This window comes from Heptranchias perlo, chromosome 31 (genome assembly GCF_035084215.1).
Source record: "Heptranchias perlo isolate sHepPer1 chromosome 31, sHepPer1.hap1, whole genome shotgun sequence".
Classification (NCBI taxonomy): Eukaryota; Metazoa; Chordata; class Chondrichthyes; order Hexanchiformes; family Hexanchidae; genus Heptranchias; species Heptranchias perlo.
In genome coordinates, this window is record NC_090355.1 from 34,169,081 (window position 1) to 34,658,613 (window position 489,533).

At 44.4% G+C, this 489,533-nt stretch overlaps 14 protein-coding genes across 26 annotated transcripts; 7 read left to right on the forward strand and 7 right to left on the reverse strand.

Moving 5' to 3' along the window:
• The first annotated feature begins 890 nt into the window (after positions 1–890).
• Positions 891–39,749, forward strand: gle1 (GLE1 RNA export mediator). 2 transcript variants are annotated; one of them, XR_010958149.1, is made up of 16 exons: positions 891–1,081; positions 4,347–4,559; positions 5,861–5,974; positions 9,507–9,655; positions 11,032–11,092; positions 11,594–11,848; positions 14,119–14,332; positions 15,161–15,273; positions 16,690–16,759; positions 19,902–20,044; positions 23,169–23,359; positions 26,238–26,367; positions 27,438–27,542; positions 29,644–29,726; positions 35,237–35,339; positions 36,025–36,088. XR_010958149.1 is itself a non-coding variant. In XM_067969946.1 (16 exons), the coding sequence occupies exons 1-16, from the start codon at positions 983–985 to the stop codon at positions 38,170–38,172; spliced, it is 2,073 nt and encodes a 690-aa protein (XP_067826047.1). In that variant the 5' UTR covers positions 891–982; the 3' UTR covers positions 38,173–39,749. The 2 variants fall into 2 exon arrangements, 1 of the variants encoding a protein (XP_067826047.1); XM_067969946.1 differs by lacking the exon at positions 35,237–35,339 and adding an exon at positions 38,104–39,749.
• An 11,509-nt stretch (positions 39,750–51,258) lies between these two features.
• Positions 51,259–146,084, forward strand: sptan1 (spectrin alpha, non-erythrocytic 1). 5 transcript variants are annotated; one of them, XM_067969948.1, is made up of 58 exons: positions 51,259–51,359; positions 63,733–63,809; positions 64,867–65,029; positions 65,812–65,937; positions 69,269–69,409; positions 72,217–72,363; positions 73,692–73,825; positions 74,448–74,592; positions 75,153–75,307; positions 76,506–76,641; positions 77,325–77,426; positions 78,504–78,641; positions 79,593–79,703; positions 79,785–79,862; positions 80,365–80,520; positions 80,983–81,187; positions 83,110–83,291; positions 85,829–86,072; positions 86,590–86,712; positions 87,993–88,210; positions 89,434–89,526; positions 89,818–89,952; positions 90,665–90,813; positions 95,057–95,255; positions 98,705–98,803; positions 100,329–100,367; positions 100,960–100,995; positions 103,114–103,161; positions 104,611–104,702; positions 104,924–105,068; positions 106,153–106,334; positions 108,040–108,139; positions 108,856–109,053; positions 110,254–110,400; positions 113,261–113,364; positions 116,279–116,441; positions 116,889–116,903; positions 117,656–117,787; positions 120,267–120,404; positions 121,861–121,965; positions 122,929–123,137; positions 123,320–123,440; positions 125,078–125,199; positions 126,972–127,104; positions 128,827–128,925; positions 130,339–130,498; positions 132,543–132,619; positions 133,759–133,968; positions 134,068–134,364; positions 135,055–135,167; positions 136,181–136,198; positions 137,971–138,033; positions 140,250–140,304; positions 141,184–141,380; positions 142,144–142,197; positions 142,287–142,433; positions 143,071–143,218; positions 145,758–146,084. In XM_067969948.1, exons 2-58 carry the CDS (start codon positions 63,736–63,738, stop codon positions 145,881–145,883), a joined length of 7,446 nt encoding a protein of 2,481 aa, XP_067826049.1. In that variant the 5' UTR covers positions 51,259–51,359; positions 63,733–63,735; the 3' UTR covers positions 145,884–146,084. The 5 variants fall into 5 exon arrangements, with proteins under 5 accessions (XP_067826049.1, XP_067826051.1, XP_067826048.1 ...); XM_067969950.1 differs by lacking the exons at positions 51,259–51,359; positions 137,971–138,033; XM_067969947.1 differs by lacking the exons at positions 51,259–51,359; positions 116,889–116,903.
• A 2,802-nt stretch (positions 146,085–148,886) lies between these two features.
• On the reverse strand, positions 148,887–176,660 carry dync2i2 (dynein 2 intermediate chain 2). The gene is made up of 8 exons (XM_067969952.1): positions 176,062–176,660; positions 169,967–170,076; positions 164,105–164,262; positions 161,187–161,296; positions 155,042–155,209; positions 151,360–151,586; positions 150,379–150,536; positions 148,887–149,279 (listed from the first exon to the last, which is right to left on the reverse strand). Exons 1-8 carry the CDS (start codon positions 176,395–176,397, stop codon positions 149,041–149,043), a joined length of 1,506 nt encoding a protein of 501 aa, XP_067826053.1. The 5' UTR covers positions 176,398–176,660; the 3' UTR covers positions 148,887–149,040.
• Positions 176,661–176,746: 86 nt separating this feature from the next.
• On the forward strand, positions 176,747–189,942 carry LOC137300698 (protein SET). 2 transcript variants are annotated; one of them, XM_067969954.1, is made up of 8 exons: positions 176,747–177,035; positions 178,780–178,837; positions 180,678–180,820; positions 183,434–183,537; positions 185,411–185,524; positions 187,841–188,011; positions 188,626–188,778; positions 189,143–189,942. In XM_067969954.1, the coding sequence occupies exons 1-8, from the start codon at positions 176,963–176,965 to the stop codon at positions 189,164–189,166; spliced, it is 840 nt and encodes a 279-aa protein (XP_067826055.1). In that variant the 5' UTR covers positions 176,747–176,962; the 3' UTR covers positions 189,167–189,942. The 2 variants fall into 2 exon arrangements, with proteins under 2 accessions (XP_067826055.1, XP_067826054.1); XM_067969953.1 differs by lacking the exon at positions 176,747–177,035 and adding an exon at positions 177,244–177,349.
• An 8,913-nt stretch (positions 189,943–198,855) lies between these two features.
• Positions 198,856–201,150, reverse strand: si:ch211-51h9.7 (uncharacterized protein LOC558400 homolog). The gene is made up of 2 exons (XM_067969506.1): positions 200,523–201,150; positions 198,856–199,093 (listed from the first exon to the last, which is right to left on the reverse strand). Exons 1-2 carry the CDS (start codon positions 200,890–200,892, stop codon positions 198,939–198,941), a joined length of 525 nt encoding a protein of 174 aa, XP_067825607.1. The 5' UTR covers positions 200,893–201,150; the 3' UTR covers positions 198,856–198,938.
• A 4,007-nt stretch (positions 201,151–205,157) lies between these two features.
• LOC137300699 (serine/threonine-protein kinase N2-like) lies at positions 205,158–249,389 on the forward strand. Its single transcript, XM_067969955.1, has 22 exons — positions 205,158–205,264; positions 208,043–208,343; positions 211,300–211,454; positions 215,064–215,193; positions 216,162–216,301; positions 218,041–218,248; positions 220,093–220,275; positions 223,543–223,652; positions 226,141–226,284; positions 226,748–226,823; positions 227,161–227,347; positions 229,072–229,183; positions 231,929–232,014; positions 232,655–232,721; positions 235,044–235,135; positions 236,445–236,621; positions 237,932–237,994; positions 238,732–238,808; positions 243,921–244,063; positions 245,804–245,911; positions 246,035–246,115; positions 246,845–249,389. Exons 1-22 carry the CDS (start codon positions 205,244–205,246, stop codon positions 247,043–247,045), a joined length of 2,862 nt encoding a protein of 953 aa, XP_067826056.1. The 5' UTR covers positions 205,158–205,243; the 3' UTR covers positions 247,046–249,389.
• Positions 249,390–250,077: 688 nt separating this feature from the next.
• zdhhc12a (zinc finger DHHC-type palmitoyltransferase 12a) lies at positions 250,078–259,518 on the reverse strand. Its single transcript, XM_067969956.1, has 5 exons — positions 259,243–259,518; positions 256,392–256,528; positions 255,875–255,982; positions 254,496–254,662; positions 250,078–253,852 (listed from the first exon to the last, which is right to left on the reverse strand). The coding sequence occupies exons 1-5, from the start codon at positions 259,337–259,339 to the stop codon at positions 253,537–253,539; spliced, it is 825 nt and encodes a 274-aa protein (XP_067826057.1). The 5' UTR covers positions 259,340–259,518; the 3' UTR covers positions 250,078–253,536.
• Positions 259,519–276,520: 17,002 nt separating this feature from the next.
• On the reverse strand, positions 276,521–309,850 carry zer1 (zyg-11 related, cell cycle regulator). 2 transcript variants are annotated; one of them, XM_067969957.1, is made up of 16 exons: positions 309,757–309,850; positions 304,185–304,419; positions 302,695–302,854; positions 300,264–300,706; positions 299,615–299,791; positions 298,155–298,269; positions 297,780–297,926; positions 295,882–296,055; positions 294,599–294,814; positions 292,290–292,331; positions 290,477–290,596; positions 287,975–288,090; positions 285,943–286,131; positions 285,697–285,794; positions 283,895–283,997; positions 276,521–281,863 (listed from the first exon to the last, which is right to left on the reverse strand). In XM_067969957.1, exons 1-16 carry the CDS (start codon positions 309,794–309,796, stop codon positions 281,806–281,808), a joined length of 2,433 nt encoding a protein of 810 aa, XP_067826058.1. In that variant the 5' UTR covers positions 309,797–309,850; the 3' UTR covers positions 276,521–281,805. The 2 variants fall into 2 exon arrangements, with proteins under 2 accessions (XP_067826058.1, XP_067826059.1); XM_067969958.1 differs by lacking the exon at positions 309,757–309,850 and adding an exon at positions 309,342–309,479.
• On the forward strand, positions 309,725–351,204 carry tbc1d13 (TBC1 domain family, member 13). 2 transcript variants are annotated; one of them, XM_067969959.1, is made up of 13 exons: positions 309,725–309,934; positions 314,774–314,847; positions 315,934–315,974; positions 317,047–317,108; positions 319,579–319,678; positions 320,260–320,342; positions 322,816–322,975; positions 325,337–325,538; positions 326,262–326,425; positions 327,552–327,712; positions 330,318–330,375; positions 335,993–336,094; positions 343,972–351,204. In XM_067969959.1, exons 1-13 carry the CDS (start codon positions 309,912–309,914, stop codon positions 344,035–344,037), a joined length of 1,296 nt encoding a protein of 431 aa, XP_067826060.1. In that variant the 5' UTR covers positions 309,725–309,911; the 3' UTR covers positions 344,038–351,204. The 2 variants fall into 2 exon arrangements, with proteins under 2 accessions (XP_067826060.1, XP_067826061.1); XM_067969960.1 differs by lacking the exon at positions 335,993–336,094.
• A 4,181-nt stretch (positions 351,205–355,385) lies between these two features.
• On the forward strand, positions 355,386–361,311 carry endog (endonuclease G). The gene is made up of 4 exons (XM_067969962.1): positions 355,386–356,040; positions 357,289–357,398; positions 359,033–359,339; positions 360,699–361,311. Exons 1-3 carry the CDS (start codon positions 355,501–355,503, stop codon positions 359,313–359,315), a joined length of 933 nt encoding a protein of 310 aa, XP_067826063.1. The 5' UTR covers positions 355,386–355,500; the 3' UTR covers positions 359,316–359,339; positions 360,699–361,311.
• Positions 361,312–364,869: 3,558 nt separating this feature from the next.
• On the forward strand, positions 364,870–379,551 carry spout1 (SPOUT domain containing methyltransferase 1). Of its 2 annotated transcripts, none has more exons than XM_067969964.1 (12): positions 364,870–364,943; positions 367,267–367,309; positions 367,994–368,107; positions 369,390–369,549; positions 371,741–371,830; positions 372,549–372,598; positions 373,859–373,989; positions 374,265–374,337; positions 375,560–375,658; positions 375,763–375,865; positions 377,589–377,736; positions 378,808–379,551. In XM_067969964.1, exons 1-12 carry the CDS (start codon positions 364,896–364,898, stop codon positions 378,880–378,882), a joined length of 1,134 nt encoding a protein of 377 aa, XP_067826065.1. In that variant the 5' UTR covers positions 364,870–364,895; the 3' UTR covers positions 378,883–379,551. The 2 variants fall into 2 exon arrangements, with proteins under 2 accessions (XP_067826065.1, XP_067826064.1); XM_067969963.1 differs by lacking the exon at positions 364,870–364,943 and adding an exon at positions 365,645–365,747.
• Positions 379,552–381,350: 1,799 nt separating this feature from the next.
• On the reverse strand, positions 381,351–399,540 carry LOC137300706 (bile salt-activated lipase-like). The gene is made up of 11 exons (XM_067969965.1): positions 399,255–399,540; positions 398,324–398,471; positions 397,366–397,485; positions 396,733–396,930; positions 394,775–394,905; positions 389,311–389,418; positions 388,364–388,481; positions 387,013–387,202; positions 385,607–385,810; positions 384,538–384,735; positions 381,351–381,589 (listed from the first exon to the last, which is right to left on the reverse strand). The coding sequence occupies exons 1-11, from the start codon at positions 399,321–399,323 to the stop codon at positions 381,412–381,414; spliced, it is 1,662 nt and encodes a 553-aa protein (XP_067826066.1). The 5' UTR covers positions 399,324–399,540; the 3' UTR covers positions 381,351–381,411.
• A 7,032-nt stretch (positions 399,541–406,572) lies between these two features.
• Positions 406,573–422,670, reverse strand: gtf3c5 (general transcription factor IIIC, polypeptide 5). Of its 2 annotated transcripts, XM_067969507.1 has the most exons (11): positions 422,456–422,670; positions 421,568–421,796; positions 419,624–419,822; positions 418,394–418,589; positions 416,424–416,528; positions 415,279–415,393; positions 413,760–413,840; positions 411,510–411,607; positions 410,069–410,151; positions 407,946–408,088; positions 406,573–407,005 (listed from the first exon to the last, which is right to left on the reverse strand). In XM_067969507.1, the coding sequence occupies exons 1-11, from the start codon at positions 422,636–422,638 to the stop codon at positions 406,860–406,862; spliced, it is 1,578 nt and encodes a 525-aa protein (XP_067825608.1). In that variant the 5' UTR covers positions 422,639–422,670; the 3' UTR covers positions 406,573–406,859. The 2 variants fall into 2 exon arrangements, with proteins under 2 accessions (XP_067825608.1, XP_067825609.1); XM_067969508.1 differs by lacking the exon at positions 416,424–416,528.
• A 1,518-nt stretch (positions 422,671–424,188) lies between these two features.
• tsc1b (TSC complex subunit 1b) lies at positions 424,189–477,037 on the reverse strand. Of its 3 annotated transcripts, none has more exons than XM_067969966.1 (23): positions 476,968–477,037; positions 464,393–464,607; positions 463,027–463,130; positions 461,199–461,351; positions 459,974–460,118; positions 458,842–458,996; positions 456,720–456,793; positions 453,876–454,054; positions 453,260–453,369; positions 453,032–453,164; positions 451,394–451,506; positions 450,776–450,860; positions 449,961–450,065; positions 445,803–446,403; positions 444,899–444,946; positions 437,013–437,056; positions 435,057–435,223; positions 433,962–434,144; positions 430,365–430,475; positions 429,069–429,191; positions 427,553–427,746; positions 427,102–427,260; positions 424,189–425,535 (listed from the first exon to the last, which is right to left on the reverse strand). In XM_067969966.1, the coding sequence occupies exons 2-23, from the start codon at positions 464,496–464,498 to the stop codon at positions 425,052–425,054; spliced, it is 3,576 nt and encodes a 1,191-aa protein (XP_067826067.1). In that variant the 5' UTR covers positions 464,499–464,607; positions 476,968–477,037; the 3' UTR covers positions 424,189–425,051. The 3 variants fall into 3 exon arrangements, with proteins under 3 accessions (XP_067826067.1, XP_067826069.1, XP_067826068.1); XM_067969968.1 differs by lacking the exon at positions 476,968–477,037 and adding an exon at positions 463,894–464,007 and having other exon boundaries at positions 464,393–464,480; XM_067969967.1 differs by lacking the exon at positions 444,899–444,946.
• Positions 477,038–489,533: the final 12,496 nt, after the last annotated feature.

Consider the following 489,533-nt stretch of genomic DNA (forward strand, 5'->3'; position numbering starts at 1 on the left):
TGAAAATCACAAGCTTTCAGAGACTTTCTCCTTCGTCAGGTGAGTGTGTGATTCCTTGAAGGTTACCGCATATATAGTCAGAGAACAATGTCTGGTGATTACAGATAATCTTTCCAACTGCCCGTTGTCAAGGCAATCAGACAGAGAGACATTACATACAGGACTGCTGAATATACAAACGGTCCGAACCCAAAGACAGAGAGAGAGAAACATCCGAAAGGAAGAGAAAGAGAGAGAATGACCAGTTGTATTAAAAACAGATAACTCTTTTTTCGCTGGTGGGGTTACGTGCAGCGTGACATGAACCCAAGATCCCGGTTGAGGCCGTCCTCATGGGTGCGGAACTTGGCTATCAATTTCTGCTCGAAGATTTTGCGTTGTCGTGTGTCTCGAAGGCCGCCTTGGAGAACGCTTAACCGAAGATCGGTGGCTGAATGTCCTTGACTGCTGAAGTGTTCCCCGATGATGGCCATGGGATCTTTTACGTCCACCCGAAAAGGGCAGACGGAGCCTCAGTTTAACGTCTCATCCGAAAGACGGCGCCAGTACTGGTAGTGGGAGTGTCAGCCTGGATTTTGTGCTCGTGAGTCCGGAGTGGGGGGGGGTTAAACCCACCACCTTCTGACTGAGAGGGGAGAGTGCTGCCCAGTGAGCCACGGCTGACACCAACTATGAGAGTCGCCTGAAAGATTGTAGGCACAAATATCTGAAGTAAAGCAGAATCTTCAATGGGTTTGATTCCTATTTTTGTTGACTTCTGACTCCCAAGACCAACAAGAGCCAAATTCATCCACGCACCTCTCCCTCTCCAAGAAGCAAGGCCTGTGGTGCCTCGTTTCCATGGTTACCGTGCCGGGGGGGGGCGGCGGCGGCAGAGGCAGATACGTAACCCGGAAGCGGAAGTGGTGGCGGGGTGGATTATGGCGGAGGTGTCCGGGCGGGTTTTGCGGCTCCCGGTGTGAGTGGAGAGCGGGAGGGAAAAATGCCGGCGGAGGATAAACGATGGGAGACGCTGGATGCGCTGCGCAACTCGGAGAAAGGGCGGCTGCCGTACGAGGCGAGGTGGCAGGAGGAGGGCGATGTGAGTGCGGCTTGTCAGGGTGGTGGGAGGGCGGGAACCTGAACACAGCCCCCGGCCTCCCCACTCCCCGGCTTCCCCTCTCCCCGGCCTCCCCTCTCCCCACTCCCCGGCCTCCCCACCCCTCGTCCCCGGCCTCCCGCCCCCTCGTCCCCGCCCCTGGCCTCCCCTCCCCAGGAGAGGGCCAAATATATTTAGGGGCCAGGGATCCAGGGTGTACAGGTCACTGCACAAGTGGTGATCGGACGTCCCCTCCTGGCCCAATTTTCTTACATTTAACTCCCTCATCCTCCCTCCCCCTGGGTTTTAAGGTTAGGCCCCCTTGTTCTGGACTCTACCAGAGGAAATAGTTTCCTCCTATCTATCCTACCAACTCCTTTAATCTTAAACACCTCAATTAGATCACCCCTTAATCTTCTATACTCAAAGGAATACAAGCCTAGTCTATGCAAACTGTCCTCATAATTTCACCCCATAATTTTAGCCCGGGTATCATTCTGGTGGATCTGCGCTGCACCCCCTCCAAGGCCAATATGTCGTTCCTAAGTTGCAGCGCAGTACCTCCAGACGGGGTCTGACCAAGGCTCTGTACAACGTATAACTTTTTTATTCGTTCATGGGATGTGGGCGTCACTGGCGAGGCCGGCATTTATTGCCCATCCCTAATTGCCTTCTTGAACCGCTGCAGTCTGTGTGGTGAAGGGTCTCCCACAGTGCTGTTAGGAAGGGAGTTCCAGGATTTTGACCCAGCGACGATGAAGGAACGGCCGATATATTTCCAAGTGGGGATGGTGTGTGACTTGGAGGGGAACGTGCAGGTGGTGTTGTTCCCATGTGCCTGCTGCTCTTGTCCTTCTAGGTGGTAGAGGTCGCGGGTTTGGGAGGTGCTGTCGAAGAAGCCTTGGCGAGTTGCTGCAGTGCATCCTGTGGATGGTACACACTGCAGCCACGGTGCGCCGGTGGTGAAGAGAGTGAATGTTTAGGGTGGTGGATGGGGTGCCAATCAAGCGGGCTGCTTTGTCCTGGATGGTGTCGAGCTTCTTGAGTGTTGTTGGAGCTGCACTCATCCGGGCAAGTGGGGAGTATTCCATCACACTCCTGACTTGTGCGTTGTAGATGGTGGAAAGGCTTTCGGGAGTCAGGAGGTAAGTCATTTGCCGCAGAATACCCAGCCTCTGACCTGCTCTTCTAGCCACAGTATTTATATGGCTGGTCCAGTTAAGTTTCTGGTCAGTGGTGACCCCCAGGATGTTGATGGTGGGGGATTCAGCGATGGTAATGCCATTGAATGTCAAGGGGAGGTGGTTAGACTCTCTCTTGTTGGAGATGGTCATTGCCTGGCACTTGCCAGGCGCGAATGTTACTTGCCACTTATCAGCCCAAGCCTGGATGTTGTCCAGGTCTTGCTGCACGCGGGCTCGGACTGCTTCGTTATTTCGATTCTGGCTCGGGTGCTTTGACTTCCCCCTGTGGATTTATCTTTCGCCTCTGCTCTCTGTGCGAGGTTGGATTTCCTCACCACCTGCCTCTTCTCCCTGTGCCGTAATCCTTTCTAAACTTCTCAAAATGGTAATGCTTCATTATTATTGTAAGTTCAAGATTTCCCATCCTGCGATTCTTCTGAAAGACACTTTCTAAGGTTCTCCGGGTAACGGTGAGGACGGGTGGCCTCTTTGAGAGCAGTTATTTGCCACTCCAGCCCCTTGATGCTGTTTATCGTTTCTCTAAACAGCTTGATCTTTCGTATGGCAGAGTGCAGACGTTTTCTAACGCATCCAATCCAGAGCATGCCTTCTAGGGTCTGATCTCCACACCGGCTGGAGTAAGGGATGCCTTGGGTGGGTTGGGGCCTGGCACATTGTCCTTTCTGTTTGGGATTGGGTGTGAAGGGATATCTTCATTAGTGATTCTCTTTGTGGGATAAGCTAGGAACTGTGGGGGAGCAGAGAGATTTAGGGGCCCAAGGATGGAAATCACTAAAGCTAGTGGACAGGTACCAAATAAATGAAAAGGGCTAATGGAATGTTGGCCTTTATCTCACGAGGGGTGGAAGTTATGTCACAGTTATACCGGGCTCTGGTTAGACTCTCTTTAGAGTACGGCATTCAGTTCTGGGCACCGCACTTCAGGAAGGATATATTGACCTCGGTGGGGGTGCAGTGCAGATTCTCCAGATTGATACTGGGGCTAAAAGGGTTAAATTATGAGGACAGGTTGCATAGACTTGGTTTGTATTCCCTTAAATATCGAAGATTAAGGAGTGATCTAATTGAGGTTTTTAAGGAGTTGATAGGGTAGATAGAGAGAAACTATTTCCTCTGGTAGAGGAATCCAGAACAAGGGGGCATAACCTTAAAATTAGAGCCAGGCCGTTCGGGGGTGATGTCGGGAAGCACTTCTTCACACAAAGGGGAGTGGAAATCTATCTTTATTCTATGCATGTAGATTTTTACTGTCACTTTTATTGTTTTTTTTTTGCTTCAGTCTTTTTCTGTATTCTACTGGCATTTCCTATCGTACTATTTTTGTACACACAGCTTGAGCTAAATTGTTATACGGTTCCCACAGTATAACTCAGTGTAGTTCAAATAAGCCAGGGCAGTATTCATCCCTTTCCAATACCCTTCTCTCGCAATTGTATAAAGCAATAATGCCTTCATTGTTGTTGTGTGATTCCTAATAGAATTCACACCCTGTTCCCAGCACCAGTTGCCTTTTTGCTGCATCAGCAGATCCCGTTGGTGGTGGTGATGGTGCCAGGTGACGTGGGAGGATGTTTCCCAGGAAAGAAGCAAATGGGAGGGTGATTAAGACCGGTAAGGTGAGGGTTGGGGTAAAAAGGGAGCAATAAAGAAAGAACTTGTATTGATATAGCACCTTTCACGACCTCAGGACGTCCCAAAGCGCTTTACAGCCAATTGAGTACTTTTGGAAGTGTAGTCACTGTTGTAATGTAGGAAACACGGGAGCCAATTTGCGCACAGCAAGATCCCACAAACAGCAATGCGATAATGACCAGATAATCTGTTTTTAGTGATGTTGGTTGAGGGATAAAATATTGGCCCAGGACACAGTGAGGGGAGGGGGGGGGGGGGCTGGGTGGGGAAGGGGGAAATCAGTTTTTTTTTAAAAAATACTATTTTTTAGGGGGTAAAAAAAAATGAGTGCCCTTGTGAAGGTGATGGTGTGTTTGGATAACTGCCTCCCCCACCCCAGGTTATTTCAGGAATCTTAAGTTTTATTTCATTCTATTCTCTCTCTTTTTCAGGATGTTTTGGAACGATGCAGATCTTCCCCCAAGCTCTCTGTGACCTCGGCGTGGGTACTGGACCACTTTTCCCAACCAGAGACTCGCTCCAACACCTCAGAGAATTTAGCACCTCTGATCTACGGCCTCACTGGCAATGACCAGCTACCGGAGACGCCTGTTCCCTCTCCCGTCCCAAGAACAGAAGAAGAAACTAATAATAATAATGTACAGGTTTGTTCACCACCTTGAACCCCTTCATTAGAGACTCCTAATACACACCAAGGTGTTCATTACTCTCTGTAATTGCAGCCTAAGTAGTACTGTGGTATAAGTAGTCATTGAAATTTCTAAACATTGGTCCTCGCACTGTTCCACAATGCTAGTGTTTAGAAATTCAATAACTTTTACACTTAGGAAGCTGCTTTGCCTATTTTTACACGTCAGTTTTCTCCCCTTGCACCCCACTCCCACTAGGGTTGCCAACTCTGGTTGGATATATTCCAGGAGGTTTCATCACATGACCTCTCGCCTTAAACTGCCCCGCCCCCACGCTCCTGCCATTGGTCACCCAACAACGTCCGTCCTCGCGGTGCCCTGCCTGCCCACGGCCGATTGCAAAGCCCCATTGGATGGTTCGGGAGTTGGTCGCAGCAGCGTCCAGGAGATTAAACATTAATTCCTGGAGACTCCAGGACAATTCTGGAGGGTTGGCAACCCCTAACTCCCACAATCTTTAGGTGTCGTGCACTGTCCCCAGCCGAGACTGGCAGGTGAGCTGGTCCACTCCTCTGCCACCCCTATTCTATAACCAGTTACTGGGGGCGAGTAAGCTGCCATAGATTACTTTCAGTTGACCCTTAGGCAAGTGTTTGGCCACAGCTCTGAGCTCCACCACCCCCCCAAACAAAATAACACCATGCTTGAGAATAAGGTGCAAGTGTGCAATGAATTATGTATCAATCGAGCTCCAGCGCGATAGCCCTTATATTTTCCTCCTCCTCTGCCAACCACTACTTCTCAATTACTTACTACCCTCGTGTGTGTACAGACAAAGCTAGGAAACCCTTTGAGAGCAGCGCTGGATGATTTACTTTCCTGCTTGCTCGCTTGCATCTCTGGGATAAAATGGCCAAGATCCAATCTCGCACCAAACCTCGTGCCCTTTCACTCACTCTGTGGTGCACTATTAACACGCCGCCTTCAAAATCTGTGTTAAAGTTTAATTTTTAAAACCGGCTCCGTTAAATTAAAACATTATTTTGTCTTTCACGAAGCTTGCAGTTTTAAAGGAGATGGCACTGAATAAAGTTTTATATTAAAATGCTCCATTTTTTGTTTGACATTAGGAATAATGCTTTCAAAGTGAACTGTGGTTGCCCTTTGTTGTGTGATGTTATGTTCAGCTCCATGGAGCATGCTTAAGCCCCGTTTAATTATATTACTTCAACATGTAGGTTTCCCCTTTGCCCCCGAATCCGAATATTTTGAAGAGCTGTGCTTTATAATCTTTTCATTCCCCTTTCTATTACCAGGAGCTGGTGCAAGAGTTGAATCCAGAGCACACACTCTTTCTGCTTTCACCTGAAGCCACGCAGATCGAAGGCTATGTTAAAATGTATGAAGAAGTGCACAGAATCAAGGGCCAGGTGAGAAATGGCAGATAAATAATTGCTTGCCTTTTAAGACGATGGAAGTTTGGGAGAATAGTGTACTTGATGTTCCACCAGCACTCGGAATGCTGCTAATACACTTAGTACAGTCCCCACCACTTACAACGTCCACACTTATCATGGACAGCTGCCTATATCGGTTAAATGGCACTAACGATTAGGCATTACCATAGGCGTCAATTACAAAGGCATTACTTAAACTGCAATGAGCCCGCCGACTGTTTCATGCAGTTCAGTCAGCTGTTCGCACCTTGTTAAAGTGCAATTACCTTAGTGATGTAATGTGTCTGTCATTAAGTCCTTCCAAGACTCGGATCATGCACCCCCCCCCCCCCCCCCCCCCCGGGACCTCTAGAACTCCTGCGACGGCTGTGAGCCCTTCTTGTCAAGCTCCTCGTCGTTAGGGATGACAAGTTGCAGGTGCAGGGGGATGATGCACAACTCCTTGTTTCCACCTTGAGGTGGTGAAAAGAGGCTCTGCGGAGATCTGTGGCCCAATCATGTGACTATTCTTCAAGTCCTAACAATTATTCAGCATAATAGGGCAATCTAAACTCTGCTTATTTTAAGACCCTAACCTATTTTTCAATTAGAAACGGTTTAGTTTGAAGAGATCATCGACCAGTCGTTTTCAAATCGTTGCGCTCCGGGGCCTCCCCCCCGCGGGCCGTCGCGCCCCCGGGGGCCTCCCCCCCGCGGGCCGTCGCGCCCCCGGGGGCCTCCCCCCCGCGGGCCGTCGCGCCCCCGGGGGCCTCCCCCCCGCGGGCCGTCGCGCCCCCGGGGGCCTCCCCCCCGCGGGCCGTCGCGCCCCCGGGGGCCTCCCCCCCGCGGGCCGTCGCGCCCCCGGGGGCCTCCCCCCCGCGGGCCGTCGCGCCCCCGGGGGCCTCCCCCCCGCGGGCCGTCGCGCCCCCGGGGGCCTCCCCCCCGCGGGCCGTCGCGCCCCCGGGGGCCTCCCCCCCGCGGGCCGTCGCGCCCCCGGGGGCCTCCCCCCCGCGGGCCGTCGCGCCCCCGGGGGCCTCCCCCCCGCGGCCCGTCGCGCCCCCGTCTTAACTACGAAAGATAGCATCAGTTACCCGAAAGCAAGCAGGCCCTCTCGATGTATAAGAACACTCTACATGGAAATGAAGTGCTGGTACGTCAACAGGTAAAAGTATAGAATATAGTACTCTTGAAAGTCTGCACTTGTTGCCTGTAGTATGTCCAGCCCAGATAGATGAAAATTTGTTCTCCTCACAGATCCCTAAGGTTCATGAATTCCAGTTTGAAAACTATACTGTCGATTAGTTAAATAATAAAACCGGTCGTGTTCTCCTTTTTCCTTTAAACTTTTTTTCCCGTGCTCTGTTTCATAATTTTTTGATTTCTGACCTGAAGCAGGAACAGATTGGTGAGCCCATTGTTCCACTCTTTGATAATTGCTCAATCTTTGATAATCAACTCAAACGATCACATTCCTCTGCAGCCATTCTGCAGCCCTCTTTAGTATTCTAGACCCGTCTAGGATCTTTGTAAACAAATTCAGCCAAATCCAGCGAGCATTGCAACACTGTAACTTTGCCAGATGCTGAGTTGTCTTGAGAGCTGGAATGATTTATAGTCCTGGCACCTGATCTGATTTCCTGGATTCCACTCCCAAATCCTGCGTGCCTTCTTTTGCTGACAGTCCTGCATCTGTTTGTTTTTGTGTGTCTGGTTATTCAGCACAGTGTGATACCAGAACTGAGAGGTTGTACCTATCAGGAAAGATTGAACAGGCAGGGGCTCTTTTCTCTAGAAAAGAGAAGGCCGAGGTCCTTTAAGATTATGGAAGGGTAGATGTAGAGAAGATGTTTCCACTTGTGGGGGAGACCAAAACTAGGGGCCATAAATATAAGATAGTCACTGATAAATCCAATGGGCAATTCAAGAGAAACTTCTTTACCCAGAGAGTGGTGAGAATGTGGAACTCGCTACCACAAGGAGTAGTTGAAGCGAATAACATAGATGTAGTTAAGGGGAAGCTAGATAAATGAATGAGGGAGAAAGGAATAAAAGGATTTGCCGATAGGGTTAGATGAAGGGCGGGAGGAGGCTCGTATGGAGCATAAACTCTGGCACAGACCAGTTGGGCCGAATGGTTTGTGTCTGTGATGTACATTCTATGTAATTCATTTGCTGAAAAAAAACTTTTTTCTCCCATTGCTCCTCCTTTCGAATGGAAGCCGGGGCACGGTTCCATGGATAATAGAATCTCTGATACCATCGCCAAGTGAGGCAGGACAGTGACTGGTTGGGGGGGGGGTGGGGTGGAGGGGTGCAGGTGCAGTAAAAACTGAACCCCATCATGCCCTCGTCCAGCACCCGGGCTTCTAGGAGTCAGATGGCTGCATTTACTTCGTTCTGCCCCGCCCCATTAGCCCAAGACGCACCAAGGCCAGTTGCCGCACTGTGTCTATTGTTGCCTTTGGCTGCGATCAGCTGCCTCAACAAACCTTCCTGGTCTGTGTAGCTCAAGTGAGATATCACCTGCTGATCCATTCGAGAAGGCGAGGTACACTTCGCTACTTCTAATGCCAGGTGACTTTGGTTAGACCTCATTCAGTCACAGTGTAAAAATATGAAAGAAAATAATAATTGAAATCACTTGGTTTGAAGTAGTTCAATAAAACTGGTTTTGCTATAGTACGCAGGTACGGTATCCTCTCCTTCCCCACCCAAAACCCCTCCAAGTGATTTAAAATGCATTTACCGTGATGATATTATTGCAGGGGGCCTCAGTGTGAGTTTCCTTTAATATGTTTGAAGGTGTACACGAGCAATGACGGACAGGAAAAGACCCTCTGGTCCATCCGGCCTGTCCCACACAATTGTGATACCTTGTGCATCGCAATATATACACTCCCCACCTGAAACCATGTGAAAAGCAGTTTAATACACAACACCCAGCATTTTTATTTCATTTATGTGGTTATGTACAAAAGCCAAGAAGTGATGTTGAATTTGTTTGGGACAGAACTTGTCAAACTTTTGCTGAGCTCCCCTTCGGAGATTCATGCCCCGTGCAGACCCCCACCTTTCTAAGAAACGGTATTTTTGCATAGAACAAGAGGGCTTTATTTTCTTAGCTAACATAAAGTGTACAGTAATAACGGTATCAGTGTCAAATATAACCACAAGATCAGACGAGGCTCAAAATGTGGGAAGATGGTTATGGCACAACAAAATTGAGCATTATTTGTTTAAAAAAAAAACCCTCCTGCAATAAAAATCACCAGAATCTAGGCCCTGGACACGTGCTGATGTTAATTACACAACTGAGATTACACAGAATGTGCAGCAGCGGTGACTTGACCAACATTCCTCCCTCAACCAAAAGCAGATTAACCGGTCGTGCATCTTAATTCTGTGGTTTGAGGGATCTTGCTGTGCGCAATCGGCTGCACTCCTAAAAGTAATCCATCGATCGTGAAGTCCCATGGACGTGACAGGGCGCTACATCAATGCAAGTACGTTCTGTCTTTCTTCCCAGGCTGAACTGAAGCATCGTCAGGAACTGCAGCAGAAAACTGTCCAGGGTTTCTCCAACACAGCTGCTGAATTATTGAAACGATTTGAAGAATCCCTGGAGCTCCGGCGACGCCAGGAATATGAGGCGATGCGGGACATGATGGAGAAAGGGTAGGAAGTGCGAGAGTGTGTGTGCGCTGTAGGGGGTGGGAGGGGCGAGTTTCTTCCCAACTTTCCGATCCCTTACTGCTTGTGGTTAAATAACAAAACAGGCCTCTGTTAATCGACCTCAATAATTGACTACAGGTGATGAGTGAGAGTAACTCTAAGGCAACTTGTAATCTGGTGTTTATCCCTAACGTCTGCTTTGCATTTTTACCCCTTCTCCCCTTTTGAAAGGTATGATTGCAATCCAGAAATCAATAGTTAATGAATTAGGAGTCGATCAGTATATTTTTCTTCTTCCTCTTCAAGCCTCTACAGACCCATCACAACAAGAAGGTCGTGGGCTCAAACTGCACTCCAGACTCTTGAATCCCATAATCCAGGCTGACCCTCCCAGTGCCAGTACTGGGGGAGTGCTGCACTGTCGGAGGTGCCGTCTTTCGGATGAGACATTAACCCAAGGCCCCAGGTGGACGTGAAAGATCCCATGGCACTATTTCGAAGAAGAGCAGGGGAGTTCACCCCGGTGTCCTGGCCAATATGTATCCCTCAACCAACACCTAAAAACAGCCCATCGATCTCATTGCTGTTTGTGGGATCTTGCTGTGTGCAAATTGGCTGCTGTGTTTCCTACATTACAACAGTGACTACACTGAAAGAAGTACTTAATTGGCTGTAAAGTGCTTTGAGATGTCCTGAGGTCGCAAAAGGCGCCATATAAATGCAAGTTTTTCTTTTTCATCTGTAACTTGGGACAATAAAGATATTGCAAGGAACACATTGTTTAAACTGAATCCTTATTCTATGCATGCAAGGTGAAAATAAATATGTTTCTTGTGTGCATGGTTGAAGCAGAACAGAGCATTAACTGCAGAGGCATCTTGATTCAGAAGTGCTTTCACTGTTATTTGGTGATCAATTTGGCAGACAGAGGCTGACACTGGGCAGATGTTTGGTTTAACCTCTGAATGCTATTGGGGACTTCCCATTAGAGTAGCAGACATCTCAACTTTTACAACTGATGTTAGTTTCCAATTTATTCTTTTAAATAGGAAAGGTAAGCCTGATGTGCTTTTGAATAAATTAACCAGAATCTCCCTTTCAAGTAGGACCTTAGTTGTTCAAAATGATTTTATAGTTATTCCCAGTGTTAGAATCATACAGCACAGAAAGAGGCCATTTGGCCTATCATGCCTGTGCCGGCACTTTGAAAGAGCTATCCAATTAGTCCCACCCCCGCTCTTTCCCCATAGCCCTGGAAATGTTTTTTTTTGTATTGTATATAAATACAAGCCAAATCTGTAAAGCTCTCATGTTGGGGAGGGAGGGGGGGGTGGGGGGAATGAATGTGGAGTGTGACATCTAAAACCTTTCTTTTATAGGTCAATCGAAGCTCAAGGACGTCAAGAAAAGTTAAAGGAAGAGCATCGACGCAGAGCAAAGGTATTCCGCAATGAAACCTACCACACTCTGTATTACGGAGTTGTCAGTGAGCCCTGTCTTTGAGGAAATTACAGGGTAATTTGATAGCGGTGTTTAAAATCATGAAGGGATGGGACAGAGTAGATGGAATGCTTCCAGTGATTGAGGGGACCAGAATCGGGGGATATAGATAAAAGATTAAAAGTGAGAAATTTAGGTCAGAGAGCAGGAGAAACTTTTTTTTTCTCCATACAGGTTGTATGAACATGCGAAAATGACGGGCAGGAAAAGTCCAGCTGGTCCATCAAGCCTGCCCCCACACACCATGATGGCTGGAGCATCGTGACTAGGCACTAGTTAAGAGGAAATGTTAACTGAAATACTAACTAGCCTGTTTCGGGTGCTGCCTGACCCATTTGTCAGTACTTCCAGCAAATTCACTTTTCTTACTTCTGATTTCCTGGTGTTTCTTTCCATCTCCGTTGTTTCGCTATCTCTCATTGTCCTTTTTGTTCTGTGCAGAACCTGAATCTGAAGCTTCGGGAAGCTGAACAGCAGAGGCTGAGGCAGGAGGAGCTGGAGCGTCAGAGACAGGCGGAATGCCGGGAGCGAGTCCGCCGCCTGAATGCCATCCAGGCGGAAGTGCTGCACCTGAATATGCAGATTGAGCCCTACTTCAAGCAGAAAGAGCTGGTGGGGCTGGACCTCTCGGGCTACAGCAACCGCGGCAACCAGCTCTGCAGCCTCGTGTCGAGGGTTATTAAGCTCCCGTCGGAGGTGCGTGCAATTGTGTGAATGGGATTAGGCACTGGCTGCCGTAACATCTGTTGTAAGAGTCAGTTCTCAAGTATGGAGGGGGGGGGAGGAGGAGGAGGAGTGCTGATTGCTCAATGAGTTAGCGAAAGCCCAAACAGGAACATCCCAGGTTTTATCAGTCAGCCTGTGCTGAGCTGGCTGATCTCAGGGCGGTAGTAGGGGCATTCCGATTGACTTCAGTGCCCTAGGGGAGCAGTTAGCGGCTGTCACTGGGACTCATCGCTGCCCTACTGTGTGTGTGTGTATACGGACTGTTGATGAGGCTTGGCTGTGATTCTTTCCCACCCTCCACCCCCTGCTGTTCAAATGGCCTGTGGACACTCACTGTTGAGGCTTTGGTGAATAATAATTGCTGGAGACTTCCTGGTTCCCATGGAAACCTAACTTGATACGGAGTCAACGTCTTTGAGAGATGAGGAGGGAGAAAATTGGATTTCTCTGTAGCGTCTTTTGGAGCCTCTCAACCAACTTCAAACACTGGGCTGATCCAAAAAAAAAGTGTTTTTTTTTTGCTGCTTGTTTGTTGGTTCAACAACGACTTGCATTTATGCAGTGCCTTTAACGTAGCGAAACGCCGCAAGGCGCCTCACAGGAGCGATTATCAAACAAAATTTGACACGGAGCCACATAAGGAGATGTGACCAAAACCTTGGTCAAAAATGTAGGTTTTAAGGAGGTTCGTTGAAAAACAAAGGATTTAGACTGACTGGTAGTTTTTAAAATTATTACCATTGTGTTTTTTGATGATGGTTTTGAGGACAGGGAGGAGCAGGAAGAGCTGTTCCACATCATGTTCATCACTTGTTGTATATAACATAAAAGTTATTGGACTGCTTTCTGGTGAATGAGGAAGATTAAACCTAACCCAAGTGTACAGTACCTTTTTGCTATTTTGAAATATCTCTTAAGACCTTGTACTTTCAGTATGGCCAAATATGAACTTTTATTTTTACAATTCAAAAGTGAATTTTGAATATCCTGTTTGTTTTTAAAAAACATGCCCTACCTCCTCTTAAAGGATTTGTAGTACATGTCCCACCAGGTACAGAAGGGCAAGGACGGAAAATGAGTCGGAACGTTCAGTGAGCTCTACAGGCCAACAGCCCCCAAAGTTTGGTCGCTGCAGAGTCAACTGTTAAGCTGCTGCAGTTGACTGCGGTTCCCACTCCCGATCGTTATTCAGCAATAGTGGAAATCCTGCCCTAAATAGACACCTCCCACCACCCTGTGTTACGCACTCCTATAGGCATGAGTACAAGCCTGGAATACAAAGGGATGGAAGTTATGTTACGGTTATATAAAGCTCTGGTTAGACCCCATTTGGAGTACTGCATTCAGTTCTGGGCACCGCACCTCAGGAAGGATATAGTGGCCTTGGAGGAGCAGGAAGAGCTGTTCCACATCACGTTCATCTGTTGTATTTAACATCAAAATTATTAGACTGGGGGTGCAGAGTAGATTCACTAGAAGATACCTGGGCCAAAAGGGTAAATTATGAGGACAGGTTGCATAGACTAGGCTTGTTTTCCCTCAAATAAAGAAGATTAAGGGGCGATCTAATTGAGGTGTTTAAGATGATTAAAGGAATTGATGGAGATAAATGATTTCCTCTGTTGGGGAGTCTAGAATAAAGGGGCATAACCTTAAAATTAGAGCTGGGCTGTTCAGAGGTGATGTCAGGAGGCACTTCTTCACACAAAGGGTAGTGGAAATCTGGAACTCCCCACCCCCCCACCCCACACCCCCAAAAAAGCTTTTGAGGCTGGGGGGGTCAATTGAAAATTTCAAAACTGAGATTGATAGATTTTTGTTAGGCAAGGCTATTAAGGGTTACAGAACCAAGGCGGTAAATGGAGTTAAGATACAGATCATCCATGATTTAACTGAATGGCGGAACAGGTACGAGGGGCTGAATGGCCTCCTCTTGTTCCTGTGTTCCTAATTCCTGCTGGAAAGCGCCAGTGTGTGAACACTGGATGAGAGCACGATTGAGTTTGGCTGTGATCTCTGAGCCTGTGAGTAGACTGTTGACGCGCTCAACATCGTGCACGTGAAGAATGGTGACTTGGACAAGGGGTAGGGCGGCCAGTGCCCGTGGAACCGTACTTCAGCGAGAATCGGCACCTTCGCAAGAGGAGTGTTGCAGGAGGGGAGAAAATTGGGGGTGGGGGGAAACAATAAGGACTGAACTACATTTGTTGCATTGTCAATCTACCCATTTCTTTTTGTAGGGCGGATTGCCACTTCAGGAGGACATGTTGAATGCGGAGCGAGCCCTGCAGCAAATGCGAGATCTGATCACTGCCATGCATGAGAAAATTGCCGCTGCAGCTGCAGAGAGGAAGAGGATAAAAGAAGAGGAGGAGAAAGCACTTCAGAAAAAGCAGGAAATCAAAACTGAAACAGCAGCACCAGCTCCCCAACAAAAGACCTGTCGTAAAGAAGGTATAGTGATGGTGTTGTAGCCCTCGTGGGAAGTCTGTTTGATGATGAGTGGGATTTAAATGGTGGCATTCCAGGGCGGGGTGAGGGGAGATGGGAAACGTCACACTTAATGCCCTTCTGAGGCTGGGGCCGAGGTGCATTGTTGAAGCAAGTGTTAGAAGGAGCTTTGTTGTCTGACTGCTACGTCTGACCTGTGAAGTGCCGGATGTTGGCAGTGGGTGTCGGAAATGGCATTCTTCAACGTTCCGCAACTTGAGCAGACAAAATAGTACGTGCCCTGGTTCAGTGGTAAGAGTGCTACCAACTGAGCCCAGCTGACACACAGGCAGCCCTTTGCAGAGCTCAATTTGATTGAGTTTAAATTTAGCTGCCCAAGAGGGGACTGGAGCTACTGCTTCTGAGATGAGAGCAATTAGCAATTTCGCTCACCTGATTTTTGAATCATCTTACCCTATTGGAGTCTGTTTCTCTGTCAGGTCTTCAATCAGAAATGTGAAAATCATTTTATGTTTTCAGGCCTTCGTCTGTGTAGCTCGGTTGCAGAGTTCCTTTGTAGAGAGCACTTTTATCCGTAAAAGTGACCACGAAGCTATGGGATTGTTGTAAAAACCCTACTGGTTCCTGCCAACTGGTAGCATAGCGGTTATGTTACTGGTCTAATAATCCAGAGAACGTGAATTTGTATTCTGTTTGTAACATCTGGATATAAAGAGAATCTCTTAGAATTATTAAAACAAACATGATGCAGGCTAATCTGTCTCTGAAATCTGCTAAACTTTGATTAGTTCAAGATGAACCATCTGTTTTATGTTTTAATTTAAACGACAGGGCTACAGATAAAGGCAGATTCAAGCAGTTTACAGTGGTACCAACAGTTGCAGGATATGTGTGACCAATGTGCAGCATCCATTAATGATCTTAACAACAGCAAGGATACTAAGGTAAAATAATGTAAAGTACTTTTTTAAAAAATTGTATTGTGATGTGTTTTTGCTCCCAGGCCACCCCTCTACTTACGTTGGCAGTGCAGTCCATGTCACATAGGAACGTAGGAACAGGAGGAGGCCATTCAGCCCCTCAAGCCTGCTCACTTAGATCATGGCTGATCTGTATATCAACTCCATCTCTTTGCATTGGTTCCGTAACCCTTAATATCCTTGCCTAACAAATATCTATCAATTTCAGTTTTGACATTTTTAATTGACCACCTAGCTTTTTGGGGTAAGAGAGTTCCAGATTTCCACCACCCTTAGTGTGAAGAAGTGCTTCCTAACATCACCCCTGAACGGCCTGGCTCTAATTTTAAGGTTATGCCCCCTTGTTCTGGACTCCTCCCACCAGAGGAAATAGTTTCTCTCTATCTACCCTATCAAATCCTTTAATCATCTTAAACACCTCGATTAGATCATCCCTTATTCTTCTATATTCGAGGGAATACAAGCCTAGCCTATGCAATCTGTCCTCATAATTTAACCCTTTTAGCCCAGGTATCATTCTCGTGAACTGCGTTGCACAAAGGTTGTTAGGACATGAGATGCTCTACCAGAAACAGTGGTGGAAGCAGAATCCATGATCGCGTTTAAGAGACAAGTGAGTAACTTTTCAAAAGGGAACGTTTACCTCAACTCTCGAGAGATGGCACAAGTACAATGGGCTCAATAGCCTCTTTCTGTGCTGTACGATTCTTCGAACGTCTCGGCCGGTAACGTTGACGTCACTCTGAGCAGTTGATGGAATGACTGTCTTGCAGTGGAGCAATGTGTGTTTTCGGTTTTTACTCTTGCTGCTGTCTCGAGGTGACGCGCTGTTCTGTGGTAAAAGGCTTTATCGAGCGACCTGGCTGCTTGACGGAACTCACTTTGCTGTGGCTGAGTACTAGGAGAGTCTTGAGGTTCGGAGTTCAAGCTACCTTACTGTTCCTTCATAGTCGTCTAGTCTGACTTTTTAAAAAAAAAAAAATTCCATATGCAATCGCAATGCAGGGCAGGACTGCAGCTTTCTCCTGTAACAGGTGGGCGGTAACTGCAAGTTGGAATGCAAGATTCTGCTTTCTGTGCCTTATGAGTTTTGTTGGGCTACAGTCCAGTTGCTTTAGAGAGCATCTCAATCTGGAGGAAGCTCTTGATGCAAATGAATGAGGAATTCCTGCCCACTAAATCATTCGAGCAAGATAGGTGTGCTACAGCATAGAGCAGTCTGCAATCTAGCAGCCTGGTTAGGGGTTTGCTGAATGAAGGAAAGGCAGGTTACAAAAAGTCACAAAGAAGAAATAGCAACCAAAAAAAAATTCCTTTCATTTTGCTTCCATTTAGTAGTGATCCGCTCCTGAAACAGATTACATGTGCATTCATTTCCAGGTGAAGAAGATTAAAATGGATCTTCAGAAAACAGCAACTATTCCTGTTGGTCAGATCTCCTCCATTGCAGGTGAGTGGCAATCGTTCCTGATTTGCTTATTTAATAATGGCATAATTTACGTAGTTAGTATTCTTGTTCCTCTCCTACTGCTAGCCCCTCCCTCTAAGTCCTTCAGCTGTCTCCCACCACATTCCCTCTTTTGGTTCCTTTATCCCATACTAGTTATTCGATACCTTTTTTCTCCTCTTGCCTCCCCTTCTCTATTGAAGGTGTTGACTCCTTGCATGGGTATGGTTCCAGAAGCCTTGGTCTCCCTGCCGCATCGTGCTCAGGTGGGCATTATCGAAGGGTGAGCCTTGATGGTCTCAGGCTATAGACTGGGGGAGGGGGGGGGAGAAAGACAGCCGAGACTGGTCCAGTGTTTGCTTCTCGCGCCTGTATGTGCACTTCCAGTGGGAGATCATTTAATAGCAATCAGGAATCAGAAGCCGACTGTCGTGTTCTTTCTCCTACCCTAGCTGAGATCACCCCACGCAGCACAGACTGGGGACTGAACAAGGGAGCTTCCTGCTCCGTGTGGTTCAGCTTTATTTTATTGTGTAAATTCGCTGAGCTATCGGGAAGTTGATGTTTTACATTTATCTGTATTGATCTGTATCTTTCATCTAGTGGTCCAGTTAATTAGGAGATCTAAATTTACCAGGTTTACCAGACTGATTCCTGGGATGGCAGGGCTGACGTATGAGGAGAGATGGGGTCGACTAGGCCTATATTCACTAGCGTTTAGAAGAATGAGAGGTGATCTCATCGAGACATATAAAATTCTAACAGGACTAGAACACTAGATGCAGGGAGGATGTTCCCGATGGCTGGGGAGTCCAGAACCAGGGATCACAGTCTCAGGATATGGGGTTTGTCATTTAGAACCAAGATGAGGAGAAATTTCTTCACTCAGAGGGTGGTGAACCTGTGTAATTCTCTACCACAGAAGGCAGTGGAGGCCAAGTTATTAGGTGTATTCAAGAAGGAGATAGATATATCTCTTAATGCTAAAGGGATATGGGGATAAAGCGGGAGCAGGGTACTGAGTTAGACGATCAGCAGTGATCATTTTGAATGGCGGAGCAGGCCCGAAGGGCCAAATGGCCTACTCTTGCTCCTATTTTCTATGTTTCTAAATCCTTCTCAATCTGATTGCATTATGTCTTTTTTTTCTGCTTCCTGTTGATGCAAATGTTGGAATTTTGCATACAATACCCACATTCAAGTCGTGAATATATAAAAATAATGGGGTTCCCTAATGGTTCAGCTGGTTAAAGCCGTGAGTAGCAGCGAATATCCCAACTTCAGCCCCCGGTCTTGAGTTATCGTCTCAGCCTGGTCTATGGAGGGAGCACTCCTTTCCTCACAGTGCCTCTGGGTTAGAAAGGGCAAAATTGGCCCTTTTTTCAGGAATCCTTGCTGGAGGTACATGTGTATTACTGTTGGATTAGGATAGCATTAAGAATTGACTGTGATGCCCTCCGTGGTAAAATGGCATGCTAAGATTGAGTGCCCAGGATCGCTTATCGTGATAGCCACTTGGGTGACGTTTTGCTTTTTTGGCGCTATGGACCAAAGTCTTCAGTGGGGGGGGGGGAAGGCGGGGGGAGGTGCGTGGGGGTGGGTGTAGTGAAGAGAGGAGAAAACTGGTGTAAAAGAAACTAAAACTAGAAACGATTGGGTTGCTCCTCAGTGGGATAGTGGGTAAGAGCCTGGTCATGTATTAAATCATTACAGATCGGAAGGTCCTCGGTTCAACTGTTGGTCGGCTTTTAGCTAGAGCAAGAGTTGGGTTCAGTGCCATTGGGCCAGAAGGGGCAAAAATCACTCGGGGTTCCCACTCCTGATTAATATTTTAGGAAGAAAGACTTGCGTTTATATCGTGCCTTTCACGACCTCAGGACGTCCCAAAGTGTTTTACAGCCAATGAAGTACTTTTTAAAGTGTAGTCACTGTTGTAATGTTGGAACCTTGGCAGCCAGTTTGCGCACAGCAAGAGCCCACAACCAGCAACGTGATAATGACCGGATAATTCGTTTTTTTTTAAATTGAGATGTTGTTTGAGGGATAAATATTGATTAGGAAACCGGGGAGAACTCCCCTGCTCCTCTTCAAATTGTTCCATGGGATCTTTTACGTCCACCTGAGAGGGCAGACAGAGCCTCAGTTTAACATCTCATCCGAAAGAATGTACCTCCGACAGCACTCCCTCAGTACTGCCCCGAAGTACCAGCCTGGATTATGCGCTCAAGTCTCTGGAGTGCGACTCGAACCCACAACCTTGTGACTCAGAGGCAAAAGTGCGGCTGCTGAGCCATGGCTGACTCTGTGTGGATGTCAGGCGAGAACAGGATTGGGTTCAGCTATGATGCCTGCCGATGCTCATTTCTTGACTCCCACTTGAAAGGTGGCCACTTGAATGAGATGCTGGAGGGCTGCTGACATCCATGGAACTGGCAAGAGTTGGCACCATCAAAAGTGGAGAGGAAATTGGGAAGGAGGGAGAAAAGAAACATTTAATAACAAGGATCTCAATGTTAATCCCTGGGGCACTCTGTTTGTAACATCTTTCCAGACTGAGACTTTTCCATTCAGGATTACCATTTATTTCCTGTTTTTAAGCCAATTAGTATAGCGCCTTTCTATTCTGCGACCCCTTACCTTAGCCATTAAATTCTCCTGCCCATCATGTCCGTACCATAATAAACCATTTGTGTACAGTAACATTTGCTGCAGTTACAGCTTCAAAGTACATGGTCCTTAAATCTTTCTTTGGGATTAACAGTGGGAAATCAGGACATTGTTCACACAAAGTGATCGACACATGGACTGGACCTCCAGATAAAGCAGGAAAGGCGCAAACTCAGGAATCATTTAAGAAACAATTGAATGCTGTAATGGAGGGGGAGAGTCAACAGACGAATTAGATAGGCCGAATGGCCGCCATCATCCGTATTTACCCAGTGAAATGAGGACTGTCAAAAATGTTAGTGACCTACATAAGTAGAACATAACTGGTGTAGTTATGCAGTATGGAAGTAATACTTGTGTTGAAATATTAAAGCTCCACGCAAATACTACGCAGTATGAAATTTATTTCAATTCTCGTATTATTCTTGTGCCTGAACTGTAAAAGCCATTCAAGTAAATTCTCTAATTTTTTTTTCAGGGTCTCACCTCCGTGAAATCTTCGACAAAATCAACAACCTACTCTTGGGCAAGCAAATATCGTCGAGTGGGAAGATGGTGTCGATTGCTCAGCACCCGCAGGGACAGGAATTTGTCTGTTACAAACTGGCAGAAAAATTTGTGGTGAGCAAGTGCAAATTACTGCATGTGATTTGAGCTTGCAAGGTCAAACTAAGGACCTACTATCATATCTGTGTAGTGCATTAGACCATATATATATATATAATATATCAAACAAATCTGCACATGCCATTTAATGAAAGAAAGGCATGCATTTATATAGCACCTTTTACAACCTCAGGACGTCCCAAAGCACGTTACAGCCAATGAAGTATTTTTGAGGTGTAGTCGTAATTTAGAAAACGTGGCAGCCAGTTTACGCACAGCAAGGTCCCACAAACAGCATTGAGATAAATGACCAGTTCATTTTTTTCATTGATGTTGGTTGAGGGATAAATATTGGCCAGGACACCGGGGAGAACTCCCCTGCTCTTTTTCAAAATAGTGCCGTGGGGTACTTTTACGTCCACCTGAGAGGGCAGATGGGGCCTCAGTTTAACGTCTCTTTCGAAAGACGGCCCCTCCGACAGTGCAGCGCTCTCTCGGTTCTGCACTGAAGTGTCAGCCTAGAGTATGCGCTCGAGTCTCTGGAGTGTGGGACTTAAACCCACATCCTTCTGACTCGGGCGAAAGTGCTGCCCACTGAGTCACAATAAAGAGTTAACCGTTTAAGTTTCAATGAAATTTAAAATGACTTTACCCCTTTCCTCCTCATTCCTCAGGCTTCATCTAACTTCACTGTCCAGTGGTGATGGCCTGGTAACTTATTCCTAGGTTTCCAGTGATCTTACTTATTCAGTAGGTTTGAGTTCCCGAGCCTTTCTCCCCCCTTGGAGTTCTGCTGTCCTACCCAACGTTCTTCCCTCACCCAATACCACCAGAACCAATTTAATTGCCCATTCGTTTGCTGTTTTGTGGGATCTTGCTGTATGCAAAATGGCAGCCATTTTTGCCTATATAACAATAGTAAATCATTCATTGTACCATGAAGCATTTTGAGACTTGATATACATTTATTGTAGCTAGGTGCAGCATTTTTTCTTTAAAGAAGAGTGAAACACTAAGATATATTGGGACAGGTTCTTAGCCTTCTATTATGAGTATGCAGGTTCACTTTGTGCCATAATGGCTTTATCGTACAATCATAGAAATTTATGGCACAGGATGAGGCCATTCGACCCATCGTGTCTGTGCCAGCCGATAAAGAGCTATCCAGCCTAATCCCACTTTTCAGCTCTTGGTCCGTAGCCTTGTAGGTTGTGGCACTTCAAGTGCACATCCAAGTACTTTTTAAATGCGCTTAGCGTTTCTGCTTCTACCACCCTTTCAGGCAGTGAGTTCCAGACCCCCACTACCCTCTGGGTGAAATAATATCTCCTCAACTCCCCTCTAATCCTTCTACCAATTACTTTAACTCTATGCCCCTGCTAAGGGAAATAGGTCCTCCCTATCCACCCTATCTAGGCCCCTCATAATTTTATACACCTCAAATAAATCTCCCCTCAGCCTCCTCTGTTCCAAAGAAAACAACCCCAGCCTATCCAATCTTTTCTCATAGCTAAAATTCTCCAGCCCTGGGAACATCCTTGTACATCTCTGTACCCTCTCTAGTGCAATCACATCTTTCCTGTAATGTGGTGACCGGAACTGTACACAGTACTCAAGCTGTGGCCTCACTGGTGTTTTATACAGTTCTAGCATAATCTACCTGCTCTTACATTCTATGACTTGGCTAATAAAGGCAATTGTCCTGTATGCCTCCTTAACCACCTTATCTACCTGTCCTGCTACCTTCAGGGATCTATGGATATGCATTCCAAAGTCCCTCTGTTCCTCTACACCTCTCAGTATCCTCCCATTTATTGTGTATTCCCTTGCCTTGTTTGCCCTCCCCAAATGCATTACCTCACATTTTTCTGGATTAAATTCCATTTTCCACTTTTCTGCTCACCTGACCAGTCCATTGATATCTTCCTGTAGTCTACAGCTTTCCTCCTCACTATCCACCACACTGCCAACTTTAGTATCATCTGCAAACTTCTTAATCATGCCCCCTACATTTAAGTCTAAATCATCGATATATACTACAAAAAGCAAGGGACCTTACTGAGCCCTGTGGTACCCCACTGCAAACAGCCTTCCAGTCACAAAAACACCTGTCGACCATTGCCCTTTTGCTTCCTGCCACCATGCCAATTTTGGATCCAATTTGCCACTTTCCCTTGGATCCCATGGGCTTTTACTTTTCTGACCAGTCTGCCATATGGGACCTTGTCAAAAGCCTTGCTAAAATCCATGTAGACTACATCAAATGTGCTCATCGACCCTCCTTGTTACCTCCTCAAAAATTCAATCACGTTAGTCAAACATGACCTTCCCTTAACAAATCCACGCTGACTGTCCTTGATTAATCTGTGCCTTTCTAAATGACGACTAATACTGTCCCTCAGAATTTTTTCCAATAATTTGCCCACCACCGAGGTTAGGCTGACTGGCCTGTAATTACTCGTTCTATCCCTTTCTCTCTTTAAACAACAGTACAACATTAGCAGTCCTCCAGTCCTCTGGCACCGCACCTGTAGCCAGAGAGGATTGGAAAATGATGGTCAGAGCCTCTGCTATTTCCTCCCTTTCTTCTCTTAACAGCCTGGGATACATTTCATCCGGGCCTGGCGATTTATCTATTTTCAAGGATGCTAAGTCCCTTAATATTTCCTCTCACTATGTTTATCCCATCTAATATTTCACACTACACCTCCTCCTTAACTACAATGTCTGCATCGTCCCCCTCTTTTATGAAGATGGACGCAAAGTATTCATTAAGAACCATGCCCACGTCTACCGCCTCCACACACAGCTTACCTTTTTGGTCTCCAGTAGGTCCTACTTTTACCTTAGTTATCCTCTTACTCTTTAAGTATTTATAAAACATATTTGGGTTTTCCTTGATTTTACTTGCCAAGATTTTTTCATGCCCTCTCTTTGCTTTCCTCATTTCCTTTTTAATTTCACCCCTGTACTTTCTATTCTCCCCTAGGCTTTCTGCAGTATGGAGATATAGAAATTGGGTCCCAACTTCCCTGCTGTATTAAGGGGTTCGGGGCAGGTATGAAATGTCCTCGACCTCAAATGAAAAGACAAGTACAGTGTCTGTTCTGATTCTGACCTCACTTTTCTCCATTATCAGAAACAAGGAGAGGAGGAGGTAGCCTCTCACCATGAAGCTGCATTTCCAATAGCGGTGGTTGCTTCAGGGATCTGGGAGATGCATCCGAAGGTTGGCGATCTTTTCTTGGCCCACTTGCACCGCAAGTGCCCCTACGCGGTACCGTTTTTCCCTTCATGGAAAGACGGGCTACCAAAGGAAGAATACCAAAGGTTAGAAGTCCCTGAATATCATTACCCCCTCAAAACTGCAAGCATAACTGATCTGATATCTGCTTCTATCCACCAGGTGGTTATTAGTTGAAGCCAGTAAGCGTCCGGTGTTTCAAATCTGCCAACTCCAACCGCGAGCCACTTTGGTCAGTTATCATCCAGTTTCGTATTCTGAATCCCTCATAGTTATCAGGGTGTTCTACCTCCGAGAAGGAAATATTGATTTACTCGACTTCCCTGGCTTTTCATAATGTGCAATCGACAGGGACCCTGGAGAAGTTCAGGCCCTGATTGCTTTGTTCCCTACTGGAGAAAGCCGTTCTGCAATCTGTGACTCCCCTGTAGGGAAACTATATAGCTGTAGGGAAACTATATAGAAGGAAAAATTGTAATTTCCAGAGGGGAAAGAAATTAGCTGCAAATTAAATTAAAGTAGCTTCGATAAATGATGGGAGTGAGATGTGGGGAAAAAAAAATAATCTTGAGTTAATGTTTCTAATCTTGTCATAATCCCTCTGCTGTCGAGACCTATTTATACAATACTGCTTTGGACTTAAAATGAGATTGATGCCATTCTCTGTTCCCTTCCCTCTTTCCCCTGCCCTGTGACCTTGGATTACGTGACATTGCCACTTAGAAAGCCATGTGTGAAAATGGTGAAATTAACTGGTCCTTGGGTGCGTGATTCAACTTTTTATTTACTTCTACAAATGACTTGGGTGTGAATTATAAGCACTTCCCAGGCTAAATTGCCACTACATTTCAAATATATTTAATCTTTTTGGATGGATGGTCCAGTGACTTAGTAATTAGGGGGGATTTGGTGCTTTTGCATAGGAAGTAAAATTGCAGAGCGAGTCACCACAACTCGGTGTCGCATACCTTTTGGAATGTGATTACGAAGTGGAATTGGTAGATGGCTGAGAGCTTCTCCAACCATGTCATTCCGAGAATAGATGTGAAATGTATTTCGTATTCCATTGGTACATCAGGCCATTCGCAACCTCTCAAATAATTAAGCAGTCCGAGCCCGCATGCAGCAAGACTTGGACAACATCCAGGCTTGGGCTGATAAGTGGCAAGTAACATTCGCGCCAGACAAGTGCCAGGCAATGACCATCTCGAACAAGATAGAGTCTAACCACCTCCTCTTGACGTTCAACGGCATTACCATTGCCAAATCCCCCACCATCAACATCCTGGGGGTCACCATTCACCAGAAACTTAACTGGACCAGCCATATAAATACTGTGGCTACAAGAGCAGGTCAGAGGCTGGGTGTTCTGCGGCGAGTGACTCACCTCCTGACTCCCCAAAGCCTTTCCACCATCTACAAGGCACGAGTCAGGAGTGTGATGGAATACTCTCCACTTGCCTGGATGAGTGCAGCTCCAACAACACTCAAGAAGCTCGACACCATTCAGGACAAAGCAGCCTGCTTGATTGGTACCCCATCCACCACCCTAAACATTCACTCCCTTCACCACCGACGCACCGTGGCTGCAGTGTGGACCATCCACAGGATGCACTGCAGCAACTCGCCAAGGCTTCTTCGACAGCACCTCCCAAACCCGCAACCTCTACCACCTAGAAGGACAAGAGCAGCAGGCACATGGGAACAACACCACCTGCACGTTCCCCTCCAAGTCACACACCATCTTGACTTGGAAATATATTGCCGTTCCTTCATCGTCGCTGGGTCAAAATCCTGGAACTCCCTTCCTAACAGCACTGTGGGAGAACCTTCACCACACGGACTGCAGCGGTTCAAGAAGGCGGCTCACCACCTCCTTCTCAAGGGCAATTAGGGATGGGCAATAAATGCCGGCCTCGCCAGCGACGCCCACATCCCATGAACGACTAAAAAAAGAAATTTCTAGAATTGCAGCTTTTTTTCTTGCCCTCCTTAGTCTTTCTTCACAAGATGACCAGATAAATAAAGACGGCCATTGAGCCATCTTTGGCCCATCCTTCTAGAAAGGCACAAGTCCCCCATCACACTATCCAATTGTTTCTTAAATGATTCTAGGGTTTTCACCTCCACTACCTTACCCAGAAATCCATTCTGCATCTTAGTTACTCTTTGCGTGAAGAAGAATTTCTGATACAGATCAGTCACGACCTAATTGAATGGCGGAACAGGCTCGGGGGCTGAATGGTCTACTCCTGTTCCTATGTTCCTACAGTCCAAAATTTTTAACTAGTTTGGACATTGTCCTCCTCTCATGGTTTAATTTGAAACAATTTTTTCATTCAACCTTTTCCGTACCAGTTACTGTTTTATATCCCTCTGTAAAGTCACGTTCTTCATATTTGTTCTTTAAGGTTTCTGTTAATACTCTTTCCACCAGAAGGATGGCTTTGACAAGGGACAGTTGCAGTGTGGAGGGGGACGGGGGTAGAAGAATTAGATGCCCCTCTTTTTTTTTTATTTGTTCATGGGATGTGGGCATCGCTGGCGAGGCCGGCATTTATTGCCCATCCCTAATTGCCCCTTGAGAAGGTGGTGGTGAGCCGCCTTCTTGAACCGCTGCAATCCGTGTGGTGACGGTTCTCCCACAGTGCTGTTAGGAAGGGAGTTCCAGGATTTTGACCCAGCGACGATGAAGGAATGGCGATATATTTCCAAGTTAGGATGGTGTGTGACTTGGAGGGGAACGTGCAGGTGTTGTTCCCATGTGCCTGCTGCTCTTGTCCTTCTAGGTGGTAGAGGTCGCAGGTTTGGGAGGTGCTGTTGAAGAAGCCTTGGCTGCAGTGTATCCTGTAGCCATGGTGCGCCAGTGGTGAAGGGAGTGAATGTTTAGGGTGGTGGATGGGATGCCAATCAATCTTCCCTCACGGTGTGCAATTAAAGCCTGATCCTTTTTCTCTCCAATAGGTTACTGGGGTACCGAGTACTGGACAGTGGGGTTGAGCAGCAGGATAACTTTTTGAAGCGGATGTCTGGGATGGTTCGTCTGTATGCTGCCATCATACTGTTGAGATGGCCCTATGGGACAAAGCAAGGGGTACGTACGATAACCTAATGCTACGGCATTCCGTTCTCCAAGCACCCGCTGCTATTGTCCAAATCTGAATCAAACCTGACCAGCATTCATTTTATTCAGTCAAAGGATAACTCGTATGTCTCAGCCGGCATTGTTACTGAAACCTTCCTTAGAATCATAGAATGATACGGCACAAAAGGAGGCCATTCGGCCCATCATGCCTGTGCCGGCTCTTTGAAAGAGCTAGCCAATTGGTCCACTGTTTTCCCCTGCCCCCCCCCCCTGCTCTTTCCCCAAAGCCCTGTATTTTTTCCCCTTCAAGTATTTATTCAATTCCCCTTTTAAAGTTATTATTAAATCTATTTCCACCCCCATCTGCATATGGTTGAAATATCAAGTTTTATGATTCTGTGCTGAGAGTCATGATTTTAGTGGTTTAATTTTTAAGAATGGGGAAGGGCGGTGAGGCCTGTGGCTTCCTGATGGATTAACCTATCCTACACACCTTCTCACCATATTCCTCCATCTCTCTCCAGATACACTTCTAATTGTCTCTTGAACCCATTTATTTTGCCTGCTTCAATGACTCTTTCCCCACCCCCCCACCCCATTATACAGCTACAAGAAAATAGCAACTATAGGATTTTCAGTAGTTAAAAAGAATGGAATTCCATTGGGACAGTCCTACATGATAATTATACTGATTGTTACATAGAATTTACAGCACAGAAACAGGCCATTCAGCCCAACTGGTTTATGCCGGTGTTTATATTTCACACGAGCCTCCTCTCGTCTTACTTCATCCAACCTTATCAACATAAAGCAGTTTCTCCTGAATTCCTTATTGGATTTATTAGTGACTATCTTGCATTTTTGAGCCTAGTTTTGGACTCCCCCACAAGTGGAAACAACATCTCTACGTCTACCCTGTCGAAGTCCTTCACAATTTTAAAGACCTCTATCAGGTCACCGCTAAGTCTTCTCTTTCCCAGAGAAAAGAGCCCCAATCTGTTCAGTCTTTCCTGAGTCTTTCAAATGATTGAAGTTGGCATGTAATCACAGAATTTAACCATCGTTTCTCCTTTGCACAGGAACATCCTCATGGGTTGAATCATGCTTGGCGCTGGCTGGCTCAGATGTTGAACTTGGAACCGCTGGCTGATATTACTGCTACACTACTCTTTGACTTCTTGGAGGTATGGCACTCTTTGCACCACAGTATCCTTCTCTGGCGTCCTCTATTTGAAACATTTAGGATATCTGTACAGTGTATGGCATGCGTTAGCGCTGTTCGGAGTTTAGTAATTGCGCCGCCATTCCAAAACAGATCTCGCCAACCTGCACTGACTGCCCGTCCCTCAGAGAGTTGATGGTATAATGCTTGTGACCTTGTTTACAAATCTATTCCTGGCCTTTCTCTACCCTAGCTCTGCGGCGTCTTCCAGCCCCATAACCCTGCCTGAACCCTCCATTCTTCCAGCTTTGGTAAGAATGTTCACTTCCTCCCCCACCCCCAACAATAGACAACCAATGGAATAGCCTTAAGTCATCTTATCCCAGACTCTGGAATTCTCTTCCTCAACCCCTCTGCATTGCTATCCTCCACCCACCTTCAAAACCTTACCTGTTTGACTCTCCCTTCATGCACTTCGCTGAACTACTTTCTCTTTCAGGTTTGGTCCGTCCCCCCTCTTTGTGAAGCAGTTTGGGACTTTTTGCTATGTTAAAGGTGGTATATAAGTGCATGATATTGGTGTTGGGGCCTGCTTGTACTTTGGCTGAATGTTGTGTTTCACCCATTGTTTTGCCAATTTTTATTTATGAAAGTTATTTTTTTTGCATATTAATGTAATAAGATTTGATCAGTCTTTTGCAGTGCATCAATAAATCAAGGATCAATGCCAAAACATTTTAACACACTGGATACTAAGGAGCTTTTTCCCTTCGTTGAGGGGGCATAGATTCAAGGTAAAAGGCGGGAGGTTTAGAGGGGATTTGAGAAAGAACTTTTTCACCCAGAGGGTGGTTGGAGTCTGGAACTCACTGTCTGAGAGGGTTGTGGAGGCAGGAACCCTCACAACATTCAAGAAGCATTTGGATGAGCACTTGAAATGCCATAGCATACAAGGCTACGGACCAAATGCTGGAATATGGGATTAGATTAGACTGGGCTTGATGGCCGGCGCGGACACGATGGGCCGAAGGGCCTCTATCCGTGCTGTATAACTCTGACTCTATACTATAATTCAGCAATGACAAGCTAATTGGTCTGCATTCAAGGTCTTTTGGGCTCTGAAGTCCTGTTTGCAATGAGCCAGGTTGAGATGACTGATCACTCTCACCTGAAGTGCTATCGTCTGTTAGGGGGTGGGGGAGGGGAGAAACTTTGTGATGCAAATCGATAAATGGTGGCCAGTATTTTACGTACCATTTAGTGCTCAGTAACTGGCCTTTAAAATCCAACACACAGAAAAGATTAAAACGGAACAAATTGTTAAAGTTGAGGGAAAGATGTTTTTAAAAAGTAATGAAAGGATTGACCATCAGTTGGATTTTGGTTCCTCTTTAAAACTGTGCCCAACACTTCAAAGTCCCTCATGCCTGTTTTCAGTTTTTAAAATTTTTTTTTTGCAGGCTCAGGATTAGTGCTGCAGGTAGAAACATATGTTCTGATAAATGGAGACAGTCTGCAGTGACTCACTTGCTGTGTGTGCAAAAGCCAGGAAGTTATGCTGAATCGTTATAAATCACTGGTTCGGCCTCAGCTGGAGTATTGTGACCACTTAGGGAAGGATGTCAAGACCTTGGAGCGGGTGCAGGGAAGATTTACTAGAATGTTACCAGGGATGAGAGACTTCAGTTATGTGGAGAGACTGGAGAAACTGAGATTGTTCTCCCTAGAGCAGAGAAGGTGAAGGGGAGATTTAATAGAGGTGTTCAAAATTATGATGGGGTTTTGGTAGAGTAAATAAGGAGGAACTGTTTCCACTGGCAGGGGGGTCAGTAACCAGATTTAAGGTAATTGGCAAAAGAACCAGAGGGGAGATGAGAATTTTTTTTTTTACACAGCGAGTTGTGATCTGGAATGCACTGCCTGAACTTTCAAAAGGGAATTGGATAAATACTTGAAAAGGAAAAATTTACACGGCTATGAGGGAAGAGCACGGGGAGTGGGACTAATTGGATAGCTCTTCCAAAGAACCGACAGAGGCATGACTGGCCGAATGGCCTCCTATGCTGTATGACCCTGTGTAATTCCCATGAACTGTCTAATGCCGTTATTCCCTTTCTCAATAGGTCTGCGGCAATGCTCTGATGAAAAAGTACCAGAACCAGTTCTGGAAGATGATCCTACTGATCAAGAACGAATACTTCCCCAGGTAGGAAACTCCTAACGGGTGAGGTTGACTATCCCTCCCTTGCCTAGAACCCTGAGACATGCAGAGGATCCATCATGAGCTGCACAAAGATGGGCCCATGTTCCCATTAATTTGCATACACCTCAAGTTGCTGACACTAACCGATCTTGGTGTCGTGATTTAGGATTTATCCATCAATCAGCTAAGAACAGCCCTTTTCAAAGCTTCAGACCTTCAAAGATCAAACAGGGCAAGCCAGTGACTAAGAAATAGAACTGAGCTCCATGGCTCGGGGAGCTGGAGTTTGGATAACCCTGCTTTATGTTTACTACCTGTCTAGAGTACTTCATCCTAAAGCTGGTTTGTTTTAGCTGGAGCACATGTGTAAAAATATGAACAATTTCCACAATCCCAGACCAAACATTCCACAAATATAACAGGTCCTGTCCTCTTAATAAGAACGTAAGAAATAGGAGCAGGAGTAGGCCATACAGCCCCTCGAACCAGCCATTCAATAAGATCACGGCTGATTTTCGACCTCAACTCCATTTTCCTGCCCGATCCCCATATCCCTTGATTCCCCTAGAGTCCAAAAAATTATCTATCTCAGCCTTGAATATACTCAACGACTCAGCATCCACAACCCTCTGGGGTAGAGACGTCCAAAGATTCGCAACCCTCTGAGTGAAGAAATTCCTCCTCATTTCAGTATTAAATGGCCGACCCCTTATCCTATGACTATGCCCTCTATTTCTAGACTCTCCAGCTAAGGGAAGCAACCTCTCTGCATCTACCCTGTCAAGCCCCCTCATAAGCTTATATGTTTCATTGAAATCACCTCTCATTCTTCTAAACTCCAGAGAGTATAGGCCCATTCTACTCAACCTCTCCTCATAGGACAACCCTCTCATCCCAGGAATTAATCTAGTGAACCTTCGTTGCATTTGCCTCTAAGGCAAGTATATCCTTCCTTAGATCAGGAGATCAAAGCTGTACACAGTACTCTAGGTGAGGTCCCACTAAAGCCGTATACAATTGTAGTAAGACTTCCTTACTCGTGTACTCCAAATCCCTTGCAATAAAGACCAACATGCCATTTGCTTTCCTAATTGCCTGCTGTACCTGCATGCTAACTTTTTGTGTTTCATGTACCAGGACACCCAAGTCTCTCTGAACACCAACATTTAATAGTTTCTCACCATTTGAAAAACATTCTGTTTTTCTATTCTTCCTACCAAAGTGAATAATCTCACATTATACTCTATCTGCCACCTTCTTGCCCACTCACTTAACCTGTCTACATCCCTTTGCAGACTCTTTGTGTCCTCCTCACACTTACTTTCCCACATAGCTTTGTATCATCAGCAAACGTGGATACATTACACTGGATCCCTTCATCCAAGTCATTTATATAGATTGTAAATAGCTGAGGCCCCAGCTCCAATCCTTGCAGTACCCCACTAGTTACAGCCTGTCAACCTGAGAATGACCCATTTATCCCTACTCTTTTCTGTCTGTTAACCAATCCTCTATCCATGCTAATATGCTATGCCCAACCCCATGCACCCTTATCTTGCGTAACAACCTTTTATATGGTCTCATCGAATGCCTTTTGAAAATCCAAATATACTACGTCCACTGGTTCCCCTTTATCTACCCTGCTAGTTACATCCTCAAAAAACTCTAATAAATTTGTCAAACACGATTTCCCTTCCAAAAAACCATGTTGACTCTGCGTAATCATGTTATGATGTTATAAATGCCCTGTTAGCACTTCCTTAATAATGGATTCCAGCGTTTTCTTGACAACTGATGTCAGGCTAACTGGCCTGTAGTTCCCTGTTTTCTCTCTCCCTCCTTTGTTGAATAGCGGGGTTACATTTGCATCCTACCAATCCGCTGGGAGCATTCTAGAATCTAGGGAATTTTGGAAGATCATAACCAATGCATCCATTATCTCTGCAGCCACCTCTTTTAGAACCCTCGGATGTAGGCCATCAGGTCCAGGGGATTTATCGGCTTTTAGTCCCATTAGTTTGTCTAGTACTTTTTCTCTACTGATGATGATTACTTTAAGTTCCTCACTCTCATTAGCCCCTGGATTCCCCACTATTTCCGATATGCCATTTGTGTCTTCTACCGTGAAGACAGGTACAAAATATTTGTTTAACGCATCTGTCATTTCCTGATTTCCCCATTATAATTTCTCCTGTCTCAGCCTCTAAGGGACCAATGTTTACTTTTGTTAGTCTTTTTACATACTTCTAGAAGCTCTTACAATCTGTTTTTATATTTCTTGCTAGTTTACTTTCATATTCTATTTTCTCCCTTTTTATCAATTTTTTGGTTGTCCTTTGCTGGTTTCTAAAACTCTCCCAATTCTCAGGCTTACTACTCTTCTTGGCAACATAATAGGCCTCTTCTTTTAATCTAATACTATCCTTAACTTTAGTTAGCCACCGGTGTTTCACTTTTCCTGTGGAGTTTTTATTTCTCAATGGAATGTATATTTGTTGAGGATATTGAAATATTTCTTTAAATGTTTGCCATTGCTTTCCAATGTCAAACTCTTCAATTTAATTTCCCAATCTACTTTAGCCATCTCGCCCCCTCATACCTATTTATTTAAGTTTAAGACTCTAGTTTCGGACTTAAGCACGTCACTCTCAGAATTTCACATTGAGTTTGAGTTTATCATATGATCATTCTTCCCCAGAGGATCCTTTATTGTGAGATTACTAATTAACCCTGTCTCATTACACAATACAAGATCAATAAAATAGCCTGTTCCCTGGTTGGTTCCATGACTTATTGCTCTAGGAAGCCGTCTCAAATGCATTCCATGAACTCATCCTCCAAAATACCTTTGCCAATTTGATTTGCCCAGTCTATATGAAGATTAAAGTCCCCCATGATTACTGCATTATCTTTGTTACAAGCTCCTATTATTTCATGTATCATACTCTGTCCAACGGTATTGCTACTATTAGGGGGGCTATTAACTACTCCCACCAGTGTTTTCTGCCCCTTGGTATTTCTTATTTCCACCCATACTGATTCTACTTCCTGATCTTTGGAGCCAAGATCCTTTCTCACCACTGTCCTTAAGTCATAGAATCATAGAATCATAGAATCATAGAAGTTACAACATGGAAACAGGCCCTTCGGCCCAACATGTCCATGTCGCCCAGTTTATACCACTAAGCTAGTCCCAATTGCCTGCACTTGGCCCATATCCCTCGATACCCATCTTCCCCATGTAACTGTCCAAATGCTTTTTAAAAGACAAAATTGTACCCGCCTCTACTACTGCCTCTGGCAGCTCGTTCCAGACACTCACCACCCTTTGAGTGAAAAAATTGCCCCTCTGGATCCTTTTGTATCTCTCCCCTCTCACCTTAAATCTGTGCCCCCTCGTTATAGACTCCCCTACCTTTGGGAAAAGATTTTGACTATCGACCTTATCTATGCCCCTCATTATTTTATAGACTTCTATAAGATCACCCCTTAACCTCCTACTCTCCAGGGAATAAAGTCCCAGTCTGTCTAACCTCTCCCTGTAAGTCAAACCATCAAGTCCCGGTAGCATCCTAGTAAATCTTTTCTGCACTCTTTCTAGTTTAATAATATCCTTTCTATAATAGGGTGACCAGAACTGTACACAGTACTCCAAGTGTGGCCTCACCAATGCCCTGTACAACTTCAACAAGACATCCCAACTCCTGCATTCAATGTTCTGACCAATGAAACCAAGCATGCTGAATGCCTTCTTCACCACCCTATCCACCTGTGACTCCACTTTCAAGGAGCTATGAATCTGTACTCCTAGATCTCTTTGTTCTATAACTCTCCCCAACGCCCTACCATTAACGGAGTAGGTCCTGGCCCGATTCGATCTACCAAAATGCATCACCTCACATTTATCTAAATTAAACTCCATCTGCCATTCATCGGCCCACTGGCCCAATTTATCAAGATCCCGTTGCAATCCTAGATAACCTTCTTCACTGTCCACAATGCCACCAATCTTGGTGTCATCTGCAAACTTACTAACCATGCCTCCTAAATTCTCATCCAAATCATTAATATAAATAACAAATAACAGCGGACCCAGCACCGATCCCTGAGGCACACCGCTGGACACAGGCATCCAGTTTGAAAAACAACCCTCGACAACCACCCTCTGTCTTCTGTCGTCAAGCCAATTTTGTATCCAATTGGCTACCTCACCTTGGATCCCATGAGATTTAACTTTATGTAACAACCTACCATGCGGTACCTTGTCAAATGCTTTGCTGAAGTCCATGTAGACCACGTCTACTGCACAGCCCTCATCTATCTTCTTGGTTACCCCTTCAAAAAACTCAATCAAATTCGTGAGACATCTTTTATTATTAGGGCTACACCCTCTCCTTTTCCACTGTGCCTGTCTTTTCTAAATGTCATGTACCCTGGAATATTTAGTTCCTAATCTTGGTCATTTTGCAACCACGTCTCTGTAATGGCTGTTAGATCAAACCCATTTATCTCTATTTGTGCAACTAATTCATCTATCCTGTTACGAATGCTCCGTGCATTCAGATAAAAAGCCTTTAATTTTGACTTTTTACCATTTTTTTCTGCTTTGACCTTACTTGTTGATGCCCTGTTATTGGTAAACTCTCTGTCCCTTCCTGCCACACTCTGCTTATTTTTACCCAAATCACTACACTACTTGACTTGCCTTGACTTTTCTCATTAGATTTCTAAATTTTCCCCCACCTGACCCTTCCCCCCCCCCCTCCCCCTTTATAATTTAAAATCCTATCTTCTCTCTTTCTCCCCCCCCCCCCCCCCCCCCCCCCCGCCCCCCCAACACCAACCTGCCAGCTACCCCCTCTACCATGGTTGGGAAACGTTTTCAAGAATTCATTCGTGGGATGTGGTCACCGCTGGTGAGGCCGGCATTTATTGCCCATCCCTAATTGCCCCTGGAGAAGGTGGTGGTGAGCCGCCGCCGCCTTGAACCACTGCAGTCCGTGTGGTGAAGGTGCTCCCACAGTGCTGTTAGGTAGGGGAGTTCCAGGATTTTGTATCCAGCTGATGAAGGAACGGCGATATATGCCCACGTCGGGATGGTGTGTGGCTTGGAGGTGATGGGGTTCCCGTGCACCTGCTACACTTGTCCTTCTAGGCAGAGAGATTAGGGAGTTGCTGTCGAAGAAGCCTTATGTAATAGTAACTACTGATCTCCTTAAAGGTATATTTTTTTTTAAAAACCCTCTACATTTGAGCATTTTGAATACAATACATGCCCCAGCAAATGCAGTGTATGCAAAATGTACAACTGCACCAATAGGTAAATCAAACTGTCAGCTTGGCTCAGTGATAGCCATTACCCTCACCTCTGACTCAGAAGATGGTGTGTTCAAGCTATGCTCCAGGGCTTGAGCACGTGATCTAGGCTGACATTCCAGTGGTGAGGGATGACTGCGTTCTTGGAGTGCTGCCCTTCAGTTGTGACTTTACACTCTCTCTGTTTGCCTGCCCAGGTGGGTGTAAAAGATGCCACAGCGCTATTCGAAGAAGAATTCTCCTGGTGTGTTGCCAACATTCCTCCCGGAACCAAGACCAAAACAAAAGACAGATTAACTGGTCATTCACCTCATTGCTGTTTGTGAGATCTTCCTGTTTGTGAAATGGCTGCTGCATTTGCCTGCATAAGTCACTGCACTTCAAAGGAATTCACTGTATGTGAACTGCATTTGAAAAACATGATAAGACATTATATAAATACGTCTTTTTATGTAAAATCGTTTTTTTTTTCAAATCTCCCTTTTCTCCACCCTGCCCGTACAACATTCTCTTCCATACATAAGACGTCTAACTGTACTAATACAGCTCTAAATCTGTTGCTAGCTTTGCAGGCTGACTTGTCTCCTGATTTTCATCCTCATTTGAAGTTCCTTATGTTAGAATCATGCAGCACAGAAGGAGGCCATTCAACCCACCGTGCCACTGCTGACTCTTTGAAAGTGCTATCTAATTAGTCCCACTCTCCTGCTCTTTCCCCAAAGCCCTACAATGTTTTCCCCTTCAAATATTTATTTGGTTTAGAATCTTCTCAATGCATTAACCTGCTGCTGCACTGGCCTGTCCTAAATCTTTCTATAAAGCAGCCAAAAAGATACTTCACAAATTTTCTGCAGCCAGTAGTCCAAAAAGTCAGAGTTGTTTGTGCAATTCAGTTCCTTTTTATTACATGTATGTTCTGTAAATAGGTGTGTGTGTGTGTGTGTGTGTAAAAATAAACGTGTTCAGTTGAGGTCTTTTTCTGCAGGATTGAATCTGTGACGGGCGTCGGACAGGTTGGGGCTGTGATCCGACTGCGCCAATTCCTGGAGGTAAAATCTTGTCGCCCTTTGTATGATTCGTTCCTCCAAGTCGCAGTCTTTCAATGTTCTTATGCACCCCGTAGCACAAAGCCGCTCTCTCACCCGGCATGGATTCTCAGAGCGAGCTTGCCAGAATAGGACCATAAAAAAGAAAGAAAGAAACTCAAATTTTGTTTGATCGCTTCTGTGAAGCGCCTTGGGACTTTTCACTATGATAAAGGCGATATATAAATACAGGTTGTTATTATTGTCGACTGATCCTTTGGACCCCTGAAAATCGTGCATAAGAACCTTCCCATTGTAAATTCCCCGACTCTCTGTCCTCGTCTCAAATCATCCGTACCCATATCAGGCCTGAACAGATCGCCTGTGTTTCTCCTCAACCTAGACCTTCACCGCAACATTTCTGGTCTTAGTTTCATAGAATCATACAGCACAAAAGGAGACCACTCGGCCCACTGTGCCTGTGCTGGCTCTTTGAAAGAGCTATCCAATTAGTTACATTCCTTTCCCCATAGCCCTGCAAATTTTTCCCCTTCAAGTATTCATTCAATTCCCTTTTGAAAGTTATTATTGAATCTACTTCCACCACCCTTTCAGGCAGAGCATTCCAGATCATAACAACTCGCTGCATAAAAAAAAATTCTCCTTATCTCGCCTCTGGTTCTTTTGCCAATTACCTTAAATCTGTGTCCTCTGGTTACTGACCCTTCTGCTACAGGAAACAGTTTCTCCTTATTTACTCAATCAAAACCCCTTCATAATTTTGAACACCTCTATTAAATCTCCCCGTAACCTTCTCTGCTCTAAGGGGAACAATCCCAGCTTCTCTAGTGAAAAATGATCTTTTGGTGTTAGCATTGACTGACTCATTTGTAACTTAAGTGCTGCAAACTTGTATTTAAATTTGTCGTTGTAATATTGCTATTCTCTTTATAATATGGTGTTGGCCTCTATTTTTCTTCATTTATATTTATGCTTAGGGTTTTTCCTCATGCTGTAGCCATTACTATGTAATTCAAAGGTTTTAAATGTAAACAATTTCTTTATGACAGTAAGGACATTCGTGTCTGATTTCCTGTGTCTTGAATTTCCAATCTTGACTGTGCTGTTAGAAAGAGACCAAGGATGATCCCAGAACTGAGAGGTTATAACGATCAGGAAAGGCTGAAAGTCTTTCTTTCTAGAAAAAAGACCGAGGAGTGACCTGATAGAGGTCTTTAAAATTATGAAGAGGTTTGATAGGGTAGACATAGATAAGATGTTTCCGCTTATGGGGGAGTCTAAAACTAGGGGCCATAAATATAAGATAGTCACTAATAAATCCAATAGGGAATTCAAGAGAAACCTCTTTGTAACCACTCTCTGGGTAATGTGGAACTTGCTACCACATGGAGTAGTTGAGGTGAATAGCATAGATGCATTTCAGGGGAGCTAGATAAGTACATGAGGGAGAAAGGAATAGAAGGATATGCTGATAGGGTGAGATGAAGTAGAGAGGGAGGAGCATAAACTCCAGTATAGACCAGTTGGGCCGAATGGCCTTGTGCTTGTGCTCTAAATTCTATTTAATGAATTGGAGAATGCCAGTTTTTCTCTGTAATAAACAAAATTGTGCGCTCAAACTGCACATTTCAAAGCTGTGTGTTCCTCTTATTTCTGTCATTGCCTCATTAGCGGGTGTTCCCCAGATTTTTTTGTTTAGAAGAGGCATGTTGAGTGCAGGTGCTTTCCATTGGAATAAGACCTGCAGGAAAATCACCCAAAGCATTTGCCCATCTTCCTGGTGACCAGTTGCATAGAAGTGTTACTCGCTGGCAGTCCAGACCAAAGAACAGTGAGACCTTAATGTGGAGAGGGGAGAAAATATAAACCAAATTACAACCAAAAAAATTGGTCCGTTGACTGTACTTCAGGGCTTTTATTTTATAGCCTGTTAGCCTAGAATAAGATGTACAAAAAAAAATTGAAGCGTCTTCCTTGAAATTTATTTTGATTTCTCCCATCTTTCTGTTGTGTTGCAGAAATGCTTGAAGCATAAAGATATTCCTTTACCAAAGGGTTACCTACATCCTGCATTCTGGAGATCATGAACAATCCAAAGGACTGGATCGATAGAATTGCTCAAATCTAAATCACTTTCTATTTTAATTTTATATATTAACATTAAAAATAACGTTTAACTTACGTGGGAATGTTGGATTCATTGAACATTTTTACCTCATTTCGTTATTTGGCTATTATATATCGATTTTAAGCTTCGTGCTCTGTCCTTAGTACTGATGTCTTAGTACGGTATTATGTTTTAATAGCTATGTAATCCTCTAAAGATTGTAAATGACAAGGGGGGTGAAAAGTATCTGGGATGCTGTGTCTCGGAATTGCCCTGACATCTTAAATGTTTTGGTGTTCCCATTTTGTTTAGATTTATTATATAATGGTATGTGGAACTGATCTTGTGACTATCATGACATGAAGTGATTGTCCACTCGTTATAAATTGCATCCAGTCCGATGGAAATTAAGGACAGGTACAGAGCAGCTGTTTTTTGTGTGAATTTTAATGGGTTGGGGGGGGAAACCTCTGTGGTGCTGTACGTGTTAACTTTGTGAAGCGATTATGGCATCATATGCGTGTCCTTTAATTGTACATTAATAATCTCATTAACAGGCCGACGTTTGAATTGTAAAATAATTTGCCTGACCTGATTTTTAAGTGAAGCGTGTGTATCTTTTTTTGTTGCTTCATTTTTTTTTCTTTTGAGGATGAGACGCCCTCTTTTTAAAGTATTATTTCCCCCCCCCCCCACCACCCATGTTTCTTTTTTTTTGGTTTCCACAAGCCATACACCATGACAGCTGAGAGGGCTGTCGGATAATACGGCTCCCAATCTTCTACCACTGCCAATCTCCTCATGAGGAGGAGAATTGTGAGTACAGTACAGCCTTTGGTTATTTCCCCCTTTCTCCACCGGGGAGTACTGTATGGCGTCGTAGCTGAGATAGGGAACTCAGCATTTGGCGGATTGCAGGGTTTTTCTCCCCAGCCCCCCTCCCCCCCCCCGCCATCTTTCCCAGTGGGGAAAGCGCACATGTCCTTTGCTCAGTGCCACCTTGAACAACAGAGCTGAGAATGGGAATAAGGTTACGAAGCTGTGTTGTGCCACTTGCGGGGTCATAGCAAGTTGGAGCAACAGTCACTGGGCCCTATTAGAAATATATTACATAGAATTTACAGCACAGAAACAGGCCGTTTGGCCCATCTGGCCTATGCCGGTGTTTATGCTCCACACTAGCCTCCTCCCGTTCTATCTGCTTCATCTTCCCCTGTCATCATATCCTCCTTTTCTCCATGTACTTATCTAGCTTCCCCTTAAATGCATCGATGCTATTCACCTCGGTCACTCCATTTGTTAGCGAGATCCATATTCTCGCCACTCTGAGCAAAGAAGTTTCTCCTGAATTCTTTATTGGGTTTATTAGGGACTATCCTATGTTTATGACCCCTAGTTTTGGACTCTTCCCACAAGTGGGAACATCTTCTCTACGTCTACCCTGTCGAACCCTTTCATAATTTTAAAGACCTCCTATCAAGTCACCCCTTGGTCTTCTCTTTTCTAGAGAAAATATGATAAAACATATTTTTATCTAAAATAAAATTGAAGATTATAGCTAGTGTGCATTTTATTTTTTTATACTTTGTTTCCTCTTTCTATTCAAAAAAAAAACTAGAGATTAACTAGATTTTACAGAAAATGAAGGTAGGTATGGAACACGAGTCTGATGAATTGCTGTATTTGTAAGTGGAAAATATTTATTTTTGTGACAAAGTTCTCAAAGAAATAAAACAAAACAGAATTCTATTTGTAATCAATTGTTGAATAGGCTGTCGGACCCTTGAGGGCTGAGAATGAAACCTTCTTGACCAAATTATGCGAGTGTTTATTTCGAAGTCTTGCACTTTGTAATGGGGGCGAGGGAAAGAACAACCTTTTCAAAAAGAGAAAATCGCATTCGTTTCTCGAACGGGCTGTTCTGACGCAGTGCCAGAGACTCGGGTTGAGTTATAGCTGACCTTTGGCAGCAACACTGACGGATATGTGCCTGTTTAGGCCACTTCTCCACCAGGAGCAGTGGCCTAAAGTGAGGGGGGACAGATCGGGTTAATAGCTGAAAGGCACAAACGTAACCCCAGAAATCACAGGAGGGAATTGATGGGAGATCCACTAGTAACTGACGAATGTTTGATTCTCGGCAATATGTCGTCTCACTTGACCGTGAAAAGAATTCCATTTGCAGTGCTTTAATGTCACTTATCAGATTTCACTGTGAAGGTAGTTGTGTTGAATGCTTCATTTCTGCTAAAGGAAACTTAAGTGTTTTATGTAAACTCTTCTAGATGTGATGGGGTTATATAACCTTTAAGAAACTGTTTGAGTGTGTACGTCTTTTCTCGACTATTTCAGTGCACCGTGAATTAATTCTGTGGTGGCAGGTAATGGAATTCTGCCTTTCAGTAAACAAGATTCAGCTCCTCTCTTCTCTCTTTCTCTCCTCCCCTCCCACCCCCGGAGCTGCACAGACCTGGGGAGATCCTAGACTGGGTCAGGAGTGGGACACTGCAATTGACCTCAGCTTTCCTGGGTCTCCTGCTAATCACTGTTTAGAGACCGCTGCTGTAAAGTACATGCGTCAGTGTGTGGTGAGTGACTCCATTAACTGCACGTGGAAATTTATATGACCCCCCCCCCCTTCCTCCGCCTCATTTAAACAGCATTTTAATTACTAAACTCCATTAAAAGATTTCTTTACCATATCTGGTTCCAAGATGTTTAAAATCTGTTAATTTAAGCAGAATAAAACATATGCAAAGTAGCCTGGTGCTACGTACATTGTATGTACTCTGTTTTCATTTGTATCACAGAACTGACTGGTTATTTCTTCTGTAAAAGATCTGGAACAAACCAAGCTGTGAATGAAAGATTAGCATTTTGTAACAAGCAAGTTATTTGCTTATCAAGAATTCACAAGTTAATAATATTCCTTTGCAGAATTCCTGGTATATTTTGATTACAACGTAGACCCATTGCTCAATTGGTAAAGGCAGTGTGTAGCCAAGCTGTAGAGGACAAGACATTTCCAAGTTCAATTCCCCAATCTTTGGGTTAGCTGGTCTGAGCCAGGGTGGCAGGAGCCCCATTACCCTGCTCCCCCTCCCAAAAATTGACACAATAAAACAAAAGGGATTTGTAAATGAAGAAAACAATCCTAGGTTTTGAGTAAATGGAGAAATGACTAGCATTAGTACAAAAAAAAGTGTATTCTTGAAATAAAGACTTGCATTTATATAGCGCCTTTCACAACCTCAGAACATCCCGAAGTGCTTCACAGCCACTGAAGTACTTTTTTGAAGTTTTGTTTTATTCGTTCATGGGATGTGGGCGTCACTGGCGAGGCCGGCATTTATTGCCAATCCCTAATTGCTCTTAAGGCGGTGGTGAGCTGCCACCTTGAACCGCTGCAGTCCGTGTGGTGAAGGTTCTCCCACAGTGCTGTTAGGAAGGGAGTTCCAGGATATTGACCCAGCGACGATGAAGGAACGGCGATATATTTCCAAGTGGGGATGGTGTGTGACTTGGAGGGGAACGTGCAGGTGGTGATGTTCCCATGTGCCTGCTGCTCTTGTCCTTCTCGGTGGTAGAGGTCGCGGGTTTGGGAGGTGCTGTCGAAGAAGCCTTGGCGAGTTGCTGCTGTACATCCTGTGAATGGTACACACTGCAGCCACAGCGTAGTCACTGTTGTAATGTAGGAAATGCGGCAGACAATTTACGTACAGCAAGGTCCCACAAACAGCAATGAGATAATGACCAGATAATTTTTTTTAAGTGATGGTTATCAGCCAGGACTCCGGGGAGAACTCCCCTGCTCTTCTTCGAAATAGTGCCATGCGATCTTTTATGTCCACCTTTGAGCGCAGATGGGGCCTCGGTTTAGGTGGCACCCCCGACGGTGCAGCACTGCCTCAGTACTGCACTGGAGTGTCAGCCTAGATTATGTGCTCAAGTCTCTGGAGTGGGACTTGAACCCACGACCTTCTGGCTCAGAGCTAAGAGTGGTACCACTGAGCCACGGCTGACAGCTATATACTTTGGTAAAAACCTGAATAGTTTCACAATGGATGACATTAGGAATCATTTCTCTTCTAATCCCTGTTTCTTCAGTTCCCTGTTTGGGGGGCACAATTACATGGTAGTTGAAGCATTAATGTACTTCACGTTGATAGACTAATGCATGCTGGCAATTCCTCATCAAGCTTTTGTCAACTTGACATGACTTATGAGCCGATAATTCTGATGGTAGCAAGGGACTGCAGCTTTAATAGAATCACTTTCATGTAATTATTAATAGCTGAAACTATTCTCGGCTCAGCAAATTGCTAATCTCAATTAAATGAAATTATCAAAATGGAAGCAGTATTTTGCAACAGAGGAACAAGTCTACTATAGTTTGAGATTGAAGTGACTGGGACAACAGAGATTCAGTATTGGCAGTTACCTCTGCTAAAGGTGAGTCTTGAGTATTTTGCGTGCTCTTTAAATTTTTGGATCTGGACTCTAAGTGGCTCAATGTCAAAATTTGCACATGCCACAGAAATGAGCATAGAATCTTACAGCACAGAAGGAGGCCATTCGGCCATCATGCCTGTGCCAGCCCTTTGAAGGAGTTATCCAATTAGTCCCACTCCACCTGCTCTTTCCCCATAGTCCCGCAAATTTCTCCTTTTCAAGTATATGTCCAATTTCCTTTTAAAAGTTGCTGTTCAATTCTGAGGGACAGCATAAATTGTCATTTAGAAAGGCACAGGTTAATCAAGGACAATCAGCATGGATTTGTTACGGGTAGGTCGTGTCTGACTAAATTGAATTTTTTGAGCAGGTAACAAGAAGGATCAATGAGGGTAAGGCGTTTGATGTAGTCTACATGGATTTTAGCAAGGCTTTTGACAAGGTCCCATATGGCAGACTGATCAAAAAAGTAAAAGCCCATGGGACCCAAGGGACAGTAGCTGGTTGGATCCAAAATTGGCAGGAAGCAAAGGGTAAAGGTTGACTCGTGTTTTTCGACTGGAAGGCTGTTTCCAGTGGGGTCCCGCAAGGCTCAGTACTAGGTCGCTTGGTTTTTGTGATATATATTAATGATTTGGACTTGAATGTGGGGGGCTTGATCAAGAAGTTTGCAGATGATACAAAAATTGGCCGTGTGGTTGATAGTACAGAAGAAAGCTGTAGACTGCAGGAAGATATCAATGGACTGGTCAGGTGGGCAGAAAAGTGGTAAATGGAATTCAATCCAGAAAAGTATGAGGTGATGCCTGTGGGGAGGGCAAACAAGGCAAGGGAGTACACAATAAATGGGAGGATACTGAGAGGTGTAGAGGAACAAAGGGACCTTGGAGTGCATGTCTACAGATCCCTGAAGGTGGCAGGCAGGTCGGTAAGGTGGTTAAGAAGGCATACGGGATACTTTCCTTTATTAGCCAAGGCATAGAATATAAGAGCAGGGAGGTTATGCTAGAACTGTATAAAACATTGGTTAGGCCACAGCTTGAGTACTGCGTACAGTTCTGGTCACCACGTTACAGGAAAGATGTGATTGCACTAGAGAGGGTACAGAGGAGATTTATGAGGATGTTGCCAGGGCTGGAGAATTTTAGCTATGAGAAAAGATTGGATAGGCTGGGGTTGTTTTCTTTGGAACAAAGGAGGCTGAGGAGAGATTTAACTGAGGTTTATAAAATTATGACTGGATTAGATAGAATGGATAGGGAGGACCTATTTCCCTTTGCAGAGGGGTCAGTGACCAGGGGGCATAGATTTAAAGTAATTGGTAGAAGGATTAGACAGGAGCTGAAGAGAATTTTTTTCACCCAGAGGGTGATGGGAGGTCTGGAACTCACTGCCTGAGAGGGTGGTAGAGGCAGAAACCCTCAACTCATTTAAAACGTACTTGGATGTGCAATTGAAGTACCGTAACCTACAGGGCTACGGACCAAGTGCTGGAATGTGGGATTAAGCTGGCTAGCTCTTTTTCGGCCAGCACGGACACAATGGACCAAATGGGCTCCTTCTATGCCATAACTTTCTATGATTCTATCGATTCTGCTTCCACCACCGTTTTCAGGTAAACCTTAACCGAGGAGGACTGTTAGCAATTTCACGGGGGCTTAGACAAGTTAATAGATTGGGCAGATACACGTCAGATGAATTTAATGTGGATAAATGTCAGCATTCTTTTTTAAAAAGCAAGAATAAGGAAAGGAAATATATGCTAAATGGTCAAACTTTAAACAGAGTGGAAAGATTTGAGGGTTCACATTGTTAAATTAGGAGTGCAAGTTGACACAACTTTTTTAATTAAAAAAAGAAAGTGGGATCTTAGTTTTTGTTTTTAAAAAAAAAAGGAAAAGAATGCAAAAGGAAAGAGGTAATGCTGAAACCAAAATCATTAGTTAAGCTACAGTTAGAATAGTGTGTCCAGTTTTGAGCACCCTACTTTTAGAAAGAATGTCAAGACTGGATAGGGTTACAAAGAGATTCACTAAATTGATACCAAGGATGAGAGGCTTCAGTTACGATGAGAGACCAGGGAAACTGGGATTCTTTTCATTAGAGCAAGAAAGGAGATCTGACTGAGTTGTTCAAAACTGAGGGGTTTTGATAAGATAATTGGGAGAAACCATTTACACTGGTGAGTCTGTAACTAGAGGGCACAAATTTAAGATCATCAAAAGAACGAAGGGAGAAGTTGGGAGAATTTTTTTTTGAATCAAGGGGTTGTTTGAACATGAAATCCCCTACCAGCGATGGTGGTAGAAGCAGAATCTATAATTAGCTTTTAAAAGGGAAGTGGACAAAGACTTGGAGAATTTAATAAGGTATGAGGAAAGAACAGTGGAATGAAATTAAATCGATGGCTCAGAAGGCCAGCACAGACACAGTGGGCCGAATGGTCGTTTTCTATGCTGTAAAACCCTATGAGCCTAGATTCCTGTAATTTTCTCTTCTGCTGTCCCATGGCCATGCACCGCTTATGATCAAGCATGTGAACAATCTGCTCTGAAGTGCAGTAAGATGGTCACAAGGTAAATACCGATGAGGGAGGCCATTTGGCTCGTTCCTCCCTCATCACACCACCTAACTGGATCTTGAATGCATCAAAGGTTTTTGCCTCCATTATTCCTTAGGTTTTCAAATGGGTCTGCAAGGTCATCCCGCTTCTAGATTTTTCTGTATTAGTTTACCTACTTGCATGTTATTTCTGTTGCTGGACACTAATAAAAAATATGCTTTGTGCAATTATCACACTTTTCCTTTGGGTGGCTGACAGTCTTTTGGAAGATAGGGCAGGGTGACCCCACCCAGAAAAGTTTGAAAACTACTGCCCTCCTCAAAGACTATTCCAAGTGTTGACCTGGAATTCATTGCCTGAAAGGGCAGAGGAAGCAGATTCAATAATAATTTTCAAAAGGGAATTGGATAAATATTTATAAAGGGAAAATTTGCAGGACTACGGGGAAAGAGTGGGGACCAATTGGATAGCTCTTTCAAAAAGCCGGCACAAACACAATTGGCCTCCTACGCTAAATGATTCTATGATCAGACTTTCCTCCTGATTTCTATCCTAGATTCGCCTTGGGGTGATTGCTTTCTGTTCTTTACTCCCCTGTTTCTTTGGGACCGTTTCGATCGCTACCTCCTGGCAACAGCAGAGCTAAGATCAGGAATTATTGAAGGGGTGGACTTCTCTTTCTCTGTTCCGTGGCAAGTCACATTTGTGCTCAAAACTGAAATTATTCACTGATTGAGATCACTGAGAGTTTTCCAGATCCTGAACCATGGTTTATTTTCAAGATGCTTCAGGTTTTCTTTGAAGAGGATAATTGTGTGTCATCATGGTGTCTGAATGCATGAATGATATAGTACATCATATAAAAAAGTGCTGACCCTTTTAACTTTGCAATGTAGGTAGCTACTTCTTTACTCAGTGGTGAAAATGTGGAACTCGCTACCACATGGAGTGGCTGAATAACAGATGCATTTAAGGGGAAGCTAGATAAGCATATGAGGGAGAAAGGAACAGAAGGATAGGGTGAGATGAAGTAGAGTGGGAGGAGGCTCTGTGGAGCATAAACACTGCCATGGACCCTGGTAGCCGTGCTATCAACTGTCTAGACCCTAAGCTCTGGAATTCCCTCCCGAACTCTCTCCGTCTCTCTACCGCTCTCCTCCTATAAGACGCTCCTTAAAACCTACCTCTTTTACTAAGCTTTTGGTCACCTGTCCTAGTATCTCCATATGTGGTTCGGTGTCAAATTTTGTTTGATAATGTACCTGTGAAGCACCTTGGAACATTTTACTACGTTAAAGGTGCTATATAAATGCAAGCTGTTGTTGGGCCGAATGGCCTGTTTCTGAGCTGTAAAATTTGATGTACTTCTACATCGCTGAATTTTTATAGCCTGACAGCAAGTGACTCGCCTGAACAGAGCAAGCCAGCAGGTTCACATACGAGTCTGCTGAAACAAATCCAGGTAGTGACGCAGCATTCTGAATTGATGTGCCATGTAATGATACAGGTGTGGATTTGCTGCCCTTACTCAGTAAATTCCCAATCTCAAGGGGAGTCAGTGCATCTAACGTCTATCTCAGCAGAGAGGTAAGAGTAAGTTACTTAACCTGCTTTTTTCAGCTGAGGATTAATAAAGGACACGTGGAAGCTAAAGAGAGAAGAAAAAGATCGCAGCATATTTTCATTTAAAAAAAACAGCATAGCTCCAGTTTGACTATTCTGAACACATTGCAAGCTGTGCTGTGCTAATTTTACACTATTTTGATTGAAGATGCACAATCTTACAGCAGAAACTGGTTTGTACATGGTTGTTTAATATCCTAGAGTAGTTGTGAAAAGATAAGCTGGGGGAAAGTGATTGAGAAATGCAGACTGACGGCCGCTGGGAGCATGAAAAGGAAGTGGGCGTGGATTGCAATAACTGATGCTCATTCTTGAAAGCAGTCATGTAACGAGTGATAAACAGGAAACTGACTTTGTGGGGGGGGGGGACAGAAAAGCTAAAGTACAAATCACAATTTCATATTTCTTTGCCTCTCAGAAATGTCCAGGTTTCTACCAGAACTGCACAAAGAGAAGTTGATCCTCCCAGTAACAGTCGCTCTATCCCAACACCAGCACTTAAAAAAAAAAGTGCTGAGTAAATCCTGAATTACTGCCAAATGAGCAATAAATGCAAACTGCATTTCCCAAAGAGGGTTGGTTGGTTGAACAGAGATATTGTGGCCACCGCAGCTATTTGGTGCAGTGTGCACAATCCACAGGGGAGGATGACTGTGTTTAGGAGCAAATTCTTCAAACACTGCGCTCAATCAGCTCCACTTAAAGGGGAAACACATTTGACTGAACGATCACTTATTTCTAAATGTATATCAGTTGTCTCTTGTTACCATTCTGCTTTTAAACTGTTAAAGGCAGCCGGAAGTAACTACTTAAGGTAACAAGCGATTGAAAGTCAAGTAATTTTGATGTAGAAGTTTAGTAAAACCCATTTCTCGCTCCTCCTTTCCCAAAGCAGCGATGTCGCAGCATCTTGTCCGAATGACCATTATTCCTGTGTCCTGCTGGACAGTGAGTGTTTGCAGATATTTCAAGTGTGTGGGGAGGGGGCATCGGGTGAGTTCGATTTTTTTTTCATTCGTTCGTGGGATGTGGGCGTCGCTGGCGAGGCTGGCATTTATTGCCCATCCCTAATTGCCCTTGAGAAGGTGGTGGTGAGCCGTCGCCTTGAACTGCTGCAATCCATGTGGTGAAGGTTCTCCCACAGTGCTGCAGGGAGTTCCAGGATTTTGATCCAGCGACGATGAAGGAACGGCGATATATTTCCAAGTCGGGATGGTGTGTGACTTGGAGGGGAATGTGCAGGTGGTGGTGTTCCCATGTGCCTGCTGCCCTTGTCCTTCTAGGTGGTAAAGGTTGTGGGTTTGGGAGGTGCTGCAGTGCATCCTGTGGATGGTACATGCTGCAGCCACTGTGCGCCAGTGGTGAAGGGAGTGAATGTTCAGTGTGGTGGATGAAGTGCCAATCAAGTGGGTAATTTTGTCCTGGATGGTGTCGAGCTTCTTGTGTTGTTGGAGCTGCACTCATCCAGGCAAGTGGAGAGTATTCCATCACACTCCTGACTTGTGCCTTGATGGTGGAAAGGCTTTGGTGAGTCACTCGCCGCAGAATACCCAGCCTCTGACCTGCTCTTGTAGCCACAGTATTTATGTGGCTGGTCCAGTTAAGTTTCTGGTCAATGGTGACCCCCAGGATGTTGATGGTGGGGGTTTCGGCGATGGTAATGCCATTGAATGTCAAGGGGAGGTGGTTAGAGTCTCTCTTGTTGAAGATGGTCGTTGCCTGGCACTTGTCTGGCGTGAATATTACTTGCCAATTAACAGCCCAAGCCTGGATGTTGCCTCGGTCTTGCTGCGTGCGGGCACGGACTGCTTCATTATCTGAGGAGTTGTGAATGGAACTGAACACTGTGCAATCATCAGCGAACATCCCCATTTCTGACCTTATGATGGAGGGAAGGTCATTGATGAAGCAGCTGAAGATGGTTGGGCCTAGGATACTGCCTTGAGGAACTCCTGCAGCAATGTCCTGGGGCTGAGATGATTGGCCTCCAACAACCACTATTATCTTCCTTTGTGCTAGGTATGACTCTGGCCCCTGAGAGGTTTTCCCCGATTCCCATTGACTTCAATTTTACTAGGACTCCTTGGTGCCACACTCGGTCAAACGCTGCCTTGATGTCAAGGGCAGTCACTCTCACCTCACCTTTGGAATTCAGCTCTTTTGTCCATGTTTGGACCAAGGCTGTAATGAGGTCTGGAGCTGAGTGGTCCTGGCGGAACCCAAACTGAGCATCGGTGAGCAGGTTATTGGTGAGTAAGTACCACTTGATAGCACTGTCAATGACACCTTCCATCACTTTGCTGACGATTGAGAGTAGACTACTGGGGTGGTAATTGGCCGGATTGGAACGCCTTGGGATGCTTTACTACGTTAAAGGTTCTATATAAATGCAAGTTGTTGTCATTCATCCGACATCCATGCGTACATGTGTTCCAGTGGAGGTGCTGAATAGCAAACAGGAGTGGGAAGTTTAGCTGATTTCCACCCCCCACCTCCCTGCCATTCCTAAATCATGGGCACTGTAGCTATAGAATCATAGAATGATACAGCACTTGATCCCATATCCCTTGATCCCTTTAGCATTAAGAAATATATCTATCTCCTTCTTGAATACATCTAATGACTTGGCCTCCACTACCTTCTGTGATAGAGAATTCCACAGGTTCACCACCCTCTGAGTGAAGAAATTTCTCCTCATCTCGGTTCTAAATGGCATACCCCGTATCCTGAGACTGTGACCCCTGGTTCTGGACTCCCCATAAATGCCATTCAGCCTATTATGCATGTACCGGATAGTCAATTGTAATTTCCTGACCGTCACCCCTCCCAAGTTCAGCTAATTTCAGTGGTCAAAACTGGGACCTCCCTGGTCTGTATGGGCTTGTTGCAATGTGGGCAGTGCACTCACCAGTAACCATTAGGGGGCTACAATTTCCCTTTAAGTCAATACCATATTTTCAGCTGTATTTCTTTGTAATTGTATAGTTTTTAATCCAAATGAAACAGTTGACTGCCACATTGTGCCCTTTATGGTTGTTTTCGCTAAATATTTTACGACTACCAAATGTAGAAAGTTTATCATTTAATAATCATTTGTGTCTGCTTTTGCTCAGTGGGTAGCACTGGTCTCTCTGCTCCTGAAATGGGGGGGTGGACCTAAATATGTTACATCATCATCAGCCAATCTAAAAGAGTTGAAAGACTAGTGATAAATGGAACTTATCCTCAAAAAGTACCTGTTGCAACAAATGAAAAATTAAGTTGGGATTGTATATTTAAATGGTTCTGGGTGGTGAGTTCACGTTATAATTCTACCTGGGCAGATGTGACGAATAGAGTTGCTCCAAGGATTGGTCCTTATTCTCCCGTTGTTCACAATGTGTATTAGCAGGAAAAAGATTTGCCTGTACACAACCAAATGTGGAAGTGTTGCCACTGGACTCGATATCCACTCCCTCCACCACCCGTGGCTGTAGTATGTACTATCTACAGGACGCACTGCAGCAATTCACCAAGGTTGCTTCGACAGCAACTCCATCCCCTTTGAGCTCTACCTTGACAAGAGGTGCAATTTTTTTGGGACCAACGTTACTTCCAAGTTCCCCACCGAGTCTTGCATTATCCTGACTTGGATATATATCTCCGTTCACACCTTGTTGCTAGGTCAATATCCTAGAATTTCCTTCTCAACACCATTGTGGGAACTAGGTTTGCCTACTCTGGTTGGCCTGATGTGGAGATGCCGGTGATGGACTGGGGTTGACAATTGTAAACAATTTTACAACACCAAGTTATAGTCCAAGGAGGCTTCCTCCTTCCTCAGGTGAATGTCAAGAAATCCTTGAATTTCTCGCATTTATAAATCACTGAACAATACCTGGTGATTACAGATAGTCGTTTCAACTGCCCGTTGACAAGGCAACCAAAGTGTTCAGACAGATAGGTGTTACCTACAGGGCCACCGAATATACAAACGGCCAGAACCAAAAAAAAGGCAGAAACATCCGGAAGGAGTATTCCGGGAGGTTCCATCACAAGCCCTCCTACCTCCAAGCATCCAGCCTGGGTCAAAACAGCACTTTTTCCCCATCTCCAATATTTTTACAACTAAGAAGTGAGAGTGTTCAAAGAAAGTGAAGAATTTTTTTAATGCCCTTATGATTTTTTTCCCCTGGGTGTTGCTCACAGCAGAAGCCGACGGCCCGCCCGAGCGACGGAACTTGCCGAAGCCGACGGCCCGCCCGAGCGACGGAACTTGCCGAAGCCGGTGTCGCGCCCGAGCGTCGGAACTTGCCGAAGCCGGTGTCGCGCCCGAGCGTCGGAACTTGCCGAAGCCGGTGTCGCGCCCGAGCGTCGGAACTTGCCGAAGCCGGTGTCGCGCCCGAGCGACGGAACTTGCCGAAGCTGCTCGGGCCCATTCGTTTCCTTGCCGCAGAACGGTGACATCATCGCCGCGGTCGGTAAAAAAGGCCGGAGCGAGCCCAGAGCGCGAGAGTCTGCAGCGATCACCGAGCTTCCAACAACCCTTGGTACGTTATATATATTATCTGGAAATATATTGAACAGCTCGACGAGTTAAATCAGTAAATAATCCATTGTTTTTCATTCAAACCAACCGGTGCATTTTTTTTTACCTCAGTTTTAATTTCATTTTTTTTGTTTAAAAAAATCATATTGAAGAAACTGTGAGGAAAATCTTTTAATTTTTGATATATATATATAGATAGATAGATAATCCTTTGACGAGTATGGTAAAAGGGTTTCAGTTACAAGGTTGCTTTTTTTTTTCGGGCGTTGACGCCCGTCTGAGGAGAGCGGAGGAATTTTAATGTATGCATTTGATCTTTAATTATTATACTGTATATCTAATCTTTTTTGAAAAGTTTTTTTTTAACTATCAAAAGAAGGTAAAATGTTATTATTTCCTTACATTGCAAATTTTTAATTTTAATAAGTATACCTACAGACACTCATAAACACACATTTAAAAAATATCTGTCAGATATGGCTTTTCTCTGGTTTATTTTGGTGTTTTCAACCACAATGAGCCTTAAAATGGCTGCGGGGGAGGGTTTCCTGCGGCTGTGACCGCAGCAAGGTCAGAAAATATGAACTAGAGAGAGAAAAAATATATAATATATTTCATTTTGGAGAGGAATCAGCCCAGAGGTTGGCTTGGGGAGAGCATTAGTCTTTATAATTCAACGTTGAATTTTTCCCCCCGGGGGAAAAAAATAAATACAAAAATATCCTCACAAATAGGTTGAGAAATTAGGGGCAGGATGAGTGAATGGGGGAATACAGAACTTGACAGGAACAAATAGAGAAACTCAGAGAATTACCTGGGGGGGGGGGGGCAAAAAAAGCCAGCTCAAAGGTATTGAAAATATTAGCATTTGTAGACTGTATGAATTAATTTTTTTAGGGGGGGATATCCAAAATTATTTAATTGAAAGAATACCAAAATGCAGAAAACCAGACCTCAAAACGTGGTAAATTATTATTCCATGGTAATTGACACTAGGCGATTTGAAGACAGGTTCATTATTATTTCATAGTAACAGATATTAGGGCAATTCTAGCAACAGTTGCAGAACACGATGGTTCTTAATTTTTCTTATTGTGATTGGATTTCTTTACAAACTTCACCCCCTTCCTCCCCCGCACCCCCCCCCCCCTGAAATTTGCCCTGTTAGCAGATCCAAATCTAAGTGGAAATCATTAAAGAAGGAAAGCAGCTTTACTGACCGTCTCAAAAATTGAGAGCAAAAGGCTGGGTGGGGCTGTGGATTATGAATTACTGTACAAATAACGTTCAACAATTGTATTAAATGGTTGAATTTTTTTTGTTCTGTCATTGTTGATCTGTTTTTACATTTTTGTTGCTAAATAAAATATCCAGCTGAAGTTAACTTGAGTTTGACGAACAAAAGAAGTGTTTATTGTTCTCATGGTCTTTCTTCCGTGATTAATCTGAATGCATTTCTATTCAGTTAAGGTTACCCTTACGGTAAGCCAATATTTTTTTAAAAATTGTGCTTTAAATTATTGCCAACAGTTCTCCTGGATTTTTGTTGATCAGGTGAATGTCATCAGTTTGTATGTCCAGCCCTATTTGTAGTGGTAACTCTTTATAACTTATCTTGTTGGAGATTTGCAGTGGTCAGTTATGAATATTTGTTGTACTGCAACCATACGAGTCCATGAACCACTAATATGTAACCTAATGTGAAACATTGGCTCATTCTGTAAGGATCATAGATGGATGGACCATTCTGATTAGAATTGAGGGGGTGTTGAAGATAACAATGTAAAAGGAAAATAGGAGTTCAAACTGTTCTGTTCAGTAGTATGTTTTTAAAAAAAAATTCAGTCATCAACCAGGAAACCTTCAAAAGAATTTGCTTTGGTTTAATTAATAAACATGGAGCACATTTTTTAAAAAAATCTGCATGCTCGTCTTCTTTTCAAATAAAGTAAATGGCTTTCTGAGTGGTGTCGGTGCTGCCTGTGCGTAATCTAAATTTATGTTATCTCAAATATGTAGGGAGGGGAATATTTTATGGTCAGGGTGACAGTTACAAATTGCATAATGGAAAAAGGTCCAAATGGTAATGGGGTAAGAATGTCACTAGACGATTACAAAAAGCAAACTAAAACTGCATCATGGTACTGTAGATGTTTTGTTAAATGTGTGATGTTTAAACATAAAAGCTAATCTGAAAATTGAATAGTGTACAGACTATTAATTACTTAGCTTTCTTTTTTAGAATGAAAGTCTTCTGTTTCAGAATTTAGCACCTTTTTAACTCGTAACTCCTATTTTAAATAATATACCAATATGATGCGGGACAAAGTTTGAAGAAAAAATCTTATTTTAGAGGGATTCTAATTGTCGTGTTGAATCCTTAAAGTAAGAATATATTTGTAGTCTAGAATGACAGCGCTGTAAGATTTGATGAGGACTGTAGAAAAAATATGCAACGTATTAATTAATTGGAAGCTAGAAGCGAACTTTGCAGTAAATGTGTTTGGTATGCTGCGCCACTGAAAAATTGTGCAGTGCACAAAACAAGGTCAAGGTGGGGTTACTTTTTATTATAGCTCTGTTGGTAGGAAATTATTTGAACAACCTGTATTTTTTTCAGTTTAAAAGCACATAAATGCACTTTTTAATACCAAATCAACTGAAGAATTTTTTTAAAGAAAATACTTCTACTACAAATGTGGGTTTTACTTGACAGATCTCATGGGGGGGGGAAAAAATCAGAACTGAGCAAATCTATATTCCTAATCCAAACATAGATGAGTGTGAAACTAGATACAGCTATTTCATAGAATCATGGAAGGGTTACAACATGGAAGGAGGCCATTCGGCCCATTGAGTCCATGCCGGCTCTATGCAAAAGCAGTCCAGCTAGTCCCACTCCTTCACCTTATCTCCGTAGCCCTGCAAATTTTTTCCTTTCAAGTACAGATACTTTAAACACAAGTGACAATATTGTGAAATTTGAAGAGGGCAGCAATAAAAAAAAATCATCCTTTTTGTATTTTAATGGTGCAGTTCAGAGAGACTAATGCTATAAAGTATGGCAATGCAAAATTCAGACAATAGTAAAAATAACTTTTTTATTGGTGCAATGGCTGTTTTTTATATAAGGTTTAGTTTGAATTGCTCTGCCATTATTTAGTATATATTGTATTTATCAAACAGCACCATCCAACATGTCGTCATTCCGCAAAACCAAACTGCAGGTATTGTGTATGTGTGAAATGTGCGCAGTGTAGCTGCCTGCATTTATGCATTGGTGTGTACTATATGTTGTAACAGGAATGTGACTGGGAGTGCAATATACTGTGTGATGCATGGTAGCATGCTTTACAATCACCAGTTTCCTTGAGATGTGACTGACATAACTGATCTAATCATCAGTGATTTGGAGCTGCACATTGGTCCCTATTCGCTCTTAGAACTGTTCTTCTGAATGCCTTTCCTTAACTAGTTACTATTTATGGCAGGTAAATTCTCCACTGGAATTTAGTCACCCCAGAGCATTGGCAGCTGACTAGTGTATTTTTATAAAAGTTAAGTTCCCATATAACTGCAATGTGTCAGATTTCTTACATGGTAACAAAGTCCAACCTTACAAAAGGCCTTAATGATATTCAAAAAGCTTACCCTTTAGTGTGAGTTACAATTTGTTTCAATTTGTGTGGATAAAATTATCGAAGTTCCATTTGAGAATGAATTAAATAACACTTGTATGGAAGCATAGCATATTCACTAAGTTCTACAGCTAAATTGCAGCTACAGTCTAATTATGGCAGTTATTGGTTACTGATTGTTTTAGGTTTTAAAACAAAAAAAAATGTTAGTTGCTAGATGTATTGCTAATGAAATAAGGCTGTATTCAATCCTTGGTCCATGCTGAGATTGCCAATCTCAGGAAAGGATGGAGGGGAGAGAAGAGAAATCGAGAATTGATTATCCTGAAAACATTCTTCTGATTCTGCTGTCTGGATTCCATTCAAGGATATAGGACAAAGGCAGGCCAGTGGTAGTTGACATGGATTGACAACATCAGGAACTAAATGTTATCTTGTGCCATGCTAAATAACTAGGGACCCCACCTGTTTATAACGTGTAGGGTTAATCTTTCATACTGAAGTGAGTTTTGTGGAAAAAAAACTTGCACAAAATGCTTTCTTCATATGTGAGAGCAATTTAGTTGAAATGTCAGTGTTGGGATATATTCATCAGTCCACTGGGGCAGTCCCACGCCCACTTGGTTTGTTGCTAAGTTGATTAGTTTTAGTCTGTCGGGCCAATTTTCATTATCAGTCTTCATATTCAAACAGTTCTTTTTAAATTCACATTTTTATTGTTAATTTTTCAAAAATAAGTTATCACTGCCCTGCAGTCCATGTAGACTTGTCTTTGCTACAAAAACGGCAGGTAAAGGTGCTGCTCCTATTGGGGTTGCTCTGAGGTGAGGTTGAGTAGGATGGGCCTATACTCTCTGGAGTTTAGAAGAATGAGAGGTGATCTAATTGAAATATATAAGACTGTGAGGGGGCTTGACAGGGTAGATGCTGAGAGGTTGTTTCCCATGGCTGGAGAGTCTAGAACTAGGGTGCATAGTCTCAGGATAAGGGGTCAGCCATTTAAGACTGAGATGATGATGATGATGATGATTTTGATGAGGAGGAATTCCTTCACGCAGGGTAGTGAATCTTCGGAATTCTCTACCCCAGAGGGTTGTGGATGCTAAGTCGTTGAATATATTCAAGGCTGAGATAGACAGATTTCTGGACTCTAGGGGAATCAAGGGATATGGGGGTCGGGCAGGAAAGTGGAGTTGAGGTCAAAGATCAGCCATGATTTGATTGAATGGCGGAGTACGCTCGAGGGGCCATGTGGCCTACTCCTGCTGCTATTTCTTATGTTTCCCAGACCTTTCCAAAGTTCCAGTAAACTGGCCATACACTAGGAAGCTTGAATTATGATCCAGGCTGGACTGCCTTTTCTGATTTTTCTCTCATCTGTGGGAAGCTGTTGCAACCTCTGCTCAGCTTACCCCTGTTTGATGTGGTTCGAAAAGAAACTGAGCGTATTGGGAGAGGAAAATTGTGCCTGTATCTTCCCAACACTCAGTTCCATTTTCCCTCCTTTTCCCCGCCCTGTTGAATTTCTTTTCCCCCAAATATATTTTTAAGTACACTTGGGACACTCATGTGAACTTAATCGGTACTAAAATATGAGGACTTGGGGTTCCCCCTTGCTTTTAAAAGATCCTGCTGCAAGTGTTTTTAATCATTTTAAATAATGGAATTTCATGGAAATAGTATTCTGGCCAATGTTTGCATCTTATTGAAAATGGCAGGAACCTACCAGTAACAGGATTATAGTGGCTTAAGAGAATGGTGTCCATCTTAATTGTGAAAGTGATACTGCTGAGCAGTGATGTTGAGTTGTAACTTATTGACCTTTGCAATGGTATGTGTTTTTTTATTCCATAGCATGATATAAAATAAACAGTTGACTGCTTTACTTTAATGAGTTTAGATAATGTCTTCAACACATTTTAACTTTCTTGAGAAATTCAAATTAATGGAATTTGGCTATATTGCAACTACTGATTGTACCGTGCCGAATCTTTTCTATACAATTCCAGTACTGTGTTGAATTTTGCTGTGTCATACTTGTCATTTGAGTGATTTAAGTTAGATCATATAAAATGCGATTGTATGGTTTTGTCTTTTTTCTCACTGTGTTAACAATCTTAATATAACAGTAATGAAGACTTCTTTTCATTTGGAAGATTTAAGCTTGGAATATTGTTAATTACAATATTGTACTAATGACCTATATGCTGGTTATCTGATTCATACCATAATAAATTAATGTGACCTTCTGTTAATGAGATTGGGAGCAGTAATTGTATTTTATGGAAATTGTTGGTGTATCCTGGCCTTTTCGTTGGAGTACTTTGTAGTGTAATCATGCTGGGTAGAACTTTCTAGCAAGCAGCTGTTTTGTTATCAGGCTGGGCCAGAATGCAATGGGAGTGGCTGATCTCCATATACTGCATAGTGTAATTTGCTGTTGTGTGTGGTATGCGGCAGTTGTGAACAGGTTGTGTTGGAATGTAGCATTTATTTGTGATGTGCATCAGCAGGTGGCTTCTTTTGACATTAATAATGGAGGACCTTGTGGATTGGAGACTAGTTTTGCAACTGGTTTGGCTTTATTAAAGGAATATATATTCTAGGAAAGCCCCTACAACACCTTTCATATTTATGGAGAATGTAAAATGCTGCTTTCTAAAATTGATATTCTTTTTATCATAAACATGATAGGCCTTATCCTGGAAAATTACTTTAAAGTCCATCTAGTAAATTTTCAATGTTTGTTACACTGCTTTGGGAAAAGGAGAGATGATTTATGTTATAGCACTGCCAGTGAACACTTTATTTGTCTCTTCAGCCATCTCCTTGCTAGGTTTCAACTGTATTTTTTGTAAGTGTCTTGTCATGGTCAAACACAGGGTTCTTTTTGGAAATGGAATGTTTGGAACCATTTATGAGTAAAGAATTAATGTGTTGCCCCGCTAACTGAAATACCTCACCAGATTTTAGCTAAATCTGAATGTTCTTGCTGTGTATTTTATGCCTATAAATTTCTTATTGTTACCAATGCACAGTTAGCAATGCAGTAAAAATACTGCTTACATCAACTGATTAGCAGAAATGCTGACTGTGAGCACTGTAACATAACTATATGTATGTATGTATGTATGTACATGTACTTGTCCTGCAAATGTGTTGCAGTTTTTAGCAGATATGTAATATAATGAATTCTAAAATAGAGAAACTAAAAGATATTTAATATAGTAAATTAATAAGTTAATCTTTAAAATAACAAAAATAGTTTATAACACGATGGTTTTGGAATAACTGGCAGTCTTGTCTGTCTAACTTTGACAAGCAAACCTTCTGAAAGAAGTGGAATTTATTGCTGGCTGCCTCTCCAGAATAAGTACACCCAATCTGCAATTTCCCACTTGCTCATGTAAGTTATGTGGGGAAATTTTTTTTTTATTCGTTCATGGGATGTGGGCGTTGTTGGCAAGGCCAGCATTTATTGCCCATCCCTAATTGCCCTTGAGAAGGTGGTGGTAAGCTGCCTTCTTGAACCGCTGCAGTCCGTGTGGGGAAGGTTCTCCCACAGTGCTGTTAGGAAGGGAGTTCCAGGATTTTGACCCAGCGATGATGAAGGAACGGCAATATATTTCCAAGTCGGGATGGTGTGTGAGCTTGAGGGGAACGTGCAGGTGGTGGTGTTCCCATGTGCCTGTTGCCCTTGTCCTTCTAGGTGGTAGAGGTCACGGGTTTGGGAGGTGCTGTCGAAGAAGCCTTGGCGAGTTGCTGCATTGCATCCTGTGGATGGTATACAGGGAGGGAGTGAATGTTTAGGGTGGTGGAGGTGCCAATCAATTTGGAGGGGGGAAATTGCCAAAGGATTGTTGTATGTAATGGTTGGCTGATCAACTTCAAATTTGGCAAATGTTATGACTAATTAGAGCTAGGGGATTGTGAATCCAGCTGTGTGACTTTTTTTTTGAAAAGGATAATTCTTAAATTATGAAATTGTGCTGCCTTTAATCAAATAAGAATAGAATTCTGAACACTGTGACTAATGTTTCTGACTAAGCTTCACTATAATGAATGGATTCAGATAGACGATTAGGAACAACAAAGAGGGTTATCTGTTGCAGTAGACATTAGCTTTAAAAAGTGCTACACTGCTGAACGTGTAATCCAAAATGACAACCTATTGCTGCATTCTGGAGGGGTGGAGGCTGTAGCATTACAAAAAAAAACTTCCCACTCATAAATGTTCCTTTTTAAAAATTTGGGATAACATTTGGCACAGTGGAGTACAAGTGTTTGTGTGTGTGTGTCTGTTTACTATTGCTCTTGTTTTTTTTACCAGATGTCCTTCCAGTGTATGTGCATGCGGATGTAATTAACTCCAGAATCAATTTAATGTTTGTATTTTATTGAAAAATGAGAATTAAACATCTCTTAAAAGTGAAAAGTTAATCATGTTGATAATTGATTTATCAAATGAGCTTATTTCTCATGTTGTCCCTACCTCTGATTTGATTGCAATAAAAGGGGACAGTTGAGAATGCCCACTGGAATTCAGTAGTAAGGCTGACCAAACTCCAGTAGCTGTTAAGATTACTATTTACAGGTTGCAGATATTGTTTGTTTTTCCTGTTAATTTCATCTGTGTTTTTATTTACTAACAATGGAGATTTGGATGGACTTTATTTCACAGATAATCTGTGCTCAAAAATGGTAAATTTTGGTATAATTTCAAAATAAAAAAACAAATACTGTAATGAAGAATGAGCTCACAATTGATAAACCCCTTTTCAGGAATGTAATGCACTTTGGGCCATGGTGTTTGCAGTCAGCCATGGCTAGCATAAGTATTGCTTTCAATGTTTGGGTATAGATTAAACTTGAAACAATTTGTAAGTTTCATGTTCTGGTTAGGCATCCTATGAATCCCTTGTATATATTTTCTTTAATTGCACCACCACCTCTCTGCTCCACTGTCTGATTTGTCAAGCTGCTTGTCCGACATCCAGTACTGGGTGAGCAGATATTTCCTCCAACTAAATATTGGGAAGATGGAAGCCGTTGTCTTTGGTCCCTGCCACAAACTCTGTTCCCTAGCCACAGACTCCATCCCTCTCCTTGGCTACTGTTTGAGGCTGAACCAAACCGTTCACAACCTTGACGTCATATTTGACCGAGGTGAGCTTCCGACCACATATCCACTCCACCACCAAGACTGCCTACTTCCACCTCCGTAACATCGCTTGTCTCCGCACCTGCCTCAGCTCATCTGCTGTTGAAACCCTCATCCATTCCTTCTTTACCTCTTCCAATGCTCTCGAGCTGGCCTCCCATCCTCCACCCTCCGTAAACTTGAGCTCATCCAAAAGTCTGCTGCCCGTATCCTAACTCGCATCAAGTCCCGTTCACCCACCACCCCTGTGCTCGCTGACCTACATTGGTTCCTGGTCTGGCAACGTCTCAACTTTAAAATTCTCATCCTTGTTTTCAAATCCCTCCACGGTCTCGCCCTTCCCTAGCTCTGTAACCTCCTCCAGCCCTACAACCCTCTGAGATCTCTGCGCTGCTCCAATTCTGGCCTGGGCCCCAAGCTCTGAAATTCCCATCCTAAACCTTTCTGCCTCTCTACCTCTCTCCTGCTTTTTAAGATGCTCCATAAAACCTCCTCTTTGACCAAGCTTTTGGTCACCTGTCCTAATATCTCCTTAGGTGGCTCGGTGTTAAATTTCATTTGATAACGCTCGTGTGAAGCACCTTGGTACATTTTACTATGTTAAAGGTGCTATATAAATGCTAGTCGTAGTTGTTGTAGTAGTAGTAGTAGTAGTAGCTCAGTTCCATATTTGCTTCATTCTTTATTTGCTTATTACCCGGTCTAACCAGAATGTTTGATGAAGTTTTTAGAAGAAATAATGTAATATAACAAGTTCAGTATTTCTTTGTGTATTGAAGCCTGATTTATAATTTTTTTTATAATTGGCCATTTAGCATCGCAATTAAGTGGTTTCAGATCTGCCACCTCTTGGACTAGAAATTGGGGCCCCCAGCTCTCGGGGTCTCACACTTGAAGTATAAATTCTTTACTGCAGTGTGATTCGCTGTCAGTTAGCTGTATGCAGTGTAAAGGCACCCTTGGAAACCTTCCTTTTGTGATCTGATTCTGATTCTTTCACAAAAACAATTTTTTCTTAGTCTCCCAATTACTGATCTGTTGTCTAGACGTATGTAACCTTTTCTGTTGACTTGTGAATTCTGCATATTCTTACATGGCTGTACAATTTGGGGGGAGGAGGCTCAACATGAACACTCCTCACTAGACATAATTATTTTGCTTTGTGACAGTTGGTAAAGATCTACCCCACTTTGAGTTTTTCATGGCAGTTAGTAGGAGCAATTAATGGTGGGTTCAGTTACTAGTGAACATTTGTATGCTGTCTGTGAAATGGCTGCCATTTCTGGTCTTGCAGTTGTGTCATTGATCAGCTGGCTGCTTTGGAGTTTCTTCTTGAGACCAGTATATGTGGAATCTAGAGCCCAACATTCTCTGAGTGATGTAATCCTTATAGTCTTGTGAGTGCTGCTATGGGATTTTGAATTTTAAAAGGCTTTGTTTTTCTGAGTGCTATTTTTCCAGTTTCCTCCCTCCTTTGCTCCCCACTTACTGGCTGTTGTTAGGATATAATTCTATGGTTGCTGGCAGTCCTCCAGTAACTTGCTCAAATGGCCATTCTTCGTATGTTGGCCTGGATGGTGAGTGTCAGCCGGTTACTTAACTGTGAGAAGAGAGAATAGACTGTGAAGTAGTACAAGATAGAATTGTGAACCATGAGGTGGTTATGTTCCAGCTGCTGGTTAGATTTCTGTGATTTTGGATGCTTAATTATACAAGATTTGCCCATTGCACTGAGAATTAGCTTAGCTCTGCATACTGCTAGTGGCTATAGAGAAACCCTTAGTGTGTTGAGGATGCTTTGTGGTTGAAAAGGTAAATGTCCTGGAAAAGGTAAAATAAATAATTGTGGAATGTAAGTCCTTGACAGTGTTTTTAGTGGCGTATGGAGCACACTGGTCACCAGCATCTGCCTTGTTGACTGCCCTTGGTGTGTGGGAAGGAAGAAGAGAAACTGCACCAAACTAAAATAAAGCCTTGCCATGCACTAATATATATATATACATATATTGTGTTTTTTTTGTGTGTGTGTGTATTTTTTTGTTTAAAAAGGGATTGTTCACAAACCAGTGATTTTGATGATAAACCGCAGTTCAGCTTTCAGTATTTGAACCCCCTTATCGACTCTCTTTTCCTTTTGGAATTACAATACTGCTTTTTAGTCATTGCCAAATGTTTATTACAATGGGTTGTAGTGTGCAGCGGTGTTTTCTTCATTGAGAATGAAGAGGAAACAAGCTGTTGACTAAAATGAATGTATTTCCATTAATTAAACTAAATTTAGGATAACATTTCTTATGAAAACCAAAATAAGGCTCAAATTTGAGATAGAAGCAAGCCTAAAATTAAAATTACTCCTAGGACTGAGAATGCTGCAATTTTGAAACAGATGTTGAAAATTGATGCTGGTAGTCGCATCAATCATTAAAGTATCAGTTTCTTATTTCCCAACATTTCTGTGTCTTGTGTTGTTTTAGAAAATATGTTTTTGAAATCTAAATGTGAAAAAAAAATTCTGAAAAGAATAGCATGAAAATGCAAAATGGGAATTTTTGACCAATTTTTTTCCCCCAAGACAATAACTAAAATATGGCACAAAACTTGAATAAAAGACTAAACTAAAATTAGGGCAAAATTTCTTCTGGAGACTAACACACTTGGAGTCCAGAGCTGTGACTAAAACTGAAATGACCAATTAATCCTAGGATTAAGACATCACTTGTGTACATCTTATTTTTTGATAATGGGCTGAGAAAATTTCTACTGTACTATTGGTGAGAGGATGTCATATACCTTCAGGTATCACTATTTTCATTACTCTTTAAGTCATGTTGCCAAAATCATGCCGCAAGCCTGTTGTATAATAATGAGAAAAGTCAAAACTGTCTTCAAGTTACCAGTGAGTTTGTCTACATAATAGTGATTACACTTCAAAAATAATTTATTACCTGTACAGTGCTTTGGAATGTCCTAAGGTTGTGAAAAGTGCTTTATAAATGCAAGTTTGTTCTTTTACGACTGTAATAGAACTTCACAGTTCTGCTGATGTTCTTAAATTCCTTAAGCGTTGCTCTCATTCTAATAAAATTGTTAGGACAGCTGTACTAAATTGCTGCCTTGTAGCTTACGGGCAGACATTTTTGGTGCCACAGTCACCAGTATTGGAAAGTTGGTACCAAAAAAGCTTGCAGTCCATCAGTAATGATTGTCTATTATAAGGCCTGTTTGCATGTCTGTGTGTTCATTAGCAATGTCAATGTCCTAAAACTTTGTCTGTGAGTGCTACTTCACAGACAATCTTGAATTTCAACGCTTTCCATACTGAATAATTTATTGTCGATTAAAGACTGCATGCATCGGACTAGTGTCATTATTGCTAGCAATTTAGTAGAAATTGCTTTAATTATTGGAGCATGGAGTTAAATGATAGTTGCAATAATTAAGATGTATTGATTGCACTTTGTTTCTAAATAAGAAACCTATAAAAATGAGCAAGCTGTTTGAGAGAGAATTTTTTACTCCCAATATAAAGGATCAATTTGCAAAAAATCTGATGTTTGCTTTTATGCCTGTAATAGAAAATGGATTCCACTGGAGTAAAAGTTCTAGATTCAGCAGATGACATCCAGGAAAGACGTCAGCAGGTGCTAGACAGGTATGAATCTTACTTTACGTTCAGGGATTTATGTAGCGTTAGAAAATAATAATCGGGGAGACTTGACATACCAGTAGCGACTTGTACCTGAGTGGAAATGTACTATCCCCCAACAAAGGCGTATATCATCTCCAGGTAGGGTCCAGGCCAGAATAGCCGATAGGACTATGGCCAGAGCCGAGGGGGCCTGGGCACACCCCACCCTGTTGGAATTTCTGGTAGGCATGGGCAGGTGGGTGCTGGATGTGTGCCCGAAATGATGCTTGCATCTGCCTGACCCATGCTAATGAGGTGCTGTCCCACTGATCCCATAAACTACAGTGGGATCATGCTACAGGGCAGCATTGGGTGTGATTCCAACAAAAGCCCCAAGATTGTTTCCTGGGGAATTTCGGGGCCTTTGAATTTTGGACGTAAGGGCCCAACCTGGAGGCCCAAGGCGGCAGCTCGCCCATTTTAAAAAGATGAATTTTGAGCTGCTTGCTTCCCTGGCAGTGGCCCAAAGGTAAGTCTTAGAAATGGGGTTGGAGCTGCAACAGGGTGGGGAGGATCGGGGGTGGAGGGTGGCGATTGTGAGTACTGTGGAGTCAGAGGTGCACTCCTGCTCCTCCTGGCTCCGCAGGAATGTTTTAAAAAGATTTTGAAACTAACCTCTCTGTTAACTCTGCGACGTTCAATTTGGTAGAGGGTTAGGCCCCTCATTTACGTATGGAAGAGGCCCATCTCCTGTTTTAAGCAGCCACCAGGGACGCCTGAAAAATAGCCCAACCCAATATCAGGTCAGATGTCCTTTTGAGCACGGGATGTTGGTCCCCAAAATTGGCCCATGTTGCGCCTGTTTTACAGATTTAAAACTGGGTACAACAGAGTCTAATTTCTATCCCATTTATTATCATCTGACACCAATTCTGATAGTTGATTTTATTAGTTTTGGTTAGGCATTTTGGATGAGATGCTAGTTGGATGTGCAATATCTTGGTGAAGGGGAAGACTCAAGGGAAGCAGATCAGGTAACACTAATACTAAGCTGACAACATTTTGCGTCTATGCATACTAGGTACCGACGATTCAAGGAGCTCTCTGTTCTGAGACGGCAGAAGCTAGATGATTCTTACAGCTTTCAGTGTTTCCGCCGTGATGCAGATGAATTGGAGAAATGGATTCTGGAGAAACTGCAAATTGCATCCGATGAGAGTTATAAGGACCCCAGCAATCTGCAGGTGCGTGATGTTCTCAGCCTCTGACTACTTGTATGTTTTAGCTTTAGTGATAAGCTACAAGTTTCCAACAAAGTATTCACTTTTGGATCTTTCTTCTTTGCCCTTTCATTTGTTTCATCTTTTCTTCTGCATCAATTTGAGTCACGTTTGTATTGTCTCAGAATGAAATGACCACGCTCAAGTTAGTAGTCTTGATTATTTCTTTGATTTAAATATGTAATTCTTTATGTACAAGATACTTCTTTTGCACTGAGCTATTGAGGTGCCCCTCTCGTTAGTTTTTTCTGTTTTCTACCCCATTTTCCTCTTCTGCTTCTGAAGGTAGTGACTCGTACTGAGATGCAGTTCTATGGATGCCTGATCCTGCCTTTGTCTAATGTTCACACTGACACCCTTTTCAATGGAGTATCCTAGGGAGGAAATTTTTCCACTTCAGTGCTCCTGGTGCATGCTGGAAGCACATATTGGAAAATTGTATCCATCATTTTAATAAATGGAAAATTACAGTGTGGGCTGCGCAGTTTCCCAATATGTACCCCTGGCATGATTTCGCCTGCAAAATGCACGTGTGTCGGTCTCGAATAAGGCCAACATTAGACTTGACTGTAATGTCCTCCGTGATCGATCACTTTCTATTGTCACACATGAAGAATGACCTCCTGGGCATTGATATACAGCTGATGTCCATAGATCTGTAGCCTAGCAAGAGCCGGTGTCTTCAGAAAAGGAGGGGGGAGAATTGTAAAAAAAAAAGTCAAACTTGATGTTTTTTATTTTTACAGGGTAAATTGCAGAAGCACCAAGCATTTGAGGCTGAAGTGCAGGCCAACGCTGGTGCCATAATCAAACTCGATGAGTTTGGCAACAGAATGATAACAGATGGGCATTTTGCAACTGAAACTATCCGAGTAAGTGGCTGCTATCTTATACGATTTTATGTTCCTTTGTCTTGCTAATCAGAAGTGTAACCTTCCTTGTTGATTTTTAGTCCTTCACGCCCTACCGGACTACACAACGACCTATAGTAACCGCAGTACAGATTGGTACTCACATGGAAGTAGGTGTATAATTGCTGTGTAGTGCAGTGCGTCTGTTTGAATTTCCCTTCTTTGGATGAGTTGAAAGTGTACTTTGTGTTTTGCCTTTTTTGTTGACTATCTTTTTTAGCTTTTAATTAATTTTTCTTTAAACTTCTCCACAACTGAAGTCAGCACCACTCTGTAATCAGCTGGCAGGGGATCTGATTTATAGTGGTGCTGGCTTACACAGAGCTATTGCCCAAGCCAAATCCTAAAATGAAACATACTGATTCTGCGTGGTGTTTCAATCTTGTTGTCCTCTTTTTCATCATTGTGATTAGCCATATGCCTTCCCTCCAACTTTGAGGATAGCGAAGCAGGTAATGGAGTGTTCTCTGACCTTCTGACAGGAATTAAAGGAGGCCGGTGTTACCTAGGTTAAAACCTTCTGTACTGGTAGGATGTTGGGCAGAAATTGAAAACCATGTTGTATAAGTTTATTTATGGTAGAGATAACTGATTGATTGGAAATTGAAAGCATGTCCAGTGTTGTCATCTGGCATTTGAAGTGTATTGTGGCTTGTTGACAACAGTGAGTGAGTAAATTTACACTACAGCTGTAGTTTTGCTGTGAAGCAGTTTAGCTTTACATCAACACTACAATTATAACGTAAATGCAACCTAAGTCTTTGGCTGGGGTCCACTTTGCTCTAGTGTCAGTTTGAGATTATCTCCAGAATTATACTGTGCAAGTTTAGTATTGTTGCAAAGTGGCAACCACTTCACACTGACTTTAAACTTGAATTTAAATGCACCTAAGTTGCTAACTTGTACTTTTTTTCCTCCCCACTCCATGAGTTGCCTGTAAGAATTGTAACCATTTTTGTTTTCATGCGCTACTGGATAAGATAATGGGTGGAGGGTCGGTCTGCTTTAAATATGACCCACTTCTGGGTTTCTAAATCAGTGTGCTCATTGGTTCAATCTGCTATGTAAATAGAAGCACTGCAAGCCCATTTAGATAGAGGCTCTGAATGTCCATTGAAATGTAGGCTCCCTCGCTACCGTCTGCTTCTTTGGGTGATATCCACCCAAGCAGCCAGGCCCAACATTCAAAATGTTGGCGGCAACAACACTGCTGGGCTTTTCCTGAAATCCATTGTGGATAGAAATGGAGACCAGTAATAGATTCTATAAGGAAATCAGCAGTAGTTGTCACTTTTCAGCATAGATGGTAAGAAATTATGCGATTTATGATGTAATTCACCCAGGATGGTGATTCATTTCAGCCAGCCTTACTGTTAAGTTCACAGTTGACAGTGAGAAATAGAAAGTTAACGGCTATTACTCTTCCTTGTTACATGTCCATTAAGGCACTTGAGAAGTGTGAAGCCGGCATTATCACCCATGGCTCCAGATTGGCATGATTTCTGGCATTAGCAGTACTGTAATGGTAAAATTCTTCCTGCAAAAAGGGTGAATTTTCCACAGAACAACAATGTAAAATAGTCCTGATCCTAAAAATGGCATAATAGCCATGAGCTTGCACTTATGCCCCCTTTTAGTAACATTGCTAAGATTAGGAACTTTTAATGTCAGCCTTGTTCTCCGTGTTAGCACGCTCGCCTCTAAGCCAGAAGGTTGTGGGTTCAAGCTACGCTCCAGAGATTTGAGCACTTAACCTTGGCTGACACTTCAGTGCAGCACTCCCTCAGTACTGCACTGTTGGAGGTGCTGTCTTTCATAAGAACATAAGAACATAAGAAATTGGAGCAGGAGTAGGCCAATCGGCCCCTCGAGCCTGCTCCGCCATTCAATAAGATCATGGCTGATCTGATCCCAACCACAAATCTAAAGAACACAAGAAGTCGGAGCAGGACCCGGCCACATAGCCCCTGGGCCCTCTCCGCCACCCACAGGGCATTGACCGATCCGAACTCAGCTTCATGTCCAATTTCCTGCCCGCTCCCCATAACCCCTAATTCCCTTTACTTCTAGGAAACTGTCTATTTCTGTTTTAAATTTATCTAATGATGTAGCTTCCACAGCTTCCTGGGGCAGCAAATTCCACAGACCTACCACCCTCTGAGTGAAGAAGTTTCTCCTCATCTCAGTTTTGAAAGAGCAGCCCCTTATTCTAAGATTATGCCCCCTAGTTCTAGTTTCACCCATCTTTGGGAACATCCTTACTGCATCCACCCGATCAAGACCCTTCACAATCTTTCGGATGAGATGTCCCCTTCTGCCCTCTCATCTCAGGTGGATGTAAAAGATCCCATGGCACTATATGAAGAAGAGCAGGGAAGTTCTGCCCCAGTGTCCTGGTCAATATTTATTCTTCAACCAACAGCTAAAAACAGATGATCTGGCTGTTTATTTCATTGCTGTTTATGGGACCTTGCTGTGTGCAAATTGGCTGCCGTGTTTCCTACATGACCGCTGTGACTACACTTCAAAAGTACTTCATTGGCTGTTAAGTGCTTTGGGATGTCCTGAGGTTGTGACAGGCACTGTATAAATGCAAGTCCTTTCTTCCTTCAACGTTACACAATTGGCCTCCTGACTGAAGCACTTAAATATAGATTAACATTATCCTATCTGCTGTATGCCAGTTAATTTCCTCAATATGATATTTGTGAAAACAAATAGTGATCATTTTTATCTAAAATGAGTAGGGAAGCCTGTGTAAATTACAAACTTCATGTTTTGAACTTTTTTTTGTATGTATGTGTCTTGAATAAGTTTTAGTACAAAATTAAGAATAGAAACTTTTGGTTTAAATTCTGCAGTGTGGTTGCAGGAAGCTTTTGTTGTCATTCTATCAACGGAAACAGCAATCCGAGGTTGTTTTCTTGTTTTGTTTCACAACCACATGCTTCCTTTTGAAAGGATGTTACTTTTATTTTCATATTAGAACTTGATCTCGTTGTAGGATTTGTTTGAGGTAATCCTTCATTACATTTTCTCATTAGCAATGGTCCAGCTGTAGTTATGTGCGGAATATCAGATAGTATGGAAATATTGATTATAGAAGTGTTCCTGTATGCAGTGTACCTATTACAGTGGAAAACTGAGCTTTGTAATGTGTTAGTGATACACATTTTAAAAACTTGAGACCATTTGGCATTTTTTTTGGCTATTGCTGTGAGTTCTTCTGTACTACATCAAAATGAAGCTGGTTTCTTTTTGAACTTCTGTTTCTTTCAATCTTTCTTTCAAGACCCGACTAGAGGAACTCCATCAACTATGGGCGCGCCTGCTGGAGAAAATGAGGGAGAAGGGGATCCGACTCCTGCAGACTCAGAAGCTTGTGCAGTATCAGCGAGAGTGTGATGATGTCATGGACTGGATCAATGATAAGGTCAGTCATTTGTTTTTGATGTAAGGATTGAAGTTTGTTTGCACACCGTATTTGTGGGGGGGGGGGGATGATTGGTTGCCACAGCGTAAAAAATACACAGCAATTCTTCCAAACACACAATATTTTTATTCTCCAGTAAAAATGCCAAATAAAGCCACCCAAATAGCAGGTTATCAATGGACATTGGTATATTTTGTTTATTAGGTGTACTCCAGGATAAAGAATGCCTCATGCTAAAGTATTCATTTGAAAAATAACAACCCATACACTTTATATATAAAAAAATTATTTATACATATATATTTTAAATTTCTCTACACTGTTGGCTGGGTTCCCAAGTGGGGACACTACCTTCAATATGTCTCCAAGCTTGTGGCACTATTCACATCCTCTGAAATCTAGAAAAGCAGAGGCCAATGATAAACTCCCTCCCCACCCACCCACTCTTTCGATTTTCCAGGTAACTGCCTGCAGATGGGATCATTACAAAGCTTTCTCCTGTAGTATTATTTTTAAATGGCAAGTGCTGGCTTTGAAATTGAGATGTTTCATATTTAGTCAGTCTATACTGACAGGTTCCAAGTGATGTATGAAAGAGCACCCTCAATTTTATATCTTGAAGTTCAAGCATTCAACTTATTTTGTGAACTTTTTTTTATTTTGGGTCCAGATCAGCAGAAAATGCTGTAGTACTCAAAAGGTTCCAATGGTTCAACCTGTTTTGTGCTGTTAACGAGTGTCCCTGGGTTAGGGAGGAGGATGGTTTTGCTGTGGACAAGGTATTCAAACTAACAACTACTAAACTAAAAAAAATCACCCAACTGGATTAGAGGTGGTCACCTTCATAGCCAGTGAGAGAGCAGTGCTCCATCATGTGCTGTTGCTTCTCCTCCTCCATGATAATGACAGAGTGGTATTCCCAGAAGGAAAACTATGTTTGACCCTGAGAGGCCCTGACTACAGGTGGGGAGGTCCAAAAATCTTCCAGTGAGTTAATCCTGTGAGTGGCAGTCAAAGCAAGTGCAGGTCTTAATAGAGCAAAATGCAAAACAAAAAAAGGGACAAAAAGCGTTTGCAAGCTGTAGAAATCATTGTACAATGTTTGTACACATGCCTTTCTATCACGTGTTTGACCCCATCTAAGTGCCACCTGAAGGCCTCGGTCGCGAAAGGTAGTTGGCTCCTCATTCTGCACAGAAAGGTCATGGGACTGAGGTGGCGCTCGTCTCATGGCAGCAGGATCTTGGCATGGAGCCGTTGCTGGCTGCAAGCCTGGAGGGTGCTCCTGCGCAGCTTGGTCTCTCTTCCTACATCCCATTGGCATGGTGCCCTGAGGGGAAAGGCCGGAGGCCTGGCATATGCTGCTGTCCTGAGAGGCGGCAGCATCGGGCAGGTGGACTCCAGCTGTTGCCATTCCACTGGGCCCTGGATCTGCGGCCCCATTGATCAGCAACATGGTTGGTCTAATGCCACCCTTAACCAAAGTGCAATGTGAAGGGTTAGTTGTGGAAGTGTTGCCTTAATAGGGTGAAGAATGTGCTGGTGCCCAGGGTGGAAAGGAAGGAAAGGAGAGAGTGCTCAGTATGTTACATTGCCAGCCCTGCTGAGTTTTGCAGTCCTGGGATTGAGGAAGTTGGCACACTGTCTTTTTAAAGGCCATACAGAAGTTTCCAAGTAGTTCAGCTGCTTGCACTCATTTTACATGGGTTTTACACCAATGGGGATGCAAATAAGCAGACCCAGGAAACCCATGTTTATCTCTCTCTGCAAATGGAACATGTTTTTCTAAAGGGACAGCAAGGGTATAATTCATTTCAAGGAAGTTCCAGGCCTGTGTTTTGTAAGTTACAGTTGCAAGGGGAAAAGTGTGGTTATAACAAAATGTTGATATTAGCATAGTGATGGGCACATTAAGGTGCAACCACAGACCATAGTATTTATTTTCATGCTCCAAGTTGAGATATTTTAATAAATACAGATGCCAATCTCTTTATAGGCCCATTGCAAAATGTAAACCGCACAACAACTTTCTATAAATATAATTGATTTGCTTTATTGCTAAAGTGTTTAATTTCTCGTGGTAGTGTGCTGGTTAAAATTCCTTTGCTATCTTGACTGTTTAATACTAGCTTAATACAGCTGTTTGTTTTAAACTAGTTTTACGCAGATACATCAGCTAGTGGGGTACAAACAGAAATTAAACTGTTATGTAGAATCTTAAAATCATCGATCAGAATATCATTTCTATTGATTCGTGTTTAATATTTGAAGTTATGTTTGATGTGTTGAAAGCTTAATGCATAGAGTAAACTGTAGCAATGTGTACTTGAACAGCAATATCACTGCTGCACTGGAGTTTCACAAACACATTTTTTCATAGAATAGCCCTGAAAGTTTTCTTGTCACATTCAAATGTTGGTTTTGGCATCTGAGACCAGTTCCGAGACTTTGGTTAGCCACACAAATACCCTCATAGCTGGCAGAGATATGTACAACAGACTTTTTGGCTAAGTTAGAAGCTGCGCCTAAACCTCAGTTGGAAGGAAAAGGCAAGCCAACAAGCTGGCTTGGAATTTTAAAACTAGGATCAGATGTTACATTTTCAATTAGTTGATTCGAAGCCATTTAGGAAGACTTTTTCTAACTTTTTTCCACTTTTTGTGGTGCATAATAATTTTATTGATTGATAGGTTTGGGAAAATAGTCATTTTTCATTATACTTAATGTATTTTAAAATATAAAGAGCGGAGGATGGGTTAATTGGATCCACATCTCAAATTGAATTTCCAATCCTTATCTATATTTAGGAGGCTATTGTAACATCGGAGGAAGTTGGCCAGGACTTGGAGCATGTGGAGGTTTTACAGAAGAAATTTGAGGAATTCCAGACTGACCTTGCAGCTCATGAGGAGCGTGTTAATGAAGTTAATCAACTGGCTGGAAAACTTGAACAGGTCAGAGAGCTTTTTAATTTTAAGAGTACATTCACAATACATCTATAGTGATGCTGCGAAGCTAAAGTTGCACTACAGTTATGACACTATAACTCTGGATTAAAATCCCACCTGTCTCTAAAGCAAGGCAGTGGGAGATCCCCACTTGGACTTGACGCAGCATAGAGTATGACTCCAGCGCAATGACAGACTGGGTTTATAAATTATTCAGGGCATTTCATAAACTTACCCAGAGGTTATTTAAATGTGCTGAAGGTGTGGACAAGCCTGCGAATGCGTCCGTTACTTTTAAAATTTAGCCGCTGACGGCGCAGCTCTCCTGGATCTGACCGTCTGAACTGCAACCAGGCAGTATAAGAACGTAGCAGTACAAAGGACTGGAGATAACCATTGAAGTCCAACCAGCCATTCCCTCTGTCTAGGAATATCATGTTCCACGATACCTCTCGTACCCCTCTATCAAATCTTTCACCAGATACTTAGAATCATAGAATGGTTACAGCACGGTAGGAGCCATTTGGCCTATCGAGTCCATGTAGGCTCTCTGCAAGAACAATCCAGCTAGTCCCACTCCCCTGCCCTATCCCCGAAGCCCTGCATATTTTTTCCTTTCAAGTACTTATCCAATTCCCTTTTGAAAGCCACGATTGAATCTGCCTCCACCACTCCCTCAGGCAGTACATTCCAGATCATAACCACTCGCTGTGTTTAAAAAAAAATATATGTTTCCTTGTGTCACCTTTTGGTTCTTTTGCCAGTCACCTTAAATCTATGTCCTCTGGTTCTTGATCCTTCCACCATCTAACTTTCTTGAATTTACTGATACAATCACCAGCCCATCTAGAGTCACTTGTACCCGTGCACGGGTACTGTTGTTACTGATCTGTGCTGTGTAACTGTACCCCTAATTGCACCATTGTATTTGTGTAATAATATACAAAAATGCTTCTGTATTTTTATAATATTTTACTGCTTTAAGGACTTGTGGTTCTGATGCTGCATTTTCAAATCGTGCATTTGATCATAAATTTAATTAGTAACTTCTTAGCATGCAAGTTAAACTGAGGGAAAAAATTGGCTTCATTGGGTAAAATCTAGGATGTCTGCCTGAGACAGTTTAGAGATTATATTTTAACCATTTAATGTGTATCTAGAATCCCCACGGAAATTCTACCCCATTATGTTTTACATTAAACCATGTGAAACGGAAAGTATTCTTCTTCTGGTTTGTGTCCTTATGAAACAGCACATATGCTGACAGTGTGAACAGGGTAGAGGGAGATCTGTTATTGTGATGAGATTGACACTGTTTCTGTTCCCTGGTATAGGAAAATCACCCTGAGCTGGTGCTTATCACCCATCGTCAGGATGAGGTGAACGTTGCTTGGCAGCGACTCAAGGGCCTGGTACTGCAGCGACAAAGCAAGCTTTTTGGAGCAGCAGAAGTGCAGCGTTTTAATAGGTGGGTCAGCTGATTGATCTGGAATGAGGACATACTACGGAAAAGGCTTGACAAGAACACGGAGTGCCTATAAAGAGATCGGAATTTCCTAGATTGCAGAAGTTGCTAATTCCCTTCTAGGAAACTCTATAAGTGGCTGCAACCTTATTTAACTCAAGTCAGTTGGATTTTGAGTTGATTATTGTTCTAAGTCAGTACAGAAAACCAAATAAGACCCCCCTTTTAAATGTAAAAAGCAGTGTGATTTTCCACCATGATAAGTGAATGTGACAACAAAATTGTCCCGTGTCAACTTCTGTTTGTTCATTGTTTTGAATTGCATATTGCACACAAACCCCCAGAGCGTGTCTTTTACTGCTTTAATGCCTTTGCGACATGTGTAGAAATAATTTGTACCATGTTGTCTTTAACAACATATTTCTAAGTGAAATAGCTGTCCGATCATTGAATGGAAATCTATGGGAAGGCTAAGTACTTCTGCTTTAGAAGAGATGAAAAACTAGTGGGGCAAGTTTAGTGTGTGGCACAAGGGGAACCTAAAATGAATGGGTGGGGTGTATGTGTGTTTTTAAACTAGTCCTGCAAATTGTATTTCTGTATTAATGCATGTTGTGCTTTGCAGGGATGTGGATGAAACAATTAGTTGGATTAAAGAGAAAGAACAGCTAATGGCATCAGATGATTTTGGACGTGACCTGGCTAGTGTGCAGACACTTCTCCGCAAACACGAAGGCTTAGAGAGAGATCTTGCAGCTCTAGAGGATAAGGTAATTCTGCTAAACTAGGATAATGACCTAAGACCCTCCAAATATTTTTTTTCATATACTTTCAAAATTCCTTCTTGGTTTCTGCAAAAATTGATCTGTATGGCGGACAATTTCTCATGTCTGGTACTTATTTGGAGGAAGTGACGGGGGTCGATGTCAGCATCTTCGGAAAATATTCGTGTAATGTCTGTAGGAACCAACGATAAAAATCTAAGTGCTGTGGTGCTAGTTCTTCGTTATCAGAAAGAACTCTTACTTGCATAGTAACTGAAATCCTACATTGTAATATTACAGCCTTGGAAAATGCCATTTATTCATTTCCACTGCTCTCTGAATAAGATTGTACATGTAACAACTACATAAAGATTATTTTATTAGTATATAGAACAGTAATTAAATCTCAAAGATTAATTTGCAACTTTAAAAAATGGTAAATCGAGGAACATGACAGTAACAGACCTTTACTGTCAACAATTACTTGCTAGTATGTATCATTTATTGCTTCTCAAACACTAACTGTATCGGCATTGATATTTTAACTTTTTCTGCTTACTGTGCAGGTGAAAGCACTGACTTCTGAGGCAGACCGTCTACAACAGTCACACCCACAGAATGCAGCCCAGATTCAGGTCAAACAAGAAGAGCTCATTCAAAACTGGGAGCGAATCCGCACCTTGGCAGCACAGAGACATACACGCCTTGATGACTCGTACAGGTGAAAGCAGTAGTGAAAGGGCACCTAGTTGCATGAAGACTTGTTACAGGGGAGTGAAATGAGAGTTTACATAACATTTAGCATACAAATTGCTAATTTAATACAGGGGTGCAGCTTACAAACCTTTTACTGAAGCAACCATAAATAGGCAGTCTGTCTTAAATACTGGATTTTATAAAGCAAGATTCATGTTGCCTTTGCAACTGCAGAAGTAGTATTTTGATTTTTTAAAAACTCTTGGCTAGCAAAATCTGACTGTAAGTGCCACTAATGTTACTAAGACCAGGGATTTAAAATCGGAGAATTCATGGAAAGGAATTAAAAGTTGTTAAAAATGAATCAAAACTATGTTGTCTTAAGAACTTTGAATTGGTAGTTTGCTCTTTCCACTACTTAAAGAATTCAGGGGGAAGTTAAAGTTTTCACACAGAGGGAGATTAGCCTCTGCCCCTGCCTCAGCATATCTGCTGCTGAAACCCTTATTCATGCTTTTGTTCCCTCCAGACTCTAATATTCTAATGCTCTCCTGGCCGATCTCCCATCTTCCACCCTCCATAAACTTGAGCTCATCCAAAACTCTGCAGCTCGTATCCAAACCCGCATCAAGTCTCGCTCACCCATCGCTGCTGTGTTTGTTGACCTAATCAGCTCCCGGTCCACCAGTGCCTTGAATTTAAAATTCTCATCCTCTTGTTCATATCCCTCCATGGCCTCGCCCCCTTCCTCTCTCTGTAACCTCCTTCAGCCCTACAACCCTCCAAGAATTTTGCATTTCTTCAACTCTGGCCTCTTGTGTATCCTTCATTCCCTTCGCCCGACCATTAGCGGCCATGCCTTCAGCTCTCTAGATCCTAAGCTATGGAATTCCCTCCCGAAACCTCTCCACCTCTCCTCTTTTAAGACCGACCTTAAAAACTATCTCTTTGACCAAGCTTTTAGTCACCTGTCGTAATATCTTCTTTGGCTTGGTGCCAATTCTTTGAATGGGAGTTAGATAGTTGCTTGAAAAAGTGGAATATTAAAGGCTACGGACAGCAAGTATGAAACTGAAATTAAACTTGTGGAGAAAAAAGCTGGCATACTTGATGAGCCAAATAACCTGGTTCTGTGCTGCAATGTTCTGAGATACTGGGAAGTGTTATTTGGAAAATTGCTCATCCACGAGAACATAGTTTAGAACAGTACCACTTTTTCCTAGGCTGCAGCGTTTCCTGGCTGATTTCCGTGACCTGACCAGCTGGGTGACCGAAATGAAGGCTCTCATCAGTGCAGATGAATTGGCGAATGACGTTGCTGGAGCGGAGGCATTGCTCGACAGACATCAAGAGCACAAGGTGATTATAGCTCTCTGATAACAATCTGCATGTGCAGGCACTCAAGTAGAGGGATTAGAAAAGTCAAGTCCCAGGCTCAAATGACCGCTGTAAATGCAATACGTCACTTTGTTTGACTGGAAAACTTCATTCAGGGAAAAAAAACGAATGGTACAACCCCATACATGTCACACGCTTCACTCATTTGCACCTGAATTTTGCGTAGGACTTCAATTTGCACATTTTAGGCAGATTTATGCATGTTTCAGGTGGGCGGGCTGCTTGTCCATTTACAGGTTCACCTGCATATGGCATCAAGTTGGCCTTGGGCATCAATGTGGCAGCTGAGGTGCCCCCCTGATTTTAGCTGCCGGGCACTTGTTTTTCAGGTGCAAAACGGACGACCATGAGTTGAATTTCTTCCCCCTCAGTCTTAGCCTTATATTGGGAGATGAGCAGACTGTTACCAACTTTGGTATTTCTAGATCAATTTTGATTTCTTGTTTATCAGGGCTTAACTTTTCAAAGTGCAAGCAAAGAAGTTCTGCAGTGCACAACAACAAAGGCACACAATCCAGATTGATCGTAATTAGAAAAATGAATAGAGGCAGTTTTTAAAAGTCTTCTATATCAATTGAATGACCTGAGCAGCAAAATGTTCAAGAACTCTTGAGATTTGCATTTCTGAATATGATGTTTTTCAGGGCGAAATTGATGCTCACGAGGACAGTTTCAAGGCTACTGATGAAGCAGGACAAGCCCTGCTTGGTGGTGGGCACTATGCATCTGATGAAGTCCGTGAGAAGGTACAGTACACCAGTAATGAAGCTGTCAATGCGTTCCTCACTTTTAGTTTATGGCAACAAATCTCTATTTTAAAATGATGGGAAGACTGTATGTAGAACTGACAAGGAAACTTTGAAATGTTTATCTTTTTGGAAGGGCGAATGTTATAAGTTAGAAAAGGCTAATTACCTAAATCTTAGTGAGCATAATTTATTCTGCAGCAGAGATAGTTTTGTCAACTGTCATGATTACTGGGAAATTTGTTCCCTTTTCAAGACAAGTAAAACCAACTAATTCCTGTGAACATTTTTTGCCTGCCTGCACGAAAGGACATGCAGTTTCTTTTACCCATATTTCCCTTTGCAGGTGGTCCCTCCAAGATATGTGCCTTTACAGCTAAGTGCAGAGCAGACATGCCTCCTCCCAGGCCAGTGCTATTCTTGGTTGGCCACCTGCAGATGTGTTGAACTAGCCCAGTGGAAATGCCCTTTCCAGTTTCCTCACTAGCCTATAAGAAAGTGCCTGGCTTCTACTCTATCTCTCCCCGAACATTATGGTTGTACTCGGTGAAATAAAGGCTCAAACCTGTTTAGTCTTAACTTCAAAAAATGAATTCCAAGAGGTTTGTGAGAGTTGAAGAGTCCCATGATGAGCACTTCAGGTGGCATCTTGTAATTCTGGATTTACTGATAACTAAAAATTTGCAAAGCAGGATGATGACCAGTTAAAATAAACTGAATTCTGGGTTGCTGAACTGACTTCAGATCTGAATGTTGGCGAGCAAAATTGCAAAATAAACATCATTTTATTGATTCAGAGAATTTCCACTCTCTACCCTGACCCATTTATCCATGTTGAATGGGGACTAGGCATGAATATCTGATTGCCATAGTATTTATTATGTCCAATTCCTCTTTGTTTTTGTCCTCCCACATAACTGACAATTGAAACTTTTTGCACATCTACAATTAGCTATCTTTCTGTAAATTCATATACACATTGTGATGATTGCAGCACTTTCATTCTCTCTTGTATTTAAGTTCTTTTGTAAGTTTGAAAATGAAGGTTGTAAACATTTATTGATTATTCTTGTTTAGCTGGGAATCCTTGCTGAGGAGAAGACTTCTCTGCTAGAGTTATGGGAACTCCGTAGACACCAGTATGAGCAGTGCATGGATCTACAGCTCTTCTACCGTGATACTGAGCAGGTTGACAACTGGATGAGCAAACAGGAGGTGTGTGTCTTTGGACAGCAGTGTGGGTATTGTTAATGGATGCCTTTGGCATGTGATGGGAAGGTGGGGCAGTTCATGTGATCCCATCAATGTCCCCCAAGGTGTAGCCTTGATGGAACTCTAAAGAGATAAGTGTAATTTGCATTGCATGGCAGTCCTGATGGAGGAGATGTTGAGCGAGGGATGGATTTAAAAAGTCCTATCTAGATCCTACCGATACTTTTAAGATTAAAACATTTTGATAATTTCTGGCGTATCATTTTTCTCAAGATACTCCAGAGAACCATCTTTTTACGGCGTTCAGAAAAAAAAATAGATTAATTGGTAGACCTTTTTGAGAATAAATTTTTATGGTGTGAGTAAATGTCAGAGAGAGTATGCAGGAAGTGTCTCAAGATGAGGAGGGAGGATAGAATTCCATGTCGAGACCTATATTTTGACTGGATAGTTGAATGGTGTAGGTGTATAAGTACAGTTGGGTGATTGGATTGTAGGATTATGAACAGCTGACTCCACAAAGATTCATTCATTGAGTACCAGGAGATTGGAGAAACCTCACAGTTCGCTGCGTGAGCAGCAGTACAATGGTATTACATTTTTCTAATATGGATGAATATTTATGTGGAACAAATATACCCTCTCCATAAATGGTCATCTCAAACCATCACAAGTCAAACTGCTTATCTGGTTTAGCCAAACTAATCCACCTTTCTCCAAAAAAAACCACCCATCATAAAAATGTTAGTCATAATTTGGTCTTTTAATGCTGTCTGGGGCTGATGGAAGATCTAAGAGCAGTAAATTTGGCCTACTGGGATGTGAAGCCTCCTGAATGTGTTAGAACATCTCTGGGTACCTTCCCTCTCAGAAGGCAATGTCAGTTAAATGTCGGAGATTGTTATTGTTCCCACCTGAAAGAATAATTTTGTTTGAACCTTGCTCCTTGCATAGGCTTTCTTGTTGAATGAAGACTTGGGAGATTCACTGGACAGTGTAGAAGCACTTCTGAAAAAGCATGAAGATTTCGAAAAGTCTCTTGGTGCTCAAGAAGAGAAAATTACGGTATGGATTGCCAAGGTTGTTCCAGTTCTTTATAATCACTTCCACTTTTCATTTTGTAACCACTCTATTTTTCTCCATCAGGCTTTGGAAGAATTTGCCACCAAGCTGATTCAGAGTGACCATTACGCAAAGGAAGATGTCGCAGCACGCCGAGATGCGGTAAATTTGCAGTGCTTTATAATATCAGCTTTTTTAAGTGTTTTTGCTAATTTGCTTTTAAAGTCATGTTTTAATCCTCTTCATGTAAAAGCCAGATAATTAAAATCTGCTGGTATTTCTTGCACTGAATTTGTGTAGTTTTATGTTTTATATTATTTCTAATACTGAAAACATTTAAAAAATCTAATGCGTATTGTGGAGTGCATCTCTTTCTACCGGGATAGACTGATTTCATAGAATCATACAGGTGGCTATTCGGCCCATCGTGCCGGTGCCGGCTCTTTGAAAGAGTTATTCAATTAGTCCCCCCACTGCTCTTTCCCCATAGCCCTGCAATTATGTCCCTTTCAAGTATTTATCCAATTCCCTTTTGAAAGCTATTATTGACTCTGCTTCCACTACCCTTTTCAGGCAGTGCATTCCAGATCCTAACAACTCACTGCATAAAAGAATTTCTCCTCATCTCTCCTTTAACGTCCAGTACCAACCGTTTGTGTTATAGCTGCTGAGCCGCCGGAATGCTCTCCATGAGCGTGCTTTGCATCGTCGAGTAGCGCTGGAGAACTCCTTCAGTCTGCAGCAGTTTTTCCGTGACTCCGATGAGCTGAAGAGTTGGATAAATGAGAAGATGAAAACTGCCACTGATGAAGCTCACAAGGTGAGACTGTATCCTGTTGTCTTGTGGTGTACTTTATTGCATACCTATAGTTTATTGCTAAGGGAATTGACCATTTGAATTTCTGACTGTATATATCCATCCTCTAATAATAGTGTCATCCTTCACTCTGGAACTGCTTAACCTGATTGGGTCTGAAAACGGTTATCTGATTGGATATAAACTATCTATTTAAACAGAATTTAAAATTCAGTTGGATCTTTTGAATGTTAAAGGGTAGTTTTCTATGGCTAATTCAAACTTACATGGTACAACCCATGTGCTTTTACAGAACCGTGTGAGTATAAAATAGAGTCCAGATAACCGTACACTTGGTTCAAGCTTAAAATCTATAGGGAAGCTTGTTACACAATTTATCTGTAATGGGGTGATTTGAAATTTTACTGTATTGACATTGATGATATAATTGTAAATGTCTTTATAACTTCTTGATCTGGTTTCCAGGATCCTTCCAACTTGCAAGGAAAGGTTCAGAAACACCAGGCTTTTGAAGCAGAACTTTCAGCCAACCAAAGTCGCATTGACACTCTACAGAAAGCTGGACAAGAACTGATTGATGCCAACCACTATGCCTCAGATGAAGTGTCTGCTCGTATGAATGAAGTCATCTCTCTGTGGAAAAGGCTGCTTGAGGCTACAGAAACAAAAGGTCAGGAAACAACAGATGTTTTGAATGAATTAAGTGATCTCCTTGCCAAGAGCAGCCTTGCCATTAACATTTTCAATAAAGCATTTATTTTTCTGGTAACAAAGGCACAATGGAGAAGATTTGTTGTCATTTCTCTCTGCTTCTCCTCTTTTGAAGGCGCCTACTCCCTCTGGGGTACAGTTCCAGAGCATCAGGCGCCCTTCCATACCTCCTCCAACTGGTCATTCTTTGTGTGAGCCTAGACAGCGAGTAATGGCAAGCTGTTCTCATAGAATCATAGAAAATAGGAGCAAGAGTAGGACATTCGGCCCTTCGGGCCTGTTCCGCCATTCAAAATTATCATGGCTGATCGTCTAACTCAGTACCCTGTTCCCGCTTTCTCCCCATATCCCTTGATCCCTTGTTCTGCCATGAGGCCAATGCTGCTAAGCCCAATCCTGTTTTCATGCGTTCATGTGATGTCCACACATGTAGACTTTCCAGTAGGGGTGTCACTAGATAATGATCAGGAGTCAGAGCCTTGGTTGTTATTTTTCTGCTTCCCTGCGCGCCCCCCCTCCCCCCCACCCCCTTAAGGGTTGCCGAGGGCAGTCGTAGCACTATTGCCAATTGAGCAGAGAGCAGCTAATTCAACATGGAAATCAAATCCAAAATCTTGTGATCTGTATTCCTTAGCCACATGCTGCCTTTATCAATTAAGCCATTTAGGGAGCCTGATGAAGGATTATTATTGCATAGAATGTACAGCAGAGAAAGAGGCCATTCGGCCGAACTGGTCTATGCCAGTGTTTATGCTCCACATGAGCCTCCTCCCCTCCTGCTTCATCTAACTCTATCAACATAACCTTCTATTCCTTTCTCCCTCATGTGTCAGCTTGGCTCAGTTGGTAACAATTGCATGTCCAAAGCAAAAGGCCATGCGTTCAAAACCACCAGTCCCAAAAATTGAGCACATAATCTAGACTGACATCCAGTGCAGTTCTGAGGGAGTGCTGCCTTGTCAAAGGTGTCAATCTTCAGATGAGACATTGACTTGTCTGCCTATTCTAGTGGATCACACGGACATTACAGATCACATGACACAAGAGTTCTCCCGATGGCCTGGCCAACAATCCTGCCTCAACCAACACTAACAAATAAAAACAGATTAACTGGCAATTCATCTCATTGCAGTTCATGGCTGCTGCATTTGCCTACAAAACAGTCACTACGCTTCAAAAGAAATTTATTGTAGACAGAACAATTTGAGATACAAGTCATTATGAATGTTGTCTTTCTACGCACATTCAATTATAAATGAGGAAATAATCTAATACAAAAACCTTGCTCAGTAGGCTAAATTGTGAATGGTAAGTTTGAACTGGCAGTTAATGTTTTCTGATCTGGCTATGCAGTTTTGTATTGTGGAGTAGAAAATATATAACCAGTGAACCAAACTTAGTTCAGTCTCCTGGAACATATCAACCTGAAAATTACCAGTAGCCACCAAAGTCAACACCTTGGTCATTGCGTCTTGATCCAACTCGCCTGAAATCTGTTCATTGAGCCTATATAGCAGCCACCAAAGCATTTGGTTACAGATACTATCATATTATGTCAGTAGTAACATGCACAGACTTGATTATGAATTACCTTGTAAATGTGTGGCTAATTTATATGGGTTTTCTTTGGCTGTGATGGAGAAATTAAAAGCGATATTTTATATATCTCTAGACTCAGTTGGACAGGTGGTTGCTTTCAAGTTCAGTCTCCGCAGTGGGAGAGTGTGAAGCACTATTTCAGTTGGGGGAGTATATTGACCATTTGTCTGCCTTTGGAACTGAGTGTTTTGGGGCTACGTTAGTCATAATGGGGGAGGAAGGAAGGATATTGTTGGGTAAAGATATTATAGTCATTAATGTAACCCTTCTGTTTATGAACAGGTATTAAACTACGTGAAGCCAACCAACAGCAACAATTTAACCGTAACGTGGAAGACATTGAGCTCTGGTTGTATGAGGTTGAAGGTCACCTTGCTTCAGACGATTATGGAAAGGATCTGACTAGTGTACAGAACCTGCAGAAGAAGCATGCACTGCTGGAAGCTGATATTGCAGCACACCAGGTATGGAAATGTATAAGTGCTAATTATGCAATTCAGTATCTCTCCAACTCCATCTCTTGCTCTTGAAGGTGTTGATTTCTTACAGTAGTACACTTACAAGGGCACTAAATGCCGTCTGGTTCCTCATCCAGGTGGCCATTGTTTATATGTGATGCTTGACGATGATTGTTGGCAGGCTGTTCAATTGCAGGGAACATCAACAACAAAGCCCAATACCATCCAGATATGTGTACCCTGTTTTACTTCACCCAAGTGAACTTGCCCTCTTTTGATGTCCACATATGTACACCGAGATTGCTAGATAGCAGTCAGCAGTGGGATCTTGGCTAATTTTCATTCCCTCACCCCACGCCAGTTGTAGCACCCCTACCGCTGTCCTGGCTAAGATCAGTTAGCGCAGCACAGACCAGACATCAAATCTACGATCTTCCTGGTCTGTATGATTCACCTACTCGCTTGATAACCTCACCGAGCCATCGGAGAACTTTTGGTCTGTTTTTAATATATAAAGTTATTATGCAGATAATCTGCATTTGACATTGTAATACAGGTTTACAAATGTTAAGGTTTTATTGTTGATTTAAAAGCCATGCTCTGTTAAGTCCTTTTTATAAGAGGTAAATTTTTTGTTCCTATGAAAATTGGTAGTTAAATGAATTCAAATGGACTTCCAGTTGTGCAGTTTATCTCCTGTTATTTAACTGCTGCAAATGTTTCCAGCAGTCGTACCCAAGATTTTTTTGATGGTTATTGTTAACCTCTAGTTCATGGGGTCCCCTTCAGCTGGACTTCTAGAGCCTCTCCCTTGTATCATTCCTATGCAGGATTTGGCAAGGAGATTGACTTCCAGATCTCTGGGAATTGGTGTCAATGCCAGCTGTGAGGCTGGAGAGTGACTGACTCTGCTTTTTCTTTTTGGGGAATTGTCTCCTCCACTCAGTAACACCACACCCACGATGGCTTTCATTTTTGAGTTTGAACAGCATCTGTGCTGTAGTATGGAATGTTCTGTGAAAATAAAGAGCTCAGTTTAATAAGGCACCACCACTAAAGGCTAACCGGTTTAATCTGGGATCCAGCTGCTCTTCCAAGTGCACTTTTCTCTGGAAGCAAATAATGTAAAAATAAATAGTTGAAGATTGTTTCCACTGGTTGCAAACCATAGCATAGACCCCTGATTATTACTAGAACAACAAAGGGAGAAGTTGAATTTTTTTTTTCCCTACATGGAGGGTTATTACAACATGTGGTTATTTAGCCACTTTAGTGGTTATGCAGCCAGTAACTATAACCTCATTTAAAAGAGAATCAGATAAGTATTTATTTGAAAAGGAAAACAGAATACAGAAAAGGGCAGGGATGTGGGATTAGATTGGATCACTCGAGTTGAAGAGCCAGCACCAAATTGCTATGGTGGGCCGTATGTTGAATACTCCCCTGTGCCGTATCGCTTAGTGCTATTGTTTATGGGACAAACCAAATGTTGTGATAGCTTAGTAGGTTATCCAGCCCATTCGGTGGGATCATTCTGCAGGAAATGTGAACTTGCAAGCCAAAGTAAAGCCAATGACGTCAGACTTGGGCTATGGTAGGTGTTCCATTTTAGTTGGTTGAACATGGAGTGACATTGTTGGCTTTTATTGCTAGGGGGATAGAATATAAAAACAAGGAGGTATTGCTGCAGTTATATAAGGTATTGGTGAGACCGCACCTGGAATACTGCATACAGTTTTGGTCTCCATACTTAAGAAAAGACATACTTGCTCTCGAGGCAGTACAAAGAAGGTTCACTCGGTTAATCCCGGGGATGAGGGGGCGGACATATGAGGAGAGGTTGAGTAGATTGGGACTCTACTCATTGGAGTTCAGAAGAATGAGAGGCGATCTTATTGAAACATATAAGATTGTGAAGGGTCTTGATCGGGTGGATGCAGTAAGGATGTTCCCAAAGATGGGTGAAACTAGAACTAGGGGGCATAATCTTAGAATAAGGGGCTGCTCTTTCAAAACTGAGATGAGGAGAAACTTCTTCACTCAGAGGGTGGTAGGTCTGTGGAATTTGCTGCCCCAGGAAGCTGTGGAAGCTACATCATTAGATAAATTTAAAACAGAAATAGACAGTTTCCTAGAAGTAAAGGGAATTAGGGGTTATGGGGAGCGGGCAGGAAATTGGACATGAAGCTGAGTTCGGATCGGTCAATGCCCTGTGGGTGGCGGAGAGGGCCCAGGGGCTATGTGGCCGGGTCCTGCTCCGACTTCTTGTGTTCTTTAGATTTGTGGTTGGGATCATATCAGCCATGATCTTATTGAATGGCGGAGCAGGCTCGAGGGGCCGATTGGCCTACTCCTGCTCCAATTTCTTATGTTCTTATGTTCTTATTAGAAACTAACTGAGAAGTCACGTTGTTCACCGTGTACCCCTGCGTAGTGACATCTGCTTGTTTGCCCTTTTTGAAAAGAGAAACTTCAAATACTTCAGATTGTAGATGGTGTGTAACACCAAAAATAAAACCATTTCTGTTTTCTATTGTTTGAAGGACCGTATTGATGGAATTAATATCCAAGCCCGGCAGTTCCAGGAAGCTGGACACTTTGACGCTGACAACATCAAGAAGAAGCAGGAAACTCTGGTTGGTCGTTATGAGGCGCTGAAAGAACCAATGGTAGCCCGTAAACAGAAACTTGCTGACTCTCTTAGACTTCAACAGCTCTTCCGTGATGTTGAGGATGAAGAAACGTGGATTCGCGAGAAGGAGCCCATTGCAGCTTCCACTAACCGAGGTTAGGGCAATTTCAGATGTTGTTGAGGATTATATTTCTTTTTAGGTTTTAATTTATTTTCCCTTCACTTCCCACTCACTTTCTCTTCCTCCTCTTCCAAAAGGTACTGATTCCTTGCATGCGTGCCACACACCCAGCGGCGCCTTGCCTGATCTCTGGCCTCAGTGCCCATGAGATAGAGAAGGGAACATTTGCCACTGTTTCGCATCTCGATAGGTGTGCAGCGACCCCCGCTAGAAGTACTCGTGTACTGGTGAGGACAGGAGCGACTCGGTCCTGATGCCTCCTTGTACCTGGATAGTACTCCGAAACACTGTCAGAGCTCTCGCACGCAGAGTGACCACTTGTGCGAGGTGCCTGGCGCTGACAGAACTTGTCCCAGCAAGGAATCCATTCAAGATTATACAAGAACAAGAAATATGCTGTGCTTTGTAATGCATGTTGGTGTGCTGTTTTTAACAAATGGAACCTTTTTAGGGACCATGAAGGATGCTCAGTTTTTAACCTTGTATTCTAGGAAAGGATCTGATTGGCGTACAGAACTTGCTTAAAAAACACCAGGCACTCCAGGCAGAGATTTCTGGTCACGAACCACGTATCAAAGCGGTGGCCCAGAAAGGACAAGCAATGGTTGAAGACGGTAGGTGTCAATTAACAAATAAAAATGAATGTTTTTGAGGTCCCATTGTTACCAACAAATTGCGGCAAATCCAAGGCTGTGCCGACTTTCACATCATAATTCTGTAGGAAGTTACAATTAACTTGAATCATGCGTTCGTTTATAAAGCTGTTGCACCATGAAGGGATTCAGGTTATGTCCCGACCACAGGAGTAAAACAGTCACGAGCAAGAACAACTTGGCTGATTCTTGCTCGTGACTGTTTTACTCCTGTGGTCGGAGTGCAACCACTGCCTGGGACAGTCCTGGCCAACATTTAGCAGGAGTCAGCTCGTCAACTTCCTGCTCCCCTTATGCTTATTTTTAAATAAAAGTCCCTGCTCACTCATAGTTCCCATCCTGCAGGAAGTAAAGTGAAAAGGAAAGAAGGAGGAGTAAAGCGAAAAGGAGAAAAGTGAAGGAAAGAATTATGTGAGAAACAAAATTGCTGGGGAGAGAATGAGAAACAGCAGAAGAGTAAAAGAAACCGAAGTCAGGGAGACTTTTTTTGCGGACTTAAGGATGGCAGTATCCTTGGGTCGAAGGGAGTGAGAGGTGAAAACATTTCAGAACTACTAAATCCGATTGTTCTATTCAAATTTATTGTCAAGAATGACAATCGAGTCTTCTTGTTGCGTGTGGGCATCGATAATCATAATTTTGCCAGTGCTTATGTTTCACTTTACTAGCCTGCGAAAGCTGAGGCCAGTTGTGCAACCTCATTGTTGTTGCAGCTGAGATTGGCTAACTCTGTAGAGACTAGGACCATCCTCCTCTGTTACAGCTCAGTGTCACACTACATTGTGCATTTACTCACTGAGCCAATAGGGCATAAGTGTAGATTTTGCGATTTATAGGGAGCAGGTAACAAAGCTAGGGAGAGAGAAGAGGGTTGGTTACAAAGTTATGATGCTAGTTGCAATAGTGCCACCTGAGACTATTTTTACTGAATTCTTTTCGATAACTGGGTTATGTTACTTTGGATACAATTTATTGGGAAATTAAAAAGTCATAATGGCATTACTTTGAGGGGAGAGTGGTGCAACAACCCTGATTGGAGTCTTGTGCTTTCCCCCTTCATGTGGTCAGGTGTGAACTTCTAATTGTGGAAGTTGTTTGGATAGAGGGAAATGTTATTGGGACCAGTGAGGCAGGGACTTCACCAATAACTTGTCATATAAATTGGAACACCATTGAATGAAAAGATATGAGTAATTTGTTTTACTTGCTGAGTACAACCTTTTTGTTTTATTCTTTCTCAGGTCACTTTGCCAGTGAGGAAGTGAAAACCAAGCTGAATGACCTGAATCAGAAATGGGATTCCTTGAAATCAAAAGCTATGCAGAGACGCCAGGATTTGGAAGATTCGCTGCAGGCTCAGCAGTACTTTGCTGATGCTAATGAGGCGGAGTCCTGGATGAGGGAGAAGGAGCCTGTTGTTGGCAGCATCGACTATGGAAAGGATGAAGACTCGGCTGAGGTGAGGCTCTATATACCTCTATGAAACTGCATATGTACATTAGTTGGAGCGAGATATAGCAAAGGGATCTCGCCCTATATTGGTTCCGCACATCAAAGCTATGTGTAATACACGTTATCCCACCTGCTGATTTTGTTTCCCCCATGACTGGTGAGTTGCCTCTGGGGCCGTGACTGGTGCCCGGAGCTCGCTGAAAATGAAGCAGGCGATCCAATTTCTAGGCCTCTATTCTCCAACAACAATGGAAACAATGTTACAGGTGATCCACTAGATTTAAAAAAAAACATTTTTCTGATGTATTTGCTTCTTATAAACTTGTCATGGCTTCAGCGTTTGGAGGTGAGTTTACATTTGTGACGTCTATTTAGCCAGCATAGAATTTTCCTTCTACATTAATTACTTACTACAGCAGAGAACTGAAATATTTTCTCTAAGTACCATTTGAAACCCCAGCACAGAAGTACTCAGAGAAGTATAAACTCTTCATTTATTCATTGTACAGGGATGCTGAAATAATTCAAAGTATGTCACTTTTTTGTTTGTAATTATAACAAAACAACTTTTTACTGCCCTCCACTCCTCCCATCTTTTTCCTCTTTTTCTCCTCCTCTGAAGATATTGGGGCAATTTTGACTTTGAGCGATAATGTAAAACTGGAGTCAATGGAGATGAAAATTGGGAGAGATGTATAACAGACGGTTGATCTGATAACACCTGTTTTACACTATCGCCCAAAGTCAAAATTACCCCCATTGAGTCTTTGCTGCATTACAGTTCCATAGGTGTCAGTAACCTGGATACTTCACCCAGATGAAATTATTCGTGTGTGTGATCCCTGATGCAGGCAATTCAGCTTCAGGCAGCATCACAACTAAATCTGAACCTGTCTTCACTAAATGCCAGATGTGCACCTCTTGCAGAGGTCCTGGATAGTGATTGGGAGTGGGAAACCTGGCCATTTTTTTTTACTTCATAACTGACCAGTTACAGGGCCGCTACCATCACCCCAGAGTAGAAGAGCTAATTTAACACAGATTGGGAATTAGGCCTGAAGTCGTCTTGGACCAGATGGCTCAGCTAATTGCTGAATAAAATGGCTAAGCCATCAGAGGAATCTCTTCCCCCATCATTAACCTATTTCTGCAGTAGTTCATGTATTGGATTTTAGTAGATGGTACAATGTAATTACTATAAAAATTATAGTTGTTTTTTTTTTTCACTAGGCCCTACTGAAGAAGCATGAAGCTCTGATGTCTGATCTAATTGCATATGGAAGCAGCATTCAGGCATTGAAGGAGCAGGCTCAAGGCTGTCGTGTAAGGAATTCTAAAAAGTTTTTAACCATGTTGCGTGGATTCTGCAGTATTTTAAATCCAGAATAAAAACTTACATTTGTTAAAGCATTCTTACAGACATTGCCATTTCTAAGATATAACTGTTGCCAACTACAAAATGTACAAGGTGCCTGAAAGCCATTCAGAAGTTGGTCTAATATAGTTCAGCCCTCTGGTAGAATCCCTTCTGTACTAAATAATCTGGGTGTATAATGCGCCGAAAATCTGCCTCAAGGTTGATTAGCAGATCTCTACTCACTTCTATCTCTGCAGCAACAAGTGGCTCCCACGGATGATGAAACTGGAAAAGAACTGGTTTTGGCGCTGTATGATTACCAGGAGAAGAGCCCTCGTGAAGTAACCATGAAAAAGGGTGATATTCTTACCCTGCTAAACAGCACGAACAAGGTGAGACATTGCCAGGAATGATGAAGGTGGAAAATTAGCTGATAGGAGGGTGGGAGGGGTGGGATTTAGTTGGTTGCATTCATTTAAAGAAGCAATGTGGGTAAGTACTTCCTGCATTGTTGTGTTTTAATGTTTGTTTCTTTTGAATATTCCAATGACTGGACCCGTGCTCAGAACTCTTGCCTTTATCAATTAGCTACAGTAGATTCTGGAAGTGTTGGAATGACGGGAAGAGAGACGCTATGTAGTTTGTCGACACTTGTGTTCTGAGTGTCACTGTATTTCAAAACTTAGAAGTTGACAATAGCCAACACTGTCTTGGTGTTCTGTTTATTAGTTCAAAATGAGTGTTAACTATTTTGTCTTTGGGGACTATCTGTGAAACCTTTAAAGATAATGTGTAGCTCTAAGGAAGTGGAAGGGTACTTCAGTCAAATTTGTGGCAGTTGCAGAATTTAAAATGCACTAGAGTAGTGACATATTCATTCTATACTGAGTTATGGAATGAATGAACTTGGATTTGCTTTATCCAGATATGTTTTGAGCACGCCTATGGCCTTGCCATGGATAATATAACGCAGGCCCAGTCACATTAAGTCGGGCATTGTGAAGAGTACAAGTAGAGAATGGAAAAGGCCAACTTGACTTTAGAACCAGCTCATTCAGGGCTTGTGTGCAGTGGTTGATGTTTGTCTTTGGTTTTATTCTAAAGGATTGGTGGAAAGTGGAAGTGAATGATCGTCAGGGCTTTGTTCCTGCTGCCTATGTGAAGAAATTGGACCCAACACAGTCTGCATCACGTGAGAATCTGCTGGAGGATTCGAGCAGCATTGCAATGCGCCAAGAACAGATAGACAACCAGTAAGTAACTAAACCTATCCTTTAGACCAGGTAAATATTTCTACATCTCAATACTAAGCACTGTATAGCAAGTATCTTTCCTCCTTTCTTCCACTTTTTGGTTCACTTGGATTTTGTACTTCCATTGGGTGTTGGGTGATTTCCCAGACCTGTGCTAGTGTTGGCTACTAAGATTATTTGAGAGTGGCATATTCTTCTTTTCCTTTCTTGTGGTAAGACACTTGGCCCTCAGTAGGTGCCATCCTACATTGGTTGAGATTGGTAAAAGTTTTTTTTGGGTGGAAGGGCTGGTTGAACTGGCAAGGAAAAAATTGCAGGACTATGGGGAAAGAGCAGGGGAGTAGGACTAATTGGATAGCTCTTTCAAAAAGCCGGCACAGGCATGATGGGCCGAATGGCCTCCTTCTGTGCTGTACGATTCTATGATCCATCACTATAGTATCCCATGTTGGTGATTCTGTGCACTTTGCCTTTTTTTAAATCCCCTCAATTTTCTCTCTTCCTTCCCTGCTCACTTACAATTTGTGACTCGCCCTGAGTTATGGTTTTATGGGTGCATGTAGCACTTTGTTATGTAGCCCAAGTGTCCATTTCTGTGTATGAATCAAACAGTGTATGGCAGCCCATTCAGCCGTTGTAGGCATTACACCCAAGCTTGACCCTGTCCTCGCCTAATGTCCCCATGTGTATTTTCGGTAGGGGTGCTGGATAGCAGTTGGTGCATGTTGTGTACATTCTTCTGTAGCCCAGGAACACTCAGGAAAATTATTAGCATTACCTTTGCTATTCTGGTTGAGGTTAACTCAGCATAAACCAAAGACTAAACCTTCCTGGTCTGTGTGGCTCAGTACCACACCATACAGTTCATTTTCTCACAGAGCCCAGTCTTTAATTCTTATTATATTTAATGGCTTAGCTGGTTCCTGGCAGCTCACTGCTGAAAACCCATACCAGCAATGTATTTTCAGGTCTTACTTTGCTGTCCTGTCGTCAATTTCTTGATGTCTGTCCCACAATCTGTAAGTCCACTGCTTTATGGTGCAAGTAAGACTTTTAATTATGAAGAATAACCAGTGCCGACAGTGACTCAGTCTCTGCCTACTGACCATTCAAGGTTTATTCTTGCAATTATTTCAGTGGGTTATTTCTGAATGGCCTTTCTATTTTGGAGATTATTGCATCTGCCTGTTTGCTGTAATAGTAAAACTCGTGTGAAAATTTGTCCTGTAATAATCTTACTAGTGTGTACAATATAGACAAAAATATGTGGAACTGCTCCTTAGCGCACTCCAGTGAAATTCTGCTCCATGTAAATATTGAAAGAAATGAAGGATGTTGTGTTTATGGATTTTCAAAAACTGATAGATGCTGTTTGGGAGGCCTGTTGATAAAATTAAGAGATGTAAAGCAGAGAATAATTGGATTTTTTTCACACTGAAACTATGTAAACTGTGGTGTGGGTCTGTTAGGAATATTGTTGTTAATATATAAATGATCTGACTTGAGTATGGGGGCACAATATTAAAATTTACAGACAAAACAAAAATAGGGGTGTAAGTGACTTCAGGAGGACATAAGCAGGTTAGTAGATCAAGCAGATAAATCTCAGATGAAGTTAAATTTGCAGAAATGTGAGGCGATATATAAGGAACAATAAGTAGAGGACATATACACTAAATGGTAACTTTTTTTTTAAAAAAGTGTAGAGAAGCAGAGAGGTTTGGGTGTTCAGATGCACAAAAACATCAAAGGTGGAAGGACGAGTTGATTAAAGGTTTTTACATTAAAAAAAAACAGCATGTTGCATCCTAGGTTTTAGAAGTCGGATATAGAATACAAAAACAAAAAGTAATGCTACACCTATACAAATCATTAGGCTGCTGTTAGAATATTGTGTCCCGTTTTGGGCACCCTACCAGTAAGGACATTAAGGCCTTGGAGAGGGTACCAGGGATGAGATGATTTAATTATGAGGAGAGACTAGAAAAACTTTTTTGTTCATTAGAACAGCGAAGGTTAAGAGGAGTTCTGATAAAAGTCACCTGGCAATAGTTTGGTAGTTCAGAGTGGGAGAGAAATTACATATGCATAGGATTGGTACTGTTTTATAGAGTGTTAGAAATTCCTTTTTTTTCTGGACAGCTCTGTTGCTTGTTACTAATCAAGCCTCTGTCTTTTCAGCCATTGCTTGCCTGCTCTTTCTTACCTGTTGCTCCTGGGTATTTCCTTGACCCTTGCTGATTCTCGCCATGTACTACTAATTTTCTTTTCTTTAACAGCTGCTTTAAGCCTTTAATCTACTAATGATGCATGCTGTGCTCTGCTCCCTCTGTCTGTCCAGGGCTCTGCTAGCTAAGGAGGTTGGCAGCGTTGTGCTCCGTATGAAGCAGGTGGAGGAATTGTGAGTAGGCTCGGCTCTTCCTCGCTCGATGTGATCTCCATGCTTCCATTCATTTTCATACTGCATTTTCAATAATGCTTGTGGACACTGGATGGATGAATCAATTAAATATAAGTTTACAAGCTTGATGGAACTAGCCTGCCAGAATCGACATGTTAAGTGTTGTGAATCAGGTCACCTGGACACTCCAGTTACAGTGCATGAGGATGGAGTTTATCCCTTTTACCTGACTAGAGGAGTGTGAAAGTTGGTGAGACTGACTCTTTTTAAAAAAAAATTCAGTTGCTGACTTCTGCTAGTGCTGTAGGTAGAACCCTCAAAAAATGGTTCCAGTTCAGATTTGCGTGATGGTTGTTTTAAAGTATTGAGTGCAACCAGCTTGGTGAGATTTGGTGAAATTGTTAGATATCTGGGTGAGTCAGAGCTAGCAAGAATTCAACATACTAGCAGGAATCGATAACTGTACCTGATCAGTCCCCAGTGAACTTATTGAGCATTCAGTGTATTTTGGCGATTGGGGTGGGAGAACGTTAATTATTCTGCATTTAAACCCATAACTTTTCTCTCTGTAAATACATCATACCCATTACTAAGTTACTTGAATTAACAAAGGGTTGAATCACTGTTGCATTTATATTGTTATCTTCATCATGCAAAATAAAACAGAAAACCATTGAATGCCCTGACACAATCAATTTCTGTTGACCACATCCAGTGACCATATGTTAGTCCGACATTTTTTTTGCCATTTTGAGTTCAATTCCATTTAGTTACCAAATGTAAAACCTAGAACGTAATACTTCAGAAAAGTGAAATATAACTTTTTAGTATGGACCAGAAGTGGTTGTGCAATGTATTCCAACTCATTTTGTTAGAAGTAATGAATGTACTGATTTTTAAAAAATTGTTAAACCTAAACATGTTGATCTAAAATGTCTGAATGTATTGCGGAAATGTTTCTTAAGTCCTTAAAGAGTATGCCATTCACCAGTTTATGGGATTTAAGGCTGTGTGTTTGTTGAAACCACAGAACATCTACTCAAAATTTGTGATTCCAAAAATCGCGATTTTGAATCAATTTCACTTTTGGGATCCAAGTATCCACAGATTCACAAAGAAAACAGACAAAGCACATTTGATACTCTTTTCCCCCCTCCCCCCTATAATCACTGTAGGTACAATTCTGTTTATGTAAGCATCTTTAAAACCATTCAGTCCCACATTTCTTGTTTTGAAAGTCATATTTTGATTATTGTGGCTGTTTCAACACGTAATGTGAGCTAAGGGAGCTTTAAATATACTTACCAGAATTGTACCTATCCGACAACTTGCACATGCAACATTTCAGTATGTCGGGGTGCTAAGCAAGGAACTGCGCAGGAGGGATGGGGCCTGAACACCAAGCAGGAGTTAAGATCCTGCCACCAACCTTTGGTAGGGAAGGGAGGAAGTACAGTAGGCCGGAGTCATAGGACTGCAGGGTACGGCTGAGGAGGTAGTGGAGGTAGAATGGTGAAAGGTCATAGGAATTTATATTGAGGACGGCAGATGTTGGTTCTGTAAGTATGTACACCACCCTTGTGACATAACCCCAGTGTTGCTATAATAGACTGGGTACCGTTCAAACCATTATGAGTAGCAAGTGTCTGCAATTTTTTTTTTGTCTTTTAGTCATCATTGTTAGATATCTTGCAGTTAAGGTTTTTCTTTCTAATTTGATGTCCATCTTCATCTGCAATCCTACAATCAGACAATTAAATTTGTGTTGCCATTGGCTTATATTTAATTAGTTGAGATTGCCAGTTGCTGTAGAATGACTTTGTTATTTACGTCTCCTTTCAGATACCAGTCGATTCTGGAACTGGGCAGGAAACGGAAGGATATGCTGGAAAAGAGCTGTAAGAAGTTCATGCTTTTCCGTGAAGCCAATGAGCTGCAGCAGTGGATCAACGAGAAGGAGGCAGCATTGACCAGTGAGGAGGTGGGGACTGACCTGGAACAGGTGGAAGGACTGCAGAAGAAGTTTGATGACTTCCAGAAAGTAAGTAAAACTTTTAACTCAAACTGTTCTAATACAATAGAAACTGTAAAATCATAACCTAAATGTAAATGCCATGGTAGCTCTCTTTCATATTTGGCTACCTGATATATTATTCTCATGGCTAAAAGGCCAGGGCCTGTCCTTGCCATTTGTTCTAGTCCACTATAACTAGTGGATAGAGTAAATAGTTGTAACAGATTTAAATTAGAAATCTTGGTTTTTATTTTTTTTAAAAAGGAGATAAATTTAACTACATCTGTATTCCAGCACAATCTGTAACCTCATGGCCCGGCATATTCCTCACTCTACCATTACCAACAAGCCAGGGGATCAACCCTGGCTCAATGAGGAGTGTAGAAGAGCATGCCAGGAGCAGCACCAGGCGTACCTAAAAATGAGGTGCCAACCTGGTGAAGCTACAACTCAGGACTACATGCGTGCTAAACAGCGGAAGCAACATGCTATTGACAGAGCTAAGCGATTCCACAACCAACGGATCAGATCAAAGCTCTGCAGTCCTGCTACATAAAGTCGTGAATGGTGGTGGACAATTAAACAACTAACGGGAGGAGGAGGCTCTGCAAACATCCCCATCCTCAATGATGGCGGAGTCCAGCACGTGAGTGCAAAAGACAAGGCTGAAGCGTTTGCAACCATTTTCAGCCAGAAGTGCCGAGTGGATGATCCATCTCGGCCTCCTCCCGATATCCCCACCATCACAGAAGCCAGTCTTCAGCCAATTCGATTCACTCCACGTGATATCAAGAAACGGCTGAGTGCACTAGATACAGCAAAGGCTATGGGCCCCGACAACATCCCAGCTGTAGTGCTGAAGACTTGTGCTCCAGAACTAGCTGCGCCTCTAGCCAAGCTGTTCCAGTACAGCTACAACACTGGCATCTACCCGACAATGTGGAAAATTGCCCAGGTATGTCCTGCTCACAAAAAGCAGGACAAATCCAATCCGGCCAATTACCGCCCCATCAGTCTACTCTCAATCATCAGCAAAGTGATGGAAAGTGTCGTCGACAGTGCTATCAAGCGGCACTTACTCACCAATAACCTGCTCACCGATGCTCAGTTTGGGTTCCGCCAGGACCACTCGGCTCCAGACCTCATTACAGCCTTGGTCCAAACATGGACAAAAGAGCTGAATTCCAGAGGTGAGGTGAGAGTGACTGCCCTTGACATCAAGGCAGCATTTGACCGAGTGTGGCACCAAGGAGCCCTAGTAAAATTGAAGTCAATGGGAATCGGGGAAATCTCTCCAGTGGCTGGAGTCATACCTAGCACAAAGGAAGATGGTAGTGGTTGTTGGAGGCCAATCATCTCAGCCCCAGGACATTGCTGCAGGAGTTCCTCGGGGCAGTGTCCTAGGCCCAACCATCTTCAGCTGATTCATCAATGACCTTCCCTCCATCATAAGGTCAGAAATGGGGATGTTCGCTGATGATTGCAGTGTTCAGTTCCATTCGTAACCCCTCAAATAATGAAGCAGTCTGAGCCCGCATGCAGCAAGACCTGGACAACATCCAGGCTTGGGCTCATAAGTGGCAAGTAACATTCGCGCCAGATAAGTGCCAGGCAATGACCATCTCCAACAAGAGAGAGTCTAACCACCTTCCCTTGACATTCAACGGCATTACCATCGCCGAATCCCCCACAATCAACATCCTGGGGGTCACCATTGACCAGAAACTCAACTGGACCAGCCATATAAATACTGTGGCTACGAGAGCAGGTCAGAGGCTGGGTATTCTGCGGCGAGTGACTCACCTCCTGACTCCCCAAAGCCTTTCCAGCATCTACAAGGCACAAGTCAGGAGTGTGATGGAAAACTCTCCACTTGCTTGGATGAGTGCAGCTCCAACAACACTCAAGAAGCTCGACACCATCCAAGATAAAGCAGCCCGCTTGATTGGCATCCCATCCACCACCCTAAACATTCACTCCCTTCACCACCGGCGCACTGTGGCTGCAGTATGTACCATCCACAGGATGCACTGCAGCAACTCGCCAAGGCTTCTTCGACAGCACCTCCCAAACCCGCGACCTCTACCACTTAGAAGGTCAAGAGTAGCAGGTACGTGGGAACAACACCACCTGCATGTTCCCCTCCAAGTCACACACCATCCCGACTTGGAAATATATCGCCGTTCCTTCATCGTGCCTGGGTCAAAATCCTGGAACTCCCTTCCTAACAGCACTGTGGGAGAACCGTCACCACACGGACTGCAGCGGTTCAAGAAGGCAGCTCACCACCACCTTCTCAAGGGCAATTAGGGATGGGCAATAAATGCCAGCCTCGCCAGCGACGCCCACATCCCATGAACGAATAAAAAAAAAAGTTGCACGTTTTCCCTTTTCCTTTGTGCCGTTTTCCCCCCACCCTTCCTGAACGTGCTGCCTCGTGCTACGGTATGATTGCATGGGTGCCCTCCATGAACTTGCCCAACTGCGAATTCTTTATCTGTGAGCCAAGGTGGTGAGTCTCAACAGGCTACTCATTTGTAGGGGGCATCACAGCCAAACGCGATGGGGTGCTTGTCTGACATCAAGATGCTCATCCTTCCAGCAGGGCTGCTGGATAGTGATCGGGAGCAGGGGCCCTGACCGACTCCCTACCTCTACCACTCCACCATCTGCTAACTCAGCACAGATCTGAGATTAACCTGGGACCTTCCTGGCCTGTAGGACTCAGCTACCCTTTGACTTAACTAGCTGATCCATTTGGCATCGCCTAAGAAGGTGGATTAAGTGGAAGATTAGTAGTGCAATGGTAAATATAAAGTTCAGTACTGAGATGAAGTGGTAGTCAATCGTCACCCGACATCTTAAGTAATTTCCAGCTTTTCACTGTGGCACGATTGTTTGCAATATCTAGTTATAGTACTTCTGGGAGGAAGAAATTTTGACTCTGCCAGTCTCCCCTCCCTGTGTGCATGAGCATGCTAAACCAGGATGGCATCACCAAATGGATGCGATGGTCTTCTAACTAGTAGAGGCAGTGACGCTCAGTTAAGGAGCTGTTGGCTGCTGCATGTCTGGAAAAATTGTAGAGTTCCTTCTTAGAATTCTAATTTGCATAATTCATGTATTTCAGTTGCCTTTTTTATAATGGTTGTAAAACCATTTTGCTGAAGTTACCGCTTGACTTAACCTCCAAAGGACACCAATATTGCACCTTGAAAGTTGAACTGTAGAAGTTGATGGCACAGAAGGCGGCCATTTGATCCATCGTGTCTGCCAGCTCTTTGCTAGAGCTAATCTCTATGTCCTGCTTTCTCCCCATAGCTCTGCTTTAAATATTTATCTAATGTCCCTTTAAATGATGTAATGATTTCTGGCTCAGCCACTCCTTGCGGTAAAGTTGGTGTGTTCGAGGTATACTTAAAAGTTGTTCAAGTGAAAGAGTTTGTTAATTCAAGCAACTTAATTTTTTTTTAAAGGACCTGAAAGCCAATGAATCTCGCTTGCGAGATATTAACAAGGTGGCGAATGATCTGGAGTCCGAGGGTCTGATGGCTGAAGAAGTACAAGTAACTCAGGTATGGTAGCTTTTCAGCCCGCTCTGTTCCAAAAGCGGTTTAATGTTCACTGGGAAACTTAACATTTTTTTTTAAAGTCCCCCGCCCCCCCCCCCCCCCCCCCCCCCCACACATTGCATAAATGAATAAGTAGAGTGAAGGGGATCCGTGTGATATCTGCAGCTGCATTTTTTACCCTCCCAAAGGAAAATAAACTTGAGGAGTTAGTGCTCCTTGAACTGAAAATTGTGCAATTGTGCTGAACTCCAAGCCTGAGGCTTCGAAATGTGTGAAACTGCAGGGAAAATGTACCTTTTTTTTCCCTCACCAAACACTGACAGGCGAGAGTAAAGAAAGGAGAGAATGGAGGGTTTAGAAAAGTTGAGGTTGAGTTCTGAACAAACCTCTTACTACTCTTAACTGAGTTTGATGTTCACTAGGAGTTTGAAGCAATCTTTCCCAAACTGAGTCAGAAGGTTCTGGATTCAAGCCCCACCAAGATTTGAGCACATAATCTGGGCTGGCACTTTCAATGCAGTATTGAGGGAGTACTACATTGTTGGATATGCTGCCTTTCAGATGAGATGTTAAATTAAAGCCTTTTCTGCCTGTTCAGGTTTCTGGGGTCCCACAAACTAAGAGAGCTTCCCTGCTCTTTTTTTTAAAAAAAAGTGCCATTGGATCTTTACATCCACTTGACCATGATGGTAATTTAATATCTTATCTGAAAATACTCCAGGTGGGGCCGGACCAGTGCTCTGTGTAAACTTCCTGAGATTTGTGCTTAATTCCTCTGGTTGTGAAGCCCTTATTTGCTGCCTTTACCGCTGCCACACAGTGTACTGATGGCATCAGCGATCAATCCACCAGCAACCCTGAATTCCTCTCCTGTATTGTTATGTAGAATAGTACCATGTGGTTTATATTGCCACTGTTATCCTTTCTTAATATCGTGATTTTGCATTTACTCACATTAAGCGACATCTGCCCCTCCAGCAGCCGAGCTCCTTAATCTATCCAGGTCTTCTGTATTTGATCAGCTTGTTCCTGTTGTCTGCAAGCATAAAGAATTTTATTTCTGTCCTCAGCTTCAAGTCATTTACATATATTATAACTAGCAACAGCCTTAGCACTGATTTCTGTGATCTCCACTAGTTACCTCCTTCCATCTCCGTGTACAATCACCCTTTGCTTCCTCTGCTGTAGCTAATTGTCAGTCCATTTTAGAAGCACTTCACCTTTGCTCTGCCTTCCAACCATCTGGATCAGTCTTGTAATTTATTATAAAAATGAAAAATAAATGGGTTATTTTACATTTCGTGCAAAGAATCTGCTTTCATGTGGAATTTGGATTTTTCTTTGTGCTGCCTGTTGTCAGTCCTGGAACCCCTGGTTTAAGCAGGTGAGAAGCTTCAAGCCTGGTAGACTGTTCTAGACTAGCTGTTGGTCTCCTTCAGTTTCTCCCCATCGCCAGTAGGTTTAGGGCCTCTCTTTTGTAGCAATTACTTTTTATTCCTAAACTTCTTTGTTCCATTTCTTATTTCAGGAACAACATGTTTTAGGATCTGCCCCTGGAACTGTCAAGGTATGAATCCTGATATTGAATAAATTGAACATGTGAAGGTGAAACATGAACACCATTATACGCAGCAGGTATCTTAGAACACACCAGTGCTATTGTAGTCTACAGGCTGATGTAAATAACAAAGCTAGTGTTGTATAAACTAATACTAGATTTAATCTGTATTTTACAATCTGTTACCGGATTGTGCTGCTGTTCTCTACTCTTGAATTTTGGCATGTTTTAAGCTTTTCTCCAAAGGAAGGTATATCTATGAGGTAGAAATGACTATTAGCATGATTCTCATGAACAATTAATGTGTTTGGACCAAATTCCTTTCTGTACTATTTAATGCAGATGTTAACTTGTTTAAAATAAATACAGCATAAAAATAACGCTGGGAGGAATTTGGTAGGAACATGTTGAGCATTTGAAAGACAACATCAATCATCATTTCTATCTTGTCTAAATCCATGTTGGAATTGCATTGGGTTCAGTTTTGTGGCCCATGCTACGCTGGTATAATGGCTGAATTAATTTGTACGCATCCAATTTCTTTCTCAAATTTTAATCTGTGTATCTTCTTTTTAAAACGACATGTACGTTCTTTCCATAGGATGAAAGCGACTCTAAAACAGCGTCACCGTGGAAGGTATGAGTTTCCTTTTCAAGGATCCTGTGCTTTTTTACTTAAAAGCCATCTGATTTGTACCACGCCTGCATCATTTTCCACAGGCCCTCATCAGTTATAATTCTACTAGATGACATTCATCTTTTTATTTTCAATTTTGTCTGTTTTCAAAATAGTTTCCCCCCCCCTCCCAGGTCACAGAAAGGCATAGATTTAATTTATAGTCACCAGGGTGCACTGACTTACAGAGACTGGATAAATGAAAGGCTGTTTTTGTTACGTTTCCCTTACTGGTGTTATGGTGATCAAAATCCATGATTCCATCTATTTTTCCTTGAAAGCTGTAAGTTGATAGCCTTGCTTATGGTTTACAATTAAGGGTTGCTGTCAGTGTGGACTGCAGGGCTTGAAATATTGATGGTGATTCTTTTCCTTCCATCTGCTGCAGGTCTGTGTTGATCAGCCTGTTCCTTTAGTCTACATTAATGTAATGGCAGATTAGGTAAAAGTGATGACTCTTCAGTCTGCAGCTAGACCATATTTTTTCTTCAGTTATGTCTCCTTAGTAATCTTGCTTTATTATTAGCTTTGGACACACTGCAAAGCTTTGTTTAAAAGCAGTGAATTTCCGCTGGGGTTCTCCTGTTCGTCCGCTGTAACTTTGGTCGAGCCGCAGAGCTTAAAGGAGAATCCCTGTGGAGATGCACCGCCCCCGCCCCCCCCCCCCCCAGTTAGTCTGTATGGGGCGGTACAAGCAGACATGTGGCTTACCCATTTACTGCCTGATGTGGTACTTGTTTATACCAGTTTTCCAGCATTTCATATCAACCTTTGTAGATGCAGAATTCGTTCCGAAGAGAAGAGAGCAAATCCCTTTCATAAACCAGAATTGTAACTCAGTGCTGTGCAACAAGACATGTCATCCTAAAACCCCCTAAAATGGTTAGCAGTATTTCAGGAGTTTGTAATTCTTACAGCTATGATTACAAACTGCTGCTAAATGTACTTTTTAAAAATTGTAATTTCAATGATTATTTGCTAATCAGTCATTTATTTATTTCTTCCACACTTCTCTCTGTTGTCCTTTCTTGTGAGAAGATCCTAGTCACAAAAGCATATAATTCAATTTTAACAAATATATCCTTTCGTCCCTTAACACTACCTGTTTCAACTTGGATGGTAATGTGTGAGCTGCTCCACAATTTTGAAATTAATCATGTATTAAGCTAACACTTTTCAGCCACCACCCCAGAATTATTTTGCTTAATCTAGGTTATTCAAACTAACAAGCAAACAATCAAAAGAAGTTTGTGTCATTGCTTGATTATATTTGGAAAACCGTAGTCTTTTCTAATTTACTCACAGTTGGTTTGCTCCAATTAGACTGAGTTCCCGCTCCAGGCCTCTCACAGGAAAATGCACATGTAAATGCCTGGTGAGGGTGGGATTGGGCTTGGCCTTCGATGCCCTCAATGGTCAGATAGCCTGATAAAATTGCTGTCTAGGCTCATGCGTGAACAATGGCCACTTGAACTGATGTTTGTGGAATCGTACCCCAGCGTGAGTGAACGAGGGGTGGCGAAGAGGGAAGAAGTTGAGGAGCACTTGCGATGAGTGACCACCGCCACCATTGTACAGATAGATGGGGCTCGCAGTACTGTAAATTCAATCTTGTGCTTGATTGTGATTTTACCACCAATACCAAAACTGAGGCATATAGTGGAAAAACTGTTATTTGTAACTTGTTAATATGACACTTGTGCACAAAATATTTAAATGCTTTTATTTGTGGAAGAGCTCACATGTTTCATTCTTTTCATCTAATCATAAAACTTATCTTATACCGTAACCTGGTGCTTGTTGATTCACCGTTCATTCATTCTGCTTTCTTAACTGTCAATATAGACATGTTAATGGAGTGGGGTGTGACCTGTATTTCTCATTCTGCACTTGCTCACACAGATCACCCAAAAGGGATTCTAAACATGGTTAATGATTTGCTGTTGATGGACAGCTCTTGCATGTCATGTTCTGTTCGATCTGAGTGGGCATATTTCTAATTTTAACATTTCTCTTCACTAACCGATGGATCGTGACTGGTTTGGTTTTCCACTGCTGTGATTCATGGTTGCGGTTTAGACTGTACGGATGACGGTACAGACGGTGGCTAGCTTTAATGCCATCAAGGTAAGAACTGATGGATCCATTGCTTTCTGTCACTGCCTCTTGCACCTGTGTCTCACATGCAGTGATGGGTTCCTCACTGTGTTTCGTGGCTGTGTTTCGCTCATTTGCTACAATGCCCTGTCATTGTACTGTCATTATGGTTATTTTCACCCGTGGCCTAGTTAAAGTACAGTCCTCCCTTCCCCACACTTCATGCTTCTATGTTGCATAATAAACCTGTTATGTGTTCCATAAAGGCTTCCGAATATACGCCAATGGTTATTGCAACTGAGCTGATTTATTATGAATAATAATTGTGAAATCATGCTTTAGCATCATAAGTTAACCCTTTAAATATTGAATGTGCGTTTTGTGTGTATATTTATTTATTTATTTGAAAAATTTATTTTGTAACATTATACAGAAAAGGCTATAGTAAAGTAGAATTCTAGATATACAAATAAGCACAGTAAAGTGTTTGTTTGCAGTAGAGTGAAGTAAAATTTGTGACCTTGATAGTTTCAGTGAAAATACAGCACCATTGTAGCCTTGCTGGCTCAGGGCAGTTTTGTGACAATAACTTTTAATAATGGCTGGTGAGAAGGCGAACAATGAGAAGAAGGATAATAGAGACAAGGATGACGTAAGTCCGATGACTATGAAGTGGACGATGACAAAGATGAGGAGTTAGATGAGGATGGTGTGGATATTGATGACATGGTTGTGGATGTGGAGGGGGATGATGTGACTAGGAGCATAACAACAAAGACACAGAGTGGGAGGATGATGACTGTGTAGAGGAAGAGGAGGATGGCGTGGAAGAAGAAAATGATGAGGGAAGATGGCAAAAAATATGGGAATAATGAAAAAGAGGAAGACTATGTCAAAGAGGAGGAGAACAGCACCAACGACAGCAATATAGATGTAAACGAGGAAGATGACATGGGTAAGGACAGCAACATAGAGGATCACCGTGATGAGGACAGTGAACACAAGGACAACAACAGAGGTTGGTGTAATGAGGAGGACTAAGAGAGCTACCACCTATACCTGATAGAATGGGTGTAAAATGCTGGACAAATAGCGCTGAGTCCTGCTAAAAGTGAGCATTGGGCCAGGTCCCTCTTGAGAGAAATTTTAACTAGGGTTGAGATGGTCCTGGGTCTTGTTAGCTATTTTACTGGTATATTGCACTTTTTGAGCAATGCTCTGTATGCAGTAAGTTATGATGGATGTGATGTTTCATTTTTGGAACTTGCATTAATTCATATCACAAACATATATAGACATCTCTTAAAGGTATTATTTTATGGCGAAGTGGAAGATCTTTTAGACATGACATCTCTGTGTAAACGATGCCTGAAGTATCTGGTTTAAAATCTAATAGGTTTATGCTAGCGAAAGGATTAAATCAGCAGTGATGTCTATATGTTGAATTGGTTAACTGTATTTTTGTCCACTTTTTATCAGGAACTGAACGAGCGCTGGAAGTCACTGCAACAACTGGCTGAGGAACGCAGCCAGGTCCTGGGCAGTGCGCACGAGGTGCAGAGATTCCACAGGTGAGTTAGATTGCAAGAATAAAGATCTATCTGTTGAGACTCAGGAAAAATAGTTTCTTTGCATTGCCTTTCCTTACTCGCTTAACTGGAAATCTATGTCTGTTTAGAAAGTAACATACATTTAGTAGGATTGACTTAGCTGGGATTTCGATTATAGGAAAATGATTGAGAATGGTAGCTTTTAAAATATTTACATACCCATTTGATTTTGTGTTGTATAGAGATGCTGATGAAACCAAGGAATGGATCGAAGAGAAAAATCAAGCTTTGAACACTGATAATTATGGACATGACCTAGCAAGCGTCCAGGCTCTGCAGCGCAAACACGAGGGATTTGAACGGGACCTTGCTGCTCTGGGAGATAAAGTGAGCTTCTGTTTCTTCTTGTCTGTATGAAATGACAAACAGTCTGTAATTCTTGCAGGAAATGGTTTGGTCCTGCTGTTCCCAAAATAGCAGGCTTCTTATTTCACAAAGCACATTTAATGATTGCTTGAACCTCCAGGATATATTTAAATGAGCCATTGATAACTGTGTATACATTTTGAAGATGTCTGGCTATTGCAAGATTAAAAGCTTTCAAAATCACATGAATTAAATTATTACCTCAGTTAAAGATCAAATAATCTCTACACCAGAATCTTGGTTATGCAAAGAGGGAAAGGACATCTTGTGGCATTCAAATTCTATCCGTTTGTGCCATTTGGATTTCCATGGCAATGGTTTTCAAACAATTTTGTGTGGGGGGACCCCCCTCCCCCCATATTCCTGGGGACTACCCATCCAGATTTCTGAGACAGTGCCAGCTACCTAAAGGAAAACAGTGCTGTCGTTGCAGAAAATGGTTACGTTTATATTTATATAAACCAAAATAGTAAGTCAACAAATACAGAAATGGATTTCTATAGGTTTTATCCTGTGCTGAGGGCACAGGATAAAACCTATAGAACCATAGAAAAGGTACAGCACAGAAGGGGGCCATTCGGCCCATCGTGTCCGCGCCGGCTTGAAGAACAACCAGGCGCCCATTCTGTCCCAAATGGACAGAAATCAGATGGGAAACCTATTGCCCCATTGTGTTCACCTAGGAAAAGAAAATAAATGACTGATGTATTGAGATATGCCACATGTTGCGGGATCAAAAATGGAATACTGAAGGAAGAGCAGTATAGTAGCGGGATACAATATCCCCGTCGTTCCTGTGTGAACTCTTAACACGCTAGTACTAAATTTTTCTGTGCACATTTTTAATGCAGGCATTAACCCAAAAGAATATTTTTTTTTAATAATGCAGGGAAATTTAGTATGAGCACATTCATGTATGAGCACATTCATACAGGAGCAGAAAATATGGCTCTATGTATTGCACTTCAGTCCTAAATCTCCAGCTAATGCATTCGTTACTGTGGGATCTGTTGCCTGTTTTATGAATGTTAATTGTTGAATGTAGGTGAATTCTCTGGGTGAAACTGCAAACCGGCTGATTCAGTCCCATCCCGAATCAGTTGAGGATGTGCAAGAAAAATGCACAGAACTGAATCAGGCCTGGACCAACCTGGTGGAGCGCGCCGACCAGCGTAAAGGAAAATTGAATGACTCTCACGACCTACAGCGTTTTCTGAGTGACTTCAGGTAAATTGGGAATTGTTGCCTTTATCTGTAATGTGTAAGCTAATGGGTATTTTGCTTTCTGTCACTAGTCGCCAAACGTCTGAGTGAACTGCTGCAGTACCCACCAAATGCAGTAGCCCATTTGCAGCATGCCGCAGACTTCCCTTTTCTGGGGTCTGGCAACTCCAAATTGGCTGCCATGCCAGTCCAAAATTCTGACTCCCATCAAAAACAATTGTGCTACTCTGAGATTTGGTTACTTCCTCTCTGTACCTGTTGTTAGAGATGGGATGGAAGCCCAAAATGGTAAGTCCCCATGAGGCCACAAAATAAGCATTGTTTTATTTTTCATGTATAGATGGAGGAAATGGAAATTACTGTCTTCCCCCAGACTTTCTTTCTCCCTTTTGAGCATTTAAGTCAGATTTTCACACACAAGAACTTGCCTGTTTTTGATAGTGCGTGAGGTAGGCTAAACGTTTTTTTTTTCCCCTGTGTAGATTTAACATCCTATAACAATATGCGAGTATTGAAGTTTACCACATCGATTGTTGTGGGAAATAATTTTAAATGGGCTGCATGTAGGCTCATAATGGGATGATTTTTGTCTTCAGCACTCGCAGTGTAGAGCTTTGCACGGCAAATATGCTTATTAGGAAATCAGGTGCGCATGTCCCCTTTTGATTTTATGTCTATTTGTGGAGGGGCATGTACCCAAATTCCTGATCCACAGTTCAGGTGAGTGAAACCCTTTGTTGGCATCACTGAAGATGGAAATCTACCCCTGGCTCCTCGTGCTTTGACCCTATGTTTTGTTTAGAAACTTTTACATTTTTTGGGGGGGGGGACCCTGACCTGGAAGAGAAGGAAATTTAAAAAAAAAAGAAAAACTACAAATGCTGGAAGTCGGAAATAAAAACAGAATGAGAAGAGAAGAGGTCAGTTAACATTTTGGGTATAGGAGAAATCTTCACCCAAAATGTTAACCCGTCTTTTCTCTTTTCAGATGCTGATAGACTTGCTCTGTACTTCTAGCATTTTCTGTTGTTATTGAAAGAGTTAGGGAGATTGAAACGAGTGTTCCGCACAGCTCTAGTGGCACAGTTGAAACCCTCCAACCTCTGACCCATCAGGCAAGTGTGGTAATTTACACTAACATTGCTATCGCTGCTCAAGAATCTGTCTTTGCAGATGTTCACAGCCCATGTTCTCAGCAAAGCTTGCTCACCAGATCATTTACCTCGCATTCTATGCCATGCAAAGTGAATCCTAACATATATGTCAACGTATTGTAACCAAAGAGCAGTTGCAAATTGAAAAAATAATGGTTTGAAACATAAGTACATTTTTATGGTTCAGGTGTCTGACATGCGACATCGTGTTTAAGAGTCTTGAAGCTACTGAAAAATTTACCTCTAGGGTTTCTTTTTTGCCCAGCGTAGAATCCAAACTCCCTCTCCTTAGGTAAGTGGGGCGTGACCCTCAAGTCCAGAGAGCTCAGGTGCAGATCGGCAGAGCCGAGGTTTAGGAACCCCATAGGATTGCTGCTGGTGTTTAAATTAGCTAACGGTGCACAGCTTACCAGAACAGATCACTGTTAAGCTTCCTGCTGCTTGTAAATATCTAAGCGGCAAGCTTTATGGGAAACACAGCTTTCACGTTTCCTGTGAGGAAAGGATTGATAGAAAGCAGTCGCAGCTGACCGATCCTTTTACTATTTTCACAGGGACCTTATGTCCTGGATAAATGGAATCCGAGGATTGGTGTCTTCAGAGGAGCTGGCCAAGGATGTTACTGGGGCAGAGGCCCTGTTGGAGAGACACCAGGTAATGAAAAATTGAAATAGTGTCTTTTTCCAGGTGGCTTAAGATTATTTGAAGTGTTTTCATTCCTTGGCCTGTCATGACAACTTTACAGCCGCAAGCATCATGAGAGACTTTCCTTCAACTCTTGGTTCATTTTTAACGAAAGATATGGGGAAATTTACCTCTTCCATCCATAAATTTGGGGGAGGGGGTCCTTGAGGCACTCCCCATCTCTCATTAGATTTCTGTGCTTTTCTGGACTTTGTTTTTCTTTTAAAAGAAAACAGGAACAGAACAAGCCAGCAGCTATTTGCCTGAGAAATGAAAAATACTCAAGCCCTTTGCAGTATCAACATTTTTAATAACTTAAAAATTAATATTTTCTGTTTTTACGAGAGACAACAATTTATAAATTTTATTATTTTTACTGACACTGTTGCATTTTTTACTTTTGCAACCCGCTCCCGCAGAAAAACGAAATCAGCAAGCGTTGCAAATGTTTTTAGTTCTTTGTTTCTTCCCTCTTGGTTTTTAAGGGGAGATTTTCCACCTCATTGCTCCTGTTGCATGCTTGGTGCAAATGTGGACAGAAAGTCATTGACGGGAGATGTACAATTTCCTGATGTGCGCTCCTGGCATGCAGCAGGAATGCTGAATCAGCAAATCTCTACTTTAAAACAATTAAAGTAAATATTTATCTTTTTCTCCTAACTTTGTTTTATTCCCATCCCCCGCAGGAGCATCGTACTGAGATTGATGCCAGGGCTGGCACTTTCCAGGCGTTTGAACAGTTTGGGCATCAGCTGCTTGCTCGAGGGCACTATGCTTGCCCAGAGATCAGGGAGAAACTGGATATCCTGGAGCGTGAACGTGCAGACCTGGAGAAATCCTGGATCCAGCGCAGAATGATGTTAGACCAATGTCTGGAGTTGCAGGTGATGAGAGACCGCACCATGTTCTGTACAAGTAGTTAAATTTATCGCACACTAAATCTAGGGTAGGGAGTTTGCTACTGGGGCAGAGATCCCAGTTGAAACTCCTACTGGTCTTATGAGCTTAGCCTGGAGAAGTGCACCTTTTGTGCCAGTTTGATTCTTGCAGATTTAGAACCATGTGAATTGCAACTCAACTACCCTTAGAATAAATTGTACCATACTTTGAGTTGCAGCAGATCAATCAGATGGTGTCAGCAACCTGAGAGCGCCATTGCTGTCCTTCTTTAAAGACGTTATTGGCTTGGTTTTTAGCCAGTGTGTTGCAGTGGGGCAGCGCTGATGAAGCCGTAGTGAATGGAAAGTGGAATCCCAACAAGTTTAACTGAACAGTTGGTCAAAAAAGTTAACTACAAATGAGGGAGGCTCTTCGGCCCATCTAGCTTATTCTATTGTGGAAACCTACTATTCCTCACCTCCTCTCTCTTCAATTACTTCAGAATTTTTGCCTCTGCTCCCCTACCTGGAAAATAATTCTGGGTGTTGATCACTCTTTACATCAAAAAGTGTTTCCTGAAATCAGTCCTGAACTTGCCTTTTACCAGTGACTCCTCTTCCTGCAGTTGTGCAGTAGTGCTTCGATTAACCTTTCCTATTCCACTTGGTACAACAACTTGATTTTTCTAACCCCAACGTTACACCTAAACTTTGTGATCTCTCCACAGTTACCTTTTTATTACTAGCACCAGATTGTGCTAGTAGGTTTTGTAAATGTTCCAAAGCAAGTGAAGTATTTGTAAAACATGCTAGAAAGTAGATATTTGGAAACAACTTCTGACCCACATCCTCTCAACAGCCATTTTTACCCATCCTACTATGAGAATTAAGATAATCGAGGCTCACTGTTCTAGTAAGAATGTGACAACAAATATCATAGGTTTATATCTCATGACTAGTTCTTGTGACATTCTAGTACTCTTGGGTAAATTCACCAATCTCGCACTTCCTAGCTGAGAGGTACAACGCGAAGGGAGCATGAGTCAGAGAATTGGCGCTACAACGTTGTAGCCCTATTTCTAACCCACGCACCCTTCGATTGTAGCTCCCTGCTAGAAGTGTAGGATCGGGCGAATGTATACTTGAGCAGAAAGTTGGACTTCCTTCCAATTCTAATACTATTTCTATATTTTGTTTCTTGGGTAGCTGTTCAACCGTGACTGTGAACAGGCCGAGAACTGGATGGCAGCACGCGAAGCATTCCTGGCCAGTGACGACAAGGGTGATTCCCTGGACAGTGTGGAGGCCCTCATCAAGAAGCATGAAGATTTTGATAAAGCCATTACAGTCCAGGTAAAAGTGGTGAAAGAGACCTGTTGTATAATGGTAATTTATTTAATTAATCTGCAATTAACTGGCCTAATATGTTAGATATGGTGCAGATGTAATACTTTAGACTTCTTTATCTCTACAGTAGGTCACAGCAGGTCATATAAGCAGAAACAGGTTAGCCAGGAATATTAGCTTTTCAGAATGGGTCAAGTATTATTCTTGATGCATACAAAGGAATAAGAAACAAGTATTCAATCATCATCTTCTGAGAGTCCATGTGTGATTTGCACTGTTGTGGATTCTTCCCAATTTATTTAGCTTCCTGAGGGAGATGTTTAATCACAGATAAAATTCCAATGAGATTTCTCCCTGACTTGAAAGTAGCAAACCTCCCAAAGTATCAATCTAATATTAAAGTCCACATTCATAGACCTCCCAACCTAAGGAAAAGTTTCTGAGGGTGAAGTCTCAAGTCAAAAGCTGACGACATGCGATGCAGCCAGACTTGCAAGGGATTCGGAAAAGTTTTAGGCCCTCAGAAGCTTTAGGTTGTTACAACAGAACATAAGAAATAGGAGCAGGAGTAGGCCGTACGGCCCCTCGAGCCTGCTCCTCTATTCGATAAGATCATGGCTGATCTTTAACCTCATTTCCACTTTCCCGCCCAATCCCCATATCCCTTGAGTCCAAAAATCTATCGATCTCAGCCTTGAATGTACTCAATGACTGAGCGTCCACAACCCTCCGAGTGAAGAAATTCCTCCTTATCTCAGTCTTAAATGGCTGACTCCTTATCCTGAGACTGTGCCCCCTAATTCTAGATTCTCCAGCCAGGGGAAACATCCTTTCAGCATCTACCCAGTCAAGCCCCCTCAGAATCTTATATGTTTCAATGAGATCACCTCTCACACTTCTAAACTCTAGAGAATAAAGGCCCATTCTACTCATCCTGCACTTAGAAATGTGGAAGTAGACAGAAGGAAAAGAAAGAAGAAAGACTTGCACATTTACATAGTGCCTTTCACAACCTCAGGACATCCCAAAGTGCTTTACAGCCAATGAAGTACTTTTGAAGTGTAGTCACTGTTGCAATGTAGGAAATTCGGCAGCCAATTTGCACACACAGCAAGATCCCACAAACAGCAATGTGAAGAAAGCCACTCAGTGTGTTGTGTCTTTGCCGGCTGTTTGCTAGAGCAATCCAGAACTAATCCCACCGCCCTGTATTTGTTGTGCTTGCTATACAATATATCAGTAGACAACTTGCACTTATAACACCTTTTTAACATAGCGAAATCCCCAAAGTAGGGGAAGAGAGACTGAGCAGAAGTTCGGAAAAGAGTTAGGGGAGGTGACAAAAAGTGTGAGAAATAAAGAGCTATTATAGAGGCTTTTGAAGGTGAGGAGAGATGAAGCAAGGCACAGCGGTTCGGAAGAGAATTCCAGTGTGCAACGGCATGATTGCTGGAAACTCTGAATAATTGGAAATTTATATATGCATTAGAAAATGGGGGGATTTTTTTTTAAGCCTTGTGTTGATGTAGTTTCTGGCTCTTGTAACAGAGTAGTGAACTTACAGACCGAAACAGATCATTTTTGTAGTGAGCAATTTCAGCCATTTTGATGGTGTGCAGAATCCCATTCTACTCCATCGCCACAGTGCCGCCCAGTGGCTGAAGTTAGATATTACGACACAATTCGGCCTCAGTCAGGAGCATTCAAGCTTCTGGCCTTCGGGAATAAAAATAGAAAATGCTGGAGAAGCTCAACAAATGAGGCAATATCTGTGCAGAACTGTTCTGATGAAAGGCCTTCGACCCGTAACGTTAACTCTGTTTCTTTCTGCACAGACGCTGCCTCACTTGCTGAGCTTCCTCAGCATTTTCTGTTTTTATTTCAGATTTCCAACATCTGCTGTATTTTGCTTTTGATCTTGTCTTCGGGGCCATTTAGATGTATACCATGGAGCCTTGTGGGCTGCATGTAAACTTTTTAAAACCATTTTCCTGTTCATTTGAGTATATTTCAAGCTGCAGCTACTGACTGATTGTAGGTATTGTGATGTAGTATTTATCCACCGATCAGGCAACAGTGCTAAGAACAGCCTCTTTCAAACCTCCAGGGCCACAGTAGACAAACACAATAAATTAATGAAAAAGAACTAAGATGCCCGGTCCAGATTGCCAGGGCTCAAGGGCTGAAATGGCCCACGGGCTTTAGTTTGGATCCGCTTGGCCGAGAGGGGGGAGAAAAGCTCTGGTTAGTTACCAGAAAATACAAATTACAACCCATACTTGACCTAAATCTAATTCTGTGAATGACTCCACTAAAAGAAAAATAACTTGACAAGTTGCTATTCTGTGATAACCCTACATATCCCGATCAATCACACATGGTCATGCTGGGGCAATTGTGAATCGAGTTACATCAAAACTACAACACAAACAGGCCATTCGGCCCAACTGATCTATGCTGGCGTTTATGCTCTACACAAGCCTCCTCCCTACTTCATCTCACCTTATCAGGATACCCTTCTATTCCTTTCTCCCTGTGTTTATCTTAAATGCCTCTATGCTATTTGCCACAACTACTTGTGGTAGCGGGTTCCACATTCTTAGCACTCTTTGGGTAAAGAAGTTTCTCCTGAATTCCCTATTGGATTTATTAGCCACTATTTTATATTTATGACCCCTAGTTCTGGGCTCCCCCACTAGTGGAAACATTTTCTCTACGTCTACCCTATCATTATCTTAAAGACCTATTTGAGGTCACCCCTCAGCCTTCTTTTCTAGAGAAAAGAGCGCCAATCAAAAGAATTTCTAAGTGTGAAAGGTTCTGTCAGGAATTTGGTTCATTTATTTTTTTTCTCTACTTTTCACAGGAGGAGAAGATCGCAGCACTGCAAGCCTTTGCCGATCAGCTGATTAGTTCTGAGCACTACGCAAAGGGCGATATTTCAAACCGTCGCAATGAGGTACTGGACAGGTGAGTGTCTTAATGAATAAGAAATGAAAGTGGAAAAAGAACTAAGATGCCCGGTCCAGATTGCCAGGGCTCAAGGGCTGAAATGGTCCACAGGCTTTAGTTTGGATCCGCTTGGCCTAGAGGGGGGAGAAAAGCTCTGGTTAGTTACCAGAAAATACAAATTACAACCCATGCTCACGACACGTTTGCCTTACGCTTCCTACTGCACATATGTGATGCATGCCCCGTGGCTGCAGCACAGGTAGTGGCAGGTTGGGTGAGGCTGACTGTGAAAGAGATGCATGAGAGGGTAAGTATGAGATAGAGCCATGAGATTGTATGAGGATTGGGTTGAATGGTAGTGGTGGGATGAGTACTGGCGAAGTGAGTAAGTGCAGGTAAGATGAGGATGAGCTTTGAGTGGGTGTGAGGAGTGACGTGATAGAGTAGTGTTGGCAGTGCGAAGGAGATGTGGGGTGGGGGCGGTGATGTGGCAGACGGAGTGTTGGGGAATGAGTAAGTGTACTCACTTTGGCTGTCCTACTTAGGTCATTGAAGTGCCTCCTGCACTGTATGTAGGTGCGCGATATGTTGGTGGTGCAGGTGACCTCCTTTGCTACCTCGAGCCAGGCCTTGGTGGCGGTGGCAGAGGCAGGCCACTTCCCGCCCGCCGGGGGGAGGATCTCTGTCCTCCCCCTCCTCCTCACCCCATCCAATAAGACCTGGAGTGAGGCATCATTAAACCTGGGAGCAGCCTTTCCCCTGGGCTGCTCCATGCGATAATTTTTCCTATTTTCTGCAGCATCAGTCAGTGGAGGACTGCCCCTTTAAATAGGGCTCCTCTAGCTCACAGCCTATGCTGCGCATACGCATCCGGCCGCTGCGCAGCTTTCCAGCACCCCGATTTCAATGGGCGCGTTACCCACGCGCTCAGTCGACCCCCCGCTGCCAACCCACCGCCCTCCTAATATCGGGCCCATGGTCTCTAATCAAGGAAATTGGACTTTTCTCGCAGAAGGGGGGAAGAGCAGTTTGAAGCTGCTTTCTCCAATTTACTTGGCACTTTTCACTGTGCTATCACGTTGGTTCATGACCCGACTAGATCCAGGAGAGGGAAAATGCTTGCGTTTGAACAGCAGTGAAGCTGTATTGCTAAATCCTTGGTAGCCCCTGAGTGGAGGAACCATATACTGAGAACAAAAGTAGGTTCCCACTTGTACCAAATTCAAGTGGCGTCTCCCCTCCACATTACAGGAAAGATGTGATTGTATTAGAGACGGTACAGAGGAGATTTACGAGGATGATGCCAGGGCTGGAGAATTTTAGGTATGAGAAAAGGTTGGATAGGCTGGGGTTGTTTTCTTTGGAACAAAGGTGGCTGAGGGGAGATCTAATTGAGATATATAAAATTATGACATGACTCGATCCATTCTATTTCCCTTAGCAGAGGGGTCAGTGACCAGGGGGCATAGATTTAAAGTAATTGGTAGAAGGATTAGAGGGGAGCTAAGAGAAATGTTTTCACCCAGAGGGTGGTGGGGGTCTGGAACTCACTGCCTGAAAGGATGATAGAGGCAGAAACCGTCATCACATTTAAAAAGTACTTGGATATGCACATCAAGTGCTGTAACCTACAGGGCTACGGACCAAGTGCTGGAAAGTGGGATTAAGCTGGGTAGTTCTTTTGCGGCTGGCACGAACGTAATGGGCCAAATGGCCTCCTTCTGTGCCATAACTTTCTATGAAAATCTGATGGTGGAAGCATTTATGGTGTTCGACATGGTCAACCACTTCATCCGCCAGCATTGCCGGTCCTGTGCGGTCCACCTCTGTGACATTACACTAGTTTGGTTCCACTCCCACATGTCTCAACAAAATCAGAACATCTCTTGTAATGGTTTCTCCTCCCATTTCCCCCCCCCCGCACCAGGATCACCAAATGAGCTCCAGATCTCCATCCTTGGCCCTCTTTTCCTTGCTGCTCCTCTGAGACATCATTTATAGTTTCCTTATGTATTATGATGACACCCTGTTCTACTGCCCTGCCACTATTCTTGACTCTTCAACTACTGCTGTGTTGTCCATCTGCTCATCCAACCTCAAGTCCTGGATGAATAAGAAGTTCCTTCAACTCAACATCAGCAAGACTGAAACCGTCCTGTTCGGCCACCGCCATAAGTAGCCCCTAATCTCATACCTCCACCTGGTGGCTCTCTCAGGCCGACCCCAATGGTGCACAACTTCAGCATTCTGTTTGACACTGAGCCTTGCTTTAAACCGTACATCATGGGTACCACCTAGAAGTCCTATTTGCACCTCTGCAGCATCACCTGCTTCTGCCCTAACCCCACTGCCCAGAAATGTCCACTGAGGCCTTTGTCCCCTCCAGCTTCTCTTTACTCCGATGCTCTTGCCAGCCTCCCGCGATCTGCTCTTCATAAATTGCAACTCATCCAAATCTTAATTAAATCCTGATTCCCTGTCCTCACCAACTTTAACTTACTCCCTAACCCCAACTCATTGACTTCAAAATCTTTGACCTCAACTAAATGTCCCTCTATGGCCTCACTCTTCCCTAAATCTAAGCCTGCTTCAACCCTATGATCCTGCATGTGCCCACTGCTCTTTGACACTGACTCTGGTCTCCTTTACATCAACACCTCTGCCACCTCCACCCCCTCCCCCCACCCCCCCCAGCCCCACCTCCACCTTCAGCTGTGGAGCCTTCAACTATCTAGGCGCCACACTCTGGAAAGCTGTCCCTAAATCTTCCCCTCTCCCAACATTGTCTGGTGTTTGGTTATTCTCACCTCTGTGAAATGCAAGGGGTGTGTTTTTTTTTAACATGCAAAGTACTATATAAGTTGCAACCTGTTGCGTACATCTGAGTGGTCCTTCATGCGGATCGTTTCTCACCGTTAAAATGTCTTGGTAGGTGGCGTCGCCTCAAAGCTCAGATGATTGAGAAGAGATCAAAACTCGGAGAATCACAGACCCTCCAGCAGTTTAGCCGGGACGTGGATGAAATTGAGGCCTGGATCAGTGAGAAGCTCCAAACTGCGACTGATGAATCTTACAAAGATCCCACAAACATTCAGGTATTTAACCCTAGAATGTTTATTTCCCCACCCCCCCCCACCACCCTCCGTCCTTTCGTGGGTCTTGCTGTTCACTTTCCCCTGCTGAGAGGACAGGCTACCTGCTCCAAGGCCTCTGGTAATGCTGCACTAAAACCAGCTGTAAAGAACTGCCTGGAGTGCCCCTCTCTCTGCTTTTGCTCCTTTTTTTTAATAAAAACTCTTCCTCCTTCTCCCTGTGGGAAGGTGTCTGGCATCTGCCTGATGTCTCCTCATGTCGACACAGTTAAGACTGCGAGCTGTCTGTGCTCTAAGCTCTGACACACCCCTTCAAAGTAAACCTTTTGAACAGAGGACATTAAGGCTTATAGTAGAAAATGTGTTACATGAGCAGAAATTTCAATTGAGCTTAATTCTTTAACCATTCAATATTGATATACTTAATCTTTTCTCTTGATCTGTTTTTAGCTGTCCAAACTGCTGGTAAGTGATTTAGTGGCTTTTGTCCAGCCAGGTTTATGTCTTGTCTGTATAAAGGCACCTTATTGAAGTTGTTAGATTGTGTTTTGTAAACCTTTTTTTGTTTAGTGCTTGCAGTTTATCTGCCTGTCCTGTGAGTTTAAGTTGGCACACCTTTAGCATTGATGTTGCTTCTAGTATCTTTGGTGTCTCTTTGGTTTAACAGGTAATTCTGCTGACTTCTTTTAAACCGTATTGCATTTATTTTAAACTTAACACTAAAGACATTTGTTCAGTTGACTTTGTCCTGTCGTTGGGAACTCTTGGTTGCCTGGTTATTACTAGTGTGTGGTGTTTGTCAGTATTAACCCCTATTGCTATCCTAATCGTGATTACCTCCGAGGCCTTATGACTATTGCAATGATGGGTTTATCTGGCTTTCCGGGTAGAAATGGGTATTTGACAATAGCTGTGAATAAAATCTGATAACAGCATTCTTAGCAACTGGTCCCAACATGAAGTTATATGGCCATTACAAATTGTGAAAGTAATTCAAAATCATTATAATATGTGATCTGCATTGTTATTACAAAGTGGGAGAATTGTGCAGAACTGCAAGGGAAGCTATAGTTTTGATGTCGTTGGAGACTCAAATTGCACCAGTTTAAAATTACTTTGAAGTTGTCACTTGGTTTCTGACATGATATAGGCCTCGGAGGGAATCTTTGAATCCTGACCTTTTTTTGTATAGTGAATATTGTGTTACTCTTCCACAGAGCAAACACCAGAAGCACCAGGCATTCGAAGCAGAGCTGCATGCCAATGCCGACCGAATCCGTGGGGTCATGGACATGGGGAAATCGCTGATCGACCGAGGGGCTTGTGCTGGTAGTGAAGAGGCTGTCCAGGTGACCACAGAATTTAACTTACTTAAAGTGAAGAAAAAGAAACTAACTTGAAAATCACAGAAACTTGAGATCATTTTGGTCCATCGTGACTGTGTGCTATTGCGAGCTCCGCGGTGCAGTTATCTACTCGTTCCATTTTCCTGAGAATGAGGTGCTGGGTAGGGGAGGGAGGAATGAAAATTAATATTTGATCACAGATCCAGAACAGGAGCAAATCTATTGTCCACTGAGAAAGACAGACTTGCATTTATGTAACACCCTATCACGTCTCCTAGCAATGTCTTTTAAACACACCACGCAGCATAAAGTGCAGTGACTGGTGTTATATCGGTACCTGGTGTTACTGCAGTAGCCTCATGCAGATACCAATACTTAGGTGAGCAGTGTTGACACTTCTTGAACACTTACAGGTGTTTTAATGTGCAGTGTGATCTTTTGGTTGCTGCTATGGAATCCACAAGCAAAGGGGTGAAGGGAGGTTCAAAACACCCCACAGTGGAATTTATTAGATTCAATCCAGTGCAAACCTGCCAGTGTACATGAGGCAAACTATTACAGCTCCTGATTTTCGGAATTTTTGGGACTAATCTGCTGCGTTCCATTCTCGCCAAATGGTATTGCATCATTTAAGTGTGCATGTGGAATAGAGTGCAGGGCACTTCACTGGGAGAAATGCGTCACAGCCCTAATATAGTAAATCTGAATACTGGACCAGGAGTACGTGAACAAATTATAGACACGAGAAATGTATTTACAAAGGATAACATAAATAGTGCAATACATGCTGTTGATGGCTAGAGATGATGTGGAGATGCCGGTGATGGACTGGGGTTGACAATTGTAAACAATTTTACAACACCAAGTTATAGTCCAGCAATTTTATTTTAAATTCACAAGCTTTCGGAGGCTTCCTCCTTCCTCAGGTAAATGTTTGACACTTTGCGAGTTCCATTTTCCTGAGAATGAGGTGACATCAGCTAACATTTACCTGAGGAAGGAGGAAGCCTCCGAAAGCTTGTGAATTTAAAATAAAATTGCTGGACTATAACTTGGTGTTGTAAAATTGTTTACAGATGGCTAGAGAGAGAGAGAGAGACACACACGCACCTTTTACATCCAAAGAATAGACTTTCGAATGGCTATTATTTACAGAACTGTGTGCGTATGCATGTGGATTGTCTTCAAAATTTGGTTGGAAGTATAATAATTTCTCACTTAGGATTTCATCATCGTAATGGGCTAAATCAAAAGCAATTATGGTGTGCACTGTAGGCCCTGGGACTTCACCTGGTTTTCACCATAATTAATAAGCTCTGAAATAGAAACGTAGCACAATAAAGGGCTTTTTCACTTGAGGTGCCCTGCTTCTTTGATTTGAGCAACTCCAAATGGTGGTGTCGGAGGAAATGGAGAGACTTCTTTAAGAGGAATAGTGAAAGTGAAGTAAAGAATCTAGATTAATAGTCTGGGCTTTATCTTCAACCCCCCTCCCACAACCCTTTTTGAAACCTACACTGTAGAAAACGAAAATTTTAAAAAATAACTTCATTGATAATCAAAGATTTTAAGTAATGGTGATCATGTGTCTCTGCTGTCCAATCCTAAATCAGTTTATAGATCAGTGGGCTTTTTTTTTACCCTGAGCATACCGGCAAGGCCGGCATTTATTGCCCATCCCTAGTTGCCCTGATAAGGTGGTGATACAACTGAGTGTCTTGCTGGGCCACTTCAGAGGTCAATTAAGAGTCAACCATGTTGGTGTGGGACTGGAGTCACATAAAGGCCCAGTACTGGTAAGGACGGCAGGTCTCCTTCACTAAAGAACATCATTGAACCTAGTCCAACAGTTTCAGGGTCACTTTTTTTATTTCCTGATTTTTTTTTAATATACTGAGTTCAAATTCTCAAGCTGCCCATGGTGGGGTTCTCTGGATTATTAGTTGAGGCCTCTTTATTTCTAGTCCAGTAACATAACCACTATAGTACCCATACTGTGAGGAAAATTGCTTTATTTTGGTGGCGGCCGGGATAGAATGGTGTTTGTCACAATGATGTTGTTTTTAAAAAGTATTTTTAATTCACAGCAACCAGACACAGTGGGGGTAATTTTCACTTTGGGCACGGGAGGAAAACTGGGGGTAGCAGATCACCCACCAGTTGTACACCTCACCCGATTTCCTTTTCCACTGACCGATCCACAACTGCCAGTTTTCCGCCCGTGCCAAAAGTAAAAGTTACTTTTATGGATGGAAAAGTTATTAAGTAAAAATATGATGGTGGTCATTGTATCCAACGTGTTGGAGAAAGCTATGGTTTGGCCCCTGCAGCTATTTATTGTAGTCTAGCTGACAACACGGACTGTTGGCTCACTTAACATTTTTCTTGCTGTGGCTTTTACAGTTACTTACTGAATTTTCATTAAGTTGGGGGATTTCCTTGTGATTGACGAACCCTGCTTCAATGTCCTCTTATCTGATAGGCTCGTTTGGGAACGCTGAAGGAACAATGGGATTATTTAGTGCAGAAATCAGCAGAAAAGAGTCAGAAACTGAAAGAGGCCAATAAACAGCAAAATTTCAACACTGGAATCAAAGACTTTAACTTCTGGCTGTCGGAGGTAAGCGAATTAACACAGTACTGTGCACATTTTTAAAGGAATTGAATTTTCGCCCTTTATAAAGAACATCCTTTCATGGACTTTGCCATCTTGCTAGTGGCTGGAATTGCCTGTAGAATTCTGCTTGTAAAGTGTTTTATATCTATCTATCTATCTATCGATCTACCTCGCGATCTATCTATCTATCGATCTACCTCACGATCTATCATGTCTTGCCCAGGGCAGCAACATCAAGGCAAAAAAAAAATACACTGGACCAGTTTATAAATTATTCCCTGTATTAGAGGACATAAGTATACACACTTCAGGATCTTGCGATAATTCTGTTACATCAGCTTGCGACTCACTGTAGCACATTATCCACAATATGCAATACCTTCTCTACATCCTGTTTGATAAATATGGTCATATAAGAAAGGAGGAACTTAATATTCTGGATTTCACCTTAAGTTTCCCCATCCCTCTTCAAACAATACGTTACTCTACTCATGATACTTGCTGCAGACTAAATCTTCGACTCATGCTCCAGTCAAGCTGGGATCTGCTCTGAGTGTAGCCTCACTGAATTTGCCCTATATGTCATTCTGTTTGTCCTAGAGATTGTCATTAAAAAAGTTTCTAATGGATTCATTACCAAAATCCAGATTTCTACATTGGGTTTTGTTGCCAAGTGTTGCTATCTCGTCAAGGGAATGCTTTTCTAACACATTTAAGCAGTATGACAGAAACTTAATTCTGTGGTTCCAGTTGAGAGCCAGAGTACCATGTAAAGATTATTTTGTATTGTTCTATGGCCACTGGCTCCCTTAGCTCAGGTCTCCTGCAGTCGACAGTCAGATGAAGCTAAAACACCTGGATTTTGTTAAACCAGCAACCAGGGAAATTCGTATTTCCATGGGTCATTGAACCTGCTGTTGGTCTAACTGTGCCTAATAAAATCACTGCACTGGCAGCAGCGTAACCTGGGCACATCCCATTGTTGATGTCATGCTGTGATGTTCTCTTGTCGCATCACCTATATACTCTCCATTCCATGTGCTTCTGTGCATTGTGAGGTTACTAGGTGATGACGTAATACAATTACGTTGCAGGTCTGCAGTGGCCAATTTGTTCTGGCCACTTTGCTTAGCTGCTGATTAACAGGGGGACTGGCAACACAATTTAAAAGTAAATTCAGGGAAATGGCATTCTTGGCTAATACCTGGTATATAATATGAAAGGTCCTTAAGTGTGATAAAACTCCAGAGTTAGAATTTTTAAAGATTCCCTGTTCTTTTAATAAGGATTTTTCAGCCTTATATTTGTGTTTGGTTGTTTACTTTTCAAATGCTTGGATCAGATGCTTGTTAAATCAGATTTTGTATCGGTAACAGGTATTGTACCTGTCATTTGAGATTTTTATTCCATTTTTTTGATAATTGTTGGCACTGAGTGAGATTCTAGTTTCTTTTTATAGGTGGAAGCTCTGCTGGCCTCTGAAGACTATGGGAAGGACTTGGCATCTGTGAATAACCTATTGAAGAAGCACCAGCTTCTGGAAGCAGACATTTCTGCTCACGAGGTAAAGATGGAGGGTTTGTTGTAAGGAAGTCTGGCTCTATTTGTGGATAAGAGAAATGGGAGTGTTGCCATGGGCATTGACCTTTTGAGAGCAGAGCCACAACTGTTCATGGGTCATTAGGGATTGTGGCTGCCAGGGATTGTGCCATTCTACTTTTCTGCCTCGGAGCTGTGCACCACTTCCTGTGGTGGATGGTAAAGCTTCTTAAAACATGAACTGTTGCAACTTGTAGTCATACATAAATTTTAAAAAGAAATTACAGAATAATCCAGTCTTTGCCTCACAGTTCAAAGAATCATACAGCACAGAAGGAGGCCTTTCAGCCCCTCGTGCCTATGCCGGCTCTTTGAAAGAGCTATTCAATCAGTCCCACTCACCCTGCTCTTTTCCCCATATCCCTGTAAATTTTTTTCTTTTCAAGTTCTCATAAGAAGTGGCTTTTCAGTTTCACTCAATAGGACGCTTTGCCCTCTGTTATTGTCACAAAGCAGATTGTAGAGAGCTGATGAAATGTGCAAGATTTGGAACATTTTTTGAGCTCTAGTAGCTTCAAAGTAGTGACTTATTCCAAACACCAGACTTGTACAGCAGCAGGAAAGCTCATCACTCGCATCCGAATAGAATGCTTCTCAGAGATCCCTGGTAATGTGACGTTCCTGAAAGATACTCATTAAAACCTGGGTTTAAGCACATCGTGGATCCAACAAAACCAGCTTCACTGTTCCATCTGGTGGTAGAATAGTTGAGAAACACTTTTGGCGTTCCTAATGTTTAGTGTTCCAAATGGATATTTGGTTTGACCAAGCTAGCACGCATATCGGGCGTCTTAGTGAAGGCCTAAGCGAAGTAAGAAGTGCAGCTCTCATTCTGATGATCTGCTTGCTATATTACAGAAACAGTTCACTGTGATAATGTCACAGGTTGATCTTTTCTAAATTGGGTCATTATTCGACTGTGTTTCAGGAGCGCCTGAAAGACCTGAACGGCCAGGCCGATAGCCTCATGTCCAGCGATGCTTTTGACACCACCCAGGTGAAGGACAAACGTAGTGCAGTGAACAGCCGGTTTCAGAAAATTAAAAACATGTCTACTGGTCGTCGTGCTAACCTGAACGAATCACATAGACTTCACCAATTCTTCCGTGATTTGGATGATGAGGAATCCTGGATAAAGTGAGTTGGAGAGGAAAGTTGAACACTTAGAAAAGCTGGCTTTTAAAAGTTGCACTTTTGTGTTAAGCTGGTATTAATCGAACGTGCATTTGAATCTGGAATCCCTACACTTGTTAGCTGGGCTCTGGTCATATCCAATTCTGTGTAAAGCTGATGTGGGATGATGCTTTTTATTTGAACAGAGAGAAGAAATTGCTTGTGAGTTCTGAAGATTATGGCCGGGATCTGACTGGAGTACAGAACTTAAGGAAGAAGCATAAGCGTTTGGAAGCAGAGCTGGCTGCACACGACCCAGCTATCCAGGTCAGAGTTGCCTGATATCCTTGCACATATTCCCAAAGACTTCTTCTAACCGGACCTGGTTTGATACTAAGTGATACAGTGGTGCACCAACACACACTGTACCAAGCCACAGATTGAGTGGGTCAGAATTCACACCAGTGATGCCTGTTTATCCAGTTCCTCACCGTGGCCATATTGTCAGAGGGATATTCTGAGTTAGAGTCCTGGCACTTTTACACAGGGACTCGCTTTGGCCCATTGTCTGGCTGCTTGTCTGCCAGGGTGGCCTGGAATAGAATATAGGAACCTAGAACATAAGAAATAGGGGGAGTAGGCCATACGGCCCCTCGAGCCTGCTCCGCCATTCAATCAGATCATGGCTGATCTTCGACCTCAACTCCACTTTCCCACCCGATCCCCATATCCCACCTGATCCCCATATCCCTTGATTCCCCTAGAGTTCAAAAATCTATCTCTCTCAGCCTTGAATATCTTCAATGACTGAGCATCCACAGTCCTCTGGGGTAGAGAATTCCAAAGATTTACAACCCTCTGCATGAAGAAATTCCTCCTCAGCTCAGTCTTGAATGGCCGACCTCTTAACCTGCGACCATGCCCTCTAGTTCCAGACTCTCTAGCCAGGGGAAACAACTTCTCAGCATCTACCCTGTCAAGCCCCCTAATAATCGTACATGTTTCAATGAGATCACCTCTCATTCTTCTGAACTCCAGGGAGTATAGGCCCATTCTACTCAACTTCTCCTCATAGGACAACCCTCTCATCCCAGGAATTAATCTAGTGAACTTCGTTGTATTGCCTCCAAGGCAAGTATATCCTTCCTTAGATAAGGAGACCAAAACTGTATGCGGTAAGTATTCCAGGTGAGGTCTCACTAAAGCCTTTTCAACCGTAGTAAGACTTCCTTACTCTTCTACTCCAACCCCCTTGCAATAAAGGCCAACATGCCATTTGCTTTCCTAATTGCCTGCCACGTCTGCTGTCAGATTTTGATTTCAGGAAAACCTAAAGGGTGGCGATGAACCTTTTTATGTGGCAAGTCAAAGAGTTAAACTCCTGGTAGTCGCAGTGGTGGTAAACCTGGGACACGAAAGTAAAGCAGTTTCACACACGGCACCAGCTTCTCCCGTTCATGTGGCAGAGCCTTCAAAAGCACATAGTCCCAGGACAAGTCTCAAAGCAAGCTTTTACAAAGTGTCTTTTTAAAAATTTTAAATTGCGTTACTTTAATGATATAACATTACAGAACTTTGTGTATTTGCTTAATGCTTCCTAGACGTAGTCAGTCTCCAATCCACATAGTAGCTTTGTGCTGCAGACCCATGACAACTAGGAACTGGGTTGAGACTGTCCAAACTCAATTCACAGTAGATCTGTTTTAAGCCAAATGTTCCAAAAAAAGGGTTATCAGTGATCTTTTCACTTTTTTTTGTTTGAGGATGTTGTGGGGAGAAGTCCCTCCTTGTGCTTGTCTTAAATCCAGAGAAGTACAAACTATTATACAAACAGTGTATAAACCAGGCAATTAAAACTTGAGAACAGATGGACAATCTGGACCGTCAGTCCATCCCTGGTTCGAGTTAATTTCTCTGGTATTAAAGGAGTTTCTCATGGTTGATTGTTCCTCTTTTTACATCAGTCTGTACTGGAGACAGGAAAGAAGCTGTCCGATGATAACACCATTGGAAAAGATGAAATTCAGCAGCGACTTTCCCAATTTGTGGCACACTGGAGGGAACTGAAGGAATTTGCTGCTGCTCGGTATGTCCGGCTTATTCAGGGTGGGATTGAAGGCTGCGTTTTTGCTGAATTGTAATGTTGCTGTTGGAAGAAAAAGGCTAAAATGCTGTAAACACACAGCTTGTCAGTCAGCATCTGTGAGGAGAACGGACAGGTCATCGTTTCGGGCCAGGCCCTTCCTCAGAAAAAGCATTTATATAGCGCCTTTCATGACCTCAGGACGTCCCAAAGCGCTATACAGCCGATGAAGTGCATTTTGAAGTGTTGTCACTGTTGTAATGTAGGAAATTAGAACTGACAAATGAAGATGAACAAGCAATTTAATAGGATCGGGGAAGAAACAAACAATTAAATACTCCTGGCACAAAGAACAAGTGTCAATTGAATGACTTGTAACCTTACGAGAAAAGCAGGAAATTATTAAATGTAACATATCCACCTCAATCAGCTAATAGAAGGATGCATTAAAACAAAGAACGTGTAAATAGCTAAAGCCAAGAGAGACACATCTGAGGAAAAAGGTTTGTTTTGTTCTCCTTCTCCCTCCCTTAATTTCCAATTCTACTAAAATGTTTGCTCATTTCTCAGTTCTGAACAAGGGCCCAGCCTGAAACATTAATCAGTCCATTCTCTCTACAGAGGCTGACTGACCTGCTGTGTGTTTCCAGTATTTTCTGTTTCAGATTTCCAACATTAGTAGTTTTCTTTCCTGTTGATGTTGATTCTGGTGGTCCGAAGCTTCAGTGGTCTAGGTTAGAATATCAGGTTCTTGGGACGTTTGCCCGCAGGCTTTCCCCAGCTTATGCATCGCCGCTGTTTTTTAAGACGGCTGTGGACTATGCTTGAACGTAGCATTAATAAAAAGTAACCAAAGGGTTGGCAGCGGGCCAGATGATTTTTGTGGGGCCCACTGGAGCACTCATGCACCTTGTGATAAAATGGATAGCCTAGCCAGGTGGGTGGTGAAGGATAGAACACTAGAGCCTGGTCTTCAGTTGCTTCCAAGCCTTTATTCACAGAGATCCACATTACCCACTGTGCACCCCCTAGATAAGCTCTCACATAAATGGATGCGGGAGTCCCCAATTGATATGCACCACCTGAATACAATTAACACTAATTGATGTAAACCATACAATTAACACTCCTGACTCCATTTTAAAAAAACAGCAGCTCCTTTAAGGACTGCCGGTTTGGCGCCTCAATGCCGGCAAAAAGTGGGACTGATGTGCACTGCGCTTGCTGCGCCCATTTCTCCTTGAAACTTTCAATCGGGATCCTACGAAAGGCTTTGGACCCCGATTTGCAGATTTAAACAGCCTTCCGCCTGTCTCGGGCAGAATGCTAGGCACCCCTTTAAAGGCCTGCCTGAAAGCTGATTCGGGTCTCCTGGGCAAATGGTTGTACAAGGTCCCCCCCCACCAAATTTCCGACTGCAGCAGTTGAACATCACCCCGAGGGGGGTCTACAATACTAGTTCCGATTCTTCAATCCGCATTGCCTTCGTGTGTGGCTCCCTGCTGAAAGAAAGAACTTACATTTATATAGCGCCTTTCACGACCTCTGGTCCCAAAGCATTTTACAACTAATGAAGTGTAGTCACCTGTTGTAACGTAGGAAATGCGACAGCCAATTTGCGCACAGCAAGGTCCCACAAATAACAGTGTGATAATGACCGGATAATCTGTTTTAGTGTTGTTGATTGAGAGAGCCGAGCACTGAGAGCGGGGGATTGGTGAACTGACCCTATAGAGACGACGAAATATGTTAAATTGTGCTTGGTTGTGTTGCAGAGGACAGCGTCTGGAGGAATCTTTGGAGTACCAGCAGTTTGTGGCAAATGTTGAAGAGGAGGAGGCCTGGATCAATGAGAAGCTGAACCTGGTGGCGAGTGAGGATTATGGAGACACACTTGCCGCAGTACAGGTCAGTGTCACTAGTTAATAAAATACGGTGATGGGAAATATGGAAGACCGCATGTCAATTACCTCAGCTGTTGAAACTTGCTCAGCGTCTAATGTAGGTGCTTTAAATTGTCTCTGCTGCCAGTTCCCAATACGCGGGTGTTGCACACCCATTGGCGGCACAGAGATAAACCTGCCCGATTCGCTAAGAATTGTCGCCGAGAAGAGCCGGAAAAAGTACTGTTGTTCCTGGAAGCCAGCCTTGATGATGAATCTGGCAACTTTACTTTGCTGTTGCCACTGGCTGTGTGAGACCTGCATGTATGTGGGGTACAAGCGGCACTAGTCTTAATATCGCTATAGTTGCTGCATGTGATGCCTTTACAGTAACTGGTCAACTGATGTGTTTAGTGTGGCAACAATCCTAAATATGTGCGCGTAAGTAATCTACTGCTTGGGCATTCCCAAAAGGTATTATTTCATCTGGTTCACTTCAACAGGCTAAAATCCTAAGATTAGCAGATGACGCATTCTAAAGCCTGTGTATCCTTGGCTTCCTATTTCAATTTTCCATTTGCAACTTGTAAGTAAGAAAGTGGTTAATAATGGATAGCATTGGAATGTGTCTACCTCTTCTCGCCATCTCTCCCTGTCAGCACCACAGATAGCAGGAATGTGTCTCTCTACACTTCTGGCACAGTGTGTTGGAGCACTGATGTGCTGCACCACCTGTTAATGCTCCGTCATAGTTTCCCCTTGAGGGTTCTTGCCTCCAGGCACCATTCCTTAGCTGGGAAGAGTGACTGGAGAAGAAAGACAGACCTGCATTCTGATCACTTCTCTCAAACATCCCAAAGCAGTACACATACAATGAATTGCTTTTTGAAGTGCATTCATTGTTATCTAGGCAGCTGCAGCAGCTATTGTCCCCACAAATAACAATGAGATGAATGATTTTAAAGTGAATTTATTTTTTGGTGATGGTGGTCGAGGGAGGAGTGTTGACCAGGACTCCAGGAGAGCTCCCTACTCTTTGAATAGTGGCATAGGATCTTTAACATTTGCTGGAACAGAGGGTTTCTGTTTAATCTCTTATTTGAAGGAGGACACTGCAGCACTCCCTCAGTGCTACACCAGAGCGTCACCGTAGATTTCTGTGCTCAAGTCCTGGAATGGGGCTTCAATCCACAACTTTCTGAATCGGAGGTCAAAATGCTTCCAAAATGAGCCAAGCTGACACACACCTATCTTGTACCTAAATATGGAAGTGCTGGCCAACTTCTCTCCTGGAGTCAGGGAGCTATGATTGGGGAACTGGAGCCAGTCCAGAGATCGAGCAGAGCACCTGTCCTGTGTACCCGGCCCCCGCCTCACATCTTCGCTGCTCCTCTGATTTTGATTTTAGTGGCTTTGTTGGAAAGGGGGATGCAAGAGGATAGTCAGAATTTAATCATCGTATCGCTCTCCGTGATGCTGATATCCCAGGGGGTAATTTTGACTCTGTGCGATATTGGATTAGCCGCCTGTTATACATATCTCCTGATTTTCATTTCCATTGAAGTCCAAATTAACCCACCTGCGTTTGTCCTGTTGAATGTTTGTTATTGTAGCTTGCGATTCAATCTTTAAAAAAATTATTTAACAAAATAAATATATACATCGTGGAATTAAAGCACCTGCATGACTATGATTTTTGTCTTTGGAATAAGCTGACGTTGTTCTACTTTCTCTTTCCTTTCTGCAGGGATTGCTGAAAAAGCACGAAGCATTTGAAACTGATTTCACAGTTCACAGGGATCGAGTGCATGATGTTTGTGCTAATGGCGAGGAACTGATAAAGAAGGTGAGAGAGTTTTTTTTTTAGATGCTCGTATTTGTTTGCCGTTGTTTTCAGTGGTTGCCCAGAGTGCTGTATCGCAACAGTTTCAGCATTGGTCACTTTTGGATTTTTCATTGGAGTTTCTAAACATTTTTCCTTGAAGTTTCACCTCCTCCAATCTGCCATCTGCCCAAAGATTGGGCCGAACTGGACTTCCTGTGCTCTTGGAACAGGAGTTGCATTTACCAGGGATGGTGGGAGGGACCATGCTGTGTTTTTCAATCCCCCCGCCCCTACTACAAGACGCTTTGCTTGTGCAAGATGTTAACATTGTAGCCTAGTCGAGAACTGACTAAATTATTGAGTGTAGTTGACGGATTTGAATGTTCAGTAGTGTTCTGACTCAAACCCAAACCCTTTTGAGGATGTGAAGTGAGCACCATAGCTGCTACAGCATTAGATATCCTGTCATAAACATTCTACTGAATAAAACTGAAATAATTTGGAACAGTGGACGATCAGACTTCTTTTAAACTTAGCTGAACTTTTTCTCCAATGTTAATAATTTCGGTTTAGAAATCTAAACCTTTGGGGTGCTTCCCCAGTGAGGAGCGTACAGATCAGGAGTGTCTCTGGTTCGATTTGCAGTCTGTGCTGAGTTTGCTGCTCTCTGGCAGAGTGGCAGAAGCTAACCTACCTAATACCACATTGGGAGGTCCCTCACTACAAGGACTGCAAGTAGTTCCGAACAAAGGCCCACTGCCATCTTAGGGCAATAACTGTAACCTTGCCAGTGTCAGCCACATCACTTGCTGCGGTACAGTTCCATGGGGGCCGGTTGCCCACTGGTAACCCTCCCAAATGACCATTGTTTATGTATGAACCTTCACGGGCAGTGTTGGCAGCCGACTTGACAAGGGGACGTCGGAGCCCGATTGTGTCCTCACCCAGCATCCGCACATGTCCACTTCCAGCAGGGGTTGCGGAATAACAAACAGAAGTGTGAACCCAAGGCAGCTTTCCCCATAGTAACCCAGAGGCATTGAGGCTAATTGTAGTACCTCTAAGATCACAGTACAGGAACTGAATGGGACTTTGCAACTGTGGGGCTCAGCACTTACTGAATAAACTCCGAGCCATTCAGTAATTATTTACAGTACAAAGGATTTCATTCCTTGTTTTTTCCACATTGTTGCATTAAATACCCCTCAGTTCCAAAGATTGGTTTGGATGCTCTTCAAATTGTGACCATGATTACAAAGTGCTTCAGCGCCGTGCTTTTATTTACAATAAGTATTTACAAATTAGACTGGAGGTGTTTACCAATATGTTAGAATTGTCACCACTTTTTCTGCAGTTACTTAATATTAGAGCTTGCAAACCTTGTACATAATTGCATGTATAACCTGTACTGAAGCTGTTCAATATCACCTACAGAACAATCACTATGTGGAGAATATTACAGCGAAGATGAAGGGTTTGCGAGCGAAGGTGACAGAGTTGGAGAAGGCGGCTGCTCAGAGGAAGGCGAAGCTGGATGAGAACTCTGCATTCTTGCAGTTTAACTGGAAGGCGGATGTTGTTGAGTCATGGATTGGTACGTTTCTGGGCAGTCCTGAGTTAGTAGACCGTCAATTGGCGAAGCATAAAACATATCTTCAACGGTGGTACGGAAATTGCCAGGAGCTGTACTGTCCCTGGCCACGCTTATACCTTCCAAGTTCAGTTTAGACATTTAAATTTTGGTTTGTTTTGGGATATTTTACTATGTTAAATGCAAGTTGTTTTGTTACTTGTACTATGAAATTAAAATTAGAGTCAGTGAACTTATTCTCTAATGCAATAATTTTTAAATATATTTTCATTTCAAAAGAAAGAATTTGTATTTATATAGCACCTTTCACGTCCTTAGGACATACCAAAGCACTTCGGCCAATGAATCACTGTTGAAGTGTAGTCACTGTTATTTAAGCAATTGTGGCGGTCAATTTAACACACAGCAAGGTCCCACAAACAGCAAAAGAGATAAATAACCGGTTAATCTGGTTTTTTTCTTTGTTGGTTGAGGGAGGAATTTTGGCCAGCTCCTTACTCCTCTTCAAACAGTGCCACGGCATCTTTTACGCCATTTGAAAAGATACTGCACTTCTGTGTTAGCAGAAATTACACGCTCAAGTCCTGGAGTGGGGCTTGAACCCACAACTTTGACTCAAAGTGAGGGTTCTACTAACTGAGCCAAACTGACACTGACAAAAGTAGCACCAGGTCCTTGCTCTTTGCTCCCCTGAGATAACTCCTAACCTCTGGGTGGGCCCCCCCCACCCAACATCTGATATCAGGAACTTGCTGTGTGGTGAATTAATGTGTGTTCCAATGGTCATTATTGTAGTTGCTGGGCAAATATACACCTAGTCATTGACAGTTATGGAGCTTGGCTCTTATTTACAAGAATTGATAAAATAATGACTGATATTTGAGTGACTAGAGAGCTGTTTTATTGGAAAATCACCTAATTTAAACTGATGGAATCCACTCTATCAAACAAAGCAAAGTTACCAGTGCCCTGTTTTGTGCTGTCTGAGTGCCAGATTGTCCCACTGTTGCCTGAATCTGATTCTACAGTTCACCAGTTATCACAGGAGTGCTGGAACCGCTTTCATTTGCAGGGAATCTGGGGTTCTAATTTAATTTGGAGCGCAGAATACACCATTTTTAATATGGATAAAGCTGCAGAAAAATGTTTCCCAGAATGATCTTGAAGCTATAACTGTGGCGAAGTATTCAGTTTGTATTATGGTCACCGTACACTATTGCCCCTCATTATCCTCTCTTTCCCGATGACAGGCACTGTTGCTGGGATATGGTTCTTTTGAGGGCCAGCAGCTAGTCATTCCTCACATCCAAGACTGGACAGTGAATACCAATAGGCTATTGGAGCATCGAACTCGATCCTGTATTTGCTCAACGTCCGCACATACTGAGTTCCAGCAAAGATAGTAATCAAGAATCAGAGCCCTGTCACATTTTCCCTTCCCTAGCCTGAGGAATAGTCTTCCTGCTGCTATTCTGACTGACTAAGGAGTGAACCTGGGACTTGCCTGACCTCTGTAGTTCAGTACTTTAAAAAAAAAAATCTGATCACTATTTTCTTTCTTCTCCTCACTCCATACACTGCAAAGGGTGAGACCTTCATTTGGGTCCTGAGCTGCCCAGAACTGCCTCTCAGTAGAATGTGTATGTGAATGTTCCCTTCAATCAAAGTGTATTTTTGCTTTGAAACTTGGAGCATAAGGGGTAACAACAACTTGCATTTATATATCGTCTTTAACATGGTAAAACGTGCCAAGGCTCTTCACAGGAGCGATTATCAAACAAAATTTGACACCGATCCACATCATGAGATATTAGGACAAGTGACCAAAAGCCCGGTCAAAGAGGTAGGTTTTAAGGAGTGTCTTAAAGGAGGAGAAAGAGGTAGAGAGGGTTTAAGGAGGGAATTCCAGATTTTGGGGCCTAGGCAGCTGAAGGCATGGCCGCCAATGGTGGTGCGATTAAAATCAGAGATGCTGTAAATACTTGATGGTGAGATGTTTTACATGTCTTCAACCATAAATGTGACTCTTAGTTTCTCTCTTCCTTAGGTGAGAAAGAGAACAGTCTGAAGACAGATGACTATGGGCGTGATCTCTCCTCCGTACAAACGTTGCTCACTAAACAGGTAATCAGTCTTCTGCGCTGAAGTTACTTTCGGTCAAATTCATTAGGAATATTCCCTGCAACCAGTAACAGTGCATTATTTGAACTTTGAATAACAGCAATAACTTGCATTTGGATGGAGCCCTTCAGGTCCCAGGGGCCCTTTACAGGGGTGGGGGGGGGGGGGGCGGTGGGCAGGAGACTACTGAGCAGGAGATGGGAAAGATTAGGATTGGAGAGAGATGATCAAAAGAGAGAGAGATTTTTAAAGAAGCTTTTGAAGGGAGAGGGGTTGCAAGAAAGAAGAACAATTTAAATTTGCCTTTTACTGTGTCCTCTTGTCCCATTCTTACAAATTAGTTTGAAGTAATCTACTCTTTTCATACTGTTTACAATTTTATACCCCTCTATCAGACCACCTTCCAGGTGTCTCCATTATAGGTTGAACTCCATTACAGCCTAAGTTTCTGTAGCCTTTCCTAATAATAACTCAGGCCTCTTCACAAGGAATCAGCTTTACATTGAATTTTACAAGCACAGAAACAAGCACAACAGATCTATGCTGGTGAGGGGTATTCCCCTTGTGGGGGAGTCCAAAACTAGGGGCCATAAATATAAGATAGTCACTAATAAATCCAATAAAAAATTCAGGAGAAACTTCTTTAGCCTGAGAGTGGTTAGAATGTGGTTGAGACGAATAGCATAGATGCACTTAAGGGGAAGCTAGATAAGTACATGAGGGAGAAAGGGATGGAAGAGTATACAGGTAGGGTTAGATGAAATAGGGTGGGAGGAGGCTCATGTGGAGCAGAAACACCGGCATACACTAGTTGGGCCGAATGGCCTGTTTCTGTGCTGCAAATTCTATGTAATAACGAACAAGCACATGTATGTCGTGAATAACATTTTCTAATTGAAGCTTGGTTTTCATTTTTTGCTTGTTTTGCTTTGGAGCCTCCCATGTATTCTGTAGCAAGGGGGCATGTTAGAAACTCGCTCCCAGTTAATGCTAGTCTGTGGCTGGCCACTAGGGAGCATGTGCCGCTGGATGGCTTGACTTGTTCCACCCACAGATGTTGGCAACAAGATTTGCCCAGGGGCTAAATCATCATCTTCTGCCTTGGCAAAAGATAGAAATCAAACTTTTTTTTGTCTTCACAGGAAACGTTTGATGCTGGACTGCAGGCTTTCCAACAGGAGGGAATCAGTAATATTACAGCACTGAAGGACCAGTTGTTGGCAGCTAAACACATCCAGTCCAAAGCTATTGAAGCTCGCCATGCTTCATTGATGAAAAGATGGAATCAGCTGCTGACCAATTCTGGTGAAAGGAAGAAGAAACTGCTTGAAGCCCAGGAACATTTCAGAAAAGTAAGCAATTCTAAAATGAAATTCCGGCGTGTGTGTGTGTAACTACTAAAGAAAGTCTTACTGCCATTAACATATACGCTGTTTCATTCTTTCCCACAGCTCGAAGATCTCTTCTTGACCTTTGCTAAGAAAGCTTCAGCCTTTAACAGTTGGTTTGAGAATGCGGAGGAGGACCTTACTGACCCTGTGCGTTGCAACTCTCTGGAGGAGATCAAGGCCCTGCGCGAGGCTCACGAGGCCTTCCGCTCCTCCTTGAGCTCAGCTCAGACTGACTTTAACCAGCTGGCTGAGCTTGATCGCCAGATCAAGAGTTATCGGATGTTCTCTAACCCTTACACCTGGTTCACCATGGAAGCCCTGGAGGAGACTTGGAGAAACTTACAGAAAATCATAAAGGTAAGAGCAGTTTTTTTTAGACTATAAGGGAGTGAGTGGGTTGCACAATGATATACTGCTTTTCCCTCGCCTATGGGGTTCCCTACTATGAGTTCTCCGCCTTTCCAAGCTGAGAAGACACATTTCTGACCTCCCTTCAGATTTCTGCTACTACAGCTCGATAGCCAGCTGCTGTGAAGTGTGCAGGAGAGGCTTGGGGCGGTGGCTGAACTGACACCTTCCTCTCTCTGGGGTGGTGTCGAGTCTCTCTTTCGCTGCCTCATCGTGGTGGAATGATGGTAGACAGGTACTCATTGCATGGGGAACTGTAGGCTCGAACCTGAATCGTATCACAGCACCAAGCCATCCCACAGACTTACAAGTGTGGGACTATCCATTCATAAATGGGCTTCCAGACATTGATTGTTTTTAGGAGTGTCCCATTTTCTCCACAATCCCGATTGGACTCACCAGTCTGTAATATGACTGTTCATCCGTTGCCCCTTTTTTTTTGGAAGGGGGTAGGGGGGGGGTCCAATATCTTTTTTTAAAAAAACAGATGTAACGTCGGGACACTAAAGGATGATACATCTGCTCAGGGCTTTGGGTTAGGATTTTGGTGAATGGTAACTCATCTTATACTTGGATCATGTATGCAGCTTACTTGGTCTCTGTTGTAGCACTAAAGCGACTTCATTGGTCACTTAACAGGAACGGGAGCTGGAATTGCAGAAGGAACAGAGACGCCAGGAAGAGAATGATAAATTACGTCACGAGTTTGCACAACATGCAAACACCTTCCACCAGTGGCTGCAGGAAACCAGGTGAGGTGTCCTTATAGTATCCTCAGACTGCTTTGCAATGTACAGAATTGCAAGTGAGCAGTACCTGTTGTATAGTGGGACCGGTTTGTTTTGTACAAGGCACCGGACGAGCCTGTTGTGTTTATATAGTGGGACTGTGTAATGCGTAGCCATTGGCCATTCTTCATCTGTGAGCCTACACCGTGAATGTTGGCAGACTGTTAGACAGCATCGCACAAGAGCGGAGTCCGATCCAATCCTCGCCTGGCGTCAGCACTGATGCACTTTCCAGTCGGGGTCACTGGCTGGCCATCAGGAGCAGGAACCCTGGCTGAATTTCCCCCACAGTCTCTTTTTTTCCCCCCCCCTTTCACTTGTCGAAGCCAATTGTAGGACCGCACCACTGCCCTGGGTGAGTCCTGTTGGCTCAGCCTAAGTCAGGGATAAAACCGGGGGCCTTCCTAGTCTGTATCATTCAACCAAGCCAGGTAGTGCATTTATCCCCTGGCATAAGTTACTTTAAAGTTTTAAACTTTTCGCTTTTAAATATTCCTGTGAAGAAATAGTTGTGGGATTTGTTTTGGTGATGGTGGATCAGAAATTTCTCACAGGAGGAGGCCATGCTGCCCTTCCTCTCTGTGCCTGTGTAGTGCCAGTGCTGGCTCCACATGGAGCTGTCTACTCTTCTCCGATTTCCCAGCTCTTTACCCTTGGCCTTTTAAACATTTCTTTAATTTGCTCTTGAATGTTGTGGTCGACTTGCCTTCAATAGTGACTTATGGTAATGATGCATTCCATGTTCAAATGACCCTTGGCGTGAAAAAAGTTCTACCCTCTTTAAAATATTGATCACTTTTTGTGGAATGTTTCTATTCAGTTGTATAACTCTGCCATTTCTTTAAGTTATGGTTATTGATATTTGTTGCATTTTGATGAATTCACAGTTTGATTAATGAATTTTGTTGTTCTCTCCTATCCCTGCCCCATCCTGGAATTTCCACTCCTGCTGCCTGATGCTCGGATGCTGTCTACAGGACATACCTACTGGATGGGTTAATATTGCTTTTTTTGTACTTTGCTCTAATCTTGTCTACCTCTTACTTTTTGTTTTCTTTCTCTTTAATTTATGGTGGGATGGGGGCAGGGGGGGGGGCAACGAGTGACAATCGGGACCAAAATGTGTTGATGAAAGTGACTGTTCTGTTCAATAAGTAAGTAACAAAATGGGATTTTCAAGTGAATGTCAGCAACTTGGTTAATCATCCGGCCCTTTCCCACCATTTGCAACTATCACTAATTTTTTTAATATATTTAAAATAAAAATCGTAAGAAATAGGAGCAGGAGTAGGCCATACGGAGGGAGGGGTTGTTTTGCCAGAGACTAAGCCAGAATCATGAATAAAAGGTAACAGTTGTTAATGACCACATATGCCCACCAGGAGAGAGAATATTGATACAAAAAGCATCATACTGAGGATGCTGGAAATCTGAAATAAAACCCAAAAGTGCTGGAAACACTCAGCAGGTCAGGCAGCATCTGTGCAGAGAGAGAAACAAGAGGTAACATTTCAGGTTGAGTACCTTTCATCAGAACTGGTTATCGACCTGAAATGTTAAACTCTTGTTTCTGCCTCCACAGATGTTGCCTGACCTACTTGAGTGTTTCCAGCCTTTTCTGTGTTTAATGAGAGAATGTTGATCTCGGTCTTGGGCACTCAGTGGGCTAAAGTTTGCAAAATTTCAGTCATGCCCCAATTTGCAAAGTCCCGGGTTAAAAGAGTGGAGAATGAAAACTTCCGTGCTGCTGACAGTGATATGTTTGAGTCGAAAGTTAGGTTAAATTGCCTGGATATTCCCACATTCCTGCTAACCCATGGAAGCCTGATTTCACGTGGCGTGTTGTCTTGATGAAATCCCCTGCCTGCTTAAGTACACTGTCCAGTAGGTAGTGTAAACTTCTGCCAGCATTAATCTGCATTTAAATTTGGTGCAGCTTTGTTAAATTCTGTGCAGCTCAGTGAAGATCTTGTTTTTAAAGAAACATTTTCAACCTTTGGATTAAATCAAAGAAACAAACTCATAGATTCTGAGTCTACAGTTGCTTTAAGACTTTGAGTTAGCACATGAATTTGACAACAGCTTGCATTTTTATAAAATCTTTAATATAATAAAAAGTCCCAAGGCCCTTCACGTAGGAGAAACCGGACGCTGAACAGTCGTAGAAGAATTAGGAGAGGATGACTGAAAGGGTGAAAAGTTGGGTTTTGAGATTTTTAAAGGCGGGAGAGAAGTATTGAGGCACAGAGGATTAGATAGGGAGTTCAGAGAGATTCTGCCACTAATGGGAGAGCTGCAGCGGGGAAGGTGCACAGAGTCGGAGGACCGAAGGGTGCAGGCTGTGATGTGGGGCTTGAGGAGTTTGCAGAGACTGGGTGGGACGAAGCCCTGATGGGATTTGTGGACAAGGGTTTTTAATTCAGTGTGTAGGGTGATCACTCAGCCCATATTCCCTAAGTCAGGGTGATTAGTGAATGGGACTCTGGTGTAGGACAGGATGAAAATAGCAAGAGTTTTGGATCAGTTGGAGGGTGTAGACTGGAGCTCTGGATAGGAAAATTGTGTCTCTTTCTGTTCAACAAAGCAGTTGGGTATGCAGACTTCACCCACCGTATGGTGCTACTGTCCTTTGAGTCAAAGACCCAAAGGAATTAAGTTTTACAGCATGAGCATGCAGGAAGTTATTTTTTAACACTGTCTTTACTTCTGAGCTTGTTTTTAAATTTGTGTTCTTTCCTTTCCAACATTGTCTTCTTTTTCCTATTAGTATAGCTTATCGTCGTGTCATTCATGTGTATCAGTATGAAGTTGGGGATGATCTGACTGGAAGGTTTTTCTTTCTTTCCTCCTCATTTTTCTGCGTTATTTGTAATGCATTTGCCATCTGATTGAGGCGTAACTCCGATACTAACATCACTGCCATAAGCTCACCGTTTTCATAGTAAATTCTTCAAAGGGGCAGGGCTTGTGTTAAAGAAATGTGTGCGTGTGCTGTCATACTGCCCCTCCCAGCATCTTGGGTAGGTCTAACATTGCATGTGGTAACTGGCTTTTTGCCTGTGCGTGAGATTTGAGGGATGATTAAACTTTGGACCTGTCTCATGGAGACTTGGTGTGGGCACCGATGGGGATCATGTCTTTTTTTTTTGTTGCTCCTCTCCTGAAGGCGTTGACTCCTTCCTGGAGTACGATTGCATGGGCAACCCTTCCGGTACCTCGTCCAACTGGTCAATCCGACCATCGCAGTATCGCCATGTTCTTCGGCCACTGGTGGCATTGCATTTAAGAACAATTCTGTCCTCGTCAAACGTGTACTGTGATCAGGAGTAGCTGGCTACCAATCAGGAGCAGGAAGCCTGGCTTATTTTATTCCCCCCCACCCCAAAATACAGGTGGGGGGGGTGCCAAGGCCAATTGTAGACCTTCTGCTGCCACCCTGGCTGAGAACTGACTCAGCACAGAGCAAAGACTGAACCTGGTCCTTGTGGTTCAGCTACTCACTGGGTCAAGGGGTGAGCGACAGCTTCAGTTTCTGTAAATGGCTTAAAGCTTCAAGAGCCCAGATGGTATACGAGCAGCCATCTCACCTCACACCTGCTCTACGAGACTTAATTTGATTCAAGGTTTGTTCATCCCAAGCTGTTTATACACTGTTTAGAGTCTGAGGTCAGATTTTTAAAAATCCCACTGGAGATTCGAAACACAATGATTATTAAGCGTTAATATACTTTTTTTTAAAAAAGGCTCATATCCAGTTTATTTTCTCTCTCCCTATGTGATTCATGCACCTTCTATGATTTGGAGACCAGGTAATCTGCTCTGAGTCCTTCACCCTTGTTGCTCTTTCTCCAGCTGTTAGGAAACACACGACAATGCCCTAGTGATCACTTGCCCTTTGATTGCTCACTTCCCAGAGATGGCCGAGATTGGGAACTCGGCAAAACGCAGGAGGGGGATCGAGCTGGTGTCTCTATCGTAGTGTTTTTAATCAAGAACCTAACCCTGTTGGATCCTATGTAACTGCATTTGGCTGTTAGAGAATCATTCCTCCTAAGAAGTTGGTAGCATCAGTTGATCATTGATTTTACCACTGATCATTGAATGAACGTGAGATTAACTCTCAACATTCCTGCAACGTTGCTTTGCATCTGTAGAAGCTGAGAAATAAACATTGCTGTGCGATCCCTCCACCCGTGCCCCATTTTAATCATGCCATAGAACAGAGATTTGCTTCCCCCCCAACCCCCCTCTCTACATCCAGGCTATGGCCTTGGGATCCTAACAAAATTTAACAGTCCTAGAAAATGTCAACAGGTGTTGGTTACCGAATTTTCAGGTTAAGCAGTTGAGTATCGTTGGAAAACTCTGCTTGTTGGTTTGCCCAGACTGGCTAAGATGAGGTACTCAACTATTGTGGAACAGGGGAGGAGGGTTTGAAAGCAAAAGCAAAACTGTACCCTAGTCCTTGCACAGAGTGCTCTGCCACAAACCCTTTGTGCCCCCTTGTCATGTCTTGGTTCCTAGATGTTTCACAATGCTCCTTTTTCACTGTACAATGTGTCCTTTTCATTTGGGGAAGCAGAGCACTTCCTGCCCTAGATTACAGGATATCGTGGGGCAAGTTAGCCTTATCAATGTTGCCCCGGCAACCAACAGAAATGTTTTTTGATGTTAAATCTGAGCAATCCTGAATCTTGAACTCATGACCATCTTGTCATTGAGATGGTTAATCAAGGATTTTCTAGATAACTTAAAAAATTTTTAAATGTAGGACAGGTGATAGGTCTTTTAAATGTCCTTTTAAGTCACAAACGCGCAGGGAACTCACACCTTTTACTACATTTTGTTTAATGTGTTAGAATCCTTTGTTTTCTGGCATCTCTTGAGTTTTAACTGGGTAACCAATCTGCCCTTAGATTTTATGATTGTGATTCACTCTGTTGATGAGCATGGAATCTTCACCAGGATTTTTAAAAAAAGATACACCTAAATAGTGTGCATGGTTCCATTAGATAATTTTCTAATTGTATTCAACATGATTGCCAGGTCTTGCATGGTGGAGGAATCAGGAACGCTGGAGTCGCAGCTTGAGGCAACCAAGGTAGGACTAGATTCATCACTCTTGCGATATTAGTAGAATAAAGCTTTGAATGGTAAAGCTGCAGTTATTGGGAGAGGCCTGAACCTCCATCAGGTGGGACTCTGAAGGGGCAAATAGTGAAAGACTGGTTGATGAATCAATAACACGAGGGCAAAGACTGTGGATTATGACTAGATGAATGAAAGGGAAAGTTCAAAGAGGGATGGAATGCTTTGCCACAAGTGACTAATGGAATTATTTGATTAGGAAGATTATAAAAAAGATACGTGGATAGGGAAAAGGAAATGGGATTAGATTAGGTTGCTCCACTGGCACAGGGAAAATCGTCCTCCTGTGCTTTAGTTTCAATGGATCTTCATCACAGCTTTATCCTTCAATCTTGTTTAAACAAGTGCTGACTCACCAAAGCTTTGGTATCCATTGTTTTAATTTAAACTGAACCCCATGTTTCCAGCATGGAGAAGCCTTTGATTCATTCACTTGCACATACAGGTGAAGGACCAGCAGAATCACTAGTTTTAGCATCTAAAATTGAACACCTGTCAGTTTGATTCCTATGTCAAATCTTTGATTCAGGAGTGAAATTGAAGAAAACCATTGTTGTGGCAATGATCTGTGTCCTTTGATGGTTTTAGTATACATTGTAAATATAAAATAGTGGAGAACATCATTGTTGTAACCATTTTTATTTTTTATTGACAATTTGAACATCTTTTCATCCTTTCTGCAGTTTCCATTTGGAATGCCAGACATTTGTTGGATACTTGCACTTATGGCTGGGTGGCACTGGGTAGAAGGGAGGTGGGGAGATAGAGAACACCAAGCTTAAGATATTAGGGTAGGTTTCCTGTGTTGATTGAAATACCTGCTCATTCACAGAGAAAACACCAGGAGATTCGGGCAATGAGAAGTCAGCTGAAAAAGATTGAGGACCTTGGGGCAGCTATGGAGGAAGCCTTGATCCTAGACAACAAGTACACAGAGCACAGCACGGTGGGACTGGCACAGCAATGGGACCAACTGGATCAGCTGGGAATGAGAATGCAACATAACCTGGAGCAGCAGATACAGGCCAGGTAATCAACAGTTGGGGGGTCTTCTGTGCACAGCTAGAGCTCATTTCATTTAGTGCTCGGGGGACAATCAATCTGGATGTGCTGGCAGGTCGTCCACTAGGTTCTGCCCCCTCCGGGGTCTCTCGCTCCTTTTATTGTCTGTTTGCTGCTTCCGATCCAAGTACACCTGCTAACTTGTTTCATTTTACAGTAAAAAGCAGTGAGAGTGGCACCACTTGTTGCTCTAATGGGTGGTGAGGAGGTGTCCACAGGTTGGACTACCTACGGCTTCGGCTGTGGATGTGGGCAGCCTCCGTGATGTGAGTCTAGTGCTCTATAACTAGACCTGTCATTCTTAGAAACCTGCTAAATTATCATAAGGTTGATGCGTCACCTTAACTCCTATTGCTTTCATGTGACGCGTGAAATATAGGGTAGATTTTACAAATTCATGCTCCCAGACAGAGCTTCACAGTACAGGAGTGTATATTGGGAATTCAGGCACGACGGTCAGTCCTCCTCGCACAGTCTACCCCCCAAATGGGAAAGTGGGGGGGCACATCACTCTGCCCCCCACTTTCCCATTTGCACATTATTCTCTGCACCCTAACTTCCCATTTGCACATCACTCTGCCCCCCACTTTCCCATTTGCACATTATTCTCTGCACCCTAACTTCCCATTTGCACTCCGGGTCAGGCAACGCTGTGGTCAGAAGTGCAGATTTATAAAATCTATATATTTGTTGTGAAAATGATACCGACCCATGTCATCCTATTTCATAGGAACACGACTGGTGTAACAGAGGAAGCCCTTAAAGAATTCAGCATGATGTTCAAGTAAGTGTGGGTTTATTTGATACAGGATTGTGACGTATGCTGTCACTGTACTGCTATTTTAAAATATTTTAACTTTTTCCCCCACCAAGACACTTTGACAAAGACAAATCGGGACGACTGAACCATCAGGAATTCAAATCATGCTTGCGTTCCTTGGGTTACGATTTGCCGATGGTGGAGGAAGGAGAACCAGACCCTGAATTTGAGGCTATACTGGATGCTGTTGATCCCAACCGGTGAGACCAGTCTGCAGATTGGTGCAGGAGATAATTGTAAAATAAATTCTAATATGAGAAGCTTAAGTTAAGATTGGGCTCTCCTGAGGGCTCGGCTAGTTTGTCCAGTGAGAATCTGAGCCGTACAGACCGGGACAGTCCCAGCTTCAATCTGCCCGAGTTAGCTGGTGGCAGTGGGGACGTTACAAGCGGCTTTAGCATCCTCTTTTGGGGGGGGGGGGGAGGGAAAGGGGGGGAATTAGCCATAGTTCACCCTTCTGCTTGCTCACCAGTGATGCATCTGATGTGATGCATCCCATAGTAGAACGGCCAGTCAGTACTTGCTGTCCAGGGTCACACATTGCCCCTTGGATGAGGCATCAGAGAGAGAGCTGCACCCTTGGGGCTGTACTCCAGCAGGGAGTCTAATGCCTTTAAAGGGCAGGGGAACTTGCATGAAAGAAAAACACTTCCTAAGTTAGATAAACGGATAAAGATTTAGCCGCCTTATTATACAAAAATGATGAAAGTTCCTCGTTAACTCCATTGGCACTGAAAATATAATAGTTATAAAAAGAAATTGTTTTCCATTTAAAAATTGAAGTAGAATTTTATTTTCTTGGCCTGTGGTAATGTGTGCTTCATCCTGTGTTTGCAGAGATGGATATGTATCACTACAGGAATACATGGCCTTCATGATCAGCAGAGAAACGGAGAATGTTAAGTCTAGCGAGGAGATTGAGAGTGCTTTCCGTGCTCTCAGCTCGGAAGGAAAAGCATTTGTTACGCGTGAAGAGCTCTACCAGGTAATGCAGCAAATGTTTAAACAGTGTTTACCGGCTTCAACTCTAAATCTGTTCTACAGATAGCTTAGACTTTCCCTTCCGAAAACAAACCAACTAGGGATTATTGAAGAGTGGAGGTCAGGCAAGAGTAAAACTTTGCAATTTAAAGACAATGACACTGATGTCACTTTTATACTGATACTGGACTCTGGGACTCTAGTGTCCAAGTCAGCTCTTGGTGTTTACAGTGCTGGATCCCGATTACCTTATCACACTGGCAGACAACAACATCTTGCATTTATATAGCGTCTTTAACGCAGAAAAAACATCCCGAGGTGTCGTCGTATAAAAATGGACACTGAGACAAAGGAGGACATAGGAGTGGGGGGGGAATCAAAGAGATTTTAAGGAGGGCCTTAAGGGGGAGAGGGAGGCGGAGAGGTTTAGACAGCTGAAGGTATGGCAACCAATGATTGGGAAATGCATGAGGCCAGAGTTAGAGGCGCGGAGAATGGGAAGGAGTGGGGAGGATATTGCAGAGCTGGGGTGGGGCAAAGCCCTTATGGGATTTAAACGAGATGAGAATTTTAAACCTGAGGCATTGGGGGACTGGGTGATGATGTAGATCAGCAAAGACAGGGGTGGAGGCGGAACGGGACGGTGCAGGATAGGATACAAATAGCAGAGTTTTGAATGAGTTGAAGTTTAGAGAGGGTGGAATATGGGAGGCTGTCCAGGAGAGCATTGTAATAGTCGAGTCTGGAGGTGGCAAAGCATGGATGAGTTTTCAGCAGCAGGTGAGCTGAGGTACACTTGGAGGCCAGTGATGTTACGGAGGTGGAAGTAGGCAAGTGCTTTGTAATGGAGGGGATATGGGCTCGGAAATTCAGCTCAGGGTTGAACAGGATGCCAAGGTTGCGAATAGTTATGTTCAGCCTACGACAGTGGCCAGGGAGGGGGGATAGAATCAGTGGTTAGGGAAACAGCATTTGTGGTAGGGTCCAAAGACAATGGCTTCAGTCTTCCCAATGTTCAGCTGCAGGAAATTGAGGCTCATCCAAGACTGGCTGTTGGATAAGCAGTCTGACAACGTGAGGCGGTGGAGGGAGTAAGAGAGGTGTCATCACATACGTGTAGAAGCTGACCCCATGTCTGCAGATGATGTGCTAAGGGGCAACATGTAGATGAGGAAGTGGAGGAGCCAGGGATAGATCCTTGGGGGACTAGAGGTAATAATACAGGGGCAGGAAGAGAATCCATTAGAGGAGATGCTTTGTCTACCATTGGATAAGAACATAAGAAATAGGAGCAGGAGTAGACCATATGGCCCCTTGAGCCTGTTCCGCCATTCAATCAGATCATGGCTGATCATCTACCTCAACTCCACTTTCCCGCCCGATCCCCATATCCCTCGATTCCCTTGGAGCCCAAAAATCTATCGGTCTCAGTTTTGAATATACTCAACGATTGAGTATTCATAGCCCTCTGGGATAGAGAATTCTAAAGATTCACAACCCTCTGAGTGAAGAAATTATTCCTCATCTCAGTCCTAAATGGTTGACCCCTTATCTTGGGATTATGCCTTCTAGTTCTAGACTCTCCAGCCAGGGGAAACAGCCTCTCAGCATCTACCCTATGAAGCCCTCTTAGAATTTTATATGTTTCAATGAGATCACCTCTCATTCTTCTAAACTCCATAGAGTATAGGCCCATTCTACTCAATCTCTCCTCATAGGACTACTCTCTCATGCCAGGAATCAATCTAGTGAACCTTTGTTGTACTGCCTCTAAGGTAAGTGTATCCTTCCTTAGGTAAGGAGACCAAAACAGTACTCCAGGTGTAGTCTCACCAAAGCCCTGTACAATTGCAGCAAGACTTCCTTACTCTTGTACTCCAACCCCCTTGCAATAAAAGCCAATATACCATTTGCCTTCCTAATTGCTTGCTGTACCTGCAGTAAGTGCATGGGATCTACAAGTCTGCTACCAGCACAAGGCAGTGGGATTTAGTGTGAACACTAGAATCCAATTCACTGCTGACTAGTCAGATTTGAGATTAAGATAGTGCCCATATAAAATCAGCTTCTTGTAGTGTAATAAACAGCACTACAGTTCACTATAAACTATGCCATCATTTAATTGACATCCTGAATATAGGCAGCATTTGCCCAATGAGCACCATTTACCCCACTGTGAGGCCTCTTTGACCAAGCTTGTGGTCACTTGACTGAATAGTTCCTCATGTGGCTCAGTGATGGGACGTTTTATTACGTTAAATGGCACTATATAAATGCAAGTTGCTGCTGTATTAACCCTCCTTTAGATTTACTTACCTGGGACCAGCAGAGAAGCATCTACTGTAATAATGCTGCTGCATATAATGTCTAAATTGCCAAATTGAACAAGTTAAAGATTGTACAGACCAAAACATTACAACGAGCTGGCTGAGAATGGCCTCAATTTATGATTACCTTCTACTGATTTAGTAAAATCAAAGCCTAACCATTTGACTCTCACTGACTTGAGCTAACATATTGAAATTCTTCTGCCTTATTTCTAGAACCTGTCGAGGGAGCAGGCTGATTACTGCCTCTCGCACATGAAGCCGTACACGGATAGCAAAGGCAGAGAGATTCCTTCGGCCTTCGACTACGTGGAATTCACACGATCGCTGTTTGTGAACTAAAAGCTCCCAAAATCTAGATGTATCTGCTAACGTTAGCTCTGCATGTCTGTGTCTAATCTCCGTGCAACTATAAACCATTCTCTGTTAGACTTTGATAAACTGGTTTGCTTGTGCTTAGCTTGGAAATTTTTTTTTTACCTACTTCTATAATCGTTAATGCAGTGTGCTCTATGAAATAAACACTACTGATTCAAACTGGAATATGACTGTTGTTTAGTTATTATGGGGTAGGGGTGATTCTATGCTGCTATTCCAGCCCCACTACCCTCACTTGTTTTTGATCCATTGTTTAAACTTCTGCCAAAATAGTGAACCAGTTACAGAAAAAAAAACTAAATCCTTGAATGCACTGCCTGAAAGGATGGTGGAAGCACCTTCAATAGTAACTTTCAAAAAGAAATTGGATAAATACTTAAAGGAAAAATTTTGCAGGGTTGTGGGGAAAGATTAGGAGTGGCATTAATTGGATAACTCTTTGAAAGAGATGCCACAGGCCGAATGGCCTCCTTCTGTGCTGTACAATTCTTGTACCGCAGCATTCAGCAGACACTATGGCACGAGGATGGCATTGCAACTGATGTTCCAAGGGTCCTATAGCACCCTCAGCCACCTGAGGGCCAATGGGGATACCCAGAGCCCAGGTTAGGACTAGGCTCATGGCATCTACAGGTTTTCCCAACAGAGATCAAGCTGCTGGACTAGAGTGGAAACGACTGCTCGCTATGAAGAGAGGGATGGATCCCAACACTATCTTTCTAAGGAGGATACAGGTACCAAGGAGGATCCTCACATTGTTCCTTCAGTCATTGAGAAGAGGCCTGTTGGTTGCATTTGTGGATAAGACAACACTGCAATTGAGTGGCTCCAGCTGCATGCAGGAAAACCCCAGCATTCGAGCATCGTGAACCTCCTCGTCAGCTCCAGTTGCCATTATCTTTCATCCACAATTGGCTTGTACTGACTTAAAATATCTTGACCTATTATTTTTGCTGCAACTGAAAAGGAAAATGGGCACTTCACAAAATAAATACCGTTAGGTATTTGCCTATCCAAAAAAAAATTTTGGATTTATCAGGTAATTTTTTTTTTATTTCCTCAACATTTTTTTCTTCACTTTGTCTATTCATTTTATGATTTGTATTTATCCTGTCTTCTGCCCCTGTCCAAATAACTGTGCAGGGCCCTGACTCAATGAAGTCTGTAAAATCTGACCCTTGTTTTACCCTCATCATCTGCATCAGACTGGTACTATGTATAAAAACCAACCAATGCTTCCCAATCGCCAAAATTACCTGACCAGACGACAATTAAACTCCAATTCATCTCAACTTCTGTTTGTCACAAACTCTTAACTGTTGAATAAACTTTTTTTTAAAAAAAGACCACCACTGTGACCCGAATGTTGATTACACCTTGTAACCACACACACACACACCCCCCGCTATACTTCAGCAGCAGAATACATGAGTTACATGGTATAACACTCTTGGCTTTATAAAGCTGCGTATCCACTAGCAGGAGAGGTGCAATGGGAGATCTGAAGACATAGTTTAAGGCAGATCTTTCTTCAAGGCAAACAATATCTCTACACCCTCTAATAGCTCGATACAATGCAGTATTTGAGGATAAATAATACCAGCTCTGTTTAATTCTCAGATGACTAAAGAATTTTAAAAAAACCTGACAAATCAGGCCCTGAAAATCTTTAGGGATACGCTCCAAGTGATCTCTGCCATGTGGGATGTCACCCCATTAGCAGACTATGAAACGCAAGGCGTTTGGTGGTGGGGGGGGGGGGGGGAAACGGGGCATATACCCCATTCCCCTCACACAAAAAAAATGTAGATCTTCAGGGTCCAGACATTTCTGGCCCAGACCCTCAAGATGGTCTGCAAATCTAAGTGGCAAGTAACATTCGTGCTAGGCAATAACCATCTCCCCTTGACATTCAACGGGATTACCATCACCAAATCCCCCACCATCAACAGCCTGGGGGGTCACTTAACTGGACCAGCCACATAAATACTGTGGCTACAAGAACAGGTCAGAGGCTGGGTATTCTGTGGCAAGTGACTCACCTCCTGACTCCCCAAAGCCTTTCCACCATCTACAAGGTACAAGTCAGGAGTGTGGTGGAATGCTCTCCACTTGCCTGGATGACTGCAGCTCCAACAACACTCAAGAAGCTAGACACCATCCAGGACCAAGCAGCCCGCTTGATTGGCACCCCATCCACCACCTAAAACATTCATTCCCTCCACCACTGGCGCATCGTGGCTGCAGTAGATACCATCTACAAGATGAACTGCAGCAACTCACCAAGGCTTCTTCGACAGCACCTCCCAAACCCACGACTTTTACCACCTAGAAGGACAAGGGCAGCAGGCACATGGGAACACCACCACCTGCACGTTCCCCTCCAAGTCACACACCATCCTGACTTGGAAATATAAATCGTCCGTTCCTTCATCATCACTGGGTCAAAATCCTGGAACTCCCTTCCTAACAGCACTTAGGAGTACCTTCACCACGTGGACTGCAGCGGTTCAGGAAGACGGCTCACCACCAACTTCTCAAGGGCAATTAGGGATGGGCAATAAATGCTGGCTTTGCCAGCAACGCCCACATCCCACGAATGAATAAAAAAATCCCAACTGCAAAATTACCGTATCCCTCTATTCACTGGGCCTACCAGCCTCCATGTATGCCCTGACTTGTGAGACTGACATCACAGGTTTCCCCAACATAAGGAGTCCCTCACACCACCCCATCCACGTTACTGGCCTCATTAAGGGGTGGGTGGATCCTCTGCCTCTTACAAGGCCGAATGTGAACTCCAATTTAAGACGAGCACTCACCTGATGGTCGTCCAGTGTATTCCTGCTGGAGTTAGAGCAGAGGTGTGCCAACAATTTCAGCCCCATAATCTTTAAATATTTTTTTGTATGTAAATAAAAGCATTTTAAATGCTAGCGTTAAACAAACTTTCAGCAGACTGATATCTTATTTGGAATATTATTTTTTTTATATATATATACACTGAATCAGTTTGTATTGTACAACCTGCAAACACTGAAGAGGTACGTGGAAAATATCCTCCAGCTGCACTTCATCAGATATTAGATTCTCCGGCAAGTCAATCTCCCTAGGTCTTTGGTTAATCTGCTACTTCATTAGCGAGTTGCTCGAGTAGAATCATCTCCCTTGGACCTTGCTTTGTCAGTTCAGCACTCAGCTGCCAGATTTTCACACTTCCTTCTGCATTACCAGCTGCAAGAAGCTGGGGTTGCTTTGGGTTAAATGCCAGGCAGTAAACTGGTTTCCTATCTGCATTCTGCTCAATAGAAACTGCAGGACAAAGACAGCTCTGCCCAAGGTCAAAAATCAACACAGTTCCTGTAGGAATAAAAGGAAAGTGGCTCTCAATCTTCAAGGGCGAAAAATCCCTCTACACAATAAAATGATAAACGTTCCCATAACCATTTCAGGCATCGAGAAATTGAAAAAACAAAATGTTTCAAACACAAAACTTTCTTAATTCTTAATTTTTTTTACATTTCAAACTGGATAGAATGTAAATTTCCACTGATGTTAGCCCAGATTCTCAACAGCTCAGGTCCATGGTAAAGTTTATGGAGCTCACCGGCAGTAACCCACAATCTGATGAATAAACAACGACTTGCATTTATATAGCGCCTTTAACGTACTAAAACATCCCAAGTGTAAAAAGTCGGATAGCCAGGTGGTGAAGGATAGAATACTAGAGCCTGGTCTTCAGTTGTTTCCAAGCCTTTATTCAGAGATTCCCCTTACTCATCGTGCACACCCCTAGACAAGCTCCCTCTTATAAATGGATACAAGCGAGTCCCCAATTGATAGCCACTACCCGAATACAATTAACACTAATTGATATAACCACATGGATACAATTAACACCAAGACGCTTCACAGGAGCGATTATCAAACAAAATTCGATACCGAGACACAAAAGGAGGTATTAGGATGGGTGAGGTCAAAGAGGTAGGTTTTAAGGAGCGACTTAAAAGGAGGAGAGAAAGGGAATTCCAGAGCTTAGGACCTAGGCAGCTGAAGGCACGGCCGCCAATAGTGGAGCGATGAAAATCGGAGGTGTGCAAGAAACCAGAAATTGAGGAGCGCAGAGATCTCGAAGGGTCGTAGGGCTGGAGAAGGTTAAAGAGATAGGGAGGGATGTGGCCATGGAGGGACTTGGACACAAGGATGAGAATTTTAAAGTCAAGGCATTGCCGGATCGGGAGCCAATGTAGGTCAGCGAGCACAGGGGTGATGGGTGAACGGGACATGGTGCAAAAAAATGACTTGCACTTATATAGCACCTGTCTGCTCCAGCATGTGGCACTGGGAGTAATCCAGAACGCTGGAGGTTCTGATTCTTAATCTAGAACTCGGCTCCTTGAAATTTACCCACCGAATCCAAAGCTAACAGCTTAAAGTTTGACCCAGTCACACAACTTACCCTCTCCCGTGGCTGCTGCAAAGACTAGAGGTCGGACTGAAGACCAGCAAACACTGAAGAGATAAGTTTGAGCTAGCTGAAGAGAAAGAATTGGTTCGGCCTGCAACATGGAATAAAGGTGGACATGCCCATCAGTGCCAGCAGTGAGGAAAAGGTTCCTGTGAGGAGATAAGAGAGCTACATTGAGAAATTTATGCAGTGGACAATATCCAAACTTACTTAAACGTGCCTGTTCGCAGAGTTGCAGTCTTGGTTCAGCAACCTGGTCTGTATCAGGTAACTGAACTGTATATACTTCACTACTTCACAAAAAATGTGGGTAGAATCATACTATGATACAGCACAGAAGGAGACCATTCTGCCCATCGTGCCTGTGCTGGCTCTTTGAAACAGCTATCCAGTTAGCCCCACTCCCCTGTTGTATCAAGCTGTTGTCATCTGCTACTGGGCTCATTCCACAGGGCCTTGTATCCCTCCATCACTTCTATCACCAATAAGCTGCACAATTCCCTCTTACCACAGCATCTGCCTCTGCTGTCTCCATAAATTCACCACCCTGTGAGTGAAGGAGCTAAATCTAAACTGTCTATTCACCCTGAAAGAAAGGGCTTGTATTTATAGAGCACCTTCCATGACCTCAGGGTGTCCCAAAATGCTTCGCAGCCAATTTCTGAGGAACGGCCACTGTCATTTTGTAGGCAACACAGCAGCCAATTTGCACACAGCAAGACCCCCACAAACAGCAACGAAATGAATGAGCAGTAATCTGTTTTAGCGGAGATGGTCGAGGGATGAATGTTGGCCAGGACACTGGAAGAATTAAAAAGAAAGACAGCACCTTTCACAACCTCAGGACGTCCAAAAGCTTTTCACAGCCAAAGGGAGTGTTATGTATTGCGATACACAAGTTATCGCAATTGTGTGGGACAGGATGGATGGACCAGACGGTCTTTTCCTGTCTGTCATTGTTCATATACTGACCTGTGGAATGGTGAGCAGTCAACAGCATGGACAGGACCACAGTGCGGGGAGAAGGTGAACTGGGCTGGAGCTTTCAATGGAACAGAACCGGAGCTCAGTGCAGCGCGGGTCAGAACCTCCGTCGAACACTTCAACACATAACCACCTTCCACGCCCGCAACGAACACAGTCTTGTCCAAGTGAGAGAAGGATAGAGCGGTCACACCAAACAGAGTGTCCCCACGAGCCTGTGGATGAGTTAGAGACATAAACTGACGAGCTCCAGCTTGTACGAGATGTAGCTTAACACGGGCTCAGAATTGCTGAAGGTGGTTAGAAAGAAGCAAGGAATTTGCATGTATATATCGCATTTCACGATCTCAGGACCTCCCAAAGTGCTTTACAGCCAATGGGGTAAATTTTAAACCCCACGAGCAGATGGGTTGGGGGCGGGTGGGAAGGTAAGAATCGTAAAAAAGTAAAGCCCGTCTCCAAACTGCCCACTTACAGGAGGCAGGTCAAGGGGCAGGCAACTAACCGGCTCTCAGGAGGCGGGTCGGTCACTAAAAGCTTTTAAGGAGGCTGTGGGCCTCCATTTTGACAGTTTTTTTTTAATTTTTAACTCCTGGAGGCCAGGATTCCCAGGCCTTCTGCTTCACGCCACGCAAGAGGTGGCGAGAAGGCCCGAACCTGCAGGTAAAGTGCCTTTATTGAACTGCTTGTGGGCCAGGAGGAGCAGGAGTGTTTTCCCCCGGTCCATCAAGCCATCCTGCTGCAACTGGCCGACCCCTTCCCCAGGTCCAACCCCACCCCATTGCGATCTCCGAACCCCGCCCCACCGATGACCCCTGACCCCCCCCGGATGACTGATTCCCTGATAACCCCTGGCCCCCCCGATGGCCCTCGACCCTGACATTCCTCCCCCCCCCCCCCCCCGCCATCTAAAACTAAAACTGCTGGCATCCAATCGCTGGCTGTTAATCTGGCTCGCCTGTCGGGCGGGAAACGTACAGAAAAAAAAATGAACGACATCCTTACGTCAAAATCGTATGGATGTTCAGGAAACAACTGGGTTTCCAGTCAGGAATTCCTCCCCACCCTCTTCCCGGCTCCCCGTTAAAATTACTTTTGAAGTGTAGTCACTGTTGTAAAGTAGGAAACGTGACAGCCAATTTGCGTACAGCAAGCTCCCACAAAAAGCATTGTGATAATGACCAGATCATCTGTTTTAGTGCTGTTAGTTGAGGGCCAGTTCACCGGGGAGAACTCCCCTGCACTTTGAAATATTGGCATTGGATCTTTTACGTCCACCTAAGATGGGAGACGGGGCCTTGGTTTAACATCTCATCCAAAAGACAGTGCAGCACTCCCTCAGTACTGCACTGGGAGTATCAGCCTGGATTTTGTGCTCAAGTCTCTGGAGTGGGACTTGAACCCACAACCTTCTGACTCAGAGGCGAGAGTGCTACCCACTGAGCCACAGTGAGGTCGCTGGGTTCCAGATTAGTGGAGCTACTCCAGCGGGCAGGCTACATACCACACAGTAGGTTGGACTGCGGCCAATTTCAGAATGAATTCAAACTCCAATATGAGGACCATGGCAGCTAATAACTCCTTATTGGACAGCCAGGTACTGTTATGCATGGAAACCTATCACCTTATTGAAGAGTCTCCAAACAAGCTATGATAAATTCACTAAGGTAAATTTTCTATTTGCCCGACACAGGACACACCCATTTAACCAAGTACAGAGAGCTTAGCTACTGGTTGGCAAGAGGCAAGGTTTAAGAGACCTCCGAGTGTACACAGGAATACTGCTCGAGTTCAACTAGCTAAAGCCATGCAGCTTACCAGGACTAGCTCATCATTGCTTGTCTAGGCAGGACCACCCACCCTTGGTTTGTAGGATTATCTGGAGCTGAGTGGGTAATGTCTCGGCCGCCAGTGACAGGTCTACCCCTACAGCACCCATTACATCGTTACATTGAAACGACAGCACAGAAACAGGCCATTCGGCCCAACTGGTCTATGCCAGCGTTTATGCTCCACACAAGCCTCCACCCTCTCTACTTCATCTAACCCTATCAGCATATCCTTCTATTCCTTTCTCCCTCCTGTGTTTATCTAGCTTCCCCTTAAATGCCTCTGTGCTATTCGCTTCGACCACTCCTTGTGGTAACGAGTTCCACATTCTCACCACTCTTTGGGCAAAGAAGTTTCTCCTGAATTTCCAATTGGATTTATTAGTGACTATCATATTTATGGGCCCTAGTTTTGGACACCCTCACAAGTGGAAACATCTTCCCTATCAAAAATCCTATCATTATCTTAAAGACCACTATCAGGTCACGCCTCAGCCTTCTCTTTTTCTAGAGAAAAGAGCCCCAGCCTGTTCAGCCTTTCCTGATAAATATACCCTCAGTTCTGGTATCATTCTTGTGAATCTTTTTTGCACCCTCTCCAATGCCTCTATATCCTTTTTATAATATGGAGACCAGAACTGTGCACAGTACTCCAAGTGTGATGAGCCAGGATGATGTGATAAGGCGGAAGACGTGGGCATGGTTCTTAATGAATACTTTGCGTCTGTCTTCACAAAAGAGGGGGACGATGCAGACATTGTAGTTAAGGAGGAGGTGGAGTGTGAAATATTGGATGGGACAAACATAGTTTTCTTTGGAACAAAGGAGGCTGAGGGGAGATTTAATTGAGGTGTATAAAATTATGAGGGGCCGAGATAGAGTGGATAGGAAGGACCCATTTCCCTTAGCAGGGAGGTCAATAACCAGGGGGCATAGATTTAAAGTAATTGGTTGAAGGATTAGAGGGGAGTTGAGGAGAAATATTTTCACCTAGAGGGTGGTGGGGGTCTGGAACTCACCGCCTGAAAGGGTGGTAGAGGCAGAAACCCTCATCGGATTTAAAAAGTACGTGGATGTGCACTCGAGGTGCCGTAACCTACAAGGCTACAGACCAAGAGCTGGAAAGTGGAATTAGGCTGGGTGGCTCTTTTTCGACCAGCACAGACACGATGGGCCGAATGGCCTCCTCCTGTGCCGTGAATTTCTATGATGATGGCTAGTTAACCATCAATAGAGTCCTGGAGAGCTGTTCACCTGCTTTGCTCAGGTTTCTTAGTCTGCCACAGAGGGCTGACTAGGTTCCAGTCTTCCGTCTCCAGGTACATCACCTTGGGGACGATCTGACCCAACTTGCCTCCTCCAAGAAAAGAATCAATAAACAACGAACAAACATGGGTAAATAGCAGATACTAAGAGATTCTCACGAACATCATAACTTACCATAAACCATGCGAGAATGTTGCCACCATTCACCTGAACGAAGCACAGAGACACACCTGGCCCCATTGAACACTTTCACCGGTCGGAGGTGGGGGGAGCTGCTCACCCTTCTGCAAGCCAATTAAGACAGATGCCAAACCTTGGAAACACGCGCACGATCTCTAGGTAGCCGTTGTACCGAGTCTCAAGAGTTTCCTCATCAGCTATACCACAAACTGCCTCCATCAGGATGGTGGAAGGACCTATAGCCTTAGTAAATGCTATATGAATGCAAATTGATGTTGAGATAACTTACATTTGTATAACATTTATTAAGGCTATAGGTCCTGCCAACAACGCGATACTGTACCCGCTTTATGAGAGTATCTGAAGCCTTAAACGACGTTACAAAGGCTGCTCACCTTGTTGAGTCTGACATTGCGTGGCATCTGCTGAACGATCAGGGCGAACCCATCCTGCAGTACCAACTGGCCTCTCCCATCCATCTGCCAGATCAGAATCTTCCCGTCAGTGCTAGCACTCAGAACGTGAAGCCGATTACTGCGACTCGGACTCTGGATCCACTGCACCTGTTTTGGGGGGGGAAAAAAATCATGGATTTTTTGTATTGGAACTCAAATATTTCCACTCAAGTTAAGACTTTTTATTTCCTTTCTCCAATGTTTCTTCCTTCTTCTTGGTGTCAGCTATGGCTCAGTGGGTAACACTCTCACCTCAGTCAGAAGGTTGTGGGTTCAAGTCCCCACTCCAGGGACTTGAGCACAAAATCTAGGCTGACACATCAGTGCTGTACTGTCAGAAGTGCTGCACTGTCGGAGGTGCCATCTTTCAGATGAGACATTAAACCGAGGCCCCGTCTGCCCTCTCAGGTGGGCATAAAAGATCCGACAGTACTATTCGAAGAGCTGGGGGGGGTTCTCCCAGGTGTCCCGGCCAATATTTATCCCTCAATTAACAGCTAAAAAATCCAAATGATCTGGTCATCATCACATTGCTGTTTGTGGGACCTCGCTGTGTGCAAATTGGCTGCTGCGTTTCGTACATTACAACAGTGACTACACTTCAAAAAGTACTTCATTAGCTATAAACCGCTTTGGGACGTCCTGAGGATGTGAAAAACGCTATATAAATGCAAGTTCCTCTTCTTCTCCTGAAGGTTGCAACTTATTACTGCTGCTGATAGGATTGGAGACAATCTTCTCCCTCCCCTGCCCTGTGTTTGGACGCTGGGTGGGGAGCGATGACACCCCTACTCCATGCTAGCCTGTCAATACTACTTCCCAGGCTCAATCACGCACAATGTGCTGAAAGGATCATGGGCAGAACTAATTGGACGTGTCTGCTGGGACATAGATTCACGGATGAATAGCAGCCCTCCCCCCTCATCCACAATAGCACACTCTGTGCAGGTACCCAGAGAGTGAGGGCCGACGGGTTCTCCCTCTGTGAGAAGCAGCACCGCCAGGAGCAACCAGCAGATAAGGAATAGCGGGAGCACTGGATAGAGCGTTGGGGCACACCAGAAGGTGGGGGGAGAAGCCACTGGAGGAGATGTACCGGCTGTGTTGGGTGGAGGATGGAACGATCAACATGTTAAAACTGATCTTCCATCTCCGCCCCGGCTTCAGCCCATCTGCTGCCGAAATCCTCATCCAGGCCTTTGTTACCTCCACACTCGACTATTCCAGTGATCTCCTGGCCGGCTTCCCAACTTCCACCATCCGTAAACTTGAACTCATCCAAAACTCTGCTGCCCGTATCCTAACTGATGCCAAGTCCCGTTCACCCATCACCCCTGTGCTCGCTGACCTACACTGGCTTCCGGTCCGGCAACGCCTCAATTTTAAAATTTGCATCCTTGTTTTCAAATCCCTCCATGGCCTCGTTCCTCACTATCTCTGTAACCACCTCCAGTCCTACAACCCTCCGAGAACTCTCCACACCTCCAATTCTGGCCTCTTGCACATCCCAGATTTTCATCGCTCCACCATTGGCGGCTGTGCCTTCAGCTGCCTGGGCCCTTCGCTCTACAATTTCCTCCATAAGCCTCTCTATCTCTCCCTCCTCCTTTAAGACGCTCCTTAAAACCTACCTCTTTGACCAAGCTTTTGGTCACCTGTCCTAATATCTCCTGATGTGGCTCGGTGTCAATACTTTGTTTGATAATCACTCACGTGAAGTGCGTTGGGATGTTTGACTACATTAAAAAGGTGCTATATAAATGCAAGTTGTTGTTATTAGAAGCTGTAGAAAGATTGAAGATGAACAGCGTACCAAGGTTGCAGTGGCACAGGTGACTTTGACCACTGCGCTCTCGGGCTGCGAGGGTTCCCTTCCGCCTGCCAAATCCAATTAGTTCTGCCCACAACCATTCAGCGCATTGCACACATTTTTCGTTACTGAGCCTGGTAAGTTCAGGTAGAGAGTAAGGGTCCTCACTCTTCACCCAGCACCCAGACACAGGGAGGGGAGGGGAGACTGGATAACAAGTCAGCAGCAGGCAGACCAGCTGGACTTGCCACCCACCCTCAAGGACACTTAGGCCAAAGTTAATTGGCTCTTATTGCCGTATGGGATGCCCTTACCAACACTAACCACGTCCAAAGAACAAATTATTTTTAAAAAGTGGAAATCAGCTGGCACAGCACAGACATTCCTGATCCGTACGGCTCAGTATCACACCGCACGGGGCTTTACATCATACAGTCATATCCTTTTGGAATGGCTGATATATTAAATTGACTTTATAAACTATTTTTCCCTCTCTTCTATCAGTGAACTTATTTAGAACTGATTTAGTGACGAAACTGGTAATACTATTGATTACGGGCGTTAGTAACACACACTTAGCACAAGCAGATCGCGGAGCGCGCAATTCTGAGAATAACACCGGCCCAAAGCCCCACCAATGCTGCCATAGTGTTAACGAGTGTTGATGGCCCCGTGTGTTAGCTGACGGTAGCTAGCGACATGGGTCATGGTTGACGGATAAGTACAGATTAACACGTTGTCTCAGAGCACAAAAGTGGTAGTAGGGAGGGGGGAGGAGGGGGTGCTTTGATTGGGACTGTGCTATTGAGGGGGGAGAAATTAATCAACTAAAGGGTGACTGACTGGAAAATGCACACATGGATACTGGGTGAAGATAGGGTTGGGCCATTATTCAATTTCTAAAGCCCCCATTTCAATGAAGTGGCAAAGAGCTGCCGGCACTCACAAAACCACACTCCAGCACGGTTCACGGGCCGGGGATTTTTCTGTGCTTTCCACCTGTGAGTTTCCTCCGATTAAAATGAACGGTCATGGAACTGTAGGCTGATGAGCACAGAGAGGTGGGAAAACACCAGTCGCTGCATTCAGGATAGGAGGGGTTGGGGGAACACAGTTCTGGGTGCAGGGAGGTTAGGCTAGAACTGTATAAAACATTAGTTAGGCCACAGCTAGAGTACTGCGTACAGATCTGGTCACCACGTTACAGGAAAGGTGCGATTGCACCAGAGAGGGTACAGAGGAGATTTACGAGGATGTTTTTTTTTATTCATTCATGGGATGTGGGCGTCGCTGGTGAGGCCGTCATTTATTGCCCATCCCTAATTGCCCTTGAGAAGGTGGTGGTGAGCTGCCTTCTTGAACCGCTGCAGTCCGTGTGGTGACGGTTCTCCCACAGTGCTGTTAGGAAGGGAGTTCCAGGATTTTGACCCAGCGACGATGAAGGAACGGCGATATATTTCCAAGTCGGGATGGTGTGTGACTTGGAGGGGAACGTGCAGGTGGTGTTGTTCCCATGTGCCTGCTGCTCTTGTCCTTCTAGGTGGTAGAGGTCGCGGGTTTGGGAGGTGCTGTCGAAGAAGCCTTGGCGAGTTGCTGCAGTGCATCCTGTGGATGGTACACACTGCAGCCACAGTGCACCGGTGGTGAAGGGAGTGAACGTTTAGGGTGGTGGATGGGGTGCCAATCAAGCGGGCTGCTTTATCTTGGATGGTGTCGAGCTTCTTGAGTGTTGTTGGAGCTGCACTCATCCAAGCAAGTGGAGAGTATTCCATCACACTCCTGACTTGCGCCTTGTAGATGGTGGAAAGGCTTTGGGGAGTCAGGAGGTGAGTCACTCGCCGCAGAATACCCAACCTCTGACCTGCTCTCGTAGCCACAGTATTTATATGGCTGGTCCAGTTAAGCTTCTGGTCAATGGTGACCCCCAGGATGTTGATGGTGGGGGATTCGGCGATGGTAATGCCGTTGAATGTCAAGGGAAGGTGGTTAGACTCTCTCTTGTTGGAGATGGTCATTGCCTGGCACTTATCTGGCGCCAGTTATGAGCCCAAGCCTGGATGTTGTCCAGGTCTTGCTGCATGCGGGCTCAGACTGCTTCATTATTTGAGGGGTTGCGAATGGAACTGAACACTGTGCAATTATCAGCAAACATCCCCATTTCTGACCTTATGATGGAGGGAAGGTCATTGATGAAGCAGCTGAAGATGGTTGGGCCTAGGACACTGCCTTGAAGAACTCCTGCAGCAACGTCCTGGGGCCGAGATGATTGGCCTCCAACAACCACTACCATCTTCCTTTGCGCTATGTATGACTCCAGCCACTGGAGAGTTTTCCCCCTGATTCCCATTGACTTCAATTTTACTAGGGCTCCTTGGTGCCACACTCGGTCAAATGCTGCCTTGATGTCAAGGGCAGTCACTCTCACCTCGCCAAGACTGGAGAATTTTAGCTATGAGGAAAGATTGGATAGGCTGGGGTTGTTTTCTTTGGTACAGAGGAGGCTGAGGGGAGATTCAATTGAGGTGTATAAAATTATGAGGGGGTTAGATAGAGTGGCTAGGAAGGACCTATTTCCCTTAGCAGAGAGGTTGATAACCAGGGGGTGTAGATTTAAAGTAATTCGTAGAAGGATTAAGGGGGAGTTGAGAAATGTTTTCACCCAGAGAGTGGTGGGGGTCTGGAACTCACTGCCTGAAAGGGTGGTAGAAGCAGAAACCCTCATCGCATTTAAAAAGTACTTGGATATGCACTTGAAGTGCCGTTACCTACATGGCACGGACCTAGAACTGGAAAGTGGGATTAGGCCGGCAAAGACAAGATGGGCTGAATGGCTTCCTTCTGTGCTGTAAATTTCTATGCTTCTATGAAGGAAGGGGCCAATGCCCAAGCACATTTCTAAACTACCAGGAAGGACACTGGCTGCAGTATATGGGGAAAAAAGACAGAATTGCAGAATGCATTCCACAAAAACAGATAAAACTCTCGGAATCCCATTTAATAAAAATACAATTTGACTTTTTCAGTTACTCCAAGTCAGTGACGTTATTTCAGAGTGGGAAGATTCACAGGTTCAGCCCTAACAATTCTGCAGCAAGCCCCCAGTCTCAAACCAGGCAAGATTTTTCTTTATCTGAGGCTGTTACCTTGGCAGTCTGTTTTTTTAATAAACAAAAACAATGTTGGTTTTTATATTTGCAAAAGCAAAATTCAGCAGATGCTGGAAATCTGAAATAAAAACAGAAAATGCTGGAAAAATACTCAGAGCATCTGTGGAGAGAGAAAAACAGAGTTAATGTTTCAATGGCCTTTCGTCAGAACGGGAAGATGTTCAGAGATGTAATGGTTTATAAACAAGTACGGGGCAGGGAGAAAGGGTGCAGGGGTCGGGAGGGAGGGGGGGTGGAAGAACAAAAGGGAAAGATCTGTGATAGGGTGGAGGGCTGGAGTGATTAAATAACAAAAGGGATGATGGCGCATGGTAAAAGGGACAATTAAAGAAACAAAAAAGATGGGTCTAGAGGAGGTGTAAATGGTAACAGCAGAACCATTCTGTCCCTTTTACCGTGCACCATCACCCCTTTTGTTATTTAATCACTCCTGCCCTCCTCCCTATCACAGACCTTCCCTTTTGTTCTCTTGCTTAAGAACTGATAAATCTCTAACTTCTTCCAGTTCTGAAGAAAGGTCATTGACGTGAAACATTAACTGTCTCTCTCCACAGATGCTGCCTGACCTGCTGAGTGTTTCCAGCATTTTCCGTTTTTATTTTGCCTTTACATTGGTTTAGCTGTTGAGGCAGAGTCTACAGGCTGGGGATTTCCTCATTGGCTCAGACACTGCCGGAAGTGAACTAGACTAGATCTTCAGCCTGCCAGTGCTACTCTGCTGAGAACTTGCCAAATTTTCCCTCAGTGCTCCTTCGTTACATATTGGCAGTGGAGTGCAGGCTCGAGGGCCTGAATGACCTCCGCCTGACCCACTACCTCCGAGTGAGTTGCAGGACCACCCGCTTTGCGTGCGCGCATTGCAGTGCACAATTGTGTCACAGCATTGAGTTCCCGCCACACAAATAACCTCCCAATGGGGCCACACGAAGAGCGATGACAATATAAATGGGGATGTGGTGGGGGGGGGGGGAAAAGGAGGGAAAAATGGGTGGCACACAGAACTTATATCAGCATTGATCTCCCTGCAGATCCGAACAAGGTAAAAAGGATGTTAAGCGAGGCGAGGGAAGAACAGAAGGATTGGAATAATCTGAACCAAGGCGTTTACCTGATAAACAGGCTCATGATGGGTATCCTCGGACATCCCTGATCTAGCAATTAAAGGGTCATCCGTTTTACTGCTGTTCCATATTAAAACCTCTCCATTGTACAGGCCACCTACGAAGGACAACACATACATTAAGTTGGAAAGCAAATCTTTATTTTTTTCTCCCCACAGTTCATTAATCCTGATTTACTAACAATTTAACCATAACAGGACAAATATTGATTTTCTTTAATTCACTGTAGGGACGTGGTCGTTGATGGTAAGGCCGGCATTTATTGCCCATCTCTGGATGCCCCTTAAGAAAGTGGTGGTGGGCCTTCATCTTGAACCTCTGCAGTCCATGTGGTGAAGGTGCTCCCACAGTGCTGCTTGGTAGGGGGTTGCAGGATCTTGACCCAGCGACGATGAAGGAACGGCCGATATACGTCCAAGCCAGGGTGGTGAGTGACTTGTCAAGGAACTTGGAGGTGACGGTGTTCCCATGCACCTGCTGCCCTTGTCCTTGTCCTTCTAGATGGTGGAGGTTGCGGGTTTGGGAGGTGCTGCCGAAAAAACCTTGGCGAGTTGCTACAGTGCATCCTGTAGATAGAACACGCTGTAGCAACTGTACGCTGGTGGTGGAGGGAGTGGGTGTTTAGAATAGTGGATGAAGTGCCAATAAAGCAGACTGCTTTGTCCTGAATGGTGTCGAGCTTCTTGAGTGTTATTGCAGCTGCACTCATCCAGGCAAGTGGAGAGTATTCCATCACACTTGATCATGCACTTCTGTCTTTTTCGATAATAAACGCCTGAACAAATACTCTTGCAAAGAGCATTAGGCACTTTTCCCCCAGGAATGGGAGGAGGCTGATGGACTGTGTGCACAGCATTACAAGAGTGGTAGGGTTCACACCTGTCAATCTCTGTGCAGTGAGTCCATGATTTCAGCTGTGATATGGAGGGGTAAGTGTTTGCCCAAACGAAGGGTGAGGAGGTGGGAGAAACAAAAGGGGGAAAAATGGCAACCAGCAACCTGTGAATGGCCAGAAACAGGAAGATCCGAGCAGAGGACCAGAATAAGTGGCCAGCTGGTCACTCCGTCAAGTAATCATGTGCAACATAGGTGGGCCTAAAGGCACCGGTTAAGGCCTTGGATTGGGTTGCTTACCCATCGAGGTGTCAGCTGTGGCTCAGTGGGTAGCACTCTCGCCTCTGAATCAGAAGGTTGTGGGTTCAAGTCCCACTCCAGAGACTTGAGCACAAAATCTAAGCTGTCACTTCCAGTGAAGTACTGAGGGAGTGCTGCACTATCGGAGGCGCCGTCTTTCAAACGAGACGTTAAACCGAGGCCCTTTCAGGTGGGCGTAAAAGATCCCATGGCACTATTTCGAAGAAGAGCAGAGCAGATCTCCCCGGTATCCTGACCAATATTTATCCCTCAGCCAACATCACTTAAAAAAGAATGATCTGGATATTATCACATTGCTGTTTGTGGAACCTTGCTGTGCACAAATTGGCTGCAGCAGTTGCTACATTACAATAGTGACTACACTTCAAAAGTACTTTATTGGCTGTGAAGCACTTTGGGACGTCCTGGGGTAGTGAAAGGCGCTATAGAAATGCAAGTCTCTTCTTTTCACTGTCTCAGTCGCAGATAGTGTGCAGTGTATTAATCTGCAGATTTGACATACAAGAAGGAATTCTCATTTTTTTCCCCATATTTTAAGCCTGTACACAGCCAACATGGTTTTCAATGACACAAGATGACATCACAACCTACTATACACGCAAATGTTCAGAGCTCCAAGAGGTCCCCCATCCCCTAAAAATGGCACGAACAGCTAGGATAACTGGACAAAATTTTCTTCACTGCTACCATGGAATCAGAGGTCAGAGACTGCATGCGAAGCCCAATAGAACTAGATCGACAAAAAGCAAAAGCAGTGAATGCTGGAAATCTGGCAGTAAATGGGAAAACACTGGAAACGCACAGGTCAGACTTGAGGGGCAGAATGGCCTACACCTGTTCCTAAGGTTCATATTTTCTCTCTTTTATCATGACCACTATGGTAATTGCTCCTCTGACCTTTCCTCCTGAACTCCTATATACCGACCTACCTAAATGCTCTTCCTCCTCCCTCATCCTCAAAGTATTGAAATCAAGACTGCACCATCTCCAACTCCAACACATTCTTTCTCAGTGATGGACTGGGGTTGACAATTGTAAACAATTTTACAACACCAAGTTATAGTCCAGCAATTTTATTTTAAATTCACAAGCTTTCGGAGGCTACCTCCTTCGTCAGGTGAACGATGTGAAGGCAGCGAAACGGTGGAACTCCTCACCTCCCCCTTGCAGTCTTCCCCTACTCCCAAGTTTTAAAAAAAAAAATCACATCATTGGCTTGATTTATTGAATCTTATTTTTAATCTTCGTAGTGCCTGCCACCAGGTTTTGCTATTAAAAAAATTGGAGCGTTTTTATTTGGGAATTCTAAATTTATCAATCGGTTGACAAAACATAGAATCGTGGAACGGTGCAGCACACAAAATACTCTGACTCTGATCTCATGCACCACTAATTTTCTGCCACTAGTATCCTCTAGTGGTGGTAACGACATATTGCAAGATCTTTATCTCAAATCACAATTCCGCAAGCAGGAAGAGAGATACCTTCAGCTCGGGCCTTCAGCCTGCACCCGAGATTCCACCAAAGCTGCTCTGAGCCATTAGGAAGCAAGAGTGAGTGTGAGACTCTCCACTTGTATTTGCCTCTCCTACCCCATCAGAGAAAGTACCAGGCCTCCATCGACTGCCTCTTAACACCCAAGATTAGGAACTCAATGACGCCCAATCTCGTTTCCCCCTTCTCTCTTACGGGGATCCTACAGCGTGCTGGACAGATACAAGTTTTAAAAATCAAAAGTCTAAATTCATACCAGCAATCAAAGAAGGTTCTACTGGGTGGAATGCCAGGCACATGACAGCACTAGAAACATCAATCACAGTATTTGGTCGCTTTGGGTTCAACCCTCTCCGATCCAGATTCCAGGTACACACATAAGACTTCTCCGAGCTCCAGTCGCCATCCTCCAGCCTGCAATAATATTTTGGTAAGAATCATTATTAATTATTGCGGGTGCACCAATACAAACTTTCACACCGAATAGTGGAGTGCAAAACTGCTCAACATTCGAACATTATTCATCACATTTGATGGGACGATTTAAAGGCAACGGGTGACTTTTATTCACAAACACTGCAACTTAAGGAAGAAAAATGATCAACTGAGTTGCACATAAGGACATATAAAAGGGAGATTTTGGTAGATTTACTGGTGCTCTCCATCACCCCTCGTTAATCTGCTTTATGTTATCGATGTGCTAGTTAGAGACAGCCTGGAAGCGCACACATTTCGCAGAGGACTCCGCCCCCACCCCGTCTTGTGACATCACAGAATTTCTCAACAGTAACATCATGAATGCAGCCACAATCCACAGTCCTCGTTTGGATCATCTATTCAGAGGGGGGGGGGGGGGGGGGGTCATCAGGATAATCCACAAGGAAAAATCCTCCAGCAATTGTGTCTCCTTCTTGGCTACTTCACACTGGCCCATACACAGCGGTTAGCACACTGGCCCATACACAGCGGTTAGCACACTGGCCCATACACAGCGGTTAGCACACTGGCCCATACACAGCGGTTAGCACACTGGCCCATACACAGCGGTTAGCACACTGGCCCATACACAGCGGTTAGCACACTGGCCCATACACAGCGGTTAGCACACTGGCCCATACACAGCGGTTAGCACACTGGCCCATACACAGCGGTTAGCACACTGGCCCATACACAGCGGTTAGCACACTGGCCCATACACAGCGGTTAGCACACTGGCCCATACACAGCGGTTAGCACACTGGCCCATACACAGCGGTTAGCACACTGGCCCATACACAGCGGTTAGCACACTGGCCCATACACAGCGGTTAGCACACTGGTCATGACAGAATATGATGCTTAAATCCTTTGGACTAAAGAGTGTAACTGATGGTAAAGCACTTGACTAATAGTAAACTGGGCCTTTCCCTCTTCCCCCAACCTCCCCCACCCCCCCATCCCCAAATCCCCAGAGACCAACACCCAACTAGGTATCACTTTAAAAAGAAATGAATTAAACAATATATTAGAAAGCACCTTGCCCCTTAGATATTTCTATCCCATGATAATTTGCAACTAGCACTGCACGAAAGAACAAACTTGCATTCATATAGCGCCTTTCACATCCTCAGGACACCCCGAAGTGCTTCACAGCCAACAAATTTCTCTTGAAGTGCAGTCACTGTTGTAATGGAGGCAAACACGGCTATCAATATGTGTGCAGCAAGATAAATGACCAGCTAATCCATTTTTAATGTATAAATATTGGCCAGGGCACTGGCAGCACTCCACTGCTCTTCTTCAAATAGTGCAATGGCATCTTTTACACCTACCTGAACAGGCAGACAGTTTAACGTCCCACCTGAGAAACGGCACCTCTGACAGTGCGGCACTCCCTCAGTACTGAAGTGTCAGCCTGGATTACATTCTCAGATTCTTCAGGGGGTCTTGAACCCACAACCCTCTTGACTCAGAGCTCATCCAACTGGAACACTGGGAATGAATCTGATCATGCAGTTGTGCACTGTGATTCCGTCCTCAATGCCACTGACAAGTAAGCAGCAAATTAGCAAACCATAGTAACTCAACAAAGTGCAAGGAACGAGTTGGGGGAGGCAGAAGCATCCTCTGCACAGCACTATTTGAACAGCAGGGTGTTCCCCCAATATCCTTGCCAACATCATCCCGTCAACAAACACCAACAAAAACAGATTATTAACTTGTTATTCATCACATTGTTCTTTGCAGTGTGCAAATTGGCTGTGTGTTTCCCCACCAAGCGAGTGACTACATTTCAAAAGTAATTTGCTGATTGTGAACCACTCTAGAACATTCTGAGGACGTGATAAGGTACGATATAAATGCAAGCTTTTTTTCCCAATTAAAATATACAACACTGGATCTATTCTGCTTTTGGTTATAGTTTCAAAGCTATAAATAGCAAGAAATAATTCTGAAACTCTAGAAATTATTTGGCCTTCGAATTTAAAATAAACACCAATCTTATCAAGATGATTAGCAAGTAAACATCCTTTATTGGTGACGAGGTGACTGGGGAATGGGTACGTTACAGTGAACACAGCCTAGAAACAGTTTTGAAAAGTACTCAAATTTACATTAGGTGAGGTAACACTTTGCTTAAAATCGAACAAGATCTTCAACTGAATTGTTGATGGGTGTAGAGACATTAGCAGGTATATGCTTCAGGTAATACAAAAGGAACAAGACTCAGAGGAAAGTCAGTTGGCAAGTTCAGTGGAGAATCTGTAATAAAAGTCACTGCTGTGACAAGTTTAAAGCACAGAGGGGCAGATAATAGTTAGGGCACATCAACCCTGGGGCTGAATCTCAGTGCACCCATGTTGCATTGAATGGACCTTGAGCTGTAAAGCAGTCAGCTCATTTAAATAACTTTCCAGCGCTCATAGTTCATGACATGTTGGGAGATCACAGTGGTCGAGTTATCTAGCCTCATCCTTCAAAGGGGAACTGACTCCGAAGTGGGGCAGTGGCAATATACAGAGGCAGAACAGCATCATGCCAAGGTGCTACTTTGGAAGTGCCAATGGAGGAGGTACTACAGAGAAGGCTGGATCTTTTTGGAGTGGAGTATATCAAGGGGCCCCGGGTTCAAACTATAAATTTAGCATTGACATCAGGAAGTCCTTCTTCACACAGAGTATTAAAAACATGGAAGAGTCCCAGATAGGGTAATAGAGGCATAAACCCTGGAATCATCTAAGAAACAACTGGATGATGCAAATAGGGTGCGTCTGGATGGATGAATTAAGATAGGCCAAATGGCCTTCCTCATTCAATAATTCCCTTGTGATCATTTATCGCACTGCTGTTTCTGGGACTTTGCAGTGTGCAAACTGGGTGAAAACTTCACCCACATAACAAGTGACTACATTTCAAAAATAATTCATAGATTTTAAAGAGCTTTGGGAAGTCCTGATCTACATAAATGTAATTTTTTTTCTTTTGTTTTAATGTATCCTATATTCTAATAAGCCTTTGTGTAAAAATAATTCTTGTAGTTTTTCATGTACAGATAACAAAAACACGAGTGCTTCCTACCCATTTTTTTTTTAACATATATTAATGACTTGGACTTGGGTGTACAGGGCACAATTTCAAAATCTGCAGATGACACAAAACTTGAGAGTGTCGTAAACAATGAGGAGGACAGTAATAGACCTCAGGAGGACATAGACAGGCTGGTGGAATGGGCGGACTCATGGCAGATGAAATTTAATGTAGAGAAGTGCGAAGTGATACATTTTGGCAAGAAGAACGAGGAGCGGCAATATAAACTAAAGGGTACGATTCTAAAGTGGGTGCAGGAACAGGGAGACCTGGGGGTATATGTGGACAAATCTTTGAAGGTGGCAGGAAAGGTTGAGAAAGTGGATAAAAAAGCGTACGGGCTCCTGGGCTTTATAAACAGAGGCATAGAGGAATGGGACTAACTGAATTGCCCTTACAAAGAACCGGCACAGGATCAATGGACCGAATGGCCCCCTTTTGTGCTGAAACAATTCTATGATTTTATGATTAAGTGGTTCCAACTGGGAAATTCAGTGAAGTTCAGTAAAGTTTGGGTCAATGTATAACTGATCTAAGCACAAATTCAAATTTCTGAATCCCGTTTACTTTAGTATCACGATCATTCATTTCTTGGTAATTTGTTATATATTTATCATGAAAAAAAGTGCATATGGCAGTGTGACAGGACAGGAATCTCTCAACTCCCTGCCACTGGCATGATGCAAGTTCAGGGTATTTCCATGAGTCGTTGTCTCTTGCAACCGTCTCTCTGCACTTCATGTTCCCTACTACAGTCCTGTGTTTTTCCTGCCACTAGAGACCTTATACCCCTTTAAGACTCACACAATTCTAGATCACTAGTGCTCACTGCACTCTACTTCTCTCCAAGCCACTCCAAAAGACGGTATTATCAACACACATCTGAACTGGCCTCGGAATCCAAATTAAATAACTAGATTTAAAATTTAGACAAATACAGAACAGCACACCATTTTGTACAAACAACAACAGTAAATGACTTGATCTCTTAAAACTATACGCTGCTGCTAACAGCAGTGAATGCAGCGAGTCTCTTGACCAACAGCCCACAACAGACTCCAATCATCCTGGTTGCCACACTTTTTGTGATTCAGCCTGTCTGTCTGTCTGTCTCTCTCTCTCTCTCAACTCCCAGACCACAGGCTTAAATGATCCATTAACCTTTGAGCAACCTGGAATGGATTAACGTTTTCTCGTACAGTCCTAGTTGAGCTGAATTGATACACAAGTGGGTGTTGGTCACAGCGCCCAAACAAACGATGTTTTCCTAATTTAGTTAACACAAACACTCTATGAAAGTGGAAGACAGAAGCCTATCTCCTGCGAGCTAGACATGCTGGATCCAGGCAGCCATCTCAGACTTTCCCCCATCCTTGGTCTTAAATATACACGCAGGACAATAAATTCATATATATTTATGCACAAAGCTAGTTCTGCCTCTATCTACCTTAAAAAGGAACAAAACCATGGAATATGTCACAATTGGTGTGAATTGAACCTCTGGCAGCAATAGTCTCAATCAGTATTAATGGCTCCGCTCGGTCCTTCCCCACAGCTATTTTGCTGGGATCGGAAGTTCAGCCGCATGGGGAATTAAACCTGCATCCTACACTGCCGTGAAGCCACACATTGGTGCTTCACTATTCTGTCTATCCGAACACGAGCCCGTCCTTCGTATGAGATGTTAAACCGAGGTCCTGTCTACCATCTCAACTGGATACAAAAGATCCCATTCCACTATTTTGAAGAAGAGCCAGGCAGTTCTCCCCGGTGTCCTGGCCAATATTTATCCCTCAACCAACATCACTAAAAACAGATGATCTGGTCATTGCTGTTTGTGGGATTTTGCTCTGCATAAAGTGGCGGCCTTGTTTCCTACATTACAATGATGACTACACTTCAAAAGTATTTAATTGGATGTAAAACGCTTTGGAATGTCCTGAGGTCGTGAAAGACGCTATATAAATACAAGTTCATTCTTTCTTTATCTGTGTTTTGCTCACTTTAGTTTTGTCAGAATGAATTTCCAGAATGGACCTCTGTTCAACTGAGCAAAATCATCAATTATTTTCTGTCCTTCTTTTCCCTTCTGAAAAGAAAAGGGTTTCAAAATGTTTAATGAAATTCTCTCTCCCTTCCTTGCCTGAACACGCTAACTAACAGCTTCCCCCACTGGCCATTACTCACATATAGGCAATCAGTGCTGACAGGCTATTCCACTGTGGGCAAAATCACAGCCAAGTCCATTCCTGCCCTCACCCGGTGTCCCCACATGCACTTCCCAGCGGGGATGACTAGACAGTTATCAAGAGCAGGGACCTTAACTGATGACTGATCTCTGCTAACTTTTCTTTCTCTCTCTCTCTCTCAGCAACACTGAAGGTAATTGCAAACCCCCTTTCCCTGATCAGACATTGAACCTGGAATCTTCCTTCCCACTCTGTATGACTCAGTGCCACATCAGGCAGTAGATTCATCCATCTTAATTGAGCACGTCGTACCACCAATAACGAATAGACAGATTATCATTGGTTATTTGTAGCTACTATACCTGCCATATGCACAAGCAATGACAGAGCCAGTCACATTCCAGGACACGCCGGTAACATGTAGCTGTCGCTCCTTAGCTTCTGGATAATGCAGCGTGTGTAAACACGAAACCTACAGCAGGGTTTAAACAAAGAAACTCGTTAAACAGTAATTATATAGGAGCCAAATATGTCCTTGTTTCAGTCAGTAAAATAAATCAAAATATCAAAGCTTGTGGAATCATATGGTGCACAGTTACGGCTAGTCAAATCACAGGATTCAACCACAGGAGCCTGATGTTTATTACTATTTGACATGACGATGTAGTGAAAAAAAAAAAAAAACCTGCCTGGACATGGGACATTCCTGTCCATCAACCAAATTTCTATCATGTTGCTACGTTTTCTCTTATACCATATGCCTGATTCTTTTTTCTACTAAGCATCGTGAGGCACCTTATCGAATACCTACTGAAAATCCATAAAATCTACATCTACCACATTCCTTATCCAATTACCTCTTCAAGAAACCCTTAAAATATCAGTCAAACCAGCTTTGTCTTTAAAAAAAACCTGTGCTGGCTGTCCTTGATTTGTTAAAACAGATGCAAAATATTTAATATATCCACCATACCTTCATCCTCCCCAATTAGACTCTCTCTATCGCCCCCGAGTGGACCTACCCTCTCTTTTGCGGTTCTTTTACTTTTTATATAGCTACACTTAAGCAACTGACTTGAATAAATTGGCCTCGGGATCACGTTTGGCAAACGGAAATGCTAGGACTCTACCTCTGCAACCTCAAGACCGTATCCTTTGGGCTTCTACCATCTTAACTGTATTCCCTGAAACTCTTTCTCTAACCCAATCCACATTGCTAGCTCGCTAACTTTCTAAAGCCGCTTCAAAACTTTTCAACCAGGTCATGAAAGGCTCTATATAAATGCAAGTTCTTTCTTTTTTCTTTAATGTAATTGAGCTCTTCCTGTACCTTATCATCACCTAGTTAGTTGATGGTTTGATATCAGTAAACTGGACGTTGGAATGCAAAGGCATTAAATCAATTGCTATCATGCTGGTTACAACAGCAGCATCCTGTGGCAGAGTTCTGGACTTCAATTTGCCTGGGAGAGTGGGATGATTATGGATTTACACTTTACTTCCAATTAATCAAGGACCATAGTTCTGGTAAATAGCTGTTCTCTGGGATTCCCTCCAATTTCTTAATCAGAAGTTTGTGTTCCATTGTGTCAAATTTTTTTTGAAAATATATGAAGAGAATTCACATGAATGTGTGTTTAATTCATCTGCCAAACTCAGAAAATATTTCCATTGCATTGGAAGCAGATATTTTGGCAAACCCCTCATCATTTTGAACACCTCTATTAAATTTACCCTTAACCTTTTTTCCTCATGTTGCCTCTGGTTCTTTTACCAATTACCTTAAATCTGTGCCCTCTGGTTACCAACCCTTCGGCCACTGGAAATAGTTTCTCTTTACTTACTCTATCAAAACCCTTCATAATTTTGAACACTTCTATTAAAATCTACCCTTAACCTTCTCTGCTCCTAGGAGTACAATCTCAGCTTCTCTGTCTCTCCACATAACTGAAGTCCCTCATCCTTGGTACCATTCTAGTACATCTATTCTGCACCCTCTCTAAAGTCTCGACATCCTTCCTAGAGTGTGGTGCCCAGAATTGGACACAATACTTCAGCTGCGGCCTAACCAGTGTTTTCTAAAGGTTTAGCATAATTTCCTTGCTTTTGTATTCCATGCCTTTATTAATAAAGTCCAGGATCCCTTCTTAACTTGTCCTGCCACCTTCAAAGATTTGTATACATACACCCCCAGGTGTCTCTGTTCCTGCACTCCCTTTAAAATTGTACCATTTAGTTTATATTGCCTCCCCTCATTCTTCCTGCCAAAATATATTATTTCACACTTCTCAATGTTAAATTTCATCTGCCATGTGTCTGCCCATTTCACCAGTCTTTGTCCTCCTGAAGTATGTTACAATCCTCCATATTGTTTACTGCATTTCCAAGTTTCACGTCATCTGCAAACTTTGAAATTATGCCCTCTGTATCGAAGTCCAGGTCATTAATATATATCACAAAGAGCAGTGGTCCTAATAGTGACCCCTGGCGAACACCAACATATACTTCCCTCCAGTATGCTAAGGAAGAGCAAACTACCACTACTTTAACCTACACACTGCCAACAATAAAAATCCCACATCCTCCAGCATTCCCCTGCAGTGTATATGGAATTTTAAATGACACTCAGATTAAATTATTAGTTTCTGGGCTTGTAAAGTACAGAAAAAAGAGCTCCCATTTATATTTCACATTTCACATCCTCAGGATAGCCTAAAATCACTTCACAGCCAATTAACTACTTTTTGACCTGTAGTTATATGGGCAAACGTAGCAGTCAATTTGCCTAGGCAAGGTGCTATAAACAGCAAATGAGATGAATAAACAGCTAAACCATTTTTCATGGTGTTGGTTGAGGATGGAATACTGACTTGGAGAAGTCCCTGCTCTTTTTCAAATACTACCACATGGGATCTTTCATGTACGCCAGAACAGGCAGGTGGGGTTTTGGATAAACATCTCATTTTTTTTTTTAAAAAGCCCCTTAAAAAAGAAAAAGGGGTGTTAGGTGTCAGTGAGTCCCTCCACCGATGGCACTGGGCCAACCCATGTCATCTAGACTAATCAAATATTAAACCCAAATAATAATCGTATTCTTGGTGTCGATGATGCACTCCATTCCCTGCGGTGTCCACCGGTTGCAGAAAGCCTCAAGCGTACTGGCAGACACCGCGTGCTCCCGCTCCAGGGCCACCCGGGCGCGGGGAATGCCGCGGAAGAGAGGCAGACAGCAGAGCAACTGCCCCCACAGGCCGCTTCTAGCCTGGACCTGTATATGGCCAATTTGGTCAGGCCCACGAGGAGGTTCCCCGACTTGCCCTCCTCACCGGGTGGCCAAAGATCTGGAGTGTGGGACTGAAGTGCAACCAAAACTTGAGGAGCAGCCCCTTCAAATAGTGAAAGAGGGCCGCAACCTCTCACGCTCAGTGTATACGTGGTACACGGACTCGTCCAGGCTGCAGAAATTACAGGTGGCCTGGGAGTCCGTGAAATGGCTCAAAAGCCTGTTTGTGGAGACTGCTCTGTACAACACTCTCAACATCTCACCTTCACTGCACTGAATTGCCAACTTAGTGCTCAAATCTTGGAGTTGGGACTTTAACCTGCAACTCTGACTCAGAAGCAAGGGCATAAGCAACTGAGCCAAGTTGACGAAGATGTTTATTCCAGGAACAAAAGAGCATTGCACCTGCCTCACAACATTCTGCATCAATCCCAGGAGTCCAAAAGCATCACAAACTTTGTCTCTCCAGCCGATATAAAACTCTGCCAGATACCGTGATCACCTAGAACAGGCAGAGTTAATCACCTCCTCCTGACTTATGGAGTACTTTATTTTTTCTAACCCCAAGTCAACTTAGCTGCACGGCACACTGACAAAAGTAAACTTGCACTGTACTGGCACAAACAGCTAAAAGACAAGATCATCGGGTGAGTGGAGTGGTGCCTCAGTCAAACAGCTGACAGGGAGTTCAATTACATTTGGAATTGGTCTGGGCTTTCTTTGGGACGGTGCCAAAAATAAAAACCGTTCATGGAAACAAGCTGCAAAACCAAACACTACGACATGGCTGCTTTGAAAGATTTGGCAGAGAGCACTGTGTGAGCCTTTGATATCTATGAGGCATATAAATATGGGACAATTTATTTGGGGGAGGGTGTCTAAAGTTACCCAAGGGGCACAATTATTCACAGATTGTTTATAATAGGCCAAGTAGGAAGATTATTATACAATGTTACATCTGTACGGACCTGCACTGTCCGACATGACCTAAAAATAGTTACTACTAGCAGACCTCCTGTGACATTGCGCACAGTTAGTCAAAGTTTATGTGGGGAGTGTGGAAGAACAAATTAACTTGCATAAATATAGCATTTTATTACATCCACAGGATGTCCCAAAGCACTGCATAGCTAATGAATCTTGTTGTTATGTAGGCAAACATAGCAGCCAATCGTTGCACAGCAATATCTCAAACAGCAAAAGGAGGCAAATCTCCAGTTGATCTATTTTTGGTTTTAATGATTGAGGGAGAAATGTTGACTAAGACACTGGGTGTGCAGGTGCTATGATTTGGCCGCATTATGGAGGAGGAAACGGGATGCGTCAGAATTGGGCTTTGGTTCCTGGTGTCTGTCAGCAGTAGGGGGTGGGGAAAGGGAACAGATCTGACTGTATTGGGATGGGGGTGGGGGGGTGGGGAAAGAGAAAAGGAGTCTGGCAGCATTAATTTGAAAGTTTCTAAAAGATCTCTAAGCAATGAATTAAGATATTTCAATTTTTGTCTGATTACGCTTCCATAAAGCGCCATGGTATGTTATCCTAACTTAAATTTGCAAATGGATTCCTGCAAAATTAGTAAGTACTACAGCCTCATAAATATACAGATTCTCTGTTCCCTCGAAGACTAAATAAACACATGGCTGCAATAATAAAATGTATCTTTACTTGCAACAAGCAAAGTTCAGTCATCGATTTTTGCATTCCTTGAAAAGCAGGTGGAAGGGGATGGGGCTATCCCAGTCAATGACAAGACTTCTAGAAATTCACTTCAGAAAAGATTATTTACCTTAACAAAGAGTTTGAGCCTTTTTGGGGGATTAAAAACTCAATAACAAAATAGTAAGCACTTGGAATGTTTATCTATGTTAAAGATGCTATATTAATGCAAGTTTGTGTTACTGTTTACTTTTATGTATAATAACCTTATTACACTGTAATTACCTCACACACCATCCAGGATTTTCCACTGAGCAGCAAATAATTAGTGATTCCCCCCCACTGTAAAATCTTATGTACACAATGATTTGTTTTCAAATTATAAATGGAAAGTCTCTTAGCTTGGGAATGATTTAATAGTTTTTATTTAAGAGTTTAGTTGAAAACCCATTGAAATTTATTGTCCCATTTATATTCAATCATTTTCAAAAACACAAACTGAAATCTGTTATGCACAAACACAGGCTTTGTTAGAATGTAACTGATAGAAAGTGCATGCTAAACTTAGAGAAAGACTACAAATAGATAGAAGTGAGTGTGTGTGTATGTATTTGGGATGTCCTGAGGTCACGAAAGTTATAAATGAAAGTTCTTTCTATATACACACACACGTATGATCCATACGCACTATATATTAAAGTACAGAAATATATTATTTTGCAGTGATGTCAAATAAAGTGACACTGGAATTGGCCTAATTTTTATACCACTAAATGTTACAGACCAAGTGCTGGAAAGTGGGATTAGGCATGATAATTATTTTTCGGCCGGCACGGGCATAATGGGCCGAATGGCATCCTTCTGCGCTGATAAGCAATACCTCCCAATTTCTATATATTTCCCCACCAAATCCTTAGTTCATTTGGAATAAAATGAGAAAATGCTGGGAACACTCAACAGGTCAAGCAGCATCTGTGAAGAAAGGAAGTAGGGTTAATGTTTCATGTTGATGACCCCTGTTCTGACGATTGGTCATCGACCCCGAAGTATTAACCCTACCTTCCTCTATCCACAGATGCTGCCTGACCTGCTGAGTTTTCCAGCAGTTTCTGTCTTTATTCCTTATTTCATCTGTCCCGAACTCACGAAATGCGCTGGCTTCTTACAATCTGTTACTGCCAGTTGGTTTCCCTTTTACCGGGTTACAGGAGCGCGGCATGGTACAGCTGTTGCCATGCAAACAGCGTCTGTTTGTCGTTCATGCACCAAGGGGAGGGTCCTGCCAGCTATGGCAATGCTGAACTATGAATGGAACTATATCTGCGACTCTCAATGAGATCATGATGTCCAAATTACGAGAGAAGTTCGTTTCGTATATGTATTAAACTGCATGTAATTGCATAGGATTTAAAATAATCCAGGATCCCAATTTGCAAATGATATTGCAAAATTGCACTGGATTTGAAATACATCCAGGCTCCCATTTTGCAAATGTCGTTGCAAAAATGCAAAACTCACTGTCTGCGGCTGGTCTATCCAGTTGACTTCAAACCCATCAAACGCATGGCTCTTGATGTTCTTATTTAACTCCTTGATCACCATCTGCTCCACTCGCTGGAGAAAGCGAACCAGACGCGGGGAATCGACGGCCGGCTCCGTGCTCCGATCGATGGCCGGCTGGTCTCCGCGATCGGGCGGCTCTGTCTGCGTACTGATCTCCGCGCTGCGTCGTATCTGCACTGAGGCTTCGGCGCGTCGAACCTCCGCTGTTTGACAAACTGCGTCACACAGCTCGGGAGCTTTCCTCCAGCGCGACTCCACCAACACGGCCTCTCGCACCTCGTCGGTGAACATGGCCCGTTCGGTTATTGAAACAAAAAACCGAAGCTTATTTTCGTTTTTTTTTTCCTTGCCACCGCAGTAACTTTTCTTTTATAGATGGGTTCAAGAATTAAGGACTCATCCGCCTCCCACACAAAAAAAAAACACCTCACTCACACACACACACACAGCATGAGCTAATAATCCGACGCGACCCAATCAGGGCGCCCTGTCGCCATGACGACCCGGTCCAATTGGTGCCCCGCGCCTCGACGTCACCGTCGCCCTCGCGCCGCCGCCGCCACGACTCTGGCCAATTGAAGGCGACGCTGTAGGGTATGTAGGCGCGAGGGCGGCGCACTGCGCATGCCTGGCCCTTGCGCGTGCGTGCGGGAGCAGCTGAGCTCGAGCGGGGTTTTTTTTTTCCTCTCTCTCACTGTGGTAGAGGCGCGAGAGCCACCGAGCGATCGAGGGGAGAGAGAGAGAGAGAGAGAGAAGGAGAGAGAGAGAGAGAGAAGGGGGGAGAAAAAAAAAGCGCGAGTCAGGCTTTTCGGTCTTTTCCTCCTTTTTTTTTTATTTCCCCTTTTTTTCTTCCAAGATGTCGGTCCCGGCGACAAAGATGAGTAAAAAAGAGGTGAACTCGAACCATGATGGAGCAGACGAGACCTCAGGTAATTTGTGTGACGATTTTTAATCTATATATTACATATGTGATTGTGAGTTGTGTGTTGGTGTTGTGTGCGCGGAATGGCGGCCCCACGCTCCCCCTCTCGGTCAGGCTGGAGAGCTGAAAAGCAGCGCGGGAGAGGGTAACCCATTCACTCCGACGCCATGTTTATGAACCCACATAAGAGAGAGAGAGCGAGCGAGCGAGATTCTGTCCTTTTTCTCTCTCCTCCTCCTCCTCCTCCCTCATTGTGTAAGGCGGCCGCCATGATACCAGGAAAGAGAGATGGAGCCGCCGCGGCCTGCTCGTCGGCCCGAGGTGAGATGCCCTATTTCTCCACCCCCCCCCCCCCCTGCGGCCCCCTCTCCCTCCCCTCCCTCCCCAATGCTAAGCCGAAAGCGGGCAAGGATAATGTGCTGGGAGGCAGGTCCCAACATGGGCTTCCCGCTAGCAGCAGCAGCAGCGACAACAACACTCGGGGCGGATTGAAGGCAGCCGATTTTGGAGAGAGAGGCCTAACCACGCGGCCTGGTGTTAAAGGGATTAACCACCCTCGCTCGCAAGTGGAGTTAACGCGATTTGAACCGCGAGCGCCACAACTTTCCTTTCCTGTACACATGAGGCATTTATGGGAGAATTTTTTTTTGAATCCGCCTTCCTTTTGAGACTTTTTTTTTGTCTTTTGAGTAGATGTTTTCCTTTTTGAGAATCGTTTTCGAGACGCGCAAATTGCAAAAAAAAAAGCAGAACAAAAATGAGAGGGAAAGTCAAATGCGTTTCCAAAATTTAAATATTTCATTTGATGTGAAAAAAAATGCATTTAAAGGAAAAATGATTTCTAACTAAAATTGTGAAAATAAGGAAAATGTTTTAAAACGAGGGCAAATGTGCACGCCAGTCTTACTTAATACTTTAATTTTAAACAATTTATTTTCGTTGCAGTTCATTTATTTTGAAATGCCGATATTAAAGCAGCGACTTCCTTTGGGGAGGAACCACGCGGCCCGTAATTTAGCAGGGGTTCATTCAACACAAAGGGAAGCGGCACTGAAACGTGGGTCGCAGGCGAATTGTTGACGTATCTTGGTTTAAATTCGCTATAAAGGGAATGGGAGGGGGGTCTCTTGCCATGCTATATAAATCTGGCTGCTGTTTAAGAATGATATATTATATCCGTAATTTTCACGATTCCAGGCAATGGGTGAGGAAAAAGGAAATGAGTTACTCTAGTGTTTTTCCTGGAGGGTGGTTTGGTGACAGATTTCGCTACATCTACTTTTGTAGCTGTGATTGTAAATTCTCAGTAAAATGTTACTCGGGAGTATTTCTTTTGTTACTTGTACAAGGTTAACTTGGGGAATGTGACTAACATTCCCTCCAAGTTTACCCATTGCCTTTAAAGATTTAATGCAATGTTTCTTCCCAAGGGCATCTGTCCATAGGAAATGATGCAAAATCAAGAGTTCACGACTTTGTGCGTCCTTAACACTAGTTTGAGAATAAGAAAAGTGCAATTTTATTTGGAGGGAACATTGCCTTCAAGTGCGAATGGTGTTAGTTTCAGTGAACCTATATTTGATGTGGCTGTTTTAGAATTGCCAAAGAAAACATTTGGTTTAGGGAAAGTTCTTGGGGTTGAAGACAACGTTGAAGTTGTCATTTTAAAAATGTCTATTAGAACTGGTATGTGTGCTGATTGAAAACTGTTCTCCAATTGTGTGTGACTTTTTAAAAAACTTTCTTTACAGAAAAAGAGCAACAGGAAGCCATTGAACACATTGATGAAGTACAGAATGAAATAGACAGGTACTGTAAAGGAAGTGGTGTATAATTTTGTATTTTTAATCCCATGGCTGTTTATTGATCTTGGCCCTTGAATCTTTTTAACCCTAACGTAACATTTTTAAAACAAAATTTAGTTGTTTAATTTGGTGGAGTGGCCCTTGGTTTGAAAAAGTTTCCACTGCTTCACTTGTATTGATGAGCCATATAGTGACATGTGGTCCTGAAACTTTGTGCGATGTAAGTTCATTCTCAAAAAAAAAAATTTGTGAAATTGGGGGCAAATACTCAATCTGTGATTAACAAGTAATGAGTTTCTTAAAACAGATCAGTTTATACTAGGATGGTTTTTGAAATACTGTTCAGATTAAGATAACTAATATACCTGGTATACGGTGCCTGTTAATATAGTACTGTACGTGCTTTTAATTCTGTTGTATTTGGAGTGTTCGCTCTTGGAGACCTCCAATCCTGGCTTTAACTTTTATTTGCTGATCGTCAACTTCACCTGTAGGTTCCCCAGGAATAGGTTTCAAAGTGCTCTATGCACTTACATTTTCCAAGTCCAGATTCAAAATCCTATCTCAATTTGAAGAATACTGTTTTTTAAAAATTGAATGACAATCCAGTTGCTGCCACGTGTTTTTAACTAACAGAAATGAGATTATATTGTGCACTGCTGCAACAACTGTACTTTTTGTGATAATCTAAACTCTGACTTGGGTGTATTTAGTTTATACCCTAGTTTTGGTTGGCAGATACTATTTAGCCTTCTCCCAGAAGATGTTTAGTTGTTTTTGGGGTGGAAGAAAAATTTTGGGGCAAGCCTGTATCATTCAAGGTTGCACGATTGGTGTCCAAGTACCAACATCATGTTTCATCCGACCCATCTTTCTCCACCTTGAAGGCATTAACCTGCGCTGAAGTACAGTTCCACAAGTGCCAGCAGCAGTGCATTGTTGCCTCATTGTCCTCAGCATCTGCCCGCCCTGGTCAGATTCCTCCTCTCTGTCTCACCCCACCCTTTCTTTATCATCGAACAAAAAGCCTGGGGAGTTGAAGCTTTGTTACCAATAAGGTGAGCTGGCTCACCACAGAACCATGGATCTTATGACCTGTGTGGTTAAGTAGTACACAATGTGTCCATTTTTTTAAAAACTGGCTTAACTTACAATTCAGTTGACTTGAAACGGTAGATGTAAACCTGCTCCTAAATGTTTCCCAAAGTACACCTGGCTGAGGAAACAGCCAGACTTCCTGCCCTTATTGAGCCACCCCTGCTTGAAATACAAGTGTTGAATGTCTAGTGGAAAGCATATAAGGTTGGGATGCAATTGTACTCCAGTTGAATAGCTAGCTGGCATTGTTGAGATGTGTATTATGGCTTATTGGGCAACCAATTGGAAGGTGGCCAGAGGGTAGCCCATGAAGCAGTCAACATCTTCTATGGGGGATGTAATTGGAAGAAGGAAAAGGCCACAGTGATCCCATAGCTCAGTGGATAAATATATTGTCTTGAAATAGTGGCCAGGCTGGTTTAAAACCCCTGTTGCAGCCTTAAAGAACAACTGCCATGCCACTTCTGGTTTGCATTGGTGGATTTGGGGCAATTTAGTTTCTAATGAAGGAAATGCATCGTCTTTGTATTTCTAGGTTCCTGACTACAGTGGCCTTTTTCCTGCCCTTAACGTGCAGAGATGCAGTTGCCCTGCTTGGTGCATGTCACTGGCAATTGAGTGGAGTGGTGAATTAAACATATCTTTGCATTATGCTCCAAGACTTTGCTTTTTCCTATACTCCAGGAAGTATTATTTTACTAAGCTACAAATTATTCTTGTGACTTCAAAAAAAATTCTCTTTTTAGACTGAATGAACAGGCAAGTGAGGAAATTTTGAAAGTAGAGCAAAAATACAACAAGCTACGCCAGCCATACTTCCAGAAGCGGTCAGAACTCATTGCCAAAATCCCCAACTTTTGGGTGACTACGTTTGTCAACCACCCACAAGGTAAGCAATGTAGTGCAGTAGGTTGTTTGGATGGACAAAATATTGCTGATTGGATAGGATATGTATTGAATGGTTATATTAAATAGATTGGAGAGGACAAACTTGAAAAAGAGTGAATTTTACTGTACTATCAAAAAAGGTATTTGCCTATTTTAAATGTCACCTGTGTACTATTTGTTGCCGTCTAACTAGTGTAATAGTTTGTACTGAAAAGGCACTTGATCTTTCTTTAAGATAGAATCTGACTGAGAGCACAGTCAACTTCCAAGAAATTGGAGCAAATGTGATTCGATTTTTGGATGGTCTTTGGCATAAGTTTAAAGCCATAATGCGTAGGCTTAATTTTAGTGAACTTTCTGACATTGTAATGAATACTAGTTGCCTATAGGTGGCTCTCCTTAACAATGACCCCTAGAGGCACACGTTGTTTACTGCAGTACTGATCAAAGGTTGGTGTGGCTTTACAGCAAGACACCGCCTTCACTATTTGAAACACTGAAAGCATGGTATTTTTTTAAACTTGTTGTACTAGTCTCACTGTTGCTGCTGATGTAATTGTTCCAGCAACAACTTGCATTTACATAACGCCTTTAACGTTCCAAGGTGCTTCATGGGAGTGTTATCAAACAATTTGACACCGAGCCACAAGATATTAAGACAAAAGCTTGGTCAAAGAGGCAAGTTTTAAGAAACGTCTTCAGGGGGAGGAAGAGGTTTAGGGAGGGAATTCCAGAACTGAGGGCCTAGGTAGCTGAAGGCATGGTCTCCAATGGTGGAGCAATTAAAATCTATGGTATGTTTTGCAACCAATGGCTACAGTAGTTAAAAACTTGCTGACAACTGTGCTTTTTTTTAAAGTTTCCTGTAAGAGAATGATTTGCATTCCTTTTGGCTTGTAAGCAATGGGAATTATAAAGCCTGGTTAGGTTGTGTTTAGCTTTATATCTGAACTAGTTTACATCAAGTTTTTACGTTTAAAATAGAGGTTAGTTAAGATGGTTGCTCTGTTAGTGGCCTAACTCATTGTTCCGTTGAATGTTTTTGTTCCCAAACTTAGTCACGTGGAAAATATCTGATCAAAAGCAAATCACTTCTCTGTATTTTGGGAGAGGGAATGATGGGTTAGTTGCTTGCTAGATACAAAGATTGGTCATTGTGCTATTGTTGTTTGGTTGTGTGTCATAGGATGGTATCTTGAGACCTAATGGAGAAGAGAATGCATTAAAAAGGTTTTCTGCTTGCCATTCACAAAAGCTCTGATTCCTGCTGGGGCAAATTTCAGCAGCAACCGGTTCCTTCTTTTCTCCCCCTCCCCCTACCTCTAATTTGTCACGGTGGCCGCCTACCACATGTTAACATGAACATCTGGCTATTTGACAACGGTGGGGAATCGCAGCTATGCTTAATCCTTTCACTGCCTATTGCCCTAACATTATAGAGGTGGAATCATGGTCCCCTTTCCATTCCCAAAATCCTTGATGTGTTGAGACTGATTATTGTGCCCCCACCATCTCAACTGAAATTGGCTAACTTGCCAAAAGTAAGAAAAGTTGTGACTTTTGTGTCCAAAGCAGTAACATATATTGACTCTTTTATTCCAAATGGGCTTTTTGCTACTTAATTTTATGTATGTGGTGTGAGATTAATTGGAGAAGTTTGGATCCTAGCTAATAGTATTTGCAGTTGTGTGAAAGAGAGAAATTACTCTTATGTAGTGCCTTTCAGTGAAGTGTAATTGAAATTTAGTCACTATTGTAATATAGGAAAATGTGGCAGCCAATTTGTGCACAGCAAGGTCCCACAAACAGCAGTGAGATACATGGAAAGATAATCTGTGCTGGCCATGGCAGCATGGCTTGGAACTTTTTGTCATTAATGTAAGCACTACATTTTGTATAACTATTAAATGCATCTTGGCTGCTGCATGTATTCTCATTCTCTTGAATTAAGAAATGGTTCCGCTACCTGGTAAAATTAAGCAAAGTGGTCAGTGGATGTTTACACACTTCAAATTTGCCATTGTGTGTAAGCTTTTAAATTATTTTCAACATGGTATGTGCACAGCTCTTGGAAATCTGCCCTGGAGTCTCTGAAATATATCACCTGATGAAAGAGCTGGGAAAGGGATATTGTAGTGTATATGCGCTGAATGGACCTTTTTGATTATTGCATTTGGGGGAGGGAGGGAAGGAAACCGGTCATGGAGTTCCCTACCTTTTATTGGTGTACATTTTTGTGTTACCTATGTGGCCCATTTTATGGTTATCTGGGCACTTTGCCTCATGTTTAACTCTGAGATCATGTTGGTGTACTTAGCTCTTACTTATGGCGATCTTAGTATATTTTAATGGGCATGAAATTTTCTGTTAGGATTGTGTTTTTTCAATTTTGTACATATTACAGCGTCAGTCTCCATGTGACCATCTGATATTACTGATTAAATATGCAAGAATCCTGTGGACCTGAAACTGTGGAAAAAATGTCGTTATACAAGTTTTGGCCGGTGTATATGATTCATCAACATTGGCCTGAAAATTGCTTATTTTAAATATTTTTAGTATGACATTCAGTTGGGTTAAACTTAATTATTTTTAAATTGCTAATATTTTCCAGTGTCTGCGCTTCTGGGAGAGGAAGATGAAGAGGCACTGCATTATCTGACGAGAGTGGAGGTGACAGAATTCGAAGATATCAAATCAGGCTATAGAATAGATTTTGTAAGTACGTTGTTCTTGGGCTGACATGTTTGAGTCTACTAAAGCAATTTTATTTCATAGAACTGATTTTTGGGAGTGAGTTACTTATTTCCTTTGTGTTTTAACTCTGGTTTCAAAATTGCTTTGAGAAATAACATCTTGTATAGAAAGTTAAAAGACCTATTCGTACAGGTTTGTATCTAAGGTTAATGAGCTTTCAGGGTACTGTTTGTAAAATATAACAGCAAAGACACTGTTTTCACAGAAAAATAGGTAATTGAATTTTTAACCTGCTCCCAAAAAAATAAAATTCCTAAAATCATATGGAATAAAAATTAGTTATTCTTGTAAATCAGTGGCCTTGGTGGTCAATGCAAATAGCTGAACTGCACAGATAAAGATCCCAGATTTGATCCCTGGTCAGGACTGAGTTAGCAGAACTGAACTGGGATGGTGTTGATGGGGATGCTACAGTTTGCCTCAATACCCTTTGGTTTGGCTGTGGTGTTCCCCCATGGTCAGATCATCTGTTGATCTCTGCTGTCTCTTGCATGCAAGATGAAACAGGTGCTCATCAAGGGAGATGCTGTTCTACTTGCACTTGTTTGCATCAAATATTACCAGATCAGATGTAGCTTGACTAATTGCACTCTGCCCCAAATTCTGAAAAGCCTGCCTCTATATGTCAGTGACATTTTAATTTCCCACACTAACAATCAGTGTTGAGCCCAAGTGTCTGATATTAAGGGTTGTTTTATGGGCTCAAACAGCTAGAATGGAGATATTAATCCCATCAGTCTATTTTTGATTAAACCCATGTCTGAGAGGTGGAGTGAGTGTTAACTTGCTTCTTCACTAAGTCACTTGTGTTACATTTGTTTACTCCGTTTCTGCTCTAGTTTTCTATTCATGCAAGTAGGGTGAGCAAAATATTGTGTTAAGAAGCTTTAAGGAACTCTGCCTCCTTTCACGTCCTCAGGACGTTCCAAAGCATTTCACGTCCAATGAATTGCTTTTGAAATTGTCACTGCTGTAATGTGGACAAACATGGAAGCCAATTTGCACTCCGCAGGGGTTCAAGAAGGCCCACCACCTCAAGGCAACTAGGAATGGGTAATAAATGCTGGCATTGCCAGTGACTCATATCCTGAGAATGACTGTTAAAAACAAAACACCAAGGTCCCACAAATAGCAGAGGCAAATGACCTGTTAATCTGTTTTGGTGGTGTTTGTAGAGGGATAGATGTTGGCTAAGATACTGGGAGAACATCCCTGCTCCTCAAATATTTTATATCCTTCAAGTCAGGTAGGTGGGCCCAAGTCTCATGCCAAAAAAAGGGCACTGACCAGTGCAACACTGTCGCTGCTACACTGACTAGTCAGCCTACATTTATGTGCACAAGTCTGGTAGGGCGTAAGTCCATGACTTTCTGGCTCAGAATTAAGCCAAGGCTGTAAACATTTGAAATACATTTAACTTTTTGCAGTACATTATTCTTGATTTTCAGTTTTCTCTGAAGTCTAGCAAATAGTATATATGGAACAGTTTTGTTTTTTCTGCAGTGTTTGGCCAACAGTATTGTGCAAGAAAGAATTATTTGGAATAGCTGCAGTCAAGTGTTTTGTTAAATTGCTTGGTGAATGTTCTACTTTTAATTCAGTGCATAATCTTTATTACAACCTTTCAATACATATGCCACATTCACATTTTCTGAAATTTTTACATGGCTGCTTTGAGTAATTTTAGTATCACGGTGGGTAAGGATTACCACCATTTTGTACTCTGTGTTCCATCCGGATTTTCTTTTGCTTTAGGAATTTCAACCCAGGTTTTCTTTCCTCTTAATGGCGCTGTAATTATGACGGCACACTGATGGGTGGCTTTTATTTTCAGTATTTTGACGAGAACCCGTACTTTGATAACAAAGTTCTGTCCAAAGAGTTTCACCTGAATGAAAATGGAGACCCATCTTCAAAATCAACAGAGATCAAATGGAAACCAGGAAAGGTAAGGCCAGTTACTGGATGTGCACTACCAGAATGCTTTTTAATGTCACAGGTGATCCTGTAATTTAATATGAAACATGTGTAATCCTAAATTATTTTGAGAACCTAGATTTGAGTCACGGGTGATGTTAGAAAGCACTTCACAAAGAATAGTGGAAATCTGGAACCCCACCCCCAACAAAAAAAAAGCTATTGAGGCTGGGGTCAATTGAAAATGTCAAAACTGAAATTGATAGATTTTCTTTTAGGTAAGGGTATTAAGAGTTATGGAACCAAGGCAGGTGGATGGAGTTAAGATATCAGCCATGATCTAATTGAATGGCGGAACAAGCTCAAAGACTGCATGGGTCTTATGGCTTTCCTACAAAGTGATTATTAGAGGACTTGGAATTTCATTATCTTTCTACCTTACGGTTGGAGGAGGATAAGTGGGCATTGTGTTTGTTACATTCCTGCTCAGGCCCTCACCACAAGAGGGACTGAAAGAGCAGTATGTTGTGATTTCCTTTGGATAAGTGCTTCTCTGTACTTCATAGCTGATGTATACAATTGGGCTGAGTTATTTGGCACATTGATTTAAATGTTGCAGGAACTTATTTCCACAAATGCAAAATTTGAATTTGCCTAAATTGATTTACACTGGGTTTTTTAAATCTTTGTGCCAGCTGTGGCTCAGTGAGTAGCACACTCTCCTCTGCAATCAGAAGTTTGTGGGTTCAAGTCCCACTCCAGGGACTTGAGCACAAAGTGTAGGCTGGCACTGCAGTGCTGCACTGTCAGAGGTGCCATCTTTCAGATGAGACATTAAAACCGAGGCCCCGTCTGCCCCCTCCAGGTGGACATAAAAGATCCTATGGCACTATTTCTCCCCAGTGTCCTGGCCAACATTTATCCCTCAACCAACACCACTAAAACAGATTTCCTGTTTTAGTGGTGTTGGTTGTGGGAGCTTGCTATGTGCAAATTGGCTGCCTCGTTTCCTACAACAGTGACTACACTGCAAAACAGTACTTCATTGGCTGTAAAGTGCTTTGGGACATCCTGAGATCGTGAAAGGTGTTATAAATGCAAGTCTGTCTTCCATCGCTGGCCAATCTGTGAGAGAGAGTTTTGCTGGCAAAATTAGTTGAATATCTTCAGGTAGAAATCTTTCTGTGGAGAAAGAACCAGTCAACATTTCAAGATGATGACCTTTTGTCACTTTTTGTCCACAGATGCTGCCTGACTTGCTGAGTATTTCCAGCATTTTCCGTTTTTATTTCAGATTTCCAGCATCTGCAATATTTTGCTTTTGATTTAGTTGAATATCTTGCTCAGTTCATGGACAAGTTGGTGTATGGAAAGCATTTAGCATTTGAGCTAGTAATTGATTGCTATTCACAATAGTCTCATAGCTGTATTTGATTTCTACCTGCAAAGTGTATTTTTACCCTTTGCTTCAATTTAGTTGCCAAACATGTTCCTTAGATTGAAACAGATAGGTGAGCAGCAGTGAAGGTGCAATCTCCTGTTCCCTTGAATCACTCTAGTAAAGAGATACAGCCTGGAAATTTCAATCCCATGTCTGTTGGGTGCAATTATCTTTGCTGTCAAGGGTTGCTACAATTAGTCTTAATGTCCCAGGTTAAAGAGTTGGAAATCAGCAAGTGTTCTTTTTTTAAGTAATTTATTGTCCTATTTGCTGTTGGAGACTGGTGGTTAACAATCTTTATCTTGTGAGAGGAAGTCTTGTGTTATTACTTCCTTTTTTATATATAAAAAAACTCATCGCCTGCCAGCCATTGGGGCAATGTGGATTTAGTGCTTTACGGTATGTTTAAAGTTGCAGCGTCATATGCTGAGGATGGTCAAGATCATCCACAAAATACTGAGGGTGTTAAATAAGTATTTCTGCTTTCCATAATACTTTATAATGAAGATTTAAGTGCATAGTTGCAGTCTCTCCCCTTCAATTTACAGTTCTTGAGGAAAGCCTGAAGAAGTGGTATTCTGACATTTGCTCTTCACAAAAATTGCTTGAGCGCCTAGAATCCATTGCAGTTAGTTTAGAATAACATTGGTTGCTATTAAATGATTAGTTCCATAATCTGTAATGATTTTCTCAACATGTTAATCCTGCACTATAATAAAACGTGTTCTTTTGCATCCTTTGTATTGATTTTTCTAAACTGGAAACTAAAACACGGTGTTAGTGCAGCTGTTTGAAGTCCTTAATGTCCCACAAACAAGTGGTTCTGTATCTAAACAATCATTTGAACAGTCTTAACATGGTTAAGCATCTACCCATCGCATAACCAAGTATTTAATTTGTTTCAAGGACCTGACAAAGCGCTCCAGCCAGTCACAGAATAAAGCGGGCAGGAAGCGACAGCATGAAGAACCAGAAAGCTTCTTCACCTGGTTTACTGATCACTCGGATGCAGGTGCAGATGAATTGGGAGAGGTGATCAAGGATGACATCTGGCCGAACCCCCTGCAGTACTACTTGGTGAGTACCCTTGGCTCTTTCTTTGAAGTTAAAAGCTCAGTCTTAGGCATGCAAACTAACATCTGATTTGATAGGCAGCGATTAATTACTACTTGGCATAAGAGCTGCGGGTATTCAGCTTCACCACCAATGATTGCATCTCTTTTCATGGGCAGTTCGCCATTTGTTCCTGTGCAAAGGAGCAGGCCTGTTGGGTATCGATTATAATTGGCTCCCAAGTCGCCGTCGAGCTGAGACCCCAACAGAGGATTAAATCAATTAACTGCCTCTTGGGAGGGTCCTAGGTTTTTTTTTCAGTTGCTTTATAATGAGGATGGCTGGGGTGGTATGGTGCATTTACCCTGAGGATCTGCTGTAGTATGAATCATATATTTGTATATTCAATCCACTGCCTATTTACTGGGTTGGTGTAGTGCAACAATTATCTGGGTATCTAATATTGTGTATACAGCTTGTCTGCTTTATTTTACTTTGCACTCTTAAGAACCCCCGTATCATTTAAAGAACTGATATTGTCCCACTGGTGCTTGAAGATCAGCTGTGCCTCCTGCACAGAATCTTAATCATTGTGGTGAGCTTTCACACAAATGTTAATTACCATGATGTGTGGCCAGGTTCCAGATATGGAAGATGAAGAAGGGGATGGTGAAGAGGAAGATGAAGATGAGGAAGAGGAGGGATTGGAGGACATTGATGAAGAAGGGGATGAGGATGAAGAGGGAGAAGAGGAGGATGAAGAGGAAGAGGAGGAAGGAGAAGAAGCGGAGGTAAGTGCTTTCCTTTTTAAACTCCTGGCCCATATGTGCTAATTTTAATGGTAATGTCTATGTAAAAACTTCAAAATGCGACAGCAGATTAAACTTGTCTCTGGGCATCAAGTCTGTCTAGTTCTGTGTTTTGCAAACTCCTTTCTTATAAGTATTATTCAGTCACTTTCCAACGCATGTTTTGAGCCCCATATTTGTAGTGAGGTATCTTTTTGCACCACTCAGTGCAAATTCATTAATTTACTTCAGTCTTGACACCTGTGATTTTCACACCCTTTTGTGGGAGAATCTGAAGGTTCTGATTTAGGCTTTTTTGTTTGCTGTTAGCCTGCTTGCTTTAACATGTTTTCCCCTTTCTTTCTAGGAGGAGGAAGGAGAAGACGACTGATCTGGTTGCTGTTGACATTCACCTCTCCCCTACTTTTTTTTCTTTAGTCCCTGGGAGCAAGTTGCTGTCTTTTTGTGCTCAGTTTCCTTGTTCTCCTGAGGTCCTTAAACCATTATACACAATTGGGATGAGTTACATGCGCAAACTACAGTGGCAATCTCTCTCTGCCATTTTCCATGAACTGATATGAATTCTCCTCCAGCCAGCTGATCAGCACACCATCTTCTGTAGTAATGTGATTGTATTTTTTTACTTTTTATTTTAAACCCGCCCCCCTCCCTCTGCTGGAAGCCCAGAGTTTCTTTCTGCCTTTGTGCTGTGACTATAGATAATTTTGAATAGGCTTTTTTCCTACCTGTTCTGGCCCAGAGATTACACTGTGTTTCCATGTGATGTGGACAATTAGCAGTTACCATCAAGTCCTTGTTTCCTTCTCTCTTGTAACAAATTGGGGTGTGACTGAGGCACCTGGGGTAGATGCAGACGGTTGGGTTCTAATGGGTGGGTTTGTTGGGTATTTTGAGGACATGGCTATACTTAGCATGTTGATGCATTGTATATTTTTACAACATCCGTGCAACCGAAGCCGACACTTTTAAATATTAATCGATTTGAGCCCCACAGCGGATGGAGGAGTGACAACCTGTAGAATCTTATTGGAATCTACATTCTCTAATGTAATTTTTTGTTTCACTGGAAAGGAAAATTGCTCAGTTTTAAACGTTAAAAGTGTACAAGTTGCTTTGTTACAATAAAACTAAATGTGTACACGAAAAGTGTGTGGCGAGTTTACTTTTAATCTGGGATGTTTTTGACGACTTGATTGCAGTCAGTCTTGAGTTTTTTTTTTGTTAAATGTTTAGGAAAGATTGTACAGACCTGAAGTAAACGCTGCAGCCATTAGCATTAAAATTGATTTCAAAATGGCCATTCCAAATAAAGTTTCTTGCATTGAGTATTTTCTACTTTTCATTAAACATCCAAATTATAACAACCCTAGTATACACGCAAGCAAAGATGAAAGGTGCAAGTAACAAGTTAAGGAACGAGTCATCGTTTTTTTTAAACCACATCCTCCACTGGGTACGGTTGAATGCAGTCTTGCACCTGTGAACTTAATTAATGCAATTCAGCATTAATTTGGTTTGTTGCGCTCTAACTCTCTTGTTGGAACATGGGTGTCTACATCTAGAACTACAGATCCAACAAAGCTGGAACGGGCAACACCAGTCGATACTTCCAATCCTACTATTGTATACTAATATGTAGTGTTTCTAGTCTGATGTCTGTCTCCAAGATGTACACGAAACCTACATATTTGTAATATTTAGAAACCTGTTCTGTATTTAATGGAAACGTGATTGTAACTACAAAGGGCGAATTGCAACTCTGAGAACTTGGTGTTCTCCTTCAGTCAGTTGGGTCCAGTGCTGCATTGCAAGTTCTTCTGGTTTAAATTTGAATACCACACGTTTTGTTTGTGTGGACAGTTTGCTAACTGAATAGTCTTGCTTTTAACTACTAAGATTGCACTTGATCTTTTGTCTTTGTCCTAAGGGCATGACCTATTGCCTCTAGTGGTTAAATTCTGTAAGTTAGTATATAGTGTATATATTGCCTTGGCACTAGTTGCAACACACATCCATTTGGACTGATGGTTCCATTTTCTTGAGACCAGAGTCTGCCATGGAAACTACACCAGCACATTTAGCACCAAAATATAGTTGTGACATATATATTTTAAAAAGAACACCACAAAAAAGTTTGCTGCTGCAGAAAATTGAGCTCTTGTGTAATTCATTGAATTTTAATTACTGGTATAAGATGTGCAGTGGATTTGGCACAGCTCTCCAACTCTTGCAAATTCATTCCTATTTCTGGTAATGCAGAAGAATTTATTTGTGCTATTATTCTGTTCTTGCTCCTATTTGAGAAGGAATGCAGTTGTGGTATAACTAGCTTCTCACAGCTAGGTTTGGGTAACTTGGGAGGCATTGCCCCTCACCATTTTCAAGAGTTGGGGCATAGGCATCCCAAGTCAATGCTACTTGCAGTATTTAATGTACACTCGTGTTGCTATTTCATTGTTTAATTGGTCAATTTTCTCCTCTTTCCAGAATTTATACTGTACTAAACAGGAACCTTGTTTGAATTGCTATTGTACAATGAAAAAGTTGACCTCTGATTACAACTGATTTACTTGATGTATGAACTTCTCCCAAATCCATTAATCCTGATTTAAAAGTGCTATTTTAAGAATTTGAGTTAGATTCCTTTTTGTCAAAGTAACTTTTTGCTTTAACCCTTTCCCACTTGAATGTTTTCAGTGACTTCATTTTCAATGGGAATTTTGCTGTTGCTGCAGGTGGGAAATGGTGCCATTTTACTTGTATTACCAGTTATTAAGGTTATAGGCCATTATGTATTGCTACAGCATTTGTGACCTCTTGTTCCTGTATCTTGCCAGAACAGTGTCCTAAATTAGCTTTGTATACTTGTCTTGCTAGTTAACTATATTTAGTGGTTGAATTGCAGCAGGCTTCAGTAGATATTTTCCTAATCTCTAATTCTCCCTCCCCCAGTAGTCAATTAGACTGCAATATAACCAGAGCAGCTGATGAATACAGTTGTTTCACGGATGCAATCTCTGTTCAATTTCTCCTGACATTGTTTTAAGTTAAGGGTATTGTACATTTGCATGTTTTCACTTAGGAAATCCGTTCTCTTGAGCAGGTCCTTCCTGTCTGTCGATGCAATCTTGCTACTCCAGTAGAGACAAAAACTGAGTTGAGTTGTAGGTGGGCAAACCCCTCTCAGCATGCAAAAAAAATTGCCCTGACTGGTATCAACCATGCCACTTTGCTTTATTTGATAAATTGATGGAATGACTAATAATTCTACCACCAGCAATGCAAGCATAAGGCATGCGGTTCCTTAGACTAGCAGTAATAATGGACCTGAAAACTTTCATCTAATAAATGATGGCATACAAGTAGTCTACAGAGTATAACCAGAGCTGTAAGTTTATTTCTTCAGAAACTTGCTTTTGTTTACATAATCGTCCTGACATGGGACAAGGTGTCTATAAACCATACTTCAGAATGTTCCGCTGGATTGTAGACACCTGGTCTTTTAAGTGTGTACTGGGGTATGTTTCACATGGCAGCCTAAGGTGTCCTGACTTCATCTTAAACTTGTTTTTTAAAAAAAAATTGGTTCTCATCAATCTGTCTTTACTGTTATCTACAATAAAGTTTGTATACATGTTTTGCCACAGTGCTGTGTATTGTCTTTACTGCTCATTGTGTACATCTGGAGATATATTACCCTTACAGACAATACTGTTTTCTTATCCAACTGAAATGGAGCAATTATTAGTACAAAGTTAACACTGGCTGTTATTTCTAGAAGCTACAATTGTACAGTAGCCAAATATTTTATGGGGTGTTTAAATTGGGATATGACAATGTAAACAGGCCATTATAAATGGCAATTGCCTTGAGTGTTTTGCTGTGCTGTTCCTAGATATCAACAATCTGGTGGTTATCATCCAGGAGTATTCCTGACTGATGTCACCAGTATCTACACAGTGACTAACTCACTTCTCATCTGGTAAACCATTTAGGATAGTGACTAGATAGCATTTCAGGAATTGTGTGCCATTAAACCAGAACAGCTGCAGGCTATTCCTTTGGTAAAACTCAACATGTAGTTTCTCTTACTTGTGGAACTTACTCTACCAATGCTATCAGAAATTCAAATGTCTCTATGTATGCAGCTCACCATTTGTTGGTACAGGTATATGTGACTACAGGAAATCTGATTCCCCAGTACAATTTCTCCAACCTCTTCATGCTTGGGAACAGATTCTCAGATGTGGTAAAGATTTAAGATCCAAATTACAATTTTGAATGGGGCTGTAATTTAGTTGATTGCTAAATGATGCATGTAATTCAATGTCACTTTTTTTAAAAATAGGGTATAACTTCAGTGACATTATTTGGGTAATCATCAAAGTTAAAATCAGTACTCAAGATCTGTGGAGTACATAACTTGGGAATGTGAATTCTAACCTTACCTGCTACCACTTTTGATCAAACGATTAGAAAAGTGGTGCAGACTTCACTCAGCTGGGAAGGAATTTCTGAGGTATTCCAATTGTTACACCATTAACAGTCGACATGGTGAAGTTCATGATTAACTTTTGCTTATCTGAAAGAGACTTTTTTTTCCAATAAGATTGCCCTTTTTTGGTAAGTTTTTATATACTGACGTAGCAGAGGATCACACTTTGGTTCTTCAGAGTGAGTTTGTGATCTTGGGAGAGCAGAAGGGAGGAGCAATTGGCAGAACGGACTCAAGGGGCTGAATGGCCACCCCCTGTTCTTATGTTCCTAATTCACATGTAAGCAGTACACATCCTATGGGTGAAAGTTTGGATTGGGTTACCATGCTGTAAATAGAAATGTTAATGTTTCATGCTAAATAAATTTCTCGAGTCTCATACCACAGTTTTTCTCCATAAAGTGCCCAGACATTAAGATGATTCATTTCCTTACATCTTGCTCAAACACTTCTTGGGATTTGGTATCAGTCCATACTGTTCATGGTTACTTTAACTATACAAACCATTGGTTGGATCACACCTAGAGTGTGGTGTTCAGTTCTGGGCACTGCACCTTAGGAAGGATAGATTGGCCTTGGGAGTGCAGTATAGATTACACAAACTATGGTTGTATTCCCTGGATTTTAGAAGGTTAAGGAGTGATTGAAGTTTAAGATATTAAGGGGAACTGATGGGGTGGATAGAAATTATTTCTGCTGGTTGGGGGTCTAGGACTAGGGGACATAGCCTAAACATTAGAGCCAGGACTTTCAGAAGTTAAGTTAGGAAACATTTCTACATGCAAAGGGTGGTAGAAGTTTGGAACACATTTCTGCAAACAGCAGTTGATACTCAATTAATTTTAAATCTGAGTGATAGATTTTTGTTAGCCCATATCCCTTAATACCCATGGTTAAGGTGGGTTTATGGGGTTAGGTCATAGATCAGCCATGATCTCATTGAATGGTGGAACAGGCTCGAGGTGCTAAATGGCCTACTCTGTTCCTATGCTGGTATTCAGGGCTCCTAGAATTTGAGAGTCTGTCCAGTTTCTGCAGCATATTAAGTGGTCTACACTTACCTGTGTTTTTAAGTATAATAAAAGATACTTTTAGATTTTGAAAAAGCTCAAGTTTAGAGAGCTGTAAGTTTACAGTACCTGGAGAGGAGACCAAAGCAGGAAAAGCCAATCAGTTCCCAGTCAGCAACAAAATGGGAGGCCCAGATTCCCCAGGGTTTATAGGAGTAGGGAACACCTCAGCTCCTCCCCATGACACATACCCATCACATCTGTGAGTGAAGCAGATTTTTAACCCCTTATATACTGTTACAAAATGTTTCACTTTTGTCAAGAGCTTCTGTATCATCAAAGGGTGTTAATTCCCTTTGGCAGCACTCAGACTTTTTTCTCAAGAATTGCCAAATTTTTCAGCTAGCAAGTCAGTTTGCTGTCAGATGTGGCATTGGTAAGCTTCAAAGATTTGCTTCCAATTGAACATTCAAATGAGCCCTTGAGTTCCAGGATGAGGGAAGATGATTATGTAATTGATGATACTAGGATATGTATACAAGCATTTCTCTACTCTCCAATGTCTGTCATAGAGCAAAAGATTTCTTGTATACACGTACTGCTAATTCCATCAGTATTCTAGAATGACAGGCTGCATGACATGAATTGCCACTGGTGACCTTCCACCATTTGAGTAATCTTTAGATTTTTAGGACTGCAGCCTCAGAGCAGAGATCTCTCCCACTTTTGGGTATACCTTTTCTGCCCTAATGCATATGTTTTGTAACCTCTGGGTTTTGACGACTCATTTATTGTTTTCCAAATGGGTTCCCCAGGGGATTTCTGCGGTCATCAGATTTCTATCCATCTGTCTTCAGATTTCTAAACCCGTTGAGTTACTAACATGTGTTTCCTTGTTGCTGTATACTAATACAACAGTTTCTGCAGTGTTAGCATTCTAAGAAGTCTTATTATTAGCAAGGGATCAGAAAAACACTAGGTAAATGCCAGTTTGTTGCACAGTCATAGGCCCAGCAGTCTCTATCAGCTTTCCCACACCATGGGACTTAACCAGTCGTTCCAAAGGTACATTTTTCCCCGGTATCATTCTGGTGAATCTGGGCTGCACCCTCTCCATAACCAATACATCCTTCCTGGGGTATGGTGCCTAGGTTATCCCAAAGTGCTTCGCAGCCAATTAATTATTTTTGAAATGTAATCACTTGTTTTGTCAGCAAAACTGGCAGCCAATTTGCATACAGCAAGGTCCAACAAACGGCATATGAAATAAATGATTATTATTCCCTCGACCAAAAAATTTTGGCCAGGACACCAGGAGAACTCCCTGTTCTTCAAAATGTGCCATGGGATTTTTTTACATCTACCTGAACTAACAATGAGATGGGACCTCCAACAATGCAGCAGTCCTTCAATACTGCAGTAGATGTAATCTAAACTATGCAAGTCTGTTATGGTGCTTGAACCCACATCCTTCTAAATCAGAGCTGAGAGTACTACTAATTGAGCCAAGCTAAGATGAATCTAGAGAGGTTGTTCCAGAGAGTGGGGCTCACTAAAAGAGCAGCCACTAATGTTGGAAGAGACAAGATGTGGGGAATCAGAAATAACCCATTGTCAGAGGAACAAAAGGTGAAACTGAGGGCATATGGTTGGAGGAAATCGATGAGATTGGGTGGAATGTTTCCTTGGAAAGTATGAAAGCGAGAATGAGGACCTTGAAGTCAGTTCATGGGCAAACAGGATGCTAGTGAAGAATAGAGAATGTGAGTGTGTAAGGAGCAGGATGTGACAAGTGGTATTCCCCAGGGATCCGTACTGGGGCCTCAACTTTTCATCATATAGCTTAATGACTTGGATGAAGGAATAGAGAGTTGTATATGTTTGCAGATAACACTAAGAGGCACAGTAAGTTTTATGGATAGGAGCAGAAAATTACAAAGGGACATAGACAGACTAAGTGAGTGGGCAAACTATGGCAGATGGAGTTCCATGTGGGGAAGTGTCAACCACTTTGGATCTGAGAAATACAAACTGGAATATTTTCTGAATGGTGAGAGACTTAAGAGCTGTGAAGGAGCAGAGAGATTTAGGTGTCCATGTACACAAATCACTAAAAGCTATTGCACAAGTACAAAAAGTAATCAAGAAGGCTAATAGAATGTTAGACTTTCTATCAAAGGAGATGGAATTCAAAAGTGAGGAATTGATGCTTCAGTTGTACAGAGCCTTGGTCAGACCCCGTCTAGAGTACTGCATTCAGTTTTGGGCACCGAACATCAGGAAGGATATATTGGCCTTGGAGGGGGTACAGCGCAGAGTCACCAGAATGATACCAGGACTTAAAGGGTTAAATTATGAGTACAAGTTGTATAAACTCTGGTGTGTATTCCCTTGAGTTTAGATGGTTGAAGAGTAATCTATTCGAGGTGTTTAAAATGCTAGACGAGATTTGATAGAGAAGCCATTTCCTCTGGTGGTGGGATCCAGAACCAAAGGCATAATCTTAAAATTAGAGTCAGGCCATTTAGGAGTGAGACCAGGAAACACTTTTTCACACAAAGGGTTGTGGAAGTCTGTAACTCTCTTCCCCCAAAAGGCTGTGGATGCTATGGGGCAATTGAAATCTTCAAGGCGAGTAAATGGAGTTGAGGTACAGGTATGCCATGATCTATTTTAATGACGGACCAGGCTCGAGAGGCTGAAAGGCCTATTCCTGTTCCTATGTTCCTACCAGCAAATTAAACCAGCTTTTTTTTCATGGCAGAAACCTATAGGTGCCAAGAACACAGCAAGCAAGTAAACCCCATCCACATATGAACAAAAGGTGGAATGACTTTTTGCATATTGTGTCTGCAACTTGAAGAAGCAGCTAGTAGTAATTCATGTTTAAAGAGATAGCAAGACACTGAAAAATACAGACTTTATTAGAAAAATGACCAAAACTGCCAGTTCATCACAAATATCCCCCATACCTTTCCAAAATGGCCCCATCCCAACACAACCCAATAGAAATCTTCAATCTGCAAGGTCTGCTTTCTGCAAAGAGATATTGGAATATTGTTTTAGTAAGTATTCCAACAAAGTTAAGTATGAAGCTGATAATAGCTACAAACTAATTTTGTCAGAAAATACTGGAAATGCAGGACAAAGCCAGTCAGCATCTGAAAAAATCGGTTAACATTGCAGCTAGAACCCTTCATTTGAAGGTCTTCTCTCAAAACGTTAACCTATGTTTTAGGTGCTGACTGATATGCTGTGCATTAGCATAAGTAGCTGCTTTTTAAAATTTAAACATTAATTTTGTTTCTTATTAGGGATAACTCCTTGCTCCTGTTCTCCCAACAGGGAGGCTGCACTTGATGAGTCAGAGATAAGCCTACAATAGTGTAGCCCCATTTCTCTGCCCTTCCAATGTGGCTCTCCATTGGGCCCATGGAGTACAGGATTATCCTCGTTGTCTCAAGCTCTTTGAACATTTATTTGCCATGCGAGGATGCCACAAAGGGAAATTGGAAACATAGAAGGGCTTTTAAACGGTGGAAACAGCTTGAGAACAAGCTTTTGTTCCTACAACATGGGCTGTGGCATTTTGAATACATTGTAATTTAGAAGGCTGAAGGCATGGAGAACATTAGAAAAGTTGAGCCCCGAGATGATAAAAGCACGGACTAGGGTTTCAACGGCATTGGGAGAGAAGCGAAGCAGAGATGGGCATCACTGCGGAGTTAGAAGAAAGGAGACTTGGTGATGGATGGATGTGTTCCATCTGGGTGCCAAAGTCTTTGGCCAGCGGTGTTGAGATAAACCAATTCTGTACTTTAGTATATTCTCCAATGATGATTTGAATTAGGTAAGAAAGATATGTTGTGTAATAACAGGCCTCATTCTTCACAATTGTTCACACATATATTTGCCATCTTACTCTGCATTTTATATTTGTTTTTCCTTCTGCATCTTTTTAGTTTGTCAAGTCTTGAACTAGCCACAAGTGGTAGTGGCACCAGGATATAACTGCTCGCTTTTCCTTACATGAATCTACATCAGTAATTAAAGGACTGAATAATTATTCACTTTCCTCTATGGGATCAGTTAGGAGAAGCATAATTATTTGAGTATGTTTAGAGAAGACATTATGCAAAAGATTAAAGAATACTTGTAAGTAATGTACATTTTTACTTAATAAAGTACAAATTAGTAACAGTAATAAATAGATTCCACTTCAGTTGCTTACAACAACCACACTTTGTTTAAAATAAATTAGTAAATTGCCTGTGGCTTTGCTCACAGTCAATTGACGAGTGTCTTTTTTATATACAAAATGCTGACGGAGTTCGGAGAGAGAGAGACTCACTCCAGAGAGCCACCTCATGGCCAAAGTCTGCAACTACATCATATCTGTTGACATAGAAAAATTGATGGCAAATGTTGAACCAAAAGTTGTGACAACAGGAAGTAAGGTTTGTGGACAGTCAGTGCACACCTTATGCAAGATATTCAATAATATATAAATTTTACTTTGTTTTGAGTAAGTCACATACCTAACATACAAAATAATGGCTGATAATATTTTTATTTATTTATTTTTTAAAAAGAATATTTTTATTTCACTACAAAAATAAGTAAAACAAATTGTGATTTCAACTCCGGTAGGACTTGGGCACCATGAGAAGTGTTGCAGCGAAGTTCTCCTGTAGGAGTCTGTCTATAATCAGGGCAACAAATGTCTCTTCCGATTCTTCAAACTCTTTATCTGTCACGCGTTGAGGCCAGACGTTAGGCTGAAATGACCACCCTGTTGAAAGATAAGAAATACATCAAGTTTATAAAATATAGATACACCAGAATTAAACTTGCAACATCTTCAGCTGTACATACCCATGACAGGTAATGTTATAATACAACTTACATTCAGTGCCCTTAATGTAGTACAACGTCCCAAGGCACTTCACAGGAGCGTAATCAGACAAAAATTGACACCAACTGACATAAGGAGATATTAGGTCGGGCGACCAAAACCTTGGTCAAAGAGGTAGGTTTTAAGCAGTGCCTTAAAAGGAGGAGAGGCGGAGAGGTTTAAGGAGTGAATTCCAGAGTTTAGGACCTTAATGGCTGAAGGCACATCCGCCATTGGTGGAGCGATGAAAATCGAGGATGAACAAGAGGCCAGAATTGGAGGAGCACAGAGATCTCGGAGGGTTGTAGGGCTGAAGGAGGTTGCAGAGATAGGGAGAAGCGAGACCATGGAGGGATTTGGACATGGAAATGAGAATTTTAAAATCAAGGCTTTGGCGGACTGGGAGCCAACGTAGTCAGCGAGCACAGGGGTGATGGGTGAACGGGACTCGGTGCAAGTTAGGATACGGACAGCAGAGTTTTGGATATGCTCAAGTTTACAGAGGGTGAAAGATAGGAGGCCCGGGAGGAGAGCATTGCAATCATCGAGTCTGGAAGTAACAAAAGCACAAACGAGAGTCTCAGCAGCAGATGGGTTGAGGCTGGGGTGGGAACCGGCAATATTACGAAGGTGGAAGTAGGCAGTCTTAGTGGTGGAGAGGATATGGGGTCAGAAGTTCAGTTTCGGGTTAAATAGGACACCGAGGTTACCAACAGTTTGGTTCAGCCCAAGAGAGTGGCCGGGGAGGGAGATGAAATCAGTAGCTAATGAAATGGAGTTTGTGGCAGAGGACGAAGGCAAAGACTTTGGTCTTCCCAATGTTTAATATAGGAACAGAAGGAGGCCATTCAGCCCCTCATGCCTGTTCCGCCATTCAATTAGATAATAGCTGATCTAGTATCTCAACTCCATCTACCCACCTTGGTTTGGTAAGCCTTGCCTAACAAAAATCTATCCATCTCAGTTTTTAAATTTTCAATTGACCCCCAGCCTCAACAGCTTTTTGGGGGAAAGAGAGTTCCAGATTTCCACTACCCTTTGTGTGATGAAGTGCTTCCTAACATCACCCCTGAATAGCCTAGCTCTGATTTTAAGGTTATGCCCCTTTGTTCCAGACTCTCCCACCAGAGGAAATAGTTTCTCTCTACCCTATCAATTCCTGTATCATTCTAGAATATAAATGCCTCTTATAAATCACAAGTTCTATCCAAGTGATATTCACAACTGTTCAAATTTGAATGGACTGCCACATTTTATAAACATTGCGCAGCTGTAAATCCTGGTAAAGAAACGACTGTAACACAAACAAAACAAAAAAGCTCCTTGCCTAAGTGGCTGTGACACCTGGGACACGTTGCCACCGTCCACGAGTGTCCAGGGAACCAGGAGAACTGCTCGTCCGCCGGCCAGTGCTTGTGGACGGCGGCTCTCTTGAAAGTCAGCACCTGGAAGCGGAGCCCCTGGGGATTCTCGAAGAGCTGCACCGGGACCCTGCGCTCCCCGATCACCGTGTCGTTCCTTTGACCTAAAGCCAGGGCGCTGGCCACGAACTTGAGGTCCCGGCTGGTGGCCACCTCGTAACCGCATGACCTGCAGAGCAAGAGCTCGTCCCCGGAGTCCTCCGCCAGCTGAGTGGCGTTGTAGCCGCTCACGGCAGAGACCGACACCGACACCAGAAGCACCAACACCTGCCACATCCTCCAGGCCGCTTCTCTCACTCTCCCTCCCCCTTTAAAAACTCAACCTGACTTTAAAAATTAAAAAAAATATTTATATTAAAAAAAACCCTCAAACTATTTAAGGACCAAAAAACCTTAGCCACTAAGTTTTATCTGAACTTTGCCTGTGGCCACGCTATAGCACAAAGTTTTACTTAAAATATGTATCTTTTTTTTAATTCCCCCCATTAACTGTATCAACTTGCAGCTGATATTTAAATGACCTGCACAAGGGAGCGAAAGATGGTCCTCGCCTCATTCACAAGTTCCTCAGCTAGTTTCCCCCGCGCCTCCCCCTGCTGTCCGGAGGAATCCAGTTCATTTAATGTTTTTCTTTTTTGTGTGTCTATAGCCCCCCCCCCCTTTTTTTTTATAAGAAGTGGGGAGGTTTAGGGTGTGTTTTATTTAAAACAAATGTCAAATAATAATTTTATTTTGTGGATCCAGGATGCACTCCAGCCCCTGGTCGCGGAAAGCCTCAAGCGTACCGGCAGACACCGCGTGCTCCCTCTCCAGGGCCACCCGGGCGCGGGGAATGCCGCGGAAGAGAGGCAGACAGTCGGAGCGACCGCCCCCACGGGCCGCGTCTAACCTGGACCTGTGGATAGCCACCTTGGACAGGCCCACGAGGACGTCCCCCGAACTGCCCGCCCTCCTACTTAATGTTGCTGAGATAGAATCACACGGCACAGAAGGAGGCCACTCGGCCCATCCTGCCTGTGACAGCTCTTTGAAAAAGCTATCTTGTTAGTCCCACTCCATCCCAGCCCCCATTCCCCATAGACCTGCAATTATTTTCCTTTTCAAGTATATATCCAGTTCTCTTTTGAAAGTAACAAAAAGAACTTGCATTTATATAGCGCCTTTCACAACCTCAGGATGTCCCAAAGTGCTTTACAGATAATGAAGCACTTTTGAAGTGTAGTCTCTAATGTAGGAAAGATGGCAGCCAATTTGTGCACAGCAAGGTCCCACAGACATCAGTGTGATAATGACTACATAATCTGTTTTAGTGATGTTCACTGAGGGATAAATATTGGCCAGGACACCATGGGGAGAACATTAATAAACTTGCAGACTGGGCATGTAATTGGCAAATGAATTTAAATATAGATAAGTGAGGTGGTGCATTTTGGTGGGAAGAATAATGAGGCCACAAACTGCTTAAATAATAAGAGTCTGAATGGGATAGAGGAGCAAAGAGATTTAGGGGTACAGATTCATAAATCACTAAAAGTGGTGACGCAGGTTAATGAGGCCATAAAAGAGACAAATCAAGCACTGGGGTTCATTTCTAGAGGGATGGAATTGAAAAGCAGAGAAGTCATAGAGAAACATAGAAACATAGAAAATAGGAGCAAGAGTCAGCCATTCGACCCTTCGAGCCTGCTCCACCATTCAAAATGATCATGGCTGATCGTCTAACTCAGTACCCTGTTCCTGCTTTTTCCCATATCCCTTGATCCCTTTAGCATTAAGAAATATATCTATCTCCTTCTTGAATACATCTAATGACTTGGCCTCCACTGCCTTCTGTGGTAGAGAATTCCACAGGTTCACCGCCCTCTGAGTGAAGAAATTTCTCCTCATCTCGGTTCTAAATGGCATACCCCGTATCCTGAGACCGTGACCCCTGGTTCTGGACTTCCCATCCATCGGGAACATCCTCCCTGCGTCTAGTGTGTCTAGTCCTGTTAGAATTTTATATGTTTCGATGAGATCACCTCTCATTCTTCTAAACTCGAGAGAATATAGACCTAGTCGACCCAATCTCTCCTCATACATTAGTCCTGCCATCCCAGGAATCAGTCTGGTAAACCTTTGTTGCACTCCCTCCATGGCAAGGACATCCTTCCTCAGGTAAGGAGACCAAAACTGCACACAATACTCCAGATGTGATCTCACCAAGGCCCTGTATAACTGCAGTAAGACATCCCTGCTCCTGTACTCAAATCCTCTTGCAATGAACGCCAACATACCATTCGCCTTCCTAACTGCTTGCTGCACCTGAATGCTCGCTTTCAGCGACCGGTGTACAAGGACACCCAGGTCTCGTTGCACCTCTCTTTTTCCCAATCTATCACCATTCAGATAATAATCTGCCTTTCTGTTTTTACAACCAAAGTGGATGACCTCACATTTATCCACGTTATATTGCATTTGCCATGTTCTTGCCCACTCACCCAACTTGTCTAAATCACATTGGAGCCTCTTTGCATCCTCCTCACAACTCACATTCCACCCCGGCTTTGTGTCATCTGCAAATTTGGAAATGTAACATTTAGTTCCCTCATCTAAATCATTGATATATATTGTGAATAGCTAGGGCCCACGCACTGATCCCTGCAGTACCCCACTAGTCACTGCCTGCCACCCGGAAAAAGACCCTTTTATTCTTACTCTCTGTTTCCTGTCTGTCAACCAATTCTCAATCCATGCCAGTATTTTCCCCCAATCCCATGTGCTTTAATTTTGCACACTAACCTCTTGTGTGGGACCTTATCAAAAGCCTTCTGAAAATCCAAACACACCACATCCACCGGTTCTCCCCTATCTATTCTACTAGTTACATCCTCAAAAAACTCCAGTAGATTTGTTAAGCATGATTTCCTTTTCATAAACCCATGCTGACTTTGTCCAATCCCGTTAATGCCCTCCAAGTGTTCTGTTATCACATCTTTTATAATAGACTCTAGCATTTTCCCCACTACTGATGTTAGGGGAGAAAAAGTGCACAGTTCTGGTTTTAAACCAAGGCCCTATCTGCTTGTTCAGGTGGATGTAAAAGATCCTGAGGCAGTATATGAAGAAGAGCAGGGGAGTTCTCCTAAGTGTCCTGGAATACCACCAAACAGATTAACTGGTAATTGATCTCATTGCTGTTTGTGGGACCTTGCTGTGAGCAAATCGGCTGCTGTGTCTGCTTGCGTAACAACAGTGGCTTCACTTTAAACGTAATTCATTGGTTGTGAAGAACTTTGGGACATTCTGAGGATGTGGAAGGTGCTATGTAAATGTGAGTTTTCTTCTTTCTAAATCTTATTTGTAACATTCCCTCCTATCTCTCACTCAGTGTCCAACTCCACTTGCCCTCTTGTCTTCGAACTCTGGAGCTTTCTTACCAAACCCCCTCTACCTTGCTACATCTCTCCTCACCTTGAAAAGCCTCCTTAAAACCTACTTCTTTTGCTGCTGCCTTGGGCAGGACCCCTATCTCTTGACCAATCCTCAGTTTGTGAAACGCCTAGCAGCATTTCACTTGCTAAAGGTGCTGCACAAGTGCTAAAATTGTTGCGTGGGTCCAGATACATTTTGACTCCTCGCCCTGGAGAAGGAGCACGTGGAGTCCCCTGGTATGCTTGAGGCCTTCCGCGACCGGTGGGCACCACAGGGACTGGAGGGCATACTGGATGTTGTTATATTATGATTTAATTTTTAAAATTTCCTTTGTTTTACGGTTTTGTTTTATATTAGTTGTGCTCCTCTAGAAAGGGGACACTTTTGTTAGGTTTTTTCTTTGATGACACTGAGGCAACCAGTGTCATCAGCTCAAATAAAAGAAATCTAACAAAGTGCCCATTTTTAGAGGGGGCTCATTCAATAAACACCCAAATCATAACAAAGAAAGGAAACTTATCAAGTTAAATAATATTATTTTTGCTATCCCCTATACACTCCAGTCCCTGCAGTGCCCACCAGTCGCGCAAGGCCTCAAGCATACGCGGCGGACACCGCACGCTCCTTCTCCAGGGCCACCCGGGTGCGGACAAGGCTGAGGAAGAGAGGCAGGCAGCCACAGCGATCGTCTCCCCCAGGGGCCACGTCCAACCTGGACCTGTGGGAGGCCAACTAGGCCAGGCCCAGGGGCAGACCCAGGAGGAGGCCCTCCGACTGGGCAACTCAGTGTCCCCTTATGGATTCATTAAGAAAAGGCATTTTGACTCCTTTTGACTGCATAAGGAAAGGACCAAGGCTACCCCAATGACGTCAGTGCATCAACCTGAGCGAGGCACTTGAATGACGTCAGCGCTGATTAGTTCGATGACATCATCCACGTGGTTCGCCCCGCCTCTCTCATCCCATTGGTCGGCCGTGAGGTGATTGACAACAGAACGTGACCACGGCTATCCAATGAGCGGTCACGGCGAGCAGCTCTCGGTTCAAATCAGGGGAGGGCGCGGTGGGCGGTTAGCGCGTTCTGGGTTTAAAAATATTTAAAAATAAAAGTCAGTTAGTGTGTAAACAGTGAACGCCTGAGGGATAGAAAAGTGTGTCAGAAAATGGCCGGATAACCGATAATTCGTCGTTTGAAAAAAGTACCTGAGGGAAAATGGCGGGGGACGTGCAACAGGTCAGGAAAAGTTATTCGGTGTAAAATTGGAGCGGCTTCTGTACCGGGAGACATCGGCCGGCGACAGTCAGGGGGAGACCTCGGGGACCTGGTGTCATAGAGCATATATCCGTTTATAGTGGAGAGTGGCATCTTTAATCCTGAGCCTGAACAGACTGGGAATAAGCTGTGACTAAGTGGGTAGCACTCTCGCCTCTGAGTCAGAAGGTTCAAGTCCCAGAGACTTGAGCGCATAATCCAGGCTGACACTCCCAGTGCAGTGCTGAGGGAATGCTGCACTGTCGGAGGTGCCGTCTTCAAGATGAGACGTTAAACCGAGGCCCTGTCTGCCCTCTCGGGTGGATGATAAAGATTCCACGGGCACTATTTCGAAGAAGAGTAGAGGATCTCCCTGTTGCCCTGGGGCCGATACTTATCCCTCAACCGACATCACTAAAATAGATTATTCCGTGGTTCCCACATTGTTGTTTGTGGAACCTTGCTGTCTGCAAATTGCCAGCTGTGGCTACACTAACACACGGACTGCAGCGGTTCAAGAAGGCGGCTCACTTCCACCTTCTCAAGGGCAATTAGGGATGGGCAATAAATGCCGGTCTTGCCAGTGACGCCCACATCCCATGAATGAATTTTTAAAAAGTGTTTAATCGGTTGTAAAAATATTTTGAGACATCCTGAGGTTGTGAAAGGTGCAAGTCTTTGTTTACACAGTGCCTTATTGGGTCTGAGAAAAACATCCCAAAGTGCTTCACAGACTGTAAGTAAGGGCCAGTGACTAGGCCAGATGTGCAGATAAGCAAGTGACTTCAAGTATCTGTTAATTATTGTCTGGTGCTCTGATAAATATTATCAATTCAGCATGGAAACTGGTTGAAATAATCAAATGTGCCAACCCAGTAAGCCAGCAAAAGCTGACCAGCTTCACCAAAAAAAAGGCAGCTTGAAAACACAGCCTTAAAAGTGGGAACATTGGGAACATATGTAACATGCACTGTAGCTAAATGAAGTGATGTAGCAGTAATTGGAGTGTTGGGCTTTTAAAATTGGAATAAACATTAGAAACACAGAAACATTAGGAACAGGAATAGGCCATTCAGCCCTCTGAGCCTGCTCGGCCATTCAGTTAAATTATGGCTGATCTGTACCTCAACTCCATTTACCTGCTTTTGCTCCATATCCTTTGATACCCTTACCGAACAAAAGTCTATTTATCTCAGTCTTGAAAGCTTAGTTGTGGTAGCATCCACAACCTTTTGTGAGATTGATGCACATAACATTGATGTAAATAATGTAACAATTATTCAAATTATAGCACAGGACAACCAAGATAACTTATAAAAGTTTTTGATAGTTTGTGCTCAATACCAGAACAGACAAACATGATGGGTAACTTTTTTTTAAGACATTAACTCTGTAATAACTAGATTGATGATCTAAATGTTGTCAACCTTAGCTCAGTTAGTAGCACTCTTGCCTCTGAGTCAGAAGGTTGTAGTTCAAGCACCACTCCAGGACCGGATCATATAGAACCATAGAAAAGATACAGCACAGAAGGGTGCCATTCGGCCCATAATGTCTGCGCTGGCTCGAAGAACAACCAGATGCCCATTCTAATCCCACCTTCCAGCACCCAGTCTGTAGCCCTGCAGCTTACAGCACTTTAGGTGCAGGTCCAGGTACTTTTTAAAAGAGTTGAGGGTCCCTGCCTCTACCACCAATTCGGGCAGCAAGTTCCATACACCCGCCACCCTCTGGGTAAAAAAAGTTTTTCCTCATGTCCCCTCTAATCCTTCCGCCAATCAGCTTAAATCTATATCCTCTACTTCTTGAACTCTCCTCTACTCTATCTGGGCCCCATATAATTTTGTACACCTCAATCAAGTCACCCCTCAGCCTCCTCTGCTCCAAGGAAAACAACCCCAGTCTATCCAATTTCTCCTCGTAGCTGCAATTTTCAAGCCTTGGCAACATTCTCGTAAATCTTCTCTGCACTCTCTCCAGAGCAATTACGTCCTTCCTGTAATGTGGTGACCAGAACTGTGCATAATACTCCAGCGGTGGCCTTACCAGCGTTTTTATATAGTTCCATCATTACGTCCCTGCTTTTGTATTCTATACCTCGGCTAATAACAGAGAGCATTCCGTATGCCTTCTTCACAACCTTATCTACCTGTGCTGCCACCTTCCGGGACCTGTGCACATGCACTCCAAGGTCTCTCACTTCCTCTACCCCTCTCAATATATTCCCGTTTACTGCGTATTCCCTTTTACTGTTTGCCTTCCCTAAGTGCATTACCTCATACTTCTCCGGGTTGAACTCCATTTGCCACTTTTCCGCCCACTCCACCAACCCATTGGTATCTTCTTGGAGTCTACAGCTATCCTCTTCACTATCAACTACACGGCCAATTTTTGTGTCGTCTGCAAATTTGCCAATCATGCTGCCTACATTCAAGTCCAAATCATTAATATATACCACAAACACTAAGGGACCCAACACTGAGCCCTGTGGCACACCGCTGGAAACGGATAATCTAGCTGGCACTCGGGGCAGTGCTGAAGTAATTTAGCTGCATTTTCAGAGATGCCATCTTTCAGATCAGATGAGATATTAAACCAAGGTCCTATCTGCCTGTTCAGCCAGACGCTAAAAGTGTACTTAAAAGTGCTGCCTTCATTATTATAGTGTTACAGGTTCTGCAGCAATTTATTGGGAGTATAGTTGGGTCAGTTTAATTTGCTGTAATAATGAAAATCCATAACCATTCATTTCATCTTTAGAGCAATACTTATCAGCTATTGATTAGCCAGCGGCTAGACCTGGCAGAGGGAGCTGATCTCTTGGACCCAGACATGCAGCAAAAACTTGATGGAGTCAAAGAGCAGATTCGGCGTGATATACAAAAGGAGCTGAAAATCAAAGAGGGGACAGAGAACTTGCGCAAGGTGACGACAGACAAAAAAAATCTGGCACACGTGGAAAACATTCTGAAAAACTCAAATCGCAAATTGGAACACCTGCACTGGGAGCTTCAGGAGCTGAATGCACGAGTTGTTGTGACAGACAGGGACAAACTAACAGGTGAGTCCAATTGGCTCCTAAGCCTTGGATAGGAGGATATAACTCTTTCTCACCAACTAAAACATTAGATATATCACTTTACAAAACGGTGATTAAATTAAAATTCAATTTAAATTTGAATTGTATATTCCTCAGTTCCGCAGTCAACCAGGCCTATTTTTTTGGTCCTGTGGTGTCATCTTGATTAATTTATTGATCATTCTGGGCGGGGGGAGAAAAAAGAAACTTTACTTCGATAGCTCAATGGTTAAGTGAACCACTTAGTGTGGTGTAAGGCACACTGAACCGTGTGATTCCTGACCTGTGGTTAGACAATCTTAGCTGGGCACTGGTGGGGATGCAACAGCCTCGGAGACTCTGAGCTAGGAAGCAAAAAAAAAAATCAGCATGGATTTCTATTCCTAATCCCTTCCGAGTGCCACTTGTTGAAAAGTGCATACATGTGGATATTGGGTACAAGTTAAAACGGGTTTGGCTGTGATTTCCCCCAAGTTTTTGCTGCATGTCGGGTAAAAAGTCAGTTGGATGAGGTATTGGAGGGTACCTACAGCCCATGAAACCAAAACCCAGCACCACTGGGAGAGGAGGGGAAAAAAATTGTGTGGAGCAGGGAAACTAGTCTGATGGTGTATCTTACTGAGGTGATAACAGATGGACGCTCCCAATGATTGGATATAATTATTGAAGATTAGGCCACCATGAGGAAAAAAAAAAATCACAGGTTGAATTGTAAGACGTTTGAGAATTTGGTCCTCCTATCTGCGCTCCTATCATTGGCAACATTCCCTGCATAGCTTAAGCACTGCATGAGGTACATACTTCACCCCACCAAATCTTCATTAATAAAGTAGTGGCAGCATAACTGAAACTCACCAGACATTGATTCAGTAGTACCTCGCCAATTTTTCTGCCACTCCCAATGATGGGATAATTGTGAGTGCAATAGTGATTGAGCAACCCATGCCACTCCAAGGCTCGCTCACTATTACATTATACCATGTATGAAAGTAATTTATGACCCATGTGTTGTAAGCCAAGTACAATTGCAGTAAGAGTAATAAATAAGACTCTACTTGGCTCCTAAAATTCTGCAGCAAAAATTAATTTTGGAGTTATAAATAAAAACAATCCTGGGCCTATGGTGCTGCTTAGTTGAGATTAATAAATTAAATTTATTTTCCCCCACTGTGCAGTAAAGTTGTGACACTGTGATTGATAGCAGAAGATTTCTGCTTGTAAGTATGATAGACTGTGAAATTTTATCATTTGTGTTATTATGGTAATATGCAGGTTCTTTACATTCCTATTGCAGAATTACAATGAAAAAACTGAAATAAAAATGGAAAATTCTGGAATTGTATAACAGGTCGGCCAGTGTTTCGAGTCAGACTCTCCACCTGAAACATTAACTTCTTTTATTGGATGCTGATAGGCTTGCTGTTTATCTTTGAAAGTTCTTGCAATTATTTCAAAAATTCAGTCATTCTACCTCCATTTCCTTGGAGGATGGTCCACTGAATTGTCAAATTGTGCACAATTGAATCACAACAACTTGCATTTATATAGTGCCTTTAATCTAGTAAAACATCTCAAGGCACTTCACAGAAGTGATTATCAAACAAAATTTCACACCAAGCCAAATAAGGAGATATTAGGAGAAGTGAACCAGAAGCTTGGTCCAAGAGGTAGGTTCTAAGGAGCATCTTAAAGGAGGAGAGAGAGAGGTTTAGGGAGGGAATTCCAGAGCTTAGGGTCTAGCCAGCTGAAAGCACGGCCGCCAGTGGTGGAGCGATTAAAATCGGGGATGTGCAAGAGGCCAGAATTGGAGGAGTGCAGAGATCTCTGAGGGTTATAGGGAGGGAGGGGTGAGGTCATGGAGGGATTTGAAAACAAGGATGAGAATTTTAAAATCGAGGTGTTGCCGGTCTGGGAGCCAATATAGGTCAGGGGGTGATGGGTGAACGGGACTTGGTGCGCGTTTTGGATGAGCCCAAGTATGGGGGTAGAAGATGGGAGGCCGGCCAGGAGAGCATTGGAATAGTCAAGTCTGAAGGTAACAAAGGCATGGATGAGGGTTTCAGCAGCAGATGAGCTGGGGCAGGGGCCGAGACGGGCGATGTTACGGAGGTTGAAGTAGGCGGTCTTGGTGATGGAACGGATGTGTGGTCAGAAGCTCATCTCCGGGTGAATTAGGACGCTAAGGTTACGACCAAATGGGAAAATCTGCCTGCGGTACAACATCTTCAGCCGTGGTGCCTCTAAATTGGAACTTCATGAAGGAGCGTAATACACAAACGTCTATTCCTGGGCTGTCTCTATCGAGGAGTTTTAAAGGATAAAATGTAGTCATGAAAGGGTAACTGAGATACACTGGGACACAATTTATGCTAGTAAAGTTTGTAGAAGACACTTCTATTTAAACTCCATAAGCTGAAAAGGTGTATATTTTTTAATTGGAACGAAAGACTTTGCATTGCATCTTGTGTCTCAAACATCCCAGAACACTTCTCATACAGTTGGTTACTTTGAATTACAGTGAGGTGGCACAAACAGCAGTAAGATGAATAACCAGTTAATCCGTTTTTGATGTTGGTTGAAGGGATGACATTGGTCAAGACACCAGGAGAATTCCGTGCTCTTTGAAAATGCCATGAGATCTTTAACATCCACTTGAACCACTGCAATAGGCAGACAGGGGCGCAGTTTAATGTCCTATCGAAGGTCAGCAACTTCAACATTGCAACAATCCCTGAATGTTGTAATTTTAAAGACAAAAAAGCCTTTGTCTGCTGGATGCAGTGGTATTGGTCACAATTGGCATTTGTGAGATGTGTGTTAAACCAGGTCATCAACTCAGCAGACATTAATAAGTTCTTTTGCTCCCTTTTTAATTGAGCCCTGATCTTTATGGTAAATAAACAAAAAGCACCCAGAGTTTTTTGTTTAATTTCCTCAGACGATGCAATATCTCCAGCCCCCTGTTGCTGGGAGCCGTGTCTAACTCCTCTCAGCAGTCGAATCGCAGCTCTGAAGAAACAGCTAAATATTGAAATGAAGGTGAAACAGGGAGCTGAAAACATGATCCAGACATACTCAAATGGGCCATCAAAGGTAAGAACTCTGTGCTCCAACTTCACCGGGCACTAAGGTTTTTAAAGAAGATTGCACACTTGGTGATGATACATCAACAGACAACATCACCTTATACTTGTAGGTATGTTCACTGAGGCTTTTGCATAATCGTAGAACGATACAGCACAGAAGGAGGCCATTCGGCTCATCGTGTCTGTAACGTCTCTTTGAAAGAGCTATCCAATTAGTTCCACTCCCCTGCTCTTTCCCCATAGCCCTGCAAATTTTTTCTCCAAGTATTTATCCAATTCCCTTTTGAAAGTTACTATTGAATCCGATTCCCGATCATAGCAACTCGCTGTGGAAATTTTTTTTTCCTCGTGTCGCCTCAGGCTCATTTGCCAATTACCTTAAATCTGTATCGTCTGGCTACTGACCCTTCTGCCACTGGAAATAGATTCTCCTTATTTACTCTTATCAAATCCCTTCATGATTTTGAACATCTCCATCAAATCTCTCCTTAACCGTCTCTGCTCTAAGGAGAACAATTGTAAACAATTTTGCAACACCAAGTTATAGTCCAACAATTTTATTTGAAAATCACAAGCTTTCGGAGGCTTCCTCCTTCCTCAGGTGAATGTCAAGAAATCCTCGAACCTTTCGCATTTATAAATCACAGAACAATACCTGGTGATTACAGAAAGTCTTTCCAACTGCCCGTTGCCAAGGCAATTAAAGTGTTCAGTCAGAGAGGTGTTACCTACAGGGCCACCGAATATACAAACAACCAAAAAAAAGAGAGGCAGAAACATCCGGAAGAAAGAGAAAGACAGCAAATGACCTGTTATATTAAAAACAGCTAACTTTTGTTCGCTGGTGGGGTTACGTGTAGCGTGACATGAGCCCAAGATCCCGGTTGAGGCCGTCCTCATGGGTGCGGAACTTGGCTATCAATTTCTGCTCGACGATTTTGCGTTGCCGTGTGTCTCGAAGGCCGCCTTGGAGTACGCTTACCCGAAGGTCGGTGGCTGAATGTCCTTGACTGCAGAAGTGTTCCCCGACTGGGAGGGAACCCTCCTGTCTGGCGATTGTTGCGCGGTGTCCGTTCATCCGTTGTCGCAGCGTCTGCATGGTCTCGCCAATGTACCATGCTCTGGGGCATCCTTTCCTGCAACGTATGAGGTAGACAACGTTGGCCGAGTCACAGGAGTATGAACCATGCACCTGGTGGGTGGTGTCCTCTCGTGTGATGGTGGTATCTGTGTCGATAATCTGGCATGTCTTGCAGAGGTTACCGTGGCAGGGTTGTGTGGTGTCGTGGACGCTGTTCTCCTGAAAGCTGGGTAATTTGCTGCGAACGATAGTCTGTTTGCGGTTGGGTGGCTGTTTAAAGGCGAGTAGTGGAGGTGTGGGGATGGCCATAGCGAGGTGTTCGTCGTCATTGATGACATGTTGAAGGCTGCGGAGAACATGGTGTAGTTTCTCCGCTCCGGGGAAGTACTGGACGACGAAGGGTACTCTGTTGGTTGCGTCCCGTGTTAGTCGTCTGAGGAGGTCTATGCGATTTTTCGCTGTGGCCCGTTGGAACTGTCGATCGATGAGTCGAGCGTCGTATCCCATTCTTACTAGGGCGTCTTTCAGCGTCTGTAGGTGTCCATCGTGTTCCTCCTCGTCTGAGCAGACCCTGTGTATTCGCAGGGCCTGTCCATAGGGGATGGCCTCTTTGACGTGGTTAGGGTGGAAGCTGGAAAAGTGGAGCATCGTGAGGTTGTCCGTGGGCTTGCGGTAGTGAGGTGCTGAGGTGCCCGTCTTTGATGGAGATTCGTGTGTCCAAGAAAGAAACTGATTCTGAGGAGTCGTCCATGGTGAGCTTGATGGTGGGATGGAACTTGTTGTTATCGTGTAGTCTCTTTAGTGATTCTTCGCCGTGGGTCCATGGAAAGAAAATGTCGTCGATGTATCTGGTGTATAGCGTTGGTTGGAGGTCCTGTGCAGTGAAGAAGTCCTGCTCGAACTTGTGCATGAAAATGTTGGCGTATTGGGGTGCGAATTTGGTCCCCATGGCTGTTCCGTGTGTTTGGGTAAAGAACTGGTTATCGAAGGTGAAGACATTGTGATCCAGGATGAAGCGGATGAGTTGTAGGATGGCTTCTGGAGATTGGCTGTTGTTGGTGTTGAGTATTGATGCTGTCGCAGCGATGCCGTCATCATGGGGGATACTGGTGTAGAGTGCCGAGACGTCCATCGTGGTGAGAAGTGTTCCTGGTTCAACTGGTCCGTGGGTACTGAGTTTTTGTAGGAAGTCTGTAGTGTCGCGACAGAAGCTGGGGGTTCCCTGTACGATGGGTTTCAGGATGCCCTCTATGTATCCAGAGAGGTTCTCACACAGGGTTCTGTTGCCTGATACGATAGGACGTTCGGGTGTGTTGGCTTTGTGTATCTTTGGGAGGCAGTAGAAGTCTCCCACGCGGGGAGTATGTGGGATGAGAGCGCGTAGGATGCTTTGAAGAACAGCCCTAGTTTCTCTAGGCTCTCTACATAACTAAAGTCTTTCATCCTTGAATTATGTTCTCTTTTTGGTAGCACTAGGTGTTAGGGTTTGATGGGGACTTGGTAGAGCAGGACTTAACTCTAGTGGGAAGTTGGGTCCGAGGGCACTGGGTATGATTGGGCAATGAGTTAGAACTGAAGAGTGCTGGTTTTAAAACAGTGGGGATTTGGAAGGAGGCTAATGTGTAAGATGGTCTATTTCAAGCTTAGAAGAAAGACAAGTATTGATAAAATAGAGAAGGACAATGTGATCGTAAGAGTTGAGGTGAGCGAGGGTTAACTGATTTCGGGTCTCTTCACTTGGAAGGAAAAGAACTAAGGTTGGTTTTGAAGCAACATATTTTCCATATTATGCATGAAGCGTTGAAAGGTCTGTAACTTTTTTTAAAAAAATGATACGGTTACATAGCTACAGAACAAAATATATTACATAGTAATAATTGATTGTCTGCAGACAGAGTAAGTAACACAATGTGTTTAAGGGATAGTTTGGCTCGTAGATAGTTTTAGATTGGCTCAGTGTTGATTTTTCCCTTCCCCTTTTGAGGAATCATCTGGCCTCAGTTCTGCATTTCCCACAGTGATTCAGCAGTATGGGAAAAATCTCAGTACTCCGTGCTACCAGACATCGCTGCTGCAACACACTGTTCTGAATACTCCTGTTTTCCCCTGCCAAAGTCTGGTCTTGCAGATCTAGTGCAAGGAATAGTGGTTTACTTACTCCAGTGCATTTGCCTATGTTTCTCTAAGCTGGCCATTAGGAGGTCAGTGACAATGGCCCTGGGATTATTCTTGTGCTATTTTTTCCATTCCTGTGTGGAGGAAAAAGTGGCTGGTCTCTTCTGCACAGCAGAGATCAGGAACTTAATGGTGTAAAGGACTAAGCAAGTGTTCTCCACTTCTCTATTGTTACATAGGTTCACTGAAAGCATACAGAAACACTCTTCCCTGCTTGTGTTAAAAAATATGAGGCTCTAAGAACTGATAATTCATTTTGGGCTCCTTTTATGTCTATTTGAAAATCACTGTTTTCCTAATAGAACTTGCTTCCTCTTCTCTGCATGGAGTGCTAAAATTTTGTGCTGTGATTGTTACCAGGATCGAAAAATGTTAGCAGCAGCACAACAGATGTTACAGGACAGTAAAATAAAGATTGATATAATCCGAATGCAGATTGTTAAAGTAACTCGCACCATTGGAACATCCGAAGATAGCAGTGAAACTGTAGGTAGGTGCCAGAAATTGGAAACATGAGCCAGAAAATGTACCTATTTCATGTAGTTTTTCTTCAATCTTTATTTGCAAGTGTTTGGAGAGGGAGGGAGGAAGAAAGGAGATACTATACTTGCAAATGTTCGTGGAGGGCAGGATGAGGGAGATACTAAAATGCTCTATTTTGTTCTTGTGCTTCCTGGTTGTTAAACCACTTCAGAGGATGGGCATCTTGTTCAGAAAGCTTTGCTAGTGCTGCTCTGAACCAGCCATTAGGAACTGTGCAGCAGTGGCCCAGATCCAAGTTCCCTCTGATTATTTCTTCTTTCTGTGGGGACGTGACTTATGTTGTGGGGGGATGTGTTTTCCTCCCCCCCCCCCCCCCCCCCCCCCCCCAACCTACAACATGAGTGAGGCTGTCAACTCCGGCATAAGTGACAAAACTCCTCTTTCACTGCAGCAGTACATGGGTTGTAGCTGCACGGCACCAATTTGGGGCATTGGTGCTCCAACATGCCACTCTGCCACTTTGGTATTTTATATTTTCTACTCCTTTTCAGGTATTATAGCATAATGCAGCATTGCCCAGCCGAGAGAATGGACAAGTGACTTTCTCGCAGGATCTTACCATCACTCGAGTGTAGATGGGTAGCCTGTAGTATTTCTCCATCCAATTTTCCTTTGTATCCTGTGGAGAAATGCCTGACCTCCATTTAGTACCTTTCTTCAGTGGCATGGTAGAGATGGGGCCTTCATGGTGTGGGCAATTCCAAGTGCAAATAGTGACCTGTGCTTTGGCACAACAGTGCATTACTATGTCACTTGAAGCATGCAATGTGATTTAGCTGTGGGCTGCCATCCAGGGCACAATGCCTTTTGACAACTAGATGGCTTTTTAGAAAGCTTTATTCACCCCAAGAAAATAGCATGTTATCGCTGAAACTGTTTGATCTTATTTTCTACCTGTTGCCGATTGCAACAAAGGAACCATTAGCCCCCTGGAGCTGCGCATTGAAGAATTGAGGCATCACCTCCGGGTTGAATCTGCAATAGCAGAAGGTGCAAAGAATGCAGTGAAGTTGCTGGATGGAAGGAAAGTCCAGGACAAGAAAGTTCTGGCTGAGGTAAGATAATGCTGTTCTAGGACCAATTGCACGGTTTGTGCTAAATGGGCAAGACTGAAAAAATATACAAGTGATTTTCAATTAAGTTAGAATACATTTGGTAATCAGAGATGGAAATCCAGTCTGAAACTCATTAACACCAATAACAATAAGTAATGTTGAAAAGTCTTAATTTTAAAAAAAAACATTTTTTTTGTTCCTTGTTTTTGAGACATTTCTATTTGGAATGATACCTACAATTTGAATTTTGAGAAAATTTGCATGCTTGGTACATTTTTATAGTTTTCTTTATAAAATGAATGGTCAATTTCATTGTGCTTAGGGTTCAAAACTTATCATCGGTATTGTTTTATTGAACTAGATCTTAAGCATTTGTGTGGGGAATGTTATGCAAACCTTTGGTAAATGCTTATGGTAAGGGAGAATTTGCATTTATATAGCTTATCTCCACAGGACATCTCAAAGTGCTTTGCAGCTAATGAATAACTTTTGCAGTGCAGTCACTGTTGCTGTATAGGCAAATGCGGCAGCCAATATACTCACAGCCAGGTCTAACAAACAGCAATGAGATAAATGATCAGTTAATCTGTTTTTTTGATATTGATTGAGGTATGTTGGGAAAATTTTCCTGCTCTTTTGAGTACTGCCATAGGATTATTTATATTCCTCTCTCTCAATGCTGCTAAAACCCTCATTCCTGCTTTTTGTTGCCTTTAGGCACTTTCTCCAACGCTTTCCTCTTACGCCCACAAACTCCAACTTGTCCAAATATCTACCACCCGTCACCTGTCCCACATCAAGTTCCACACTCCTCACCTCTGTCTGACTGTATAAGCTCCCTGCCCTAATGCATCAATTTCAAAATCCTTGTCTTTGTTTATAAATCCCTCCTTAGCCTTGCCTTCCCCAGCCCTACATTGTAGCCCAAACCCTTTGATCCTCCAACTCTGCCTTCTGTTCCACCTTCATCCCTCCACTTCATAATTAGTAAACAATTTTACAACACCAAGTTATAGTCCAACAAATTTATTTTAAATTCCACAAGCTTTCGGAGGCTTCCTCCTTCCTCAGGTGAATGGTGTGGAAATGAAATTTTCGAATCCTTCGCATTTGAAAATCACAGAACAATGCCTGGTGATTACTGCCCGTTGCCAAGGCAATCACAGTGAGCAGACAGAAAGGTGTCACCTAAAAGGCCACCGAATATACAAACCCCCCCAAAAAAAAGCGAGAAGGAAGACAGTCAATGACCCGTTATATTAAAAACAGATAACATTTGTTCGCTGGTGGGGTTACGTGTAGTGTGACATGAACCCAAGATCCCAGTCCATCACCGGCATCTCCACTTCATAATTAGTGACAAACCTTCAGCTGTCTAGATCCTATTGTAAGCAACTCCTTCCTTACACTGCTTCACCTTGCCACTTCACACTCCCTTTATAAGCCTCCTCAAAACACATCTTATGAACCATGCTTTTGTTTATCCCTCCTACTGCTCAGGGTCTATTTCTCCACTATGTTATGCCTTGGAACATTTTCTGCATTTGGAAAAGTTTGTGACCCTTGCTATATTGGTGCTTGTGGAATTGTGCCCCAGCATGAATCCGTGTCTTCAGGAAAGGAGGAAGGAAAAGCCTGTTCACAAACCTCATAAGAGGGCATCAAAAGTAATTAGACTTTTACAATGTCCATCAAGATCCTCTTCTTAAAAAAATATATATTTTTGCATTTGACACCAGGCACAGTCACGGTTGCAGGAGTCGGCCCAGAAAATGGATCTGCTTTGCTTGTCACTGGAGTGCCGCCTAAGAGAGCTCCCTAATAGTCACCCCAAACAGGAAGTTATCAAAGAGGAGCTGAAAATGGTGAATTCGCCCTCTGTGGCATTAACTCGTATCGGTGCATCGTACCTCTCCTTGGCCTTTATCAAATCAGCAGCACTTACAGGTAGAAGCTCCTGTTTCTTATTCCCTTTTTATCTTTATTTTTTGGTAGCTGTTGTTAAATTAGTAGGATTATAAGCCTCTGTTAGTGCAGCTTGTTAACCAGCTGCTGGGAGGTACAAGAAACTGAAGGTGACAATATTTTTAAAAAATAAAATCTTTTGCACCTACCCCTTGTGGGAAAGAACCTGATATTTGCTTGGTGCTTCCCCAGAGCAGCACAGCTGCGATTGGTACTTAAATTGTGCAGAGAGGACTGCAACCATGAAACAACTTGTCATCACTTGGAGCAGCAGTGTCGATGCTGCAGTGTCTGTCACCACTGCATCACTCCAATGCAACGTGCTTGTAAATGTTAGTCACATGAAAACATAGTTTGCTACCTAAAAGCCAGTGTTGGCTAATGATTTTACAAATGGCCTGTGATTTGTGTTGGTCTTGATTTTGCTCCTGCTAAATGAATTTGTGTGTAGTCCAGGAAGCAGAACCGACGGTGGAACTAATGCCAAGAAGTTTTGTAGGTCTGGTGTTTTCTGCCACCTCGATCTGCAGATGTTTGACTTGTTATTTGCCGTGCCAGGAGGAAACTAGAATAGCTTTTCAACCTGGTAATGAAAATGGTTCAGCGTTTGTGAGTTGCTTGTCAGTTCTGGATTGCTCAATTGACCGAAGTTTCTTTTGACACTTGCTGGGCAAAAGTGACACTTTTTTGGAGTTAAGGGGGAATTGAATGGGGCAGAAATCACAGAATGATACAGCACAGAAGGAGGCCATTCGACCCATTGTGCCTGCACTTTGAAAGAGCTATCCAATTAGTCCTACTCCCCTGCACTTTCCCCATTGCCCAGCAAATTTTCCCCTTTCAAGTTTATCTAATTCCCTTTTATTTAGTTATTATTGAATCTGCTTCCACCACCCTTTCAGGCAGTGCATTTCAGATCATAACAACTCCACTGCATGAATTTTTTTCCCCTCATGTTGCCTCCGGTTCTTTTGCCAATTACCTTAAATCTGTGTCCTGGTTACCGATCCTTCTGCCACTGGAAATAGTTTCTCCTTATTTACTCTTATTGAAACCCGTCGTGATTTTGAACATCTCACTGAAACATCTAAGATTCTGAGGGGGCTTGACAGGGTAGATGCTGAGAGGTTGTTTCCCCTGGCTGGAGAGTCTAGAACTAGATGGCATAGTTGCAGGATAAGGGGTCAGCCATTTAAGACTGAGATAAGGAGGAATTTCTTCATACGGAGGGTTGTGAATCTTTAGCATTCTCTACCCCAAAGGGTTGTGGATGCTCAGTCGTTGAGTACATTCAAGGCTGAGATATAGATGGATTTTTGGACTCTAGGGGAATCAACAGATATGGGGATCGGGCAGGAAAGAGGAGTTGAGGTCGAAGATCAGCCATGATCTGATTGAATGGCGGAGCAGGCTCGAGGAGCTGTATGGCCTACTCTTATTTCTTATGTTCTCTCAAATCTCCCCTTAACCTTCTCTGCTCTAAGGAGAACAACCCCAGTCTTTCCACATAACTGAAGTCTTTCATCCCTGGTACCATCAAGAAGGGATGGGCTCATTAGGCCTATCAGCCATTTTCTGTTCTTTTTAAAAAAAAAAAAACTTTTACTGATGAAAAGCCGATTTACTTGCGTAACACATTTTTGGATTGGATTTTGTCCATTTACAGAATCCCTCCTTGATGGCTGGAGGCACATTGAAGGAATTCATTAACATGCTCTCCCCATTGAAAAAAGACATTGGTATCCAGCCCAACATGTGTAATTGGGGAAAAAAAATCAGGTCCCCAAAACATGGTACAAATATTCCCTAACTTCTTAATTCCACAGGTACATTGGAAGTGAAGTTAATAGGGTGCCAGAACCTTCTTGAAAATGTCCCAGGCCGCTCGTGGATGGCGAATGTATCACCCAATCCAGGAACCCCTCTATCAACTGTTAAGACACGGGCAGGGATGAGTATTCATGGGCGTAATACAGCAAGTCGATATTTAAAATTGGAGGAGCCGAGTAGTGAGTATTTAGTTATTGACGTGCACTTGTATATTAAAGCTTTTTTTAGCTTGGGTTTGTCAGGAAGGGACAGAGCGTACAAACATGAGTGCACTATCAAATGGGGCCGGGGTAGGAAAGAATGGTAAAAAGACAAAATTAAAGGTTCTTTATCTGAATGCGCACAGCATTCGTAATAAGATAGATGAATTGACGGCACAAATAGAAACAAATGGGTATGATCTCGTGGCCATTACAGAGACGTGGTTGTAAGGTGACCAAGGCGCGGAGCTAAATGTTCAGGGTTATTTAACATTTTGGAAGGATAGGAAAAAAGGTAAAGGTGAGGTAGCTCTGTTAAGAAAGGATGAAATTGGTATAATAGTGAGAAATGATCTTGGCTCAGAAGATCAAGATGTCGAATCAATTTGGGTGGAGGTAAGAAATAGCAAGGGAAAGAAATCACTGGTGGGAGTAATATATAGGCCCCCAAACAGTAGCTACACTGTAGGGCAAAATATAAATCAGTAAATAAGGGGGGCTTGTAAAAAAAAAAAAAGGTAATGCAATAACCATGGGCAATTTTAACTTTCACATAGATTGGACAAATCAAATTGGTAAAAATAGCCCTGAGGAGGAGTTCATAGAGTGTATTAGGGACTGTTTCTTAGACCAATACGTCGGGGAACCAACCAGGGAACAGGCCATTTTGGATCTGGTAATGGGTGATGAAACAGGATTAAGTAATAATCTCAAAGTAAAGGATCCCTTGGGAAGCAGTGATCATAACATGATAGAATTTCACATCCAGTTTGAGAGTGAGGATCTTTGGTCTGAAACTACTGTATTAAACTTAAATAAGGACAATTACAAAGGCATGAGGGCGGAATCGGTTAAAGTGGACTGGGTAAACAGATTAGATGGTATGATGGTAGATAAGCAGTGGCAAACATTTAAAAAGATATTTTATGACTCACAACAAAAATAATATCCCTGTGAGGAGGAAAGACTCCACAAAAAGGGTGAACCAACCATGGCTAACTAAAGAAGTAAAGGATGGTATCAGCTTAAAAGAAAAAGCATACACCATGGCAAGAATTCCTGCTAAGCCGGAAGATTGGGAAAACTTTAAAAACCAGCAAAGGATGATTAAAAGAATAATAGAGGGAGAAAATAAATTGAGAGTAAACTAGCAAGAAATATAAAAAATGACAGTAAAAGCTTCTATGAGTATATAAAAAGGAAGAGGGTAGCTAAAGTAAACATTGGTCCCTTAGAGGATGAGACTGGGGAAATAATAATGTAAAAGAAGGAAATGGCAGAGGAATTGAACAGATATTTTGTATCTTGTCTTCACAGTAGAAGACACTAATACCAATAATAGTAGAAAATCAAGGGGCAAAGGGGAGGGAGGAACTAAAAACTATCACTAGAGGAAAAAGTACTAGGTAAACTGATGGGTCTAAAGGCTGACAAGTCCCCTGGACCTGATGGCTTGCATCCGAGGGTCTTGAAGGAAGTGGCTACAGAGATAGTGGATGCATTGGTTGTAATCTTCCAGAATTCACTCGATTCTGGAAAGGTCCCGGGGATTGGAAAACCGCAAACGTAACACCCCTATTCAAGAAGGGAGTGAGTCAGAAAGCAGGTAACTATAGACCAGTTAGCCTAACATCTGTCATTGGGAAAATGCTAGAATCCATTATTAAGGAAGTAGTAGCAGGACATTTGGAGACTCATAATACAATCAAGGAGAGTCAATGTGGTTTTATGAAGGGGAAATCATGTCTGACAAATTTATTAGAGCTCTTTGAGGAAGTAACAGGCAGGGTGGATAAAGGGGAACCAATGGATGCAGTATATTTGGATTTCCAAAAGGCATTCGATAAGGTGCCACACAAGATAAGAGCTCATGGTGTTGGGGGTAATATACTGACATGGATAGAGGATTGGCTAACTAACAGAAAACAATGAGTCGGGGAAAAAAGGGTCATTTTCAAAATGGCAATCTGTAACTAGTGGGGTGCCGCAGGGATCAGTGCTGGGGCCTCAACTATTTACAATATATATCAATGACTTGGATGAAGGAACAGAGTGTCTTGTGGCCAAATTTGCTGATCATTCAAAGATAGGTGGAAAAGCAAGTTGCGATGAGGACACAGTGTCTGCAAAGGGATATTGACAGGTTAAGCGAATGGGCAAAAATTTGGCAGATGGAATATAATGTGGGAAAATGTGAAGTCATCCTCTTTGGGAGGAAAAATAAAAAAGCAAAATATTATTTGAATGGAGAAATACTACAAATGCTGCGGTACGGAGGGATCTGGGTGTCTTCGTACATGAAACACAAAAAGTCAGATGCAGCAAGTAATCGGGAAGGCAAACTGAATATTGGCCTTTATTTCTAGGGGGATGGAGTATAAAAGCAGGGAAGTCATGCTACAACTGTACAGGGTGCTGGTGAGACCACACCTGGAGTACTGCGTACAGTTCTGGTGCCCTTATTAAAGGAAGGACATACTTGCATTGGAGGCAGTTCAGAGAAGGTTCACTAGGTTGATTCTGGGTATGGAAGGGTTGTCTTATAAGGAAAGATTGAACAGTTTGTGTCTATACTCATTGGAGTTTAGAAGAATGAGAGGAGATCTTATTGAAACATACAAGATTCTGAGGGGATTTGATAGGGTAGATGCTGAGAGGATGTTACCCCTCATGGGGTAATCTAAAACTAGGGGGCATGGTCTGAGAATAAGGGGTCGCCCATTTAAGACGGAAATGAGGAGGAATTTCTTCTCCCAGAGGGTCGTGAATCTTTGGAATTCTTTACCCCAAAAAGCTGTGGAGGCTGAGTCATTGAATACATTCAAGGCTGAGTTAGACAAATTTTTAATCAGCAAGGGAGTCAAAGGATATGGGGAAAAGGCGGGAAAGTGGAGTTGAGGTAAAAATCAGATCAGCCATGATCTCATTAAATGGTGGAGCAGGCTTGAGGGGCCGAATGGCCTACTCCTGCTCCTCTCTCTTATGGTCTTAATACTTGTGTCTCATCTTTGGTCTGCCCGTGCTTGCATCTGTGCTACCCAGAGGGCAGATAGGTGACCTGCTCCCACACACCTGTCAGTCCTTCCTTTGGCTGGCTGATGGGAGGTGCTCGGCACTGCCTAAGCAGGTCATCTCTTTCCACATTTTTTGCAGATATGTACAATAGGAACGGTGCATTGTTTGAAGGTAGTGAAAGATATTCTGAGCTTAAGAGCTAACTTTCGGCTTCTAACTTCTTTATTTCAGCTGAAGCGAGTGCTGTTCTGAAACTGGACAATCGAATCGTGGGACAAACACACTGGCGTCCAGTGAAGAATCAAGCTTGGGACCAGGCCTTCAGCATTGAACTCGACAGGGTATATTAATGACGTCAGTTGTAATTCACTTTGGTCAGCATGGTTCAATTTCAGAATTTGGGATTCTAGGTTTTATAAATGAGTAGAGTACTTAAGCAGAGGTAATAGTAAAACCTATACAGATCATTGATTGGGCTGCAGTTAGAATATTGTGGGCAGTTTTGGACACTCTATTTTAGGAAGGATGTCACGGTCAGAGAGCGGGTAAGATGACACCAGTAATGAGACTTTTGTTATGAGGACAGACTAAAGAAACTGGGGCTCTTTTCACTAGAACAGAGACAGTTAAGAGGAGAAGCAATTTTGGGGGGGGCGGGGTGGTTGTTCATGTGGAGGATCTTGATAAGTTAAATGGGGGAGAAACTATTTCTGCTGGTTAAGAGTCAATAACTAGAGTGCAGAAACTTAAGATCATCACCAAAAGAACAAGGGGAGATTTTTTTTTTAAATGCCATAGAGGATTGTTGGACATTGAATGCCTCTAACAGAAGTGGTAGAAGCAGAGCCTAGAATAGCTTTAAAAAAGGAAATGGATAAATATTTGAAAAAAAAATAAAAAAATGTTATCCTGAAAGGGCAGGAGAGTTGGGACTAAGTGGATAGCTATTTCAGAGAGCCAGCATAGGCATGTTAAGCAGAATGGCCGCCTCCTGTGCTGTGAAATTTATATCAAACGTAAACAAATAACCGAAAGAAGCATAGTGAAATATACTTGTGCAAATCTGACATAATTGCTTTCTCCATCAGCAAATCTAACTCAGTGATCCACCAGAGCTTCCTATTTGACACTGAAATACCACTGGCCCTTCCATTTGAAATTGTACTGAAACTGAAGAGTATCATAATGAGGTAGCACCTTGAAGTTATAACAGTAGAGGTCTAGACACTAATGACATATCTAAGGATAGATGACTGAATTCTGCTGGCTAAAAATGCAGTATCATTGTTGGATAACTTGCGTTATTACAGCATCTTATCGCATCTCAAACACCCCAAAGTGCTTCACATAGGCTGAATTACTGCATAACTGTTCTCTGGGAGATATACGTGAGAGCAAGCTGGGGAGACCAATGAATTTCTCTCCCTTCCCATGAGGGAATAATTGTGCTGTGCATAACTTCAAAATGGCATGGCTGAGATTAGGAATTGTGGAGTTCATCTGTTGTATAGGTGAACGTGGCAGCTATTTTTTTGGCACAATCCCACAAACAGCAATGAAATGAATGGTCTTGTTGGTTGAGGGAAGAATGTGGACCAGGACACTGGGAGAACTCCGGGCTCTTGTTTGAATAGAGCCATGGGATCTTTAGCATCCATTTCCACACTAATGCACTGAAGTGTCAGCCTAGATTATGTGCTTAAATCCTGACATGGGGCTTGAATTGGAGGAAAGAGTGCTACTAATTGAGCCAGCCTGACAGTTGGATAGTGAACAATAAACTCTTATTATAGAAAGGACTTCCTTTCCTTGAAGTTCAAAGGTGCTCCATTGAAAATCACACCTGAGGTTGCCAACCCATGCTTTGGATAATAGAACAGCTGCACCACCATCTGCCAGGGTCTTTCATAGCTGTTGTCTACTACTTTGTATATTAAGAATAATTCACTAGGTCAAGATTACCAGAATCTGCAACACTGAGCGATAACACTTTGGCCTGAAGACAAAAGCGTGCAATGTAAATTTACAATCCATGTGTATTTTTTTTTTAAAACTCAGTTTACCAAGAAAAGACATAGAGTTTGACTTGCAGTACAAAGTGAACTTGGAACATGGGACGGTGTTCTTTGGTATCTGCATACAATTTGCTGCCCCTCCTGCCACTACCAGTTCTGAAAGAGCTATTGGGCCTGGGACTGCATGGCCCTGCATCCACCAGGTCACCTCAGTAAAGATCTTACAGCTTGTAGGTTCCTCCTGTTGTCAGGCACAAAACTGATATTTGCCGTAGTCCCTGTCTTTCTCATGCTTACCTACTGAATACAGTTACAGAACCACTCTCTGTATAGAGACCCGTGAACCTCATCCAAATGTACAAGATCTGTTTTTGAGTGTCCTATACCATAGCAATCCACAAAAAAATAGCGTTGACTTTAATACAAACACTCCACAATGTACTAAGTTTTCAGTACTTGGCTTAACCACCAGCTGCAGCTTGAGAAAGTGGAAACACAGAAGGAGCACCAGCCAAAAACAAACCAAACTTATCAACTGTTAAGTATATCTGTAACTCAAATGGTTGGCTCTCTGAAGCTGTTGCAGCTATTTTACTTGATGTACTGAGATTGAACGGAACCCCTTTTTAATACTTTGTTTTTGGCAGTAAAGTTTTTAAGATGCACACTGTATGCTTAATAGTGTGTGTGAGATTTTTTATTTGGATTGCCTGATTAGCAATGTGTGTTCATACTAATCATTAACAAATAATCACTGTTTATGTTGGTGTGGCATTCAGACTTCCTCTGCGTGTTTGGTTTTCCTTCCATGTAGTCTCGTGAGTTGGAAATTGCTGTTTACTGGCGGGACTGGCGAGAGCTGTGCGCAGTAAAGTTTCTGCGACTTGAAGATTTCCTGGACAACCAGTGCCATGTGATGACTCTGTACTTGGAGCCACAGGGGGTGCTTTCTGCAGAGGTGAGTCTGTTCTTCCTCCTCTTCGTGCTTGTTGATCTCATGACATGCTGTAGGGGAGGGCAGGTGACCTAGTCCCAAGCCAATTCATATGCTACTGCATAACTCTTCTCTGGGAGGTATATGTGAGAGCAAGCTGGAGAGACCAATGAATTTCCCTACCTTCCTATGAGGGAATACTCGTGCTGTGCCCAACTGGCTGAGATCAGGAATTGTGGAGTTCATCTACAACACCAGCACTCTATGGGATGCTGTGTTTGAAGCTGAAAATGCTCTGCCATTGAAGGAGTCATGTTTAAAAATACAATCTCTCACATACTCCAATATTTCCTATTTGTGCATTAGTTTTAGCAAATTTTGTTAACGCGTTCATGAAAATATTGGGGTAGTGTTTCATTCGTAGTCTTAAGTATACTCTGAATGAAAAATTCTTGAGGACTCAACAATTATGTGTGGAATGTTGCAGGTGATCTTCTGTAACCCTGTCATTGATCAATGCCCAAAGCTACGACGACAGAATCGAATTTTCCCCAAAGAGAAAGGTGGGTACCATCAAATCTACTCGCTTGATGGTAAAATATTTCCTCATTATAGAACTCTCAAATGTAGCAGAGATATTTTTATAACACACACAGAACTGTAACTGTTTTTTGTTAACTCCCCTATAGCAGAAAAATATTTTGTTTTTTCTTTTGGATTTTTTTTTGTGGTTCAATCCTGATCCATTATAAGAAGCTGAGTGCATTAGAAGGAAGAAAAACATTGGCTGAAAGCTTGGGTGCGGTGAGGGTGCTGTGATACTTTAAGTATTTAGCCTGTGCAAAGCAAAAGGGACGGTGACTGAAAATTTTCTAACTGAAGCACCTTATCTTTTCACAGGGAAAAACTTTTTGAGAGCATCACAGATGAATATCAATATTGCCACTTGGGGGCGTCTAATGATGAGTATGCTGCCTCCTTGCAGCACCATGACAACAATGAGTCCACCATTGCCTCCGGCCGATCCCAGTTTCACGTCCCCATCTGAAGCATCGTGCAATTCCAGCGCCATGTCGCCAGAACCAAGGCAAGTTGTGTGATCTGAAGCTTTGCTGTTCTTTTGTATTTACAAGCAGAAAACCTCTTATGATCCATTAGTTCAGATGGGTTGGAATTCCAGGTCTGTCAACCTGCTTAAATGAGTCTCTGCACTCTCAGGCTGCTGTAGAGATTAGGAATACCACAGGGTTGGCATTCTGAAAGGATTAGTTCAAATCGATTGAAGGGCCTGCAACCAAACCTAATTTGTGATCTGATCTTGCAGGGCTGATGGAAGAAAGAATCAACATATTGCAACACTTCATGCTTTTTTAAATTTAAAAAACCTAGGTGAAGGGCTAAGACCAATACTGCAGGACATCAAGGTTGAACAAAGTAGAATATGGGATAAATAAAGAAGGAATGGTTAAGTGACTCCAAGCTTGGGTTTTAAATCCTGTAGCAGGAAGGGAATACTGAGGGAGGTAAGAAGCTCCACAGTTTGAGGTCAATGTGTGAGTGATGCTTACAGAATTTGTGGAGTAGTCCGCAGTCTAGGCTATACTGCCCTTGTAATCTGGTTTCCTCCTCTATTTGCAAGAACCCTGCATGGGGTGGAAATTCTCCTTTTTGCCACCAAGTTCTAGTTGCTGTGAAGAAACTTTTGTATACTCCGGTTTATTGTTAGCAGTCTTATCATGGATTTTGTTCCTCTCTGTTGCCACCAAATATCTTCCTCCAATTTTTAATAAATGGGACAGTCTAGGCTACCTCCTTCACCCTAACCGTTCTTAGCCCTGAGATTGTTGGGCAGGAGGCACGATCCGTTCAGGTGAGGATAGGCAGTGTATGCTTTTGGTTGCCCCTCTGAGATGCAGTGCACTACTTCCACGTTAATCTTCGTCTGGTAGACTGACTGCGAACTGACATTCTCTCAACTGAAACAAGCAAGCGTGAGTGGCCAGCTGCTTTTGTACTTGAGGTCCTGACCTGCTCAGCCTTTATGCACTCAACTGTTAATATTAGATTATGAAACAACATTAATAAATGAGCCAACAAAACTTTGTTTGGGTCTTTGTGTTCTAATTCATGAAATAGGAAAGGTGTAAAATATTTTGAACAAATTTAAAAACTAGCAGGATAGCCTTTTTGGAGGGTAAATCTGAGTTGATAAGTTCTCTGCCCATTGTGGAACGGAGGCAAATAAACCAGGGAGGTCCCAGTTTGACACTTTTACTGCTGAGCCAACTGATCTCCTCTGGGCAGATGTAGGAATGCCAGGCTTCACCAGAGTGCTACTGGGCCAGAAAGGGGAAAATTCAGCCAGGTACACATGCCTGATGATATCCAATGGCCCTCTGCTGAAAAGTGCACGTTTTGTGGGGACCGATCACACAAGGCTGCGATACCTGTGAACAGTAACTGTCCAGGTTCTCGCAGGAAGAATGGGCACTTGAATGAGGTATTGGAATTTGTGCCATTTTAAAAGTGTGCTAATTACAAGTAATTATAACTGTGTAACTAGGATGAGAACCTGCTGGAAAAATTTGAACATAAGTAATGAATTAGGGATGGGCAATAAATGCCGGCCTGGCCAGCGACGCCCACATCCCATGAACGAATTTTAAAAAAATTATATTTGCAGTTTCTAAAACATACGCCCTAGACCTCAGCATTTTCTAAGCGATAGTAAACATAGATAGTCTTCCATGTGTGAGATCTTGTTTATTATTTGGATCTTTTTGTTTCCATTATTTAATTGTGTATATATAGGGACTTTACACCTATCAACCTAAAGTTCAGCCCAGAGCCTCCTCCCAAGCCACCTCGGCTTTTTATAAATTGCACCTCAGAGGAAAGGATACTTACACCTGCTGATAGTCAGGTAAGAAATGCTAGTTGTTGGAGATGGGGCACAGTGGAGGGAGAGAGTAATAATAATAATAATGGTGTAATTGGTTTGGAAAGTAATAAAATGGTGACTTCTAACTTTTCTTTTATAAGGGAAAAAGTGCCTACTAAAATGCTAGGATTGTGTATGATGTGTATATTTTGAAATAAACATTTAAGTGGAGCATTTCGATTGCAGCTACATATTAACTTGCTGGAATCCAGGTGAATGTTGAGGAGCAGGGAGCTTTCCTTTTTTTTTAATTCGTTCGTGGGATGTGGGCTTCGCTGGCAAGGCCAGCATTTATTGCCCATCGCTAATTGCCCTTGAGAAGGTGGTGGTGGTGAGCCGCCGCCTTGAACCGCTGCAGTCTGTGTGGTGAAGGTTCTCCCACAGTGCTGTTAGGTAGGGCGTTCCAGGATTTTGACCCAGGAGCTCCCTACCTAACATCCCTGCCAACATTCCTCCCTCAACCAGCACCACTTAAAAATAGATTAACTAGTCACTTCATCTCGTTGCTGGGCGCAAACTGACTATTGAGGTGGTCTATGTAAGTGACTGCATTTCAAAGTACTTCATTGTTTGTGAAGTATTTTGGGATGTTTCTGATCGATTAGGTGCTATATAACTACCAGTAGCTTCTTTCTTAAGTAGTTGCTTAATATTTACAATTACAAACTTAATATTACAACTAATATTTAGTTGCTTAACCATAATTTTTTAAAATTCGTTTATGGGATGTGGGCGTCGCTGGTGAGGCCAGCATTTATTGCCCATCCCTAATTGCCCTTGCGAAGGTGGTGGTGAGCTGCCTTCTTGAACTGCCGCGGTCCGTGTGGTGAAGGTTCACCCACAGTGTTGTTAGGGAGTTCCAGGATTTTGACCCAGCGACGATGAAGGAACGGCGATATATTTCCAAGTCGGGATGGTGTGTGACTTGGAGGGGAACGTGCAGGTGGTGTTGTTCCCATGTGCCTGTTGCCCTTGTCCTTCTAGGTGGTTGAGGTCGCGGGTTTGGGAGGTGCTGTCGAAGAAGCCTTGGCGAGTTGCTGCAGTGCATCCTGTGGATGGTACACAATGCAGCCACAGTGTGCCGGTGGTGAGGGGAGTGAATGGCACCACCCTAAACAATCAAGTCGGCTGCTTTGTCCTGGATGTTGTCAAGCTTCTTGAGTGTTGTTGGAGCTGCACTCGTCCAGGCAAGTGGAGAGTATTCCATCACACTCCATACTTGTGCCTTGTAGATGGTGGAAAGGCTTTGGGGAGTCAGGAGGTGAATCACTCGCCGCAGAATACCCAGCCTCTGACCTGCTCTTGTAGCCACAGTATTTATGTGGCTGGTCCAGTTAAGTTTCTGGTCAATGGTGACCCACAGGATGTTGATGGTGAGGGATTCGGCGATGGTAATGCCATTGAACGTCAAGGGGAGGTGGTTAGACACACTCTTGTTGGAGATGGTCATTGCCTGGCACTTGTCTGGCACGAATGTTACTTGCCACTTATCGGCCCAAGCCTGGATATTGTCCAGGTCTTGCTGCATGCGGGCATGGACTGCTTCATTATCTGAGGGATGTGCTGTACTGTATGTGGTGGAATGCAAGTCCATAATCTTGGCTGGGCTGAGCTTGAAATATTTCCCCATAAGGAAGGAAGGAGAGCTCTGTTCACTCCTCCCTTCCCCTGGGATGACTGTTGATAAAGGCAATATAGTTAAGCCATACTGACCATAACGCCCAGGTTTGATTCCTGATCTCTGCTGGGGCATTGATTAGGATAGTACAAATGACACTAGTATTCCAACAATACTGGTGTTTAATTGAATGAGTGGGAAATACTCGAGCAATAAATTATGAATAATCACTCTTCTTGCTCCGAATCACACCACTACTGTTGTCATTTTGGATTTTCAGGATGGTAGTTAGACAGCTCTCTGTGGTTTTATTAACCTCCATGGAGCTAATTTTAAATGTTTTTAAAAGTACTAGAGAAAAGTATTTTGTAAACACGAGAGCACTGGGATACCCAATTTATTCGGAATGAGGAGCAGTTTTCTAAAACTTGAGTTATTGGGCAATTTAAAGTCATGCAATAAATGAATAGCATCAATGCTGCCTATATTGTCTGCCTATCGCTTTAAGCCATAGAGATAAACTTGGGAAAGTGAATGTTTTCCTGGTGTAGTGATGTTAATGTTGGGACATTCTGCAAAGACTTTTATGCTCCATCAGATATGTACAGCATTTGACCCACTGTAAACATCTCATGTTGACGTATGTAAAGAGAAAAATATGGACTCTTAAATGACTTGAATTTATACAGTGAGCAGCAGAGCAATACTGAAAAGTCTAAGTTTCGATCCTCAGCCTGTTCTTGCCTAGCTGATCCTCACTGGATGAGGGAGGGGGGAAAACCAGTTAGGAGTCACTATCCAGGAAAGCGCATATTTGGATGTTCAATAATGGCATGAACAGGCTTAGCTGTGATGTTCCTGCAATCAATTAGCCTGCCACATGAATAATGATCACTGGGTGAGGTACAGAAGGGTGAATGGTGCCCACGGAACCAATACTCCATTAAGGAGGGGGAGAAGTGGAAATGTACGCCATTTCCTTGCATTGACATCCCTCAACCTGACCACAATTTCTCTTTTTTGGGGTGGGGAGAAGAGGAATATCTTAACTTTCTTTTCTACTGCAATTGTGCTTGTTCAGATTATTGAGCTGTTCTGTTTTTTTGTAGAGTGCAATCAGAAATGGTACAGTGGCAATAACTCAACAGACTGACCAAGCCCCTGAGATACCAAATCAAGCACGGGTTACACCGAGGTAAGAGGTGACCATTATCATTGCTTTATATGTCTATACAGGTAGGTAGCTTAAGTAGATCGAGTTACAAGAAGTTGACTTCATTTTAGTGGGATTTCATTAGCTTGGATCTTGATCTTATGTCTTCCGAAGATAAACCTTCATTTGGTCAATTTTACATACTTTTTCATAGCCAGGTGCTGGATTGCTCCTCTATACTTTTGTTGTTACCTCTGGGACTTAACTCCAGCCTTTTTTTGTGTCTGTATTGATTTCTCTTTTCCCCCGCCCCCTCCCTGAAAGCTCTGACTTGTACTGGGGTATGATTCCGTGGATGCTTGCAGTCCTTCACTATCTCGCCCAAGTGACCATTATTCATGTATGAGCCTAGACAGTAAGTGCTGTCGGGCTGTTCCACTTTGCTGGAGGAAGACAGTGCGCAGCACATCAGTCAGCACCTGAAACGTAGGTTAATGTTTTGAATGAGGTTCTTCACCAGAACCACTGCAATGTTAACCTCCCCCTCTTATGTTTTATTTTCAGATGCTAATTGGCTTCCTGTGCATTTTCAGCATTTGCTGTCAAAACTAGTTAATAGTTATTATCAGTTAAGTATTGTTGCAATCCTTACTAAAAAAGAAATTCCAATGTCTCCTTGCAGAAAGCAGACCTTGCATATTGAAGATTTCTGTTGTGTTGCCTTGCTGGGACGGGGTCACTTTGGAAAGGTATGGGGACATTTGTGATGAATTGGCAGTTTCGGTCATCTTTCTAATAAAGTTTATTTTTCAGTGTCTTGCTACTTGCCGTCTGTTTAAATGTGAATTACTACTCTCTGCTTCTGCAGGTTTCAGACACTAGACAGTATGGTCTAGTGTGCAAAAGGCCATTTACACGGCACTGATATGGGGTTTACTTGCTTGTTGTGTTTTTGACATTTATAGGTTTCTGCTATGGGAAAAAAAATGGTTTAATTTGCTGATGTCTGTTAACTGCAGAGTCCTTAGCATTAGTATGTCAGTAGCATACCTTGTAACTGTCTGGTTAAGTTTACAAGCCTGTAGTTTACAGGCTTTGAGGTTTAAAGGATGCTAGCAATTTCCCCAACCAGCAAATATCCTTATTATTTGACATTGTGGATTTTTAAAGTATCTGATTGGCAGCCCTGAGTTGGACAAATGTTTTAATTTCCTTTCTTCTGGAATATATGTATCTTGGGCTGTATTTGAGACAGACAGCAGTAGGGCCGGCCAGAGATTCCATGGTAGCTGTTATAGATTTGTGTCTGGTATAGATACCTTCTTGGGTTCAAGGACATCAGTCGTTCCCATAAGTAGACTGAGCATCTTACTGTTGTGAGTTGACTCGTATTGCCCTGTATGTACTTGTATTATAGTAGAATCCACGGTTGTAGCACTGAAAATCCATTTGTGATATGGATAGCATCTACGTATCTTTCGCACGCACATGTATTTATTATATCCCTCCAAAGGTGGACCGGTTTAACACTAGATGAGACAAAGCTTGGTTTTGAATTGTTAAATAGCTTTATTCCTCAGTACAATGAACATATATAGCAATGGTTACGATGAGAGTCATAGTTGAAATAGTACAACTTATCTCTGTGTGATAAGATAAGAATGAACATACTGTGCGATCCCACCTCAGAGGGTTGCCATGCTTGACTTGGACTAACTCCTCTGTATTCTGTCCTATAACCCAGGGCAGAACCTTTTTTTTTCTCTCTCTCTCTTCTGTTCCCACCCCCCCTCCCCCACACCTACAGTCTCCTGTCTTTTAACCTTCTCGCAGTACCTTGCTGTCCGACTGTGTTTGGTGTCCGTGTTTAGTTTTAAAAGCCCCTCTTTATCAAAAAGCATGCCCCTGTTCTACTCCCCCCCCCCCCCCCCCCCCCCCCCTCACAGGCCGACCGATGAAAGGGTTTTCCAACACTATGGTGAGAGGTGTCTTTCTGAAAGCCAGACAAGTTAACTAATTGCTTATTGTTTAGACTCTGGGAGAAACAACTTCCATTTAACATATTAACCACCTTTTTGTCCAGGTACCTCCTTTTTTCCAAACTCATGAGAATACATGTTGTTTTTAAAAACTCAGCATTAAAAGTAACTTATTTTTTCCCCCCAAAATCCTTTCTATGCAAAAATGGTCAAAAAACCCAGAAATGTGATTGGGAACAACCACATCAGATATGGGGGAATATTTTAAGGTTCAGTTTTATGTTAAGTATTGGTGCAGGAGAAGTGCCTTTGTTTTCAATATTGTGAGGCGAACAGTAAAATCTGTAATTACTGTTCATTTATCTAGTTACTGTTCATCTGAGTAGTAGCTTGTAGCCTGAGCCACGTTCTAAAAGTGTTTATTCTTCCACCTTCTGAAGTTGGGCAACTTCGGAAACTTAGCCCTTGACACATATCCAGTAAGCCGAAACACAGCAATAAGAATTCTCTGATCAACCCCTGGGCTTGCTACGTTTACCTAATATTAGGCAAGTTAAGACAAACGGGTGGAAGCAAGTGAGTGGCCTATGACTGTGCTGAATCCAAAGGAAAATATCTGGTGTAAAAACCCATTCTAAAGCACAGCTGTATGGCAGATAAAAGTGTACAGTCAATATGTGTTAAAATAACAAGAGTCTAGAGTTTGTATAAGAATGTTTGTTTATCCTGGGTTCCCTCTGTTGGTACAGCAAGTTTTATCTATTGCACCTCGGAGTCAAGTGGACCAGGAGGTCCCCGTTTCATCGCCTGGTCTGTGTTGAGTTAGCTGATCTCGGTGCACGGGGAGGGAAGGAGGTAATTTAGAAGCACCACAGTTGGCCCTTAGGTTCAGGAGGGGAAAATTGATCGCAGTTCCTATGCCCCTGCTGAAAGTGTGTGTATGGGTGTGCGTATGTATATGTGCTACGGTGGGGATGAAAACATGACTTTTGACACCCCTGGGATCTTTTTGCACACTAAGGTATAGGGACCTCACTTTCAGAAACCAGTGGGTTCCAGTACTTCTGTTCTAACTAATTTGCTCTATCCTAGGTGCTGCTAGCAGAATATAAGTTGACTAAGAAAATGTTTGCTATTAAAGCCTTGAAGAAAGGAAATGTAGTGTGTCGGGATGAAGTGGACAGGTGGGTGTTTGCTACCAGTGCAACAGGGAGAGTTTATTTTTTCTCTCTGAATTTTCTCCATTTCCCCATCTCTCCTGAAGGCGTTGACTGATTGTTGCCTGGGATACAGTGCCACAGGTATCAGATGCCCTCAAGTACCTGTTATTCTTGCAGATTGACTCTAGTCAGTGATCGCTACTGGAAGGTGAACATACATCAATGTCAGTCAGTTTTGATTTTGGCAAACTATTTGACTGCAGGGAGCATCACGATCAAGCCTGACCCTGATGCATGTGCACTTTTCAGCAGTGGGTAAGACATCAAGAGCAGAAATCCTGGCTGACTTTTTTTTTTCTCCTGAATCTAAGATCAGCACAGACTGGGGATCGAACTGTGGTCCTTCCTGGTCTCTGTGGCTCAACTATATGCTGGATAAACTCACTGATCCAATGGGGAAGGGAGCAACAGGGAAGGTTACAGTTTATTTTCTTTTTTTAAACTTCCCTGTGACCGTAGACTCTGCTAATCTGGAATCAGTTCAAATTCCCTGGGGTGAGATGAAGAACATTTGTTTTTCCCCTTCTTATGTGGCATGTCATTGGGTGGCCTGACTGAGAATTATTCTAACTCGTGGATTTGAGTGATGGGATAATTATGATCTATAATGTGCTTGAGACATAACTCTTGAAATCATTTGATTCATAGCTGTCACTGATTCAAATGCTTTAATAACTTTGGTGCAATAATTCCTCACTTGGTTTTGTTCCCATTCACTGCTGCTGCAAAAATTCATAAAGGGGGAGAATAAGAAAGTGAAGAGAAAATAGAACTTGCAAACTATATGTGGAAGAGGTGAGAAGTGCTTTAACCTTTAAAGAGCAACATTTTGAGTATATTTTATATATGTAAATAAATGCCTTCTGGAAGTCAATATAGACACTCCCCTATCCACCATGCTAGTGACCTCTTCAAAAAAAAATTCAACGCGGTTAGTCAGACATGACCTATCGCCCTGTATATTTTGTTCATGATCAGGTGACTGCATTCTGGGGTTTTCATTTGAGTTTTGGGTTTCCATTCTGTGATCCCTCTGCTGACTGAATAAGTCAAATTCTGTTTTTATTACATGGATTACAGGATTTTTACCAGCGTTTTGGGGGAGATTCCATTCATTTTTCTGTGAAAACCATAAATCAGTCCCTTACTCATTGTTAACAGTTTATCGTTTCTTGTTTAGACTAAATGTTACATTAAAATGCTATTTGCTCTGCATAAATATGCTGAACTGAATTCACCATCCCTTATATCTGTTATTGCCTTCTATTTTTAGCCTGATGTGTGAGAAGCGAATCTTTGAGACAGCGAACTCTGCAAAGCACCCTTTCCTTGTAAACCTCTTTGCGTGCTTTCAAACCAAAGACCACGTTTGCTTTGTGATGGAGTATGCACCTGGAGGAGACCTAATGATGCACATTCGTTCCAATGTCTTCTCTGAACCCCAAGCTCGGTAAGTGGTCCATGAGAATTTGGAAACTGATCAAATGCATTGCATTGTGATGTGGACGTTAGGAGGTAAGACACTCAGTCAGCTCAAGGGAGCATAAAGTAAGTGCTATTCATACAGACATGAAAAGAGAGATGAGAAAAGCCATCAGTGCTCACCCATCCACTAGACAGTGCAATCTTGTGCACCACCCTCTCCAATCACTAGTAATTCTAACTCTAGAGAAAGAAATAGAAGGACAATTTAGGGGGAAATAGCTTCCGGACTCCGTAGCAAGCTGCAGGAAACTGTGGTTAGCTGTGACTATCACCACTAGTAGAACTTATCTAACTCGCACCCTCTTGATATGTGGCACTATCCTCTTGCGTCAGGAATGCGCCATGGCACTTCTTCATGGACTGGAGCACAACCCATACTTGTTACAGCTGCCAGAGGCTCGTTCTAAAGAATGTCAGCTTTCTGTTGAGAGAAATATTTTTTGGCATGTAACTTAACTCTTGCCTATGTATTTTTAGGTATGTCCTCCAATCCTATTGCTATCCATTTTGATTATTTCATCTAAATCCACTATATCCAATCATTTTAAAAACCTCAATAGTATCTGGCCCGAGCCTATTTTTATTTGGTAAATAACCCTAACTGTCTCAAATTTATCCTTGTAACAGTTAGTAGTCAGATGATAAATTTATCAATAGTAGCTAGAACTAGCAAAAAATATGTTGCCCTACTGAAGGAGGAAAAATAAACTTGGTACAAACGATGGGATGAAATGATTTAGCTATTTGAGAGACTAAGTACACTTGGGTTATGTTCCCTCATGTTCAGGGGAATAAGAGGTGATCAGATTGTGTTGAAATAATGAAGGGGAATGACAAATTAGTGAATGATGACTGCTCTCAAGTAGAGGAATCCAGAACAAGGGAACATTAAATTCACACTAAGTCAGTTAAAAGCAAACCCAGAAAAAAATTGTTCAAATAAAGGGTTGTGACAATCTGGAATACACTGTTCACAAGATCTTAGATATAGAATGAATTGAGTTGTTTAAAGGGAGATAGATAATTACTTGGAAGTAGGGATATGGAAACGGTGTGGAGAATTGGAATTAAAAAGATAAAAAGCTGCCAGGACACTCAGTGATGGAGTAGAATCAATAGACTGAATAACCTCCGACTTTTCCTGTGACTTTGCTCAATGTTGTCTTTATTGTAGGTAGGATGATGGGTTTGGTAAGTATCTATGTGCATTTATTATTGTAATCAAATTGTCTTTGGATTAGTGAGTGATCTGATTCTTTTGTTGTATTTCTCCAGGTTTTATGCAGCCTGTGTTATCCTTGGATTACAATTTCTGCATGAGAAAAGTATAGTTTACAGGTAACCATGGCTTAAATACACTGATGGTCTTGTTAACTCTTCATTAGCTTAATGTCATTTTTGAAGAATCTGTACATAAGGTGAGTTTAGAAACTGTTTCATTAGAGAATTGTACACTCTTTCCATGGGATAGAAAGTTCACACCTTAGCCTTGACTGTTATGCCAGCTTACTTGCCATTATTGAGTGATTCTTGCCAATTCCCATCCCAGCCACTACGAGGGCCAATACGGGAGGAAAAAATAATTTGGAAAATTCCTCTCTGATCCCCTCGAGCGATCGACAGCAGTCCAGGAGATCACATGGACCTAGTGTTATCTATAAGGAAACTTGCCTTCTATTTGATGCGATCTCTGCCCCAGACAAGAACCGGTCCAGCTCTCTCCTGAGGGCAGAGAGTGGTACCCACCACACCAGCCGGCAACGCATTCCAGAGGCTCACTACTCTCTGGGGGGAAAAGACGAATCGCCCAACATCCAATCTATTCCTACTCTTGCATAGTTTAAACTTGTGTCCCCGGTCCTCCCCAAAATACATTCACTTATGATGGCTTCTGTTGGCATTTTCAACTATTGCAAATTGCTGCACTGGTGGGAACATTTTACGATCAAGTGATTGAAGGCTTACCAAGAATGTATTTGATTTATGTAATCGTTTGCATTCACTTCTACTTGCAGTGTAATAAACATTACTGAATGTTCAGATCTGTACCTGATTTTTGCCTCTATCTTTCATAGGGATCTGAAGTTGGACAATTTGTTGATGGATGCTGAAGGTTATGTTAAAATTAGTGACTTTGGGCTCTGCAAAGAAGGTAGGCTTGCTTGTTTGAGAGAAGTAAGCAAACTATGTTAAATAATTGTTTAATGTAGAGTTCTGATGAAGGGTAAACACCCTGAAACATCATGATTGTCTTTTCTCTTTACAGATACTGACCTGCTGTGCATTTCCAGCATTTTCCCATTTTCCATTTTTCCTTTTTCATTTTAAATAATGGGCCCTCGGCTTCCCCAATGCCCCAGTGATTAGAGGCACCAGCCAGTGTAGCACTAAACTACACAAACAGGGAATGACCCCAGTTTAATTCTCGGTCTGTGTGGAGTTGGTTGATTGCTACCAAGCTAGCATTTGGGGCACAATTGCCCTCCACACCTGGGGGGGCGGGGGAGCCAAGGTTCCCACTTCTGGTTTGGGGTGGGGGGGGGGGGGGGTGTATGTGTAGATATCAAATGGGAAGAGCATCGGGCTTGACTGTGATGTCCCCATGCTTGAATAGCCTGGCACCACTCCACTGTCCAGGCTGAGAAATGAAGAATGGCAGCATGAGTAAAGTACTAGAGAGCCGTAGAATCATCGCTAGCAAGAGTCAGCCCCCTTTTGAGAGAAGGAAGGGAAATTGAAGAATACTTTGGAGAAAATGTAATTTATTAGTTGATCTTAAAAAGAAGAATGTACTTGGTTGAGAAGTTGTAAAAGTTACAGGAGCGTTACCTCAAGATAATATTAACTGGGATACTCAGAGTGTAAAAGGGTTAGAGGGTACAAAATTCTTAACGTGCATCCAGGAGAGCTTTTTGAGCCAGCATGTAGAAAGTCCTACAAGAGAGGGGGCGGTACTGGACCTAATTCTAGGGAATGTGGCCGGCCAAGTGGAAGAAGTGCTAGTAGGTGAGCACTTTGGTGACAGTGACCATAATTCGGTGAGATTTAAGGTGGTCATGGAAAAGGACAGGGAGGGGCCGGAAATAAAGGTTCTAAATTGGGGGAAGGCCGATTTTAATAGGATAAGGCAGGATCTGGCCAAAATGGACTGGGATCAGTTGCTTGTAGGAAAATCCGCATCGGAGCAATGGGAGCCTTTCAGAAGGGAGATTGAGACCATACAATGGCAACATGTTCCCGTAAAGGTCAAGGGTGGTTCCAAGAACTCCAGGGAACCTTGGATGTCAGGGGATATACGAGAATGGATTAGGAAAAAAAGGAGGGCTTTTGGCAGATACAAAAGGCTAAAGACGGAGGAAGCCCTAGAGGAGTACAAAAAGTGCAGGGGGATACTTAAAAAAAGAAATTAGGAGATCAAGGAGGGGCCATGAAATAACACTGGCGAGCAAAATAAAGGAAAATCCTAAGATGTTTTATAAGTATATTAAGGGTAAGAGGATGACTAGGGAAAAAATAGGGCCCATTAGGGACAAAAATGGCAATCTGTGTGTGGAGCCGGCAGATGTAGGAGGGGTTCTAAATGAATTTTTTGCATCTGTTTTCACTATGGAGAAGGACGATGTAGACATAGAAATACGGCAGGGGGACTGTGATATACTCGAACATATTAACATCGAGCGGGAGGAGGTATTGGCGGTTTTAGCAGGCCTAAAAATGGATAAATCCCCAGGCCCGGACGAAATGTATCCCAGGCTACTGAGTGAGGCAAAGGAGGAGATTGCGGGGGCTCTAACACATATATTCAGAACCTCTCTGGCCACAGGGGATGTGCCAGAGGACTGGAGAACCGCTAATGTAGTACCATTATTCAAGAAGAGGAGTAGGGAAAAACCGGGGAACTACAGGCCAGTGAACCTAACATCAGTGGTAGGAAAATTATTGGAAAAAATTCTGAAGGACAAAATTAGTCTCCACTTGGAGAAGCATGGATTAATGAGGGATAGTCAATATGGCTTTGTCAAGGGAAGATCATGTATGACTAATTTGATTGAATTTTTTGAGGGGGTGACTAGGCTTGTGGATGAGGGTAACGCAGTGGATGTGGTATACATGGATTTCAGTAAGGCCTTCGATAAAGTCCCGCACAGGAGACTGGTCAAGAAGGTACGAGCCCATGGAATCCAGGGTGCCTTGGCACTTTGGATACAAAACTGGCTTAGTGGCAGAAGGCAGAGGGTGATGGTCGAAGGTTGTTTTTGTGACTGGAAGCCTGTGGCCAGTGGGGTACCACAGGGATCGGTGCTGGGTCCCTTGCTGTTTGTGGTCTACATTAACGACTTGGATATGAATGTAAAAGGTATGATCAGTAAGTTCGCTGATGATACAAAAATTGGTAGGGTGGTAAATAGCGAGGAGGATAGCCTCAGTCTGCAGGACGATATAGATGGGTTGGTCAGATGGGCGGAACAGTGGCAAATGGAATTTAACCCGGAAAAGTGCGAGGTGATGCACTTTGGAGGGACTAACAAGGCAAGGGACTACACAATGAATGGGAGGACCCTAGGCAAGACAGAGGGTCAGAGGGATCTTGGTGTGCAAGTTCACAGATCCCTGAAGGCGGCGGAACAGGTAGATAAGGTGGTAAAGAAGGCATATGGGATACTTGCCTTTATTAGCCGAGGCATAGAATATAAGAGCAAGGAGGTTATGATGGAGCTGTATAAAACACTGGTTAGGCCACAGCTGGAGTACTGTGTGCAGTTCTGGTCGCCACACTACAGGAAGGATGTGATCGCTTTGGAGAGGGTGCAGAGGAGATTCACCAGGATGTTACCAGGGCTGGAGCGCTTCAGCTATGATGAGAGACTGGGAAGATTGGGTTTGTTTTCCTTGGAGCAGAGGAGGCTGAGGGGGGACATGATTGAGATGTACAAAATTATGAGGGGCACAGATAGGATGGATACTAAGGAGCTTTTTCCCTTCATTGAGGGTTCTATAACAAGGGGGCATAGATTCAAGGTAAAAGGCAGGAGGTTTAGAGGGGATTTGAGAAAGAACTTTTTCACCCAGAGGGTGGTTGGAGTCTGGAACTCACTGCCTGAAAGGGTTGTGGAGGCAGGAACCCTCACAACATTCAAGAAGCATTTGGATGAGCACTTGAAATGCCATAGCATACAAGGCTACGGACCAAATGCTGGAATATGGGATTAGATTAGACAGGGCTTGATGGCCGGCGCGGACACGATGGGCCGAAGGGCCTCTATCCGTGCTGTATAACTCTATGACTCTATAATCAATAAAGTTAAATATTTTTGTAAGAATAGACAGTGTTGAAGTGGTGGCGGATTTGGATCCCAGACCAAAGGCTAACTTTGAATCCTAGCTTTTAGCTGATATTTGAGCTCTTTACTTGTTTATAAAAAGGGTATAGAGGCACTGGAGAAGGTGCAAAAAAGATTTACAAGGATGATACCAGAACTGAGAGGTTATACCTATTAGGAAAGATTGAACAGGCTGGGGCTCTTTTCTCTAGATCGAGGCCTTTAAGATTATGAAAGGATTTGATAGGATAGACGTAGAGAAGATGTTTCCACTTACGGGGGAGACCAGAACTAGGGGACATAAATATAATAGTCAATAATAAATCCAATAGGGAATTCAGGAGAAACTTATTTACCTGGAGAGTGGTGAGAATGTGGAACTCGCTACCACAAGGATTAGTTGAGGCGACTAGCATAGATACATTTAAGGGGAAGCGAGATAAACACATGAGGGAGAAAGGAATAGAAGGTTATGTTGATGGGGTTAGATGAAGAAAGGTTGGGAGGAGGCTCGTGTGGAGCATAAACACCGACATGGACCTGTGGGCCGAATAGCCTGTTTCTGTGCTGTACATTCTTTATCATGACACTTCCCCTTGTTCTCAATCAAACTACTAGATGGAGCTCTTTACAACAGGGGGTTTCTCGGGTGCAAAATACAGGAGTGGCAATTGTGGCTCACACTGTCTTGTTCACTAAGCGACAGGACAAACCAAGGAGGGACTCCAGCAAAAACTGTTGGCTTTTAGCAACACTTTCTTCTGGCAGCTGAACACTGCCTGATGAATGCTCTTTTTTTTAACCTCACTCATTCTCATCAATTAAGTACAAATGCTGTCCTACATATTCTTTCCATCTCCTGTATCCTCACTGTTGAAACCCAAGCTCATTGCAATGATCCCTACTCTAATTCCTCATTTGCCAGAACTTCAAAACTCTGCAATTCCTCCCCTCCCTCTATTGTCTCGTGCGCCTGCAAACGACAGTTTTAAGTTTGGTGTCTCCTTACCACCACAGCTTGATTTATCTGATAGTCTCACTCTCTTCTGCAATCCTGGTGGCGCCCTGTGTTTTGGGGCGTGTCCCTCTACCTTGGATTGTCTATATATTTATAATCCATCAATTTCAGAAGTTTATAGCCTACTGCTTATACATTTTCTTTAATTTTGTTAAACATTCAAGTGTGAAATTGAAATAAATTAACATGTAGATAGGTCGCCGTGGGGGCCCGGCGTCTCCCGGTCACTCTGGTCTCCTGAAACTTGCTTGATTGTTTTCAGGGATTAGAGAGGAATTTCCCAGAGTTTTTTCCTAAGTTGGCTAAAGTTGTTTTTTTTTGCCTTTTCTGGGGAGATTGAGAGGCTGGGTGGCGGTGGAAATGGCAGTGATGTTGTGTCAGAATGTTATACCCTGCTGGGACGGGACAGGCTTGATGGACCAGCTGGACTTTTCTTGTAACTGTGACATTTCTTCATTTTTAAAAAAAAGTGTGCTGCAATATGTTGATGCTGCAGTGTGCTCAATCCCTGAGCAGTTAGACACTGGTCCTGTCTCTGACTACTGGGATTCAGCCAAAGGAGGAGTTCTTGATCCCAGCTGTCCTATTGTGGGAGGCACCGAGTGGACCCCACAGGTTGACAGGGAAAATACAAGAGCTGGTTACTCCACAGTAGATGCTTTGAGAGCAGGATTCCTTCCCATCCTGTTGGTCAGGAATGGTGCAAGAAGAAAAAGTAAAATAATGTAACTTCAGTTACACAAAAAGATGCCAGAGCCCAAACGAAGGTTTATGCCACACTGGAATGGTTTTTTTTACAAGCTGTTGAAGGAATTAAACTCTAACGGGCTGTGACTGACTGACCCTCCTAGGCAGTTGTCGTCTTGTCTGTCTCAAGTATACAAGTTCATTATTAATACAGTAATTGAAATGTGTCTGTTTGCAGGAATGGGTTTTAGTGATCACACAAACACGTTTTGTGGAACCCCGGAATTCCTGGCTCCGGAGGTGCTGACTGAGACCTCATACACACGAGCGGTCGACTGGTGGGGTCTGGGAGTCCTCATTTATGAAATGCTGGTGGGAGAGGTGAGATCTTTGACAGTTCCTAGAGCAGTGTGCTATGCAGTTTGGTGCCTGTGATGGCCACCCCCCCCCACCCCCCACCCCAGAACATGGCAGGTTGCTGATTTCAGCTGCGGTGAGGTGCTGAGTGGAGGGATGGCACTTTACACAGGGAAGGTGGTAGGGAAATCGGAGAGTGTCATCAGTCTCGTACATCTACTGGTTTTTCATAAAGCAGAGAGCTGGGAGCAAATTGCCCCTCCGTCCTCCCGGCTGGATATGGGACATGGTGCCAGGAAACTGAGGAGTAAATAATTTTTTTTTTTAAAAGCCAGTCTTGCAAGTGAACATCCAGTGAATATAAAGGAATGATTTATAAAAGCATGAGAAGGCAAGTAGGTGATCTGTTCCAACTCTGACATTCAATTTTGACCCATACGGGGAGATTGACTTGCCCTTGATTTTTATTTTAAAATAAATTCTTCTCCTTCCCTTTGGTGAGGCTCTTAGCCCTTCACTCTGGCTCCTTGAATAAGACTGCAATTTAAAGGGAACCCTCATGGCCTAGTGGTTAAAGGCACGATCTGTAGCATTAAGTTATACAAATCAGGAGGGCTCTGGTTCAGTTGTTGTTCTGTGCTGAGTTAGTTGCTCTTGGTCTGGGCAGCACTAGAAAGGGTAAAAATCAGACAGGAATCCCACTCCTGATCTCCTGGTGACCCGTGCTGGAGAGTGCCCATCAGTGCTGACGAGAGAGCGAGAGAACAACTGTCCTGGGGCCTCAAGCTTGAGGAGGCCCAAATTTATGAATGAAACTAATCAGTGATGATAAAACACGCAGTAAAGAAAATGGAAGAATAAAAACAGTGGTGCTTCCCTTGCCCCTTTTCTCAGCTAATGAATCAATAATATAGAAATCTACAGTTCTCGCTCGATCACTTTCAATGGCAAAAGTTGCTACGCCATTAAGTCTTGACTGACCCGTAATTGCACGGTGGTAGTTCGTCACATGTTTTGAGCACATTAAATTATCTTTCTGCACTGACTAAAGACACTAGGATGCAGCAAAATGTGAGAACCCACAACAGTAATGTAGCGCAGAGATTAATATTAAGTTGCTATCTGGGCTATCCCTGTACTTTTCTATTTTCTGTTGAATAAACTTTTTAAAAAAAACTTTATTTATTAAATGATGAAAATTACAAATACTTGTTTTCTAAATTCCATTTGATTATAATCTATAGCAGATTTTATTGATCTAATTGGCAACAAAGTTTGGGATTGGGCCCCTAACAAAGGTGATATACTGGGCCCCCAAATTCCTCAACGGGCCTGGTGACAATATATGGATGTTGATGTCTTTGCTGTCCAGACGAGAATAGCCTGCTGGCACCCGATGCCTGGGTTCACGTGTAAAGAATGGCTACTTACGGGGAGAGCGCGGGGGAATGGGACTAACTGGATTGCTCTTGGAAAGAGCCGGCACAGGCTCGATGGGCTGAATGGCTGCCTCCTGTGCTGTAACGATTCTATGATTCTACTTAGGCGAGGTATCAGATTGCTGCCTGCGCATCTGGAACTGTGCCCCATAAAGTGTGCTTTGAGGGGAGGAGATTGGGATTGAAAACTCTGTGAAATAATGCTGCAGCATCTGCCCCGTCCCACTGCATCCCTGCACTAACTCGTTACACCACTGGGCCTCGCCCACTCATTCTAATTTTTTAATATAATATGGAAAGTGGTTCTGTGTTTGGTTCCTTTCAGTGCCCCTTTCCGGGAGATGATGATGATGAGGTGTTTGATAGCATTGTCAACGATGAGGTCCGCTACCCACGATTTCTTTCAACAGAGGCTATTTCAGTCATGAGGAAGGTCAGTTTGATGGGATTGCAACTATTAGCTTCTTTTTGTCCGAAGAGAAGGAGGTGGGGTTAACAGAGAAAAGTTAGTAAACAAGAAGTTTCACATGACTTTTTTTTCTCCTTTTTGTTCCAGCTTCTGAGAAAGAATCCAGAATGTCGTCTGGGAGCTGGGGATCAGGATGCTGAAGAGGTGAAAAAGGACATGTATTTCAGGGTGAGTAATAAGCATAAGTGAAAGGGGTGGGGGGGATTCCCAGCCTGCCAGAGCTGGCCAGACATTTGGGACTTGAAGAATTTGCCCACAACTTGCTCCCAGTTACTGGTTCCAGAGACACAGTAAGTAAACAGTCTAAGGATACCTCCGATTAGCTGTTGGTTCAGGTGGTGTAGCACAACATGGCGTACTACAAGGTGGTGATATGTGTGTTTGCTTTTGCTATTTCCCTGCATGGTTGTGACATCTGGGGGAAAGTACTGACTGGGGGACCGTGCAGAAAGGAAAGGGGAAAGTTAGCAGGCAAGTCACCCAAGCTGCTTTTGCTCAGCTTGTAGAATCTAGCTCTAGAGTAGGTTTTATGAGCCCTCTTTCCCAGTTGGAAAGCGAAAGACAACATAAAAAGGAGGAAAAACTACACGTTTCCAAATGAATAAACAACTAGACAAATAGGAAAAAAATCTTTTAGAAACATTAGTTATGTATTTAATTGGGGAAAGGGTTTGTCCACTATCCTCATAGGTGATAGTGGCATTTCACACGCCAAGTCAGTACACCTAGTGGCTGTGACTGACCATTTTATACATGTACATTGATTGTATAAAATATGTATATTGAATGTAATTGATGCCTTCACTTGTTTTGTTATGTAGTTTCCATTTGTATTAATTTAAATAGTTTTTGTTCATCTAGCACCCAAGCATTCTCATCTGTGATTTTGTTTCACAGGAAGTAGACTGGGAGGCCATGTTTGCTCGAAGAGCAAAGCCGCCATTTGTCCCAGAATTAAGCGGCGTAAATGATGTCCGGAACTTTGATGAAGAGTTCACAGCGCAGAAACCGGTCCTGACGCCGTTTAGTGACTCCTGGGCATTAACGGCACAGGAACAAGCAATGTTTGAAGGGTTTGACTGTGTGGCTGACCTCTAACCAGGTGATTGGCTTGTAGGACACGCATGTGCTGATGTGTCGTACCTTATGAGAACGCTGAGTGCTTACTATAGGGTGAACTGAAGCTCTTGTCGCCTTGAAGTTTGAAACCTATGCTGCTCACTTCCATGGTGATTTGAATGTGGACGTTTAGCTTCCAAGGTGACTAGAACACTGGACCTCAGTTTCATTCTGTGAATGCATTATTTCCTTTCTAGAATCAATGTGTGAATCTCAACCATTATAAGCAATAGATGAAATTATCCATTAGTTTGGAAATGAACTACACCATAGTAGTGAGAAGAAGGGCCTCCCATAGCAACAGGCGCACTTGTATTGCGATGACTTAAATCGTCATGTTAAATTCTGGATAAACCAAAGGGTTGCTAGAGTCGGGGGGTTTTATTCAGATGCACACCATTGTTGGTGTTTGAACAGGCAAATCCATCGCTGGGCTCCTGTTTCAAGAGCACTTGAGTGATTCTGCAAAGGGACTTCTGTTGTGAGCAGGAACTTCCTGTTCCAAGCACTTTTTCCACAATTTTGATTTTGTCTGGGACGTGGTTGTGATAAATTGTATGCACACTACTTTTCCTTTCTCTTACCACCACCACACCACTGCCTCATCCAACCATCTTTCTCCTTTTATCCTCAATCTCCTAAAGCTGCCACCATTGCTGGTCTGCGATCAGGGACACGGCAGATGTATCTCTGCAGCAAGACTGGCCTCGTCAATTTTAACCCTCCATGTACAGTGCCATGCATTGAGCACTGAGCCAAATCACCAATGGTTGCCTGCAAATTTGCATATCAATTGAGAGGATTTGAACTCCTCCCCCTCCACCCAACTAGTCGAGTCACTCTTGCTTTGTTGCTAGAGATATTAGACTGGAGCAGGACACTTGAAAAGGTGTTTTAGTGGCTTATATAGGACTATCTGCTAATCAACCATTTTCCATTAAGAACAACAAGTCGTCTTCTGGCGCAGATATAGTTTGATATATTTTCCTCTCCAATTTAACTGTTAAATGCACTGATCATGTGGGAATTTGCGCATCAAATACCGGGGAATGCAAGAACAAACTGATTTATATGGTGAATCTACAGGCATGCCACAAAGACTAATTGGTTGTTGCCTTGAATGGACTGATATCCCCACCACCAGGCACTGTGTTGTTGCACAAACCATCTTGAAATGTATTTCTGCTTAATGCATCTAGTCTTTTTCAACAAAAAAAAACCTTGTAACCGGAGTAAAATTTCACATGGTCAATTATAAAATTTACTGTTCTGTCCAGGTGGGGAATAGATAATTGTGAGGATCTTGTTTACTTCATCCCTCTTTGTCCTCCACCCTCAAATTGGGAAAGATATTTTTCTGCCTTCTATCCATTTCACTCTGATGCCCCTGGATATATTCAAGTAGCCTTTTAACTTATTTGTGATGGCCTTTTTTTGTAATTTTATTTTCTGTGTGGAGAGGACATGCTGGGAGCTGCACCCACCCAGCCTTCTGTGGATGCTGCAAGGACAGTTCAAAGGTGTGTGCCAATGGCTGTCTGACTTTCCTTTTCCCCTCCTGCGTCCAGGAATCTCATCCGATCATTCGTGTCACATGTTCAAATCCAACTCACTGCCTTGGTTTGCCTTCGAACTCCTGCTGACATTTTCACAAATCCAAGGTATATATGAACAATAAGTCCTTTTAAACTGTTGCACTTAACTTGAAATGCCTACTGAAATATCTTCTTCTGTATTTTGCATTTAATGAGTTTGTAAACATGTTAAATAAGTTTATAAACTCATCAAAAGTGAGGCACAGAGGAAAATATCAGCACTGATATAAGAATGACCTGAGATGAACTTGTAACAGTAATGGAGGATGTGATCTCAAGCTTCCCCCATATCAGTGTTTCCTGATCTCCACTGACCTGCGAGTGGAAGATTAGGTACCTGCCGCAGAAGTGAAAGAAAATCTGAGGCAGATTCATCCTCAGGCTGCAGTTAAATATTCCCACTGGTTGACTTGAAGTGGCATTGGCGGAGGCTTGGGAGCAGGCTGCTGGCCTGATCTTCTAGCCACAGATGATGTGTAGTCATGGGGGAAGTGGAATTACTTGATCCCTCACAAGGATACAAAAAATGTCATTTTGAAAGCCAGGAGTACTGCTTTATTCCGAAGGAAAACTATCTAGCCATTTGCTTAATATATATATAAAATTTTGTATGAAGAAACACTATGGAGATTGATAGGAACCTGGTTCCTTTTAAGATAAATTGTTCATATTTATTAATGTAACTTATGGATTGTATTTTATGATTTCACGAGTAAAATTAAAGAGAATTAACCATGCATTCCTAAGTTACTCTTAAATCCATAAGCTTGCAAATAGAGATTATCTTCAGCTACATATGAACATAAATTCAGGCAGGAAAAGACCAGCTGGTCCATGAAGCTTGCCCCACACACCATGATGGCCGGAGCATCATGACAAAACACTTTTTCTTCTCTCCCCTGCCCCCCCACCCTGCAGCCCTTTATTTTATAGGCCTATCTATAGTTACTATCAATAGCCAGCAGCGGGAGATATGTGAAGCGTGATGTTTGCACTGTGTGTAAGTGTTATCATCCTCCTTGACGTCTATCACCTTTGACACCACTGACCACTCCTCCATCTTCCAACATCTCTGCAGTCCATCTCTGGGGCATTGCACTCTCCTGTTCCGCTCTTGCCTGACTCAGTGCAAGCTCAACAGTGCTGCCAACGGCTTCCCTTCTCGCATGTACTTTTCCAGTGTATCCCACGAGTCCATCCTTGGCTCCTTCCTCTTCACTATCTACGTGCTACCCCTTGCAGACATTATCCAGGCTCTGCTTCTACATACGTTGGCTCAAATTTCATATAAAATGGCATTTCCTCCAACTTGTTAGGAGTGGTATCACGGGAGATCTGCTAGTTACTGAAGACACTATTTACTGACCACAAAAAACTGTATTTGTGGATAAAACTGATTGAAAATAAACTACAGTGAAGATTTGAAATTTTTTAATCAATATTTTTTCTTGAACATAACCGCTCAAAGCTACAGTACAGATTCCAGTCCAAAAATAAAAGTCCAATATTTTAATAATACAATCAACCTGTCAGGAAGTTTTAAAATAATTTTTAAGACTATTATAAAAGTATCAAAGTCATGTAAAAATATACTACCTTTGTATTGCTGCATTATAAGCAATGATTTTATTCAGATTCCTCTTTCTCTCTCTCTCTCTCTCTCTCTCTCTTCCCCCCCCACCTTTCTTCCCCATCCTCAAATTCAGCAAGGCTAATTGAAATCCCCTCAGTTCTCACAGGTTATCAATGTATTTTTTGCCAATAGATTAATAATAGGGAGGATGATTGCTCTATTTTCAATCCACCACCTTCTGTTGGCTGAATTGTATTGTTAATTATATAATTATGGGGTGTGAGTGAGTTGTAATTACCCTGCTCTCCTAGCAGATGGAAGAGCTATATAGAGATGAGGTGCATCCATAGGGGACTAGGTAGGGATTTTAAGAAATAATTATTTAGAAATACAGGTGGTCAAATTTTACATTAAGGGATTATATATCCAGGGTTCTACTGCTCAATTTGAGGTCAAACACTTGAAATTACAGGGGATGTGAGATGAGCAAGTCCATTCATTATTGCACCACTCCATTTCTGCCAATAGAGACGATTAGCTGGGGTGATGCTGCCTCCTAGTGGCAACAAGTTCTAATACAATAGAACATGCCCCCAATCAAATATCAACCTCATTCATTCATCTGTACCCCAGACTATCTTGTGTGTAATGTTCTATTTAAAATGGTACAATTGATTCATGTTAATCTAAAATAATGTCTAAATTCCACTGTTCACATGGAAAAGAAGTATCTGAAATCAGGTGACAAACCTGAACAATTTGGTCCCTGAATTTTCACCATGCATATTGTAAATTCCTGGAGGCATTGCTGCTATTTTGAGGTTCTGATATGTAGGAACACATTTGAGGCATATGCAATCATAACTCACTAATGTACCATTGGATACTTACATGCTTGAATTTAATACTGACTAACTGGTCAAATGCTACTAATTGATGGGATCGAAACTGAGGGGTGATCGAGGTGGAAAGAATTAAATATTTGCTGGCGACACCGTAACTCATTACTGGGTGAAACGCACAGACCAATTTTCTCCGATCTTAGATTCTGGATTGAAAAAAAAACTGGAGCCTCTCTAATGAAGTGCAATGCTGTACTTTGGATTTCAGTGCAGACTTTCTAACTCCATGAACCCATTTACTTGTGCAGTAGCTTGAGATAAGGTTGCAAAGTTTTTTTAAAATAAATTTGCAGGCAGGAGTGGATGAGCAACAGGAATAAATCATCTTCAAAAAGGCAAAGTTAGTACATTGCAAAAGGATCTGCGTTGCTCTACGTGGTACAACAACTTGCATTTATATAGCTCCTTTAATGTAGTAAGACATCCCAAGGCACTTCACAGGTGTGTTATTAGACATGGAACCACATAGAGATATTAGGACAGGTGACCAAAAGCTTGATCAAAGTGGTAGATTTCAAGAAGCGTCTTAAAGGAGTAGAGAGGCGGAGAAGTTTAGCAAGGGAATTCCAGAGCTGAGGGCCTAGAAGGCTGAAGGCAAGGGCTGCAACGGTGGGGTGATGAAAATCAGGGATGCACAAGAGGGTTGTAGGGCTGAAGGAGGTTACAGAGATAGGGAGGGGAAAAGCCATGGAGGGATTTGAAAACAAGGATGAGAATTTTAAAATCGAGGCGTTGCCAGACTGGGAGCCAATGTAGGTCAGTGAGCACACGGGGTGACTTGGTGCTGAGTTTTGTCGTGGTGAAAAGGAAAATATTCCTTTGGCCAGCCAAAGAAGATGGTCCTCTTGGATCAGTCCCTGGGCTGCAGAATTCTGTGGCCCCAACAGACATGAAGGAATGTAATCTTTGAATTCAAGCTAAGATGATTTAAAAGAAAATATCAAATGGAAAACCTCTTCACACAAAGGGGTGTAAGAATGCACTGCCCCAGAAGCTCACAGATGTAAAGTCAATTCATATATAGAAGGGAGATAGATCTTTGGGAAGGCAGACAGACAATTAGAAGTAAAAAGATACTAACTGCCATAGCCACCAAAATGGTAGAGGAGACTCATGTTCCTATGAATGTGGCAGAAAAACAGAGCCTTAGATTTAATAGAAGTATTCAAACTTTTATGGGGTTTTGATAAAGTATGAGATCGTCAGCCTGGATTTTGTGCTCAAGTCTCTGGAATAGGATTTGAACCCACAACCTTTGGATGCAGAGATGAGAATGCTACCCACTGAGCCAGGATTGACACCAGTCCTAGTTTCTGACTTCTGCAGCAGTTCAAACTCCCCAATTTCTAAGTTTTGCAAGTGAGCACAGCTTACAAATTCACCTAACTGAAATGGTCCAGTACATTTTAGTACTGGTTTAACTCTAGGTGAAAAATCTATAAGGAATTTTGGAAAAATATTAAAACATTTTAAGGCCTGGGCAATAAGCATCATTGAAATGTTTTGTAAAAGCCTTGGAGATTGATGGTGTTAATTAAATTTTAAGCATGTTAAAATATCAGTAAAGCAGTTCTTGCATGGAGAAATATGATTCAATGCAGCTATTTCCTTTGTCAAAATTTCAGACACAAGCAGACAGCAAAATAATCTATTAGATTGTTAGTGATCAATGTTAAACTCTTAATGTTTCAGAACATCCAAAAGCAACTCAGGGCTACCCTTTTTTTAAAATTAAAGTATCAAAAAATTACTGTATTAAAAGTGTAGTGTGTTTTGTTAGGAAAAGGAGCAACCAGTGCACATTTAATCTTTGTGAGGATTCCAGCAGCGTTAATAAATGATCTCATAACAACAATACTTCCTCCCCGAACCCAGGTTCAGACTTTCTCTTTAAGATCACTTTTCCTTTCCCTCTTTCCTTGGTCTTCCTCACCTCCTACTCCACACCTACTCAGTTTGGAAGTGAGTGACAGTGATCCTGGGTGATTTATCTTTTTTGATTTTATTTCCTGCCCCCCCCCCCCCACCTGCCCAAAACCCACTCGTGGGAAAGAAATTGGCCTTCTCACAAAGACATGGCTGAGCTCAGGAATGGGAGGGAGGGAGGGAGGGAAAGAGAGAGAGGTGAGGGGCAATCTACATCTCCCCCCTCCCCTCCTTGCTCTGTGGGGTATTTTGCTGCCTTTAGGCTTCTTTCTTTCATCCTCTACCTTCAGGCTGGGGAGGATGTCCAATCCTCGCCCATCTCGACGAGAGACGGACCACCCACTGCCTCTGAGCCTGGCTATTAGGAGAAAATGCAGATGTTACGAGATCACCTACAATAAATAATAAATCCCTGAGGCAGACAAAAAAACAAAATCGGTGAGTAGAGTGTGCACGTTAAAGACATCCCACCCACTAAACCAGGTCATCTTCATCTCGAAAATAAATCCTTTCCCACACAATTGTCTTGCACACACAGAAAAAGGTCCACAGATTCCCAAGAATGCCCTGGTCGAACGGGTTCTCCTCCGAGCTGCAGTGCTTGAGGTAAGAGATGCGATGACGGGACATGAACTCCCAGGTCGTGGTGTTGCTGGACACCAGGTACAGGTGCGACACTAGCAGCAGCATCACCACCATGGTGAAAATGATAATCACTATAAACGCCAACAGCAGGAACGTATTAACGCGGAGCCACTCTTTCCACGCAGCCTCAGTACAGAAGCCGGACCTGTAGATAACACAAGCACATTTAAGAATAATACAGGTTGTCAGCCGTGTGTTAGGGGGTAGCACTTTCTCGCCACTGAGTCAGAAGGTTGTGGGTTCAAGTCTCACTCCAGAGGCTTGAGCCAATAATCCCAAGCTGATACACTCAGTGCCAGTACCAAGGAAGTGCTGCACTGTCGGAGGTGCCATCTTTCGGATGAGACGTTAAGCTGAGGTCCCGTCTGCCCCATCAGATGGATGTAAAAGATCCCACGGCTGCTATTTCGAAGAAGAGCAGGGGAGTTCTCCCCGGCGTCCTGGGCCAATATTCCTCAACCAACATCACTAAAAAACAGATTATCTGGTCATTATCACATTGCTGTTTGTGGGTGCTTGCTGTGTGCAAATTGGCTACCGTGTTTCCTACATTACAACAGTGACTACACTTCATTGGCTGTAAAGCACTTTGGGACGTCTTGAGGTTGTGAAAAGTGCGGTATAAATGCAAGTCTTTCTTTAATAGTCCAACAGAGACAACTCACCCAGTCAGAGGCTCGATGGCTTAAAATTGAACGGGGAGAATCTCAGATGATCTCTCTCACTCGTGCACTAAACCCCACTCACTCTTCCTAACCCACGTGGCACAAGCTCAAGCAAATCCTTACCAAGCCACGTGGAAGGCCCACAGCAGGACGGTGAGCTGCGCTGCCAGGTAGAGCACAAAGAAGCGATGGTTCCTCTCCCCCACACAGTTCTCAATCCACGGGCAGTGGTGGTCGTATCGACGCACGCAGTGCTGGCAGGACTGGCAGTGCTTTGACCGCATGGGCTGCTGCTGGAACAAAGTAAACTCATGACATTTTTATTCTTTGAATCGGCTGCACTGCAGCAAATAACAACAACAACTTGCATTTATATAGCGCCTTTAACATAGTAAAACGTCCCAAGGCGCTTCACAGGAGCGATTATCAAACAAAATTTGACACATGAGGAGATATTAGGACAGGTGACCAAAAGATTGGTCAAAGAGGTAGGTTTTAGGGAGCATCTTAGAGGAGGGTAGAGAGGCGGAGAGGTTTAGGGAGGGAATTCCAGAACTTAGGGCCTCGGCAGCTGAAGGCACGGCCGCCAATGGTGAGGCGAAGAAAATCGGGGATGCTCAAGAGGCCAGAGTTGGAGGAGCGCAGAGATCTCGGAGGGTTGTAGGGCTGGAGGAGGTTTCAGAGATAAGGAGGGATTTGAAAACAAGGATGAGAGTAAAGTTTACCTAACATAGTGTTTCAATTAATCAAACTTTTCTGCCATGATTCTGGACTGGACTAGTAAACCCAGAGGTCGCGGGGTCAAATCCTACCATGGCAACTAAACAGTTATCAAATTTACAAAAAAAAAAGTGAATGCTGTAAATTTGAAATAAAAACAGAAAATGCTGGTAATTCACTGCAGATCGATCAGAAGGAAAATACAGATTAATGATTCGTCAGTGTCACATTAGGCACCCATTACACCTATCTAGCTATATCAAACGTGGTATGATTTCCTGTGTCACGTCACACTTTCTGTGTCACACATTGGGCATTGCAGTTTCTGATTGGCTGAAATAAAGAGAAACAGAAGATCACACCTTCACCACGAGCAGCTCTACAGGAGATCCATTAGTATCAATAACTAATAGAACGGGATGGGATCCCAATTATACAATTTAATGGCGTGCGGTACTGAGGGAGTGCTGCACTGTTGGACGTGCCATCTTTCGGATGAGACATTGAACTGAGGCCCAATCTGCCCTCTCAGGTGGACGTAAAAGATCCCACAGCCATTATTGTGGGATCTTGCTGTGCACAAATTGGCTGCCGCGTTTCCCTACGTTACAACAGTGGCTACATCTCAAAAGTACTTCATGGGCTGTAAAGCGCTTTGGGTCGTCCTGAGGTCGTGAAAGGCGCTATATAAATGCAAGTTCTTTCTTTCAGATGATGAATTTTCATTTGGTCAAGACATTTGTTTTAAAAAAGAACAGTGCTCCGAAGGAAGGAACTCCCACCTGGACCATGCAGTACCCACAGCGCCTCAGTCTCTGTGCTTTCTGTATCACAGGGATCATCTGCTCCTTCTCATCCCCAGCACCCTGATTCGTTCCACCAACCTGGGTCTGCGAGGAACCAGCAAAAACATTAGGAAATGAAAAACTCAGATCTTCAAAATAACATTCAGAGCACCTTATTCTTTTTTTAAAATTAAAGTTATCTCGTTGAATAAGTGACTGAACATTAGTGAACTCGCTACCACACGGAGTAGTTGAGGCAAATGGTATAGATGCATTTAAGAGGAAGCTAGATAAACACATGAGGGAGAAAGCAATAGAAGGATATGTTCAAATGAAGTAGGGAGGGAGGAGGCTCATGTGGAGCATAAACACCGGTATTGACCAATTGGGCCGAATGGCCTGTTTCTGTGCTGTAAATTCCACATAAATCTATGCAATGAATAACATTCTTCCTGGAGAGCACAACTTCCTTTGGCTGTTCGGAGGAACAATGCAGTCCCGCCTATTCATTTACCTTTCGTTCGTCGTCAGATGTGACGTATCCTGGGTCCATGAGAGAGGTGATGAAGTACAGCAGCGTCGAACAGAGAACCAGCAGCAGGAAGGTGATTGGCTGAAGGAACTCACCACGCTCCTCACTCCGCCTCAGATCTGTAATGACCAACAAGAAAGACTTGCATTTATATGGTGCCTTTCACCACCTCAGGATGTCCCAAAGCGCTTTACATCCAATTTTTGAAGTGTAGACACTGTTTGTAATGTAGGAAACGTGGCAGCCAATTTGCCCACAGCGAGGTCCCACAAATAGCAGTGTGATAATGATCAGATAATCTACTTTAGGTATTGGCTGAGGGAGAACTCTCCTGCTCTTCTTCAAAATAGTGCCATGGGATCTTTTACGAAAGGGGAGACGGGGCCTCGGTTTAACGTCTCATCCGAAAGGTAAAAGAAACCATGGCACCAGACTTGCACCAACGAGTTACAACTTGAGATGGAGGTGGGGGGGAAGAGTAAACAACACAGGCACAATAGCCAGGTGGCCTCCTAAGTAGCTACTCACTGAGTCTAAACCCAGAGCTAATGCCACAGTTAAAATTAACAGCGTAGAAATTACAACAGGGAAACAGGATGTTTAGCCCATCCAGTTCGTGTTGGTGTTTACCCTCCCCACGAGCAGTATCCTAATCCCATGTACCCAGCCTGTTTACATATCCCTTTATTCCCCCTTCCTTCCCACCTATTGTCCCCATTCTTAAATGTTGACAAGGTCTCTGCTTCAGTCACTAACTCCGTGAGTGCATTCCACAGGCTCACAACCCTTGTGTAAAGTTTCTCCTGCTCTCTGTCCTAAATCTCTTACATTTAATCTTAGATCTGTGTTCCCTCATTCTGAATTCCTCAAATACTATGGCTACAAGAGTAGGTCAGAGGCTGGGTATTCTGCGGCGAGTGACTCACCTCCTGTCTCCCCAAAGCCTTTCCACCATCTACAAGGCACAAGTCAGGATTGTGATGGAATACTCTCCACTTGCCTGGATGAGTGCAGCTCCAACAACACTCAAGAAGCTTGACACCATCCAGGACAAAGCAGCCTGCTTGATTGGCACCCCATCCACCACCCTAAACATTCACTCCCTTCACCACCGGCGCACTGTGGCTGCAGTGTGTACCATCCACAGGATGCACTGCAGCAACTCGCCAAGGCTTCTTCGACAGCACCTCCCAAACCTGCGACCTCTACCACCTAGAAGGACAAGGGCAGCAGGCACATGGGAACAACACCACCTGCACATTCCCTTCCAGGTCACACACCATCCCGACTTGGAAATATATCGTCGTTCCTTCATCGTCGCTGGGTCAAAATCCTGGAACTCCTTAACAGCACTGTGGGAGAACCTTCACCACACGGACTGCAGCGGTTCAAGAAGGTGGCTCACCACCACCTTCTCGAGGGCAATTAGGGATGGGCAATAAATGCTGGCCTTGCCAGCGACGCCCACATCCCATGAACGAAAAAAAATCGCTGAAAGCAGTCTGTTTCGATCTACTCTGTCCCATCCCATCATAATTTTAAACACCCCTATCAAATCACCCTGGAAACAGCTGTGTTTTAACAAAAACAGCCCTAATTTTTCATGTCTATCTTCGTATTTGTGTTTTCTCATACCAGGCAGCATCCTTGTGAATCTGTGCTGTACCCTCTCCCTCTCTATTGCTTCAAAATCCTTCCTATAGTGTGGAGCCCAAAACTACACACGGTGCTCCAACTGGGGTCTTACTAAGGTTTTATGTAGATTCACCGTTCCATCTCGACTTGTATTTTATATCTCTATTGAAAGAGAGCCTTTCACGACCTCAGGACATCCCAAAGCAATTCACAGCCAGTTTTTGAAGTATAGTCACTGTTGTAATGTAGGAAACACGGCAGCCAATTTGTGCACAGCAAGCTCCCACAAACAACAATGAGATAATAATCATATAATCTGTTTTAGGGATAAATATTGGCCCAGGACACGAGGAAGAACTCCCCTTTGAAAGAATAGCCGTTGGATCCTTTATGTCCAGTAAGTGCTAGCCTGGATTATGTGCTCAAGTCTCTGGAGTAGGACTGGAACCCACGACCTTCTGACTCAGAGGCAAGAGGGCGACCCACTGAGCCACAGCTGGCACTTCAACATTACAACAGTGACTACACTTCCAAAGTATGGTCATTGGCTGTAAACATAAGAACAGGAAGAGGCCATTCAGCCCCTCGGGCCTGTTCCCCCATTCATGGCTGATCTGTACACTAACTCTAATTATCCGCCTTGGCTCCATATCCCTTAATACCCTTGGCGAGCAAAAAAATCTACCAATTTCAGATTTAAAATTATTAATTGAGTTAGCGTTTCCTGCTTTTTGTGGGAGAGAGTTCCACACAGAGCTTTGGGAAGTCCTGAGGTTGTGAAAGGAGCTATATAAATGCAAGTTCTTTCTTTTAGAAAAACATCCCAAGGCGCTTTACATCAGGGGGGGATTTTTTTTCAAATTTCCTTATTTTTGTGCTGCAGCTGTTCTGGATCCATTGCTTCTCTGTGAAGTGCATTGGGGGACATTTTATTGCATTGCAAGTTGTTGTTGTTGTGCGTCACAGGATCTACCACTGTTACTAAAGGGGAGAACTCATAATCTGAAAGGGAATTACTCTAGAAAGGCTAACTATCCGAGTGTTTATTGTACTAATGGAATTAATAATTCATTTAGCAGTATTAATGTTCGGTGAATCTGACAGTTTTCATTCTGAACACAATTCCTTGTCTCTTCTACCCTCCATCCACCACCCCCCCCCCCAGGGGGGTTGTGGTATAGTCCAAAGATGAGCTCACCCGTTTCGTAGAGGAACAGAATCAACGTCACCGCCCACGTCATCGCTGCGTGAAGGATCCGCACCAAGAGGCCGGCGGAGAGAAAGTTCGGGAACATTCCAGAGCCGCGACCCCCTCCCCGCTTACCGACCCTCGGCCTCCGCTACCGCATCCCCCCGCCACCGCCGACTCCCGCATCGGCGGAGAGAGAGAGGGAAGGGACGGAGGAAAATGAAAATAAAACTCCGGGGAGCAGCGCAACGCCGCGGCCTGCTGAGGGAGCAGCGAGCGCCAAGCCGATCTCCAAGGGAGACCGTAAGCCGCCTTCTCATTGGTCAGGATCCCTTCCCTCCCCGCCCCGACTGGTTGTAGGTAAAGTCGGGAACTGGATTTTCAGTTGCTGGGGCTCCGGATCTTTGATGGCAACAAAATTGCAGCTCGTTAATTAAAAAGGGATCCAATTGCATAAGTGGATCCCAATTAATTCTTCATCCATCCGATATCACTTGGGTAGAAATTAAATTTAACTACGGGAGGTGGGGGGGGGAAAGAGAAAAAAAACTTATTGCAACAGATTTGACATCACAAAGTAACTTTACTGGATATTATTTTTCTGGTTCAAATACACTTCTAGTTATTATAGCGCCGTGGGATAAACATACAGGCGGCTGAGCTGCAGGGCATTCTGTCTGGTTTCGCCCGGTTGGCAACACTCTCGCCTCATAGGAACAGGAGGAGGCCATTCAGCCCTTCGAGTTTGTTCTGCCATTCAATTAGATCATGGCTGATCTGTAAGCTGATCTGTAACTTAACTCCATCTACCTGCCTTGGTTCTATAACCTTTAAATACCTTCGCCAAACAAAAATCTTATCAATCTCAGTTTTGAAATTTTCAATTGACCCCCCCCCAGCCTCAACAGCTTTTTGGGGGAAGAGAGTTCCAGATTTCCACTCCCCTTTGTGCTTCCTGACATCACCCCTGAATGGCCGAGCTCTAATTTTAAGGTTATGCCCACTTGTTCTGGACTCCTCCCATCAGAGGAAATAGTCTCTCTCTACCGTACCGAATCATTTAATCAGCTTAACACCTCAAATAGATCACCCCTTAATCTTCTATACTGAAGGGAATGCAAGCCTAGTCTGTGCAACCCGTCCTCACAATATAACCCTTTTTATTTAATTTAAGCCTCAGACAGAAGAATTGTAAACCACAATATGTAACCTGATTGACTGGCACATCCCTCACTTCTTCATCACCATCAAGCCAGGAAACCAATCCTGGTTCAGTGCGGAGTGTAGAAGGGTGTGCCAACAATAGCACCAGGTATACCTTAGAATGAGGTATGAACCCGGTGAAGCTACTACAGAGGTCCACCTGCATGCTCAGCATCAAAAGCATCAGGCTGTAGACAGCAATGCAGTCCCACAATCAATTGATCAGAGTATGAAGCTCCCTAGCCTACCACATCCAGTCATGAATGGTGATGGACAACCAGGCAACTAACAGGAAGAGGAGGCTGCATGAGCATCCCCATCCTGAACCATGGTGGAGCCACACATGAGTGAAAGAGACAAGGCTGAAATGTTTGAAAGTGTCTTAGGAACATAGGAATTGTTCTGGTAGTCACGTGATACAACGATAATGGAGTTGTTGACTAATCATGGTAATCGATCTCTATTAATTAGTCTACCAAGGTTCCAGTCAGTTTAACCTCGATAGTGGGAAACTTTTAGAAACCATAATCTGGGACAAAATTAATAGTCACTTGGACAAGTGTGGATTAATAAAGGAAAGCCAGCACGGATTTGTTAAAGGCAAACCGAGGTTAAACTGACTGGCCTGTAGTTGCTGGGTTTATCCTCAGAAAATAACATTGTGGGATACGGTATATGAGTAATTTGAGACATGACATGTGGTAAGTGTATCATGCTTGGGAGGAACAGGTGACTTTGGACCTATGGTTCCCAAAGCTCTCCACCACTAGGGGTTTTCCTCGCCTCATGTCTGGGTCCGTCGTAGACTAATTGATAGAGATTGATTACCATGATTAGTCAAAAACTCGATTATTGTTATATCATATCGATTGAGGTTTTTTGATGAGGTAACAGAGAACGTTGATGAGAGCAATACGGTCGATGTGATGTATATGGACTTCCAAAAGGCGTTTGATAAAGTGCCGCATAATAGGCTTGTCGTCAAAGTTGAAGCCCATGGAATAAAGGGGGCAGTAGCAGCATGGATACGAAATTGGCTAAGTAATAGTAAACAGAGTAGTGGTGAATGGTTGTTTTTCAGACTGGAGGGAGGTATACAGTGGTGTTCCCCAGGGGTCAGTACTAGGACCATTGCTTTTTTTGGTGTATATTAATGAGTTGGACTTGGGTATACAGAGCACAATTTCAAAATTTGCAGATGACACAAAACTTGGAAGTGTAGTGAACAGTGAGGAGGATAGTGATAGACTTCAAGAGGATATAGACAGGCTGGTGGCATGGGAGGACACGTGGCAGATGAAATTCAACGCAGAAAAGTGTGAAGTGATACATTTCGGTAGGAAGAACGAGGAGAGGCAATATAAATTAAAGCGTACAATTCTAAAAGGGGTGCAGGAACAGACAGATCTGGGGGTAAATGTGCACAAATTGTTGGCGGTGGCAGGGCAGGTTGAGAAAGCGGTTAAAAAAGCATACAGGATCCTGGGCTTTATAAATAGAGGCATAGAGCATAAAAGCAAGGAGGTTATGATGAACCTTTATAAAATACTGATTCGGCCACAACTGGAGTATTGTGCCCAGTTCTGGGCACCGCACTTCAGAAAGGATGTGAAGACCTTAGAGAGGGTGCAGAAGAGATTTACTAGAATGATTCCAAGGATGAGGGACTTTAGTTACGTGCATAGACTGGAGAAGCTGGGGTTGTTCTCCTTAGAGCAGAAAAGGTTGAGAGGAGAATTGAAAGAGGTATTCAAAATCATGAAGGATCTGGACAGAATAGATGGAGAGAAACTGTTCCCATTGGCGGAAGGGTCAAGAACCAGAGGACATAGATTTAAGGTGATTGGCAAAAGAACCAAAGGCGACATGAGGAAAACCTTTTTTACACCGAGTGGTTGTGATCTGGAATGCGCTGTCTGAGGGGGTGGAGGCAGATTCAATTGTAGCTTTCAAAGGGGAATTGGATAAGTACTTGAAGAGAAAACATTTGCAGAGCTATGGGGAAAGGGGGCGGGGGAGTGGGACTAGCTGGATTGCTCTTGCAGAGAGCTGGCACAAAGTCGACGGACAGAATGGCCTCCTTCCGTGCTGTAACCATTCTATGATTCTGTGATTCTATAAAGATATTAAAGGAGAGAGGTGCCAAAACAGACCCCTGTAGGGCCTCACTGATAGCATTCTCTCAGGCTGATGGCAATCTCTGTACCACTACCCTCTGGGATCTATTGGTCAACCAATGCCCTATCCATTGGAAGGGAGTATCAGGCAGAGTATATAACAGGCAGCCAATCTACTACTGCCAGTTTGCTGCCCCCCACCAAAGCTGAAGATTACCCTCAATGTAACATTCTGCTGCTGAACAACTGTGTTAATGTGGCCCTCCCCTTTTAAGGTCACAAATTACAATTGCTGTCGATAGCAACATTCAGAGGTCATTTAGAGGTTAATTGCTCAAAGAATGATGCAGCGCAGGAGACCATTCGGCCCATCGTGCTTGTGCCGGCTCTTTGAAAGAGCTATCGAATTAGTCCCACTCCCCTGCCCTTTTCCCAAAGCCCTGCAAATGTTTCTCCTTCAGAGTGAGGGAAGTTTGCAGTTTGGGAACTGCTTGTACTCCAGGTCAGAAGAAACCAGCACAACACTGTTCTGTTAATACTTTGTCCTTTCCCACCAAGCCATACCTCCCTACAGGCTCCCCCCTCCCCCCTACCTTTGCTCCAGCCCCGAAACCACATCTCTCTCTTGTTTCTCCAGTCTCCCCATATGTCCTCTCTGAGCTCATCTCGTCCATTAGACCCATCATCCTGTGCCCTTTGACCTCATTCCCACTAAACTGTTGACCTCTCGACTTACTTTCTTGCCCCCCCTCCCCCCCCACCCATGTTAGCTGACATTGTAAATGGATTTGTCCACCCCCCCACCCCGCCTCCTCAGGTACTGTCTCCCTCTGAGACAGATGGGGCTGAGAATCCGCAGAGGTTCCGTCGTTTTTCTGCTGTGACACTGGTGGGAATCTATCGCAGTCACCAGGGATATGACCATTTTCCTGTGACTATGTCAGTTCTCCTACGAGTAAGGATAGAAGTGTGATGGAGCCTCTGCGGAATGTCAGGGCCCATATACACGGATATATTAGTTACATTTCCAAAGATCAACAACAAAGAGGTGGTATCAAACTTTTTATTCTGATTGTAAATATTAGACCATCATCCATAATGTACCTTAATTGAAAGCACTTTACATGTATTGTATTGTCCCACTACCGTGTTATAAACATATTCAAGTTACAAAGGTTTATATAGTATTAAAAATGCACAGTGTTTTAAATATTTGGTCTAAATGCCATTTTTCCCGTTGCAAGATGCAAATTACTAATCAGCATCAAAAGGCACTGCACATTAAACAGGATTTGTTTCATCCATCCAAAAACACTTCAGCTCAAACAACACAAGGTGTCATCCTGGTAAAACCTGCAAGAACCTGAACATAAGTAGCAAGTCGAAAACGTTAGTGAGAAATTACTTTGGATTATATTACAGCTTTGTGTTCAGGAGTCATAGAATCTTACAGCACAGAAGGAGGCCAGTCGGCCCATCGTGCCTGTGCCGGCTCTTTGAAAGAGCTATCCAATTGGTCCCATTCCCCCCCTCTCCGCTCTTTCCCCGCAGCCCTGCAAATTTTTCCTTTTCAAGTATAAACGGCAATTGATACTAGCTCGATTGCTAAATTTAAATCTGAGATAGATAGCTTTTTGGCAACCAAAGGTATTAAGGGATATGGGCCAAAGGCAGGTATATGGAGTTAGATCACAGATCAGCCATGATCTTATCAAATGGCGGAGCAGGCACGAGGGGCTGAATGGCCTACTCCTGTTCCTATATATCCAGTTCCTTTTCAAAAGTTACGACTAAATCTGCTTCCACCACCTTTTCAGGCAGTGCATTCCAGATCATCATAACTTGCTGCTTAAATAAATTTCTCCTCATCTCCCGCTCTGGTTCTTTTGCCAATTGTGTCCTCTGGTTACTGACCCTCCCGCCAGTGGAAACAGTAATACAATCTGGGGCTGTTATCACAGCAACAGTGAAGAGTAGGTAGCCTTCGGTCATTTATTATTGGGTTAATCAGACAGAGAGAAAGGACTTGCATTTATACAGAGCTTTTCATAACCTCAGGATGTCCCAAAGCGCTTTACAGCCAATGAAGTACTTTTGAAGTGTAGTCACTGTAGTAAGGTAGGGAAATGCGACAGCCAATTTGCTTCCACCACCCTTTCAGGCAATGCATTCTAGATCATAATAACTTGCTGCATAATAAATTGTCTTAAAGCTGTGTCCTCTGGTTACCCACCCTCCCGCCAGTGGAAACAGTAATACAATCTGGGGCTGTATCACAGCAACAGTGAAGCGTAAGTAGCCTTCGGTCATTTATTATTGGGTTGATCAGAGAGAAAGAAAGGACTTGCATTTATATAGCACCTTTCACAACCTCAGGATGTCCCTGACACATGTGCACAGCAAGCTCCCACAAACAACAATGAGATAAATGACCAGATATTCTGTTTTTAGCCATTTTGGTTGAGGTATAAATATCGGCCAGGACACCGGGGAGAACTCGCCAGCTCTTCTTCGAAATAGTGCCAGGGTATCTTTTACATCTACCTGAGAGGACAGATGGGGGCCTTGTTTTAACGTCTCATCCGAAAGACGGCACCTCCAACAGTGCAGCACTCCCACAATACTGCACCGGGAGTGTCAGCCTAGATTTTGTGCTCAAGTCTCGAGTATGACTTGAACCCATGACTTTCTGACTAGGAGGCGAGAGTGCTACCGCTGAGCCACAGCCAATAAAATCAACAAATGACCATTAGTGATAGCTGTAATAGGATGGAGGAGCCCTTGTTGTCAACACATACTGTACGGAGAATGGGAGTGCAGTACAATGCTGGAACCATTGAGTTTGGTGGTAAATGGAGACACTTGTGTTTAGAACAATGAGTGTGGGAAACTAGGAATGTTGAACATTGGGACGCACTAGTAGGAATGTGTCGCCTTGAATTTCCCCCGTCTTCTTCCCATATCCAGATCACGGATGGTGAGGGGTTCGAGGCTGTCAGGCTGTTTGTTACCAGGCACACGACATCTCAGACGCAGCATCGCTGTTTCGCCGGGTTCTCACTGGGGACCATCCCACCTCCGACCGCGTGTCGTCCATGTACGTGGACTTTGGCCAGCGGCTGTAGCGCTTGCTGGATTGTTTATTATTCCAAATCCGGGGCTTTGTGTTCATCTGAAATATAACAATTTTTAAAAAAATACACACACAAACATGGTATTCCTGAGAGGCCTTTGAAAGCAAAGCAGTCTCTGCAACCTACAAAAGACTTACATCATACACATGCATACATTATACACACATCATATATACATTATACACAGCACACATATACAGATGCACACATACATCATATATACAGCATACACATATATACATTATACAGATGCACATGTTATACTTATATATATTAGATGTACATCACACATATTATACGTGCATTTTTTTTTTATTCGTTCATGGGATGTGGGCGTCGCTGGCGAGGCCAGCATTTATTGCCCATCCCTAATTGCCCTTGAGAAGGTGGTGGTGAGCCGCCTTCTTGAACCGCTGCAGTCCATGTGGTGAAGGTTCTCCCACAGTGTTGTTAGGAAGGGAGTTCCAGGATTTTGGCCCAGCGACGATGAAGGAACGGCGATATATTTCCATGTCGGGATGGTGTGTGACTTGGAGGGGAACGTGCAGGTGGTGGTGTTCCCACATGCCTGCTGCTCTTGTCCTTCTAGGTGGTAGAGGTCGCGGGTTTGGGAGGTGCTGTCGAAGAAGCCTTGGCGAGTTGCTGCAGTGCATCCTGTGGATGGTACACACTGCAGCCACTGTGCGCCGGTGGTGAAGGGAGTGAATGTTTAGGGTGGTGGATGGGGTGCCAATCAAGCGGGCTGCACTCATCCAGGCAAGTGGAGAGTATTCCATCACACTCCTGACTTGTGCTTTGTAGATGGTGGAAAGGTTTTGGGGAGTCAGGAGGTGAGTCACTCGCCGCAGAATACCCAGCCTCTGACATGCTTTTGTAACCACAGTATTTATATGGTTGGTCCAGTTAAGTTTCTGGTCAATGGTGACCCCCAGGATGTTGATGGTGGGGGATTCGGCGATAGTAATGCCATTGAATGTCAATGGGAGGTGGTTAGATTCTCTCTTGTTGGAGATGGTCATTGCCTGGCACTTGTCTGGCGCGAATGTTACTTGCCACTTATGAGCCTAAGCCTGGATGTTGTCCAGGTATTGCTGCATGCAGGCTCGGACTGCTTCATTATTTGAGGGGTTGCGAATGGAACGGAACACTGTGCAATCATCAGCGAACATCCCCCTTTCTGACTTTATGATGGAGGGAAGGTCATTGATGAAGCAGCTGAAGATGGTTGGGCCTAGGACACTGCCCCGAGGAACTCCTGCAGCAATGTCCTGGGGCTGAGATGATTGGCCTTCAACAACCATTACCATCTTCCTTTGTGCTAGGTATGACTCCAGCCACTGGAGAGATTTCCCCCTGATTCCCATTGACTTCAATTTTACTAGGGCTCCTTGGTGCCACACTTGGTCAAATGCTGCCTTGATGGTCAAGGGCAGTCACTCTCACCTCAGCTCTGGAATTCAACTCTTTTGTCCATGTTTGGACCAAGGCTGTAATGAGGTCTAGAGCCAAGTGGTCCTGGTGGAACTCAAACTGAGCATCGGTGAGCAGGTTATTGGTGAGTAAGTGCTGCTTGATAGCACTGTTGATGGCACCTTCCATCACTTTGCTGATCATTGAGTGTCGACTGATGGGGCGGTAATTGGCCGGATTCGATTTGTCCTGCTTTTTGTGGACAGGACACACCTGGGCAATTTTCCACGTTGTTGGGTAGATGCCAGTGTTGCAGCTGTACTGGAACAGCGTGGCTAGAGGCGCAGCTAGTTCTGGAGCACAAGTCTTCAGCACTACAGCCGGGATGTTGTCGGGGCCCATAGCCTTTGCTGTATCCAGTGCACTCAGCCGTTTCTTGATATCACGTGGAGTGAATCGAATTGGCTGAAGACTGGCATCTGTGATGGTGGGGATATCGGGAGGAGGCTGAGATGGATCATCCACTCGGCACTTCTGGCTGAAGATGGTTGCAAACGCTTCAGCCTTGTCTTTTGCACTCACGTGCTGGACTCCGCCATCATTGAGAATGGGGATGTTTACAGAGCCTCCTCCCATTAGTTGTTTAACTGTCCACCACCATTCACGACTGGATTTGGCAGGACTGCAGAGCTTTGATCTGATCCGTTGGTTGTGGAATCGCTTAGCTCTGTCTATAGCATGTTGCTTCCGCTGTTTCGCATGCATGTGGTCCTGAGTTGTAGCTTCACCAGGTTGGCACCTCATCTTTAGGTACACGTGGTGCTGCTCCTGGCATGCTCTTCTACACTCCTTATTGAACCAGGGTTGATCCCTTGGCTTGTTGGTAATGGTAGTGTGAGGAATATGCCGGGCCATGAGGTTATAGATTGTGCTGGAAAACGATTCTGCTGCTGCTGATGGCCCACAGTGCCTCATGGATGCACACATTATAGATACACCATACATGCATCATTTATACATTATATGCATGCGCACATTATACATACACTGTATACATATTTACCCTTTGGATTTTGGATAATATATTCTGATTGGTGGCGCTCACCCACAAATACTGAAGGTGTGTGGATTACTTTTCTGGCTGCTCGACGTTATTGTGTTAACTCAGGCTAATCCTCGCCTGAAAATGGTGCACGATTTACACACTGAAATCTCGAATGTGGCACAAGTGTGTTAAACATCTGTATGTGAACCTTGCTGATTGGAATTCCTACCCTTATAGAGATATCTGGGGGTTCTATAAACCAGGGGACACAAGAGGTGTACCCAAGAATCACAACGCTGTAATAGAAAATCCAATGCATACAGCTTACCGTAGATTTGTACAATCTGGGGGTGGGGAGAGGGGGCAACTTGTGCCTTAGTGGATCTGACCTTTCACACTGGATTTCTAACAGTAAGTTGCAGTGTGTCGTGTAGACAACTCATAAAAACTCAGCGATCTTATCTGTCGAGTAGCCGAGCCATGGAGACCAGCAAGGTCTTAGGTTTTCAAATCCCTCTATGGCCTCGCCCCCTCCCTATCTCTGTAACCTCATCCAGCCCTACAACCCTCCATGTTCTCTGCGCTCCTCCGGTTCTGGTTTCTCGCGCATCCCTGATTTCCTTCGCCCCACCATTGGCGGCCGTGCCTTCAGCTGCTTGGACCCTAAGCTCTGGAATTCCCTCCCTAAACCTCCCCACCTCTCTCTCCTCCTTTGAGACACTCCTTAAAACTTACCTCTTTGATCAAGCTTTTGGTCACCTGTCCTAAGTTTAGAAGAGTGAGAGGTGATCTCATTGAAACATATAAAATTCTTACAGGGCTCGACAGATTAGATGCAAGGAGGATGTTTCCCATGGCTGGGGAATCTAGAACCAGGGGTCACAGTCTCAGAATAAGGGATAGGCCATTTAGGATTGAGGTGAGGAGAAATTTCTTCACTCAGAGGGTGGTGAATCTTTGGAATTCTCTACCCCAGAGGGCTGTGGAGGCTCAGTCATTGAGTACATTCAAAACAGAGATCGGTAGATTTCTAGATATTAAAGGCATCAAGGGATATGGGGATGGTGCAGGAAAATGGCGTTGAGGTAGAAGATCAGGCATGATCTTGTTGAATGGTGGAGCAGGCTCGAGGGGCCGGATTACCTACTCCTGCTCCAATTTCTTATGTTCTAATATCTCCTGATGTGACTTGGTACCAGATTTTGTTTGATAATTGCTCCTGTGAAGCGCGTTATAGAAGTTACAACATGGAGACATGTCCATGTCGCCCAGTTTATACCACTAAGCTAGTCCCAATTGCCTGCACTTGGCCCATATCCCTCTATACCCATCTTACCCATGTAACTGTCCAAATGCTTTTTAAAAGACAAAATTGTACCCGCCTCTACTACTGCCTCTGGCAGCTCGTTCCAGACACTCACCACCCTTTGACTGAAAAAATTGCCCCTCTGGACCCTTTTGTATCTCTCCCCTCTCACCTTAAATCTATGTCCCCTCGTTATAGACTCCCCTACCTTTGGGAAAAGATTTTGACTATCTACCTTATCTATGCCCCTCATTATTTTATAGACTTCTATAAGATCACCCCTTAACCTCCTACTCTCCAGGGAAAAAAGTCCCAGTCTATCTAACCTCTCCCTATAAGTCAAACATTGGGACTATACACTATATAAATACAAGGTGCTACAGGTTTGGACTTCCCGATCTGTGCTGAGTTAGCCGGTGTTAAGGGGGGCCACAACAGTGGGGGGAATATAATATTTTTAAAATTTGTACTGCGACTACAAACGATCGTAGCTCTCGCTCACCTGCACAAACACGGCCGTGTTCATCTGAAGCGTCTCCATTCGCTCGTTCATTCTCACCAGCCAGTCCCCGTGGTCCATAATGGACAGCTTCAGATCATCGTTGGAGTCCTGGATAAAATCGAAGCCAACCTCGCTGCTGGGGGACAGAGCCTGGATACCAAGAACACACAGCACAACGTTTTCAAACATACCGAAATGACGGGCAGGAAAGACCAGCAGGTCCATCAAGCCTGCCTCAGACTCATGAAGGCTAGAGTATCATGACCAGACACTTCCTTCTTCTTCCCACCTCTACCCCCCACCACCGCCCCCCCCCCCCCCAAATTAACGCTCTACTCCCTGCCCAGTAAGGATTCAAAGGCACAAACTCATGCTCTTGTACCCCACTGAAGGTGTGAAATGGGAATCAGCCCATCCCACAGAAATACATTTCTAAACACAGGATTGTAGCAAACTGCAAGCTAAACAATTAAACATGAAAATAAAAGGGCGCGTTACCTCGGCGATGGAAAGTCGCAAGTGCTCCAACTTGTCAATTTGAGCCCTCAGGCGATCCTCCAGATCCTTCATCAGAGCCAAGTTTTCGTCGACCTTCAGACTTTCTCTCAGTGACATCGCGACGACCTGCAAGACAGGCAACTTGGATTCAGCTGGGGAACAAAGCAAACAAATTAAATTTTATTTTACATACTTCAGAAGCACACAAGCGACAGGTGTTGGAATAGCTATGCTTATAGGCACAGAACCTCACGGCACAGAAGGAGGCCATTCGGCCCATCGTGCCTGTTCTGGCTCTTTGAAAGAGCTATCCAATTAGTCCCATTCCCCTGCTCTTTCCCCATAGCCTTGCACATTTCTCCTTTTTAAGTATTTATCCAATTCCCTTTTGAAAATTACTATTGAATTTGCTTCCACCACCCTTTCAGGCAATATATTCCAGATCATACCAACTCGCTGCATAAAGGAATTTCTCATCTCTCCCCGGTTCTTTTGCCAATTACCTTAAATCTGTGTCCTCTGGATACTGACCCTCCTGCCAGTGGAAACCGTTTCTCCTAAAAACTCTTATCAAAACCCCTTCATAATTTTGAACACCTCTATTAAATCTTCCCTTAACCATCTCTGCTTCTCTCGTCTCTCCACGTAACTGAAGTCCCTTATCCCTGGTACCATTCTAGTAAATCTCCTTTGCACCCTCTCCAAGGCCTTGGAGCACATATTCCAGGCTGACACTCTGGTGCAGTACTGAGGGGAGTGCAGCATTGTCAGAAGTGCCACCCTTCAAGCCGGGATCCCGTCTGTCTGTTCCACTGGCTGAGGTGGATGTCCTATGGTGCCATTCGAAGAGAGGAGTCCTGACCTGCATTCCTCCCTCAACCAACGCCACCTAAAAAAGTTGGCCATTCACCTCATTGCTCTTTGTGGGATACGGGGATAATTATTGCCCGTGTTTACCTACATAACAATAGTCACTGCACTTCAAACTCATAACTTATTTTGTGAAGCACTTTGAGACATTTTAACACGGTACGGTTGCTGTATAAATGTGAGTATTTATTGCCTGTGTAATTTAATGAAATTCTCATCCTTGTGTTCAGATCCCTCCATGGCCTCACCCCTCCCTACCTCTGTAGCCTCCTCCAGCCCTACAACCCTCCGAGATCTCTGCGCACCTCCAATTCTGACCTCTTGTGCATCCCCCACATTCCCTTCGCCCCAGCAATGTCGGCCGTGCCTTTAGCTGCCTTGGCCCCTAAGCTCTGAAACTCCCTCCCTAAACCTCTCTGCCTTTCCAGGTCGCTGGGTCTCGGGCTTGGGGCTGAAGCTTTAGTCGATTTTCTGGAGAGTTGAGCCCCAGGAACCTGAGCAAAAAAAAAAAAATTCTGCCACTTTACAAAAACTTTGACCCAGCTTTTCCCATTTGTTTCTCAGACAGAAAACTTCAATGGCTCCAGGTAAATAAATATGTTACCCTAACCACACTCACCTGGAGGGGTTTTATTTCCTCTGATGGAGAGGAGTGGTGGGAGCGGAGGTTAAAATGGCCTTCTGCTTCTCTCTTAAGTTGTTCTGCAGCCTTTTGTACAAGTTGAGTCTTCTGGGGGAATGTGAAGAATTCATCCTTAGTTCGGTGTTAGAGAAAAGATGGACTGGATTCCACTGAAACAGATTCAAATGAGGCTGCAGTTTGGTTGATGAAAGAAAAGACTTGCATTTATATAGCGCCTTTCACAGCCTCAGGACGTCCCACAGCCGGTGAAATACTTTTGAAGTGTAGTCACTGTTGTAATGTAGGAAACAGAGCAGCCGATTTGTGGACAGCAAGGTCCCACAAACAGCAATGTGTTAATGTCCAGATAGTCTGTTTTAGTGATGTTGCTTGAGGGATAAATATTAGCCAGGACACCGGGGAGAACTCCCCTGCTCTGACCCTGACCCTGAGATGAGCTTCCGACCACACATCCTCTCCATTACCAAGACCGCCTACTTCCACCTCCGTAACATTGCCCATCTCTGCCCCTGCCTCAGCTCATCTGCTACTGAAACCCTCAACCAGGCCTTTGTTACCTCCAGCCTGAACTATTCCAATGATCTCCTGGCTGGCCTCCCATCTTCCACCCTCCATAAACTTGATCTCATCCAAAATTCTGCTGCCTGTATCCTAACTCGCACCAAGTCCCATTCTCCCATCACCCCTGTGCTCGCTGACCTACATTGGCTCCCACTTGATCTTAAAATTCTCATCCTTGTTTTCAAATCCCTCCATGGCCTCGCCCCTCCCATCTCTGTAACTTCCTCCAGCCGTACAACCTTCCGAGATCTCTGCGCTCCTCCAATTCTTGCCTCTTGCGCATCCCTGATTTTAATCATTGACGGCCGTGCCTTCAGCTGCCTAGGCCCTAAGCTCTGGAATTCCTTCCCTAAACCTCTCTACCTCTCTCTCCTCCTTCAAGACGCTCCTCAAAACCTACCTCTTTGACCAAGCTTTTTGTCAACTGTCCTAATATCTCCTTATATGGCTCGGTGTGAAATTTTGTTTGATAACGCTCCTGTGAAGCGCCTTCGGACGTTTTACTATATTAAAGGCGCTATATAAATGCAAGCTGTTGTTGCTCTTCTCCGAATAGTGCCATGGGATCTTTTATGTCCACCTGGTTTAAGACAGCACCTCCGACAGTGCAGCATTCCCTTAGTACTGCACTGAGAGTGTCAGTAGAATGAACTAAACAGCGTGTGGACACTGATTGTGATACTGAGGTGCAGCAGCTTGTTAAAAATGCTGAAGAGGATTGTCCCAACTTAACTGATGCAGTAGTTAAATGTATTTAAATGTTCATAGAATCATAGAATGGTTACAGCACAGGAGGCCATTTGGCCCGTTGAGTCTGTGCTCACTGCAAGAGCAATCCAGCTAGTCCCACTCCCCCACCCTTCACCCGTAGAACTGCAAATTTTTTTCTTTCAAGTATCCAAATCCCTTTTGAAAGCCATGATTGAATCTACCTCCACCACCCTTTCAGGCACTGCATTCCAGATCATAACCACTCGCTGCGTAGAAAAGCTTTTCCACATGTCGCCTTTGGTTCTTTTGCCAATCATCTTAAATCTGTGTCCTCTGGTTCTCGACCCTTCCGCCAATGGGAACAGTTTCTCTGCTTCTAGACCCCTCGTGATTTTGAACACCTCTATCAAATCTCCTGTCAACCTTCTATGCTCTAAGGAGAACAACCTGAGCTTCTCCAGTCTATCCATGTGACTGAAGTCCCCCATCCCTGAAATCATTCTAGTAAATCTTTTCTGGACCCTCTCTAAGGCCTTCACATCCTTCCCATAGTGCGGTGCCCAGAATTGGACACAATACTCCAGATGTGGCTGAACCAGTGTTTTATAATGGTTCAACATAACCTCCTTGCTTTTGTACTTATGCCTCTATTTATAAAGCCCAAGATCCCTTATTTTTTTTTAACTGCTTACTCAACCTGCCCTGCCACCTTCAATGATCTGTACGCATACACCCCCAGGTCTTTCTGTTCCTGCACCCCCTTTAGAATTGTAGCCTTTAGTTTATATTGCCTCCCCTCATCCTCGTTCTTCCTACCAAAATGTATCACTTCGCACTTCTCTGCATTAAATTTCATCTGCCACGTGTCTGCCCATTCCACCAACCTGTCTATGTCCTCTTGAAGTCTATCACTATCCTCCTCACTGTTTACTACACTTCCAAGTTTTGTGTCATCTTCAAATTTTGACATTGTGCCCTGTACACCAAAGTCCAAGTCATTAATATATATATCAAGAAAAGCAGTGGTCCGAGTACTGACCCCTGGAGAACACAATTGTATACCTTCCTCCAGTCCGAAAAACAACCGTTCACCATTACTGTCTGTTTCCTGTTACTTAGCCAATTTCATATCCATGCTGCCACCACCCCTTTTATTCCATGGGCTTCAACTTTGATGACAAACCTATTATGTGGCACTTTATCAAATGCCTTTTGAAGTCCATATACACCACATCAACCGTATTGCCCTCATCAACCCTCTCTGTTACCTCCTCAAAAAAATAATCAGGTTAGTTAAACACGATTTGGCTTTAACAAATTCGTGCTGGCTTTCCTTAATTAATCCACACTTGTCCAAATGACTGTTAATCTTGTCCCAGATTATTGTTTCTAAAAGCTTCCCCACCACCTGTGGTTGCTGGATTTATCCTTACACCCTTTTTTGAACAAGGGTGTAACATTTGCAATTCTCCAGTCCTCTGGCACCCCCGCCCCCCGCATCTAAGGATGATTGGAAGATTATGGTCAGTACCTCTGCAATTTCCACCCTTACTTCCCTCAGCAACCTAGGATGTGTCCCATCCAGACCTGGTGAATTATCTACTTTAAGTACAGCCAGCCATTCTAGTACCTCTTTATCAATTTTTAGCCAATCCAGTATCTCAACTACCTCCTCTTTTACTGTGACTTTGGCAGCATCTTCTTTCTTGGTAAAGATAGACGCAAAGTACTCATTTAGTACCTCAGCCATGCCCTCTGTTTCCATGATAAGGTCTCCATTTTGGTCCCTAATCGGCCCCACCCCTCCTCTTACTACCCGTTTACTATGGTCTGATTGCATGAAAATATAGCTTGGCTTAAAATAAACCTGACACATTTCTCACCAAACAGAGGGTCCTCTAGCCATTTAAATACAAATAAAATATTTTATTAGAATTGTGCCACTTTAACTTTCCTCCTTTTGTTTTTAACCAGTTTTCCACAGTGGATGCTTTGGGATGTGATGAATGAAAGAACTTCACATGCAATGCATCACTTTGGCCGGGAATTTCCTGCGAGCTGCTCCCCACTCTGCTGGAAACCTCGCTTACCGAGGAAATTCCCAGTCTTCAAATACGGCGGCTGGAATGTAAACAAATGTGCAGCTGTTCTGTACCAGCAAGGTCCCACAAATGAGATGAAAACAAGACTGTTGCCATCCTTGGCGTCCTATGTGAAGACTGCCTACTTCCACCGCCGTAATATTGCCTGTCTCCACTCCTGCCCCAGCCCATTTGCTGCCGAGGCCTCATCCATGCTTTTGTTACCTCCAGACTCAACTATTCCAATGCTCTCCTGGCCAGCCTCCCACCTTGCACCCTCTTGCACATCCCCGATTTTAATCGCCCCACCATTGGCGGCCGTGCCTTCAGCTGCCTAGGCCGTAAGTTCTAGAATTCCCTCCCTAAAGATGCTCCTTAAAACCTATCGCTTTGACCGAGCTTTTGGTCACCTGTCCTAATATCTCCTCTTTGGCTCGGTGTCAAATTTTGTTTGATAACGCTCCTGTGAAGCACCTTGGGACATTTTACTACGTTAAAGGCGCTATATAAATGCAAGTTGTTGTAGAATGGCCAGTCGGTTCTTGGTGCAGTTGGTTGAAGGAGGCAGGACACCGGGACTATGAAGCGACTTTTGCTGCAATCTCGGTGATTCTCATTGTCTAATTATTTTACCCCCTTCTTGGTTAAACAACCAAACTCTGATTGAGGACACTGGGGGGGGGGGGGCAGTTAATGGGCAGACCCCCAGCCTACACCAACGAAAGAAAGAACTTTCACTATCTCAAGGAAAGCGCTTTACAGCCAATGAAGTACTTTTGAAGTGTAGTCACTGTTGTAATGTAGGAAACGCAGCAGCCAATTTGCGCACAGCAAGGTCCCACAAAAAGCAACTGAATGAATGAATGACTGAACTGTTTCTGCTGGTGTTGGCTGAGGGATAAATATTGGCCAGAACACCGGCTGGGGGGGGATCTCTCCTGCTCTTCTTCAAATAGTGGGCATGGGATCTTTTTATGTTCGCCTGAACAGGCAGATGGGATCTCGGTTAATGTTTAATTCAGAAGACGGCACCTCCGACAATGCAGCACTTCCTCAGTACTGCACTGGGAGTGTTAGCCTGGATTATGTGCTCAAGTCTCTGGAGTGGGACTTCAACCCACGACCTTCTGACACAGAGGCGAGAGTGCTGCCCACTGAGCCACGGCTCGATGCCCATACACAGCTCAAACACCACACAGACACAGGTAAAGTTCCAACATCCCTTTAACAATGTAAAACTACAAAGATTTTCTTTTCAGATCATACAACAAATAGCAACAAGTAAAAATTCACTGAATGGCTTTCAAAACTGAAGTCTAATTCTGTTTTGTCTCTTTTTTTAGTGTATGTCTGACGCATGCGTGCATTTGTATTGGTATGTGCGTGCAAGGGTACTTTTACATGGCGAGCGGGAGGGGCTATTTGAACTCAGCCTTGATTGAGCTCAGTGTCTGTACAGTAAAAACAGCCATCCCGCCCCTTCATTCAAGTTTCACGTGCACTTTCGAAAAAAAAAATAAACACAATCAAACTGAAACAAAAAAAAAAATCAAGAATAGACATGTAGTAAAAGTGATACAACAGCCAGGTAACTGAGGGCAGCCTGAAGGTATATTGCAAAGTGGATTGATGCTCCTCACAGTAACTAGACACAATGCATCGGCCAACGTCAATGGACTCATTCCACCAACAATGCGCGCTTGTCAAGCAGGCGGTCAAACTGGAGACCCCCTCTCCCAAAACTGGGAACATGCAGCAGACTGGAATCAATATCTGAAAAGAGAGACTTTAACAATTCCAGGTGTGGACACTCCTGGTCCGATCGGGGTTCTTGTAAACCCGCCTCCTCTCTATCAGGATCTCCAACGCAGGTCCAAGGGTTTCCTGCTTTGATTTCAGATTTCCAGCATTCGTACCACGCTGAGGCAGCCTTGCTTTCCTGGGCCTGGCCAATGCCAAGTCTCAGTTCACTGCTCATTGTATAACCTGTGATAAGTCCCTCTCTCTCATCAGGGCACTCACTGAGTTCAGGGGCAAGTGACAGACCGGACTGTAAGACTGAGGCTTGTGGGCGCTGCCTTCCTTTACAACCACTCGATGTCTCTACCAAGCTTTATTTACACCTGACAATGTCCTCTCCAGTTTTTATATAAATTGAGGGCAGCAGCATCAGGTGACAGTGGAAGGGCAGAAGCTGAAAAACAGACTCCATTTCAAAGCGAGGTCAGTGAGTTTGTGCCTTCACCCAGCTGCCCTTTCGCTTTCCATTCAAACCCGAGGGCGATTTATTTAAACCAATATAGTTCCTTTGGTGCAGGTTTAGAAACCGGGATGGGGTGGGTGTTGAGGTGGGGATGGGATGGGAGGGGAGGAAATGGGTGGGGTGAGGATTGTGAGGTGGGGAGGGGAGGGGTGGGATGGGGTGAGGACGGGAGGCCTGGGAATAGATTACATACAGGGTCCGAGAGTGACCTGTGCAGTGGAGGCTTAACTTAGAAAATAAACTAAAATGGGGAGAAGAGGGTGAACAGAAGTCACTCTCTGAAACAGGGTTCCATCCCGTGTGTCGCAGGGGTGAGTTATACAACCTCAGACAAAAAAAATAATCAAGAGGGACCTCCTGTGGTTTTATTTCTGCCAGAACCCAGACAATCCCCCCCACCCCCACTAACTGTCTCAGATTCAGTTCTTTTAACCGGACAGTCTGTCCTAGCATGAAGAGAAGTGATGAGGATTTCCCCGCTGGATGAGCTGTACAGACTGAAAGGAAGGCGACAGGTTCAATCTCTATTCTGTAGTAAGTTAGCCCTGTCTCCACTTCCCAGCATTCAGGGTGAGCTGGGATCTGACCCCGATGCTGGGCTCCGCTGCGGGGATCCTGCCTCAGTTTTGCCCCCCATGTGGTGATAAATGTTCCCCTGGGAGTTGTTTGGGCCATTTTTGTTTTTGACCTACTTCTTTCTTTTGATGTTAAGGGTCAGATTTTTTTTTTGTTGCTCGATTAACGTTGAAGGATTGGCCTGCCATTGTCCTTTTTGCAGCTAGTTTGGGAGGCCCCAATACTGTGGGAACTGCTCCGGGGGAAGGGGGGGGGGCGGGGGGCATCACCTTAGTTGGAAGGGTCTCTGCAGCTCTTGCCGAGTCTGAAAGCCAGAAATAAAACTACTCGAGAGAGTAGAGACAGAGAGAGAAAACAACTGACAAAAACTTTGGCAAAACGTCACAGAACCCGCGGCTGGCTCGCACTCTCTCGCGGTGCTTACTCTTCCCCATGGAACTGGCTTGTGATGTAGCGGACCGATGCAGATTAAAGGGGGTCAGTTTGATGGAATCGGTGAGGAGGGAGAGTGCGAGGGTCCGGGGGTGGGGGGTGGTAAATTGTGTCGCCGTCAGGCATCCCTGCGATTCGTGGAGCCGCACATCTCACCTTACTCGGGAAGAAAAAAGTAAAAAGGGCCACAGCTCAAACATGTGCTGACACTGTCCTTCCGTTTCTATCTCCATTTAATGCAATCGAGATGTAAATACATATAGACACAGGACTGGAGATTCCCACGATTTGTAGTCTTGACATCCTTTCCTCTATAATTTAGATGCATAAAAACATTACACATGCCATAAAGTACTTACACCTGGATGGCTTTAGAATGAAACCTATCCTTTCGTAGTTCACCCCTTCAGCAGCTCAGGAATGTCTCGGTTTGAGCACTTCCTGGTAGCTCCTTGATGACCCAGTGGGTTACGGCACCAGTGTACTGTTCAGCTACGAGGACCAGGAGGTCCCAAGTTCAGTGCCTGGTTTGTGCTAAGTTAGTTGATTTTAGCCAGGGTACTACAATTGGTCTCAGTGCCTCTGGGGAGGGGAGGTGGAGGAGAGGGGAGGATAGGAGAGGAGTAGAGAGGAGAGGGGAGGGGAGGGGAGCAAGGAGGGAGATGAGCCATGGTCCCTGCACATAATCACTAAAAAAAAAACTTGTGCAGGGAGACTGGGTGAGGACACAATTGGACTTGGTTGTGTGGCCCTGCTGACACTAAGTATCTAGGTTTGAGGATGAAGGTTGGCCCCTGGGTAGGGATGGGCTACCATGGGACTGAGATGTCCGTGTATCTTTCCTCCAGCAAGAGTCAAAGCCTTGAGGAGAGGAGAAGGAGACGCAGCATTTCCAAACTATGGAATTCAGCCCCTCTGCCTCCCACCAGCCTTGTGTTCCTACTGCCTGCTGTACAGCCCCCATTCCCACTGACTGAAGTGCAGAGGCAAAGGAATACCCTGACCGTGTGCACTCTGATCCATTTTATTTTCATGTCACGTCTTTCGCTGTTAAGAAAGAACTTGCATTTATATAGTGCCTTTCACGACCTCAGGATATCCCAAAGCACTTCACAGCCAATAAAGTAGAAAATGTTGTTTGCTGGGAGTAGAAGCAGAACCCCAGGGGAAGTCCCGAGGGTGGGAGCAGTGGGCAGCTTTTCTAGTGCAACAGGGGTTTGATAGGGTTTGCCCTGGTTGGACTCCCTCCCCAATTCACCCTACCCCCAGGCCTCCGACTCGGCCTAGGGCCGGCACCACATTATCAGGGATGTATCCTGTTGGCACGAAGGCCGGTCTGGAAATGGCCCAATGGATTATTTATTGTGGCAAACGAAAGTTGAATAGGATTCACCCCCCACTGCCCCCAGGCCAATGTCACTCCTGTCATTAATGGGCTGTTAGGGGATTCTCCATTAACGTGAGGTGCGGCTGATGAATTCCAACCTACAGCAGACTCCACCACTGGGACATCGGTTTCCCCTTATTCTAACGGCTGTAACCAGGAGCTTCCTGCCATTACTAGCCTAGTAACAAAACAACATTCAGACTGCAGCACAACAGCAGTCTAGCTGTTCCATGTTGCAGTGTGTTTGCAACAGGTAATCTCGAGATACACTGCACAGAAACAGAGCAAGCCTTAGAAAAGAAACTACCAGGTCACTCAGTTAAACAAAGAAGAGTCAGTCCAGTGAATAGGTGGTGAATATTGATAGAGCAGAACAAATACTGAACCTGCTGTGATGCTGATATCTGACTGATAAGGACATGTACCAGTAGGGGGAGCACTGGCTCCACACCTCTACTGGTCAATTGCACCTCTGCTAGTCCGGAAGTGTGTAAAACCCGGAAGCTGTGGCTCCATGGAATGTGTAAAGTGCAATTGCAACGGCTCCACGGTGTGAGTTGGAGAGCAACAGTAACACAGCAGTGGGACCTGTGCCGGCAAGTGAAACAAACACAAGTGGTACTGAGATTGGACCTACCTGCGTGTTCTAGAATTTGAGAACAGGCTTTCAATATATCACTGACTGAGCAAATTGGATCAAGAAGATAGTGAAAAGACTGTGGGGGGAGGGAAACTGAGGTGGTGGGGGGAGGTCGGGGAGAGCAGGTGACGAACAAAAAGCACAAAGAGTTAAAAACAAACATCTCCTGACAATAGATCAATCAGCTAAGTATCCAGAGAATGTAGCATTCTTCAGTAACGCACATGTCTAAACCAACTCATTGATGATTACTTACACACCAGTGCAACAGCCAGCATACTGATCGCGCACCCATAGGAGTCAGTTTAACTATCTGCCTGGGCAGCACTTCAGTTGAATTACTCAGCTCTTTTGAGGGTGTGCCAATGTATTATTTTCGCAATCAAATATATTGAATTAATATTGCAGATCAATTTAGAGCTGGTGTGCATTCAGCACGATGTCAGTCTATAATCAACGCAGAACATCACCAATCCTATTCAAGGAATCAGACACATACTGTACATCGAGCTGCCCTACAGACCTAGCCCAACATGCTGGGCTTATTATTGCATCACCAGCAGCAGATTGAGAACTGAACAACCAACCCCCAGCGCATGTACAGTAACGGGTGCCTCAACAATAAATCATTTATTAATTATTCCATTTGTTTTTCTCTTAAAAGTTTATAACCGTTGACATTTGACTAACTGGCGCAGCCCGAGAGGTTTCACAATCAAAATGTTTCAAGACAAATCATGGAAGCACAATTTACAGAGAGACAGAAAGAAAGAAAGGATATATAGAGATAGAGAGAGACGGAATAACAGAACGAGAAAGACGGTGAGAATGCCATAGAAAGCAGGAGAGGGAGAGAAAAAGAAAATGAGAATGAGAAAGCAAGGAGAGTGAAAGTAAGACAGAGGTTAAAGAAAGTAAAAAGAGGGATAGAGGGAAAAAAAGCAGGAGAGAGAGAGAGAGAGAGAAAATGCTAATTCCTCATTCAATAAAAATGATATGAATTAACATTTTCTTGTGCAACACCAAATGTTTCCCCTGCGTGTCATCTCACACAGTGTGTCACGCACAGAGGTTCCTCCCTATGATGCATCTGATGCATTGTTGTGTAGCAGGACAGAAGGTTCCTCAGTATTTACACAGATGCCACACACGACAGGAAGTAGTGAGGGTTGGTGACTGCTTGTTCTCAGCCTTTATCTGGAGGTGTCCATCCGCTCCTCTTTAAAGTTCTCGCAGAAACTGATAACCTGGCTGTTGGGTGAAGAAATAAAAGAGTGAGAAGCAGCTTAAAATGGATTAGTAAACAGCCTCAAATGTACATTAGGAACATAGGAACAGGAGGAGGCCATTCAGCCCCTCAAGCCTGACCCACCATTCAATGAGATCATGGCTGATCTGTATCCTAACTCCATCCACCCGCCTTGGCTCCATATCCCTTAATACCCCTGGCTAGCAAAAATTCATAGATCTCAGATTTAAAATTATTAATTGAGTTTGTGCGAGAGTTCCACACTTCTACCACCCTTTGCGTGAAGAAATGTTTCCTAACTTCTCTCCTGAATGACCTGGCTCTGATTTTAAGGTTATGTCCCCTAGTCTTAGACTCTCCCACCAGCGGAAAAAGTTTCTCTCTATCTACCCAATCAATTCCTTTCAAAATCCTAAAAACTTCAATCGAATCACCCGTTAACCTTCCATATTCCAGGGAATACAAGCCTAGTTTATGTAATTTCTCCTCATAATCTAACCCTTGGAGCCCTGGTAACATTCTGGTGAATCTGCAATGAACTCTTTCCAAGGAGCTTTTCACCATTTACAAAATACTCGGATTGATCCAAAATGGATGACCTCACACTTACTTGCGTTGAAATTCATCTGCCACGGTTTTTTTTTATTCGTTCATGGGATGTGGGCGTCGCTGGCGAGGCCGGCATTTATTGCCCATCCCTAATTGCCCTTGAGAAGGTGGTGGTGAGCCGCCTTCTTGAACCGCTGCAGTCCGTGTGGTGACGGTTCTCCCACAGTGCTGTTAGAAAGGGAGTTCCAGGATTTTGACCCAGCGACGATGAAGGAACGGCGATATATTTCCAAGTGGGGATGGTGTGTGACTTGGAGGGGAACGTGCAGGTGGTGTTGTTCCCATGTGCCTGCTGCTCTTGTCCTTCTAGGTGGTAGAGGTCACGGGTTTGGGAGGTGCTGTCGAAGAAGCCTTGGCGAGTTGCTGCAGTGCATCCTGCGGATGGTACACACTGCAGCAACAGTGTGCCAGTGGTGAAGGGAGTGAATGTTTAGGGTGGTGGATGGGGTGCCAATCAAGCGGGCTGCTTTATCTTGGATGGTGTCGAGCTTCTTGAGAGTTGTTGGAGCTGCACTCATCCAAGCAAGTGGACAGTATTCCATCACACTCCCGACTTTTGTTTTATAAAAGGCTGAATAATATTTGGGGAGTGATTTGGAATGTTTCTGTTCATCAAACAGATTTCCCCCCCCACTTATTGTAAGCAGAGTCAGCATTAAACACTCCCAGGTCAGTACAACACAGAGGGGACACACATCGCTCTGTCCCAACCTCAGAAGAGCTCCCTCTGCTGCATTAAGTGACATTTCCATTTCTCTCACCAGTTATCTAGTCCAGGGATATCCCAGCTTTTATCTTCAGGGCTGAAAAGATACATATCATCGAGCTTTCGGCGGGAAGTGGGGGGGGGGGGGGGCACACTTTAAGTTTAAATCCTTGTCCCCATTAATCTGCAGAGATCGCAAGTTGCTGATATTAACTGGTCTTGGTGTTCTGATTTAAGATTCATCCACCAAATGAGACAACTGTGACAAGAACAGCTCCTTTCCAAACCCGCAGGTCCAGGAAATTCAAACAGTTTAAGCCAGTGAGTAAGAAATATTAAACACAACCAGGCCCAAGTTACCTGTGGTTCGTAGGACTGGATTGGTAGGGACTGAGAGGCTGTATGTCGCCCTGGAGCTGCAGCTTCCACTAGATTATAGCCTGAACGAGACTGCCAATTTTTGGGCGGTTTTGTTTGCTGCAAACTTGGTCCCACTAGGTTGAGATTCAAAACTCATTCGAGTTTGGATCCGTACAGCAACTAGGGAGAGGGTTGTCCCATGAATTTGGGCTGGATTCAAACCCAGGTGCCGGAGGTAAAAGGATCGGACTGAAACCCTGTCTGTGCCAGCCTCCCTATATAACCATTAGTCTAACGCTCTCTGAATGGGACACTTACACACAGTCGTGAGTTTGAGAAGTTTGAGTATTTCACATACCTTGCCATCAATTTGGTCTCCGGCCTAGCTGCATCACTCTCAATCACTCCTTTCAGCAGTTCAATTCCGTTCTCTTTTATCAGCAATGGACAGTACTTCTCAGCTAAGGATTTAAACCATTAACAGCAGGTTCACAAACTGCGTCAGCTCAGATGCAATGCTCGAAACAGCATTTATCTTTAAAATGCAACGTCTTACTTCTAACCGCAATTTAAAAAAAATAATTTCTACAGCTCCCGCAAACCCAGCGCTTGAAATTCAACAACCACGGGGTGAGAGTGAGTGTACAGTGGAATCTTTTTCCCTCTTCCTCACAGGGGCATATCAGGGTTGGTAATAGCACAGGCTGAATTTCCCCAGCACAGGGTACTATAGTGTTGGTGGCTGTGGTAGTGAGCTGGCGACCCAGAGGTTGAGTTCAAATCCCAGCACAGCAAGTTGTGAAATTGCCATGAAAACCCAACTGGTTCACTAAATACCTTCCAGGGAACCTGCTGACACCCTCACCTGGTTTGGTTTACGTGACACCAGTCCACACCTTGTGGCTGACTCTTAAACAACAATAACTTGCATTTATACAATGCCTTTAACGTAGTACAACGTCCCAAGGCGGTTCACAGGAGCGTAAATCAGATAAAATTTGACACCGAGCCACGTAAGGAGATATTAGGGCAGATGAGCAAAAGATCGGTCAAAGAGGTAGGTTTTAAGCAGCCTCTTAAAGGAGGAGAGAGAGGCGGAGACGTTTAGGGAGGGAATTCCAGAGCTTAGGGCCCAGGCAGCTGAAGGCATGGCCGCCAATGGTGGAGCGATTAAAATCGGGGATGCGCAAGAGGCCAGAATTGGAGGAGCGCAGAGATCTCGGAGGGTTGTAGGGCTGGAGGAGGTCACAGAGATAGGGAGTGGCGAGGCCATGGAGGGATTTGAAAATAAGGATGAAAATTGATGCCCTCTGTAGTACAGGAGTGGTTATGTTACAGGACTAGTAATCCAAAGGCCTGGCCTAATAATCTAGAAAACATGAGTTCAAATCCCACCATGAGTGAGTGTTTGAATTTGAATCTAGTAATAAAAAGCTGGAATCAGTCAAAGTGACCATGGATCTGTCCACTTTTCCACCAGGGTCAGGAGTGGGATCCGTGGCTGATTTTTTTCCACCCCTCCCCAGCCTAAAGGTGCAGAGGTCAATTATGGGACCACTACCCGGTCTATAAATAGCCAAATCAGCATAGATGGGGATGGGGGGTTGAATCTGGGATCTTCCTGGTCCGTGAGGCTCAGTACCGCACAGCAAGCCCCAGGGGAAGAACATAAGAAATAGGAGCAGGAGTAGGCCATACAGCCCCTCGAGCCTGCTCCGCCATTCAATGAGATCATGGTTGATCGACCTCAACTCCACTTTCCTGCCCAATCCCCAATCCCTTGATTCCCCTAGTGTCCAAAAACCTATCTATCTCAGCCTTGAATATATTCAACGACTGAGCATCCACAGCCCTCTGGGGTACAGAATTCCAAAGATTTAATCTCCAGCCGGACATTCATGATGTGACATGGAGGGCGAATGGGCAGGAATCTGCTGCAGGAAGGGAGGGATAAGAGAAATTGAAATGAAAAAACATTGAAGGCTAAAGACCAGTATTATTGAACAGGATTAACAGATTGGTGCACTGTCCTGTCAATCACAGGCACACTGAAGCAATGTCAGGCTTGGCCTATATGTTCCTTGCTCAGTCTGTCCTATGTTTCCAAGACCATGTGCTGAAAGTTACAGACTAATAGTGATATCATTATCCAGTACTTACGATAGACAGACGTGAGGTTAAACAGGGCCCATGTTGCCCAGTGCTGACTGACCGGAGCCACTCGCTGAGGGAGAAGGCGCAGGATTGGCTCAAATGACCTGCAGAGAGGAAGGAATTCACTGCTCAAACTGTCCTCTGTGCTCAAAACACCCGTCCACCGGCCAAAACACACCCCGCCACCGGCCAAAACACACCCCGCCACCGGCCAAAACACACCCCGCCACAGTGGACGATTCCACTCCTCACCTATAATTAATGTTTCTTCTTGAATTTTCATCCCAGCTGGAGATTGCTCGCCACATTCGGTCCATCACTTCCGCGCGTCGAGGTTCTGCGATGGCCCAGGCCTCGTCCCCATCGAATATGATGTGAGACAGAACCCCGCAGGCATTGTACGACACCTCGATCCCGTCTGCGTTGCTTTCTAAGAGACGGCTGCAAGAGAAACATTTGATAAAATGCCAGCATGGGGGAAATATGGTGGACTTATATAAGTGTGGACATTTATTACAGCAAAATGTGGTCACGAGGAGATACAATTTGTAAATAGATCCGTGGACAAATGTAGCAGAGTCTGGCCAAAGCCCAGCATTTTAAGTGCATTTTATAATGGGGTATAGTGATGCAGAAGTAGCCACCATCATACATAGTGTCACAGTTTACCGAAAGCCACTGTTAGCAGCTCCTGGACCATGAGACTAGTTAAAGGGAAAGGAAAGTCTAGGGGATACTTTTTGTTCAAAGTTTTCCCCCCTTTTATAGTAGAAATTTATTTGACGTTCTTTTCTTTTAAAAGGATTGGGGGTGATTATGACTTTGTGCGGTAGTGTAAAACGTGTGATAGCGAACCAGCAGTCTGTTTAACATCTCTTCTGATTAAGGAAAAAGAGGGAGAACATAAGAAATAGGAGCAGGAGTAGGCCATTCGGCCCCTCGAGCCTGCTCCGCCATTCAATAAGATCACGGCTGATCTTTGACCTCAACTCCACTTTCCTGCCCGATTCCCATATCCCTTGATTTCCCTAGAGGCCAAAAATCTATCGATCTCAGCCTTGAATATACTCAACGACTCGGCATCCACAGCCCTCTAGGGTAGAGAATTCCAAAGAGGCACAGAGACAGTTTAGATTTAACTACACAGAGTTTTGCTTTACAAAACGTATTCTCATAACCACACCCCAGGTATATTTAGAAGGCAGCTCACTCCAATTATAGGAGGTGTGAATCGGGTAACCTGGGCAAAGAACATAGGAACAGAAAGAGGTTTTTCAACCCCTCGAGCCTGCTCCGCCATTCTATTAGATTATGTGCCTTAACTCCATTTACCCTCCTTTGCTCCATATCCCTTTGATGCCCTTACCTAACAAAAAAAATCTATCGATCTCAGTCTTGAAAGCTCCAATTGACCCCCAGCATCCACAGACTTTTAGAGAGATTGTTCCAGATTTCTACTACCCTTTGTGTGAAAAAGTGCTTCCTGATTTCCCCCCTAAATGGCCTGGCTCTAATTTTAAGATTATGTCCCCTTGTTCTGGATTCCCCCACCAGAGGAAATAGTTTCTCTTAATTTTCTCTGAGCAGAGAAGGCTAAATGGAGATTTAATAGAGGTGTTCAAAATTATAAGGAGTTTGGAGAAAATGCTTTCACTGGCAGGAGGGTCGATAACTAGAGGACACAGATTTAAGATAATTGGCAAAAGAACCAGAGAGGTGATGAGGAGAAATTTTTTTACGCAGCGAGTTATTATGATCCGGAATGCGCTGCCTGAAAGGGTGGTGGAAGCAGATTCAATAGTAACTTTCAAAAGGGAATTGAATAAATACTTGAAAGGAAAAATTTGCAGGGCTCTGGGGAAAGAGCAAGGGAAGGGGACTAATTGGATAGCTCTTTCAAAGAGGCACGATGGGCTGAATGGCCTCCTTCTGTGCTGTAAGATTCTATGATTCTACCTAGGAGCAGATCAGCTGGGTAGTGGTGTGTGATATATGCAGAGGGGGATCTCAGAGGAGGAGGAAGAGAAAATGTTTTTACACAATTGGGTGAAAAATAATACGTTAAAGGAAACAGTTTGTTGATAATCTGACTAAAGGTATAAACAGTGATCAGACTGAGTGGGGGGGTGGGGGGGGAAAGAAGGGGGGTCTCACTAAAGTATTTTTTTGAATTGTGTACTTTTAATGCCACTGAGTCAGGTAATTTGTTCCAGCTATTCCCCAGAGGTTTTCCCAGCGTGGTTATTAGGGGGTTAATGCTGCGGTGTTTGTGACAGACACTGACCTGAAGACACTGATGAACTGTGTGGTCATTAGGTGTGGCCGCAGCTGTTTGACCTCTGCGACATTCCCCAGCAGTCCCAGCATGTTCCGGTGTAATTCTTGCTTTCCTTGGAATTCCTGGGATTAGGGGAGAATGAAGAAATGACTAGCACAGAAAAAGAAAACAGGATGCAGATTTCGGACAATCAGTGTGTTTGGGGGAACTCAAATTTGCTCCCATAGACTGCACCAACCACAGCTTTTTTTTTTATTCGTTCATGGGATGTGGGCGTCGCTGGCGAGGCCGGCATTTATTGCCCATCCCTAATTGCCCTTGAGAAGGTGGTGGTGAGCCGCCTTCTTGAACCACTATAGTCCATGTGGCGAAGGTTCTCCCACAGTGCTGTTAGGAAGGGAGTTCCAGGATTTTGACCCAGCGACGATGAAGGAACGGCGATATATTTCCAAGTCGGGATGGTGTGTGACTTGGAGGGGAACGTGCAGATGGTGGTGTTCCCACGTGCCTGCTGCTCTTGTCCTTCTAGGTGGTAGAGGTCATGGGTTTGGGAGGTGCTGTCGAAGAAGCTTTGGCGAATTGCTGCAGTGCATCTTGTGGATGGTACACACTGCAGCCACAGTGCGCCAGTGGTGGAGGGAGTGAATATTTAGGGTGGTGGATGGGGTGCCAATCAAGTGGGCTGCTTTGTCCTGGATGGTGTTGAGCTTCTTGAGTTTTGTTGGAGCTGCACTCATTCAGGCAAGTGGAGAGTATTCCATCACACTCCTGACTTGTGCGTTGTAGATGGTGGAAAGGCTTTGGGGAGTCAGGAGGTGAGTCATTCGCCGCAGAACACCCAGCCTCTGACATGCTCTTGTAGCCACAGTATTTTTGTGGCCGGTCCAGTTAAGTTTCTGGTCAATGGTGACCCCCAGGATGTTGATGGTGGGGGATTCGGTGATGGTAATGCCATTGAATGTCAAGGGGAGGTGGTTAGAGTCTCTCCTGTTGGAGATGGTCATTGCCTGGCACTTGTCTGGTGTGAATGTTACATGCCACTTAGCATCCCAAGCCTAGATGTTGTCCAGGTCTGGCTGCATGCGGGCATGGACTGCTTCATTATCTATGGGGTTGTGAATGGAAGTGAACACTGTGCAATCATCAGCGAACATCCCCATTTCTGACCTTATGATGGAGGGAAGGTCACTGATGAAGCAGCTGAAGATGGTTCGGCCTAGGACACTGCCCTGAGGAACTCCTGCAGCAATGTCCTGGGGCTGAGATGATTGGCCTTCAACAACCACTACCATCTTCCTTTGTGCTAGGTATGACTCCAGCCACTGGAGAGTTTTCCCCCTGATTCCCATTGACTTCAATTTTACTAGGGCTTCTTGTTGCCACACTCGGTCAAATGCTGCCTTGATGTCAAGGGCAGTCATTCTCACCTCACCTCTGGAATTCAGCTCTTTTGTCCATGTTTGGACCAAGGCTGTAATGAGGTCAGGAGCCGAGTGGTCCTGGCGGAACCTAAACTGATCATCGGTGAGCAGGTTATTGGTGAGTAAGTGCCGCTTGATAGCACTGTCGACGACACCTTCCATCACTTTGCTGATGATTGAAAATAGACTGATGGGGCGGTAATTGGCCGGATTGGATTTGTCCTGCTTTTTGTGGACAGGACATACCTGGGCAATTTTCCACATTGTCGGGTACATGCCAGTGTTGTAGCTGTACTGGAACAGTTTGGCTAGAGGCGTGGCTAGTTCTGGAGCACAAGTCTTCAGCACTACAGCCGGGATGTTGTCGGGGTCCATAGCCTTTGCTGTGTCCAGTGCACTCAGCCGGTTCTTGATATCACGTGGAGTGAATCGAATTGGCTGAAGACTGGCTTCAGTGATGGTGGGGCTATCGGCAGGAGGCCGAGATGGATCATCCACTCGGCACTTCTGGCTGAAGATGGTTGCAAACGCTTCAGCCTTGTCTTCAGCTGGACTCCAACAGACTGCACTTAACACAGCTGGACCCCCACGGTCTGCACCAACCACAGCTGGACACCCACAGCCTGCAGCCAACCACAGTTGGACACCCACAGCCTGAAGCCAACCACAGCTGGACACCCACTGACTGCACCATCCACAGCTGCCCCCCACAGTCTGCAGCCATCTGCAGCTGGTCTCCCACAGACTCTACCAACCACAGCTGGACTCCCACAGCTGGGCTCCAATAGACTGCAACAACCACGTCTGGACACTCACAGCCAACCACAGCTGGGCTCCCCTTGCCTGCACCAACCACAACTAGAATCTCATAGCCAATCACAGCCTGCACCAACCACAACTGGGCTCCCACAACCTGTACCAATCACATCTGGGCTCCCAGAGCCAACCACAGCTGGGCTCCCACAGCATACAGGTAAATGAAAATTGTACAGAACACAACCAGCCATGTCTGACAATTGAATGATGTTTTTCCTAAATGCATATTGTACATGTAAAAACAGGGTACACGCTCCAAGGAGAAACTTACATTCAAACACTCGAGAAACAGCTTCATTCCATTGCAGTTTAGGAACATCTCGCAGTTATCGGGAGTCTCATCTGTAATGTTCCACAGCGCACTCCAAGAAAACTCCATTACCTGGTCGCACTGCCCAGAGAAAGAAAGAGGGAGATGGGGGATATGTTAGAAATGTTTCTCACTCAAGTTCTAGCTTACAGATGCACTGAACAATGCGTTAGATGCGTATAGGACAGAAATAAAATCAAAATACTGCTGGAAATTTGAAATAAATACAGAAAATGCTGGTAACACTCAGCAGGATCTGTGGAGAGAGAAACAGAGTTTTAGGTCAATGACCTTTCCTCAGGAGAACTGATGAAAGGTCATCAACCTGAAACGTTAACTCTGTTTCTCTCTCCACAGATGCGGCCTGACCTGCTGAGTGATTCCAGCATTTTCTGTTTTTAGGACAGAAAGAAACAGGTCACTTGTGATTTGAGTAGTGGACTCGGGAGGTGAAAGCAAAATAAAGTCATAGAAAAACATACTGGAAACAATAATTTTGCCCCCAGTTTTCTCATGAATTTGTGACCGAATTCAATGCCCAAGTGGCCTGTGAGCTTGGACAGTAAGTGTCAACTGTGGGGAGGGGGATAATAGCTGAGCCCCATACTGTCTTCAGGCAACGACCAGAAGTGTGCACTTTCCAGCGGGAATCAGGAGCATGGACAATGGACAATATTTCCCCCCCCCGGACGTAGAGAAAATGTTTCCACTTGTGGAGGAGTCCAAAACTAGAGGTCATAAATATTAGATAGTCGCAAATAGGAGAAACTTCTTTACCCAGAAAGTGGTGAGAATGTGGAACTCGCTCCCACAAGGTGTAGTTGAGGCAAATAACATAGATGCATTTATGGGGAAGCTAGATAAACACATGAGGGAGAAAGGAATAGAAGGATATGTTGATGCAGTGAGATGAAGTAGGGAGGGAGGAGGCTTATGTGGAGCATAAACACCGGCATAGAACAGTTGGGCCAAATGGCCCGTTTCGGTGCTGTAGTTTCGACGTAACTAGCTCTGGGATACCGAGGTCAATTGTAGCATCTGAACTACTGGTCCCGGCTTAGGTCAGCTACCACCGTGCAATCTGGGAAACCAACTTGTGGCCTCCTGGTCTGCACAGCCAACACTGTCCTGGACAGTCCCTTTACCCACGAGGGCACCACTGGGTAACTGGCCCACGCTCACTTTTTGGCCTCACGGCCACTTGGGCAAGGTACTGGAACACTGGCAGTGCCCAAGAAACCCCAGGTTACTGCCAGAACCTTCCGGAGGAGGTGAGAACTTTTCGGGGAGAAAGAACACAATTTTCAGCCGTGGCTCACTGAGTAGCACTCTCGCCTCTGAGTCTGAAGGTCGTGGGTTCAAGTCCCACTCCAGAGACTTGAGCCCATAATCCAGGCTGACACTCCCAGTGCCAGTACTGAGGGAGTGCTGCACTTTCGGAGGTGCCATCTTTCGGATGAGAAATTAAATTGAGGCCCCGTCTACCCTCTCAGGTGGACGTAAAAGATCCCACGGCCTTATTCGAAGAAGAGCAGAGGAGTTCTCCCCGGTGCCCTGGCCAATATTTACCCCTCAACCAACATCCCTAGACCAGATTATCTGGTCATTATATGTTTGTGGGACCTTGCTGTGCGTAAATTGGCCACAGTGTTTCCTACATTACAACAGTGACTATACTTCAAAAGTATTTCATTGATTGTAAAGCACTTTGGGACGACTTGAGGGCATGAAAGGCACTATATAAATGCAAGTTCTTTCTTTTCTTAAAACTTACCACTTTGTCGGCCAGTTTCTTCTGAATCAACTTTAACATTGTCTGGAACAAGATACAGATTAAAACAGGTCAGAGGCATGTTCCAGGAGGTCTGATATAAAACACATCTGCACACGTGCTTCTCACTCTATTTTCTACTGCGAAGCAGATATTTTTGCGGATGTTCTATAAAACCCCCCCCCACATTGTTCAACAGGTCTGACCAGCGGGAGCGCCCTATACCGTTCCTGCTGAAACAGCTCGTGTTTGAAGAACAGCTTGCAAATAACCAGCTTCAAAGGAGGCTGATACTTACTGAGTTAGTTATGAGGATAGACTTAATAAATTTTTGGCTATTCAGCATTACAATTGAACAAAAAGAAACGCGAGAAAAGACCAGCCGGCCCATCCACGCTCGCCCTCTCCAATAGGTCCTGTAACCTCAAGCACCACCACCCCCTCCCAACAATATTAAGTAAGCCTCGAAAAGAGGCAACTAAGAGGTGACCTGGTAGAAGGAGTAAAACGTACGTAAAAGGCACAACCTCAAGCTAGACTTCCCTCCATCATAAGATCAGAAGTGTGGATGTTCGCTGATGATTGCAGTGTTCAGTTCAATTCACAACCCCACAGATAATGAAGCAGTCCGTGCCCGCATGCAGCAAGACCTGGACAACATCCAAGCTTGGGCTGATAAGTGGCAAGTAACATTCACGCCAGACAAGTGCCAGGCAACGACCATCTCCAACAAGAGAGAATCTAACCAGCTCCCCTTGACATTCAACGGCATTACCATCACCGAATCCCCCACCCTCAACATCCTGGGCTTCACCATTGACCAGAAACTAAACTGGACCAGCCACATAAATACTGTGGCTACAAGAGCAGGTCAGAGGCTGGGTATTCTGCGGCGAATGACTCACCTCCTGACTCCCCAAAGCCTTTCCACCATCTACAAGGCACAAGTCAGGAGTGTGATGGAATACTCTCCACTTGCCTGGATGAGTACAGCTCCAACAACACTCAAAAAGCTCGACACCATCCAGGACAAAGCAGCCCACTTGATTGGCATCCCGTCCACCACCGTAAACGTTCACTCCCTCCACCATCGGCGCACCATGGCTGCAGTGTATACCATCTACAAGGTGTACTGCAGCAACTCGCCAAGGCTTCTCTGACAGCACCTCCCAAACCCGCGACCTCTACCACCTAGAAGGACAAGGACAGCATGCGCATGGGAACACCACCACCTGCATGTTCCCCTCCAAGTCACACACCATCCTGACTTGGAAATATATCGGCCGTTCCTTCATCATCGCTGGGTCAAAATCCTGGAACTCCCTATCTAACAGCACTGTGGGAGAACCTTCACCACACGGACTGCAGCGGTTCAAGAAGGTGGCTCACCACCACCTTCTCAAGGGCAATCAGGGATGGGCAATAAATGCTGGCCTTGCCAGCGACACCCACATCCCATGAATGAATAAAAAAAAAGACTGTGACAGAAGGAGAAGGGGCACAGGTTCAAAGCAGTAAAAGGCAAATTTAGGACTAATGTCAGGAGGTTTATCACATGAAAGTGTGGCCAACATATAGAATGGACTCTGGGTAAGGGAGTGGACACAAAAGAAAATCACGGAATCATTTCAAAAACAGTTGGATGGTGTGACGGGAAGAGCGTAGAGTTTTTTGGGATGGATGAGCTAGGATTGGCCAAATTAATTTTCTTGTCCAGATCAATGCTATGAGCTTGATCTCACTCCAGAGACTTGAGCACAAAATCCAGGCTGACATTCCAGTGCCAGTACCGAGGGAGTGCTGCACTGTCGGAGGTGCCGTCTTTCGGATGAGATGTTAAAACGAGGCCCCGCATGTCCTCTTGTGTGGGTTTAAAAGATCCACTGACAGTATTTCGAAGAAGAGCAGGGGAGTGCTCCCCGGAGCCCTGGCTAATATTTAAATCTCAACCAACACCACTAAAAACTGGATTATCTGGTCATTATCCCATTGCTATTTGTGGGACCTTGCTGTGCTCAAATTGTCTGTCACGTTTCCTACATTACAACAATGACGACACGTCAAAAGTACTCAATTGGTTGTAAAGCACTTTGGGATGTCCTGAGGTCGTGAAAGGCGCTATATAAATGCAACGTCTTTCTTTCTTCTTGTGATTATGTTTCATACTTGGGTTTCTGTACAGTGAATGAACGGAGAGGTCACTCTGGAATGTGCTATTTGTATCCATTTTTCTTCACCACACTTCACAAGAGGAGTTACGAGCATGTTGCAACGACAGTGATGCAATGGCACCGAATCGTTACCACACTTACCGTGACGAAGCCCATTTTTCCCACCGCTTCCTTGTGGTCATTGTCAACTTGGCAGACCAGTGCGTTGCAAAGATGCACCGCTATGCGCTGGATGGACTCGTCCTGCCGTGTCTGGTTGAGGATACTGAGGAGCAGCTCGTTGACCCGCCGGTACTGGAACTCCAGTTCCTCTGGAATACTGAAGTTACAGAGTGTCAAGCAGCAGTTCCGTTGCACCTGCGTCTCCAGGAAGGAACCGAGAGTGAGAAGTCAGGAGAAGGGGTCTCACGTAGAATTTACAGCACAGAAACAGGCCATTCTATTAAGATGGGTATAGAGGGATATGGGCCAAGTGCAGGCAACTGGGACTAGCGTAGTGGTATAAACTGGGCGACATGGACATGTTGGGCCGAAGGGCCTGTTTCCATGTTGTAAACTTCTATGATTCTATTCGGCCCAACTGGTCTATGCCGGTGTTTATGCTGCACACAAGCCTCCTCCCTCCCTACTTCATCTCACCCTATCAACATATCCTTCTATTCTCTCTCCCTCATGTACATATATAGCTTCCCCTTAAATGCATCTATGCTATTCGCCTCAACCACTCCATGTGGGAGCGAATTCCACATTCTCACCACTCTCTGGGTAAAGAAGTTTCTCCTGAATTCCTTATTGGATTTATTAGTGACTATCTTAGATTTATGACCTCTAGTTTTAGTCTCCCCCACAAGTGGAAACATCTTCTCTACACCTACCCTATCAAACCCCTTCATAATTTTAAAGACTTGTATTGGGTCACCTCTCAGCCCAGGGTGAGAAAAAGCCGAGTGTTAGAGGAGGGGAGGCAGTGAGGGATGAGGAAAAACCCAGTGTTTGAGGAGAGGAGGGAGTGAGGGATGAGGAACCGTCCAGTGTTAGAAGGAGGGCACCACCAGGGGTGTGAAGCAAGAGATCACTCAGGTAGGGTGAGGCAGGGCTGAGCAGGGAATTGAAACAAGGATGGCGATTTTGAAATGAAGTCAGTGCGTTATGATGGCGCTCAGAGAGGACGTGATGGTGGGAGTGTGGATGAGGACACAGGGTGGGAAGGGGGTCGAAGCAGGGGTGCCCGCTAGGAGAATGTCATAGCGGCCATCAATCTGCTGCATTATTCTTCTTGTATAAACCTTCAATGACTGAAAAACTAAATATGTAAATGTATTGATCCTGAACAGAGCAGCGATATCTGGCCTTTAAAAAAGTAACCACTCAAGTAGCCCACAGTTTAAAGCAGACACTTATGGGTTGAACTGGTATATTCGTACCGTCACCTCCTGGTAGGACTCCATACCATTCAGTACCACCTGAATGACCTGCCGGCGGAGTTTGATGCTTTGCTCATGCCTGTAGTCCGAGCCCGTCAGGTAGAAAAGTGCTGCGCTGCCTGTTACCTGAACACTTTTGTCAAATTTGTGACATTTCAGTGCAGAGATCACCAGCTGCAAAAAAAGAAAAAGGAAAGATTTTTAAAACAAAACAGTCTCCTTCTCTCTATTTTATCAATATCGCTATGGTCAGCACTTCTCTAAAATTTCCTCTCTGCAAATACCCTGTCCTACACTGTCATCTTCCTCCTACACCCGTCACCTTCCCCCCCTGCACCCTCTCTGTATCGAGACCCACACTCATCACAATTGTGGTCTCCCGCAGTTTGCTTGATCAACTCGGGGGTCGGAGAGGGACTTCCTAAAGTTTTTTCCTAAATTGGCCTAAGATGTATTCTCTGATCCTGTGGCTCTCCCAAGCGATTGCTGGACTGTGCACAGTGCGGGTCATGGTGTGTGCTAGCCTCACCATGCAGGGACAGGGCAGGCCCGATGGACCAGCTGGTCTTTTCCTGTCCTTTTTCTTATGTTTGTATCTCCTTCTCTAACTCATTCTTTCCTTGGATTTCAAAGCTCTTGGCACTCCTTACCTTCCTCAGTCTTCCCTCCCTCCTATACCCAACAGGATGTTAAAAGCAAAGCTTGGTGTCACTTAATCACTACTTCCCGATTCACTTTGCTTTTCCTTCCGTTCTTTTCAAGCTTGGTGATGTCCTACACCGTGGGACTTCGCCTGAGTTACTCAGTAAATTGTTTTTTTTAATTTTAAGAGATCACTAAAAAATGTAAATTTTGTTTAGAAGATCACAAAGCTCGGTTTGGATGAAGGTTTTAATCTCAACCCTCCAGAATACTAACTGCACCATCTTCCCTTTACAGCGTCTGGCTGTTTCCTAAATGAGTCCACTTTATCTTTTTCTGGTAAGTTTTGTTTTGGGGGGGTGGAGAAAGTTTTAAGTTGTAATTTATTTTTTTTCCCTTTATCTCACCAACCTTCTCCTGGCGACCAGCTAGTGTTCTTATTGAAAACGCTCCAGAGTTGGCTCACTTAAAGAAGTAACTAATAAAGAATTGATAAATCGTTACGTTTGGAAGCCAAAGTTCTCATTATTTGTACAAACAGCTAGACTTCTGTGGAGACCTTACAGCTACAAAGCACAACTTGGGCTGCGTATAGTGACAATACTATTCCCGGCCAGAATGGAGATGATTGGGTAAGTCCCTCGTCAATCACACCTGGAGCCCGCACTGCTGTAAGTGACTGGGATTGATTTTACGCACATAATTTGTATATAACTATCCTCCACTCACTGCATTTTGCTGGAGAAATAATCCTGCTATTATCGGGAGATGTTGCTGTAGTTTCGGTCATGAGTTCCGTTTGCTGTAGTTCGCAGAGACTCTTTTTAAATAGACTCTGTAGACTGTTGTAGTGTGCTGTTTAAACAGACTCTGCTGAGTAAATAGACTTTGTTTGCTGTAAAATACACTGTTCGCTGTGAGTCCTGCCGTAAGTTCCCCCCCCCCCAATCTCCCAACTTATTGGCCGACACAGTGCAACTTATTGGCTGACACAGTGGTGTCAACACAGTCTGCATAACTTGGGTAGGCCAATGTCATTCTACCCAGAATGCACTACATGAAGGGAAGACAACAGTGCCCCTGGTGGTGTAAAAGGAAATGTCACAAAGTGCATCCAGTACACGGTTCAGTAACTTTCCCGGAGGAGCCAGTGATCCCTTTACATTCACTCTATTAAAGCAGGTTTCAGTTCTATTCTAAAACCGTCATGCCCCAGTTCATTGGACTCTTCCTTGTTCTTGACCTTTGAACCTTACCTGTAAAGCACGCAATGGCTGGTCACACTGTTCGATCCGTGCGATATCGAAGAGGTGGTTTATTGCACGTGATGCAATCTCCGGTCGATATTCAGTGTAAGCTTCTATAGCGTTCAGGATTTGATCCTCATTTGCTTCACCGGTTATCTAGCAACAGTAGCACAATTGGTACCTCAGTCTGCAGGTCAACTAAATAGAAAACCCAAACCGTGCACACATGCTCTAAAACTCTTACTATTGTCCTCTTCCAGCTCTAAGCAATTATAGATCACACATACACGCGCACACACATACATGCAGGCAAGCACACAAACACACATGCGCACACACACGTCTTATCAAGGCAAATTCTGAGGAACGGCCAGTCTCACTCACCTTGTAGGCAGGAATATGAGTTAGATTACACAGTGTGGTGTCAAACAGTCCCAGGAACTGAAAGGATCTCTTCAGTGTACGGAATGGTTCAATGCTGCTCTTCTGTGGCTCGTTACTGAACACAAAAAGCAAGTGAGGCAAATTAGTGCGTTAACTGGTCCAGGGCCTTCACACATCTCTTAGAAGCATCTCAAGGCACTTCACATACAACAAAATACTTTGTGACCCCCCCCCCCATTGGCGGCCGTGCCTTCAGCCGTCTAGGCCCTAAGTTCTGGAATTCCCTCCCTAAATCTCTCCTTCTTTAAGACGCTCCTTAAAACCAACCTCACCTGTCCTAATGTCTCCTTCTTTGGCTCGGTGTCAGTTTTTGTCCGATTACACTCCTGTGAAACGCCTTGGGACGTTTTACTACGTTAAAGGCGCTACATAAATGCAAGTTGTTGTTGTTTTAAAGTCCCACATAGAAATGGAAGACCAATTAAACGGTTTTGTTGGTTCAAAGATGAATACTGGCTGGGAAACCGGGAGAATTCCCTGCTCTTCTTCCAATAGTACCATGGGATCTTCAACAACCATCTGAACCGCTGCAACAAGAAACGGGGCCTCATTTAACCTCTTATCCAAAGGATGGCACCTCTGACAGTGCAGCACTCCCTCAGTACTGGGCGAGAGTGTCAGCCTGGATAATGCACTCAGCTCCTGGAGTGACCTTGAACCCACGACCTTCTGACTCAGAGGCGCGAGTGTGAGCAACTGAGCCACGGCTGACAGAGGAAGGGTTGATGTTTTTTAAACTTATTTGTGATTTTTCAAAATACAAATAGTAAAGCAGAATAAACGGAACATAGCAAGAACATCTAAAGAAGTGCAAAGGTTGGAACATACTGCAGGAACAAATCAGCTGATTATATAAAGATATGTGTCATAAAGATATATGAGTCAGAATGTTATGGGTTCAAATCCCAGTCCAGAGACTTGAGCACAAAATCCAGTCTGACGCTCCCAGTACAGTACCAAGGGGGAGCACTGCACTGTCAGAGGTGCCGTCTTTCGGATGAGACATTAAACCGAGGCCCCGTCTGCCCTCTTAAGCGCCCTCAAAAGATCCCAGAGCAGCTATTTCGAAGAAGGGCAGGGAGTTCTCCGCGGTGTCCTGGCCAATATTCCTCCCTAAACCAACACCACTAAAAGCAGATCAGCCAGTCATTCATCTCATTGCTGTTTGTGGGATCCTGCTGTGCGCAAATTGGCTGCCATGCTGGCCTACATAGCAAAAGTGACTGCACTTCAAAACAATTCATTGGCTGTGAAGCACTTTGAAACATTCTGAAGACATTATAAGGCAATATATAAATACAAGCTACGTGGTTTTTGTCAAAGATTTGAAAGTGGGCGTAGAAATATAATCAGTAAAGGTACTTTGACGTGTAGATATTTGGCTAGGTCTCGGGCCTTACCTCGCAGGGCCCAGGGCTTCATCGTGACTTGAGATCGCAGAGTTATCCAGCATCAGGTGACCTGAGATGTCCAACGAGACGAGGTTTTTAAGGTTCTGCGCGAAGGCAGTGAGGACCTTCCGGGTCAGCTTGAATTTGTAAAAACTGGAAGTTCTGTCACGGGAAATGTCCAAATGTCTGTGGAAGAAAGATATTTCTTTTTATATATAGCGCAAGAGTGCAGCAGGATTTTTGTGCTGTGTGTATTCAGATACATCAAAAACAACAGTAGATTCTTCCAATTCTGGCCTGTTGCGCACCCTCCATTTCCATCGCTCCACCATTGGCGGCCGTGCCTTCAGCTGCCTAGGCCCCAGGCTCTGGAATTCCCTCCCTAAACCCTCCCGCCCCTCTACCTCTCTCTCCTCCTTTGAGATGCTCCTTAAAACCTACCTCCCTCTGTCCTAATATCTCCTTATGTGGCTCGGTGTCAAATTTTGTTTGATAATCGCTCCTGTGAAGCGCCTTGGGACGTTTTACTACGTTAAAGGCGCTATATAAATGCAAGTTGTTGTTGTTGAGATGGGAGGGGGGGTGGGGGGGCGGAAGGAAATAAGATTCTGAACCTCAAGCTACCTCATGACCCTGGCTCGGAAGCAGTTCCCCCTACCTGAGGTTAGTGAGCTGCAGGAGGACCCAGATGTGCTCCTCGGAGAGGTCCATGTTGTACAGCACGAGTGACCCAAGCCGCTTCTGCCACTGCAGCAGGAACTGGATGTCGTTCAGCTGGATCCCGGAGAGGTCGAGCGAGGTGAGGGAGGTCAGCGGCCGCAGGAGCTGGTCCACGTTGACTCCGTCGGTCAGGTGACCCAGGTTGAGGAAGCACAGCCGGTGGAAGCCGGTGAAGGTGAAATCCCTGACGAGGACCTGGCGGGTGGGGTTCAGCAGGCTGTCGTTGTCCCCCTCGCAGCCGCCAGGATTCTCCTCCTCGTAAAAAATGTTCTTGCAGCCAAACAGGCTGAGGGAAACCAAGGTGCTGCGGAAGTTGCTCAGAGTCTGTAGGCTCTTGGCCGAGAGCTTCTCGCAGTTCACCAGGCGCAGCTCAATCAGATCCTGAAGGACGGAAGCAGAGTTAGTCGTTGCCATGGAAACGCCGGCTCGTGTGGAGCATGAACACTGGCATGGACCTGTTGGGCCGAATGGCCTGTTTTGGTGCTGTACATTCTTTGTAATTCTTTGAAACAGAGTCGACGAGTAGCAAGTTACCAAGCAACAAGACACGCTGTGATCTCTGACCGTACAACTTACAAACACTCACCTGACGAAGGAGGAAAGCCTCCGAAAGCTTGTGATTTTCAAATAAAACTGTTGGACTATAACCTGGTGTTGTAAGATTCCTTACATTTGTCCACCCCAGTCCATCACCGGCATCTCCACATCATAAACACCAAACGGTTAGCGTAGTGCTTATGTTACTGGACTAGTAATCCAGAGGCCTGGACAAATAATCCAGAAAACGTGAGTTCAAATCCCACCGTGGGCAGTTTGTAAATTTGAATACAGTGTTATATAAAATCTGGGTATAAAAAGCTGGGATCAGTAAAAGTGACCACGAAGCTGTCGGATTGTCATAAAAAACCCAACTGGTTCACCAATGTCCTTTTAGAGAAGGAAACCTGCCGTCCTTACCTGGTCTGAGCCTATACTTGACTCCAGTCCCACGCCAACGTGGTTGACTCTTAACTGCCCTCTGAAGTGACCTAGCAAGCCACTCAATTCAGGGCAACTAAGGATGGGCAATAAATGCCGGCCGTGCCAGTGACGCTGGCATCCCGACAATTACTCATTAAAAAAAACCTTTGAGCTGGTTGCAAAGCTTGGTTAAAACCATTTACCAGTGAATTTATGGAGCTGCCTCATATTAAACATTGTATGCTTGCCCAGTGGGATTTTACCTGCACCAGGAGTGATAGCCTCTGAAATTTTTGTGAAGTTTCCCCCCCTGCATTTTTTTTCATATTTGTTCTCACTACGGACAGGATATTGAAGCTCTGGAGAAAGTGCAGAAAAGATTTCAAGGATGTTACCAGAATTGAGAGGATGCAACTATCAGGAGAGATTGAGCAGGCTGGGGCTATTTTCTCTGGAAAAGAGAAGACGGAGAAGAGACCTGATCGAGGTCTTTAAAATTATGAAGGGGTTCGATGGGGTGGATGTGAAAAAACTGTTTCCACCTGTGGGTGAGTCCACAACAAGGGGGCATAAATATGATAGGCACTGATAGATCAAATAAAGAATTTAGGAGGAATTTCTACATGGAATCGCTACCACATGAGTAGTTGAGGCGAATAGCATGGATGTATTTAAGGGGAGGCTTGATGTGTACATGAGGGAGAAAGGAATAGAAGGATACAGGAAGAGTGGGTTGTTAGTCCAGTACCATAACCACCACACTACCGTTCCAGTCCAAATCCCAGCCTCTACTCATCTTCCTACTCAAGATTCCTGAAGATAGCACATCTTTCCCCGTGTGATACTGAGCCATACAGGACAGGAATGTTGCAGGTTCGATCCCTGGTCTGTGCTGATCTCAACCAAGGAGGCATTGGGAATATCCCAGTTGGCCTTAGTGCCTCTGGTTTAGGGAGGGGAAAACTGACCTGGACTCCCATTCCTCAGCACTACATAGCAACGTGGGTGCGTGGACGGGATTGGGCTCAGCTGTGAAGTTCTCCTCCCCTGGCTCCTGGCGACACTGTCGAGCTATCACACATGAATAATCGCCACATCAGCAGGGTATCAGAGGGTGAGCGGGGCCCATGAAACTGTACCCTCAGCGAGGAGTCAGTACCTTCATGAGGGGAAGGGCGATCGATGAAAATAAATAGGTCCCCAGTTTATCCTGTTCTGAAGACAGGAGCCCTCCGTCTAATGATTCCCTTAGCTCACAGTCATCTGACGGAGGACAGGTGTGTTCAAGAGACAGGTATCAACAGGACGAATTAACTTGTGCCCTTTGTGTTGGGAGGTGAGAGGCTGGGGAGCGGGGATGACAAAAAGAAATAATGGGAAGGTGCTTAAAAATATAATGTCACTCGTACCTGCTTAGCAAACGCAACCAAGTCCTGATCCTGCACGATATCCTCCTGGATCCCCCTCAGGTGTATGTGAGTCAGTCGGGTGCTCCGATGGTCTGAGAACAAACTGAAGAAGCTCTCGTGTGGCTGGAAGCTGTTGTCTGTGTTCACCAGGTCCATGTACCTAGAACGAGTACAGGCGGAGAGATGAGCCTTTTTAAACCGACACAGATTGAGAGCCCAGATTGAATAAACCACGAGGGAAGTGAGCTGACAAGAAGAACATTCAGGGATTACATAGAATTTACAGCTCAGAAACAGGCCATTCGGCTCAACTGGTCCATGCCGGTGTTTATGCTCCACACGAGCCTCCTCTCACCTTACTTCATCTTACCCTATCAGCATATCCTTCTATTCCTTTCTCCCTCATGCGTTTATCTGGCTTCCCCTTAAATGTATCAATGCTATTCGCCTCAACTACTCCTTGTGGTAGCGAGTTCCACATTTTAAACAATCTCTGGGTAAAGAAGTTTCTCCTGAATTCCCAATCGGATTTATTAGTGACTATCTTATATTTATGGGCCCCTAGTTCTGGTCTCCCCCACAAGTGGAAACATCTTCTCTACGTCTACCCTATCAAACTCCTTCATAATTTTAAAGACCTCTATCAGGATGAGAAAGGCCATTCTTTATATCGAAGCTCGTTCCTCTGTCGCATTAACTCTCCCATCACTGAGACTGATAGTTGTGATCGCCACCCACTGTCGGAGGTGCCGTCTTTCAGATGAAACATTAAACCGAGGCCCCGTCTGCCCTCTCAGGTGGACGTAAAAGGTCCCACGGCCACTATTCAAAGAAAAGCAGGGGAGTTCTCTCCGGTGTCCTAGCCAATATTTATCCTTCAACCAACATCACCATGATCTAATTGAATGGCAGAACAGGCTCGAGGGGCTGAATGTCCTCGTCCTCTTCCTAATGTTCCTGGATGGGTTGAATAGCCCTCCCAGTCTGTAATTATCTTGGGAACCCTCGGCCACTTGCTCTGTTGAACCACTTCCAGTTTCTAAAAGCATAGGAACAGGAGGAGGCCATTCAGCCCCTCGAGCCTGTTCCGCCATTCAATTAGATCATGGCTGTATCTTAACTCCAACTACCCGTCTGGGTTCCGTAATTCTTAATAGCCTTGCCTAACAAAAATCTATCGACCTCAGTTTTGAAATTTTCAATTGACCCCCAGCATCAACAGCTTTTTGGGGGTGAGAAAGAAGAACTTGCATTTATATAACGCCTTTCACAACCTCAGGATGTCCTAAAGCGCTTTACAGCCAATGAAGTACTTTTGAAGTGTTGTCACTATTGTAATGTAGGAAAAGCGGCAGCCAATTTGCACACAGCAAGATCCCACAAACAACAAGTGTTCCAGATTTTCACTACTCCTTGCTGAAGAAGTGCTTCCTGACTTCACCCCCTAGTCACTCCCCCCCCCCCCCCTCGATTTTGTGCTTTGGACTTACATGTTGACGAGACGGTCGCAGATCTCACTGGGGAGGAAGACGTCGGGGTGGAGTCTCAGCGTCTCATTGTCTTGCATGTAGCACAGGGTTCCCTCCAGGTTCCGCAGGCAGTACTTGGTGCACAGAGTCATCAGCGACTCGGGGCTGTACGACGCCATGTCTGGGAGCCCCGCCTCATTCACAGCCGGCCGAGCGGTGAGACGGTGCCGGGAGCTACACGGACATCGGGAGAGAGCTGGGGAGATGAAGGGAAACCAGCCGCTGTTACCACATAGGAACACAGGAAGAACATAGGAGGAGGAGTAGGCCATTCAGCCCCTTGAGCTTGTTCTGCCATTCAATTAGATAATGATCCGGGTCTAAGAAGGGGAAACTCAGCCAGCATTTCTGCCCCGAACACTATCTTAACTCCATTTACCAGCCCTGTTTCTGTAAAACTTAATACCCTTAACTAACAAAAATCAATCAATCTCAGTTTTGAAATTTTCAATTGACTCCCAGCATCGACAGCTTTTTGGGGGAGAGAGTTCCAGATTTCCACTCCCCCTTTGTATGATGAAGTGCTTCCTGACATCACCCCTGAACGGCCGAGCTCTAATTTTAAGGTTATGCCCACTTGTTGTGGACTCCCCCCACCAGAGGAAATAGTTTCTCTCTATCGACCCTATTAACTCCTTTAATCATCTTAAACACCTCAATTAGATCACCCCTTAATCTTCTATATTCAAGGGAACACAAGCATATACAACCTGTCCTCATAATTTAACCCTTTTAGCCCCAGTATCATTCTGGTGAATCTGCACTGCACCCCCTCCAAAGCCAATATATCCTTCCTGAGGTGCGGTGCCCAGAACTGAACGCAGTATCTCCAGATAGGGTCTGACCAGAGCTTTATATAAACTGCAACATAACTTCCACCCCTTTATATTCCAGCCCCCACGAGGTAAAGCCCAACATTCCATTAGCCTTCTAATTATTTTCCGTACCTATCCACTACCAGCACAAGTAGTTGATTATCGATTTTAAATCAAATGTAAATACGCTGGCTCACTGGGCCCAGTGTGGTTCTGAGCCCTAGAGGAAACCCCAGGATTGATTCCCAGTCTGTGATGAGTTAGCTGGGCAGCAGTGGGAGGGCAATTACAGTTGATCCCAGTGTCCCGGGTCTAGGAAGGGGAAACTCAGTCAGGGTTTCTGCCCCGAACACTCTCCTGCTGGAAACTGCATCTGCACATTGGGTGAGGGTGATCCTGATGCCCTCCACGGTTCAATAACCTGTCAACTCTCACTGTCCGCATGAAGCACGGCCACTAGGGTGAGGAACCCCAATGAGCCGCAGCTTCCTGTGGAATTAACACCTGCAAAGGTCAGGGCCTTCAGGAGAGAAGCGGAGAAGACAACACCATTCAGCTCATCGATCTAGTGCCCAGTCCCTTAGCTCAATCAGTGGAATTAAATTGGCAAAGGAATTCTTAGAAGGGGACCACAGTATGATGGTCGTGTCATCGACCTCGCACCAGGCTTTCCCGACCAATCCCTGCCCCTGACTATCCTGACCAATCAATGCCCCCTGACTCTTCCGATCAATCACTGCCTCTGACTATCTTGACCAATCACTGCCCCCAACTCTTCCAACCAATCACTGCCCGACTCTCCCGACCAATCACTGCCCCTGACTCCCCTGACCCTTTGCCAGCCCGACACGACCTCTGAACTCCATGCAGTCAAAGTATCAATGCTTGAGTGAACAGCAGAAATTGAACTGAAGCAGCTCTAACTGTAACTGAAGCAAAACACTGCTATAATTCAATGTTCTAACAGCACAGGGGCCAAGGGAGTGTGAGGCAGGAGGCAGCAGCGGGTGGAACATCACAGCTGTGTGAAATCCATTTGGGGAAGATGGGCTACTCACTGTCAAGGCAATTCAATTCATTCAAACAACTTGGAAAGTACTGAGAGAATTTTGTTGCAACATTTTGTTTGTTTAAACTGGGTATTCATTTACCACCAATTCATTTAGATGGACTTGCTGTAATTGGCTTTTATTTACAAGTAGGACAACTTCAAACAACTCACCGAGCTGTAACGGACAAACTGAAGTTTCAGTCTCCAGGACACACTGTACTATACAGAGAATCACCCAACAATACCTCAACCAGAACCAAATTCTGATAAATACTGCCAGATCCTCCCTGGCAACAGGTGTGATGCCAGAGGATTGGAGGACTGCTAACGTTGTACCATTGTTTAAAAAAGGGAGAAAGAGTTGGACCGAGTATTTATAGGCCAGTCTGTCTAACCTCGGTGGTGGGCAAATTATTGGAATCAATTCTGAGGGACAGCATAAATTGAGATTTAGAAAGGCACGGGTTAATCAAGGACAGTCAACATGGATTAGTTAAGGGAAGGTCGTGTCTGACTAACTTGATTGAATTTTTTGAGGAGGTAACAAGGAGGGTCAATGAGGGTAACGCGACTGATGTAGCGTACATGGATTTTAGCAAGGATCTTGACAAGGTCCCATGTGGAAGACTGGTCAGAAAAGTAAAAGCCCATGGGATCCAAGGGTAAGTGGCTAGTTGGATCCAAAATTGGCTCAGTGGCAGGAAGCAAAGGGTAATGGTTGACGGGTGTTTTTGCAACTGGAAGGCTGTTTCCAGTGGGGTTCCGCAAGACTCAGTACTAGGTCCCTTGCTTTTTGTGATATATATTAATGATTTGGATTTGAATGGGGGACTCAAGAAGTTTGCAGATGATACAAAAATTGGCCGTGTGGTTGATAGTGAGGAGGAAAGCTGTAGACTGCAGGAAGCTATCAATGGACTGGTCAGGTGGGCAGGAAAGTGGCAAATGGAATTCAATCCAGAGAAGTGTGAGGTATTGCATTTGGGGAGGGCAAACAAGGCAAGGGAGTACACAATAAATAGGAGGGTACTGAGAGATATGGAGGATCAAAGGGACCTTGGAGTGCATGTCCATAGATCCCTGAAGGTAGCAGGACAGGTAGATAAGGTGGTTAAAAAGGCATACGGGATACTTTCCTTTATTAGCCAAGGCATAGAGTAGAAGAGCAGGGAGATTATGTTAGAACTGTATAAAACATTGGTTAGGCCAGAGCTTGAGTACTGCGTACAGTTCTGGTCACATTACAGGAAAGATGTGATTGCACTAGAGAGGTTACAGAGGAGATTTACGAGGATGTTGCCAGGGCTGGAGAATTTTAGCTATGGGAAAAGATTGGATAGACTGGGGTTGTTTTCTTTGGAACAAAGGAGGCTGAGGGGAGATTTAATTGTGGTATATAAAATTATAATAGGACTAGATAGATTGGATAGGGAGGACCTATTCCCCTTAGCAGAGGGGTCAGTGACCAAGGGCATAGATTTAAAGTAATTGGTAGAAGGATTTGAGGGGAGCTGAGGAGAATTTTTTTTCACCCAGAGGGTGGTGGAACTCACTGCCTGAAAGGGTGGTAGAGGCAGAAACCCTCAACTCATTTAAAAAGTACTTGGATGTGCACTTGAAGTGCTGTAACCTACAGGGCTACGGACCATGTGCTGAAAAGTGGGATTAAGCTGGATAGCTCTTTTTCGGCTGGCACAGACATGATGGGCTGAATGGCCTCCTTCTGTGCCGTAACTTTCTATGATTCTAAAGGCTGGGCTTGATCTCCTTAGAGCAGAGAAGATTAAGGGGAGATTTAATTGAGGTGTTCAAAATTATGAGGGGTATTGATAGTGTAAATAAGGAGAAACTGTTTCCACTGGCAGAACGTCGGTAACCAGAGGACACAGATTTAAGATAATTGGCAAAAGAACCAGAGGGGGGAGATAGGAGAATTTTTTTTTTTACACACAGCGAGTTGTTATGATCTGGAATGCACTGCCTGAAATGGTGGTAGAAGCAGATTCAATAGTGATTTTCAAAAAGAAACTGGATAAATAGTGGAAGGGAAAAAATTTGCAGGACTATGGGGAAAGAACAGGGGAGTGGGACTAATTGGATAGCTCTTTCAAAGAGCCGGGACAGGCACAATGGGCCGAACGGCCTCCTGTGCTGTATGATTCTGTGTTAAATCGAGCATTAAGGCCAGTCTCGTTTTCTTTCTGTTTAAATGCTGCAGCCAGGCTCGGAACCACGAGCTACTCCGGGTGGAGAAAGAGATGCAGTACTGAGAGAGACACAGAGCTATGGAACCTTTCACCTTCCTCAGTCTTCTCCTTCTCCCACAATCTTCAACAATTCTACAAATCAAGTTTGATATCACCTACCCACGATCCCTGATTTACTTCATCCTGTCTCCTACTCTATTCATCTACATCATGTCCTGCACTGTGCACCTTGCCTGTCACCAAGGTTTCGTAAGTCACTGTTGTAATGTGGGAAACACGGCAGACGATTTGCGCACAGCAAGGTCCCACAAACAGCGATTCAATAAATGACCAGATCATCTGTTTTTTAGGTGTTGGTCGAGGGACAAATATCATCCAGGACACCCCTGCTTTTCTTCGAATAGTGGCCGTGGGATCTTTTACGTTGACCTGTGAGGGCAGACGGGACCTCGGCTTCACATCTCATCCGAAAGACGGCACCTCTGACAGTGCAGCACTGCCTCGGTACTGGCACGGGGAATGTCAGCCTGGATTATGTGATCAAATCTCCGCAGTGAGGCTTGGAACTCACGACCTCCAGAGAGCTGCCACTGAGCCAAGACGGACACCGGATCTCTGTCTGGGGATCTACGCCCGACCAATCGTTCTCCAGGATCCTGTGCCCGAGGCCAGGCTTTTGCACCCAACCAATTACCAGCCAGGATCCATGGGTTTATCACATTACAGTGATCACTACTGGAGGGAGGGGGGGGGGGGGGCTGGGGTCAGAGGTCAGATCAGGTGATGGCTCCACAGTTGAATGGCCCATTGACACTCACTGTTTTCCCCCGCCCCACAAGTCCTGGCCTTCAGGCCACCCCCCTCCTCTCTCTCTCTCTCTCCCTCCCACTCCCACTCCCCACCCCTCAGGCCCCGCTCTCTTCCCCCCCCAATCTCCCAAGGCCCTTGTCCTTCTCCCCGGCCTCTTCGATCTCGGTTGCCGGGGCCGCCTGTGTCCCAGGTCGCCACCCCCCGCCCCCCGGGCCGGGTCATGGCGGCTGCCCACCTGCTCCTCCTGCCGCTCCCGCCGCCGCTCCGATTCTTCAAAGAAAAATGTTCCCCTTTTTTTTTCAAATCGAACTCCGTCCGCGGCTGTCAACAAACTCCAGCTCCACTTCCGGGTCACCGGACCCCCCCGGCCTGTCAATCATTAACTACTTCCGGTGTGAAACCGGTCCGCCCCACGGGAAAAAATCCGTTAGAAACAAATACATGATGGAAAATAAAATTAATGCCCACCACGTCCTTTTAAAGATTTATAACTGTAACTATTTAACATTTATGATTTACTCATCTATTTATTATGACTTTTGTGATTGCTATTTCTAACGGAGATCAAGATTTATAATTTACAAAAATTATTTGAATCTAACTAGCTCTAAAGTAAAAGTATTTAAATCTTAAAATACTAATATAAGTACCGGGATATTTTTTAATCAAAATTTCCAGCGTGAATCCCATAGTGGGCGGATAATTATTTGATCCTGAGGTAATATGTCCATGTTTCTGGTCGGACCCATTGCTCCTAACATCGGTTTCCGGTAGCGCACTGCCTGCCGGGAAATAGGAAGTCAACATGTCGACTCTGTACAAGAACAGGTGAGGAGGGAAAATGGAGGCGGGACTGTGGTCGGCGGCCGGGCTTCCCCGCTAATGACAGGCATTGTGCAAGCAGGAGCCGGCCTACAGGGTTCCTCCCTCTTAATGGCAGGGTAAAGTCTGAATGCACATCGAGGGCAGGGACGCTGGGCCCGGGGGGGGGGAACCAAGAGCCCATTTAAACAGGTGTGTTCTCCATCACCTGAGTGAGGGGCTGCGGAGTTGGTCTTTTTACCCCCCTCCCTCTCTCTCCTCTCCTCTCCCCTCTCCCTTCCCCCTCCTTTCCCTTCCCTCCCCTCCCCCTCCTTCCCTCTTCCTCCTTCCCTCCCCTCTCTCTCCCCCTCCTTCCCTCCCCTCTCTCTCCCCCTCCTTCCCTCCCCTCTCTCTCCCCCTCCTTCCCTCCCCTCTCTCTCCCCCTCCTTCCCTCCCCTCTCTCTCCCCCTCCTTCCCTCCCCTCTCTCTCCCCCTCCTTCCCTCCCCTCTCTCTCCCCCTCCTTCCCTCCCCTCTCTCTCCCCCTCCTTCCCTCTCCCTCCTTGGCTGACAGTGCCAGAGACCAATAGGACCAACCTGCACCCCCCCATCCCCCAGGCTGTGGGGCTTTTTTCTTTTTGGCATAATCTTAACCACAAGTGCCAGAAATTGATGAAAAGTGTCTGAAATCGCACTCTTCTGTGTTGTGGGACTTTAAACGTCGACTGTCTGCTCCTCAAAGGGTTTGACCCAAAATTGACTGTCTTTCCTCTCCTCGTGCTGACTGGCCTGCTTGTGTATCTCAACAGCAGCTTACATTTATACGGTGCCTTTAATGTGGTAACATGTCCTGAGGCGCTTCACAGGAGTGTAATCAAACAAACATTAACACTGAGCCACATAAGGAGCTATTAGGGCAGGTTACCAAAAGCTTGGTCAAAGAGGTAGGTTTTAATGAGCATCTTAAAGGAGTAAAGAGAGGCGGAGAGGTTTAGGGAGGGAATTCCAGAGCTTGGTGACGAGGCAGCTGAAGGCACAGCTGCTGGTGGTGGAGTGATTAAAATTGGGGCTGCGCAAGAGGCCAGACTAGGAGGAGTGCAGAGATCTCCAACTTGTTTTTGTTTCAGATTTTCAGCATCTGCAGTGTTTTGCTTTTTACTTGTGTCATTTAGTGTTGTATTTGGGTTGCAGCTGATCTGGGCTGCTTGAATGTTTTGAAAATATGAGCCAGGGCACTCAAAAGGCTGTGATTCAATATAGGAGCCCATTTTTACATTGAACTACATACAATGTACAACACAGAAACAGGCCATTCGGCCCAACTGGTCTATGCCGGTGCTTATGCTCCACACGAGCCTCCTAACACCCTACTTCATCTCACCCTACCTGCATTACCTTCTATTTCTTTCTCCTTCATGTGTTTATCCAGCTTCCCCTTAAATGCTGTATGCTATTCGCCTCAACTAATCCTTGTGGTAGCGAGTTCCATATTCTCACCACTCTGGATAAAGAAATTTCTCCTGAATTCCCTATTGCATTTATTAGTGACTCTCTTATATTTATGGCCTTAGTTTTGGTCTCTCCCACAAGTGGAAACAACTTCTCTCTGTCTACCCTATCAAACCCTTTATACTCTCAAGGACCTCTATCAGGTCACCCCTTCAGCCCTCTCTTTTCTAGAGAAAAGAGCCCCAGCAATCTTTCCTGATGGTGGTGGAGTGATTAAAATTGGATATAACCTCTCAGTTCTGGTATCATCCTTGTAAATCTTTTTTGCTCCTTCTCCAGTGCCTCTATCTCCTTTTTATAATATGGAGACCAGAACTGTGCACAGTATTCAGTATGGTCTAACCAAAGTTCTATACAAGTTTGACATAACTTCTCTGCTTTTCAATTCTGTGCCTCTAGAAATGAACCCAAATGCTTTGTTTGCTTTTTTCATGGCCTAATTAACCTGTGCGCTACTTTTAGTGATTTGTGTATCTGTACCTCCAGATCCCTTTGCTCCTCTATCCTATTTAGACTCTTATTTTCTAAGGAGTACGTGGCTTCCTTATTCTTCCTACCAAAATGCATCTATTATGTTTTATGATGTAGAGATATTTTAGTTATTAAAGTTTTCAATGAATTTTCCTCAGCAAAGAAAATGATCAGCTCAAGCCACAACTCCATTCTCTGCCTCTCTCTGTAACCTCCTCCGGCCCTACAACCCTCCCTCCCTCTCTCTCTCTGTAACCTCCTCCCTCCCTACAACCCTCCCTCCCTACAACCCTCCCTCCCTCTCTCTCTCTGTAACCTCCTCCGGCCCTACAACCCTCCCCCGGCCCTACAACCCTCCCCCTCTCTCTCTCTGTAACCTCCTCCGGCCCTACAACCCTCCCCCTCTCTCTCTCTGTAACCTCCTCCGGCCCTACAACCCTCCCCCGGCCCTACAACCCTCCCCCTCTCTCTCTCTGTAACCTCCTCCGGCCCTACAACCCTCCCTCCCTCTCTCTCTCTGTAACCTCCTCCGGCCCTACAACCCTCCCTCCCTCTCTCTGTAACCTCCTCCGGCCCTACAACCCTCCCTCCCTACAACCCTCCCTCCCTCTCTCTCTCTGCAACCTCCTCCGGCCCTACAACCCTCCCTCTCTCTCTGCAACCTCCTCCGGCCCTACAACCCTCCCTCTCTCTCTGCAACCTCCTCCGGCCCTACAACCCTCCCTCTCTCTGCGTCCCTCCAATTCTGGCCTCTTGTGCATCCCTGATTTCCTTCGCCCCACTATTGCTGGCCGCGCCTTCAGCCGTCTAGGTCCGAAGCTCCGGAATTCCCTCCCTAAACCCCTCTACCTCTCCTCCTTTAAGATGCTCCTTAAAACCTACCTCTTTGACTGAACTTTTGGTCACCTGTTCTAATATCTCATGACTTGCTGTCAAATTTTGTCTGATTACGTTCCTGTGAAGCGCCTTGGGACGTTTTTACTACATTAAGGATGCTGTATAAATACAAGTAGTTGAACCATCTTAACCTGCACTGTTTGGTTTTGGTAAAGAGCTGTGACTGTAATTGTATTTAAATGAGTTTGATGTTTAAATTGTAACTCCACAGGGTTCTTAGGATAGAAGTTTCCAGAACATAAGTTGATGGAGATGATTTTGGTTATTCGAACCTATTGCAATAAATTAATTGTCTTCAGCTAAAACCAAAAATTAAATTGTTGGTGACCATTAGTTTTACTAAGTGTTGAGAGACTGTGATGCAGTAATTTTTTTTGGTGCCAATTCAGTATTGTCGCGGTGCTACAAAGTGTTTGCTCCCAAACTGAATCTCTGAAGAAGATTTTAAAAATAAGACTTTTAGGAACATAGGAATAGGAGTAGGCCATTCAGGCCCTCGAGCCTGTTCTGTCATTCATTTAGATCAAGGGTCATCTGTATCTTAACTCCATCTACTCGCCTTGGTTCCATACCCTCGCCTAACAAAAATCTAACAATCTCAGTTTTGAAACTTTCAATTGACCCCCGGCCTCAACAGCTTTTTTGGGGGAGAGAGTTCCAGATTTCCACTCCCCCTTTGTGTGAAGAAATGCTTCCTGATATCACCCCTGGACGGCCTAGCTCTAATTTTAAGATTATGCCCCCTTGTTCTGGACTCCCCCCACCAGAGGAAATAGTTTCTCTCTATCAACCCTATCAAATCCTTTAATCTTAAGCACCTCAATTAGATCACCCCTTAATCTTCTTTACTCAAGGGAGTACAAAACCTAGTCTATGCGACTTGTCCTCCATTTAACCTTTTTAGCCCCGTTATCATTCTGGTGAATCTGCGCTGCACCCACTCCAAGGCCAATATATCCTTCCTGAGGTGCAGTGCTCTAAATGCGGTCTAACCAGTGGTTTGTATAACTGCAAATACTTTTTCTTGCAATTGCTTGGTAGGCGAATACATCTCCTGATGTGGTACCGAACCATACAGGCCAGGCAGGGCCCAGGTTGGATCCCCAGTGCGTTGTTAGCTGATCTCAGTCAGAGAATCGGTGTGAGTGCTCCCATCAGCCAGGGTTCCCGCTGGTGATTGTGGTGTGAAAATGCTGGCGAGGACAGGATGTGCTTGGCTGTGATGCCCACCCACCCATCCCATCTACCGTCAGGCACCTGAAGAACACCCACTTGGTGAGGTACTTGAAGCCTGCTGTCGATCATGGCACCGTACTCCCAGCAAGAGCTGGTGCCCGTCAGGAGAGGAAGGATGAAAATGTAGTGCCAAACAACAGCAACTAGCATTTATATAGCGTCTTTACTGTAGTAAAACATCCCAAGCTGCTTCACAGGAGCGATTATCAAACGAAATTTGACACCGAGCCACACGGAGATATTAGGCCAGGTGATGAGGTAAGTTTTAAAGAGCGTCTTAAAGGCGGTAGAGAGGCTTAGGAAGGGAATTACAGAGCTTAGGGCCTAGGCAGCTGAAGGCACGGCCGCCAATGGTGGGGTGATGAAAATCGGGGATACGCAAGAGACCAGAATCGGAGGAGCGCAGAGATCTGAGGGTTGTAGGGCTGGAGGGTGTTGGAGAGATTGGGAGGGGCGAGGCCATGGGGGGGATTTGAAAACAAGGATGAGAATTTTAAAATCAAGGTGTTGCCAGACTGTAGGTCAGCAAGCACAGGAGTGATGGGTGAACGGGACTTGGTATGAGTTAGGAAGATAGATGTTACACTCCCTCTTCAGGTGATCAGTTTGAACATAACAAACAGCTGGATGTTCGTGGAAGACGAGTTTGATCTTCCAGCTGTCTTTGTACTCTAAACCCACGTCAATCACATTGTAACCAATGCTGGTCTCTTTGAAAGGCCCTTTACTTACAGAATGGTGTTTTCTGTTCATAGGATTGCAGAGTTCAGAGTTGCTCTGAATGAACCAAAGATCAGCCTCACCAAACTGCGAGAGCTCTGCTTTAGTGGTAAGGAGAACTGTCTCTCGTTGCAGTATCAGATTCTGGAGAGCAGATGGCAAGACGCCTTTACATATTTATAGTATGTTTCTGCAGAAGGTACAGAACCGATACTAACTAATTGGTCTTCATTTTAAAAAGAAACTTTTCTCACCTTCAATTTAGTACAGTTTGATGCAGTGTGGTGCTGATTAACACTGATTTCTGAAAGCCCTTTTTGCATTATTTATAAAAAAAAATCTTCTCTCCTTCATCCGCTCAACAGTATCCAAAAGCTGACCTTGTCCCTGCGATTTGTAAACTTGTAAACATTTCAAGAATCTGCCCTTGCAGAGTTGAGAGACCCGGAGATTAACAACCACCCTACTTGCAGCAATCTGCTTCTCAGATTAAATGTCGTCTCGTGCTGCCACCCACGTTACATATTAAACTCTGATATTGATTTTTTTTTGCCTACAAATTAGATAGAAACATGGAGCACAACTAGTTCAGCAAATACTGCAAAAAATGCACTTTATATAAAAAAAAATGATACCAATGAGAAAAGTCCAGAATGGGTCAATTACCCTTTGAATGAACTTTGCATATAAAAATAAAAGCTGATGCATTTATTTCCCACTTTGGCCCTCGTACTACTTTTAGTATCTGTTTGAATTATAATGTGAAATACATAATGCATCCCCCACAGGAATGAAGGGACTATTTGGTCTTCCCAAGTACCGAGGATTGGCATCCAGGATTGGGAAGGACTCGGGTCAGTGCTCTCAGGAGGAGACAGGCTCTCTGACAGACCTGCCACATACACCAAAAGTATCTCCAAACCCCCCCACCCCCTCCAGTTTTGTTTCTCAAATACGAAATCCCCTGTTGGGTTTAACATTGCAGGATAAGGGGGTCACGTGAAGATCTCCAGTCGTTCTATGGGACGGTTTTTATACTCAGCCTCGACACCCAGTAACTCCGTGTAGCCTTTTTACGAGAAGCACAACGAAACTTAGCTCGATATCCAATGTGACGAGTGCCACGATTCTCTTTGCGTTTCATAATGGATTTTTAATACGAGTGAGTCTGAGCTTTTCCTGTTTCTCCTCACAGGAATTCCATTTGAAGGAGGGCTGCGCCCGCTTTGTTGGAAGGTGGGTTTTCGTTTGAGAATGAATTAGGGTTGCCAACTCTGGACGTATTCCTGGAGGTTTCATCACATGACCCTACTGCCTTCAACCGCCCCGCCCGGTCAAAGAGCCTACCTTCCCATCTCCAGTATTTATATAACTAATAAACAAAAAGTGTTCAAAGAAAATAATGAAAGTGCGCACTTTTTCTAAACGACCCTATGATTTTTTTTTTCCTAGAGGCTCCAGGACAATCCTGGAGGGTTGGCAACCCTGGACTAGATTGAGTTTCTTGCTCTTAACACCGTTATTGGGTACTGGGGGCGCGAAAGGGAAGTTTGTAAATGGTGCGTCCAAGGGAATCGCGCTGTGAGAAACCTGCTTCGTGGGAATGGTACGCGGTGGGGATTAGAGGTTGGGTGCCCGCCCCAGCAGTTGTGGATTGAAATGGCCCCGGCAATGTATCTGGATCAGCACGTCCGGTGATGGGAGACCAGGTGACCGCCTCACGGTAACATTTAAAACTTATTCAGACATCATCTAAATTAGATACTGGCAGCTCTCCCCGGAGGATCGGCAAGTTCGCCCAGTGAGAAGCTGAGCTGGACACAGTAGGGAGGTCCCAGACTCGACCCCCGGACCCGTCCGTCCGCCCCAGTCTTGGACCACCCCAATCTCGGCCCAGGTAGCGGGCAGGTTTTTTGGGTTGGGGAGAAGGGGAGCGGGGGTTGGAATCGGCCAGGGTTCCCAACCCTGATCACCATACAGCAACCCCAAGCTGAAGAGTGTGGGTGTTTGGATAGGATTGGGCCTCCTGGTGAGACCAGCCCTAATGAGACGGAACGCCTGCACTCACTGTAAAGACTCCTGTGACCGATGGCCAGTTGTGTGAGGTACCAGAGGGTGCCTGCACCAATGGAATCCATTCCTTATTTAGCCTTAAAAGTCTCTGACCTCATCCCCTTGTTTCCCCAATTCGATATCGCGCATCAGCAGCCCCCCCAAGCTGCTCCCTTTGTCACCACACATCCTTGCTCTGCTTGATCTGCCTTGTTAAAAATATATTTTAATCTGCGGCTTCTTGTCTTGCTCCCAGATCCTCCTCAATTACCTTCCCACGGAGCAGGCCCAATGGAGCTCCTTCCTGAAGAAACAGAGGTGAGAAGAAGCATTTCTATCGGCACTTGTGGGTGATTCCACCTCTGGGAGCATCAGGGACAATCCCAAGATTTGGAAAGGGTGGATGGGGTGGTTCTGATGGCTGTAAAGTGGGAATTGACAGTCAAGTCTAATTGAGTAGAATGGGCCTATACTCTCTGGAGTTTAGCAGAATGAGAGGTGGTCTCATTAAAACATAAGATTCTGAGGGGGCTTGACAGGGTAGATGCTGAGAGGTTGTTTCCCCTGGCTGGGGAGTCTAGAACTAGGGGACCTAGTCTCAGGATAAGAGGTCGGTCATTTAGGACTGAGATGAAGAATTTTTTCACTCGGAGGGTTGTGAATCTTTGGAATTCTCTACCCCAGAGGGCTGTGGATGCTGGGTCGTTGAGTATATTCAGGACTGATATCGATCGATTTTTGGACTCTAGGGGAATCAAGGGATATGGGGATCGGGTGGGAAAGTGGAGTTGAGGTCGAAGATCAGCCATGATCGTATTGAATGGCGGGGCAGGCTCGAGGGGCCGTATGGCCTACTCCTTCTCCTATTTCTTATGTTCTTTCAGAGCTGGAGCATTAGGAAATGCCTTCCTTTATTTAGGGGGATGGGGAGAGAGAGAGCGCCTTAAACCCGTCACCACTCATCAGCTGGGCTCCAGCGCCCCTGCACGCGCACACCCTTCCTGCCCCACAGACTCTCTGAAGCAGTATGCTGGATCGTGGCCTGCGTGCTGGGTGCAACACAAGCAGAGATAACAAGCAAAGAAGGGAAAATCCTCAGCGGTTTTCCAGCACCTTTGTGCGTGTGTCCTGGAGCTTGCTGGTTGTTGCCCGAGTCAAATGCATCTGCCTCGTGGATTGACTTTTCAAAGGGTTTAATGGGTGTAAGGATGATCTAGTTATGCTTTCAATCTCGTCACAACAGATAGAGAGTCAAGACACCACGCCGTAGGTAGAAATTGCCCACCTACTGTTACCAGTAGGGAGATCTTTCAAATGATAAACATGTAAATAAACTCAGCTGACTGGTTTGTCTGGTTAACCCTTTCATGCACTGGTTCAAAGCTGGTGTGTTACTTTAGATTGACGTCAATAATTCGTTCCCGTTGCTGTAAATGTCTCAGTCCGTGAGTAAACTCTGTTGGTCTAGTCTGCTAAGGAAGTGCCTGATATTAATCATCTCCTGAAGTGATGGGGGGATGTCGTGCGCGATCAATTAATGGGCCTATTGTTCGTCTCGGGCTCATCTCCACAGGTTACTTTGTGCACAGGAATTGCACTTCAGTTCACAGGAGCTGTGGGATTGCCAGCGGGAGCTAACTTTAGTGTTGGGCGCTGGAAGGAGGGGCCCAATTCACAGTCACCCCATCAAAGCTCACCCCTCGACTATCCCAGTGCTCCCATCTTACAAACAGCCCCAGTGTTTGTCTCTTCTACCCGACCTGGCAGATTCCTAATACATGTCTCTTGGATAGCTCTTTCAAAGAGCTGGCGCAGACACGATGGGCTGAATGGCCTCCTCCTGTGCTGTATGATTCAATGATCTGTTTTAAATTTACTTCTCAATAATTTCCATTTATAGCCTCTATTTCTGGCCTACTTTTCTGGCTTATTTATTCTAGATTGACATTATCATTTTATTTATAATAGATTAGAAAATTGTTTGCCATTTTCCAAATGCCACCCTTTTGTTATGGATACAAAGCAGTCTTAAAATGCAAAGTTCCCTAACAAAACAGCAATTAAACTTGATCTGTGTTTACTTATCAACAATTAGTATTTGGCGCCTTAAAGGGACACAAATGTATCTTAGCAGAAAGTATATTAGGTATTACATGATATTAAAAAAAGTGCACCATCCGACCTATCTCAGGATATGTTATATACATAGAATCATAGAAGTTACAACATGGAAACAGGCCCTTCGGCCCAACATGTCCATGTCGCCCAGTTTATACCACTAAGCTAGTCCCAATTGCCTGCACTTGGCCCATATCCCTCGATACCCATCTTCCCCATGTAACTGTCCAAATGCTTTTTAAAAGACAAAATTGTACCCGCCTCTACTACTGCCTCTGGCAGCTCGTTCCAGACACTCACCACCCTTTGAGTGAAAAAATTGCCCCTCTGGACCCTTTTGTATCTCTCCCCTCTCACCTTAAATCTGTGCCCCCTCGTTATAGACTCCCCTACCTTTGGGAAAAGATTTTGACTATCGACCTTATCTATGCCCCTCATTATTTTATAGACTTCTATAAGATCACCCCTTAACCTCCTACTCTCCAGGGAATAAAGTCCCAGTCTGTCTAACCTCTCCATGCTCCACAGTGGAGGAAGGATTGGAGGCAGAGCAGTCATTGAGGTGGCTTTTGGTGTCAGGAGTCCAGAAGCAGTGTGCTCCATCAAAGCCCGGGGTATAAGGGACTGCCAAAGTGTTTGGTCTGATCCTACGTGGTTTATTGAATTGCAGGGAGATTTATGCACAGTTCCTGAAGGAGATGATTATTCAGCCTGGAATTGCCAAGGCAAATCTGGGCATCTTCCGGGAGGACGTCACACTCGAAGACCACGTGAGTCTCCTTCGCTTTCTGTCATGGGGGAAAGGTTTCATTAGTGGCTGGTTACAGGTGTTGACTACAAGTACTGGACCTTTTTATTTGTTTTAGGTTGGCAGTACGATTGTTTCAAATCCCTATCTCTGTGACCTCCTACAACCCTACGAGATCTCCGCACCCCTCCAATTCTGGCCTCTTCCGCATCCCCGATTTCCATCGCTCCACCATTGGCGGCCGTGGCCCTAAACTCTGGAATTCACTCCCTAAACCCCTCTGCCTCTCTCTTCTCTTTTACGATGCTCCTTAAATCCTACCTCTTTGACCAAGCTTTTGGTCACAGTCCTAATATCTCCTTATGTGACTTGGTGTCATATTTTGGTAATCGCTCCTGTGAAGCGCCTTGGAATGTTTTACTATGTTAAAGGCACTATATAAATGCAAGTTGTTGTTGAAAAGAGATTGAGCAGTGGGAATTTGCTTCGACTAATTCTGTGATCTATTTCTGGAGAGGTCTCCCTTGTATGGTTCCCATTGTGTATTTTCTCTCAGTGGAATTTTCCCTTTTTCTGATTGTTTGTTTATTTCTTTCGGAGCAGCCCTTGAATCCAAATCCCGACAGTCGATGGAACACGTACTTTAAGGACAATGAGGTTCTCCTGCAAATAGACAAAGATGTTCGGTAAGCAGGGAACAAAAGCGAGTAATGACGTAGCACCTTTCGTGTCCTTGGTATGTCTCCTAAACGCTTCGCAGCCCATGAATTACTTTTGAAGTGTGGTTGTTTGGACGGCAAACTCCCCAGCCAGTTTGTGCAGAGCAAGGTCCCTCAAACAGCAATCAGACAGATGACCGGTTAGGAACAGGAGGAGGCCATTCAGCCCCTCAAGCCTGCTCCGCCATTCAATTAGATCACAGCTGATCTGTACCTCAACTCCACTAACCCGCCTTAGCTCCATATCCCTTGATTCCTTTACCCAACAAAATCCTTCGTTCTCTGTCTTGGGAGCCCTAATTGTCCCACAGCCTTCTGGGGGAGAGAATTCCAGATTTCAACCACCCTTTTGCATGATAAAGTACTTCCTGATTTCCCTCCTGAATGGCCAGGCTCTGATATTAAGATAATGTCCCCTTGTTCTGCATTTCCCCACTAGAGGAAATAGTTTCTCTGTATCTACCCTATCGAATCCTTTTAACTTCTCGATCGGATCACCCCTCGATCTTCTATACTCAAGGGAATACAAGCCAAGTTTATTCAAACCTGTCCTCATAATTTAACCCTCTGAGCCCCAGTATCATTCTGGTGAATCTGCGCGGCACCCCCTCCGGTTGATCTGTATTTGGTGGTGTCAATTGATAATCGTGAGAGCTGCCTGCTCTTTGCAATAGTGCCACGGGATCTCTTGCGTCCACCCGAGACGGCAGGCGGGGCCTCGGTTTATCCCAATGACAAACACCTCTGACAAATGCAGCACTCCCTAGGCGATGTGCTCAAGTTCCCTGGAGTGGGATTTGAACCCACAAATGTTCGCAAGCGAGCTACCACTGAGCCATGCCAAGACTCTGAAGCATAAGCAATGCATTTTATGGTGATATTGTAAAGCACCAGGTCACCCCTCTGCTCCCCACCCCCCCCACACTCTCACAAAGGCAGCAGGCAGAGTCTGCATTTCCCCACAACTACTAGCAAAACTGTTGGTATTGCTTCCTCTAGGGACTAGCTTTGGAAGGGGGTGGGAGAGAGAGAGAAGTTACTGACTCCTCCAATACTTGCAACGCTATCACTGGCTGATTCGCAGCTTTTGGAGGAAGGGGTGGGAGTATTATAAGTTGTTAGCTAGCGATATTTGGTCTTTTTTATTTTATTCATTCTCAGGATGTGGGCGTCACTGGCAAGGCCAGCATTTATTGTCCATCCCTAGTTACCCCTTGAGAAGGTGGTGGTGAGCCGCCTACTTGAACCGCTGCAGTCCGTTTGGTGACGGTTCTCCCACAGTGCTGTTAGGTCAGGAGTTCCAAGATTGTGACCCAGCGATGATGAAGGAACGGCGATATATTTCCAAGTCGGGATAGTGTGTGACTTGGAGGGGAACGTACAGGTGATGGTGTTCCCATGCACCTGCTGCCCTTGTCCTTCTAGGTGGTGGAGGCCCGGGTTTGGGAGGTGCAGTCGAAGAAGCCTTGGCGAGTTGCTGCAGTGCATTCTGTCAGTAGTACACACTGCAGCCACAGTGTACCAGTGGTGAAGGGAGTGAATGTTTAAGGTGGTGGATGGGCTGCTGATCAAGCGGGCTGCTTTGTCCTGGATAGTGTCGAGCTTCTTGAGTGTTGTTGTGACTGCATCATTTAAAAGGCATGGAGGGGAGTCAAACTCTTCCCACAGGAAAGAAGGGAGGGTAAAGTATCAGTCCACCCGAATAACTTGCAGGACCCCAGATGGTGATCGCACAGTGGTGGCAGAGATCTGTGAGCAGGTTATGGTGTTTTGCCAGGCTCGTTTAGTGTATCGGTGCCAATTCACGAAAGAGGAAGACTCACACTTGAGCTACATAATTATACAGCACAGAAGGAGGCTATTCGGCCCATCGTGCCTGTACCAGCTCTTTGAAAGAGCTGCCCAATTAGTCCTACTCCCCCTGTTCTTTCCCCATAGCTCTGCAAATTTTTCCTATTATGTGCCGCTGTATGTTTCTGGTGTGATTGTCTTAATTCATCAGCTCCAATTGTTTACACCATTCTTGCCGCCAGCACCAGACCTGTAAGCACCAGTACTTCACCCCAGTGTAACCTCTCCAGTTTTGGAAGGTTGATCTCTTGAGTATACCACGGGATGCTTTTCACAAGGCGAGTAGACTGAGTTTGAAAGTTTCACCAGCTCGCCGTTGCGCTTAATCGAGGATCACGACTCTGCATAAATAGACAAACCCACAGCTGGACCTTACTGAAACCCAAGTGACAACACCAGGTTCCCGTGCCTGGGTGGGGAATGTCGTGTGGTGTGCCTGCCAGGGAGGGAGGAAAGCACTCCAAATAAAAGAAGTGGGGAGAGAGAGAGAGAGAGAGAGAGAGAGAGAGAACTGAACAAAACTGTTGTATGAAACTGCCTTTCTTTCTGTTATTTAAACTGCCTCTTTCCGCTCGTTTCTCCCTCCTAGACGGTTGTACCCAGACATGGCATTTTTCCAGCGGCCCACAGACTACCCGTGCCTTCTGATCATGGACCCCCAGAACGAGTTTGAAACCCTTCGCAGGCGGGTAGAACAGACCACCCTGAAGTCCCAGACTGTCGCGCACAATCGGAGCGGTGTTACAAACGTAAGAGCCTTAGTGTGGGATAATCCGTATATTTTTAATAACCGATTCTTAGAACCAGAGACAGTAATATGTCTGACAACAAACTATATTTACATCGTCTAATTTTTGCTGAGTTTAACTTTGGACATTTTATGACCCTTGGGTTATTGTACAGATTGCTGAACACATATACAGCTATAGGGGCCTCATCTGTGTCAATATCCTGTTCCACTGTCTAAACTTTCATCCAACTCCAATGTTATCCCAGTATCACTGATCATTATAGAATCATAGAAGTTACAACATGGAAACAGGCCCTTTGGCCCAACATGTCCATGTCGCCCAGTTTATACCACTAAGCTAGTCCCAATTTCCTGCACTTGGCCCATATCCCTCTATACCCATCTTACCCATGTAACTGTCCAAATGCTTTTTAAAAGACAAAATTGTACCCGCCTCTACTACTGCCTCTGGCAGCTCGTTCCAGACACTCACCACCCTTTGACTGAAAAAATTGCCCCTCTGGACCCTTTTGTATCTCTCCCCTCTCACCTTAAATCTATGCCCCCTCGTTATAGACTCCCCTACCTTTGGGAAAAGATTTTGACTATCTACCTTATCTATGCCCCTCATTATTTTATAGACTTCTATAAGATCACCCCTTAACCTCCTACTCTCCAGGGAAAAAAGTCCCAGTCTGTCTAACCTCTCCCTATAAGTCAAACCATCAAGTCCCGGTAGCATCCTAGTAAATCTTTTCTGCACTCTTTCTAGTTTAATAATATCCTTTCTATAATAGGGTGACCAGAACTGTACACAGTATTCCAAGTGTGGCCTCACCAATGCCCTGTACAACTTCAACAAGACATCCCAACTCCTGCATTCAATGTTCTGACCAATGAAACCAAGCATGCCGAATGCCTTCTTCACCACCCTATCCACCTGTGACTCCACTTTCAAGGAGCTATGAACCTGTACTCCTCGATCTCTTTGTTCTATAACTCTCCCCAACGCCCTACCATTAATGGAGTAGGTCCTGGCCCGATTCGATCTACCAAAATGCATCACCTCACATTTATCTAAATTAAACTCCATCTGCCATTCATCGGCCCACTGGCCCAATTTATCAAGATCCCGTTGCAATCCTAGATAACCTTCTTCACTGTCCACAATGCCACCAATCTTGGTGTCATCTGCAAACTTACTAACCATGCCTCCTAAATTCTCATCCAAATCATTAATATAAATAACAAATAACAGTGGACCCAGCACCGATCCCTGAGGCACAGATTAGATAAGATCTGCCATCATACAGTTCAAACCAATTCTGCCTACATTAGCTACACAGAATGTACAGCACAGAAACAGCCTCCTCCCACCTTACTTCATCTCACCCTATCAGCATCTCCTTCTATTCCTTTCTCCCTCATGTACTTATCAACTTCCTCCTTAAATGCATCGACACCATTCGCCTCAACTACTCCATGTGATAGCAAGTTCCACATTCTAGCCACTGTTGTAGCTGTATTGGAACAGCTCAGCTAGGGGCCTGGCCAGTTACATCGAGTCTACAGCACAGAAACAGGCCATTCGGCCCAACTGGTCTATGCCGGTGTTTATGCTCCACACGAGTCTCCTCCCACCCTATCAGTATATCCTTCTATTCCTTTCTCCCTCACGTGTTTATCCAGCTTCCCCTTAAATGCATCTATGCTATTCCTTGTGGTAGCGAGTTCCACATTCTCACCACTCTCTGGGTAAAGAAGTTTCTCCTGAATTCCCGATTGGATTTATTAGTGACTCTCTTATATTTATGACCTCAAGTTTTGGAATCCCCCACAAGTGGAAACATTTTCTCTTCATCTTCCTCATCAAACCCCTTCATTATCTTAACGACCTCAATCAGGTCACCTCTCCACCTTCTTTTCTAGAGTTCTTGAACACAGGTCTTCAGCACTACAGCTGGGCTGCTGTTAGGACCCTTAGCCTTGGCTGTGTCCGGTGCACTCAGCTGTTTCTTGATATCTTGTGGAGTGAATTGAACTGGCTGAAGACCGGCATCTGTGATGGTGGGACGTCGGGAGGAGGTCGAGAAGGTTCATCCACTTGGCGTTCGTGGCTGAAGATGGTTGCGAACGCTTACGGCTTGTTTCTGGCCGTATTAGCTGTTCTGTATTGAAATAATGTTTTCTTACGCTTGGCGCATAAAAAGGCCGACATAACAAAATACTATTTTTCAAGAAAACAAAACAGGACCTGTGCAGCTATTGTCGGAGTTTTGTCACAATGATCTACCTATTCCGCCCTCCTTTATTAAAATCTGTTAATCAGCTTCATCCTCCAGCTGCTTCCCTCACGTTCTCTCTCTGCTCTTTTTGACAGGTTTCCTCCCCACGTAAAACGACCTCGGCCAACGAATACGAAGTGTTGCCCAATGGCTGCGAGGCTCACTGGGAGGTGGTCGAGAGAATCCTATTCATCTACGCCAAGCTGAACCCAGGAATCGCTTACGTTCAGGGCATGAACGAGATTGTGGGACCCGTTTACTACACCTTTGCTACGGACCCTAACACTGAGTGGAAAGGTGAGGTCCAGAGAGGCTATGTCGTGCAATGAAAACCTCTCCCTCCCCCTCCCTCCGCTCCACCCCTCCCCCTTCCTCCGCTCCACCCCTCCCCCCTCCCTTGGAGCATGGGTACCAGCATCCTTCTGTGACCTCACCCAGAGACCCATTCTTCATTACATTGGCCTGTTTCTGCGCTGTAAATTCATTCGGCCCAACTGGTCTATGCCGTTGTTTATGCTCCACACGAGCCTCCTCCCACCCCGCTTCATCTCACCCTCTCAGTATAACCTTCTATTCCTTTCTCCCTGATGTGTTTATCTCGACAGATTGTTGCCCACGAGGCTCATCACAGCTGTGCTAGAACCCTGTCCTCATTGGACATCCACACATGGACGTTCTTCCCATCAGGAGTCGCTGGGTAACAATCAGGAACGCGATCCCTGATGGATTTCCCCCCCCCCCCAAAACTAGGGGTGCTGAGGCCAAATGTAGAACCCCACCTGGTGCCCCAGGTGAAACCAGTTAACTCAGCGCTGACCTGAGGTTGAAACCGGGACCTTCCTAGTCTGTGTGGCACAGCAGCTACTGCAGCCTTCAAGGGATTAAACGTTCTATTCAGAGTTTCCCATTCCGGTGCCGATTTGAAGCAGTGCTAGCGACTTGTGCGGATGTTTTTGTTTCTGTTAGGAATTTGGAGGAAATAAAGGCATTCTGCTTTACATCTTTCCCTGAATTATCCAGAGCATGCGGAGGCAGACACCTTTTTCTGCTTCACGAGCCTGATGTCAGAAATCAGGGACAATTTCATCAAGAGCCTGGATGACTCGCAGTGCGGCATCACTTATAAAATGGAAAAGGTTTACTCGACGCTGAAGGAGAAGGACATGGATCTGTATCTCAAACTGGTAAGAAACGGTGTATTGGAGGGAGAATGCTGGACAGTGAGGAGTGCACCAAGTCCCATTCACCCATCACCCCACTGTGCTCGCTGACCGACATTGGCTCCCGGTCTGGCAAAGCTTCGATTTTAAAATTCTCTTCCTCATGTTCAAATCCCTCCGTGGCCTCGCCTCGCTCCTCCCTATATCTGTAACCTCCTCCAGCCCCTACAATCCTCCGAGATCGCAGCGCTCCTCCAATTCCGGCCTCTTGCGCATCCTCGATTTCCATCGCTCCACCGTTGGCGGCCGTGCCTCCAGCTGCCTGGGCCCTAAGCTCTGGAATTACCTCCCTAAACCCCTCCTCCTTTAACACGCTCCTTTTAAAACCGTATGTGTCTCAGTGTCAAATTTTTTCTGGTTATGCTCCTGTGAAGCGCCTTGGGACGTTAAAGGCCCTATATAAAGGCATGGTGTTGCATGAGGGGAACATATAAATGGAACCCCAGAAATCTGTTGAGGATTGCCACGCACTCGAGGGACACGGGCTCAAGCTTAGAAACGGGAAGGTGCATCGACCGTTTAGAGTTAACTACTTTTCGCATTTGGAATGGACTGCCCAGAGAGCCAGATAGTGGAAAAATTTCAAGGAGAATTGAATAGATATTCAAGGGAGTGGAAGATTTGAGGGATCTTAGCTTATAAAGAAAGAAAGAACTTGCATTTATGTGACGCCTTTTACGACATCCCAAAGCGCTTTACAGCCAGTGAAGTAATTTTCGAAGTGTAGTCACTGTTGTAATGTAGGAAACGTGGCTACCAATTTGCACACAGCAAGATCCCACAAACAGCAATGTGACAAATGACCAGATCGTCTGTTTTAGTGATGATGGTTGAGGGATAAATGATGGCCCCAGGACACCGGGGTGGGGGGGGGGGGGCACGTGGGGAAACAAGGGCTAGACGAGGGTTTGAGCAGCAGATGGGCTGGGGCAGACGATATTACGGAGGTGGAAGTAGGCGGACGTACATATTTTTATGTGTAATAACCAGTTGAACGAATTGACTGTGCGTGCGTTCTCAGAAGCTGACCTGAATAATTCGGGCATGGGTGCCTTGTGATTGACGCCTGTTCGTACATTTTATGCTTCAGCAAGAGCAGAGCATCAAGCCGCAGTTTTTTGCCTTCCGCTGGCTCACGCTGCTACTGTCCCAGGAATTCCTCCTTCCCGACGTCATCCGAATATGGGATTCCCTCTTTTCAGACATCGACAGGTTCGATTTCCTCATCCTGGTCTGCTGCGCCATGCTGATGTAAGTAGCAAAACTCACGGCCTTACTGGTGTTGGTGAAAAATCAGGGGAACGTAGGAACAGGAGGAGGCCCTTCAGCCCCTCGAACCTGTTCCGCCATTCGGTTATCATGGCTGATCTAAATCTTAACTCCATTTACCCGCCTTGGTTCCGTAACCCTTAATCCCCTTACCCAACAATAATCTATCAATCTCAGGTTTGAAATTTTCAATTGACCCCCAACCTCAACAGCTTTTTGGGGGAGAGTGTTCAAGATTTCCACTCCCTTTTGTGCGAAGAAGTGCTTCCTGACATCACCCCTGAACGGCCGAGCTCTAATTTTAAGGTTATGCCCACTTGTTCTGGACTCCCCCCATCCCGAGGAAATAGTTTCTCTCTATCCACCCTATCAAACCCTTTAATCATCTTAAACACATCAATTAGATCACCCCTTAATCTTCTATACTTGAGGGAATACAGGCCTAGTCTGTAAAAGTTGGGGAGTCCCAGGGTTGTTTGTCATTCAAATTCGTAGTATTGCCTGGCCTGTTTTATCAGAAGTTCGCTCATGTTACCCACTAAGATAGACGCTGGGCTGGCGAGAGCAGATTGTGAAGGAATTGAGTCTCAGGACTGTCTGATCTAAAAAAAATAATAGCACTTTATATATTGCGGATTCACTTTAGCAGCTACTTTATTTTGGGGAGCAGCAGCCAGAATAACGGCATGTAGAATTGTAGAGCACAGAAGGAGGCCATTCGGCCCATCATACCTCTGTTGGGTCTTTGAAAGAGCTAACCAATTAGTCCCACTTGCTCCTGCTTTTTCCCCATAGCCCTGCAAATTTCTCCTTTTCAAGCATCTTCCCAATCCAATCTGTGTGTCAGCCATGGCTCAGTGGGTAGCCTACTCTCGCTTCTGAGTCAGAAGGTTGTGGGTTCAAGTCCCACTCCAGAGAGTTGAGCCCATAACCCAGGCTGACACACCCAGTGCCAGTACTGTGCTGCACTGTTGGAGGTGCCATCTTTCAGATGAGATGTTAACCCGAGGCCCTCTTAGGTCGATGTAAAAATCCCAGGGCGCTGTTTTGAAGAAGAGTTCTCCCTGGTGTCCTGGCCGATATTTATTTCTCAACCGCTATCATTAAAAACAGATTATCTGGTCATTATCACGTTGCTGTTTGTGGGATCTTGCTGTGCCCAAATTGGCTGCCGCGTTTCCTGCATTGCAACAGTGACTACGTTTCAAAAAGTGCTTCATTGGCTGTAAATTGCTTTGGGACGTCCTGAGGTGTGAAAGGCATTATATAAATGCAAGATCTATCTTTTCTTCCCTTTTTGAAAGTTACTATTGAATCCGCTTCCACCGCCCTTTCAGGCAGTGCATTCCAGACCTGTGCAGTTGTTTTTAAGTTGCCATTTGCGACTCTGCCTCTGACTTCAGCGCTTTCCCGAACGGTGGCGAAGTTTTTGAAGTGTGACAGAACAATTTGTATATCTGGCAGATGCGTCTCAAGATATTTGATGTACGAAAGAATCTCCTTTGGTGTTGCTCACAGTGAGTGAGAGGGCGGCACTGTGAATTGTCAAGATGGGAATGTTTATACCACGTGAAATAGAACGTAGGTGTGTGTGGCTTTAAGGCTCCGCATTCTTGAAATGACTGTTGGGGTCGATTGCAGGTCAGGCTCTGGATGAAAACCCTGGGTTTGTTTCACAGACAATTAACAAGCTGGAGATTCCATAAACTTGAGCTCGTCCAAAACTCTGCTGCCCCGTATCCTAACTCGCACCAAGTCACATTCACCCATCGCCCCCTGTGCTCGCTGACCTACATTGGCTCCCGATCCGGGAACGCCTCGATTTTAAAATTCTCATCCTTGTTCTCAAATCCCTCCGTGGCCCTCGCCCCTCCCTCTCTCTGTAACCTCCTACAACCCTCCGATCTCTGCGCTCCTCCAATTCTGGCCTCTAGCGCAACCCCGATTTTCATCGCTCCACCATTGGCGGCCGTGCCTCCAGCTGCCAAGGCCCTAAGCTCTGGAATTCCCTCCCTAAACCTCTCCTCCTTTAAGACGCTCCTTAAAACCTACCTCTTTGACCAAGCTTTTTGCCACCTGTCCTAATATCTCCTTATGTGGCTCGGTGTCAAATTTTGTTTGATAATCGCTCCTGTGAAGAGCCTTGGGGTGTTTTTACTACATTAAAGGCACTATATAAATGCAAGTTGTTGTTTGAGACATTGTAGAACCGATATATTCTTAGAGAGACCGAGAACTGAAACACAGCATTTTAAGAGTGGTTTTTATGTACGAAAGAGAGTGGAATGTCGGAGGTGGAAAGTGCAAAATATCCTAACTTTAAGAATCAATGTTTAAGGTTCCAACGTTCCCACAGCTCACGTGGAGCTGTTCGATTTTTGTAATTTACTTGGTTTTGAGAAATGCGGACTGGGATTCAACCAATATAATCTGCCAATCGGTGGTAAATATATTTGGATAGATTTAAATAACTTTGGATATCATAAATTTGACTGTGATTAAGAGCGAGTGGTGGGAAGAGTGCGCTGGACAAGATTTTTTTAATCGATCACTGCATGTTAATGACAGCTGTCTGTTTTTCTTGTAGTTTGATTCGGGATCAGCTGCTTGCTGGAGACTTCACTATAAACATGAGGCTGCTACAGGTGAGGCAATTTCATCCTATTAAAGATATAATCACATTATAAAATTACATTTGAGATTCTCTAGGTTTTCAATGACGCAACAAAATAGGTTTGATGCCAGAATGTATCCTGCTTCTTTAGATGGTGTCGTATCTGCAAGTTCCTCCCTAGGAGAACAGTGGAAGGACTCGCAGGCTGATTAACAGTCTGACAGGCCGTGACGTGAACGCTGCTTCCATGGCCATAACCATCTTTATACCGGCCGATAGTGGGGGGGTTAGTGCTATACGGTGGGAGGGCCTTATGGGCTCCCACAACCTATACAATGGGGGGGGGGGGGGAGCCACCCACACCCACCAGTCATGAGTATCCAGCTGGACATCATTCCAGAGCCGGGGCTCTTGCCTTCACTCGCCGGAGCTGTCTGGAGTGGGTTTGACCTTTTGACTCGGCCAAAGGCGCTCTCTGTTACCTTACTGAGGAGGTATGAGCTGCACCCAGCACAAACACTTGCCTCTTTTTGTAGCGCTCAATGCGCTGCTGCAGCTGGCAGTCCTGACCTTGGTGGCACAATAAAGTAACTGCTGCCTCCAAACGCCCTGAGATCCACCTGCAGAGGCGGTTTCTACAAGCACCCCTGGAGGTAGTGCTGTCTCCATCGCTGGAAGTGCAGGGAGCCATGGTTTCTGTCCACTGGTGGCTGAAGAACTTTAGCCTGCCAGTACAGGCTAGAGCATCATGAATGTTGTGCTCGCTTCCCTTTTATTGTGATCTCCCCCAGACACTGGGAACGTCTCCGCCCCTGCCTCAGCTCATCTGTGCCTTTGTTACCTTCAGACTCGACTATTCTAATGCTCTCAAGCTGGCCTCCCATCTCCCACCCTCCGTAAACTTGAGCTCATCCAAAACTTGCGTCCTAACTCACACCAAGTCCTGTTCACCCATCACCACTGTGCTCACTGACCGACATTGGCTCCTGGTCTGGGAATGCCTCGATTTTAAAATTCTCATCCTTGTGTTCAAATCCCTCTTGGTGCATCCCTGATTTCCTTCATTCCACCATTGGCGGCCGTGCCTTCAGCCGTCTAGGCCCTAAGCCCGGAATTTCCTCCCTAAACCTCTCCACCTCTCTCTCCTCCTTTAAGACCCTCTTTAAAACCTCCCTCTTTGACCAAGCTTTTGGTCATCTGTCCTAATATCTCCTTACGTGGCTTGGTGTCAAATTTTTGTCTGCGAACGCGCCTGTGAAGCGCCTTGAGATGTTTTACTATGTTACAAGTGTCTGTTTGGCTCAGCTGGTGGCACTGTCACTTTTGAATCAGAAACCTCACTCCAGGAGTTGAACACAGGCTGACATTTCAGTGCAGTACTGAGGGAATGCTGCACTGCCAAGGCCGCTTTCAGATGAGACATTGAATAAAGCCATGGGATCGTTTACATCCACCCGAAGAAGAGCAGGGCAGTTCTCCCAGCATCTTGGCCAATAATCAACCAGCAACCAACATCTCATTCGTCTTGTCCTGTTTGTGGGATTTTGCGTGCAAATTGGCTGCCGCGTTTACCTACATAACGACAGTGACAACACTTCAAAAAGTAATTGGCTGTAAACTGAGGATGTGAAAGGCAATATATAAATGCAAGTCTTTCTTTAGGGATACTTGGCTTTGTAAACAGGAGCATTGAATACAAAAACAAGGAAGTCATACTAAACCTTTACAAATCACTGGTTAGGCCTCAGCTGAAGTATTGTGTACAATTCCGGTCACCACATTTTAGGAAGGATGTTGTGGTCTGGAGAGGGTACAGAAGAGGTTGACCAGGGATGAGGGACTTCAGTTATGTGGCGAGATTGAGGAAGCCGCCATTGTTCTCCGAGCAGAGACGGTTAAGGGGAGACCTAATAGTCATTCCAAATTATGAGGGGTTTTGATAGAGCGAGTAGGGAGAAACTGTTTCGTCTGGCAAGTGGGTCGGTGACCAGAGGTCAAAATCATTGGCAAAAGAACTAGAGGGGAAATGAGAATTTTTCTCACAGAGGGTTGTTAAGATCTGGAATGCACTCCCTGAAAGGGTGATGGAAGCAGATTCCATTGGAACTTTCAAAAGGCAATTGGACATGCACTTGAAGAGGACTAATTTGCAGGGTTATGGGGAAAAAGCTGGGGTGTGGGACTAAATTAGACATCTTTCAAAGAGCCAGCATAGGAACGACGGGCCGAATGGCCTCCTGTCCTGTAAGTATCTATGATTATTTTTATCTAGCCAGCTGAAAGGATGACCATCAGAAAAATAATTCTGCCGTGGTACAGTTCCTGTGCGTGAAATCGGCAGAAGTCTGCAACATCGCCCTCACCTCCGCCCCTTCCCACTGCCACACTATTGTCATCTCTAGACTCCATTTCTCCAATGTCCTCCTTGTCCACCTCCCTCTTCCGCCCACCTCCTGGTCCATGCTGAGTGCCCTTGCCCGTCATTTCCCCTCCACCCCGCAGTCTCGCTGACCTACACTGGTCCCCTGTCCTTGTCTTCAAATCCCTCCATGTCCGTGCCCCACTGTATCTTTGCAACTTCCCTCAGCCTTGCATCCCTTCCCGTGCCCTCCACCTCCAGCGTTCTGTGCGTCCTCCCCTCCCAACATTGGTGGTGGAGCCTTCAGCTGCCTGACCCCACATTCTCGAACCCCCTCCCTTAACCCTTTCCACCTCTCCACTTCTCTCCAGCTATAAAAAACCTTCTCAAAGCCAATCATTTCAACCAAGCTTTTGATGACCTCTCCTAACTCTCCCATTTAGGCTAAGTGTTCTGTCCCTTTATTCCTTTTATCTATTTGTTAAATTACCCTCCTCCTTAACACACCTTTATACTGTTACCATGTTAAAGGCACTCTGTACATGCCAGTTATTGTTGCTGTCCAACGGGTCCTGTATTAGACTGGATTTGTCCAGATTTCTCCCACCATTAGCCTGTCCCTCTGGAGCTTTCAGTTTGGTTTCAGTTTACTGGAGAAAATTGGAAAGGATTTGATCTCCAACGACGCAGTACTGTTGGTGCAAAGAGTTGTGATTTCTGCTGCTGGATGTGGGTAGTGACTGGATTTCCAACCCATGGTGTTGTCTAAAGCCAGTGAAATGGTGATGTAGTTGTGTTGTAAGGTGCCAGCGCCGCGGTTAGTGCTGTAAGGGGCTGTGCCACTGCGGAAGTGGGTTCTTGCCTGTAGTTCCCGTAATAGCCAGTTTCCAACACCAGCCAAACACTCAAAAGGGAAGGTAGTTGACCAGAGACCTGTTGTTCAGGCACAAGCGATTCCCGGTAAGCAAGTTATCCCCAGTCAACTCTTGGACGCTGGCTGGTTGGCAAGCAGCCTTGGTGGAGGAGTCTTAGGAGCAGGCTGATGTGAGAAGATATTTTTTAATTCATTTTCGGGGTGTGGGCATCGCTGGCAAGGCTGGCATTTATTACCCACCCCTGGTCGCCCTTGAGACAGAGGTGGCGAGCCGCCTTCTTGAACCACTGCAGTCTGTGTGGTGAAGGTGCTCCCACAGTGCTGTTAGGTCAGGGAGTTTCCAGAATTTTGACCCAGTGACGATGAAGGAACAACCGATATATGCCCAGGACAGGATGGTGTGTGACTTGGAGGTGATGGTGTTCCCATGGACTTGTTGCCCTTGTCCTTCTAGGTGATGGAAGTCACGGGTTTGGGAGGTGCTGTCAAAGAAGCCTTGGCGAGTTGCTGCAGTGCATCACGTAGATGGTACACGCTGCAGCCACGGTGCGCGGGTGGTGGCGGTGATGGACGGGCTGCCGATCAAGCGGACTGCTTTGTCCTGGATGGTGTCAAGCTTCTTAAGTGTTGTCTGGTGTGTGACCTAAAAATGAGAGATTAACAATGGAGGGAGCGGGGAAACAGTGTAGCTCTCAGATGCACCAAGATGTGCAATGGAGTGGGGGAGCTTGGATTCGCACCAGGTGCCCATTACATGCTGGCTCCCAGTCCGTGCCATGGTGGAGCTCTGATCAGGGATTGGAGGGAGCTGTTGCACACTCACCTGCTGGTCAGTTTGAGACTGGCCAAGGTGTGGCAACAGGAATAACCTCAGCCTGAGAATCGGAGGTGGGAGTGGATAAACCAGGAAAAAGGAGGAAAGTGTGATAAAATACCTTTTTAAAAAGGAGGGAGTCTGAACCAGAACAAAAAATGAGATGGGGGAGGAAAGTTAGGTTTAAGGTTAGTTAAAGTTGCTATTGGATGAAGTCTAAAAGTGAATCTCAACACCCCTGAACTGAGATTCTGGTCTGAAGTTTGTATCTTGAGTGATATTTCACCTTGTATGATTACACTGCAGATAAGAGAAGTGACTTGTACTTAAAATCATTTGGATTTAAGTGAGTTTGTGGCGTTTACCTTTTGCTTATTCTGTTGTGCTATATGTATATAAACCGTAAAATTTTTAGAGCAAGTGATTTCCTTAAACCTACAGAGAATATTGCAGTGTCCCAAAACAGATTGAGAAACCAGGGTGGGTACGCCAGTGTAATTTTACCAGCTGTGTCTACCTTGCTTACCAGATGTTGGTAGCAGCTCCAGTACAGCCTTCGTTTGTAATCCGAAAACGATCTGTACAATTGCGGGGGTGGGGGGAAGATTTGTGGCCTCAATCTCATGGGGTGGGGGAGGTGAAATGTTGGTAAACTCCTTCTCAAAAGTTATTTCTTAGTTTCACAGTCATAGTAAAAAAACGGCCATATCGTCCTAAATGTGTGTTTATATATTATAGAATGATTTTGTGTCAAGTCATGCAACAAATCCACTCCCTATAAAGGGGAATCTGCTAGTTAACAATCGGAAATGTTAGTTAGGATCATTTTTCTCCCTCTTTCTTCCCTATTTTTAAATTCCCCTCCGTTCTGTCTTCCTTCAAACACTTCATGTTGCCTTTGTTTCTCCGATGTCTTTGCTGCTGGAAGGTGGTGACTTTTTTTTAAACTGCCGATCTGTCGTACACCTTTACCTGTCACCTCACCAGGTCAAAAACATGTTTAGTCAGACCTTTAGTGACCTGCTGTCCTCAGACCTGTTTAACGTGAGCTTGCCAAGATCTCTGTCCTGTTTCTCCATAACTTAATAATGTCGTACTGGATTTTTACAAAACCTCAACCTATAACTTTCTCTCATCAAAAATGGACGTACTTCATACTGGAGTTTGTGTGTCTCTGCGTGCATGTGCTTGTCTGTCTGCCTTTGCCTGTGTGTGTGACTGTTCTTTCTGTCTCAGTCTCTGCCTGTGTGTGGCTATCTGCCTTTGCCTGTGTGTATCTGTGTGTATGACTGTTCTTTCTGTCTCAGTCTCTGCCTGTGTGTGTCTGTCTGCCTTTGCCTGTGTGCGTCTGTGTGTCTGCCTGTATGTTTGTCTATCTTTGCCTGTGTGTGTGTCTGTTTGCCTGTCTCACTCTCTGCTTGTGTGTGTTTGTCTACCTGTGCATATGTCTGTCTTTGCCTGTGTGTATCAGTCTGTCTCTGCCTGTCTGTGCATACTCCTATTACTCCCATGTCCGACTTGTCACCTCAATAAGTTTCCTATTCTCATGAACAAAATGATTCTATTTTCATCAAACTTGATAAGTGACTTCCTCTCATCAGACACTGGGTTCCTTTCGAAAGGCAGCACGCTGGGAAGTATCTTTGTGTCCCATCTCCAGAGAGCAGGTGGGGGATTTCACTGTCCAAAAGCACCAGTATTTGGTGAGTATTAGAAATCTCTATAATGTGACTTTTCAAAAAGGCCATTGCGGGGGAGGAGGGGGGGCGCGGAATCTCGAGCATTTTATAGTTTGCTGATGCTTTGACGAGGGTGGGAGAGATACGTCTTTCACAACTGAAGTGCGTTGATAGTTTCTCCTTTTGTGTAATGTCTACCTCACTTTCATTTGGCTCAAATTTCAAAAAATAATAGACTCGGCAAACTTTAATAAATCGAGCACTTAAACAAAAGCACAATACTGCGGATGCTGGAAATCTGAAATAAAAACAGAAAATGTTGGAAATACTCCATGTCAGGCAACATCTAAAGAAAGACTTGCATTTATACAACAACTTTCACAACCTCAGGGCGACCCAAAGCTCTTTACAGCCAATTAGGTACTTCTGAAGTGCAATCACTGTTGTAATATAGGAATCGCGGCAGCCAATTTGCACACAGCAAGTTCCCACAAGCAGCAATGTGATAATGACCAGGTAATTTGTTTTAGTGGTGTTGGTTGAGGAATAAATATTGGTCAGGACACAGGAGAACTCCCAAGCTCTTCGAAGTAGTGCCATGGGATCTTTTACGCCACTTGAGAGAGCAGACGGGGCCTCGGTTTAACGTCTCATCTGAAAGATAACACCTCCGACAGTACTTCCTGCACTCCCTCTGTACTGCACTGGAGTGTCGGCCTGGATTATGTGCTCTGGAGCGGGATTTGAACCCACAACCTTCTGACTCAGCGGCGAGAGTGCTACCCACTGAGCCACAGAGAGAAACATGGTCGTTTTCTTCTGATAGCTGTGGGAGTCGGTGGGCTTGTAGACATTGATGGGCAGCCTATCCCCAGAAATGGAGATGTAGAAGGGGCGGGAAGAGTTGGAGATGGACCACGTGAAGACGAGGAAGGGGGCGGAGGTTAGAAGCAAAGTTGATGGCATTTTCCAGTTCGGGGAGAGCAGGAAGAGGCACTGATACAGTCATCAATGTACCAGAGAAAGAGGTGAGGGAGGGGACCAGAGTAAGACTGGAACAAAGAGTGTGCCATGTATCAAAAAGGCAGTCCTATACAGGTTCCCATAGCGCCACCTTTTATTTGGAGGAAGTGAGTAGCGTGAAAGGAAAAGTTGCTCAATGTGAGAAGTTTGGTCAGGCGGAGGAGGGTGGTGGTGGATGGGGATTGGTTGGGCCTCCGTTCAAGGTAGAAGGTGGACGGCCCAACTCTTGTTTCTCTCTTCACAGATGCTGCCTGACTTGTTGAGTGTTGACAGCATTTCCTGTTTTTATCTGTAATAACGTTTGTCAGTAGTAATATGCAGCTGTGTCTCCAGCACTTATGCATCAATCACAGCTTCAGACAGGTACTTCACCAGTAGGTCTAGGAGCCTGACTTGTGCACCAGTATGATCCTGAGTGTGTTTAACACCACTTTCTAGTTCCTGTCGTTAGTCCAGATGTGTTAACACACAACTGGTGTTTATACAGGGATGGGAACTGGGACAATCACACACTTTACCTGAGCACGCCTCTGTTCTGTAGAGCCACACAAAGATTTGGCAGAGAAACAGCTCAGAAAGGACAGCAACACGTCCAACAAGAGTCGATAGGAATTTATTCCTGTGGAAATGAAGCTGTTCTGGGGAAAGCTGGCTGAAAAAAAAATATTTTCTTTTAAAATTGCCGTCTACAATCACTAACTTGTCACCTCAGTGATTTTTTTTTTAAAGGAAGATTTTCACTGTTGCCTCTTCTTAAGCGTAGGATTTTCTCGTACAGGCTGAAGAAGTGTCCAACTCATTAGTACCTGTCTTTCATAGAATTATAGAATGGTTATAGCACGGAAGGAGGCCATTCGGCCCATCGAGTCCATGCCGGCTCTCTGCAAGAGCAATTCAGTTAGTTCCATTCCCCCACTCCATCCCCCATCTCAATAGAATATTATTTACAATCATACATCCGGCACACTCCCTGTCAATTTTTCCTATTATGTATTCCTGTCTCCGCATTTATAGTTGCAACTGCATATGTAAACGTCACGCTATAATTGCGCACTCTGCCAGTGGAGATGCTGCAGTGCCACCACTGGTGGGAGGATGTAATTACAGTGTGACAAGTTCACATAGGCATTTACTATTATAAACGCGGACATAGGAATTTATAATGGAAATATAAAAATAAGGACAAAAGGAATGACTCAAACGGGGACTCAATTATGTCTGCAATCCCTGGTCCAATTATCCCCCACCTTCTATCCCCACTGCCTCTGAAGACTGCACTTGGTCTCGCATCCCTGTATGCGATGCGGGAGATCAAATAATATTTTTTAAATCTTAAGACCGCGTGCACTTTACCATTATAAATTCCTCTGTTTTCATTTATGGTGTAAACTTGTCAGAGTTTAAATAAACTCTGACAAGATTACATTGTAAATGTGAACATTTCATCCACTAGATAGAGTTTCTCGAGTTCCGGATGCTGCAGGTAATCCCCATAGTGATACCCACTAATGTACTCTGAGGGAAGTGTGCTTTATCTTGATTTTCTGTGAGCAATGCCAGGGGAGATCCACCGGCTTTCACAATCACTAACATTTAGATATTGTTTAAATAAGTTGGAACATTTGTATTTATAGCATTGCTCACTTTGTTTCAATTAAATTTTGCAAGGGGGCGGAGCTCACTATTTATTCAAGTCAAATCAAACTGTCCTTTTCACGTGGATTTTTAATACCATTTGCACATCTTTGTCCCTATCTAAATCCGTAATTATCGGACATTCCCATGTGTAAATTGGTTGCCGCGTTTCTTACATTACAACAGCGACTACACTTCAAAAATACTTCATTGGCTGTAAAGCGCTTTGGGGCACCCTGAAGTCGTGAAAGATGCTGAATAAATGCTGGTGTTTATGCTCCACATGAGCTTCCTCCCACTCCTCTTCATCTCACCCTATCACTGTATCCTTCTATTCCTTTCTCCCTCATGTGCTTATCTAGTTTCCCCTTAAATACATCAATGCTATTTGCCTCAACTACTCCTTGTGGTAGCGACTTCCACATTCTCACCACTCTCTGGGTAAAGAAGTTTCTCCTGAATTCCCTATTGGATTTATTAGGTGGCTATCTTTTTATATTCATGGTTCTGGTCTCCCCCACAAGTGGAAACATCTTCGCTACGTCTACCGTATCAAACCCCTTCATAATCTTAAAGACCTCTATCAGGTTGTATTTTATTTTATTCCTCTGTACTAGATTTTTCAAGGGAGTTGTGTTAAGATAGATTCCGTTTGGTTAGAGCTGAGGAATAGGAAGAAAAATGGTCCATAATAGGCCACCAAACAGCAGAGATTAGATAGCGGAGGGAGATCGGCATTCAGTCCAGGGAGATGATATTCGGTGATTTAACTATCCCAAGATGGACTGGGATAAAAGTAGTGCGTGTGGTCACAATTTCTAGAATACATGCAGGAGTGCTTCCTTGATCAGAATGGAAGAAGCGTGGCTTCGTTTAACCCTGGGAAATGAAGTGGGGCCAATAACGGTGTTGAGTAGGAGAAGAATTGAGAAATAGCAACCACAACATAAGGTCAATGTGAGAATGGAAAAGGATAATAAACAGTCAAAGGTGACTGCGCTGGACTGCGAAAGGATAAAGTTCAGTGAGATGAGAGGGGATCTGGCCAAAATTTAGCTAAAAGGGCAATGGTTCAGCAGTGGGGAACCTCCAAATATCAGATGGATTGAGTACAAAATAAATTTGCTGATGACACAAAGGTAGGGTGGGGAGGTTGAAAAACAGTGAGGAGGATTGTAATACTACACAACTGTGACTGCACTACAAAAGTACTTAATTGTAAAGCGCTTTCAGACGTCCTGAGATCGTGAAAGTTGGCTCCCGGTCCAGTAATGCCTCAATTTCAAAATTCTCATCCTTGCGTTCAAATCCCTCCCTATCTCTAACCTCCTCCAGCCCTACAACCCTCTGCACTCCTGGCCTCTTGCACATCCCTGATTTTCATCGCTCCACCATTGGCGGCTGTGCCTTCAGCTGCCTAGGCCTTAAGTTCTGGAATTCCCTCCCTAAACCTCTCCACCTCTCTCTCTCTCTCTCTCTCTCTCTCTATCTCCCTCCTCTATGAGGCTCCTTAAAACCTACCTCTTTGACCAAGCTTGCGGTCACCTGTCCTAATATCCTTATGTGGCTCGGTGTCAAATTTTGTCTGATAATCCTCCTTTGAAGTGCCTTGGGATGTTTTTACTACGTTAAAGGTGCTATATAAATGCAAGTCTTTCTTTCAAAAGGCTTCAGGAAGACATAATGGAATGAAAAGTGGGAGCTGCAGTTTAATGTAGATAAGTGTGAGGTGATCCACAATGGGAGGAAAAACAAGGAATGGGAATATACAGTCAGTGAAAAGACATTGAAGGGTGTGGGTGAACAGACACACCTACGGGTTCAAATAGATAATTAACTGAAAGTGTGGGTAGATAAAGCCATAAAAAAGGTTAATAGCATTTTGGGTTTTATAAATAGGAGCGAAGAGTAAAGAGGTAATGATAATGTACAAAACATTGGTTAGATCACAGTTAGAGGTCTGTGTGCAGTTTTAGGAACCCTGTTGTAGAAAGGACATTAGAACCATAGAGAGTGTACAGTGTAGATTCACTAGGATGGTACTCGGGATGGGAAACTATAGTTGTGAGATAGAGACTCGATGTTGGGGCTATTTCCACTGGAGCAGAGATGACTAAAAGGAGGTTTTTAAAATTATAAAGGGTTTTGATGGAGAGGATAGCGAAAGACTGTTTCCTCTAGTTGGTGAGTCAGTGACAAGGGGTCATTAAGAGAGTAAGGAGAGAGATTAGCAAAAATTTATTTTTTGAAATATTCATTCTCGGAATGTGGGTGTCGCTGGCAAGGCTGGCATTTATTGCCCATCCCAAGATGCCCTGAGAAAGTGGTGATGCAGCTGAGTGGCCTAGCAAGACAGTTAAGAGTCAACCATGTTGGTGTGGGACTGGAGTCACATTTTGACCCAGATCGGGTAAAGACGGTTTCCTTCCCTAAAGGGACATTAGTGAACCAGTTGGGTTTTTACGACAATCCGACAGCTTCATGATCACTTTTACTGATCCCAGATTTTTATTTCCAGATTTTTTTAAACTGAATTTAAATTCTCAAACTGCCCACGGTGGGATTTGAACTCTCATTCTCTGGGTTACTAGTCCAGGCTTTACACAAAGGGTTGTCGCAGCGTGGAATGCTTTGCCGCAGGGAGTAACGGAGGCAGAGACAGTTGAAGGAAAAGTGGAAGAAATACTTGAAACAGTGAAAGATACAGGGTTCTGGGGAAACCTGGGGCAGTGGGATTAGTTTTGGAGTGTTCTTGCAAAGAGTTAGTCTAGACACAATGGGCTGAATGGCCTCCTGTGCTGTAAACTTCTATAATTCAACCCTTACTGCTTGGGACGGTTCTCATTTTAGGCTCTTTTCGTTGTAGTTTTGTAGTTTATTTTAAGAAGTTGCCTACCCAATAACCCTCTCTTGACCCCCCCCCCCCCACCCAGCCCTGAGTGAGAATGTAACTGACCGCTGTTGATGACTGCCCAGCCAGCCTGGCTCAGTAATGGGGCCTGAAGGATTGCTACTGAAACGGTTACATTGATAAATGGTTACAATGAAGAAATAGAAGGCCCTTCTAACTCATGCTCTTTTGCGAAGCAGTTACCTTAAGGAGCATCTGCTTGCCTTTGACACCTTGATATGGCAATGCTCTTTGTCTGGGAATCAAACACATTACACCTTCAGTATCTGAAGTATACGTGCTCAGAGATCCAACCACCTCGAACGGCTCGACTCCCCAGGACTGTGACTCCTCATCAGAGAGCTGCGGCATTCGGAATTGAACAGTGACTGCCCCTCCCTATCTCTGTGACCTCCTCCAGCCCTACGACCCTCCTGAGATCTCTGCACTCCTCCATCTCTGACCTCTTGCGCATCCCCTACTTCCTTCGCCCCACTATTGGCGGCCGTGCCTTCAGCCGTCTAGGCCCTAAGCTCTGGAATTCCCTCCCTAAACCTCTCCGCCTCTCTCTCCTCCTTTTAAGACCTATCTTTTTGACCGAGCTTTTGGTCACCTGTCCTAATATCATCTTATGTGGCTCTGTGTCTAATTTTGTTTGATAATCACTCCTGTGAAGCGCCTTGGGATGTTTTACTACATGAAAGGTGCTATATAAATGCAAGTTGTTGTTGTGACTTTATCAACAGTCAGAGACTGGAATTTAACTCATGCAAAATTATAGTACTCGAGCTGCAAGCCACACGATGAGTGGTAAGTGTGGAAATTAGTCTCGGAGAATCATTAGCCCATGATTCCCACTTGGAGAGTCTTTTTCCAGGTCACGGGAGGGGGAGGGCGTGTGGATTCAGCTCCTTACGGGTGAGGTGCTCTGTGAATTAAAAGAATAAGGATTACTTCACCGAAAGATGAGAAATCTTGCTTCCTACTTTTTCCGATCTTTTTTTTAAAAACAAAAATCACTCCATCCTATAATTTGCCTCTGGAAATGGTGTCTGAATTATTTAAATGCTCAGGTCTGTAAGGTGCACATGGCCAGAGGCACCATGTGATATTTCAGTTGTGCTCTCGTACGTGGGATGGTGAACTTATTGCACGTGCGTGAGATCGCATCCGACTCGGGGTGGGGGGGGGGCTACAAGCCACACGTCACGCGGGAGGGGAGCTGAGGAGAAATGTTTATATGCAGTGATCCCGGAGTTCACTGCCTGAAAGGGCGGTGGAGGCAGATTCAATAGTAATTTTCAAAAGGGAATTGGATAAATACTTGAAGGGGATAAATTTTTAGGGCTGTGGAGAAAGAGCAAGGGGGAGTGGGACTAATTGGATCGCTCTTTCAAAGGGCAGGCACGATGGGCCGAATGGCCGTCTCCTGTGCTGTAGGATTCCATGATCCAATCGCTCCCCTGGTTAAGGCGCCAGCTGCTGAAGAAAAGTTCAAACAGCTGCATCCCGGCTCCAGGAAAGCATGGGTCGTTACCATAGTAACTTGCCTGCATTAACCACAGCACTATACAGGCAAAGGAGGCTTGGTCTATTTTTGAGCACCAGAATTAAAAGGTAAGTTTATTTCAACTTTTTAGCAGAATACGAAAATGGGCCACATACTTCATGTGAAAGGGATGCCGCGCTGATGTTGTTGAATTCAATGCTTATTTGACCCAGGATGGTTCACTTGCAATGTTTTGGTGTTTGTGAGTTCTGCATTTAGGTGTCGGCCTCGGCTCAGTGGGCAGCACTCTCGCCTCGGAGTCAGAAGGTCGTGGGTTCAAGCCCCACTCCAGAGACTTGAGCGCATAATCCAGGCTGACACTCCCAGTGCAGTGCTGAGGGAGTGCTGCACTGTCAGAGGTGCCGTTTTTCGGATGAGTCGTTAAACCGAGGCCCCGTCTGCCCCCTCAGGTGGACGTAAAAGATCCCACAGCCGCTATTCGAAGAGCTGGAGTTCTGCCGTGTCCTGGCCAATATTTATCCCTCAACCAACATTAACTTAAAAAAAACAGATGAACTGGTCATTTATCTCATTGCTGTTTCTGGGATCTTGCTGTGCGCAAATGGGCTGACATGTTCCCTACGTTACAACAGTGACTATACTTCAAAAAAAAGTACTTCATTGTAAAGCGCTTTGGGATGTCCTGAAGTTGTGAAAGGCGCTATATAAATGCAAGTCTTTTTATTGGGATAGACGTCGTCTGTGTAGTATTCTGATCAATGGGAATGTCCAAATGTTTCACTGACCAGTGGGGCATGTTTGACAGTTTTTCTCTTTTCTGCCCCTCCCCCCACCCCCGACCAGGATTATCCGATCTCTGATGTCGACCTGATCCTAAAGAAAGCGAAGGAGCTCCAGGATGCTGCATAGCAACAGACCAAACCCGCTCGATATTCCAGGAAACGTCCCACACGCACAGAGCAAATGTACGGTGGGAAAAGTGACCAAACCCGCCTCTGCAGTGCCTTCTGGGAGAACTTCTCCACACCGCAGTGCAGTGTGGGTAAATGAGGTCTTTTACTCTGTACTGTGCAATCCTGTGACCCCCCCCCCCCCCCCCTCTTTCCCCCCCACCCACCCCGGGAGGATCTCCCTCCCCCTCTGTCTGTGTGTGTCTGCCTCTCTCCCTCCCTCCCTCCCCTTCTCTCTCCAGTGTGAATGGATATGCACCAATGGTGCTGAGCAAGACATTAGTAATTGCATTCCGAATGAAAGCTTTGATCTTTTCTCCAATGAAAGTACATGGCAGCGAGATAAATTAATAAATGACACTCATCACAGAGCTACAGGAAGGAAACGCACAGTGCTGTGACACTCTGTCAGTGCTGGAGGTTTACTCTCTGTAGTGCTGTGATGGAGATGTCTGGACCTGACCTGTGACAGCTTAACCTTGAAAATAAACGGGTGAAAGCTCAGTCACTGAATCGGGCACTTGGATCTGTACTGTTCAAACAGAACCAAAAACATTGAGCTATGTTGCTTTGAAATGCAAACTGTAAACTTCTGACCGCCTGGAGTGTTGCAGGATACAGTGAGGTTTTCTGGATCTTCAGTATCTACAGCAATACAGTGACAAAGATTGAAAGTTTTGTGTATTTTTGGGGACCAGGAGGTGACTGACGACAAATCTCAGGTACCCGGGCAATATTTTATAGGTCTGCCCTGGCTTCCTGCAGTACCTGGATCTGTCACCGTGTGCCACTAGAGTGCAGTGCAAAAACTCTTTCGCAGCCACAAGGGACGTTTGAATGACAATTTGGGTTTTTATACTGATTGTGGTTTCAGCCGAAGGTCTGGTAATTGCTGCTGATTTGGACAAATACAAGAACGCCTTGCTCCTTGAAATTTCAGCTGCTGTATCAGAGCTTAATGACTGATACTCAGCACAGATACTGAGATTTATTAACCCTCATTTGAGCCAGTAGCTATATCACTACAGTTATTTAAGCTTTCTTTCTACTACTCTCCAATCTCCCAGTTGAAGTCCTTTATAATTTTTTTAATAAGTGTATTGGTGTTACCTGTGTGGGGGGAGGGGGGAAGAAGGGTTAAAACCAAGCGGTTTTGGGGTACATTGTCCAAATTGGTCACGTGGAATCAGTCACAAAAATCCGAATTGTCTTTTAAACCCCCCCCGACTCTTGCTCGTTTTATGTTTGCTTAACAACACGGTTGTCAGAGAATTCACAGTTCTGTTTAAACGCTTGTGATGAAATGTTTACAAATTATGAAAGAACCCCTTCCCACCAGGGCCTGACACACACAACAAAAACTGTACAGGAGCAGTTTGTATATAGAAAGGGTGTCTGAAATTGTCACGTTGGATCTTAAAATGCCTGCCCCCAAAGTGCAAGTGACAGGTTTAGTAGCTAATACTGACATGGCTTGTCAGTCACATTGGTGAAGATTGACTCTACTGTCCTAAACCACTTGGACCCATGGAGTTTTTGATGCTCTCCTTTAATCTATCCATCTGCTACTTAATACTAAACCACCCTGACATTTCCATTAGAGGCAACTTTCCCTTTTTTGTTAGCACTGGATGGCAGTGTCACACAGTGCAAACCAATTTCACCAGCGGGTGTTCACACATTTGTCTCCGAGGACTGCACAGGGAGTCTCTGAGGAGGGGGGGTGGTCAGGTATAGAGTTTTAAATCCCTGTTCCAATTAATCCCCATATATCCCGAGTCCCTGATGCTAACAGATCCCCCGGGGTTCAGATTCAGGATTTATCCACCAATGAGGCAAAACAAAAACCCAGCCCTTTTCAAACCTCCAAGCCCACAATAGTCATAGGAACAGGAGTAGGCCATTCAGCCCCTCGAACCTGTTCCGCCGTTCAGTTAGAGGCAACTTGCCCTTCTGACTATGTCAGCCTTGTTGGTGACACTAGAGCGTGAACACCTAACTCGTCTGGATAACAGTCCTCTGTCACCTGTTTTCACCCCCCCGGGTTAACCCCTTTATTTTAAATGAGTCAACGAGCTGAGCATCATCCAAACATGCGTAGCATTCACCCATCGCCATCACTGACAGGCTTGTGTGTGATCTGCTACCCAGGGTCACTTTTTTGATTTTTGTTTGAGTTGCCCCGACACTGGTGCAAATGTATCATTGTCTGTGTTAAAATATTAACGCGTTATAACTGGGCAGGACAAAACCTTCAGTGCTTAATTCCCATTGATTTGAAAGCTACAATCCCAACAGTTCTTAGCGTAGATTGTATTCTATAATGAAGTGTGAGTGTATCATAAAATCTAAGACCCTAATAGGCAGTCGATAATTAGCTGTGTTTGTAATGTATGCATGAGTCAGAAAACGTCACCTTTCTATTTTTAACGGTGACTGTTTGCATGTATTTAGAATCATCCCAGGGTTAAAAATCTACGTCCAGTGTGTGTAATATCGAGGTTTATCTTTTGATAATTGAGGCAAGTGATTTGTAAGTTTGCAACATCCCACAGTTTTCACCTGACAGCACAACTTTCCTGATCAGATCTCCCCACCCCCTCCAGTAGTGCCAGCTGTGTGTTTAAGTGCCAGGGTTTGGCCCACCTAACATTGGAGGGCCTCTCCAGCCAGTTACTGTACCAGTTGGTCTTGCGATCGGCCAGTTCTCTGCTTCTCTCCAAACCCGGCAACGTTTAAAGTTAAGAGAGTCTGAATGAAAGTGCCTGGAAGCGGAGTGCTAGTTAACTGCAAGGCAAAGTAGAAACTTTCTTCAGTGTTAAGTGGACAAGAGGGACAGAACACTGGCAACTTTTAAGCGCACCACTGATCAAAATTAAAGTGCTGGTGAGGAGGGGGCGGGGGTAGAATCTGCAAGGGATCCACAACCTGCAGTTAAAATATTCCCACTTAGAGCCATCTGCATTTTCTGCCCAGTGATGTTTGGCCCAGTAGATAATTGTCTTTTTTTTTGACTGTTACATCTTCAGGATTTGTCATAGTGATGTGATGTCAAGATTTGGAGCGTTCTGTGCGGTTTTCATGCTCTGGGGCCCGTTCTTTCTCCCGTTGCACCTTTCTCAGACTGCTCAGCCTTGTTCTCCGGGAAGTCACTTGTCTTTTGAGGGGGAACGGGGGGGGGCCCTTTCTGATTTGTTCAGAATGCCAAAAAATAAAAGCCTTTGTTTTGCTAGTACTGGATGGCAGTGTCGCACAGTACAAGCCAATTTCACCAGGGTGTGTTCACCCGTTTCTCCAAGGGGCTACACAGGGAGTCTTGGAGGAGGGGGGTATCGGGTATAGAGTTTAAATCCAATTAATCCCCATGTATCCCGAGTTCATGATACTAACAGATTCTGGGGTTCAGATTCAGAATTTATCCACCATTGAGGCAACAGTACTTTCCAAACCTCCAGGCCCACAATTTTCATAGGAACAGGAGGAGGCCGTTCAGCCCCTTGGGCCTGTTCTGCAATTCAATTAGATCAAGACTGGTCTATCTCTTAACTCCATCTACCTGCCTTGGTTCTGTAACTCTTAACTGAGATTGTTAGGGCACGATATTTTGAAATTTTCAATTGAGCCCCAGCCTCAACAGCTTTTTGGGGGAGAGTTTTCCAGATTTCCACTCCGCTTTGTGTGACGAAGTGCTTCCTGACATCACCCCTGAACGGCCTGGCTCTAATTTTAAGATTATGCCCCCATGTTGTGGACTCCCCCCACCAGAGGAAATAGTTTCTCTCTATTTACCCCCTCAACTCCTTTTAATCATCTTAAACACCTCAATTCATTCATCCCTCAAACGGGACAAACCAACGAATAAGGAAACCTCAGCCCAGGAAGGTTGCCTGGGCTCAGAGTTGGATTGCTGGGACTTGGGCTGCCCAGGAGCCACATTTTGGACACTTCTGCTCGACACTAAGGGACAGTGTCCTCGACCAGCAGCCAGGTGCTGCACTCCAGGACCAAACCAGTTTTTTTCTAAGCCCATCATACTCTCTTTTCTCCCTCCGTCCCCCATCAAGGGGAAAATTCCAAGTAACAAGAGTTCTTGTACCTTGCAAGCTCATCTTCATTTCCTTTCTCTGACTGCATGTTAGCTCAGCTTTTGCCTCCTCCAGCCTTAACCTTGCCTAAGGAGGCAATGTTTGGGCTTTGTCACTGGAGGGTTAATATCAGCATTTCTCCTCCATCTTTGCCCCATTTCTCTCACGGTATCTGAGGGCAAAGGTCATTCCACTGTTAATGCCGCACAGATTCTGTTCTCTTAACCCCCTTGAGTTTCGTGCTCGAGTGAATTCACGCCTGCAGTTGTGTGGCAAGATTGTGTCAAAAGGTGAATTGCTTCCAGATTATGGACTGGGAATACAATGATGCTTTTATTTGTTTTTAATTTTCAAATTTGTGGATATATTTTGTGGGGTCATAGTGTACATCAGACCTGTGTCGATTCAGTGTATTACATATTCCTTGTGTATGGAAATGCAAACTTTAAAGTATGTAATCGATATCTCAGTGGCTAATAGTCCATAGGACACTGGTTTTTGTATTTGAAACAAAATTTACTTGTTTGGGAAGTAAGTAATGGAAATATATTTTAAAAAATTCGACCTTGTTCTGGTTAATGTAGTTTTGAGATTTTGGTTTCAAAAAGCTGGGGTTTTTTTATATACAGTTGCCCTGTTAAGCTCTGGCAATAGTACTAAGTGCTCGTAACTCAGGTAAAAGAAAAATCAACAGCATTTCAGGGTAGATCTGCATTGAGTGGGCTTTGCAAAACAAACTGACACTGCCCTAAGACTGCAGTATTGATCCCAGTTCGAGAACATTCCCCTTGTGAGTTTCTACACACACTCTGTCTCTCTCGCACTCTGTCTCTCATCATCTCTCACACGCCTGCGCTCACTCTGTATTTTGCCTGTCTCTCAACACCTTGCATGAGACATAACAAATAAGTCTCTCTCTCTCTCTCTCTGCTTCTCACTCATTGACACTTTTGTGTCTCACGCACGCTGTCTCTCTCTATATCTGTTGGGGGAGTAATGGCAGTGGTGGTCAGTTTTGGAACAAAGAGCATTAAAATAAACCTATAACAGAAGGTGTTATTTCTGCTACTGCCCAGTATTATTTTAGAGTTGATTGAAGTAGGTTGAAAATGGTTAGAATTGTGTTCATTTATAACTAGATATGAAATGACCGGTGTCTTAATTGTGTTATGTTGACGTCACAGAGACCTGCAGGACACGTTAACACTAAAGAGAGACCAATACCACCTCCACTGAGCTGTTTCACCTAATTACAATTATTCTTGTGTATCTGCCTTATTGTAAATCTTCATCGCTTTTTTTTAAAGCCAGGCCTTGGTTGAAATAGATTCTCTCTTGGATATGAGGGTTAGAGTGGAGGGGACTCACAGCACGATGTATCTGTGAGGGCAGCTACGATGCTTGGGGGGGCAGGGAGATTAGACACTCGGGTGACTCCAGGTCAAACCGACCTTTCGTGTCACACTTGCACTCGGCTCCCCCCAGGAGGGCAGTTTTTGGCCAAGTGGTCTCGGCCAATGGAAAGGAAAGCACTGGTAAGCTTCCCACTGCTTGCGGGGTTGTCTGGAGCAGAGTGGGGAAGGACCCCGGCCCCTAATAGAAGGGGGCTGCCCCTCCTTGGACCCATTGATGAGCCAGGTTGGCGGATCAGTGATCCAGCTGTGGAGTACTGCACATCTGCCTGGCTCAGATATGGGATTGCTGAGTCTTGTGGAGAGTTAATGTGGTTCTGTACTCCCAGAACAGAGAGAGGCCCTATCAAATACTCCACATCTGTCCCTGATGTTTCTTTGCAGAAAGGTGTGTGAGGTGAGGCAGCAGCTATAATTATGTTACCTCCCATCGAATTGGAATACCTGACCTCTGAGAACCCAACTCTCAGTTGGATTACAGCTGATGCATTCACCCGCCATCATTGTAATAACCAAAAAATGTAGACATGAGCATCTGTGGGTGAACCCGGGAGGGAGCAGAGAGAGGTGGAGTTTAGCAATCACTATAACCAGAGCTAATCCCTTTGAAACATGAATGACCAAAGCTAGTGACTCCCCACTCACGAGTACTGAGGTGTCACTATGACTGCTGTAGGATACTACATACAATAAAGCTATTGATATGTTTGTGACTGTTACTCTATGTAAACTGTACCAAACCGTGTGCCATCAATGTCAGCAGGACTGGGGGGGATAGATAGCCTATTACTGTCCTGTACACCTGATTATGTGTCTTCATTAAATTATTTGAGAAGGGCCAGTAAGGCAGCAATGAAACAGACCTCGACACTAAATTACAGAGCAGATGCTGGCGGGAATGAATGCCAATTGCTAATGCATGATGTATAGAAACTAGAATATATTGCACTGTAGGAGCCAGTAACTTATTTTTGCATCACTTATAATGTAGGCTCTTATTTCGTGCCTGAGGCTGGCCATTCAGTGAGTGGCAGGTTTTTAATTTGTTGCATGTCACACAGGTCAAAAAATCCAACTAAATTAACTCGATGTATCAGAAATGCAACAAAACAAGGAAAGAAATCATTTATCTTCTACACGCTAACTTTGTTTTTACTGGACTACGAGTAAATTATTTAAAGGGATCACATTCTTTTTTTCTGTTATTTTTGGATTAGTAGCTTCCCACCTCCCCCCAGTGTCGTCATCTGTCCGATGGCACTTGGTTACAGTAAACATAAGTGTGGTGCATTATCCAAACTCTGCCAAACTTTAACAGAAACCCCTGCATCTTCTACAAATCGTAAGTCTCGAGCTCCTTTATGGAGGTTTTTTTTTGGGGCCAATTCATTTGGATTTCTTCCGTGTAAGCTCCTGATTGTGTATCTGTTTTAATGAAGGTTTATTTACTGTGTGATATTTCCCCTGAAAAATGTGCACTTGTATTTAAAAAAGAAATTTACAAATTCTGCTCAATGTCTTTACCTGAATTTTAGAATTGAAAAAATTTGGTAGTGTATTCTGTTCAACGCACTCAGCGTTTAATTGTTATGTTTCGGAAAAAAATGAATTAAAAAAAAAACTATCGAACATTATCATGTTGGTTGCTGTTTGCGTAGGGCTAAAATTTAACCAAAAATTGAGGAACACCGTGAATATTACGTGATTGGTTTGCGGGGAATACAACCCAAGTTGGGGGAGGAGAGAAGACTGCAAGATGAGCATCATCCAATTATCGCCATCCTGCCCACACTCTTCCTCCTCATAACATCCTCACTGTGTGGAAACCATCACACCATAGAATCATACAGCACAGAAGGAGACCTTTCAGCCCATCGTGCCTGTGACGGTTCTTTGAAAGAGCTATCCAATTGGTCCCACTCCCCTGCTCTTTCTCTTTTCCCCCCCCCCCCCATAGCCTTGCAAATTTCTCCTATTCAAGTATGTATTTAATTCACTTTTAAAAGTCCATCTCCTACTCCAATTCATTCTTTTCCAGGACTTCACATACTTGTGGAACTCCACCTCTTTCACTCTTCCCTTCCTTCAGGTACCAAAAAAAATGATCAAAAAGGCTAATGAAATGTTGGCCTTTATTTCAAGGGGGTTGGAATGCTTCAGCTGTAAAGCCATCTCGTACACCAACTTTACAGCAGACGCCGCAACCTCGAAACTAAGATAGAGCCCATACTCTCAACCTGTACTCCGGACACAGCAGACCAGCTGCGAGACACCGCCAAACAGACGAGGCAATGGAACTACGCTGCCTACATGAAAACCAAGAGCAGGAAGCTTGAGAAACTCGGCATCACCACCAGCATCGATCAAGCTTCCCCTGGTACCATGGTTGCAACCACAGGGAAGTCTATCGTCAATTTGTCCGACCACACCCTTCAACCAGACGAAATCGAAGTTCTCAGCTGAGGGTTCAATTTCTGCCCCACTACCAAAATGGACCCCATTAGTCTCGCGGCGGACACAGAGGAATTCATCAGGAGAATGAGGCTCCGGGAATTTTTCCACAAACCCCAAGATTTCAGCAGCGAACCCAATGAGACAATCAACGATCCGGAACAGCAGACAGAGGGATCCGCGGTACAGCAACCGAAGAGGAAAGAGTCAAACTGGACTCCTCCGGAGGGTCGCTGCCCTCAGCTGGACATGTATGCTCAAGCTGTCAGGAAATGCGTCAATGCCAGATTCATCAGGCGCACTCAGAAGACAGTCCAGAATGTCACCCGAGCACAACGCAACGCTCTCAAGACCAACCGCAACATCGTCATCAAACCAGCGGACAAGGAGGAGCCATCGTCATGCAGAACAGAACGGACTATTGCAAAGAAGCATACCGACAACTGGACAACCAGGAACACTACAGACGGTTACCCGCAGATGCGACCAAAGAACACACCCACCAGCTCAACAAACTGATCGAGACCTTCGATCCAGACCTTCAAAGCATCCTACGTGCTCTCATCCCACGTACTCCCCGCGTGGGAGACTTCTACTGCCTCCCAAAGATACACAAAGCCAACACACCCGGACGTCCTATCGTATCAGGCAACGGAACCCTGTGTGAGAACCTCTCTGGATACATCGAGGGCATCCTGAAACCCATCGTACAGGGAACCCCCAGCTTCTGTTGCGACACTACAGACTTCCTACAAAAACTCAGTACCCACGGACCAGTTGAACCAGGAACACTTCTCACCACGATGGACGTCTCGGCACTCTACACCAGTATCCCCCACGATGACTGCATCGCTGCGACAGCATCAATACTCAACACCAACAACAGCCAATCTCCAGACGCCATCCGACAACTCATCCGCTTCATCCTGGATCACAATATCTTCACCTTCGATAACCAGTTCTTTACCCAAACACACGGAACAGCCATGGGGACCAAATTCGCACCCCAACACACCAACATTTTCATGCACAAGTTCGAGCAGGGCTTCTTCACTGCACAGGACCTCCAACCAACGCTATACACCAGATACATCGACGACATTTTCTGTCTATGGACCCACGGTGAAGAATCACTAAAGAGACTACACGATAACATCAACAAGTTCCATCCGACCATCAAGCTCACCATGGATTACTCCTCAGAATCAGTTTCTTTCTTGGACACACGAATCTCCATCAAAGACGGGCACCTCAGCACCTCACTCTACCGCAAGCCCACTGACAACCTCACGATGCTCCACTTTTCCAGCTTCCACCCTAACCACGTCAAAGAGGCCATCCCCTATGGACAGGCCCTGCGAATACACAGGGTCTGCTCAGACGAGGAGGAACACGATGGACACCTACAGACGCTGAAAGACGCCCTAGTAAGAACAGGATATGACGCTCGACTCATCGATCGACAGTTCCGACGGGCCACAGCGAAGAATCGCATAGACCTCCTCAGAAGACGAACACGGGACACAACCAACAGAGTACCCTTCGTCGTCCAGTACTTCCCCGGAGCGGAGAAACTACACCATGTTCTCCGCAGCCTTCAACATGTCATCAATGACAACGAACACCTCGCTATGGCCATCCCCACATCTCCACTACTCTCCTTTAAACAGCCACCCAACCTCAAACAGACCATCATTCGCAGCAAATTACCCAGCTTTCAGGAGAACAGCATCCACGACACCACACAACCCTGCCACGGTAACCTCAGCAAGACATGCCAGATCATCGACACAGATACCACCATCACACGAGAGGACACCACCCACCAGGTGCATGGTTCATACTCCTGTGACTCGGCCAACGTTGTCTACCTCATACGTTGCAGGAAAGGATGCCCCAGAGCATGGTACATTGGCGAGACCATGCAGACGCTGCGACAACGGATGAACGGACACCGCGCAACAATCGCCAGACAGGAGGGTTCCCTTCCAGTCGGGGAACACTTCAGCAGTCAAGGACATTCAGCCACCGACCTTCGGGTAAGCATACTCCAAGGCGGCCTTCGATCTACATGACAACGCAAAATCGTCGAGCAGAAATTGATAGCCAAGTTCCGCACCCATGAGGACGGCATCAACCGGGATCTTGGGTTCATGTCACGCTACACGTAACCCCACCAGCGAACAAAAGTTATCTGTTTATAATATAACGGGTCATTTGCTGTCTTTCTCTTCCTTCCGGATGTTTCTGCCTCTTTTTTTTGGTGGTTTGTATATTCGGTGGCCCTGTAGGTAACACCTCTCTGTCTGAACACTTTGATTGCCTTGGCAACGGGCAGTTGGAAAGACTATCTGTAATCACCAGGTATTGTTCTGTGATTTATAAATGCGAAAGGTTCGAGAATTTCTTGACATTCACCTGAGGAAGGAGGAAGCCTCCGCAAGCTTGTGATTTTCAAATAAAATTGTTGGACTATAACTTGGTGTTGTAAAATTGTTTACAATTGTCAGCTGTAAAGTGCCTTGGTCAGATCCCATCTGGAGTACTACATCCCTCACCGATCCCTTCGAGCAATCGAAACCAGTCCAGGAGATTACGTGGATCAAGTGTTATCTATAAAGTTACTTACCTTCTATATGATGCAATCTCTGTCCCAGTCAAGAACCAGTCCAGCTTCCTCTTGAAGGCAAACAGAGAGTCAGCACCCATCCCACCAGCCAGCAACATATTCCAGAGGCTCACTACTCTCTGGGAAAGAAGAACTGCTTTTCAATTAATTTTATTTTTTTTAATTCATTCTTGGGATGTGGGGGTCACTGGCAAGGCCAGCATTTATTGCCCATCCCTAGTTGCCTTTGAGGAGGTGCAGTCTGTGGGGTGAAGGTACTCCTACAGTGATGTCAGGTAGGGAGTTCATTCATTGTCGCTGGTCCAAGTCGGGACAACAGCAGTGAAGCAAAAAACTGCAGATGCTGGAAATCTGTAACACAAAATGTTGGAAAGACTCAGCAGGTCAGGCAGCATCTACAGAGATGACAGCCAAGGTAACATTTCAGGTGTGGACCCTTCTAATGAAGGCTAGATACCTGCAACAGGTGCTGACTGACTTGCAGAGCTTTGCTTGAGAGGAAGGGTGGGTTATGGACATAGGAACAAGGGTAGGCCATTCAGCCCCTTGAGCCTGTTCTGCCATTCAAATACCCTTGCCGAACAAAAATCTATAAATCTCAGGTTTAGAAATTTACAATTGAAAATCGATAATAGTCAGTCCCGTCTCAAGAGATCGATGGGACCGATAGGAATTTGGGGGCATTGCCCTTTTAAGAAGGAGGTTAAGGCGTCACTTTCCCGCGCCAGCTGGCTGATTTGGTTACACTTCGGGGGTGGCGTCGCGCGCGGCCCAATGTCAAATTGACAAGTTTCCATTCACAAAAAAAGAAACAGTTACTCCTCGCTCAGTCGCAACGTTCTAGAATGCGGCGCGTTCTCCGCTCGCGGTGGCTGCTGGCGGGAGTTTCCTTGGCCGCGGGAGCCGGGCTAGGGGCCGGATTCAGGACCCACCGGGACGGCGAGGCTTCCGACTCTCTCGTCCGCTTCCCGGTGATCCCGATCCCGGCTGTAGCCGCGGATGCCATCGGCGGCGGCGGGACGCTGGTGCCCTCCGGCCCGGCTCCGCTGTCCCCTAGCCGGACCGCCGAGATCATGAAGTTCGGCTTCCCGGCTCTGTCCCACATCAAGTCCCGCGAGTCCTACGTGCTGGCCTACGACCCCCGCACCAGGAACGCCCAGTGGGTGCTGGAGCAGCTGGACGAGGTCAGGCTGGGCCAGGCCTGCTCCGACCGCGGTCGGTGCGAGTTCAGGGAGGATGAGTCGGTGCACGAGTACCACCGAGCCCGGAACGGCGACTTCAAAGGCAGCGGCTTCGACCGGGGCCACCTGGCGGCGGCCGCCAACCACAGGCACAGCCAGAAATGCATGGACGACACCTTCTACCTCAGCAACGTGGTGCCGCAGGTAAACAGGGGAGGGGTGTGGGTGCCAGTAGTAGATTTGTTAAACCCACTCTTTGTACCAGTATCTAGCACACTTGATATGATCCCATTCCGCTCTTTGCTTTGGTCAGTCCCACGCAGGAGCTGGCCAGCCTTCATAGAACCTGACAGCACAGAAGGAGGCCATTCGGCCCATCGTGTCTGTGCCAGCTCTTTGATAGAACTATCCAATTAGACCCACCCTGCTCATTCCCCCCAGCCCTGCAAATTTTTCCTCCCTCTCCGTTGACGGATCTGTGCACTTCCTGTTTTTTTAATGACGGTCTGGAGTGCGTTACAAGGGAGCCATAGGTTGGGATTGAGATTATATAAATTGTGCATGTGGGTTGTACCATTCAACAAGATCATCAATACCCTGAGCTGTGCTGCACCCTTGAAACACGTCGTCCTGTGTTCATCTCTACTTTGGCAAGGTTTTCTATTTAATTATCTTCAAACATCATGGAGGACAGCATCATGGACAATGGTGACCCTTCACAAGTGAATCAAATGGCTTGAGGTGAAGTACTCTTGTTACTTTTACACTGAAACATAGGAATTGCCGGACGAAAGACGACCAAGGTTCATTTTCACATCGTTCACCTGACGAAGGAGGAAGCCTCCGAAAGCTTGTGAATTTAAAATAAAATTGCTGGACTATAACTTGGTGTTGTAAAATTGTTTACAAAGGTTCATCTAGTTCGCCTTCTACCATCCTAGTGGTCACCTGCTACAACGATAATGGAGTTGTTGACTAATCGTAGCAATCAATTAGTCTCCAACAGACCCAGACATGAGGCGACGAAAACCCCCAGTGGTGGAAAGATTTGGGAATCATAGGTCCAAAGTCACCTGTTCCTCTCGAGCATTGCTACACTTACCACATCGAATTCATTGGCCTCACGTCAGAATGCTCTGAGTCAGAAGGTTGTGGATTCAAGTCCCCCTCCAGAGTCTTGATCACATAATCTAGGCTGACCCTCCAGTACAGTACCGAAGGAGTGCTGCACTGTCGGAGGTGCCGTCTTTCAAATGAGACTTTAAACCGAGGCCCTGTCTGCCCTCTCGGATGGACATAAAAGATCCCTTGGCACTATTTCGAATAAGAGCAGGGGAGTTCTCCCCGGTGTCCTGGGGCCAATATTTATCCCTCAACCAACATCACTAAAACAGATTATCTGTACGAGGGTTAGTTTGTATTTGCTCTGTTTCTCTTCATTTCCTCCTTTAGAATCCTAATTTAAATCAAAATGCCTGGAACAACCTTGAGAAGTACTGCCGGAGCCTGACCAAATACAACAAGAACGTGTACGTCTGCACTGGACCCCTCTACCTGCCGAGGTATGCCTCTACCTATCCATCAGGTTACGTAGAACAGAAAAGGATCTATTATTAAACCCAGTGTAATTCGCGTATGGACAGGTTGAACTCGGCTGTGATGCCTTCCATGGTCAAATAGCCTTACTCACTTTCAGGATTCAAAAGTTAATGATGGCCACCCTAGGTGAGGTACTGGAAGGAGGCCGCTACATTTGCAACTGTTCCGCAAAGAGGTGAATCAACACTTTCAGGAGGGGAAGGAAGGAAATGGGTGAGACAGGAAGACAGACTTCACAGAACAGCTCAGCACGGTGCCCCACCACAACCCCATGCTATAACCTCCCGAATTCGGCAGTACCCCCGGGACCCATCGAGGAGAGGCCCAGGAGGAAGTGTGGGGATAGTGGGAGGAGACTCCTTGCAACCTGCACGAGCAGCCTTGGTGGAGTCCCAGAAGCAGCTCGTTCACCCGGCCTGGGATGCAGAGAACACGAGGGGCGGCGGCGGCGGGGTGGGGGGAGAGAGAGAGAGTGTGTGTAAAGAGCAACACTGCGCCCCGCCCACCCCCCACCCCACCCCCCAAAAAAAACCACCACGGACCAGTCTCAGTAAAAAGGGATTCTCACAATGTTACAAAGAAGCAGTTCCCACAAATTGATTAACCCTTTAAACACAAATTGAGTTTCCTTCTCAACAGAGTTGATGAACTCAGCGATTGAACACTGTAAAATTTATTTCGGAACAGGAGGAGGCCATTCAGCCCCTCGAGCCTGCTCTGCCATTCGGTTAGATCATGGTTGATCTATATCTTAACTCATTTGCTCCATATCCCTCGATACCCTTACCTAACAAAAATCTATCGATATCTGTCTTGAAATTTCCAATTGACCCCCAGCATCCACAGCCTTTTGAGGGAGAGAGTTCCTGATTTCCACTCCCCTTTGTGTGAAAAAAGGCTTCCTGATTTTGCTCCTAAACGGCCTGGCACTAATTTTAAGATTATATCCTCTCATTCTTGATTCCCCCCACCAGAGGAAGTAGCTTCTCTGTACCTACCCTTTGAATCCTTTTAACGTTTTAAACACCTCGATCAGATCACCCCTCACTCTTTTACATTCAAGGGAATACAGGCCAAGTTTATGCGTTTATTTACTATCCAGCAATTATGTGTCAGCTTGCCTCTCATCTCTGAGGCAGAAGATCATGGGTTCACGTCCCACTCTAGAGACTTCAGCACACAATCTACAAGGTACATCAGTGCAGTACTGAGGGAGTGCTGCATTGCTCAAAGTCTTGTCTTTCAGATGAGACATTAAACAAAGGCCTCTGTTCAGGGGGATGTAAAAGTTCCCATTGACCTAGTTCAGATCACCCCTCAATCTTTGCCCCTAAGAAGAGCAGGGGAGTTCTCCCGGTGTCCTGGCCAACAATTATCCCTCAAACGACATCAAAAACAAACAAGCTGGTCATTTATTTCATTGCTGTTAGTGGGATCGTGCTGTGCGTAAATTGGCTATCGTGTTTGCCTACATTACAACGGCGACTGCACTTCAAAAAGTAATTAATTGACTGTGAAGTGCTTTGGGATGTCCATGAAAGGTGCTGTCTAAATGCAAGTTCTTTTAAAACAGGCTTGTTTGGGTTTTTTTTAACAGGATGGAGCCAGACGGGAAGATGTATGTGAAGTATCAGGTCATCGGGAAGAATAACGTCGCTGTCCCGACGCATATCTTTAAAGTAGTGATACTGGAAAAGCATAACGGAGAAATCGAACTGCGATCGTACGTGATGCCGAACCAGCCAGTGATGGAGAATAACTCCCTCGAATGCTATCTGGTGCCGATTGAGAGCATTGAACGGGCGTCTGGCCTCCTGTTTGTCAGCAACATTCTGAAAAGAAGCAATAATCTCAAGGCCATAAGCGCAGGCAGTAAATAAATGGCACGTCTGGTAGTGACCGAGGTAGGAGTTTGCCAGGAGAGGGGAAAGGAAATATTGACATTAATGAATTGCTCCCCTTCATTTCCTTTGAATACTTAAATTAGTTGGTAAAGTTTATTCTTAATCCCAAGTCGCTTCATTCAAATTATCTGATCATTTGGAATTTTTTAAGCACTAAATATCCACATCGCCATGTCATTTATATTGCCTGCTTCGAATTATTATTGAATAATTCAAAACTTTTAAGTGTAGAATCATAACCGTTGAATTATTGGGAGTGGACTATTGTTGGAGCATTTTAAGATTTCCCCTAACTGGTAGTAAAAGTTACTTCAGACAGCCGTGCTGCAGCCTCGAGACATCAGATGGTTCAGATCTTTTTATTTTATTCATTCTTGGGGGATGTAAGTGACACTGGCAAGGCCAGCATTTATTGCCCTTGAGAAGGTGGTGGTGAGCCACCTTCTTGAACCGCTGCAGTCCGTGTGGTGAAGGTTCTCCCACAGTGCTGTGAGGTAGGGAGTTCCAGGATTTTGACCCAGCGACGATGAAGGAACGGCCGATATATGTCCAAGTCGGGACGGTGTGTGACTTGGAGAAAATGGAGGTGATGGTGTTCCCATGCACCTGCTGCCCTTGTCCTTCTAGGTGGTGGTTGCGGGTCTGAGAGGTGCTGCTGAAGAAGATTTGGCGAATTACTGCAAACCGCCAGCAGGCGAAGGCCTAGAATCGGCGAGGGATCGTTTGAAGTGCAAACAAGCCTCTTACTTTAAAGTCGTGTTCCCTCCCCCCGGGGCCGTGGACCACCCGTGATGTTGCGGGTGGACAAAGCAGGAGTTGGGTCTCGCCTGGCCCCCACCTTTCCGGTTAATTAGGGGGATCTGTCGTATCATCGGTTACTGTCGAGACGAAATGCCATCAAACCGAGAACATCTGGATTGTATCTGTGTCACTCAGTCGGTGTTGGCATGTTTCGGGTTGTCTGGGTTTGAGCTGTGAGGTGTTAATCACCACCCCCTCCCAGTCAATGGGAGTTTAAACCCTGTCAGTCGGAGCAGCGACCATAAAGGCAGCTTCAGCTGGAGCTCGGCTATCGTGCTGTGTTTGGACAATCCCACGTGTTAGGGTTTTTTCTTTCAAATGATTAATCCAGCTTTAACTTTTCTATAGAGGCAGTGGAGAGATGTTTACAACAAACTTTTAATTTTATTTTTATGAGAAAAAAAAGATTGACATCACTATATTTTGAGAGTATTTTTAAATACTGTGTTTGGGGTACTGATTGGACTCTGATTTGAAACGGTTACTGTAACGTATTGTTAGTCAGAGGTGCTGTGTTTCAGATGAGACATTAAATCGAGGCCCCTTTTCCCCTCTCAGGTGGACATGGACGATCCCACTATTTGAAGAGGAGAAGGGAAGTTCTGTCCAGTATCCTGGCCTATATTTATCCTTCAACCAACACCACTGGAAAAAAAGATTAACTGGTCATTATCACACTGCTGTTTATGGGAGCTTGCTATGCGCAAATTAGCTGCCGTGTTTCCTACATTACAACAGTGATTACGCTTCAAAAGTACTTCATTTTGTGAAACGCTTTGGGACGTCCTGAGGTCATGAAAGGCGCTACATAAATGCAAGTTTTTCTTTAAAACATCCCAAGACGCTTCACAGGCAGTAACCGGACACCAAGCAATAGAAGGGTCGGGAGACAATCAAAAGTGTGTTCAAACAGATTGGTTTAGAGGAGGTTTGTTTTTAAAGAGATAGAGAGGTTGCAGGGCGAAGAGGACCTGTAGTCAGTTGGTCACTGAGTCAATCTATTTGCTGCTGGTCACACTTACTGATGGTAAACACAATGCAACGTTAAGGATGTTACATTTTACATTCAGTGCCACTTTTGGTAAAGTACTTTGTGACGTGTAAAACCCACGACCATTACAGTTTGTTTATTTTTCTTCTATCAATATTAAAATAAAGTTTTGATCACAAAGGGTTAGCTGCTCTATTTTGTACTTTGAGCCATTATCAATAGGTGTATGTGATAGGTACATAGGAACAGGAGTAGGCCATTCAGCCCCTCGTGCCTGCTCCGCCATTTGATAAGATCATGGCTGATCTGTGATCTAACTCCATATACCTGCCTTTGGCCCATATCCCTTAATACCTTTGGTTGCCAAAAAGCTATCTATCTCACATTTAAATTTAGCAATTGAGCTAGTATCAATTGCCGTTTGCGGAAGAGAGTTCCAAACTTCTACCACCCTTTGTGTGTAGAAATGTTTTCTAATCTCGCTCCTGAAAGGTCTGGCTCTAATTTTTAGACTGTGCCCCCGACTCCTAGAATCCCCAACCAGCGGAAATAGTTTTTCTCTCTACCCACTCTATCCGTTCCCCTTAATATCTTATAAACTTCGATCAGATCACCCCTTAACCTTCCAAACTCTAGAGAATACAACCCCAATTTGTGTAATCTCTCCTCGTAACTTAACCCTTGAAGTCCGGGTATCATTCTAGTAAACCTACGCTGCACTCCCTCCAAGGCCAATATGTCCTTCCGAAGGTGCGGTGCCCAGAACTGCTCACAGTACTCCAGGTGCGGTCTAACCAGGGTTTTGTATAGCTGCAGCATAACTTCTGCCCCCTTGTACTCCAGTCCTCTAGATATAAAGGCCAGCATTCCATTAGCCTTATTGATTATTTTCTGCACCTGTTCATGACACTTCAATGATCTACGTACCTGAACCCCTAAGTCCCTTTGGACATCCACTGTTTTTAACTTTTTACCATTTAGAAAGTACCCTGTTCTATCCTTTTTTGATCCAAAGTGGATGACCTCACATTTGTCTACATTGAATTCCATTTGCCACAGTTTTGCCCATTCACCTAATCTATCAATATCGCTTTGTAATTTTATGTTTTCATCTACACTACTTACAATGTCACCAATCTTTGTGTCATCGGCAAACTTAGATATGAGACTTTCTATGCCTTCATCTAAGTCGATAATAAATATTGTGAATAATTGAGGCCCCAAGACAGATCCCTGCGGGACTCCACTAGTCACATCCTGCCAATGTGAGTACCTACCCATTATCCCTACTCTCTGTCGCCTTTCGCTCAGCCAACTTCCTAACCAAGTCCGTACTTTTCCCTCAATTCCATGGGCTTCTATCTTAGCTAACAGTCTCTTATGTGGGACTTTATCAAATGCCTTCTGGAAGTCCATATAAATAACATCCATTGACATTCCCCTGACCACTACTTTAGTCACCTCTTCAAAAAATTCAATCAGGTTTGTCAGACATGACCTACCTTTCACAAATCCATGCTGGCTCTCTCTGATTAACTGAAAATTCTCAAGGTGTTCAGTCACCCTAGCCTTAATTATAGACTCCAGCATTTTCCCCACAACAGATGTTAGGCTAACTGGTCTATAATTCCTTGGTTTCCCTCTCTCTCCTTTCTTGAAAAGCGGAGTGATGTGCAATTTTCCAATCTAGAGGGACAGTTCCTGAATCTAGAGAACTTTGAAAGATTATAGTTAGGGCATCTGCAATGTGCTCACCTACTTCCTTTAAAACCCTGGGATGGAAACCATCTGGTCCTGGGGATTTGTCACTATGATCTTGGTTTGAGCTGCATTAAAGGCAAATTAAGGGACAGCAGCATGTGGTTTATTAAGATTCTAATTTGCAATTTTAAAACAATTACAGATGTGTTATTGATGACTTTTCAGTCAGGAAAATAATTCAGTGGAATGTCACAAACTTAAGAACACAAGAAAGAGAAGCAGGAGTAGGCCATTCAGCTGCTCGAGCCTGCTCCGCCATTCAGTAAGATCATGGCTGATCTTCTATCTCAACTCCACTTTCCCGCCTGATCCCCATATCCCTTGATTCCCTTAGTGTCCAAAAATCTATAGATCTCAGTCTTGAATATACTCAACGACTGAGCATCTACAGCCCTCTGGGGTAGAGAATTCTAAAGATTCACAACCCTCTGAGTGAAGATCCTTTCTCTCATCTCGGTCCTAAATGGCCGACCCCTTATCTTGAGGAAAATTTAAATAAATGTAATTTTTCCTTCACATTTTTGAGAAGTCTTTTACAAAATGCATGAAAATATTAAACAACATATTAAATTTTTTTTAAAGTTGAATTCATGTGGTGCAAGAGATATAGAGACAAACACGGTTGTGATTAGTTACTATTACCTCGTCAGTTAGTTTAAACCAGTGAGTAGCTGAACCGTCCAGACCAGCAGAGTTCAGGTTTAGATCCCGGGTCTGTACTGAATTAGTTGATCTCAGCTGGTGGTGTGAAGTCTGTAGGGAGGCCAAAATCATACTTCAGGTCAGGGTTCCCACTTCTGATTGATATGTGACTCCCGCTGGCGATGCTCATATATGGAGGTCAGAGGGCAGGATCGGGCTAAGGTGCAATGAGGTATTGGTCTCACTGCTAAATTTGTGGGGCGCTTTGGGATCGTAGGGTTCTGGGGTCGTGAAAGGAGCTACATAAATGCAAGTTTGTTCTTTTACCTCACTGAGTCATTTATCTCAGTGCTGTTTGTGGGATCTTACTGTGTGCGTTTCCTACATTACAACAGTGACTACACTTCACAAAGTACCTCATTGGCTGTGAAGCACTTTGGGACATCCTTTTTTTTATTCGTTCATGGGATGTGGGCGTCGCTGGCAAGGCCGACATTTATTGTCCATCCCTAATTGCCCTTGAGAAGGTGGTGGTGAGCCGCCTTCTTGAACCGCTGCAGTCCGTGTGGTGAAGGTTCTCCCACAGTGCTGTTAGGAAGGGAGTTCCAGGATTTTGACCCAGCGACGATGAAGGAACGGCGATATATTTCCAAGTCGGGATGGTGTGTGACTCGGAGGGGAACGTGCAGGTGGTGTTGTTCCCATGTGCCTGCTGCCCCCTTGTCCTTCTAGGTGGTAGAGGTCGCGGGTTTGGGAGGTGCTGTCGAAGAAGCCTTGGCGAGTTGCTGCAGTGCATCCTGTGGATGGTGCACACTGCAGCCACGGTGCGCCGGTGGTGAAGGGAGTGAATGTTTAGGGTGGTGGATGGGGTGCCAATCAAGCAGGCTGCTTTGTCCTGGATGGTGTCAAGCTTCTTGAGTGTTGTTGGAGCTGCACTCATCCAGGCAAGTGGAGAGTATTCCATCACACTCCTGACTTGTGCCCTGTCGATGGTGGAAAGGCTTTGGGGAGTCAGGAGGTGAGTCACTCGCCGCAGAATACTGAGATCATAGAAATGCAAGCCGTTCTTTAGTGATCAGAACATATCCAGAGAGCCACACAGGGCAAAATAGGTCATATTACCACCCCCACCCCCCAATTTTGTTGCTTCTCTCCTGAGGGCGCTGATTGTTGCTGGGGAACAGTTCCACAGGGCAGTGGCAGCACTGTCTATTCCTGTTTAATACAGGGTTTGGCCTGGGCCTGACACCAGCTCCAGACCCCCCCCCCAGGTTACTGAAATGGACCAATAGGAGCGGAGCTTGCTGGCCGGGCTCAGCGACCAATAGGAACGGTTGTTGGGGCGATCCTTAGAGACGGACATGGCGGAGACGGAGCGGCCGCATGAGAAGCGGTGGAAAGGGCAGCAGGTGGGTCCGGCCTCGGCCCGGGGGGGCCGCTCACCGAGAGGAGCGGAGAGATCGGGAGGGTCGGGGCCTCCTCTTCCCCGTAACCCACTGTGGGGAAAGGTTTGGGTCCTGCAGCCCCTTTAAGCAGCATTTAGCCGACATATATTGCTGGCTGTGGGTTGATTTAATTTGGTGCCGGTGGAAGTTCCCTTCTCCTCAGATCCACCCTCACAATGAAGGAAGCGCCATAAAGTGGCCCCATTCTAGCAGAATGAACGAGTGATTGAAAATAAAGTTTTAAACGGTGTCCCCCTGTTAATTCCCAGCTTTGCTGTTACTCACAGATCTCAGTGTTGTGATTTAGGATTTATCCACCAGTGAGGCAACAGCACTAAGAACAGCCCCGTCCAAACCACCAACCCCACATCATTCAACAGGATGAAACGGCTAGTGAGAAATATAAGTGCCAAATGTCTGGGCTTTGAACCCCACATAACCAGAGCTCAGGGGCTACAAGTGGAGAAAGTTTGTTTCTTTCCTCTGTTTCTTTCTCCACAGATGCTGCCTCACTTGCTGAACTTTTCCAGCTTCGTCTTTTTATTTATAAATACAACATCTATTCATAACAAACTGCTGTGACTCGCCTGGCTTCAGCTGACATATTCCACACAGAGTGAAAAGATGGCTGTAACCTTTTCACTCTGTGTGGAATATGTCAGCTGAAGCCAGACGAGTCACAGCAGTTTGTTATGAATAGATGTCTTGGGGAGACAGATGGCAAACAAGCCCCCGGAATGTTTGAAGCAAAGTCAGGGGCATGTCCAGGTAAGTAATCCATTACAAAATGTAATCAGAATGCCCCTGTCACAGCTAGCCACTGAAATCACTTTGCTTGTGCGCTGTGGAATTTGCTGTTCGCCATTCGCCTGTCCCTCGGATTGAATTCAAATGGTTTCACGGATTTAAGAATCAAACCAGTTAGCTATGGCCTGGGCCAGCAGAAGAAAGGTTGCAATGCCTGTGTGATTCTGGGAAAAGCTGGAACTGGAAAGGCTAAGGTCTTTGCAAGAAACCTTTCTCTAGTAGAGGCGGGTACAATTTTGTCTTTTAAAAAGCATTTGGACAGTTACATGGGTAAGATGGGTATAGAGGGATATGGGCCAAGTGCAGGCAATTGGGACTAGCTTAGTGGTATAAACTGGGCGACATGGACATGTTGGGCCAAAGGGCCTGTTTCCATGTTGTAAACTTCTATGATTCTATTCTAAGTTTCCCTGGACCGTTAACCTTTTACCCCCTTCTGACTCTTCCTCTTTCCCCACCATTCAGTGCTGGTTCACTATCGATCACCCTGTCTGAACATGATGGATATGTATGTTGTTTATTTTAAACACATTAATGACTTAGTTAAAATAGTGAACGGAAGAATTCCACATGAATGCGTTAACCGATGGTTTACAGGTACTGACTGAGGAATGCACCCCCACCACTTCACAGTTAAACTAACGGGCCACTAATACTGCAGCAAATTAATGTTTTGTAGAAAATGCATAGATTGTTCTAGAAGGGGCTAAGAGTCAGTGAGGCCCTGATGCTGACACCTTCCATTACTGTCACTAACCCGAACTGTAAAGTACAGTTAATGCCTCGGGTTTGTAGTATTTACATATTTTAAAAAGTCTTTATTGTTGCACAGCAAAAAAAAATCAAAGATTTATAGACAAAGTAAACCACCTGAGTCATCGTGGCCTAGTACTCTTTGTGTCTTATCTTTTACAAACCAGCTGATACCATTGAGTACCCTTAACTCTTGAAATATTGCATTATGTAGAGTTATACAGCACAGAAACAGGCTATTCGGCCCAACTGGTCTGTGATGGTGTTTATGCCCAACTTGAGCCTGCTCCCACCCTACTTCAACTAATCCTATCAACATGTCCTTCAATTCCTTTCTTCCCTCGTGTTTATCTAGCTTCCCCTTAAATGCATCTGCGCTATTTGTCTCAACTACTCCATGTGGTAGCGAGTTCCACATTCTAACCACTCTCTGGGTAAAGAAGTTTCTCCTGAATTCCCTATTGGATTTATCTTGCATTCATGGTCCCTAGTTTAACTCAGATCTTTTCTTTAAACGATATGTGTAACAAATAGTGAGTGTTATTGATTTGTTTTTTTTTACAATAAGCTAAAAATCTTGTTGCTTAAAAGTGCGAGTGCACCTTTCGCTGATACACAATGTGTATCAGTAACTTGCAGTCTCAAACTTCTGTGTGTAAGCAAATTTACTGTGTTTACTGCAAATGGTGTACGTTTGTTTGATTTACTGACTTGATGTTGTTTTAAGGATGAAATGACCAGATCAGATTGGAGGAAATCGAAAGAAGCCAGTGAGTGTTTAATTTTTGTGTTGTATTATATTTTCTTGTGCTGGTCCTGTCTTCATTCCCGTTTTAAATGATTTTTCTCTCTTTCATTTTGTTTTGCTCATCACCCTGCATCCTTCTGTAACTAAGAGGATGGGATGGTTTCTACCAGTGGTTTCTCTAAAGCATCTTGATGCATTGCTCCATGGAGTAGCCGTCCATGTGCAATACGTTCTTGATGCCATTTGTGAGATGCATTAAGAGACCAGCCACTTCCCCAGTGTTGAGGCAAAAAAAGGAGGAAGAGACCTCCCAGGCTGCTCTTGCTCGCCTCCTATTGGTCCTGGGTGGTATTGGCAAATACCTGGCAACAAGTTACCTGTCTGTCTAGTTAGGTACAAGGAACAGCATGGAGTGACCATCAAGAAGAAAAGGTGGAGGAGCAGACAGCATTCTTGCTGGCATGCTAATTTGTAAAATGGTATTAAAGGCACAGCATCACCAGAACTGACTTGTGGTGAAGTAGATGGACTGCTTGGGGAGAAGCATTCAATTTCTCTGCAACTCAAAAGTGTGTTAAAATAGAATTCAAATGCATGAATAGAAAGTCATACAGGCAAAATCCTGACTCATGAATTATACGATGGGCTGGACATTGCAGCTTGTGGTATAAAATCTGTTAACTGCAGATTTTGCTTTTGTCTCCAGGGAAACAGCAGCTAAAACGACTGAAAGAATTTAAACTCTTGAAGAAACTTGAGAAACAAAGGGCAGAGGAAGAGAAAGCACAAAAGGATCTAGAGGAAAAAAAGGAACAGAAAGGTAAAAAAAAACTGTTTTGAAACATTACCGTAAATATAAGGATTAAATAACACAAGCCTGACGATTTCTCCTGTGTTTGTGTTGTTCTTTCCTGCCTTGTTTGGTTTTCCTGTATCACACACCACGTCCCAGCTGAGTGGGTGGGCAGGGATATTGCTTCTATTCACTCTGTACTCAGCTAGGAAGAGGTGCCCCAACTCAGGATCAACTTCTTTCCCTCAAGAGGGGCTCACTTCATGGGGCAAATCCGGGCATGGACCGGTCAGTGTCCCATCAGCGGTGCTTTCTGGTGTTGCATCACCAGTGTCTATATGAATAATGTTCTGAATAAGGCCACAAAAATGTGGTTAAGAAAGAACTTGCATTCATTTTTAACCTTATCAGTTAAAAGCACTATCGACTGAGCCAAGCTGACACTTTATGTTTCATAAGATAGCTGAGTACATGTTCTATAGCTTAGTAGTTAGAGCTTTCTTTCAGTGTAAGGGCAGAAAATCCTGGAAATACTGTTTTAACTTCTGAGAATGCCCTGCAGTCGAGACATTAAACCAAGACCCTGTCTGCCTGTTCTGGTGATTCAAGTGGATGTTAAGGATCTATGGCTTTAATTGATATTCGAAGAACAAGGAGTTCTGGATATGTCCCGGTCAACATTCCTCCCTCAACCAGAACCACCAAAATACAGCATAACTTTCCACATTTCTGATTGTGGGATCTTGCTGTGTGCAAAATGGCTGTTATGTTTGCCTACATAAGACGACTGCATTTCAGAAGTAATTATTTGTATGTAAAATGCTTTGAGACATTTGAGAAGACATAAGGTGCTATGTAAATGCAAGTTTTAATTCTCGCTGGGACTAGCAATTGGGGCACAAATGATGGACTCTTTCCCCAGTTGGTAGCTTTGCAGCAGCTTTGGCCTGTTTCCCAGACAGGGTGTGGCGCAGGGAGAGAAGCAATAAGATCTCTGTAGCTTATTTATGGAGGTGAGCAGAACTGGATTAGAGTACCGAAAAAGCAAAATGGAAAACTTTACACAAATTGAATAATTATTATTTTTTAAAAAACACTTATCTGATGGAATGATGGTTGGAGATTTTCTATTTTAAAGAAACAAACATTGGCAATTTGAGGCTTGCTCCTTAAACAGTGCCGCGGAGGATCAAACATGCAGTCCACCACTCTCTGGCACTATATGTTAAATGATTCTGTATGCTAGTCCACCACACCATCTAACAGCTGATTTACAATATGTACTGACCATATCATTTATATTTTCTAGGCCGTCTGTATACAGTTAGTGTGGCGCTACCAGGGTCAGTACTGGACAATGCCCAATCACCAGAGCTCAGGACGTACTTGGCTGGACAGATAGCGCGTGCCTGTGCTGTGTTCTGCGTGGATGAAATTGTGGTTTTTGATGAACAAGGAGAAGATGCAAAGTAAGATCGCTCATTAACGTTAGTTATTTATACCCTTAAAAAAAAATCTGGCATTTATACATTTAATTCTGCTAAATACAAAAGCTTTTTGGAGCATTAAATGATCCAAACTTGTTAATTCCAACTTATCCTGCACTACCTGGGAGTCCTGGCCACTAAGCAAGCTCCACTTCTATATCTTGTGCACTTAGAAAAATGGCTGTCACCTGCACTGGTTGCTCCAGCCATCTTGCTGTAGACATAGGAAGGAACATAAGAACAGGTTGAGGCCATTCAGCCCCTCCAGCCTGTTCCGCCGATCAGTTAGATCACGGCTGATCTGTACCTCAACTCCATTTACCTGCCATTTCTCCATATCCCTTAAAACCCTCACCCAACAAAAATCTATCGAGCTCAGTCTTGAAAGCTCCAATTGATACAGCCTTTTGGTGGGGGTGGAGGGGAGAGGAGAATTCCACATTTCTACTAATCTTTGTGTGGAAAAAGTGTTTCCTGATTTCCTTCCTAAATGGCCTAGCTCTAATTTTAATTCTTGTTCTGGATTAGCCCACCAGAGAAAATAGTTTCACCATATCTACCCTATCGAATCCCTTTAACATTTAAAACACTTCAATCAGATCACCCCTCAATCTTCTAAACTCATGTAAGGAATCTTACAACACCAGGTTATAGTCCAACAAATTTATTTTAAAATCACAAGCTTTCGGAGATTATCTCCTTCGTCAGATGAATGAGTGAAAAGGTTCTCAAATCGCATATCTTATACGATGTTGGGACAGCATCACACCAATCAAAAGGTGTCGTTGTTATTCAAACAGGCCAGTCACGGAGAACAGCACGTCCCAGTACACTCGATATACATTGTGTCTTTTACACAGGCAGGCAGAAAGAAACTCAAAATGGCAGAGAGAGAGAGAGAGAGAGAGAATTTTAAAAAACATATAAATTTTTTTTATATGTTTTATATTTCATATTTCATATGTCGGGGAACACTTTAGCAGTCAAGGACATTCAGCCACCGATCTTCGGGTAAGCGTTCTCCAAGGCGGCCTTCGAGACACACGACAACGCAAAATCGTCGAGCAGAAGTTGATAGCCAAGTTCCGCACCCATGAGGACGGCCTCAACCGGGATCTTGGGTTCATGTCACGCTACACGTAACCCCACCAGCAAAAAGGGGGAAAAAATTTATATGTTTTTTAAAATTCTCTCTCTCTCTCTGCCATTTTGAGTTTCTTTCTGCCTGCCTGTGTAAAAGACACAATGTATATCGAGTGTACTGGGACGTGCTGTTCTCCGTGACTGGCCTGTTTGAATAACAACGACACCTTTTGATTGGTGTGATGCTGTCCCAACATCGTATAAGATATGCGATTTGAGAACCTTTTCACTCAATCATCTGACGAAGGAGATAATCTCCGAAAGCTTGTGATTTTAAAATAAATTTGTTGGACTATAACCTGGTGTTGTAAGATTCCTTACATTTGTCCACCCCAGTCCATCACCGGCATCTCCACATCATGGCTTCTAAACTCAAGGGAATACAAGCCATGTTTATGCCACCTGTCCTCATGGTTCTTCCTCTAGTTATCTTAGGACATTTAATAGGGAGCCGGCTGTGGAAATACGGAGTGAGAAACATACTGTGCATGCACAACACTGTCAGTACATGGGTTTTCAACCTGCATCCTTAGACCATAGGAGGCCTGCAGGGTCATCTGATTTCTGATCATCTTTCGTGGGATTTCTACATTTCTCTGTATTTAACTTTAGTTATTTCTGTTGCTGTGCACTAACAAAAATCATTTTCTGCAATGATAGTATCTGTTTCCCAAAGGAAAAGAATGCTGTCATTCAGAAGTTAGGGCGGGGGCCCCTTGGAGTATGTCAGTATTTGCAAGGGGGTCTTGAGCATAGAAACATTTGAAAAGAAGCATGTTAGTGGGACCTATATCAGAGTTGGTGTATGATGTGGGGAAACTTTGTAGAGAAGGAAAAAAGTTACAGGGTGTGGTGGGGTCATCTTGTCCCAGGTGTTTTCCATTGTTCCCCTGGACTTGAGATATTTTCTGCAGGTTGAGACCAAAGCAGGATCCAGAACAGTAGAATTTGTGACACCACCACTGGGTGGAAAGTCAGGAATTATTTAGAGTGCTGGATTGGAGCTTATGATGTGTCTTTGTAACTACAGGAGCGTGGAAGGTGAATTCCGAGGAATTGGTAGAAAAGGACATGCCAGTGTGCAGCTGGCCCGGATCCTGCAGTACCTCGAGTGTCCACAGTAAGTCACTTTGGAGTAGAAATGTACCATTAGCTCTTTTAAAACTGAGTCGCACAACAACAGAAACTTGCATTTATATAACACATTTAACTTAGCAAAACTTCCCAAAGGTGCTTCACAGCAGCGTAATCAGACCGAAATTGACACCGAGCCAAAGAAGGAGATATTAAGGTGGGGGGGGGGGTGAACTAAAAGCTTGGTCAAGGTTTTAAGCAGTGCCTTAAAGGATGTGAGAGAGAAGGAGAAGTTTAGGAAGGGAATTCCAGAGCTTGGGGCCTAGGCGGCTACTAAGAGTTGGTTGGAAAGTGTCCAAAACTCATTTAACTTAAGATCGTTACAGCCAGCAAGGGAGGGGAGATGTTCATAGAGATGATTGTCCAAATACTGTCTTTATATTCTAAGGTATTAGGGCCAATTTTCTCCGTGCACCCACCTTTTGCAGAGTCTCGTTCGCTGGGAGAGCATATCAGCTGTCTGCCCGTTGGATGGAATTCTTGATATGGGCTCCCAGTGGGTGAGACTCCGCACCAGTAGTGCGCATTTTACCACAGCTTCTTATCCTGTGCAGCCGGTCCATCAGTTTACTTATAAAATGCACAGAAGCACTGGTTTGGTAAAAAATCTGGGGACTGGTTTTTAATGTAAATGATAATTTTTAACATCTGTACTTGATTAAAACTCAGAGCTGTATAGTGATATATTCTGTGTGTGTAACCAGGTATCTGAGGAAATCCTTCTTTCCAAAACATCAGGATCTGCAGTTTGCAGGTAAGCAAGCTGGTCTGGAAAGCCGCTGTCCTAGTACTGATCTGTTATGATTCCATAAAACGGCAACTCTTTTAGGGAGAGAGAAGGAGGGAGGGAAGCCCACACATGCACAGAAACTGGGACCTATACATTTTAAAACATTGTGGTTCAGACAAAATGTACAGAGCTGTTCATTATTGTACTTCATACAGCACTGAATTCCTGTCACAGGATGGTGCTTGTGTGCTGTGTTCCTGTACCAACAATATCTAATGGCAGATTTGAGTGCCACCTCTGTATCTCTCCACTTGCCTGTGATTATTATTGTAAGATTAGTATAATTACAAGGTAGCACGGTCATACTCTGCAGCTGGAGGACCAAGAGTTACAGGTCAGGCCTGCCTTTCAGTAACAATCCCTGCCTGAACTTGGATGCTTTGCTTTACTAGTTAAGAATGTGGCTGGCAGAATGGAGCTTGGCGTGTATCCTGACTTGAACCCATGACTGCTGGAACGGGAAGTAAAAGTTCAGTTCACTCTGCTCTTACCGTGTCTTGCTATTTTCTGAGTTCATACTTCTTCAGTTAAGTGTCAGCCTTGGTTCACTGATAGCACTCTCACCTCCGAGTCAAAAGGTTGTGGGTTCAAGCCTGACTCCAGAGCTTGAGCTCATAATCCAGGCTGACACTTCAGTATAGGACCGAGGGAGTGCTGTATGTCAGAGCTGCCTTCTTTTGGGTGAGATGCCCTCTCAGGTGGACGTAAAAGATCCCATGGTGTCTATTCAATGAGCAAGGGAGGTCTCCTGGTGCCCTGGCCAATATTTGTCACTCAACAACACCACCAGAAACAGTTTAACTGGTCATTTACCTCATTGCTGTTTGTGCGACATTGCTGTATGTAAATTCACTGCCACATTTACCTAGGTAACAACAGGAGCACTTTGGGACATCCTGAGGCTGCAAAGGGTGCTCTATAAATTCTTTATAGGATGTATTAACATAAAACGATGAAAGAATTTCAATAGAAACTTCTTCACTCAGAGAGTGGTGACAATGTCGAACTCGCTACCACATGGAGTAGTTGAAGTGAATAACAGATGCATTTAAGGGGAAACTAGATAAGAACATGAGGGAGAAAGGAATAGAAGGATATGCCGTTGGGATTAGATGAAGTAGGGAGGGAGGAAGGAGGCGCCTGTGGAGCATAAACACCGGCATAGAACAGTTGGGACCGAATGGCCTGTTTGTGTGCTGTAAAATTCTATGTATTGTGTTCCAGGCCTCCTGAATCCGCTCGACAGCCCGCACCACATGCGGATGGACGAGGAATCCGAATACCGCGATGGAGTAGTCCTCGAACGGCCATCTAAGCCCAAGAAAGGATCGTTCGTCAACTGTGGCATGAGACGGGTTTGTGTATAAGGATCCAAATCCATTACAAATGCTGACTTTGGAATTTGAATATTTGAAAAGCATTCAACTAAAGCTTAGTAGCTTGTTTTTTCGGTACTTGTAGACATTCCATTCATAGATAAAACTGTTTGGATGTGATTGACAAGAGAGCTGAATAGGTTCCTGAACAGATGAAAGTTCATGCCATCTATCTGGACACATTGCAAACTTTACTGAGCAGGACCCTTCCACTTCACTTTCCTACTTACTTTTGTTTTGTTATTTTAAATTAGGAAGTACAGATTGACAGACAGCTTCAAGCTGGTCTCCGGGTTACAGTTCGACAACACAAGTGCGAAAACTCAGGTAAAAAGATCAAAACCCACTGGTTAGAATCATAGAAAGTTACGGCACAGAAGGAGGCCATTTGGCCCATTGTGTCTGCGCCGGCCGATAAAGAGCTATCCGGCTTAATCCCACTTTCCAGCACTTGGTCTGTAGCCCTGTAGGTTATGGCACGTCAAGTGCACATCCAAGTACTTTTTAAATGAGTTGAGGGTTTCTGCCTCTACCACCCTTTCAGGCAGTGAGTTCCAGACACCTGCCACCCTCTGGGTGAAAACATTTCTCCTCAGCCCCCCTGTAATCCTTCTACCAATTACTTTAAATCTATGCCCCCTGGTCACTCACCCCTCTGCTAAGGCAAATAGATCCTCCCTATCCACTCTATCTAGTCCCATCATAATTTTATATACCTCAATTAAATCTCCCCTTAGCCTCCTTTGTTCCATAGAAAACAACCCCAGCCTATCCAATCTTTTCTCATAGCTAAAATTCTCCAGCCCTGGCAACGTCCTCGTGAATCTCCTCTGTACCCTCCCTAGTGCAATCACATCTTTCCTGTAATGTGGTGACCAGAACTGTACACAGTACTCAAGCTGTGGCCTAACCAATGTTTTATACAGTTCTAGCATAACTTCCCTACTCTTGTATTCTATGCCTCGGCTGATAAAGGAAAGTATCCCTTATGCCTTTTTAACCACCTTATCTACCTGTCCTGTTTACAGTTGTTATAACACGAAAATAGATTCTAAAAAAATGGTAGAAATGATCTGATTTTGTGGGGTTCAATCCGCGTAGGATCTGTGGCGGCAGAGCGGACAGCAACTTTGTAAATCGCTCCAGTATTACAGTAATGGGAATGGAGGCATTGACATGGCAGTTATAGGTCTTATAGACTCTAACCTAAACCTATATTTGCACATTAATCCCATTCCCATTGGTGTAGTATTTTGCCACATAAAATTTGGAGCAAGACGAGGCCGTTCAGCTCAATGGTTTCAATCATTTTTTTTTCCTCTGATGACATTTGTGATTTTGAATTTGTTCAGTTTTGGTTTTCTGCCGATTATTAAACGTTTTGAGTTTGCCTTTCGGATCGTACCTGCACCTGAATTGAATTAGGTTTTACTCGGACAATAACATATTGCTGGGTCCTTTGCCGTGGATTCACTGTCCTGCAAGAGATGTGCCATTTCCTAAAGTTTCCCGTAATCCTGACGCAGCCCTCTATTTTTAATATTTTCAGAGAGCAAAGTTCCGAAAGGTACAGTTGTTGCGCCTCACGTTCCCCGGACGGAGTCTGGTCTGTACTGGGGTTACACGGTGCGACTTGCTTCTTGCCTCAGTGAGTTCTAAACCTTTATATGAATCTCAGTAGTGTTACTGCACCAAAGATTTAAGGAAAAGTTTAAAAGAAAGAAAAAAAAAGCCGGACTCTCTGTTTCGTAGGTGCTGTGTTTACAGAGTGCCCGTTCAAGGATGGCTATGATCTCTCGATTGGTACATCGGAACGAGGGTCCAATATCGACAACGCTACACTTCCCTCATTCAGGTAAGGCTTATCATTCGTTTTCTTTTTCTTGGGCCAAAAGAAAATCTTGCTTTGGTGATTTGGTAATCTCAATTACTTCTCGAGGACCGCAGACTTTCACTAAGAGACACAGATTCTCATTGCAGTTTCTGATCTCCAGCCATGCCCATGATGGTTACCAGTTACTGCAGAAACTGTTTTTGTAGCCACATTTTGTTTTCGTTTTCTGTTCTGTTGAGTTTATCTCCATTCCTTTACCCTTGCTTTTCCCTCCCCCCATCAAAATAGAACAGAGCAATGGAACTCTTCCTCTGCATCACCTTCTCCGAGATGCATTGTCATATTCAAGAAGGAGGTAACCATCTAGCCTGCCTGTCAAAAATATTAATAAAACAGCATACAGACATCACAATCCTGTTTTAAGACGAGAGCAGAAAGCCAGTGACTTAATGCTGGTTGCTTCTGACCCACACCTGAAGCTGACTTCACCCTTTCCCATCTGCAAAGTTCGCTGACCTAATAAAAATTAAACTCTAATTCTCTTCTAGTTCTGTTTATTAGACTTGGCTTTCTTTCTCTTTTTAAGGCCACATTAATTTCCAATCTGTAGAGAAACATCCACAACAACAGAAACTACCTTTTAATTAACCGTAAGCTGTTACGGTAATTAGACCTTGTAGCCTTAAAAGTAAGCCTCCAGCTTATAGCCAACCAACCTCCAGCAGCAGGATAACACTTTGTGCATTACTTGATGATATGCTTCCATCCTTATAAAAATATACATCTTAACTGTGAGCAATGCCACAGGAGATCTCGTCATTTATAAAATTGAATCGCCTTCAGATACCAGGAACTTTTCTACTCCCTTTCTGAAATCCCTCAGAGTTTTCTGTTAAGCTACGTAGTAACATAGCAACATGTTTTAGCCAGGAGCCTGCCATCGGCCCGTCTAACCTGTGGATTTCTCTACCTGCTGACAGAGATACGCTTTTTCAGTCCAGCAATGCCTCATATTTAAAATTCTCATCGTTGTGTTCAAATCCCTCCATGGCCTCGCCACTCCCTTTCTCTGTGATCTCCTCCAGCCCTACAACCCCCCAAGAACTCTACACTTCCACAATTCTGGTCTCTTGCGCATCCCTGATTTCCTTCACCCCACCAGTGGTGGCCGTGCCTTCATCTGTCTAGGCCCTAAGCTCTGGAGTCCCCTCCTTAAACCTTTCCACCTCGCTCTCCTCCTTTAAGACTCTCCTTAAAACCTACCTCTAACCAAGCTTTTGGTCACCTGTCCTAATATCTCCTTATGTGGCTCGGTGTCAAATGTTTCCAGATAATGCTCCTGTGAAGCGCCTTGGAACATTTTACTACGTTAAAGACGCTGTATGAATGCATGTTCTTGTTGTTAAATGACACCATTCTAGAATTTCTCTTGTTTCCTTTCCTTCTCCTCCTAACCCCCACCCCCCAACTCAGACTGAGGAACAGTCTTGTATGCATCCACACAAGCAGGGCTGAAATGTAACTGCGTCCAGTGGATTTGAAATTTGAACCTAACACAGTAACTACTAGTTAATGTTTTCTGTTAAACAGCAATAATTGTTAAGATAGCAGATTGATTTTTTAAAGAGTTTCGCACTTTTGCCATTGGTGTTTTAACCATTTTGGTCCATTGCTGCCTTCCACACTTAGTCAGTCTACTTATGTAGCGGAGACAAATCCTGTATCGTTTTTCTCCCTGCTGTAGGCACATGTTGGTGGTCTTTGGTGGTCTTCAGGGGCTCGAGGCCAGTGTAGACGCTGACCAAAACCTCAATCTTACAGATCCTAGTGTCCTCTTTCACCACTATCTGAACACCTGTCCCGGTCAGGGCAGCCGTACCATCCGCACTGAGGTATGTAACATTGGAAATGGTTTGCCCCAAATCTCTCTGATAAATTAGTACATAAATCAGCATATGGCGTGTATAAAGTTCCGGAATGGCAGGCATATACAATGTACTCAACATCTAAAGCAAAGCCCTTCCCAATATTCCCCCCTCCCTATGAGCACTTGCATGGTCCAGATCATGAACTACTTCACAATATCTATCATCATGATAGACATATTTGCATTGGGGAGGGATGGAGGCTTTAATATATTTGGTGCAGTTTGTATTTAGATACTACTGTGACTTTTAAGTGCTTTGGAGGTTCACAGGATCACTGATGTAATTCAAAACTGACACATACAAATCTCATTCACTGTACTGCTGTTATAATTCATGTAGTGCAGTCCTGATGAGTTCTGCTGGTTCTCTTTATGGATTGGAAGGAGAGAATAATTAAGAAGAAGACATGACTGAATATCTGCGAGTACAGTTTGACGGACTCCTCCTGCATTAATACCTGCAGAAAGTGGCGTTTAGGTTTCTCAGGCTGATCTTGGACTGTTGGTCAGCTCGCTGTTGTGCTACTGCCAGAATCCCCGCAAGCTTCCTCCCTACATCCCCTCGGGCCGTGACTGACAAACTCATTTCATGGCGGAACAGCCACATGCAGACCTCTGATTCAAAGTCTGGTGTTTACCTCTTGAGCCTACTAGTTTCTGGGCCAGTTTGGTTTGTCTGAGTGAATTGAGCAGAGATTTGAGTGTGAAATTATGATTTTAATACGTCGTAACTTCAGACCATGCAAAATATAGTTTTATTTTGCTTTCTGTCAGATAATGTAACCTTTCAGATATTGATAATGTAAGTGAATTTCTTCTGCCACCATCCACAGCTGAACAGGTGACCTGCTCCCAAGGTGTTGTCAGTGCTATTCTTAAATTGGGAGCTAGAATGACTCTCCTTCCAACTTTCCCTCCCTCCCTTTGGGGAAACACCGGTCATTCCCTCCACTCAGGTCAGCGTGTTGCCCTGATCAATATCTAATTATTATGGGGGTTGAATTTGACACTGAATGGTGTTTTTGCCCTCTTCTAGGAAGCTATTCTCATCACCCTATCTGCATTACGACCAAAGATTGACATGGCAACCAGAAGGTCCACTTCAAGTTGAAAGCTGTAAATGTTTTGCAACATGCCACCTTTGAATCTGCCATGAAGTGGAGGACCATTATTCACCAGTCATCGCTCATGCTCCTGACTGACACCAGAACCTAATCTCTAGTTGCAGAGATCTGACCCTGGCTTGTGATGCAGCAGAAGAATATGCTGCAATGTTTGTGTCGAGAGTCTGCAGTGTGTTTCCCAGCTTAAAAGAAGGGCTGTGGAGGATTTGTAATGCGTACTTTACAAAGGTAGATCTGCATCAGAGATTTAATAATTACATTACTGGATCACTTGAGGATGAATAATTATCAAATGAAGTGGGAGATGGCAATGGATTTAGATCCTGTAGATCAGGACATGAATCAATGATCGATCACATTGTTGGCATTAGTCTGACACATGCATCTACTTCTATGGTTTTCTGTCAGTCCTAGAATGAATGGCTTAACAGATCAGACTTGATAGTTGATTGCAGTATTATTAGATGTTTGGCCAGGATCATTTCTCACTGTCTTTCTTAGGACCACTGCACAGAGTCACGTTTCAGGTGTGTAGGCTGGTTATTGACTGCAGTGCAAAATCCCTGTAGTCTGCCCAAGACCACAGACTGTTACGGCATATTTTTATGATGAATCGTGCTGTTTATATGTTGGGTAAAATTTTAGTTTTAAAACTCTGTTTCTGCTTCATTAGTGTTTTCCATTGCAAATGTTTTCTTTTTGAGAACTTGTCACAGATCAGGGGTAAGTCACTGACTATTCTGTAGAAAACCATGATTCTGTACTTGAGATACAGGTCAGAATTTCTGTGCTGAGGTCACATCTTGCTGAAATGTGATTGTTCTGTTTGGAGTAACTGATCACCGTTCCCATTTCCTCCTCTGCCTCCTGCCCCTTTGCTCCAAATCCCCAAAATACATTGGATCCCCATAACACTGTGACTATTTTCCTAGCCATCCTCTTCAACATGAAGCACTTGGGCTCAGCTTGCTGCCATCTCCATCCAAGATTTCAAATTCACAGTGTGCACAAATTTCAGGGGTGAGGAGGAGGGTTGTGAATATTATTCAAGGTTGCTTTAAATTAAAATGAGCCTGAGCAGGTCATTGATCAGACTGATCTATGACAGTCTAACACTTGGCGTTCCACTGTACCTCAAAACATGTTCAACTCTGCTTTTCTGATATTTTCTGTAACATTGGTGGGCCAGAAAAACAAACCACTTGTCACTGATTGTCAGGGGATAGATTACCACAACTCACAGTTCATAATTACCCAGAGAGTTCCTGATCTTGGCCAAACCATCTTAGAGGCACTGACCGAAAATAGGAGGAAAAAATAAAAGTTTTATTTTACAAGGATGTAAAATTGCTACAAATTCTAAGTATCCCAGGGCTGTGATTGCTGCAAGTTCTAATGTTCATGGTCCCGCAGGAGGCCCATTTAGTTTAAATCGTGTTCCCATTTATTTGCATATATCCCAAGCTGCTGATACTAACAGATTCTTGGTGTTTTGATTTAGAATTTATCCACCAATGAGGCAGCAGCACTAAGAACAGTTTCCAAACAGCGCAAACCAACAAATTAGAAATATATAAGCACAAGTAAGATGGAATTGTCAGGGTTCGTGTGCTGTACATGGTCTCTGATGCTGGACTCCAAAGTCACTGACCCCAGGATTGGATTCGGAGTTCAGAAAATTTTCATTGGGATGCCCTGTCTCTAGTGTAAGTATGATGCAAAATTGTGTTTACTAAACGTAGTCGTGATAGAAAGCGTTCAGTGAACTATCAATATCAATCCATACAGCCCTTTATTTTGTGGCACTGATAACTGGATACCTTGGATCAATGGGAACTTCAACCTATGCATCAGACACATCCATCAGGAATTTTCTCAGAGATGCTCCCGATTGGCCACCACAAATTCGGCGGACGTCCCTTTTATGGGGAATGTGTGGGGTTCCCGCCGAGGTTACAGTGGCTCATCGGGAGACAACCCCACTCCCACCCTGAGGAAATCCTGGCAATAGTTGAATGTAGCAAGTGCTGTTCTGGGGACTGTCCTTTTTTGGTTCTCAGGCTGTGGGTGAAACTGCCAAGGCTCCAATTATTGCCCATCCCTAGTTGCCAGTGGTGGTCTTTCTCCTTGAATCCCTGCAGTCCTTGAGGTGATGCTGTGTTTTCAGCGTTTCCCATTGAGAAAAGCACCAACAACTTATTTCCATCTCCTACTAGGTGCAGCCCCAAAGTAATTAGTGGCGGAATATGGAATCATTCCTTCATAGTTACCTCCTTCAGTGAGCAGGGGCTAGTGGTACATATCTTGGATACAAAAGTTTTTTGAGGGGGAGGAGTTGGTGGGGGGAAGGAAATCTGACTCTACACACCTGCTAGTCTAATTCCATCATGAATGCAGTCAGCTCACCCTAACCAGTCAGGCAAAGTTAAACACTAATAAGAACAGACCCTTTTTTTTAAGCTATAAATAAAGGTTTATTTCAGAATTGCACACTGATTAAACCCATCCGAACAGGGTTATAGTGTCGCTTCCAAAGCGGCATACGTCTGGTTCCAGAAGCTGACGCTGTCATAGCGAAGCCTCTGCTTGACAGAGTTCACGTCGATATCCTTGTTAATGTCCAGATACTGGGTGTACGTAGACGTGTACTGGATCCATGGGGTGGGCACTTTGGATTCACCCCTACTAGGATCACTGAAAGACAAAACAGATTCAGTCACTGCTGGTTACATTCTCCCCGAGCCACTTAGAGGAAAAAAAACTTGTATTTATACAGCACCTTACCACATCTCTCAAAACATCCCAAAGCACTTCTATTACCGTAATGTAGGCAAGTGCAGTGGCCATTCATTGCATAGCAACTACTGAGATGAATGATCGGTAAGTCTGTTTTTGGTTGAGATAGGAGCGTTGGCCAGGAGAATGCCCTGCTACTCTTTTTAAATAAAGCCGTAGCATCTTAGACCCTGTTCCTGTGGTTGAGGTGGATGTTAAGTGTTGCGTTTGAAGGACAGCAACTCAGTACTGCACTGACCTTTTAGCCTCAATTATGCGCTCCGGTCTTGAACCCACAACCATCTGACTCGGAGGCAAAGGTATTACCAACTAAGACAAGCTGACACGCAAATCGGGAAGGTGGTTCTTCTTGGACCGCCCGTGCCTCGTTCTCAGTGGTGAGTTACTGGATGCTTGGAGACTGCCCTCACAAAAGTGCCCAAAACTGAACGAAGTACTCCAGATGGGGTCTGAGCAAGGCTGTGTGCAACTGAAGAATAACTTCCTCCCCTTAGTATTCCATAACCCTGCAAATTAGTCCTCTTCAAGAACCTACTATATTATGTCCAATTGCATTTTGAAAGTTCCTATGGAATCTGCTTTCACCACTCTTTCAAGTAGTGCATTCCAGATCTTAACAAACCTCTGAAAAAATTTCTCCTCATTTCCACTAGTTCTTTTGCCAATTATTTTAAATCTATGACCTCTGGTTACCGACCCACTTGCCAGAGGAAACCGTTTCTCCCTACTGCCTCTAGCAAAACCCCTCATAATTTTGAATACCCCTTAGGTCTCCCCTTAACCTCTGCTCTAAGGAGAACATTCCCAGCTTCTCCAATCTCTCCACATAACTGAAGTCCCTCATCCCTTGTATCATCCTGGTAAACCACCTCTGCATCCTCTCCAAGGCCTTGACATCCTTCCTAAAGTGTGGTGTCCAGAACTCTACACAATACTCCAGCTGGGGCTTAACCAGTGATTTGTAAAGGTTTAGCATAACTGCCTTGTTTTTGTATTCAGTGCCCTTATTTACAAAGCCAAGTATCCCATACACTTTCTTAATCACCTTATCAACTTGCCCAGCCACCTTCAAGGATTTGTGAATATGCCCCCCCCCCCACCAGGTCCCTCTGCTCTTGCACCCCCCCTCAAAATAGTGCCATTTAGATTCTACTGCCTCTCCATGTTGTTCCTCCTAAAGTTCATCACTTCACACTTATCCACGTTAAATTGCATCTGCCATGTATCTGCCCATTTCACCAGTCTGACTATGTCCTCCCGAAGTCTGCTACTATCCTTCTCACTATTTGCTATGTTGCTAAGTTTTCTACCATCTGTGAACTTCGAAATTGTACTCCCTATAGCCAAGTCCAGGCCATTTATATATAATAAGAAAAGGGTACTTGGATGTGCACTTGAGGTGCCGTAACCTACAAGGCTACGGACCAAAAGCTGTAAAGTGGGATTAGGTTGGATAGCTCTTTTTTGGCCGGCACAGACATCTTGGGCCGAATGGTCCCTTTCTGTGCTGTAAATTTCTATGATTCTATGAGAAGCAATGGCCCTAATAACAACCCCAGTACATACTTCTCTCCAGTCAGAAAAACATCTGTTCACCACTACTTTCTACTTCCTATCCCTTAGCCAATTACGTACCCAAGGTACTATTATCCATTTTATACCACGTGCTTCTATTTTCTGAATAAGTCTCTTATGTGGCACTTTATCAAATGTCTTTTGAATGTCCAGAGATATAACATCTACTGCACTACCTTCATCAACGCTCTCTGTTACTGCATCAAAGAACCCAGTCAGGTTAGTCAGACACGATTTCCCTTTAACAAATCCGTGCTGGCTGTCCCTTATTAACCAATGCTTCTCCAACTGAGAATTAATTTTGTCTTTACCAATGGTCTCTAGTAGCTTTCCTAACACTGAAGTTAGATTGACTGGCCTGTAGTTACCAGATTTATCCCTCTCCCCTTTTTTGAACAGGGGTGTAACATTTGCAATTCTCCAGTCCTTTGGCAACTCCCATATCCAAAGAGGATTGAAAGATTGTGGTCAGAGCTTCTGCTACGTCCCCCCTAGCTTCCCTCAGCAATCTAGGATTTATCCCACAGCTGATGTTAAACTGACAGCTCTGTTTCTCCCTCCCTTAAATACTGGAGTGACATTTGCAATTTTTCAATCCAAAGACACTGGAGAAAATGTCTTAAAATAAGAGCCTCGATCTCAAAATAATTTGCATGTTTACCAGAACTCTCAGAATATAAAGCTGCTAAACATCAAAATGTTATGGTACTGTAGCCCAGTGGTTATGGTCGTGGACTAGCAACCCAGAGGTTTTGAGTTCAAATCCCACCATGGTAAATTGTGAAATTGAATTCAATCTGGTAATATGTATATTGGTAACCCAATTGGTTAATTAAGGTCGTCCAGGGAAGGGAACCTGCCAACCCTACCTGGTCTGGACTACAGGTAACTCCAAGCCCACTTTTAATGTCCTCTGAAGGGACCTAGCAAGTCATAAAGAGGTGCCATCTTTTGGATGAGGCGTTAAACCCTGTCTGCCCTCTCAGGTGGACATAAAAGATCCTATGATATTATTTCGAAGAAGAGCAGGGGAGTTCTCTCCGGTGTCCTGGCCAATATTTATCCCTCAATCAGTATAACTAAAAACAGACTGGTCATTATCGCGTCACTGCGGGATCTTGCTGTGTGCACATTGGCTGCCCCGTTTCCTACATTGCAACAGTGACTAGGCTTAAAAAAGTATTTAATTGGCTGTAAAGCACATTGTTGTATTCCGAGGTCATGACAGGCGCTATATAAAGGCAAGTTCTTTCTTAATTCTGTTTCCTTACCCAGTGTGGGCAAAATTGGTCCAGTAGGCGATTATATGTCTCGAGACGTCTCTGTCCCTCGGCCGGTATCCGAGTGGAGTGGCAAACGGTTTTCCAAAGACGTACTGAAGGTCTTCAGCGTGATCAGCCCCCAACCAATTGGGAAAAATAGGAGCCCGGGAGGGGTAGGAAAACACGTAGCTGAATGTCTGTGCTCCCCTGGGAGAGAGGGAGCGAGGAAAGAAAGAAAGGAAGGAGAAGAAATGACAAGAGGAGGAAATGTAAGCACAGATCAAAAAATATGGAAGGAAAATATCAGTTAAAAATGTTGTTAAACACAGGTTTTAAAAACATAATGTTACATAGAATTTACAGCACAGAAATAGGCCATTTGGCCCAACTGGTCTATGCCAGTGTTTATGCTCCACATGAGCCTCCTCCCACCTTATTTCATCTAACCCTGTCCTTCTGTTCCTTTCTTCCTCGTGTACTCATCTAGCTTCCCCTAGATGAGCAGCTGCTGTGGGGGGTTGCAAGTTCCAACCCCCCATCCCTGAATTCCTGATGTCAGCTGTGGGGATGTGTCCAGCTGAGGCCAGGCACTTTGGGGAACAGGGAAAAGATCAAAGAAAGAGACCACCCCCCCACCGGTCTGTTTTTGTTCCATGATCAGAACAGTACTGCCAAGGGACTGGGAGCAAAGTCTGCCTGTCCCTTCGGCTGTGAACAGTACAGGGAGACCCAGACAGGAAAAGAGTAGAGAATAACTTTTTTTTAAAAAGAATATTTTTAAAAAATAATATAGCTTTCAAACAAAATGGTCTAAAATACTTTTGTAGCCTTCCAGTGGAAGTATGTGGATATGATACGGATTCAAGAGTGGGCTGATATAACATACTCATGACTCAATAGCCTGTGTGAATGGACCAGGATGTTGGGTAGATATCGTGCTGATTGGCGGAGGAGAGGTTCATCCTCCCCTCCCTCTCATGGTGGTACAGTCTGATAGTCCCCACTTCTATCAACCACCTCACCACTTGCTTGAACACAAGATGTAACCATATATGGCAATGTCTGGCTGGTAACTTACTGAGCATGTTGGTAATGAAGATCCAATGCCAGTTGTGTGGGGACCAAGAAGAGGACATCCGTCTCCAGCTCCACCACTGTCCTTTTAATGGTCTTTTGACTTGGAGTGGAAGGCCAGTCCTTGGTGTATTGTGCATAAGTAATGTTGGTACCTTGTCCTCTCGTGTTCATGGTCAGACCTTGAATGAGGTGATACAAGTCCTCCCTGTAGATATTAACAAACATTCAAGTTCATGAGAATAATATATGGACAATTCTTTTTTCCAAGTATGCAGATAAATTATTCATTTTCAAGTGTTGATACTGCAATGGCAGTGAATCACAGGCTAGGTTTTTATTCAAAAACAAGTCAACATATTGTGTATGCTGTCCATTGCACCATCTTCTATAACCACGTATCCAATCCCTCTCTGTATTCTTTCTCAGTCACCAATATGGAATGGATGTGTCTATCAAAAGTGCAGTAGAATTTCTCTAACTATGCTATATGGTGTCCAGGAGCTTCCTTGGCGTCACTGAGAATAGTGTTTATTTTCTTTTAAATTAATATTTTTTACTTTCACCAATTTTATATTTTATCACCTAGTCGTTGTCTCTGATGGTCCATGTTAGCCAGCTTCACGGACTCCCCAGAGACTGCCCAGTCTTGCCTCTTCCCTCTGCTGGGAAGTGCTGTAGTGTTCACTCTTATTGGAAACATCGCAGATCGGCAGCTGAGGGGAGCAGGATGTAAACCCATGTCTGTTCCCCATGCTTGGTACTGAATTAGCTTGCGAACAGGTCCTTGTAGATTAATAAAAATATAATTTTTTTCAGTAAGTTACCCTGAACAAATGCAAGTAAAGGGCTGTCAGAGTTAGGTTTGGTAGCCGCCCCTGCCAACCCTGGCCAAAGGAACCTGTACACCAACTGATATCTCTCCACCCTCTTCCTGCGTTTCCTGATGCTGGTCAGAGACAGCTTGAGCCATTTCATGTAGGCGCTGTCTGACGATAGCCCTCTTTCATGATACCACTGGAACAGAGCTTCACAGTATAAGTTATACAGCAGCAGGAAGGAGTGGGATGTGCATTTAATTCCCCCCAGTCCCCTACACCACTAAGTTCTGAATCTCTACCATGGAGAGATGACAAACGGGAGCTAGTTGCTTCTTCACAAAGAGTTCTGAAAGGGGGGGGGAAGGGGGGAGGGGGGAAGGGAGGGGGAAGGGGGGAGGGGAGGGGGAGGGGGGAGTCACCTCCAGCAAACTCTTGCACCCCTCCAATGATCTGATCTGAGAGAAGCTTGAGAAAGTATTGTGTGTGATGTAGAGACTCAGGAAGGGAAAGGAGTGCCTTAAAAGGAGGGAGTCTCACCCTCAACAACAAAAAAAACAACACACTCAATTAAATAAGACGTGTCCCGTACGGATAGGTCTTTCCTAGCCCAGCCTGATTGATTGAAGGAACATCCAGGCCAGCAAAAAGATGTCCGTCCATATTGTTAACACCAGCAATGTAATCGACACCAGCAGCATTGTGGTAGAGTTTCTTTGGCTCATCGGGAATAAAGTCTCCATCGATGACGGGAGCCCATATCAGGTAGAATACAAGTGGAACTATGAGATGAAAAGAAAAGAAGCAGCCAGTCAGTCAGTTCCACTCCAGTGCAAAATTATACTGTGAACTCATCCGCCGCTTAATAGAGAACTGCTGCCATATCCAGAGCTGCACCACACAAATGGGCTCTTCACTCCCACACACCTTTGCTTAGGTGGGACAATGGGACAGTCTGAGGCATAGGTGACTCCATACCTTCCTCCAAAGTTGCAACCATATAAATTCACATGATGCAGTCTTGGAACAGGTCACGCTGATTGCGCCATTTTTGTCCTGTTACAAGTTAGGATCTTGCCTTAGATATTCTCTTGGGTACAGCAGTGCTGGTCACTCCACTAAGTGGTCTGAGCACCTTACGTTCAGAGGTGTAACCCATACTGCCTAATATCTAACTACATGACAGTGTAGCCCAGGGGTGTAACAATAGGATCCCCTTGTGATCTGAACTGGATATTGTGTCTGTCACACGTACCCCCATGTGAGCCTCTCCATCCTTTTCAAAGGCGGACCGAGAATGCATTCAGTAAGATGAAGCCAGATATGAGTCGTTAAGCTGCATTATTTTACAGCAAGTGAACACGCAAAGCAGCAGTTACGACAGTTACAACTTTTCTTCACATACTACCACAAATAATGAACACGCAACACTTCCCCACACCAGTGGGTTATCTTACTTGACTCAAACAAAATAACTTCTAATTGTTCTTCTGCATTCTAATCTTCTGAGTCTGGTGAAAGCTTGCCCCCTGCAGCTTTCTGCTTTAAAAATCCTGCCTGTCAGTGACTGTCTCTGTTTTTATCTCCCTGTGTGGGTGGGTGGGTGTGGGCGGGGGGGAACCAATGCCAGACAACCCCTACTGAGTGCCTAGGACCAGGGACCTCCCAATACAATGGACACAAGGTGTTTATCAATTACCAAGACAGGCTAATGAATTGCTTATTGTTCTCAGTCTTGGGAAAAGCTATGTCAATACTCAGCCCATTATCAGTTTAACCACCTTTCAGTTCAATACTATTTTTTTTAATGAATTGATCAATACATTTTGCTTTGAAGACCCAAAATTTAAATGCAACACTTTTCCAGTTTTTTTCTGTGGAAATATGGTCAAAAGTTCTCAAAAGGGACAAGAGCATTCACATCATCTTTTCATGTATCTTACCTTCCAAGTTTACAAGCTTTAAGGGAATAGCCAAAGTGACAGCTTTGGGGTCTGTGATCTTCAGGCAGGCCATCATGGCAGCAGGGTCATCTTTTGGACAGCCAACCTTCGCAGCAAGCTGAAAGTTACCAGACCAGGCGTTAGTACCTTCGGACAGAATGAGTATTATTCCTATTAGCACTTCTCTGCATTTGACAACCAGTGGCCTCATTAAATAGGCCCAGGTCAGGTCTATATTTGGGCCAAATACAGAGTACAGCACATCTCCATTCTTCCTCCAAGAATGTACCTTAGACCCAAACTCAGAAGACCATTCCCTGCACACTACTGTGACGTTTACATTTCCCGCATCAACCATCCTCGAGGTTGCAAAAGATTGCCATTTTGTGCCAAGTTATGGACACTCCCATGATATTGGGCACTCATGTGATAGTGGGACTTCCATGCCAACAACAATCTTTATAGACATAGAGAGACTGGTGGCTGCCATCCCATCAGTGTGGGCTGAGTTTGAATGCAGGTCCCAGAGGTGAAAGGAAACTTTTCCAATGCACTGTGCCACCCAGCGCCCCCCCAACTCCACCTCCCCAGACACCATCTGCTGCTTGAAAGGCCAGAGAGGCAAGCTGCTCCCCAGATGTGCATGAACAGTTCTGGGGTGACGCCAACTTGATGTGCTCTCTCTCCTTATGAAGCCCCTTCCCTAGCCTAGATCGAGAACCACCCTGTGGAAAATCACTGGCATAAACCCATGTTCTACCTCAATGTTTCAGAGCAATAACATTTTTTACCATATTAAATAAACCAGATAATTTGACACTGATCATAGGCCCAGCCCAATCCAACTCAGCCCGGATCAATTTGGCATTCACTCAACTCTTAACTTCTGAAGGAGAATTTATTGAGTGGCATATCTGTTAATTACCGCTACATGCAGTTCCACTAACCTTCTGTGCCCAGTGCATGGGGTTCCTCTGAACTGCCCAGGTACAAGTAGCTACCCCACTCTGTGAAATCGCTCGCTTTATTAGTCCTTTATTGTATGGTGACAACGTCTGTGAAAGAAAGTGAAGATGTTATCAGAAAGATATGAATAGGTTTGACTTGTAGAACAGATTCATTAAAGAATTTTTTTTTAATTCGTTCATAGGATGTGGGCGTTGCTGGCAAGGCCAGCATTTATTACCCATCTCTAATTACCCTTGTGAAGGTGGTGGTGAGCCGCCTTCTTGAACTGATGCAGTCCGTGTGGTGGAGGTACTCCCACAGTGCTGTTAGGTAGGGAGTTCCAGGATTTTGACCCAGTGACAATGAAGGAACAGCCATATATTTCCAATTTGAGATGGTGTGAGACTTGAAGGGGAACGTGCAGGTGGTGTTGTTCCCATGTGCCTGCTACCCTTGTCCTTCTAGGTGGTAGAGGTCGCGAGTTTGGGAGGTGCTGACGAAGAAGCCTTGGCGAGTTGCTGCAGTGCATCCTGTGAATGGTACACACTGCAGCCACTGTGCGCCGGTGGTGAAGGGAGTGAACATTTAGAGTGATGGATGGGGTGCCAATCAAGCGGGCTGCTTTATCCTGGATAGTGTCGAGCTTCTTGAGTGTTGTTGAAGTTGCACTCATCCAGGCAAGTGGAGAGTATTCCATCACACTCCTGACTTGTGCCTTGTAGATGGTGGAAAGGCTTTGGGGAGTCAGGAGGTGAGTCACTCGCCGCAGAATACCCAGCCTCTGACCTGCTCTTGTAGCCACAGTATTTATGTGGCTGGTCCAGTTAAGTTTCTGGTCAATGGTGACCCCCAGGATGTTGATGGTGGGGGATTCGGCGATGGTAATGTCGTTGAATGTCAAGGGGAAGTGGTTAGACTCTCTCTTGTTGGACTTGATCATTGCCTGGCACTTGTCTGGCGCGAATGTCCAGGTCTTGCTGCATGCGGGCATCGACTGTTTCATTATCTGAAGGGTTGCGAATGGAAGTGAACAATGTGCAATCATCAGCAAACATCCCTATTTCTGACTTTATGATGGAGGGAAGGTTATTGATGAAGCAGCTGAAGATGGTTGGGCCTAGGACACTGCCCTGAGAAACTCCTGCAGCAATATCCTGGGGCTGAGCTGATTGGCCTCCAACAACCACCACCATCTTCCTTTGTGGTAGGTATGACTCCAGCCACTGGAGAGTTTTCCCCGATTCCCATTGACTTCAATTTTACTAGGGCTCCTTGGTGCCACACTCGGTCAAATGCTGCCTTGATGTCAAGGGCAGTCACTCTCACCTCACTTCTGGAATTCAGCACTTTTGTCCATGTTTGGACCAAGGCTGTAATGAGGTCTGGAGCCGAGCTGTCCTGGCAGAACCTTAACTGAGCATCGATGAGCAGGTTATTGGTGAGTAAGTGCCGCTTGATAGCACTGTCGACGACACCTTCCATCACTTTGCTGACGATTGAGAGTAGACTGAGGGGACGGTAATTGGCCGGATTGGATTTGTCCTGCTTTTTGTGGACAGGACATACCCGGGCAATTTTCCAAATGGGGGTGGAGAGAGATTGGAGCTTGTCTTCACGATCCATACTCAGGATCCACATCAAGCATCCCTAATATAGTACAATGGTTTAGATGCAGTATGAACATATGAAAATGACGGGCAGGAAAAGACATGCTAATCCATCGAGCCTGCCCCACATTCATGATGGCTGAAGCATCATGACTAGACACTAGGTGTTTCTGCGGCCGCAGACGTGACTCCATGATGGTATGTTGCCTCCCTAGTGCCAGGGTCAAGGATGTCACGGAGCGGCTGCAGGACATTCTGAAGGGGGAGGGTGAACAGCCAGAGTTTGTGGTCCATATCGGTACCAACGACAACGGTAAAAAAAGGGATGAGGTCCTGCAAGCAGAATATAGGGAGTTAGGAAATAAATTAAAAAGCAGGACCTCTAAGGTAGTAATCTCAGGATTACTCCCAGTGCCACGTGCTAGCAAGAGCAGAAATAGGAGAATAGACCAGATGAATGCATGGCTTGAGAGATGGTGTAGGAGGGAGGGGTTTAAATTCCTGAGGTACTGGGACCAATTCTGGGAAAGGCGGGACCTGTACAAGCTGGACGGGTTGCACCCAAGCAGAATCGGGACCAAAATCCTCGCAGGGGCATTTGCTAGTTCTGTTGGGGAGGGTTTAAAGTAGTATGGCAGGGGGATGGAACCAAAGGGCAGGTACAGATAGGACAAATTCAGACCAGGAAATGGGATGTAGAAAAGCAGTTAGTGACGTAGTTAGCAACTCAGAAAGGCAACAGAAGCAAAGGTTAAATAGTGTTCAGCATAGGAATTAGACGGTGTTAAAGGGTATATACTTCAATGCAAGGAGTATTACAAACAAAGCAGATGAGCTAAGGGCACAGATAGACACGTGGCAGCATGATATCATTACTATAATGGAAACCTGGCTTAAAGAGGGGGATAATTGGCAGCTCAATATCCCTGGGTATAGAGTTTTCAGGCAGGATAGAGTGGGTGATAAAAAAGGAGGGGGATAGCATTATTGGTTAAAGAATCAATTACAGTTGTGAGAAGGGATGATATGCTAAATGGATCATCAATCGAGGCCATATGGGTTGAGCGAAGAAATAAAAAAGGGGCAGTCACACTACTAGGAGTGTACTATAGACCCCCGAATAGCGAAAGGGAGATAGAAGAACAAATATGTAGGCAAATTTCTGAGTGCAAAAATAAGAGGGCAATAATAGTCGGGGACTTCAACTACCCTCACATCAACTGGGATTCAAACAGTGTGAGGGGCACAGAGGGCGCAAAATTCTTGATCGGTGTCCAGGAGAACTTTTTTAGCCAGTACGTGACAAGCCCAACAAGAGGGGATGCAATTCTACATTTAGTCCTGGGAAATGAAGATGGGCAAGTGTGTGAAGTGACAGTGGGTGACCACATTGGGGATAGTGACCATAATTCAGGTAGTTTTAGCATTATTATGGAAAAGGACAGAGTTAAATCAGGAATAAACGTTTTAAATTGGCGGAAGGCAAATTTTACAGAAGTGGACTGGACACAACTACTTGAGGAGAAATCAGTGGCAAGCCAGTGGGAGGCACTAAAAAGTGAAATTCTATGGGTACAATGCAGACACGACCCCTCAAAGAAAAAGGGTGGCACTGCCAAATTTAGAGCCCCCTGGTTGTCTAGAAGTATATGGGGCAAGATAAAGCAGAAAAAGAAAGCTTATGACTGTCACAGAAAACTAAATACTGCAGAAAGCCTAGAGGAGTATAGAAAGTACAGGGATGACGTAAAAAAGGAAATAAGGAAAGCAAAGAGAGGGCATGAAAAAATATTAGCTAGTAAGATTAAAGAAAACCCAAAGATGTTTTATCAGTACATTAAGAACAAGAGGATAGCTAAGGAAAAGGTGGGACCCATCAGGGATGATAAGGGTAACTTATGTGTAGAAGCTGAGGATGTGGGTAGGGTTTTAAATGAATATTTTGTCTCCATAGTCACAAAGGAAAGGGATGATCCAGACGTAGTAGTTAAAGAGGAGAGGTGTGAAATATTGGATAAGGTAAACATAACGAGAGAGGAAGTACTAGAGGGGCTGGAATCCTTGAAAGCTGATAAGTCACCAGGGCCGGATGGATTGTTTCCTGGGTTATTGAAGGAAGCCAGGGAGGAAATAGTGGATGCTCTGAGGATCATTTTCCAATCCTCACTAGATACAGGGGAGGTACCGGAGGACTGGAAGACTGCAAACGTAGTACCATTGTTTAAAAAGGGTACGAGGGAACGGCCGAAAAATTATAGGCCGATCAGTCTTACCTCGGTGGTGGGCAAACTATTAGAATCAATACTGAGAGATAGGATAAACTGTCACTGGAAAGGCATGGTTTAATCAGGGATAGTCAGCATGGATTTGTTCAGGGAAGGTCATGCCTTACAAATCTGATTAAATTCTTTGAGGAAGTGACAAGGAAGATTGATGGGGGTAGTGCAGTGGATGTTGTCTACATGGATTTTAGTAAGGCATTTGACAAGGTCCCACGTGGCAGACTGGTCAGAAAGATAAAAGCCCATAGGATACAGGGAAATGTGGCGAATTGGATCCAAAATTGGCTCAGTAACAGGAAACAAAGGGTAAAAGTCGATGGATGTCTTTGTGAATGGAATTCTGTTTCCAGTGGTGTGCTACAGGGCTCAGTGTTGCGTCCCTTGCTGTTTGTGGGAGATATTAATGATTTGGACTTGAATGTAGGGGGCATGATTGGCAAATTTGCAGACAGCACAAAAATTGGCCGTGTAGTTGATAGTGAAGAGGATAGCTGTAGACTCCAAGAAGATATCAATGGGTTGATGGAGTGGGCGGAAAAGTGGCAAATGGAGTTCAATCCGGAGAAGTGTGAGGTAATGCACTTAGGGAGGGCAAACAGTAAAAGGGAATACGCAATAAACGGGAATATACTGAGAGGGGTAGAGGAAGTGAGAGACCTTGGAGTGATTATGCACAGGTCCCTGAAGGTGGCAGTACAGGTAGATAAGGTTGTGAAGAAGGCATACGGAATGCTCTCCGTTATTAGCCGAGATATAGAATACAAAAGCAGGGATGTAATGATGGAACTGTATAAAACGCTGGTAAGGCCACAGCTGGAGTATTGTGAGCAGTTCTGGTCACCACATTACAGGAAGGAATTAATTGCTTTGGAGAGAGTGCAGAGACGATTTACAAGAATGTTGCCAGGGCTTGAAAATTGCAGTTACGAGGAGAGATTGGATAGGCTGGGGTTGTTTTCCTTGGAGCAGAGGAGGCTGAGGGGAGACTTGATTGAGGTGTACAAAATTATGAGGGGCCCAGATAGAGTAGACAGGAAGTACCTGTTTCCCCTAGTGGAGAGTTCAAGAAGTAGAGGACATAGATTTAAGCTGATTGGCTGAAGGATCAGAGAGGACATGAGGAAAAACTTTTTTACCCAGAGGGTAGTGGGTGTATGGAATTCACTGCCCGAATTGGTGGTAGAGGCAACTCTTTTAAAAGGTACCTGGACCTGCACCTAAAGTAAGCTGCAGGGCTACGGACTGGGTGCTGAAAGATGGGTTTAGAATGGACACCTGGTTGTTTTTCGAGCCGGCGCGGACACGATGGGATGAACGGCCCCCTTCTGTGCTGTATCTTTTCAATGGTTCTATGGTTCTAAGTCTGATTCTATCAACAGTTTCAGCAGTGGATAATGATGAGGAATAGGAACCCTGGCTGATATTATTTCCCCTCTCTAGCCCAGCGTCACAGGCCAATTGTAACATCCTCACTGCTGCTCCACCTCAGATGAGCTAACTCAGTACAGATCAGGACTGAATCTCAGATCTGCTCTGATCCGCCACATCACCCATCAATGTCATACTCGAGTTACCTGAAGGGAGACACTAGCGCCTCCTGCTGACTCTCCAAAGATGGTGATTTTATTTGGGTCTCCACCAAATGCTGCAATATTCCTCTTCACCCAACTAATGGCCATGTGCTGGTCCCACAAACCGTAGTTACCTGTTCAACAACAAACAGCACTGATAAATGACATGGCACACATAAGGACCACAGCACAGAAAGACTACTGCAGAGCACAGTATGGCACAGAGGGCACTGAGTGACACAGAGCAGAGTACGGCACAGAGCAGAGTATGGCACAGAGGGCACAGTGTGACACAGAGCAGAGGGCATACTATGGCACAGAGAACACAGTATGGCACACAGAGCACAGCATGGCACAGAGAGTAATACCTATATTCAAGAAAGGAAAAGGATAAACCAGTAACAATAGACCAGTTAGTCAAATGTCAGTTGTGGGCCAACCCTTAGAATCCATAATTCGAGATAAGAATAGTGAGCATTTAGAAATGCGCGGGTTAATCAAGGAATAATCAGCTAGCACGGATTTGTTAAAGGCAAGTTGTGATTAAAAAAATAGAGTTTTTTTTGAAGAGACCATGGAGAGATTGCAGTGAATATGAATATTCAGAAGGCGTTCAGCAAAATGACTCACAAGAGGCTTCTTAGAGAAGTTCAGTGCAGAATAAATGACCAAATCCCTGGAGTGGAGCTTAGACCCATGACCTACTGACTCTGAGGTGAGCGTGCTACCTGTTGTGGCAAGCTGAGACTCCAGTAACACTGAAGAAAGGAAATTTCTTAATATAAAATGGAGTCTTGCCCTCAAAAAAAAATCATCACCCAAGAGAAACAAATATGTTGAGAAAACATGGATTTCATGTAACGCAAAATGCCAAACCAAACAACTGCGGGCCCAACCAGGGCGAGACATTTACTCGTCTTCTCTGCCCGTTTGGTTGAGGACGATGGGCTAATGATTGGCACCTGGTTCGTTCTGGTCCCACGTGAAACACTGACCTCTTCGGGTGCGGACCAATCTGGTATCTGCTTCCAGCCTTTTTCTCTTTTTGATTTCAGATTCCCAGCCTTCCCACGGTTGTCACCTGTTGATATCCCCACACGGTCAGGGACCCGTACACGCGCCCCACACAGGGACTGAACCAGCTGTAGCCGCATGCAATGGTTTTGAGTGGTACCAACACGCCGCCACCCTGGCGACACTACAACAACAACTTGCACTTACACAGGACTGCAGTGTCTGTATCTGCAACTTACCTGACCCAAGAGAAACGTTACCAAATTCAATGAAAGTTAAAAACAAAAAGCTGGGTTTTATTTTGTGCGGCTCACTCCTCTGCTGTCCTCCTTCCTCCCAGAAAATAAAATGAGTCCCTGGAAAGTGTTTATTAATAGAATATTCAAGAGTGGAGCCAACTCACGCTGCTTTGGAACCACAGGTTTATATCTGTCATTCTTTAAATATTATCCTTTAGTTAAGATGTGTTGTTTCGGGGGCTGGGGCAAGAAAGAACAACTTGCATTTATATAGTGCCTTCCACATCCCAAGACGCTTCACAGGAGTGATTATCAAACAAAATTTGACACCAAGCCACATGAGATATTGGGACAGGTGACCAAAAGCTTGGTCAAAGAAGTAGGTTTTAAGGAGCGTTTTAAAGGAGGAGAGAGAGGTAGAGAAGTTTAGGGAGGGAATTCCAGAGCTTAGGGCCTAGGCAGCTGAAGGCACGGCCACCGATGGTGAGACAAAGAAAATCGGGGATGCGCAAGAGGCCAGAATTGGAGGAGCGCAGAGATCTCGGAGGGTTGTAGGGCTGGAGGAGGTTACGGAGATAGGGAGGGGAGAGGCCATGGATGGATTTGAAAACAAGGATGAGAATTTTTAAAATCGAGATGTTGCTAGACCGGGAGCCAATGTAGGTCAGCGACCACTGGGGTGATGGGTGAACGGGACTTGACACTAACCTGGTGCATTGGCATCTCCTGTGCTCAGGAAGCCCAGCGGCCCGACCCGATAGTTGAAGGTAACGACGATGACATTCCCTCGGGACGCGATCTCCAGCCCATCGTACAGGTAGTTATTCAGGAAGTTGGCGCCATGTCCAGCTCCCGCGAGGAAGCCTCCTCCGAAGATCCAGATCATGACAGGCAGGTTAGTGGACACTAAGGAAGGGGGGTGGGGGGACATGCAGACAGTTTGATCAGATTAAAGCCAGTATAACAGCAGATGGTTAAAAATGTGCAGCTTGTAAGTATTGCTGTTTACAAATAAGTTCAGAGATCTCCTTTAACATCACCTTATTCACATTCTGAAAACATTTATTTTTCATAACTGTGTATCTACCTTGTGATGCACTGGACCAGGCAATGCTCAATGCCACCCCTGACTACAGAAAGTGTAAAAGGCACCACTTCTCTACACTGTCATAACTTCCCTTGACAAGCACAAAACTTAACAAAATATATTTTTTAAAATGGAGCCATGGATGAAAGGACAGTGGAGCATGTTCCTAAAATTGATGCAAGTTTACAATCTGTAGGGATCTTACTCAGTTGGGTACAGTTTTAGGCTGTGGTTTTTTTGTAGTTGTTTTGTACCTGTTCTCCCCTGAGGGATCCAGATGTTCAGGTAGAGACAATCCTCACTCCCAAAGACATCGTTCTGCGCCAGGGTTGTCTGGAAACATCTGGGTTTGAACTTTTTGGTTTTCAGAACATCTGGTAATAAACACAAACACTGGGAGTTAGAAAGAAACAAAAAAATCTGTTATCTCAGTAAGGTTACAAGATCCGCCTGTGCTGTATGATTCCATGATTCTATGATTCAGAGTGGGGTTTGAGCCTGGAACAGTTCAGCTCTGTAAAGCTGTCAGTCAGGGCATTACCACATTGGACCAATGTGGGGTGAGGGGCAGGCATAGTTCTAAAGGTGTTTTTGCCCTTTGTCAATGCCACCCTGAAACAAACAAAGACTTGCATTTTTATAGCACCTCTCATGACTTCACGACAGCCCAAAGTGTTTTACAGCCAATGAAGTACTTTTGGAGTGTACTCACTGTTGTATTGTAGGAAACGCGGCAGCCAATTTGCACACAGCAAAGTCCCACAAACAGTAGTGTGATAATGACCAGATAATCTGTTTTGATGTTGACTGAGGATAAATATTGGCCAGGACACCAGGGAGAACTTGCCAGCTCTTCTTCGAAATAGTGCCGTCGGATCTTTTACATTCAGCTGAGAGGACAGACGGTTTAACATCTCATCTGAAAGATGGCACCTCCAACAAGTGTAGCGCTCCCTCAGTACTGCATTGGAGCGTCAGCCTAGATCAAGTCTCTGAAGTGAGGTTTGAACCTACAGCTTTATAACTCAAGAGGCGAGAGTGCTACCCACTGAGCCACAAGCCAGTCGGCAGAGCATGAGAGCGTTCAGGGTAATTCTGATTTTCTAACTTCCTTAGCCTCCACTCAGAACCTGGGACGCCAGCATTCAGTATTTTTATTCATTTTTAAGTGAAGACAGAGGCATTGGAAATGAGTTAAAGGCAGTGAGTTACCAGGCCATCCGGGATGTGGTTCAGCTTTCTCAAATCGCTTCGGAGGTGCGGCAAAAGGAATCCCTTTGAAAATATCCACAGACGCGAATAACCCATCTCTTTTAAAGGTTCCTTCCACACGGCCACCTTCAGTGTTCACCACACCCAACTGCAGGGACGGAGAGACAGAGGAAGAGAGACAAAGAATCAGTGAAGGTCACCTGTGATCGGCTCAACCAGTTAGTGCAGAGCTGCTACCCCCCAGCATCCTGTACACATTCAACAGCTCCTTGTTTTTATATTCTGTGTTCCATATGTAAAACCGAGAACCAATAACCTTTTCTACCCACACCCTATGTAGCTGCATCTGTAGATCTCCCTGTTTCTCCACTCTTAATAATCTTACCATTCTATGTACGTATCTTTCCACTGTTTTTAACCAAAATGTCAGGTACAAACCTGGTTAGATACAGAGTGAAGGTCCCTCTACACTCTCCCATGAAACACTCCAAGGGCAGGTACAGCACGGGTTAGGTACAGAGTAAAGCTCCCTCTACACTGACCCATCAAACACTCCCAGGGCAGGTACAGCACAGGTTAGATACAGAATAAAGCTCCCTGTAATGTGCCTGAACATGTTTTAACCCAATAGAGGAGCCTCCCTCTGAACCAATGTAATATTTTGATTCTCCACACCGGCTATTCCTGTGCCTTTCCTTCGTGCTAATTTGTGCTTAACGACACCTCTTTTATGTGTGGATTCTCATGGATTTATAATCAGACTGCCCCATACTCGTTACACTAAGCACCTCTAGCTACCATTGGACAGTCATCCACCACAGTGAATTGGGAGCCAAACCCAAGTTCTCAGGGAAAGGACAAGACGCCAACTGACCGCAGCACACCCCACACCCCCTGCTCACCGATTAACGGACAGTCCGCCCAGACTCACCGTGGCTCTTGATGCAGCACCGAGGAAGCAACTGCTGAGCACGACACTCAGAAACACCCAGCAAGCCATCTCTTCATTCAGAATCTGAGATCCCCATATATATATATACACAGAGCCTGCACCGTACGCTGCCACGCAGATAACACCGCCAAGGTTGATCTGCTTAGTTTAGTAAACAAGCATATCTTAATGACTTATTATTTAACATGGGTAGATATTTGTATCATCAAAGACAGGCTATCAAGGCCAATTTAACAACACATCGTCAGTCAACAGAAATTCAGTAAATGGCCTGCTTACTGCTTTTCAGATATTTCCCTATCCCTACCCCCCCACCCCCCGCCCACCCCAAACCATGATTTTATCCAGACTACTAGGACATAAAATCTTATAAAATCATCACACCCACAGCGTATCTTATCTGTGTAACTGTGTAAAATCGAGATGCACACATAGAAATGTTTTGGCCCGCTCAGTAGCCTAGTGGGTAAATGCACTGTCGGTCTAGATCTGAGCTGTACATACCTGAGGGGCGTCCGACAGGTGATCTTATACAGAGGGATGCGAGCTGGTAAATAGGATGGGAAAAGATAAATTGGAAGATTATTTTAAATTAAATTGGAAGGGACACAAGAGGACACAGGGTCAAACTGGTAGGAAGAATAAGGAGGCCACATACTGGTTGGATAATAAGAGTTTAATTGGGATGGAGGAGCAAAGGGCTCTGGGGGTACAGATACACAAATCACTAAAAGTAGCAACACAGGTTATTAAGGTCATAAAACAAAACAAACCAAGCACTTGGGTTCATTGTGAATAAGAATCGAAAAGCAGTGAAGATATCGTTAAACTTGTATAGAACCTTGGTTAGACCACACTTGGAGAACTGTGCACAGTTCTGGTCTCCATATTATAGAAAGGATATAGAGGCACTGGAGAAGGTGCAAAGAAGATTCACAAGAATGATACCAGAACTGTGAGGATATACTTAACATGAATGGCTGAGGCTCTTTTCTCTAGAATTCAGGAGAAACTTCTTTACCCAGAGAGTGGTGAGAATGTGGAACTCGCTACCACAAGGAGTAGTTGAGGTGAATAGTGTAGATACATTTAAGGAGAAGCTAGATAAACACATGAGGGAGAAAGGAATAGAAGGATATGCTGATAGCATGAATTGAAGCAAGGTGGAAGGAGGCTCGTGCGGAGCATAAACACCAGCAAGGACCTGTTGGGCTGAATGGCCTGTTTCCGTGCTGTAAATTCTATGTAATTCTGGACGAATTGAATGAATGGATGAATTAAGATGGGCTGAATGGCCTTCCTCAGCCATAATTATCTTGTGACACGTCAATGCCTTTGGGGAGGGGAAGGGGAAATCTAAAATGAAATGGTGTTTTAACTGCATATTTAATGAGAAAGATTGGGAGAAATGGACAGGGCTCTGAGGAGGAAAGGGCCAATATTCCATATTCAAAGTGTTCTACAATGGGATTCTACCACCAACCATCTCATTACAATACAACATTTTACATCAAATGTGCTAGCCATCGAGTTCATGGCCACCTGTTCACAGCCTGACCCCGTTCTCCAGGCAGAGCGTGAGATGGAACCAGCCTCACGATCGTATCAGCTCAAGGCTCAGGCGAGTCGGATTTTCCTGAGCCTCAGCCAATCCTATTTGGCATCGACGGCCACATTTTAGTTCAGCCAAAGTCAACTGCGATGGTTCTACTGTAGTTGTGACTGTGTCAACTATGATTCAGTGGTCGCACTCTCGCCTCTGAGTCAGAATGTCGTGGGTTTAAGTCCCACTTTAAAGACTTGAGCACAAAATCTAGGGCGACAATCCTGGTGCCAGTACTGAGGGAATGCAGCAATGTCAGAGGTGCCGTCTTTCGGATGAGATGTTAAACCGAGGCCCCGTCTGCCCTCTCAGGTGGACGCAAAAGATCCTACGGCACTATTTTGAAGAAGAGCAGCGGAGTTCTCCCTGGTGTCCTGGCCAATATATATCACTCAACCAAGATCAATAAAAACAGATTATCTAGTCATTTATCTCATGACTGTTTGTGAGACCTTGCTATGCGTAAATTGGCTGCCGTATTTCATACAACAGTGACGACACTTCAAAAGTACTTCATTGGCTGTAAAGCACTTTGGGACGTCCTGAGGTTGCGAAAGGCACTATATAAATGCAAGTTCTTTGTTTTTACCAGTGGGGGTTCTCCCTGGCATCACTCAACGAGTTTAAACAAGGCCACAGATTTCAGTAACACAAATGTGGAATAGGCTTAAAATATATCTGCACCCTTTTAGTTCCATTTATTCCTCTCATCCTAGAATGTTACTGCACAGGAGGCCATTTGGCCCATCGTGCTTGTGCTATCTCTCTGAAAGAGCTATCCATTTAATCCCATTCCCCTGCTTTTTCCAAATATCCTTGGCTCTGTGGGTAGCACTTATGCATCTGAGTCAGAAAGTTGTGGGTTCAAGTTCCACTCCAGGGACTTGAGCACTAAACCATGGCTGATACTTCAGTGCAGTACTGGGGGAGTGCTGCACTGTTGGAGGTGCTGTCTTTCGGGTAAGATGTTAAAACTGAGGCCCTGACTACTCGCTTAGGTGGATGTAAAAGTTCCCATGGTACCATTTCGAAGAAGAGCAGGGGAATTCTCCCCGGTGTCCTGGTCAATATTTATCCCTTGACCAACACCACTTAAAAAAAATGATTATCTGCTCATTATCACATTGCTGTTTGTGGGACCTTGCTGTGTTCAAATTGGCTGCCACGTTTCCTTCATTACAACAATGACTTCACTGCAAAAAAAGTACTTCATTGGCTGTAAAGTGCTTTGGGACGTCCTGAGGTCGTGAAAGGTGCTATATAAATGCAAGTCTTTCTATTTTTAGTTATCCACTTCCCTTTTAAAAGCTATTATGGATTCTGAATAACATGACACAGCTGCCCAATGTCACTACATTGTTCTATCTCCTGATATACAAAGGGCCACTGCTGGCTGCCAGGTCTAACCTGAAGCTCATCTTGGGTGTCATGTTCATATTACAACGGTTTAATGTGTGAATCCCTTGAAAGATGCGAGTGTGTCATAGCTTTCCACTGTAAGTTGCAGCTTGAATGTGTGCTATGCTCAAATAAGTACGAGATGCAATGAAAGATCTGTAAGTTTGTGAGAGTTTGGCTTGGGTGAGCGATAAAGTTGGGACAGATGGAAAGGCAACTTTTTGTGACATGGAATCTTGCACCAGCTTTTTGTTATGTGAAACTGCCAAGTAGTCTGACCTTGTCAGGTTCATTACACAACATTCAGCCTTGCCCACTACCTTCTGCAAGACAAGGTGCCCTGCCACCATGGGACCGTGGCCTCCTCACACTTGCCTCCTAAAATGCACATCCATGTTGTCAGTTATCAAACAAGGGGGGGGTCAGGACCTGTGTTGTTCCACCACTTGCCGACAGACTCTGTTTCATGCCTCAACATTGAGTTGCTTTTGGACTTTTTTTGCCCCATGAATCCTTTCGACAGGTTGACAAATATCAGGAAAGATTAAACAGGCTGGGGCTCTTTTCTCTAGAAGAGAAAGCTGAGGGGTGACCTGATAGAGGTCTTTAAAATTATAAAGGGGTTCGATAGGGTAGACGCAGAGAAGATGTTTCCATTTGTTGGGGAGACCAGAACTAGGGGGGCCATAAATATAAGATAATCACTAATAAATCCAATAAGGAATTCAGGAGAAACTTCAAGAGAATGGTTAGAATGTGGAACTTGCTACCACATGGAGTAGTTGAGGCGAATAGCATAGATGCATTTAAGGGATGAACACATGAGGGAGAAAGGAATAGAAGGATATGCTGATAGGGTGAGATGAGGTAGAGTGGGAGCATAAACACTGATAGACCAGTTGGGCTGAACGGCCTGTTTCAATGTGCTGTTAACTCTGTAATTTATTGAATGACTTTTTTTTTTAAAAAGGCTGGATGATTTCTCCTCTCCAATATGGCCACTGACCTTTGCATTGCTGCCTCCCGTTAATTTTTCCCAGCCCAGCAGCCCCTTAGGGCTGCACCCCATAATGTAACTCCCTCAGCCAAGGGTGCATAGAGGTTATTTAAATTAGCAGACATCGTGTGATATGGTTTATTGCCCCACCAAATGTAGCCAGCATCATTGGACTCAGTGCCCAGTGGGTGCTTCCTATAGGCAAAGTCTGTGTGCGGCAGGCTGGGGACAATATGGTTTAGGTTCTACACTGGGATTTTGGTAGCGGTTTTTTTTTGATAAATGAAATGTTTGCCCCCATCACATGCCGGTGCAAATCGCCTAGAGCAGGAGGTGGGGGAGGTTCATGTGCAGGGCAGGTGTTCATGCAACACCCACCGGGAACCCATCAAGTCTTGGGGCTTTGTCATGCGGGGTGGTCTGTATGGCTTGTTTTGCTTCCTGGAAGGTGATCGGAGAGTCCAGCACTTCCTGCACCACCTCACCCGGCTGAGGAAGAGGCAGGTTGGCCATTGTGTGCTCTCGGTGGAATCTATAGGTTTGGACTTGGTCAATACTCAACACGAGTATTGTGACACAGGCACGTGGGAGCAGTGTCCACGACTAGATGGGATGAGACGTTAAACTCTAGCCCTGTCTGTCTGCTCAGGTGGACATAAAAGATCCCATGGCACTAGTCAAAGAGCAGGGAGGTTCTCCTGGTGATCTGGCCAACAATTATCCTTCAAACAGCACCAACAAAAGCAGATTAACTGGGCATTCACCCCATTGCTGTTTGTGGAACCTTGCTGTGCGCAAATCAGCTACCACATTTGCCTACATACCACTTCAACTGCACTTTGAATGTAATTCATTGGCTATGAAGCTCTTTGGGACATCCTGAGGACATGAAAAGGTACTATTATAAAATTAAGTTATTTCTTTGGAGTATATGGGTGAGGCTGAGCCCAGCACCTCCCCAGTCATAGGTAGTGCAATGTGTTAATTTTATAAGATCCAGTTTACGAGGTAGATACAAAGAAACATGGCTGTAGGTGTCAGAGGACAGGGATTACTTGCAGTGCTCATTTGATGTTGGGAGAAGCTCAAAAAAATGAAGCAATAAAAGGAAATAATTTCCCTAGCCTCGCACAGACCTCACAATATAAAATCACCTCCCTCCTCCTCCAGTCTGATGTCAATGTATACTGTAGATAAACAGTTCCACAAATGACTCTCATTTATCCCAATAACTGTTTTCACAGCTGAGAATTTCTCAGGCTTGATATTAGTTTGAGTTCTAAGGTGCAGTCACATGCTGCCTACACGTTTTCTATTTGTATTAGGTGGTTACACCCCCACAAATTGCATTTAGCATCTTGGGATGTCAACACCTTCAGGGGGGGGGAGGGGGAAGACGGTGGAGAGAAAAAAAATTTAAAGGCTATCCCCTTCCACTGTGGGAGCAGCTCGTGTTTCCAATCCCGTACTGCTGTCTTATGTCCCCGCCACAAACGCCTTTCCATAGCCACCGACTCCGTCCCTCCACCTGGCCACTGTCTGAGGCTGAACCAGACTGGTCACAACCTCGGCGTCCTTTCTGACCCTGAGCTGAGTTTCCGATCACGTATCCTCTCCATCACCCAGATCGCCCACTTCCACTTCCCTAACATCGCCCATCTCTGCCCCTGCCTCAGCTTATCTGCTGCTGAAACCCCCATCTGTGCTTTTGTTACCTCCGGTCTCGACTATTCCAATGCTCTCCTGGCTGGCCTCCCACCTTCCACAAACTTCAGTTCAATCAAAGCTCTGCGGCCCGTATCCTAACTCGCAACAAGTCCCGTTCACCCATCGCCCCTGTGCTCGCTGACCTACATTAGCTCCCAGTCCGGGGACGCCTTAAATTTAAAATTCTCATCCGTGTGTTCAAATCTCTCCGTGACCTCACCCCTCCCTATCTCTGTAACCTCCTCCAGCCCTACAACCCTCCGAGATCTCAGCGCTCCTCCATTCTGGCCTCTCGTGTCCTGATTTCCTTCACCACTCCATTGGCAGCCGTGGCCTCAGCTCTCTAGGCCGCAAGCTCTGGAATTCACTCCCTAAACCTCTCCGCCTCTCTCTCCTCCTTTAAGACGCTCCTTAAAACCTATTCCTTTAACAAATCTTTGGTCTCCTGTCCTAATATCTCCTTAGGTGGCTCAGTGTTAAATCTTGTCTGATTACGCTCCTGGTGAAGCACCTTGGGACATTTTACTGTGTTAAAGGCGCTATATAAATGCAAGTTGTTGTTGTTTTGTCCCGTCTTCAGTCAGAATCAGACGGATGGGAGCAACGAAGTTGTAATATCATGTGCGTTATTACATGACGACAGGGCGGCAAGGAGGTGGGGCAGGAAGTGTCTAGTCCTGATGCTCAAGGCAGCATGAGTGTGGGGCAGACTTGCTGCTCCAGCTGGTCTTTACCTGCTCGTCATTTTCGTATGCGTTCTCTCCCTAGCGATGCATTCAGGGAGTTTGAGCACAGGTTGGCAGAACCAAGGCCTGTGGCTTGCCAGGTGTAGATAGGAGCATTGTTAAGACTGCACAGGGCACTGGGAAGCTTCCTGCTAATTGTTCAGCCAGGACCACCCGACCCACTGGTTTGCAGCGTTACCTGCAGCCGAGTGGGAAGATTCCCAGCCCTGAGGGGCAGCTCCATTCCTGCAAGTTCCATTCAAGTGCCAAGCTGGCAGGTCAATCCCTGACACAGCCTCGGAGTATTGCAGAGCCGCCACAGAGGGGGCAACACGGTTTTCAAATCCCCCATCGCCAGGCACGGCATCTTGGAACTGGAGACACTCCACTTCCTCCTTCCAAAAGTGCAAATATAATCACAACACAGTTAAGATGAGAATCAAACTGCAAACTATATTTACAAAAGCAAACTGTGTTTAAACACTGCCCTTTATGGGTCACGAGTTGAAAACAGGCATAACTGAAATAGCTTTCTCTTTCTCTCCCTCTCCCAGCACTGGGTGGCTCAGTCTGAGGGTGCCCCCCTTCCCCCCACACAGTCTGAGGGTGCCCCCCTTCCCCCCACACAGTCTGAGGGTGCCCTCCTTCCCCCTACACAGTCTGAGGGTGCCCCCTTCCCCCCCGCCCAGAGTCTGGGGGTGCCCCCTTCCCCCCAACCCCCCCCCCCACACACACAGTCTGGGGGTGCCCTCTCCCCCCCACATAATCTGAGGGTGCCCCCTTCTCCCCCCCCCCCAGAGTCTGGGGGTGCCCCCTGTCCCCCCCCACACCGTCTGAGGGTGCCCCCTTCTCCCTCCCCCACCCCCCACCCCCAACAGTCTGATGGCTGCCAATAAATTGCCTCGGCAAAAAGGAAATTAGAACCAGCCGCGATTCATTTGTTGAATGGCCGATGCCCAACTCCACAGCAGTTCCTTCTCAAGGCTGCACTGGTCCCTCTTCGACCCGCTGCAATGAACCCTGCACTGCTGTGACGTGCAGTAACTGTGAAAATACCACCCTCCGTCAGTAGAGAGGGATAATTCGAATACTGTCGCTCTTCTCTCCCCCACCCGCCCCATTACTTCACTGGGTCCAACTCACACTCAGTCAAATCACAGATAATCAAGAATTTCCGTCTCCATTTCATTTTCACTTCCTTCTGATGGCTGATACTCTTCCTCCTCATCCTCATCCTCCTCAGATCCGTACTCTTCTCTCTCCTGTGTGACCAGTGGTGTCTTTCTTGAAGAGGTTGAAACTAACCATTAAAAAAAAGGGGAAAAACCCGTTTACGGAGGTGCAGACTCAGTCTCACAGAGCGGTTCAGGCAATGAATTACATCCTGTTCTCCCCTCAGAATTAGCTGGTCCCCCCCACCCCACCCGACACCAGACAGGTGTCCAGCTCCTACAGGTGATGGGTAAACTCACACAGCGGTAAATGCAAAGCCATGTCAGTGGAGGGTGACTATTATCCAGGCCACTCCCTGACCTGTAGGCACAAGACGGTAGGAATAGTTCCCACTTGTGCTCCAATATCGCGTGTGAGGGATTCCCCAGGTTACGGCCAACCACAGACTCTGTTTCATAAGAACATAAGAAATAGGAGCAGGAGCAGGCCAATCGGCCCCTCGAGCCTGCTCCGCCATTCAATAAGATCATGGCTGATCTGATCCTAACCTCAAATCTAAATTCATGTCCAATTTCCTGCCCGCTCCCCGTAACCCCTAATTCCCTTTACTTCTAGGAAACTGTCTATTTCTGTTTTAAATTTATTTAATGATGTAGCTTCCACAGCTTCCTGGGGCAGCAAATTCCACAGACCTACTACCCTCTGAGTGAAGAAGTTTCTCCTCATCTCAGTTTTGAAAGAGCAGCCCCTTATTCTAAGATTATGCCCCCTAGTTCTAGTTTCACCCATCCTTGGGAACATCCTTACCGCATCCACCCGATCAAGCCCCTTCACAATCTTATATGTTTCAATAAGATCGCCTCATTCAACTTGAAACCTGAACAGATGTCACAGAACCCTGAGCACGCTGCGATGTATGGGGTGGGGGCAGGTGACATAATGTGGGGGGGAGGGGGGTCAGATAACGTGTAACGTGACACCTGATGGGGGGGGGGGGAACAGGTAAATTAGCCAGGGGGGAAAAGAGAGATTTCGAAACTTCTTTTCAGCACGGACTCTGGCCTCACCAGCTCTGTTCTTGCGACAGATTTCTTTAATCATGTTAGACATCCGATCTCGGAGCTCGTCGCTGGTTTTGGGGAGACACCACCCGTCCCGCTCGTTACATGCAGTCTCTTTGCCTTCGTTGCGATGAATTATCTTCTTTAAACTGAAAGAAAAGACGAGCAGAAGGAAACAAGTTTCAGAGAGGAGGAGTCTAATCACCATCCAGCAACGACCAGCGTTCGCAACTGTTGGGTCACCCCCAGGACACATTAAGGCGCTACATAAATCGAATTCTTTATTCTTTCCGCAGCTATTGCTACTGATAAAATTCTGCTGGAAGTTACAGTACACAGAGTGTTCCAGATCGGAGTTTCCAAACTGGGGCCAATGGACCACATGTGACTCGAGTCCTGTGATTCAGCTGTCAGCCGTGGCTCAGTGGGTCGCACTCTCGCCTCCGAGTCAAAAGGTCATGGGTGCAAGTCCCACTCCAGAGCACGTAATCCAGGCTGACACTCCAATGCAGTACTGAGGGTGTGCTTCACAGTCGAAGGTGCCGTCTTTTGGATGAGACGATAAACTGAGGCCCTGTCTGCCCTCTCAGGTGGATGTAAAAGATCCCACAGCCACTTTTTTCAAGAAGAGCAGGGGCATTCTCTCCCTGGTGTCCTGGGGCCAATATTTATCCCTCAACCAACATCACTAAAACAGATTATCTGCTCATTATCACATTGCTGTTTGTGGGATCTTGCTGTGCGCAAATTGGCTGTCGCGTTTCCTACATGACAACAGTGACTACACTTCAAAAGTACTTCATTGGCTGTGAAGCACTTTGGGACGTCCTGAGGTGGTGAAAGGTGCTAAATATAAATGCACGTTTGTTCTTTCTTTCACCCTTGAAGCCCAGGCAATTCAGTCCTATTTGTGCTTATATTACTTATTCACTGGTTTGTCCTGTTTGTATTTTGTGGTGCTGGATGTTTGGAAAGGGCTGTTCTTAATATTGTTGCCTCATTGTTGGATAAATCCTACATCAGTACACCCAGATCTGTTAGTATCAGCGAGGCAAGTGAACTGCAAATTCACAGGAACAGGGATTTAACACTTTAAACGTAGTCCCGAGGCTCCGTGGTAAACACCCGTGCGGCTCACGGAGACTAAAGGACTTGGCCACCCCGTCCTAGCTCAGTGGTTCTAAACGTTCTCCGTGTGGGATCCACCCCAGCAATCCTCTAGTATCGGCCTCCCAAGTACCTTCATTGCAGAATACAGCAACAGAGTTGTGAGTTGTTCGTGAGTCAACAAGCTGAAGTCTGATGACGGACAGACAGAAGTACAACGAGCTAGGGTACGAGCTCCACAGGAATCACCTTGCAGACCCCGAGGGAGCAGGAAGCCCGGGGCAGGCAGCAGGACGAGATTTCCTAACTCGTGGGGCCACCAAGGGGTCGTGTGGCTTGTCTTTAAATTTGAAACAACCGTGGGTTATTTTCAGCATTTGTGTTCCACATCCCTTCCCCATGTACAACTCTTAATCCCCCAAAAAAACTTCTCCTCGTTCCGTAATCAGCCAGACTAATCCTTGACCTCTTCTCTTTACTGGGACTAAAGTCCTGCCCACTCTTGGCCCCCCTCTCTTGTACTGAAGGTGCTGACTCATGCCGCAGGTCTGCAGCCTTCCTGGCACCTCGCACAACTGGCCCATTTTTCACACGCAAGCTTAGGCAGTAAGTGCTGCCTGACTGTTCCACCATGTGGGCCATCACATATCCTCACCTGATGTCCACACACGGCAACTTTCCAGCAGGGGTCACTTGTTAATCTTTTATCTTTTCCCATCCCTAACCCAGAGGTGCTGAGGTTAATTCTTATGGCCACATTGCCCTCTCCCTTCCACTGCCTACCCAATGAGACAGCTAACTCAGCATAGACCAGTGGGGATCTCCCTGATTTGTACCGCTCAGTGCCACAGTAGGAGATGCAACTGAGCCATTTGGACAAACTCCCTCAAATCTTACACCCCCCCCCCACCCCATTCCATTCAAAGACCATCGCTCCCTGAATTCCCCCTCCCATTCCCTGCCTTTTCCAAGCAAACTGTGAGTACTTCCTGTTAAAGGGTTAAAGTGCTTGGTGTCAGTACCTCTCTGCATCCAGGTCACACAGCTGGTAAAACATCTGCCGATAAGGTGGCAAGGTGTGCTCTCGGAATATGTAGGCTGACTCCTGGAATTATAAAAACAGCAGGAATCAGGTTGACTAGACACTCAGATATTAAAAGGTGCTGATTACATTGTGACCTAATACGACCCTTTGCTGAGGCACAGGGCTTTGGACTGTTCAAACCAGCACTTTATTGCAGTGGGACACAGTCAGTCAGGGCACATATAGGTACTGTGGCAGGAATGGCTAAAACAATGCTGACTGGGGCAGCAAGAACAGAGGAAACTTGGGAGGGAGAATCGACCATTCGGCCCATCATCAGTTAACCAGCGGTGCCCACGGTGCCACTCAGTCCAGCCCGTGCACTACTCTCCACGTGACTCCGGCCCGTGCACTACTCTCCACGTGACTCTCTCCAGCCCGTGCACTACTCTCCATGTGACTCCGGCCCGTGCACTACTCTCCACGTAACTCTCTCCAGCCCGTGCACTACTCTCCACGTGACTCTCTCCAGCCCGTGCACTACTCTCCACGTGACTCCGGCCCGTGCACTACTCTCCACGTGACTCTCTCCGGCCCGTGCACTACTCTCCACGTGACTCCGGCCCATGCACTACTCTCCACGTGACTCTCTCCGGCCCGTGCACTACTCTCCACGTGACTCTCTCCAGCCCGTGCACTACTCTCCACGTGACTCCGGCCCGTGCACTACTCTCCACGTGACTCTCTCCGGCCCGTGCACTACTCTCCACGTGACTCCGGCCCATGCACTACTCTCCACGTGACTCTCTCCGGCCCGTGCACTACTCTCCACGTGACTCTCTCCAGCCCGTGCACTACTCTCCACGTGACTCTCTCCAGCCCGTGCACTACTCTCCACATGACTCCGGCCCGTGCACTACTCTCTACGTGACTCTCTCCAGCCCGTGCACTACTCTCCACGTGACTCTCTCCAGCCCGTGCACTACTCTCCACGTGACTCCGGCCCGTGCACTACTCTCCACGTGACTCTCTCCAGCCCGTGCACTACTCTCCACGTGACTCTCTCCAGCCCGTGCACTACTCTCCACGTGACTCTCTCCAGCCCGTGCACTACTCTCCACGTGACTCTCTCCAGCCCGTGCACTACTCTCCACGTGACTCTCTCCAGCCCGTGCACTACTCTCCACGTGACTCTCTCCAGCCCGTGCACTACTCTCCACGTGACTCTCTCCAGCCCGTGCACTACTCTTCACGTGACTCCGGCCCGTGCACTACTCTCCACGTGACTCTCTCCAGCCCGTGCACTACTCTCCACGTGACTCTCTCCAGCCCGTGCACTACTCTCCACGTAGCGCCTGGGCCTACAAATAGTCTCAAGGATTTCCCTCTCAGAACAATATCCCCACAATAACCAAGTACACTCCGTGCTGGAAACTTACTTTGAGCTTGTACCCAGATACGGTCAGTTTCCTCCTCTGTGGGACGTTGAGAACTGTTGGAGTCTTAGTCAGATCCTGAATACTCACAACCTGGGGGGCTAAGAGGTGGAGAAAGAGCATAAATTCTACACTTAGTTTGATCTAAAATCACAAGTTTAATTAAAAAGTAGTCCGCACCATTCACACTGTCAGAGCTTATCTCAAACAAACGTCTATATCGGGCAAATAGCGCTGACCATTTGCCATCACCATAGGCGTCTATCATACAAAGGCACTGCTTAAACCGTATTAAAGGAGCCACCTATTTCAGGCAGTTCAATAAATACATAACCCGTAGTTACTGATTTAAAAGGCTGAGCTGATTTTAGGCAAAGTCTTCAATTAGTTCCAATCAGCTGTTCGCACCTGGGTTAAAGTACGATTACCTTAGTGATGAGATTCTGGATGTAACTGCTAACAATTAGGAGGCGCAGATCCTAAGTGGAGATTTTAAAAAATATGTTGGTTACTTTGCTTTCTGGTTTTACCGCCCACTGCGTATAGCCGGCAAATCACATTGCCGCCAAAGCTGTAAGTGGTGGAGACTGTAATCGGGTTAACTAACCGACAGCAAACTTTCCGAGAAATACGTGGCTTCTTGTATAGAGCAGCTCTCCTGGGTAGCAGCCTCACCAAGGGTCTGCGACTTCTGTTTCTATCTGCAGTCTGCATTCCCCTCAGGCTGACAGGAGGCCGCCTCCTGGACCTGCAGCAGTTCAAGGCGACGGCTCACCACCACCTTCTCGAGGGCAATTAGGGAAGGGCAATAAACGCCGGCCTTGCCAGCGACACCCACATCCCATGAATGAATTTTAAAAAACCGCTCTGTCAAAGGGACTCTGAACACGAGCGAGGCCTCCCTCCCCCCGCTCAACAAATGCCCACAGACACACATCCGAAGTGGGAAACCGAGTGACCCGGGAACAATGGGGAACGTCTAGTCTGCCTACGGAGTCCTCAGTCAGCAGAGGCGCGGCAAGAACCAAAACTCTCGGTGTGCCTGCAACCCCAGCTTAAAGAGGCAGTCTCAACACCAGGGCCCCTTTTAAAATTCAAAAAATGGTTACAAACAAGCACCATTAAATTCTACGTCGGGAGGGAGCCAAACAGATCAGCACAGCCCTGGTCTGTTAGATGATCTTGGCCCAGGATAGCAGTGGGAGCACCTCAAATGGCCTGGGCATCCCTGGGCTACGGAGAGGGCCAAAAACGTAGCAAGGGTTTCCCCTTCCGATCACTATTCAGTGGCAACAACTTGCATTTATATAGCGCCTTTAACGTAGTAAAACGTCCTGAGGCACCACAGGAACGATCACACAAAATTTGACACTGAGCCACATAAGGAGATATTAGGACAGGTGACCTAAAGCTTGGTCAACGAGGTAGATTTTAAGGAGTGTCTTAAAGGAGAGAGAGGCGGAGAGGCTCAGGGAGGGAATTCCAGAGCTTAGGGCCAAGACGGCTGAAGGCACGGCTACCAATGGTGGAGTGATGAAAATCGGGGATGTGCAAGAGGCCAGAAATGGAGGAGCACAGAGATCTCAGAGGGTTGTAGGGGCTGGAGGAGGTTACAGAGATAGGGAGGGACAAGGCCGTGGAGGGATTTGAACAAACCTTCACATCCTTTTTCTATTTTCAATTAAATTTTAAATTGAGCACGGCTGCGGGAGAAGATGCTCCAGAATCTCGAGATGATTTATAGACAAGAGTCAGAGGTTTTCACCTCCGTGCGGGGGTGGGGGAACACACCTCCACTGTCCAAGTGATATGACACCAGCACACTGCACTAACAAGGGCTTTCCCGGAGAATACTGGACCCATGGAACAGGCTGCCGGCTCGTGCGGTGGACGCCAATTCGCTGAATTCCTCCAAGCAGGAGCTGGACCTATTTCTGGCTGGGCTGGAGATCACTTCGTACAAACGCTGGGTAATGCATAGAATTATCAGGGCCAGAGTGATCGCCTCGAATAGTTTTGATTGCCTAATGGAGTCGGAGAGGAATTTCCCAGATTTTTCTTATCCCAAATTGGCCTGGGTTTTGCGCCTCTCTCAGGAGATCACATGGTTTCGGGTGGGGTGGTGACTCTATATATATATATATATATATATATAAAGTGATGCAGAAGGTATCACAAATTGTGTGGTACAGGCTGGATGGACCAGAGGGTCCTTTCCTGTCCATCACTGTTTGTATGTTCATTGCCCCTTACCTGGCTTGCTGATGGTGATGGGGAGGCTGTAGTTAAACGTACTGCGCTTTGCCCTCACCGGCATGTCCGAGGGCATATAACCTGCAAAACAAAAAGTTATTAATTCTGCACCCTCTTTAGCATTTAATGGTAGTTTCCATTTACTTTGTTCTCCTCTCGGCTACCTGCATAGTGTGCCACTCAGTCGTGGCTCAGTGGGTGGCACTCCCGCCTCCGGGTCAGAAGGTCGTGGGTTCAAGTCCCACTCCAGAGACTTGAGCACATAATCCAGGCCGACACTCCCAGTGCAGTACTGAGGCAGTGCTGCACTGTTGGAGATGCCATCTTTCAGATGAGACGCTAAACCGAGGCTGCATCTGCCATCTCTGAAAGATCCCACGGCACTATTTCAAAGAAGAGCTGGGGGAGTTCTCCCCGGTGTCCCGGCCAATATTTATCCCTCCACCAACATCACTAAAACAGATGGTACAATTTTAAAGGGGGTGCAGGATCAGAGAGACTGAGGGTGTATGTACACAAATCTTTGAAGGTGGCAGGACAGGTTGAGAAGGCTGTTTAAAAAAGCATATGGGATCCTGGGCTTTATTAATAGAGGCATAGAGTACAAAAGCAAGGAAGTTAGGCTAAACCTTTATAACACACCAGTTAGGCCTCAGCTGGAATTGTGTGTTCAATTCTGGGCACCACACTTTAGGAAAGATCTCAAGGCCTTAGAGAGGGTGCAGAAGAGATTTGCTAGAATGGTCCCAGTGATGAGGGACTTCAGTTACATGGAGAGACTGGAGAAGCTGGGGTTGTTCTCCTTAGAGCAGAGAAGGTTAAGGAGAGATTTAATAGAGGTGTTCAAAATTATGAAGGGTTTAGATAGAGTAAATAAGGAGAAACCGTTTCCAGTGGTAGAAGGGTCGGTAGCCAGAGGGCATAGATTTAAGGTGATGGCAAAAGAACCAGAGGCAAGATGAGGGAAATTTTTTTTTATATGCAGCGAGTTGTTATGATCTGGAATGCTCCACCTGAAAGGGCGGTGGAAGCAGATTCAATAATAATTTTCAAAAGGGAATTGAATAAATACTTGAAGGGAAAAATTTGCAGGGCTATGGGGAGTGGGACTAATTGATAGCTCTACCACAAAGCCAGCACAGGCACAATGGGCCGAATGGCCTCCTCCTGTGCTGTATCATTCTATGATCTGTTTTGTGGGAGCTTGTTGTGTGCAAATTGGCTGCCGCGTTTCTTCAAGATAGTGAAAAGGGCTCTTTTACATCCACCCAAGAGGACAGACGGGGGGGGGGCCTCAGTTTAATGTCTCATCCGAAAGACGGCACCTCCGACAGTGTAGCACTCCCTCGGTACTGGCACTGGGAGTGTCGGCCCAGATTAGAGGAGGGAAGAAAGTTGGGGAAGGGGAAGAGAAGGAATTAAACAAATATACGCAATAACTTTTTCTAATATTGCATGTACATTGAATGAATTATTTTTAGGCACTGGGCACGGTCGGATTCTCCTTCCCTTCAGTTACCGTGTTTGGTGCTGCAGCGAAGTCTGAAATCCAACACCTGGTAAATCTTCGCTTTGGGATCTTTTCTTGGGTCGTACCCGAACTTCACCCAGAGACTCCGCCAAGGGCCTGTGAGCTGCAGAAGTGTGTGGGGGGGGGGGGGGGCAGGAAGGGAAAGACAAACAGGTGTGACCACAGCGAGCAACAGATCAGTGCTTCTGCACCGATGCTTTAATAAAACCTAGCAGTAGTTCCACAGTGTAATCGCGTGTGGAAGAAACTGGGATTGAGGAATTTCAGAGACAAGGTCCTGCTCTCTCTGAGAATCCAGTATTGTACACTTACAATTGTAGAAAACCCTATAAGCTACACCCCCTGTATCCAAACGGCATTAGAAGAGAGCATCAAGGTGTAACTTATACACATCCTTACCTTCCCCCAGCTACACAGACCCTGAGACCCCAGCCACCCAGTGCCCCAAGAGGCTTCACACAGTCCAAAGCCCACCAGCCACCCAGTACTCAGTCAGCACCTTGGCCCAACCCTCCCCCATCTGTCCCCACCACCCCCTACTCTGCCCATATCAAAGCTCTATTATAAAATCCCTGGGCCTGTCAACTCTTAGTACTTAAACCTAATAAAATGTACCAAACTCTTCTTAGAGTTACCAAACAATATAACCTGCGATAAACCGTGATCTATGAAACTGAGTCACTGAATTCAACAAAACCTTTATTAAAAAGAGATTCCACCTGCCAAATTTCTTCAGCTTTCTTTCTTGAAGGTGGGGCCCAATCTGAGAAACGGTCTCACAGACAATGACATTGCTCCAATATCTCATCCAAGTGCCAGTTCTTTCACGTGTGAGCTTTAAGACAGTGAGTGCTGGCAACTCTTCAAGTACTGGGGACAGGCACCACAACAGAGCAATCTGGTGCTCACCCAATGTCCCCACATGAGCACTTTTCAGCAGGGGGTGACTGGGTAGTGATCAGGAGTGAAAGTCCTGGCTGATGCCCAGAGGCACGTAGCCCAAGCACGCCGAACTAACTGAGGTACTAATGCAGCACTGACCCGCTCTGTATGGCTCAGTACCACACAGGAATGGTGCATTTGCCTACTGAACTGTCGGTGGAGCCAAAAAAAAGCACCGGCTTGTAACTCACCATGTAGTAGGCAACAAAAGGCAGGAGCAGCTTCAGCTTGTCTGGATGGACGTCAATATTTGACTTCACTGCGTTGCGGGACCAGATGTGGCGGATTTCAAAGAGCTGAGGAGACAGAAGCCATTCCTAACTATACTCCTGTATGGATGTTATTTATATGGACTTCCAGAAGGCATTTGATAAGGTCCCACATAAGAGACTGTTAGCTAAGATAGAAGCCCATGGAATCGAGGGAAAAGTACGGACTTGGTTAGGAAGTTGGCTGAGTGAAAGGCGACAGAGAGTAGGGATAATGGGTAGGTACTCACATTGGCAGGATGTGACTAGTGGAGTCCCACAGGGATCTGTTTTGGAGCCTCAATTATTCACAATATTTATTAATGACTTAGATGAAGGCATAGAAAGTCTCATATTTAAGTTTGCCGATGACACAAAGATTGGTGGCATTGTAAGCAGTGTAGATGAAAACATAAAAATTACAAAGCGATATTGATAGATTAGGTGAATGGGCAAAACTGTGGCAAATGGAATTCAATGTAGAAAAATGTGAAGTCATCCACTTTGGATCAAAAAAGGATAGAACAGGGTACTTTCTAAATGATAAAAAGTTAAAAACAGTGGATGTCCAAAGGGACCTAGGGGTGCAGAAAATAATCAATAAGGCTAATGGAATGCTGGCCTTTATATCTGGAGGACTGGAGTACAAGGGGGCAAAAGTTATGCTGCAGCTATACAAAGCCTTGGTTAGACCGCACCTGGAGTACTGTGAGCAGTTCTGGGCACCGCACCTTCGGAAGGACATATTGGCCTTGGAGGGAGTGCAGCGTAGGTTTACTAGAATGATACCTGGACTTAAGATGGATTAAGTTACGAGGAGAGATTACACAAATTGGGGTTGTATTCTCTAGAGTTTGGAAGGTTAAGGGGTGATCTGATCTAAGTTTATAAGATATTAAGGGGAACAGATAGGGTGGATAGAGAGAAACTATTTCCGCTGGTTGGGGATTCTAGGAGTAGGGGGCAGAGTCTAAAAATTAGAGCCAGACCTTTCAGGAGCGAGATTAGAAAACATTTCTACACACAAAGGGTGGTAGAAGTTTGGAACTCTCTTCCGCAAACGGCAATTGATACTAGCTCAATTGCTAAATTTAAATGTGAGATAGATAGCTTTTTGGCAACCAAAGGTATTAAGGGATATGGGCCAAAGGCAGGTATATGGAGTTAGATCACAGATCAGCCATGATCTTATCAAATGGCGGAGCGGGCACGAGGGGCTGAATGGCCTACTCCTGTTCCTATGCCTCACAGCTCTCAATATCGTGCCTGTGCTCCTTTCCTAGTCGATGGAAAAAAGTACATGAAAGTCACCCAGCTTTTGCATCAGGACATTAGTGGCTCAGTATCACAAACAGTAGTCCATTCAGCCACTAAGCTTTGAGGGAGTATTAGAGTATTAATTTTTTATAAATATACTAATTTCCTGTGGCGCTGCACACAGGGAGTCAAGATCAGGTATAGCTTTCATAGGAACGTAGGAACAGGAGGGGGCCATTCAGCCCCTCGAGCCTAGTCCGCTATTCAATTAGATCATGGCTGATCTGGATCTTAACTCCATCTACCCGCCTTGGTTCCGTAACCCTTAATACCCTTACCCAACAAAAATCAATCGATCTAAGTTTTGAAAATTTAAATCTCAACCCCCAGCCTCAACAGCTTTTTGGGGGAAGAGTGTTCCAGATTTCCACTCACCCAGAATGGCCCAGCTCTAATTTTAAGGTTATGCCTCCTTGTTCTGGACTCCCCCACCAGAGGAAATAGTTTCTCTCTATCTACCCCATCAACTCCTTTAATCATCTTAAACACCTCGATTAGATCACCCCTTAACCTTCTATGCTGAAGGGAATACAAGTCTAGCCAGGTGCAAAAATCCCTCATAAAAGGTTAGCGAGCAGTGACACCTTCCTGCTCACCCTTTTCAGTTCCTCTTCGGCTTTCCGGTCTGTAGCCTGCGTGTTAAACTTCCTCCAGTTCTGAACCGCGGCTTCAAGAGGTTGGGATGGGACCTCTGAATCGTCAAAATTCACAAATATAGCGTTATGGGGACGCCGAGCTCGTCCCAGGCCGATCAGGTTCTCGTTGGATACTTTCGGAGGATGGTGGCCGTCCCTGCAAACAGGGAAAGAAAGAAAGAAGACGCTGAATAATTTTCGCCGCACTACGTTCTGGTTCATGTAAACATCAAATATTTCACAGTTCCGTCAACACCAGATAAAATGCCGATGTAATCAAAGAGTGGAACCCCTTCCTTGTGGTCCCCAGACTGTGGAGAGACAGACAGAACACCTGCCCCAAGACTCAGATAACACCAATCTTTAACCAGTTGCTGGAAGACGTGCCTGAGATTTCCCACATTGGCTTGTCATTTCATGCCATGGTATCGCGATGAGATATATATTTGTTCTTGGGATGTGAAAGGAAGAAAGAACTTGCATTTATATAGCACTTTTCATAACCTCAGGATGCTCCAAAGCGCATTACAGCCAATGAAGTACTTTTTGAAGTGTAGTCACCGTTGTGATGTAGGAAACACGGCAGCCAATTTGCACACAGCAAGCTCTCACAAACAGCAATGAAATAAATGACCACAGCACCTGCTATTAGTGATGTTGGTTGAGGGATAAATATTGGTCAGGACACCGAAGTAGTGCCATGGGATGTTTTGCATCCAACTGAGGGGGCAGACGGGACCTTGGTTTAACGTCTCATCCAAAAGACGGCATCTCCGATAGTGCAGCACTCCCTCAGTGCTGCACTGGAGGGTCAGCCTGAATTACATGTTCAAATTCCAGACTGCAGCTTGAATCCACTACCCTGAGTGCTACCACTGAGCCAAGAGGAAGAACTACAAAGAGCAATCGCATTTGCCTCTGGTCCTTCTTGTCTACAATAGCTAGTGACAAGCTGCAGAATGCCACTGACGGAGGCTTGGAGCAAGTTACTTAGCTTGCTGGACAATGGGAACCGACAGGAGAAAGATAAAGTTTTAAAAATTGAGAGAAAATAGAATAGTATAGTGGAACCATCAAGAATCGCTGGGAATAAAACATTCTGGGAGATGTTACATTTTTATTTTGGTGACTGAAATGCTGCCCTGGTCAATGTATTGAGTTAAACTCCCGGATTCGGTCACCTATACTGACCTGTGCTGGACTTCCGGCCGGTAGAAATAATCCACAGGGTTATCCACACGGGAAAATATCGGCGGAGGGATGTAGAGTGGCAATTCCTGGTCAAAGAACTCCTTGTGCTCGGGCTTGCGGAGGATAACCTTGTCGTACATGGACATTTGTGAACCACCTGTTGCGGTGTGCATGGCCAGGAACTGGAAATCGGACATTCCTATCGGACACAATCAGACCCACAGGTAATGAATATTGGGTGGGGTAACAAAATCAGGAAGGGATTTTCACTTCATGAATGTCCACCTGTCAGTGTGCCTTACTCAGTAGAGGAGTAGGGGACTAGATGACAGAATACAGTCTGTTCATCCATGAGGTCCATGGCGTTGGTCGAGGACAGGATCTGGCTCGGATCTGATATCCTGCGCATCAAAAATAAGCAAGGAAGTTATACTAAAGACTTTATAAATCAATAGTTAGGCCTCAGCTGGAGTATTGTGTCCAATTCTGGGCACTACATTTTAGGAAGGATGTCAAGACCTTCGAGAGGGTGCAGAGGGGATTTACTAGAACAGTACCAGGGATGTGGAACTTCAGTTATGTGAAGAGACTGGAGAAGCTGGGATTGTTCTCCTTAGAACAGAGAAGGTTAAAGGGAGATTTAATAGAGGTGTTCAAAATTATGAGGAGTTTTGATAGAGTAAATAAGGAGAAACTGTTTCCACTGGCAGGAAGGTTAGTAACCAGAGCACGCAGATTTAAGATAATTGGCAAATAAACCAAAGGGGAGATGAGGAGAATTTTTTTTTAACGCTGTGATTTGTTATGATCTGGAATGCGCTGCCTGAAAGGGCGGTGGAAGCAGATTCAATAACAACTTTCATAAGGGAATTGGATAAATACTTGAAAAGGAAAGAATTGCAGAGCTATGGGGAAAGAGCGAGGAATTGGGACTAATTGAATAGCTCTTACAAAGACCCAGCACAGGCACGATGGGCCGAATGGCTTCCTGTGGTGTATTATTCTATGATATCTTGCTGTGACATTCACCAGGCTCACATGTGAAGGCTGCCTACTTGGGTGAGCTGCCTGTGAAACCTGAGCCCAGCACCTTCAGAAGAGAGGGGGGTGGGGGAAGAAATATTCTGCGTTTAACCCATGACAGATTTCAGCTGTGAACACCCGAGGTTGGGGCAGGCGGTGGGGTGGAGGGGAGGGGGGTGGGAGAGGGAGATGATGATGCACCAAAATCTTTGTTGATCCAGGGGTGTTTGGTGGAGACTGGGGAAACAAAGAGTGGGACGGAAGGAGAGAGAAAAGCTCTCTGACTTCATCAGATTAACTGAGGACCATCTTGAAGAGTGTGAAGAGGAAATACCCCAGAGGAGGACGACAGGGGAACATGCGACTCAGTAGTAAAAAAAAAATAAAAACCTGCTCAAAACAATCTCTGCATAATGTTGCACTGGAAAAACAAAGAACTTGCATTTATAATGCGTCTTTCACAACCTCAGGATGTCCCGAAGCGCTTTACAGCCAATTAAGTACTTTTGAGGTGTAGTCACTGTTGTAATGTAGTGATGTGATAAATAACCAGATAATCTGTTTTTAGTGATGTTGGTTGAGGGATAAACATTGACCAGGACACCGGCTCTTTTTCAAAATAATGCCGTGGGATCTTTTGCATACAACTCTTCAAGATGGTCCTCAGCAAGTCTCATGAGATCGGAGAGCTTTTCTCACTCCTTCCGTCCCCCTCTTTAGGGGGGACAGCCTGCATCAAACAGCCTTGGATCAGCAAAGACGTTGATGCATCTTAACACTCCCTGTCCTTGTCCCCTCCTCTCACCCACAATCTCAGGTGCTCTTGGCTGAAATCTGTCATGAGTTAAATATTGAGTATTTCTTTCCCCTCCTCTTCTGAAGACTCCCAACAGCAACTATACACGACCCAATAATAATTACCCTGAAATTTGTAAGTGGTCCCAATAAGTCCAAGGACTTCCATTTCATATTTAACCTCCTCTTCACCGTCCCCTTCCTCTGGTGATGCCGTTGCTCTCGATTTCTTCCTCCTTCTCTTGACCCTGAGCAGCATGCTGGTCGAGGGGAAGCGGTTGGCACAGACAGGGTGGCAGTAAGGGTCCTTTGGACGGAAGTGTAGTTCGAGCCTCCTGCATGGGTCAGCATAGGTCTATTGCAAAATAAGCACATTTAGAAGGATTATCCTGAGGAATGATGGTTACGCTCGGACAGCACAATTAACAGTGGGGGTAGCTTGAAAAACAGAAAAAGGTTTAGTGTAGCGGGAGCTTTACTCTGTATCTAACCCTGTACCTGCCCTAGGAGTGTTTGATGGGACAGTGTAGAGGGAGCTTTACTCTGTATCTAACCCTGTACCTGCCCTAGGAGTGTTTGATGGGACAGTGTAGAGGGAGCTTTACTCTGTATCTAACCCTGTACCTGCTCTGGGAGTGTTTGATGGGACGGTGTAGAGGGAGCTTTACTCTGTATCTAACCCTGTACCTGCCCTAGGAGTGTTTGATGGGACAGTGTAGAGGGAGCTTTACTCTCTATCTAACCCTGTACCTGCCCTGGGAGTGTTTGATGGGACAGTGTAGAGGGAGCTTTACTCTGTATCTAACCCTGTACCTGCCCTGGGAGTGTTTGACGGGACAGTGTAGAGGGAGCTTTACTCTGTATCTAACCCTGTACCTGCCCTGGGAGTGTTTGATGGGACGGTGTAGAGGGAGGTTTACTCTGTATCTCATCCTGTACCTGCCCTGGGGACGGGGTTAAGGTCAGACTGGGGGAGTTAAACCCTTTAAATGGCGGAATGGCGGGTTCACTCACCCTGGACACCCCCTCCTCTCCCCCCAGGGTCTCCAGCATCTTCCGCGCGTCCCGGACCATCCCCGGGTACTCGGCGCAAACCAGCCGCTTCCCGGCGTCAAAATGGACCTTGACCGCCAAGGCCTGTTGACCGAGGCTTCTCGCTGACCACTGGCCGGACTCGGACTCCCGCTCTCGCTCCATCCTCTCCACAGACGCCGCACACCAACTTCCGGCCCCACACCCAATTGCGTCCGGTTTACAACCACGGCGAGAAACAAATAATCCGCCGATCAAGGTTCCTGTGCCTCGCATTGAATTATATTCATGTTCAATGATTATTAAACATATTCATTATCGGTTTATATACAGAATGTGCACAATATTACAGGATATTATAGTCGTATGCCACATAAAATATAGCCTGGGTAAATATATATACTTTATATATAGACTATTAATGCTATGGTAATATAGTCTCACTATTTTACATATACGTAGAAATTAAAGCCTGCAGCTTACTCCAACTCACTGTTAGATTTATGCTTCCCCTGTCCCAATATTGGATTCAAGAAATCAGTGCAGAGAAAAATACTAATGCTGGAGTAATCCTCAATGTGAATGCTGACATAGTATAGTGCCAACTAGATACAATGGCACCAGCTACTGGCAGAGATCAACACTGCACCAGTGTATTATGATGTGGAGATGCCGGTGATGGACTAGGGTTAACAATTGTAAACAATTTTACAACACCAAGTTATAGTCCAACGATTTTATTTTTAATCCCACAAGCTTTTGGGGGCTTTCCCCTTCCTCAGGCGGTGTGGAAATGGAAATTTCCACACCGCCTGAGGAAGGGGAAAGCCCCCGAAAGCTTGTGGGATTAAAAATAAAATCGTTGGACTATAACTTGGTGTTGTAAAATTGTTTACAACCAGTGTATTATAGCAGTAGGCTACCCAGTGGCTTCACTGTGTGGACTCAGCCATGTGACCGGTTTCAACCCTGGCCTAACATGAATTAGAAAATGTCAGTCTTAGCAACATGCAAGGTGGGAGACACCAAAACTCAGCTGAGCATCCTCAGAACTAGAAGTTTGGGGCGGGGCAGGGGAGAAAGAGAAGGGGACAAATAGATTGTACTTCTAAATTGTCCAATAACGCTGTAGACAGAAGGATCAGGCTTGGTTGCGAGTCCCACCACACTCAAATAGCTTCCAGACAATGTCTAGAGTCATACCTGTACATTGTATGACCACAAGCTTGAATTTTAAACGAGTAGAGAAATATTTAATCTCAGTGAGTAGTTTAGATTTGAGAGTGTATTTCTACTTCCCCAGGTATATAGCCAGTCAGGGGTAGTAGACTGTAATTCAATCAATCATTCACATTGAAACAGATAATGTAAATTAAGTTATGTAATTTAGTGAAATCTGTGGTTTGCTCTTGCTTGTTTGATTTCATCTCAATAAATTTGATTTATAATTGTATACAGTGTTATTAGTACATCTGGCTATCAGTTGGAGAGATCAAGGATGGAGGGTGATAAATAGAATAGGTTATGTACACCTCACTGGTACAAGGATTCACACCCTGCAATCTCAGATCACTGTGTTCACACTCCAGATCATGGAGTGTGGGCTCACCCATAGAAACAAACTTTCACACTGGGCACGAGAAAAAAATATCTGGAACAACGCAATGATGACCCAGAGATGAAACGACAGTAAATAAATAGAAACAGAAAGAGAATTGCAAGTGTGGAGGGTAGCCCTTTATTAAATCTCTGCGCAATATTCACCGTCAACTCAACTTTGAACCCCCAAAAAATACTGTATCTGAGCAGTCAGACAAACCCCCCCCCCCCCCCCTCCCCAATCCCAAAAAGACACGAATCTGTCACGATACCACTGAACAAGACCATTGCACTTCAAACGGCAAGTCAGGGTCTCTTCACTCAGATTCACAACAAGCAGTTCCTGCCCCCTTCCCCCAGTCTCTGGCTTTAATTCAACTGGCGAGCAAGTTCAAGAATCCGAATCATCACAGCTTGGGAAACAGCGACTGCAGTGTAAGGGGTAAAAGTAAGGGGTTTAATCACAGCAGTGTTTCATTATTTAAAGTACAGTCTTGATACAAAGCTCCTGCGGGGGTTGGTCCAGCCTTTTTTTTTCTTTGAACACCGCAAGATAGTTTGGTCGCCTGTACGATGAACGCCTTCAAGGTTACGTTTCCACCCCATCTGAAGAGGAGTCCGATTGGGTCAGCAGCAAGCATTTGAAAAGGGTGGGAGAACAAAGGTTCCAATCAGATGTTCCGTCATAACTGGGTGGCCATCATCTACAGACATACCATACGTACAACATAATGTAGTGCAAAACATTAAAGACAACTTATTTGTTCACAGTTACACAGGGATTTGATGTCAAGTTTTTTTTTGTTTTTTTTCCCCCCCTTAAATATATAAACATTCCACTGAAGGAGCACGTGTACCTTTTTTTGTTTTAAACTTACGACATGCTTACAAAGCAAAGCAGGCATTAACTGCTCAGAATAATACTGACTACGTTTCTCTTCTCCACGCTCTTCCCCCCCCCCCCCGCCCCCCGACCCAATTAATTCTGGTCGTGGTGCGTTCCGTCATAGTCCATTATGCTGAGCTGCCTGACGCTTTCTGGACTGGGTACCCGCGCGGGCACCTGGAGTTTCAAGGGGCCCAAAGCGCTGCCCAGCTCCACGCTGCACTCGGTTTTGAGGGAGTCCAGGAGGCTGTCCATCTTGGGCCGCTCGTCGTCGCACTGGCTTTCGCTCTTGTTCCTGAATAGCTCGCGGGCGCGCATCCCGAGGAAACTCTTGGAGCTGGGATAGGAGCCGACTGTCACTGGGGCAGTGGGCTGCTCCAGGAGGCTCGGGCTCGGACCAGCCCCGCCCGGGCTGCGGTCGACCGGCTCGGCAACCGTTGGCGCTGGCTGTGGCTTCCTGCTGGGAGACCGGTCACTCGAGGTGCTGGGGGCCATGGGGGGCTTGGCTTGTCTGCTTTTGCTCTCCGCATCTAGGGTCTTGTCGAAGGAGTCAGAATTGCCACTAATTATTTCAGACCTATTTTTTAAAAAAAAATTATATATGGTGAGAAGAGGGCATCAAAAATTTATTAAAACATCCCATGCTGGATATAGAGTTTATTCCAGCTTCAGATTATATATTTCCCATTGGCTGGCTAGCAGCCAGTACTCTCCACTGCTGGACAACCACATCTTTCAGGCTTTAAAGACTGGGTACTACAAAACAACCACATGCCACTGGACTCGGTCAGCCATGGCTCAGTGGGTAGCACTCTGAGTCAGAAGGTTATGGGTTCAAGCTCCACCCGAGATTCGAGCCCATAATCTAGGATGACGCTTCAGTGCTGCACTGTCGGAGGTGCCGACTTTCGGATGAGATGTTGAGCCGAGGCCCTGTCTGCTCCCTCAGATCAAAATCCCATGGCACTATTTGAAGAGTTGGGGAGTTCTCCCCTGGTGCCTTAGCCAATATTTAGCCCTCAACTGACATTAAAAAAACATTATACAGTCACTTATCTCATTGCTGTTTGTGGGATCTAGCTGTGTGCAAATCGGTTCCTGCGTTTTCCTACATTAAAACAGTGACTACACTACAAAAGTAGTTCACTTGCTGTGAAGTGCTTTGGGATGTCTTGAGGATATGAAAGGTTCTGTAAAAATACAAGTTTTTTCTTTCATTCAAAATCCATCCCTGTGCATTGTGGCTGCAGCATGTACTCTTTACAGAATGCACGACAGCATCTCCCTCCCCTGTGACCTTTACCACGGAGAAGGGCAAGAGCAGCAATGTCACCTTCAAGTCTCGCACCAACCTGACTTGTACATATCGCCATTAACCTCATTACCACTGGGTCAACATCCTGGAATTCCTCACCTTCACCATACGGACTGCGGCGGTTCAAGAAGGCGGCCCACCACCACCTTCTCAGGGCAACAAATGTCGGCCTTGCCAGCGACACCCAATGAATGAATTTTTAAAAATTGTCTAGGTTAGTGTGACTGGACATATGAGAGGAGGGAAGATTCCTTGGTTGATCCCTGGCCTGCATTGAATTAGCTGATTTCAGCCTTCATGTTTTCAGCCTAGGAGACCAATCATTTTTAGTGCTAAATAAGGCCCCAATTTGGTGCTGTAGAGACCGGGAAGATCCCATGCTCACTCTCATGACTGGCTAACTCAGCACAATCTCAGCCAGCATGGTGCTGGGAGCATTACAACTGGTCTGTATCCCCAAACCTCGAGGAAGGTTCATGATCAGGTATTGAGACTCCCGCTCGAACTACATTTGTTTGGACGATGGGGTGGGGGTTGGGGGCAGGACTAAAATTGGCCTTGGCTGTGAACCACCTGCTGATTCGGGAAGAACGGCCTCGATAGGCAAGGTACTGGGGAATCCTGGATGATCTGCACCCACAAAGCCAAGTTGCTAAAACTCATTTCAATTGGAATCCTTTCAGCTGGCAGTGAGAAGCCAGCAATCCAGTCATTCTGAGCCGGGTTAAGAATCCAGGTCCCAGAATTGAAAGGGCAGCCTTGTCAACTCATTGCATCACCCAAGATGCACACCAAGCCAATGTGAAGAACGAGTGGCTCTCTCCTTACTTGTCCGTTACAGGCCGAGCTGTTCGTTCTGCTGCTGCTGGTTTTTCTGGAAGTCCCACCCGCTCCAGCTTGCTGTAGAGTTCCAGGATTTCAAACTGGAGAGTTTGCGTTATCCGTTTCTGGGCTTCGTAACGGCTTTCTGCTGCCTCCAACTCTCCACTGAAAAGAAAAAAGATTCAGTAACATTCAGTTATAGACACTAGGACGCTCATTATCAATACAGCAGGACCCCACCACCAACCCCACCCCCCCTCCCCCAAACTACAGCCTAACTGCCTGAGGGTCACTTCAGTTCCTGCTGGGTGTCAATACCGAGAAAATACCATCAAGCTCGCCTGATGGCTCAAAAGGATAATGTACCACCACTACGTGCCCTGTTCCCCCCCCACCCCGCCCTCAAACCTGACCACGGGTCTCCTCCCCCCCCCCCCCCCCCACCCCAACACCATACCTAGCCATGTTTTTGACGTTCTCCAGATATTTCTTTTGCTCAAGAAAAAGGTGCTCTTTCTTGGACAGCTGGGTTTCGAGTTCCATTATGCGGCGCTGCGATGCCTCCATCCGCTGCACTTGCTGCTGGATGCGGTGCCTCATTTTCTCCCTCTCTCGGATTGAAGAAACCTGCAACATCTCGGTCTCTGCTGTCTGAGCAAAACGACAAGGGGGATTAAAAAAGTGATCTTACACAGCTCGAATGCACTTTCATAATGGCTAAGTTATACTTAGTGAAATGAATCAGCAAACAGAACAGAAATTAGCTTCAGGGGTTTTTTACGCCCACCACAACAGGCAGCTTATCATCTCATCCGATGGATGGCATCTCCAAAAATAAAAGTGCAGCTCTCGCTCTACTGCACTGGTGTCTGCCTGCAATATCCGGGCAAGGAATTCCTTGCTGCAGAAAGAGCGTACTGATTCAAAGAGGCTGGATTTGCCTGATGAGTAAGGAGTAGTTCTCAACTGCCTCTCCCTTGTCCTCGCTGAGAATTCACTGACAGCAGCATGTTTAGGCACCTACAATCTATATTCTAAAAATCTTACTGTGCATATTTCCCATCAACCTTCCCCATCATAAACTGTATAAATTTATAGCGCTGTAATTACACCCTCCCGCCAGTGGAGGCAGTGCTGCACCATCACTGGCAGTTACAGGGTGACAAGTTTACATACCCTGTTTCTGTTAGAATGTACAGTATAGAAACAGGCCATTTGGCCCAACTGGTCTATGCCAAGTGTGAATATAAGAATTTCTAATGGAAATACAACAATGACAGAATGTAATGACTTTAAAATGGGAATTGAACTACATCTTCATGCCCAGGTCCAATCATTCTCAACAACTTGCATTTATATAGCGCCTTTAACGTAGTAAAATGTCCCAAGAGGCTTCACAGGAGTGATTATCAAACAAAATTTGACACCGAGCCACGTATGATGATATTAGGACAGGTGACCAAAAGTTTGATCAAAGAGGTAGATTTTAAGGAGTGACTTAAGGGAAGAGAGGGGTGGAGAGGTTTAGAGAGGGAAATCCAGAGCTTAGAGCCTAGACAGATGAAGGCACGGCCGCCAATGGTGGGGTGATGAAAATCGGGGATGCGCAAGAGGTCAGAATTGAAGGAACACAGAGATCGGAGGGTTGTAGGGCTGGAGGGGGTCACAGAGGTAGGAAGGGATTTGAACAGAAGGATGAGAATTTAAAGTCGAGACATCTCCATCCACTAACATGCTTCATGTGGTCTGGATTCCCCATGTGCAATGCTACAGGGGATCGACTTGCAAAATCTAAAAAGTTACACAATGATCTTGAAATTTAAAAGGAATCCCAAGTACTACTCCAACAGATCTCACTAATTTCCCCATTGATTTCTCAGTTTCAAACAGAAGCCCTGAACACTGAGTGTTTGCAGGGCTCCAAGAACATTCACAAACAATAAATACCAGCAATGCTCTGCCAATAACCTTACCTTGGCGGATTCCATCTGCGAGTGTAGCAGTTTCTCCATGTAAAGTTCATTCACTTCGCTCAGAAGTAGCAGCTGCTTGTTTAGCCATTCCATCTGCTGCTGCACGGACTGGGTGCTGGTGAACTAGAACAACACAAGAGTGGTCACCGGGGGGAGGACTACAAGAGATTGAAGAGTGAGCTTTTATTTTCCCCTGGGCTCCCTGCAGCTGAACAACATACACCTGGGCATCAACTATAGCGCTGAACCAGCTGAAGGTACCCAAGAAAGGTCTGGGGACAGTGGCGGGGTTACTCTCCTAATTATCCCTCACCATATGGGGGGGAAATGCCCACATTAACATGGGGGAAATCAAGAGGATTCATATAACCGATCATCCTGCTTCAATTTATTAAAGTTAATGGCAACGTAAAGTCTATTATCAATGGTCTGATTAACCATAGAATCATACAGCACAGAAGGAGGCCATTCAACCCATTGTGCCTGTGCTGGCTCTTTGAAACCCATTCAATTAATCCCACTTCCTTTTTCTACTCCATTCTTTTCAAAATCTAAAATATAGAGGGAGCTTTACTCTGTATTTAACCTGTGCTGCACTTGCCCTGGGGAGCATTCAGTAGGAAACTTTTCATTCCCTGTCAATGACATCCACCACTTTCGATGTGTATTGATGAGCCAACTGTATAGAACGGCACAAACTGCTGGGAGGGCAACAATTAGAACAAGTCACATGGGGGCAGAGAAAGGGGAGGGAAATTCTCATCCAGAACATTCTAAGGAGGCGAAGTCAACAACAACTTGCATTTATACAGGGCCTGTAACGTAGTAAAACGTCCCAAGGCGCTTCACAGGAGTGTTAAACAAAATCTAACACCGAGCCACATAAGGAGATATTAGGACAGGTGACCAAAAGCTTGGTCAAAGAGGCAGGTTTTAAAGAGCACCTTAAAGGGGGGGTGGTGATGCCAGAGCTTAGGGCCTAGGCAGCTGAAGGCATAGCCGCCAGTGGTGAAGCGACGAAAATCGGGGATGCGCAAGAGGCCAGGATTGGAGGAGTGCAGTAGGGCTGGAGGAGGTTACAGAGATAGGGAGGGGCGAGGCCATGGAGGGATTTGAAAACAAGGATGAGAATTTTAAAATCGAGGCATTGCCGGACCAGGTGCCAATGTAGATCAGCAAATTCAGGGGGAGAGGGGTGAACGGGACTTGGTGCAAGTTACGATCAATGCGAACCCCTATTTTATTCAAACCAGTTCAGGTTTGTGTGTTTGTTCAGTTGATTGTTACATCCCTCACCTTCTCAGTCATCTGTTTCAGCAGATACGCTGTGTTACAAGCTTTATTATTGGCCTTCTGTAGTTCCAGCTTCAATTCCCCAATCATCTTCTGACAATCCTGCAGTTTATTCTGAAGAGAAAAAAAAACAAAAAACTCATTTAGCTTGTTGGATATTGGAGAACAAAGCAAGGATCCAAAAAGGCCGCTGTGCCCATTAAACCTTTTCCTTGCAGAGACCATGTACACAATCCTGGGCTCTGACCCACCTATTAATCTCCCCGATTATTACCAGTCAGGCTACATCTCCACGAATCAATGCTAGTCTGTTGCCCTCCACAGACATCTTCCCCACTCTCACCCCCCCTTCCCAGCCCCAGGAGCAGAGGAATCAAGTATTTCAAAGAGCATTTGACCATCTCAGTCCATATCTATCACTACAATCATAGAATTATACAGCACAGGAGGCTGCCAGTCGGCCCATCATGCCTGCTGTTTGAAAGAGCTATCCAATTAGTCCCACTACCCTGCTCTTTCCCCACAGCCCACAAAATTTTCCCATTCAATATAAGAGCGGAAGAAATAAGAGCAGGAGTAGGCCATACAGCCCCTCGAGCCTGCTCTGCCATTCATTCAGATCATGGCTGAGCTTCAATCTCAAATCCACTTTCCTGCCTGATCCCCATATCCATTGATTCCCTTAGAGTCCAAAAATCTATCTCAGCCTTAAATATACTCAACGACTCAGCATCCACAGCCCTCTCGGGTAGAGAATTCCAAAGATTCACCAATCTCCAAGTGAAGAAATTCCTCCTCATTTCAGTCTTGAATGGCTGACCCCTTATCCTGAGACAATGCCCCCTAGTTCTAGACTCCAGCCAGGGGAAACAACCTTTCAGTATCTACCCTGTCAAGCCCCCCAGAATCTTATATGTTTCAATGAGATCACCTCTCATTCTTCTAAACTCCAGAGAGTATAGGCCCATTGTACTCAACCTCTCTTCATAGGACAATCCCCTCATCCCAGGAATTAATCTAGTGAACCTCCATTGCACCGCCTCTAAGGCAAGTATATCCTTCCTTAGATAAGGAGACCAAAACTGTACGCAGTACTCCAGGTGAGGTCTCACCGAAGCCCTTTACAATTGTAGTAAGACTTCCTTACTCTTGTGCTCCAACCCTCTTGCAATAAAGGCCAACATGCCATTTGCTTTCCTAATTGCCTGCTAACATTTTGCGTTTCTTGAACCAGGACAACATTTAATAGTTTCTCACCTTTAAAAAATATTCTGTTTTTCTATTCTTCCTACCAAAGTGAATAACCTCACAGTTCTCCACATTATACTCCATCTGCTTGCCCACTCACTTTACCTGTCTATATTCCTTTGCAGACTCCTTGTGTCCTCCTCACCGCTTACTTTCCCACCTAGCTTTGTATCATCAGCAAACTTGGATACATCACACTCGGTCCCTTCATCCAAGTCATTAACAGATTGTAAATAGCTGAGGCCTCAACTCCGATCCTTGCAGCACCCCACTAGTAACAGCCTGCCAACCGGAGAATGACCCGTTTATCCCTAGTGCTTTCTGTCCGTTAACCAATCCTCTATCCATGCTAATATATTACCCCCAACCCCATAAGCTCTTATCTTGTGTAACAACCTTTTATGTGGCGCCATATCGAATGCCTTTTGAAAATCCAAATATACTCCATCCACTGGTTCCCCTGTATCTACCCCGCTAGTTACATCCTCAAAAAAATAAATTTGTCAAACACAATTTCCCTTCCATAAAACCATGTTAACTTTGCCTAATCATATGATGATTTTCTAAGTGCCCTGTTACCAGTTCCTTAATAGATTCCAGCATTTTCCCAATGACTGATGTCAGGCTAACTGGCCTGTTTTCTCTCTCCCTTCTTGAATAGCAGGGTTACATTTGCTACCTTCCAATCTGCTGGGACCGTTCTAGAATCTAGGAAATTTTGGAAGATCACAACCAATGCATCCACTATCTCTGCAGTCACCTCTTTTAGAACCCTACGATGTAGGCCATCAGGTCTAGGAGATTTGTCGGCTTTTAGTATTTATCCTTTTGGAAGTTACTATTGAATCTGCTTCCACCACTCTTTCAGGCAGTGTATTCCAGATCATCATAACTCACTGTGGAAAAAAAACTAATCTCTCCCTTGGTTCCTTTGCCAATTATCTTAAATCTGTGTCCTCTGGTTACTGACTCTCCTGCCAGTAGAACCAGTTTCTCATTTATTCTATCAAAACACCTCATAATTTTTGAATTACAGTTAACCCTATTCTCAAATATTTATCCCGTTCTGTTTTGAAGAAGTTACATGATTCAGCCTCAATTACTTTTGCTGGGAGTCTGTTCCATGCATCCTCTACCTTGTGAGGGTAGCCTGTGAGAGCATATTGTTTATCCCCCAAGAAATCAAAATGCAAACATTAGCCATATCAATCTCTCCACAGTACCTAGTCCACTGATTAAGTATAGACTTTTTAAATATATAAACTTGTTTACTGTGCTACTGTAAATAAGTTCGCACACCATCCTGACTTGGACATATATCGCTGTTCCTTCACGGTCACTGGGTCAAAATCCTGGAACTCCCTACCTAACAGCACTGCTGTGGGAGCACCTTCACCACACTGACTGCAGCAGTTCAAGGCAGCGGCTCACCACCGCCTTCTTAATGGCTATTAGGGATGGGCAATAAACGCTAGCCTTGCCAGCGACGCCCATATCCCGAGAATGAATATTTTTTAAAAAAGAATTTCTTATAGGAAACAGTGGAGCAAAATCTCACTAGAATTCATACGCTCTGTAAATGCAGGGGTCAGTGGAATTTTCTTGGTTAGCAAATACTCAGACTGATTTCCTCAAGAAGGTGAATGGCACACAAAAAGCAATGGAGTACTGTGTACAGTTTTGGTCTCCTGACCTAAGGAAGGATATACCTGCCATAGAGGCAGTGCAACAAAGTTTCACTAGATTGATTCCTGAGAGGGTTGTCCTATGAGGAGAGACGGAGTTGCATGGGCCTATACTCTTGAGTTTAGACGAATGAGACGTGATCTCATTGAAACATATAAGATTCTGAGGGGACTTGACAGGGTAGGTGCCGAGAGGCCGTTTCCCATGGCTGGAGAGTCTAGAACTAGGGGGCATAGTCTCAGGATAAGGGGTTGGCCGTTTAGGACTGAGATGAGGAGAAATTTCTTCATTCAGAGTTGTGAATCTTTGGAATTCTCTACTCCAGAGGGCTGTGGATGCTCACTCATCGAGTATATTCAAGGCTGAGATCAATAGATTTATGGACTCTACGGGAATCAAGGGATATGGGGATTGGACAGGAAAGTGGAGTTGAGGTCGAAGATCAGCCATGATCTGATTGAATGGCGGAGCAGGCTTGAGGGGCCGTATGGCCCACTCCTGCTCTTATATGTAAATCCTTAAGCTTGAGCTCCCCGTACATGCAAGATAAACAGGCACCTACTACACCTTTAACCTCCTTTCCTCCCCCGTCACTCCAACTCCTTCCAATGAGGCTTTCTCCAAATTGGCCCAATGTTGAGATGGTTTCTAACAGTTGCCCTTTACCTGTAACTCCTGGCAGCTGGCACGATAGTCGTCGCGCTCTTTCTGGAGCTCAGCGATCTGGTTATTGAGATGCTGGACGATGGTTTCCTTCTCTCGTCGCAGCAGCCGATACTGGTTCTGTTCTATGAATAAACTGTACTTGAGAGATCCGATGTCCAATTCCTGGAGCTTCAGCTGGTCCTTCTGCACATAGGGATTGTCGACAAGAGGGACAGAGGCTCAGGTGCGCATGATGGTGAAACAGAAACCTTATGTCATCAACAATCAACGAGACCAGAGCGAAGTTCACACCACAAATCTCCAACCCCCAACCCATCAAATAACTCAAGTTGCTATTGTCCCCTCCTCCTCTGAAGAAGAAGTTGACTCTCTCTGGGGTACGCTTCCACGATACCAGAGGCCCTCCTTGCCCAAGTGGCCACTTTGCAAGTGTGGGCCAAATCTACGAATATCGGCAGGTTATCAGATTACGATGGGGCCTCAGCAGAGGAGGGGGGGGAAGGAGTGACATTACACCGTATTTTTTTCTAGTCGATGTTACTGAATAGTAATCAGGAGCAAGAAAACGGCTGATTTTTCTGTACCCAGGCTCAGGAGCAGTGAGGCCAATGGCAGAGTTGGCCTGACTGGCAGCACTTTGCTATATGATTCTATGAATTACTTTTTTTTTGACATGTAGTCACAGTTATAGCAGCAGCCAACTTTTGCACAGCAAGATCCCACAAACAGCAAATTAAATAAATGACCACATAATCTAGTTGGTGGTGTTGATGATGATTCAGGGAGGAACGTTGGCCAGGACAATGGGGAGAACTTCCTTGGTGTTCTTAGGATAGTGCCGTGGGATCTTTTACGTCCACCTTAACAGGCAGGTGGGGTCTCGGTTTAACGTTTTGAAGATGGAGAGAGATGGAACCAGAAAAAAACCCTTCCAATCAAGTGTGGAACCGGTCCTGGGGAGAGGGAGTCACAACAGGGCATTCTTGCCAACGTCCAGCACACTTGGTCAGACAAGTGTGAAGTTTCAGGAACCCAAAAGTATAAGCATTCAGGAGAAAACTGGGTGTCCAACAAGGTTTATTTTTAAAGCCTCACCATAGCTAAATTTTGTTCCTCCAGCGCAGTTGCCTTGAGAATTTTGCGCAGCAGGCGCCTGTTCCGAACAGCATGCTGCTCTCGCTTGTAGCGTTCATACAGCAGCTGGTTGTGCAGTAAAACTAGTTGATTCCGAAGGGTGTGTAGTTCATCTATGGGGGCAGAACCTGGGAACAACAGAAGTGTTAGATCACAACTGAAAGCAAGAACTAGCTTCAAAAGACAGGACTGACTTGTCTCGACTTCATGCAGCCCTCAATCCCAAAGACCAAGTAGTTCACTGTACACCTGTTAGAAACAACTGGCATTTATACAGCACCTTTCACATAGTAAAACGTCCCAAGCTGCTTCACAGGTTTGTAAATCAAACAAAATTTGACACCAAGTCACATAAGGCGATCTTAGGACAGGTGACTCTTGGTCAAAGAGATTGTTTTTAAGGAGTGAATTAAAGGAGGTGTAGAGGGGTTTAGGGAGGGAATTTCAGAGCTTAGTGACTAGATGGCTTAAGGTACGGCCGCCAATGGTGGAGTGATGAAAATCGGGGATGCGCAAGAGGCCAGAATTGGAGGAGTGCAGTAGGGCTGGAGGAGGTTACAGAGATAGGGAGGGGCGAGGCCATGGAGGGATTTGAACAAGAGGATGATAATTTTAAAATCGAGGCAGAATGCAGAACCTTATTTTAACCTTAAAAAAAACTGGACTGATTGCTTCAGGCATTTATCCATTCACTTAATCGTTGTTACATTTAATAGACACTCCTTTTGGTGACGTGCTCCCATACTAATTATTTTTACACAGGTTCAGACTGAACTACACCTGTTGATCCAGTCACTTAAAGGATTCCAAATGTTTCAGAATCTGGTTCCCATTCCTGCCTTGTAAATGTAACTAAGGAACAGTTTCATTTCAAAAGTATATATATATATTTTTAATTTGAATTTAAGCTCAGAACCAGTTTCCAGCTTCAGCTGAACTAAAGGACACGTATGCTTCATTTACACATTTCACTGGTGAGTGAGAACCTCATAAGCAACAGTCACAAGGTGTGTATGGTCATAGCTCTCTAACCTGTGACCCCTGACCCCCGCCAATCCACCCATTGAAGCTCAAGCATCTCTGTCCCATTTGCACTGATTTCTTACTTGCTGAGTTGTCCTGTTTGAATTTCATGGGCCTGCAGGTTTGGAACGGACTGTTCTTAACGTTGTTGCCTCATTGGTGGACAAATCCTAAACCAGAGCACCGAGACCTGTTAGCTTCAGGAATTTGAGGTATCTGACATTAATGGGAACGGTGATTTAAACTTTATGTGGCCCCGAGGCTCCACGTGTCACACGCCTGTGACCCACAAACAAAAGCTCGGACACTCCAGTGAATTATTACACAATTACCATCTTACTTCTGGCACAAAGTGTAACAGATATTCCTGGCTTGAAATTTTAAACAGAGATAGTGGTTAAACCACTTTTTAGCTATTGTGACAATTTTAAATGTGTATTTAGCTAGGTAACCTTGCTATAAAGAGATATCTGGTTACTTATCAGTGTCTCATTTACCCTCTTCAATGTTTTAGCTCGGCTGGATAGAGTTGGCCTGTCTCATGATGTTACAAAGTTCCACCCCAGCAACATCAGAAACTGCTGCTCAGAATCCACTGTCCCATTTATGACGTGACTTGTGGGGGAGCTGGAACTTCATGAGCAGGAAATCTACACAAAATGGCCCAAGACGGCTTCTGATCAGCAGTTTTAAAGCATTGAAGAGCACAGGGCAGTAAGAGGTAATAGATACAATGTTAAAGTGTACGGTTACGTCCCTTTGTGATGCGTCTTAGTCAAATCACTTTCCTTATACTATTGCTCATATCAGGGGGTGAATCATTTGTGGGTTATTGTGTCAGGTTCACTTGCTGGTTAAGTATTGTGAGCAATCACTATAATACGTAGCACATACCTCCAAAGTGAGTCCAGTCTGCAGATTTGCTGGGTAAAGGTAATCTAAAATTAGTACATGAAAACACACAGTGAGAAACTGATACAAGTCAGGAAAAGTTAACCATTTTACCAACTAGAATTACTTAAAAAAAAAATTACTTTCCATTTACACAAATTCACCATTAGTACAGCAGTTAGTGAAATCCAATCGATCACAGATCAAAGTGCACCTGAGCTAACATCTGGCAGATAAGTCAACAATTTAAGGGTTGTAACTTTGGTTAATGATTGTATCAAGAATCTTGGCCATGCCCTCCCCCCCAGGTCTAGTGAGTAAATGTACCACGTGACATCTTATCAAGCCATACAGAAGGTCCCAGATGTGATTCTCCATCTGTGTTGAATCGGGTGATTTCAGTTGGGCTGTAATAGGGACACTCCGACTGGCGTCAGCGCACTGGGTTAGAATGAGCAAGAGCAATAAATAAAATTCTCACACACACAAAAAACACAGGGTTCAGTGCGAAGATAGAACTGGTCTCGGCCAGGGATGCCTTCTATGGTCGAACAGTCTCTACGTCAAGGTTCACAGCGCAGATTGGTCACTTGGGTGAAGTATCAGAGGGATACCGCAGCAGTAGAACCAAATCTCAGGAGGAGTCACTATTTCAGGGGGTGGGGGGGGGGGGAAGGAGGAGGAAAATGGTTGTATGATATGTTGAGTCACTCGCACTGATTTACAGGACACAGTGGAAGCGAGTGCCAGCTTGGCTCAGTCAGTAGTAAGGAGGTTGTGGTTCAATCTCTTCTCTGGAACTGGGGCACATACTCTAGGCTGACATTTCAGTATAGTACCGAGGCCTCGTCCAACTGTTCCAGTGGACGCATGAGATTTCAGGAAGAGCATGGAGTTCCCCGCTATCCTCAACCACCATAAATAGAGACAGATTTACCATTCTCCTCATTTGTGTTTGTGGGTCCTTGCTGTGCACAAATTGGCTGCCAAGTTTGCCTCCAACAGTGACTACATTTCAAAAGTTACTCACTGAATGTGGAGCACCTCAATCATGTGCTACATTAATTCAAGTTTGTTCTTCCTTTCACAATAAATTGCATTTATATAGCTCCTTTAACGTAGTAAAATGTCCCAAGGGGCTTCACAGGAGTGTAATCAGACAAAATCTGACACCGAGCCACATAAAGGAGATATTAGGACAGGTGACCAAAAGCTTGGTCAGAGATAAGCTTTAAGGAGTATGTTAAACGAGGAGAAAGAGGTAGAGGGGTTTGGGGAGGGAATTCCAGAGTGTAAGGTCTAGACAGCTGAAGGTACAGCCAATGGTGGGGTGAGGGGAGTGAGGGAGGCACAGAAGGCCAGAATTGGAGGAATGCAGAGTTCTCGGCTCTTATCAAGCCATTTATTGCAAGGGAAAAGGAATTTAAAAGTAGAGATGTTTTACTACAGTTGCATAGGGCATTGGTGAGACCACATCTAGAATACTATGTGCAGTTTTGGTCTCCTTATTTAAGAAAGGACATAATTGCTTTGGAGGTGGTTCAGAGAAGGTTCACTCGACTGATTCCTGGGATGAGGGGGTTATCTTATGAGGAAAGGTTGGACAAGTTGGGCCTGTATACACTGGAGTTTAGAAGAATGAGAGCTGATCTTATTGAAACATAAGATCCTGAGGGAACTTGAAGGGATAGATGCTGAGAGGATGTTTCCCCTTGTGGGAGAGACTAGAAGTAGGGGACACAGTTTAAAAATAAGGGGTCTCCCATTTAAGACGGAGATGAGGAGAATTTTTTTCTGAGGGTCGTGGAACTCCCTTCCCCAGAGAGCAGTGGATGCAGGGTCACTGAATATTTTTAAGGCTGAGTTAGATAGATTCCTGATTAACAAGGGAGTCAAAGGTTATAGTCGGTAGATGGGAAAGTAGGGTTGAGGTCACAATCAGGTCAGCCATGATCTTATCAAATGGCAGAGCAGGCTTGACGGGCCAAATGGCCTACTTCTGCTCTTAATTCAAATGTTTGTTTGTTCAGAGGGTTGTAGGAGGTTACAGAGATAAGGAGGGGCGAGGCTATGGAGGGAAATCACAGACACCAATGAGAAACAGTGACTTATACACCAGTAGACAGCTTGAGGGTGGGGAGAAATGGTTGGATACATTTTTAAAATTAAACATTACAATCTACAGATCCAGATCAGAGATGAGATTTTGGTTAAAGGTTGTGCTGTACACAAGGTATGTCAGTGACAGGAAATAGCACTGGGTGCCCAAAGTAGAAAAGCATTCCCTCAGGTCAGGCATAGCATAGCTGAGATGCACAATAAAAATCTTCTCTGTCTGAGGATTATGCATTAACACCTTCCCCAACCGCAGAAGAGGGACTTCCAACTGCATCAGAGTGACATTCCCATTTCCCAAACCAGCCAACTATGTAAACTCACTTACAGGAAACAAATACAGCAAACACTGGGTGTACAATTAGGCAAGGGGAGAGCTTGAACTCCAAGAATGCAAGCTCTACCCTAACTGATCCTTCCCTTCCACCCATCAATTTAAGACTAACCAAGAATTCAGTGCCATTAAGTACAATATTAAAAAAGATATTTAAGATCAGATCTGCGATTGCAAATGCAATCATGGGATATAAAAATAAAAATCAGACTGCACAGATCCAGCTTCGATTTTGAGCACCCACTGAGAGGGGGTTAAAACCAATCATTGGCTCTTGTGCTTGTAGACTAGGCAGGGAACGGCAGGGAACAACAGGTCTCAACATAGGATTAACTATCAAAGTATCACTGCAATAACATGGCAAATAACAATAAGGTTCGATAGAGGGGAGGGAGCAGGCTCATGTGGAGCATAAGCACAGGCATAGACCAGTTAAGAACATAAGAAATAGGAGCAGCAGTAGGCCATACGGCCCCTCGAGCCTGCTCCACACTCAATAAGATCATGGCTGATCTTCGACCTCAACTCCACTTTCCCGCCCAAACCCCATATCCCTTGATTCCCTTAAGAGTCCAAAAATCTATCAATCTCAGCCTTGAATATATTCAATGACTGAGCATCCACAGCCCTCTGGGGTAGAGAATTCCAAAGATTCACAACCCTCTGAGTAAAGAAATTCCTTCACATCTTAGTCTTAAATGGCCGACTCCTTAGTTCTAGATTCTCCAGCCAGGGGAAACAGCCTCTCAGCATCTACCCTGTCAAGCCCCCACAGAATCTTATATGTTTCAATGAGATCACCTCTCATTCTTCTAAACTCCAGAGAGTATAGGCCCATTCTACTCAATCTCTCCTCATAGGACAATCCTCTCATCCCAGGAATTAATGTAGTGAACCTTTGTTGCGCAGCCTGTAAGGCAAGTATATCCTTCCTTAGGTACGAAGACCAAAACTACAGTACTCCAGGGGTGGTCTCCCCAAAGCCCTGTACAATTGCAACAAGATTTTCTTACTCTTATACGCCAACCCCCTTGCAATAAAGGCCAATATACTATTTACCTTCCTAATTGCCCGCTGTACCTGCATGTTAACTGTGTGTTTTGTGTACAAGGACATCCAAATCCCTCTGAACACCAATATTTAATAGCTTCTCACCATTTAAAAATTGTTTTTCTATTCTTCCTACCAAAGCGAATAACCTCACATTTCTCCACATTATACTCCATCTGCCACCTTCGTGCCCACTTAATCTGTCTATATCCCTTTGCAGACTGTGTCCTCCTCACAGCTTACCTTCTCACCTAGCTTTGTATCGTCAAACAACACGGTCCCTTTGTATAAGTCATTAATATAGATTGTAAATAGCTGAGGCCCAAGCACCGATCCTTGCGGCACCCCACTAGTTACAGCCTGCCAACTTGAGAATGACCCATTTATCCCTAGTGTTTTCTGCCCTTTAACCAATCCTCTATCCATGCTAATATATTACCCCCAACCCCATGAGCTCTTACCTTTTATGTGGCACCTTATTGAATGCCTTTTGAAAATCCAAATATACTACATCCACTGGTTCCCCTTTATCTACCCTGCTAGTTACATCCTCAAAAAACTAATAAATTTGTCAAACACGATTTCTCTTTCAAAAAACCATGTTGACTCTGCCTAAACATGGATTCTAGCATTTTCCCAACGACTGATGTCAGGCTAACTGGCCTGTAGTTCCCTGTTTTCTCTCTCCCTCCTTTCTTGAATAGCGGGGTTACATTTGCTACCTTCCAATCCACTGGTACCGTTCCAGAATCTAGAGAATTTCGGAAGATCATAACCAATGCATCCACTATCTCTGCAGCCACCTCTTTTAGAACCCTAGAATGTAGGCCATCAGGTCCAGGGGATTTGTCGGCTTTTAGTCCCATTAGTTTGTCCAGTACTTTTTCTCTAGTGATATTAATTGTTTTAAGTTCCTCACTCTCATTTACCCCTTGGTTCTCCACTATTTTTGGAATGCTTCGTGTGTCTTCTACTGTGAAGACAGATACAAAATATTTCTTTAACGCATCTGCCATTTCCTGATTCCCCATTATAATTTCTCCTGTCTCAGCCTCTAAGGGACCAAACATTTACTTTTGCTACTCTTTTTTACATACTTGTAGAAACCCTTACAATGCGTTTTTATATTTCTTGCTGGTTTACTTTTATATTCGATTTTCTCCCTTATCAATTTTTTGATCATCCCTTATTGGTTTCTAAAACTCTACCAATCCCCAGGCTTATTACTCTTCTTGGCAACATTATAGGCCTCTTTCAATCTAATACTCTCCTTAACTTCTTTAGCTAAGATCGCTCTTCCCATGGAGTTTTTATTTCTCAATATGTATTTCTTGAGAATATTGAAATATTTCTTTAAATGTTTGCCATTTTTCAACTGTCAACCCCTTTAATTTAATTTCCCAATCTACCTTTGACAACTCTCCCCTCATACCTATATAATTGGCTTTAAGTTTAAGACTCTAGTTTCTGACTTAAGTACGTTACTTTCAAACTCAATGTGACATTCTATCATATTATTATCGCTCTTCCCCAGAGGTTCTTTTACTGTGAGATTACTAATTAACCCTATCATTACATAATACAAGATCTAAAATAGTTTGTTCCCTGTTTGGTTCCATGACGTATTGCTCTAGGAAACCGTCTCAAATACATTCCGTGAACTTGTCTTCCAAACTACCTTTGCCAATTTAATTTGCCCGGTCTATATGCAGATTAAAGTCCCCCATGATTACTGCATTACCTTTGTTACGAGCTCCTATTATTTCATGAATTATACTCTGTCCAATGGTATAGCTACTATTAGAGGGCCTATAAACTACTCCCCCCATTGTTTTCTGCCCCTTGTGATTTCTTATTTCCACCCAGACCGATTCTACTTCCTGATCTTCCGAGCCGAGATCCTTTCTCACTATTGTCCTTATCTCATCCTTTATTATCAGGGCTACACTCCCTCCTTTTCCATTCTGTCTTTTCTAAATGTCATGTACCCTGGTTAGTTCCCAACCTTGGTCATTTTGCAACCACGTCTCTGTAATGGCTGTTAGATCAAACCCATTTATCTCCATTTGTGCAACTAATTCATCGATCTTGTTACGAATGCTCCGTGCATTCAGATAAAGAGCCTTTAATTTTGACTTTTTACCATTTTTTCCTGCTTTGACCTTACTTGTTGCACTATTATTGGTAAACTCTCTGTCCCTTCCTGCCACACTCTGTTTATCTTTACCCCAGTCACTACACTGTTCTATTGTCTTAACTTTTCACATTGGATTTCTAAATTTCCCCTCACCTGACCCTCCTTTCCCCCCACCACCTTTTTTAGTTTAAAGCCCTATCTATAGCCTGCCAACCGGAAAATGACCCGTTTACACCTAATCTCTCTTCTGTCTGTTATCTAATCCTCTTTCTATGCTAATATATTACCCCCAACCCCACAAGTTGGGCCGAATGGCCTATTTCTGTGCTGTACATTCTATGTAATCACTAGGACACGATCACATTCTATCGTGAGAATTGGTGAGCCTTTCCTTAAAGTGTTTTTTTTGGTGTAGTGTACAAGACTTAGTGGAAAAGTTTGATTAGCACTCACGCTAATATGGTGTTCAATTAATAGAGGGCACTTCAGAAACAGGAAGGTGGAAAATTACAACAGACCAGCCGTGGCCTGTCTGTATTGAGATGCTTCTCTGCCACTTTATTCCTGGCATTCTAATGCTAGAATACCAGGTCTGTGTCGTTAAGGTCCTCACAAGAATTGCAGAACAAGCAAATTTCCACTGAGCGCAAACTGGTAGAGATACTCCCAACTGGCACTAGCGCACTGGGTTAGGTGGGGAACATGTATAAAAAAAGCACTAGGTTCCATCCCGCAGCCCGTGCTAAGAAAGGTGCAAGTGGACATCAGAGAGAAAATAGAACTGGGCTTGGCCTGGAATGGCCTCTATGACCCCCAAACACAAAGGGGTCCACCAGAGGACGCCCAAGGTTCTTAGATTGCTATACTTGTTGACTTACTGGTATGCGATTTCTGTTGATGTACATTTAATTTAAAAAAAATTTAGTGCAAAGATAACACTATTTTCCTTTGGGTTAGTGTGACACAAAGTTTGGAAGCAAGGACTTTTGGTGGGGGTGGGGGGGAACCCCCAGAGCGAGTCAGTATTTGGAGGGAGATTCCACACATCAAAGTTTGAGAACCACTGCACGTGCAGCAGAAAATAAAAAATGCTCTAACATTAAAAGTTTATTGCACGGAGGCAGGGGATTGTGGTAGGGGCAGTAACTGGCCACAGTGCTAGGTACGAGGGAGAGAAATCTCTCTCCCCTCTCCCTCTCCCTCTCCCCCCTAGTCAAATAGCCTTGCCAGCACCCTGTCAAAGGTCACACTTTATGCAGTCCTCAGTAGGGTTTCCAGCTCTGGTTGGACACATGACCTCCCACCTCCAACCGCCCCACCCAGTCAAACAGCCTATTTCCCCCCTGACCCCATCTCCAATATTTTTATAAAGTAAGAAACTAAAGTGTTCAAAGAAAATGAAGAAAACTCAATTTTTTTTTTAAATTGATTTTTTTCACCAATTTTTGCTGTCCTAAAGATTAATCTTTAATTCCTGGCAGCTCCAGGGTAATCCTGGAGGTTGGCATCCCTGGTTCTTGGGCAAAGTACCAAGAGGGTGCCTGGCACTTGGGGGAGACCTTATGCTGAAGAGATGATTAATTCACGAGTGGCAGGGAGGAATTGGAGAGGGGAAAAGATCGCAACTAGAAAAGGTCCCACTGATCACATGCACATTCCTCCCTTCTAAAAAGCCAGTCAAGTTCTGAATCTCAGGAAGGATGTCAAGGCCTTTGAGCTGAGAAGCTTAAGGGGAGATTTAAGAGGTGTTCAAAATTATAAGGGGTTTGACAAGTAAATAAGGAGGTTCGGTAACCAGAGGACACAGGTTTAAGGTAATTGGCAAAAGAACCAGAAGGGGGAGATGAGAATTTTTTTGAAAAATCTCAACGAGTTGTTCTGATCTGGAATACGCTGCCTGAAAGGGTGGTGGAAGCAGATTCAATAGTAACTTTCAGAAAGGAATTGGATAAATACTTGAAAAGGGAAAAAACGTGCAGGGCTATGGAGAAAGGGTGGGGGAGTGGGAATAATTGGTTCGCTCTTTCAAAGAGCCGGCACAGGCAGGATGGGCCGAATGGCCACCTTCTGTGCAGTATGATTCCATACAAGGATATAGAAATTTAAAGAATCACTTGAAGTTGAGGCTCCCCGATGATCAGATAAATTAACCAGAGCAATCACCGAGTGAGTTAGAAACATTTCATGGATTCAGTTATCATTGGAGTTCAATTGGTGGTTATTGAATGGCATGACAGCAACTTAAACACTTACCTGACCATTTTTCGTTGGCTCAGAGACTCAGACTGCACAGGGTAAAGTCTAAAACAAACATGTCGGAGGCACTTCCATCAGTTACCTTTCCCATCCTGATATTTTTTTTTAAACAACCAAAACAGCTCCTGGTGGCAAAGTGTACCAGTTGGCCCACAGCAAAAACATTGCCCTGCCACCCAGACGGTCGTAGGCTTCAGTGTGAAGGCTGCCCAACACCCGAATCCATCAACCCTAGTTGGGAAAGCTGGCATCAAATAGGGGCTGGGCCAATGGCTGGAGTGCATGACGGCAATCTGTGCATTTTCTCAAAATAGAAATTTTTTTGAAGAGATGCTCACACAGAAACAAACCTCCTGCTATACCATGCACAAAAAAAAAGGCTGTACTTATAACACTCCCTAGCAAGGCCAAGTGGCAATCTGATCAGGTGGGGAGAAAGAAAAATATCTGAAAGAACAATTGAGAAACAGTTGGCTTTATCGGCAATGCAGGAAATATTTGTACATAATTCTATCCAAGATCAAAACGTTCTGAGTCTTCTTAAAGAAATAAAGACTTGCAGTTATAAAGCATCTTTCACAACTTCAAGACATCCCAAGGCACTTTACAGCCAATTAAGTACTTTAGAAGTGTAATGTAGGGAAGGCAGCAGCTAATTTGGACACAGTAAGCTTCCACAAATAACATGATAACGACCAGATCATTTGTTTTTAGTGATGTCCTGGCCAATATTTATCCTCAACCAACATCAGGGAGAATTCCCCTGCCCTTCTTCGAAGTGGCTGTGGGATCTTTTACGTCCACCTGAGGGGGCAGACAGGGCCTCAGTTTAACGTCTCATCCATAAGACGGCACCTCCGACAGTGCAGCACTGGAGTCCCACCTTTCCCCTCCAGCTTACCTGCTAAGTTCCTTCACATGTGCATCTCCTCCGTGCTGAATTAGCTTGTCCAGCACGTCGAGGGGCGAGATCGACGAACACGACACAGACGACGGACCCTCCAATTGCTCGCCTGCCACTTTTTGCAGCTCTGAGGTCTTCTGTTTGATGAATAGACTCGCCGTCTTGGGCAATGCCAATTCGAAAAGGTGTTCGTACGGGACGGGCTGTCCAAGTGGAGGGTGTCTCAGTGGTTGGACTTTAAACGGGGGGCTGGGTGTAAAATGTTCCAATGATGTCGGCCCTTCTTTGACTCCCTTCTGTTTAATTGGGCTTTCAGAACAGTTCTCACTTGGTTTCTCGATGGGCATGAACCCCTGTTTGGCAGGACACTGCTCTTGCCTGTGAGGGTCTGGTGCTTTGCCAGTGGTAGATGCCGCTTGCTGCTGCTCGGGCCACAGTCCCTGCTCACTGGCAGAAGAGTATGATTCCTGCTCACGTTTCAGCTGAGGGCCGGTGAGTGTTTCAGTCGTGTGTTGAAAGGGCGAGTCGAATCCTCCCCGAGTAACCAGGGACTGCAGGTCCATGGGTGTAATTTCAGAAAGTTCATCAGCAATAGCAGCTGTTAAGTGAAAAAACTTGGGTAAATATACATCCTCTAGATACAGTAAAACTCCTGGCACTGCTCTAATTATACTAATCCCTTTTCCCTCCATGGAGGAACATTTCCAGTCTAGGTCCCCACATCATTGACATGGAACAACTTGCACTTGTATAGCACCTTTATTACATAGTAAAACGTCCCAAGGTGCTTCACAGGAGCGTAATCAGACAAAATTTAATACCAAGCCACGAGATATTAGGACAGGTTGGTCAAAGAGGTAGGTTTTAAGAAGCGATTTAAGAGGAGGAGGGAGAGGTAGAGGGGTTCAGGGAGGAAATTCCAGATCTTAGGGCCTAGGCAGCTGAAGGCACGGCCACCAATGGTGGGGCAAAGGGAATCAGGGATTATAGTGAAATCGGGGATAGAAGAAAATATGGAGGTTTCTTGAACTCCTAAGAGGTGGGGATTGATTACCAGAGCCTCCTCCCCTCTGTTAGGCCCATCTCAGAGACGTCCCATGGAGGGTGCGGGGGAGGGAGGAAACTGAAGAAATCTCTATTTCACTACATTTTACAAGTTAGCCCAGATGAACTGCACCATTACAATGAACTTTTAATTCTGAAAAGCAATTGATTACCAATGATCATAAATTTTTTGAAGTTTGTGAATGTGAGCAATATCATGAAGGAATCAGAGAGAAATCAAAATCTTGGAATAAATGCATTTTTTTTGCCAAATTAATCATGAATTCAAGAGTCATTTCGCTGACTCGTGTCAACTTATGAGAGTAGAACCTTTGCTCTTACATAGAGACATAGAAAATAGGAGCAGACGACAATTCGGCCCTTCAAGCCTGCTCCGCCATTCAATATGATCATGGCTGATCCTCTATCTCAATACCATATTCCCACTCTCTCCCCATACCCCTTGATGCCTTTTGTGTCCAGAAATCTATCTAGCTCCTTCTTAAATATATTCAGTGACTTGGCCTCCACTGCCTTCTGTGGTAGAGAATTCCACAGGTTCACCACCCTCTGAGTGAAGAAATTTCTCCTCATCTCAGTCCTAAATGTCCTACCCCATATCCTGAGACTGTGACCTCTCGTTCTGGACTCCCCCAGCCAGGGGAAACATCCTCCCTGCATCCAGTCTGTCTAGCCCTGTCAGAATTTTATATGTTTCAATGAGATCGCCTCACATTCTTCTAAACTCGAATGAATACAGGCCGAGTCGACCCAATCTCTCCTCATATGACAGTCCTGCCATCCCAGGGATCAGTCTGGTGAACCTTCGCTGCACTCCCTCTATGGCAAGTATATCCTTTCTTAGGTAAGGAGACCAAAACTGCACACAATACTCTAGGTGTGGTCTCACCAAGGCCCTGTATAAATGCAGTAAGACATCCTTGCTCCTGTACTCAAATCCTCTTGCAATGAAGGCCAACATACCATTTTTGCCTTCCTAACTGCTTGCTGCACCTGCATGTTTGCTTTCAGTGACTGGTGTACAAGGACACCCAGGTCCCTTTGTACATCAACATTCCCCAATCTATCACCATTTAAATAATACTCTGCCTTTCTGTTTTTCCTTCCAAAGTGGATAACTTCACATTTATCCACATTATACTGCATCTGCCATGTATTTGCCCACTCACTCGACTTGTCTAAAATCGCCTTGAAGCCTCTTTGCATCCTCCTCACAACTCACGATTCCATCTAGTTTTGTGTCAGCAACTTGGAAATATCACATTTGGTTCCCTCATCCAAATCATTGATATATATTGTGAATAGCTGGGGCCCAAGCACCGATCCCTGCGGTATCCCACTAGTCATTGCCTGCTACCCGGAAAAAGACCCATTTATTCCTACTCTGTTTCCTGTCTGTTAACCAATTTTCAATCCATGCCAGTATATTACCACCAATCCCATGTTCTTTAATTTTGCACACTAACCTCTTATGTGGGACTTTATCAAAGGCCTTTTGAAAATCCAAATGAACCACATCCACTGGTTCTCCCTTATCTATTCAACCAGTTACATCCTCAAAAAACTCCAGTAGGTTTGTCAAACATGATTTCCCTTTCATAAATCTATGTGGACTTTGTCTAATCCATTTTGCATTTATCCAATAGCTGGAATTAGAAGCTGACGTTAATACCAGGATTGTCTGGAGAATTTGGAATATTATAGCACAGGACAGGCCATTCAGCCCATCAAGTCCGTGCCAGACTTTTTAAACCATGAGCCACCTAGAGCATTCCCACTCTTGCTCACTTGCCTTGCCCTTTAATATTGCTCTTTTTTCAAGCAACTAATTGCCTTTTTAAAAAATTTATAAACTGCTTCAACAAGTTTGTGGCAGAGAAGTCCACATTCTAACTGTCCTCTGTGTAAAGAATTTGTTTCTATCCTGCCCTTTAATTCTTGTGATCAATTTTATATCGGTTGAGCATTATTACTTGCATTTATACAAGTAAGGAAGAAAGAACTTACATTTATATAGAGACCTTCATGACCTCAGGACATCCCAAAACACTTCCCAACCATTGAATTACTTTTGAAGTGTAGCCACTTGTTGTACAGGGGGTAACACGAGATCTCTCAAAGGGCAAAAGAATTTTGGTGTTAAAAGAGGGAGGAATGTTGGCCAAGACTCTGGGAGAACTCACAGGACTTTCTTTATAATTAATGCTATGAGATCCTTTGCACCCAACTGAGCAAGCAAACATGACCTTTGTTTAAAGTCTCACCCAAAAGATGGCACCTCGACAATGCAGCCTAGATTTTGTGCTCGAGTCCTGGAGTGGAGCTTGAATCCACGACCTTCTGACTCCGAGGCTTGAGTGCCACCAACTGAGCCAAACAAGCGCCTACTTTGTATTGCCACCCTGCTCGTCTCCCAAAATCACTGGTCCTGCTTCTAGATACCAAATACAACATCCTGCACACTTCCACTGCTCCCTGCATCCTCACCGTGTTCAAAACAGGATTCACCACATTACTTCCTACTTTCTCCCCCCCCACCCACCCCCAAGATCTCAAGACTGTAAAACTTCTTACCTCCCTAACTTTACAGGATGTTAAAACCCAAGCTTATCACTACATCTTAATTTATTGAGTTTTTGTTCCTTTTTCCAATTTTGTTGGAGATAGTCATTCGCTTGGGTCTCAAAAAAGTTTTAAAATTGTGAAATGAAGAACGAGACTCTGAAGTCTATTGACAGAAGTTACAAATCTAGTGTTCCTGGTGATGGTCCCATCAGTATTAACCATCTAGGGTCTTGACAATTTGACAAGATCTTTGTCTGCCATTATGGAATATAAAGCCTACAGGGTTAACATCTCAAAAAGGACATTGCAACATTTGAACCGAGATGCTCATTATGACACATTTCCCCAGGAAGGCACTGATCCTTCTGTGTGGGAATAATTAGAACCAAATGCACTTAGAACCAAATCACAATCATAGATTAGGGGGGTGGAGAAAAAGATCCTGGTCTTTCATTATCCCTGTGTTCAATGGATTTCAACACCCTTGCTTACCATTTACTACAGTTGGTGCTGTACAAGACATACCTTCTTCATTCTCCTTCTCTGTTCCATCCTCCTGTAGATGCAACCCCTTTATAACCTCTGACAGCTCTTTCATAGATACTGTTTTGACGTTCTCACTCTCCAACCCTGAATATACAGGATGCAGAAAAAGTAAAGAAATCTGCAGCAGGTAACATGGAAATAATACCAAAACAGATTTGCCGATTCCAACACAGTGTTATTTGACAACACACTATAATGATTTGTGCAATGAATAGGTGAATAATTCTAGCCCATGAGGGTGTGATGATGGAGTAGTGACAACGGAAAATTGAACACGCTAAGGCCCTTTTCTCTAGAAAAGGCTGAGGGGTGACCTGATAGAGGTCTTTAACATAATGAAAGGGTTCGATAGGGCAGACGTAGAGAAGATGTTTCCACCCATGGGGAATACAAAACTAGGGGTCGTAAATGTAAGAGTCATTAATAAATCCAAAAGGAGAAACTTCTTTACCTAGAGTGTGGAACTTGCTACCACAAGGAGTAGTCGAGGCAGATAGCATAGATGCATTTAAGGGGAAGCTAGATAAATGAGGGAGAAATTAATAGAAGGATATACTGATAGGGTGAGATGAAGAGGGGTGGGAGGAGGTTTGTGTGGAGCATAAACACTGGCATAGACCAGTTGGGCTGAATGGCCTGTTTCTGTGTTGTAGATTCTACAGAATAACGAAGTTTTGGGGCAATTTTTTTTTCTACCTAGTGAATCGATTCATCTACATGTTTGGAATATACATGTAGAGGGGGCTCAGGACTGCAATAGTAATAATATGGAGAAAGCGTGCAGCTCCACTCACCACATGGGCTGTCAGCTGCTCCCTTATCACCACTTGTCACATGTTGCTGTCTAATTAATAGCTTTCCACTCTCCAGTTTACCATCCTGCAACAAAAATTAAAAGACGACTAGATAATATTACAGCACTATGGCCTTGAAGGAACCTTATACCAATAGCTGTTAGGAGTACAGGGGGTCGGTTAAGAACAAGGACGGCTGACTAGGTTGTAGTTAATGCACGCAACGTGACTAGACAAAGAGCTGCAAGCCAATTAAACCACAGTTAAATGGTATGAAGTCACTAAAGGCCAAAGAATCACGTGGGAAGATAAGGTCCTTAACGCAGCACTGGAGACCGTGCTCTGCGTATCTACATCAGTAAAACCAGCACCTCTGAAAACGGCTCATTAAGATAGGAAGATATAAACCACCACAAGCAATCAAGTGAAACCAATGGTGATTCCGATTCTCACAGTTGCCCAGATTAGTGGATGTGCCAACAAGGTCAGAGTGCTCCCGACTGTGAATGAACGAGAGAGAGGGGGAGAGGGAGAGGGAAATCTACAAAAGCAGTAATGACAATTATTGCACATCAATAAATTTACACCATTAAACATCATCCATCCAGCGAGTTTTACCTTCCTTGGCAGTGCTGCTGCTGTCGGGAACGAACTGTGCATCAACTCATCTGCGGGACATGGTGGGGGAGGGGAGACGGTGGATGTTTCAGTAGACGTTCCTTTTCCACTTACTGTAAAAAGGGAGCCAAAAATCAACAAATAGCTCTTCCAATCGCCTTGGTTCCCCACTGCCAACAAAATGTGCAATCTGTGTTCTGAAGTGAACCCACAACTTCTGGAAGTGAACAACCGCAGGTCAGAAGTTCAATGTGACTAACCTGCTCACACCCAAAACAGCTTAAACTTGTTTTTCCCCATTACATACACTGACTGACTGACCTGCTGTATATTTCCAGCGAGGCCTGTTTTTATTTCATGTTTTTAGTATTTGCAGTTTCCTTTGTCACCCTGCCTCCTGGCAGTTGGGCCGAGTACGCTGCCCTGAGGAATTCCTGGGCTGAGAGGAACAGCCTCCAATGACCAGAACCATTACATAAGATAAGAACATAAATAGGAGCAGGAGTAGGCCATACGGCCCCTCGAGCCTATGCTACCATTCAATAAGATGGCTGATCTTCTACCTCAACTCCATTTTCCCGCCCTATCCCCATATCCCTTGGTGTCCAAATATCCACTGATCTCAGTCTTGAATATAGTCAATGACTCAGCATCAACAGCCCTCTGGGGGAAAGAGAATTCCAAAGATTCACAACCCTCAGTGAAGAAATTCCTCCTCTCAGTCCTAAATGGCCCACTCCTTATCCTGAGACTATGCCCCCTAGTTCTAGATTCTCCAGTCAGGGGAAACAGCCTCTCAGCATCTTAGATGTTTCAATGAGATCACTTCTCATTCTTCTAAACTCCATAGAGTATAGGCCCATTCTACTCAATCTCTCCTCATAGGACAACCCTCTCATCCCATGAATCAATCTAATGAACCTTCGTTGCACTGCCTCCAAGGCAAGTATATTCTCTCTTAGGTAAGGATACCAAAACTGTGCAGTACTCCAGGTGTGGTCTTACCACAGCCCTATATAATTGCAGCAAGCCTTCCCTTACTCTTATACCCCAAACCCCTTGCAATAAAGGCTAACATACCATTTGCCTTCCCAATTGCTTGCGGTACCTGCATGTTAACCATCGTCACTTGTGGCTGAGGGAGGGTATACAGCACGTGCCCACAATCCCAATGCCAATGACCACCCAAGTCACTAATAAGAGACATCAATATCCATAGAGAGAATTCCCTTCTAGATTTACATTAGATATTAGATTTGTTATTGTGCCCTGTTGTCACCAGGCTCAATATATTGGTTAAGTGAAGCCAATGCACTTGAATGTGATGCTCTTAATTCTTCATGTTAAGTTTTTCCCATCACCAGTGACAGACTCACTAACACCAGTTCAACACAATCCAAACTAGGGGAGGGTTAACCTATAATTGCAATGGCGGATGTTTTTCCAGAGTTCAATGTGGATACAGTATGAAAATATCACAAACACACTTCAAAAAGCATTGTGACAACACTGATTATATCAAGTTAAATGGAGCAGTTCCCTTTTGAAGGGTTTTCCACTGTATATTACACATGTACGGCCCAGGTGACAGCAACAGCCCTTACAGGTGCACAATTAAGCTGGCCGTGGTATACATACCAGGTGTACTGTGAACCCTACTATGTAGGCAAGAGGCACTCTGGGATATTTCAAATAGGCTCGTTGGAGATAGCCCTCGAGAAGAGGGAGGTGTCGCCAGTCCACAGGCTGAAGATGGGCTCCAGAGCAGGTCCTAAAAAGGAGACACAAATTCACGACACTGAACTTCAAAATCATTTGAACTATATCTTTCCTTCCTTGCCCCGCGGAAACGCGGACTGGACTTGCCTGGAGCCCGTCTGCAGGGAGCCGTTGTGAGGTTGGCGGTGTTTTGTACCGGGATCCTGGGAGACTGGAGAATGGGACTCTGGGGTGGTAAGTTGCAGAAGATCCACTACCTGCGATAAAGTGAAAGGGCAAGACAGTTAAACTTACTAAAGCTTTTCGTACAGAAATGCAAACCAATTAAAAGCTGCAGTAAACTGTCCTCCAAGAACAATACAAACTTCTTTGACGTTTTAATGATCACAGGGTGATTTGATAAGAGGTGTTTAAAATTATGAAGGACAGATTTGTTTGTTTGAGGGTCTCAAATCAGATTAAATGCAAGAGATTTAGGATAGAGAGCAGGAGAAAGTTTCTTTAACAAAGTTGTGAGGTTGTGGAATGCAGTACTGGAATTAGTGATTGAAGCAGAGAATGTGTCAACATTTAAGAACAGGTTAGATAAGGGGTTGAAGGTAAGGGAGAATAAAGTGATATGGGTACAAGGTGGGCACACAGGATTAGGACTAGTGCTCGTGTGGAGGATAAACACCAACACAGACTGGATGGGCCAAATGGCCTGTTTACTTTGTAATTTCTGTACAAATTTTTGTAATTGAAGATTGGATTCCTTTCTTACCAAAGCTGCTCTGAGAATCAGAGAAGGGGCTGGAGCTGTGGTCGGTCTGCTTGTGCTGGGTATGTGTGGAGAAGTGTTTAGGCATGACCGTGTAACCCTCCTCACAAGAAGCCTCCTTCGGGTCCAGGGAAATTTTGGCACATTCTATGACAATGTCGTGAGTTTCAAATCGCCTCCACCTGTGCAACGGAGCAGGAAACAGAACCATTAGCCACTGTCAATCACCTCATTTCATTCAGTACCACTCGGGGGGAAAAAAATATCATTCCAGGGCGGGTCTAACCCCGGTCAGTTGCTGTAGGAGTCAGATGTCAGTTACTCTCTCCAGTGCCTAAGACAAGACACACAAACGTGTCTGCTCAGCGACAGCTCCTGTGCAGGTTGCAGCCCATAGAGTTTAAAAAAGCAATTGCTAGATTATGGCAGATTTCAGATCTGTATCACAAGCAGCTTGCCAGATATTTACATTATGTAGAAGCTAGAGCACAGAAACAGGCCATTTGGCCCAACTGGTCTGTGCTTGTGTTTATACTCCACACAAGCTCCCACTCGAACTACCTCTTCCCACCGTGTCCCTATACCCCTCTTTTTCCCTTCTCACTCATGTGCATTAAGCCTCCCCTTAAACACATCAATGCTATCTGCTTGAACCACTCCATGCGGCAGCAAGTTCCAAATTCTCATCATTCACTAGAAATTCCATCTAAATTCTTTATTTGATCTGTTAGTGACTATCTTATATTTATGCCCCCTTGCTCTGCACTCAACCACAAGCGGAAACTACTTTTCCACATCCAACGTATCAAACCCCTTCATAATTTTAAATACTTCTATCAGGTCTCCTCTCAGTCTTCTTTTTCTAGAGAAAAGAGCCCCAGCCTGCTCAATCTCTCCTGACAGTTGCATCCTCTCAGTTCTGGTAACATCCTTGTAAATCTTTTCTGCACTTTCTCCAGTGCTTCAATATGCTGTCCGTAGTGAGAACAAATATACCAGGTGCCAAATGCAGGAACCTCGGGACTCGTTAACAAACATACATACACAGTCCAAGTGGATAAGTGATAGCAGCAGGTGTTAAAAAGCCCAGTGTTCCAGCAGTCTAGGCCCGGTTCCAACTATACATTAAAGAGAAATTGCACTTTTCACACACTAAAAATGATAGGTGAAAAGAATCTAGATCTCCACCTCTTCCCTTCACCTCCCACCTCCAGGAAGGTGAAAACTCGTATGGAGTTTGAATATGACAAACATCAAGCATCCAGTAATTAACCCAAGTGGCTATTGTTCATAAGTGGGTCTCATGAGATATTGGTGGGCTATCCAACTGCAGAGGGCATCACACCATCACCTGATCTTGTCCCCAGCTGACCAGAATTAACTCCCTTACCTTTTTTTTTTAAAACCTCTATTTGTTGATTTTTAAAGTATTTTTGTTTAAGACAGCACTGTATTTATGCACATTGGACTCAATCTCCCACTCTGACAAGCCAGTCTCGGTCACATTGCTGTGAAGTGGCAAAGAGTGGGTTCAGATGGAGAAAAGCAGATAAGGAAAGACAAACTTTTGCATATCGCATATTGGCCAGCCATTAGCAGTAGCATAAAATGGTTCTGGTTAGGAGGAGCACGCCCTCGATCAGTTGTGCCAAGTACTGATAACTAGGGCAAGCAATTTCTTATTCCTCAGATGAACACAAACTGGCATTGTCTCTGCTCTGGCACTTTATGGAGCTCTGCAAATCTCACTACACACAGTGAGTGAAAAAATTCATGGGTTTGTTTGCAGGATGTGGCAATGGAATAAATCAACTGATATCAGATCATTAAAGGCACTGATTGTGGTTAAGAGTGACAGAGTAGAAGTAATACATCCAACCAGAGAAAAATGGATACAACCAGGATTCAAGTTACGTTATCCACCAAAGATAATTCAGTTTCCCAGCGTTGATGGGCTCAGAACCACTTCTCTCCTCGGAGGCACCAGCGTATATTGTAGGTGTCAGCCGGGGCTCAGTGGGTATCATGCACGCCCCTGAATCAGAGGGTCGTGGGTTCAAGTTCCACTCCAGAGGTTGGAGCACAAAATCTAGGCTGACACTCCCATTCCAGTACTGAGGGAGTGCTGCATTGTCAGGGCTACCGTCTTTCGGATAAGACGTTAAACCGAGGCCCAGTCAGCCCTCTCAGGTGGACGCAAAAGATCCCATTGCACTATTCCAAGAGTAGGGGAGTTCTCTCCGGTGTTCTGGGCCACTATTTATCCCTCAGTCAATACCTAAAAACAGATGATCTGGTCATTATCACATTGCTGTTTGTGGGACCTTGCTGTGCGCAAAATTGGCTGCCATCTTACCTACATTACAACAGTGACTACACTTCAAAAGTACTTCATTGTCTGCACAGCGCTTTGGGATGTCCTGAGGTCATGAAAAGGTGCTATATCAATACAAATCTTTCATTTTCTTTCAAACACATGGAGGGGGGAAAAGAGAAAAAGAAATGGATGTTACAGCTCCACTCGCTGATAACTTCGATAACTGAGCATCGCCAGCATTGATCATAACTTAAACATACACATAATCAATCTATCCAAAGACAGTCAAAATTTGGCTGCGACACCAGGCTAACATCCACAAAAAATTAAACTAAGCTGCAAGAAAAGGACACGAGTAATTCAACTCCAAAAAGGTTAAATTACCCAGATGAAAAAAATTAAACATTCAAACTCATTTTAAAGCTATCGTATCGTCCCATATCAGCTTAAATGCACCTTGGAGAGTCTTAAAGTGAGAGAGTGGCAAACAGAAAGATTCTAAACAAACATTCACCCAAGACATCACTTACTTAATGGGATCCAGTTCGTGGTCCTTGGTTCCAGTCACTAGCTCGGGGTGGATTCGCACGTGTTCCAGCATCGGCTGCAACAGAGTCCAACCAGAGTCATTAGGAATGCAGTAAGTTTATAATCAGTGCAACTGAGAACCTGTTGCTGTTCGTGGGTCATGCAAGGGCTCGGGGGAAAAGCCAAACCAGTCACTGACACCCCTAGCCCCCCACACTTCCAACAAAGTTAACTGAGCTTTTTTTGGGGGTTGGTGGGGGGGGGGGGGATTTGCAGGAAGCAGAGGCTCCACAAGAGAAGTTCCAATTTCCGAGACCTCCGTGCAGATAGTCGGCCAGGTTTTGTGTGCCTTTTTTCCTTCTGTTCATTTTTAAATATCCACAGGGGTAGATCTATCTGATGAATAGATGAAAGGCCATTGTACAGCCGTTGTCAATGTAAAACTTGACCAAGTTACGTCCCTGACGTGCAAAGACCAAGCTTTCGGAAGCTTACTTTTAAAAAGGTAAAGGGAGAAACACAGGCTTTCTACAGGGATCACTGATTTCAGATACTACTCCATTGAGAGGAGACTCAGTATCAACCCAGCAGGCTACAAAAGCACGAGAAGCCCTGACTACATTATCCTGTCCTCACAGGCACTACCATCAAACAGCACCGAACACAGCTTCTTAATCTTCACCCGCCTTTCGTATTGGATTCTGTGTCAGCCCCTTCCAACCAAAAGGTCAGATGATCTGTCACAAGCTGGATAATGGGAGAGGCAGCTTAACTATCAAAAGCACTTCTAAGACTCCCTCTCTTTCCCCACCCCGACACAGAATTCGAGCTTCCCTGAGAATTTAATAAACCTTCATGACCAAACCTAAACTAGTTTGCAACGAGACAATTGAAGGACTTAGCACAATCTGTGCAAAATATACAACTCTTATTTATGAACTCTCAGATTAACTTGAATGATGCTTTACATCTCAATTTTCAATAATGGAAAGAAAACAGGTAAATGTATCTAACGCATTCAACCGTGCATTTAATAGTTTAAATAGTCACTCATATTTACAATAATTAGTAATTACATTCATTCTAGTTTTTGTTTTGTCATTTGTACCTAATCATTGTCCACTCAACAGAAATTGTTTCCTCCATCCAAATCTCTTCCCTCCTCTCCTGAAGTGCTGGCCCATTCTGGGGTGCAGATCCACAGTGCACTGGCTGCCCTCTCATGCCTCACCCAACAGGTCACTCGTGTGACAGCCTAAAATGCGTGCGTGCCAGCAGGCTACTCCCTCATGAAGAGCATCACAGCTGAGCCTGCCCCATCCTACCTCTAAACTCCACCAGCCCTACAACCATCCCACTCCCAAACTCTCCATTCCTGACTCTGACCTTTTGTGCAGCTCCCCTCCCTTCTCCCCACCATGGATGGCCAATTTTTCAGCCGTCCTTACCCAGTCTGGGCCTATACGTGACACCAGTCCCACACCGATATGATTGACTCTTAACTGCCCTCTGAAGTGACCTAGCAAGCCGTGCAGTTGTATCGAAACCACTTGCAGCGGATCAAGCAGGCGGCCCACCCCCACCTTCTCAGGGTAACTAGGGATGGGCAATAAATGCAGTGAGAATTAATTAAAAAACGGCACCTTCCTAGCAAGAGGAAGAGCTCAAAACCAGCTCATTCAGGTGGACGTAAAAGATCCCATTGCCCTTTTCAAAGAGCACTGGAGTGCACCCGGTGTACTGGCCAACAATCATCCCTCAACACCTAAAACAGATGATCTGGTCATTTATTTCTTTGCTGTCTGTGGGACCTTGCTGTGACCGAATTGGCTGCTGCATTTCCTACATTACAACAGTGACTACAGTTCAAAAGTACTTCATTGGTTATAAAGCACTTTGGGATGAGGTGGTGAAAGGCTCAGTATAAATGAGAGTTCTTTCTTTCATTCATCTGCAGCTCGAGTGGTCCTGGACTGTACAGGAGCTTTGGCGTTCCGTTGCACGTTGGGAAAGTGCCTTGATCTGCTCGACATCTCACTATGACCAAGACAGACATACTGTTCGTTAACCAATGCTACAAGCTCCTGCATCCTCAAAAAAATATGAATCTGCCTCGGATCTTACCTTTACCACCTCCTCAAAAGTCTCCACGTTTTCCTTCAAACTGTAGTGGGAGCGGAGGTAGGACACAAAGTTACATGGGTACATCCCATAGAGACGGTGAAATAATGCATAAACACTGGCGTGTAGGTGGATCAGATACACTTCTGGCACTTGGCCTATCAGTGATGGAGAATAGAAAACATTATATACTGACGGGTTAGGGCAGCCCTTAAAAGTGTTATTGAATACAGAGCACAAAAAGAAAAACATCCTCCATTAAATTTTAAAATCGACAGTGTAAAAATCCATTTTTAAAATATCACCAAATTAGACAGAAGCCAGAACTGTCAATTTTTCCTGATAATTCTGTTCATTAAATCATTTTAGGCACAGTTTCCTAACTCACTCATAGCCAATTTGATTAAAACCAATTCTTGGAGTACATGGGCTGGTGCGTGGTTAGTCACATGGGTCAGGATCTGCTGCTTCCACACCCAACAACCCATCATTATCCACCCATTAAAATAATTTTACTACGTTAAATGCAAGATGTTGTCAAAATCAATGTACAGAAAACCCACGTTCTCATGAACGATCATCGACCCGAATAGTTAACTCTGTTTCTCTCTCCACAGATGCTGCCTGACCTGCTGAGTGTTTCCAGCATTTTACTGTTTTTATTTCAGGTTTCCAGCAGCCGCAGTATTTTGCTTTTGTTACAGAAAACAATGGACGGGCGAGCATAGAATTGGAACATCCAAGCTATAGATTCTAAGACAATATCTACAGTTCACAGACTTCCCATGAAGGACAGGTAAAGCAAGGGTCACAGGCAGGATAAAGCTTCAACTGTGCCCAATCTTCTCCGCTCTGTTTAACTGCCCATGGCACCTCCTACGCCAACAATCCTTACACTCAGATTGCCAGCTTCTATGACTCCCACCTGTTAGGAACGGAGTTGAAAATGCCAAAACGCGAGTTTGTCTAAATACCCTTTCAGGCAACAGAAAGATTCTCCTCAAAGCGGCAGTCTTGGTTTCAAAGCCAAATCCTCAAAAAGTTGAGAGGAAAGCCTGTAACCCGCCAACACACCCAGCCTCCTTTACGCAGAACGGGAGTAAGCTTGATACCCCTTGGTGCTCCATCGCCATACCTGGGTTTCGTAGGTTCCAGGCAGCCAATCGACCAAAGATTTCAAAGAAATCGAGGAGATATTGCTTCCCAGCTTGCGGGATCATTGGCAGGAGGATGATTAACACGAGGACGCCAGTAGTGAGGACAACAACGTCAGTCTCTGTCTGCAGAGAGAAAATAAACAGCCGCAAGTCAACAGAGATAGACCCTTAAATTGAAAGGAACATACAGCAAAACATGGCGATTATACGTGCGACTCCAGTGCCCTTGATCTCAGTCCGGGAGACAGTGAGCAGGAGCCCACAGGGAAGGGGATTCCTCATGTGTACCTTCTAGCATTTGGTGTCAGAAAACATCAGCTGATGCCTGGCAATAGGTAAGCTGCAAAAAGTGCCTGGGGTGAGGGGAAAAGAAGAGGGAGTACCACCCTTCAGTTAAAAGGAGCACTCTACTGAAGCAGAGAATCACTTCTTTGAATTCCTGGCATTAAACTGAAGCCCCGTCTGCCCTCAGGTGGATGCAAACGATCTCACAGCACTAGTCAAAGAACAGGGCAGCTCCCCCATCACTAAAAACAGACTATCTGGACATTATCACATTGCTGTTGGTGGGATCTTGCTGTGCATAAATTGGCTTTCGCGTTTCCTACATTACAGCAATGACGACACTTCAAAAGTACTTCATTGGCTGTAAAGGGCTTTGGGGTTGTCCTAAGCTTGTGAAAGGCACGATATAAATGCAAGTCTTTTTTCTTTCAAACCCCAGCATGGACCAAAGCTTTTGGGGGTGGGAAATGTAATGGAGGTAAGCGAGGGGAAGAGTCGCCAAGACCACTCTCACATCTTTTAGAGTCACTGGAGGAAAGCTTTTATCCGACTACTGCATTCTGCTTGGAAGAGCACCATTTTAGATCAAAAGGGGATTTGGGCTAGGAGAGTAGGGAAGGCGAGAGAGGAGAGGAAATGGGGAAGGAAAGAAATATGAAGACATTTATATTCAAATAATTGCCTTATTAAGACAAACAAATCTTCAGAGGAACCATACAGAATTAATATTAAAGTCACTCATCAAGTCCACAACGATAATTTGAGGCTATCCGTGTTTACTCGAGCACCAACGGTTGCTAACAAACTTCAGACAGTAACCCATTCCCAAACCCCAAAGCACATTTAGGCGCAAACGTTAAGTGTCACAGACGCACTCGGAAAGGAAAAAGGAAGGAAAAAAAAGAGAAAATAAATAACCTTCAGACACTTGAGCAGTGAAACCAGCAAAGGTGCACGAAAGAGTTTATGAATCCAAGTTGGCTCTCGTCGGATGACATGGCCCAGTAAGGTCACAGCAGATAGTCGGGTGGCTGCTTTACCCATGCACTCGTTCAGTCGGTCCAAAAGATGCTGAAAAATACAAAAACAAACTTTCAACAGGATCACAGCAAAACAGATTCCTGGAGTCCCCACCTACCCGAGCTAGAAATCACCCACTCAGAGACAATGTACCCCCCACAGGCCCATCTTTGGCCAGATGAATGGGTAATTGGCATCTTTTCCAGCCCTGGATGCTGATACTAACCATACCATACCATAGGGATTATGTGACTGGATTAGTAATCAGGACAGGAGTTCAAATCCCACCATGGGCAGTTTGAATTCAATTTTTTTTTTTTTTTTAAAGATTTTTATTTCCAGAATTGTTTATCGGGAAAAGTAACCATGAAGCTGTCGGATTGTCGCAAAAAGCCAATTGGTTCACTAAAGTCCTTTAGGGGAAGGAAACCTGCCGTCCTTACCCTGTCTGGGCCTATATGTGACTCCAGTCCCACATCAATGCCCTCTGGAGTGGCCTAGCAAACTCATCAGTTGTATCACCACCTTAAGTGCAACTAGGGGATGGCCAATAAATGCCAGCCTTGCCCAGTGATGCCCACACTGAGAATTTAAAAAGTGCTGATCCCAGTGCTAAAGCACAAATAAACTTCCAGACACAAAAGACATGTTGGTCTGGTTGTAACTGGAGCGGGGGGGCCGCAACGTGACACAAAATGGCAAGACTCTGCGTGCTGTTAGTGAATAGGCGGCACACACTCCTCACCAGGAGAGAAATTTTTAGCTTCAAGTAATAAATGGGGCTCCCCATAGCTCAACTGGTAAGTACACTGCCTAGTGTGGAACTGAGCCTTGGTCTCTGGTCTGGGCCAGGCAGAGGGACTGCAGGGTCACTACAAGTTACCTCCGTGCCCCCGGATATTGGGGGGAGAAAACAGCCAGGTGCCCTGCTTCCGACTGCTATCCAATGTCTCAAACCAAGCAGCCTGCTGACACACTGTTTAGTCAAATGAAAAATGGCCAATTAGGTGAAGTACAACAGGCAACCAATGGCCACACAGACTGGGCCCTAGCACAATTCACTGCCCTAAGGGAAGAAAACTGGGAGAGGACACTGCAGGTGCCCTCAAAGCACTGCTCCACTGTGAATGGACAGTATTCACAAGCAGAAATTCCAACAATTCACCCACACTGAAAGCACAATAAAACGACTAGCCAGTCACTTCCAGTAGTCTCCAATCCCAAGTTCAAATTGCAGTCCTTAGTTTATGACCTGGGGCAGCTGTGGAAGTGTTAGAAAGGGGACATTTATTAAAAAAAAGCAGGGTGGGGGAATATTCACAGGGTGATTCTTAGCATTTAAAATCAGGACTGTTCACTCCCTTTGTAAAGTGAAGCAGGGTGATTCGTATGCTTGTACATTAGATTTAAGACAGACCTGCCTGACACACGATGTCCTGAGCAACATCCCCTACACATCATCTTGACAGTCTTGCCGGCTTCCCTCATTTGGTTAAAAGGAAACCAGTTGAAGTCTTTTTCGCTCAATTTTTCTTTTGTTTGGTATCCTTATAAATAAGTGGATAAGCCAACATTCTGGCTGACCTTTCTCAAGTTAAGCGATTCAGAGCTGCATTTATCTGATTACCGTCAAACTCTCTGATACGGCTGCATGGGTTTAAACCCCCCCCCCATTAAAATGAAACACCATGTCTTGGAAGTTTACCGTACTGCTGATCCTGCTTACCTTGTCATGGGGCTCCTGTACAGCCGAAAGAATGTGCACAGCTAGCAGAGAATTATTTTCCAAGTAATAATCCACCAATGAGTTCAGCAGCAAAGGGCCACGGTCTGCAGACAAATAACATCAACAATTAGCAGACGCGTACAAGGAGCTTTTACTCGAGAGCAAGTGTTCTCAGTAACCTAACGGCACTTCAACATACTACACAGGGTGGGTTGGATAAGGGGATTGTGCCCATGATTCCCCACATGAAAGATTATGCTAAACCTTTATAAAATCACTGCTTAGGCCTCAACTGGAGTATTGTGTCCCAATTCTGGGCACCACACCTTAGGAAGGATGTCAAGGCCTTGGACAGGGTGCAGGGGAGATTTACTACAATGGTTCCATGGATGAGGGACTTCAGTTACGTGGAGAGACTGGAGAAGCCGGGATTTGTTCTTTTTAGAACAGAGAAAGTTACGGGGAGATTTGACAGAGGTATTAAAAATAATAAGGGTTTTGATAGAGTAAATAACAAGAAACTTCCTATTGGCAGGAGGGTCAGTAACCAGAGGACACAGGTTTAAGATAATTGGCAAAAGAACCAGAGGGGAGATAAGGAGAATTTTTTTTTTTTTTTAAACACAGCAAGTTATGATGATCTGAAATGCACTGCCTGAAAGGGCGGTGGAAGCAGATTCAATAGTAACTTTCAAAAGGATAAATACTTGAAAAGGAAAAAATTTGAAAGGTTATGGGAAAAGAGCAGGCGAGCGGGACTAATCGGATAAGTCTTTCGAAGAGCCAGTACAGGCACGATGGGCTGAATGGCCTCCTTCTATCCTGCAAGACTATGATTCTAAGACAAGTTCTAGATCTAAGGCTCACCACTGAACAGAGGCCAGTCGCATCCACCTGGGGCCACTCTTGTGGGCCTCTCGGGAGCCAACTCAAGACAGCGAACCCTCTAACTCTTGGCTAGTGAGCAGACGTTGAAAAAGACTGCAAAATATAAAAAGAGTTTAAGATGTCCATTTCCAGGGTGGGAATATTTAAACTGCAAGACAGAAACTAGAGTGTCAACTGCAACGAGTCTAGAAGAACGAACGGAATTAACGCAATCAGTGAAGGCTCTCAGATTAATCGCTGGTGACTCAGAGCACTGTCGAAACCCAGATATCATCAGGACTGTTTAACCAAAAGGTACACTTAAAGAAAATTACTTTTAAAAAAACAAAAAGCTTCAAACGTCAGAAATTAAACAAAAACCAGAAGATGCTGGGAATACACTTCATGTCAGTCAGTATTTGCATTAAAAAAAATTCTGGTAGAACCACCTACGTCAGAACAGAAGACAAAGTTAAGCAAGTTCCCTTGAAAGTCCCACCTGAGCGGAGGTTGTCCACGACAATCACTTTCACTTCCTCGAGGACCTGCAGGTCCGTGGATTCCAGCAGCGGAACCAGGTCGCTAACGTTCACCGGCTGCGTCATGCTGTGCGAGCTTCACGTGGCCTGTCTCCTCAGCTCAAACCCGGACAGCAGCGTCAGTCCACGCCAGTGCCAAACCGACCCAACCCGACCACTGACTAGCAGGGCAGCACTGTAAAACACAAAACAAGAACCCATCATTACATGGAATTTACAGCACAGAAACAGGCAATGTGGCCCAACAGGTCTATGCCAGTGTTTATGCTCCACATGAGCCACTTCCCACCCCCCTTCATCTCACCCTATCAGCATATCCTTCTATTCCTTTCTCCCTCATGTACTTATCTAGCTTCCCCTTAAAGGCATCTATACTATTCACCTCAACCACTCCTTGTGGTAGCGAGTTCCACATTCTCACCACTCTCTGGGCAAAGAAGTTTCTCCTGAATTCCCTATTGGATTTATTGGTGACTATCTTATATTTATGGCCCCCTAGGTCATTGTTATCAGTTACCATCTCCACACATGCAAATCATTCAAGTGCAAAATTAGTAAGGCAACCGGTCATTTATCGATTGAAGAAGTCACCTCCCTTTGATGGCTCAGCAAGTTTATCCCCTAATAATCGCCCTTCTACGTTAAGAGTCGCTACATAAATGCAAGTTGTTGGTATTGTTGTCTCCGCACCAGCCTCAGCCCATCTGCTGCTGAAACCCTCTGCCCACTCAGGTGGACGTAAAAGGTCCCATGGTACTATTTCGAGGAAGAGCAGGGGAGTTCTTGCTAATATTTATCCCTTAACCAATACCACTAATAAAACAGATTATCTGGTGTTCTCATTGCGGTTTGTGGGACCATGCTGTGCGCAAAGTGGCTGCCGCGTTTCCCTACATTACAACTGTGACTATAGCCAATGAAGTACTTTTGACGTGTAAAGCACTTTGGGATGTCTTGAGGTCATAAAAGGCGCTATATAAATGCAAGTTCTTTCTTCTGTCTAAGGAAGACGGTGCTCATTCCACCGCCCTTTGTCCTGAGCATGGACAGCGAGTTGCCCTGCGTACTGCAGAGAGGCTCAGGAGGAGTTTGGCTGTGTGTGTCACAGCAACACTGGCGAGGCCTGCCAACAGGTGTCTCTTGAACAGGGAAGCTGTGTAGAGAAACATGGGGGGGGGCAGGGTGGAAGCAAATGACGTTCGCTGTGTATTCCCAACCATGCCTGCTACTAATGGTGACCTCAATCAGCAACATCACGAGAAGAGGGGCAAGAGCTGCCTTTGACAGTTGCCAATGTCGGCCATGGCAATGTTCTCTGGTCACCAGCTGGCTGGCTGATTCAGCCTGCTTATACAGGCTGGTAACCGTGGTGGGGGAGGGGGGAAACCAGCCTGCTTATACAGACTGGCAACCGGGGGTGGGATGGCGGCCAGAAGCAAAGTCATAAACCACCGTTCTTGTCGTTCTGATTCCAACAGAATCCGCCCTGCAAAATAAACAGGACAGTTTACACAGACCGGGACCCCGAGGCAGTATCACAGAATCTCTTCTTGCAGTGGTTCCACGGTATAAAAACATTAGGGAGTTGTCCAAACATACACACAAGAACCACTCCCCCTACAATAATCCTTTCCGACACTTGACTACAGGAAAGCTTTTATTTTTCACTTGAGTTCACTGCTCACAAGCTCCAACAAAAGCAGCACCTAACAACTTGCATTTATAACGTGTCTTTAATGTAGCAAAACGTCCCAAGGCACTTCACAGGAGCGCAATCAAACAAAAATCTGTCACCGAGCCACATACGATATCAGGACAGGTGACCAAGGCTTAGTCAAACGGAGAAAGAGGCGGAGAGGTTTAGGGAGGGAATTCCAGAGCTTAGGGCTTAGACAGCTGAAGGCCCGGCCGCCAATGTTGGAGCGATTAAAATCAGGGATGCGCAAGAGGCCAGAATTGGAGGAACGCAGAGTTCTGGGAGGATTGTAGGGCTGGGGAAGGTTACAGAGATAGGGAGGGGCGATGTCATGAAGGCACTTCAACAGGAGGACGAGAATTTTAACACGAGGATATAAACAGGCTCAAGGCTTTACGGTACCACAGCACTGTGCTAAATGGAAGAGTACAAGAACAGCTGCTGAGTACCAGTGCGGAGAACAGGTCTCTAAAGCCTCCCCTCCCCCCTATACAACTCAGAGCGACGGGGCGCCCCGAATAAGCAACGCCCAGTCACACGTGAGCAGAAACAGCCATTGAAAACACAACCACAGCCACAAAGCAACCACTTGTCCCTGGCAGAAAACGCTCAAAACATTGATGGAGAGCCACGTGTTCAAACTCTTGGCCACTTGCCCGTAGAGAGAGAGCAGCTCCCAAGTCTACACACTCAGGTTAGACTCCACCGTGCTCAGGAGTTTCAAAATTAAAACGGAGACTAATAACTGGAGACAGTGGACTTAAAATAGCAAACAAGCAGCAAGCGAGTGGTCAGAGAGCATGGATGGTCTTTTCTGACTTCTGCCACATTAGCCACAGTGAGGTTTTTTTTTTGGCAGTCCTGTACGTTCCTACAATAAAGACAGAAAATACTGGAAATACACAGATCAGGTAAGCATCTGGAAAGAGAAAAGACAGGTTAACGTTTCCAGTGTGCAATCCCTGGTCAGAATTCATTTCCAGCATGCTGTATTTTCATTTTGTGTGGAGCATAAACACCGGCATAGGCCAGTTGAGCCAAAAGGCCTGTTTCTGTGTAATATGAAATAGAGATCTTTAAAATTATGAAGGGGTCTGATAGGGTAGATGTAGAGAAGATGTTTCCACTTGTGGGGGAGACCAAATCTAGAGACCATAAATAAGATAGTCACTAATAAATCCAATAGAGAATTCAGGAGAAACTTCTTTACCCAGAGAGTGGTGAGAACGTGGAACGCGCTCCTACATGGAGTGGTTGAGGTGAATAGCGTAGATGCATTTAAGGGGAAAACTAGATAAGCATGAGTGAGAAAGGAATAGAAGGATATGATGATAGGGTGGGATGAAGAAAGGTGGGAGGAGACTCGTGTGGAACATAAACACCAGCATAGACCAGTTGGGCCAAACGGCCTGTTTCTGCGCTGTAAATTCTATGTAATTTCGTAATTCCTGCGTTTGCAGGAATCTTTCCTTTTTAATCATACTGCGCTATTTGATTAAAATATAAATCTTTTCTGCCTCAGTTTCAATCCGCCTGCTGAAGTTTTCTGGTAGGTACATACATTTCATCAAACTCCACAGAATGAGATTTTTTTTTTTTAAATCATTTGGTATTTTTTAAACTCGTTTTTAAACTGTATTTTTTAAAACTACAGGTAAGAGGCCGGGCATGTGACATGCTTCACTCCTGGTACAATTCTTCCCTCCAATATTCTCACTTGGTGCATCCCTACTCAATACGGCTCAGATTGTGAACTAAACTAAAAAGTGTCAGCCGTGGCTCCGAGGGTAGCACACTCACCTCTGAGTCAGAAGATTGTGGGTTCAAGTCCCATTCCAGAGACTTAAGCCCATAACCCAGGCTGACACTCCCGGTGCAGTATCGAGGGAGTGCTGCATTGATGGAGATACCGTCTTTCGGATGAGACGTTAAACCGAGGCCCCGTCTGCCCTCTCAGGTGGATGTAAAAGATCCCACAGCCACTACTGCAAAGAAGAGCAGACGAGTTCTCCCCGGTGTCCTGGCCAATATTTATCCCTCAACCAACATCACTGTAAAAATTATCTGGTCATTATCACATTTCTAGTTTTTGAATGTGCACAAACTAGCAGCCGCATCTCCCTACAACAGTGACTGCACTTCAATACTATACTTCATTGGCTGTAAAGCGCTTTGGGACACCCGGAGGTCATGAAAGGCGCTATATAAATGCAAGTTCTTTCTTTAAATAGTATCGGATAAGAGACTGCAACTGTCCCGGCTTCCATTGCTCTCGTTCCATGATGCTTAACAGCGAATGGAAGAAAAAAGGGCATTTCTTACTAAAACGAGCAGATCCTAACCAGCAACCCCCCAACCCATGGCATTGCTCCCCTGTAGTCTGGATTGCGCACTTGTGACATTTAGCTAGCTAACCAGGACTGGCCCTTTTAAATCGCTCAGATACTCCCAGTGAGAATCCAGGTAATTACTACAGCTACTTGGAAATAGCTGAGGTCAGTTAAATTGCTTGTAAATTTCAAGCTCCAGCTCCACAGAACCCAGAATAAAACCCCTAGTTTTCTTCAAAAGCGCTCTATATGCCTAACAAAATGCGACGTGCATTAGGTGTAAAACATCCCTTATGACATTGCTCACTTAAGTCAGAGGATTCACTGATTAATGAGGATGGGAACATTGTACCATGACTATGTTATTTTGCTGCTAAATTGTAGGTTTCTGTTCCTTGAATACAAGGTGTTATTGCTCCACATTCTTAAAATCAATGATATGCTCATTGCTCCCAACAGACGCTAAGATCAATTATTTTTTTTAAAATGATTTCTAAGGTCAATTAGACAATTGGAATTCTGGAAAATAAAGTATTTTTCTGTTACGTGGGAAGTTTCTCTGCAGATTGCAAATAGTTTACTTTCTGAAAAATAGACCTCAAGTGATAGGCAAAAATGTGCACCACACACACAAGATGTAAAATTTATATATAGCCCACGTCCACACGCATCAAGACCTGGACAACATCCAGGCTTGGGCTCATAAGTGGCAAGTAACATTCGCGCCAGACAAGTGCCAGGCAAAGACCACCTCCCCTTGACATTCAATGGCATTACCATCACTGAATCACCCACCATCAACATCCTGGGGGTCCCCATCGACCAGAAACACAACTGGACCAGCCACATAAATACTGTGGCTACAAGAGAGGTCAGAGGCTGGGTATTCTGCGGCGAGTGACTCACCTCCTGACCCCCCCGAAACCTTTCCACCATCTACAAGGCACAAGTCAGGAGTGTGATGGAATACTCTCCACTTGCCTGGATGAGTGCAGCTCCAACAACCTCAAGAAGCTCGACACCGTCCAGGACAAAGCAGCCCGCTTGATTGGCACCCCATCCACCACCCTAAACATTCACTCCCTCCACCACTGGTGCACCGTGGCTGCAGTGTGTACCATCCACAGGATGCACTGCAGCAACTCGCCAAAGCTTCTTCGACAGCACCTCCCAAATCCGCGATCTCTACCACCTAGAAGGACAAGGGCTGCAGGCACATGGGAACAACACCACCTGCACGTTTCCCTCCAAGTCACACACCATCCTGAAATATATTGCCATTCCTTCATTGTCGCTGGGTCAAAATCCTGGAACTCCCTACTTAACAGCACGGTGGGAGAACCTTCACCACACGGACTGCAGCGGTCAAGAAGGTGGCTCACCACCACCTTCTCAAGGGCAATTATGGATGGGTACTAAGTGCTGGCTTTGCCAGTGATGCCCACATCCCATGAATGAATTATAAAAAATATTGGCAAGGCTCCCTTGGCATTGCTCATGAGTCAGTGGATGTGCCCTTTTATAAGGACAGCAACATTATATACCGTGTAAAACACAATGCACTATTCTGAAGTGTAGGTGAGCGTGCGCCTTTAAAGTTACACAATCTAATTTAAATGCAGTTCTGATGAAAGATCATCAACCTGAAACATTAACTCTGTTCCTCTCTCCACAGAAGCTGCCTGACCTGCTGAGTGTTTCCAGCATTTTTGTTTTTTTATTTCTAATCTAAGTTATGTTAAGCAAACGCTGGGTTCATTCAAAATTTAATTACCATTTAAGCTGGACTTTATCTGTGGGATGGTCAAGAGACTGCAGATATTGTGGCTATGGTATTCTCTGTTCCTGCAAATGGCTACCTTTTATTCTTAAAAGTGCAACATAGAAAGCTGCATTAGACAGTGGGCAACATCGGAAGTGTGATGGACAGGAAGTGCTCAACAAACAGCCCATCTTTTGATATTAGTAAGACACACTGGGAGTTATCTAGTCTATGAATACACTTGTTTAGACACGCAAATCTATCAGGCCGGAAATAACTGACCAAGTTTAATTTGTTTGCAAGATGCACTCATCAGAAACATTTATAATGAACAGGAAGTGTGTGACATCACCGCAATAAACTCAGTGTCCCACAGACTACCTGCCCAGCTGGTTCTGTTCTATTCTATATCTGTACAATTGTTGCCAGTGTTCACTGTATGTCATCATTACTGACATCCTCAAAGATCTAAACAAGATAAAAGGCACCATTGTGTGCACACAAACAGCAGCACCCTGTCCTGCTTCCATAAACAGCACAGCACATGCTAAACACAGATCGATCCCTGCTGTAAGAAAGCAGGCGGCTGCTTATGCTGCATTCGTTATGATGACACCAGCTAACCACTTCCAGTGGCGAGTCTGAAGAGTGGGGGGGGGGGGGGGGGGGAGGGGGCAGATTCCGGGTTCCCGCAGTCGCTTACACTATTGCTATTGTGTCTTCAAGTTCCTTGTTACAGAACTTTTTTTTAAAAAAAGTCGGGGAAGGCTTGCTCCTCCAGCCCGACAACCCTCTAAGATCTCTGCACTCCTCCAATTCTGGCCTCTTGCGCATCCCCGATTTTAATTGCTCCACCGTTGGCGGCCGTGCCTTCAGCTGCCTGGGCCCTAAGCTCTGGAAGTCCCTCCCCAAACCTCTCCGCCTCTCTCTCCTCCTTAAAACCTCCCTCTTTGACCTAGCTTTTGGTCACCTGTCCTAATGTCTTATGCGGCTCGGTGTCAAATTTTGTTTGATAATTGCTCCTGTGAACCACCTTGGGATATTTTAAGTGCTGTATAAATGCAAGTTGTTGCCAACTGTTGCACAGATCAACAATGGGAAAACTGCGCAATGGCCTGTCACGGGCTGCTTGAGAACCAAATCTACCTGTAGACAGAACGAAATAGCAACATCGGATATTCATCACCAGTCGCAAATACAAACGGGCTTTGCATCCAGAGGTCCCTTGAAAAACTACCTTATGAGGTGTCCCCCGGTCAACAGCACCTTTGCCACTTGTTTATACTATAGCACTGCCTTCAGTGGCCACACTGTATTAGAAACAGCAGAGTTTGATCATGGGGATTAAGAGTTACATGTTAAAGAAAGAACTTCCATTTACACAGCGACTTTCACCACCTCAGGACGTCCCAAAGTGCTTCACAGCTAATGAGGTACTTTGTCGTAATGTAGAGAAATGCAGCAGCCAAATTGCGAACAGCAAGGTCCCACAAACAGCAAGGAGATAAGAGATCACATAATTTGTTTTAATGATGCTGGTTGAGGAATAAATATTGGCCCAGGCACTGGGAGAACCCCCCTACTCTTCTTCAAATAGTGACATTTACATCAACTCGAGGGGGGCAGGCCGGGCATCGGTTTAACATCTCATCCGATAGATGGCACCTCCGACAGTGCAGCGCTCCCTCAGTAATGGCACTGGGCGTGTCAGCCGGGATTATGTGCACAAGACTTGAACCCACAACCGTCTGACTGAGAGGCGAGTGTGCTACGCCTGGGCCATAGCTGGCATTAGATACAACTTAAGCTCAATGCATTCAGGGACAGTGCCAGAAGATTGCAAGATAACGAACATCACAGCCATAATCAATGTTGCCTCTAATTTTTTTCAGCCATGTGCAGAATGAATTTGGGTTTGTGCACCACCATATATATTTTTAAAAAATCACAACTTTGAATAGAACATCTTCTTATAAAACATTATTCAGGGTAAATAATAAACAGAACAAATGTATAAAATAATGGATATTTGTAACAAGGCGAGGTCAAGGATTTTTAATTAAACAAAACTGGTTATAGAAATTTCAGAAATAAACACTGTCACCAGAGGAATGGGGACATCCTGATTGAGATCCAGAGTCTGTAGATGACAGGCCAGATGAAGAAGAGGAGGGTGACTGTCTCTGGTTCCGATGTTTTTATTGTGTAAATAAAGGCCGTGTCTCTGTTAGTGTCACGTGGAGCAGCTATAGGGTTTGATTGTTCAGCTCAGTCTAAATGGGGCAGAACTGGCAAATAAAACATCTGAAAATAATGAGGCAAAGAGGTGCAAGTACATCAGGGCTTTACCAAGCCAGGGGTTGTTCAAGCACAAGGTGAAACTGAACACTAAAAACAGCCATTGGCATGTTAACTACCCCGATACACATGTGCCTTCGTAGTTCATTATTTTCATGAGATCAGTAATTTTTTTGTGCCTGAGATACAGTATATATCTTGGATCTAGCACGAGTCCATCACACTTGGTATGTCAAAAGTATAAGAAAAAAGCCAGTCATTTCCTTCTGCTTTTTTGAACCTTCATTACCTTATCTCTTCCCGAGAGCAGGAGCCTGGGATTTTCTGGTAATGTACAGAAACTTCCCTCAATAATTAGCTTCCAATTGATCTCAGAATCTGCCTGTTGAGACCACAGTACAGAAGTTACTGATGTTTTTCAACACATTCAAATGCCATTGTTTCAGCAGTGATTATGTCCCTTAACAGTGATGGAAGCAAACGACCACTGCTACTACCATTGCAAAATTTACTACTTAGGCATGCAGATGCACACTGTTCCCCTGCTTGTGGAATCTGCTACTTTTTCCCCTTTCTCCCTTCACTCATCTTCAGTTAGAGACTTACAGTGAGGCACAGCTCAAAGTATTAGCTGTCCTCCGGTACCTCATCCAAATGATCATTCTTCATGTATGAGCCGGGACAATGGAGGCTGAGTACTTCTGTCTGCAGGCAGAGGTGGCCCTGCTACCTGAGGTGCAACTGGAAACATTCGCCTTGTTGGTGCTTCCAACTTTGCCAGTGAAACAGGTACGTGGCACAAATGGGTTGTAACAATGGCTCAGTTATTAATTTGCATTCCTGCAGTGGTATCAAACCATGCATATTTGGTGCCAGGTCCAATCCCTGGTCTGGCCTGTGCAATGCTGCGTTTGCCGATGGCTATTTGATCATGGGAAAAAGGCAGATGAAATTCAGAAATGACCTTATCTGAATGCTCACACACTTTCCAGGAGGGATCGCTGGATTTTAAGTCTGGAGCAAATACGGAACCTTTCTCCCCTCCCTTGTCCAGTAACACGAAAGGTAAATATAGTGTCCCCACCATTGGCTAACTCAGCCAGAGAGGGGATTGAACCTGAAAGGATCTTGATCTACAGGACCTGGTTATTTACACACCCACCCCCGACCCCCAAACACGCACCTCGATACTCTAGAGTCACGGGTGCGCGCAGAGCCAGATCCGAGCATGGGCAACAACTGCAGACACAAGTCACAAGGACGACCAGGGCCTGCGCCAATTCCCAAACTCCAGCACATCCGCTCCACCGGATATGAAAATCCACCAGACGCAACAAGATCATTTATTTATAGTCACCTGGGTGTGACTGATGATACCTGGTGGCCCAGGTTTGGTGCGCAGCAAACAGACTGCTGAGCGACCGCGCACGCATGCAGCTTAGAGGAACAGTGGCCATATTCATATTTCTGGAAATTGCAGTCATTATGTGATATTAAGGGTAGGCTTGATACATACATGATGGAGAACGGAATAGAGGGATACAGGGGTCAGAGTGGGAAGAGGTAATTAGAGTGGGAGGAGACTTGTGTAATATAAACACCAACGTAGACCAGTTGGTCTGAGTGGCCTGTTTTTGCGCTGCACATTCAAATATAGGGTGTTGTTCCTTAACAAGCTACACGAAATGAGCTACAACTCATGCTGATTCAAAGTGAGCAAGGCCTCGCTTCCCCTAATAAAATGCTCCATCTAGTAAGAGCACCGCCCATGCCCCCGTTTAAAAGGGGACTCACTGCTCTAATCCAGGCTCAGCATGCAGCAATGCTGAGTGTGGATTAGTGACTCCTGGAGTTATATTGGGTGCACTCAATCGGCAATGGAGTGAAAGCTTCCCGAGGACAGCAACATTACGATGCAACTGGGTTCTACTGCAAACTGCAACCACAATCTATCCACCCTCAAACCACCAGGACCACGGGGGAAGGGAATGTTAATCAAGGCTGGGATTTAAACTTTTGACTGCTGTGTTTTTGATTCAGCTACCGCACAATCCCAATTCAGGATTCACACACCCTATAACAATGAGCTACTGCTTTACAAAGCTGCTTTCACTAACACAGCTCATGAACGATTAGCCTTGTGACTGGGAGAAAACCACATCAGTGACTTTGTGAGAATGGCAGAAATAGGTTCCAGTTAGGGAGTGTCCCTGTACACAGACTAGCCCATTATACTAAGTGTAGACAAGTATTTTGACATATTTGCCAAATTCAGTACTTTCCTGAGTAATTCTAGACAGCATGGAGTTAGTATTCAATCTGGCCATGCAGCATTGTCACTGGCCTGTGTCAGTTCCAACATGGGATTAGCAAAATTGCATTTAAACCAATACATTTTAACGTACAATACACTTAGTTGCTTGCACTACACTCACCCCCAATTGTAGTGAGCGGCTGGGCCTCCCGCTCCCCCATTGGTTGCCTGCCGCTGGGCCCCACCCCGCTCCCCCATTGGCCGCGTGCTGCTGCCCCCCCCTCCCCCATTGGCCGCATGCTGTTGCCCCCCACCGGCCGCGTGCCGCTGGGTCATACAGAACAAGTTTCAGAGTCACAGCGAGGGTGGCAGGAGCTGCAGTATAACTAGCTTCCTGTGATAGGATAAGGGAAAACAGCTATGGGGCCTGTTCACCCAGTGAGTCCTGGTGGAGAGCAGATGAGGACACGATCAGGCCCACAGATGGATACAGACTATGCCCACACTAGAGAATAGCCACTTGGGTGAAGTACTAGAGATTGACTAACATTGGTGAAATTGCACCCCAACAGGAGAAGGCAGTTTCAGGGAAGCAGAAATCAGGGGGAAATATTTCTGCACCCCACCTCTAAAATTAGTATTTCACCTCAGTGTTACACAGTTCAGAATGCTCTCTCCAACACAACTCAAGTTTGAGAACAGTACTTATAAATGGTGTCAGTATTTTTTTCAGTTTAAGCAGAGTGAAAATTTCACACACGCATCTTTACTGCACTAGTCATTGAAGAAACATACACCCAGTTTAGCTGTGCAAACATTTTGAGACCATTGCCTGTTAAGAGATTTTACCACTACCACCAAGTTGAATAGCTGACTGACATTTCAATCAAAAAGGATCTAACACTTCTGAAGACACACAACTGACAGCCAGTGCAGGATTGAGTCAGTGACTACATCTCAGGAACAGGAGGCCGTTCAGCCCCTCGAGCCTGTTCTGCCATTCAAATAGATTGTGGCTGATCTGTATCTTAACTATTTACAACTTGTAGTTAAATCGCACCTTGAACATAGTAAAACATCCCAAGGCACTTCACAGGAGCAATTATCAAACAAAATTTGAGCCGCATAAGGAGATATTACATCAGGTGACCAAAAGCTTGGTCAAAGAGGTAGGTTTTAAGGAGCATCTTAAAGGAGGAAAGAGAGGTAGAGGTAGAGAGGTTTGGGGAGGGAATTCCAGAGCTGGGTTCCATATCCCTTAATACCCTTACGTAACAAAAATCTCAATTTTGAAATAGTCTCAACAGCTCTTTTGGGGAAAGAGAATTCCAGATTTCCACTACTCTTTGAGAAGAAATGCTTCCTGACATCGTCCCTGAAGTACCTAGCTCTAATTTTAAAGCTATGGTTGCTTACAAACACGCATCAGACATCTAGGATCGGTTCATTCATTGCACAAAATGCCTACATTCCTCAGTCACTTGAAGGTAATGCAGGCCCCCCTGAAAATGAAACAGTCCAGAATCATTTAACACAAAGGAGCGGTTGGAAGAATCTCAACTCCCTTAGAAATCGTGCGACACTTTTTAAAAACACATTCTGGGGGGTAATGCAATAGGAAGATCAGATTAAGCAACTTTTTTTTTTGCACAATCAAACGATTACTTCATTTTTTTAAAATGGTCAGAAAGCAGCTCCTTTGCTCCCAAAGAAAATTGTGACTTGGGCTCCGCAACAGCAGCAGCCCGAGGCCCAGAAACAACCCAAACATTAAATGGACAGAAACGATAAATAAACCCGGGCGGGGAACAGGTTTAAATACATTTCACTCATTCATTTAACCCCAGAGCCCGATTCCCACTCAACGGCCGTGGAAACAACCGGCTGCACACGGCATTCCGGACCAAGAGACCCGGCCGCCCGCACTCGGGCCCCGGCCTGAGAGGGGTCCACACGGCCACTGCCCCCCGCGGCAGGGGGGGGGGGGGGGGCTCCTTCCCCCAGACGGTGGGGCGATTCTCTCCCCCCCCCCGTCACAGGCCAGACACCCAGCGGCCGGGGTACGAGACCGAGCGGAAGCGGCGGTGGCTGGCGGCCGGTCTCTCTCTCTCTCTCTCTCCCCCCCTCACGGTGCTGGGCCCCGGGGGAGGGAAGCCGGGTTCCCCGCCCCTCAGTCCCGGAGCGCGGGATTTTACCTCTCACGGACCCTACATTCCACAGGGCGCCGCCATCTTGAACACCTCACCCCCTCCCCCGACTCGTCCGCATCCGCCGACCAGCGGAAAACAAATAAACCCCGAACTACTTCTTTACATTCATCACAAAGCGCAGACCTTAACCCCTAACCCTAGTTCAAAATTAATGTCACCTCATCTTTTATTAATTTCCCCCCCAAAAAAAAATCCCTCTTAGTAAACCCCAGAAACGGTCTGTCCGAGATTATTATTTTTAAAGGTGTAAATAGTTCTATTGCCTCTTTCCCCCCCCCACGCTTTTTGCCCAGTCCGCGGAGGGATATCACGCGGGGCGACGCGGCTGCGCGTGACTAAAGGTGGCCGCCGCGCGCCTGCGCTGGGCGAGCGAAGGACCCCGCCGGGTCGGCATGACGTCACCGCATTCTGGTAAACAGGTTATTAACGGGCAAGGGGGCGTGTCCCGCGGGCTGTCAATCACAGCCAGCTGGCAGCCGAGCTTATACATGTAGCAAGGAGGACAGATAGAATCAATCAATCAATCAATCGAGGAGATAAAATAAATAACAGGAGGAGATAATAGAGTGCCTCAGGGAACAAGATGACTTTTTTTAAATATATATTAAATTCACATTGGACACAAAAAAGGAGTTGTGAAATTGTCTTATTTTGGAAAAGGCAGCTTCTGTTATTTATTAGGTTGTAACTATATGCAGCACAGCCAGGAGATGAGGCTGTTTCACTGTGTAAGACCATTTTTCCTGAGACAGGGGTTATGAATGATTCCCACCTGGTCATGTTGTATTTTAGACAATTGCAGCAAATTATGAGGCAAAAAACGCCGTAAAATGAATTCTGAATAAGAAATTGTGCAACCGTGCTCCGTCCTGGTTGGCAACAGTGCTACAGAAATTAAGGTGCTATTCTATCCCTGCAGGACCACTTTCCTACCAGTGCCACCTATGTAAACGTAAACTCATCCAAAACCCTGCTGCCCGTATCCCATCCCACACCATGTCCTGCTCGTCCATCAGACCTGTGCTCGCTGACCTCCACTAACTCCCCATCTCCCAACACCTCAATTTTAAAATTCTCATCCTGGTGTTTATGGCTTTGTTCCTCCCTATCTCTGTAACCTCCTCCAGCCCTACTCCCATACCCTCCCCCCAAACTCTCCGGTCCTTTGACTCTGGCCTCTTGTGCATCCCCCCTCCACCCCACCATTGCAGACATGCATTCACCCGTCTAGGCCCCACACTCTGGAATACCCTCCTCGAACATCTCCAACTCCCTCTCTTCCTTTAAGACCCTCCTTAAAACCCAACTCTTTGACCAAGCTTTTGGTCACCCCTCCTAATATTTCCTTCTTTGGCTCGGTGTCCATATTTCCCTTGCTCCTCTGTGAAGTGACTTGGGACATTTTTTATATGTCAAATGTGCTATCTAAATGCAAGTAATTTTTATTGCTGAAAGAAAGGTATTGTGGGTTCAAACCTCACCTCGGCAACTTGAGCACAAAAAAAGTTCAGGCTGACACCCCAGTGCACAACTGAGGGGGAGTGCTGCACTGTCAGAGGTGCCGTCATTCGGATGAGACGTTAAACTGAGGCCCCGTCTGCCTTCTCAGGTGGACGTAAAAGATTCAAAGAAGAGCAGGGGAGTTCCCCCCAGTGTCCTGGGGCCAATATTCATCCCTCAGCCAAAAAAAACAGATGATCCGGTCATTATCACAGTGCTGTTTGTGGGATCTTGCTGTGCGCAAATTGGCTGTTACGTTTCCTACCTTACAACAGTGACCACACTTCAAAAGTAATTCATTGGTTGTAAAGCGCTTTGGGACGTCCTGAGGTCGTGAAAGGCGCGATTTAAATACAAGTCTTGCTTTTTCTTTTTCTTTATATAATTCACCATTCCCATCACTGTACAAGCACTGATACAAAAAAAACTGCAAATAGTTCTGATGAAAGGTCATCGACCTGAAACGTTAACTCTGTTTCTCTCTCCACCTGACCTGTTAAGTGTTTCCAGCATTTTCTGTTTTCATTTCACATTTCCAGCATCCGCAGTATTTTGCTTTCATAAATATTACTGTTGTTTTTGCAGTACTGTTTCTTTCCATCTGGTGGCACTCTCCCGCTGTTAGGATTGCCTGCAATTGTCATATAGAATGTTGCATTCACGTTATAAAGGCTTTAAATCATAGACAATTTCAATAGCAGCTCAGTAGGAGCAATACTACAAAACAGGCAGTATTACGTGTCTTCCCACCTTGTATTGTACAGAATGTATTAGAAGATATGTACTGTGTTTTGAATTGTAATAATGGGATCATAGTGTGTACGATCTGCATTGCATTGGTTTGAACTGCATTGCTTGGAATTGTGTCCTTTTACATTGAACTGTGTGTATCTTAAAATTTTATGAAATAAAGTATATTTTGAAATATAAAAAAAAGTGAACAGGCTCTCCCAGAATATTATGGTGTATCTGTTGATTCCGTCCCTTTTTCTCCCTATTGTTCCATTCTTACTAAAATCCCTGTTTATTTCTCAGTCTTCAGCCTCCCCCTCCCACCCCCGCCCCGCCTTTTCTCTTTACAGATACTGGCAGACTGACTTGCTGTGTGTTTCCAGCATTTTTGGCTTTTATTCTAGAACATTAACCTCTCTTCTGTCAAAAATGGTGCGTTTGCTGTTTTCACCTCTACAAAAAAGCTAGAACAATCCAGAATTAATCCCACTACCCTGCTCTTTGTATCTTCCTCTGCTTCAAATACTTATTCAATTTTCCCTTAAAAGATATAATGATCCCTGCCTCAAACACTCCCTGAAGCAAAGCATTCCATGGTCCAATGGCCCTCTGCATAAAGAAATTTATTCCACCCTCTCTCCTCACTCTCTTAATGATATTTTAAATTGATGACCCCATTTTACTGACTCCCTAACCAGCAGAAATAGTTTTCCTATTCACTCTATCAAAACCCTTCATAATTAAAATAAGAACCTGCATTAACTTTCCTCTCAGTCTCCACTGCTCCAGTGGAAATAGTCCCAGTATCTCGAGTCTCTCCTCATAATTATAAATGTAAGGAATCTTACAACACCAGGTTATAGTCCAACAATTTTATTTTAAAATCACAAGCTTTCGGAGATTATCTCCTTCGTCAGGTGAGTAGTGAATGAGAGGTTCTCAAATCGCATATCTTATATTAGGCTGGGACATCATCACACCAATCAAAGATGTCGTTGGTGTTCAGACAGGTTAGCCACGGAAAACAGTAGGTCCCAGTATGCTGAATACACAATGTGTCAAATTACACAGACAGAGAGAAAGAGACCCGAAAGGCAGAGAGAGAGAGAGAGAGAGAGAGAATTTCCAGTTGTATTAAAAACAGATAACTTTTTTTTCCCCTTGCTGGTGGGGTTACGTGTAGCGTAACATGAACCCAAGATCCCTGTTGAGGCCGTCCTCATGGGTGCGGAACTTGGCTATCAATTTCTGCTCGACGATTTTGCGTTGTCGTGTGTCTCGAAGGCCGCCTTGGAGAACGCTTACCCGAAGATCGGTGGCTGAATGTCCTTGACTGCTAAAGTGTTCCCCGACTGGGAGGGAACCCTCCTGTCTGGCGATTGTTGCGCGGTGTCTGTTCATCCGTTGTCGCAGTGTCTGCATGGTCTCGTCAATGTACCATGCTCTGGGGCATCCTTTCCTGCAACGTATGAGGTAGACAACGTTGGCCGAGTCGGCCTTCGAGACACACGACAACGCAAAATCGTCGAGCAGAAATTGATAGCCAAGTTCTGCACCCATGAGGACAGCCTTAACCGGGATCTTGGGTTCATGTCACGCTACACGTAACCCCACCAGCAAGGAAAAAAACGTTATCTGTTTTTAATACAACTGGAAATTCTCTCTCTCTCTCTCTGCCTTTCGGGTCTCTTTCTCTCTGTCTGTGTAATTTGACACATTGTGTATTCAGCATACTGGGACCTACTGTTTTCCGTGGCTAACCTGTCTGAACACCAAAGACATCTTTGATTGGTGTGATGATGTCCCAGCCTAATATAAGATATGCGATTTGAGAACCTCTCATTCACTACTCACCTGACGAAGGAGATAATCTCCGAAAGCTTGCGATTTTAAAATAAAATTGTTGGACTATAACCTGGTGTTGTAAGATTCCTTACATTTGTCCACCCCAGTCCATCACCGGCATCTCCACACCATGGCTCATAATTATAGTTTCCCATCCCTGGCATCATCCCGGTGAAACTGTGCTGTAATAAGTAGCCATGGCTTCAATGTCCTTTCTATAATTGGGCAACCAAAGCTTCACACAGTACTCTAACTGTGGCCTAACCAAATCTTAAAAAAATTAATTCTAGAGATGTGGGCGTCGCTGGCGAGGCCGCCATTTATTGCCCATCCCCTAGATGCCTTGAGAAGGTGGTGGTGAGCCGCCTTCTTGAACCGCTGCGGTCCGTGTGGTGACGGTTCTCCCACAGTGCTGTTAGGTCGGAGGTTCCAGGAGTTTGACCCAGCGACGATGAAGGAACGGCCGATTTATGTCCAAACTTGTACAAATTTATCATTACGCCTATACTCTTGTAATCTACGCTCCTATTTGTTATTCTCATTCCTGTTCTCCTATATTGCTGTCAGTTGCTTTGTCACTCGAATGATGATTTTTTTTTTACACATTTTGACATGCTGTCAGCAAATTTGTGTAAAAGAGTACGAGTGCGTTATAGTGAAATGTGTGTTCAACTATACAGCAAATTGTGTGCTAATGATTTAATAGCGCAGCACTGCCCCCTGCTGAACAATGACGCCACTGCAGGAAAACGCCGATATTTTATTCTGAATGGAGAGACGTCTTGTTTGCAGAAGGCGGTGACACTGCCATCTGCTGGTAGAAGGGCGGTGCTACAGAATAAGGCCCTGATCATTTTCGTGTACCTTGCAGAACTACAATTTATAAATCGTAGTCTTATTAACTCATGTTAAGCTAATCTATCTATTTAACCATCTCCTGTTTTTCTTTCAAGCACATAGTTTTACCCATACTTGCCCTCTCATTTGTGCGCTATTTTCTCTCCCCTTTCTCTTTGTTCTGTTCCTATTTAATTGCTGTACATTTTTTTTTGATGAAAAATTATGTCTGAATCGTGAACTGGGCTCTCCTCTCCACAGCTGCTGATTTCCCTGCTATTTGTTTCCAGCATTTTCTGCTGAATCGTATTTGACTACAGTGCAGGAAAATTGCGTCAATAACCGTGACTAAAACTGTGCAGCAATTACGCCATCAGCTGGAAACGAAGACGATGCGAATAAAGTATTTTACACAACAGATTTCATTTTTATAAATCGATTACAATGTGGAAAAATTCCTTGAAATTGTCTGCGATTCTACAGCTCGACACCACCACCAGCTGGGGGGAAGCGGTATTACACAAAGAGCGGTTTTATTTTTCCGGTAATATGGCACTGCTGCCAACAGGTGGCACTGTTACTCCAGGGGCGCAGTTGTGCTCATATTTATAGCAAGAACTTGCTGAGCACCATCTTATCATGGCCTCAGAACGTCCCAACGTGTTTTACAGTCAGTGTATAGTTTTTGAAATGTAGTCACTGTTGTTATGCAAATAAATAATCTGAAAACCCATATTATTATGTTGTAATTATATACAACATTTAAAAATATTACTACCCCATACCCTCTCCATCACAAAGACTGCCTACTTCCTCCTCTGTGATATCTCCGCCCCTGCCTCAGTCCATCTGCTGCTGAAACCCTCATCCCTGCCTTTTGTTACCTCCAGCCTTGACTATTCCAATGCTCTCCTAGCCGGCCTCCCATTTTCCACCCTCCATAAACTTCAGCTCATCCAAAACTCTGCTGCCCCGTATCCTATTCTGCACCAAGTCCCACTCACCCATCAACCCTGTCCTTGCTGATCTACATTGGCTGCAGGTCCCCCAGCGCCTCCACTTCGCCCTTCCCTTTCTCTGTAATTTCCTCCAGCCCTACACTTCTCTCCTCCCCCAGAACTTTGTGTTCCTCTGACTCTGGTCTCGTGCATCCCTCCCCCCATCACCCCACCATTGGCTGCCGTGCCTTGACCTGTCAAGTCCCTACGCTCTGGAATTCTCTTCCTAAACGTCTCCACTTCTCCACCTCCCTCTCCACCTTGGGGCATTTTTCTACATTAAAGATGCTATATAAATGCAAGTTATTGTTGAGTTCTTGAACTACATTAAATCATTTATAACATTATACGTACATTATTAACAGCACGAAAACGCCACCTACTGATAGAAAACTGTAGGACATTCTCATTCAAGCTTTTTAACCAGGTCAGAGGCTGGGTATTCTGCGGCGAGTGACTCATCTCCTGACTCCCCAAAGCCTTTCCACCATCTACAAGGCACAAGTCAGGAGTGTGATGGAACACTCTCCACTTGCCTGGATGAGTGCAAGAAGCTCGACACTATCCAGGACAAAGCAGCCCGCTTAATTGGTACCCCATCCACCACCCTAAACATTCACTCCCTTCACCACCGGCGCACTGTGGCTGCAGTGTGTACCATCCACAGGATGCACTGCAGCAACTCGCCAAGGCTTCTTCGACAGCACCTCCCAAACCCGCGACCTCTACCACCTAGAAGGACAAGGGCAGCAGGCACATGGGAACAACACCACCTGCACGTACCCCTACAAGTCACACACCATCCCGACTTGGAAATATATCACCGTTCCTTCATCGTCGCTGGGTCAAAATCCTGGAACTCCCTCCCTAACAGCACTGTGGGAGAACCTTCACCACATGGACTGCAGCGGTTCAAGAAGGCGGCTCACCACCACCTTCTCGAGGGCAATTAGGGATGGGCAATAAATGCTGGCCTTGCCAGCGACGCCCACATCCCATGAACGAATAAAGAAAAAACCTCCAGCCCTACAACCCCCCGAGATCGCTACGTTCCTCCAATTCTGGCTTCTTGCGCATCCCTGATTTTCTTTGCTGCACCATTGGCGGCCGTGCCTTCAGCTGCCTAGGGCCTAAGCTCTGGAATTTCCTCCCTAAACCTCTTTCCTTTCCTTTAAGACACTCCTTAAAACCTATCTCTTTAACACCTGTCCTAATATCTCCTTATGTGGCTCGGTGTCAAATTTTGTCTGATTTACGCTCCTGTGAACCGCCTTGGGGCGTTTTACTGCGTTAAAGGTGCTGTGTAAATGCAAGTTGGTATTATTGTTGACGGGGAGCGTTATTGTTCTGTACAGTGATTAATTCCCAAGCACCTTGAAACTGTGGCCACTCTGCACATTGCTACAGTTTTCTGGGACAGCCGTCGGAAAACTTCACTCAAAAAGAGCTTCGACCTGTTGTGAGCAGAAAGGTCGACTGTGAAATAATGAAATAATTGCAGAGCCGGAACAGAGCGCCAGTGCCTCCTGCAGGTGGACGCGGTACTGCAGGCACTGCGGGTCTATTTTGATGTGGTGTTGCTTTGCCACCAGCAGAGGGCGCGGGTGTTACAAAAGCGGCAAAGCGCCCCCTGCTGCAAATCAAACCGTACCGAAGGATTAACCATCACTGATGGCGCAGGTTTGGCGGCTCGTGGAGGCTCCAGGATTGCCACCGAGCAGACCACTGGGGTTCTGAAGACACGTTTCAGGTGCCTGGAGAGATCTGGGGGAGTGCTGCAGTCCAGACAGGGCCTCTTGTATCCAGGTGGTTTGCTGCATTCTGCACAGTTTTGTCACCTGCAGAAAACTGCTCATCAACGCCCCAGTGGAGAAAGAGGAAGGTGACCAAGGATGGCAGGTTCAGCAGGCAGCTGATTGAGGAAGAACTAGTGCAGGAGAACCCCTTGCAGGCTGCCAGGCCTCTGGGCACAGAGCTCATAAGGGACATCTTTAGTGAAACCAATGTTGAGTGCAGCCCTGCCTTCACACCCCGTTTCGAATGTCCATCCAATCATTCCCGTCCTGACATTGCCCTCTCCCGCACAATATTCCCAACAGGTTTCAATTCTGTTCTTCTTCCTCTCGGGCATCTCCCCTCCTTGCTGCAAATTAAACTGCACAAATAATTTCAGTGCCAACAGTTCTTTGATCCACTTTAAAGAAAGACTTTATGCAGAGCCTTTCACGACCTCAGGACGTCCCAAAGCGCTTTACAGCCAATGAAGTACTTTTGAAGTGTAGTCACACAGCAAGGTCCCACAAACAGCAATGAGATAAATGACCAAGTAATGTTTCAGTGATGTTGGTTGAGGGATAAATATTGGCCAGGACACCAGGGAGAACTCCCTTGCTCTTCTTTGAAATAATACCATGGGATCTTATACATCCATCTACAAGGGCAGATGGGGCCTCGGTTTAGCATCTCATCGAAAGTCGACAGCTCAGCACTCCATCAGTACTGCACTGGGAGTGTGAGCCTGGATTTTGTCCTCAAGTCTATGGAGTGAGACTTGAATCCCTGATCTTCTGACTCAGAGGTAAGAGTGCTACCACTGAGCTGTTCATAAGTTCTTTCTTTCATACATCAGACATCCCTTTATCCCTCTGATCTTCCCTCCCTATCCTTCCAGCATTCCTCTTCCATGCCCTGTGATACTGTGTTTTACTGGGATCGTCGCTCTCTATATGTTCGAGGTATTCGGTGTGATGTTGGTGCACTATAATGGGGCAGAGATTTTGCCGTAAGATTTACAGTCCAAACACATTCTGGCACTGGTATCATTACCATAATTTCCATAAAGTCTGCTCCACCAACAGTTTCCAGAACAGTTGTACACAAATCAGATGGAAACATTTGAAGTAATTTCCAATGCAAATGAGTTGAACAGGCAGGATTGCGAAGTCTCAGCCTGCAGCAGTGAGGGGCGCTGACAGGTTCTGCTGGTGATGGTGGGGACCTAACATCAGTATGTAAGAACACAAGAAAGAGAGAAAGGAAACCATGGGCCAGAGAAAGAGAAAGGGAGAGGCTTAGAGGGAGGGAAAGAGATAGAGACACGAAGGGACAGAGTGACAGTTTGAGAAGTAGGACACAGAGAGATGAGGAGGGAGGGGAGATGGACAGGGAGAGAACAGGAAACTAGAAGGGGAATACAGAGTTCAGAGAGTTAGAAGGATATGAAGAAACAAAAAAAACATGAGACAGAAAGGTGAAGAGTTGGAGAGTCAAAGTGAGTGAAACAACAAGAACTGGACAAAGTGAGAGAACGTCAAAGATAGAGGAGAGAGAGAAAGAGAGGGAGAGAAAGAAAGAGAGGGAGAGAGAGAAGGAAAAATGGAAAGAAACAAGATAGATAGATAGAGGAAGGCAATAAGAAGGAAAAGAAGAGAAAGTGTGGAAAATAAGAGATAAGGGAAGGAATATTGAGGATAATGGTGGGAATATCAGAGGGATAATGGAGGGAATATCAGAGGGATAATGGAGGGAATATCAGAGGGTTAATGGAGGGAATATCAGAGGGTTAATGGAGGGAATATCAGAGGGTTAATGGAGGGAATATCAGAGGGTTAATGGAGGGAATATCAGAGGGTTAATGGAGGAAATATCAGAGGGATAATGCTGGGAATAGCAGAGGGTTAATGGAGGGAATATCAGAGGGTTAATGGAGGGAATATCAGAAGGATAATGTTGATACTATCAGAGGGTTAATGGAGGGAATATCAGAGGGATAATGATGGGAATATCAGAGGGATAATGGAGGAAATATCAGAGGGATAATGCTGGGAATAGCAGAGGGTTAATGGAGAGAATATCAGAGGGTTAATGGAGGAAATATCAGAGGGATAATGCTGGGAATAGCAGAGGGTTAATGGAGAGAATATCAGAGGGTTAATGGAGGAAATATCAGAGGGTTAATGTTGGGAATAGCAGAGGGTTAATGGAGAGAATATCAGAGGGTTAATGGAGGAAATATCAGAGGGATAATGCTGGGAATAGCAGAGGGTTAATGGAGAGAATATCAGAGGGATAATGTTGGGAATATCAGAGGAATAATGTTGAGAATATTGGAGGGATAATGGAGGGAATATCAGAACGATAATGGTGGGATTATCAGAGGGATACTGGAGGGAATATCAGAGGGCTACTGGAGGGAATATCAGAGGGTTAATGTTGGGAATATCAGAGGGATAATGTTGGGAATATCAGAACGATAATGGTGGGATTATCAGAGGGATACTGGAGGGAATATCAGAGGGCTACTGGAGGGAATATCAGAGGGTTAATGTTGGGAATATCAGAGGGATAATGGAGGGAATATCAGAGGGTTAATTAAAGGATTATCAGAGAGATAATGGAGAGATTATTAGAGGGAAATTGGAGGGATTATCAGAGGGATGAGGAAGAGTTTGGCTGGATTTTGTTCTAGGGAGGAGTCACTGCCAGAAGTTCATTGAGATTTTGCCCCCACTGTGAACCCGCTGTACTTGTGGGTGGGTCTCCCAGTGATATTTGTCTTCATTGGGCTCTTGCCGCTGGTCCAGGGAGGGGAAGGGACAGGGAAGTCCAGTGATGCTGCAACACTTAAGTAGCTGCAGCTACTTAAAGGGCTAACGCAGCCATTTTGAAGGGGAAGGCCAGCCATTTTTTGTGTGCAGGTTATTGAATGAACGGTAATTAAAGAAATGTCTGAGGCAGCACCTAGGACATAAAGACTCTTTGTTGAAGTGTCATTGTCAGGAATCGGGCAAAGGAGGCCCATGGCAGGCATACTCCAGGCCCAATGAAAGGAGGGGCCCTGATTGATTTTCTTTGTTCTCTGCATAGAATTAAAGGTGACAGCCATGGCTCTATGGTAGCTGCACTCTCACCTCTGAACCAGAAAGTTTGTGGGTTCAAACCTCGCTCCAGTATATAATCTAGGCTGACACTCCAGTGCTGCACTGTCGGAGGTGATGTCTTTCGGATGAGACATTAAACCAAGGCCCCGTCTACCCTCTCAGGTGACATAAAAGATCCATTGGCACTATTCGAAGAAGAGCAGGGGAGTTCTCCCCGGTGTCCTGGGCCAATGTTTATCCCTCAACCAACATCATTAGAACAGATTATCTGGTCATTATCAAATTGCTGTTTGTGGGATCTTGCTGTGCGCAAATTGGCTGCTGCGTTTCCTACATTACAACAGTGACTACACTTCAAAAAGTACTTTGTTAGCGTGGATTTTGGACTGTTGAATTAAAGGTGTACCCATTAGTCACTTCATCGTTGCCTTTAATTCAACAGTCCAAAATCCACGCTAACAACTTCATTGGCTGTAAAGCACTTTGAGGTGTCTTGAGGTTGTGAAAGGCGCTATATAAATGCAAGTCTTTCTTACCTAACAAAAATCTACCAATCTCCGTTTGGAAATTTTCAATTGTCCCCCAGCCCCAGAAGCTTTTTGGGGAGAGAGAGTTCCAGATTTCCACTCCCCTTTGTCTGAAGAAGTGCTTTTTGACATCACCCCTGAACGGCCTAGCTCCAATTTTAAGGTTATCATAGAATCATAGAATGATACAGCACAGAAGGAGGCCATTTGGCCCATTGTGTCTGTGCTGGTTCTTTGAAAGAGCTATCCAATTAGTTCCACTCCCCTGCTCTTTCCCCATAGCCCTGCAAATACTTCCCCATCAAGTATTTATGCCCCCTTATTCTGGAGTCCCCCACTCGGTGAGATAGTTTCCCTCTATCCACCCTACCAAATCCTTTAATCATCTTATACACCTCAATTATATCACCGCTTAATCTTCTATATTCAAGGGAACACAAGTAACCTGTCCTCATAATTTAATCTTTTTAGCCTCGGTATCATTCTGGTGAATCTGCGCTGCCCCCCCTCCAAGGCCAATATATCCTTCCTGAGGCACGGTGCCCAGAACTGTACACAATACTCCAGATGGGGTTTAACCAGAGCTTTATATAACTGTAACATAACTTCTAACCCTTTGTATTCCAGCCCCCTCGAGGTAAAGGCCAACATTCCATTAGCCTTCTTAATTAATTTTTGTACCTGTCCATTAGCTTTTAAGTGATTTCTGTATTTAGACCCCTAAATCTCCCTGCTCCTCCACAGTTCCTGGCTTCTCACCATTTAGAAAATACGCTGATCTATTTTTCTTAGGTCCAAAGTGGATGACCTCACACTTTCCCACATTGAACTCCATTTGGCCACTCACTTAATCTATCAATGTCCCTTTGCAACTTTCTGCTCCCATCCACACTATTTACTGTGCCTCCTAACTTAGTGTCGTCCAGCTGGGTGGAACTCGCTCACCTGGTTCAATTCCTATCCATCCAGTGGTAGCCAGAGAATCACCTGCAATGGCTTCTCTTCCTGCTCCTGAACCGTTACCTCTGGAGTCCCCCAAGGATCTATCTTTGGCCCTGTCCTGTTTCTCATCTACATGGTGATCCTCAGCGACATCATCCGAAAACACAACGTCAAGTTCCACTTGTACACTGACGACACCCTGCTCTACCTCACCACCATCTCTCTCGACCCCTCCACAGCTTTTGATTTGTCATGCCGCTTGACTGACAACCAGTATTGGAAGAGTAGAA

What these genes read in the sequence shown, in the direction of transcription:
- gle1 (XM_067969946.1), top strand. Translation starts at nt 983, where the DNA reads ATGCCGGCGGAGGATAAACGATGGGAGACGCTGGATGCGCTGCGCAAC. An exon ending in CTAATAATAATAATGTACAG is followed by an intron (nt 4,560 to 5,860) that starts GTTTGTTCACCA and finishes TTCTATTACCAG; the next exon opens with GAGCTGGTGCAAGAGTTGAA. An exon ending in GACTGCGCCAATTCCTGGAG is followed by an intron (nt 36,089 to 38,103) that starts GTAAAATCTTGT and finishes GTTGTGTTGCAG; the next exon opens with AAATGCTTGAAGCATAAAGA.
- sptan1 (XM_067969948.1), top strand. Translation starts at nt 63,736, where the DNA reads ATGGATTCCACTGGAGTAAAAGTTCTAGATTCAGCAGATGACATCCAG. An exon ending in GAGCAGCAGATACAGGCCAG is followed by an intron (nt 141,381 to 142,143) that starts GTAATCAACAGT and finishes CCTATTTCATAG; the next exon opens with GAACACGACTGGTGTAACAG. An exon ending in GAATTCAGCATGATGTTCAA is followed by an intron (nt 142,198 to 142,286) that starts GTAAGTGTGGGT and finishes TCCCCCACCAAG; the next exon opens with ACACTTTGACAAAGACAAAT.
- dync2i2 (XM_067969952.1), bottom strand. Translation starts at nt 176,397, where the DNA reads ATGTTCACCGACGAGGTGCGAGAGGCCGTGTTGGTGGAGTCGCGCTGG. An exon ending in ATTGCTTGTGCATATGGCAG is followed by an intron (nt 164,263 to 169,966) that starts GTATAGTAGCTA and finishes ATATTATTGCAG; the next exon opens with GCTGGAGGATGGCGACTGGA. An exon ending in AGAACCTTCTTTGATTGCTG is followed by an intron (nt 161,297 to 164,104) that starts GTATGAATTTAG and finishes TGTCCTTCGTAG; the next exon opens with GTGGCCTGTACAATGGAGAG.
- LOC137300698 (XM_067969954.1), top strand. Translation starts at nt 176,963, where the DNA reads ATGTCGGTCCCGGCGACAAAGATGAGTAAAAAAGAGGTGAACTCGAAC. An exon ending in GTTTGTCAACCACCCACAAG is followed by an intron (nt 180,821 to 183,433) that starts GTAAGCAATGTA and finishes AATATTTTCCAG; the next exon opens with TGTCTGCGCTTCTGGGAGAG. An exon ending in AGGAAGGAGAAGAAGCGGAG is followed by an intron (nt 188,779 to 189,142) that starts GTAAGTGCTTTC and finishes CTTTCTTTCTAG; the next exon opens with GAGGAGGAAGGAGAAGACGA.
- si:ch211-51h9.7 (XM_067969506.1), bottom strand. Translation starts at nt 200,892, where the DNA reads ATGTGGCAGGTGTTGGTGCTTCTGGTGTCGGTGTCGGTCTCTGCCGTG. An exon ending in CAGGTGTCACAGCCACTTAG is followed by an intron (nt 199,094 to 200,522) that starts GCAAGGAGCTTT and finishes ATCTTTCAACAG; the next exon opens with GGTGGTCATTTCAGCCTAAC.
- LOC137300699 (XM_067969955.1), top strand. Translation starts at nt 205,244, where the DNA reads ATGGCGGGGGACGTGCAACAG. An exon ending in ACAAGAAAGTTCTGGCTGAG is followed by an intron (nt 216,302 to 218,040) that starts GTAAGATAATGC and finishes ATTTGACACCAG; the next exon opens with GCACAGTCACGGTTGCAGGA. An exon ending in TTCTCTGAACCCCAAGCTCG is followed by an intron (nt 236,622 to 237,931) that starts GTAAGTGGTCCA and finishes GTATTTCTCCAG; the next exon opens with GTTTTATGCAGCCTGTGTTA.
- zdhhc12a (XM_067969956.1), bottom strand. Translation starts at nt 259,339, where the DNA reads ATGTTCCCGAACTTTCTCTCCGCCGGCCTCTTGGTGCGGATCCTTCAC. An exon ending in GTGGGTACTGCATGGTCCAG is followed by an intron (nt 254,663 to 255,874) that starts GTGGGAGTTCCT and finishes TTGTTCCAGCAG; the next exon opens with CAGCCCATGCGGTCAAAGCA. An exon ending in TGGGCCTTCCACGTGGCTTG is followed by an intron (nt 253,853 to 254,495) that starts GTAAGGATTTGC and finishes TGTTATCTACAG; the next exon opens with GTCCGGCTTCTGTACTGAGG.
- zer1 (XM_067969957.1), bottom strand. Translation starts at nt 309,796, where the DNA reads ATGGGATTCACGCTGGAAATTTTGATTAAAAAATATCCCG. An exon ending in TGGTTGCGTTTGCTAAGCAG is followed by an intron (nt 300,707 to 302,694) that starts GTACGAGTGACA and finishes TCCGTCCTTCAG; the next exon opens with GATCTGATTGAGCTGCGCCT. An exon ending in GAAGCCCTGGGCCCTGCGAG is followed by an intron (nt 298,270 to 299,614) that starts GTAAGGCCCGAG and finishes TTTTGTGTTCAG; the next exon opens with TAACGAGCCACAGAAGAGCA.
- tbc1d13 (XM_067969959.1), top strand. Translation starts at nt 309,912, where the DNA reads ATGTCGACTCTGTACAAGAACAG. An exon ending in TCGACTCTGTACAAGAACAG is followed by an intron (nt 309,935 to 314,773) that starts GTGAGGAGGGAA and finishes TTCTGTTCATAG; the next exon opens with GATTGCAGAGTTCAGAGTTG. An exon ending in GCGAGAGCTCTGCTTTAGTG is followed by an intron (nt 314,848 to 315,933) that starts GTAAGGAGAACT and finishes TTCTCCTCACAG; the next exon opens with GAATTCCATTTGAAGGAGGG.
- endog (XM_067969962.1), top strand. Translation starts at nt 355,501, where the DNA reads ATGCGGCGCGTTCTCCGCTCGCGGTGGCTGCTGGCGGGAGTTTCCTTG. An exon ending in TCAGCAACGTGGTGCCGCAG is followed by an intron (nt 356,041 to 357,288) that starts GTAAACAGGGGA and finishes TTCCTCCTTTAG; the next exon opens with AATCCTAATTTAAATCAAAA. An exon ending in GGACCCCTCTACCTGCCGAG is followed by an intron (nt 357,399 to 359,032) that starts GTATGCCTCTAC and finishes TTTTTTTAACAG; the next exon opens with GATGGAGCCAGACGGGAAGA.
- spout1 (XM_067969963.1), top strand. Translation starts at nt 365,697, where the DNA reads ATGGCAAACAAGCCCCCGGAATGTTTGAAGCAAAGTCAGGGGCATGTC. An exon ending in AAAGTCAGGGGCATGTCCAG is followed by an intron (nt 365,748 to 367,266) that starts GTAAGTAATCCA and finishes TGTTGTTTTAAG; the next exon opens with GATGAAATGACCAGATCAGA. An exon ending in GCCGTACCATCCGCACTGAG is followed by an intron (nt 377,737 to 378,807) that starts GTATGTAACATT and finishes GCCCTCTTCTAG; the next exon opens with GAAGCTATTCTCATCACCCT.
- LOC137300706 (XM_067969965.1), bottom strand. Translation starts at nt 399,323, where the DNA reads ATGGCTTGCTGGGTGTTTCTGAGTGTCGTGCTCAGCAGTTGCTTCCTC. An exon ending in AGGAGATGCCAATGCACCAG is followed by an intron (nt 394,906 to 396,732) that starts GTTAGTGTCAAG and finishes GTTGTTGAACAG; the next exon opens with GTAACTACGGTTTGTGGGAC. An exon ending in GGGCTAGGAAAGACCTATCC is followed by an intron (nt 385,811 to 387,012) that starts GTACGGGACACG and finishes TAATATCTACAG; the next exon opens with GGAGGACTTGTATCACCTCA.
- gtf3c5 (XM_067969507.1), bottom strand. Translation starts at nt 422,638, where the DNA reads ATGGAGCGAGAGCGGGAGTCCGAGTCCGGCCAGTGGTCAGCGAGAAGC. An exon ending in GACCACTTACAAATTTCAGG is followed by an intron (nt 419,823 to 421,567) that starts GTAATTATTATT and finishes TGTGTCCGATAG; the next exon opens with GAATGTCCGATTTCCAGTTC. An exon ending in TATCTGGGTACAAGCTCAAA is followed by an intron (nt 410,152 to 411,509) that starts GTAAGTTTCCAG and finishes TTATAATTCCAG; the next exon opens with GAGTCAGCCTACATATTCCG.
- tsc1b (XM_067969966.1), bottom strand. Translation starts at nt 464,498, where the DNA reads ATGACGCAGCCGGTGAACGTTAGCGACCTGGTTCCGCTGCTGGAATCC. An exon ending in CTGGAACCTACGAAACCCAG is followed by an intron (nt 458,997 to 459,973) that starts GTATGGCGATGG and finishes CATCACTGATAG; the next exon opens with GCCAAGTGCCAGAAGTGTAT. An exon ending in CGCAGATGGAATCCGCCAAG is followed by an intron (nt 427,747 to 429,068) that starts GTAAGGTTATTG and finishes CGTTTTGCTCAG; the next exon opens with ACAGCAGAGACCGAGATGTT.